The sequence below is a fragment of the Oryctolagus cuniculus genome, chromosome 16, assembly GCF_964237555.1.
Source record: "Oryctolagus cuniculus chromosome 16, mOryCun1.1, whole genome shotgun sequence".
In the NCBI taxonomy this organism is placed as follows: Eukaryota; Metazoa; Chordata; class Mammalia; order Lagomorpha; family Leporidae; genus Oryctolagus; species Oryctolagus cuniculus.
The window spans coordinates 32937203-33389964 of record NC_091447.1 but is presented as its reverse complement, the minus strand read 5'-3'; the positions used below and the strand labels follow the sequence as shown (position 1 = coordinate 33389964).

The following is a 452762-nucleotide window of genomic DNA, read 5'->3' as shown; positions in this document are numbered from 1 at the left end:
AATTTCTGATTGATTCCTTTTTATTATCTCAATCTGTTACATTTCTCATTCCTATTATGAAATTATCTTTCTCATGTGGTCAAATTTTCTGTCTGTATTTTATTAATTATCATTAAGTTTCCTTAAAGTCATTCTTTTGGATTCTTTGTCAGGAAATTAGTCAATTGCCATTTCTCTGTGATTTGTTGCTTGGGTTATTGTATTCCTTTGGAGGCATTAACTTGCTTTGTTTTTTCATTCGTTTTGTGCCTCTACATTGCTTTTTATAGTAAAAGACTTTCAGCTGACAACATGTCCGTGGTTATTTGTTACATATGTATTTTTTTTTTTCGGTTCCCGTAGGTGTTTCAGTTTAGTGTTCACGAAGTGTCTTCAGCTGTAGTCAGCATTGGCAATGCCTGTGGGGGTCTCAGTGGTCTTGCCTCAGGGATTGTGGGATTACACAGTTTGGATGTAATTCTGTTGGGTAGGGTGGGTTTGCTGGGAGCTCTGGGTGTGGTCTACCATGTGGAGGGGGGGCAGTAATTTCCATTGGTTGTGTGAGAGTAGGGCCAACCTATAAGCCCAAGTGGATGTGGTCTAGAATGCCCAGTGGTAGAGCGGGGTGTCTGTCAGTATCTGAAAGCTGTGTGGGGCCAGGCTGCACCGGTGTGCCCAGATAGGGCGCCTGTCAGTTTTCAAAGCTCCCTGGGGACTACATGGAGGTCTTCTCCGCTGTTTCCCAAAGCTAAGAGAGGGCAGGTGGGGCTGAGCACCTGCTTCTCAGGTCTCAGTGGGCTGAGCTTCTGAGAACTCACTGCTCTACTTCCTGGGGCCACGGGGAGGGGGGATGCGGGGGTGAGACTTCCCAGTGGCCTCAGTGCCGGGCTGCTTAGGCTCGCTTGCCTGATTGCGGTCTGGGGTTGACAGTGAGTGGCTGAGGCATCCTGGGTGGCTCACGGGGATGGCCTGGTAGAGCTGTTGGGAGCAGCTGCCCTTGCTGCTCCACAGGACTCCAGGTGGGCAAGGTCTCTAGGTGGTTCTTTGCAACGAGAGCCTAGTTGAGAGAGGGTATAATGGGCTGAACTCTTTCTCTAGGGCAGTGTACCAGTGTGGGAACCCAGCAGCTCCCTCAAGAGCTCAGGGGCCGTGAGGGCCGAAGGTTCCTCCAAACATCAATGCCTCCCGTGCCTACAGTGTGGGGATTGCAAGTGACCTCATGCTTTTGCTTCCCCTGCTGAGCAGGGTCCCTCTTGGTTCAGGGTTGATCTCCAGAGGCAGATGGCAGTGCTGTGTCCTTAGCTGCCTTCTTTCTAAGGCCATCAAGTATCTCTATGCTCACTTTTCTGCCCCACTTTGCAGCAGGTGGAGTCTCCCTGTGATCTGTGATGCCCAAGATTGAGGGAGGAGTGGTGGAGGCAGCCCCTCGGCTGCCTGGCTAGCAGTTCCAGGGGCTCAGTCTGTGGATACTGGCCTGCGGACAGGAGTTGTGGGGTTTTTCCCCAGCACTCTTTACTGTGCTGGGCCTGGTACAATGGCCTGGGTTTAATTCCTTTTCCCTTCCACAAGCAGGAGGCCTCTCTCTAAGTTATGCTGCTTGGAGTTGAAGGAGAGGTGAAGAAGGCAACTCCCTCCTTCCTGGCTCCTTCCATGCATCTTTTCTTATTATACTGCAAGCTGGCGTTGCAGCGTCTCACCTGGCTCCTGGAGCCTCTGTAAAGCGAGGTTGGTTGTTGGAGAGCTGCTCATCTTGGTGTCCCTGTGTGGAGACGATGGGTGGAGGATCTTACTCAGCTGCCAGCTAGCTCAGCCTCCAGCAATGCTGGAATGATGAGTTCATTAACAGATTGGATACAACTCAAGCCAGAATTAGCCTAATAAGAGAAAATATGCACAATGAAATACAGGAGATAAAGGGACATAAAGTTCAGAAAAGGGATGAAACCCATGTGATAAAACATCTGACACCTGAGTATTCAGAGAATCAGAAAGAGAGGAAAAAAAATAAATGAGGCAGTCTGTGCAAAGACAACAGCTGGGAATTATTCAAAATGAATGAACAGCAAAAAGGAAGTTAAGAAACATCGTGAGCCGGATGTCAAGCAGAGGAAATCATATGTAGGCAGATCACAGTCAACCACCAAGACACAGAGACGAAGAAAATGAGGGCCTATTCTTGAAGAAACAATGGAAGCCCAAACACCTTCAAAAGGCTTCAAAGCACGGAGGGAATTAGCTGTCAACCTAGGTGATAGACCTTGTAAGAATATTCTTTAAAATTGAGTACAGAAATTTTTATAACAAAGAAACATTAGGATCACCAGCTGACCTACACTGAAGGAAATTCCAAAAGCATTTTTTCAGGCAAATGGAAAATTCTCCCAAATGAAAGGTGTCTAAAGGAATGAAGAAAATGGCAAAGGCTAATAATACATGGCCAGATATGAATAATATGAACTGTATAAAACAGTAAAGATAATGCCGTATGGGTTGTACATGTATAGAGAATTAAAATATAATACTAGAACAAAATAGGGAACAAATGGAATTTAACTGTTCTACAGCCTTAGCATTTTCTGGAATTTAATAAAAGTATGTACTTTGAGGCTGGTGTTGTGGCACAGTAGGTTAAACTGCTGCCTCTGACACCCACATCCCATATAAGCACTGGTTCGAGGCCCAGTTGCTCCATTGCCAATCCATCTCCCTGTTAATATGCTTAGGGAAGGCAGCAGAAGATGACCCAAGTACTTGGCTCCCTGCCACCCATGTAGGAGACCCGAACTCCTGGCTCGAGCCTGGCTCAGCCCTGGCTGTTGCAGCCCTTTAGGGAGTGAACCAGCAGATGGAAGTTCTCTCTCTCTCTCTCTCTCTCTCTCTGTCTCCCTCTCTGTCCCTCTGTAACTCTGTCTTTCAAATAAATAAATCTTTTTTTTTAAAAAAAGCACTTACTTTTAATTGTAACCACTACAGTAACAGCTAAAATAACAACAACAACAACAAAAACCCATATAAGCAGGTAACAGAGGAGGGACATGAAATAATAAAAAAAATTAAATCCAAAAATGGCGAGAGAAAAAAGGAACATAGAACAATACTAGACAAATAAAAAATTATAAATATAAGCAAACAGGATTTATAAAAACAACTAATTGAGACATTGTTTAAATTCATTGAATTCCACCAGTTTTGAAAGTGCAAACACCCATGGAAGCCACACCTTATGAAGGAATGAGAGCTTCCATGGCTTTGGAAGTTTCTCTTGGGCTCCTTTCACTCCATGCCTGCCACTCCCAGATCAATCTCTGGTTTGGCTTCTATCAGCATAGATTAGTTTTGCCTATTCTGGAGCTTCATATAAATGTATAAATGTAGTCATATACAAATTACTCTTGCGTATGATTTCTTTTACTCATAATGTCTTTGAGATTTGTCCATGTGGTTGTCTACGTATGAAGTTCCTTCAGGCTGGGTAGGATTCTGTGGTTTCACTATGCCACCCTGCATTTACCCACCCTCTTGTTGATGGATTCTTGGACTGTTTTCAGTTTGGGGCTATTGTGAATAAAGCTACTATTCTTGTATATGTCTTTGTGTGGAAATGTTTTTATTTCTCTTGGGAAATATCTGGAAGTAGAATTGCTAGGTCACAGGGTAAATGCATGATTACAATCTTAAGACACTGCAAAAGTGTTTTCAAAAGTGGTTATAACCTTTTACATGCCTAGCAACAGTGTAGGAGACTTCCAGTTACTCCAGATCCTTTCCAATACCTGGCACTCTCTGATTTTTAAAATTGTAGCTATCCTAGTGAGTGTATAACCCCTGTACTATTATTTAAATTTATATTTCCCCAGTGACTAATGCTACTGATACTTTCTCATGTGCTTATTGGCAATTTGCTTATCTTTTTGAAGCACGTGTTCAAGACGTTTGCTTATTTTAAAACTGAGTTTTATTATTGAGTTCTTTGGACACTCAGTGAGTAAATCTTTTGGCAGGTACATGTGTTTAAGTATTTCCTACCGGTCTGTGACTTGTGTATTCATTTCTCATAACAGCATCTCTGCATGGGCAGAAGATTGCAGTGTAGTCGATCAAGTTGTACTTCTGTGATAGTGTTTCTTGTGATGTTAAAGGAATCTTTGCCTAGCTGTAAAGCTATTCTCTACGTCATCCTCTCTGCTTCGTTGTTACATCTTTGTGTCTGTGATCCATTTCACCTTACTTTTTGCATATTACATGAAATAACTATTGAATTCTTTCTTTAAAAATGTGTTCATTTGAAAGGGAGAAAGGGAGACAGGGTGGGGGAGACCATATATATGTGCAGTGCCACACAGAAAAGAGCCAACTTTCTCCATGTTTTTGAGGTTTTGAGGTCGGAGCAGTGAGAAATAGAGTGGCTTCCAGTCTGTTTTCCTGAGATTCAACCTGCCCTTCTTTGATTCATCTGTCCTGGTTCTTTCCTGCCTCACCTTTGACATCAATTCTGATTCGGGCCAAATAAATGTGAAAGCATCCAAGTTTATTCATCAGCTTCCACAACTATGTAAGTTTTTTTTTGTTGTTTTTTTTTTGTTTGTTTGTTTGTTTTTTTTTTGCCAGGTAGAGTTATAGACAGTGAGAGAGAGAGAGAAAGGTCTTCCTTTCATTGGTTCACTCCCCAAATGGCCACTATGGCCAGCACATGAGCCGATCCGAAGCCAGGAGCCAGGTGCTTCCTCCTAGTCTACCATGTGGGTGCAGGGACCCGAGCACTTGGGCCATCCTCCATTGCCCTCCCGGGCCACAGCAGAGAGCTGGACTGGAAGAAGAGCAACAGGGACTAGAACCCAGTGCCCATATGGGATGCCAGTGCCCTAGGCAGAGGTTTAACCAAGTGAGCCAGGGCCCCTGTAAGGTTTATCCCTGTAATAAATCCCTATTCCAGTCACTCAGAGTGTTCTCCTTTCCTGACCTTCACCCTTGCTGACACAAGTTTGATACATCCGTTAGCCCACAGAACAGAGATGCTCTTTGGGCAGTGGGAAATGTGAGCCAGCGAGATGTTTGGCACTTTACTGAAACACCATTTGTATCCTGAATGTAATCATTTTCTCGTAAATGTTTCTGTGCTTAGAAAAATTGCATGTTTTCTTTTTTCTAAGTTTTTTTTTTTTTTTAAATTTGAAAGATTTACAGAGAGAGGTAGAGAGAGAGAGAGGTCTTCCATCTTCTGGTTCACTCCCCACATGGCCACAAGAGATGGGGCTAGGCCAGGCTGAAGCCAAGAGCTTGGAGATTCTTCCAGGTCTCCCATGTGGGTGCAGGGGCCCAAGGCCTTGGGCCATCTTCTACTGCCCTCCCAGGCCATGGCAGAGAGCTGGATCAGAAGTGGAGCAGCCATGACTCAAACCGGTGCCCATATGGGATGCCAGCATTGCAGGCTAGGGCTTTAACCCACTGTGCCACAGCGTCGGCCTCACACATTTTCCATTTATTAGGTATAAGGTTTTATGGATGTTTACACAATAGGTGGGGCATGCACACTTAACTCTTACTGTAATTTTAGATGAACATTGCTGGAGATTAACAAGACCATTACATATTTATTTAAAAAATCAGCCACTGGGGCCAGCATTGGGATGCAGCAGGTTAGCTGTTGCTTGTGACACCAGCATCTCATGTCATAGCATCCATTTGAATTCCAGCTGCTGCACTTCCAATCTACCACCCTGCTAATATGTGTGGGAAAGCGGTGGATGATGATCCAAATATTTGGGCCCCTGTCATCCTCCTGGGAGACCCAGATGAAGTTCTGGGCTTCTAAGTTTGTGGCCATTTTGGGAGTGAACAAGTGGATGGAAGATTTCATTCTGTCTCTCTGCCTTTCAAATAAATAAATCTTAAAAAACAGTAAGTCGCCGGCGCCGCGGCTCACCAGGCTAATCCTCCGCCTTGCGGCGCCAGCACCCTGGGTTCTAGTCCCGGTCGGGGTGCCGGATTCTGTCCCGGTTGCCCCTCTTCCAGGCCAGCTCTCTGCTGTGGCCAGGGAGTGCAGTGGAGGATGGCCCAAGTACTTGGGCCCTGCACCCCATGGGAGACCAGGATGAGCACCTGGCTCCTGCCATCGGATCAGCGCGGTGCGCCGGCCACAGCGCGCCGGCCGCGGTGGCCATTGGAGGGTGAACCACTCTCTCCCACTGTCCACTCTGCCTGTCAAAAAAAAATATATATATATAAAAATTAAAAAAAAAACAACAGTAAGTCACTAAGGAGACCTAATCATTGTATACACAAAATACAGACTCAAAATACATCCCTTACTGAAAGAAAAAGTCAGAGTTTTGTTTTAGGTTATGTTTAAAATTGACAAAAACTAGTAATAATAATTAGCAAACCAAATAATATTCCTGTGGATTATATGCATATAACACACCCATATTGCATGTGCTAACACATTCACACAGGGAGAACATTGTATGAAAGTGAAGGCAGAACTCTGTAGCCAAGGAATGCTGAACACTGCCAGGAAAACACCAAAAGCCAGGGGAGAGGAATAGGATAGAATGTCTCTCATAACTCTTCAATAGAACAAACCCTCTTCCTCATAACACACCTTGATCTCATCTTCCCATCATTGTTTAAGTCACGCAGTTTGTGGCACATAACAGCAGCCACAGCAAAGCCACACAATGGAGCCATGGGAGCAGGCAGCAATGCATCCTTCTTTGGTGGATGCATACCCTCTGTGCCTTCCTGGATTTCACTCTTAGCTTCCACCTCTCCTTCACACACACATCACCCCTGGCAAACCACCTAATGAGTATGGTAAACGTGGGAGCTCAGGACCCCAAAAAGTATTTTGTGATAAGGCATACTACTAGCTCCCAAGACAAAGCTTGGTGGTTTTGAGCATCAACTCTCCTTGTTTCAGAGTCCTTATCTCCAAGATAAACATATCAAAGAAAAGCATCTGTCTATTCCCAGACATAAATGTGATGATTTCTGCAAGACTGATGATGGTTCTCCTGGGTTCTCATAACTTCATTTATTTTAGTAAAGAACCACCAATGCTAAACATACATAAACTACATCTGAAAGTGAGCTGTGTTGGGGCCAGCACTGTGGTGCAGCGGGTTAAAGTCCTGGCCTGATGCATCAGCATCCCACATGGGTGCCGGTTCTAGTTCCAGGTGCTCCTCTTCTGGTCCAGCTCTCTGCTATGGCCTGGGATAGCAGAAGAAGATGGCCCAAGTCTTTGGGCCCCTGAACCTGCGTGGAAGACCTGGAAGAAGCTCCTGGCTTCGGATTGGCACAGCTCTAACCCTTGAGGCCATCTGGGGAGTGAACCAATGGATGGAAGACCTCTCTCTCTGTCTCTACCTCTCTTTGTAACTCTTTCAAATAAATAAAACAAATCTTAAAGAAAAAAGAAAAGAAAGTGAGCTGTGTAGGTGTCACTGTTTTTCCTTATAGCATATGGTTACTAGTGAGTTGTCAGCTCAGGTGTATTGGAAAAATATGGCCATAGAAATCAGGTGTTCTGAATACAAATTTTGATTTCAGAAAAATTATAAAACAAAATAATATACTCCTCTATAGGAGTTAATGGTCTAGGATAATTTTCCTTCTATACTTTATCTTCCATTAGAGTCAATCTACAGTAAATCCAGCAGGTACATAAAGATGCAATATTGATATGTCTATCTAAAAATCAGTTGCTCAGTTTTCCTTCTCTCAATCTCACCCACACTTTTCTCCCATAATAAAATACTTTCTCTTCAAAGAATATATCAGATTGTAACCACCCAGTGAGAGCCAGAGTCTTCTAGAAGATGGAAGGAACTAACGCCATTTCAATGTTGGGAGGTTGTGATCTGCGCCACAGGGCACTATGTGTTTGCCAAGTGGTAACCCTTGTCTTAAGGTCACACTGGGTCCTGAAGCCTTTGAAGAAGCATCTCTGCATGTGGAAATTCATGCAGGTCAGTGTACGCTGGGTTTTACACAAACGACACTCTCAAAGTAAAACCCAATGGTTTGCATGTCATTCTCATAGGCACACCCTAGGACATTGCCACAAAAACTGTTCCTTTATTCTTGGATGTGTGAGTGCATGCTATGCCTCTCTGAGAAGTCAGTTTTGGGGAGAATTGTTCCTCCTAGCAGCTGGCAGCCTTCTTTGTTGCTTTATTGCTCATACCCACTGGGAAAATAGGCAGGGGGGGAATTGCAAGTTGGTACCCGAAGCTTCCAGGTGCAATAAGGCGCATACACAGTGCCATACCAAAGTGAGTTTATTGACATTCCTTGAAGGTGGCTGATGAAAGAGAAAGCGAGGCCTGAGTATCACGTGACATTTCTCTTGTGGATGTGAGCAAAATCAGCCCAGTAATGTGGACTTCTCTTGCTTTTGACTAGAACAAAGACTTTTTAACAAAATTGTTTTAGACATTCCCTTAGATAACTGGAAGCTGCGGGAAGTAGGCTAATGGAACAGTATTTACTCTATGTACTACCTCTAGGCACCTTTTTTTTCTACTAGAACAAAGGGACTACATGTCACTAACAGGAAAATAACACTTTCTCTTTTGGACTTTATGATAGCTGGAACACCCATCCCAGACTTGTATGATATAGTATTGCAGTAGTTTTAATAATGAACACTGAAATACATAATTAATAATAATAAAGCACCACATTTTTATGTAAAGTTCTAACTACTTTCATTTGAAAGTGTTTTGTCTTTACTGGGAAAACATTTGTGGCAAGAAAGAAATTTTGAACACATGGTTTGACCCATGGATTAATAATGCAATTGATGTAACTTTAGAACTGTCCTAGAAAACTCAGCTCATTGGCTTGCCACACAAGTATATCTACTGTTAAAGGACATATGATCAGGTATTAAAAGGACAGAAATTTAGATCTCACTCATTTAAAATTTGTCAAAAAGTCATATACCTCTCTTTCACCACCCTCCCAGTTTTTGTGCTACAATAGTGATCGCAGTAAAAAAAAATAATAATAATAAACCTTTCCCAGTCTCTACCAATTTATATGCTAGGGTACTCAAAAAGCTCCTGGAAAATGTGTGTTAGGAAAAAACTACTCCTGGATTTCAAAAAAATTTTTGCACCAAAATAAACTTATTTTTAAATTTCATTTTCTACTAGCTCTTTTTTAAGTATCCTCGAACAAAGAAAGTTAGAAAGAATTCAGAAACAGAGTATTTCTCCTGACCCTGCAGAATCAATTTCTATTTTTGGGTTATCATCTTCATATTAAAGAATAAAATGTGATATCCATGAAATTACTGTGATACCTTATAATATCTCAAAAGTACTTTTTCAACTTGCAGCATACATTTTCTTTTATTTATTGTTCTTATTTGTCCCTAATTAAGGCCATTATACTCTTAGTAAAGCTAGGTCTAAAAAATTCTGTTTAGGTGATTGTGGCCTATAAGTGATTAGTTTTACAATTTGCCTCCATGAAGAAAACTTGTGCTTTAAATTAAAATAGATTGCAGATGGTAACAAATAGGTCTGCCTTACCTGTTGAATTATACAATTTGGGGTGGTTCATACCTCCATCTGGTGAAATTAATTGGTCAATTTAACTCCATTACTATTTCATCCTATATATAATGAAAAGTGAATTTTAAAATCTATATATTATATATAAAATAAGGAGTAATTTTAAAATCTAACTCATATATAAGGTAACAAGAATCTCTCCATACTGGTTTCTGAGCTCCTCTTCTCTTTGCTTTCCTTCCTGAGGATTCTACGCAAGGTTGTGAGCAGTCACTGGGGCCCTGTTCAGCAAGTTTCACATTCTTTCAGGGATCTCTGACATCAGGACTTCCTTACAGAGTTCTGCACTTTCCTGAAATACTGTTCATGTTATGCTTACTTGGATGCATCTAGAGCCATGGCCTTGTTGCTGAATAAGGAAAAGTTGGTTGAAAATGCATTTATTCCCATGTTATCAATCTGAATATAATTTCTAAAATACCTCATTTCTTCTTTATATGGTAGAACACATATTAATACTATTAGATAGATAGTAATATAAATTGTAAATCTCTCCAGGAGCCGACTGTCTTTTGAGCAGCCTCCGCTCTTTGTAATGCCTGGCAAATAGTATGAGTCCCAATAAAATAGTTGACTACTTGAATTAATGAGTATTTACATGTTTATGTCACCAAAATCTGAAAATGAAAGCAGCTCCCCATATGAAAGATGCTGTTCAAAGAGTTAGAATAAGAGTATGGGGGAAATTACTCGCACAATGCTTATGTTTTCATAAGTAATGAACAAATCTATTGGAATCCATTACTTCCCAAAGGCTGAAAAGTGTATTGATTTTGTCTATCTCCCAAATTCTGTATCCTATAATCTACACATTCGATTTGATCATGGCAAATATTCTTTCATAATAATAGAAGGTTAAATTTTTATAATACATAGTCCCTGACTGACAACAGGTTCTCTGCAGTTGGGGGGGGGGGTTTCTGCACTTTGTAAATAATTATGAATCAAAGGATGCTTTAGAGTGGAGGGAACACAAATAATGCACTGTCCAGACACAAACTGGTCCAATGAGCAATCATGGATGGCAGGCATGGCTTCATATGAAATTCACCTCACCTTATATTTCTCACATTTCCCTCTTGTTTTAATACAGTGAAAACAACAGTGTGAAGTTTACATAGTGAGTCTCTTTAGCTCTTCTTTTCCCAGTGAAGAAAAACACTTTCATTTATGACATATTTTAGACAACATAGATAACAAGGTTAGAAAAATAGCAAACGGCCATTATGGTTGGGTTTATTTGAAATGTAATTGAGGATGCTAGGCTGTCTTTGGAGCCTACAACTATTTTTCTGAAAACACAAAGTTTTCCAAGATATTTTTTACTGAACGCTAAGAGAAACTGAATATTTTGACACAAATCAATGCGCCTTTGGGCTGTTATGTTTCTGCCCCAGGAGGATTGCTACAGATGAAGAAGAAGTACTAAATTGCCCTTGATCCCCAACAAGCACCGTCACTCTCTGTATCTTCTCGTCAGTGTGGTCCCCAGACATTCAGATGTGAAGGAACCTGAACACCACAATTTTCAAAATAAAAAAACAGAAGGAACAACACGATAAAGACCAATATCAAAGTGGAAAATAAAAAAAATTGTCTGCCAAGCAAGTGCAACTGGGCTTTAACAAAAGTCATAAGATTATCTATACATTTTTTTTCTTTCGTGGAGAACGGTCACTAGACTGAATAAAACAAAACAGTACAGAAACCAATGAAATAGGTCCTTCTTCCCCCTTTCCCGTTTGCTTTACAACATCCTACACAACACCACAGGGGTGGACGCCTTGTTCTTCAGGCTCCATCAATCAGGAAGATCCTTTTTGGACAAGTGCACAGGTTTGTGCTTCTCGTGTGGTGGGTGTTTTCTAGGGGTGCGTCCCCTCCTAGACTTCTCTGAACTCAAGTTGAGCCCACAATCCCCACAACTCCTGGGATGCACATCAGCAGGAGGTGTTTTTCTTGCCACTGTTAATTGTTAGAAGTGTCGTATTTGCACCATACGTCTAGGCTAGTTCCAGCTGATGAGACTGATGCCACGCGTAAATCATGAGTTGAATGTATAAAAATCTCAGCTTTGCCACTGCTGTCCTTTGGATGGATGATATGCACAGGAAAAAGTAGAGTGGGAGGAAAACAAAGAGCTGATCAGCGCCTAGTTCTGGAGCTGGTTGTTGGAAATTATAAAAAATGGTGACTTTGCTCAGAAGACATGGGCGTATAAAAGCTTGGAATGCTTAATGCTCAAATTTTCCCTTAAATAATAGAAATGGAAGTAAACATTTATTAACATTTGGTCAAATGTAGCATAACTTGCATTCGTATTTCATTGTTAGTAATGGAGGTATGTGGAGATATACACAGACCTTGAGACAGCTGTTTTTTAATATTGCATACAGGCTAGCAGTTCATTGAAAACAGAAGACAGAAGCCTGAAGGTTAGATCTTAGAAGAAGGCAGTTCTTCATGCACAGCTTTTGTCAATCCTGATTTGGTTTGGAAATAAAAATCATGGAATACCAAAACCAAAGGAGAGTTGATTAAGGGAAAGGAAGATGGGTATCATCTCAGAAGGGGTGATGGGGTCACTGGCCAGGAAAACATGAGGCGAGGCTCTGCTTCCTCACTCAAGTCCAAAGGTGCTGGTTTCTTCAACTGCTGTCAACAGCTTTTCATACAGCATGGAGTAGGAGGGATACGGTGGAAGATCCAATCGGTTGAAGCATGTGTGTGCCCTGAGTGGGGAAGAAAAGATTGGTTACGGTGTTTGGATCAATGATACAACTGGTCTTGAGTGTATCTGTGACTTGGTCTGAAGCTTGGAATCAACTGGGAGTCAAAAGTGAGCAGGACCATGATTTAGGACAACCATAAAGTGCTGTAAACTTGCAGCCATAGCCTTCTAGACACAAATAGATGAGTTGAAGGAATGGAGTAACCAGAGATGGGTGGTTTGCCTTTTAAGGAAAATATACTTCACTAGAACCATAATAGCAAACCCAGTGATAAACTCCATGATACCAGCTTGATTTTGTAATTGCAGTATGTTATGGGTCGAACAGGATTTGTCTCCCCGAACTCATGCAGCTGTTTAAACTCTGAAGTTTTAATGTTAAGCATTGATGGGTTAAGGGTGGAGCTTTGATGTAACGACAGCATCTGAGAGGTGGGGCTTGAGTACCAGGCTTACGCAGTACACAGGGCATGGGAGAGATGCATTTTAGGATGGGGAAGGTAGGAAGAGAGGAGGGGGAAGGGGGATTCGTCTTCACAGGGAGAATCTGGAGAGCCTGCTGCTATGTCTGCCAGGCATCTATTCTGCCTCCTGCCAACAGCTTATCACTGGGCTTCAGGAACTGGTCCTCACCTCCACCCTATCTCCCTGTGTCCCTTCCCCCTTGCAGCTCTAGGAAGATTGAAACTACACCATGTGCTAGGCTATGGATAACCAAGTTAAGTAAGGCAGAAAAATCCCAAGTGGGCTTTGGAATGAGCTAAATTAACTAAGAACAAGATATAAGCAGATGTTATCTTGTTGGTTTTCTTCCTCTGGCAATTTTTTAAATTCATCACTTAATTTGAGAGAAAGGGAGAAAAAGAGATAGACAACTTCCATCTGCTGGTTCATTCCTCAAATAACCACAGCTGCCTCCTGCTGGGGCCAAAGTTGGGTGCTGGTAACCCAACCCAGGTCTTTCATGTGATAAAAAAGACCAATCACTCGGGCTATCGCCACTGTCTCCCAGGGTCTGCATTCGCAGGAAGCTGGAACTAGCAGCAGAGCTGGGTATTGAACGCAGGGCATTATGGGATGTGGGCATCTTAACAACTCTGCAAACACACGTTGGCCATTTTAATTGACATTTATGAATAGAAATATTACAGGAAAAAAATCTCACATTTACAAATTAGTTGGAAGTAAATTCTGTATGAGATTATTTTGGGGAGTAAAGACAAAGCATTAGAAAATAATACCTAAATGGAAGGGCCTGTTTCTTTTCTAGTTCATTTATGGTATTTATCTACAGTCTTAGTTAACTCCCTTAGGTAAATTCTGATTTGTCAATAGAGTGAATGAATACAATCATATCATGATGCAATTCTATATTCCTGACCACTCTCCTCCCTCTGGGTGTGGTTCTGACAACACAGAGCTTCTACTTACCTGATTCCCAGTGTACTGGACCAAGTGATGTCAGATAAGTGTGGGATGGTAGAGCAAGCATGGAACCAGGGCTTGGAAGACTTCTATTCTGATCCCAGTCTAGCACTTATCAGCTTTATGACCTTGGGAAAGTCTATTAATCTTCCTAAGCCTCAGTTTTCTCACTTGTAAAATGGGGATAATGATACATGCTGTGTACACCTCAGAGGGTTATTGGAAGGATCAACCACGAAACACACATAAATGCCTTTTGTTAACCTGTGACTCATTAACGAAACATAAAATTTTCTTAATAATGTAGCTATGATCATGGTAAAGACTTTATGGACCATGTCATACTGGTGGTGACCTAAGATCCTGGCTTTTTCCACATGACCTGCAGGAAAGTGAATCACCCTCTTCTTGTCCTGTGCAATTAATGATTGGAAACCCCGCAAGGATCATCTGTCATACCATGTGAAATTCCACTCTAAGAGTGTCAATCTAAGGTTCCAGCATTTGGAGTAATTTTTGACTTGGATTGTGCCAGAGTTGTAATGTATACCTTTCTAACCTGTGCCATCCACACAGGTGATCTGCTTCTTCTATTTTTTTTTTCCAAAGTATTGATTAAAATGCTAATAAATGAAGGGCCAAAGAAAATCTTGCTCTTTTCCACTAGAAACCTTTTCAAAGTGAGTTAAAGAGGCAGCAATCACTACTCTTTGCTGCTGGTTTTTCAGTTATGCAAGTTACATCTTCCCCTCATGCCTCCTTCTCTCCAGATGGGGTCTTGTTCTCTTTACCGCCCAAGCTGCTCTTTTGCAAGTTTGTCAATAACCTCTGGGTCCCTAAGTGCAGAAGTCCATGTCCTACCCTCACCTGCTGATGGCTCTTCCCCTTGGTTTCTCTTCAGCCCCTCAGTTGGTTGCAATTTTCCTTCTGGGCTCCCTGATGATGCCCTCAAGCCTCCTTTGTAAGTCCACATGGATGGCCCATAATACCCTAGACTTCCAGTTCTTTGACCTCAGCCTCAGTGACAGGCCCACCTCTCTTCCACATGGGCTACAATAGCATAGGAAATTTCTTCACCAGGCACCATAAAATTACATCCCCAAACCAGTACCTGGAAAGTCCTTTTTTCCTAATCCTCACACATGTTTTGAAAGGCAAAAACTTGGGATAATGTAAAGATTTAACTTAGTCAGGCCTATAGCCAGGTTTCATTGAGACACTGTCTAGTACTCTCATCTGAGAAGCCAGTTGCCTTTCCTTTCTGCAGAAGGAAGATCTGAGGAAAAGTCAACCAAGCCACCTCTCCTGGGTATAAGCCCTGTGCACTGTGGCCTGCAGTCCCTGGGAAGCCCTGAGTCATCTTCAATCTGCTTTGTGCACCTGCCGGCCTCATGGCTTCCTGATGTGGCCTGGCCAGACTCTCATCTATTTCTTACCCTCAGCACATAGTTAATGCCTTTAAGGTTCTTGTATCTTCAGCAACTATATAAGGGAGAAGGGTTAAGGTTCCAATTCAGTGGGTCAGTTTTATTGTCCTCTCAGAGGCAGCTGCTTCTTGGAGTCCTCTTATCCCAGGACAGAGTCCCTGCTTCCCCCCAAAACCCATGCCATGGACCAGATGTGAAGAATCTATTCATAAGCCCAATGTTAACCTGATAGGTTATTAGTATGGGCTAATCATATGAATATATATTTCAAAGCTTCCAGTACAAATATGTAAATCATACCCATTCTGTACCCCCCCCCCCAAATAACAAAAGCAGTGAGTCTAGTGTGCCATTAAATAAAGCAGAGACGACTCAGCAGTATCTTTTCCTGGTGGCCCACCAAACTATCTTTCTCAAAGCCATCCCTTGTGATATCACCAGAGAGACCATGTCCTCCATGCTGGCTCAGTGATCCTTCCTGAATCTTCCAAGTCATGCTCATGCTGCTCCTCAGCCTGGAATTCCCCTTCTCCCTATTTCTTGCCTCCCAGTGCTCACCTAAGAGCCAGTTTCTTTGTGGTGGCTTCCCTGGGCACCTCAATCAGGATTAGGTCTTTGCTCCATATTCTCACAACACAGCATGTTAGAAGAAGATAATGTTTTCTTCTGTTTGTTGAAGCTGTATTTATTCCTATAGAACTTATACAGAAGTAGCTCTTTAGTGCTCCTAAGAGTCACACAAAGTGGCCTAGAAAGAACCCAGGAAGTGTTGGGATTAAAACTCATGGCATGGGGAATTTCGTCTATAAAATTTGCTAGAGCCCCAGCGCTTTCTTTTCCACACTTATCTCACAATAATTTCCTGGATAGCTTACTACATGGAAGTCACTTTAGTGACCTAGAGATACACATGATCGTGTCCTCATGTGTTTTAAAACTTAGTAGGAGAGCTACAACACATATATGAATATATACCTAGGTTAAGTGGGAATGCTGGATAAATTCAGATACGGTGCTGGAAGGCTTACCTGGGCTTCCTGCATCTGCACACCAATGTCCTTGCCTTCCTCCTCCCCACCAGGTTAGACATTCCTCTTTAAATTACATTGGGTTATGTACTGATCAAAAAGCTTCCCATAACTGACACATGCTAAGAATATGAGCTTGCTAAGAATATGGTCTTCATCCAAGTCTCAGAAGCACTTCACCTACACCTGTCACTAACCACTCAGTTAACAGTTCTCTGGCTGCCAAGAAGGGATTCCATCCCCAAGGCCAACCACATAGCTGAGTGCACTTTGCCGTCCTCAGCGGGTTTCCCAAAGGTGGGCAGGACCTCTGTACCTGGGGAGAGACGTAATTTTCCCCCATTTCTCTATGCAGAAACGCCGAAGCCCATTGCTTCCTCGGAGGGCTGCGAAGCCTTCATAGGGCACACTTGATGTTCCTGTGACAAACTGAAGTAATCTTAGTCTCTGCTCATTATTGAAGCGCTCTACCGCAGCCCAGAACCAGCGGATCACAAGATGGCCATCGTGATAACCTGGACAGAGCAAAGGGAGGGAGAGAGGGGCAGGTGTGGAGAGGAGAGAGATGAGACACGCACGTCAGATCAGAGGCCATCGGAAGGGGAGACTGCTTTTGATCTGATTTCCCTAATGAGGGATGGCCTTGGCCTCAAACAATTTGCATAACTAGGTCAAATTTTATAACAAAAATAGAATTAGAAAATAGCTGTTTTATAATAAGACTTTCTGCTCTGAGGGATGTTCGCAGAGACATTTTCTTTCTATTTAAGTGACTGGCTTTCCACTTGAAATGTCCCTGCCTCATATGAATGTAGACCAAGAACAGAAAGGTTTGGGTAGAGGTAAACCCTCTATGAATATAAAACTTCATCATGCACTCTGTTCTGACGTCTGAGTGCTTGGCAACCATATGCCTCTGGGGTCTAGGGCTGGGGAAGGCTGCAGGTGGGCAGCAAGCTTGATGAAAAGGAGACTGGGCTCTGTAGACGCCACAGTGCCCCTCAAGAGAAGAAAAGCTGGGCCCTTCTCACAGTACAGCTGGGAAAACTAAGCTCAGATAATTAATTAAGACAGGAGGGTATGTGGAAAAATGGAATTGAATGGTAACTTTATTTTGGTGCAAAATTTTTTGAAATCCATGCATTGATTTGCCTTATATACTCTTTCCACAGACTTTTTGAACGTTCCTTGTAAATGATTCGCTACTGACCACAAATGTAAGAGGCATTCAGAGATGAGAGAGATGTCTGGGCTGCAATAGAAACAAAGAAAATTGCATAAAGTAGCATGCGAGGGGTTTGTGGACATGGAGGGGAAGGGCATTTCTGGAAGGAGAAATAAAATATAATAAGAGTGAGCAAGAAATATGCAGGGAAGAGGAGGGGTCTGATGAAGACGGGAAGGGAAATCTCTGGTGGCCTTAGAGGATCCTACAAGCCAGGCCAAGGCCTTCTGACCTGAGACCCTGCATCAGGGGTTTTCCCACGAGCCCAGCAGGGCCTAGAGGCCCTGAGGAGTCTTTGTGACTGAGGGCCCTGGGAAGATGAGGGGGTACAGGGGTGTGCCTAGCGCGCTCTCTCGTGGTGATTGTGTTGATTAGGGTTTCTTTGCACTATTTTACATGAAGGAAAGGCTTAGAAGCTAAGAACAGAAACCTTTGAAAGGGAAGTCATGTGATAGAAATGATGTTTTGGGAAAGCTAGGCTTGGCCAAGTGCAAAGTGAACTCTGGGGAAAGATTAGAAATTAAATGCTGGAAGAAATGTGTTGTGGCCAGCCAGGGTCAAGTTGAAAAGAGCCCTGATTCTTTAGGAAGTGAGAGCTACTTCCCTGACAGTACCTGAGGCACCCAGGAGCTGGTATATGGGTTGGGTGTGCCCTGCAAGCCTCTGCCCTGGGTGAGGCCAGGGACTGCTGTCAGCTGAAGCTGAGCTCAGGTTCACAGTCAGGGGAAGGCATGGGAAAGCACCTGCTCTGTATGGAGGTAGGGCCAAGCTTTTTGTAATCATCAGAAAGTGATGAGTTATCTATATAAATTCATAATTATGTTCACAATTATATATACATGCATACACACATATGTACATGCCATGGAATATTATTCAGCTATAAAAAGTAACGACGTACTGAAATACGCTACCACAAGTTAACTTAATCCTAGCCAAAGACTCCATCAAAGACCGTATTTTGCATGTCTTATATGAATCTTATTATACAGTCTTATATGATTGTATGAGTCTTATTTTATTGTATATGTTTACATTATAAAGTAGGTATAACAAAGTAGGTAAAATCCATGGAAACAAAATGCAGATTGATGGTTGCTGGGGTGCAGAAGGAGAGAGTAAAGAAAGGGAAAACAACTGCTTCTCGGGTCCAGAGTTTTTCTGTTGGGGCGATGAAAGCAATTTGGAAAAATCTCAGTTGCCCAGCACTGAGGATGTACCAAATGCCATGCACTTGTTCATGTCAATGTTTTATGTTATGGTCCATTTCACTTCAACAAAAGACTTTTTGAAAAATGACAACTGGGATTTGCGATAGTTGTTACCCAACTCCTGGCAGCTCACCTCCCCGGTACTCAGTGTTATTCCGCCAGTCATTTAAGTCAATTTCTGCCGTGCCAGCTATCACCAGCTCCAACTCCCTGGCATCGAACACGGACACAAGCCTCGAGTCTACCACCTGAAAGCAGACAGATCAGACAACCTGAAATGCAGGCTAGGCTTCAGCAGCCCAGTCCAAGCACATGGGCAAGTCATGCTGATTATTATGACTTCTGTGGATTAAAATGGGAAGCTGACCACCACTTCCAGAATCATTTTTTTTGTCTTTAAAAAAGATTTAAGTATTGGGCCGGCGCTGTGGTGCAGCGGGTTAATGCCCTGGCCTGAAGCGCTGGCATCCTATATGGGTGCTGGTTCGAGACCCAGCTGCTCCATTTCTGATCCAGCTCTCTGCTATGGCCTGGGAAAGCAGCATAAGATGGCCCAAGTCCTTGGGCCCCTGCACCCACATGAGAGACCCGGAAGAAGCTCCTGGCTCCTGGCTTCGGATCAGCGCAGCTCTGGCTGTTGCAGCCAATTGGGGAGTGAACCAGCGGATGGAAGACCTCTCTCTCTCTGACTCTCCTCTCTCTGTGTCACTCTGACTTTCAAGTAAGTTTAAAAAAAAAAAAAAGATTAAGTATTTGAAGGGCAGAGTGACACAGAGAGAGGGAGAGACAGGGAGAGGAATCTTCCTTCATCTGGTTCACTCCCCAGATGGCCACACCAAGGCTGGGTCAGGCTGAAGCCAGGAGCCAGGAGCTTTGTCCTTGTCTCCCACGTGGGTGGTGGTAGCTGAAGCACTTGGTTCATCTGCTGCTGCTTTTCCCAGGCCCTAAGCAGGGAACTGGATCAGAAGTAGAGCAACTGGGACTGAAACTGGCACCCTTTACTGGATACTGGTGTCGCAGGCTGTGGCTTTACCCACTAAGCCACAGTGCTGGCCCCAACATGCAATCATTTTCAAGTTCAGCGTCATTTCCAGCGTCTGAGTTTTTGCACCTCCTCAAATCCTATGTTGAAATCGTCACCTCTTTTGGGGTGAAGAGCCCCCAGGCAAGGGATCCATGGCTTTTCCTGAAGAGGCCCATGGAAGAGCACTCATTGCTCTCACAAGGGGAGGGCACAGTGAGAAGGTGCCACCTGTGACCCGGGAGCAGACTTCAGACACAAATCTGCTGCCACCTCCATTGTGGACTTTCCAGGCTCCAAAGTTGTAGGAATAAATTTCTCTTGCTTCTAAGCTACTTGGTTTATGAGTTTATGGTATTGTGTTCCAGCAGCCTGCACAGACTGGGAAAATCATGGACTTAGACATTCTAGAACATAGCGCCTCATGGGCTGGACACACAGTGAAGAGCCCATGTCCTTATTTCCCTCTGAAGGTGATGTTATCAACCAATCTGACTTGACTTCCTGAAGTCCTGTTGAAGTTTCCAAACAACCTTGCATTTTAAAGGCAAAAACCTCCACACCACTTGGCAGTGACTTGATAGCGATTATTACCATTACACTTAAAATGTACCATCTCTTTCACAGGCAATTAGGAATCACTTCCTAGGTCAGGGCCTTGTACATTGAATGATGGTATTTTCCTTCCCTTTGCCTTCACTTCCTCCTTCAAAGGGTGGAAGGACCAAGCTCCTTGGGGCTCAAGGCTTCTGTGTGGTACCTCGTGCCAGATGTGCCAGGTGCAGCTGGACACCTGCAGTAGCACCTCGCTTATCAAACCAGTGGTGCAGGGACAGTGGCAATGCTCCTCTCTAGTAGAGCAGGGAAAGAGAGCCTTCCAAGGCTCAAGACCCAAGGCCGAGAAAACGTTTCCAACCTGCTGTCTCTAAACTGGAAAAGTTTAAGGACGTCATCTCTGTGGGCAAAATCCAGCCCCCTGTCATTGTCATCTCAATCTACCACTCAGCATGTATTATGTGGCACAAGGTGATCCTATAACAAAATTAAATTCTGGCAAATGTGGCTAGTGCACCCCCTCCATCCACCCGCAGGTGCCTTTACGTTCCTGTTTTAGTGGGCAAAAAGGAAACACTGCCTGCACGTGTCTTGTAGAGAGAGGCTGGATCATTCCATATCTGGCACACCAGAGCTACGCCGACGCCAGATTTTGGGGAGTATTTTTCACCTATGAGACAAGTTGGTGACTCCTCCACCTCCCGCCCCAAGTAGGATCCGTTTGCCCTCTGGTGAGGAGAGCTGAGCCCTCCGCCAGCTTGGACTCTGGCTCTTCATTCTCCTCGCTGGCTCCGTGACTGCTCCCGTAGGGCTCTCTGGGGGAGCAGACCCCTCCCAGTGAAGACCTCAGGGCCTTCCTCCGCCGGGTCTGGGCCTCACCTCGTAGAAGCCCCGCACCAGCGCCTCGGTCTGCTGCACCACGCCGCGCTCCACCCGCCACTTCACCATCCTCTCGATGTACTCCTTCTTGTTCTTCTCCGTCACCTGGGTGTTGGCGCCTCCCGACTTCAGCTCTCTTTCTGTTACCTTGGAGGAAAACCAGAAAGACCAGGCTGCTTTCAATTCCGCTTACTTCCCGAAGATACGGACTGGCTTCGGGAGCATGGCCTCGTGCCAAAAATCCTCTCCGCACGGTTTCAGCATCATTACCTCCTTAGATCCTGTTTCTCTCCTAGAGGTCACTGAAAGACTCTAGCTGATCTAAGCAGATGTTAAGCACCTTGGCAAAGCTAGGCTTTTTGTTTTATAAGGAAGAAACACATCCCCTTAACTCAAGAGGCACAATGGAAAGAAAAGGAAAATGCTCCAACTTTCCCTGATGGTGACACCGAATGTCCCAACACTACCGTCCCTATTTGACTCCTCCCTATCTCAGAGTAAATCCCCAACAGCCACCACTTCCCCTCCCACAGAGGACCAGCAGCAGAGACAGCATAGCAAGCAAAGGTGGTGCCTGTAGTCAGGTGATGATGGCGTCTGAAGAATGAGGGCCTGACCTTGACGTGGAAGCGCCTGGGAACAGTATTGCACTCAGCATGGTGGAGCACTTGTCAGGACAAGTTTGAGTCCTCAAGGAAAGCTAGGCTCTGTGCCATATGTTTTCAAGGGCAAGAAGGTAAATAACATGTTAGACGTTATTTTTATCAAAATGTGTTTTTTCAAAGGGCTAATCTTCAGTCATCTTAAAATCACTTAAGGCAACTCACTGCTCTATGTTACAAGACTTAATGAGGTGTCAATGTAGTTGGTAATTGATTAAAATATATATACATATATATTTGGCATTTGTGGACACAGGTACCTAAAAACAAAACAGTCCACAAGGAGTCTGATGGTGGGGCAGTCATTGTGGTACAATGAGTTAAGCTGCTGCTTTTGATGCTGGCGTTCCAAATCAGAGTGCCGATTCTGTTTCCAATCCAGCTTATGGCTAATGTACCCAGGAAAGCAGTGGGTGATGGCCCGAGTAACTAGGCCCCTGCTACCCACATGGGAGACCTGGATGGAGTTCCCTGCTCCTGGCTTTGGCTTGGGTCAGTTCTGGCTGTTGAGACTATTTGGGGAGTCAATCAGCAAATGGATCTCTCTCTCTCTCTCTCTCTCTCTCTCTCTCTCTCTCTCTCATCTTGCTCTGCCTTTCAAATACAGAAGTAAATATTAAAAAAAGGTCTGATGGTGACTTTTTCTTCTATCAGCTAGGACTCTAGCACTAATAGAGAATATTAGACAATTATAAAATCCTAGTTGCCAACCAATATCCATATTTAGCTGCTCACTTGAAGGCTTTATTCCCAACCTACCTTGCAGCCACGTGTGGCAGGTAACTAAATTCTATTCACTAAGGTGTAGGCAGAAGAACTATATGGCATTTTCCAAAGGGCTCTTTAAGGGGAGGTCTTGCTGCTTTGAACATGAGTGTGATGGTTGGGATACCACAAGCACTGTTAGAGAGAGAGAGAGAGAGAGAGAGAGAGAGAGAGACAGACAGACAGACAGACAGACAGACGGAAACAGAGACAGAGACAGAGACCTTCAATTTGCTGGTTCACTCCCTAAATGCCTGCAACAGGCAAAGCTGGGTCAGGCCGAAGCCAGGAGCCAGGAGCTTCTTCCAGGTCAGGTGCCCGAGAACTTGGGCCATCCTCAGTGGCTTTCCCTGGAGCATTAGCAGGGAACTGGATCAGAAATGGAGCAGCCAGTCCTTGAACCAGTGCCCATATGGGATGCCTAGACTGCAGGCTGGGGTTTTAACCCGGCTTGCCACAGTGCCGGACCCCATCCAATCTTCTGAAACCAAATCATTGCTCTTGGTGACTTCATTTTGAGGAGAAAGAGGATAAAATTTAAACAGATTCACATTATTCTAGATCTACAGACACATCCTTACTTTTAAATCACTGGGAACATTGAAGCTTTTCTCTATGTATACACAAAGCATTGTCCTTTTGTGTCTCCAACATTTTCATTTTACCTAATTTTACATGTTCAGTTGTATGTATTTTGTTGAGTAGATAATATGTGACCATGAAATTCAAGTGATATAAAAGTGGGGGCTGGTGCTTTGGCATAGTATGCTAAGCCTCCACCTGTGGTGCTAGCATCCCATATGGGTGCCAGTTTGTGTCTCAGCTGCTCCACCTTTTTTTTTTTTTTTTTTTTTGCATGTGGAAGAGTTAATCGTCGGCATCAGGCCTTCCAATGTTTTTTTCTTTTTTAATAAATATAAATTTTGAAAGTGAAACTTTTAGATTATAGTGGTTCTTCCCCTTTCAATCCAGCTCTCTGCTAATGGCCTGGGAAAGCAGTGGAGGATGGCCCAGGTACTTGGGTCCCTGCACATGCATGGGGGACCTGGAGGAAGCTCCTGGCTCCTGGCTTTGGATTGGCCCAGCTCCAGACATTGTGGCCATTTGGGGAGTGAGCCAGCAGATGGAAGACTTTTCCGTCTTTCCCTCTCTCTGTCTGTAACTCTACCTCTCAAATAAATAAAATATTTACAAAAAAACCATAAAGTGAAAAGTAAGTTTCTTCCCCATATTATATTCCAGCTATACAGTCTCTCTTTCTGGAAAAAAAAAATCTCCCCTATTCCTTTCCAGGGAGATTCTCAGTGTATGGTAGAGAATGTGCCTACAGATACATACTGTAGCACGGTGATGCCGTCTGCAATGTACTACAGAAAGTTGATGATGGAGTTGAAAAATTCCTACCATCTAGTGACACTGCAGAGCAATGCTTGTGGAGATGCTGGTGTAAACAACCCTACTGTAATGCCAGCTGGATAAAAGTATAGCATATAGGATTTAACATGGAGAAACATCTGTTTGCCAAGGTTGCTAAGCATTCAACACTTGATACCTATGATACATAATATTTGATGGTAATAATAAATGACAGTTATTGGTAAATGTCGATACCATACTATAAATCATTATTTTATCACTGTTCTTCTACTTATAAAAATAGTTTATGAGGCAGGCGTTTGGTGCACGGGTTAAGAAGCCGCTTGGGTTACTCACATGTCATAGTGCAGTGCCTGGGCTTGCGTCCTGGCTCTGCTCCGGATTCCAGCTTCCTGCTCATGGGTACCCTGGGAGGCTGTAGGCACTTGGGTTCCTGCTGCCAACACAGGACACCTGAATCGAGTGCCCTGCTTCTGACTTTGGCCTGGCCCTAGCCTGGCTGTTGCAGGCATGAGGAGACCGCATCAGTGAACACATGAGAGATATCCCTGTCTACTTGTCTCTGTCTGTACCTTTATGAATTTAAGTAAAAAATTAAAAATAAAAAAACCATCTGTAGAGCAGTGTGCTGTGACACACTGGCAGCAGCCTCATACACAATCCAGCATTGACTGTGTCTCTTGGCTGCGTAAGAGGCCATGTCCAGCGACTGACCGATACCATCTAGGTTTGGGCCAGTCCACTCTGTGCTGTTTCCCCAGTCTGCATCTCACACATCCCTGTTAAGTGAGACATGGCCTATATCAGCTCTTCCCCCCAACAAACAGTAGCCTATTATTATACACACTATTCTTCCTTGTCTTTTTTTTTTTTCCTCCAAAAAATATATCTGGTCAATTGTTTCGTACTGATTTAGATTTGCTTTGTTCTTTCATTGCTGTTGGCACATTCTGTTTATTATTTATGATTTATATGTAAATTGATGGGCTGGGGTGTCTCAGACATTTAATAGCCACACAGGAGTCTACTATTCCACTGTGTAAGAGTATGCTATTTAACTAGTGTTCTACCAGTGAAACTGTGGATAAAGGCGGACTCCTGTCCTAATTTACATCTTTAAAAATTGCAAATGAGCTTGATCATTCCCTGTATTTCCATTTTGGGGAACTATATATTCATATTCTTTGCTGATTTTCTATTGGACCATTGACTGAATAATTCTTTTTTCTTCTTCTTTTTTTTACAGGCAGAGTGGACACTGAGAGAGAGAGAGACAGAGAGAAAGGTCTTCCTTTTGCCGTTGGTTCACCCTCGAACGGCCGCTGCGGCCAGTGCGCTGCGGCCGGTGCACCACGCCTATCTGAAGGCAGGAGCCAGGAGCCAGGTGCTTCTCCTGGTCTCCCATGGGGTGCAGGGCCCAAGCACCTGGGCCATCCTCCACTGCACTCCCTGGCCGCAGCAGAGAGCTGGCCTGGAAGAGGGGCAACCGGGACAGAATCTGGTGCCCTGATCGGGACTAGAACCCGGTGTGCTGGCGCCGCTAGGCGGAGGATTAGCCTAGTGAGCCGCAGTGCCGGCCCTGAATAATTCTTACTGATGCATGGGATCTTATCCAATACTGAAGGAAGCAGCCTTTGTGTTATGTATTACAATGTTTTAAAATTCCTGCTACTTTTATGCTGGTATACTGTATTTTGTCATAAGGAATTTAAATAATAATTTGACTGGACTATGTCATTATTTTCTTTTATGACTTTGAAAGTTTGTGCTTCACCTATAGCACCATTCCTTGATGCAAGCTTAAAAATAAAAATTTTCTCTTTGTCTTTTATTCATTCAGATTTTTGAACTAGAAATTTTAATTTTTCTGATCAACTGGAATTTATTTCAGTGCAGTGAGTTAGGTTAGGGATGCAACATAAAACTTAAAGAAGCATGCCAAGCTGTCCTAATACAATTTGTTAAATAATTGTGTATATTTTACAAATTCACCCTTTACCGCTGGTTGAATGTGAAGTCCTCGTGTCCCAGCAGCAGTGTATTTGGCCTGTGCACTTAGTACGTGGTAGGACAGTTAAACAAGTAGCATATTCTTGAACATATTTAAATGTGCTTTCTACAGTTGGAAGAAACGTGCTTTCTGAAGTTTATAAAGAGCCCCCTTCAGAGGTATGGTTAGACAGAGGACGCGCAGTGGAGCGGTGATGCTTCTCGGGGCCAGCCAGGATTCCTGGGTGGGATGCGGGTGTGAGTGGTCTGCAGCGGGCAGTGGGGCGCTCTCACTCACTCCCTCAGCACACTGTCCACATTCAGAGAAGGCATTCATAAAGTGACTGAATCTCCCGGCAGCCCTGTTACAACTGCTTCATGCCACGGGCTGTTGGGGGCTTTTGTAAATGAAGTTCTCAAAACCTCGGTCGTTAAATCTGCTTAGGCTATGGTTGGTTTCTAAGACTCTGACTCATTTGCTCAGAAGATACAATGTAAGATAAATGTAGGAAACACATGGGAAGCTTTATGTTATTAAATATCGTTGAAATATAAGCATTTTGAAAGAGTAAATACTTAGAGGTGATAAACATTTTTGTCTCAAAGATAATAAATACCTTTCATATTTATGGAATACTTTACAAAAATGCTTTCTGATTTATTGTCTAATGTAATTTTCACAAAACTCCATATGTAGCTACGTATCATAAACAGCAATCACAAAACAGGCTATTGGGATTAAAGAAAAGTCTCCTTTTTCTCTAGTTTAAAAACAAAATCCTGTTACCATGTGAATTGCAAATCCCATTTCTAAGTATATTCCTAAGTATAACCAAAAGGACTGAAAACAAGAACTAGAACTGATTTTCATATTCCTATGCTCACGGCAGCATTATTTGCAATAGCCTAAGAACAGAAGGAACCCAAGGGTTCATCAATAGGTGAATAGATACATAAAATGTATCATATATATACGTGTGATGAAATATTACTCAGTGTTAAAATGGGGAGGAAATTCTGACCCATGCTACAATATGGTTGAATCTTGAGGACATTATTTATATGTGAAGTATCTAAAGTAGCCAAGTCCATAGGAACAGAAGGTAGAGTGATGGTTGCCTGGAGCTGGAAGGTAGGAGACATGGAGAATTGTTGTTGAATGGGTAGCTTCAGTCATACAAGATGAAAAAGTTCTATAGACTAGATGCCCAAAAGTAAACATACTTGACAATGCAGAATGTACACTTACAATTATTAACATGGTAAATTTTATGTTTGGTGTATAGTCTACAATAATAAATAGGCTTTTCCAAGCCCCATATCATACAAACCTGTCCAAAAACCTCTTCATTAACAGTGAAAGTGAGGTCTAGGATATCTGTGATGTTGTTGTCTTTCATCCATTGCAAGCTCTGGTGGAACTCTTCATCCAGATATTCCAGGTCACTCAAATCACAAGGCCTGAGTGAATTCAAAGGGAGCAAAGTAAATAGCATTTCTGAAAACATGACTGCCCAGACCTCGTTCCAAAATGTGGTTATGCCACTTCTGGCTCCAATATCACAGACACATTTTAATTTGCTACTTTTGAATATACTGAGGAATCAGATAATCCAATCATTTTTTTCATTTATTAATTTTATTTTGAAAGGAAGTGTTAAAATATTTATAATAAGAGACATGAAATAATTATTGATTCACAGACTCTTTTCCACTGGAGAAAACAGTGTTTTAAAATAAGAAAGTGATAAACAGATTAATTCTACTTAATAGCTTATTGCGATGTTAGTAATATTATTATATTTGTAAATAAGTGGATTCATGTCCAGTTTATGATGTTTTGAAAGCAGACTCTTCCCTACCTCTACCCCCACCTAAAATCTCCAAAGGCCTTTTTATTGTACTAAGAGGTGTTTGTGATCTAAGAGCATGACACTGCCAGAAACAGGAGAGAAATGCGGAGAGCCAGGGCCAATGTCCTGCGGCCAGGGCCCGGTGGAGCCCTGGTCTCCAATCCACTTACAGTCTCAGCAGCGCCTTATAGAAGGGCCTCGTGAAGAAGGCGTCCAGAAGGTACTGATGGATCAGAGCCAAGCCTAGGATGCGGCCACTGAACCTGAACCTGGAACACAGATGGCGCAGAGAGATGTAAAGGCAGGTGGGAACTGATGTTGTTAAATAGTTTTAGTTTGCATTTTTATTTGATGTGTTTCTTTACTTCCTTTAAGCTGCTTATGGAATTTTCCTATTGATGATGCTGGGGTACCCATTCTCTTCCTTCTCCTTTTTTTTTAAACCATAATCAATGCCTGTGTGCTTGATGTATACTAAAGGAACCTTCCTCTCCTCCAGGGATCCTGACTCTCAGAGCTGGCGATATAAGGACTCAAGATTAGGAAAGCATCATGAAAGGGAAGTCAGGAATCTTAAATGAACAGCCCACATTGACCCTAGGGAAGATCTGAACCCAAAGACACAAAAGAATCTTCTGGACAGTACATCCTTACCCATCCAAGCATTCCATAAAGATCACCTGAAGGCCCATGCTGGGAGGTGGAGGATCTGAGCACAGGCCACATGTGACAGTTCTGCTGACAGACAGTGGGGAGGAGTTACATGGAACTGCAGTGTGATAAGAGAGAGTAGTGGAGCAAACTGTGCTGCTTAATACAGTCAGCCACACACAACGAAAGGACAGGTGTTTGCTGAGAAGAGCTGGTCATGCAGACCCGGTCACCTCCAGCTGTAAGGGCCTCTGCTGGTTCACATCCTCATTGGTCACTTAGCCTCCTGGAACCATTGATGGTGACCTGCCAAGCTAAATGCTGATGCTACATTGTCACCCTGTTCCTAAACCAGCGTCTCGTCTGCCTAGTCTAGCACCCTGTGGTTCCTTCCATGTGAGATAGCTCATCTCTAGCACCTCCGTCCATAATTAAGGCCTCCTAAGTCTCCTATCTAATTAGACTTTCACCTAATCCAGGACCTGCTGTGACTTTTCTCAGATCCTCCCACTTGAATTTCCAATAAGCCCAACTTTACTGTCTTTCATGAGGTTCTGTTTTAGACTCAAAATACTATCTATTCTATGAGTGGCACAAAAGTGTTAAATGAATAGGTTATCTGATTCACAGAATAAACATAATTAAAAATGACAATACTTCAGATTGATGTTTGAGGTGGTCAATGATTTTCGCATGAACTGATAGACCAGTGTTGCTGACTCTGCAGAGACTATAGGCATACAGAAGCTTATGAAGGTACCAAGGGGACACTATGGATGAGGAGGCTTATGGGACCACCAAACATCTTTGGGTGCCCACCAATGTTCCATCTATTCTTGAGCACCTCAATAACTAACTGGTTCCTGATAGTCCTATGTCTAAAAACACCATTCACTTCTCCCCAGTAGTGGCTAACCCAACCTCACTGTACTTGAAAGCACTGCAACTGAGGCTTCCAATATGATGGTAGGGGCATGGCCATGCAGGTGGAGATGACTGAGTTGCCCCAAGCCAGGGAAGAGCCTGGTGCAGTGCCCTCTTCACTTAGAGGTGGTCCCTGAAGGTCCAGAACAGAGACTTGGTCATCATGACAGGTAGTAAGAACAGGGAGATACAGAACAGATGAAGACATTAAATAAGAATATCATTTTTGGTATAATGTTAGATTACTCTCATGCATTATAAAGTTTTTAGCAAACAATAAAATTCAAATTCATCGAAGATGTAGAGAACTTAAACAAACCAGTAACCATGATGTCAACTAGAACACTTAGAGGAAGAACAACTACCTTTAAAATTTAGGCGGAGAGGGCAGGAATTTGGAGAAGCGGTTAAGACACCTCTTGGTACACCTGCAACCCATATCAGAGAGCCTGGTTTAACTCCTGGCTCCATTTAGGATCCAGCTTCCTATTTATGTGCACCTTGGGAGACAGCAGGTGTTGGCTCAAGTATTTGGGTCCCTGCCACCCACATGGGAGACCTGGATGGAGCCTTGGGCTCCTGGATTTGGTCTGGCCCAGCCTTGGCTGTTGCAGGCATTTGGGGAGTGAACCAGAAGATGGAAGATCTTTGTCTCTCTTTCTCTTTCAAATAAAATGAAGAATAAAAAAATCTTGAGATGTAAATTAAATATATAAATATATATTCAAGTTTATATTATATATTTAATATATATTTATATATTAAATTAGAAAGGACATGTTCTTTCTAATCTTTCAGGTAACAGAAAAATCCCTGTGCTGTGGAAACCATTCCAGAAAATGGGAAACTTCTTAATTCATCATTGTGAGCAACCATAATCTCAAAACAGAACCTAGAGAAGATAACACTTTAAAGAAAACTAAAGACTTACTGCTTGTACATAGACAGATCCTAAATGAAATATGAGAGAACTGAACCTACCAATTCATTCCATGGACAATGTAAAATGATTAAGGATGTTTAATTTTAGGAAAATAAGATAGTTTAATACTAGCTATTCTATCACTAAATTAATTTTGAGGCTGAAAGACAAAATAATATTGTTTATTTTTTGGTTATGAAGAGAAAATTATTAATATTTACCACTGATTTCTGCAGGAAAAAATCTTTGTAGTAAAACAAGAATAGAAGAATATATCCTTAATATAAAAAAATCTATCTATGCAAAATATTTATCATTGAAAATACAGAAGGCTGCTGATTATTCCCACTCTTCACAATGTTCTATCAGTTCCTGCAGTTGATTATAGATGAAAAGTTGGATGAACAGAAATAACTGTTGGCCTATTTGGCCAAGACATGTCATTCATAATATCTCATTGATCTTTGCAACAATGCTCTTTTATGGTTATTGTTATCTCCATTTCACAGATTATGAAACTGAGGGTCAACAACTGGCCCCAGGCAAATGGTACAGTGAGGAAAGGAACCTGCACCTGCTTGGCACCAGGTCTTTGTTTCCATTTTGAGCTGTGAACAATGGATAGGTTACTACTCTGGTTCCTATGGCTGGGCTATGGGGGAAAATTTCACTCTTTAAATGTTGCCTATACTTGCTACATTATTTTATGTTGGCTACCAACACCCCCTGCGCTACTTAGAATTATTTTGGTTCACATAACCTTCAAGTTGCTTAAGCTAAATGGAAAATTCAGTATAAGATCATGGTAGAGTCTCAAGAAATCTGGGACAGACACACAGCTGGGCTCAGGAACATGAGGAACACAAGGGACTCTCTTCTCTCTCCTCCAGGTTCTCCTTTGTGCTCTTCCCTGCTCCTTTCTTCTCTCTCACTGCAAATGACGCCCATGGCTTACATCCTGGAGATCAAGTACCAGGAGAGACTGCTTGAGTCTCTCTGATCTAGATCCAAATTTCTTTATTTTCTTTTAAACTTAGTTATTTGAAAGGCGGAGAGGGAGAGGAGAAATGTTCCATCTGCTGGTTCACTCTCCAAATAGTTACAACAGCCAGGGCTGGGACAGGCCTGGAGCCAGAAACTCAGTCTGGGTCTCCCATTTAGGTAGTAGAAACCCAACTATGTGAAGTATCACCTGCTGCCTCCAAGGTTCTTCATTGCCAGATGCCTGGAATTGGGAGTACATTCAGGAATTAGGAGGAGAACCAGGCTCAAAGCCAGGTACTCTGACATGGGATGTAGGTGCCACAAGCACCTTACCAAACACCCACTACATACGTCCAAATCTCTAGCACAGTTCACTGATGGGCCCAGCTGAGGTTGGGTGTTCACCCAGGATCAATCATGAGTAACCAGGGAGAAGATCCTGGAGTCTGGTGTCTTGCTCAGTTCTTTGCAGCTAAGTCCCCTATTTCTTCCCTCTCAAACAGGGTGTGGGAGCAGAAGATGGGGTCTGTCTTAGCACAAAGTACTGCAAAATGGACAACCAATAGAGAACTGCTTATTTGCTTCAAGTGGGGGTAGATCACAAGAGGAAATGTCTAAAGATAAGATTTCACTGGTTTCATGGCTGATCTGGGCAATGAGTAGGCCCTAGATACATTTTTGTAGATGCACAACCAAGCTGTGATAATGTGGTTTGGCTTCATATGAACACAGGGTGGCTCTTAGCCAGCCCAGTATATACAGCAAAATATACTCTAGAGTGAAAAATTATGATATGGGATGTTTTTGTGTAAAGTAAGCATAGCAACTGTACAATCCAAATCTAAAACAATAGCTTAAAAAGCATAGGCTGGGGGGCTGGCACTGTGGCGTAGCAAGCCGCTAGCATCCCATATGGGCTCCGGTTTGAGTCCCAGCTGCTCCACTTCCAATCCAGCTCTCTGATACGCCTGGGAAAGCAGTAGAAGATGACCAAGTCCTTGGGCCCCTACACCCGCATGGGAGACCTGGAGGAAACTCTTGGCTTCTAGCTTTGGATCGGCTCAGCTCCAGTTGTTGTGGTTATTTGGGGAGTGAACCAGTGGATGCAAGACCTTTCTCATGCTCTCTGCCTCTGCCTCTCTGTGACTCTTTCAAATAAATGGTTAAACCTTTTTTTATTTAAAGCATAGATTGGAATGGGAATCCTACACCAGTTGATGAGTTGACATGGTGGACAATACCATGAATGAAAGAACATCTTCTTTGATTCACCTCCTTCATTCATCTCACCTAGCTTGAACAACTGCTTGTCAGGAAACTGATTCTGCTTGGTAAAAACACAGATTACAAACCTTCAGAGTATGAGGTGGTTGAGCAATACGTTCTCTTTAATCTCTAGATCTAAGATATTATGTCCACATGCAGTAAGATTATAACTGGAGAAACTATCCAGATTTAAGTAAAAAGATAAGTATCTGGTTTTTGACCTAAGTTGCTTGGTGCAAATAAAGAGTTCAAGGGTAAATAAAAATAAGCCCCTCCAGAAGCAGAACTGCTACGTGTGGTTGTACTTGTATTGCTTTAATAACCCAGGCTCCAAGTTCTCCTGGGTGTGAACTTGCAGAGCCTCAGTCCCTCCATCCTCTCTGGGAGTCACTGATGGAGACCCATGTGGTATTGTGGGCCGGCTCTGGGCTGCCATTCTCAAGGCCATGCTTGAGCACAGCTCCAACTGTCTTCTCCCCAGCAATGCTGCATATGTGGTTCATGGCCTGCATGCTCCAGTGCCACTGCCACTCACCCAAGGCTGCTTCCCCAGGTCTGCTCTTCTGAACAACTGTGCTGTTTATTTTGCCAGTGAGGAATAAGCACCCTGTGTTGGCCTACTCTAGGGGCCTCCCAGTGGAGTTGCCTGGGTCTCAAAAGTTTACTGGAATTGTCTTTGCAGTTTGCTCACTGTCCTTCGAACCCTAAAAAGGCAGTGTCATGGCAGGGCCAGGGCTGACAGCACCCTTCATTTATATCTACACGGCAGGCACTCTTGGTCACACCTGACCATGCCATTCTTCTCTTGAGCTGTGTTGTGTCTGAAAGGCCCACATATCCCTCCCTGTGCTCTGCTCACTTTCTGCGACATGCATGCCAGACATGCCTACATGTACCTGGAATCTAGTGATGGGCACCATTCAACTTCCCTTCATAAGAGGGGCCTCAGTCCCCAGGCACATCAATGTAAGCAAACACATACAAGGCTCAGGTGACTGAGGATAAGAGAAAAGTCTTGCCTCCCAGCTGGAACCCCTTCTCTAGCAGCAGGTGGCGAGATGTGGTAGAATGAGAAGGCCATGCCAAGATGGCCACTGGCAACAGAAACTGCCTGGCAACAGGCTGTGATTGGATGGTTTCGGAAACCACATGACAACGGAGCCTGCCTGACAACAGGCTGTGATTGGATGGCTTCAGAAACTGCCTGGCAACAGGGTGTGATTGGTTAGGGCATAGACTACCCCTTGACCAGATTGGCTGCCTTGGCTATATAAGCTGCAGTAGCAACTGAAATAAACGAGTCTGCAGGCTGCTTGCCTCAGGCCTGCTTTCACCCGACTCCCAGGGTCTGTGTGGTGACTCCGCACCTCTTGCCCCCACCACACTCTTCCTCTCAGAAGAAATCAACCACAACAGTGAGAGGCTCACCCTCTTCTCTATTCCAACTACATGATCAATGTGACGCTCTACCAGTGGGCCAGAAGTGGTGCTTCCTCTGGGCAGTAGTGGAGGAAGAGCCTTCCTCTGGCTCTATGTTGGGTTTGATTCAAAGCTCACCAGGATTCTGATAGATCATCTCCATACGACAGATTCCTTTTTAAGAAAATACATAAACCAGGGCCGGTGCTGCGGCTCACTAGGCTAATCCTCCGCCTTGTGGCGCCGGCACACGGGGTTCTAGTCCCGGTGGGGGCGCTGAATTCTGTCCTGGTTGCCCCTCTTCCAGGCCAGCTCTCTGCTGTGGCCAGGGAGTACAGTGGAGGATGGCCCAAGTGCTTGGGCCCTGCACCCCATGGGAGACCAGGAGAAGCACCTGGCTCCTGCCATCAGATCAGCGCGGTGTGCTGGCTGCAGCGTGCCAGCCGTGGGGGCCATTGGAGGGTGAACCAACGGCAAAGGAAGACCTTTCTCTCTGTCTCTTTCTCTCACTGTCCACTCTGCCTGTCAAAAACAACAACAACAACAACAACAACAACAAAACAACAAAAAACAAAACAAAAAGAAAATATATAAACCAGAGATGTGTTTTCACAGAAACCCAAGAAATCCAGGCAAGGCAGTGTAGTGTGGAGGACAGAATTGCAAGGTCTGATGTTACACTACCTCGGTTTGCATTTTCTGGCCTGTAACTTTGGAAAAGCTGTTTAACACACATGGGTCTCAGTTTGCTCAACTGTGAAGTAGGGATCATAACAGTACCTACTGTATTGGGCAACTGTTAAGATGCTTGAAGACTGGAGCAGGATGGGTGGAGCTCAGTTAATCCAGAAGTTTAATAAACATCCGCAGACTGGAATGCCTGGTCTCTTACACCAGGCTCAGAACCCTGGAGCTAAATAATCATTCCAGGTCCCACAACCCTGAGCCTCCAGTCTCCTGCTATTGCAAAGCTGCAAGTCTTTTTCCTTGCAAACCGTGCTTATGCATCACAGTGTCTGGCACAGGTGAGGGCTCAACCCAGTTCTGTTAATCAAATTCAACTGAAAATAATCATCTGGCTGTATCCCAGTGGATCACAATTATATAAGCCTATTGAAAATGAATGAAATAGGAGTGGGCATTCAGTCTAGCAGTTAAGATGTCTGAGTCCCACACTGGAGTTCCTGGGTTTGCTTCCTGATTTTCCAGCTTGCTGCCAGTGCGGATTCTGGGAGACAGCTGCAATGGCTCCAGTGACTGGGCTGCTGCCACCAATATGGGAGGACTGGATTGAGTTCCTGGCTCCTAAGTTTGGCCCCATCCCAGCCTCTGCTTAGTCTGGCTCATGTGGGCATTTGGGGAGTAAACCAGAAGATAGAAGATTTATCTTTCTGTCTACCTCTTTATCTTTATCTTTGTGTCTCACTGCCTCTCAAATACAATGAAATTAAACATTAAAAAATGAAAAAAATCTGAAATATTATTCAGCATTTGAATCCTACTTGGCTAGGTTACTTGCTCAAATTTCCAGTATCTATAGTAGGTCTCCATATGGATGATGGACCGAAAGTCTAAACTACAGAGGAAAATTCAGGTGATTGACTCAATGTGTGGAGAGAGATGGTTGATGTTTTATACCAAGAGGTTGAAGTAGCCTCCCTTCTTCTTCCCCTCTTTCTTCTAATGAAACTTTGCATGGGAATGTGTTTTAGCAGACATTACTATGAAATAATAACACCGTGTATTTTTCAACCAATTATTTAGGTGAAAGCAGGTTCATAATGGCAAAACATGCAGCCAGGAATGATAGCAGGGGAAACAAGATAGTTTGCCAATGGTACAGTGATACCCTGGATAGACATTTTAGACACTGAGACAAAAGTCTTTTACAAAAGGTTCTAGCTATTTTTTATATGAAAATTATACAAAAATGCAGGAAAGCCCTCAGGGCAAGTGCCAAGTGTGAAAAAGCTCTGCTGTGGTGTTTCTGGCAGTTTGATTTCCTATAATTAAAATTAGGTCCATGAGAACTGTCTCAAGGTGACTCATAGATTAGGTAAACTTCTCAGTCTCTTCTTGACCTGTTGTATCAACACATCAAGCCACCAGCCTCTCTCTGATTCATTCTCAGCTTTTGCATCTTTTGATGTATCACAGCCAGCATGAGAGACATTTAACAGCATCTCTGGTCTCCACCCACTAGAGTTTAGTAGCGTTCTCTCCCCCAGTTGTGACAATTCCAAGCTATCTCTGGACACTGCTGAATGACTCCTGGTGGTGATGGTTTCTTTAGGAAACCACTAGAATAGGGCATTAACTTCAGGGAAGGATATCTGAATAGTTGATCATATTCTGACACATAAGCACCACTTGCCTTTGCCAAAACTTGAGGAGGGTTTTGTGGACTCTCTGAAGGAGAATCATAAACCCCAAGGGTTGGTGTTCCATTTTGAATGTCATGTCAGTTTTTTATCACCTCCTGGATCTCTAAGTGTACTTTCATGTCCCATCAAACATAAGTTTAGGGGCTGGCACTGTGGCTCACCTGGTTAATCCTCCGCCTGTGGTGCCGGCATCACATATGGATGCCGGGTTCTAGTCCCGGCTGCTCCTCTTCTAGTCCAGCTCTCTGCTGTGGCCTGGGAAGGCAGTGGAGGATGGCCCAGGTGCTTGGGCCCCTACACCCGCATGAGACCAGGAGGAAGCACCTGGCTCCTGGCTTTGGATTGGCGCAGCGCTGGCTGTGGTGGTCATTTGGGGAGTGAACCAATGGAGGGAAGACCTTTCTCTCTGTCTCTCTCTCTCGCTCACTGTCTAGCTCTGTCAAATAATTAAGAAAAAAACCCATAAGTTTAAATTCCACTGGGAATTTGATGAGAAGTGAGAATGGTATATTCTGGATGCTGTAGGGAGCATCAATCTTTCTCACAAAATGCTATCTGATATGAATTAAGAGTGAGCCTTCTGAAGAAAGAACATTAAAAGCTGGATGAATAGGAATCCCTGAGATGCAAACATGAATGGTTTTTCTTGAGTTCAGTGGAGCCACAGCAGGGAGCTGGACTGGAAGAGGAGCAACTGGGATAGAACCAGCGCCCCAACAGGGACTAGAACCTGGAGTGCCGGTGCTGTAGGCAGAGGATTAGCCTAGTGAGCCATGGTGCCGGCCTCTAATAGGCTTGACAACCTCTTTCCAGGAGGTGGTAGGGAGGCTGGCCAGCTGGAGAGAATGAAAGAGGCAGTGGAGGAAGGTAGTGCAGATATCTCTTTCTGGGAATATTTCTCCATGGGAGAGTGGTGACAGAATGGTAGGAAGAGGAGGGCATGACATCAGAGAAGGTTTGTTTTTAGGTTTTCAAGTGTGACCTCAACAAACTTATTGGGTGATACTATGTGCCAGGTACACATTCATTTTGAGTTTACTGGATAGTAAAGGGGGGTGTGTTACAATGCAATGTTTAATTATCCCATAGCAAGTACATGGAAGGGGACAGCCTGGGATGCTGTGAAAACACAGAAGAGGGAGACATAGTTTGGCTTTGAAGGGAATAGATCTAGGAAAGACTCCTAGAGGAACTGACAGTAAGCCTTAGAATATACCCACTCACTCATCCATAAAAGAGCATAGAAAGACTTAAGCCCAAATAATAATAGCATTTAATTTTTGTGAAGATACTTCATATGTATATGAAAATCTTTATAATTACTGGTGCATTACTGGTACACTAAAACTATATTTACATATAATGGAAATACAAGAACCATAGATGACAGTGGCATCTCAGAATCTAAGGGGGTGGAGTTTTGAGTAGGAGTTCATATATACTGCAATAACCCGTTCATTAGGGTAAGGGTGATCAAGTTCACCGAGTTTGTTGATTAGGAGAACTCTGTGCCTCATGGAAAGTGCAGGGTTGGTAATGATCATTGAAGTAAGATTACAATAGATGAGGAAGTGAATGAGGGAAAGGAGCAAAAATGTGCTTAGCCACGGGCATGGAAGAAATGTAGCAGGTGGATCCAGAACCCAAATGAGTGCATCTGTCTTGAATGGGAGAAGCTTATCCCAGGGAAGGCATTAAGGGGTAAATATTGGGGAGGAGCTAGTTGAGAGGGTTGCTTTAGTATTTCTATTTCAGTAGAGTCTGAAGTCATCTCCTCAAAGTGGAGGAGATTTTGTTGGTAGGGGCTTTCAGGATAGTGAAATGGAAGGTGCCCCCATGAATGGGCCAGTGAAACTTTGCTGTAGAACTTGCTGAGGTTAGAAAGCATGGCTAAGATTGGTACCATCTTTCAGGATTATTTCAATTGCTGTAGTGCTAGAGGCATAGGGACAGCTTAAGTACTGAATACAGGAAACTGAGTTACAATATTGATCCATGAGAGTGTTCTGCCCATCACGTGGGGAGCAAGAACAGAGCAGGAAGGGAATTGTGTGGGCAGGGAAAGGAGAAGTTTAGGAGGCCTAGGGTGAAGGGGATCAGACCAGACCAGGAGGAAAAGAAAGGCCAAGGTGCAAATTAACTTGGTGAGCAGCTGTGGTGGGGGAGGAGGTAGGAATGTTGGCTGTAGAATGATTACTAATGGGATTTTAGAGTTTTCATTTTCTGATATGGCACAGTTCGGGGTGATAATGAGGTCAGGAGGGACACAGAGGGAGCGGGTGGCTAGAGTAGAATGTAGGTCAAGGCTATATTAGGTAGATTTGGTCTATTATCCACTCCCACCTTTATTCAGGGGATGTTTTGGAGATGTGAAAAGAATCCCCTCTTCCACACCTTCAGAAATTGTTTAAATATCAGAGACACAAGGCATGATTTATATTCGGTTTGCAAAACTTCCCCGTGTATGGAAACAGTTTTGCAAATTAGCTGAGAAAAGTTGAAGCTTTCTTCATCTGCCATGAAAGAGGCTCTGCCAACACAAGATAATGAAAGGATATTATCTTCTGATTGCTAATTAGCAGCTGAAATGAATGCGTAACCTTGATACTGCCAAGTTCCCTCTGTTAATATCCGCCCTTCACGGGGGCAGAGGAAAGAGAACTGGGATGCTTTTGCAACCTGCTGGGTCAAGTGTAGAACTCTCTTTTAGTGAAATCTCTTCTGATCATATGTTATGCAGACTTTAATACACTCTCTGACTACAATGAAATTGCTAATAACATACTTGGTATTGATTTGGTTCTAAAGCTCCAAATAAAAAGATGGTTATGGTAAAATCAATCATTTGGAAGTGTGGATAGTGGATTTTTTAATCTATTATTCTGGTTATCTTGGATTAATACTGGATGTGTCAATCATATTTTGACATATTACTATGATTAGTGTAGGTTTATGTGAAAAGGACCTGAGAAACAGAGATCCAGGAAAATAAACATCTTCATAAATATTGAGAATAGTACCCTCGTTTTTGATATCTGTTAAGATGTGTTTAGTTATAACTGACCTTAGAGAATAATGGTAAAAAAAAAAAAAACCTCAAATGATGCTTTCATTGACCTCTAATGGGTTTTATATCCCTAACCTTCAAATATTCTTTATTGTCAGAGCTCAAATATTGTATTCTGCAATATTATGGATAACCATGACTGACAAGTCACAAAAGCAATGTGCATATTCATTAGTTCAGTCAAAAAACTGAACAAACCACTGGACAAAAGTCAACCAAAATAGTTAATTAGTGGACTAAAATAGCTTAATTTTCAGTTTACTGTTTTAGCTATTCAGATGTCTAGGTATTTTACTGTTGTCTGAGTCTCAGCATTAGTTTCTCAGGCTGACTTGTTTGTGAAATGTGCCTTATGAGCTCCAGCTAGTGATTGAGATTTTCTTCATTTCTGTTCCCTAGTTTATCTTGGGGGAATGCTGCTGATTCTTGTTCTAGGCCTCTGGGGGTGTTGGGAGGATTCTCTGTGAAAATACTGTGAATTCTTCAGGCGGACACACTAGAGGCTTAGAGGTCAAAGCATTGCTGCATTGTTAACCTTGGAGGTGTTTATGACGGAAAGTACGTGAATGGGTATCTGAGTATCCGTAGTGGGTTGAATGTTGGTCCTCGAAAGATATGCCCAGGTCCTAGACCTTGAAACTTGTGACTATGACCTTAATAGGAAAAAGAGTCTTTGGAGACATAATTTAGTACTGGATCTTGAGATGAGAGTATCTGGGACTATCCCAGTGGATTCTAAACCCTGAAAAGTGTCCTTAAAAGAAACACAGAGGGAAAAAACAATAAAACAAACAGAAACAACGTGATGGCCATGTGAAGACACAGGCAGAGATTGGAGTGACGCATCCACAAGCCGGGGAACTCCAAGAACCACCAGAAGCTGAAAGGCAAGAAAGCATTCTCCCTACAGCACTCAGAAGCAGCATGGCACTGCTGAAACTTTGATTTTGGATTTCTGGACTCCAGAATAGAGAATACCCAGTTTGTGGCAATTGACTCTAGCAGCCCTAGAAGTACATGAACAAGCCTAAAAGATACCCCTCTTCTTTACTTGTCTGGGATACTTCTCACTAAGCACATTATTGTATAGTTTGTAAGTTGTTCTACTAAAATCATACATTTAACCTCATGCAGGAGTGAGAATTTTTCTGGTTTTAGAATGAGACATGGTCTGTTTCTGTGCTAAGAACTGTATAAAGAAGTTGACCAAATAAAGCTGCCTGCCCAGATAACTAAAATCTTCCGAAATCTGTTATGTCCTCATGCAACTGAATAATCCAGGAAGGCAAAGACTTACATCTTAGTTGTCTGAGCTGCACAGACCAGAACATGCGGGTACAGCAATGTCATTGTGTACCACCAGAACCCAAAGTGCTTTACTGACTGTTTAAATGTTATGTTTCTTTTGCCTAGGACTCATTAATCAATATGCAGAATTCACTAAATCTAAGGCTAAATCTAAGAAATTCATTAAATCTAAGAAATAATCAATTTGTTGAAATCAAAATAACTTTTACAGCTTTCACTCATTCATTAATTCATCCAATCTTGCCACAAATCATGAGATACCTACACTATACAAGTCCCTGAGATACTTGGTGAAAACAAAAGACAAGGACCCAAAGTTCCCTTGGAACATACAATCTGTGATAGTGTGTGTTTAGGAACATAGTAGAATTACTTAAATACTACTTAAGTCTAAACTGAAATGGCATTCTACAGTTCTCACGTGACTGACAAAACCATGGCTCTGACAACATCAAAGTGTCTGCTACACAAAGGTATATGTCCCGATACAATCTGGATACCAGAAATACCTGATGTTATGTAAGGAATTCATAGAGTGGAAATGTGGTATGCATAAAGCAAATGAATTAGCACGATACTGAGGTGCGTGACTATATTCTTTATTTTGAAGACTTGTGTACTGATTACATATTTCTTCAGATGCATTGTTGGTATTCTTTGAGATGAAAATAAAAAGCAGAAGTCCCTGGAAATATGGATGATAGGGAAAGCCACTTTTGGAGCCTATGTTTGCTATTCATCATCTGAAAATGAGAAACCTTTCCTTACCCTTTGAATACCCGAAGATACCAAGGCATCTGATCTGTTCTCAGCTTACACCAGAGAATTCCGTATTACGTCACATTGCCTCCTGGAGTTCTACAGGGATTCCCATTTGTCCTTTAGCATGATAGTCCTGATCATTAGACTTGCACAGCTCCACCAGTCACTCCCCTCGTCAGATCCTGAGATCATCTGGATAGCTGGATTCTGTCCTCAACTTGGTCAGTGTTGTGCTTCTGTCCCTGTTCAACTCTACCAACGCAATTTTCAGTGATGTTTTCAAACAGCTCTATACTAAATGGCTCACCTTGGCCCCAGCCCTCCAGTTTTTCCAGTTTCTGTGGCTGTCAAACCCTTCACTCTCCTTACTCCTCTGGGTGTATACTTCCTCTCATGAAACAGAAGCTGGGCGGAAAACAAACCTTTGACCGAGTTTCTACCATTTGAAGGTCAAGAGAGTCCAACCAGCATTTGGGAGACTTCTCTGTATGTCCAGCTTTCAAATAAATAAAAAGTACAGGGGCCGGTGCTGTGGTGTAGTGGGTAAGGCCACCGCCTGCAGTGCTGGCATCCCATATAGGTGCTGGTTCTAGTCCTGGCTGCTCCACTTCCAGTCCAGCTCTCTGCTGTGGCCTGGGAGGGCAGTGGAGGATGGCCCAAGTCCTTGGGCTCATGCACCTGAGTGGGTGACCCGCAGAAGCTTCTGGCTCCTGGGTTCAGATCAGCGTAGCTCCAGCTGTTGTGGCTAATTGGGGAGTGAACCAGTGGATGGAAGACCTCTCTCTGCTGTTCCTCTCTCTGTGTAACACTGACTTTCCAATAAATAAATAAATCTTTAAGAAAAAAGTACATAAAACAATTCTTAAAAATCTTCAGCTTTTTCAGATTGCTTTTTTTTTTTTAACAGGCAGAGTTAGACAGTGAGAGAGACAGAGAGAAAGGCCTTCCTTTCCATTGGTTTACCCCCCAAATGGCCGCCACGGCTGGCGCTCTGTGCCGATCTGAAGCCAGGAACCAGGTACTTCCTCCTGGTCTCCCATGCGGGTACAGGGCCCAAGCACTTGCGCCATCCTCCGCTGCCTTCCCGGGCCACAGCAGAGTGCTGGACTGGAAGAGGAGCAACCAGGGCAGAATCCAGCGCCCCAACTGGGACTAGAACCTGGGGTGCCGGCGCTGCAGGCAGAGGATTAGCCAAGTGAGCTGCGGCGCCGGCCCAGATTATTTACTTTTTAAACTTCTCTCTACAAAGTCTTTCGAAGACAAGATGTCGACTGTGTTCATTCTATTTGGCATTTAAACAATCAGAGAGTGCATAAATTTCATGGCAAATGTATCTTTCAGTGATTTAAACAGTGTTCCAATTTTCTTAAATTTTATACTTAAAAAGGGTCAAGTCTATGAATATCTCAGCCATGGTAGTAATCACAGAGTCTAGTTAGTTTAGTTTATTCTTCGGCTGGGCCTGGTGACTAGAGTGTGTTCATTGTCTTTGCCTTCAAAGAAAATTTTTAAGGTAAGCAGCACTGATTTCAATTTACATAACACTCCATAATGTATTCATAAGAAAGAGGTTGAGTCTGCAAATCAAGGCCTCATTCTTAATCCCTATTTTATGTTAGGATGCTTAACTAAGGCAATGTAAACATTCTGTTCACGTTAATGAACTCTGATACTTTTGAAACCCTTCCTTTTATCCTGCATACATCAGGGAACTCTGGAGGCTTGTACTGGCATCTGCTGTTCCCCTGCAAGACACAAACTTCCACTTCCCGCTAAGGGTTGCTTACACGTGTTTGCTTTAACTGCTTCTCTAATACTATAGGGATACTACCATTACAGGAATACAGAAGAGTTAAGGTGAAATAGTACCCTGAAAACTCAGATCTTCAGTCTGTACAGAAGAAATTAAAACACACACACACACACACACACACACACAAAATCTTTCCAATTTAGGTCTGCAGGGGCATGTCACAGCCTCTCCAATTCTCTCTTCCCATTTACAAATAAGGGATAATAATCTTAACATTTGCTTAGCTACCTCACAGGAGAATTAAAAAGAAGAGTAATTTAATGTTAATAGGTTCTTTGAAGATGAAAAGCACTTCATAATTGTTAAGTTCCATTAAATTTTAAAGAAGTCATCTCTAAGATATTCCTCTTTCCTTATCCTCAAAATTTTGATTAATTAAAAATAATTATTCTTTCTCAATCTCATTATTTAAGAACATTAAGCCTCCATGACATTCCCACACAGTGTGTATTTCAATGCCTCACTCAGTTACTGCCTTCCTTTTTTGGGCCTTTCATGTTTTCTAACTTCTCATGGATGTGAAAATCTGGAGTCTCTGCCTGTGACAGATTCCATTTCTGGGTGTGAAAACTGCATGACAACTGCTTTCTTCTCACTCTTTGAAGGGCTCCGGAAGCTGCAGGCATCTAAGCCAGTGTGTCTGGAAGGAGAGCGACCCTGCCCTTGGCATCTGAATCCCTGGGCTACTTGTTAAGCTATGGGTGCCAGGTGATCAGACTGCGGGGTAGGTTACAGGCATCTGCATTTAAAATAGGTTCTGCATTTGCTGGCTGAAGCTTGAGCAAAACCGATTTTGAGTCTCTTATCCTTTAGAAAAGATAGAAAAAGGTCTGAAAGCCAGAAGTGAAGATTTTTTGCCCTAGGCATCACCCACTGCATTTTCCTCACAAATACTGGGAAAAGGGGTGAGTAGAGAGACTGTTTCTTTTGAAAGTAGAGGGAAAGAAGCGCCCGATTTGGTCTCCTTTGCCTTACTTACTGGCAGTCACATGTGCCCTTAACCTTGCACCCCAGTAGAGGAGGAAGTGGAGAGGGAAGTCTAATCTTCACATCTCTCTCTTTGCTACCTGCACTTCCACATTAACAAATAGTGTGCCCGAAGTCTGTATTTATTGTTTCCCTCAAACCCAAGAGAGAGGGACCATCTGTTGATCAAAGTTGATCGCTGCACTTGAACCACAGGTCATCTTTCTGTCTCCTCTGGGCTGTTATTCCATCAATTTGCTGCCCGCTCTTGTCGTTCAAGACTTTCTCTTTTTTTCGGACCTTGTCTCCCCCAAAACCATGCATCCTCTAGCTACCCCACACAGCCTAGCTCCTAGAAAGAGCAGTTTTCAGGGCTATTTATTGCTAGTATTAAGAAAATACAGGCTGGCACCACGGCTCAATGGGCTAATCCTCTGCCTGCGGCGCCGGCACACCAGGTTCTAGTCCTGGTCCAAGTACCGGATTCTGTCCCGGTTGCTCCTCTTCCAGTCCAGCTCTCTGCTGTGGCCAGGGAGTGCAGTGGAGGATGGCCCAAGTGCTTGGGCCCTGCACCCGCGTGGGAGACCAGGAGGGGCACCTGGCTCCTGGCTGTGGATCAGCGCGGTGCCCTGGCCGCAGTGTGTCGGCCACAGTGGCCATTGGGGGGTGAACCAATAGAAAGGGAGGACCTTTTTCTCTGTCTCTCTCACTGTACACTCTGTCAAAAAAAAAAAAAAAAAAAAAAAAAAGAAAATACAAGGGGCCCACGCTGTGGTGTAATGGATAAAGGCGCTGCCTGCAGTGCCAGCATCCCATATGGGCACCGGTATGAGTTCTGGCTGCTTCACTTCTGATCCAGCTCTCTGCTATGGACTGGGAAAGCAGTGGAAGATGGCCCAAGTCCTTGGGCCCCTGTACCCACATGAGAGACCTGGAGGAAGCTCCTGGCTCCAGATCAGCACAGCTCCTGCCATTGCAGCTAATTGGAGAGTGAACCAGCAGATGGAAGGCACCTCTCTCTCTCTCTCTCTGCCTCTCCTTCTCTCTCTGTGTAACTCTGACTTTCAAATAAATAAATAAATCTTTTTAAAAAAATGTAGTCATTGCTTTGAAAAAAAAAAGAAAAGAAAATACAAGCTGTGGGGAGCAACTCGGACTATACTGTTACTGGAATTAAGACTTATTCTATGCATCTGCTCTCCCACAATATGGCGCTGGGAGAGGAGAAAACAGCTTCTACACAGCTGCCTCCAGTTCAGCCAATAAACTGTAGGACTTGCTCCTGATTGGAGAGCAGCGTACTCGGCGTTTGGGCAGCCGAGTTAGGATTGGCGGAGGAGGACTATAAAGGAGGAGAGAGACGGCATGCACCAGGAACATCTAAGGGGAACACCTAAGGGGAACACCTGAGCAGCCCCCGAGAGAGCCGGCCGGCGGTGTGCTGCTCCCCCGCGGAAGTGGGGAATGTGGCAGGGGGAACCGCCCTTCCATGGAGGTGGAAGGGATAGTAGCCAACCCGGGAAGAACCAGCAGCAAACCCGGGGAGGGCCGAGCAGACGAAAGAACAGCGCAGGGTCCTGTGTCGTTCCTCCACGAAGAGGGGGAGCGACAACAAGCCAAACTCCCTTTGGAAAGTCAACTCACTTTACAACTGGCAAGGGACAAATGCAAACAACAAAAATGTCCCCACTAGGGAGCTAAACACTAAGGAAGTGGAGTTTGGTTCTTTGCAGCTCCCTCTCCTTGCAGAGTCACATGCTGCAAGCAGCTCCCTGCCTCCACGCCAGGCCCAGCATTGTTTTCATTCCCTCTGCTCAGTGCACATTCTTGTGGGCTGAATTCAGGGTTTAGCCTTAGGCTAGTCTCCTATCTCCACAGCTAATAGTGGGTTGGTTTGGCCTCCCCACCAGAGGTTTGTTCTGTAATTGTCTCAGCCTGGACTCCTGCACAGCTACAGGCTTGCTCAGAGTGCAGGGTGGCTGGCGGCTGCTACACTAGAGCTACAGCTCACCCTCTATCCTCCTGGAAAGCCCCAACCACTCTGTGAGAATCTTTCCAGTATCCTGATTCCCAAAAAGTATGGCTAAGCTTTGCCCTCTGATAAGGAAACTGACCCTGGAGATTCTTGGGTTCCCCGGTTCCAGCTCCTAGAACTTGAAAAAGTACATTTCTGACACCTAAGCCCCCCGGTCTTTGCCACAGCAGCTGTAGCAAATAGATACAGGTAATCTTAGTCCATTTGGGCACCTGTCACAGAACCACCACAGCCCAAGTACTTCAGAAACAACAGGGAGTTATTCCACACGATTCTGGAGGGTGGTGAGACCAAAACTGAGGTGCTGTTAGCTCAGGCACCCACAGGTTATGTATCTGGTGCAAGTCTTCTTGTCTGTCCTCTTGTGGCAGACAGCAAACCCGCTCTTTCAAATCCTTTGATAACATCTTAACCCTGTCCATGCCGGCTCTGCCTCACCTCTTAATAATATCACATTGACAATTATTCTATGCTGTATGAAGTTTAAGGGGCACAGTTTTCAATCCATAGCAGGCACTATTTATCTCCCTTTGAAGACACAGAGGTTGAGGCCCAAATTAGTTCAGAGATGTGCCTGGGGTCACATAGCAATTGGGCACTGGAGCAGGAATCTAAACCTGGGTTTGCCTCTTGCTGTGTGGCTCACTGCCCTAGAAACTGAAAGCTGCCACCTCTGCCAGGAACCGCACTGGCTGCAGAGGGCAAACACAGACCACAAAAGGCTGCCCTGGTCCAGTTTCAAAGGCAATACAAATCCTGATGATGCAAAGCAGCCAGGAGGGTGGAATGAGAGATGCAGACGGTAGGTGAGAAGCAGTGTGTTTCCCAAGTTCTGCCCAGAGCTGGAGAGGAGGAAGAAGAGTCTGAGCCATCAACAGAGCAGCCACTCCTCCTCCTCGGAGAAGACTTGTGACTCCATTTTCACCTGTTTCAGATACTGGAGTTGAATGCAAGTTTCGTTGTACAGCGAAGTCCCAGCTGAAACTGTGTGCTAACTTCTGTCTTGCAAAAGAACTCAAGAGAAGAAAAAATATCTTGAGAAGAAAGTTCAAGAAAGAAGTCATGCTATTTTAAGTAGGATTTAGCGTGGATGACATCTGGGCCTGTGTAAATGGGAGAAGAGGAACAGAAGCAAGCAGTGGGCACGTCTTGGGCAAGGAGAGAAGCTCTAAGGAAAGCCAGGGGAGAACAGGAGGAGCTGGCTTGGCGGGGAGAGGCAGCTGCTGGCTCTAGGCAGGGAATCCTCCTGTGTGGGCTGTTCTGGGAATCTGAGGAATTTGGACTCCATTTTGTAGACACTGGGGAATTATTAAGGCTTTCTGTGCTGAGTGAAAGGGGGAGAGATGGCCAAATGGGATGAAAGCAGGAAGAGACTGGAGGTCGGGTGAGCAGAGCCGTGCATATTTATGATGTGCCAGAAGCACCTGTGCAGAATGGTCTGTGGAACCCAGCATCCAGTTCTCAGGAACACAATAGGGCACTGATGGGTTCACATCTAAGGTATTTCTCTCTTTCTAATAATTGATTCTTCTGAAGGTTGTCAAACTGGATTTTTAAAAATTGTACATATTGGGGCCGATGCTGTGGTACAGCAGGTTAAAGCCCTGGCCTGAAGCACCGGCATCCCATATGGGCGCTGGTTCTAGTCACGGCTGTTCTTCCTCTGATCCACCTCTCTGCTATGGCCTGGGAGAGCAGTAGAAGATGGCCCAAGTCCTTGGGTCCCTGCACCCACGTGGGAGATGCAGAAGAAGCTCCTGGCTTCAATCGGTGCAGCTCTGGCCGTTGCGGCCATCTGGGGAGTGAACCAGCGGATGGAAGACCTCTCTGTCTCTACCTCTCTCTGAAACTCTTTCAAACAAATAAAGATTTTTTAAAAAAATCATACATATTTATGCATGATATGCTGTTTTGTGGCACAGATAGATTGTATTATGTCCAATCAGGATAAACACATTTATCCCAGGCCCATGTTGTGCTGTAGCAAGTAAAGCTGTCTCCTGCAATGTGGGGATCTCATATGGGCACCAGGTTGTGTCCCGGTTGTCCTGCTTCCAGCTCCCTGCTAATGTCCTGGGAAAAGCATCAGAAATGCAGCTCCCTGCTAATGTCCTGGGAAAAGCATCAGAAATGGCCCAAGTACTTGGGCCGCTTGTCATCCATATGGGAGACCCAGATGAAGCTCCTGGCTTCTGGCTTTGGCCTAGCTCAGCCCTGGTTGTTGTGGCCATGTGGGGATTGAACCAGTGAATAGAAGACACCTCTCTCTCTCTCTCTCTCTCTCTCCCTCTCCCTCTTTCCCTCTCTTTCTGTTACTTTGACTTCCAAATAAATAAAAAGAATGTTTAAATAAATATGTATTTCTATATATGTATATACATATTTATCAAGTATTTAACATTTCTTTATAGTGAAAAGCATTCAAAATCCCATCTTCTAGATTTTATAGAGAATCTACAGTACATTGACAGTATCTACAGTCACCCTACTATGCAGCAGAACCCCAGAACTCCTTACTCCTATCTAGCTATGATCTAGTATCCTAACCCCCTTCTCTACCTCCCTCCCCATCCTCTGGTAACCATTATGTTTTTTTAAAAATATTTATTTATTTATTTGAAAGTCAGAGTTACACAGAGAGAGGAGAGGCAGAGAGAGAGAGAGAGGTCTTCCATCCACTGATTCACTCCCCAGATGGCTACAATGGCCAGAGCCACGCTGATCCAAAGCCAGGAGCCAAGAACCTCTTCTGTGTCTCACACGTAGGTGCAGGAGCCCAAGGACCTGGGCCATCCTCCACTACCTTTCCAGGCCACAGCAGAGAGCTGGGTTGGAAGAGGAGCAGCCGGGACTAGAACCGGGGCCCACATGGGATGCCAGCACTTCAGGCCAGGGCGTTAACCCGCTGTGTCACAGCGCTGGCCCCATCCATTATGTTTTTTTTGCCTTTTTTTTTTTTTAAGATTTCTTTACTTATTTGAAAGTCAGAGTTACAGAGAGAGAGGGAGAGATGGAGAGATCTGCCATTGGCTGATTCACTTCCCAGATGACTGGGCTAGGCTGAAGCAAGGAGCAGGAGCTTCCTCTGGGTCTCTCAGTGGGTGTCAGGGGCCCAAACAATTGGGCCATCTTCTGCTGCTTTTCCTGGGCCATTATCAGGGAACTGCATCAGAAGTGGAGCAGCTGGGACTTGAACAAGCGCTCCTATGTGATGTTGGCCCTGCAGGTAGTGGCTTTACCCACTATCCCACAGCACCAGCCCCTACATTTTTTACTCCTGTGTGTTCCCTCCTCTAATGATTTAGCTAAAACATTTGTATCAATGTCATTTTAATTGTTATTTATTTACTTTATAGGCATATACAATTTTTATATAAATTCATAAACAGGATTATGCATATTATTGTATTGTCATTGATTTTGGCTTTTCTGGGATGGTTGGCTCCTCTCACCTCACTTTCTTGTGACCCATGTTGATAATGTAAGATGTACCCCTCTATAATGTTCATTTGAAATGTGTAATAATTTGTATTTATATTATATTAATATAAATATATAGTATATTAATATAAATTCAATATATTAATATATAGTACATTAATACAAATATTGATACATTCATATTTATGTGTATATATCCATTCAGAACTTGGGTCATTATTTTTCTATTTTTGAACCTTACTGCTCATGATTTACTGACTTACTGCTTCTCTCTTCTCTCAACAGTATCTTGAAACTCTCTGCATCATTGGTAAGGTTCTAATACCGTCTTTTCATGCCTCATTTACTGTGCTGCATGGACCTGCCATCATGAATTAAATGTTCTTTTGCTGATGGACTTTGGCACTGCTTCTAGATTTGCCTTCACAAACAGTGCTGAAATAAATACTCTTGTCCTTTCTCTTAGGCAGTCTAGCACAACTTTTAAAGTCTGCATAGATCCTTGGCTTTGCCACTTACTAGAAGTGACTCTGGGCAACTTTTAAAACTGTATCAGTTTCCTCATTTGTAAAATGGAGAGATCATAAAAGAATGTGTATAGTCCTATGATGCCTAATGATATTCCAGTCAATGCTGGATCATATGTGTGGTAGTAATCTCATACAGACTAGGTATGGAGTAGGTGACAGCAGTATCCTTTACCTAAATTCAAACTAGCTAATACAGCTCTTCCTCATGTTCACAAGTTTGTTATAAAGTGATATGCTCTTGTTACTTTAATTTGCATTTCCCAGAGCACCGGTGATGCTCTGGGAGTTTGGATTTTCCTTCTCTGAACTGCTTTTTTATGTTTTTTCCTGTTTTTAGGTTGTTTTTACCTTTTTTAAAGTTATAAAAGCTCTCTGAAATCTGTATTATAATTTCAATCTCTGCCTCCCCTGAGTTGCAGATTGTTTTATCAGTTTGTCTTTTGACCTTGTTATTGTAGTTTTGCAACACATTAATTTTAGTTTTCATACATTCAAATATGTCTTCATTTTTTTCATAGACTCTAAGATTCCAACTTTGATTAAAATGATCTCTATCACTCAAGGTTTAAATTTGCTTTATGTTCTCAACAATGCTAATGTTCTAGAATATGCATGGAATCACCTGAATGTTCTAGAATAATTTTAAAAATTATTTATTAAAAATTTGAAAGAAGGGGGAGTAGGGAGAGAGAGAGAGAAAGAGAGAGAGAAAGAGAGAGAGAAAGAGAGAGAGAAAGAGAGAGATCTCCCATCTGCTGGTTCACTCCTCAAATGTCCATAACCTGAAACTCAATCTGGGTCTCCCATGTGGATTGCAGGGATCCAAGTCTGAGTCATTATTTGCTGCCTCTCAGGATTCACATTAGCAGGAAGATGGATCAGAAGTAGAGGAGCTGGGACTTGAACCAGGTACTCTGATATGCAATGCAGAAGTCCCAAGTGGCAACTTTTCACTGTGCCAAATGTCCACTCCTGTTATTCATTTGACAGGCTAAGAGACACAAATAGAGTGTGTGTGTGTGTGTGTGTGTGTGTGAGAGAGAGAGAGAGAGAGAGAGAGAGAGAGAGAGAGAGACAGGGAATACTCCCATCTGCTGATTTACTACCCAAATACCCACAATGGCCAGACCTGGGTCAGGGCTGAAGCCAGAAATCACAAATGTGATCCAGCTCTCTTCGGTGGGTGGCAGAGACTCAGTTACCTGAGTCACCACTGTTCCTCAAGGTTGACCTTAGCAGGAATCTGGAGTCTGGCGCCAGAACTTGGAATCAAATTCAGGTCCAGATATGGGACATGATCACCTTAACTGCTAGGCTAAATTCTTGTCCTTGAAGAAAGATCATTGTCCATTTAAAACATATGTTTTCCAATTAGGTAAGAATCTAGTTAATCTTCTCTTGTTGGACAGCCAGTCACACTGGTATAATTACCTAAGTAGCTCATCCTTTTCAACTAGAAATCTGTAATGAGCTCTGAAGGAAGCTACGTTAGGCTCTGCCCAAAACAGAATAAGCTCCAAACCATCACACTCATTTTATGCTGACTTTTCACTTACTGTTTGCCTCAGAGCTGCTCAGACATACTACTAGGAAGACTACTCAGACAGAAGCAGAGCCAGGATTAGCCAAGGTCTTGCAGGTGTCTGAGAAAGAACCCAGCAACTGTCACTGGGAATGGGGTAGGCTGGGAGCGCCTATGTGATCCTAGACTCAAATCAAGACTTCACACTGAGCTCTTCTGTCAGGAGGGCCCCTGGAGTTGCAGGACCCCTGAGACATCCAATGGGATCCCATAATATTGTGGGTTCTACCTACTAATTCAAGACCCTGCAGATGTGGCAAGGAATATTTAAAGTATGTTACCCAGGACTTCTTAAGTTCCATAAAACTCTACAATTATATTTAATACTCACTTGGCCAAACTCTAAACATACTCAAAGGAGCTTCCTCCCCTCTCCTCCCCTCCGACCTGTAAAAAACGTTTTTACCACCCAAGTGCATCTGCCTGGAAAGGAACAGAGGCTGGGGTTAGGGCAGGGGGGGTTCATCTGTATGTTTTTCAGTTAGCAGAGAGCCTTGGGCTTCTCTTGGAGAACTGGTCTGAGAGGTCCTGACTGTCTGCTTGTGGCCTTGGTAGGGCAAGATTTGGCATCCCCCTCCCCCACAACGGCCCCCAGACACATAATGAGTACAAAGACCTTCTAGTGGTTGCACAGCAACTGGCAAAAACGGTCAGTCTCAGATTTGAATCCTGGTTTCTGAAAATTCTTCTTCTACTGATGATTATGTAAATAGTGACTCATGTCACAGCAACTTCTTAAAATGGTACATGGTAATACTGAGAACAAGTAGAACCTGTCTGATACTCTGGCACTTTTCCTAGAGACATAGAGGGAAAATCACCTATTTCAAATGTTTAAACTTCAGTGCATCTCAGATGTGCTCTAGGAGAAGTGTTATTCAGAACGACTGAGACAGAAAAAGGATTTGCAGTGATGGTTTGAGGGAGGCCAATTGGTAGGAACTTAAATGGCATTCAACAAAAATCATGCTGTTTTTCTGACTCTCAAATATTCTAAACTAAAAATTGAGATGAAATTGACTCTCATAAGCATGGAATTTTAATTGAGTGTCCCGTCCACCCATTTGTCCATCCATCCATCCTGTCTCCTTCTCACATCCTTCCACACATATTTGCTGAGTGCCAAGTTTCTGATTAGGAAAGGTACAGGCAAGACTTGGGGCTCATTGGACTTACATGCTAGGAGTGCAACAAACAATAATGAGTTATAAATATGTGCATACACTTTATTTCAGATAGTGATACGTTCTGCTAATAAAATAAAGTAGGATAAGTCAGAAAGTTATGGGTGGGCTCTTTTCAATTTAGTGCCCAGAGAAGAACCTTAGAGAAGGGAATGTTTGAGGTGAAATGTGAATTTTTCTTACTTAAGCATAACAGCTTGAATCTATATATTTTGTAACATTTATGCATTGCAGTAGATGTAAAAATAAAATTGGAGCTTTTCACAATTCATTTATAGTTTTGTTGTTATATCGCTATTCAAAATGTATGGGAATTTTTATCTATATTTTTTCATAAATATATTATTTTATGACAAGTGGAAAATTTCCAAATCCACAGTTTTGGCAAATATTAAAAAGTTGACATGACAAATGTCATAGCTCTGAGGGCTACAAACACCATAACTTCACTTACTCAGATTATAAAGAGATGCTATTTGAAATAGAGAGCACTACAGAAAGAATGAATAGATTGATTTAAAAAAATAAGCTGTTTTGGGGCAGGTGTTTGGCATAGTGGTTAAGATGTTGCTTCGGACACCTGTATCCCAGACTGGATACAAGTCCTGGCTCTGCTTCTGATTCTAGCATCCTGCTAATGTGCACCTTGGAAAGCAGTGGCGATTTTCCTGGCTTATGGCTTCAGCCTGGCCCAATTAGGGCTTTCAGACATCTGGGGAGATGATCAACAAAATGGAGATCTCTGCCTGTCTGTCTCTTGTTCTGTCTCTCTGCCTTTCAAATAGATAACATTAATAAACAGGTTGATTGCACTTCAGTAATATTCTGGTAGAATTTCAGGTGATTACTGGTGTCATTTTAAGCTATTTAGTTTTTCATACTTGATCTCCCACAATTTATGTAACCCATCACCAGATTCTGTGGCTAGATTCTAATCCCTGCCTGGTCTGTGAGTACCTATGTGACTTGTTTACGTCTAGCTCTCATTTTCCTCTTGTGGCAAAGTAGGAATACTCAGTATCTGTGTTATAAGGTTGATAGACAAAAGTATAAAAGTTACTGGGATACTCAGACAGTTCACAATGGATATTTTATTACTTCTGTAACTCAAGGGACTTGAATACAGTCAAGGTTAAAAGAATAAGAGTATCGGGCCGGCGCCGCAGCTCAATAGGCGAATCCTCTGCCTTGCGGCGCCGGCACACCGGGTTCTAGTCCCGGTCAGGGCGCAGCATTCTGTCCCTTGCCCCTCTTTCAGGCCAGCTCTCTGCTGTGGCCCGGGAGTGCAGTGGAGGATGGCCCAAGTCCTTGGGCCCTGCATCCAATGGGAGACCAGGATAAGTACCTGGCTCCTGCCATCAGATTGGCACAGTGCGCCAGCCGCAGCGCGCCAGCTGCGGCGGCCATTGGAGGGTGAACCAACGGCAAAGGAAGACCTTTCTCTCTGTCTCTCTCTCTCTCACTGTCCACTCTGCCTGTCAAAAAAATAAAAAATAAAAAAATAAAAAAAAGAGTATCTTATGAAATCAGTATGTCATCAGTATGCAAATGACACAACCATAATCCAATAAAGACATGAAATTTAGAATAGTATTTCAAGATTTCTGTCATCAAAGACACATACCGCAGACACATATAGTTCAGCAAATGATAAGGTTTTAGTGGCTGGATCGAGTGTGCTGAAATGGATGGACTCTTGTGGTTATATTTTAATTCCCCTCTCTTCTACCCCTCATTGGTTTCCTATCTTTTCCTGACTTGTTCTGTGCCTGGGAGCTGACCGATGAGGGTTGCAGTATCTGGAGATATTTTGCCCTCTGGGTTCTGGTTGGGTGTGGTCAATGGGACTACCAAGTGGAGGAAGAGTGGTACAGGCATTGTTCCCTGGCTTCTCGCCACAGCCAGGTCTGGCAGGGGCTGTGTCCACGGGGGATTGCAGCTTCTGTAGGAGACCCCTTATGGGCTCCAGTTCCTGTAGAGCTCTCGACTCCATGTCCTCTCTCTTACTTGGCCTGAGAGTTAACACCATGGACTTTGAGGCATTATTAGTTTGGAAAGTCAGTGGTCCAAAGAAGTAATAAAACTGACATTGGATGAAGTCCTTTTAGCCAAAGGTAAAAACTAAGATGAATTTTTTTTTACAGCTTACTTATTGTGTGAAACAGTTCTCACTACGTTATCTGACTGGAAGTAAAGGGAAGTAGGTAGAATGACTATGCCCCACTGTTGTTCAGGGCTCTTGATATAGATGTGTCTATACCCATGGATAGGAAGCTCACACAGAGCCAGCATGAAGGACAGAATCTTGAGTACCCAAAGTCCCAGGGCAGGTTTCAGGGAATGGACGCAGTGTCAGAGGCTTCCCCAGAGCTGTGACAGAAGCAGGGCTGTGTGAGGAGGAGGAGGCCTTCCTTTGTAGCGGTAGCATTCTGGCACCCTGCTGAGCTGATCTCAAGAGTAAGCAGGCTAGCATTGTGGCACCTGCAACACCAGCACAGCATATGAGCCAGCTGCAGTCCTGGCTGCTCCACTTCCAATCCAGCTCCCTGCTAATGTGCCTGGGAAAGTTGCAGAAGAGGCCTGAGTGCTTGGGCCACTGGCGCCTGTGTGGGAGATCTTGTTGGAATTCAAGGCTTCTGGCTTTGGCCAAGGCTGTTCCCACCACTTGGGGAGTGAACCAGCAGATGGAAGCTCTCTCTGTCCCTCTCTGAAACATTGCCTTTTTAATAAATACATAATGAATCTTAAAAATTAAAAAAGCCCCTAAGCATTTATCGGTGACAACGCAAGGACTTTAAAGCCATAGACCATAAAGGAAAGTGTGTACTTCCAGTGATTGACTGCACATGGAAAGAAAGGAAATTCTATTTTAACAGTCCTAGCACAAGGAATGTAAGGAAAAGAGTGCATATTGATTCCTCCTCAAATGGAAAACCAAATATAAGAAAAAGAGGTATAGATTGGCACCTCCTCACATAGGGCACCAAAATATAAGAAAAATGGCATAGAACAGAGAGGAGACAGTGTATGAATCTGCAGCCAGACCAAATTTATTTAAAGAAAATAAACTTGCAGTGTCAACTCTGCTGAGAGCCTTTCTCACTTCTCCCCCCACCTTATCAGGGTCCACGTGGTGCTTTGCACCTCCCCCAACAAGCAGTGTATGAAAGGACTCCGCCTGAAGTTCAAATGCAATGAAGCCTGACTTCAACACCCCCACCGCGGTTTTTTCTGAGCGTGCTTAGCCCCTAACTCCCTCTTTATTACCCCCGATTCTGTCCTCCCTAAAATAAAGTCTTCTCTAACTCTGCTCAATGAACCCTAAAATCCTAAAACCCAACATAATGGAGCCACATCTTGCACTGCTACTCTGTCTCATATCTGAATTTTCTCTCATACGAAGACAAAATCTCTGTTCCAGCTATCTTCTGTAATATATTTGGTAGATCTAGCAAAGAAAAACTCAAGAACAGTGGTAAATCCTGAGCAACTTTGCTCCAAAAATGCTCCATGCCTAGCCTTCGTCTATCTTTTCCCCCATCTTGTCTAGTGGCAGCCAAAATCTCTTCGCTAATAACTGAAAGTATTATGTTATTGTTTCCTGTAATGTATTATACATATGTACATAGTGTATATCTACATATGAAATTATTAAGAGCTCTGTTTTAATTGGCTTATGCTTGTGTTAGATATTCAAGAAATATTTCCAACTATATGTACTCTTAAAATTCATGGAAGGCATTGGACCTTTTGGTAAATGTTTTTGTAAGTTATCTGACAATTAAAATTACTAAGTTTTGTTTGGGATTAAGTTATTAGCAGTAAGCAATCTGGGAAGCCTGACTTGTTTCCTCATTTCTCCTCTATTCTCTTCAAGGTGAAAAACTGATTTTATCCTGTAGGACTCTCCATCAGTATGTACAGTTTGATGTTTAGAACTTGTGTAAGACAGTTTGGATAAGCTGGTTTTAATGTTTGGTCTTACATAGAAGGACATAACTTTCCTCATGGGTGTCACCTTATCTCACAGGAAGAATATTGTCATAGCATGCCTATGTCCACAGATTTCCAGCTCAGGCTATCAAGATTAGGGATGGAATTGAATGCCCCCTTGGCTAACATTCCTAAAGGCTTCCTCTGTGTTCTACTTTAACAGAGACCAGGAGAAAGAGGAGAGTGAGGCAGCAGGAGCAAGGTAAGGATAGGTGGCTGACCAATCAACGGCTGCTTTAAACGGTGTTCTGCCATCAAGGAGACCCAATGAGGACAATCCACCCCCAAATGGCACCTATTTTCCATATGAGGAGTTGGGCCACTGGGCAAGCAGCTGTCAGCTCTGTCAGCTCTGCCAAGAGCCAGGCCACTGGAAATGGAACTGCCTTAGGGGTTGAAGGACTCCTGGTTCAAAACCACAGACCCAATTGGCCCCATGCTAAAAAGCCTTTCACTCTGCCCAGCTTCCAAAATAACCCCCACCATCAGGAGCACAGCCCAGGGTCAGTAACAATCAAGGCAGAGCTGAAAATTTTCTTTTAGAGAAATCACCTCTTTGATACTAACCTCCTATGCAGTCCAGCTCTCCTCCCAGGCCAGCAAGGTAATGGAAGTCAACAGGGTGCCTCCCCTGGGGAGGTTCACACCTCCCTTGTGATGCCTATTCCAGTATCCCATGTGAAGTGATAGGCCTGGGCTTCCTATATACTTGGCCAGACCTTAATGCCCACCTGATTATTATCAAGCCCCTGTCAGTTTCTATTGGCTTCTCAATGGGAAAACTCCCTCCTGATTTGGACGGCACCTTTTCTAGGTCCTCCAATAACGATCTGTCTTTTGTTTTGGACCCTGTGTATTTAATCTGCTTGTTAGATTCATTTACTCCAGACAATAAAATTGTAGCTGGTCATGCACATGAAACCCTGAATGGAGACAGTTCTGTGAGCTAGTGCTGCAGCCCCCTCAAGAGGCCACCTTCTGTTGGAATCCCGTCTGGACCACAGGTCCCTACTCTACCCCTACTCAGCTTGAAAAACTCAGCTTCCCCCCTTGCCCAACCCCCTGACAGCAGCCAGGGTTTCCATAAGCAGAGGGAGGAAAGGAGGGAGCCCAGGACTAGAAGCAGGCCAGACTAACTCCATCCCACAGCTCCTTGCTGGCACGTACACATTAAACAAAATGGGCGTTCTTTCTTTTTGGTCACCAGGCACATGAACAAGACTCTTGCTTTCCTATTGCCCCCTTTGTCCTCATTTTGGCCATCTCTTCCCCCATGGGCAATGTTTCTAATTTCTCCCTTTATCCTCATGATTATAGTGCTCCTATCCCTACCGTGTACAAGTCCCTACAGGAGGGAAACACTGCTATATCCCAAGCAATCATGCAGGAAAGACACAAGACTGCTCTTCCTCAATCAGATCCCTGCCCCATGTCCACACCCTATATCAGACCCCATCTCCTTATCTATACTCAGAGTCGGGATGATGGAACAAGGACATAGCCTCAGCCATTTTAGGTTCTTGTACCCCTGCCTTCTTATTTATTTTTTTATTTTTTTATTTTTGACAGGCAGAGTGGACAGTGAGAGAGAGAGAGACAGAGAGAAAGGTCTTCCTTTTTCCGTTGGTTCACCCCGCAATGGCCACTACGGCAGGCACACTGTGGCCGGCACATCGCGCTGATCCGAAGCCAGGAGCCAGGTGCTTCTCCTGGTCTCCCATGTGGGTGCAGGGCCCAAGGACTTGGACTTGGGCTTGGGCCATCCTCCACTGCACTCCCAGGCCACAGCAGAGCGCTGGACAGGAAGACGAGCAACCGGGACAGAACCGGCGCTCTGACCAGGACTAGAACCCCGTGGGCTGGTGCCGCAGGCAGAGGATTAGCCTATTGAGCCACGGCCCGGCCACCCCTGCCTTCTTTCAAGAGATCAGTTAAGTCTGTACCCTGTACTGTTCCCCACCTCTCCCCCTGCATTCTTTCCCAGGTTTGGAAGGCAGTGGGACAAACTCGAAGAACCAGCATGGAGAAGCTCACCTCCACGTACTGCTCCCCACCCCGAACCCTAGCCCATCCAAGATATTAAAAGGCCCAGCCTGCTGGGGTCTGGGCCCTTTGCCATGTGTTTGGGCTATAGGCACACTGGCAGTTGGTTGACCTCTGCGAGTTTATTTTCTTTGAATAAATTCAATCTGGCTACAAGTTCATACCCTGTCTCCTTTCTGTTCTGTGCCCCTTTTTTCTTACGTGGAATACTTCCCATTTATGCATCCAACAGTCAAGGAAAGGCTGAACATCTTGAAGTGCCAGGCATTATGCTAGGGTAAGACAGATAAAACTATCTCTGCTCCCAGAGGTCAGACAGAAAAATCTGACTAGAGTATGGGACACTGAAGACAGTGAGCAGGAAGAATCAGAACCAGAGCAAAAGATGGAAATGAGCAGTGGCCTAGATGCCTCCTCCAGCCATACCCAAGCCGTGCTGCAGCCTGAGTGATGGCGGACCCTTTGAAACTGCCTCATCTTCGCCATGTTTATTTCTGGCCAGTAGTCATGTTTATTTTGTTTCTAGAATGAAGAGGAAGAGAGTGGGGACCATAAATACATACATGTCACTCATCCTCCCAGGCTGAATCCTGTCCTGGCTTGTCCTGCATCAATAACAATTTCCAGCTTTACAAAGTCAGGGCTGTGGCCGTGATAAGCCCTGTAATCTTTTGGTCTGCTTGTTTTCTATTTTTTTGTTTGTTTAAAGAGACAGAGTGAAATTTTTAAAAGATTTATTTATTTGAAAGCCAGAGTTACAGGGAGATAGAAAGAGAGAGAGAGAGAGGGAGGGAGGGAGGGAAAGAAAGAGAGAAAGAGAGAAAGAAAGAGAGAAAGAGAGAAAGAAAGAGAGAAAGAGAGAAAGAGAGAGAGAGAGAGTCTTCCATCTGCTGGTTCACTTAATTGGCTGCAACAGCCGGAACTGTGCCTATCCGAAGCCAGGAGCCAGGAGCTTCTTCTGGGTCTCCCACATGGGTGCAGGGGCCCAAGGACTTGGGCCATCCTCTATTGCTTTCTTAGGCTATAGCAGAGAGCTGGATCAGAAGTGGAGCAGCTGGGACTCAAACTGGTGCCCACATGGGATGCTAGCAATACAGGCAGGGGCTTTACCTACTATGCCACAGCTCCAGCCCCTGCTTTTTTTTTTTTTTTTCTTTTTACAGGCAGAGTGGACAGTGAGAGAGAGAGAGAGACAGAGAGAAAGGTCTTCCTTTACCATTGGTTCACCCTTCAATGGCCGCTGCGGCCGGCACACCACGCTGGTCCAAAGGCAGGAGCCAGGTGCTTCTCCTGGTCTCCCATGTGGGTGCAGGGCCCAAGGACTTGGGCCATCCTCCACTGCACTCCCGGGCCACAGCAGAGAGCTTGCCTGGAAGAGGAGCAACCAGGACAGAATCCGGTGCCCCAACTGGGACTAGAACCCGGTGTGCTGGCGCCGCAGGCGGAGGATTAGCCTATTGAGCCGCGCACCGGCCCCTGGCTTGTTTTCTTATTAGTGACGTATACACTATGATGATTATCATCTCCCTTGTGGCCCATGTGAATCACATGATGGAATTCCATGGAGCAAGGCAGGAAGTAGGGCCTCATGTAGGAGATGGATTAGCAGTAGCCATGCCCACCCTGCAGGAGGTTAAGGAACATGTAGTGGGGTAGTATTTGGTGTGGTTGCTGTTGCCACTTGGGATGCCCGTATTTCAAGTCTGCCTGAGTGCCTGTGTCCAAGGCCGACATCTGCTTCTTCTTCCAGCTTCCTACTAATGTCCACCCTGGGAGGAAGCAGGTGGAGGCTCAAGTACTTGGGTCTCTGCCACCATGTGGGAGACCTGGATTGAATTCCAGGCTCCTAGCTTTGACCTGGTGCAGCACTGGCTGTTTTGGGTATATGAGGAGTGAACCAGCAGACTGAACATCTTTCCCTCTGCCTTCCAAAAGAAAAAAAAAAAGCTTCCAGCGGCAGCATATTGTGGATGATTGCATTTGAGAATTCAGAATTCTGGTTTTCTCAGTCTCACGGGCTTCATGGTTCCAGGAGTGTTAGCAACAGATCCGCAGACAGGCACCCCAGCAAGATCCAGAGCTACTTATTTCATCCAGAGCCGAGCTATCCTAAGTGTCCTTCACTAAATTCTTGGTAAAAAAAAAAAGCTTAACAAGCACTCAGGGGCACATGGGATGCAAAGTCTGAGAGTTTTCTTGGCCATAAGGCATACGTGGCTTTATGAGAATAAGCAAACGTAGTGACTCCAGAATCATGGTTTTGTTCAGATTCCCCAAAGCCCAATCAAGAGCTTCCCTTGCAAATGTAAAGAAGACTCCACTGGTGACTCCAGTTCCCTCAGTCACGGCAGTGACCATGACCGTGGCTGTGACTATGGGAAGAAAACCAGTTTTCCTTTCTCAGGAACTCTGAGGCACTGGTAAGAGAACAGTCCAGCTCCACATGGAGACTTAGGGCACGATCTGGTATTTTCCCCCACGAACATGCACGACATTACTCTGCATTCCAGGCTTTTCTACCAGCTGAGGACTCTGGGGACCGAGGTGTCAGAGCTTCTTTCTCACATAAGAGGGGGGTCTCCTGCCCACTTCCTAACAATGTGCCACCCAGCATGCAACACTGAGAGGAAACTCTTATCCACGCGAGCTCCATTTAGATTGCTGTTCAGGTCAGAAACCCCCATGTGACTTTGTTTACAGGACGCACAGCAAATATTCTCAACGTGGAGAACACCAGTGAATGACAGCCTGTGAGCCCACACAGGGGGTCACGTACTCAAGCAACGGGGACAGCAGGTAACAAGCACCTCAAGGGCTGGCACTGCTGAGCCCTTGTAAGGAATCCGTTCAGAAAGCTCAGCTAATTCTTGCAAGATCCCTGTAGCACACAATTCCCTTCCTGACACAGTGAAGTTTAACTGACACTCCCACAGAGCTTTGGCAGCCTGTTAAGGCACGGATGAATGGAAAGCAACAGAGCCAGGTGGAGAGTAGGGGGCAGGGCAGCCGGGGAGGCACCTTCACATCAGAAAGTGACTCAAGTAGGTGGTCCAGCACATGTGCAGGTCACGGGCCCAGTGTGTCTTCATGCTTCCCATTAAACCTCTACTTGTGGTCTTGTTTCATAACTGCTGAAATGCACTTAACTCTACCGTTTCCTTCAGAAGGCTGAGTACCAAGCATCCCACCTTGGTGCTTATCTTCAGCCATCATCCAAAATGTGCTTCCTTGGTCAACTGTCCTCCTGTCTCTCTGGAAGTCCTGAGCTCCAACCTCCCAATCTGTTCTCCCCATTCTGTTTCTGAAACACATGCTCTAGCCTCTGTTTCACTTCACCAAAGTAGCTTCTCTTCTGCCAATCCCAAGGCTCCTTTTTCATTCATCACATTCTTCCAGGCCCTGAGTTCTCTGGCCATTCCTTCTTAGCTTGCCACATGGACTCTTCTGCTCTGCCCACCCTCGACAAGTCAGCATCACCCACACATGTGCCATGAGACTCGGCTCTGCTCACCATCTGCTCAAGCTCTGAGTGGTCTCATTTCCCACAACTGAGCCACCTTGCATGTGTTGGTGTCTCTCAAGTTTCAATTTCCTGCCCAGCTGTTCTGCTACCCAGGGCCATCGTCCCAGTTATGACAAATATATTTATCACAGACACTGAAAACTCTTATTTCAGACTGAATGCTTCATCTTTCTTCTAAATATCTTCTACTCTGTTTAATTTATCACAGTTAAAAACATCATCCACCCAATTGTGCAAACAAAACCCTTATACTTATTCCTTCTTTCTTTCTCTCTCTCTCCTTAACATTTGGTCAGTGAACCAGCTTCATCGGTTTTCTTTCCCTCTGAGCTGTCCCTGAAGTCGGTCCCTTCTTCCCTGGCACTGTCTCTAACTTAGTTTTGACCCTTTATCTTTCTGGTTGACTTATCAGCTATTTCACAGCTGGGCTCTTTTTCCAGTATTACATACTGAAATGTATCCCCCAATCTATGGCAAGATTAACTACCTAAAATCACAAATCCAGTTACAGTACTCTTCACAGGTGCTGTGACTGACCATCTGATTCCCATCCTATCTCCAGCCTCTTCTCACATCCTCACTTCTTGAAGACTCATGAGCTCCACTCCTTACTATGTACAATGGGCAAAGCAAAGTGTTTTCCCATGCCATTGAATGCAGTTCAACACATGCAGACGGCCTCTGACTTAATGTTTTTTGGCTTATGATTCTTTGACTTTACAGATAGTGTGAAAGTGATAGATATTCTGTAGATATAGTGCTTTGAATTTTGAGTTTGGATTTGTTCCCCAGGGTGGTGATACATGATAGGATTTTCTTGCACAGTGCTGAGAGCAGCAGTGAGCAGAATTCCCAGCCAGCACCACCATCATGAGGGGTACTAGGATATATGGCAGGTTAGGTGTGTTAAATGGATTTGCTATGCACATTTTCAGCTTCTGATGGGTTTATTGGGAAGTCATTCCATTGTCATTTGAGGAGCATCTGTATATATATATATTAAATATATGTATCTCAGGTTCACACACACATATGTATAGATGACTTAGCATTTAAAACATTATTTTGTAACTGTTGATTTATGCAAGTGGTCCTCCCACTACCACTCCATGAAGGAAGAGACCCTGCTCATCTCATCTCTGTGTTCTCCCTGCACAGAGAACGACTTAAGTTATAACTGTTAAATTACACGTATTCCCCACAACATCTACCATGGTGCTACCTGGTATCCTATGTGGTGAAAATTTTTCTTTATTAGTTGCCAATTTTAATTTGTGACCTCTAAGACATCATTTTAAATTTCATGAGGGATTATGCTATGATTAATCTGTGTACATTATTATATTCTCATTTCATGGGTCACTCTGTCAGAATGGATCTGCCTGAATGTCTCCTACGTCAGAGCTGATACTCAGGGCCACAAATCCCTTCCACAGTAGCTTGTGTGCTGCACCTGTGTGTTTCTGCCTCATGAGCTTCATCAGCTACTTACTGACAAGTTAAGAGGAAAAGGAGTAACAAGGGTAAAATTTTGCTTCATCTTATGCTAAACAGTTGTGTGGACATACTTCATCATAGCTCCTTTAGAGCCATAAGAGTCTTGGGAGAATGTATGTTCCACTATCTGAAAGCCTTAGGAAGAGTAGGTTATACTGAGGCTGATAACCAGACTACAGGGACTTGGCTCTAAGCAGGTATTGCCACAACTGTCCCCTTCAATAGCAGCCTGATCAAGCCTTGTTGGAGGAAAACCCATGTTAGCAGTCTCTGGACTCATTTTAATCCTGACAGCAGGAACGTGGATTGGAACTCTTACAGTCAGAGCAGGGATAATTTTCAGATCACGCATGGTCGTAACACAGTAGGAGAGTACAAACATCCTAGGTGTCCTGTGCAGATTTCTGGAAATTTCTAGAACCTACATCTAAGATATCTTGTCCACAAAGTTGCACAAAATTAACTAAGACCTAATTTTTTACCCACAACAATAAGTGGCAATAGAATGCCACTCAATAGCAGACAACCAAGAGATAAGGATTTTCAAGTCAGATGGATGATTAGACATCACTGACCCAGGAGACTTATTTTATTGGAAGATGCAGAAGCCAACACACACTTTAAAGCTATTGGTCCAAGGCCAAAAAATTTCAAATCCACACATACCTCCAAGGAACCTCCACAGGTTACTCATGATATTAGTAAAATTGTCAACATTCATGAACCTATGTTTACTTATCTCCATGTTTTCTCAGTAGGAAATTACCTCACATCAATTTTCAATTGATACATTATCTGTCTTTAGTAATTTATCTTGCGTTTTTTAATGAAAATTAACAGGTTCTTCCTGCTAAAAAAGAATCTGTTATTCCCTCTTATTATCCCCTTATAACACTGGCACACTGCTCTGAATGCGAGTGGCCTTACAGAAATGCTGCCAACTTCTGATTAGGAAAGACCAGACATTCAAACGTAAGAAAGTGAAAATGATAGATCTTACCATTCGAGATGGTTTTCTACAAATGCAGACATGGGGCTGATCTGCACTGTGTAGGTATCATTTGCAGAGTACTCAAAGAGTCCATAGTAGGGGTTGAAGAGCTCCTGAGACAAAAGGAAGAAGAACTCTCGAGAAGGACCACTGTAGTCCAGGCTGCAAAGGAAGCAGAGGACCAGGAAACTCATTATGTGCCCGGAAGTGGGGGATCTGTCTCTTATCCAGATTCTAGTGTGCTCCTTTGGAGTTGGGATCTGGGCAGAGCACCAGCTTCTCTGTTCTTTAGAGTGGATTCCACTGATTTAACTTGCAGCAGAGAGGGAAGTTGCAGGAATTGGTCTGGGGGTGTTTCTTAGCCAGATGTCCATGAATGGACTCTGACAGCAAGTTTCCTTAACCTTTTTATTTCTGTTCATCTAACATCTACAGAAAAGCACACACACAGCTGGTCCATTAGAATTAAGACCTTTGTTATATGAGGTGTAAAGGAGTTTTCTGCAATAGTGCATGTCTCGTGTGTGTGTGTGTGTGTGTGAGAGAGAGAGAGAGAGAGAGGGAGAGAGAGAATTTTAAAGATTTCCAAGTTCATCCCAATGTGCTCTTCAAGGTGGTCTTGTCCTCCATGGTGAGTGGTTTCCATAAAGTCACTGAAATTATATGAGAAGTCTGGTATGTAACTTCATATGTGTACTTAGGAGGGAGAATTTTTTGATTAGATACTCAGAAGGGTATGCCATCTCAAAATAAAGATCCAGTGGCTTAGCACTGCATTTTTGGCTTATACTTTCATGACGTGACCTCAGGCTTTAGGCATGCAACTAATCTTAGGTTTTTAGAAGAACATGATTTTTAAAGCTTGGCAATACCTGGAGAGAAAAAGATCCCTGGGAAGCTCATAATCACGTTAGGGGCCAAGGGTTGTAATTACCCTGCTTCTTCCCGAGAAAAACCTCCCCTCATCCTGGGGCTCTGCTCTGCCCACACTGAGGTGTCTGCATGACACTGCTGGTGCCTCACCCCTCCTCTCCAACAAAGGTCACGTAGAGCTTGTTTCGCTGGAGCTCCTTCCGGGAGTAGGCCATCACCTGATTGAAGGTTCCCTCCAACAGATGATCTCGTCGGATAATGAGCCTGAGAAGAAGACGCAAGGTGAGTGATAGGCGTGAACTCAGGGTGTCAGTGCTGTATGCGAGCTCTCAAGGCCCAGATCCACCACTTCCAAGGAGGATGCAGGTTCCATCCATTCGGCAATGAGCTTAGCTTAACACTCTTTTCACACCTATCACTGGATGCCTTCATCACACTGAGCTACTTGAAGATGGTTTTTGAACAACTCATAGGAGGTTAACTTGGATTCTTGAGCTTGGGCTTGGCTTTTTAGGATGGAAATAATAAACCCAGAAGGAAAAAACTTTTTACTTTGAGTTCAATTACAAAGTTATTATAAAGATTACATGAATTTGACTAACAAGTTAAATTTTGCTCCAGGGATAAGAGGATCTATAAGGTTCTTTTCTTTTTCTTTTTTTTTTTTTTTCCTTTTATTGAATTCTGCATTTTTTGTTCTCTGAAAAGGTCTACTACTGATTTCATGCCCATCTTTGTCTGGAATCTACTTTTCTTTCTCCTTCCCCACTTTCCTTCCAATTTCTTACTTTCCTCCTTAGCTTCCAATTTCCTAACTCCTTTTCCTACTCCCTTTGGACCACAGGTGCTACCACACCAAGGTTCTTGATCTTTAAAAAAATTTTTTTTAATGATTTAAGAGACAGAAAAATCTACCATCTGTATTAATTGCCAAGCACTGGAACACTCACTTAATTTTCCCTGGACCCTGACCAAATCCTTTGGCTTCTAGTTTTCGGTAGAAATTGCGGAGCTTGGCCTCAAAGTCTCTCCGGTATGGTGAAGGGGCTCTCGCACTGGCTCTCTGTAAACCTGCAGGAAGAAGCACACAGGCCTGTAGGTCACCACGCTTTACCCAAGAACAAATACACAGAGCAAGGGATGATCAAGTGCCCACCAGAAGCACATTCCTGTGTCTTCATGTTCCTCCTCTTCTAAGGAATTTCTCTTCATTTCTGTCATCCATTCAGTTTCTTTTATAATAAACAGAAATCATAAACTAAAGAGAAAAATAACTTCTGACTGGAATAAACATGGTTGCCATTCCACATATTTTAAGCTGTACTTATTTCTTTTAAAAGTACCTGGGTAAGCATTATCGTGGCTTGACTGCACTTAATCTAAAACCATGAACACAAACTGAACTAGGCTAACTTTTCTTGTAAGCTGCTGGAAGAAGTTACTGAAACTACAGGCAGGCAACTGGGGCTTTAATATTATGTGGTTGTCATGCTTCTGTTTTGATATTAATGGTAAAATAAGTATATCAGTGCACTTAGGCCCAGGGCATTTAGGGCTTTATATTAGGTTATCATGCATCTTAACTGCAAGTTTTACAATAATAATAATTCTTAACTTTGTATAGAGGAGAGTTTCTGTATCATATATAGTACTTTGTAAAGTCTTTACTATCTCCATACACCCTTTAATGGAAAAGGATATGAAATGTATAATATTATTGTCCAGGTTTTACAGTTGGCCAGAATCATGGCCTATGCATTAAATATTTTTATAGGTTACTAAGCTTACAACCTGGAGATTTATACCTGTAAACTCATAGAAATGAGTATATAATTACAAGTTGAGATGACTGCTATCCATGAAAGAAGGGAACCCAGTACTTTGAAGTATCAGAACATGATGGACAAAGCCAAGAAGGCTTCCCTGGGGAAGACCTGAAGAGTAAGAAGTCATGAGTTTGATTGAATGGGTCAGGAAAGACTTACCTTCAACTAAGAGAAGAGATGAGCTGAGAGAAAAATGCAGGGAAAGTACGGAATATACAAAAGTCCTGTGGCAGAATGGACAGTGCTGTTCTAGTTTTTCTGGTATACAGGGTGTGAGAACAAGGTGATGCCAAAACAAAGCTTGAGAGGTGGACAAGAGCCACACCAACAGAAAAATGTCCAGTCTGGTGAGCAATTTTATTTTGTGCTAAGTGTAAAAGGAAGTCATACTGGCATGATTTGACCTGTGTTATGAAAACATCTATCTTCCAGCCATAGAGAGAGAAAACTGGAGATGACCAAGGTGGATTTGTAAAGTCCAAACTGGAATAGGCTTGTGTCAGTGCAGTGGAGATGAAAAGTGGACAGATCAGAGATGTATTTAGGGGGCAGTAAATTAGATATAGTTAGTGAAGAGATAATTTTCAGATTTTGTAACTGAATGAGCTGTGGAATCATTCATTGAAATGGGCAACAGTGGAAAAAGAATTAATTTGTGGGGAAGGTGAAGAGTTTAAAGAAGAGAAAGAAATCTGGGAGTGAGCCTTGGGGATTGTAGGAAGAGGCCACAAGAACAGCCACAGAAGTAGATGCATGAAGACGTGTCTCAGATGCTTCCTGAAGCATCTGAGAAAGTTTTTGCTTGGTGGCCTCCGTTTTCTCGGAGGAGTAAATTAGAATGACATTTGTTAGGAGAGAAGAGGGACACTAGGGATTTTAGGCTTGGAGGGAGCAGAATATTTGAAATAATAGAAAAGATGAAAGAAATGTGCTAAAATTTTCTTTTGGGTGTTCAAGGTTCATATAAGGTGAGAGATGATGAATCTATAATTAACAATCAGCCCTGTCCAGTGACTTCTGCCCAAGAGTGTCTGTAGATGTGGAAGAAGTAGATTGGATGGTTTATCTACGGGTAGAGTTTTGCCCAGGGTTGCAAATAAAATGTTTATGATCAGGAGAGTTCAGGGCGTTGGTAAGGATATTACTACAATGAGGAACCACAGAATTTATGCTGGGTAGGAGAAAGATGACAAGAGAGCATTCCATGAAGTGGAGGCCCTGTGGAAGCCAAAGGAAGGTCATAGGGATAGTAAGCATATTGGGAGGAAAAAGGTGCTTGAATTGGGGATTTTAGAGATGACAAGAAGGTTGGGAATGGGGTGATAGGAACAAGTATTTGAGGAGGAGGAGGTGAAGATCACTGAAGATAAGGAAGTCCAGCCATGGGAAAGGCAGAGGACAGAATGAATGTCCTTATGGGTATTCAAAGATGATGGAAGGGCTTGCTTAGGAAGGAGATGGCTATGAGACAGGCGCACAGTCTCTGAGAATAAGAAAAAGGTGAGTAGCTGATGGTAACTGGGAGACGGGTTGAGGACATGCAGCTGGGTGGTATAAACCAGGAAGCACTAGGGGCCCTATAACATGTGGGATGGGAAGGAACCAACATCCACCACTTGAAAGCAGCAGCCTTGGCAAAATGCCAGATGTCAGGATAGAGATGGAACTAGAATACCAGTCTGCAAGTGCAGGCATAATTTCTTTTTAGCAGATTATAGTTTATTTTATATTATGGCTTTTACTACTGCTGGAACTACTACCATTCTCATGACTGTGCATTTTCCTAATAACCGATACTTTACAAAGTACTTCAGAATAAACTTCTATGATTCATCACTTTGGTGCCTAGATGAATTTCATAAAGCCTAGGTTAAGAAGAATTGTAAAATTTAACATCAAGAGTATTTGGATTACATAATCTAAGACCTTGTCATCAAAGTCAGAGAATAAGGCATTAAGTAATTTGTCAAAATGAATTAGATGACTATTGGGATTCATGGAATCAATAATGTCTTTACCAAGAAATTTGATTCCTTTTAAACAAGGGTGCTTCAAAGAAAATATAAGTACAAGATAAGTTTATTTTGGTGCAAAAAATTGAAATTCATACATAAGTGAGGTCTTCAAAAAGTTCATGGAAAAATGTGAATTTCAATTTTCTGTTACACCAACATAAACATCTTTAAAGTCTGTTTTCAGTGAACTTTTAAAAGTGCCCTCATATAAGTTATCCAAATAACTCCCATTTAGCAAGTAACTCTTCATTCTTATTTATTTGTAATATGAACTGCTCTCATACAGAGATGTTAAAATCATGCACTACTCCCTACGGTTGTTGACCAAAGGTTGGCGTGTTTGCATGCAGGGTCACTCTATACATCTGGTAGGTTATCGTGCAGAGAAATAGCTCCCCCAAAATGGAAGGCTCTATTCTCCAAAAGCAGGTCGCTCTGGGTGCTCTTTTAATGCTTGGTTTTCCTGATGCTCGCTTGATAAAGCTCTGGTTGTCTTCATCACAGGCAATGGGACCTCAGCTATGTCATATGCTAGAGGTAGCAGCTGGACATTTCCTTAACTTTTTTGGAGGAAGTGACGGCAAGGATATACTGTCTCAAAAACAGATTTTAGCAACTAGCAGACCTTCCTCTAAGAAAGTTCTGACTGACACAACTTGGAGAAACTAAACTAAGAACTATTCTAGTTCTGGAGACTTATGGAAGTTCTAAGTGATACTAAATCCAAAGAAGACCCTCCTACTGAAAGCCAGAGTGCACTGCTAAGTTCTTTCTCATCTGACTTTCCCCATGGCTTCAAATGTCAAGTTTAGACTCTGACCCTACAGGGAAGGAGATAGGAAGTTCCTAGATTTTTGAAACTATCATTTTTCATTTTTACAGTTACAAAATGAAATTTGAGTTTACCATATAAACCTACAATAATGTGGAAATGCAAGCCAAATAAAAAGGGGAAAACTTTCCAATATCTAGATTAAGTTTGGGGGTACGGATTTGACCTAAGCTAATTATCTGGGTAACTCCAGGAAACATATTTTTTTCACTAAACAGCTCAACCCTTATTTGGAAAAGAAAGTGACTCCCAATAATTGTATCATGAGTAAGTTCATCCTCATACATAAAGAAAATTTGGGGAACAGTATCATATTCTTGTGGAGACATAACAATGATCCCTAGGAATTGTGTTCCTGAAACCAGTATCCAATAGAATTCTGAATTAGAAAGCAGAGGGTTTCAGAGAGGGCATTGCCCTTTGAAATGCTTGGATAGTGCTTTTGGCATGCAACAGCAATTTAGATCAAGGGAAGGGAACATTTTTCTGTAATGGACCAGAGATCAAATATTTTAGGATTTGCAGGCTACTTGGTTTCTGTTGTTAATTCTGACTGCTGCCATAGAAAACTACGTAAACAGGCATTGCTGGGTTCCAATAAAACTTTATTTGTGGATGCCAAAATTTGACTGTCATATTGTTCTCATGTGTTGAAATAGTCTGTTAAATTTTGTAAGCCACTAAACCCTATCCTAGCTTTGGGGGTATTAGAAAAACAGGCAGCAGCAGTGCGTCGATGCTTTATTTAGTGTTTTTTTTTTTTTCCATCAGGACATTGAGGGAGATGAAGAGAAGACACACAGTGTGTCTCCACCCACCTTCACCGAGTGGAAACACACACGGAAGCTTACAGGCAGGATCAGGCCAGATTCCCGAGTTACCTGGGGAGTTCTGAGGTGAGGAACAGGGTGAACAGCGGGGAGAGAAGCTATACCCAGGGTGGAAGGCAGCCTGCAGCGGGACGTAGGACATAATCTCTTCTTCAAAGAGACTGTAAAAAAAAAAGTTAGCTCTCCATCACCAAGGAAGTGCTCAAGAATTGGGGTCATAGCAGTTACAGTTTTCACAAAACAATAACAATGATTAGATTTGGATGCAGGATGAAAAGACACATCCTGCTTGTAGGTTCTCAGTGTATTTTAAAACTGAGTAACTCCACAACAGTGTCCACCAAGCTCTGTATGAAGCTCTGGATTTCCCCAGTTGTAAATCTAGAGACAGTCGCAGACAGCCGGCATGGGGGCAAGGACCTTCCTCCAGTGGCAGCCACTGGAATGTTCTGGAATGAATGGTATTTCTGTGCAAGCCCCTTTCAGGGTAGCTGTAGTGGAGGGGAACTGCCCAGAAGTCTGCCCAGGACTGTGGCTGGCTCAGCCCCTTACCTTAGTAGGATGACTAGATCTGCATCACAGGACAACTTTTCAAGCCCGTGATTACCCTCTGTCCGAATGTAATGGATTTTCTCCCTGGAACAAAGTGGGAAAGAACATGAGAATTACCAGTGCAGAAGCTAAGGACCAAACCTGTTCCTGACCCCTCTTCTCTTCTTCCAGTATAGTGGCACAGCAATGTCCTGGTGCACGGTGCATTTTGTGGTGGTCTGAGCTCCTGTTGCAGGCTCTCAGGATGCCCCATTGGGATGGTTTTGCCTCCACTCACACGGGTACAGAAGCTGAGGAGCCAAGCAGGTCCTTGGAAGGCTAAGACTGTCAGATGTCTCAGAGGGGTGCTGTGGGAGTGTTCCGGGCTCCTGGTGTACTGGAAACCATGGGAGAAAAAGTGAACTGGGCAGATTTCTTGTGAAATGCCTTGCCTGATGGAGAATCTATAATATCTCCCTGGGTGGCCTCCTGGTCAGACAAGTCTCGCAGATCAGTCAGCTTGTCCTGGTTCATTACAACTCACTGACCTCCAACTCCAACCTGGCAAATTATTCTGAGTAAGCATATGGTTAAATAGCATTTAATTGGATCAAGTTCACTTTGCAATTTACTTTCCTGACATTTTTCAAACATTGCAAACACCACATGCAAGAATCAGTCCACGTAGAGGTGTTTCAGAGGAGTCATGCTTCCTGCCTTTCTTGAAGAGACAGAGCAGAAATTTGGGGAAATGGAAGAACTGATTCTTAAAAATGTACTTAACTTTTTTCTTTTTCCTGTTACAACTTTTGAGATAATTTGAAATGTATATGTAGTCATAAGAAGTAATACAGAGCTCTGTATACCATTTATTTTTTATCCCAATGATAACTTACAGATAAACATATTTTCAAAAACACTGCAGATAAAACTTTTTAATTTTTTTATTATAAATATGATTATGCATCTTATCTTCATAACATTTTTAGGCAAAAATATGATCAACTTGACCTTTTAATGTGGGGATTTTTTTTTAACAAGGCAAGGGAACTTTTTGACCTCTACAAAGATACACAAAAGGGGATTAAACAGAAATGCTTTATGATCCAATTTCTCAGTCAAGTACCACCACACTAAATCCTGTCACAGGTTCAGTGTCCCTCACCCAAAATGCTTGGAAAAAGTTTCAAATTTTTGGGTTTCTTTGGATTTTGAAACATTTGCATGGACATAATAAGCCATTCTGGTGATGAGATTCAATTCTAACTGGGAACTTCATTGTGTTTCCTAGGCACCTCAGACACACAGTATTTTTAGTGTGTCTGTGTTCTGAGTGTGACCCTCACTTGAGCTCAGGTGTGGGATTTTCCACTTGGGGTGTCATGTTGGTCCTCAAAAGGTTTTCAATTTGGGATCATTTGGGATTTTCGCACTAGAGATGCCCAACCTGTGTGAAAACACAGTGGTTTCTTGGGGGTTCCATACATCATTTGGCAGAGAGCAGTGAAAACCCAACAAAGAGCTGAAACACCAGCTTCTCCCACCACCTGGTCTCTCTTCACCTGTGTGCTTGATTTCCTCTCCTTGGTCTTTGCTCTCCAAATCCTGATACCACCTCAAAAGTTCTCCTATTTGGAGGACACACTCAAACCTGCTCCTCTGACTTACCAACTTCAGTGCCACACACAACTCTTAAATGTATATGCTTTCCCAGGGGAAGTGTCCTGGGGCAGGTTATTCTGCTGCCTAGGGATGTCCATCTGGGTAAGCCCCTGGACTCTCTGCCTGGGCAATAAAGGGGAAGTGCATTCTAGGGGTCCCCTTTATTGCCAGAGTCCCTGGAAGATAAGTCCAGAGAGGGTCAGCCCCATCAGAGCAGTGCAGTGCTGTTCCAGCCACAGAAAGCAGTGATCCTATCATCATACCACCATATGGACTGTATCCACACATCACACTTCTAAGCACAGCTTCCCAAGAGTTCTCATGGCTGTCAGTCAGCCATTATACCCTCTTTCATGCCCATGAGCACCTCAAGCAGATCAGTGGTGTGGGGACCTCCAGAAGCCCTGAGACTCTGCCACAAGGGTACTGAGAACTGGGGATGAAATCCAAGGGTGAGAACTCCCACTGTCTCTCCTACATATAATCCCCGGTCACCAGGAAAACTTAGAGATCACACGTGCAGAACCACCTGCTACTGGAATCTTGACATCTCCCCTGGTGATCTCAAATGAAATCCTTGACTTTGGTCCTTTACTTAAGCCAGTTTCCCCTCCACACTTTCCTGTCTGTAAATGACCCCATGATTCATTTACCTGCCCAAGTCTGGCTGTCTTTCATTTTTTAAAGATTTTATTTATTTATTTGAGAAGTAGAGTTGTAGACAGAGAAAGGGAGAAACAGAGAGAAAGGTCTTCCAGCCACTGGTTCACTCCTTAAATGGCCACAACAGTTGGAACTAGGCCAATCAGAGCCAGGAGCCAGGCCTCCTGTGTGAGTTCTGGGGCCCAAGCACTTGGGTCATCTTCTACTTCTTCCCCAGGCCATAAGCTGGGAGCTGGATCAGAAGAGGAACACCAGGGACACAAACCAGTGCCTGCATAGGATGCCAATGCCACAGATGCTACAGCACTGGCCCCCAACTGGCTGTCTTTCTTAAGTGCTTTCTAGTCATTACCCCTTACTTTCAAGCTGTCATCAGCTCATATTATTTTTGCATTCATAACATCACCATGAGCTGCTTTCTCCTCCCCATTCATAACCATCATCTCTCAGGCAGATTAATATGGCTGTCTCCTACTTATCCCCCATCCCATCTTATCCTGTCCTCCAGTTGATCTGTGTTACATAGAACAGCCAAACAATCATCAAAAGCAAAGATATATTATTTCTTTCCTGCTGAGAGCACCTGAGTTGCTTCTCAAATAAAATTGTATTTCAAATAAAAATTCCACCTCCTTCCCATTGCTGATAAGGCATAGCTTTACAACTTTGACAGGCTTGCTGTTACCCCTCCCAATCTACCTTTGAGCCACACTGGCTTTCTTTATTCTTCACTGGCATTAAGCTTATCCCACCTCAGGGCTTTTGCACACTCTCTCTCTGACCTCCACTTCGCATTTCAGGACAACTCCTTCTCGTACTTCAGGTTTTAGCGTACGTAACCTTTACTTGGAAAAGCCTCCCTCTGATTCTGTTCAGGATGGAAGTCCTCTTGACCTGCACCACTGCATTGACTGTCATCACTGAATTCTGATCACGTCCCTCATGGTACTTAACACTTTATGTAGCTACAGATTTGTATTTAAAAAAAAAAAAAAAAAGAAAGTTCAAAACTTGTTTGCTATCTGTCTCGTTTGATAATTCTAAATTCCATGAGAGTAGTGTCTACATCTAAAACAATCTTGATTAGGAATAGTTGGACAATAAAAGCACTCATTGAAGGAGAGAGTGAACGAATTGCAACTGCTACCATGTCTTTTAATCATAACAGATGTCATTAACCTTAGGGCTTTGTGGCTCCACTTTCCCCTCCACATGTGGCTTCCTTATGATTCGCTGCTGTCTGCTGAACACAGTTTTCTGAGAAGTTACCCTCTACCTTCTAATCCAGAAACCAGATCTCTGGACAGACTCCATGCCTCTCTGATCACAGCAACGGTAGAACAGAGGTCACAGACTCCAGTTGGGGAATTCAGAGGAAGTGGGTGAGTTCCGCAGGCAGAGCTCTGGGGAGAGGCTTGCATTTAAACTCTTTGACCTTGAACATGGATCTGACCGCCCTCACGTTACAGTCAGGGAGCAAGGCAAGGCCCGGTCAAGGGGGGCAGTGCCTGACTTCCCAGTTCTCTTGAGTTTCACTCCCTGAAGAGCAGCTTCTTGCTGTCATCCTTCTTTTTGGTTTCATGGCCTCAGAGTCATTTTCTGGTAGTCATTGACGGCCTTCTGTTTTGTTTTTGTTCTTAAAAAATAATTTTAATTTATTTAAAAAAGTATTCCACATGGGGCAGGCATTTGGCACAGTGTTAAGACACCATTTGAGACACTCACATCCTTCTCTGTCTCTCTGTCTTTCAAATAAATATGAATGAATGAATGAATATTCTCAAGGGTTTTTTTTTTATTAAAAAATTTTAACATAATATATACTGATAAGATCATGATATTTAGCTTCTAGTTTTAAAAACATTTTTAAAGACATTTTTACTCATTTATTTCCATTTAACTTGAAAGCCACACATGTGCACGTGCACACACACACACACACAGATCTTCCATCTGTTTCCATCTAAATGCCTGCCACAGCCATGGCCAGGCCAAGCCAAAGTCAGGAGCCAGGGACTAAAGCCAGGTCTCCCATGGTAGCAGGGGCCCTAGTACATGAGCCATCACTGCTGCTTCCTGGAGTGCACATTATCAGGACACTAAATCAGAGGTAGAGTGGAGACTCAAATCCAAGCACTCTGATATAGGAGGTATATGTCCCAAGTGATGTTTAACTGCTGTACTAAGTGCCTGCCCCCTTAGCTTCTGCTTTTGATGAAATACTTAGGCTTTTAACACAGAGTCCACAATTTTCCTTATTTTTCCATTAACTGAACTTGATTAGCCCTTGTCCTGACTGTTGATGTACAATTTAATACTTTATCCCTTTTAGCATTTTTTTGTTATAGTTAATACTATTGGTTGAACTCTGTAATCAACACACATTTATTCTTAGGTGTTGAAATTTAACTGAAAAGTGATCCCTATTAAATATAAGAGTGGGAATAAGAGAGGGAGGAGATGTACAATTTGGGACATGCTCAATCGGACTTTCCCCAAATGGTGGAGTTAGAAATGTGCCAAGGGATTCCAATATAATTCCATCAAGATTGCATGTACCAATGCCATCTCACTAGTCCAAGTGATCAATTTCAATTCACAATTGATCACACTGATAGGTCTAAGAGTCAAAGGGATCACACAAACAAGACTAGTGTCTGCAAATACTAACTGATAGAATCAAAAAGGGAGAGAATGATCCAACATAGGAAGTGGGATACACAGCAGACTCATAGAATGGCAGATGTCCTAAACAGCACTCTGGCCTCAGAATCAGCCCTTAAGGCATTCGGATCTGGCTGAAGAGCCCATGAGAGTATTTTAGGCATGGAAAACCAAGATACTCGGGCAGAAAAAAACAAAAACAAAAACAAAACAAAACAACAAAAAAAAATAAAACAAAACAAAACAAAAAAAACCCAAACACCTAAATGAAAGGTCTCTGCAAGTGAGATCCCAGTGGAAAGAACGGGCCATCAAAGAAGGAGGTACCTTTCTCTGAAGGGAGGAGAGAACTTCCACTTTGACTACGACCTTGTCTAAATAAGATCAGAGTCAGCGAACTCAAGAGGCTTCCTTAGCCTTGGAAACTCATGACTAGAGCCTAGGGAGATTTCTGATGCCATAAACAAGAGTGTCAAATTGTTAAGTCAACAACAGGAGTCACTGTGCACTTACTCCTTACGTGGGATCTCTGTCCTTAATGTGTTGTCCAGTGTGAAGTAATGCTATAACTAGTACTCAAACAGTATTTTACACTTTATGTTCTGTGTGGGTGCAAACTGATGAAATCTTTACTTAATATACACTAAATCGATCTGTATATAAAGATAATTGAAAATGGGCTAGTGCCACGGCTCGCTAGGCTAATCCTCCACCTTGCGGCGCTGGCACACCGGGTTCTAGTCCCAGTCGGGGCGCTGGATTCTGTCCCGGTTGCCCCACTTCCAGGTCAGCTCTCTGCTGTGGCCAGGGAGTGCAGTGGAGGATGGCCCAAGTGCTTGGGTCCTGCACTCGCATGGAAGACCAGGATAAGCACCTGGCTCCTGGCTTCGGATCAGCGTGGTGCGCCGGCTGCGGCGGCCATTGGAGGGTGAACCAACAGCAAAGGAAGACCTTCCTCTCTCTCTGTCTCACTGTCCACTCTGCCTGTCAAAAAAATAAAATAAAAAAAAAGATAATTGAAAATGAATCTTGATGTGAATGGAATGGGAGAGGGAGTGGGAGATGGGAGGGATGTGGGTGGGAAGGAAGTTATGGGGGGGGGAAGCCATTGTAATCTATAAACTGTACTTTGGAAAATTATATTTACTAAATAAAAGTTAAAAAAAGAAAAAAAGAAATTAAATTTAAAAATGTACATTTATATGTGGAGGAGAGTCTATAAGCTTTCATCAGATTCTCAAAGGAGTCTATGATCTTAAGAAATCATTAGTTTCTATACTAGAAAATTTCCAAGGTTCTTCTGACTCCAAAATGCCCTAATTTCAAGTCACAGCAGCTCTGTAAAATCATAATTGTGCACTTCTACACTGCCACAAAGCCCTTCAGGTTTCCTGGATTTTGCCATAATGTGGCATTACACAATGGGATTTGAAAACAGTTTACTTCCTGCTGGAAATGTATTCTGCTCTTTTACACAGAAGATTACTTTATTTAAAAACTTTTTGAAAGATTAAAATGAGACTCCAATACTTTAGTAAGTTCTAATTCCTCCAAAAAGTAAGCAATGAACTCATTACGATCAGTAACAAAAAATGCTCAAGAGCAGCAATGGGTCAGAAACCCTGCAAGTAATAGAACCCCCTGGAAAATTCCCTTAAGTTGTTATGTACCATATGAGTCAAGAGCACCTGGTGGGGTTGGCACTGTGGCATAGCAGGAAAAGCTGCCATCTGCAGTGCCAGCATCCCATAAGGGCAGTGGTTCGAGTCCCAGCTGCACCATTTCTGAGCCAGCTCTCTGCTATGGTCTGGGAAAGCAGTGGAAGATGGCCCAAGTCCTTGGGCCCTTGTACCCTCATGGGAGACCCGGAAGAAGATGCTGGCTCCTGGCTTCGGCATTTGTGGCCAGTTGGGGAGTGATCCAGCATATGCAAGACCTCCCCCCTCTCCCTTGCCTCTCTGCCTCTCTCTCTCTCTGTGTAACTCTGACTTTCAAATAAATAAATAGAGACTATGACACTGCCTTCCATCATGGCACTTTAGTGAGACATGGACAGGTAATCCTTACAAGTTGAACATAAGTGACAAGTGACAACTCTTCAAGCTGAAGTTCATGCATTCATAAAAAAGATCTCTCATTCACCCTAAAAGTTGTGTTTCCTATCTTCAAGGTAGAGAACAGGATCTGCTGGGGCAGACAGGGTACAAACATGGGGAACACAGAGACCCTGCTGTAAAGAGCTGATGTGATGGAATACATGAGATCTAACAAACCCACAAACCATAAAAAAAAAATTTAGAGAACCTTACAAACAAAAAGAACGCCATCAAAGCAAGACAAAAAGAAATCTTGGTCTACTCAGACCAGTGGATTTCTGCATTTGAACTGTCTTTAAAATGTGATGAGATGTCCTTAAAAATAAGCCATTTCAGGAAAAGCAGAGGCAAGAGGAAATCCAGACTGCTTGGAAAAGGTGGAAGATGCTGGGAGGAAAAAGCTTAGCACTGGATGAAGAGTTAGGTCAGGGCCACACTTTGTAGAACATGGATATTATGATTAGAAATCATGACTTTATTTTATACACAATGAGAACTGTAGAAGTTTCCAAAGGGCAGTGAAGCATAACTTGATCTATGCATCTCAAATGAGAAGGTATGATAGGGGATATCTTATGAGAGACTCCTGCAAAGTCCAGGAGAAAAATGATGAGGACCCAAAGTTGTGCCATGGCAGAGAGAAGCAGGAAGAAGGGTGGCAGAGAGAATGTGAGAGCTGAACATTTGGATGTGCAAGGAAGTCAGAGTATTACAAGTGTCAGCCATTTTCAGAAGACTGAACCAAGTGGGAAGGAAAGAGCTAAAGACAGTCATTGACTGGATCCATGATCACCCTGCCTAATCCTTTACACACATCCTCATTCAAGCATCTCCATGTTCACACTGTGACCTCCACATCAGTGATAAGAAGACCAGGGGCAGAGGATTGAATAGTTTGCCTTCATTAATTGTCCCTACGTGTTGGAGTAAGAATTGGAGATCCAAGGGGACACATTCTCACATCTCTAGTCTTTGAAACACTGAATAGTATACGGAAGGAAAAAGATGATTGATTATCTTCATGAGAAAACAAGATGGAAGTTCATAGATATTTTCTCTTTTTATCACTTTAAGTGAATATCCCTTCCAAAGGAAGTGATACAGTTTCAGAGACACTTGTTTAAAATCAACCTCATGTATAACAGCATTTAAGTAGCTAGATCACATAGGATACCTTTTCTGTTTGGTTTTGAATATATTCACTCAATATTTCTTTTACTATTAAAGAATCACATTTTAAAACTAAAGATAATTTATACAGTGTTTTACATAAAAAATGTAAGCGAATGAAATTTTGTTGCTTCCCTCCAAATCAATGGAAATCATTTTAGCACTGTATAAACATTACGTAACCTGACAACACGAATGTCTCTGATTGTTCTAATCCCCAGAACACTGGAATGTCCCAGACCTTTCATTATGAGGATTTGCATTGTTATTTAAGTGTATGAATAAAATGCATCATAAGCATCTGTTCTCTCAATAGAGCTGTTTTCCCACCTGGAAAAGCAGCTGAAAAGACCTGGAGTTCCAGGAGTCAGGGATGAACCCTACCTGAGTGCGTGGTTTCTTGCCAAACTTGGCTGACGTTCTTGCAACATTTCAAAAATGTTTGGTTGGCGAAGAAATGCCACAATCTTGTCATTATATGCTGAAACAGACAAAAGTGCAGAGTTGTGGTTGAGTCTGAAGCTCAGAGGTAATTTCTCTGATGACTGGAAAATGGGTGCTTGATACCAGGATTAGTGCAGGAGTTTGAAGGGCAAGTAGCATACTCATCACAAAAAGTAAGTTCTTGTGCTTTTAAAATGTGTGACGTTATTGCATTATTATTTTTAAAAGATCAAGCTAAATGTGAACTAGATCTAGGTTAATCATCTTTAATATATCAAGAACTTTATTGGTGTTAACTCATCTGTGTGAAAAGGTGAAGGAGAATAAAATAACTCTCCCCTTGAGAGACGTTCTCCTTTCTTCCTTCTAATTTTTCTTGGTTATTTTACCAGATTTCTTATGGTAGAAGATCCTTTAGGAGTTCAAAGAAATTTTCTGAGTACTTGACACTCGCAGCACTTGGCCACAAAGCTCCCAGTTGTGATAATGGAAGTGCCCATGGCTTAGACTTCCACACCTAATTTCTCCTGGGACATATGGCATGTATTTTGGAAAAAGTGAAGGCTGCAAAGTTTTCCCAATATGTGCATGGAAAGAGAGCTCCAAATTAAAAGCTGAATGCACCAGCAATGAAGTCTACCCTCTCAGTGAAACTATGCTCTTCTGGACTGAGTGAACAAGTCATTCAATAAGATAAGGAAGCAGCAGGCAGTCTACAGAAGTAGTAATGAGAGAGGGAGGGAAGGAATAGAGAAGGACAAGAGGAAGAGAAGGGAAGGGAGAAGAGTGAAAGAAAAGTAGGAGCAAAGGACCAGGGCGGGTGGACTGTGTCACAGAAGAGGAGAAAGAAAACACAGAATCTCAAAAGCTAATAAATTCATGAGAAAAACAAGGTTAAGCATTGAGTATCCAAGGATTCCAAGAAGGGTGATACCTACCCAGTGGCAATGACTCATGTTGATGTTGGCTCCGAATAGCAGCTACCAGGCTGTGTCCTGGCCGGGCCAGTAAAGAGGCTCCTCTGTTTCTGGAGACTTCTGAGGCCTAATTTTAAAACAAAAGTAGAAAATATGGAAATATATCATCAATTTCAGATAGTCTTCAGACACCAATTTTTTTTTTTCAACACGAGACCATAAAATCTTGCCTATGTTAGAAAAATGCAGGGGCTAGCACTGAGGCGTAGAAGGTTGGGCCTCTGCCTGTGGTACAGGATCCCACATGGGCAATGATTGCGGTCCCGGCTGCTCCACTTCTCATCCAGGTCCCTGCTAGAGAAACAGCAGAGGATGGCCCAAGTGCTTGGACCCCTGTACCCATGAAGGAGACCCAGATGGATTTCCAGGTTCCTGGCTTCAGCCTGGCTCAGCCCAAGCCATCATAGACATCTGGATGGAACATCTCTCCCTCTCTTTCTATAATTCTTTCAAGAAAATAAAACTTAAAAATAATGATTGAGTGGTGGATATTCTCTATTAAGGTTTGTAAGAAAGTGATTTTGTTGTTGTTGTTTTTCTTCTTTCTTTTAAAACTTATATTTAGTAAATATAAATTTCCGAAGTACAGCTTATGGATTACAATGGCTCCCCCCCCCCATAACTTCCCTCCCACTTGCATCCCTCCCATCTCCCGCTCCCTCTCCCATTCCATTCACATCAAGATTCATTTTCAATTATCTTTATATACAGAAGATCGATTCAGTATATATTAAGTAAAGATTTCATCAGTTTGCACCCACACAGAACATAAAGTGTAAAATACTGTTTGAGTACTAGTTATAGCATTACTTCACACTGGACAACACATTAAGGACAGAGATCCCACATAAGGAGTAAGTACACAGTGACTCCTGTTGTTGACTTAACAATTTGACACTCTTGTTTATGGCGTCAGTAATCTCCCTAGGCTCTAGTCATGAGTTTCCAAGGCTAAGGAAGCCTTTTGAGTTTGCCAACTTTGATCTTATTCAGACAGGGTCATAATCAAAGTGGAAGTTCTCTCCTCCCTTCAGAGAAAGGTACCTCCTTCTTTGATGGCCCGTTCTTTCCACTGGGATCTCACTTGCAGAGACCTTTCATTTAGGTCTTTTTTTTTTTTTTCCCAGAGTGTCTTGGCTTTCCATGCCTAAAATATCTCATGGGCTCTTCAGCCAGATCCAAATGCCTTAAGGGCTGATTCTGAGGCCAGAGCGCTGTTTAGGACATCTGCCATTCTATGAGTCTGCTGTGTATCCCATTTTCCATGTTAGATTGTTCTCTCCCTTTTTGATTCTATCAGATAGTATTAGCAGACACTAGTCAAGAAAGTGATTTTGTCAAAAGAAATAAATAGCAATCAAACAAAGAAATGGTCCCCATTGAAAATATGCTCTAAATTCTAGATAAATATTAGTAAGATAAGTTTATAAACTTCGTTTATGAGAGGTAGCACTGAATTCAATACTGAATGTGAAATGGATTTGCTCTTTTAAACACAATTTATTCAAAGGGCTATTCTTTGTTGAGTGCTTATTATTTCATTCACAATGCTGGCTTCTCCACATAGTCATTTGCATCCTCACAAATTGTGCAAGATACGCATTTTTAAACCCAATTTACAAAAAGAGAATCTGCGAATCCCAAAAAAGTAAGCTGCCTGCACATTTTCAACTATAAGAGAGAGAGAGAGCTAAGATTCCAGCTTACGCTTGACTACAAAGCACTTATTTATTCCTCTCATACTACCATCTGGCATCACATCCATTAACTTGATTGTGGTTGGACATTTTGATGAAACCTTATAGAATAAATACCTTGCTTAGCCCAAGGTTCATATTTGTGACAATTTTTCAAAGATTTACTTTATATATTATTTGAAAGGCAGAGTGACAGAAAGAGATGAGACAGAGAAAGAGAGAGAGGAAGGGAGAGAGAGAGAGTGATCTTCAAACCACTGGGTGACTCCCCAGTAGCCTCATGTCCGGGGCTGGGCCAGCCAGAAGCCAGGAGCCTGGAACTCCATCTGGGTGCAGGAGTCCAAATCTGACCATCTTTTGCTGTTTTCCCAGGTGCATTAGCAGGAGTTTCACAAGAGCAGAGCAGGGACTCCAGACTCTGCTCTGACATGGGATGCTGGTGTCACAGATGATGGCTTCACCTGCTGTGCCATGATGCTGGTCACTGTGACAATTACCTTTAAACTAGATTAGCTCAATTTGAAATTTTGATAAATCATCTGAATTCTAGAACATAATTGTACCATGAATACACAGATATTTTGCTCCTTGAAACCTGTACAGAGTTAAGATATTAAAACTGAGGCCCTGCTGGCGCCGTGGCTCACTAGGCTAATCTTCTGCCTCGCGGCGCCAGCATACCAGGTTCTAGTCCCGGTCGGGGCGCCGGATTCTGTCCCGGTTGCCCCTCTTCCAGGCCAGCTCTCTGCTGTGGCCAGGGGGTGCAGTGGAGGATGGCCCAAGTGCTTGGCCCTGCACCCGCATGGGAGATCAGGTGAAGCACCTGGCTCCTGACCGCAGCGGCCATTGGAGGGTGAACCAACAGTAAAGGAAGACCTTCCTTTCTGTCTCTTTGTCTCACTGTCCACTCTGCCTTTCAAACAAACAAACAAACTGAGGCCTTGTAGATTTTCCACATTGCAATATGCTTACAAGGTATATGGGATTCAGTGTACAGCATGACTCATTCTATAATATTTGCAAGGTATGTTAAAATAGGCTTTAATATACTTAAGAATTTTGAAAATAACCTTGTAAGACACTTATTAAGACTTCAAAAATCTAGATTTAAAAGGAAAGAAAATTCTCCTTTTCCAGACCAGTTTTAAAATTCACTCACAGAAACCAGGACAAGTGAAGAGCACCTATGCCACAAAGTGTAGAAAGGTCAAATCATTCTTAAATGATCATTTTTTAAGAAAATTATTTATTTAAAAGGCAGAGTTGCAGAGAGGGAGAGGTTAGGAGAGAAAGAGAGAGAGGGAGAGAGGGAGAGAGAAAGAGAGAAAGCGAGAAAGCAAGCAAGCAAGCAAGAAACATAGAAAGAATGAATCTTCTATCACTCCCAGAGCTTGGCCAGTGCAAAGCCAGGAGCTTCTTCTGGATCTCCCACATGGGTACAAGGGCACAAGCACTTGGGCCATTCTCTGCTGATTTCCCAGGCACATCAGCAGGGAGCTGGATCAGAAGTAGAGCAGCTGGGACTTGAATTGGCACCCATATGAGATGCTGGTGCCACAGGTGGCAGCTTTATCTGCTATGACACAACACTGGTCCCCAAAATGATCACTTCTGACTACAAGCGTGATGCTGCAGATGAAAACACAGGACAATTACTGAGTGTTTCTAATTAAAGACACAATTGCTGGTTTTCCTGTGGTTTCTGCTTTCACACTCCAGACCAACAACAATAACATTCTTCATATGCAGGGATGTGCTACCTGTTCACTCTCTTCTGGTGCCAGTCTTTGCTGCTCTTCTGAAAGTACTAGGCATGTCGATGCAGCCCTCTTCTTTCCTGGTCCTTTTCAATGCCCATGGCTTACTTGAGGACAAAGGGAATAGGTTCTGTGCCACTTTGGAGGGACTTCTCACTGTGATGCCATTAGCACTTAGCTCTGTCTAGCAGGTGCATCCAGACACCAAGTTTTAGAAGCTGGTACTTCTGCAGCAGCACTTTCCAGTCTCAATTAAATGGTTATAACACAAAGTAAACAAAGTTTGCTGATCAATACACTATGCATAGTTGAGTGCTCATATTTCTTTATTCTTCATGAATTAATAAATATATATAGTTTTTCTGGGACAAAAATATGTACTTTTTCTTGATGGAATCATGTCAATCTGCCATCATGTGTGTTTAAATATTTTTGAATCTGTAAAGACAGGATTTTTGAAGACCACCGAACTAAGGATTATGTAAGTGATGAGTTACAGAGAGAAACTGGGGAAGCATAGTTGGATAGCTGATAGTTGGATGCAGAATGGCTTGGCTGTGCCCTGAACTCAGGAGACCTGCTGTCTCATCTCAAGCAAAGCTGTCAGTCAGCCACCCTGAAACGAACAGGACTTCGAAACAGGAAGAGGCTCACGTTTCTTCCTGGCTCTCACATGAAACTCACACGATGCCTACTTTTGAGGCCATCTGCCTACTGGCAAAGCCAGTCCAGATTGAAAGACTTCAGAAAACAGATGAAGCCCCAGAGACAGATGACTCACTGAGGACTGTTCCAGGCTAACTATGAGTGAGACACAGGAAACAAGAAGAGAGTTAGGGCATGTGGGGTCCCTCAGCCACAGAAAGGTTTGCCAAGGGTTGGCACTAAATGGCCCACATACTTGAGCCTGAAAGATGGGAGAGTCAGATAGAAACATCCTTCCCCAAATGGAGCCCAGGAATTGACAGACATGAAGACAATTTCAGGAAGAGCCGGAGGAAATTCTGAGACTAAGTTTGAGCCAGAATTCAGTATGTTCTAGGGTCCTTGCAGTCCTGAAAGGCACTAAATTTGTCCTGAAGAGCATCTAATAGCAACAGTGATGGACTGGATCTCACGTAAACATGACGGCAACATTGCCTTGACGTCTAACTATTGAACAGTGACTAGACAACTGGATTTTCCATTTAAAATGACAATTATTGCGTGACTCAAATTTCCTAGTCTTGACCCTTTTGGTCCAAGTTTCTCAGGGCTCAGTGTGTGTTGGGGCGGGGGAGAAGTTGGGGGAGGCAGAGACAGAGAAAATATATGTGTGAAAAAGAGAAGGAACTACAGCTATTCCATGTCAGGGTAAAACTCAGTTTGCAATAGGCACTATTTATAGCATTTTAAAAATTTTCTTATGATTTTTTAAAGGATTGATTTATTCATTTGAATGGCAGAGTTGGGGGTGTGGAGAGAGACTCCATTGGTTCATTTCCCAAATGGCCACAACAGCCAGGGCTGGGCCAGGCTGAAGCCAGGAGCCAGGAGCTTCATCTGGTCTCCCACATGGGCCCAGGTACTTGGGCCATCCTCTGCTGCTTTCCCAAGTGCATTAGCAGGGAGCTGGACAGGAAATGGAGCAGCTGGGATTTGAACTGGTGTCCATATGAGATGCTAACGCTGTAGGCAGTGGCTTAACCTGCTGTGTCACGGCTCCTCTCCTCCCCCTTTTAATATTCATTTATTTATTTGAAAGGCAGAATTACAGAGAGAGAGGGAGAGAGAGAGAGAAGCATTTCTTTTTCTTTTGATGTTGATAGTTTTAATCATAGTTGAAATGTGGAAACTTCAAACATTTAGCTCTCTAGACAAAACAAAATAGTTATCTTCAGAAAACAGCTTTCACTGACTGGTAAACAAGTTTCTCAGCATTGCAATTTGGAAATGTATGTTGGTGGGTTTTTCTAAAGCTGTGATTGGAAACTGCAGGTTTTAGACTGCATGTGGGTTAATACTCAACTAATGCTACTCTGAAAACACTGGAGGTCTGATGATTAAAAAAACTTAGCAAGTTCACAGGAAAAGACCAAATGATGAATTTATATTCATCTCTAGATTCCTTCTGTGTTTTCAAAATATGATACTTCAGAGAATGAATTTCTTCTGGGGATACAGAGAAGCTCGATAATAAGAAATCTGTTCATGAGAGTACATATAATTTCATTTTTTGCAATAAATAAACTTGTATTTATTTCCATTTGTCACAATAATTAAAATATATCATTAAAGTTTTTAGAATTAACTTAAGGAAAAAAGAGATATTTATGTTTGAGTTGTTCAGTACTTTTATTAAATTATTGTAGATTCTTATGATCCAATAATGTCAAAGAATTTTAATGGTGTGAAAATTGTCTGCAAGATACTGTAACAGGAATGTAGGACACAGAGCTACAGACAACAAGATCTCATTTTCTACTTTTGTGGGTACCAGGATGTGTCTCCAAATGAGGAACTATGCTCACTTTCTAACTTTTTTTCCCTTCTGTGTCTAGATTTCTTTTTCTTTTTAAAGATTTATTTATCTATTTGAAAGTCAGAGTCACAGAGAGAGAGGAGAAAAACAGATTTTTCCACCCACCAATTCACTCCCCAAATGGCCGTAATGGCTGGAGCCAGGCCAGAGCCAGGAGCCAGGAGCTTCTTCCAGGTCTCCCATACGCATGCAGAGACCCAAGCACTTGGGCCATCCTCACCTGCTTTCCCGGGCCATTAGCACAGAACTTAATGGGAAGTGGAGCACCTGCGCCTCAAACCAGCACTTATATGGGATATCGGTGCTGCTGGTGGTGGCTTAACCTGCTAAGCCACAATGTTGGCCCCATGCATTTTCTATACTCATTACATATTGTTTATAATTAAAAAGCTTATTATTAAAGGTACCTGAATTTTACAAAGTTCCAATCAAACCTGCAATCAAGTATGAGTTTTATAAAATCAATAGGAAATTCACCCATTCTAAGAAGTAATTCTAAGTATCATAATTAATGAAGACTCCTCCCTGCCAACAGAAATGATAGGACTTCTACCATCTAAGTCTCTGTGAAGTCTCATTAAGAGGGACTTCCAAATGAGAAGTTTCTCTTCCCTGCTGGATCTTGCCTTTTCCGGGGCACTCACTGTGAATCTTCTAGAAATTTCCTAATGATTTTTAACCTGACCACGATAAGATGGTAAAAGTAATGAAAATTACATGTTGTGCTTATTCTTCCTTATTAACATTAACCTACATTGCTAATTGCAGAATAAGCAAATTTGTTAGCCTTCAGTGATCTCCTTATTAATACAGCGATGAGACCTGATGTTCACAGCTCCACAGACTCTTTTTAATTATCTATGTCCAGTTCCATTTGGATATTATGGGAAGAGATAAGGCCTATTTTGTTGGGACTTCAATATATTGCAGATATACTTACAATGAAAGTCAAATGTCAAATAATGAGTTTTTTGCATAAATTCCATATTCCTGATAACCATTTTCAGAAAGCTACCTGAAAAATTTTCAAGGGAAGTGAAGAATAATCCCAAAGATGTTAAACAACTTTTCTATGTTTCTGTTCACAACATATCTTTAGGGTTTTGAGGGAAAAGTTTACCATACAGGATCCTTACTATCAAAACTGATTTTAGGCCGGCGCCGTGGCTCACTTGGCTAATCCTCCGCCTGTGGCGCCAGCACCCCGGGTACCAGTCCTGGTTGGGGCACCAGATTCTGTCCTGGTTGCTCCTCTTCCAGTCCAGCTCTCTGCTGTGGCCCGGGAAGGCAGTGGAGGATGGTCCAAGTGCTTGGGCCCTGCACCTGCAAGGGAGACCAGGAGGAAGCACCTGGCTCCTGGCTTTGGATAGGCGCAGCATGCCGGCCATAGCGGCCATTTCGGGGGTGAACCAACGGAAGGAAGACCTTTCTCTCTGTCTCTCTCTCACTGTCTAACTCTGCCTGTTTAAAAAAAAAAACAAAAACAAAAACAAACAAAAAAAAACCACCTGATTTTAATTACATCCTGAAATACAGTATGTATGTGTGTGTGTGTGTGTGTGTGTGTGTATATATATATATATATATATATATATATATATATATAAAAACTACTAAGTGATGCACAAGAGAATGGCTCCTGTTGGAAATATTGGGAATCCTGTTGGAAATGGCTTGGGAAATATTGCTATCTAAGGTGTGGCCTAAGCAAACTTCTAGAGCTAAGTTCCCATTGCCTGTGCTATACGTCACAGAAATTCACGGACTATGGAAAGATTTCATTGATTATTCTTGAGTCTGTATCTCCGACGGCCTAACTGTAGCTAACCAGATTATGTGGGCGGTTGCACACTAGTCATCTACAAACAGACCGGCCATCCTCCACGCCGGCTTTCCTGCTTCCCTGACCTGTGTTGTTGATGCGACTGTGACACTTCTCGTCTCATGGTACCGAAAGCTTGGACTCAAGCCTCACCAACTTGTGAGGGAGGAAACTGGGGTCCGTGGAAAGGAAGGAATGGGCGATGATGCTGTGCAGCAGCTGGAGCTGGGATGTAGGCGCCACCCTGACGTGGGGAAGGCATAGTCGGAGAGCCGGCAAAGCATTATTTCTGGATATGTTACTGAGGGCTACTGGACATTTGGAACGGAGGACTAAGGATGGACGATTTGCCTTCCCCCAGTGTGGGTGCGTATCTCTGGTTGTTTCAGGACCATGATAGAACAAGAAAGGCAGGAGAAATGTGAATCTGCTCTCTTTTCTTAAGCTGGGCACGTACCCAGCTGCCCCTGCCCTTTGACAGCAGAACTCCAGCTTCTGTCTTGCAGACTCTGGCACTTGCATCAGTAGCCTCCTAAGTTCTTGGACCTTCGGTTTTCACTGGGCCGATTCTCCTGGTTCTTGGGTCTTCGGACTTGGATTGAGCTCCCCTACCAACTTTCCTGGTTTTCTACAGCTTGCAGGCAGCCTATTATGAAATTTCTCAGCTTTCAAAATCACATGAGCCAGTTTCCCTAATAAATCCCCTCATCCATCCACCCACCCACCCACCCACCCACTCACCCATTGATTGTCTGCAGAACCCTAATACAGGATGTTTCTGTTCTGCTTTGTGTTTTCTTTTGCTTTCATTGTCACAATGACTGGTGAAACAAGAGCATTACTGACATTTTACGGTGGAAACAAAGGCCCTGCAATGGTACGGGACAATTCCATATATCAGAGAGTTGTCCTGTCCCAAATACCAACGGGGGAAACAATCTCTACAGCCCATTTTTACATTAAAGTCTTCATATCACTTTCCTCATACTCATTCATTGGGCTCTTTTTTAAAAAAAGACTTTAAAATTTTATTTGAAAGGCAGAGTTACAGAGAGAGAGAGAGAGAGAGAGAGAGAGATCGAGAGAGATCGAGAGAGAGATCGAGAGAGATCTTCCATCTGCTGCTTCACTCCTCAAATGCCTGCAAGGGCTGGGGTGGCCTAGGCTGAAGCCAGGAGACCTCTGGGTCTCCCATGTGCATGGCAAGAAACCAAGAACTTGGGCTAGGTTCTGCTGCTTCCCAAGGAGTATTAGCAGGGATCTGCTCATATAGGATGGCAGTGTCTCAGGTGGTGCCTTAACCAACTGAGCTGAACACCAGCCCTCAATGCGCTCTTCTTAAAAAGCCCTAACTCCTCTATGTGGCATTCAAAGCTTTTCAAAATCAAAATAGAGCAAGGCAGAACTTGCTGTTCAGCCACACAGAACTCATCACTGTCTCTCAACAGACCTTTCTGATTCTTACTCCCGCACCTTTGCTTATGCTGTGCTTGTTCTCTGGGGGGCTGTCCACCTTCTTCCTTTGTACACAGCTACAGTCTACCAATATTCAAGTTCTAGATCAAGTACCTTATATTAAAAGATAGCTTTCCTCGTCCTGCTTTGAACTTTTGTGGCACTTATCCTAACATTCTTCTTGACATTCAATCACATTCTGATTTCTCTTATGACTTAACTATGTGTTTTTGGCCTGGTTTAAAAACACACACACACACACACACACACACACACAGACTTCTCCAGGGCAGGGATTGTCTCACACTTCTTTTTAATCCACGGTGCTCATAGCAAGTCATGGACTTACCCCATATTTTTTGAGCGAAATCACAACCCAGAAAAGAAAGTCAACACTTCCCACCACCCATTCCCTCTGTTCTTACTCGAGAGTCCCTCCTGTCTCCTCACTCCCTACCCAGGGGCTCGCACAGCAGGAGGGACCAGATATTTGTTTCCTTAGAGGAGCCACCTTTTTTCTCTAGTGTGCTGCTTCTGGATCAGATATCCTCTGCCTCCAAGCTTCTCCCTATGTTGCCTTTCCCCTGTGTCAATCCAAAGCTAACAGGAGAGAGAATGGGCAGAGGAGTGCAGAGATTTGAAAATCTGATAAGCAGAGCAGTTGGGAATAGATGCTTTGGTTGATGCACTCTAATACCCTTTCATAGCATATCACATGTTAGGGTCTTTCAGCTAATTCTTGGTTGATGTAGATGGAACAATGTCATTAATGCTGATATTAAATGAACTGTATTTGGGTTATTCAATCACATAAAACAATGTTTTTTTTTTGAAACAGATAATACAAGTGGTATTCATGGTCCTAATCCTGCCTTTTCAATTAGAAAGCTTTTTAATATTTATGTTTTCAGGTTAATTTATTATAATTGTAAGACATCCATATCTTTAGGGAGTTCATCTCACACTGGGTAGTCAACATTTTTATTTTATTGATGGTCAATATGTCTGTGATATTCAGCTTCTTTATCATCTATAGTTATCCTTTGTCAATACTGAAAGTTTAAACATAGCTAGACATTTTAAATAAATTAAAAAGGTACTTTTCAACTTGATGTAAAACTTTAAATTTTTCCATTATAATATTAAGACATTATATTTTCTGAAATGTTAATAAAAGTGTCCCCCAGGAGGGTGCCCAAGAATGTTGAGTTGGGAAGGTGGGGGCATTGCTTTCTGTTGTCTGTGGACACATCCGCATCTACCATGTCCTGGAAACCATACCATGCTCAGGGATGGGTACTACTCTCTCTATATGGTCACATACGTGTTATATATATGTAGGATGAAAAGTACTGGGCAGGTGATCTGGAGCACTGGGTTAAGCTGACTCTTATCATGCTAGCATCCTATATCAGAGTGCAGATTTTGTGCATCCCACCTCCTCCACTCTCCAGGCAGCTTCCTGCTAATGTACCTGGGAAGGCAGTTAATATCGGCCCAAGTACTCAGATTTCTGTCACTCATATGAGAGACCTGAATGGAGTTCCTGGCTCCTGGCTTCAGCCTGTCCCAGCGCTGACTGTTGTAGCCATTTGGGGAGTAACAAGCAGATGAAGATTCATATTTTCTCTCTCTCACTTTCTCACTTTCAAATACACAAGTAGGTCTTTTTTTTTTTTTTTAAATATAACAGGATCCTAAACCAATGATAACTAAGCATCCCAAACCAATGATAACTAAGATGACCCTAGGAAAGCAAACTTCACTTTATCACACTGTCATAAGCTATGAGTGTCTTTGGTTGGAAACAGTTATGCCTCTCCGAGTACACTGAGGACTACTTCTGGAATGGTGGCAAATGATTGGTACCAATTCATCAACAACGGGCTCTTCTACAGAGACTTTTGCTTGCTCTCTGGAGGAGATGGCTGTTGCAGTGGTATTTTCCCAAGATATCTAATGTGGTTTTCTCTGAAATCCACATATCTAGAGGATATGTATGGGCTTCAAAAAGTTCACAGAAAATTAGGATATATAATTTTATTTTGGTGCAAAAAACCTGAAATCCATGCATAGTTTTCCATAGCTCACATTTTCCATGAACTTTCTCAAATCCTTCATGTGTTCACGTATATATCTTTCTTTCCTACATTACTTTCCCCCCCACTTTTGACCTCACTGTAATCCAATAGTGTTGAATAATTTATGGGAAATGGTTCTCAGAGCCCACCTCTCCAGAGTTCTTGGTGATTTCCATGAAAAGACAGCATAGCTACTTGGGCAACATCAATCAGGGAATAAAAAAGGGATTTTCTCATAATTTTCTCAAGGACTGGCTTGAAGTAGAAAAGAGTTATATTTTGAGTTTGGGCTTGAGAAAGGAGAACAGGAAAGGGTATGGGACATAGAGAAGGTAGTTCAGTTAGGCGATAAAGGCGACGCTTCAGAAAGAGGGCAGCTCTTCAGTGTTCAGCACAAAGCAATCAGGGCAGTAAAAGAAGATACAAAGCCAGGAAGAGCACATGGTAATACAGGAATAAATAAAGTATTCAAGTGGCCTGGTTGATTTCCCCAGTTTTCAGTCCTTGAACGCATCACTGAAGTCTTCTCCAGGATCTAAGGATAGGTTGAAGTTTAAGGTCAAATATTACACAGCAGTTCCAGGGTCTGTTAAGTACTTACATGTGACTGGCTTCAGGAAGCACAGCTCCAACAAGCAGTAGTATAGAGACCTCCTGACACTGCGTTGTTAGTTTCCTTTACAAGACAGAATTTTTGTAGTGGCAGTTGTGTTGGAATAAAGAGAATACAAAAGGAAGGAAACCAGAAGACAGGTCGAGGCAGTCTGGGGGGTGACTCGGTGTCACCATTCATTGCTTTGCAGTGCAGAATGCATATGGCTTAGCCACTTATTGAGAAAGTAACCATAGCCTCTGCCTCTAAGAATAGCTCAGACCCCACAGGAAGACACACAGACTGCACACCTGTGAGCAGCAAGGTGTGGGTATGTGGTGTAAGCATACCTCTCCAGCGCTGTAGCTTCGGAGTCTCTGGAGGTGCTGTCGGTGAGTCAGATGGTTGGGAAGGCGACCGTTCTGAAGAGGGATTCGGGGGTCAATGAAAGTGGTAGCTCGGCTATTGTGGTCCACGAAAAAAGACTGCAGATAAACCGGGGTGGGGGAAAACACTGCATGAGAATGGGCCAACATGGAGTCCGTGATAGAAGAGAATGCTACAAGGCTTGGTCACTACTATGCCTATTTCTGCCCAATCCCCTCATTGCCTTTTAAAATCCATTCAAAATTCATCAAGCTTAGAGGGGGACTGAAGCACTGTGCATCTGTTTGTTCAGTAGTTGAATGAAACAATATCAGTCATTGATAAACTCTTGATACTGTTTATAGAGCAGTGATCATAAAACTCTACTCAACATGGAAAGCAAAGACAAATAGAGTCTTTGATGAATTAAAATAACTTACACATTTTATTTACTTTTAAGATAATTGCTCTTTTGTTTATAGAATGAGCACATCTTCACTGAGCAAAAAGATAACTAAAAGTACCTTAAATATCACAACCTAAAAATAATCATTAAATATGTTGATGATATCTATTCCAAATCTTTTGTTTTCCTATGTACATATAGAAATATTTATTTCTCCACACTAGGATCTAAAATTTTGTTATAAAATTTCTTTCTTATTATTTTATGAGTGTTTATTAAATATTCTTCCAACACACAATTTTGATGAGTATATGGTATTAAATTTGATGGATGAATGATAATTAAATTCAGTATCCTTTAGTGTTGGGTATATGACTATTTTACTGTCTTAAAATAACAGCACTCTATTCCATAAATCCCTGTGGCATGACTAAATACTGTGTATGTTCCAATACATAGAAAAAATGTTAAATTTGAAATTATTTCTCATAAAAGACATTTGCATCATAGGATGATCTTCCAAATACTCTCTTGAACAAGAGGTAACCTTTGATGAAGACATATTAGCCTTAAATGACCTCAACTGATGTTTTTCAATGTCACCTAACAGAAATCAGATACAGATTAAGACATTTTTCTTGGGAGGTTTGAGTTTATAGTTTAAAGTATTAGATGTCATTGTAAACAAGTCTTTTAAAGAGTTCCAGGAACAGTTATACAGGAAGTGGTTCCATTATGGAAATAAAAAATATGTCTCCCAGGGACAAAGGTAAATTAGACTCTGAATATCATGTGAGCAACATTTGGCTTGCAATGAGATTTCCTGAGATAGATCCCACTGTGTCATAAAAGGCTGAATGGCAGGCTGCAACTAGAGATGATGTGCCCTGAAAAACTGTTAAACAATTAAAAATACAAGTGAAGAATCTAAATAAGACTGAGAAAATCCAAAATTTATCAAAATGATCAATTTGTCCATATTAACAAGAAATTTTAAACACATAAAATTAAGCTAAATTAATAAATGTTAGAGATTTTATTATTCAAATATATGCATACAAATTTATAAATTAAGTAAAATAGGTTCCTTATATTTGTACATATGTAATGAGTTTTTTATATAAGTTCATAAAAGTTGAATTAATTCCTGGATTAAAACTTAGAAAAATATTCAGGCTATTGATCCTTATTAGCAAACTACCTATATGACAGCTACATAGATTCCATAAATCCATGAATCTCTCACCAAGCTCGGTAATTTTGAAGGAACTCTTGGGAATATTAAATAGTAAATAATCGTGAATTATAATTTACGACGGGACAGACAAAAGAAAAACACTTTTTCATGCGAGTATTATCTGCTGTGACAGAACATTTCCCCCATGTGAACGTATACGCCTGTTCCCTGTTTTTGTTGTTCATAGTGGGGTGTTATTTAAACATGTGTCTAGTTGCACATCTAACTTCAAATTTGCTTTTTTGTTTTGTTTTCTAACATGTAGAATTTCCTATATTCCTACATATTCAGATCTTTTAATCATTTCTCTCTAGAAGTCAGTTATATTTTATAATTTCTAGCTTTATTTTTGGTGAGTTGTTAAAAGGAAATCTTTAATCTTCCTGAAACTTATTTTGGTAGAATAGTGTTTGTAATTTGATATTTTCTCAAAGAGCCCATTTTCTCTAATTATCCATCTCTATAATTCTACTACACATGAATTTCTTATAAAGACTGCTTTTTGTCTCAGGGATATTTTATGTATCCAATGGTCCGTGGGCTTTTCACTGGTATCACATTATTCTAATGATTTCCTCTTTATCTTTTCTAAGGTGTTTTAGGTATTCTTGTCTGTTTATTTGTATTTTTCCAGATAGACTGATATTAACTTTATCAAGCTTCAAAATAGTTCTATTGGGACTATATTTAGAATTTACTTCAGATTATAAATGATTTTGGGGAGAACACTTTTTTAAAAAGATTTACTTATTTAAAAGTCAGAGTTACACAGAAAGAGGAGAGGCAGAGAGAGGCAGAGGGAGGCAGAGAGAGGCAGAGAGAGGCAGAGAGAGGCAGGGAGGGAGGGAGGGAGGGAGGGTCTTCCATCCGCTGATTCGCTCCCCAGATGGCCACAGCAGCCAGAGCTGTGCTGATCCAAAGCCAGGAGGCAGGAGCTTCTTCCGGGTCTCCCATGAGGTTGCAGGGGCCCAAGGACTTAGGCCATCTTCCATTGCTTTTCTAGGCCATAGCACAGAGCTGGATCGAAGTGGAGCAGATGGGACGCAAACTGGCACCCATATGGGATGCTGGCTTTTTATCCACTATACCACAGCACCGGCTGCAATAATTTTTTTCTCTTTACAAGAGTTCCTTTACTTTTTTCCTCCTTTTCTTGTAATACTAGTGAAAAGCTATATTTTGGGATTGCTTTTTATTGAGTACTTTCTTATTTTTAAAATATAAATGCATTTAATTATTATGTATTTTCTAGCATTTCTTAAATTAATCAACTAAAATTTCTTAATAGTTTATAAACTATTGGTTAAAATACTAGTGATAGTTTTACTAGTAGTAAATGATCCTTACACCTTTCAGGAAAAAAAATAACTATTAATTGCGGTGTGCCATTCCTTTAATGTGATATCTAATCTAACATTCTTTTTTTTTTTAGATATGAACTGTTTAGAATTCAGAGTTTTATCTAGAGATTATAACTTTTAAATGTAGGATTCTCTAGTCTTACTGGAACTCAGGTGATATTTGTACAATTTTATCACATGTGTAGGTTCACGTGTCTACACTGTTAAGACACATTTCATGATACAGAGTCCTTCAGGTGCCCCCTAAACAACCACCGTCCCCTCCATCCTAGCTCCACTATCACAGTCGCTGTGATTTCAGCTACTCTGAGCCTCCTGTAAGTGGAATCGTATGCTAGTTGCTCTTGTGTGTCTGCCTTATTTCACTTAGCGGAAAATCTTAGGGTTCATTCACATTGCATCACATATTAAAGTTTCCTTCTTTTTAGGGCTGAATAATTGTCCACTAAATATATAACACATTTATTCGTTCTTGTATGCCCTAGTTTTAACAAAAGAATGTCCATTTTGTTAACATAAAATTATTTTATTCAAATCCTGACTTATTTTGTCTACTTAATCTATCAAACTGATGGTTATAAAAATGTTTTCCTATTGTGGCTATATTTCTTCCATTTCATATTTATCTTTAGTTTTCTTTCATTTAATATAGTATGGTGTTATTTGTCTCATAAAAGATATTTGAATTCTTTATATTATTGTCACTTAATATAAAATATTTGACCTCACTTAATGACTATGAACTTGGATTCTCCTTTATATGATATTAATGCGTTACCACTGATTTTTCTGTTATTTCCACACTATATTAATATTTATCCCTTCATTTTTAAAATTTCTGAATCACTTATTAGGAATGTCTTTTTTATAAACTGGATCTGTTTGCTACCAGCTCTGAGGTGTTTTCCTTTTGATATGTAAGTTTATCCTATTTCCCCTATTGGCATAACTGTTATGCTTGGCTTTACTTTTGTTATCTTGTTTTTAATATTTCCATTTTCTTTGTGACTATTTTTGTATTTTGTGAGACAAACCATATTTTGTTTGATTTTATCTTTTGTAGGAATTTGGAAGAGAAAAATCTTGTTTTAATTGGCATAAACAGTTGTCTCTTAAGTGTGTCAAATAACTATATTTAGCCTTTGTTTTTCAAATCATCTGAGTTGACTCCACTTGCTCACAGCTGGAAGCTTAGCACAGCTTCCCTTCCCCTGCTCACCTCCCTCTTCTCACTTCCTCATCATTTTATTCCAGTCCAGGGATACTGACCCAGATTGTTATCATGCAACCATTCTGTTTTTATTATATATCTTATGCTGCTTCTATCTGGGATTTTAAAACTTTTAACAGCAATGATTTACTTATCTGTATTTGATTATCTTTGCCACCAGTCCTTTTTATGCTGTGCTAGCCCCACTTTTGACATATTGTTTTGGTTCCTTAGTGATCTTTCTGGACTGGCTTTTGATCAGGATGGACTGATAAGGATGACTAAAAGAGTAGGGTAAACTGTGATCTTGCACATGAGATGGCTTTTCTATTGTCTTTACTCACCAACAGCAAGTAGTCTGCCGACGGGACTTTTCTCTACAGCCTTTTCTGTCATGTCTGTAGTTGTTGCTCTGTGGATTTTTATAGTTCGGGTTATGGATGAAAAATTTGAAGTTTGTCTGATTTTTATTAGGTTGTAGGTAATTTTCTGTTATCATGGCTGCATACTGATAAGATTTTTAAAGTTTCTATTTAGACACTTCAAAATATATAGCTTTTTTATTCTTACTACAACTCAGAAAGTCCAACTAATCAGCCCATGTAAATATTTTAGATCAGTAAAGTTCATTTTAATATTTAATTAATATTCATTTTAATGAAAGTTAGCTTTTAATGTTTACTTATTACTGCTGTTCCTATTTCTGGCTGCTTCTTCAGCAATCTCTATAAGTGATTCATCCAACAGAGATTTACTGAGTGCCAACTATGTGCCAGGCACTGTTCTTGGCCTGTGGGGTTTCATCAATGAGTAAAACAAACATTTCTGCTTTCAAGAAGCTTAAAATTCTGCCAGAAAAAACAGACAATAAACAATAAACCTAATGTGTAATTAGTAAACCTAATGTGTAAATTAGTAATGGTGGAATACATGGGTTAGGGACCTAGGGAAGTTTGTGGTATTAAATTGAGTGGGTGGGGTATGTTTCATAGAAAAGATATTTTTTTTTTTTGCATTTTTCTACCTTCTCCTCCACTATTGAAATTGGGTCCTTTCTTTATGCTTTGGGGACTGTTTGCACGCCTACCTATTCCATCAGTGGCTTGATTTTTCCATCACATCAGTTTTGCTATTTTATCCTGACACTAGGACCTTTTGCTTTCCCTTGCAATCTTAAAATGATGGTTTTCAGCCTGCTTTATTATGTCTATTTCACTTCAATTTTCTTTGTTTGTGGCCTCATCCTCTTGTTTGATAGGAGTCATGTGCTCCTTGTACCATTTTGTGGATGAGGAAGAGATACCTTTTAAACAAGTCTCTCTTTTCTGAAAAGTCTACCTTCTGAGAAAAAGATATACTGTTCTCAGATCAAGATTCTGTTTCCCCTGTGTGATAGCATCTCTTTATAGACTCCTTCTCCTTTAATTATTTATTTATTCCTTAGCAGGGGCTGTCTCACCATTGGTGCCTGAACCACACCCCTTCTCCAGAGGGCCATCTCCTTCAGCTCAGACTGGGCACTACTGTGAAGGCCTCCAGCCCTCTCTTCCAAAGCCATCTTTTTTCTCAGACCTCAAGATGATGATTCAGGTACCAGTCTGTCCTTTGCCCTAGTCTTCCTGCAGTGACACGGGTCTGAGGTCTGCCTCTGCATCTCTCTGGGGGATGGCCATGCATTGAAACAGATGCGACAGCTTTTCCCAGTTCTACTTCCTACCACTGCACACAATGGCAGCAAAGGTTTTCACCTTTGAATATGCAGATAAAGCAAGAAGCATACTGGTCCATGTGAGGGCCAAGAGGATGACGCTGGTGTTTTGGAACCTATTCTGTCCAGCTGTGAAGGTGGCTTTGGCATGCTGAGTTACCATCACATCACTTCTCAGTGAGTCGCGTTCCTGACTCCCTGTCTCCTGTGCAGTACATTCTTTCCCGGCTAGAGGGTTGAGCCTGTAGGATATAGCCAAACAAGTTTTCTCTATGTATTTCCATCCTCATGGGCCTTGGCAAGAGGGTGTTCTTTTTTATTTCCCTGTCATGCCAGCCTTGAACTTAGCTGTGTTTTTGGGCATCTACCTGGGCATTAAAAGGAAGAATAGCAGAGACTACTAATCTGCCTTGACATCACCATGATCCCCACATCAACTTACTCTTCACATTGGCTTATGAAAGCATGAGGACAAGGCCAGTGTTATTATTGTTTAATGATAACCAAAGTGCAGCTTGGAGAGGGGAAGTGATATGACCTGCTCCTAATCGCTTACTTTGTATAGGACGGTCCAGTCCTCATGGATGTACACCCCACCCATCATATTTTTGTCTACTATCCTCCACGGTTCTTCTCTGACTATGGATTGTGATAATACCATTTCAATTGAAGTTTGCTTTCTCCAGCAGTTCAGGACATGGTATGCCTCTCAGAGGTTCTGCCTGTGAACTCTGAGCTTGTAAGTGTGTGAGTGTGTGTTCAATTTAAAAAACAGGTAAGACTGTGAGTGTGTTTGTGCGTATGTTCACATGTCTAGTTTGTACTGTAAGTAAAAGTAAAATTTAAGTCTTCTCATTCCAAAATTCTATTTATATATTTTCTTTTTTGTATGTAATACCCTATCACTAAGCAGAATGTGGGGGGAGGGGGGGTTGGCGTGGATTTCTTGACAGAAAATCTCTAACATACAATTCCAAAATGGAAGATGACCCTTGTGTGTGTCGGCTGTTGTGTTTCCACCTTAGTGTGATGACCAGCAGGCGTGAGTGTAGTATCCTCTAGTGTTTGTGCTATGGACAGGCGGAAATGATCACACTTGGAGCCTTGCCCTGCCACTGGGCTCCCCGTTGTCTGCCTCCTGGTGCAAGAGCTGAAGTCACAGCCACCCAAGGCTAAGCAAGTTGTTCACTGAGTGTGCTATTTGCATAATAAACACTGTCATTCTCATCATTAATTCCTAGTGGTGTCTTCTTGTATCTGAGTAAAGCAATCAACATAAACGTGGCTACTGAAGACTTCTGAGACCAGGTAGGTACCTCCCAGTTCTGATGAGATGCTCCTTCAGACCTTCTGTTCTGGGTCAGGTTTATTTCCCACCCCAATTCCTATCAGCAAGTCCTCATGACACACAGCACTGCCTCCCCAGGGGAGGCCACATTCTGGCCAGGGTAGCTTTCTGCTACACAAAGCAGGTGTTTTACTCTCCCTGAAATTCATCCCCGACTACAGACAGCTGGTCCTAGAATTCATTTCACTAGAGGACTTGTATTCGTGAACACATTTTTTTCCTCACACATTCAGAAGAGTCCAGGCTCTCAGGCACACTAAGGCGCTTATGGGAGAGGGATCCATTGCTCCTGGGAAAAATGGTGTCTCATTGGCCCCATTAGCTTTGCAGATCCCCAGTCACAGAGAGGGCTGCTGGTTTTCATGACCATAAAATGGGGAGGGATTCTCTCTAGTGAAGTTTATAGAAAACTACACAATGACAATTCCTTAGAATTACTTGGCCTTCGCTACAAATACAATGAGACGACTGATGATTAACAGAATATACGCTCACATTAGCAAACAGCTAGGCTTCCAAATCATGGCAGCAAAGGGCTGACTGGGTTAAGGACACACAGAGCCACATGCAGGCCAGGAAAATCACAAGGGCCCAGCACACCCCATCCCTGATAGGCTGTTTTAAGGAGAACTGAAGGGCTATTAGGGAAATCTAAACAAACTAATAATGTCACTTCCATTAACCAACAATTTATTGCTTCAAAACTAGCACCTAAGGAGGAGGCAAATCTGGTTTCACGTTTCAAACCCAGTTTTAAAAAGATGAAGACATTGACTTCAACGGGGTGTGATTTTGCCTCCCAGGGGACATTTAGCATTGTCCCAACCAGGTGGATTGGGGGTGCCATCATCATCTAGGGGCAGAGGCCAGGGATACTGCTCAGCAACGCACAATGCAGCAGACATGCCCCTTGCCCCAAATCCCCAATAGAATGCTGAGGCCGAGAGACTCTGATGTGGTTGTCATGGCCTCCCTCCATCCCGGAGGCCAACAGCCCATCTCTGAGCCCCACAAGACCTTCCTCCCTGCCATGCTCCTCCTCGCTTTCTCACGTCTTCTCCTTGGAACACCAGAGAATTTCAGCACAGCCCCGCACATTGGCCAGACTCACCTTTCCCTGCTGGTCTGTTTTGATCTCCCAGCCCCGGGGCAACTCCAGCCGAGTGTCAGCAAACATATTGATGAAATTCACCAAGTCCCGGTTGTGCTGGTAGCGTTCAAAATTGCGGGCGTCTCGGCGGACTTTGAGAATCATATGCTTTAAGCAGGTGCTACTGGTGAAGACTCGGTAGGCACTCTGAGACAGGTGCAGAGGATTGGGGTAGAAAGTGGGATGTTAGAAGACTCTCAGGCCACGTGCACTTTGAGCAGTTCAACAAGACTCAAATGTCGTTGCTACACAGCAAGTTATTATGAGCATGAGATCTTGCTCAAGAAGCCAGCACACATGGTCAACACACATAGATCTATCAGCCACCCTCACCCTGCCTGACTGCTTGGCAGCCTTGGAAACAGCTGTCCGCTGCCGTATCTCAGTGCTCTCCTCCCTGTCTCAGCTGCACCGGGTTCTCTTTAGCCTCCCTCGACCTTCCTGAGCATTGCTGCTCTGCTCCTCCATGGTTGGCTCCTTCTCCCCCCACTGCAGAGGTGGGGTGCTGGTACCCTCACCTGTCTCACATAGAGGAGCCTTGAGGATTTCGGGCTAGACTTCACAGGTCCATCAATTCTTTAAGTCCTATGTAAAAACTTGAGTTTACGTGTCTGGACAAGATGGGGGATGAGAAGAAGGGTTCAGAAGTGACACGTTCATGTCCGCAGGGCTGCGGTGTGTGTCTGTGTGTGGAAAGAGAGACTATGTGCAGCCTCAAGAAGGGTTGTCCTCGTGGCTCCCGCCTGTGCTCAGTGCTGAGACCCGAAGACATCAACATCTGCTCTACTTGTTCCTGCTTTGGCTTCCCTGCTGCAGACTTCTGCTAAAAACAGAACTCTTCCTCCTCCCTCAGCCACAACCCCCTCCCTGACTCAAACTTCTGCACCTGCTCACGGGACTCAGCACCTAACTGAGGTGCCCAGAGCAGAAATGACTCAGTCTTTCTCCAGGCCTCATCGTCCCCCTCCACGTCACGGAGGACCCAGCGCTGCGACTCTCTGAGAAACAGCTTTGACTTGAGCCCTTCCTTGCCCGTGCTCCCTGACCCCTCCTTGGTCTGGCCTGGCTCATCTTTCACGTGAGCGTTGAATCAGCCTCTGGTCCTGGCCCTTCCAGCCTCTCCCCAGCACTGTCAGAGAAGTCGCTCCACGGAACCAGGTGGTCCTGCGGCAGACCATGGCGCATTCCTGTTGCATCCGGAAGCAGCCGTGCTCCCTCCCATGACTTCCACGGGTGCTCAGCCGCTGATTCCCCAGCACCTTCCCCTTCTGCTGTCCTTTACACCTGACTGTGTTATAGCCACAATCTTGATATCACATCTCTGTCCCTTGGCCTGGTGGCCTGCTGCTCCTGCAGCTCCTGCCACTCCCAGAGCACTTGGCCCTGTGACCGTTTCACACTCTAGCCTCACTCCACAAGACCAGGAGTGCTTACTGTGCAGACATCATCCGATCTGTCTTTGTGACTCTAGCACCTAGATCTGTGCCCAAACCACAGAGAATGTTTGTGGACAGAAAGAATTGATGAATATAGGGGCCGGCACTGTGGCGTAGCAGGTTAAGCTGCCGCCTGCAATGCCGGCATCCCATATGGGTGCCGGTTTGAGACCCAGCTGCTCCATTTCTGATCTAGCTCTCTGCTGTGGCCTGGGAAAGTGGTGGAGGATAGCCCAAGTACTTGGGCTCCTGCACCTGCATGGGAGACTCGGAAGAAGATCCTAGCTCCTGGCTTCGGATCTGCACAGCTCTGGCCATTACAGCCAGCTGGGGAGTGAACCAGCAGATGGAAGACCTCTCTCTCTCTAACTCTGACTTTCAAATAAATAAATAAATCTTTGAAAAAAAAAAAAAAGAATTGAATATAGCAATATCATGCCACTGCTTTCTAGAAAACACCAAACCAAAAAACAGTGATGAAAACAGCACTTATGTAAAGTCACATCAAATTTAACTTACCATATTGGAAAGATTATCAGAAAGAAATGCAATGATTTATCTACAAGCAACCTACTTTAAGATTTTTTTTAGTGAAAATGATTTTATAAAATGACTTAGGCTGAAGAGAATTTGGTAGCTTCACAATCTTGCTCTTCTAAAACTGTAACAATAATCTAAATGCTTGTTGGTTCCCATGAAGCTAAGGAAAATCCAGAGAGGCCTTTCCAAATGCAGCCTTTTTGCTTTTGGGGAGACTCACAGATGGAAGTACTGGGCTGTCTTCTTTGATGCCTTGCCTGGGGTAAAACTCTGCCCTCTTTGCTCTATCAAGTGATTTTACATAGTTATGTCTTGGGCTTTGATGGAGCCAGGTCAGGGACCCTGTGCCTTTCGGAGCACTCACATAGTTGGCGTGCAGCACAGTGAAGAACTCGGGGTTGGTGATGAACTTGACCGCTGGAGACTGGAGCAGCAAGGTGATCTTCTGTGAGTTCACTGGAGAAAGCGAACCTTCTCTCCTGAGATCTGGAAAGAGCGAAGCAGAGCCACAGAGCACATGGGGAAAAGTCATTGGAAACACAGTTCTTCTCTCCCTCCATGGCAACAGCACACAGGCCTTCACCCACACAGCAGCCTGTTGCTTCTAGCAGTGATGTGACCAGGTGTCATAGCACTTTATTGAGAACCACTATTTCCTTGTAGTGTTCCCGTATAACTTCAGGTCTGAGAAATCTAACATCTCCTCTCGTTTGTCCCAATGACTTGTTTCCCTGACAAGTAGCTAATCACAGCTGTGAAAGATGGTTTGCAGAAGACTGCAGTTTTTCCCCTTCCTGTCTCCATACCCATTTGCAATGGGACTGTGCACTCCTCCCTCATGGAATCAGGGCTGGCCTTATGCCTTGTTGCAACCAATAGGGTAGAGCAGAAAGGGCAACACGTCAGTCCTGTGTATCTACACTGTCTCTCCTGTATCCCTGCCAGCACCCCAAGGCTAAGCATGGGCTAGCCTGCCACAGGACAAGAAGCCATGGGGAGTGGGGGCAAGCCGCCTGGGCTCAGGCCATCTCCCACCAGCTAGCCCGTAGCCCATACAACAGCTGGGACACATGTGTGATCTCAGCTGTATCCTGGGGAGCCACTCTTGGAGCTCAGCTACAGACCTAGGGGACCAATGAGTGGCTGGCTTGGAGTTTAAGTCATTAACCTTGGGGATGCTTTGTTACACTTAAACGCCAACTGAAACCATTCCAAACCCAGAAACATTTTATCTTCATTTCCCTCATGTTTCCAATCAAAGAAACTAATGGCAGAAAAATCTCAACTAGTTAGCTTAGCATATCTGGTAAAGAGTGGCAATTACAATTTTTGTTAGAACTTTTGCATGGATTTGAAAAGAAGTCACAGGAAATTGTTAACTTCCTGTGTTGCCACAGAGAGCCGAGACCTCTGGGGACTAGAATTACAGAGTGTGCTGGCCTAGCCCATCCACTGGGCCGCCATCTTTCAGCAAATCACCTGCTATAGGTTAATTGAATTTAAAAGGAAAATTGGCTGTTAGGGTGTTACAATGGTACTCTTAAACCATTATGGGTATGAAACGTGGACGCCAGTCTCAGGCCTTTAGACGTTTCCTTGTCTGAGTTGTACCCAGGCAGATTCAAGAAGAAACCAAAGCAGGGGACCTCTACTGAGGAGGTGAAGCTGCTGTTGGATGGCGTGCACAGCCATAGGCCTCAGGATCCTTTGCCCCAGGTTTCTCCCCAGGGAGAACTGAATTCTTCCTAAATGCAAACTCAGTGTTGTCACATGGCTCATTTGAAATAGACAAGATTTGCATTGCATGTTTTGTTTATAAGGGGAAAATCCTCAGGACAACAACAAATGATTAAGCCACAGAAAAAGGTGCCTTGAACAAACATTATAGCAAAATCAGTCTCATCCCCAGAATTTGTCTGCTTTCCTATCTTTAGATGCCCAAGCAGTGGTGGTGGCTTTCCCCTCACCGTGAACCCACTTTTCCCTCTAAATTGCCTGGTGGGAATCTCAGCTCTTCTTTACTTTATGTTGTGGACACCGTGTCTCCTTCTCCTCTGCCCTGGTCCTTTGCTGTTCCTTTGTTGTCTTTACACCAGGGTGCATTGCTATCCCACACACAGGTAGCGGGAGGGGCCTGTACACTCGGTCACACAGCCACTGGATGCCACCCCAGGACCTGGGTGCCCCTCCTCTAATACCTAAGCTGGACTGGGAAGATTCGGCCTCTGAGTCACTCCCTCCACCTCCTCCTGCAGGCCCTTGCTCACAGGTTTGGCTGCCAGAATCTTCTTCGGGCCTCTCTGTTGCAATGGTTCGCTGAATATTTTGATACCTTTGCATTAGAAAACAGAAAGGCAGGAGTTAATTATGGATTGCTTATTGGGGGACTGATGCTCTGAATCAGATAACTGGAGAAATCTGTAAAACGTTGTCTTGAATGCCAAAGAAGTGCTTAAAATTCCCACAAGTTGACAAAAACACTCAGCAAGACAAGAATCTCTAGATTATTTGACTTCATTTTGTTTGATAAAATATGATGAGTTTCAAGTATGGTGACTAAAAAAAATCAACACAAATAATAACCAATCATGCAAAACAGCCTGTGCTCTACATTACAGAAAATCAAGCTAAGTCTTGATAAGCAATGGTTGTAGGAAGTAAATGAAAATGTTACAACCAACCACCAGGAGAAGAGTCACGGAGAAGGAGGCAGGGTGCTTTGCAATAGCCCCAGTAGTATTTTGGATGCTATTACTTGGGCTACAAGCTTTATAACAACAACCAGACCAGCATCAGGTTCACCTATAGGACCTGTTAAAAGACTCAGCCCACAGTTTCTAACTCAGTGTGTCTGAGGCAGGGCCTGAGTATTTTCATTTTTTAGTAGTTCCCAAGAGACATGATGCTGCTGGCCCAGGAATCAACTTTGAGAACTGCTGCTCTGGGTCATGGACAGCTGCTGAAAAAGAGGGACCGGCCCATGTGCACTTAGGATGATCACTCTGGCAGGTGAGTGTCAAGGCACCACGTGGGATGCCTGCATCCCATACCAGAGTGCCTGGGCTGTAGTTGTCCCTGCACTTCTGACCCAACTTCCAGCTAACGTGTGCCCTGGGAGTTAGCAGCTGATGGCTCCCACCCATGAGGGAGACCTAGATAGAGTTCCTAGTTCCTGGCTTCAACCTGGCCCAGACCTGGCTGTTTTGTTTGGAGAGTGAACCAGCTGATTGACAACCACTCTTTGTCTCGATTTCTGTTGCTATGATTTTCAAATAAATTAAAATATGCCTAAGTCTCCTTGCCCTCGACAGCTGCTCTATGTCATGTTCCCCTGGAGGCAAGGGTCCAGCTGTCCAGTTTCTTTGGCTCTGCGTTCCTTCCTCTGAGTAGCCCCTTGTGCCCTTCCTAATAAAGCTTCCCTTTGGCCTAGGATCTCAGCCTACTAGGCCACATGACCAGGATTCAGTTTCCCTTGTTGTCAAGACAGGAGGGGAACCAGATAAGCGGACATTTCAAGAGAAACTTAGTGTCAGAACTGGTGGTAAGTCTACAAGTAAACTCAACAGGATTGGGGATCTGACTCTGTCAGGACTGAGGAAGAGGGAGGACACAATTGGGAATTCAGTTTCTGCTTGGAGCAGGCAGGTGGAGGTGCCAGCACTGAAAAGGAGCTCAGAGGATGGGCAGTGGGGAGAGAGGGAGGGGAGGTGTGGGCGTGGGTGTGCACATGTTGCTACAGAGGTTCCTAAGGTCACACAAGTCACACCATCCAGGGGAGTGTGCCTTAAGGGGTCTTGTGCTCTAGTTTGTGAGGGAGAGCTGGGGGGAGGGTTGACATGTCGGAGTAGGAGGGCCAGAATCCAAAGCCAGGAATAACCAGGTCTCCACATGCGGCCTATGGTCAGGTGAGGGCGGAGACTCTGCACTGCACAGATGAGGTTCTGAAGACCAGCGCCCCTACAGAGGAAGGCGTTCCCTGTGCGTTCTCCACACCCACTGCAAGACACTTTCCAGGATGATTGTCAAAATCACAAAAAATAAAGCAATCCCTTCGTCTTCTTTTCTAACGAGCTCTTTAGGCAGCTAGGGTTGAGAAGCACGGGTCTAAGGGCTCCCTAAGTTTTATTTAATGCAGGAGCTTCCTTTCCCTGTAGCAGCTGCTGTAGGCATTTCCACAGGTCTCTTACAACAAAATGTGGAAGGGGCGGGGAAAAAAGCAGAGAGGAAAGGGAGTTTGAGAGAGCAGTATCTGTTTATTTCATGCCCGGGGAGGGAGGCTGTGCAGCATGTGGCCCTCTGGGACAGTTTCTCTGCTGGTACTCAGGCAGTGTGGCATGCTGGAGGCAGAGTGGGTGGTTAGAAGCTGCCCTGGGTGGTCATCCTGGCCAGTGGTAATCAGGGCCTGCTGGAAACTCTGGAACCCACCAGTGGGATGATTCTTCAGTGCTCTGGGGCAGACTATTACTTTCCCCAAATAACCTCACAGCACCTTTTGTCTTGTCCTGCATGCTCTACCAGAATCTTTTTTTTTTTTTTTTTTTTTTTTTTTTTTACAGGCAGAGTGGACAGTGAGAGAGAGAGACAGAGAGCAGAGAGAAAGGTCTTCCTTTGCCATTGGTTCACCCTCCAATGGCGGCCGCGGCTGGCGCACCGCGCTGATCTGAAGCCAGGAGCCAGGTGCTTCTCCTGGTCTCCCATGGGGTGCAGGGCCCAAGGACTTGGGCCACATCCTCCACTACACTCCCGGGCCACAGCAGAGAGCTGGCCTTCTTCCAGAATCTTACTACTCTTATTTTAAGAGGTGGACTCAAAGTTCCCTCTTCTTTGGCCTGGGAAGATCTTGGGTTGACCTTGGCTGTCACAGTATAGGTGGCAGTTGGATTGGAACCCCTTGGCCATATCCACCTAGAAAGTCCCTAGGCAGGTGATATTCCCAGCCAAAGTCAGCTCAACCTTAGGAGACCCTGTCTCCAGCCCCAGCTACCTCCAACTGCAACCATGAGCAGTCCTGAGCAAACACTGCCTAGTGGGGCCACTAGAGCCATGAGAAATGATGTTAACACTTGTCCCTGTTTTATGTCACTATATTTGGACAAGAGTTGGACAACTGTCAAGTTGTGGCCTCTTTTTCCTTTCTGATGTGCGGTGGTCACAGCAAAGAATTCTCTTGAGTACACAGGATCTTATATACGGATGACAGTGTCAGCAGTGTCGCAGCCTGCTTCCTCTGTCCTCAGTTGGACGCTGGTTATCTCATGCTTCCCTGGGTCAACACCCTCAAACATCAGGGACTAGAGCTCATCCCTGACCTTTGCTGAGTTGCAGGGGCCGCTTGGGGAAGCTGGGCACACAGTGGTTTGTGAAAGGATCCCTGAGTGAGGGCCGTCCCCTGCAGCCTCAGAGGCTCATCCTGCTTTAAGGAGAGAGAAAGTCAGAGAGCTGCTTCTCTTCTGTTTCAAGAGTTATCCATCAATGCTCCCTCCACTTTTTTTTTTTTTTTAGCAAAAAGTTAGACATTTACAGCACATAAAGGGTTCACAGAAATTTGTAACTGGACACATGCAAACTAACCAACCAAATAGAACAATAAAAGAACTCAAGAACAGACAATCCCATGAGTGGAGCTACAGTTATTAAAGAAAATTTATGCAAAACTTTGACGCTTCCTCCAAGAAGTAGAAGGTGAGCACTGGCAAATGGCAGAAGCACCTGCTAAATCAGCACAAAGAAACAAAAGATAAAATGGAAGCAAAGCTACTGTTGGCAGAGTGAGCCTGTAGAACCACTCTAGAAAACAGGTATTGATAGAAAACACCCAAATCACATTTATCTCCTTTGACCTGCTCTTTTGGAAAGAGAACCCTAAGGGAGCACTATTATAAAGATAATCTTAATATTTAACAGTCCCTCAGCAGTCTTATCAAAAATAGTGATAAAAGCAATAAGAAAAACATTTATCAACAGGCTAAATCCAGTTAACTTAATTACAGCCATTTAATGGAATACTATACAAGCATTTAAATGTTAAACAGAGGATTATGCTGCAGTATGAAAATGCTCATAGTGTAGCAAGTTAAAAAAATCACTGTAAAACTACATAAGGTTACTTCAAAAAGTTCATAGAAAATGGAATTAAAACACATGCTATTTTCATGCAAAAAGTTTAGAAATTCACACCCAAGTTTTCCTTAATATGCAGCTTCATAAACTTTTGGAAGATCCTTCATATGCATGGATCTTTTGCACCAAAATAAACTGATCATTTAATTCCATTTTCTGCCAACTTTTTTATGAAGCCTCTCCATATATTATCATTATAACTATGTGAGAATTGTGCATACCTGTGGAAATTTAGGATCAATACATTTCTTTTAGAAAGGTAAATTGTTTGGGTAGTAGAACTGTATGCCATTTTTTTTCTATTTAAAATATTTATTTCCCTTAATATTCTAATAATTTTATATAAATAACTAAAAAACAAAACTTTGGTTGATTATTTAAAATAAGATACATACTTATATTTTCAGCTGGTCAATACCTGTGAAAGTAGAGTTAATTAATTCTGGATATTCTGAAAGTATAGGAATGAACTTGTAACAAACTTGTACTGATTCCTATTGAACTTGCCACACACACTAGATGCTGGGAAGCGTGGGGATACCAGAAGGAAAAGGCAGGAAGGTAAGACTCTCACAGAGGTTGCATTCATGAGGCTCCAGAGGCTGAGGTCTGGATCACGGGGAGGATTCTGGGAAGGTGTCAGAGGGAAGAAAACACTCGAGTTAAGCTACAGGATGAGGAGACACGTTCCAGCTGGGAGGCAGACAGCAAGGGACTTGCGCACAATGGAGCCGTGAAGGCCTGGAAGAGTGCGCCATATCTGGGGCATGGCGGAGTGTGAACAGGGTCCCTGTAGCTGACTACACAGCTTTCAAGTTGCTAGTGTGCTCCCTGCTCTTCCCAGCATGCATCTTGCACAAACATATCTGAACTTCACAACCATCCAGCAAGGAGTCAGGAAGACTCCTTCTGGCAACACTGGAAAATATTTCCATTTTTCTGGAAGACAGTGATCATTGTAAATTTCTCCTGGTAACTGCAAGGTATCACAAACAAACAAACAAACAATGACCTGTATGTGTTACCACATGGCGGACAGATGAAAGACTCCCAGGATGTGTTCTGTAGCTGCTTGCTGCCCAATTATAGAAAACTTCAAATGTGAGAAATCCGTGGGTTAATAGAATTGTTGAAAAGCCTACACACTTATCTGAGGGGATGTGGCACTTCCTAAGTAGATTTTTTTTTTTCACAAGAAATAAACACTTCCTCAAGTCACAAAATTCCTTTTCTTTCTGTCTACCCAGATGGATGCTGCAAACACAACTTTGTATTCAGCGAAGTCCAGGTATCTCACCCAGCATGTTCAGTTCCACTGGAGGTCACAGGAACTCACGCATGGAAGGCTGCAAAAGTTCTTTGGAGGCCTTCTTTGCAATGGATTTGACCTAATACTTATGTGACACAATCTGAACACCATGGATTTGCACGGATTTTTATGACGTAGAGCAATGTGCTTTCTTCTACTCCAGATTTCCTGTCCTGTTTTGCTTAATATTCAAAAAGCATCTCTTGTTGACTTAGCTTGATGATACTATTTCTCAACCTGCTAAACAATTTCATCCCATCTGTACTGGCAAGACAAACCTAGAGTCTAACTTCTGCCCAAGGAACTGCAACAGGGTCTCTATGAAATGAGCTGGCTGGGTTCTCTACATTTTTAGTAGTAGATTTGTTGCCATCATCATGAGAGGGTTCTCCTACAGATTTTGGTGTGGTCCTAATAGAGCTGGAACTTTGAAGTTCTTCTTTGCAAAATATGCTGCATATGAAATATTTTTATGGAGGCTGGCATTGTGGTATAACAGGTTAAGCTGCCACCTACAATGCTGGCATCTCATATGGGAGCTGGTTCACGTCCCAGCTGCTCCACTTCTTATCCAGCTTCCTGATAATATGTTGGGAAAGCAGTAGAAGACAGCCCAAGTCCCTGGGCCCCTGCACCTGTGTGGGAGACCTGAATTAAGCTCCTGGCTCCTGACTTCAGCCTGGCCCAGCCTTGGACATTGTGGCCATCTGGGGAGTGAACCAGCAGATGGAAGACCTTTCTCTCTCTATCTCCCCCCTTTGAAACTCTGCTTTTGAAATAAATAAATCTTTTCTAAAAAATATAATCCTTTATGGTTCTTATTAATAATTTAAACTCTAAGCAGCTGATGGGGGAAAATGCATGCAAATGTTTTCCAAATGTTCAACAATAAAAAATGTTCTGGTGACCTTCACCAAATGCATGTTTCTCTGTGTACACCAATAAAATGTAGCTCCATTTTCTTGTCTCTGTTTTTCATAAGATTAAAATTTCCAACTGTTTTCTTTCTGGCTGATACAGCTACATTTCAGTGACTATCAATCAGTGTGATCTATCATCCCTGCGTTTTGTTCGTTTTAGTTCCTCTCACCGTTTCCTTCACCTTCATTTTTGACATGTAAACAAGAGGACATGTGGCTGTAATTACAACTGAAGGCTGAAAGTATCTGGAAACCACCTTTCTGGTCTTACAAGAAAAAGATCCCTGGGACGATGTGCTATACTTGCTTAAAGGATGGATTTTATTGTTTAGGGTTTCATGTGCCATCCCTTACATGGTATATGGTGAGGGTTTCGTTTTTAAGCAAAACACTTCTCAAAAAAAAAAGTTCTTGAATATTTATTTTTCTAAGATTAAGGCCTTTTAATGTTTACTATTGGGGTGGGTCTTCAGTGCCGTGGGTTAAGTCACTGCCCGAGATTTCCACAGCTCCTATCAGAGAGCCTGTGTTTGAGCCCTGTCTGTTTTCCAGTCAGGCTTCTTGCTAATGCGTATCTTGGTAGGGAGCAGGTGATTGTTCAAAGTAGTTGGGTTCCTGCCACCAACGTGGGAAAGTTGGATTGAGTTTCTGGCTCCTAGCTCTGGCCAGGTCCAGTACTGGCTGTTGTGGGCATTTGGGGGAATAAACCAGCAAATCGGAAATCTCTCTTTCTTCCTCTCTTTCAAATACATAAAATGAATAGATAAAAATAATCTAAAATACTACTATGAATGGATATGTAACAATTATGATGATCAGGGCAGAAATGTACACAGTGATTTAAGAAACATTTTTTTGGCGGCGCCACGGCTCACTAGGCTAATCCTCCACCTGTGGCGCCGGCACACCGGGTTCTAGTCCTGGTTGGGGCACCAGTCCTGTCCCGGTTGCTCCTCTTTCTGTCCAGCTCTCTGCTGTGGCCCGGGAGTGCAGTGGAGGATGGCCCAAGTCCTTGGGCCCTGCACCTGCATGGGAGACCAGGAGAAGCACCTGGCTCCTGGCTTCGGATCAGCGCGGTGCACTGGCTGCAGTGGGCCTGCTGCAGCAGCCATTAAGGGATGAACCAACAGAAAAGGAAGACCTTTCTCTCTGTTTCTCTCTCACTGTCCACTCTGCCTGTCAAAAAAAAAAAAAAAAAAAAAAAAAAAACCAAAAAAACAAAAACAACTTTTTTTTTTCCTGCAGGCAGCCTTCAGTATTCTTATGGAACCTGTCCTTTGAATGTTCTTCACTGTTTGAACTCCATAGCGATTTGAGATTGTTATGATGGACATGGACTAGTTTGTCAGAAGAAAGGTGTCTTTTTGAATATTTTTGCATAGCATTTCTGGAAGGCTCATGAGTTGCTAAGATCCTTGGTAAATATACTGGGGGAGGCGGGGGCATAGGCTCCTGGTTAAGAACTCCTGTTTTCCAGCCTGGAGCATGGACAAGTTCAGAGCAGTCCTCACCTTTAAATGACACTTCAGCTAACCTTATCGCCTGCTACCAAATTCTAAATCTCCTTATGCAGGTATGTACTATGAACAAGTTTCTTAAGATAGTTATTTACTTAGCACCCTCCTACAACCTGAGCAGCAAAGTTTAAGAGGAGTTTCCTTAGCTGTCACTCTCCTGTCACTGTGATTTATAGGAGCTCATTGCATACGGATCACCAACCGCCTGTTGAGTTGCTCCATCTGCTGGATGGACCCAGATCTCCGCATCCCATCTGGGGTGGCTGCTGCTGTCGGACGCTGCCAGGTGGTCGTGCGGTTCACATGGTCCACGTAAAAGACCCGCCCGTGGCTGTCAATTCGAGCTTCCCAGTCTAGTGTTTAACAAAAAGGCAAGAGGAAAAATCAAAGACAACGACAGACCCCTGGGAAACAGATACCACTACCAGGTCTTCTGTAGGTAGAACTCACCGTTGGTTTGTTGCCGAAGGTTGGACACCACCCTTACTACCTACCATGGTTTCACGAGCACGGAATCAAGCATTCCAGAAATGAGCTTTTGGTTTCAGATTTTCTGCTATACCATTTTAAACAGTAATTGTGGTTCCTTGGCTATGACCTATGTTAAAACTCTAGTGATGTGTAGAGAAAAATCTGATAAGTTCTTTCTTTAATGACAGTTGTGGAAGATTGGGCATGTCCTCTGTTTAGAGCTAACACTAATGCTAGAGAACCTTCTCTTTTCTAAATCTACTGGAATTAGTAGAGAGAACAGTGGTCCTCACGTTAAAACCAGCTTTACTTTTAGTCCTAAATACTGTGCCTACAACTTCAGATGATTTCTAAGACTTAATAAATTTACTTGATTGCTTTCTCTCTTGAAAGGGTGAATAGAAGAATTTGATACTGACAGTTCCAACATATCCATTTGAAAAACTGTAAATCCACAGTGTATATTTGATTACCTGTGGCTGCCAAATATTTCTGACTAAATCAACCAACTCAATAAACACTACTAATAAACACCCAAACTTTTTAATAGCTCTTTGTTGGTAAGTAACCATTCCAAACAGTAGAGGGAGCCCAAGATAAAGATAAATTCCTTTGCTTCCCAGGTTAAGCACAAAAAACAAAACTAAAAGGTAGAAGCGTAGATGATCCACTACATAACACATGTAGTGACCAGGTACAGTGAGGTACATGAAAAAATCCTCAAAACTCAAAGAGCTGGAAGTAAAGTGTTCATATCTCAGCTTAACATATGGGAGCAATGTTTGCTGTAAAGATGCACAAAGCTTTTAGAATTCACATGTAAAAACATGGTGGAAATAGCAGCATCATGATAAAGTTATGCCGAAAATGTATTAGAGCAAAATAAAAAAAGCAAAAATGATTGTCAAGGGGGAAAAAACCAGCCTGTTACATGAGGAAAGCTATAGCTTTGGGGAGTAGGTCAGATATTAACAATTCCGTTGAAAACTTACCATTCAGGTAATGACATAGCAACTTCCAAATTTTTAATGAAAAATATACTTGATATTTTTTGATACCTATGTGTGTGGTTTATCTGTTTGTGAACATTATAGGCTGTGTCTGATCTGAGGGACTGCCAAATAATTTCCAGTGGAAATTAAAATACCAAACACTAAATTTAATTTATAGATAAATTGAAGGAAAAATGTGAGTACATAAATAGGTTTTAGGAGATTTTGAGTAAAATTGATTTTGAGTAAAACTGGAAATAGCCAATTGTTGCTATTTAATTCAACTGAAAAAAAAAAAAAAAACCTTCTTTTAGCACTGAGTATGAACTGGAAACTATGGTAGTGCTGAGTGATATATATCCCTGTCCTATGGGGGCTACAGGAAGAGCTTCTATTTCCAAATCCCTCATAGAAATGCAGACAGACTCCCTTATCAATATATTAAACATCTGCAGTGTGCAGTGCTAATTATACACTACTTTTGAAAAATTACATACTCTTTAAATATTCAGGAAAAATAGGTAAGTATAATTAGAAATTATAAGTGTGCTTTCTGAAATGTTATATTTATTTTTTTGTTATATTTATTGTGCTTTCTAGATTGTTATAATTATATGTTTTTCATAAGGTCCAAGAATAGTGGAAAGCCACGTAATGTATATTTAGTTATTACATTAACAAAAAACTGGAAAATTATGTATTTTGAAAAACGTTAGCAAATGCAATACGATGATTAAAGTCTAGACCTGTCTCTTTAACTCGAGAAACACATCTGCTTGCTTTCTTGGTGTCACTATCTGGATGAATTTCAAATATGAAATGATCAGAATTAAGCTTCAGATCTTTCCTACTAAACCTGGCTCTACTCATAGCCTTCCTTCCTATTTTAGTTGGGCTAACACCATCCTGCCAGGATAAAGCTCCTGGGTCACTCTTGATTGCTATCTTTCTCTAACATCCATTATCATCCATTATCAAATCTATTATCAAATACACCTTCAAAATATGTATCCAGGATCTGACCATGTCGCACCATCTCCACTGCTCCCACCCTGGCTCAAGCTGCAACCATTTCTGTCCTAGGTCACTGGAGTCTTCTGTTGGATCTTGAGCGCCTGTCCTTTCTCCTCAAAATCCTTTTTCCACATAGCAACTAGGGAAAACCTTTCAAAATCTAAGTCAGACAACGTCACTCCTCTGCTTAAAGCCCCGCACTGTGGTGGGCGTTTGGTTTAGTGTTAAGATGCCACTTGGCATCCCTGCATTCCATAGCAGAGTATCTGGGCTTGGGTCCTGGCTGTGAGGCTGATTCCAGGTTCCTCCTCGTGCACATTCTCGGAGGCAGTAGGGGATGGTTCAAGTACTCGATTCCCTTCCACTCACGTGGGAGATCTGGATTGAGTTATTTGTTCCTGGCCTCAGTCTGGCCCAGTCCCAGCTGTTGTGGGCATTTGTGGTACAAACCAGTGAGTGGGAGATCTCTATCTCTTTTAAATAAAAAGTAAATAAGTAAAATCTTTAAGAAAACCCCACAGTCTTGCACTGCCCCCTTTCATCCAGCGTAAAAACTAAAGCCCATGATTGATCTGTAAGGCCCTAGTGATCTGGGTTCTGCTATCTTCCTAACTTCATCACCTCTTGCTTTCTCCCTTCCTCAGTCTGCTGTAGATGCCCTGGTCTCCTATTCCTTAAACCTGCCAGGGTGTTTCCACCTAGGGACTGGCAGTGGCTCTTGCCTTTACCTGCAAAGCTCTTTTTCCCTAACACTTCTATAAATAACTCCCAATTCTATAAATATCCCTTCCAGTATTGCCTTCCCAATGAAGCCTGCTTTGATCACTCTGTTTGAAAATGCCAACCAGCCACCACCTCCTATACAAAGTCCTATTCTGCTATACTTTTATATTTCCATCTCACTTGTCACCAACTAGTATGTACACTAATTCCTTTGCTATTTTTTTGTTTGTTATCTCTCTAGTGTTTGCTTGAGGGCAGGGATCTGTTTTGCTTACTTAACACAGTATCTAGTACACAGTACACAGTAAGCATTCAGCAAATATGTCTTCAATGAATGACTAGCAGCAATGAAATCACTCATGTACTAGGTGAAAGTATCTTTAACAAGTCCATCAGTAGAATTTCCTAACAGCTTTCTAATATTTTTCAAGGTTGTGGGGCTGGAAAATTGAAACCTAGCCAGAAAACACATCACTCTAATTATTGTAAGTAGATTATATTAAGTAATTATTTTCAAATGAATTTATGTTAAATTACTTATAACATCTGCATGGATATGAAGTTATTAGTATTGCATGGACTCAAAGTCAATTTATGCACTTAGGAATTGATGGGTAATTTCTTGTGGGAAAATGTCCCTTTCCTGGACAGCACATGATACAGATCTTTTTCAGGTAAGTGCTAAGTAGAAGCTATTTATAGTGATACTGAACATTACTATTCCTTTATGGAATACCCATAAATCAAAATATAAATAGCAAAATCAAATATCTAAAATTAAAGGAGATAATGTTTGGCTTGATCCCTGAAAAACAAATATAGTGTTCCTTTAAGATAGTACACTTATTAAAAATGTTTATTGTTTTCTTGCTGATTAAATACAATTAAATAGGGAGAAGAGTGGTGTTCATTCAAAATACATCTCATTACCAAGAACAGATGAGTTGAGAAATAAGCATTTCTCCTTTCGAAAACTGTTACTACTTATTGTAAGCACAGGCAAAAGAATGTGTGAAGAAACACTACTGGTTCCTTGCATCCTAGAAAGATGTTGAGGTTTTAAAATCTATCTAGTCTTAACGGTTACCTTTTATTGAAAAACAAGCCTAAAACAAAAGAGAAATGTTCTAGAATTCATGAACATATGTTGATGCTAAGTGGTGTCGGTTCCTTCTTATAAACTTATTAAATGGAACATTATAGGGTTAAAGTTGGGATGGTGCTGGAGACTGCCTAGTTGAAACTTACATTTAACAGGTGAGGACATTGTATTTCTATTTTACAAGTGAGAAAATACTGAGTTTCTGAGAAAGTAAATGAATTTTCAAACTTCAGATAATTAGTCAGATAATTATTAATTATGACTATAGTAGCTAGGAGAAGATGATAATGTATTTTATCCTGAATATTTTTCCTGGAAAACCCTAAAAACTATAAAAGAAATTTGGAGCTATTACCCATTTAAGCAACTGCAAGTTCATGAGCCCAAAGGGCTGAATTTTTTAAATTACATAGGGGTGCCCATGATTTAACATATCCCATGGAGAAAAACAGAATCCTATGTCTTTAAATATATGTTTTAAATATAATATTTGGGACCTAAGGGTCATGAAGAGTTTTCAGGAATAGTCAAATCTTATAAAGAAATCGTTTCCATTTCAGAAATTGAGGGACACTGAAAATGTTCATTGGTCTCTTCAAGATCACATACTGAAACCAATAGTCAAAAAAAAAAAAAAAACCCACACCCATTTGTACAGGTGTCATGTTGATTTTTGATAACTCTGTGAGGTATAGAGTTGGGGAAGAGTTTGGATGTTGACATAACAAATTTATACTGACCTGTTTAGACTTCATAGGAAGAGTAAGACATAGATTTTAAAACTAAAGCTTACTTGGTGGAAGAGGCTCATCGATTGTTGGGTAGTGATGATGTTCAGGCCTCAAGGAAGGAAGCTGGCTTACTGGCTGGGAATTATGGAGTCTAGGACATTCACCTATGGACAAGATAGTCAAGACATTCAGGTTCATTCATTGCCGTGACAACTTCATCAAAAAAGCATGATTGTAAAACAAACTATTTCAGGAAACAACACCCAAAGAGTGGGAAATGTGTGTGCGTGTGTGTGTGTGTGTGTTTGTGTGTGGTTTGCTACATAAACAGTAATTTATGAGAGATAGGATCATTAAAAAAAAAAACACGAAGAAAAAAAATCCAAATTCTTCTTGACAAACGGTCTGTGCTCCCCAGAACAATATGCAGGATCAGAGACTGTCTGTAGCCACCTGAATTTTCTTGAGTGAAGGTGGCATTAGAAAGGAACACAAAAGAAAGTTAGTAGAGCCTGCCTTTAGTCCAGTGAAGGAGGTAGGCCTGTTTGGGTAAGTGTAGCATTTGTCAGGTCCCATAAAAACTCAGTGGGCTTGTGCAAAATTTTACCCCATTTAGATAGGTTTCATCAGAGGGCTGCAAAGAAGCCATTTTTCAAAAAAATAAAAATTTCTTCCAGAATGAAGCTCTCAGATGGTTTCTTTCCAAGAGGAATCAAGGAGCTGATGGGTGGTGAAGGCAAATTCCTGAGTAGGAAAGTCAAGGGACCGGGTGGGGAACCGAGGTGCTGTGGGACTTTATGGCTGTGCCACATTATTTTGAGGAGGAACCAGATAAGTAAGTCAGGGCGCTCTGGATAGCAAAATGGACAAGAGACAAAGGAAGGAGATAAAAAGCAGGAAGACCAAGACAGGAAACCTTGAGACACAGAAGCAGGAGAGAAGGAAGAGGAAGAGCAGACAGGGAGAAATGCAGAAGTGAACATGCTACCCACAGAATGCATGCCTCAGATTATTATCGATGTGGATTCTATGCTGTAAGTTCAGATTTGTAAGGAACCGCACCATGTTTTAAGTGCTTTTGTTTCATGATGTCTTTGGGGTGAGTAGAGTGGCCACGTGGATGGAAGGCCTACAGCACCTGCTGTTTAAGTCACAGACTCAGAAGCCATTGCTCCTAATCTTTGGAGAACTAGCAGGGCCAGACAGAAGACAGCTTCCATACTGGTTTCTGCCTGCCTCACACTATGCTGGTCAAAAAATCCCTTATTGGCCAGAGGACAAAGCTTGGATCTTTTCTTTTCTCCATGGCTAATGCCAACAGCAAGTGTTCCATCACCCTTTGGGTTGAAAAGGAGAGACACTGTAAAGACAGTGGTTCAGATATTTGTGGGATGTTTACAAATATTCAATGGTTGAGTATTTCCTAGAATGTCCATACATGGAAAGGATGACTACTTCCTCTCACACTAGTACCATAGAATTGATCAAGAATAAAATTTAATTAGGAGGGAAGTAAGATGGGCTTAATTTTGCACTTTAATTCCTGGGACTAACTGGCAAACAAAAAGAGAGATATATTCAAGAACAAAGGCCCTTTTAAATGTGAAAAACATAAAATAAATAAAAATTTAATGTTGTTTCCTGTGTATACTCTAGTGTGTCACTCAAAACCTCTGGGTCCTTGGGGACACCAATGGAGATCAAGGAGGGTGGTCCTTGGGCCAGCAGACTGTGGACAGGCTACTGTTTCAAACATGAGTTCTGTCTTTAAGCACATACCTTGTGTGTTTAGTGTCACAGATGAAATAAAGAAAAGCAGTACTACAGTTGTTATGTCATCAGCTGCTTCAATTTGAATTTAGTTTCTTAAAAAAACAGCAAACTTACCTCATTGTAATTAATTCAACCAATCGGGTTAATTACTCCTCCAAGCTAGTAGAAATACAATATTCTTGTTTGCCAGGGGTTAATGGAGCTGACCCCAGCTGCTTGTGAATCCCAAGCAAATGCAATGATGTGACTGACACTTTTCAGCCAGCTGAATGGATGGAGTGCACTTAAAAAAGCAAGCGGTTCTACTCTGCACGAGGCCGCAACGACCCATAATTACCCTTGCATCAGACACAAAGCGAGTGCTCGGACCTGCTGGAACCCCAGAGAAGGAAATGTATTCTCAGCCAAAAACACATGAGGTCCTTGAACTTCTCTTCTGCTTATAAATAACATGAGCAAACTGCAGAAAAATAGGGACTGCCTACCATATTAATTCGAGCAAAGTGACTTACATCTGATGCAACATTTTCCCTGGATAACATGGTGCAGGAACTGTAAATCTGAAGGATCGTTTTGCATGCTTTATGCAAGACAACCTCAAATATTGGTCTCTGTTTACCTGCCTGGAAGAGCCCTTACTCTTGTGAGAGGCAGCCCACTTTATGGTGTCATCTCATTTAACTCTTCCAATAACCCTTGGAGCAGATTCTACAATTGTACCCATTCTGCACCTGAGCAAACCGATCGAGCAATGAGGTAACTTGGTAAGGGAATGACAGGACTGCATAAAAACCCAGGACGACCACCTCGGAGGCAGGGACTGAACTAACACACACACTACCACATTGCTCTTCTCATTCTTCCATAGAAGCATTTTTTTTTTTTTAAAAAAAAGCTCTTTGAAATTGAGCTTAAAAAAGAGGTTTTTATGGCAGGAAAATAAGGAGAAAGTTCATAAATACTGCTTCTACAATTGTCAGTTCAGACTTAAACTGCCCCATGTTCTAAAAAGGTGCTCCTCCAAAAACTGCCGCAGACTCATTTAAGTGAGTATGCACGCAACAACTCTATCTTGGCTAATCTAATGCAGTTTCTATACCTAAAGAAATAAGAGTCTAGAAATCATGGGTAGGGAGCAATAGTGACTTCTACATATGCACAAGGCACCAACAGACACGTGGTTGCAGGCAGCTGTGTTGAAGCCCTGCTTGCCTTAAGAAAATGCTCTCGTGAAACCTGGTAGTGAGGGAGCACAGTACAAGTCAGGCCCTACTGAGGAGAGCGTGACTGGTTGTGTGAAGTCAGGTGCCCATGTGTGCCCGGTGTCCATGAAACCAACAGTCCCTCTCGGGCGTCTCTGTTATTTCCCATCATATCTGCCATAGAGGGGCACACAGGTGCTTCTCAGCCTTTTCCGAGTGTACCGTCTGCAGAACTCAGGAATTCAGAAATCCATCGAGAAAGTGTCCTATGCAGACTTCCACTATGGCCTGAAATACTGCCCTGCCTCCCCCATCCCACTCCACTGCAGAACATTAATCCCTGAAGAGCATGAAGTCTTTTTTTTTTTTTTTTAAGTATACTTGTGTATAAATTTATGCCAAGCCAATTTTCAATGATTCATGTGTGGGTTTTCTTCCAATATTGGGGCCAAAATACTCTATGGGCTAAAACAGAGGTTGTAGGGCTCTGGGCTAGGAATTGTTATTACACTTTCAAATGTTAAAAAAAAAAGAAAAGTTTTCGCATGGGAACAGTTCCTTGATTTTGCCTCTTCACCCGCAACACCTAAAATATTTGCTACCTGGTCCCTTATAGAAAAAATTTGCCACACTTTCACCCAAAACTTCCCCCCAGCTCCTGTATGTGGCCCTTGTGGGAATCTCCGACTGTTCTTTCCTTCTTTCAATTACATTGCAATACTGGGGGGGGGGGGGCTTCTGGTGCCACTCCATCCTCCTGTGCTCAGCCCACGGCATCTGGCCTCAAACAAAGCAGGCACTGGAAACGTCTTTGTTAAAGGAAGGAATCCACCAGCCCCTCACCAGGGTGTTATTTCCTCCTGTGATGATTTTTTTTTTCTCCACCAACTTCCCTATGCTGCCACCTTCCCTCGCTCTCTCCTCCGAAATGCAGTACTGGGCATTGGTGAATACTTGAAATTAGTTTTTATGCTCACTTTAGTTCCTGTTCAGAAGATTTGCAGGTGCTCAGAATTCAAACAGAAAGAAGACACAATTCTGGCCCTTGATGAGCTTACAATCTAGAGAGAAAGCCATCACTTTTTGTTTGGAGTCTAATTTAAACAGCGGAACAGCAAAACGTCCAAAGTATGTTTTTCCCTTTTGAAACAACTGAATTACTCCATGTTAGTGCTTTCCATCCACCCCACCCCCACCCCGAAATTTCATGATCACTTGACTGGAAGATGGTTCTCAGTCCTGGATAAAGAAAGGCAAGTTAATGTGACATAGGATCCCCCAGGCATGACCAAGAGGGACCGTCTTTCATTAAAACACAGAATACATTTTAAAAACTGAAAGTGGCAGGTATTGGGTTAGAATCGTATTTGCAACAAAGTGATTTATGTATTCAAGGTATACTTTCCTTCCATTAGCAAAAATAGCCAACAACAATAACAACGAGACAACAAAGGAAACAAAACCAACAACAAGGAGGAGAATTGAGCAGACAGAAACCATGACAAATATGTGTAGGCTACGTATCCATACATACATGGGCTCAACTCTAAACAAAGGTAAAGAATCTGTGCTCTTCAACTACCATTAACATTTATTGCATGTGTGGGGGAGTTGGCGGACGTTTACACGTGATTGACCTCACGGTGATGGCCGGTTATTTCCCGCTTATCCCATTCAATACTGGTCTTGGCGCTTGGGTTGCTGTTAAGACCAAAAGGACAAGGTACACTAACCAGTCCTCCTGCTGAGGTCAAACAGAGGGGTAGCACACATACAAGGGCACGCTCACACCGCATCGCTGGGCTGCCTCGTGCGCATCTGGGACAGCAGGTGGTGTCGCCTATCATGCACAGAGACACAGGCACACGGAGACGACAGACAGGCACACATCGCCTCGGCAATCCCGGGGCAGACACACTGGCCCCCGCCCCCGTGTCTGTGACCCGCGCGGGGGAGCCCTGTGTCCCCCGGCTGGTCCCAGCCTCACTCTGCTCAGGTTTGAGGTCTAACCTTCTCTCCGGTGGCTGGGCCCGGCCACGGGCGACTCGAGGCCTTCGGCCGTTCTCGCCGCGTTCCCGCCGCCCGGGGTGCCCGAGAGCTCGTCCGGCCAGGCGCAGATGCCGTTCGCCGACTCCGGCTCCAGCTCCGGGCTCTGCACCGAGTCCGGCACCGACTCGAAGGCGCTGTTCTCCTCGTCGTCGTCGTCCTGCGAGGAGAACACGGTGCTCTCGGAGATCTTGGCGCTGTCCACGGAGGAGAAGCGCGTGTGGCTGGCGAACCTGCTGCCGCCGGGGTAGCAGGAGGGGCTGTAGCAGGAGGCGCTGTGGCAGGAGCTGCTGTAGCAGGACGTGCTGTAGCACGAGGAGCTGTAGCACGAGGGGCTGCAGCACGAGGCGTCGCAGCCCTCGCAGCTGTGCTCGCCGCCCTGCCGCGGGCTCGAGTCGCTCTCGCTGCCGGTGCTCGGGTGAGCGTCGCCGTCCGGGCCCGCGTCCCCCGAGGGGCCAGGGCGCCCCGTGCCTGGCACAGCGCCCCCGAGCCCTTCTCCGTCGTCGTCGTCCAGGGCGGCCGGGTCGGCGGCCACCGTGTCCACCTCGCTGAGCCCATCCTTCTCGGAGGAGTCCTTGAGGGTGGACTCCTCCTCGGCGCCGTCGTCCTCCTCGGCCGCGGCCCCGGCCTGCGCGGCGGGCAGACTGTGCAGCAGGGTGTGGATGCGGATGTAGTGGGTCCGCGGCGTCTCGGGGTCCCCGCACGCCGACGCGATCACCGTCTCCAGCTCCGACACCGGCAGCGAGCACGGCCTGCTCTTCCTCTTCACCGAGGCCCGCAGCTGCAGCCTGCCCTCCCCCGGCTGCAGGGTGGACACGTCCCCCTCCTCCTCCTCTGCCTCCTCCACCTCCTCCTCGGGGCCCTTCTCCTCCTCCCCGCCTCCAGCCTGGCTCTCGGTCTCCACTTCCTCTGCGCCAGGCTGCTCGGGGCTTCCTTGGGCCTCACCGTCTTCCAGCAGCAACAGAGGAGCCTCCTCCCCCAGGTCCAGCCGCTCGGCCAGTTCTTCTGCACTTGGGCCAGGCTGGGTGTCCTCTTGCCCCGGGGCCAGAGGCTCTCCTACCCCTTCAGGCCCCACAGACACCGCGCCGCCCTCTCCAGCCTCGGCGGTGCCTGCCGCTGCCTCAGCCGGCCCGGCCAGCTCCAGGCTCTGGCTCCCGGAACCATCCCCGACCGCGCCCCCCTCACTGGGCAGCTCTGGCTTGGAGCTGTCCCCGGGCTCTGGCGCCTCGCACGCGGGGTCCTCACGACTGCCTCCCACCAGGTTGCTCCTGGGGCTGTCCTGATTCCCCGCCGACTCAGGATCCGTGCTCATGGAGATCTCCTCATCATCTGTGGGCGAGAAGAAAAGCAAATCATCCCTTCCTGCCGGCGCAGTGCACCATTGAAATCGGAGAAGACCCCCCTAAAATTTACACTGAAATGTGGCCCCTTAAAGTTCCCTAGAAATGCTATCCGGGGTGCCACATGTGCTACCAGAATCTGGGGTGCTATACGATTTCACCACGGGCTTATTACTAAGTCCCCAATATTAATAAGCCCTAGAGGGTTCTTGCCTAATATTTAGTGAAGAATTCTAAATACTGGCACAGATAAACAGGGCAGCATGGTACATTTTAGGCTTTTATTTAGTGAGAAAGATGCATAGGAGAGTGAGAGCTTTATTTAGGAGAGAGAGGTGAATATGGGGTTCATACCGAGCACCAGGAACCAGCCACGTGGAAGAGCATCTAGGCCTGTATCTGGGCCAGGAAGCCTAGAGCACATGGCCTGAAGGCCATGCACCCTAGAGGCACGGGGCTACACCAAGCCTCCTCCTGACAAGAGGCCAGGGAAGAAGAGCCGGCCGGGCCACACCATGTCCTGGCTTTTAACCCACCCAGGTGTGGCTAGGTAGGGGAATGAGGCCACTCAGGGGCTGGCAAAGGCATCAGGTAGGTGCATGAGGTCACACAGGGGTGTGGCCAAGGCGTGGCCTTCCAGTTCACAAATCTAACAATTTTAACCTATATGCCTGCTTACTTCACCACGGCTAAGGGATTTCCCACATCAGGATACTGGGTGTAGAGGTTGAACGGGGTTTCTCTCTGCCAGATCTCTGCTGAAAAACTCTGTAAAGAATGATCTCTCCTTATGTTTCTGACAGCTTGCAGTCTTGGATATATTTCAGAATTCTGGTTCAAGAGGATTTAGTTTTTGGTTAAAATATCCAAAGCCTCGCTCCTCCCCAATTCTGGGCACTAGTAGGTGCTCAACAAGGTTTGTGACATGGCTTGACAGACAGAAACAGGGCTGTGGTGCTATGGATAGTTCCTCCAGGAGCCCTGACAAGGTTAATCTACTTGCCCAGGATGCTCCTGTGCCTGGGTCCTGCATGGTGACAGATCGGGTTCTTGGGCAGCTAGAGAGAAGAAAAGGGTGGGGTGACAGATGGGAGCAACTGCACTCATTCAATAGCTCAAGCTGGAAAGTTCCCAGTATTTGCAGTTTAGGGCAATAAAAAATGAAACACGGTCTCCACAGTAAGCAGCCATTCAAGGAGCGGCAACCTTGAAGTCTGCTTAACTTGACCTTCCAAGGAGAACCTTGCCAGATGTGCATCTCCCAATCTGAATTGCACTAGTGCAATTAATTAGTTGGGGAAAAACAACCTCTCTGGTTAGCTGTAAACCTGTCACTATGGCTACACTGAAGAAACAGTGAGTTTTATACTAAGAATATAGAAAAAGGGTAAACTTGAAAGGGTAAGATGGGTGAGGTGTTTTCTTACAATCTGAGTTGCATGTTGGGTGTAGAACAGTGGGACAGGAACTTCATGCATGGGTAGTGATAAACTCCAGACTCTAAGTTCTCAATGACTTCGTTAGATTTAACAGGGACGCATAAATGTAGCCCAGAAGGACCTATCAGTTCTCAGCATGGTCTACACTTAGTATGAGGGTTGTGGAAGACAGCCAAAGTGGGATTAGGAGGTATCTCAACAGTTTTATTCAGAGATACATTTTGGCATCAAAAAGTGAACACTGGATGATTCTGAAATTTTCTGTCTTAGATATTTCATTTTCTTGGTAATATTAGAATAAAAATCCATTGCACAATCACAGTTCTTAAATAATATGGTACTTTTCAGCTACTAGGTAGTTACGTCTAATTACTAGGTAGAAAGATTCTCATTCATTCATTGATTTCCTCGTGTGTGCAATGCTCAAACAACTACTGAGCACCTCCTACATGGGTATTGGGAGTAAAATGTTGGATACAACAGGACTCCCCTGTCAACCCCCATCCCACTGTCTAACCCTCTACCTTTGGGCCACAAGAATGAAGAGGAGCCTCTGAATTAAGGAGACAGCAACTCGGTTTCCAGAATAGATCTCTGGCTTCTACACCTCAAATGGAGAAGATAGAGAACCACAAAGCCTAGGACATATCTGGAAAGAACTCTGGTTACTGTATTTTAGAGAAAAGAACCGTAGTATGACACTAGCCTAGGACAAGACATGAAGTTCATGCTGAAAATACCTGGGTGGATGGAGGAAGTGATCTCAAATCGGAACTGTAGCTGTCCACTCACATGATCTGTTGGAAGCCTGCGGCCAAGTGTGTAGCTGACCACCCTATCCCTAGAAAGAAATAGGCACCAACAGAGCTGGTCAATATCTTTCCTCCTGCAGATGACATAGTATGCTTGCTACATCAGTGCACAGTGTAAGCCCAGGATGTCCTGAAAATAGGAGGAGATGTGCTGCACGTCTAAGATGATCCTAAGGTAAAAACAGTAAAGTACATGTGCCCAATAAGCATGCAGAATTGCAAGCAAATCCTTATTGAATATTATAAAGCAGGAGTCAGCACTACAACACTACAAATCTGGTTCACCTCTTGTTTATGTATAGCCATGAACTTTTTACATTGTAAATGGTTGGAAGAGAAAATGAGAGAAGAGTAACAATTTGTAACATGGGAAAATTGTATCAAAGTCAAATTTCAGTGCCCATGGATTAAGGTTGTATTGGAATACCACCTTGGTTTTTTTTTTTTTTTTTTTTTTTTTTTTTGACAGGCAGACTGGACAGTGAGAGAGAGAGACAGAGAGAAAAGTCTTCCTTTTTGCTGTTGGTTCACCCTCCAATGGCCGCCGCGGCCGGCGTGCTGCAGCCGGCGCACCGCGCTGATCCGATGGCAGGAGCCAGGAGCCAGGTGCTTTTCCTGGTCTCCCATGGGGTGCAGGGCCCAAGCACCTGGGCCATCCTCCACTGCACTCCCTGGCCACAGCAGAGAGCTGGCCTGGAAGAGGGGCAACCGGGACAGAATCCGGCGCCCTGACTGGGACTAGAACCCGGTGTGCCGGCGCCGCTAGGCGGAGGATTAGCCTAGTGAGCCGCGGCGCTGGCCCACCTTGTTTTTTAGTTTATGAAGTATCTGTAGTGACTTTTCATATCACAATGGCAAAAGTGAGTAGTTTGGACAGAGACCACGTGGCCTGTAAAGCCTAAAATATTTGCTACCTGGTCTTTTTACAGAAACCCTGTGTTTTAAAGCACAGAGAAAATTAAAAGGGCATGGATGTCCTCTGCTGATCACACTTTTTCCAGTGTGCCTTGAGCAGTGGACAGTGCCAGACATTGCATGCCTTGGAGGTAAATACATCACGTTTAACAAAGGATACTATCACAGTCAGCACTCCAGAGCCCATCCAGTGCTATGGAAATGCACTTGCCCCATGACGGAGGATAACAAGACTGGTGGGCTGTTTTCACTGACTGGCTTCCTGTGGCCACTAGAGGATGGTCTACCATCCCATCAGGACACCTCCATGGCTTGCTATTGCCTTTTTGTGGAGAGCCATTAAACTCTATTTCATTCTATCAATTCTTTTCCTTTTCCCTGACAAGGGCAAGAATACTAGGAAAATCACAGCTAATCTTGTTCTGGTAGGGGAGACCATCCCTTGGGAACATGGCAGACTTTCCACAGCAGGAGAGGGGGACAATGACAAGAAGAAATGAGCCACCAGCTTTGGCTTATGAAAAATACTCAGCATGGAAGAGCAGGTGGATTCTCTGTGTGGCTGCAGTGAGCAGGAGAGAGTTCAGTTCAGCAGGTGCAAACTGAATATCTAACACAGGTTAAGCAGCAGCATGCTCAGTGCTGGGTATAAAACCCAATAGAATCCACCCCTCTTTTTGTCCTCTAGCCTAACATTTGGAAGAGATGTTATCAGCCGTGAGAGAAGACAATAGGGAAGAGAAGGATAGAAATGAAAAGTATGATTAAGGATAGACAAGAGAATGAGTCTCAGGAATCCTGGGAAGATCCTGTTTGGGGCACCCTTGGGCTTTGGAGAGAGGCAGGTGTGCCTTTTGCTTTTGCTATGCCTCTGTCACTCACACCCTTGTGTTTAGGTAGTTACCATTTCTGAGCCATGTGTCTCACGTGGAGGAGTGGTGACAATGCCTAAATCACAAGTGCATTATGAAGACAAAATGAAATAACAAAAACCATAAGGAAAACCATTCCCTTTTGAGTTCCTGCTATGTACCAGTGACTTTGTTACATAGTTTACATGCATTTTTTTTTAATCCATTCAACCACACATGGAAAGTGTGACCACTGTGTCTGGCAATGGCTGCAGCTCTGTGAGTGTCAACTTCCTTGGCTGAAGTTAATGACATACTTTTGTGCACATGACTTCACATGGACTGTAGGGTTCTAAGTAAATGCCCTTATGCTAACTATTAATGATACCAAAGTCCTTCTGAAAATCCAAAGAACATCAAATGAAGACACTTGCAAATTCTGCACAATCTTTCTCATTTCTTTGATATCATTCCAGGGGCTCCATAGGCTTATGGTCAGACTTATACCCAATGTTTTCAAGTATAGTTGTTACATGAGGAAATACATATCATATATAAGGATTTATCTGGTCTTAGTTTACATTAACAAGAACCATGGGTAGAAATGAATGTAAAAGGCAAAAAACACAGAAGTATATTCTTTTATACAATTGAAAGAAACATAGTATCAGTCATTCCATGAAAATTCCTGCTTCCAAAATTTCATCCATACTATCTAGCATTTTTAGTAAATTCTGTATCTTCTATGATATTCTACTCTAGTGTCTTCTATGATAACTTAGCATTCCAACCTATGGAAATGTCACATTTGATTAAATGTGACACATGTGGCAGGCATATGAGTGAGGTAGCATTCTTCATAGTAAAACCAACTATACAAGAAAATGCCTCATTGAAGACTTCTTTTAACACTGCTAAGGATTTTTTGTCCTTTTATATAAGTAACCAGGATACACAAATAAGGGGAAAGAAAGGGTTTGTTTAATTGAATGTTGCGGCTCAGGCAACACAATGAATGGGAGAAGCCAGGGAATATAAGAAAGCCATTTTACTTGGATGCTCCATGAGATTACACCCCTGCAGCTTGCAGGCCTCCCTGGGGCAGAGCTTATTGGCTGAAGCCTGGTGACTCTGAGCTCTCAGCTGCAGGCTTACCCTATGGCGTGTCTCTCCAGCAGTCTCTGAACCGGCATTGACAGCTTTCCCAAGAAACGCTTGATGATGGGGCGGCTCTTGGCAAACTTGTCCTTCACCTCAATTTCCAGCACATCGGTGGGCAAGGACACAAAACTGAATTGCTACAACAAAACAATATGTCACATCAATTAAATGAGAAGTTCCAGGGCTGCCCAATTCCTCGTCCATCTGCCTTGATGACATTGTCAAACACGCAGCTGCAATATATTTATTTCAAGGTCTTAGATTTCAAGACTGTGAGCCTTGTTTATTCAGTACATGAGGGGTGATGATGAGATGCTTCCTCCGAACTCAGAAATAGGGTTATTCTCTGAGATTTGAGATATAAAAAATCACACATTCAAGAGAAAGACTGCCACCCAGACCTCACTATAATTGACTAGGAAAGAAGTCATAAAGAAAGAACAGGCACAAATTCATGTATAATTAAAGACATGCACTTTCAAACACAAACAATATATTTTTCATGGTTATAGTGGCAGAGATTATTAAAAGTTTGATAATACTTTGTATTCACTCCAAACTCTGAACTCGAAGGAGTCAGTCTTTTACATTTTACTTCATTTGTTCAAAAGCATATGATGTGACTTTTAAAATGAAAGCAACAGCAATTAAAGCAACACTGTGACCACCAGAAGTTGGCTTGGCCAACAGTGAGAGTGTAGAAGACTAAAGAGGGGAAATATTGGCATCGTCCCATCTGCATGGGAGGAAGAAGTCCTGATTAACATTCAGTATTACTGTACCTTAATCAAGTGCTGTGAACAACTAAAATATATCATGATTTACTTTTATTCTCATTAATTCCTGACTGTACTCTTTCAACTTTAGCTGATATCTATTTACAGAGATAAAGTATGCTGGGCAGCAGTCAGCATGAGCTAAGGCAGGCTGCACTAACAGCCAGTTTCCACATCTCAGTGATATAAGATAGCGAAATTGCATTTCCTGTCCACACTCCTATTGTGGGCTGATGGTACAGCCACACATTCAAACGTTGCTAGTCACAGTGACAGAGGCACAGAGAGTTCCTTAGGGCCTTCCTCTTGTAAACACATTAGCCTCTAAACAAAACTTTTCATCAAAACTAGATCCATGCCCTAGCCAGACACACGGATCAGGAAGTACAATCCTCCAGCATAACCCAGCTGGGAGGTGGACTGCAGAAATATTTGCTCAGTAGCACTAAGGATGTCCACATTTCCTTATGGGACATCCAATTTCAATTAAGAATTAGATTTAGTTAACTCCTATATAATTCCTAAAAACCAATCATTCTTGGTACTGCAAAACTGAATTTTGTAGTTAATTCATATGTACATTCAGGTCACTAATTTAAATCTTCCTTCTTTTCTGATTTAGTCACATCCTATGAGTTTAGATATATCATGTATTCATTGTCATTTATTTCACAATATTTTCTAGTTTTGCCATGATTTCTTTGTTGACCCAAATATTTTTATTTTTTGAAAATATTTATTTATTTGAAAGGCAGAATTTACAGGGAGAGAAGGATACATGGATGGACACACACACACACACACACACACAGATCTTCCATTCACTGGTTCACTCCCCAAATGGTCACAAGAGCCAGGGCTGGGCCATACTAAAGCCAGGAACCAGGAGCTTCCTCCACAACTCCCATGTGGGTGCAGGGGCTCAAGTCTTTGGGCTGTCTCACGCTGCTTTTCCCAGGCACATTAGCAGGGAGCTGGATCAGAAGTGGAGCAGCCAGGACTCAAACCAGTGTCCATATGGCATGCTGACACCACAGGTGGAGGCTTAACCTTCTATACCATTACATTGGCCCCTAACCCAAAGATTTTTAGAGAAGATTTTGCTTAAATTTGTATTTGTATTTTTTAAAGTTATCTTTTAATTATTTACATTTCATTCCTTAAGATGAAAAAGATATTAAACAGTATTTAAAATTTATCTTGGTAAATAATAATAATAAGCCATCCATGGGTCTGGTTCTGGTGTCACTGGTGTCAGATTCTTTTAATTACCTGGGACTGACTGAGCTGTCTGAGCTGTTGCCAGGATTTTTGCTGCTGGTTTGCACTAATCCTACACTGCATCCGGGCCAGGGGTCTAGCAGCACCCAGGTCTTTGCTAGGGTACCTCCCACTTGGAGGACCTAGAACTTCAAGTTTTGTCTCTTGAGTACTGTGAAATTGCAACAACCTCCTCTTGGATCTTCTGCTTTATGTCCACCTTCTCTCTACGAAGCAGCTGCAGAGAGTTGGCCCTCTTGAAATTTTTTCTATCATCGCAAATGCTTTTTATTTTATAAATTTTGTTTATTTGTGGCAGAGAAAGAGCAGGAGCACAAGTGAGAGAGAACTGAATCAGTTCCTAAATGCCCACAACAGCCAGGGCAAGGCCAGGTCACAATCTAAGTCTCCTAGGGGGTGATGGGCACCCAACCACTTGAGCCAGGACCCCTCAGTGTCCACATTAGCAGGAAGCTGGAATCATGAGCAGAGACAGGACTTGAGTTCCAGGTACTCTGACGTGGATGTGGGCTTAACTGCGAGGCCAGCTGCCTGCCGACAATTGCATTTTGGTTTTGCATTCTATCCAACTTCTTAGTTGCTTTTGAGTAAGTGTACCATGTGCTGCTCCGTCAGAGCCAAAAGCAAAAAGCGACTCCTTCCATTCTTGATTCTCCATCATCCTTCCCACACACAATGCTAGGAAAGTTTTTATAAAATTTTAATCAGAGCATGTTGCTTCCCTACTAAAAATACACCATTGGCTTCCTATCACATGCAGAATAAAATCCAGCCCCTCTTTATGGTTCCCAAGATGCTGGCAGATGCTTCTCTCCAGCTTCATGTTACAGTCCCTCACTCACGCGCTCTAGCACAGTAACAGTTCTGCTTGCTTAACCATGCACGTTCATTGCACTCAGGCCTGCAGACTAGCTGTGTCCTGCATCTGAAAGACAGCTCTAACCAGGCCTTGGCATGTCTGGCTTCTCAGTAAATGTGATGGTAACTTAGCAAGGCCATTCTGGATCACTGCTTTCCAAGGGAGCCCGTCTCAGTCATGTGTATCATGGAACAGTTTGATATTTTCTTCCTATTATTTGTCTCCTGTTGAAATCCTATTGTTAACTTACTTTATTTTGCATTTTGTTTTCTTACATGAAAATATAAGCTCCAGGAGCAAAGCGTTGTCTGTCTAATCTTCTAATTTTGTGATGAGACTGGTGCAGGCTGATGTTGTGTGCCTGGGGATTAATTCACTCAGCTTTGGAAGGCAGAGGTGAGAACAATGAGATGGAGGCTAGCAAACACCATGACCTCAGGCTAGAGTGGGATATTTGCTCAATCAACTTGATATTCCTGGAAACCTGCTTTTAGGACTTCCTTATTTTATTTATAGCTCTAAATATACTCTCTACATGAGCACGCTGAATATATAACCTGAATCTCTTCAGTTGCTGTGTCTGTTTAACTTTTCTGTGTAACTGTAATCTCATAAGTGCTCATTATATCCATCCAGGAAAGTAGCTAGACCTGAAAATCAAGGAGAATGTTCCCTGGGTGAAAACAGTCTGTAATTATAGTAATAATAAAGAAGATTGATCAATCAACATGCAAGTTTCTTATTTATTTCCTTTTGCATTACATTTAATATATCTTCCTTTTAATTTTCCCTTCTCACTTATAAATTCTGATAGAAATTTAATTTTGCTAAGATTTTACATGTATTAGAAAATGTGTTTCAAGTTTAAATTTACATAAATTTGAAAAAAAATGTAAGATTTTTAACGAAACACTAACTATAGAAACTAATTTTAGCATTTAAATTGTACATTCATGGTATTTTCATTGTTCGGTTCAAGCAGCTTCAATGATTTTCACTGGATATGCCTTGCATGTTAGTCATAAACATGGAAAATCTTTTTTCATACAATCAGTCTTCAAAAAGTTTATGGAAATACATACTATGAAAAAAGTATGCACAGATTTGAAAAATCTTTTGTACCAAAGTAACATCTTTAATTCCATTTTCCCACAAACTTTTTGAAGTACACTTATGAAAATATAAATACCTGAGTGAATTCTGTAGGAGCAAGGAATCACTACCTCTCTCACCAAGATGCAATGTGCAACCCAGAAGCCAGCATTGGCTTTTATGGGTCAAGGATAAAAGATTCAAGCTGGACATGCACAGATGGATTAAGCTCAGCCCAGTTGTGGTCACTTGTCTGCACAACACAAGCTCCAACCACCTGACACTTTCCAATGGACCCTACACGTTTGCAGGATACTGCGGTGCCTTTATACATTCTGTTCCCTCAGCTTGGGTGCCCCCCCTTACCTTGAAGAGGGTCTCTTCCCTGCCAAGACCAAGTCTAGTAACACGTACTCTGTGAAATCTTCAATCTGGCTTTCAATGTTCTCATCTTTGTATTCTGTTGCATTTTGTTCATCATCATTGATTAGACCATGTATTTCATTGCACTGTCTCCTACCACTAAATGGAGAACTCTTCTTGTAATCATCTTTGTTTCCTCCAGTGGTTTCTATTTCTATTACAGAGTTATATTCTCAGCAAGTGCTCCTTAAATGGAAGGAGGGTTGGTCATAGTAATTTTGAGTACCTGGTGTAAGCCATGGACACTCTTCCAAAATCCATTTACAACCACCCACAAACAAAACTGGCCACTAACAGGCTCTGAAGGCAAACCAAATAGTTCAAGTTCTGGTTTTGCCATTTACTAGCCACATAATCTGGGGAAGATTACTTAACTTCTCTGTGCCTTATTTTCCTTACTTTTAAATATGGAATAATAATGCACACATCATAGGGTTATTGTGAGGATTAAATGAGTTGATTACGTAAAATGTTCAGAATTCTGTTTGGCATAGTAAGCCCTATCTAACCTATCATTTATGGATTCCAGGAAAGGTGAATTAAACATGATTTCCTTTCCTTGAGCAGTTCAAAGCCGTGTAGGGAAGACAGAGATGCAAATAACAGGCAACCTCATGACATTATGGTAGAGTCTTTATGAGGAAACACGTTCCTCCTGAGGCCCAGAGGTAGGGAGAGAAGGAGGGCCCCATGCGTGAAGTGGTATTTTAGCCAAGATTCGATAGTTGAGTGGGAATTGGTGGAAGGGTTAGTTAAGATTATTCATTTATTTGAAAGTCAGAGTTACACAGAGAGAGAAGGAGAGGCAGAGCGAAAAAGAGAAGTCTTCCATCCACTGGTTTACTCCCCAATTGGCTACAATGGACAGAGCTAATCCGAAGCCAGGAGCTTCTTCCTGGTCTCCCACATGGGTACAGGAGCCCAAGGACTTGGGCCATCTTCTACTGCTTTCCCAGGCCACAGCAGAGAGCTGGGTTGGAAGTGGAGCAGTAGGGACTCAAATGGCGCCCATATGGGATGCTGGCACTGCAGGCAGCCGCTTTACCTGCTATGCCACAGTGCTGGCTCCAGGAGGCACATTTTAGATATAAGCAGAGACAAAACATGTGAAAAAAGAATGCACAAAGGCATCTGTGGACAGCAACTAGACAATGGCCTTAGCATAAAGTCTGAGGTGAAAGGCGGTGAGTGAAGCTGACGGAAGCGTCAGACGCTATGAACTGGTTTATTCGACACCTGTGTTCAACCACCTTCTCCGCTGCCTTGCCCGTCAGAGGCGCGAAAGGAAAGCACTAGCTTTTCCCATCTAGGTGAGGTCATGCGCAAGCAAGAGAGACTTTTCTGCTTTCTTCTTGTTCGGATTTTGCACTTGGGACTTTAACACCAAAGACTTTAAGGATGAAGCTGCCTGCTTGGGAGTAGTGGAGCAGGCAGATTCAGAGAGCTGGTGTCCCTTGGTGGCTCCCTCAGCAGCTGCACTGACTGGATCACCTCCCTCCAGACTTGCTGTTTGGGAGAACAATCATAGCTGGGCAGACTCTCCTGGTTTACCGCTGGATACATTCCTAACTGGGCTACTGAAATGGCCTTGAACACATTGCAGAGCAACTTGCCTTTGACATCTGGGCACTGGGGACTGTGATATAATTTAGGGGCTAGAAGTACAGTTTTGCCCACACAAACCTTGGCTGAATTCCAAGTTCCGACTGCTACTAGCTGTTTAATTTGACAACTCAGCTATCCTCGCTCTGAGCCTGGTCCCAGAGCTACATGATGAGACTCTATTCAGAAGAATAACTTGAACTTTAGGTGGAACAGAGGAAGCCTGGAGCCCAGGACCAATGAGGGTTTGCCAGTGTCCTGTCAGAGCAAAACCATTGGGATCAAAGAGTCAGGAATAATTTCAGAACATAAAGTGGATTCTAGTGGACATCTAGTGAATTCTAATAAATGCTTTAGGCCAAAACATTTCTGATGGTACTGAGTTTTATAGACATTCTTTATAAACAAATTTCTTTGAACAGGTTGCTCTAAAGCTTTTCAGAAAAGAGAGGCTTTTGTCTTTCACATACTATAAATTCCTATGGCATTTTGTATTATCCCCAGGAAATCCACAAAGAGTCTAGAAAAATGGGTGAGAATAGCCAATGCTGAATGGACAAATAACTCAAGATCTATTATTTCATGATAGTGGTACTGTCAGTGGTTTAGAATCTGTTGATACCTAGAGGTAGTGGGAAGTTTAAGTACAACTCTATTTCTTTAATGTCCACTTCAATGCTGTATGGGAGCTTTTTCTGGGAGGGGGGTAATAAAGTCCAAGAAGTCAGTGTTGCTTCTGATCCAGCTCTTAGTTGTGGCCTGGGAAAGCAGTGGAAGATGGCCCAAGTCCTTGGGCCCCTGCACCCACATGGGAGACCCAAAAGAAGCTCCTGGCTCCTGGCTTCAGATTGGTGCAGCTTCAGCCATCACAGCCATTTAGGGAGTGAACCATCGGGTGGAAGACACCCCCACCCCCCGCCCCCTGCTTCTCCTTCTCTCTCAGCGTAGCTCTGCCTTTCAAATAAATAAATAAATCTTAAAAAAAGTAGGTGTTGGAATTTAAGAGACAATGAAAAAGCTTTGCTCTCCAACATCTAATTATATTTTCTTCTTAGGGAAGAAAGTTCTATATCAGAAGTGATCTGTTCTGAATATAAAGGAAGGAATCTTGTCCAAAGCAAGTGCCTTGGATGGATGTACATGTCCATCCATAACAGATGCATGAGAATAATATGAGGCTTAGATTGAAAATATATGATTTCTGAACTTTACAAAACTACTCCTGGGTCAAGCTGGGCTTTGAACCAGGTTCAGGTGACTGTAAAGTCATACACACACACACATACATATACTCATATCTATAAGATTTATTGCTTGAAAGGAAGAGTGACATAAAAGGGAGAGATAGAAAGGAGAGATCTGCCATTCATTGTTTCATTCCTCAAATACCTGCAATAGCTGGTGCTGGACCAAGCTAAAAGTGAGAGTCCAGAACTCTATCTGAGTCTCACATCTGGGTGATAGGAACCCAGGTGCATGAGCCTTTATCTCCTGCAATCCAGAGTGTGCACCAGCAGGAAGCTGGGTAAAAATCCAAGGCAGGACTCGATCCCGATCACTCTGATATGAGATGAGGGTATCCCTCCAAGAGGGATATCCCGCAGGGCCCATCATAACACCTAGATTATATTGCATCCAACCTCATGTCTGAAGCCTCCCTGCCCCAAACCACAACCATATAGTCTGTAGGTCTTATCCTCAAGCTAAAGCTTTGTGACAATTCTGCATGATTACAAGAGCAGCTCAGTCATTATGAGGGCAAACCCGACAGGTAACTTTGTTGAAGAAACTCTTAACTTCTGATCGGCAAAGGAGGCACATGGAGGAGGTTAGAAGAGGCTTTATTAGACAAAACAAACTCATCAGTACTTCAGCAAGCTGCCTAGCACTGTGCAAACAACGAAGATGGGATAAAGAATCAGGCTTCATTCCCATCTAAATCGAGTAATATGCAGCCCAAACAGCGATACTACAGAGCTCATTGATTTACCTGTGCCAGGCACCTGGTGGGTTTAGAATCTCTGGAACTGGTCTCAAGGGCTACATTTACAGTGCCAAACTTAAGAACCGTACGCATGGGAAGAGCTGTGGAGCTTCTCTTCCTTCTCTTACGTGGAGGACAGAGAAAAGGTGTCCTTCGTGCAGGCGCAGGGTCAGAATCAGAAGAGCCTACTAAGTGGAGCTGCAATAGCAAGCTTCCTTGTGCTCTTTGGAGGGACTTAATCCAGAATTTCAAGAGTTGCAACCCAGGTAGGGCATATGCTAAGACCAAGAGAGCCACGGACTGAGCAGCAGAGTCTGCGGCTCTGTAAGGGTAAAGGAAAGCACATGGCTGCTTCCAGTCGGTCCTCTCACCTGCGACACACACCTTCTTCCAGGGTCCATGACACTCACCTCGGCCTGCCACACAGGGTTCACGGTATTGCCCACGATCTTGGATCTCCTCTCCTGTCCGTGGTGAGGGAGGGCAGGGAAGATGCTATGCTTCCCGGGCTGAATTGATATCTTCAGGTAAGGGTCTGGATTGAAAAACATCCCTTTCTTCAACCCCATGGCCTGGAAATCTATAAAACAAAAGGGTGTTTTGATTAAAATGTAGTTGAGTGAGGTTATAGGTCACATCAGGCCTTATCCAAAGAGAAAAGTCAATTAAAAAGTAGAACATTTTTTCAATATTTAGACTACTTTTCACATTATTACAAACATGGGCTGATATTTCTACAGGACTCACTAGACGGAGCATTTCCTGGCCTATATTACATTGGGTTTTGGTGAGAAATCCTTGCAATACACCAGTCCAGTAGGCATTCTGGTCACTACATATTTTATGAGAGGACCAGTGGCCCTTATTGGACTGAGTTTCTTGTGTCCTAAGGCAGATCAAGACAAAGGGGTTATGAGGGCCACTTTGGGACAGGAGGGTGGGCTCAGACGAAGGAGAATCAACTTTGGAAATTTAACAGTTCTAGGTGTCAAATTCCTCTACAAGGTAGAGAGGTAAGGAAAACAAGGGCTCTAGTTTCATATTAAATGTGAACCTCATCGAGTAAAGAGAGAGGATAATGAATGAGCATTAGGAGTGATAAAGAGAATGGAGATAATTAAGACAGCAAAGAAGATAGAGAATGAAGGGAAGTAAAAGGAAATACGACCTCCATGGTCCAGAGTACATACTGGAGGGGAGACCTTTGAGAAATCATGTGGTCAGAGAGACTGACTTTGGCAATAGAATTGTTCATTTAATTGAGGCTATCTTAGAATGTATGATTTTGTGCTCTCTTAAGACAGAGAGAGGAGGAGAGAGAGAGGGAGGAAAGGAGAATGGGTTCAAACATAAGCTCATTTGTCTGATGGTTTATAGTTGTTTTGAGATAGTTGGAAATTGCTTCAAAGTTATTGGAAGTATATTTATGATTTCAAGGAATATAGTTCTTAAAACTGTTCTGTCACTGAAGTATTTTTCAAACAAAATTAGTCACATAGGGAGCAGGTGTTGTGGTCCAGCATGTGGAACCTCTGCATATATCGCTGGCATCCCATATTGGAGCACTGGTTTCCGAATCAGCTCCCTGTTATGTGCCACAGAAGACGGCCCAGGTTCCAGAGTCCTTGCCACTCATGGGGAAGACCCGGATGGAGCTCCAGTTTCTTGGTTTCTGTAACGTGGCTGTGGTCATTTGTGGGAGTGAACCAGCAGCTGGAAGACATCTATCTTTATGTCTGTCTTTCTCTCTCTCTCCCTCTCTCTCTGACACTCTGCCTTTCAAATAAAAAAATCTTCGAAAAATGTTAGTTACTACATGAAACAAAGTGTAGTAAAGATATATCCAGTTAGTGATTCTTAACCATGGTACAAATTGTGAGGCATTTAAATAATTTATTACTAATAAAGAGGTAGATGTCTTCAGGTCCATTTACTCAGAAGTTATTTTGAGTTGATTCAAAGTTATCTCCATAAAATTATTCTATTCTCTTGTGTTATATTTTCAAGATGGAAAAAAGTTCAGAAAGTTTAAAAATTATGGAAATTTGCCACACCTAGGCAATACCCACTGGAGTGTGTGCAGATGAAGTCTACGTAGCAGCCCGAGGCTACCGGCCTAAGAAAATCCTATTTCTAAGGGTGGCTCTTGGGTAATGACTGTGAATGTAGATTTCGGGAGGTTCCCACTGAAACCCAGGATTTTAGTTCTAATCCCACGACTGGTACGAGTGCCTCACTCTGCTTCAACTGCTTGTGGAAACTCTGATTTATGACGAACACGGTTTTCCCTCTGGAAGTCTGGAATTTGAATAGGTGTTCTGCTTAAAGGTGCCCACATGCCTTGAACAGCCTCGCAAATAGAAACCCTGGGCACTGGGTCTCTAGCAAGCATCCCGATAGACAACATTTCACTCACAACATCACAACATGTGCTGGGGGAAACAAAATGGCCTGTGTGGCTCCACTGGGAGAGGTCCCTCGCAGGCTTGTTTCTGGTTTTCTCCATATCTGCTTTGATTTGCTTTGTGTCTGTTCACTGCAATACATCAGAGCCATGCTAAAACAACCCAAAAATAATACATGCTGGTGAGAAAGCAGGGAAAATGGTACCTAATCCACTGTCAGGAATGCGAACCAGTGCAACCATTATGGAAGTCAGTATGGAGTCTCCTCAGAAAGCCGAACATAGATCTACCATATGACCTAGCCATCCCACTCCTGGAAAGTTACCCAAATGAAATGAAATCAGCTTATGAAAGAGTTATTTGTACCCCCATGTTCATTACAGCTCAATTCACAATAGCTAAGATAAGGAATCAACCCAGATGTCCATCAGTCGATGACTGGATAAAGAAAGTATTGTGTATATACACTATGGAATAGTACTCATCCATAAAAAAGAATGAAATCATGTGTTTGGCATCAAAATAGATGCCATTGGAAACCATTAAGCTTAATGAAATAAGCCAGTCTCAAAAAGACAATATCACGTGCTTTCTCTTATATGTAACAGTTAATACAGAAGACACAAAAGAGTATAGGAATGAAATGGATCTCTTGGGACATGACTGCTGTTTTTAGCTCTTGTTTATCCTCCTGTGGAACTGTAGTCTTCCTACTTTTTACTTGTTGAATGTGATGGTTAGTGGTGAATTAAGCCTGTGAATATAGAGTGGATTAAAATTACATCTTTGCAAAAACTAATGAAAGAGATAAAGGGGAGGGAGAAAGGGGACTTGGGGATAGAGGGGGAGTAAGGGAAGTGTGGTTGTCTTCTTGAGCATGTAACTATTAGTGCATGGAATCTGTTCTCTTTATATTAATAAAAAAGAGAAAAGTACTAAACATGTTAAATGCCTTTATCATAAATGTGAAAATTAAAAAAAAACTTGCGAACACATTTATTCTTCCAGATAGATCTTGTTAATTTATAATGACATCCTTCAAACTTGAGACATTTGATTGGAATTGCATGGAATTGCGTGGATTAGTTTTTTTTTAAAGATTTATTTATTTATTTGAAAGTCAGTTACACAGAGAGACAAGAGGCAGAGAGAAAGAGAAAGAACAAAAAGAAGAAAGAGAGAAAGAAAGAGATAGAGATAGAGAGAGAGAGAGAGAGAGAGAGAGAGAGAGAGAGAGAATGTCTTCCATCCGATAGTTCACTCCCTAATTGGCCACAACGCCTGGAGCTGCACCAATCCGAAGCCAGGAGCCAGGAGCCTCTTCTGGTCTCCCATGCGGGTACCGGGGCCCAAGAAGTTGGGCCATCCTCCACTGCTTTCCCAGGCCATAGCAGAGAGCTGGATTGGAAGAGGAGCAACCAGGACTAGAACCAGCACCCAAATGGGATGCCGGTGCCGCAGGCAGAGGATTAACCCACTGCGCCACAGCGCCCTCCCAAGGGTTTACACATTTAAATTCAGTCTGGACATATACTGAAAAATGTGTTCATGGAGTAAAAGTGTTGGAAAACTGGGGCAGTAAGATGTAGAACTAAAAAGACAATGGACTATGAGTCACTGTGCCTAGATTTTATTCTGGAACACTCACCATGAAAGTTTGTAACTTAGGGAAAATCAATTTAACTCTTTTATATCTCAGTTTTTTTAGATCTGAGATTGTTGAGTAGATGTCTCTATAGGCATATGGAGTTCTATGATTTTCCCAAAGTAAATTACATTAATGAGAGACTACTTAATTTCTTTCCATCTTGCCTATATTAATTTTTGTGTTCTGATGATAAATACATGCATACTTAATGTAATATTTTTAAAGGAAGGAAAAGAGATAAAGTTTTTAACTTATCTCAAGCTATACTCCCAACGGCAACCATTACCAGACTTTTCCTCATTTCTTCACATACTTTTCTTTGCATAGTTGAGAACAGACTGTTTATTTAACATGCAGCCTGGATTTTTTTTGACTCTTGCCTTACTTTATATAAGTGGGAGACCAGAATATACCATCTCACAAAATGGGGCTCTGGTATAAAGATTATTTTGAGCTGAAGGCAATTAACAAGAAACGAACATAAGAAATGCTCTCTGCTTTCCTTCTGTTTGCCTAAATAACAGGGTACACATTTAAAAAGGTGTCCCTCCTCTCCTCTCTACCAGGAAGGGTGAAGGTTGATTCCTGGAGAGAACTTTAGACCTTTACCAAGCAGGAGACAGTGCCAGAGGAATCTGCCTAACTAGTTTTACTAACTAGCAGTTCCATCCCATGACTTTCCCACAATTTGCTGACCCAGAGACTCAAGTTCCCTTTCTTTGTCTTACTGTGTTGAGAAGGCTTCATAAGCTGGAGTTGTAGGCCACCTCTTGGAAATTTACTCCTTTTCCCTGGCTCTCTCCCATGTATACATGAAATACATGTTAATAAACATGTATTTTATTTCTCTCTTGTTGATATATCTTTTGTTACAGGAAGTGTCCCCAGCTAAGAACTCAAGAACAGTAACGGGAAAATGATTTTTCCACTCCTACAATATCACAAGATGTTCTCATGTCTTTTGGACCATTTTGTATATCTAATTCTTAAGAGTGCATGGTATTTAATGGCTAGACTCTATGGTAATTTATTTTATCAGTACCTGATTTGGAATGTTTACATTATCTCCAATATATTTATGAACACATTTTAATTTGCATTTCTGATTTTTTTAAGTTAATGGGCTAAAAGTATAATTTCTTGACTATTAAAGGGATGAGATTCAGGAAAATTATTACCCCTGAGAAGTGGTGAAAATGTAAATATAAGTAGATTTGAGAAGCTGCCATTTACATAAATAATCTTGGTTTTCAAATTTTTATTAATATAAAGAGAACCAATTTCATGATTTCCATAGATAAAATTCTAAGAAGATAACTATACATCTCTCCTTCCCTCTCAACCCACCTCCCTCTTTCCTTTTTTTCCTTTAATTTTTGCTATAACATGATTTGAGTTTACTGTTCATTATATTTTTGAAGCTTTCCAGACAAGGTGATTCCATTACATATCTGCTGGTTTTCTCTCCTTTTAAATCCTAAAAAGCAAATTGATCTTTTTATGGCACTCTCTCCAACTTTTAAGTTTCCTGGCATATTTTTCTCTATATGTGGGGAGTACGTGTTCACATATTACTGTGAAGTAAGGTGCAAAGATGATGTTCTCTGAGCCCTCACACACTGAAGTGTCACCCACATAAATGCTAATCTGGTGGTCACAGAAATTTGGCTTTAAATATCCTACCCTCGTAACTGTAGACTTTGCTGCATCATTTTGTCATCTCATAGGACAAGTTCAAGACTAGCATGAGGTTTTCTCTTATAAACATTATGCCTTTTCAGCCCAAATGTTTACTGCAGTTACACAGACTTTTCCCCCACTTTTTACAAACTGAGATTTGTCTTGCTGTGGTTCTCTATATGTATCTTTTTTCATAGCCCCTCATGATCTTCCTTAAAGACTCAAAATCATCTTCCTAAGGAAATTTTCTTCTACTACTGTTTCTGCTCAATCTGTTGTGATTTAATAGTCAAAAGCACTGACCATGTGTTTTTCCTGTGTGTGCTGTCTGTTCCTCGCTTTCCATCCCCATCCTCCTTGTGCTTTGCTCTCCATCTGTGTGTTCTAGGGTGATTCTTATAGCATTGATTCCAGCTCTGCCGTGCTTAGCGTGGCCCATCCTGCCTTTGAAACCTGGCTTTTGTTTTCTGTGATTGCACTTTCTAGAGTTTATTTTAAATGTCTCCTTGAGTGCTGCAGACATAATGGTCCCACCAAGATGCCGATGTTCTAATCCCTGGAACTCATGACTGTCTTACCTTACATGATATAAATGAATGTCAGGTGTGATTAAGTTTAGGATCTCAGTGTGGGAAACTTATCCTGGACTGTGGAGGTGGGCCTAGTGAATCACAGTGGTCCTTATAAATGGAGGCAAGAAAGGTGAAGTGCGAAGAAGACAATTCCATAACAGAAGCAGAGATGGAAGCCATCAGCCGTGAGCCCAAGAAGGCTGGCAGCCTCTGCAAGCTCAGAGGTAAGGAATTGGATTTGCAGTGGAGCCCCTGAGGAAGCAGTCTTGCTGACAACTTGATTCTATTTCTTAAGATATACTCTGGACTTCCCACCTCCATAACAGTCAGAATCTGTCTGTAATGTTTTGAGCCACTCAATTTGTGGTAATTTATTATAGCAGAGATAGAAACTCAAGTGTATTAGTTTCCTAAGTTTTTATTTTTGCCAGTTTCAAAGAACCCTCTTATCATCATTTCTCATCTTAGCTCTTTTACTTCATATATCTTGTGCTTTCTAGTGTTTTATTGAAGCTTCAAGCAGATGAGTTATAAATACTTTATGCCTTTTTAGTAGGTACATGTGGACAGGATGCTTTCTTTTTCCCGTAAGTGTTATCTTCTTCAGGTTTCTTTTTTTTTTTTTAACTTGAGCTATATATTTTCAAGTTAAAATTTCCATGATTTATCCATGAGCAGTTCTTGCAGTTCTGGCATTTGCCCATCTATAGTTAATTTGGTTACTCAGCTGGTTGCTGTTGGACTCCTTGTCCCTGCTTTGTATTCAGAGCTGACCAGCACTGAATCAAGTTTTTGATACCCTGTGGACTTTACTAAGTTATGGATTTGCTGATCTTTCTTCCTTGACTTTCTTTGCAGTATGCAATTTATTTAGATACTTTCAGTAGTGTTCACTCTTTTTGTTAGATAAACATACAAATCTATTCCCAGCCCCTCATGTTACACTTCCATGACCATTCCAGGCCTACTCCTTTAGTTGCTAACTATATATCCCCACAGTTACATTTTTGGGAATTATTTCCATGGAATAAGTATAAGAAAAATGATATATTAGGTGGGAAGTGAGCCAACCTTATAAAGTAGCTTAGTGAACCAATTTCCTTTTGTCTAGTGGGTCTGAGCCCTGGTTTACATGGTAGTGCTAAGATGGGAACCAAGGACTGGAGACTTTGCCCCTTCCCTATCTCCATCCCAATTTCCTGAGCAGGTAGACCTCTTGGACTTCAGGACTTCACTAGAGTTTGGTTACAGAAATTCCTCTTGGTTTCTGGCATATAGTTGTGTTGGAGTCTAGGTTTTTACTGTTTTTGAAGCTTGGTAGTAATAATTGTTATTTCTCAGTCATTTTAACAGGATCACAAGAATAGCAAATCCAAAGTTGTTAACTTTTGTGTTAGCAATACCCTAGGTTTTTTTTTCCTCCCCCTTTTATTTTTCAGCCTAGATAGACACATGCTACTGTTGTCAATAGATCTTTAGACACACATTGGTTTTCTAGCTCACTTAATCTTAAATAACCTCAGTTGACTGTTGCCTGAGGAGGGTCATGCATTTCACATCTATGGCTTTTGATCTCTGATTTTCAGTTTGGCAAGCTAAGGGGGTAGTTTTCAGATGGTGTTCAACAGCATCTTAGGGCTTCACGCCATTGTGTCTTCTTAAAGACCACTCAGCGTGAAACCAAATGTGTGAAGCCCTGAGCTTTGGACATTATTTTGGCCATAGCATCTCAGTTTCTCTTGTAAATGTTTAATTTTGAAATAATTTTAAATTTACCAGAGGAGTTCCAAAGATACTTCAAGTATTTCCCACATACTCCACCAAGTTTGTCTCATTGATAAAAATTGCAAAAATGATGTTACATTCAGGAAAACTAAAATATTAACTTACTCTTAACTATTACACTAAAATACTGTTAACCAACTTAACAGACTATTTGGGCTCCACTGGCTGATTGCCATGGACGTGCTGTTTTGAACAGAGTAGTTTTTGTTTCACCCACTTGGCTCCTCAGGGAAGTTTCACTTGGACCAAGAGCTGACAGCCACTTCTCTCATTAGGCTTCCTACAACCTTCCCTTTCTCAACTCAGTCACTGCTACTTGGTCTTGGAGGAAAAGCATAATGGCAGCCTCTCTTCCTATCGTCTCAAAGTGCTTCCCCACCCAGTATTTACCAAATTCTCCATTATCCTTGTGATGTCAGATGGAGACACTGAGGCACAGAGGTGGAGTAACTTGGAGGTGACAGACAAATGAATCAGGCCTCATGACGGTCAGCTGACATTCTTAGTCCCTCTATAAGGCATCTAGGTGAGTAAAACATACCTGAGAGAGAAAAACTGATCAGTCTCCTACTTCCTTGCCCTTGGACAGTCTCATCAGCGCCAATGCTCTTAAAAATCTGTAAGAAGAAGGGAAATTGAAGGAAAACAAGCATTGAAATAGATACATTCCAACGCAAGCACACTTAATCACCACTATTTCTGCAGCTAAAGGCAATGAAGATGGAGTGTTGGGATTTCATGGGACAACGGTTGATTAAAACAAGCTTCTAGGAACTTAATGTCTTTCCCAGTTACAGAAGATTTGCTAATGGGAGTGAGAAATACTTTTCAGAGAAATTATAATCAACAAATACAATTACAGTAATAAGATAGGCCTTTTGTAACTACTTATGCAAACAACACCATTTCACATTCAGATTTGCAGAAAGTGTTCATCAAAGGTCAATAGATGTTTACTGTTGTAATTATAATATGTTTCTGTTTAGCAAAGTACATTGTTAAACTGATGTGTATTTATGTATTGTCATTATTTAGGGATTTCCAGGCAATAATTTATTAGGGAGGAGCCAGAGCATGGCATTTAGAATCTACTCTACGATCTTAGTTAATTGCTTCCTCAGAAATTTCAAAATATGACTGTTACCCACAATCTGGTAAGGAGTTGTAAACCAGGCTGCTTAAATTTATTTTCCATAATTGCTCAAAATATATTAATAAGTTAATAAAAATAGAGTCTCAGCTTCCATTCTCTTCCAGAAAGATTTTATTCAGAAATGATTATTTAAAATTGTTTATTTATTTATTTGAAAGCAAAAGAAGAGAGACAGAGAACAGACACAGACACAGATAGACAGAGATTTGGTTCTCTTTCCAAATGCGTGCAACAGCCAGGGCTGAAGCAAACAGAAACCAGCAGGCTGGAACTCGATCCCGGCCTCCCATGAGGGTGGTAGGGACCATTACTTGAGCCATCACCTGCTGCCTCCCCAGGTGCACATCAGCAGGGAGCGGAAATGGAAAGTGGAACTGGGACTCAAACCCAGGGACTCCAATACGGGATGTGGGCATCCCAAATGGTGACCAATTGCTGCACTGAACACTTGCCCCAGAAATGATTTTGAGTATCTACTTGAAGGCCAAATAACTCCTTATAGTTGCCTTTACATGTGTTGTATGTTTCCAGAAAATAATTTTAAAAGTGAATGTTAGGCAAATACACAGTGTTCAATTTTTAAAAGATTATATTAGTATTAAAGAAGAAAGATTAGAAAACTCAATAATGCCTTGCTCAAGGTTTCTCTGTGTAGATTGTCTTAGTTTATTACCTTTCTTTCATCTCTCAGTATTTTTTTTTTTTTTTTTTTGGACAGGCAGAATAGACAGTGAGAGAGAGAAAAGAGACAGAGAGAAAAGTCTTCCTTTACTGTTGGTTCACCCTCCAATGGCCGCTGCGGCCAGTGCACTGCACTGATCTGAAGCCAGGAGCCAGGTGCTTCTCCTGGTCTCCCATGCGGGTGCAGGGCCTAAGGACTTGGGCCATCCTCCACTGCACTCCTGGGCCATAGCAGAGAGCTGGAATGGAAGAGGGGCAACCGGGACAGAATCCGGCGCCCCGACCAGGACTAGAACCCGGTGTGCTGGCGCCGCAGGTGGAGAATTAGCCTATTGAGTCGCGGCACTGGTAATCTCTCAGTATTCTTAATGTAGTAAGAGTTGTGACTGGATGTTCTTTCAGCCTGCCAGGACTAATGACAGCACATGTGGGGCTCACAGCTTCAGGGAGGTCCAAAGAAATTATTAGACCACATCCTTATGTTAAAGCAGTTTGGTGATGAGCCTGTGAGCTTGGCTGCAGCTTGTGGGCAAATCTTGGGATGTTTTCCCTAGAACCCAAGCACGAGGGCATCTCAGGGCTACTGAGCTACTCAGCAGTGGGAGCCAACGTGGGGGACACATGGATTTGGGCTTGTCATCAAGCGAGATAAGAGATGCTCTTTCTCTTTAACAGGTGTCTGTCTCCTAGAGCCTCATCTGATAATTAAGAACCAGAGTAAGACATGGCCAGGGCTGGTGAGGCAGAATGCTGGCTTCTCCAAGGCTTTAACCCCTTTACATGGGAGGGCCCACTCCTTCCTGCCTTGTATTTGCTCTCCTCACTCACTGGCTGACATGGAGAGATGAAGCTCAACAAACAGCTCAGACTCCATTTCAGGTTGCACCACTATTATTCTTTTTTTTTTAATTTTTTTAAAATTTTTTTATTTATAGTTTTTTTAAATTTTTTTTCTTCTTTTTCCCCTGACCACTATTATTCTATTCTATTCTATTCTATTCTATTCTATTCTATTCTATTTGAAAGACAGAGTTACAGAGAGAGGTAGAGACAGAGAGGCCTTCCATCCACTGGTTCACTCCTCAGATGGCCACCACGACTGGAGCTATGCCAATCTGAAGCCAGGAACCAGAAGCTTCTTCCAGGTCTCCTGCAAGGGTGCAGGAGCCCAAGGACTTGGGCCATCTTGTACTGCTCTCCCAGGCCACAGCAGAGAGCTGGATCCGAAGAGGAGCAGCCAGGACTACATCTGGCGCCCTATGGGATGCCAGTGCTTCAGGCCAGGGCTTTAATCCATTGTACCACAGTGCCAGCCCCTGCACCACTCTTGACTCTGAAAGTGCCCGGTCTTCAATGGCTTGATCAGGGCTTAAAAATTCATTAACAATGAGGACTTTTCAACTTCTTCAATCCTCTGCCTGGTGCCAGCATTGTGGTACATCAGGTTAGTGATGCTGATGCCAGTATCTCATATTGGAGCACCAGTTCCAGTCTCAGCTGCTCTGCTTCCTATACAGCTCCCTGCTAATGCTCCTGGAAACACATCAGGAAATGGCCCAAGTACTACTTACTTGGGAAAGCAGTGCTTGGGAATGGAGTGCTTGGCTTCTGGCTTTGACCTGACCCCAATCCTGGTGGTTGCAGCCATTTGGGGAGTGAACCAGTGGAGGGGAGAGCTCTTTCTCGCTCACTCTGTCTTTCAAATAAATAATTTTACAAAACCAACCTGGGAAACAGTCATGGGAGACTTCAGCAGGGTGACTACATGCCTCTCCACAGTGCTGTACTTGCACAAGTACAATCAACTGTTAAAGTCTCTGGTTCCTGATTCTAGTGCAAACACATCCACATCTACTTTGTTGCCTTAAAATACAAGTTTCTAGAAGAAACAACAAAAACTAATTTTACTAGACCTTGACAAAATTACATCTAGAGTGTGTCCATTCCAAATGATATATAAAAGGTTTAGGAGGGGTTGGCACTGTGGCATACTAGGTTAAACTTCCCCACTGTGAAAACAGCACACCATATGGGCACTGGTTCATATCCTGGCTGCTCCTCTTCCAATCCAACTTTCTACTTATGGCCTGGGGAAGCAGTAGAAGATGACCCAAATGCTTGGGCTCCTGCACCCACGTGGGAGACTTGGAAGAAGCTCCTGGCTACTGGCTTCAGATCAGCCCAGCTTTGGCCATTGCAGCCATTTAGGGAGTGAACCAGTGGATGGAAGACCTTTCTATTTCTCCCTCTGTCTATAACTCTCTCAAATAAATAAATAAATAAATCTTTAAAAATGGTATAGGAATTAACTGCCTATCTCACGGTAGGCTAAAATGAACTTAAATATGCAATGACAACAAAGGAGAGTGCATTTATTTCTTTTTTATAAGAAACAGATCTATTTTTAACAAAATCCTCTGTTGGCTGTTCAGGGAATTTGCAAAGAAGGCTTTCCATCTTTACTACAACAACAACAACAACAAAACATCCGTGGGAGAGGGTGCTGTGGCACAGCAGGTCAGGACATCCATATCCCGTACTGGAGTGCCAACTTGCATCCCAGCTACTCTGCTTCCAACCTAGCTGCCTGCTAATCTGCACCTTGTGGGGCAGCAGAAGATGGCTCAAATGCTGGGGTCCCTGACACCCATGTGGAAGACTGAATGGAGTTGTGGACTCCTGGCTTTGGCCTGATCAAGCCATGGCTGTTATAGATATTTGGGGAGTGAACCAGCAGATGGAATATTATCTATCTATCTGTCTATCAATCATCTCTCTGCATCTGCCCATGTGCGTATGTCTTTGCCTTTTAAGTAGATAAAAATAAAAAAATATAAAAACAGGTTTATGACAAAACTAAGTATATTTTTTCAGAATCTGCTAAGACCAGTGGGGAGACACACATCATTTTAACTCCATGCAATTCTGCCTACATTCTTAGCTTTTTACTAATGCCATTTATGGAGTCATTTAAGCACCAGCCTGATGATGTGAAAATGAAGGCAGCAGTGGCCACAACAGAGAGTTTCCAGAGTCTTGGGAAGAAACATTTTCCCAGTCTTGGGAAGATTTGATAGCCTGACTTCTAGGTTGGGATGAGTGGCAGCAGCATGTCTGAGGTTAAGAAATCTGCTGATCTCACAGACATACACTATAGGGTTTGCTGCCTGTGAAAATAACATGAAGATCCAGCCAGAATAGCTTCACCTTGCAACAAGCTGAGGCTGCCAGGCACATCCGGGAGACCGCTGCTCTTCTTCCGGCTGACACTGTCCCTCATGCCCCGTTCGTATTTTAGCCACTCTGGTCCCTGTGGCCCTCTGAGATGCCATTCCAGCAGTTTCTCTGTATGTTTTGCATACAAACATTTCTACAACCAAGCCTACTAGGCAAATGGTTTAACAGATTCTAAACCAAACCTATTGGTGGTGTGCAAAAGATTCTGTAGATACTGGGAGTAGAATTAAATTGGGCTTGGGGGGGCAATAAATTTTCTTGTATCTTTCCTATTCTCCTGTTAATTTTCTCTTTAGATGTGCTTTTTGAAGATTAGAAGCACAAGATTGCAACACTGATGTACATCTGCACTGCTGCAGTTCAGCACACAGTGAAGATCAACTCCTTCCCCTTGGTAGGAAACTTGTGTTTCAACAGTGCAAAGACTTGCAGCGCAGTGGACAGGGCTCCCTCAGCCTCTGCTCTCTACTTTGGTATTCAAATTCTACCTTCTTCTGCACAGCATCACTGCAGGAAAGATGAGGCAGTTTGCTAAAAATACACATTAGCATCTAATCACACCGGCAGGCATATATGCGTGCTGACCTACTTCTTCACCTTCCAGCCTCCCAGGACTGCTCAGATGGGAGTCCTTCATTTCCAGAGTTAGGTAGGTGTGCCCAGGAGTAACTGCCTGCTCGGGAGTGTCAATTTTACTCAGTTCTGGGCAAATCTCCTTTTATGTTAAAACCAAACACAAACAAATATATAAATTGTATATAAGATGTGAATGCATTTTAAAGGGAACAGAGATTTCAGAAGTGGGTGCTTACCTCAGGTGCTAAGATGCCCAGATCCTACATCTAAGTGCGTAGGTTTGATTCCTGGCTCTGTCTCCTGATTCTAGCTTCCTGCTAATGCAGACCCTGGGAGGCAACGGTGATGGCTCCAGTAATTGAGTTCTTGTCATGCACAGGGGAGACCTGGATTGCATTTATGGCTCCTGGCTGTGGTTACAGCTCAGCCCTACTGCAGTCCCAGTCAATACATTTTGAGAGTGAATCAATGGACAGCATCTCTTTCCCTTTCTTTCTCCTGCTCCCACTCTCACTCTCACTCCTGCTCCCTCTCAGCCTCTCAAATAAACACAAAAACACTACTAAAATGGACATTTCAAAGAACTCTCTGAGCTACGTCTTCAAGCAAAACCTGGTCCAGCTTTTGCTTCCTTCAAGTGAAAACTAGAGGTGCTCCTGATATTGCTCATGAGATTTGCAATAGGACTGTGGCCACTTGCCCTCACTGTGGATGTGATAGTACCATTTCCATGCAAATAATCCCAGGGTTTTTTCCCTTAAAGATGCTGTCATAGAGTGGGGATGTGGTGCAGTAGGTTCAACTGCCACTTAGGATGCCCACATCCCACATGGAAGTGCCTGGGGCCAAGTTTTGCCTCAACTTCTAGTCCTACTTCAGAGTAATGTGCCTGGGAGGCAGCAGATGTTGACCTAAGTGCTTGTGCTCTTGCTATCCCCATGAGAGACCTGATGGAGTTCCAGGCTCCTGGTCTCAGCCTGGCCTAGGGCCAGCTGTTGTAGGCATTTGCAAAGTGAACCAGCAGAGAGAAGATCTCACTTTCTCTCTCTCTCCCCACCCCCTCCTTCTCTGCCTCTCTCCTCTGTGTCACTCTGCCTTCCAAATAAATAAAACTTTAAAGTTGTAGAAAAATAAAGTGAAAAGATATTTATTTATTTATTTTTGACAGGCAGAGTTAGACAGTGAGAGAGACAGAGAGAAAAGTCTTCCTTCTGTTGGTTCACCCCCTAAATGGCCGAAGGTGCTTCCTCCTGGTCTTTCATGCGGGTGCAGAGCCCAAGCACTTGGGCCATCCTCCACTGCCTTCCCGGACCACAGCAGAGAGCTGGACTGGAAGAGGAGCAACCGGGACAGAATCCAGCACCCCGTCCAGGACTAGAACCCGGGGTGCTGGCGCCAGAGGCGGAGGATTAGCCAAGTGAGCCGCGGTGCCAGCCTAGAATTATTTTTAAAAATGCTGGTGAAGCTTATGTTTATTTATGGAGCAATTAAATCAATAATGATTTGTTGGAAAGACAGCATATTCATGTCTTCAGTGAGCCTGTGTCTATTCACCTGGTATAGATTACTCTATTCTTTCTATAAATTCAAGTCTTCACGACTGATAATGGAATCTAAAATTCAGATGCCAAGTAGCATTAGATAAGTAACAGCATTCCCAAGCTGTGGTGAATTGCTAGCCAAAAGCAGAGAATCATCACTTCACATTAGATCAGAAGTCAGTGATTTCCCTGAAGTTCAGGACTTTCTGCCTCCAAGATAAAGTCTATCAAATAATATGGTATAACTTGACACCACCTTTTTAAAAGATGTATTTATGTATTTGAAAATCAGAATTACAGAGATGGAGAAAGACAGCTGAAAGAGAGAGAGAGAGAGAGAGAGAGAGAGAGAGAGAGAATATCTTCCATCCACTGGTTCACTTCCCAAATTGCTGCAATGGCCAGGGCTGACCCAGGTGCAAGCCATGAGCCAGAAGCTTCACCAGGGTCTCCCACGTGAGTGTAGGGGCTCGAGCATTTGGGCCATCTTCTGCTTTCTCAGGCCCATTAGAAGTGAGCTGGGGCTGGCGCCGCAGCTCACTTGGCTAATCCTCTGCCTGCGGCGCCAGCACCCTGGGTTCTAGTCCCAGTTGGGGCACCAGATTCTGTCCCGGTTTCTTCTCTTCCAGTTCAGCTCTCTGCTGTGGCCCAAGTCCTTGGGCCCTGCACCCACATGGGAGACCAGGAGGAAGCACCTGGCTCCTGGCTTCAGATTGGTGCAGCACACCGGCCACAGTGCGCTGGCCGTAGAGGCCATTTGGGGGGTGAACCAATGGAAAGGAAGACCTTTCTCTCTGTCTAAATCTGCTTGTCAAAAAAAAAAAAAAAAAGTGAGCTGGACCAGAAGTGGAGCAGCCAGGACTTGAACCAGCATGCATATGGGATACAGATAGCAGTGTAACCCACTGTACCACAGTGCTACCCCCGAAATCACCCTGCAAGACAAAAATCAAACCTATCCAAGGCCCAAGTTCCACTTACACCTCTAAATGTTTGAGAAGTTCAAATCGATAGTAGGCAAATAAGCACATCTTACAAATGTTTACACAGCACTTTGGAGTACATTTCACTCAGTAGATCCTGGAATATGACTATTAGGTGGGAAGCATCTCATTCCAAGTTCTCAGCGGAAAGATCTGTGCACTGAAAGGGCAGAACCATCTTTAGGAGGCTAAAGAAAGGAAGCACAAAACTCCAAGTCAACTGCAGTCCAAGGCAAGCTCCCGGACCCCAGGGACACCTGAGACGCAAGATGCTGAGGATGACCTGTCAAAGAGCCAGAAGACACGTGGCACAGGTGAGGGCTAATTATGTGCCCTGCACAGGGCCAGTTCTTTCAGTTCTTGGAACTCTTCACATATTAGGAATTACTGACACCCCCCCCCCCTCTGTTTACAAATATTAAAGCTGAATGCTCAATAATTCAATGACTACCCACATTCTCCTGGACAGATCAATACCTTGGTTTGACTTAAGTAAAACACGAGTTGTAGAACTCCCGCCACCTAGAGTCCATTAGCTCCATGGAGTGATGTCCTCAGATTCAGCCTGGCTACTTCTCTCTCTTGCTCATATTTTGTTGTTGTTTTGTTGGTATTCTGCCTGCTTCCCACCAAACCAGCTTCCAGACCCCACACAGTTCATCAGTGCCTTGAAGGCAATGTGCAACCTTCACAGTTTCAGTGCTTTTCAGTCAGTACCACAAAGGAAAAGCCAAGGAATGGAAAAAGGAGGCATTTCCCCGACAGTTTTCATGGTGTGAATTGGAAATAGCATGCTAATTAAACAGAATGCTTTTCTCCACGCTGGCTGCTTTGGACCACATAGGACTGAAGACGTCAGCACCAAGAAAAAATGCACTTTGGGTACAGGGCTGCTGTGTTTGAGAGGCTCAGCATTTGGCTTACTGAAGAGCAGGTGATAAGAATGTGTGAGAAGCACTGTGGGAATAAGAACATTAGCTGGAGTTTAGTAAACACTGAGTTCTCCCCAATGAATATTCCTTTTTTTCAAGATTTTTTTTTTTTTTGACAGGCAGAGTAGACAGTGAGAGAGAGATACAGAGAGAAAGGTCTTCCTTTGCCGTTGGTTCACCCTCCAATGGCCACCGCGGCCGGCACGCTGATCCGAAGGCAGGAGCCAGGTGCTTCTCCTGGTCTCCCTTGGGGTGCAGGGCCCAAGCACTTGGGCCATCCTCCACTGTACTCCCTGGCCACAGCAGAGAGCTGGCCTGGAAGAGGGGCAACTGGGACAGAATCCAGAGCCCCGACCGGGACTAGAACCCGGTGTGCCGGCGCCGCAAAGCAAAGGATTAGCCTAGTAAGCTGTGGCGCCAGCCCTTTTTCAAGATTTATTTATTTGAAAGGCAGAGTTATGGGTTGGGATGAGGGAGGGAGGAAGGGAGAGAGAGAGAGAATCTTCCATCTGCTGATTTACTCCCCAAGTGGCCCCAATGGCTAGGGCTAGGCTAGGTCAAAGCCAGGAGCCAGGATCTTCATCCAGGTCTCCCACAAGGGTGTAGGGGCCAGAGGATCTGGGTCGTCTTTGACTGCTTTGCCAGGTGTAGTAGCAGGGAGCTGGATTGGAAGTGGAGCAGCCAGGATTTGAACAGGCAACCAAGCATTCTTTTAGTAACATAGTTTCTTCTGGAATATAGACAGTTCTAAAAGTAGGGATGTGACAGATGGTATCAAATCTTAAAGAATAACTGAGTCATGGTGTTTGCTCCAGTGCAGAGGTTGTCTGACTTCAGCATGCATCAGGATTACCCACAAGGCTTGATTGAACACAGATGGCCAGACCCACCACAGATTGGATTTTTAAGTCTGGGGAGGCCCCCAGAGTCTGCATTTCTGACAAGTTCCCAGGTCACAGTGATGATGCTGGGAGGACCACACTGAAAAGCATCAATCTCAATGTCCCCTTGTTTTGATTTTTAAGATTTATTTATTTGAAAGAGTTACAGAGAGGTAGAGAGGTAGGTAGAGAAGTAGAGAGGTAGAGATAGAGAAGAGGAGGGGAAGGGAGGGGAGGGGAGAGGAAAGAGAGGGAGGAGAGAAGGAGGAGAGAGAGAGGGAGGAGAGAGAGAGAGAAAGGTCTTCCATCTGCTGGTTCACTCCCCAAATGGCCTCAATGGCCAGAGCTGAACCTATCTGAAGCCAGGAGCCAGGAGCCTCTTCTGGGTCTCCCAAGTGGGTGCAGGGGCCCAAGGACTTGGGCCATCCTCTGCTGCTTTCCCAGATGCATTAACAAAGAACTGGACAGAAGCAGAGCAGCCAGGACTCTAATCGGTGCCCATATGGGATGGCAGTGCTGCAGCTGGAGCTTCAACCCGCTGTGCCCTGGCCCCATGTTCCCTTCTTCTAAAGGCAATGGAAAGACCTCTCATCCTCTCAAAACTGTCTTGACCCTCACTCAAAATGTGAGAATCAGGTTCTGTGTAACCCATTGACCATGGAGCTAAAACTGAACCTACTATGTGTTCCTTTTATTGTAGGGAAGTCTGTTACTGGTCTCTCTGGCCAGTCATTCTTACGTGGTTCAGTCCCATTAAGGGACATTCATGATGCATGGACAGGGCTGCTGACTACACGGCCCACTGACATGTTTTCTTTGGTACATAAAGTCTATCAGCTTTTAGAAAATTAGCTTCCAGCATGTTTTTTTAAATTGGGAGATCTACTTAAAATGAGAAATCAGAATACCCAACATCAAGCAGCAGGAGCAGCTCTAAGACACCCATTGCTTCACATTTTAATGTCTCCAAAACCAGGGTGCAGCTAACCACTGATGCATCTTGTAATTATAATTGAAAGCTTTTTCCAGCTTGGCAGTTTGTAAAATCAGTGATTGTTTTAACACCATGGCACCTTGGATTCAATGAGGTTTGATACTAGCTGGCTCCCTGGAAGCTTGTTCTGGCATTTAACTGAAAAGTTAGATGTTGGCCATTGGTTTAAAGTAGCTTTTATAAAGCACAATAACCAAGTAAAGAATTCAGGACTGGATGTTGGGTTTCCTGGAGTTGAAAGCAATGGAATGACTCAGGTGTTTATGGGTATGGAGGGTGCAGAGAGGTGGGGGGCTGGAATCTGAACTTCCAATTCTCTGTCAGCTCCTTCTCATGCTGTAGGGCCTATGGCAAGACTATTAACTGCTACAATGCTTGTTTTTTTTTTTTAATTTTATTTATTTATTTTAAAGGCAGAGTTACAGAGAGGCAGAGAGGCAGAGAGAGAGGAGAGAGAGAGAGAGAGAGGTTCTCCATCCAATAGTGGCTGTTTCAATCTGGAGCCAGGAGCCAGGAGCTTATTCCAGGTCTCCCACACAGGTGCAGAGGCCCAACCACTTGGGCCATCCTCTACTGCTTCCCCAGGCCATAGCAGAGAGCTGGATGGGAAGTGGAGCAGCAGGGACTTGAACCGGTGCCCATATGGGATGCCAGCACTGCAGAGAGTGGCTCTACCTGCTAGGCCACAGTGTTGGTCCCTCACTTTTCTTTTCTATAAAACGGAGACTGCACTAGAACCTACCTCACTGAGTTCCCCTGATGACTGCATGAGACAATGTAGGTAAAGCAATTTGCTAAAAGGCTGCCACATAAGAAACACTGTAATTAGGCCAAATGTTGTGACTTATATTGCTAGTTTTAAACTTCTGACTGACCTTTTCCTGTTAAGAATTATGTGAACAGGAGTGGGTGTTGTGGTGCAGTAGTCTAAGCCACTGATTCGGAAGCCTATATCCCATATCAAAGTGCCCGACTCAAATCCTGTCTATTTTACTTATTTTTTTTCAACTTTTATTTAATAAATATAAATTTCAAAGTACAACTTTTGAATTATAGTGGCTTTTCCCCCCATAACCTCTCTCTCACCTGCAACCATCCAGCTTCCTGCTAATGTCCCTGGAAGGCAGCAGATGATGGTCCAAAGTCTTGGGTCCCAGCCTCCCACATGGGAGACCCAGATGGTGTTCCTGGCTCCTGCCTTCAGGCTATCCTGTCCCTGGCTGTTGTAGGCATGTGGGAAGTGAACCCATGGCTACAAGATCTCTATCTTTCCTTCTCTCTCTCACTCCACCTATTAAATAGTAAGTAAATAAATCTTAAAGAGTTGTGTAAACAGATTGCACTTCTGATTCCTTACTTCATATATGAGGAATCTGAAACATGAATGGGCCAATCAAAGGACCCACTCATAGCTGCTCACACCAAACCAACCAGGGCCAGAGCCCAGAACACTGGACTCTCAATTTACCATAAAGAGGAACTCTCTTTCCACTTGTTGGACATTTTGATCCAGCTTAGAATGTTAGAAATATGCCACATGCTCAAACCCAACAAAAAGCATGGACATCTATCTAAAACCTATGAATTATCAGTGTAGAACATTTGTATAATCTTAAAAAAGCCTTCCTACTTACATTTCTTGTGCTGTTAACACATTCTTTATATCTATAAGTCTGCAAAAGATCTAAAGGTGACTCTGTTGTTCTAGTTGGTTGTGTATTGAGGCAAATATATCAGCAGAAGCAAGCAGGGAAGTTTCTTTTGTAAAAGTATTTAAAATTGGCTTTATCCTTCAAACTTGAGAGACCTCAGGGAATTCCTTAACCAGCCAGACACTAACTCTGCAGTAGTTTCCATGAGTGGAGACCATAGAGAGCCCTCAATCCTCGAAGACTCAGATAAAGGTGGGAGAGGAAGGTGATAAGTCAATATCCACAACCTTGGCCCACTTGATTCCAACCCAAGGGAGGGGGCCGATACGGGTCTGGGTGGGAAGAGAGAGGTAAGAACTAGGGGGAAGAATTCAGAGGGAATGAGAGAACGAGGGCTAGTGGTTTAACTGCAACAACATTTTCTGCAAGGAAAGGATGCAACCAAGAGTCATCTTTGGGAGTTGCTGCAGTGCCCTCTACATGGCGCTCATATTCTGCTCATCTGATCACTCCCTCTGCACACGCAGCACAGGAAAGCAAGTGCACTGTCTGGCACGCCACATTCCTCTGGATCAACTTCACATGCTGCTACTTCTGTCTACAGTTTTCTATCTTCGGTTTCCAAGGGACTCATGTCAAACTGTTTTTAATTTTTTAAATGAAATCTTGCTAGGAAAGTGAAAAAATAAAGTCAAGAGTACAGTGAGCTTATGTTAGCTTTTGGACCCTTTGGTTTGCCCAGATGAGAGAGCTGAAGAACATTCCTCCTTCATCTGGGAGCTAGGACAAGGGGTCACAGTGTGAGGCTAGGAGTGGTAGGGCTGAGACAGGGGGATGTGGGCGTGGGCATGTTTATGGAAGGGTTTCACTAGAAGATGGGGAAAAACACAGTTATTTGGGAATATCTACATGATCACTTTGGGGTCAGGCTGTCTTGGGGAGGAAGCCCAACTGGGGCTGAACTCATGGTGGGAAGTAAGCTGCTTGAGCCAGGGCAGCTCTGCCACTTCAGGGTGATGCACATCTCTGGGAGTGGATTTCTGCATCGTGTGGATGCTCAAAAGTCCTGGTTGAGTTGGCGTAGTTCTTTCTTCCTCCATCTTCAACCTCAAAATACTGGGAAGATTGGCGGTACCTCTGAGCCTTTGTGGCAGGCAGAATTCTAGGGTGGGTACCAGGGTTTTCTGCTCCTGGCACACATGCCCTGCAAAATCCTGGAGAGTGTGAATCACTTGTGTGATTAGGTTATGATACCTGTCACAGTTATCATTAAGAAAGTACGTTCATAAGGGTGAGCCTAACTTAACCCCACAAGCCCTTTTTACCCAGGCCTAGAAGACAGAGTCCAGGATTCAAAGTGAGAAGTGTTGGATGACTTGATGATAAAGGGGGCCAGGTGGCAAGGGCAGTAGGCAGCCTGCCAGAACTGAGAACGGTCCTTGGTTGAGCCAGCTAGGAAATGGGCATCTCAGCCCCACAACCATGAGGAACTGAATTCTTTCTACAAGAATGAGCGTGAAATCGAGTTTTCCATGTAATTTCCAGATGAGAGCATGGCCTGGCTGATATCTTGATTTTAAATAGATCTCTTGCACTACAATGTGTAGAGATTTCAGCGAGGCTTTGCTGGACCTCTGCCCAACAGATCTGTAAATGATAGCAGCTGCTTTAAGCTGCCAACTTTGTGATCATTTGTCACACCACAATATGAAACCAATACAACCTTCAGTCTGTTTTCTTTGTGAGTCAGATCTCCTTTCAACATACTCTTCTGTCTTGGGAGAAATATCTGTCTGATTGTAAGAGCCAACAACAATCACATCAGTATTCTTCAGGAGCAACTGTGGTCAGTGTCCTTCCCCTGGAAACCATGAGCCCTTTGGCTGGTGTTGCTTCCCTTTGAGCAAGAGTCACTTGAACATGCAGGAGTCAGTCCCCTACCACACCCTCAGGGCTATGTGTGCCCACTGTGGTCACGGTGCCGCCACTTGATCCTGTAGCCTCAAGCCTCACTGGCCAAAAGTGTAAGCTCAAGGCCGGCGCCGCGGCTCACTAGGCTAATCCTCCACCTAGCGGTGCCGGCACACCGGGTTCTAGTCCCGGTTGGGGCGCCGGATTCTGTCCCGGTTGCCCCTCTTCCAGGCCAGCTCTCTGCTGTGGCCCGGGAGTGCAGTGGAGGATGGCCCAGGTGCTTGGGCCCTGCACCCCATGGGAGACCAGGAAAAGCACCTGGCTCCTGGCTCCTGCCATCGGATCAGCACGGTGCGCCGGCCGCAGCGCGCCAGCCGTGGCGGCCATTGGAGGGTGAACCAACGGCAAAGGAAGACCTTTCTCTCTGTCTCTCTCTCTCACTGTCCACTCTGCCTGTCAAAAAATAAAAAATAAAAATAAAATAAAATAAAATAAAAAATATTTACTTAAAAAAAAGTGTAAGCTCAAGTATTTTGCAAGTAGTTTGAAACCTTTCTTGAAGTAGATAGAGAACAGACACAACTTCCTCTGTGTTTCCACTTTTAGAGCACTTTGTAGGGGTAAGAAATTGGTAGTTCATGATTAACAACTGAATCTATTGTTTCAAACTTTTTTTTCTTAATTTTATTTATTTATTTACTTGAAAAGGAGAGGGGGAGGGAGAGAGAGAAAGAGAGGGAGAGAGAAAGTGCTTACCAGTACACACTCCCATCCACTGGTTCACTCTATAAATGCCTGCAATGGCCAGGACAGAGATGGGTTGAAGCTAGGAGCTGAGAACTCATCTAGTAGTCCCATGTGAGTGGCAAGAACACAACAATTTGACTCATCAGTGCTGCCTTCCAGGCTGTGCATTAGCAGAAAGCTAGAATCAAGAGCCAGAGCCACAGCCAGGAATAGAACCCAGGCCCTCTGATATAGCATGAGGGCCAAGGTGTGCCCAGACACTGTAGATGTACAGGAGGGGATTCAGCCCAACCTAAGGGGTGGAGGATGCCAGAAGAAGAGAGACTAATTCAGTCAGGGATTTCCACTATCTGAAATATATATAAATAAATAGATGTATAGAAAGACATTCTTTGGGAGAACTGGCTTGTTCAGTTATGAAGACTGAGGACTTCTATGCTTTGCCATCTTAAATTTGAAGGCCCAGGGAAGCCAGTAGTGTAGTTCTGGCCCAGGCCCAAAGGCCTAGCAACTGGGGGAGACAAAGGCCCCAGTCCTGGTCTGAAGGCTCATGAGCTGAGAGCTTGGAAGGACCAGAGCTGTGGCATAGCAGGTCAAGCCACTGCCTACAATGCTAGCATCCCATATGGATGCTGGCTCAAGTCCCTGCTGCTCCACTTCCAATCTAGATCCCTGATAATGCACCTGGAAAAGCAGTGGAGGAATGGTCCAAGTGCTTGGACCCATGTGGGAGATCCAGATGAAGCTCCTGGCTCCTGGCTTGGGTCTGGCCCAGCCCTGGCCATTGTGGCAGTTTGGGGAATGAACCAGTAGATGGAAGACTCATTTTATCGCTCTCCCTCCTTCCTTCCCTCCCTCTGTAACTCTGCCTTTTGAATAAATAAAATAAATCTTAAAATAATTGAGACCTTGGAGGCCCAAGAACAGAAGATGGATGACCTGGAGTGAATGAAGGATGAAAATTCACACTCTCTTTTTGTTCTGTTTGGGCCCACAGGGGATTAGATGAGCCTTCCTGCAGTGGTGAGGTGACTGACACAGTCTGTCATAGAAACATCCTCACAGCTGTGCTCAGAAATAGCACATACCAGCTATCGGGGCATCCCTTAGCCCAGCCAGGTTGATCCATAAAACTACTGATTACAGAGGAGAAATGGGAGGCTTTCTGAAGTTGGCAGAGATCACAGAAGGCTCCCAGAGAAGACTCCTAACTGGGTGTCTCTAAAGAACAAGGAATGAGCCAGGGGAAGAAGGAAAAGGATAGATAGTGGCAATGGTTTATGCTCCAATGAGAATGGTTTATGCTACCATGGAGAAGAGAAAGGCAGAGGGAGGGAAGGAAGGAAGGAGAGGAGAGAACAGGAGAGGGTGAGGGCGAGGAGAGGGAGGAAAGAATGTCGGGTTTGGTGAGGGATGAGAAGAAAGGGTGGAGGATGAGCAGTCCCTTTGAATCCCTTCCTTTGTCCTCTGGTTGAATTCAGAATCTCATCAATAATGAAATTCCTCAAGATTATGGTCCTTCCAGGCCTGGTGCTAGGGTTTGAATATGATTTGGCTCCTGAACTCATTCAGGACTTTAACCCCAAGGCAGTCCCTCAAGGGACCGAGCCAATCATAGTTTGGGAGGTGGGCCTAGTGGGAAGACGGTGGGTCACTAGGGGTGTGTCCTTGGCAGCGAAGCTTGGTCCTGAAAGTCTGAGTCAGGTGCTGCTGGACCTGTGATGCCTCCTCTGCGTGTGTCCTGCCTTTACCATGCAGCACCTGGCTGACCAGACCACCTGAGCTTAGACTTAAGCCTCCCAAAACTGTGACCTATAGACCTTTTCTCTCCATTAGCTGCCTCAGGCATGGAAAACTAATAAACCTGGATTTTGGTTTCAGCATTAGGTGCAGTTAGGGATGTAGCAGTGACAAGTTGAACTCTGTACTTAGTGTAGGGTTAATTATATAAAGTTAACTAAAAACAGATCTTAGTGAAAAATAAGAATGGGAATAGGAGAGGGAGGAGGAAGAGGGATGGGAGTACAGGTGGGAGGGAGGGTAGGCTGGGAAGATTCACTGTGTTCCTCAATTTGTATTTATGGAATGCAAGAAGTTTGTATACCTTAAATAAATGTTTTCAGGGGGAAAAAAGAGTTAGCTCTTTGCCTCCCAGTGTATGAGAATGGAGAGAAGGAAACTGCTCTAGTTCTCCTGTTTTAAAATAATTACTAATTTTCTGCAAGATCTTTGAGTCAATTAAGTCAGAGGAGCTATGTCAGTTTTTGTTCTATCTGGGTCACACGCCCGTTTGGTGAAAGAAAACAAGTGTGTTTTGCACCAGGTGCTTCCCAGCCACCCACACCCTTTCTCTGAATAGACGAGCAATTGGGAGGGATAATCCCAGGAAGGACGCATGTGATGGTGCGAATGTGAGAATATTTACTTCTCAATGAAAAGACGATTCTGAAGAGATGTCTACAAAAATGATCCTGTGTTTACACAAACCTTCTCTCCCTCACTCAGTGGCTAGACGATTTCTACTGTGTTCCTATGTAAAAACTACGTATGCATTTTAGAGAGAGACGTGTTTTTCCTTGTTGATGATAGGTCTTCTGGCCTGTGACGTGCCTCAGGGGCACTCATCTTCAGGGAGAAATCAGGAGAAGCCTGCTGAGGTCGGTGGATGGCCTTGCTGCCGGCCCTAATATGCTCAGCACCCCAGGGCCCATCCACCTGCAGTGCCCCTGCACCCCCTGCAGATGTGTCCACAGTGAGTATCCTGTGGCCTGCAGGGACCCGGGCTGTGCGAGGAGCGGGGTCCTTTTCCTTCTTTCATCTGTTGCCCCAAAGTTCTGAATCTTCCATTAAGTATCAGTCAGAACCCAAGAACCTCACACCTACCACCTTCTGCATGGCCAGGTCCTATGCAGAAAATTGAAGCTCATCTCCCTGGCTGCCTAAATTGTGATTTTCAAAGAAAAAGTCTCTTAAATAACAAGATTCCTGCCAAGGCTGTAGAAATAATAAATAGCAATTTTGATCATATTGTTTTCTTAGAAATATCTGTTGAAATAAAATGCATAGGTCAGTTGTTATTTAAAGATTCTCCTCCTCCTCCTGTTCATTCTCCTCTCTCCCATAGAAAATATTCTAGGATCACTCAATGCCTTTAAAGGAAATATCTTGAGTATAAATACTAAGCTTTTGCTTATAGCCCATAACTCATTTTTTTGTCCCTTTCAAACTTCCCATGTATTGTCCAAATATGCACACAGCTTCTCCACGTGATGCTGATCCTGAAGTCTGTGTATTTTGCTACCAGAGCGCAGGGGTAGTCCTGCAGAGAAACGGCTACAGAATTAGCTCACGGACGTCCTGGCTCTCAGGGATGTTTGCCTGAAACTCCTCCCTGCTCAGCAAGTGTGGGGAGCACCACAGGCATTGCTCAGCTCGTCTGCAGACATCCTTTCAAGTTTCCTGAACTGAGTTCTAATTTTATCACCTACAGATGTCATTACAGATTCAGAAATTGAGGCTCAAAAATGTTCAGTGGGGGCTGGCGATGTGGCCTAGGGGGTAAAGCTGCCACCTGGGACGCCATCGTCCCACGTGAATGCTGATTCATGTTCTGATGTTCTACTTCTTGTCCACGTCCCTGCTAATGGCCTGAGAAGGCAGTGGAAGATGACCCAAGTACTTGGGACTCTGCCATCACCCTGGGAGACCCGGATGGATTTCAGGCTCCTCACTTTGGCCTGGCCTAGCCTGGCACCTGTGGCCATCTGGGGAGTGAACCAGCAGATGGAAGATCTCTGTCTCTTCCCTGCTCTCTCCCTGTAACTCTGATTCTCAAATAAATAAACAAATTTTTCCTTTTTTTAAAATTAAATAACTTGGGCACGAGCCCATGTTGGTGGATACAAGTGCGACTTGCCAGGTGTTGCTCTGGTGAGCAACTGGTTAGGGCAGGCAGGCACATCCTGACCCTAGCAGCTGCAATTAGTAGGGGGAGCAAACACAAATAAAAGACAAAACGAGAACCATGGATGAACATGAAGACTGGAGATATGTGCAGAATATTTCAGATAGGGAGGTTATGGCGCCTCCCTGAGGAGGTAACATTTGAGACAGACAAAAAGAGGGAGGCATTTACATATTTAGGGGGAAATGTTCCAAGCAGAGAAACATGAGGTGCTAAGCCTCCAAGGGAAGCACCAGCTTGCACAAGGGTCAAAAAGAGAATCTACGAGGCTAGAATTCCCTGGAAAAGAAGTTGGCAGCAGTGAGCAGGGGAAAATCACTGAGGACTTTAAAGGCTATGCAAAGAATGACTGATGGAGAAAAGGCACTGCAGTTATGAGCAGAAATCTCACATGATAGAGCATGAACGACCAATAGAGAGAACTGGTGCTACTGGAGAGAGAGGAGTAATTTTGGGATCAAAGTTTCTTAGAAGGGAAGACAGAAGGGACCCTATGCACCAACGGGAGGCTGCTCCAGACCACTCATGACCAGGAGAGAGGCACAGCCCAAGGCCACAGGAAGCAGGCTGGTGGACTTGGTGGCAGGAGGGCAGGATGGCTGTGCCTTGGTTGCCTGCATTTTCTCAGTCAGAGAAGGCGGATCACCAACCCACAGCGGAGAGAGGGAGGGTGCCGGGCATTAGAGGGAAAAGAAGGAAGTACTGAGCAGCCTCTTCTCAACATGGAGAAAGCAGAGCTTCTGGGAGTGAGCTCAAAGGGGCTCTGGAGAGCTGTGGTCTTACAGTTCAAAGGCTCCTCTCTTGCTTGAAGTGAGTCAAGAGTAGACAGAGAATTGAATTTTACCAGAGTCGCGTTTTGCTGAGAGAAACTGACAGGAAGATAACTTGTGCAAGCAAGAGAATTAGGTGATAAATCTTATGAAATCTCAAGTGATGAAATCTACACTGGGCAAGGAGATGATAACTTGTGGGATAATGCAGTTGGGAATCAGGAGGCTGGAAGTGAACCGCAAAGGTGGTGGCGGTGAGGGGAGGATGATAGTCCAAGGTGTGGAATTAGAAATGGAATGGAAAGGCTGGGGTGTGGGACAAATCATCAAATTATAGGAATATAGGAGCCATGAGGAACCAAAGAATCCCCTTTAAGTCCCATACCGTAGTGCAGTTTTATACAATAGGAACAGTGGTAACTAACTTTTGTCTGTATCCATAGAGGGTTAGACTCCTAGAGGACAGCTCAGACCCATAACTCCCACAAGCCTGATGGCTGGAAGGCATAACACCCCATTTCAGTTTTTTTTTTTTTAAGCATCCCTGGCTGCTATTTGGAAAATGTGGTGCAATGGACTATTTTCTTTAGTAGTTGGCAATAAATACAAAGTGAATGAGGGAAACATTAGCCCAATTTACTTGCATAGCCTAAAGTGGAATAAAACTTGTGACAAAACAGTATTATTCATTTCAGTATTCCATTATTTTCTTGGATTATTCCAGCAGGGATTTGCAGAATGGGAACTGAGTATATGAAAGATTATATAACTGTCCATGCTGGCTATCTCATTGACTGGAAAGGATGCCTTTACCTCTTCCAAATGCACACAGTAGAAAGGAGAGCAAGGGTTGGAATCAAGCTTTTTGTCTGACTTCTGCATGCTTCCTTGCTCTTATCACTTCAATAAGGCACTTATGGGAGCAAAGGTGCATGTACACACACACACACACACACACACACACACAGTGACTACCACTTCCTAAATCTAGAATGAAGATTGTTCATATTTCCTGCTCAAAGCATAAAGGATTCCAACAATGTATATTTGGGACACGTGAGGCAGCAATGCAGAATCCTCCTAAGGTTGATTACCAAGAGAGTTCTATCTGTAAACCGTGTGATTGTTCCAGGTTGTAAGTAGCTCCTTACTCCTCTTGAATAAACCTACTCCTAACAACCTTCCCCCAACCCCACACACACCCAGTAGTCACTGTGCATATGAGAAGGCAAAATCACCTCCTGTTAGCTCTTTAAGTCCTTAGTAAAAAGCAAACTAAAGAGACTTAGAAACTTCTAGGAATGAAGTATATAGAGTGATTAAGAATAGTTAGTCCAAATAACTAAATTTATAGAATCTTAGAGTAATGTTGACAATTTTAAGCAGGATTTTTTTTAAAACCTGAAGTGTAGCATTATACATATTGTACATATTACAATGAAATTAAATAGATTGCAAATAAGCACAAGGATCTTTTGAAAACATCTAATTAGTGACTATGGGTAAATTATATAAGTCTCGATGTATAAATATGTTGTGTCCAAATACGGAGCTCTAATAATACTAAGCTTCTACTAACTACCTCTGAAATGCAGCCATCTTTGGGATCTGACAAATCAGCCACTTTTCACAAAGGATGCCTGCATTCAAGAGTGTGGGTAGGGAAATTAGCCACAGCCCTGGGAGAGGTATAAGAAAATCCCAAGGATCAGAATCCCCTTTGATCATAGGCTTGCATGATAATTCTGACTCCCCTTTGAGCACACATAAGCATCTGAAGGCAACAAGCTTAAGGATTCATTAATTGAAGAACTTGTGTCACTTTGGCTAAATGTAACCTAGGCAGGACTGAAAAGGAGAGAAATAAGGTTATCTCTGAACATTAAAATACAAGGGCTGGATTCCAAATTTTCTTCTTGTTCATGAAACGATACTGGGAAGCATTCTGATATGAAAACACCAGCCCTGTCCCCCTGGTCTTCTCTAGCACCTGAGATTCAGGGCACCTTCACCACACAGCTCAGGCAGTTGGCGGGGGTGGGCTCTGCTGGTCTATCAGAACTCAAGACTAGTTATTGGTGTGGCTCAGGGCAAGATTGCACACGGAGTAACAAACACTTGAGTAAGTGTGTCTTGAGGACTTCACTCCTTGCATTAGTCTTGCTGTGTATTTTAAAGCAAAGAAATTAACAGAGCAGAGGTAATCCACTTGTTCATTAACCTGAACTTCACTTTGTCTACAGAGCAAGAAAGCTTTGTTTCAGAAAATGCATTTCTTGTGACCTTTTTGAAGTTCCCTCACAATACCTTCTGTAACAGGCTTGAACATGTGGCCACTGTAATGGCTGCCCTGCCACACTCCAGTGCGGGGAAAGCACAACCTGAGCCATCTTCTCCTGCCTGCATCTCTCCACGTGTGGCCAGGAGTTATTTTTCTTGGGGTGGGAGGAACCAAGTCCGAGGCATCTCTGGCCTATCAGGAAGCTCATCCACTGCACCTGCTCACCAGGCTTAATTATCGGATTTCATTTCCTTGTGTCAGCTCTGTGCAATCCTTGGTAAATAAGAATTCTTTTCAGTTTTTGCTTCCAGAAGAAAAAACTTTTCCTAGGTAAAAACCTTTTTCCTTAGGTACCACTAAATTGAACACTGGAGCTGAGAGCCACAAATCTGTAATCAGGATTTTTATATTTGAAATTTCTTACCTTTTGCTGAAATATTAATAAAAAAAGTTTTTTTTAGTAGAGAAGCCACTGAGGATTTAAAAACAAGAATGTTTTCAGGTAGACCTTAAAAAACAAGATTTATTTAAGTGAAAAGCAGAGTAAGAGAGAGAGAGAGAGAGAGAGAGAGAGAGAGAGAGAGAGAGAATGAGAAAAAAATCTTCCATCAGCTGGTTCACTCCCTAATTGGAGCTCTGATGCAGAATGCAGGTATCTTCACTGTCATTTTAACCACTAGGCCAAACACCTGCCCCAAGTCTTGATTTTTAATGAACTTCTTAAACATGTTTCTAAACTGCTTCTTTAATTATTAAAAAGTGCTATCTGCTTAATTGATCAGTGCAATAAATCAGATGGCATATATCAAAATATTATAATTATGTACATTTGCAATTATTTCACCTTATCTCTTTATAGCTAATTATTTTTCTTATTCACATCCTGGGACACTTGGTCAAAGGGAGGCTCCATTTTCCCCTCACTGTCCTTCTTGGCATTCATTACTCTCTTACAATATTTTAAAGATGCAGAGTACTCTTATATAATGCTGAAAACATAAGTAATATTTTCTTTAAGATTTTATTTATTTGACAGGTAGAGTTACAGACAGTGAGAGAGAGAGACAGAGAGAAAGGTCTTCCCTCTGTTGGTTCACTCCCCAAATGCCCACAACAGCCAGAGCTGGGCTGACCCGAAGCCAGGAGCCGGGTGCTTCTTCCCAGTCTCCCACGTGGGTGCAGGGGCCCAAGTACCTGGGCCATCCTCCACTGCTAGCCCAGGCCACAGCGGAGAGCTCGACCGGAAGAGGAGCAACCAGGACTAGAATCGGTGCCCATATGGGATACTGGGGCTGCGGGCGGAGGATTAACCTAGCGCACCATGGCGCCGCCCCCATAAGTGACATTTTCAAGAGCTTCCTTTGTTTATTGCTTTTATTTATTTATTTACTCATTTATTGCTCTGAATTTATTTCAGAAGAGATCAATCTTTATATATTTTCTTTTTAAAATTTGATTTATTTATCTGAGGGAGAGAAAAAGGAGAGAGGGAGGGAGAGAGAGCAGGCATAAGAGAAAGCCCACCTACTAATTCATTCCCCAAATGCTAGCAAAGTCAAGGGTTAGTCCAGGCCAAATCTAGGAGTTGGGAACTCAGTCCAGGTCTCCCACGTGATCGAGACCCAACACCCCGAGTATGCAGTAGCAGGAAACTGGAATTGGAAGCAGAGCCAGCACGGAGATCCAGGTACTCCAGTCCAGGAGGCAGGCATCACAAGTGGGCTTAAGGGACAGCTACACCAAATACCCTGTCTCCTTCTACCACTTCTCTTAACACTTCTCTTCCTTCGAGTCACAGAATACTTTCTACAGATAACGAATGATGGTAACAAATTCGATGCAAAGAATGCAACAACAAATAATTTTACTGTCCACATTACTGAGTCTCCCCTAAGAAATATTTCTTCTGTAAGCCACCATGTCCACTGACAGATAAACAAATGTTATATCTACATACCAGGGCATAGGACATTCTGTTACATGCTGTAACACAGATGAACCTTGAGGTCATTACTTTAAGTAAAATAAGCAATCACAAAAGGACAAATACTGTGATTCCACTTATATGAAGGATGATAGAGCAGTCAAGTTCACAGAGGCAGGAAATAGTACAGTGGTTACTAGGGGCTGGAGGAGGGGATGGGGGAGTTAGTCATTAATAGGTCCTGTTGGGGAGATGAAAAAAAATGAAAACTAACAACCTTCAAGGAGGGAGGGAGGGAGGAAGAGAGGGGGAGAGGGGGAGAGGGGGAGAGGGGGAGAGGGGGAGAGAGGGAGAGAGGGAGAGAGGGAGAGAGGGGGAGAGGGGGAGAGGGGGAGAGAGGGAGAGGGGGAGAGGGGGAGGGAGAGAACACGAGTTTAGTCTGTATCAGGGCATCAGAGAACTCGCCCACTCAGGTCTCAGGAATGCAGGAATTTCCAGCACTGCTAACCTGCATTGCTGCTAGCTTGTTCCGTTCCAAACTTGGGTCATTCCAAGAACACTTTAATCAACAGGTGTTACTCAGCTTCTGGCCTGAGCACTTTCTTCATCTGTGGTCTTAATCACCTATCATGGGCTTCAGTATTTATCAGTTACTTTTTTTTGCTGTTTATCACTGCCACAGGTATACCCATAGTCTTTCTCTTTGCATCATGAGTTAAATTGTGACACAAGTTTTTAAGTTTCTGCATCTAGCCAGGCCAGAAATGGGAAGATAGGATAGGGGACATATTTTTTCCTTGATGTAATTGGACATTTTTCTTTCATAAAAACATTGATCCTAAATTAGAGAGCCACAAAAGAAATAAGAGATTCTACAATCCCACTATTTCGATGACTTCTCTTGATTTTATATATAAAAAATGATCTACTGTTAAAAAACACAAACAGGTGAAGAGAGGTACGGTATGATAAGGTAAATCCCTTACTTTCAGCTTCAGACCTGGTCCAGCCATGGTCATTGTGGGCACTTGGGGAGTGAACCAGCAGATAGGTGCTTGTTTTTTCCCTCCTTCCTCCCTCCCTCCCTCCCTCTCTTTCTCTCCCCCCCTCCCTCTCTTTCCCTTTTAATGGATAAATAAAAAGTAGAAAGAAATTCCTCTATATCTTTTCATAGCTGATACTCATCTACTTTTAGTGCTAAATAATCCTCATTGTGGATATGCCACAGTTTATTTATCCATTTGCCTACTGAAGGCTGTCTTGGTTGCTTCCAAGTTTTGGTAATTATGAATTAAAGCTGCTATAAACTTCCTTGTGCAGTTTTTGTGCGAACATAAGTTTTCCATTTCTCTACATAAATACCAAGGCGTGCGATCATATGGTCAGAGTATGTTTAGTTTTGTAAGAAACTGCCAAACTGTCTCCAAAGTGTCTGTACCATTTGTATTGTACCATCAAGGAGGGAGAGTTCCTTTTGCTCCACATCCTTGCCAGCATTTTGTCAGTTATTTGGATTTTGGTTATTCTAATAGGTGAATAGTGGCACCTCATTGCTGTTTTAATTTGCCATTCTCAATGACACATAACCTTGCATATTTTCCATATGTGTATCTTCACTGGTGAAGGGTCCATTTAAGTCTTTTGCCCAATTTTAATTGGGTTGTTCATTCACTTGTTACTGAGTTTGAGAGTTCTAGGTATATTTTTGATAGCAGTCCTGTATCAGGACATGCCTTTGGCAATTATTTTCCTCCAGTCTGTGCCTTGGATCCTCATTCTCTTGTTAGAGCAGCTTTTCATGTGTTTGGTTGCCACTGCATTTTTTTCTCTTAAAAATTGAGTTTAGGTTCTTTACCACTTCTAAAAGGGTTGGTTGTCTTTTATTTAGTGATATGAATGAGTTCTATGTAAATTGAGGAAATTAGAATTTTCCAATTTTTTCCTTGGTTATACTTATTTTTTTTTTTACTTTTTACTTTTCAGAGATGCACCTAGCACAAGATCACCCAGGCATATACAGCAAATACCAGTCGACACAAAGGGAGAGATAGACTCCAATACATTAATAGTGGGGTGATTCAACACCCCCTTGTTATCAATGGACAGATCCTCCAGACAGAAAATCAACAAAGACACATCATGCTATTGAATAAATGAACCTAACAGACATTTATAGAACATTTCACCCAACATTTATAGAAAACACATTTTCTCACCAGCACATGGAACATTCAATAGGACAGATTATATATTAGGCTGCAAATGAAATCTCAGTATATTTAAGGAGATTGAAATCAGACTATGTATCTTATCAGATATCAAAAGAATAAAACAATAAATCAGCAAGAACAACAGAATATTTACAAATACGTGGAAATTAAACAACATGCTACTGAACAACCAATGTGCCACTGAAGAGATTGAAACAAAAATAAAAAACTTTCTTGAATAAGTGAAAATATATCATATCAAAACATGTGGGAGGGGCTGGTGCTGTGGCGTAGCGGGTAAAGCCACCACCTACAGTGCCAGCATCCCATATGTGTACCAGTTCAAGTCCTAGCTGCTCTACTTCCAATCTAGCTCTCTACTAAGGCCTGGGAGAGCAGTGGAAGATGGCCCAAGTCCTTGGGCCCCTGAACCTGTGTGGGAGACCCAGAAGAAGCTCCTGGCTTCTGGCTTCAGATCAGCTCTGGCCATTGCAGCCAGCTGGGGAGTGAAGCAGCAGATGGAAGACCTCTCTCTCTCTCTTTCTGCCTTTCCTTCTCTCTGTATATAATTCTGACTTTCAAATAAATAAATAAATCTTTAAAAACACATGTGGGATACAAGAAAGAGCTAAGTTTATAGCCTTAAGTGCTTACAGAAATAAATTAGAATGATCTCAAATAAATGATCTAATTATGCATCTCAAAGTCTTAGAAAACAAGAACAAACAAAACCAAAATTAACAGGAGCTAAAGAAATAATAGAGATCAGAATAGAAATATATAAAATTGAAACTATAAAAATCAAAAATCAATGAAACAGGCCGGCGCCGTGGCTCATTTGGCTAATCCTCCACCTGCGGCGCCGGCACACCGGGTTCTAGTCCCGGTTGGGGTGCCAGATTCTATCCCAGTTGCTCCTCTTCCAGTCCAGCTCTCTGCTGTGGCCCAGGAGTGCAGTAGAGGATGGCCCAAGTCCTTGGGCCCTGCACCTGCATGGGAGACCAGGAGGAAGCACCTGGCTCCTGGCTTCGAATCAGTGCAGCGCGCCAGCCAGGGTGGCCATTTTGAGGGTGAACCAATGGAAAAGGAAGACCTTTCTGTCTCTCTCTCTCTCTAAATCTGTAAAAATCAATGAAACAAAAAGCTTATTTTTAAAGAAAATTAAAAAAATAGATAAACCTTTAGCTAGATTAACCAAAGGAAAAAAAAAAAAGAAAAACTCAAATGCAATTATAGGTGAAAAAAGGAGACGTTACAATTGAAATACAAAGGATTGTAAGGATCTATTATAAACAACTATATGCTAACAAACTGGAAAACCTCGAAGAAATAAAACCTCAAAGGATAAATTTCTAAATATCATATAATCTACTGAGATTGAATCAAGAAGATACAGAAAAGCTAAACAGGCCCATAATAAGTGATGAGGTTGAAGTAGTAATTAAAAATCTCCCACCAAGGAGAAGTCCAGGACCTTATGGCTTTACTGTTGAATTCTACGAGAGGAACTAATGCCAATACTTAATTTTTTTCAATTTTTTTAAAAGATTTATTTATTTATTTGAAAGTCAGAGCTACACATAGAGAGAAGGAGAGGCAGAGAAAGAGAGGAGAGAAAGAAAGAGAGAGAGAGAGAGAGAGAGAGAGAGAGAGAGAGAAACTTCCATCCGATGGCTCACTCCCCAATTGGCCGCAACAGCTGGAGCTGGGCCGATCCGAAGCCAGGAGCCTCTTCCAGGTCACCCATGCGGGTGCAGGGCCCCAAGCACTTGGCCCATCTTTCACTGTTTTCCCAGGCCATAGCAGAGAGCTGGATCAGAAGTGGAGCAGCTGGGTTTCGAACTGGTGCCCATATGGGATGCCGGCGCTTCAGGCTGGGGTGTTAACTCGTTGCGCCACAGCACCAGCCCCTAACTCCAATACTTCCCAAACTATTCTAAAATGTTAAACAGAATGGAACTCTGCCAAACTCTTTTTACAAGGCCAGTGTCACTCTGATACCAACAGCAAAGAAAGATGTAATATGAAAACACAGCTACAGACCTCTATCCTTGATGAACACAGATGCAAAAATTCTCAGTGGAATACTAGCAAATCAAATCCAATACTACATCAAAAAGATGATATGTTGTGATCAAGTGGGATTGATCCCAGAGATGCACTCAAGGGTGGTTCAATATCCACAAATCAGTAAGTGTCATAAATCACATCAATGGAATGAAAAACAAGAACCATATTGTCATCTTAATAGATGCAGACAGGGCATTTGGTAAGACTCAACATCCTTTCATGATAAAAACCCTCCACAAATTAAGTATAGAAGGAACATACCTCAAAATTATAAAGTCTATATGACAAACAAATGGTCAATATATTGAATGAGAAAAAGCTGAAAGAATTTCCCTTCTGATCTGGGAGAAGCCAAGGATGCTTACTTTTTCCACTCATAGTCAATATAGTATTGGAAATACTAGCAAGAGCAATTAGGGAGGAAAAAGAAAGAGTATAAAACCTGGAAACAAGAAAATCAAAATATCCATGTTTGCAAATGACATGATGTTGTACATGGAAAAAACATAAACACTTCACCAAAAAAACTTTTAGAAGTCATAAGCCAATGCAGTAAGGTTGCAGGTTACAAAATCAATATACAAAAACAGTTGATTTTCTATACATTAATGATGTACTCACCGAAAGAGAAATCAAAACAAAATCCAATTCACAGTAGCCACAAAAAATCAAATATTTATGTATAAATTTAACCAAAGAAGTTAAAGTCCCCTATGATGAAAATTATAAAACACTGATGAAAGAAATCATCAAGGACATACAAAAAAATAGAATGATATCCCTTGTTCATGGATTGGAAAAATTAATATTATTAAAATGCCTGTACTACCTAAAGTAATACAGAGATTCAATGCAATCCTTGGGAGGATACCAATGGCATTCTTTACAGAATTAGAAAAAAACAAGTCCAGGGGCCTGTGTTGTGGTACAATGGGTTAAGTCTCCCTCTGCAACCCTGGCATCCTATATGGGTAACATTTTGAGTCCTGGCAGCTCCACTTCTGATCCAGCTCCCTGCTGATGCACCTGGGAAAGAAGCAGAAGATGGCCCAAGTGCTTGGGCCTCTGCACCCATGTGGGAGACCCAGATGGAATTTCAAGTTCCTGGCTTCAGCCTGGCCCAGCCTTGGCCTTTGGACCCATTTGCAGAGTGAACCAGTAGGAGGAAGATCTCTGTCTCTTTCTCTCTTTCTCTCTCTCCCTTTTCTCTCACTTCATCATTCCTGTGCTCTGTAACTCTGCCTTTCAAATAAAATCAATAAATCTTTAGAAAAATTCCAAAATTCATATGGAATCACAAAAGACCCAGAATAGCCAAAGTAATCCTGAGTGAAAGCAATCAAGCTAGGGCCATCATTGTGGTGGAACAAGTAAAGCCGCCACCTGAGCATCCCCATGAGCACTGGTTCCTGTCCAAACTGCTCCACTTCTGATCCAGCTCCCTGCTAATGGCCTGGGAAAAGCAGTAGAAGATGGCCCAAGTGCTTGACACCCTGCCGCTCGTGGGAGAACTGGAAGCTCGGCTCCTGGCTTCAGCCTGGCCCAGCACCAGCCATTGCCGCCACTTGGGGAATGAACCAGATGATGGAAGCTCGCTCTATATTTCTTTCTCTCTGTCTCTGTAACTCTGCCTTTCAAATAAATAATTTAAAAAAAAAAAAAAATAGCATGGCACTGGCATAAAACCTGACATATAGTTCAATGGAAAAAAATAGAGAGCCTAGAAATTAATCCATGTACGTATAGCCTACTGACTTTCGAAGAAGTGTCCAAGCCACAAATTGGAGAGAGAATAATCTCTTCAATAAGTGGTGCTAGCAAAACTGGATGTGTATATGTAGAAGAATGAAATTAGATTCCTATCTCTGACCATATACAAAAATCAACTAAAAATGGATCAAAGACCTAAACTTAAGACCTGAGACTATGAAATAGCTAGAAGAAAATGCAGGAGAACAATTTCAAGACATCAGTGTATGTGATGACTTCTTAGATAGGACCCCAAAGCACAGGACACAAAAACAAAACTAGCCAAATGGGATTATATCAAACTCAGAAGCTTCTGTACATAAAAGGAAAGATTTGGGTGGCCAGTGCTCTGGCATAATAGGCTAAGCCTCCGCCTGCAGTGCCAGCATCCCATATGGGCACCAGTTCCTGTACCAGCTATTCCTCTTCTTATTCAGCTCTCTGCTAATGGCCTGGGAGAGCAGTGGAAGATGGCCCAGGTGCTTGGGCCTGCTCACTCACATGGGAGAACCAGAAGAAGGGCTCAGTGCCAGCCATTGTGGCTGTTTGGGGAGTGAACAAGTGGACAGAAGACATTTCCTTCCTTCCTTCCTCTTTTTTTTTTTTTTTTTTTTTTTGGACAGGCAGAGTAGACTGTGAGAGAGAGAGAGAGAGAGAGAGAGAGAGAGAGAAAGGCCCTCCCTTTGCCGCTGGTTCACTCTCCAATGGCCGCCGTGGGTGGTGCGCTGTGGCCGGCACACCGCGCTGATCCGAAGGCAGGAGCCAGGTGCTTCTCCTGGTCTCCCATAGGGTGCAGGGCCCAAGCACTTGGGCCATCCTCCACTGCACTCCCTGGCCACAGCAGAGAGCTGGCCTGGAAGAGGGGCAACCGGGACAGAATCCGGCGCCCCGACCGGGACTAGAACCCAGTGTGCCAGCGCCGCAAGGCGGAGGATTAGCCTATTGAGCCACGGCGCCAGCCCAGAAGACATTTCTTTTTGTCTCTCCCTGTATCTGTAACTCTGCCCCTCAAATAAATAAATTTAAAAACCTTTAAAAGGCAATAATTGATAGAATGAAAAGGCAATTTACAGAATGGGAAAAATATTTGCAAGCTACCTACACTGTATCAAAGAGATAACTGTACCACTACGTTAACAGCAGTACTGTTTACAACAGACAAAATATGAATCAACCAAGATGTCCAGAATCAGACGAATGAATAAAGAAACATATAATGTAATATTATTCAGCTATAAAAATTAATGAAATTCTCTTATTTGCATCAAAATACCTACAACTGGAAAATATTGAGTGAAATAAGTGGAACACACAAATACATGTTCTTTCTCATATGTGGGAGCTAAAATTTAAAAAAATCAAAAAACAAAAACAAAAAAGAAATGCTTGTATCAGTATTGCTGCAAATATGGTTTTATCAAGCTTTATTTTATATCACTGTCAAATTGTTATGAATGTTTTAATGATCTGAGATTATTCTTAAATTTACTGTATATGAGTAAAATTGACATCTTTTCATTTGATTATTATTTATAGCTCTTGCCTATATTCCTGCTAAACACGGTATTTTTACTTTTTACTTGTTGAACTTTTTATTTAGTGGAGCATTAAACCTTTAAATATAATGGAAGCTTAAAACTATGTTATCTTGTGTGGGTGCAAACTGATGAAATCTTTACTTAATATATACTGAATCTTTACTTAATATATACTGAATTGATCTTCTGTATATAAAGATAATTGAAAATGAATCTTGATGTGAATGGAATGCGAGAGGGAGCAGGAGATGGAAGGGGTGTGAGTGGGAGGGAAATTATGGGGGGGGGAGCCATTGTAATCCATTAACTGTACTTTGAAAATTTATATTTACTAAATAAAAAATTTAAAAAAAACTGTTATCTCAAAAATTAAAAGAGAGAGAGAGGAGAGAGAGAAAAATGCAAAGGGAGGAAGGGAAGTATCATTTATATTCTTAGAACTGTATTTATGAACTACACTAAATCTTTTCTCTTTATATCGCAATAACAATTTTTAAAAGTTTTATAGGGGCCAGTGTTGTGGCATAGTGGGTAAAGCCACCACCTGTAGTACCAGCAATCCATATGGGCACCAGTTCCAGTCCCGGTTGCTCCACTTACAATCCAGCTCTCTGCTATGGCCTGGGACAAGCAGTAGAAGCTGGCCCAAGTCCTTGGGCCCCTGCACCAACGTGGGAGACCAGGAAGAAGCTCCTGGCTTTGGATGGGCATGGCTCCTGCCATTTCGGCCATCTGGAGAGTGAACCAGCAGATGGAAGGCCCCTCTCTCTCTCTCTCTCTGCCTCTGCCTCTCTGTGTGCCTTTCAAGTAAATAAATAAATCCTCTTTTAAAAAAGTTTTATATAATGGGATGCAATTTATTGGTACTTTTTCCTTATGGTTTTGTGCTTTGTTTTCTGTTTTTAAAGGACTACACCTCAGATCGCCACTTAGCTTAGAGGTTGACACTGGTTAAGATTCCTGTGTCCCATGTTGGAATACCTGGGTTTGATCCATGGTTCCTGACTATAGCTTCTGCTAATGTGGACCCCTGAAGACAGTGATGGTAGCACAGGTAGCTGAGTCCCTACCTCCCATGTAGGAGACTTGAATTGAGTTTCTGGCTCCCAGACACTCTAGTCCCAGCTGTTGCAGACATTTGAACAATGAACTAGCAGATGGGTACCCCACCTCTAATAAACAAATAAAATTTAAAAATGAATAGACAACACCTCTCTAGAATTATAAATTATTCACTCATGCTTTTATCTAGCATTTCAATGTATTTTTTTTTCAAGGATCCATTTATTTATTTGAGAGGCAGAGTTACAGAGAGGCAGAGGCAGAGAGAGAGGTCTTCCATCTGCTGATTTACTCCCCAGATGGCTGCAATAGCTGGAGATGTGCTGATCCGAAGCCAGGAGCCAGGAGATTCCTCTGGGCCTCCCACATGAGTGCAGGTGCCCAAGCCCTTGGGCCATCTTCTGCTGCTTTCCCAGGCCATAACTGAGAGCTGGACTGGAAGTGGAGAATCCAGGACTCAAATTGGTACCCACATGGGATGCCAGCACTGCAAGCAGTGGCCCCACCTGCTGGCCCCAAATTTTTTTATATTTAGTATTTAGTTCACCTGTAATTTGTACATAAGAAACCAGGAAGAACATAGTTGATATATATACATATATATATATATAATTTACATATATATATTATATATTCAAGTGTTTTCTCAGTTACCATAATACCATTTACTTACTTGGAACAGATTTTAATCATCATCTAAAATCCAATAAACTGGAGTCTATTTCTTGGCTCTCTACTTTTCTGTTCTATCTATCTATCTTAGTTATTATGGCTCATGGTACATTTTAATTCCAGGAAAGCTATTCTCCTTCCATTATTCCCATTCCCTAAAAGTATATCGCCTTTTCTCACATGTCAGTTTTAATGAACCTAGAATCACACTGCTGTTAAATGCATCCTATTTGTATTTCAATTTTAGTTATCCTGAATTTATAAATTTAGAGATAATTTGTATAGCTAAATATTTAATTTCAGAAAGTGACAAAGATTATCTTTCGTAAATAATCAAATCTTCTGTATCTTTCAGTATTTTTAAAGTTTCTATCATATTGGTTCTGAACATTTCTTAAAATATTTTGTTTGGCTACTATGAAAATGGAAGCCTTCTTTCCATTCTAAATTGTTTTTTCTTTTTTATAGAATTAGTGATTCTTTTTTTCTAAAGAATTATTTTATTTTATTTGAAAGACAGAGTTACAGAGAGAAGTAGAGCCAGAGAGAGAGGTCTTCCGTCCATTGGTTCACTCCCCAAATGACTGCAATGGAGCTGCAATCGGAGCTGCACCGATCTGAAGCCTGGAGCCAGGAGCTCCCTCTGGGTCTCCCACACAGGTGCAGTGGTCAGCCATCTTCTACTACTTTCTCAGGCCATAGCAGAGAGCTGGATCAGAAAAGGAGCAGCCAGGACTAGAACCGGCACACATATGGGATGCTGGCACAGCAGCCTGGGGCTTTAACCCGCTTTGCCACAGTGCCTGCCCTAGAATTAGTGATTCTTAACATATTAGAGAGAGTTTATTGCTTCTTGTTAGAGATCTCATTAGATAAATTGTTTCGCACAGCTTTAATCTATTATTTTGGGTTTGTGAAATATAATCAGATTATTTGTAAGTAATGATAATTTCACCATCTTCTTTTTTTAAAAAAAAGATTTATTTATTTTTGTTTGAAAGTCAGAGTTACACAGAGAGAGGAGAGGCAGAGAGAGAGAGAGAGAGATCTTCCATCTGATGGTTCACTCCCCAGTGGCTGCAGTGGCTGGAGCTGCGCTGATCCGAAGCCAGGAGACAGGAGCTTCTTCATGGGCGCAGGGGCCCAAGGAGTTGCACCGTCTTCCACTGCTATCCCAGGCCATAGCAGAGAGCTGGATTGGAAGAGGAGCAGCCAGGACTAGAACCAGTGCCCATATGGGATGCCAGAGCTTCAGGCCAGGGCATTAACCCACTATACCACAGCGCCAGCCCCTTCACCATCTTCTTTCTAATACTACCTCTCCATTTTTTCTCTCACCTAATTCCTGGCTTGCATTTTCAAAGTAATGTTAACTTTGCTGTGTTTGTCTTGTTTCCAGTCTTAATTAAACCATTTCTAGTGCTTCACCCAAAAAATGATACTGGTATTTGCTATTAAAATATATGTAAATCCATCTCAGGTTAAGGACCAACTCACATCTCACTAAAGCAGAAAGAATCATGTGGTTTTCTATCCTATGATTTGCTATATTAATAGCTTTCTAAATACCAAGCCAACCCTATAGTCTATATAAATTTTGTATGGTCAAATTTTTTTTAATATTTTTGGCAAGGTACTTATTAATATTTAACTTATGCTTTTTATACTTACAATGATCAATAAGACTGGTCTTTTGTCCATTTTTCAACCCATTAAATGCTTTAAATATTTAAATAATTTATACCATTAAAAATTCTCCTAGATTTACAAAACTTTGGTTCTAAAATGACCATGAGCATGTCTCACTTGGTTAATCCTCCGCCTGCAGCGCCGGCATCCCATGTGGGCGCCGGGTTCTAGTCCCGGTTGCCCCTCTTCCAGTCCAGCTCTCTGCTGTGGCTGGGGAAGGCAGTGGAGGATGGCCCAAGTGCTTGGGCGCTGCACCCACATGGGAGACCAGTAGGAGGCACCTGGCTCCTGGCTTCAGATCGGTGCAGTACCGACCATAGTGGCCACTTGGGGGTGAAGCAACAGAAGGAAGACTTTCTGTCTCTCTCTGTCTCTCTGTCTGTAACTCTACCTGTCAAATTAAAAAAAAAAAAAAAAAAAAAAAAGGACTATGAGGCCACCCAAGCCAGGAGGGCTGCCCTGGAGGTACTCGAGCAGCCAGCATGATGAAGACCAGGAGGGGCAGGCAGGTAGCAAGGTGAGTTTACTGTCACAGGCATGAGAAAACCAAGGCCATGTTCAGGAACACAAAAGGCTCACGTTGCGCTATGCGTTTCTTTGGCGTTTTCTCTGGGGCTTGAGAGGCCAGGTAGGACTGTTTAATTCACTGTCCTTAAACTTGCTGTTGATATAAGGCAGTCAGTCAAGAATCAAGCCACCAGTCAGCAGCCCACTCCAGCTCCACAGTGCCCATGGCACCCCAGCTGCTATCCAGGGGGACCCAGCTCTCGGCCAGCTCCCAGCAGCATGGGCCCAGGCACTTGGTCAGCATCATGGTGTGGTTCTCACTCAATTCTGGTGTCCATGTTAAGATGGCAAAGAATATTTATTTTGGAAGCTTTTCTTCTTTTTGCTCTAGAAAGTTGAATTTGTATCAGATTTATCTATACTTCAATCACTTGAAAGACTTCATCTATGAATTCCTGCATTTTATTTTGTTTTAGGGAAAATAAACCATTTTTCATTTGTCTACCCTGGCAAGCTCCTTGCCACTGCTCCCTAGAACATCAACCTTTGGATCTGGCTGCTGAAAACCTTTTGAATAAAAGCTTGTTGTTCCATTTCCATGTCTTCTTGAATCTGGCTCATTGTATACATTCATATTGAGATCCATCAGATGAATATATTTATCTTGATATATTCATTCAAGATTTCTAGGTCTGGGCATCTTAGCTAGGTGTTTACTATCTGTCTCTTTTCATTAAGAACATTCCTGCCTGGGCTGGCTTTGTGACATGGTGGATTAAGCAACGACCTGCAACGCAGTCATCCCACGTGGGCACCATTTTGGGTCTCAACCGTTCCACATCCATCCAGCTCCTGGTTGATGCACCTGGGAAAGCAGCAGAAGATGGCCCAAGTGCTTAGGTCCCTGCACCCACGTGGGGGAGTTGGAGGAAGCTCCTGGCTCCTGGCTTCAACCTGGCCTAGCCCTGGCTGTTATTGTCATTTGGGGGAGTGAACTAGCAGATGGAAGATCTCTCTCTCTCCCTGTAATTCTCCACTCAAATAAATAAACACTTAAAAAAATTGTGGTTTTCACTGCGCTACCAGAGTAGGATGTTTTCTCCAATAAAGGCAAAGGTAGGGGCCAGCACTGTAGCATAATGGGTAAAGCTGCTGCCTCCAACGCTGCCATCCTACATAGGCATTGGTTCAAGTCCTGGCTGCTCCACTTCCAATCCAGCTCCTTGCTAATGTGTCTGAGAACACAGCAGAAAATGGACCAAGTCCTTGGGGCCCCTGCCACCTATATGGGAGACCTATAAGAAGTTCCTGGTTCCTGGCTTCAGACCAGCCCAGCTCCAGCAGCTGCAGTCATCTGAGGAGTGAACCAGCAGTCGGAAGATCTCTTTCTCTCTCTTTCTGTCTCTCTCTCTCTCCCTCTCTCTGTAAATTCTGCCTTTAAAATAAATCTTTTTTTAAAGGCAAAGGTAGACATTTGATGATATAAAACTGTCCGATTAGTGCTTTCTATCAGCAAAGAGTGACATTGATGTTCTCCCTGCCAGTGGTACATAACCTTTGTGGGACCATGAACCCTGTCCAGAGTCTAATGAATGCCTTGGATTTGTTTCCCTAGTAACACACACAAACATATACAACCATATCGGAGCTTCATAGATCTCCAACTTCAATGTAGAAGACAAGGCTTTTATAAACCTAGAAAAGATTTCTTTTTCCATTAGTGATTTGTTTCTAAATTTTAAGGATGAGAATTTTTTTTCTAATACAATTCTATAGAAAGCAAAACTTGAAAAGATGGTTTATAATTAATCACTGGTGAGCACGGAATGTGAATTGGGGTTTTGCTTCCTACACCCCAGAGGGGAAGGGTGTAAAACACACTGTGCCAGAGCAGCAGAGCCATGGCTGCTGGGAAAAGCATTCTGGGCAAGACCCTGAAATGCCTCTTTAGAGTGAGCTCTGCACCTGTTTCCCTGAGACCCAACAAAGGTCATAATGTTGGGCCAGTGTGGAATCCAACCTCTGGGTGCCTCTCGGAGAGGTTAGAGATGCGCAGACTCAGCTGAATTTCTTAGAGAGGATGACCTTCTGGCTCTGATTGCTTTTCCCTTTCTTTCTCTTTTAGGGGAACAAGTCCATTTGACACATTAACCCAAAACAAATGTCCAAATATCCCCCACTTTAGTTTTTTAGCATGTTCCTCATACTAGGTTAAATTAACACAGAAAAAAAAAAAAAACACAAAGAACTCAATGAGGAATCAGGGCTGTGGTGCACACCTAGCTCACCTGAACCCATCTGCAAAGCCCTCAGTTGTGCTCTGGTCCTGCCCATCCTTGGTTCTCCCAAAGTGCCCTGTATGGCCACTGCCAGAGGCTCAGAGTAGATTTTGTTATAGCCTGGTTTCTTGTCAATCCCCCTTTACCCATTTATCTCATCTCATACAGGTGCCTTTATGGGGATGAGGGTTCGTCTTGTCCAGTTTTATATGCTTAGCAGTCAGCCCAGGGCAGCTTGCTGATAAACATTCATGAAATACATCAATGAACTCTTGAAATCACAGCCCACACAAGGATGAACAGACCCTGTTGTGAGCAATCCTCCAAGGGTGAGAGGTCACAGAACTGTGTGGACTGGCTGGGTGGTGGTGCTGGTGTGGAGCGGGATGAGGGGACTGGGAAGGTAGCAGAGGATTCTGGGAAAAAGAGCTGGCTTTGAGGATCATCACACAATTTTCCAGACCAGGAAAGACAAAACGTGGCTGTAGATTCTCAGGTAGAAGAAAGTATACATCATGTTAATATCTAACCTCCAACTTCTGTCTCTAAACCTTAGAAACTTCTTTTCCATTCCACCCTAGCCTTTGTGGAAAAAAGAGTTTAAAGTTATGGTAGTCAGAGGATCTCATAAAATCTGCCATTAGAAAATCATTCTAGTAAATGTCTAGGCAACACTGAGCCTCACATGTGAGTAAATCATATGCAATTTTAGCAAAAGCACTCATTTATATTTATTGTGTTTTATCTGAATGATTTGATTTATAACTTCTACAAATCAAAATGCTCTGACACCCTCCTCTATGAAAAACTAACAGAAATATTTATGAAGAAAACAGGAAATACTAGAATATCATACTACATAGTTTCTTCTGACTTCCTACTTCACTAGCATAACTGGGGTTATTTTACTTAGAAACCAATTTTGAGAATATTAAGAATTAAACCTTAAAATTTTAACTCATAGGATCAGGGCTTGTTTTGGGATCAGGTTAGATAAGCACTGCTGATATGTTGCAAAAATAAATTATGGATGTATTAGTAAGGCAACAGGAAAACAATCAATTCACAAAAGGCTTCTGTATTATAAAGTCCAAGAAAAAAAGTAAAAGTAGACATCCTGCCATCTTCCTAAAACATCATAAGGCCGAGTTTCCAAGGTTAGGACTAGGAGTGAGGGCAAGGTCGAAGGCACGTGGCAGCGGCATGAAGCTGGTCTGATCAGGAAAGCTGGACTCTGACTCAGTCTACAGGAGGTCTCGTTTTCTCCCAACTGGAAGAAAATGGCTCTGAACTTTCCCATCCCTCCTAGATTGTTTAGTGGTAATCCTCTGTGTTGCGCAGCTAATGAAAAACTACAGTTAACGAAAAATTGCATTGTGGGACCACCTGCCACCCCAAGGTCGGCCTGAGAAGTCCTCCAGTGAGGGGCTATGTGGACTGTTGCCCGCCCCCTCCAGGATCTCCCTGATTGGGGTTTGACACAGCAGAACAGTGCCATCAATCCCAGTGGAAACAGAGTGGACCCTTGGTTTTCTGATGCTTCTTGATGCGTTTACAGTGAAATGGAGACTTCAGGTGGACACGCTGGAGGAAGAGGATCCTCTGGCCACTTGGGAAACCTTCACCCCCATATTGATGACGACGGATGCATGACGATGACACCAGAGAAGCAGCGAAACATCCGAGTCTCCAGGATGCTGAGTTCAGAGAAGCCCAGTGCCCCAGGGAGCTTTCTTTCCATTAAAAGTGCTTCAGATAAGAACATATGCAGATCCCAGGGTTGGCCAGTACTCACCTACGGTATCAGTCCTGGCTGGGGACAGTGAGGCGCTCTTCTCTCCTGCCCCAGGCTTGGGCCAACAGGCCAGTTCCATCCATGAGCAAGGCCCATCCGTGGTTGCTGAAGGATGGTTTGATACGCCTGGCAAGGAGCCTCATTACATAACTTGCTGTGATGGCAAAGGCCAGAGCTGCGTGTGGATGGTTTCTCCTGAATTGGCTCCATTCTACTTCCTGGCCCCTTCCTTCTCTGTCGTGTGCTCTGGTCTAATATTTTTTTCTGCCTTGAAGTGTAACCTTAGGCACTAGCAGATGCCTATCAGGACCTGTTTGGTTTTTTGAGGCACCTTCTTTTGAGCACTAGTCATAAAAATGGGCCTGGAAGCGGGCCAGGGTAGGGGTTACTGACACACTGCGGATACTTCTAGAGATCTCCACAATCAAATTCTTACCCCGCTCACTAAAATGGCAGTAGGGCTAGTACAGGAAACCAGCGTCAACCCTGCTCAGAGCCCGCGGTCCTCTCCCTGCCCCTGTGGCCGCCCCGCCTTTCACGGTAAGCCCAGCTGGGGGTCCAGTCTACTGGACAGCTCAGGACGGAGGCGGCCAGGCTCCAGGCTCCTGGGGTCTGCTCACTTCACTGCGTAACACCCAGACCTCAATCAGCTGGTTTCCAGAGCACTGCAGAACCGATCCACAAAATGGCAGAAGCGCGCCTTCTAAGAGTCAGAGTTCTTTCTGAGTCATGCCTATTTCAGTTCAAACGCTTCCCCTCTTTCTTTGAACACAGGGAAAACAGGAGCCGTTTTTACTTCCACTTGTGTGAAGAGTCCCCACTGATTTTTGTTCAGCCTCCCCTAGTTGGTCATTTTTAATTAATGTGAAAAGGAAAAGCAAGGACACTCCTATATGATTTCAGCCTAATCAGGTGTATTGAGAACTAGCTAAAAAGTATCACAAAGCTAAAAACTAGATTGTAATGTAGGAAACGAAGGTATGCATTCCAGTGGCACCGAACAAAGCCACAAAGTAGGGAACAAATGATGTAATTTTAGGCCTGGATCTGCACCTAGTGCATTGTTTGACCTGAGGTTATATATGGAGGCTCTCTGGATGCAGTGACCTCATGTGACAGATGGAGGGATGAGAGATTGTAGTCTTTTCTAAGCCTACTATTTCATACTGCCATGACTAAGATCAATCTGAGACCGTAAGTTTTTATTTCATTAGTTATTTATAAGCCCCAACAGAAATGAAAACACAAAAGACTATAAATATTTAAAACTGAAGAATTAAAAAATACATTGCAAAGGAAGACTTACTCAGAGCTATTATGCATATCTGTATTAGAAACACTTGATCATCTAGGCCAAACTCTAGAGTTTGGCATTTTTCTAACAAACAAGAAAGCTGCAGATTCATAAGGCTGACCTGAGGCCCTGTTCTTCACTATTTTCAGTTGTATCCATCTGTGTCTCTACTTAGAATGCATCTATCAATATATCTCCATAATCGTCTCACACACACACACACACACACACACACACACACACGAGCGAAATAGGAAAATAAAGAAGCATGGAATTAGGTCTGACCAAAGAAGAAGGAATGAGACTGTGAGACTTACTGGAGCTGCTGAGTTTTTCACCGTGACGCTGGGGGTGGTAGCTCTCAGGGCGCCACTGACTCCATGGTAGTATTTGAAGCAGATCTTAGTTTCAGCTGAAAGACGGAAATAAAATAGGACTGAGATGTAGGGATGTCGGGTGTAATCCGGGAAGTGACAGACAGGGCCAGAGAGGTCGTCTCCAAGAACTCCAATTTAATTCCTCCCATGAGCCAGATAGGCCACGGGACAATGATAGCCTACATATGGCCTCATGGGCAAGTTTGACTTCCTCCTATAAATGTGTCATGAAAAATTGTTTGGCCTTAATGTTTTTGCCCTCGAGTGAAACCCATTATTTAGACTCTCCACTTACTTTCTATTCCACCGGCAGCCACTGCTTTCTAACAGTTTTAAAATTTTTGGGTGATCTGACATGGACCACCTGTTTGTAGCTTTGTAATTTCCTATTATTTAATTAGCTGGGGTGAATGTCTTGGTCATTTGAAAGAAGACTTTGTGAGAAATGACTGAAATTTATGAATGGGAGGCATGGTTTTTATCTTCTAAGTTCCTATACACATCAGTGACTCCTTCTTTGCACCACAAATTGTTTCCTTTCAAAGTTCTGTAGATGGAAAGCAGACAAAGGAACAGCTTTGGGGAATCTTGTTGCCTGGGTTTAAATTTCAGCTCCACTGTTCACCCTATTCCGAAGTGCAGAATAGGACTAACACTACTGTAAGTATCACAGGATGCTGGTTAAGAAAACAGAAGTGCTCTGAGTTCAAATAAACACTCAGTAAATGTTGGTGACGGTGCCGATGTGCTGAACAGTGACGTAACTCCATCACCTCCTGGCATTCCATTTTGTAGAAAACAGAACCCATAACCACCATGACTTCAGTCAAGTTAAAGGTGACCTGCTTTTCACAATTCACTGTTCACAGAATTTTTTTTTTCTTAAAATTTGAAACTTTCTTAGGTGATCCCTTTCCCCCCTTGTATTAACTTTGCTTAGGAAAACATGAAGAATCTCTGATTTGAGATCCCATTTCTCAAATAGGCAAATAGTGTCTACAATGTTCTTAGCACAAATTCAAAATATGTCTATTATGGGAAATATGGAAGATGAAGTATAAATAAAAATCTGTTTTTTTGTGTGCTTGAGAGTATAGACTTTATAAAACTATGGTTAGCTTTTTAAAAAAATAACATTAAATATACACAGTCAAATATTGTTTAAAATTTAGATAACATTCCTTATTCTATGGTATAATTTGATAGATTTATAACCTGTAAATCTAAGTTTTACCCTGAAAATAATTTTTTTGCAAATGATTTTTTAAATTCAAGTTTAATTCCTGGGATAATGGAGCAAAAATTACCAGCTGTCTGCCCAACACCCATTCTCCCTTTCCTTCTTAATAACAAAAACCTCAATTTTATTTTGGATGATAATGTCTAGCTAAAGTATTGCATTTTGTGGCCTCTCTTGCAGATACATTTATGTTGTTTTCCATTGTTATTTTGGGATTTCTGCTATATGTAGCTAACCTAAACCAGACTAATAAAGTTTCCACAATGTACAAGATATGAATATTGCAATATTCTTTTTTAGGTTAGGAGATATGAATATTTTAAGGATTTTCCTTTCCTATGGCCAAATTGCTTTCCAAATAGCACTTTATACTTCCCCTAGAAAACGTAACTCAGATCATTTCATAAAACCCTTAACACTGAGCATTATAGACCAAAAAAGCTTAAAATAGAATCTCATTATAATTTTATTTGATTACTAGTGAGACTACACATCTTTCCATCAACTTTTAGTTAGATATGAGAATTTTTTTAATCTATTGAGCTGTAGTTGTGAAGACTTGCCACTGTCTGAGAGATGTCTGTGTGCTCACCAGTCTCTCTTTGAGTGGATACATTCTTACTTTAGATGTGTTTGCTTTAGGAGTCATTCTTTTCCTAAGGTTATTTTTCATATTTGTTGATTGCCTTGTCGTTTTAATGGGCAATTTGATACTGACTTTCCATACCTATTCTTCAAGACACCTCATGGCTCTCCCATGTTAGGTCTACACACCCAGATCTATACTGCCTCAGCCTGGAGAGCAGGTTTCTGGTAGGTCAGGAACCATGGGGGAACCTTGAGTACTGCAGGGAGACAGACACTTGTACATCTTGTCCATCACAGTGAGTCTGTGCTGTTCAGTATGTGAGTGACCGTACTTGCAGGTGTTGGGGAGAGTAGCACTAAGGAGACAAATGGCCTCACCTTAAGCTTGGTTGGGTAGAGAGAACTTTTGGATGATAGGCATGGTGAGCCAGTAGCAGCTGTTATTTCAATGCCTTTAAGTCAAAACGTCAGGGAAATTATATACAATCTTGTGGTGAATTCTATTGCCAATGAGCAGACGACTACATGTGTTGAGCTAAGGATTCAGGGAAACTTTTAAAGTGTAGTGGTACTCTGCTGAGAAGTTTTGGGAGAAGGTTATCTGCCTTCCTACCTGCCTGCCCTCTTTCCAGCTAAGATACTGCTTATTTGAAAGGCAGGAGTGAGGGGAGAGATGGGGGGTGCAGTGAGAATTCACTCCCATAGGCAGGTTCACTCTCCAAATGCCCACCATGGTTGGTGCTAAGCTAGGGCCACAGCTAGGAGCTGGGAATGCAATCCAACCCCCGATGTGAGTGGCAGGTACAGAGATGGAGAGACAGAGATCTTCCATTCACTGTCTTACTCCTTAAATGCCTACAGTAGCCAGGGCTGGGACTTAATCTAAGTTTCTCATGTGGGCAGCAGGAACATAATTACCTGAGTCGTCACCTGCTGCCACCCAGAGAATTCATTACCAGGAATCTGGAATCGGAAATGTTGCAGGGACTTGAACCCAGGTACTGCAAAATGGCATGCAGCCATCACAAGTGCCATCTTAACACCTACAACAAATTCTTGTTCCAACAACTTGAATTTTTAGATGGATTTTCCTTTTCTTTAACATGAATACCTCTGTAACTTAAATAATTTCCCTTTTAAACTTGAAAGAGGTATTAAATCATTTAAAAGTTCTGTCTTATTTAGAGATGGAGTATGAAGGAAAGACATCCATAAATGTTCAATGCAATAAGTCGACATATAAATAATTTATTGTATGGCTTTTAAATGTTTTCATTCATTGATTTATTTATTTGAAAGGCAGACAGGAATCTCTCATCAACTGTTTCATTCCTTAAATGCCTGCATCAGTTGGGGCTGGTGCAGGCTAAGCTAGGAGCCAGGATCTCAATGCAGATCTTTCACACAGGTGGCAGAAGCACATCTACCTGAGTCAGAAGTGCGGACTTGAACCCAGAAACACTGACATGGGATGAGGGCAGCCCTGGTGGCCTCTTAACCCCCCAAACCCACCCTTATCATATGGCTTTTTTACAAAAATGTCTTCATTCCACAAAATCTCATGCTATTTTGCTCTTTTATTTTTTTTTTTATTTTGACAGGCAATGTAGAGTGGACAGTGAGAGGGAGAGAGACAGAGAGAAAGGTCTTCTTTTTGCCGTTGGTTCACCCTCCAATGGCCGCCACAGCCGGCGCACTGCGGCCGGAGCACCGCGCTGATCCGATGGCAGAAGCCAGGTGCTTTTCCTGGTCTCCCATGGGGTGCAGGGCCCAAGCACCTGGGCCATCCTCCACTGCACTCCCTGGCCACAGCAGAGAGCTGGCCTGGAAGAGGGGCAACCGGGACAGAATCCAGCGCCCCAACCGGGACTAGAACCCGGTGTGCCGGTGCCGCAAGGTGAAGGATTAGCCTAGTGAGCCACGGCGCCGGCCCTATTTTGCTCTTACTCTGTTGATCATTATTACATTAAATTGATCTGTTTATCTCAACACTGAGTTTTTCCAGGAGAAAGACTGGGTACTATTTATCTTTATATTTCCAGTGTCATGTAATACAGAGAACCTCTATACATAGCTGTTGAAAATTGATTTATGAACTATTGGTTTCATTTGATTGACTCCACTGCCTCACTGTTAACCCACAGTGTCCTGGTGGGTCCTAATTTCTTGATACAGAACACATAATTTTCTATGTCCTGATGTTGCATGACTTCATTCAAGTGTAGATAAAGAAATTATCATAGATAGCTATTATTGCTTTCTCTGAGAAAAGTATCAAGGCTCAAAGATCAAGAACTACTAAGAGGTTGTTAGTTATTATTTCTGATACTTTGTCCCAGGAGATTTACTATAGTTTTTTCTCTGCATTTCCAGGTAAAGTGATAATTCAAACATACTCTCAAAACTTGAATATGACACATCCCTTCTACAGGGGTTTCACTATTTTTTGCAGTAGTTTTGTGTGTTGTTATGGAAGTTTAGAAAGGCAACATGATCTAAAAACAAAGAAGAGTGTGGGATCGAATAGAAAAATTCTGACTCCCCTCTCATTAGTGGTGTGAGTTACTTTAACTCTCTGAGACTCAGTCCTAATGCAGAATGGCAATGCCATGGCCCACCTGGCAGATGTTGTTTCCTTTATAATTGTCATACAGAACCAACAGAATGATGCAGAAAGCGTACTACACATTAAGTGGGCTGTCTTCCTTAGGATCAACAGGGATATCTTGTATAGTCATTTGGAGATGTCCTACATACATGCATCCAGTCAGATTCAGTGATGGGTTGAAATTCACCCCAACTCAACTCACTAGAGTGTAGTTCTTGCCTTCCAGAAGAGGTTTATATCCTAACCCTTTGTAGATTTGTGGCAGCTTTGAAACAGATCTCCCAATATCATTTTGATTAATTCTGTTTAGCACATAAATTATTCTCAAATTTGAGCAAGGGTGACAAGCTCATGCACAAAGCAGAGCCAAACTGATGTTCTGACCTCTATGAACATGTATATTAGCAACTATAATCTTTGTTTTTGAATATTTTAAAAATGTCTTATTATTGGGGCCAGCACAGTAGCATAGCAGGTGGAGCTGCCACCTGGCATCCCATGTGGGCGCCAGCTCGATTCCCAGCTGATCCATTTGCAATCCAGCTCCCTGCAAATTATGCCTGGGAAAGCAGCAGAAGATGGCCCAAGTCCCTGGGCCCCTGCACCTACGTGGGACACTCAAAAGTTCCAGGCTCCTGGCTTTGGACTGGCCCAGCTCCAGCTATTGCGGCCATTTGGGGAGTGAACCAGCGGATGGGAAGACCTCTCTCTCTCTCTGCCTCTCCGTAGCTCTGCCTTTCAAATAATTAAGTAAATCTTTTAAAAATGTTTTATTGTTTTAATTATACATATTTATGGAGTGGAACGTGATCAACCACACATATATTCAATGGATGATGACCCGATCAGGGTAGTTAGCATATAGTTCTTTTTGAGGGGATGCATTCAGAAAGTACAGACTGTTTCACCTCAGTTATAGGCTCATTTGCTTTCTTTTTTACCCCTACACTGGTGCAGTGTTTGAGACATCAGTATATAATGATGGCACTAGATTTGGAGAAAATAAAATTGTCAATTTAAATTTAAAAGCATTGACTTAAATTGCTCTTATCAGTCAGTTATTACTTAATATGTACCAATTTGTATTATTTTCTAATTTGCTTCTCACAAGAATATCATGAAGTATAAGAAAGTATTATTGACCTTTTAAATGTTTAACATGCTTAGCACAAGGCTTGGCATAAAATCACACCTCCATAAATGTCACCTATCATTCCTGTTTAACATCTAAGAAAAATGAGGCCAAAATATAAGTCCACTTGTATAAGTACAGTCATACATATGGTTCATGACAGAACTGGGATTTAAGCAAATATATTAACTCCTCATTTGGTGATTTGAAATTTGTAATAATTTAGGTTTGCTAATCAACTAGCATAAGTAAACTTTTGCTTCAAGTCATGATGTACCAGGTAGCTCAGAGAACATCTAGAAAAGCTAAAAACTATAGAAATAAGTATGAAATAGCATTGCCAGGTAAAATCCAAGGTACTTATTTAAAATTGAGTTTCAGTGAATAATTTTTTATTGTAAGAATGCATAGTGTGTACCTATATTAAAAAGTTTCTTAATTGTTGTATTAAATTCAAATTTTAATTAGATGCCCCACAATTTTTCCCCTGGACCTGGAACCCCTCACCTAAAGGCATCAGAGACCTAGCAAGGCAGTAGAAAAAATATAATAAGGTCAAGATCCAGAAGATGGAAACTCGGAGATGAGCCCAGGATCTGAAGTTGCTGTATCCCTAGGCGTAACTGCATGGATTCTGAAATAAGCATCTGACAGACATGGAAGTTGAAAAGAACTTATGACTGACTTGCAGGGCTAAAGGACTAAAAGTAAAGAACCCAAAGAGGAAGACTCTGATAAGTCCCTCTTGACCCAAGTTGGGGCCCTGAATGGCTGCACACATTGAGACATTTCCCAGGTCATCCCATTCCTTCCAGGTCATCTCAAGCCTTGAATTTCAATCGAGGTTATTCTGGATGGCTAAAAACAGGAAATCCAATGCCATCAGGAGGAAAAAACATACTTCTAAGCCCCAGGTTTTCATTTACAACATGAAGTTCTTAATTAAAACTGACCACACACATGCTGAAACAAAGAAACAGAAATACCAGGAGAAACAGTAGACAACGTAAGCAGATGCACAGGAGTTGCAGACATTGGAGTTAACAACACAGAATCATGGACCACATACTTAAAACATTCACGGAGATAAAAGCCAACATGGAAAACATCATCAAAGTACGCAGTCTATAAAAAGAACCACAGCAATTTTGAACGCAAAACTCTAAAAACTGTAATTTTGGAACAGTGAACTCAACAGATGGGTTTAACAGTAAATTAAGCTAAATAGAGAAGAGAATTGAAAAAACTGGAACATAGATCAGAAAGAAAAAAAAATCAAAAGGAAGTAGCAGAGAAAGAAGATGGAAAACAGAATAGAGACTAAGAACACATGAGATACCAGCAGGAGGCCTAAAATATGTGTGATTAGAATCTAAAAAGAGAAAAGGACAATGGTTATAACCTAAAAATTCCTCCCAAAGTGATGAAAGAGATCACGTCATAGATTTAAAGAGTTCCATGAATCCAAAAAGAACAAAGCAACCAGACAGCACAGTAGAAGTTTGAAAAAGAAAAGAACATCACTGAACTAATGAACATAGATTACCTGAGACAGAACAATAATTATACTGACAGATGATTTCTCACCATAGAAACAATGAAAGACAAAAAAGGAGAGCTTCAAAGTACTGAAAGAACACAACCACTAACAGAATTACGCAACCAGTAAAAATATTCTTTAAAATAACGTAATTATCTTCTATTGCTATCTACACATGGCACAGTTGCTGGCATTCATGGTAAATTTTTACCTACTCACACTATTACAATATCCGAAATGTAGAAAACACCCAAATGCAAATGGTGCAAACCAAATTGCCATCAGAGGCAATGAATTAGACAGATATAGATCAGTACAGGGGAGATAAGTATTGCAGTGTAATATCACTTATTTGTGCAGAAAGAATAAAATTATTTTTGCAGTAACATTCTTTAACAAAACCTCTAAACTTATTTATGGTAATATTTCATTAACAAAATAGAGGATAGTTATAAGCCACATTCTCAAAATCCAAGGGATAGATTTTTAAGTCAAGAAGCTATAATAACTAAGTCAGTTTCGAGAGTTATCTGGAAAAAGAAATGGAAAGAATGATATCTTCAAATGCTCAAAAAGATCAAGAAGCAGTGGATTAATAAAATTTAAATTAAATTGAGTATTTAGTTTCAGTAAAAGGAAACAGCAAGAGCACTACTTTATGGTGAATTAGTCAATATTAGCAGTATAAAACCTTAAGTCTTCCCAATCTATCCTATGAAGTAATACAAACATTTGCATTTTTAAACATCATAAATGTGAATTAGATGGATTTTAAGAAATAAGAAGCTCAGAGAAAGGCTTTAATATTTTATCCAAACAAGAGTAAAGGGCTTCCAAATAAACGGGAACACACTGACAAGGCCTCTGTAGCTGAAGATTCTACTATAAACATAAAGATCTAACACTGGAAATTTTATTTTAATTTAAACCAGATGTGGCCTGTTGGATCTCCTAGTATAATTTGTAAGCTTCTCACACATGCGCTCTGGTTTTGGACAACACTGGTTTTAAGTAGTGCCACCCTTCATACATGTTTGTCCTGCTGCATTTAATTTCAGCAGCATGTATCCAAGAAATTGTTCGTAAGAGCATATAATTTTAAAAGTTATATTAAGTTGTACCAAAGCAGCAAAAAATTGAGACTTTGCTTCAGTATAACAGCCCTGCAAAAACAGGTCATTTTTGTTACTCAAATGGTATTTTTGTAGTAAAATTATCATTAACATAATATATGATACTAACAGAAGAAAATAATCTTACTGTATTGCAGAACATCATATTGATTTGTCAAAATTGTATAACTTGGTAAAGATATCATCTTATTTGGATTGCACTTTGTCTTTATGATTCAGAATGCTAAGTTATAGACAGTTTAAGTTAGAAAATAAATGAGAAATAATTATAAATGTTGAATAGACTGATATACTTGCATCTTAAAGTAGCCGATATTTGCCTAATCTATAAAAAATGCCATATGATAAAGTCGTGCTTCTCTAATAGCTAAATAATGAACTGTCTGGTATCTGAATTAACAGGGTCTAGTTGAAACTTCTTCTCAAAAACTTATTATTTGAGAGAGAGAGAGAGAGAGAGAGAGAGAGAAAGAGAAAGAGAGAGAGAGAGAGAGAGAGAGAAAGAGAAACAGCTTTCTCATCTGCATGTTCACTTTGCAAATCCTTGGTGCTGAGCCAGAGCCGGGAAGGGGGAACACAATGCAATTCTCTTACAGGTATAGCCAGAACCCAATGACTTCAGCCATCACCACTGCCTCTCTGGCCACATCAAATTAAAATAAAATTTCCAGTGTCAGGGTGTGCATAAGCAGGAACATGAAGCCAGGAGCTAGAGCTGGGATTTGAACCCAGGTACCTTGATGTAGGACATGGCTGTCTAAATGGCAGCTCAACTGCTAAGCCAAATGACTGTCCCTGAAACTTCCATTTTGAAGTTATTGTGATAACTCACATTTTTTAAACATAAAGAACCATGCATTATTTGATTATCTATTTAGAATAAAATAATAAATCCCACAATATGCTTTAAAGCATGGTACCAAAGTAAAAGTGATTTCAATGAACCATTATGTGAAATGACACTGGAATGTAAATTTATAGGAAAGACCCATGTCAGGTGTCAGAGGACCAATTGCAAAGTACAGAGGAGAGAAAAGGAGCATAGGGAACCCAATGGAGTGATTGTGGCTAGAGTTCTAGGATATGGGATCAAGACAACTTTTGAGGCGATAATAGCATATCATAAAGCCTCACCTAAGCACATCACGGTTAAACTGCTGAGCTGGAAAGACAAAGAAAACATCTTCAAAACCATCAGAGGGAGGAAACACTCATCCTCAAGGAGTGACACACAGACTATGTACCGACTTTGCAGAGGACAGAGAAATCACCTCCCCCAGCGCTGAAGAAAATAACAGCTCACCTAGAGTTCCATGTGTACTGTAAAAATCCTTCGTCAAATGTTGAGTGAAATAGGGACAAGACGGAAAGGGTTATCCCCACAAGGCCTGGCCTGAAAGAAATACCAAAGGGCATTCTTTTCTCTTAGAAAAAGTTGATCCCACACAGAAACACAGCTTGTGTAGGAAGGATGCAGAGGCGCAGAATGGGTTAAAGCGGGGTGGCACCCTGCTTCTTGATTTGGGCGATGTTTACAGGGAAGAATTCCCTTCCTGAAAATTCATAAGCTCTGCACTTAGATTTGGGTACTTTTCTAGTGTGTGTGTTGTGCTTCAGTAAGAATTTTACCAAAATAAAGCAAAACAAAAACTGCTTAGAGGAAAATTTACAGTCTTATTGCATACATTAGCGTAGAAGAATGGCTTAAAACCAGTGAGTGAAGCAGCAATCTCAGGAAATTAGAAGGAGAACAACAAATTAAACCCAAGGAAAGCAGAAAGAAGGAAACAAAAACTGAAAATAAGGGCAGAAAGTAATTAAATAGAAAATAAACACATAGAGGGTCAAGAAAGCCAAAGTTGGGTTTTGAAAATTTAAAAGGTTTCCCATGAGGGATACTGAAGCCATAAATAGTAGGGAAATGGAAAGGGGACATCACACAACTGCTGATGTGGCCATTCCCTATCCTAGATGGAGCTGACTTAGAGGTTTCTAAGCTTCCTTCCCACCAGGGGGCAGGGAGGTGGGAGGTTGCATGTTCTTCTGAGGCCAAGAACAGAAGTGGCAGTGAGATTATCATGGAGTGTGGTACCCTCTGCGTCCCTAATCCCAGGTGTGGAGTAGGTCTTTGGATCTCAGTCCAAGTGATGGGAAGGGTCTTGGCTGATAGATGGTGAAGGTATGAGCTGTCTGCAATTGAGAGAGGATGTATAAGCCAGAAAGCTATGGGGCTGATGGATTGTAATACTGAAGAGCCCGAGAAAGTATGAGGGACAGCCCGTGGCATGAAGGGAGAAAGGCCATATGGGGACCCTTCCCCACAGCTTGTGCTGATTACAAATGTCTTCAATCCGCACTTGGCCTGCTGCAGAGTGTTCTAGAGTTTCTTCTGGGTAGTAGACACTTTTAAGAGATATAATCACCTTTCTCCAGAGGAGTGGTGCTAGGAAGTATAGTGGCATATTGGGATAAAGGTGTAAATGCATGAATGGCAGTGTGGAGAAGGAATTTCAATACGACCTCTTCAATGGACAGTTTATTGTCAGGGAGAACACTCTAAATACTGCCTTCAATAACCATATCCTGGAAAAAACACTCCAACCTGCAGCTTCCAGCCTTGGGAGAGCCCACTCACCAGTTTTGTCTTCCTGGCATTTAGAGCACCTGGCATGTCCCATATCGAATTGGCAGATGCTTTCCCCAGATGCATTTGATTCAGACCTAGGGTGTTGTAACTGCATTTTGGACCACTTTGAGGGGCCCCTAACAATGAAAAAAGAAGCCTTGACAGCAAGCAGGTCTTTCTTAAAAAGGGGGCATTGTGGTCCATTGGTGGGGGATTTCATGAAGGAAATGGTTGTAGATTTGGTGTTTGCTGGAATTGTTGCCTATTGGGGAAAGCTTTTCTGAGTTGGAAGCGTTGATCTTGACTATTAGACTATGAGGGGTGGCCATCCAGGACAAGAGTTGCGGCTCACTAGGCTAATCCTCCCCCTGCGGTGCCGGCACCCAGGTTCTAGTCCTGGTTGGGGCACCAGATTCTGTCCCAGTTGCTCCTCTTCCAATCCAGCTTTCTGCTGTGGCCCGGGAAGGCAGTGGAGGATGGCCCAAGTGCTTGGGCCCTGCACCTGCATGGGAGACCAGGAGAAGCACCTGGCGCCTGGCTTTGGATTGGTGCAGCTTGCTGGCCGCAGCACGCTGACCATAGCGGCCATTTGGGGGTGGTGAACCAATGGAAAAAGGAAGACCTTTCTCACTGTCTCTTTTTTCACACTGTATAACTCTGCCTGTCAAAAAAAAAAAAAAAAAAAAAAGAGTCTGCAGACACCAATGTGTTGTGCTGGAGCAGGCCAGGGTCAGGCTGTAGAGAAAGCAGTGAGGAATGACGTGCACGCACTACCCGTAAGACCTGGGCAACAGCACAGATTTTTCCCAGCATGCCATCCAGCACAGGGAGGCCACTTTCTCCAGGGGGCAGGGGCTTTCAAGCACATCTTTTCTGAGTATTCTAGAGGACAGTCTCTAGCAGATGACCGAGAACCACCCTGGATAGAAGCGTGGAGCTGGGAGAGAGGAGAGGCCCTTGCTTGTGGGAGGTGTTCACAGGCATCCATGTTCCTTAGTTCCAGCAAAGGGAGCATAATTGGAACACAGTCTCAGGCGGACACTAACTTCTCAATGGTGACCGTTTCTCCACGGCTCTGTTTCCTCTAGGTAGCAGGAATCACAAGCTTTATGAGGTTCTTTTCCTGCACTGCATTCACTTCAGCTTCATGCGCGCTTGCCAGCTGGGAGCTTCTTGTAGGCGTGGCTTCTTCCTCCCGCCTGTCTTCCTAGATCTTTGGAAATCTCCATTTCCCAGGATGCCTTTCCTGATCCTTTCAATGTGTCTTGGCTTCCTCAGCCCTCATTCCTGCCCTCAGTCGGTGACAGCAGCAAGATGCATCACATTCTCTTCTCCAAATGGGTCTCAGATTTCTTCCAAACAAATGAAAGCCACCAGGAAGTGCCGATAGATGGCGCTGCAGGGGCTGAGTGGAGCAGCCGGCTGGAGCCAGGAGCTGAGCATATTATCTCAGGCAAAGTTTTAAAAGGGCCTGTTCCTGAACACGTGCTCTCTCGGTCCTTCTCTCCTGTTCTCTCTCGGTTCCTCTCTCCAGCCTCCTCCTCTGGTCTCTTGGCTCTGCTCTCCTCTCTCCTCTTCTCTGCTTTATCTTCTCTCCTTGCTAGCTCCTCTCCTCTCTGTCTCTCCCTCTTACAGTCTCCCTCCCTGTTTTCCTTCGTCGCCCCTTCACTCCAGTCTGTAGGTTGTTCCCCAATAAACCCTTTCCCTTAAAAAAAAAAAAAAGTTTGCCCTTCAGGGAATCCTGACAAGGAGGCTGGACCTTCTTTCCATAGTCCAAGACCTGCAGAATTCACTTTGTAGGTACCTGAAGTAGTTTTTGGGATGCTACAAAAAAATACCATAGACCAGGTGGCTTAAGCAACAAACATTTATTTTCCATAGTCTGGAAGCTGTGAAGTCCAATATCAAGGTTCCTTGTTTGCAGATGGCTGACTTTTCTGTGTCCCCATATTGCAGAGAAAGGACCATAAAACTCTTCCTCTTTTAATAAAAGCATTAACACCATTATGAAGGCCAGTTTCCCTCATGATCTAACCCACCTGTAGTTATCCTGGGAGACTCCACTATGCAAAACATCGCATCACAGGTGAGGGCTTCAACATACGAAGGAGGAAGGGGTGCAAACATTCAGCCCACAGCAGTGAGGTTGTAATGTCACTGCACCCGCTTTCTCTGTGTTGAGTACCCAGATGTCTATGTCTATGTCTATGGTTCTGCTGTTCTGAACTTCATTTTTTAAATATTGAATTCACCCAAAATATTTTTCTTTAATTTTGGAAATGTGAATAGGTTGGTTAGAAGAAAGGGCAAGGTCTAATTATAGATTACATTGACTATATTCATTTATTATTTTATTCACCTGAAAGGCAGAGTTACAGAGAGAGAGGGAGAGACAGAGAGATATCTTCCATCCACTGGTTCACTCCCAAATGGCCGCAATGACCAGAGCTGGGCCAGGCCAAAGCCAGGAGCCAGGAGATTCTTCTAGGCCTCCCAAATGGCTGCAGGGGCCTATCTGGGTCATTATTCACTGCTTTCCCTGGCCATTAGCAGGGAGCTGGATTGTAAATGGAACAGCCAGGTCTTGAACTGGTACACAAATGGGATGCCTGAGTCCTAGCCAGCGATTTTACCCACTACGCCACTGAAGGCTCCCTACATTAACTATTTTTTTCCCATGTTCTCACTCTTTTTGCCTTTTACCTTTCACTTTCATATTATTCATTGTTTAAAAAGTATTGATGTAATTTAAATTTTACCCTCTGAAAAATATTTCTTCTTTTAATGCTTATCTTTCCCAATGCTAAAGAGATCAATCCTAATGCAGAGAGAGCAAGCAGGCAAGAGTGCATTATTAAGAGGTTTTAAATACAAGAAATAGGGATGAGCACTTGGTGTATCTAAGACATCACTTCAGACACCTACATCCCATATTGGAGTACCTGGCTTCTAGTCCAAGCGCAACTTTTAATTCCAGCTTCCTGCTAATGCAAACCCTGGGAGACAGCAGGTGATGGCTCCCATGTGGGAGGCAAGGATTGAGTTTCAGGCTCCTGGCTTGGGCTGATTCAGCCCTTACTGTTGTGGGTATTTGAGCAAGGAATCACTGGATGGGAGATCTCTCCCCCAGTTCCATGTGTGTCTTTCTACCTTTCAGATAGATAAATAAAAACTTAAAAAGCTAAACACAAGGAATAGAAATTGCAAGGTGGGGCTGGCCTTGTGGCGCAGTAAGTTAATCCTCCACCTATAGTGCTGGCATCCCATATGGGCTCTGGTTCTAGTCCCAGCTGCTCCTCTTCCAATCCAGCTCTCTGCTATGGCCTGGGAAAGCAGTGGAAGGTGGCCCAAGTGCTTGGGCCCCTGCACCCACGCGGGAGACCTGGAAGAAGCTCCTGGCTCCTGGCTTTGGATCAGCCCAGCTTCGGCATGGAGGCCATTTGGGGAGTGAACCAGCAGATAGAAGACCATTCTCTCTGTTTCTCCCTCTCACTGTCTGTAACTCTACTTCTCAACTAAATAAATAAAATCTTTAAAAAAAAATTGCAAGGAAAGGCTGAGTCTATAGTTTCAAATATCTGATTTGGGATAAAGAAAGAAATGTTTCCTATGCCATTTTTTGGAAGAGGGTTCAACATTTATAATGTCATTACCCCAGGGATACGGCGGCCTCAGTGACACAATTCCTCCCTTCCAAGGCAAATTCTCTAGTTTGAGTTCGAAACTGATCGGCTTGGTTAGTAACTGGAAGAGCCTCCTTCTGGTGAAGATGAAGCAAGGGTGGCTGTCTCCTTTCCTTTCCTGCTTTTTGCCTGCCCACTTCCCTCAGGAGGTGCAGCTGGCAGCAGCCATGCAGCTCTACCTACACACCAGGTTCTGCAAACCAGTTCTGCTAGGAACGAGGGAAACATGCAGTATAAACTACTGCAGTGGATAGGGGTTGTGTATATTTTATGGGTGTTGGTGGCAATATTCTTGGCACCATGTCAATTCTGGAATGTTTGGAAAGCAGGATACATGATAGTGAAGCCTGGATTAATAAAATTTGGGAGAAGTTTTGTCAATTTTTGTGCTATTTGAACTCTGAATTCCCACCCAGTTATCCCGGATGTGGACAATGTATCTGCATCACTTGAAGCTGATCTTGCAGTTGACAAGAGACGTGTCTTGGCTGATGTCAGAAAGTCCTAAGGGTAACTGCTGAACTGGTCCCAGGCACACAAAGTACCCAGAAGCCACTGCTTCTCGTCCAAAAGGCCGTGGAAGACACCTTGTGGTGTATGGGCAGGAATTCCTGATGCTCCATGGATCTCCTCACCAAGAACAGCTGCAGCTGTGCATGGCCATCGACTTAGCAGAAAGGCTCAACAATCAAGAGAGAGAAGTAAGTTGGGAAAAACATGAGAAAAAGGAAACTCGCTCTTCCTGTCTCTCCTCCAGTATCCTCTTCCCTGCCTGGCTGGTCAGATTCCCAGTGTGTATTGGGCCACCTCCCCAGACAGCAGGATCTTCTGCTGCCCAAGGTGGTACCACTCTACAACCTCTGTATTACAAGAAGTTAGGTCAGTCGCCTCTGCTCGCTCTCTGATGCTCTCTCTCCCTGGGTCGTACCCAGAGCTCACCTGGCCTCTGACCTCCACTCATATTTCTCTGGTCTCTTCCTCTACCCAGGACTCTTGATTCTCTAGGGTCAGGGGCCAATTGTGCAAAAGATACAACCTATTGACAATTGGTCTTGAGCACCTCATGCTTCCTGCACTGGAGTATTGAGGACTGTCTTAATTATCTTGTTCACTAATTGAATAAATATTTAATTAAGCCCCTCTAAGGAAGATGCTACTAGCAATAAAAAATGTTTTAAATTGTTATCTAGGTTTTGAAACTATAGATGATTTTAAACTTTTAAATTTCTTTAAGGAGATAAATAAAGTTTCTATAAATGCACACACAGTTGGAATGCAAACATCCATGACAAATACATCGAAAGGGAAGAGATTCTAGGTTTAGGTGAGAGGCAGTAATTGAAAGCCCGAGTAATCTCTCTTTTAGTGTGACTTTCTCTATGGCTTTTCATGGTGGGTCATACTGAACTCCCTGCTCAGAATCAGTTGGGAACAAGTGTTAAGATGCCTGTGTTCCACCTTGGAGTGTCTGGGTTCAATTCTTGGCTCTGGCTACTAATTCTACTGGTTACTGACTTCCCACCAGTGCAGACCTGGGAAACAACGATAGTGGCTACAACTCATTTGTGAGGCCTGCTTTGTGTTTTTGGCTCCTGGCTCCAGCCTCAGCCCAACTCTAACTGTTGTGAGTGTTTGGGGAGTGAACCAGTAGATGGACACTCTTTCTCCCACTCTCTGTAATCTCTACCTCTAATATGATATACTTTGCAACAGATTATTTGGCTGGGAGGAAAGCTGTATGGGTATTAGACATCTCAACCTTCCCTTCTGATCTCCTTTTTGGTAGAGTTTGCCATTAAATCTATTTTATCACCACATCCTCTGTTCATGAATGTAATAGCACACTGAGATCTGGCTTCCCCTTCTGATGCCCACTGGGGAAGAAAAGTCCCAAGGAATAATGGCCCCTATTTCAATGCCCTCTGTACTGTACAGGTGGTACCCCAACCCTCCACAGAACCAGAATTTCGCCTGGGCCTCCACTTAGTAGTGGGAGCATAACCTACTTTGGTGTCATCAGGGCATCATGGTGACAATGAGCAGGCTCTGAGAGCAGATGCCCAGACTCGAAAACTGGTCCCCTCATACGTTTGTTTCCAAGTGTATTATTTTCCTGGCCCTCAGGTTCCCCAGCAACAAAAAGGAAAAATTAAAATTGTATCTGCCACCTCAGGTTTTCACGGAGGTTAAATGGGGCATTTGATTTCAGATGCTCAGCACGCTACCTGGCATACTGGGAGAACTTAGGGAAGCGCAGCTGCTGGTCTTACCGTCATGATTTCTTTACTCAGGGCAGTGGCCTTACCCCAAACCACAGCCCAGGGGTCACATATTGCAGCCCACATACAGGTTCCCGGGATGAGCACAGGGCACTTTCCTGGAATGACCATAGCTAGCCACCTTGGTTCCCATCTGTTGTGCCTGTCTAATTGGATACCGTGGTGCTTTGCCATGCCCTTCAGACACTGTCTCATAAACCAGGCTGCAGGTCCAGACACGGCATCCTAGTTAGATCAGTGTCCTCTGTCTGCCCCAGATACTCACCAGCCAAATTTAGCCTCTCTTCCCTCACCTGCCACAACCCTTCAGAGAACACTGCTGGTGTACCCATCTTGTGGAGATCAAAACAGGCATAACACTCCCCTCCTAATGTCGTTGAAGCCCTCTCTGGGGACAGATATTTGAAAAACCTCAGCAAGCCTGCCTGGGGTCTTGAGCTGAAGATTCGTTCTATGTATAGAATGGCTTTGAGGGGGCAGAGGATACCTACTCCTTTGTAGAGTTCAAATTTTACTGCACCAAATCTGGATAGGTGAAAATCACTCCTGAGTTCTTCCGGTTCCTTCTTTTTTCCCTTCCTGTTAGTAAATGGTGTGTGGTGGAGTCAGCAGGAACACATTCCTTCCTGTCTCTTCATTCCCATCCTGCACCTCACCACCCACCCACCCATACTTCCAGGGAGCCCACCTGGCTGGTCAGGACTTTCCAGGAAGCACTCCTCTCATCAGTTATTCTCCGGATCAACTTTCCTTCTCAGTTGCAGCTTCAATCCATCAAACTGCTTTTCAATGTCCTCTATCTCTGACATCCCCACAGGCTCTTCTCTGATGCTGACAAGCACAAACAGCTCAGCCTGTGCTCAAATCCCAGCTCTCTCATTCACCAGCTCTGGACCCCAGGTAGTCTACCACACCTTGGGGAGACTACATTTTCTCATCACCTACAATAACAGTGGCGCCCTCCTCATGGTGTTCTCATTGGCATAATGTAAAATGTTGTAGCATCCTTGCGAAGAAACTGGCCATTTGTATGGCACCTTCTTCTCAGTCTAGACACATGGTCAAGGTCACCCTGACCTTTAAAAGACCTCCCTTTGATCCTACATCTCATGCTGCCACTTTCTTGGAGCCACTCTCATAACCGGACTTCCTAGAGGAGATGTTGTACACTCTGCCGCTTCTGGACCATGGCAGATTCACTAGGGCATCACTAACCACCGTGGTGTGCCCAGACCTGCATGATTTGCTAGAAATAGAGACAACAGATAGCTAAGATGTAACCCTAGGTAAATAGTCAGGGGTACAAAGGGCCCAAGGTTGCCCTGTAACCTCTCCCTCTTCCTCTGCCAATTTCTATTCAGCAAGTCTTCCTCTTAATCAGGCTCTCCAGGGACACCTTACTTACCCATGGCAAGCCTTTAGGTGCCCACTCTAAACGCTATGATGTCTGATTACTTCTAGTTGTCTCCTTAGACACAAGTTTCCTGTCTCCTGAGAGATACAGTGGACTATGGACTATGGCCACACTCTCTACTGTCAGCAACCAAGCAGCACTTATCTATTGATCTCTTATGTTTGAACATACTTCCAGCAGGTTCTCTGATGGGGCAACTATTTTTCTCCCTACTGAGCCCTTCTTCCTATTAACATCCTTGTCAAATCACCCTAGCACCGGGAAGCTCACTTTCCTTGCAAATCCTTGCCCTTGGAGTCCTAGTTGAGAAGTTTTTTAAAGAGGCCTGGTTTCAGATTCCAGCCTTCCAGTCCTGAAAAACTATAAGATGACCTAAGAAGATTGTCACATCAATGGAACCAAAGGAAAGGATGCAGGCATAGATAAGACCATCTACCCCTGTTCTCTGACACTTCCCTGTGTTGGCTCCAGGATGCCAGGCTCCACAGCCAAGGAACTTGAGGGATCTCAAGTGGAGAAAGAAAAAACTTATGAATGCCCTTTTTCTTGACCTCGTCAGCATGCATCCCTTTGGAGTGCATCATCAGGCACTGGGATTCTTTTGACCTTCCAACCATAAAGAAACACATCTGGTCTTTTTCTGCACCATGGTGTGGCCAAACTACAAGCTGGAGGATGGAGCGACTTGGCTCTCAGAGGGAAGTATTAATTCTAATACCATCCTCCAACTGGAACCCTACTGTTGCAAGGCAGGAAAATGGTCTGAGATCCCTTATGTCCAGCCATTCTTTTCCCTGCAAGATAAACCAGACTTTGCCAGCTATGTAAAGTAGACAAGGTCCTTGTAGCAGCAGTTACTCTCAAGACCCCAGCTGCCTTCCCACCTCCATCTACCACAGAGCCTGCTACACAGAATATATCAATCCCTCCTACCACTCCTGTTCCCTTCAGGCCGCCTCCCTAATCCAGGACTACTAGTTAGCAAGCAGGACACCAGACCTCTGGTTTCTATTTTATCCCTGTGGAAGATTCCCAGAGGGCTCAGCACCCTAACATGTCCAGGTTCCCTTTTGTTCTGCAGGACCTTAGACCGATAAAGGAGAGACTTGGGAAGATTTTTCAGATGTCCCTGATAAGTACATAGAGGCTTTCAGACTTTAACTCAAGTCTATGGACTCTCCTGGAAAGATGCAATGTTACTCCTAAGTCAGACCCTAACAGGGACTGAGAAACGGGCCACTTTCCAAGCTATAGAAATTTGAGGGGATTAACTTTATATGACATTTCCATCCTCATCTGATACGGAAGGCAGGCCAAGGGTCACTATATCCTACAGGAAAGCAGGCTGTCTTCAGAAGGCACCTGACCCTAATGGAAACCAGATGATCCTATAGAGGACTGGAAGCAAAGCATTTCATTGCTTGTGTCTTGGAGGGACTGAGGAGGAATGGGGCCAAGCCCTTAAATTACTCTAAATTGACTATCTTAGGCCAGAGCCATGAAGGAAATCTCCTGGACTTCTTAGAGAGACTGAGAAAGGCTTTAGTCAAACATACCTCCCTATCTCCTAACCTAGTGGAAGGGCAGGCAATCCTAACGGGTAAATTTATTACTCAGTCATCCTCAGATACTAGAAGAAAGCTTCAAAAACTAGAAAACCTCTTGAGGTCACCAGTTTGGTTTTTCACAATTGGGACTAGGAGGAGACCCAACAACAAGAGAGAGGAGATAAGAAAGGACCTAAAGGTCACAGATCTGCTAGCAGTCCTACAGCGACACTGACGTGAGGGTCCCCAGGGGTCTCCAAAGTGCTTGAGTGTGGTCAGATGGGACATTTTGAGAAGGAAAGTCCACATCTCTGTCACCAGAAAACAAACAACCCCACCATGGCCCTGTCCTATTTGCACTGATAACTGGAGGAAGGACTTGTCCTAAAGACCAAAGCATCTAAGGTTGGGTCCCCCTCCTTGGATGACTCAACAGGACTGAAGGGTCCTGGGGCTTTTCCTGCAGGCTCCTAGCGCCCAGACCATCAGCATCCAGGAGCCCTGGGTGGCCCTAGCTGCTGAAGGGAAAGAGGTTGACTTCCTCCCAAATACTGGAGCTACCTTTTTTGTCATTCTCTCAAACTCAGACCCCCCTCTTCCCTTAACAGGACTGTGAGAGGCATCTCAGGAAAGCCCCTAGTTTTATATTTCTCCCAACCTCTAATCTGTAACCGGAAAAATTTGTTTTAATCAAGCCTTCCTCATCCTACTGGAGAGTCTCACACTTCTGGAAGAGATCCAGGCTTTCTTTAAAGCCTACAGAGTGACAATGGCCTCCTTTTCAAGCCATCTTCATTGTGCCTACAGACCTCAGTCTTCTAAAAAGGTGGAGAAAACCAACGGCACCCTCAAGAGATATCTGAAAAAGTTATCCCAAACAACACATCTTCCCTGGATTACCCTGTTGCCTCACCGGGTCAGTCATGGCTCTGGCCAAATTCCAGCAGGTTCTTCAACAATTTCCAGAAAAACATCTCAGAATTATGGGCCCTCAAATTCAACCTTGGAGACTTGGTGTTAGTCAAAACTCTCACCAGTCACTCCTTTTCACTATCAGAGACTTGGGAGGGACCCCACCTGGCAATTTTGTCTGTTCCCACTGCAGTAAAAGTGCTCAGATTGGATTCCTGGATCCACAGTTTCAGAGTAAAGATCTAGGTTTCTGAGCCAGCTGCAGACACAGTCCTAGAGGGTAATTTGACACATAGAAGAAGGCAAAAACTCTCATCAAGACACTGAAGGATTCAAATCCTCTTTTAAAAGGTGTGTGGCTTTGCTTTACACATTATGCCTCAGTCCCATCATCCAAGTGCAGTCAGTCTGGGACTAGCACCCCTACTCAAGATGCTAGTTCTTTTTATCTTTTTATTCATGTGCTTACTTCTCCTAATGGTACAGTGACATGGTTAGACTTTATTTGACCCTAGTCTCTAATTGTCTTTCAGTGGTTCAAATCCTCTTACACTGGTTATTGATGCTTGCTCCCTCTATCTTGGGAGATTCTACCTGGAGGTCTAACTCCATAATTAACACCTCTCAGATTATAGCCTTAGGATAAAACCTTTCCAGGTGTTGGGTCTGTTTTCCCCAAGTAACACCATCTTCCTGGGGTCAAAAACAGAAACTATTTTATCCAGTTTTATTTTTTGTAAAGATTTACTTATTTTGATTTGAAAGAGTTACAGAGAGAGAGAGAGAGAGAGAGAGACCTTCTGTCCACTAGTTCACTCCCCAAACCAGGGGTTTAGAACTCCATCTGGTGCTCCTACATGGGTGTCAGGGGTCCAAGTACTTGGGCCATTGTCTGCTGCTTTCCCAGGAGCATTAACAGGGACCTGGATTAGAAGTGGAGCAGCTAGGACTCAAACCAGTGTCCATATGGGCTATCAGTGTTGCAGGTAGGGGCAGCATCACAATGCTGCCACCCTCTACCCAGGAAATGTTTTAAGGCAACTATGTGTTAAAATGCTATAAAAGATGGTTTTCTCTTAATTCAGAGGTGTTAGAGGACTGTTTCAGGGTATAAATTAAAGGAACCAATAGGTTAAAGAAAAAAAAAGTCGTGGAGAAAGCTGTAAGAGAACGTATTTTTGAGAGAAAGGTGAAGAAATATAAAAATGAAGGGAAAAGTATATTGTGGACATTATAAGGAGTTAAATGCTATGGGAGATTAGGAAAAAGTTGTGGAGATTCTTAAATATTAAAACAACATATTCTTTTATTATCATTATACAGGCAGAGTTAGAGAGAGAGACATAGAGAAAGGTCTTCTTTCCATTGGTTCACCCCCTAAATGGCCGCTACAGCCAGCGCTGTGCTGATCTGAAGCCAGGAGCCAGGTGCTTTTCCTGGTCTCCCACATGGGTGCAGGCGCCCAAGGACTTGGGCCATCCTCCACTGCCTTCCTGGGCCACAGCAGAGAGCTGGACTGGAAGAGGAGCAACCGGGACTAGAACCCGGCGCCCATATGGGATGCTGCTGCTGCAGGCAGAGGATTAACCAAATGAGCCACAGTGCCGGCCCCAAAACAACGTATTCTTGAAATAAAAATGAAGAAAAAGTGTGTTGGATGGTTTGTGGAAGTTAAATGCTGTGGGAGATGAGGATGGATGAGTGTAGAAGGAAATTATTTAAAATTTGGTTCCTGTATCTAACAAGTCCAGAACACAGGATGGCCTGGTTCTCTATAATATATTTGTCCTATGTATGACACTCCAGAGCCAATGGGATGTGAATCCAGAGTGGACACATTCTCCATGACTTTGTGGAAGTCTGCACAGCCATGGCTGGCTGCGAACATAGCTCCTCTAGAGACAGACAGCTCTGAGGGGTATTTCTCTCTGAAGACCTCCTCACCGCCCTTGCCAGCATGAAGCAGCTAGAGTGGCTTTTACTCATGCTCCCTAACGGCAGTTAGAGATACCTCTTCAGAGAGAATATTGATAGGTAGGAGACAGCTAAGGTGGAACCCTAGGTACATAGTCAGGGACACAAAGGGCCCAGGAGATCCCAGTCTGACACGCAGAGGGAGGCAGAGGGATATGGCCAGAACAAAACACCCTCCCTACTCAAAAGCAAGATAGAAAAACTGAAAACAAGAGGTGCTTACAGCTCCTGTCCAGCTCCAGATATTAACCCCTGGGTACAAGGCCATCAGTGACTAAACAACATGTTTACAAAACCTGTATAAACTTCCTCATATCCCAAAAGACTATAAGCCCCTAGAAATCTCCCCTCAGTGGTACCTCTGCTCAGGGACCCCCTCCCACTGAGGGAGCTTTCCTTTGCTTGGATAAACTTTGCTTCTCTGTGCACCCTTGTTTGTCCATGTGTCTCATTCTTCACATTCACCCAACACAAACCCGAATGGCTACAACTACACAGTCCTGCAATAATGGGACACAGGCCTTTCAGTACCCAAACCAGGAAAATGTCAGTAAATCAAGAAGAACAGGCTGCCTCCCTCTTCAGCCTGCACTATTCATCCCAGTGAATTACCTTGATAAAGGACCACACCCCATGCGATTGCCCTCACAGGAGCCCTCTAGACCTCACCTCTCATGGCACTGAGCAGGCTAGGTGATGACACCCATTTTATGGCTTCCCCTCCCCTGAATTCCAGGGCTCCTCTTTGGTTTCCCTGATGTTCTGATTACTACAGCTGCATGAAAAATCAAGACAAAAACTTAGCTTAAAATAACATTTTATTATTCTCTCTCAAAGTTCTGTTAGGTATGAGCTCAATTGGGTGACTCTCTGCTTCTTGCAGGCTGCTGTAATTAATAGCAGATGGTGCTAGGCCTCTGATGTGGCCTCTTTCCAGGGTGGGGATGATTGGAACAGCTGGGCCTGGCTATCGTGGTCCCCCATGCAGCCTCTCATGTGGCCAGCTGGGGATTCACATAGCACAGATGTCTCAGGGCTCCGAGAGTGAGTATTCCAAGAGGTAGAAGGTGGAAATTTCCAGTATCTTGATTTGGAAGCTGGCACAGTTTTATTGCTTCAGTGTGGAAACCAGTACATTAGCCCAGAGTCCATCCCAGCTTTGGGAGAGGGGACATGCAGCTCAAATGGGAGGAGAATTAAAGGATGTGTAGCGGAAGTTAATCTGCTATACTTTACTCCTCCTCTTCCTCTTCCTCCTCTGCCCTTCCCATCTCACAGCCTGCATCAGTCATCTTTCCAATTAAGGGTATATCTGAATGACATGGGATGCTTACCAAGAATAAAAGATAAAAGCTCTTGGTTGTAGGATCTGTCCTCCCAGCATCTACCCGCAGTGGGATCTCCTGCAATTTCTCCTTTGAGAAACACTGTTCAATTCTCCCGAAACCAAATCCCTCATCCCTCACTTCAAACTCTACCAGCTTGTTCATTTCCACCCCTTCTTTTTCTTTTTTTTTTTTTGACAGGCAGAGTTAGACAGTGAGAGATTGAGAGAGAGAGAGAGAGAGAGACAGAGAGAAAGGTCTTCCTTTTGCCGTTGGATCACTTCCCAAATGGCTGCTACAGCCGGCGCGCTGCGCCAATCCGAAGCCAGGAACCAGGTGCTTCCTCCTGGTCTCCCATGCGGGCGCAGGGCCCAAGTACTTGGCCATCCTCCACTGCCTTCCCGGGCCACAGCAGAGAGCTGGACTGGAAGAAGAGCAATCGGGACAGAATCTGGCACCCCAACCGGGACTAGAACCCGGGGTGCCAGTGTCGCAGGTGGAGTATTAGCCAAGTGAGCCGCGGTGCCAGCCTCCACCCCTTATTTCTGAGCCAGAGCCTTCCCTTGAGTGCCTCATATCCAGGGAGCTCCTGCTGTGCCCTTCCAGTCCCCCAGACACTTCCCCCTGAACTCGCTGCTTTAACTCCATACAGCAGTTCCATCTCCTCAGTCTCGGGGAATGTGCTGCAGAGGCAGGCTGATTCTCCCTCTTCCCCCTTGCTCACATCTAGACCTGCTCTGATCTCACTTCCTGGCCTCTTCTTAATTCATCCTCTTCCATTTTTCTCAAAGTGGTCTTATTTATCAACTGTTTTTGTTCCATGTGCTTTTTGGTTGTCTAGGCCCTTCAGTACCACAACCCTAAAGTCCACTTTCCACACTGCTTCTAGGGTCAAATTTCTAGAATGAAAATCTAATCAAGAAAATTTTCTACATAAATTGTTGTTTTATAAAATTTATTTATTTATTTGAAAGAGTTAGAGAGAGAGAGAGAGAGAGAGAGAAGGAGGGAGGGAGGGAGGGAGGGAGGGCGAGCGAGCTATCTTCCTTCTGCTGGTTTACTCCTTAGATGGCCACAATGGCTAGGGTTTGGTAAGCCAAAGCCAAGAGCCAGGAGCTTCATTCAGGTGTCCCATGTGGGTGGCAGGGACCCAAACAATTGAGCCATCTTCCAATGCTTTTCCAAAGGCCATTAGCAAGGAGTTGGATCATAAGTGAAACAGCTCAGACACAAACTGGCATCCATATGGGATGCTGGCATCGCAGGTGGTGGCTTTACTTGCTACGCCACAACACTGGCCCCTTATGTAGAATGTTTTAACAGTTCTCTGTGTTCTGTATGCCCATATCTAAGTCACCTATAACCTGTGACCCTAGCTTCATTTCCCAGAATCTTGTTCAATTCTGTCTCACCTACTCTAGCCTGACGCCACCCCCACCTCTAGCCTTTGTGCCTTGGCAGGTGCTTTTGTTCCTGTACCTCTCAGCACCTACAGCCATTACTTCCTTCTTGATGGCCAAGTTAACCTTCTAGCTCCTGCTATCCATGGGTAGAGATGAGGGCCTTACCCCAAAGTCATGTTAGGTGCTCCTCTTCAGAGTATTTCACCCTGGGCACAGTAAGAAGTATGTTGCCTGCCTCCCTGTTTCCGTAGTAAAACTTGAGAGCCTTGGTAGGTACCGACCCAACCTTCACTTTTGCATTTGGGGGAGGTGTGTTTGCAAGTTCTCCCACTGGCATGGCCACCAGGGTTACTCTGAGAAAAACCTAAGTAGGGATTCATAGGGCTTTAACTGGGTATTTGTTGTTCATAAGAGTTTTCCCCTCCTGGGAGACTCTGACATCTGTCCAAATAGAAGCCAGTGCATCATTTTCTATTGCTGTGACTCTGAATTGAATTCTTTGGTAATATCTTCCTGGATGTTTTCTGTAATGACATCAGTCACCCTTTTTTATTTAATCTGAGATACTGAGACCTCTATGGCTTGACAGTCAGTTGTGTTACCAGACTTGGTAAGGAGTGATTGAACACATCAGTATGACTCCTCACATTGGGTGGCCTCAGGAGGCACCTGCCATGTCTCCTCACTCCTACGCCTGTCTTAACCACGTGGACCCTTTCACTGTCATCTCACTGGCCCGGCTCAGTGGGAATCACTGCATGTTCAGGTTGGCGTCTGACAGCCCCGTACAGCCCAGCTGGTCACCACAGCCTCATCTCAGGCCTCTCTCTGCCCTCCTGTCCCACATTGCAAGCACAGCTGGGATGATGGAATGTGGTTAAGCTTCCCATACATTTTCTCACATGGAGAGTTCCAAACCTATTTTCATCACATCATCCTAAAATTAAAAAGTATTAAGTGGTTTTTTACACTGCATGAGTTCTAAGCGCCACGATCATTCACATAATCCTCAGCTTTGTCCTAAATTCCCACCTGTCACAACTGTTTCCTTTCACACTGCATGGAGCATCCTATCTGTGGAGCTCTGGTTACGCCTCTCTGTGCCATGCTTTTCAATCTTGCCCTTCTATTAAGCTTCCTCCTCCAAAAAGCCATCTCTATCCAGCTCCACTCAACTTTCTTTGCTTTTGTGTTCTTCCTACATTCCATCAACATACAAGATGCATGATATAAAATACACGATATCACATGAGATATAGTAACACCAAAGGGACAGAATTATTACTGCATCAGTATTGCCAACCCTTTGACGCTGGTCTGCTAAAGAGTGAGTGAGTGTGGATTTGGAGGCTTGGGTCCCCCTTCACTACCATCCCAGGGGTCTTCTCTCTAAGCCACATTGCTTCTTTTAGGCCTTGTAAGCAAACTTTGAAGGAAATGAGGAAGGGAAGTCCAGCATGAGAGAGAGATAAGAGCAAATGTGCTTTCTGGAGACACTTTGGTGGGAGGGACACCAGGGCCATTGCGTGCTGCAAGGACACCACCAAAAGAGGAAGAGGGGCTTCAGGAGCATCACTGGGAGCCACACAGTCTTCTCTCTAAATTTAAGGAGCGTAAGAACATAAGCAATACCGAAATTACTTCATGAGTGTGGCACTGTGTGGTTTAAACCAAGATTTCACTTTAGCATAATATTAATCCAGTGGGCAGGGGGGATAGTTCTGATTTCCATGGAGTTACAGAACAAAAATAAGATGAAACAATAATCTAAATTTCCATTAACATGCAAATATTTACATGGAGTCATACTTGCTCCTAGCAGGAAACCTATGAAAATGTATCGTGTATTGTCACAGCTTCATGTTGCACATGTGAATGCTAAGCCTCCTCTGCAAGTAGACTTAAACTTCTCAAGAGCTGAGAGCCTAAGGCCCAAATGCTTATTGTGTAGATGAAGGACTTCCCCACGGAGAACTCTCTGCATAAACCGTTGAAGTCACAGCTGTCACCAAGGTGCCAAGATGTCTGCTTCCAGAGAAGAACTGGAAGCTCAGTGAATCTTCCCAACGCCTCTTGGAGCTGCCCCTGCAATCCCTAGTTCAAAGCCAGAACACTGACTGGGATGTATTGAGCACTTGCTATCCCAGATATGCTGCTGTGTTTTCCCAGTTAATCTGCACCAAGTCACCTGGGGAGACAGGCATTGCTGCCATTTTCTAGACAAAGAAACAACCTGAGCCCAAGGGAGCAGGCTAGGGGGATGCTGAGCTCACAAGCCACTACGGGAATCTCACTGCCTTTTACTTAGAAGCCAAGCTGAAGTTCAGGACAAGGAGGCAAATTCTGACAGCTCCCATCTGGGTACATCTCAGCTCACCACATTAAGGAAGTGTCATTAGGAATTTAACAGCAAGATGAGTTGCTTAGATTTGCTGTTACATATCATTGGCAGCCATGGATTTTTTGATTTTTTTAAAAATCTGGGAAGATGCTATGGTCCCTAATATTCATTTTTTTTTTTTTTTTGACAAGCAGAGTGGACAGTGAGAGAGAGAGAGAAAGGTCTTCCTTTTGCTGTTGGTTCACCCTCCAATGACTGCCACAGCCGGCGCGCTGCGGCCGGCGCATCGCGCTGATCCGAAGGCAGGAGCCAGGTGTTTCTCCTGGTCTCCCATGGGGTGCAGGACCCAAGCACTTGGGCCATCCTCCACTGCACTCCCTGGCCACAGCAGAGAGCTGGCCTGGAAGAGGGGCAACCGGGACAGAATCCAGTGCCCTGACCGGGACTAGAACCTGGTATGCCAGTGCTGCAAGGCAGAGGATTAGCCTAGTGAGCCGCAGCGCCAGCCCTAAAATTCAGACATTGAAATTTAGTCACCAATAGGATCATATTAAGAGGTGGGGCCTGTGGGAGGCGATCGCATCATAGGGCTCTACCTTCATGGACAGGACTAATACCTTATAAAAGAGGTTGAAAAGAATGCACTGGCTCCATTGGCTGCTTTCACCAAGTGTGGACACAGCAAGATGGCACCATTTCTGAAGCAGAAAAAGCCCTCACCAAACCTGCTGGCACTTTGATCTGGGACTTCTCAACCTCCAGAAATGTGAAAAATCTATTTCTATTATTTATAGGTTCCCCAGTCTAAGGTATTTTGTTATAGCAGCCTAACTGAGTAAGACTGATGAGGTGATGGAAAGGACGAGAAAACAATGATCTGAAAAGGCATGTGATGGATGACTCTGACAAATGCTGGAATTCTGAAACCAGAGCAGGCTGTAATCCGTGTGGGAATTCAGGTCAGATTTCCACCCAGGAAGCAAGAGAAGAGGTGGGGAAGGGGTTGAGTTGGACCAACTTGGGAGGTAGATGAGAAGGGGCCAGGATGCTAAGGCAAGTACAAAAAGGAAAAATCACTCCAGTTTCTTCTTCACACCCAAGAGCTGTGCAGAGGGCAGTGCCCGTGCCAGAGATGAGAACGCTAGGTGGGTGGGAGAAGGAGGCCCCTTTGGGAGTGGTCTCTTTGGGCTGAAATCAGAGGTCAGTTCTTCCCACTGGGATTTGATGAGCTGGGAGGTACTCCGCAGGTTTGCCCCTGAGATGCAAAGATGCTCTCCCGTTAGAATCCCCTCATCTCAGAGGTTCTGGGCGAGGCAAGCCCTGATGCTGAACAACTTCTGATAGAAGCAGGTGATGTAGAACAAGAACAATGCTATCTCCTGGAAGTCTTCAGACCGGCCAGCTGAGCCTAGCTGCACATATTAAAACTAATGATTGAGTTACTCTATGAATACACATTGTCAGACTTGTTTTCCAGAGTCTTCCATTGGTATTCACATTTCATGTGAGCCAGTCACAGCTCAGTGGCCCAACTGCCAGGGAGAGTCCCACATTTTCCAGGGTCCCCAAAGGTAGCAGGTCCCCTACTTTCCACTTCCCAGCACCGGTGGCCTGTGCTGGCTACAGGTTGGGGGGTGGCTGAGACTTGTGCTGTGACTTCAGCCCTTGTCTGGGTCCTCAGGAATGCCTGGCATTTTGTGATCATTATCCACTCCTAGGGCTTCTGCAAACAGCTCAGCATTGTCATGAAAGGGAAGTCCACCCATGGCAGGTCAACAGGTGATAGCCAAGACAGGCAGGGCTACCCCCTCCTTCTCTCAGTGGGTGCAAGTTTGAAAATTGCTCCTGCTCCCAAATTCACTTCTCATTTCATTCCCTTTCTTGCAATTGCCAGAATCAGCAGAAACTCCAGCCTGGTTCCACAATTTCAGGACTCAAATGCCCCAGATCCACAGGGTGCTGTGAACTGCCTGGGGCACAGGGAGGCAGCAGGTGGGGGAGAGCCCTGATGCACAGGGGTGCCCATGGAGACCCCTTGGATCCAATGGCAGTGAGCACTCAGGACCCTCCTCCGGCCACCTATCATCTCGCACCCCTGCCCTGCTCCAGTGGTTCCAGTTTGTGGAAGGCCTGTGCACACCACTGTAAGATTCTGTCAGAATGAGCAAAGTTAAAGCTTCATCCCTTCTTTCTTCTGTCACTGTAAAAATCTGCATCTTTTTAATTCTCATCTTATAGCAATACTATGGTCAAATAGCAAGTTGTCCAGTAGGGAAAAACTATGCCAAAACATAGCAAATGATTCACACTCCATGAGGGGAGTTCATAAAGCTTGTAGAAAAATAGAATTAAAAGAAAATGCATATTTTCCATAATTTTTTTGGTATTTTCCATAAATTTTATTTGGTATTTATTATGTATGCAACCCCTTGGAGAGTGCAAAAAATATTTCTTTAAAATATTCCTAATTTGGAAGTACTTTCAAAATCTTATTTAGTCAGATAATTTAAGACATTGTATAAATCAATAGCAATTATCCATTTCTAAATTGAATCATAATCCAAAGAAATGTGCTCTTAGAATATAATAGACTCCAGGTCATCCACAATATAGGTCCACTCTCATGAGAAGAAATAATCAGAGAAAAATATAAAGAGAAAAATGAAAAACAAAAATAAAAGGAAAATTTTATTTTATTTTTGTTATTTTAATTTAATCCTCAGGTAGAAAGAATAATTAGTATTTAAAATCTGGCCAATGTTTGATGCTGGAAAAATCATTTTTAATTTTAAAGACTATAATTTACCCATTACAATGATATGTTTATTACTCACTACTGAGAAATACAAAGAGTCTTATTCTGGGTACATCACAAAAACTTCTGTTAACCTCTGGATAATGGCCTGGATTCTGCAGTTTCATTACAGTGAGAGGCCTTTGATGCTTTGATGTATTAACTAAGGACAGCACACATCAGAGCATTTGACATCCATCCTATGTGTTAATGTCACACTTTTCCAATCATACATTTTTGAAAATGTAAATTATTGCATATTAAAATATAAATTTATATAGCATAATATAATTTTAATGCATTCTGACTCTTTAATTCTTTATAATGCTTTGATTAATTTGATTTATATGCGTGACCTCAGTTAAGATTCTAATCATTTGTAAACTCAATTGTGTTGTTTTGATAAATTTTTACTTTTGGAAAATTATATTAGTATAGAATAATATATTCTTAACATATTTGATATATTTTCAAAATATAAATACCTACCATTTCCATTTTACTTTCATCTATTTTTCCAAAAATACTAAGATGCTATTAATCTAACAGGTATATTGAGGGTTGGAATCTTCTCAACTTTGCACAAGAATATTTAAAAATGTCATTTTTCTGAAGTGTTTAGCTGTCAGTTATTTTCAATATGCCTTTTGTAAGCAATATTTTTAATACAATACTGCTTCTTGACCACGTTTGAATATGCTTTCACTTAATTATGAGAATATATATTTTAATGAGCTAGTTTTTCATGTTAATGCCTCTCTAATAATATTTAAGGTGTGTATCCATACTAAGAATGAAGATAATTATATGAAATGGTGTGTTCCTTGAGATAAATATACAGGAAATGTGTTGTATACCAAAGAACTCTTTTTACAAATGGCCTTGGAGGGAATGGCACTATTGCTGGGTTATAACACAAATCCCACTTCTTTTGTGTTGATTCATGCAAATGAGGAAAAAAATCAGGATATCTCATACTATGAAAGTGTGGAGGGGAGATCGCTACATAGAATTTGATCATGGGCCCTTGACTTTGAGTTAGGCATATTGAAATTCTCACTCACCAACTTCCTTTTCCTTTATACTTAATACCTTGGCAACTTCAATCATTCCCTAATGATTCACTAAGTCATCCCTTAATGACTTTATAAAGACAAAAGCTTGCCAGTTGTGTTTGTTCTCACAGCACTGAGAGCTGCTCCTGTATGTTGACCCTACATTGTGGTCTATTTCTCAATTATTGGAACCCTAAGAAGAAAATGAATGTGTACTAAGTAATAAAAACTCTTTTACTAAACTTGCAAGGTAAATTAGTGTATGCAATAATTGTGTCTAACAATCATTGCTAATGATATTTTTATCCTTTTTGTTCTAACTGAAATGTAAGAGATCTGTAGTATATACCATTTGCTAAAGCTGTATTTACTCCCAAATCAGGTTCAAGAACATGTATCTACATATCTTTCACATGACACACTTCTAAGTAGGGGAAAAGCAACAGAACAAAGAACAAAGCAATTGAATTCTGTTTCATCCATATCTGTTGAACAATAATGGTTTAAGTACTCACGTTCCACAAAGTAAGAGCTGGCATCAATCTTCCAGATGATCTGGCCCCGATGAGAACCATTGACTCCACGGTTCTTATAGTCCAGGAAGTTTTCAGACAAGACCTCATCTATATTATCATTGGAAGAAAGCAGAGTAGAGAAACATCAGTCAACAGCATATTTACAGGAAGAAAAAAAAATGCAAAGGATGTGAATGACATTTTGATTTCAACAGAAGAAAAAGTACCTGGCATCAAGGAATGAGAGGGCAGGAATACACTAAAGACACCATCAGGACCAACCCTTTCCAAATACAGTGATCTCCTCCTCCCCCACAGCGCTCCTGGCAAATGATCATCTAGCTGGTTCTTGAATGCTTCCAGAAACAGAGAAATAATTACTGCAATAGCAGTTCATTTCACTTTTGAGTAGCTCTTCTATGGATGAAATTGTGATGTGAAAATCTTCCTCCTTATGGCTCCCATGAGCTGATCCCTACTTGAGACTGAGGAGGAGACATGAAAGTATTTCCAATCATGCTTTTGCTCTGAGGCCCAGTTCTCATGTACTGCACTCCACAGCATGTCTTGTCCAGCCTGGGCACCAGAAACACCCTATACCTATGATTCATCCGTCCCTCCCTTCATGCACTCATGTGTTCATTTGTTCATTCAGCAGCTGAAATCCAACCATATGCAGAAGCTGGTTGGGCAAAAGCATCTGCAGAAACATGGTGTTGAGAAAAATTTATAAGGTTTCTTTTGAATTAGAGCTTAGAAATGGTTGAAAAAAAGTCAGGTGCTGTGGCGCAGCTTGCAATGCCAGCGTCCCATAACTGAGTGCCTGGTTTCAGTGCCAGCTTCCTATTAATATACCTGAGAAGATAGCATATGATGGCGCAAGTACTTGGGCCTCTACCACCCACATGGGAGACATGGATGGATGGAATTCCTGGCTCCTGACTTAGTCTGGCCTCACCCTAGCTGTTGTAAACATGTGGGGAATGAACCAGAGGATGGGCATCTGTCTCTCTCTCCACCCTCCATCCCTTTCTATCTCTTTGCATTTCATAAATAAACCTCTTTTTAAAGAAAACAAATAGTTGAGAAGTCATATTTAAGCATCAAGCAAATAAATGTATATCTGGTGATGAGAGAGAGGAAGGAAAAGAATAGTGACACCAAGTGTGAAAGGAAAGAGACCAACGGAGAGGTCAGGGGTGGACTGACGGATGAGAAGAGCTGTGTGGGTGGGGAATGCAGGTGGATGTAGAGGGTAGAGGGTAGAGGGTAGAGGGTAGAGGGTGGAGGGTGGAGGGTGGAGGGTGGGCAGACAGCTGCCTAGAGGTACCGAGAGGAGCTCAGGGATGAGTGCACTTTCGCCCCCTGCTGTCCTCTGTGTGTTACAAGGCAACCTACTGAGGCTCTTTCAAAGGCCTTTCCCAGAGAGGAATAAAAGATTATTGGAGGCGACAGATTCCAGAAGCTGACTGTCACCTCCTTGGTTGCAGATCCGGGCTTTGAGTGCAGATGAAGGCAGGGATGTGAATTTGACCTTGATCTTATATGGGAGCCCCTTCCAGTGCTACTTTGCCAGGAAGTAACCTCCCAAAGCAGATGGATAAGAGATGTGAGGAAAACCATGTTTTGAGAGTCCAAGGCCACCACAAAGGCTGCAAGGACGACCTAACAAGGGTTCCCAAGGGCAGGCCCAGATCCCACAGTGAGGGAGAAAAGCCATGCTTGCTCTTTTAGCTCTAAGAAAGCTCTGTGGTTCACATCTGCCATCTACCTAGATATAAAACAGGTGGCAGTAAGGCGCCCAGAGGGCAGAGGTTGAAGCCAAAGGACCTAACTCTTGAGGCCTATTGTGCCATTTTCCAACAGCCTGGGGTTCCTTGTCCACAAATTGTGGGAGAGTAACACCTTTAACCTTACAGGCGAGGATTAAATGAGATCACAGGAGATGTCTTGTAACCTGCTTTGTTGAGTGCACCTTTGTGGTTGCCCCTTCTTTGCAAAGCAACATGACTGCTGCCTCGTTAACAGCAAGAACTGTTTGTATTCTTGGGAAATTCGCTTGTTTGCAAAATTTGCCTGTCTTTGTATTCACAGTGTGCGCTCACAGCCCTATTTGGGTTACTAAGATGATTGCATAATACATCTTTTACAGTAATTGCTTCATTTCTGCAAAAAGGCATAATATTTTTCTAGCTCCCTGGGTCTTCAATATAGACATAATGAGTCTCAGACCCAGGTAGAAATTTGCCTCATTATGGAAATTCTGCAAGGGGTGGTATTTACCTGAACTGATCTACTCTGATCACTGAAATAGTCACTGTAATAGTCATGGTCAGGCATTCAAATGTAGTAACACACAGAAGGAGGATGTTCATTCATGCTTTAAATAATGTGTATTGAGTACTTCACTCCATTGCAGGCATTGTGCTAAACCCAGGTGAACAAGACATGGTCTCTGTTCTCATTTCTGTTTAAATACACAAGCATTTATTTTTTAAAAATCAAGTAATTCCATTAGAATAAGTGGAAGAATGGGTTAAATATCAATGAACCACAAGAGTACAAATAAGAATACAAAGAGGGTACACTGTTAGGAAGAATCAGAAAAGGCTGATGAGAATGGCAAAATAACACATTTTAAAGAGGTCCATTTTGCTATACGTATTTACACACAACATAATGTAAGGGATTGGCAATTGGCACTATTAGTGCCCCTGCCCTCACACTAACACTAAACAGCCACATCACACAAGAAAACAGAAGAGTCTGTGTTTTTGTCCAGACCATCTGTGCAAAGAGGTCAACCCTTTTCCCAAAGGCATTTATCACTAATTGTTAGAAAAGTTCTTAGCTTTGGCTTTAGGAATCCAAGCGTATTGGCAGGGTCAGATGCGAAATAAAATGGTCACTTTATATATCTCATAAAGAAAAGAATTTAATGCAGGGAATTCAGTACTGGAGAAGTGGACTCTACGCAGGGTTTCTACAAAAAGACCTCAGAATATACTGCCGGGGCCAGCGCTGGGGCATAGCATGTAAAGCAGTGCTGGCTGCTCTGCTTCTCATCCAACTCCCTGCTAACGTTCCTGGGAAGGCAGTGGAAGATGGTCCAAGTGCTTGGGCCCCTCCACCCATGTGGGAGACCTGGAAGAAGCTCCTGGTTTTGGATGGGTCCAGCTCTGGCTGTTGCAACCATTTGGAGAGTGAACTAGCATAGGGAAAATCTCTAACTCTGCCTTTCAAATAAATACACCACCTACTCAGCTCCCAACACAGCCTGGTCCTTTGTCTCACTCAGAAAGGCCACCCTGGGGCCTGTGGGTATAGGAACTCAGTTCAGTAGCTGCAATCCAGAGAGAAGGCTGTAACAACTGCCCTCCACCCACCAAGACTGTGACCAGCCAGTGGCAAGCGGAACTGGCTACGGCCATACCACACACCACTGCCTGTTGATGCCCAAAAACCAAGAGAGTGCTCATGCAGGCGCTGATGTGGAGAAGCTCAATTTCTCAAGGCTATGCTTATAGCAGCTACAGGCAGAGAACAAGATCATCCCACATTTCACAGCTGCCTGCCCAACCATGCACAGGTGCAACTATGAAGCCTTGCCCTTAGAACATGTTTGCAGAGACTGGGAAGCGTGATTTTCGCATTGAGTGGGCTGGGTTCTGGGAGGAAGGCACTCAGGAAAAGAGCGGGACTGGAATAGTAGCAGGGACTAGGCCCCACTCTCCACCATAAGGAGGAGTGGCACTTCCTGGAATGTCCACTGGGAGGCCTCTTTTTTCCTGGATTCTCCAATGTGGCACAAGCCACTTTGCAGGAGCAATATTTACAGCCCCATTGCTCTATGATCTTCTGCAGCTTGTTTAAGCGTTGGGTCTCAGCTTCCTTACTATAAAACGGGGATAGTATTAGTACCTACTTAAAAATTTTGTGTTAAAGATTAAATGAGCTAATACAGAAAGTGGTCTTCAAACAGAGCTACAAACCTAATAAACAATCACTTCTATTGAGAGTCTGAAATAAAATTAGGAGCCCCATTGCAAAGCCCCATGACATTTAATGTGTAAAACCATGAATAAGAACTTGAAACATTAGTTAATGCCAGTAGTATTTACAATTTATCATGAGTTTTGTTTAAAACATGTAAATATGTATTTCATTCCTTAAAAATATATTTATAGAAAATAAAAGATTTTTGCAGGTTATTAAAATTTTACTGTAAAAATTCTAGTGATGCTTAGAGAAACATATATATATATATATATGTATATAAGGAGCAAGGAATGTATTTTCTTTTGATTTTTCTTCAAAATGAAAACTGTAGCTCACATTTCCATACCCTAATCTTTAATTTGAGATGATAGCAAAAATACTATTGCAACTAAAACCAGAATGGGCAAATGATCCTATAATAATTTTGTTTTAAACATTCACTTTATATATTTGAAAGATAGTTACCAAGACAGAAAGAGGGAAAGATAAAGAGATCTTCCATCCACCGGTTCACTACCCAAATGGCTACAATGGCTGGGCTGAGCTAGGCCAAAGCCAGGAGCCAAGAGCTTCCTTCAGGTCTCCCAGGGCCCAAGGACCTGGGCCATCTTCCATTGCCTTTCCAGGCACATTATCAGGGAGCTGGATTGGAAATGGAACATCCAGGAGTTAAACCAGCACCCATATGGGATGCCAGCATCACATGCAGCAACTTTACTCACTCTGTCACAACAGCAGCCCCAAGTCTATGATCATTAAAAATGAGAATCAGGGTGTGTGTCTGCCCTAGCAGTGTCCCATACCAGTGTCCCATACCAGTTGTATGTCCCATACCAGAGTATCTGGAATTGATTATTGGCTATGGCTCCTGACTCAAGCTTCCTGCTATGGCAGAACTTGTGAGGTAGTAAGTGATTGTTTAAGTAGTTGGTCCTTGCCACCCATGTGGGAAACCTGGATTGAGAGGCTCTCAGCTTCCAGTCCAGCCTGAGCCACTGAAGGTATTTGGGTAGTGAACCAGTGGATTAGGAGAGCAGCATCTCTTTAGTTCATCCCATTCATTCATATTCTCATATATATTCATATTCACATTCTTTCTCCCTCCCTCTCTCCCTCTCTTTCCCAATAAGTCCACTACCTGTGTCTGCTAAGCCACAGCATGGCTTTCATTTCTCAGAGTAACTCACACTTCTGATAATCAAATATTGGTAAAATTACCAAGGATCCTCACATTATGGCTGGACTGTGACTTTCCTAAACACCAGAACAGGAGCTGTGGGGAGAATATGCTTGCTTCACATGCTACTGAGCCACTGATGCAGATGCTGTATTCTCTTGTACTAGGAAGGGACTCCAAGGATAAAGTGGTAGGGGAGGTCCTGAATACCCACCCTACTTCCTCCTCTTCTGTGGCTTTTCCTTTATCTTGCTGCACTGAATACAAGTGTTTACTTTGTGCTGTAACCAAGAAGTCCAACCCCAGCTCCTCGATGTTCCAAGCCAATATAGTATTCTCAGGTAAAGGAAAAGTTCCAGTGCCTTGAAAGTTGGTGTCTCTATGGAAGCATTGTAAGACTTTCCATATGCAAGTATCCTGCCAGGAAGACAATTTTAGTTTTGTCTTAAAATGTTAAATTTGAGGTTCTGAATATTAATTATTTATTAAGGATAGGGGTTGTATTTCTATATTTGTTCTATAATTCCCCATAACTCTTAGTGTGTGGTTTCTCAAGCTGGAAAAAATATTGAGAAATAAAGTGTCTCTTGCTGAGGAAAGTGTGGGAAATGATAGATTAGACAAAATTGAAGAGACTTCTTAAAACTTTACTTACATGTGAGTCACTAAGGCAGAGTTTTCCGTCCTTATTTAACCACAGAACTCTTTCTCCTTGAAGTGCTAACTAATGTGTAGAACATAGTCTGTGAGTGCTTTGCACATGGCTATACTATTCATGCCTAAACCTACCATTGCTGTTATCTTACTATGTCATGTGAATTGTGATAAAAAAAAATTACTAGAAAGCTAGATCTAATTGAGAGGACTTCCCAAAGACAGAAAAAAAATAAATATACAACAATTGCTAAGGTATACAGAAGATAAAGGGGAAAATATCCACACTGAAAAACTGGATTCCAGAAAGACCAAATATGAAATCATGCTGGCCGAGCTACTAGTTTTCTGGGAGAGGAGATACTAATACAGTGAAGAAAGTAACAGAAGCAAATAAATGTGAGTGTCATTTCCAGTTTCTCAACCTTGGCACCACTGACATCTCTGGATAGATAACTATTCACTATGATGAGGCTACCCTGTGCATTGTGGGAGGCTGAACGGCATCCCTGGCCTCCATTCAGTAGATGCCCGAAGTGCTTCCTTACAATGTGGTAACCAAAAATGGCTTAGATGATGCCAACTGATTTCTGGAGAGCAAAATCATTTTTGCCTGAGAACTGGTCTACAACTAAAGGCAATTATCATAAGAATGAAAGAATATACATTTACAGTCAACAAATCTATACAATAGAAGGCAGAGTAGAAAAAAAGCAAAAGAAAATACATTATATAAAGAATATTAAGAAAAGCAGCAAAAATATGCCCTAATATAGCATCAAGTACAATAAATATAAATACACTATCTTAATAAATTTAAAGTCAGAGACTCCCAGAGCAAAATTTAAAAAAAGTTTTAAAAAGACAACATTTGAGAATAAACAGAGAAAAATGGTAGATCAAGAAAAGAGGAAGCAGAAGAAAACTGATATGCTAACAATCATAATACTTAAAAAATAGGATGTGAGGTAAATAATAGCATAGGGGATATAGATCTGCAATAACGAACTGAAATAAACCACAGACAAAAACCATACAGATCTTACAATCATTTATGTTCCTAGGAAACAGCATTAACATAAATAAAGTATAAAATTTATAGAAGTGAAGGTATATTTTTAGAGATTTTGTTAGAGATTTTAACACACTCTATTCAAAAAATGGAAGAACAGAAAATTATAAACCATGAGTAATGCAATAAATAAGAGTGAATTTTATGCATACATATATGCATTTGTAAATTACACACACTTAGAAAAAGAAAGAGAGGCTGAGAAAGGAAGAGATGCAATCCTACATGGACAATCCTGAATTTGTGCAATGTTATGCCAACTGAATCAGTACATATCAGAATTGTGTGCTGGATTTATAGGTTCTGTAGTACCGTTACCACTATTGCTTCAGTTGCCATGGAACTGTGCAAAAATGAAGACATGGTTTCAGTATGCAGAAAATTCAGTTAACATAGCACCATACACACCATACTACACAAATGCATGCGTGCACACACACACACACACACCCTACATGCACAAAGATATACATACAATGAGAAGGGTACAAATCAGGGAATGAGCCTCAAAAAATCTCAAAGATTCAATTTGATACAGACCATAATCTCTAAGGTCTTCCCCAGAGATGCAGAAGAGAATACATATCCCCATGTACTACTCTATCAGGGTACTTAAAAGATGCAATTTTACAGAATTTTTTATTTAAATGTGCTCTCTTATCATCTGTTAATTTGAATTTTAAATGCATGAACGTACTCTCATTTCATTATGTTTTAAATTACTGGAAGATTCTAGCATGGTATTGGGATAGTATGATATAATATGGTATAATAATGAGTATGATTCATTAACATTATAGGTTTTACTACACAGGAAAACTAGCTTTGCAAGTTATGAACATATCTACTTTATTCAGTTATATTTTCATGGTTTTAATTTCATATTTAAGCAATTTTAATATGGGCTGCTTCCAAAAGTGTCAAAGGAATGACTATTTTTAAAATTTTATAATCCTAAAATGTTTGAAGATATATTTTCAAAACATTGAAATATGAAATGAAGAGATAAAAAGGATTTATATAAATACTTTTTCATTAACTTAGCATTCTAAAGATTATAGATATCAATTTTATCAAATAATGCTAACTCTTTAGTGTAAGTAAGCCATGGGCACCGGAGTATCTTTAATCCCATGTAGAGGACCAATAAATGTTAGATTTTATTTGTCAAAATCTGGTAGGTAATACTTAATGAATAGTTGTAAAGTTATTCAGTAGAAATACTTAATATATCTGCCTGTCTATTCACTGGAAACAATACTTAATATAATAAATCTGCTTCTAACTATTTAGTTTAAAAGTCTTTTAGACACTATTTTTCTTTATTTTGAGAGAGAGAGAAAGGAAGGAAGAGAGGGAGAGAGTTCTCATATACTGGGTCAGTCCCTGAATGCCCACGATGGCTGGGGCTGGGTCAGGCTGAAACCTGGAACCAGGGAACCCAAATCAGGTTTTCCATGTGATTTGGCAGACACCCATCTGCTGTTTTTCACCACAGACATTAGCAGAAAGCTGGAATCTGGAGTCAGAGCCAAGATATGAACCCAGACACTCCAATATAGGATACGGTCATCCCAACCAGTGTCTTAACTGATAGGCCAAATGCCCACCTTATACTTGTTTTCGACCAAAGGATAAGCTTCTGCCTCCCTTACTGACATTTAGAAATCACTCTCTAGGTCTCTGCTGGACCTATGATATTCAGAAGCTATTGTCTATAATGTACAACCAAAGCAACTGGGCAAATGTCTGAGGATGAAGGCTGGGCTGAGTGAAGCCTTGGACATTAGGGCTGCTTGCCAGGATGCAATCAGAGAAGAAAACCACTCTTCAGGGTAAATCAAAACAGGAAATATTGATCACCAGGCGGTGCAGATTATCTCATCAATTCCTTTCACCAACCCTGACAAGTTCTCTCTGTTTTAGAGAAATACATTTGGCCCATGGCAGAGCTGATTCTGAACCAAACCACAGCACCCTTCACCATGCCATGCCACTGTGAGATAAACCATTTATCATTCTAACTCATCTCGAGCTGCTCCATAAATGAGAGCAATCAAGTGCATTTCTTTTATTTTTTTTATTTATTTATTTATTTATTTATTTATTTATTTATTTATTTATTTTGACAGGCAGAGTGGACAGTGTGAGAGAGAGACAGAGAGAAAGGTATTCCTTTGCCGTTGGTTCACCCTCCAATGACCGTCGCGGCTGGCGCACCGCGCTGATCCAATGGCAGGAGCCAGGAGCCAGGTGCCTTTCCTGGTCTCCCATGGGGTGCAGGGCACAAGCACCTGGGCCATCCTCCACTGCACTCCCTGGCCACAGCAGAGAGCTGGCCTGGAAGAGGGGCAACGGGGACAGAATCCGGCGCCCCAACCGGGACTAGAACCCAGTGTGCCAACGCCGCTAGGCAGAGGATTAGCCTAGTGAGCCACGGCGCCGGCCAATCAAGTGCATTTCACACCATGACAGCAGTAACGTTGCTGCTGTTGCCGCATCCCTGCCATAGTCCTGATTAAGGAGAGCACTGGGGACAGTGTTACTGAGCTGGGCCACACATTACCCTCTTTTTTTTCCATATTTCTTATTTTTATTTCAACATTTAAAATATTCACAGGTTGAGTACTATAGTTAACGACATTTCCATGGAAGATGTACCAACAAAGCATACAGGCATTCCACAATGACAGAATAACATATTTGAGACTGTGTGCATGTTTACCCTAGAGTTTATTTTGAAAAATATGTCTTAAAAAATTTTAAGTGTTTCACTGTATTATTTCCATAAAAATCAAATCGCAATTTAAAGAGATATAAATATTAGTACTTTTTTAAAATTTCAAACTTTTGTAATACTCAGTTTTTTCTATTTTCTCAATAGCTAAGTCAGGATAACATTTTCTTTCATTTTTCCCCTCTAAACTTTGTTTCTAACCATTTTATGTAGAATAGGCTGATCATCACGCCTTCTTGACTAGCTAACGAGGTAGGCAAATTCTTCAGAAGAATTTCTTAGGCATTTATACAGCAAAGGAAGAGAATCAAATTGCATCACAGAGTTTTTATTGTTGTTGTTGTTCTTTAAGTAATTGGTCAGTGCCATTCATACTTTAAAAACCAGTGAGGGGAAACCCCCTGAGAACGCCCTGCTACTGAATATATTAAGGGCAAAGCCTGAATACTGACATCAACTGAATTCACTTGGACATGGCAAAATAAGAAACACCATACTTGAGAATGACCACCTTTCTTGCTGGGAGAAATCTTAGCAAGGGCATACAAAGTTTAGACAGAAAACACAAGTACTCTATCTTCGCTTTCCTGTACAAGTTAGTCTCTTCTTTTAACCTAGCTCTCTCCCTTTCCTACAGAGATTATGAATTTTGATATACTGCATATCCAGTAGTGTATTTACATGAGCTTAGCAGTTAACTTACACAACTGTGCCAGAGAAACACTCCTTATATTAAGGTTTTATAATATACTGCTTAACAGCTAGAAAGATCCTAGGAAATAGATTTCAGCACCATCTGTTATTAGCAGATTGTTTCAAAATGTATATGCCCCTAAACTCATATAAACCGAGGTATTTTACCCATCATTCCCTCTCCATCCACATCAAAATCAAAATTCCACACATTACCCTCTACACACAGAGAGCTCCACCCTACTATACCGCAGGAGGAAAGTCACATTTGCCTGAACAGAGCTAGAGGTCATAATCCTGGAAGCATTCCACATCTGGGCTCCCCTGGACATTTCAGTGGCCCACTGCTGTGCAACGACTCATACCTAACCTGCACTAGAGTGCCGAGATGTGTGGCCAACGTGAATTCTGCCAGTAGAGGAGCAGCTATGTGTGCACACATACCACTGCATTGGCATCTCCTTGTAAACTGACAGATCAGACAAAACCATTATCTCTAAATTTCTAGGCCTAGCTCTGTGACTTGAACTTTGGCAAGACCTTGCAAATCTTGAAGATAAGTTACTAAGGACTTGTGAATTATAAACTGTCAAGCTTCACAGATAATTTTGGACTTGTAAATTATTTTTGAAATGCTATGTCCTTGAAAGTGTTGGCATTTTGCATGAAATAACTTCACAGTTACATATGTGTCGCTACTATGAGAATAACAAACTGTCAAATTAGGATTCTAGGATGATGAATTGGATGTACTTGTGTCTCCATCCATCAAAAATGCCAGGCTGACATCAGATCTTATTCATTCATGGAATTCTGTCACTGACCACCTCTCCCTTCTTCTAATCCCCTCTGCTCTTGTCCTCTATGATTTGAACTCTTAGTTGTCCCACTTCTTTATCACCTACCCCATCTTCTGCTTCAGTTCCTCCTTTGCTGCCTCCTCTACCCATCTGTCTATGATTTTCTGGTGTTGTTTCTGCAACCTGTGAGTGACACTGTCTATTCCCAGGTGCCAATTACCCTCAACCCATAAGCCTACCTCAGATCTATGGCTGAGCTTTGGAATCATCCACTCATTCACTGTGCATGAATGACTGAGTTCTTCACCTGGCCTACCCCTGGCTGTTGTTGCCATTGTGGGAGATCTCTCCCTCTCTCGCTCCCACTTTCCCTCTCCTTCTGTCACTCTGACTTTCAAAGAAACCAACAAATCAATCTTTTATAAAAGATGGCCATTTCCACAGCGCACTGCCAGCTGGTCTGGTTCATGCATTGGGTCAGTTGGGCAGGGTGCAGGTGCTGCGCTACTCACCGATGAGGTACATGCCAATCCAGTCCCCAGCATCCACCTCCTCCTTTATGTCCCAGTGGATCACCAGATCCTGAGAGTGTCCTATGGAGTAGTAGGAGCTGCTGACCATGAGAGTGGAGCGACTGTCTGAGGTGACCAGGTCAGTGTCGCTGGTGGAACGGGGGATGGTCACACCATCGTGGGGGCCGCCCCTGATGTCCATGTTATGGAACTGGTCAGGGTTGTAGCTGTAGCGGAGCGGCTCCTTGCACCGGCGTCGGCTCTGGGAGTTTCTGGATGGAGACGCCATGGCAGCCAGGCCTAAAAACCTGTTCTGGTACAGATTCTGCGGAAGAAACAGAGGGAGCAGGTTCAGGCCATCCCGACAACTTGGTCACTATGCTCACAAGAAACCAAAGATGTCCTGGATTAAATGAGCTGTGAGGAACTGTCCTCATGGGCAGACTTGAGCATCTTCCTCGTGACAAAGGCTGCGGGGACAATGGCTGTAGCTGTAGATTTACACGGGAACAGCAAGAACAAAGATAGGCACACACCAAGGTGCTCTGTGTTTCCACACTCTGGTGGGGCCTCTCCCAGCTGGCTCTAACCTACCTGATACTAGAAGGAAGGGCTGCAGTGCTTAGAGAATGGCCCTGAAGAGGTGACTATGTGCCACCCCCACCCAATGCCACCTCTTGAGTTCTGCAATGTCAACTCAACTGGGTCCATTTTCTCTTTCTTAGAGTGAATGGTAGTGGTCATTACCAAACACCGCAGTGACCCTGCACAGCCCAGTGCTCCAGACATCCCAGAGTTAGAGGTGGTCTCTGCAGGGTGAGACCATCTTTCTCTTCCATTTACAGACCTTTCACTCTTCAGCATGTCTCTGGGCCATGTGGAATTTCTACTCAAATGTCCTAATAATCGTCAAACACTACAGTTTCAATAAAGTCAATCTCAGAGGACTGTGTCTCCCCTGGAGCCAATGTTATTACAGAAAGTGTTGTATCTGATGAGGGGGAAAAAGGCCCCTTTTAACTGTTTACAACACTGAGCGCTCAAAGTGAGCTGAGCTGATGCAGAGAAGTAACCTGTTTTGGGAACAAATGACTTGGAAAACCTGGAAGGAAGGCACATATAGAACTTGTTTTTATAAGGGATTCATTCTCAAAAGAAGAAAGGATGATTTTGACTTCATCGAAGTATACAAAACTGGGATTTAAATATACATTCTGAGGTTTCCTGGCTGTAAAAGTATCTGTTACTCTTACCACTAATAACACTTGTGTTTTTAAGAAGAGAAAATAAAGACTTGAAAGTAATGTTGGATCATGTAATTTAGATCCTAGAGACTAACTTAATGTATATATCAATCAGATGTAAGATATTTTCTTTTTGTTTACCAGCCACAAACATTGGAACCCAGCACCAATCTACTCTTTAAATCACACAAGTCTCCTTAGCTTTTACCATCTTCAAGTCCAAAGCACGGTATTGGCCTTTTGAGCTGTGGGCCCTAATGGCCAGGTGGCAGGTCTTTCCATTCACTATTTGTGTCTCCTGTTAGAAATTCCTCTGGCCCTACTGCTGGTAACCATAGAATTACTATGGGCAGAAAAGCCAGGCTTCAGAAGCATCTCTTTCCATTTCCATATGTTTTATAACTTAAAACAAACAAACAAACAAACAAACAAAAAACAAAAAAACGGGCTAGTGCTATGGCACAGTAGGTTAAGCCTCCATTTTCAGTGTCAGCATCATATATGGACACTGGTTCATATCTGGGCTGCTCCACTTCCTATCCAGCTCCCTGCTGATGGCCTGGGAAAAGCAGTGGAAGATGGTCCAAGTCCTTGGGCCCCTGCACTCACGTGGGAGACCCAGAAGCTCCTGGATCTTAGCTTCAGATCTGCCCAGCTCCAGCTGTTACAGCCATTTGATAGTGAACTAGCAGATGGAAGACTTCTATCTCTGTTTGTCCCTCTCTGTATGAATCTGTCTCTCAAAAAAATATATATATATTAAAATAAAAACACAAAACAAACCAAAAACACTTGTCACTGAAGTCGGCCTTCTCAGAAAGACAGGCAGTGCTTAAGCCCAGGGAAGCGTGGACCACCCATACCCACCCATCACAAGGCCCCATGGCTGTCGTGAGCATTTAGGAAGGATCCCAGCAAACCACCAAGCCTCCAGGAAATCTTTGCGAAATCTCCAAAACAGAAAGGTTGCTGTAATAGCATAAAATTACTTTGATTGACACACACTTTTTGTAGACTAATAAGGACTTAATGCAATATGGAGATAAACTGTGGAAATAAATGAAATAGTCTTCTGTACAATTATGAGTTAGGCCGAAACGGATCCAAGCTTGTGCAGCATCTACCTGCTTCCCAACTGTGCGTTCCTGGACAATTTAATCATCCTGCACCTGCATTTGTACATGGGTTGTTATCAGTGCAAATCAAATTCTTAGTGCAGTAAATGCTCCACAGATAAACGTCTACATATTACTGGTGTCACTTCAGGAAGAAAGTACCCCTGAAACATGGGGCCTGGGCAGACAACCAGGCTCAATCACTGGCCAAATGTCTCTTCAGGTCACCTCAGGGTGCTCACACTTAAATTCACTCTACACTGCACCAACAATTTGCTCTAAACCATGAGTCTCCAGGTTTCCTTACAAAATTAAAATTGCAAGTATTATATAGAAAAGTGTTATTTGTAAAAGTGCAGCACCTGCCAACTTTTGTGTGAGAAGCTTCCTTTATCTGTAATGTTTGTGACTGAATAGGATATTTTTGCATTAATGTTGAGGAGACTGAGAGATTTTTAGCTATGTGAGTTTAATCGGGACCTCAAAAAACAGCAGAATGTTTCTCTTTTGTTGAAGATACCGACAGTTCTACAGCCGTATTTTTATTAGAATTACCTGGAAATCAGGCAACTCTGTTGACACTATCAAATTACACAGTCATCACTGTCTACATTGTGAGAACAAAAGTATAGAAGGAAACATTAGTCAAAGAGGATGCCTGTCAATAATTGATGGATTGGAATAATAGCATTTGCCAGGAATAAGATCAGCAGCCTCAAGGCTGTTCCTTGAAGACCACATTCTCTCATGCGCCCTGTCTTTACACGTATTCTCCCCAGCCACACTGGCATGCAGGATTGATACCTCTGCTTCAAGATTATGGGCGGGCATTTGTCTTAGCAGTTAAGTCACTGGTTCCTTGGGGTGCCCACATCATGCATCCAAGTACCTGAGTTCTTCCTGGTTCCACTCCCACTCACAACTGCCTATTAATGCACAGCTGGGAAGACAGTAGTGATAGCCGGTGTGATTCAATTTCTCCCACTCACATGGGAGACCTGGATTGAATTCGCAGCTACTGGCTTCAGCCTCTCAGCCCTGGTCCTTCTGGATATCTGGGGACTGAACCACTATATGGAAATAACCACACACATATTCATTCCCTCTCTCCCTCTCCACCCTGCTTCTCAAACAAAATGTTTTAAAATATTATTCTCTGGCACCTTCTCTACTGCAACCTTTTCTTGCCTCTTTCCCCATTCCCAAGAGAGTGGTCCTTCTTCTCCATGATTCCCAGGAATCCCACCTGCCCCACAGGAACTGGTGCTGGATTGCTGCTTATTGACCAGTCCATCTTCCCTCCTGTGCTGCAAATGTTCTTTTCCCGATATCCCCTGTGCCTGGCATAATTCCTGGCTTGGATAAAGGCCCTGAACACTTTAATTAATATAGTTTATTATATTCAATTATACCCGTACTTGTTCCAAAAAAGATTTAAGTTAGCTTATATAAATAGATAAACCACCAAAAGACATAATGATTTAGCTGGTACAGAGGAGAGGAAAGATAGGGAATAAAAGCAATGTAAGAAGGAAATTCTCATAAACCTATTCCATCATATACAAATAGGTATTTTTGTTAAACTCACTACAGTGCATATTTTTATTTTTAATTTCCCAGATTTATTGAAGTGTCACTAAAATTACATGATTTTAATGTAGTCAATATGATGAATTGCTATACATATATTTTGTGAAATGATGACCACAATCAACTTAGTTAACACACTATCACCTCACTCAGTTACCTTTCCTCAGTTTTATTTTAGGTTGAAAAGTTTAAGCAAATTTCAACCATTGCTTCTTTTTAATTTTTTATTTTTATTTTTATTTTATTTGACAAGTAGAGTTATAGACAGTGAGAGAGGCAGAGAGAAAGGTCTTCCTTCTGTTGGTTCACTCCCCAAATGGCCGCTACAGCCGGTGCTGCGCCGATCTGAAGCCAGGAGCCAGGTGCCTCTTCCTGGTATCCCATGCGGGTGCAGGGGCCCAAGCACTTGGGCCATCCTCCACTGCCCTCTCAGGCCACAGCAGAGAGCTGGACTGGAAGAGGAGCAACCAGGACTAGAACCTGGCGCCCATATGGGATGCCAGCGCCACAGGCGGAGGATTAACCAAGTGAGCCACGGTGCCAGCCCAACTATTGCATCTTGAATACAGCAGGCAGATAGTTGGTTTCCCAACATGCAGTTCCTTTGTGGTTACATTCTCCCTGGGCATTCACACATGTTCCTAGCATACACTATAGACTCATCAGGCTGGAAGGAGCAATTTAATCATTTTCTCTCCACATGGCTGTGGGAGACAGATGAAGACCTGCACTATTTTAAATAGCCCTGGAGAAAAGATCACTCTCTTCTTTGACAGTGATTCCAATGTGTTACAACTCTGCAACTCTTCCTAATCTCTCAGGCAAACCTTATCTGAAAAAAGATCCTCTTTCTCTTTCCTCTGTGCAAAGGGGAGGGCGGTAAAAAAGCAGTATGACACTTAAATCCACAAGAATATCAGGCATAGTTTGGTAATGTGATTTTCTAATTATTGGTTATAGTCAACCAATAATTAGTTAGTTAGTAGCTAATGTTAAGTATGGATTTTTAATTAACCCTTTAAAACATGGATGCTATGCAGGAGCCCATGAAAACAATCTAAACATATGCAAAGAGCCCTACTTAATAGGAAATACAATTCCACCTGCTGTTTTCTTTTTTATGGGTTTTTGTTACTTGTATCAGAGGATCCAACAATGTTTTGTTTATTTGTTTTGCATTTCACCTTAAATAACATGATAATTGTTGAAATGTTTTGAAATAAATGGTAGGCTACTGGTTTGTTGTCATTGTTTTACAATCTTGGATCAGGCTTTATGTGTTTAATGTGTTTTAAGATACCCTTATGCAGTATATAGCACATTAGCAAAAACAAAACCTTCTGTAAGGAGATAGAATTTTAGAAGCAAAATTCATCACGCCAATGGAGGAAAATGTTATTATGTATAGGTTTTTGTTGTTGCTGTTTGAAGAACATGGGGAGACAAAGGTTCTGCTTTGTCAGTTTTTATCTGAGGACGTCACTAATAGCTCTTCTGTTTTAGAATATAAAGCTGTGAGTGAATGCCATTTGAGAAATAAAAAGAAAGCAAACAAAGGTATATCTACACTGGGGAAAATGATTCTTAAAAATTGCCCCTACACTATGAAATCAGAAACTCTAAATGAAAAACACAGGCCCTGAAGGGAATCTCATTAAAGTATATGAGATGAGGTAATAGAAACTGCCTTATTTGGTTGGAAGAAAGAAAATAATAATTTTGAGTCTATGAGCAGATTTTATTGTGATCAAGTAGATGCCTAAAGCTTTTTATTCTACGTTCAGCTCTGGTTATTTCATCAGGGGCAAAGTGGAACTTTAAAAATATTTCCTTTTATAAAATATTTAAGAAAATTTGTGGCGGAAGTACACAATGAAATAGAGAATTAGCAAACAGAAATCAGGGAGTAACAATAAGAAATAGAATAATAATAATTATGAACATTGACTCCATGCAAGGGATTCTGTACACTATCTCACCAAAGCTTTATCAAGTATCAGTATTCCCAGGCTGGTGGCAAACTCAGCTCGATACGATCCATAAAAGCTCCCAAGGCCATATATCTTGTAGCAGGAAACGGAGATTTGAGCCTGTGTATGTGTGATTATAAAAGTAGGCACTCTTGTCATTCTTATATACTCTCAAGAATATAACATGGACAGACAGAGTTGTAGTAATCTGGATTCAGATACTTCTGTGAGGTTCTTGGCAGCCAGGAAGATAAAAGCAAGGCCTGGTTCTTGGGATCAGAATACTGGGATGTTTTTTCTCCCTCCAAGTTATTAATAAAATATTTTATCTTAGACGTTTTGCTAGTAAAACTATGCACTGTGGTGAATGATATCATAAAAGATTTACCCCCAACACACAATTATAGTAGCAGATTCCTCGTGTGATTGACAATTGAGAGTTTATGTCAGAGACTGAACAATTATGCTATCTGTGTTGCCTTCAGACCACATGCACAAGTCTACTTAGCTTAGTTCATCATTTGCACTCAAAAGCTCTGCCTTTAACTTCATGCCTATCCCCATCTTCCCCTCTAGCTTTGATGTAGATACACCCAGGACCTGACTGACATGTTCCATCTACAACAGCCCTGCTTGTTCCCTTGTTTCTTATCAGTGTCTCTCCACCAGAAGGCAGGCAGCCTGAGAGCAGATCAGAGCTCCTGTATGTCTACATTATCAGCTGAAGTAGGTTATGGCAAGAACGTAGATGGTGCTCATTAAACACAATTGTGTGAATGAATGACGGGGAGATGTGTGAGTGGGGGTACAGCTGCCTCTTTGTCTCAGACACATGAATGGCTGCTCTACTTCTCCAGCTCAGGAAGACATCTAAGGCTTGTTTTGCCTTAAGTACAAGGCCTGAGTCCCAGAATCCCCCAAGTCCCTAGTTTCTAAATTACATTGGTGTGGATAGGCAGGAAGTGAAGTCTGTCGAGCTGGGAGTCACAATCCCTCATGTGCAATTCTGTCTTCCTACTCGACAATAAAAATGCCTTCTTTCCCAGGATGCATCTGCTTCATCCAGGACCTAAGTGAGGTTGGCATGAAAATATGGATATTGAGTTCCACGTGGAACTTGTAGAGGTGGGTTCACTCCTAGAAGCACCACACCCAACCTCCTAGAAGAGGCCAACAACTAGGAGGAACACTCCCCTCTGCTGCAGATGACTGCTGGAGGGGCTGTTTACCCTCTGCCACCTCTTCTCCTTTCAGATAACCTTCTGACCTACGGCCTGTTCATGGGCATCTGCATGGGGCAAGCCATACTCATCTGTGGGTACGTATGTTCACTTTCTCAGCTTTTTAATAAGATCTATCACTTTGTGCACCTTACACACATTGGCACTTAGCATGTTTGCCTTTGTGCATAACAAGAACCTAGTGTAAGGAAATTAATGTGGTCCTGCCCATATCAAGGCCAGCAGAAGCCTCAGGACAATTCCCAGAGATAGTACAGGAGAAGCAGGAATGGCCTAGGCTGGGAGGTACAGAAGCAAAGCCAAGGCAGCTTTATCTAAAGCAGTACTTAATGTCAGCCCTTCCACTCCAAAAGGCAAACACAGAAACCTCCACTCAGACCAATGGTGTCTCCTTCTAGGAAGAATACAAACAATACCAAAATCACGTGGTCTACGCATTTCCCATGAGTCACCACTGTTAAGAGGAACAATTTGGCTAAAAGTAAAGGGCTCAGCCTTTCTGGGAGCCACCTCCCTCACCTGTCAAGCAAGGAGAGAGGGCTGGGGACGAGATGCAGTATTTCCTATGGCATCCTGCCAGTACCCATGCACCTGTACTTGGAAGCTGCTGGGTATGGGTGAGGCCACGGGACAGAGTGTGTGGGAGGCGGTAGGGGAGGGGGTGCTGGCTGTCATACCACTGCTTCTATCTCACCTTTCAAATCCCAGATCCTTGTCCTGAAATTTGGGCCACAGATTGTTTTCAGACTCGAAGTCCTGTGTTGAGAAAGTTTTCTTTTGTGCTGGCCATTGTACAGCAGAATATCACAGAATTATATTAACGAAATTGTGTGGGCTCCTTTTCTTTGAAAAAGAAATGAAACCCACACATTCCTGACTGAAAAGGAACATTAGGCAGAGAAAATTTTAATAAGCAAATCAAACCAAGCCAGAGAATACCCCCATAGGAAGCCATGATTTAAAACAGCCAAGGACTTGTTAAAATGACAGCCAGACACAGTATTTTAGGAACACATAAAGCCTTTTCAATTACGAAAAAAAAACCAACAATGGGTTTACAAGAGCTGAGAATCCCCTCCCCCAGGTCTCCCCTGGAGCCCCATGGATGGTGGCTAAGGGGAAGGCCCAGCTGTGTGCCTCATGGCTTGGATGCCATTCTGACTTTCAGAGAAGCAAGCAGGAGGCCAGGCTCACTGGGTGTGTGTGTACCTTTCATGGCTTTGGTCAAATCTGGAATTTCTTGGTGTAGCTCATGGTCAGTTCGGAGGTAACACCTGGAGTTCAACATTGAAGGTGGTGAAACCAAAGCAGCCTGTGTGAACAGAGCCATGGGCAGCAAAGAAGGAGAGGGAGGGCAGTGGGGAGGGAAGAGGGCCTCTCCATGCTATTTAGGGCAAATTCCTGCTACCTAGCATTTCCTCTGATCCACATAGAAAGGAAAGGTCATGAGAAGTGGTATTCATGTGTGTGTATGTGTGTGTGTGTGTGTGTGTGTGTGTGTGTGTGTAGGGCACGGAGGGTGAACAAGAATACACAGACAAGGAAAGAGACAAGACCATTTCTTCCTCAATATGGCACCAAGCAGATGGTAGTAAGGAAAGTTCCCTATCAATCTACTGACAGATGAAAGATGAGAGGATGCACCTTCACTCCTTGGAACTACAGTGCATATCAGCAACTCAGGGCACCAGTCTCCAGGAACCACACTGACCAGAGTACCACCGTGGAGAGGTATGGGAGTGGGGCTGGCTGCAAGCTGGCAGCACCGGGCTCCGGGCTGTTCAGCATTTGGGAGGTTCCCCCATGACTCCTTTAGCCTCACTATACCCTGAGTCCTGCAAGAGTGTGCTGTGCCAAGAGGGTGACTGGGTGTTTTTCCATAACCACCATCTGCCTGGCTATACTCCAGTTTCCAAGGCCAGCCCATTATGCCATGAATCACATGGAATTCTAGAGTAACAGTCATGGAGGGTCTTGATACAGTCCCCTCCTCTTGTTCATTAGGAAGTTGATGGCCGGAGAATGGTAGTAGCCTGTGCTGAACACACAGCAAGTGAGTGGCAGATCAATGACTAGGCCCCCGGTCTCCCTGTGGTTTGTGAGCTGCCATGTCCATTGCCTGGGCTGCTGCACATGCGAGGGAGCCTTCGGATTTTTGGGAAATGAACCACAGTGTGCTCTCCTCTCTATTTATGATCATATTCAGATCTGCATGCTGATAGGCAGCGAGGCTAGGCAACAAATATAATTCTGAGAAGCACACTTCAGTAGGATTCCAAATGAGGTGCCAAGTTTGTACACTCATTGAATTCTCAAAAGCATGCTGTTGTTTACCGTGCAGGTTCAAAGTGCTGCTATATAGACGCTCTCTTTTACCTTCTTACACCCTGGGGTTGGCGTTGTAGCATAGTGGGTGAGGCTGCCATCTGTGACACCAGCGCTGCATGTGGGCACTTGTTTGAGTTCTGGTTGCTCTATTTCTGATCCAGCTCTCTGTTAATGCACCTGGGAAAGCAGGAAAAATGGCCCAAGTCTTTGGGCCCCTGCTAGGAGACACAGAAGATTCTAACTCCTGGCTCTGGGCTGGCCCAGCTCTGGCCAGTGAACCAGCAGATGGAAGATCTCTCTCCTTCTCCTCTCTCCTCTCTTCTCTTTCTCTTCTTTCTCCTCTCTTACTCTTCAACTCTGCATTTCCAATAAGTAAATAAATCTTAAAAATATATAAATACATTCTTACATCCTCTGGAAAGTTGGACTTCACACAGATTTTTAAGCAAATGTTGTTTTTGGTTTTCTTCTTCCTTGAATCCACTTAATTAGTAGACATTTATGGATTCTTCAGCTTGTAATATATATGATTCTAAGTACTCTATGGATACAGGGTTGACTTAATTTTCCTCTCTTCAAAGAGGTTTTCACAAGAGGCAGACATCAGATCAGTTAACTATGACACAAGACAGGGCTGGTGGGCATGGAGAGATGCTGAGGATGCCTTTGCAGAAGGCTGTCATTGGAAGAAGGAGAAAGACCACTCTTGGGCAAGAGCAGAGGAAAATCCAGTCTGAGCAGGAGGAACTCCACGTGTACAGACATGGCTTCATGAAGAGCATGCTGGGCTCCCAGGCTCAGCAGGGCCCTCTCAGCCACCCGCCAGGGAGATCAGGGGTCACCTGGAAGAACGGGAAGAGGGTCTCCGATTCCATGCTAAGATGGAGGGCATCCCTGTTGGACACTAATCGTGGGGAGTGATTGAATACCTGCTCCTTAGACACTTCACACCACAGCAGTGAGAAGCACAGCAAGGGGCAGGGTGTCTGAAGGAGCCCAGGTCACAGCTCTCCTCCAGGTCAACGTCCAAGTGCATAGAGAAGCTTCATCTAGTGCGTGGTCTCTTCAGTCTTGACCCATGATGCTGTGTCCAACTCAGTTGCTAAATTTCATTATGGGAGGCAGGGACTGAAGTCATAAGGTAAGGTCTGGGCTCTTGAAAAATTAAGTCAACATGCACACAAGGCACAGCACACACGGTACCACAGGTAGCCTGTTTTTACTGGGCTCTCATGGATGCCGCATTAATCCTGCAACACAATAGTGACTCATGCACCACACAGGCATATTCTACGCTGTGACTTGTGTTTAGTTTTATTGTTAAGGGATTTTTGCAGCCCTTAAAAACACGTGCTTCTGAATACCTTGCTCTTCAGAATTAATCAGGAGAAATAAATTCAGTATTTTTCAATTGCCAAGGTTGGCCCGCATATGTTAATATGGAAAAGTGATTTTCCTGGAGTATGCTATATTTGTGATCTTGCCTTGTCATAGAATTTAGTACAAAGGCCTATCTTTCATGGTTATATAGCAAAGTCATCTGGCCTGTGGCTGTTCTAGAGTTAAGACATGAATTAAGCACATATGAGTACATACCACATGGTCTGTGTTGTGTTAGTAATAATGCAATGAGCTGGCTACTATCTACCGGGTGAGAAAGATGCATAAGAAAATAATATCAATACAGGTTGACAAACAAGCTTAGAGGGGCTTCAAGGATACAGAGATGACCACTGACTTTAACAGAAGGAGAAGGTCATGAGACTTCAGGGAGAAGTGGAAAAGGTATATTTTAGGCAGAAGAAATATACGAAAGGTGAGTAGTTGTAAAGACCACGCTCACATGTTCAGGGGACAGAAAGACCAGAGGTGCATGAGGCAGGAGAAGTGGGGAGGGAAGAGGCCAGGGCAGAAACAAGGCCAAAGCCAAAGGCCAAGGCCAAGCATGCCACGGTAAGAGAAGAGGCGCTTCCCTGAAAATAGGGAATGCCTGGTGGGGGTTCACCCACGTTGTGTTTGCACACCTGCTGTGCCACTGAACATCACCCCCAGGAGTAACACAGCTAAGCCCCTGCTAAAACACCAGGGCAAGGGGCTGGGCACACATTTGGGTGTAGCACGGTTCTCACCTCAGAACTATGGCTCCCAGTTTTAGAACACCTATGAGGCCAAAGGGAGGCCCCCTCTGGGACCACAGCACTAAGCAGGGTGCTGGTCACTAGGAACATGAACCTCAGTGCCTGCTCTCGCTACACAAGGGGGCTGACCCAGCAGCAGCAGGAGTAGCACTTTCCTTCTGTGATCCAAGTGCCCTGGGTGAACACTGCCATATCTGACGTAAATTCCTTGCTAAGAGCTGAGAGCATTTTTGGAAGTCAACTTAGAGAAATGATGAAGAATAAAACACAAAAAGCAGCTGGTGACACAAAGGCATCCGAAATCTCTCTCATTCACGTATCATTACTTATCCTCCTTCTCCTCCCGAGAAATGACAGAGCCAGCCCACATACCAGGTGGGCTCACAGGTAATGTGTTCTTTCCTTCTCAGCACTGTTCCCTCTCCTGTGAGATTTCCAGCCAGTTTCTCCATCCCAATTCTAGCTGTCACCTCTCTTAGCCACACCAGGCTGCACCAACTCGACACCAAGGCTATAATAGCAGAGCCAGCAGAGGTGGTTTAAATCAAGACATGTCTGTTGCAAGGAGAAATGTTTAAAAACTGATGCCATTTTAAAAATAAAAGTAGGCCTATCCATAGTGATTTAGGATAAAATGGGACAGTTGAAAGGGTAAGGAGAAAATCAACCCACCAGCATCTCCATCAAGTTCATTGAACACTGATGGAAGAATGTAATGACAGGAACAAAGACAAGAATGGCTTTCTAAGTGAGCCATCAAGAAGTGCACAGGTGTCTCACAATGTGAGTTCCTTGTGGGAAATTCCAACAGCATCAAGATCTCACACCAAGGTCAAAGGAAGCAAATCAGGTGATCTAGGTGATAATCATATAATCTGATCATCAATTATTCATGGAAATGACAAAAGGAAGGAACAATCACATTTTCATATTTAAAAAATAGCATAGCAATTAAGACACCACTTAGGACACGCACATATCCCATATTGGAGGAACTGGATTGGAGTCCCAGTCCTGCTGCTGGGTGCAGCATTCTTGCTAATGTACACCCTAGAAGACAAGCAGGTGATGGCTTAGGTGGTTGGGTCCCTGCCACCTACATGGGAGACCCAGGATGATTTCCAGACTCCTGGCTTCAGCCTCACCCAGCTCAAGCTGTTGCAAGCTTTTAGAGAGTGAACCAGTGGATGGGAGCTCTCTCTGTCTGTGTCTGTCTCTCTCAATTTCTCTCTCTTCCTCTGTCTCACCCTTTCTCTTTCCCTCTCTGCCTTTCAAATAAATAAATATTTAACCAAAAAAGAAACAAAACACGGAATTCATGATTCAACTCGGTTAGCATTGGAGAAAGCCCATAATGCATGGTTGTGAACTGTAGTCCCCTCGCTGCACACTAAAGTGAATTATTTCTGACTGCTTTCATACTTGTTTTCCAACTTCCTCAACCTTCCTCTCCCAGCTTTTGCAGCTTCCAGGAATCACTATTCTAGGCTCAGGTCCACTATTTTAAACTCTTAAATATGAAAGAAAACATGAAACTCAAATGGCCAACAGACACATGAAGAAATCCTTGGATCACTAGCATGGGGAAATGTAAATAGAAAGTATAATGAAGTCCCCCCACCGCAGTTAGAATGGCTCTCACACAGAAATGCAAAAACAATAAATGCTGACAAGGGTGTGGGGGTGGGGGGTGGAAATGAGGAAAACGGTCCCCTAATCCACTGTTGATAGGGATGCAAACAAGTGCAGCCTTTGAGGAAGACAGTATGGAGATACCTCGGAAAGCTGAAAATAGATCTACCATAGGACCCAGCCATCCCATTCCTGGGAATTTACCCAAAGGAAATGAAATCAGCATATAAAGGAGTTATCTGTACCCCCATGTTTATTGCAGCTTAATTCACAACAGCTAAGATAAAGAATCAACCCAAATATCCTTCAGCTGAAGACAGGATAAAGGAATTATGGTATAAATACATTATGGAATACTACAGAGCAGAAAAAAATGAAATCCTGCAGTTTGCAAAAAATGGATGCGACTGTAAACTATTATACTTCGTGAAACAAGCCAGTCACCAAAAGACAAATACCATATGGTTTCCTTGATCTATGGTTACTAACAGAGTACAAAAAATATATAATTACCAAAATTGATATTTTTGAAAATTGATTTTTGTTTATAGCCCTTGTCTCTACTGTTGCAGGATTTTTTTTCTTACTTTTTAAAATTCTTTACTTAGTGGAGGGTTAATCTTATGATCATAAAATAAACTGAAAATGTCCTTGTAAAAATTTTAAAAAAAGAAAGGAAGGAGGAATGAGGGTGGGAGGGAAGGGAAGATGGGTAACATCACTATGCTCCTAAATCTGTATATGTAACATACATGGAATTATACAAATGAAAATGTAACACATAACATTTATCTTTATCTCTTATTTTTTTTAACACAATGATCTCCAGTCTCCTTGCTGCAGCTGTAAGAATTTCATCCTTTTTGATAGCTGAATAATATTCCATTGTGTATACAGGTCACATTTTATTTGTTTATTCATCCATCAGTAGATACCTAGATTGAGTCCATGTCTTGTCAACTGTACATAGTGTTGCAATAAATATGACAGTGACGATTTCTCTTTTTTTTTTTAAAGATTTTATGTATTTATTTGAGAGGTAGGGTTACAGACAGTGAGTGGAAGAGACAGAGAGAAAGGTCTTCCATCTGCTGGTTCACTCCCCAAATGGCCTCAACGGCTGGAGCTACACCAATCTGAAGCCAGGAGCCAGGTGCCTCCTCCTGGTCTCCCATGTGGGTGCAGGGCCCAAGCACTTGGGCCATCCTCCACTGCCTCCCAGGCCACAGCAGAGAGCTGGATTGGAAGAGGAGCAGCTGGGACTAGAACAGGCACCCATATGGGATGCCAGTGCCACTGGTAAAAGAGTAACCTACAGAGCCAGGGCGCCGGCCCCCCAATTTCTCTTTCAAAAGCTAATTTCCTTTCCTTTGGATATATAACCAGAAATGGGGTAGCAGAGTCCTACGGTGGACCTATTTGAAGTTCTCAAGGAAGCACCACACTTTTCTCTATGGTGGTTGCACTAGTTTGCATCCCCACCACCAGTGTTTATAGACCCTCCCCAGAATATGTCATTTTTTTGTCTTTTAGACAATACTCATTCTAACTGGAGTGAAATGATACCTCATTATATTTGTGATTTGCATTTTTCTGATGGCAAGTGAAATTGAGCATGTTTTCATGGATTTGTTAGTTGTTTGTATTTTTCCTTTTAAGAAATATCTGTTTAAATCCTTTTGGTTTTACAAAGTAAAGCTACAATTTCATGCAGTCCATCTCTTTTGCTTGGGTGCTTGCAACCCTCTCCCAAGCTTGTCTGTTATACACAGAAGATGCAGCTGCAACGCTGAATGAACGACCCTAGTTAAGTCACCCACCAATTCCCAGGCACAGGCATCCTTGCATAACAACACGGTATAGATTTACATTAAATTCAAGGCGAAGGTAATTTAATTGGTGCTATCTCTAGACTCTCTGCAGCGATCACCAAAAGGCAAACTAGGTTATTATCATCTCACTAGGACATTTTTTACTGGTAAGCTGATGCCTAGACACTGTGGGTCTCAATGATATGGTAATGCATTCAAGGGCACTTGCTGTCATTTCCGTGAGTTGTAAGACAAGCTGATTATATCCAGATAAACATGAACCTCTGAAGTCTCAGTGGTCTGGATATTTTAGATCTTTGTTTTCATTTGGGGCTTAAATTAATTACTCAGCATCTCCAATTTTCCCTTTTACCTGCATGCAGAGAACATGGAGGTTAGTGTCCTGCATCCTTCCAGACATTGACAGCTGTCACAGAGCGAGGGCGGAGAAGCAGCAGACACAGCTCCCACCCTGTGGGCACTGGTAGAGACAGAGACCTTCTCATCATAGTGAGATGCTTGGGTTGCCATTCAAACTTCTCATTAGGCTTCTTTGAAAAGCCCTGAGAGCCAGCAGTATTAAAAGGAAAATGAGAAAACCAAAGCCATGTGGCTTTTTGAAAGGCTGTTCAAGAGGAAACATTAGTTCTGAGGAAGCAAGAGCCACAGGTATATGCTAATGAGTCTTAGGGGCCCATATACTCCAAGACAAAAGCTTTGTTCTTTGCAAATGAGGAGGTTCATACCCACCAGTCATCAGAAGACAAAGTACACTGTGTCAGTGTCTCAATTACGATCTGCAGTCACAGGCTGGCATATTACTACTGTTTTATTAATATTGCTTGCAGTCAGTCAGAACCACATGTCAAGATGTCTTGCAACTGTTAAAAGTGCATTTTCCAGACAGTCCTCATTTATTCATTCAGTCAGACAACACACACACATGCCAAACAGTGGGAAATCAATGGGGATATAAATGAAGGCATCCACCATGGAGAGTTAGGACATGCGTGTGTGAAAGATTAATAACAGCTCAAGACAGTCTACGGGGTGTTACACACCCAATTGCCAAAGTAAGGATATTAGAAAAAACACAAATACAGAGGGAGAATGGGATGGATATTCCTGATGGAATAGCATGCCAGAGTAGTACAAAGATACCAGAACACATCCTCCAAGTCGGGGTGTTGATCATAACTCCAGCTATACAACCTGAAATGCCATGCATCTGAATGCTGGAATCCTAAAACATCAAACTCCCTGAAGTCTAAAATTCCAAAAATCACAATCCTGAAGACTAAAATACTGAATATCATAATCCTGAAAAATAAAACCCCCAAAACTATAATTGTCATTGAAAAAAAAGTGTAAATGTGAAAGCTAGATAGCCAAATTCTGGGGAATTAATACATTTTTAGTAGTACTTAAGATAGATGCATTATGTTAGGGGAATGAATGTAACTCATGAAGTTTTCTGTAGTTTTTACATACTCTTCAAATAAATCTCCCTTTAAAATTCAAACAAATATCTTCTAAAGAAATTTTCAAATTCTATGTTCCAGAATTGTATTTTCAGGATTTTTATTTTTGGGCTTGTAGATTCTAGGAATTTTTTTTAGACTTTAGGGATTTCAAACTTTTAAGATTTCAAATTGGGATACAGCACTCATGATCATGTCTTTCTGAATTATGATCAAAACTCCTAAATCACATGCAATTTAGATTTGTTAGAAAATTACTACATTGTTTTCTAGTGAATCCACTATATGAGTGTTTAAATTGATATATCAAAACACAGTGAAGAAGAATCTTTAGAGTTAAACCCAAGGCAGCTATCTCATAAAACTAAGGAAAAATTGATCAATCTTAGGATGTCCATCAAAATTCAGGAAGCCATTTCATTCTAACTTTTATTGAAAAGGAGGCAGGGGGCCCAGTGCTGTGGCCTAGTGCATAAAGCTGCCAGCTGCAGTGCCGGCATCCCACACAGGCGTCACATCAAGTCTCAGCTGCTCTACTTCCTATCCAGCTCTCTGCTGTGGCCTGGGAAAGCAGTAGAAGATGGCCCAAGTCCTTGGGTCCCTGCATTTGCATGGGAGACCCAGAAGAAGATCCTGGCTCCTGGCTTCAGATTGGCCCAGCTCCATCTGTTACAGCCATTTGGGGAATGAACCAGTGGGTGGAAGACCTCTCCCTCTTTCTCTTTCCCTCTCTCTCCCTCCCTGGCTCCCTCTGCCTCTCTGTGACTCTGCCTTTCAAATAAAGAAATCTTAAAAGAAAAAGGAAACGGAGGCAAGAAGGGTCCTTGATGTTGCAGGTGACTAGAAATCCCTGAGAACTGCCTTGGAGAATGGCTCCTTCTGGGTGCACCCGAGCCGCCTGTCTTTCTGGATATCACCCAAGCACTATCCCCAGAAGCAAATGGCCACACACACCATAGGAGCCATGTGCTACAGGTTCTGCATGGTGTCTGCATGATGCAAGAACAAACTGGAAGATGAAGAAAAGCAGTCTCCATGAATGACATTCTCATCTGCTCTGTAGGAAATGTAAAAAAAAAAAAAAAAGAAGCAAACAAACAATACTACAGGTTTTTAGTAAAGGATTCCAGATCAGGGTCTGAAATGTGCTCTTTCTCTGACTGTATATAAATCAATTCAACTGAACCAAATATCCGATATCCAAATATCCACCAAATATCTCATTCATTTTTGCAAAGTTTTGGGCTGGCTGTTACTCAAGATATGTTCCTATTCTCAAATCAATACTATGGAGGCAGAAAAAAGGAAGCTTAATGTATCAGAAGAAAACAAAATTAGAAATATAACACGTGGTCCTCCCTCCTGGAGAGCTGGGGTGGAGCCCAGGCGGCTGCATTTTTAAGAACCATCCGTTCAGTCAGACTCTGACCAAAGGGCGAGCATTCTAAAGAGCGGCCATCACTGCTTCCGATGAGTGGCTGTCACAAAGAGCCCCATAGAGAGAGTCGAGTCACCTTGAGATATTCAACAGTAACTCTCTGTTGAGTGCCTGTAAGGCATAGGTCAGACATGGGCTACTCAGGCCAGAGAAGGGACACATTCCCTGCAAGCAGCAGAGAGCAGGAGGCTCAAAAGGGCACTCGAAATGATCAGCCCTCTTGAGAGAAGCCAGGAACAGCCCTGGAACAGTTCACTGCTAAGTGGATTTGTCAGCCTTCATTTTGTCCCCATTAGTTCACATTTGGCCTCTTTTCTCCATCTAGGAAGGTGCAAAGGGTACCTGAAGCTGAACTGAGACAAGCCAAAGATAGTAGGCTACGTGTGCACTGGGTATCGGGGCACCAGGGATGAGGGAGGAGATGAGGGCTCATCTGCTGTCAGCGGGAACCGTCCCAGGGGTGTCCACTGCTGCACCGTGGCTCAGAGTTGACATTCACTAACTAGCTGTGTCTGGGCATGAACCAGGGCCCTTTGTTCTCAACACGCACAGCTCTTCCCGGGCATTAGGAAAACGCTGAGCCACATTCAACAAATCCCAAAGACCTGAGAGAAATCGAGACGTCTAAAAAAATACATACTAAGAAATTGGAAAATACACAAAATTTTAAAAATAACTAAGCCACACAGAGTTCATCAGAGTGGCTATTTGCAAATATGTCTTGTTTTCTTCCTCGTGCATTTTGTCAGATAATTGAGAGCACATTTTTTTTTTTATAATTTTTTGACAGGCAGAGTGGACAGTGAGAGAGAGAGAGAGACAGAGAGAAAGGTCTTCCTTTTGCTGTTGGTTCACCCTCTAATGGCCGCCGCACCGCGCTGATCCAATGGCAGGAGCCAGGTACTTCTCCTGGTCTCCCATGGGAGAGAGCACACATTTTTTATTCTGCTTTTGATGCTTAACTATGATAGTATAAGAACTTCCCTCAGATTTTTAAGAATACGTCATAAACATAATTTCAATAATCATTATATTTTAACACATGGATATTTACCATACTAGTTCTATTTTTAGAAATTTAGAGTGTTCCAACTTTTCTCCTTTATAAGTAATGCTGACCAAGCTGGCGTGACTATGTGCTGGGGAAAATACCCAAGTCAGTGGCAGTGTTTGGGGGCAAGTGTCTGGTACAGCAGTTAAGACATCACCTGGGACATCTACTTCCCATATATGAAGGCCTGGGTTCAAGGCTTGGATTCACTTCCAGTCCAGTGTCCTGCAAATGCACACCCTGGGAAGCAGCCTGGATACCTTAAATATTTGGGTACCTGCCACCCATAGCAATGCTCTGGATAGATTCAGGCTCCTGGCTATGGCCTGGTCCAGCCCCAACTGTTGCAGCACTTGGGGAGTGAACCAGAGAATGAATTATGTCTCTTTCTCTGTCTCAGTCTGTCTGTCTCTCTCCCACCCCTGCCCCTGCTTTTCAAATAACATTTTTTTTTGACAGGCAGAGTGGACAGTGAGAGAGAGAGAGACGGAGAGAAAGGTCTTCCTTTGCCATTGGTTCACCCTCCAATGGCCCCCACGGCCGGCGCGCTACGGCCAGCGCACCGCGCTGATCCGATGGCAGGAGCCAGGTGCTTATCTTGGTCTCCCATGCGGGTGCAGGGCCCAAGCACTTGGGCCATCCTCCACTGCACTCCCGGGCCACAGCAGAGAGCTGGCCTGGAAGAGGAGCAACCGGGATAGAATCTGGCGCCCCGACTGGGACTAGAACCCAGTGTGCCGGCGCCGCAAGGCGGAGGATTAGCCTAGTGAGCCGCGGCGCCGGCCTCAAATAACATTTTTAAGAAGCAGCATTCACCTACAGATTTGAGCTTTAAAAGATAATCAAATACTGGGGCCGGCGCTGTGGCATAGCGAGTGAAGGTGCCACCTGCAGTGCCAGCAAACTATATGGGCGCCGGTTCAAGTTTTGGCTGCTCCACTTCTGATCCAGCTCTCTGCTATGGCCTGGGAAAGCAGTAGAAGATGACCCAAGTGCTTGGGACCCTGCATTTGCATGGGAGACCCAGAAGAAGCTCCTGGCTCCTGGCTTCAGATTGGCTCAGCTCTGGCCATTGCAGCCATTTAGGGAATGAACCAGCAGGTGGAAGACTCTCTCTCCCTCTCCCTCTCCCTCTCTCTCTGCCTCTCCTTCTCTCTGTAACTCTTTCAAATAAATAAATAAATCTTTGAAAAAAGATAATCAAATACAATATGCCATTGGCATATTTGCATTAACATTTAAAAGCATCTCTTTGGTATGGGTATGAATAAGCTTACAATTGATTGTTTTTCCCTATCAAACTGGTGTAGCAATTGCTTGAAGATATGAGACTAAGAGATAAACTGATAATCAAATAAAAACAAGGATCACTTTCAAAGTCTTTGACAGAGTGGGAAAACACATGTGTAATACAGATGTCCTCAGCTGCTGCCTCCAGCCCCTTGCCTTCCAGGCCAGAAAATTCTCCTTCTAAGAGCAGCTGACCCAGGTAGGCCCTTCTCAGCCATCCATCCTGCTAATCACCCCAAGGACGGCAGACCATGCACTATCCTTTCCAGGAACAAAAAGGCGAGATTGGAGGTCAAAGCCTTTGAAGTCAGCCTGACTTGGTTTAAGCGGGCTCCCACTTGCTCTGAGATTTTGATCAATTACCAGATGTCTCCCGACTCCAGCTGATCCAATAAAACAGGACCTGACCTCCTCCAGGAGGTCTGAGTCCAGAGTTGGACTGAGGTGCGGATTGAAGAGACCAGTGTTAGCGCCGTGAACCATTTGCCTTTTCCTGCCCTTAGTGAGGGCTGCTTCCCCGGAACTGGAGAGAGGTAGGGTTCCCACCATGGAGACAGCCCATTCCTCCCAGGACTTCCGTGAGGCTCTGAGGCTGAGTCACTTCCCTTCTCTCTGCCAAGGGAGCTATCTTAGAAACACCCTCCCTCCCACCACCCGCCCAGGCCCCGTGGGACCAGCTGGTTGCCGGGCAGTCACCAGCATCTCGAGGTCTCTGATGTGCACGCATATGTTGAGGCGCCACGGCTTCTGAGGTCCTGAGAGAGGCAGCACCATATTTTTAAGGGTGGGGACTCTTCTCTGCCAAGGGCCATTTGAATACCTATAGCATCATGCAGAGGCCACACAAAATCATCACCTTACAAACGAGCCTGCTATAGGTTTTCTGAATCTTGAGTCCTGCCTGTGGTTGCCTGGGCAAGGCCGGACAGAAATGACCGCGCAGGCCATACATGGCCCACGGGTGGGTTATTCCCCAGCCCTGCGCGCAACTCAGAAAACAGCGAGGTTCCGCCAGTAGCACTGAGAGGTTTGCCCCTGCAGCTTCGGGGTTATTTAATGCACTGAAATAAAGTGTTTCTACATAAAAGAGCAAAACACCACCACCACACCAGAGTGCTCCCTCCGGGTCTGGAGAGCTTCCTCAGGTATGTGATGCCAAAGACTGAGGACCGAACTTGGGAAGGTCAGGAGGAAGCAACAGGGCATCACTTAGTACAAACATCCAGATTCTGCCTTGCATTAATACAGGGGCTCAGCTGAACTCAAAGCTCTCACGACCCTGGGAAACCGTCTCAGATGCATGATGACATCAGAGAAGAGGATGCCACCAAAAGCCACCTGCCAACCATGTCCCCCACCCTGCCACTCCACGCAGCTTGTCACCTGCTGCTCAGTTGGACTCTGGGCTCCTCTCTAGGCCACACCTGTGTTGAGTCCTTAGTGGGGAATTTCAGGTGACACAGCAGGAACCTGAGGTGACACCAGCCGCTGGCTTCTAGACTTCTCTGATTTCCTGACTCTGGTTATTAGCTGTGCTTTCGTGGTTCTAAGGACACATTCACTTGGACCCCCTGTTACATGGGGGCCTCCAAATGCTGTTGGGCTCAGAAAACAACACGCCCCATGGATGGTGCTTTGAAATCAGAGAGTTTTGAATTAAAGGAAATTAACAGTCCCTAGAAGCTGCCTTAGAATCAAGGTTTCTCCTCCCCAACATCTAGACACAGTGAGGGAACCGCTCTAAATTTTCCATATCTGAGGAAAATGCCTGTGAAAAGAAACACAATTATATTAAAATCCCTCCCTATGAAACTCATCAAACACCCAGAAAGTTTAACCATTGGAGGAGGAAAGATTCTAGAAGTTGTCACCAGGGGCAGGCGCTGCGGTGCAGCAGATTAACCCACTACCTGCAGCACCAGCATCTCATATGGGCATTGGTTCCAGTCCTGGCTGCTCTTCTTCCTATTCAGCTTCCTGCTAATGAGCCTGGGAAAGCAGTGGAGGACGGCCCAGACACCCACGAGGGAGACCCGGAAGAAGCTCCTGGCTTCAGCCTGGCCCAGGCCTGATTTTGTGGTCTTCTGCGGAGTGAACCAGCAGATGGAAGTCCTCTCTCTCCCTCTCTCTCCCTCTCTCCCTGACTCTGCCTTTCAAACCAAGTCCAGAAAGACTTTACATCTATTCTTCTGAGGGCAGCTCGGAGGGGCTGCCTGGGGACTTTATCTGCATAACAGGATGATGGCAGTTCATAGTGAGGGTCCACCACGCACCTTCCTGTAACGAACGTGTCCCTGTCATCCCCACGGCTGGGCAGGGCTGTGTTCCAGGTCACTGCTCGTTCATTTTTCCTCACACTCCTCTACAGTTGCCCCAGCCCCTACCTTTCCCTCTTCCCGAAGCAGAGGGTAGTTAAGAGCTTTGTAGCTTATGCAACCCCTCTGTTATTGACTAGTGACACGTGTGTCTGCCCTTTCTCCTGCTACTGTATCTAGATCAAGGTCATTCACGTAGCCTTCAGAGGGTGGGGAGGAAATGTCCTCTCGCCCCCACAATAAGCAGACACAGCGCCTGCTTGGATCTGGACCCAGCCTGCACCAGCACTGGCTGTACAGCTTACTGCACACCCCTCAGCCTCCCTGGGCCTCCACTGGCTCAGGTGAGTCCGCAGCCTGATGTGTGGGGGACAGGGTTCAAGACACACCTCCCAAAGACAACGTAATTCCCACAGAGCCCTCTCTACATGGGAACCTCATTCTCGCTCTTCTGAGAGGAAGTCCTTGGCTCGGCCTGCCAGGCTCCCCACGCTGGGAAGTGCCCCTGAGATGCAGTTGTCCCACCATCTGCTGTCAGCTTCTTACCCCCACCACGGGCTGTCCTGGGCCCCCAAGCATCAGCCCTCAGAGTCCCTGCCAACACACACACTGGTGACTCCCTGTTGGGCTATGCAGCTGCTCTCTCGCTCCATGGGTTCCCACCTGCTGCCTGCCAGCCTACAAGGGGCTCCTCTACACCAGGCTGATCCTGCACATGCTGGATCCAACAATAGTGTTTTAGTATATGTGTTGCCAAAGCGAGCACGACCAACAGTGCTTCAATACTTGTCCCCTCATTCTTGTTCTTTCACTCTGGCTCATGACCTCCTAAATTCCAAACTGTCAGTCTGAGAGGTGGCAACATCAGGGCAGTCTAGAATTCAACCCACAGAAGGATTGCACTGCCATTGTTCATGCAAGGGCCCCTTCACTGTTGTTGAACGCCTGCCACCAGCCAGGCACCACTGTAGGCAGCAGGAAGCACTGGCAGATTAAGGAGACAAAAACCCTCTCCATGAAAAGCTTGTATTGTGCATAGCACACCTGGATGCTGACTTAACTGGAATGAGAGCATAAGGCAAGAGAGGCCAACTGGGCCAGGTTTGGGGGCCTTTGAGTGGCTGGTGAAGGAATTTGTTTTGGGGATTAATGATCCCCAAGAGCAAGAATAGACCATTGCATGTTTGCAAGGAAAAATGGAAAGAAACAGGAGGAGGGCTTTCAAAACACCAGGTCTGGCAAAAGAGGGCTGGTGCATAGCAATTTCCAAGTCATAAGAGGCAACATCAGCTATCAGGTCACAAAATCTTCTGGGTGGCTCTGGGAGATGCACCATATAGCCCCAGTTCACAGGATGAGCCTGGGGTCACAGAGCAGCGAGCAGCAATGGGGACCTGAAGTCATGGGGACCTCAGGCTTGTGCACCTCATGTTCCAGTCAGTGAACCTCCCTTTCTCAGCAGGAATTATTTACTCCACACACGTCGCATGCTTTTTCTCCAAGGAGGACCCTCAACAGAAAAATCTGGAAAGCTTTATCACAATGCTCACAGAAGAAAGTCAAGAAGGGGGAATCCTATCAGAATTTCCCGGAGACTTTTTGTTCCCCCACATACACATGGGCCACTCCCTCGGCCCCCTGCTCGGAGATTCTGGCAGTGTCACTAGGGGCATTTAATTTGCAGGAGCTCCGTGACTCTGCTATCGTCAGCCTTCCCAGCAGCCTGCCCAGCTAATCCCTCCCCTCTCCAGGGGAAAACGCAGTCCTGGTGGTTTGGGCTGTGTGTTCCATTGCAGGGCCCTGAGAGATGAGATGTTAATAAAACACTCTGCATGAAAAGGACACAGTCAAGATGTCTCCCATTTCTAGCAGGTGGACAATCAGAACATCAGTGCTGGTGGATTTTGTCCCAACTGCCTACATCTGTATGGATGTGCAGCATGCATCCCATGTACCACTTGACCAAGTGACAAGCCCGTGGCCCCCCTGGCTCTACATCTGCTCTTCCCCATCTCAGTAGATGGTAACCATTCTTCCAAGTGCTCAGGCTGAACACTTGGAGGCAACCATGAAGCATCGTCTCATACCTCAGACACAATTCATCCAATGCTGAAAAGCATGTGATGTCTAAACCAGGCAATCTATCTTTAAGAAAAATATACCTTGATTCTGGAAACTTCTTCCCTTCTGCCCCACTGCTGTCGCCAAACCTCAGCCACCGTTATCACATCTCTGGACTAACACATGTTCCTCCTTCTGTCCTACAATATATTCTCCACCCAACAGAGGAACCTTTAAAGGAGGAAGGGTGGGAGGTGGTGTTAGTTGCCAGATTAGATCAGTTCACAATGTATGCATGAGCTGAAATATGGCACTGTGCCCCAGAAAGATATACAGGTACTACATGTTATTCAAAATGAACTTAAACAAAATGAGGTCTAAATTGGATCACATCCTCTTTTACCAAACCCTCAGCTTCCTTCCCATACAAGGTAAATCCAAGGTCTTGATAGCAGCTTCCAGGCCTCCGAGCTTCACCCTTCAGCCCCAGGTCCCTGACTTTGCCTCCTCCTCCCTTCTCCAGCAAACCTGACTGCCAGCTACTCCTCTGGCCCGCAAGTCCCCGCGAAGCCTCAGGGCTTCGTGCACCCTGTTCCCCTGCCTCGGGGCCTTCGTGCACACTGTTCCCCTGCCTCGGGGCCTTCGTGCACACTGTTCCCCTGCCTCAGGGCCTTCGTGCACACTGTTCCCCTGCCTCAGGGCCTTTGTGCACACTGTTCCCCTGCCTCAGGGCCTTCATGCACACTGTTCCCCAGCCAGGCAGGCTCTCCCTTATCTACAGGCCTCCCTCTCTCCCTGTCCTCAGGGCTCTGCTCCAGCATCTACTCATTGTTGGCCACCCTACACTGTATACAATGGCTTCCCTTGGCCATACTCACTTTCCTGCCCCAATCTCTGCATTTATTTCTCTTCACAGAACCACTAAGATGTTGTGGCGTAGTGGGTAAAGTCACTGCCTGCAATGCTGGCATCCCATATGGGTGCAGGTTTGAGTCCCTACTGCTCCACTTATGATCTAGCTCTGTGCCAATGTGCCTGGGAAAGTAGCAGAGGACGGCCCAAGTCCTTGGACCCTGCACCCACATGGGAGACCTGGAAGAAGCTCCTGCTTCAGCCTGGCCCAGCCCTGGCTATTGTAGTCATTTGGGGAATGACCCAGAAAATAGAAGGTCTCTCTCTCTCCCTCTCCCTCTCCAACTCTGCCTTTCAAATAAATAAAAACCATCAAGAAATAAACATGCATGAGCATACTTCAAAAAGTTCATGGAAAATGGAATAAAAATGAGTTTTATTTGATGCAGCAATATTTGATATCTGTATATAGTAAATGGCTTTGCAAAGTTCATGCAAAACCTATGCACAGATTTCAAAATGTTTCTGTACTAAAATAAACTTATCTGTTAATTCCATTTTCCCACAAAGTTTTTGAAGTCCTCTCAGATGTGTGAGTTCATTGTCGATCATCTCCCCATCATAAAGTGTGCTTCATGAGAGTCAGGATTTTCTCTCAAGGGAGGACGGCTGGGGTGATGCCAGTCAAAGCAGGCAAAAATTTCTGTTAGACAAGAAGAGTAAGCTCAGTAGAAATTATTGTATGCCATGTGACAAAATTTAATAATGTGTTGTATTCTTGAAAATTGCTAGGGGTGTAGATTTTAAGATTCTCTCCACAAACAATAAGTGTTAGTCAATTAGCTCAGTTTAGCCATTTCACAATGTATACCCATTTCCCAACATGTTAGAAACAATATATGCAATCTTTACGTCAATTAAGAAAAACAATTATTTCATACCCTGTCATTTCTTCTAGCAAGATGATTGGGTGAGAGGGAACCCTGGACCCCTGCTTTAAAGTCAAGCATCTCAAACCCCAGGGACTCCAATAGTAACTGCACATGGACCCCCAGACATACTTCCCCACCTCTGCCCCACGTCCTTAAATCAAGGGGCAGCTGTGTTCCAGTGCTGGGAAGGGGTGTGACTGCTCCACTGCCGGTGCGCATAGCAGCGTGGGCTTCAGGCAGATTTAAGCAAGAAAACCCTCAGGAAAGAGGAAAGACAATTTAATTAACTTGTCAAATGTTTCTCTTGGAGAGCATGAGTGAACTAGATGGTTGCAAAAAAAACAAAAAAGCATCCTTTTGCCAACAGGGTCCAGATTTTGCGTTCCTACCTATCCCAATTCAAGGACACACTTTAGTTGATGACTTTATATAACAGATTCTAAAGGACATCTCATAATACTGAATAACACATATTGCTCAAATTGATATACCTGGGGCAAGCGTTGTGTTGTAGCAGGTAAAGCTACTGCCTGGGATGCTGGTGTCATGTATGGGCAACAGTTCAAATCCCAGCTGCTCTACTTCCAAGCCAGCTCCCTGCTAATAGCCTGGGAAAGCAAGAGAGGATGGCCCAAGTCATTGGCCCCCTGCTCCCATGTAGGAGACCTGGAAGAAGCTTCTGGCTCCTGGCTTTGGTCTGGCCCAGCTGTAGCCATTGCGACCATTTGGGGAGTGAACCAACAGATGGAAGTTCTCTCCCTCTGCTTCTCCCTCCCTCTCTCTCTGTAACTCTTCCAAAAAGATTAAATTTAAAAATGAATGAATAAATAAATTCATATACCAGTAGTTCTAAATCAGTGCTTCTTGAACTTTGGTCTTGGGATTGCTATTCACTTTAAAAAAAAAAAAAAAAAACATGTATTTGTTTATTTGAAAGGCAGAGTTACAGAGATAGACATAAAGTGAGAGAGAGAGAGAGAGAGAGATGAATCCATCGATCCTCTACACACCATCTTACTCTGCATATGGCCACAACTGTCAGGGCTGGACCAGTCTTAAGTCGAGAGCCAGGCATTTCTTCCGGGTCTCCTATGTTGGTGGCAGGGGCCCAAGCACTTGGACCATCTTCCACTGTTTTCCCAGGCACATTAGCAGGGTGCTGCTTCAGAAGTAGAGCTGCCAGAACTTGCACAGGTGCCGGCTTAATCCTGTAAGCCACAACGCTGGTCCCTGCTTTTCACTCAAATATGACCGCGAATCCTGAAGAACTTTCATTCACATAGGCTACAACTACCAATAGTCACCACAGTAGAAATTGAGACACGATTACTGACACTTAAAAACGGCAACAGCAAGCTCAGCATATTAATATGAATAAAACCTTTTCTGTAAAATATAGTTTTCAAAATAAAAAGAGTTGTGGCAAAGTTTTACATATTCACAAATTCTATAAAGTCTGGTTTTAAAAGAAGATGGGATTCTGGTTTCTGCTTCTGCCTTTAACTGGTTGTAATATCACACATCATGGAGCTTTAGAAAAACTCTAGTCTACAGATACAAGAGAATGAGAAAAAAAAAAGTAAAATTTTTTTTTGAAGGCAGAGTTATACAGTGAGAGAGACAGAAAGGTCTTCCTTCCGTTGGTTCACCCTCCAACGGCTGCTGTGGCCGGCACGCTACACCCATCTGAAGCCAGGAGCCAGGTGCTTCCTCCTGGTCTCCCATGTAGGTGCAGGGCCCAAGCACTTGGGCCATCCTTCACTGCCTTCCCGGGCCACAGCAGAGACCTGGACTGGAAGAGGAGCAACCGGGACAGAACCAGCACCACAATCGGGACTAGAACCCAGGGTGCTGGCGCCGCAGGTGGAGGATTAGCCTAGTGAGCTGCGGCACCAGCCAAAAAAGTAAAATCTTAATACTACTATAAAATTCGCTTTTGACATTGCAGATCTCCCAAAAATCTCTTAGGAACACCCAGGGGTCCCCAGACCATGCATGGACAATGTATATTCTAAATACAGCATCAATGATGCACAATACTGATTCTGTATTGTGTTGCTGGGAATTAGATGACCACTGGATGCTAGTATGACAGCAAGTTTTATAGCTGTTTAATGAAATGCAATCGATTTTTTGAAAGGTGTTTAAAAATAAGATATATTTGAATAACTGATTTAAATTTGATATTTCACTTAATTTTAAAGCTACATTTCATGATTTCTATTTATTTATTACATAGTTTGTAGCTTGCTTTATAACTTCCAACTGTTTTATCATATGGAATATGGGCCTGCTTTATTATTCTTGTTCTGTTCTGGGGCCTATCAACACTAAACATCAGCCAAAACAAAACAAAACAAAAACACCAGAGTCCGTGGAGATTGCAAGGAACTTTATGGAAAGCAGATCTGAACCTTCTAGCCAGCTCCTGCTTTGTGGCCACTACAGATCACTGAAGTCAGCCAGAAAGAGCATGTTGTGATCACTTCCACCAACAACGTATGTCTTGTCCTGCCACCTGCCTCTATTTTCTTCTTGCTTTGTCTGCTAAGTGGTACACCTGCCAACAGCCTGGGTTTGATCCTCAGGCATTCTCACGGAAGACATGGAGACTCACACAAGCATCCATTCTTACGGCATGGGAGGGAATCTAAGCTGAGTAAGACATTGCTCCTGCTGCGACTAAGCATCCTTCAATCTGGTGGTAGAAATGAAAGCCACAACCTAATGGTTACACAACTATACACCAGGAGGCAGAGTGCAATGGAAGACACAGTGTTCTGTGACAGCTGGAAGGGAAAGCGTGAACTAGGATGAATGGGGGAGGGGGGCTCTGAGAGGTCTCAGGGAAAGGGCACCACATGAGTGCTGGGTCTTGAGGATGGACAAGGGGGGCAGGCTTCAAAGTACTGCATGTACAGGATGTGATACAGATCAGATTTTGGAGGCAGACCAGACAGGGCTTAACAAGTGATCTGTCTGTTAGCTGTGGTGCCTTTGAGGAGGAGGTGACAGAGAATGAAGAGCTGAAGTAGTCAAGTGGGCTGTGAACTTGAGAGCGCTCGTGTTTCAAATCAAAAACCATATTTAAGCTATGGCTTTCTTTTTCCTATTGCTATGATGATGCACAATCTCTGAATAATGGGTTTTCCATCTGGAAACAGAGAATCATTGTATTCCCTTGATAAGGTTGTAGGACAATTAGAGCTACTGCATGTGTAGACCTTGGCACACAGCAGGTATCTGATCAAAGTCAGCTGGTGTTAGACTCATGCAATTCACATAGAAGGGCTATGTCTACCAGAAACAGGAGGCTGGGAGGTGGAGAGCAGGAGATGCTGGAGGAATCAGAGCTGAGCCTGAGTTGGCAATGCCATGACACAAGGTGTACAAGGTGAAAAGCCTTGAAGCAACAGGGTCCCTCTTTGCTCCCTGCCTCGGTAGGTGGTGGGACCAGAGGGTGCAGATCTGCTGTGCAAAGGCAGTCAAATACATTCCAGTGCAAGGGAAGACTCAGAAATCACTCTCTCCGGGAAACGCCAGAATCCCTGGCATCAACAAATTTAAACTCTGAATTTTATTGGAAAAAAATGAGTCTTCAAGAAAAGAGAGGAAAGGGACTCCTGCAAGGGCAGCACCTGAAACTTCAGCTTTGTGGTTAAATTCGCAACCTTCCCCTAACAACCTTCCCTCTGCTAAACCATCTCCCCTGTTCCTTGACATAAGGCAAGTTGATCCAGATACACACCTGCTACACTTGCTTCAAACTTTAGAAGGACAGGCTTATGGAGTTTCTTACACTGTGTGGAGTCCAGATGACAACTATATCGTTGCTAGTGGCTCAGGTGACTGCTCTGCGCCTCGGCTTTGGAAAGCACAAACAGAGAACGGAGGACAAAATGAGCCAGTACAATGAAGACAGCTTAGCAAGAGTAGTGTGGAACCCAGATGGGAAATGCTTTGTGACCGGAGGCCAGCGAGGGCAGGTCTATCAGTGTGATTTAGATGGTGATCTTCCCGACGCCTGGGAAGGGGCGAGGGTGCAATGCCTTTGGAGCTTGAGTGACAGAAAGGCTGTTCTGGCATCAGATACACACCAGCGGATTCGAGAACATAACTTTGAGGACCTTACAACAGGAACGTAGTACCAGATGATCATCCTATTACATCTTTCACTATTTCAAAAAATGGCCAATTAGCTTTGTTAAATGTAGCAACTCAGAAGTTCATTTAGGGGACTCGCAAGCCAGAGTTTTAGTAAGGAAGTATCAAGGTGTTGCACAAGGGTTTTACACAGTTCGTTCATGTCTTGGAGGCCATGATGAAGACTTCATCACTGGTGGCAATGAGGATCACATGCTGACATCTGGCACAAGTGTAGTGAACTGCCAATCAAGGAGCTGACAGGGCACACACGTAAACTGTGTGAGCTGGAACCCACAGGTTCCACCCACAATAGTCACCCCTCAGAGGCTGCAGCTGTTAGAATATGGGGAATTACAGCCCTTTATAGTCCACCAGAATATCGAAGAGGAATACAGTAGATAACTGATGGCAAATTTGGAGCAGACAACTTCTGTTTAACTTAAAATTAGTCATATTTTAATGGCATGGGATTTAGTACAGACAGACATGATTGACAACTGGACAGACATGCTTGTCATGAATTAAAAAAAAAAAAAATTTCTGAAGCCCGACTGAGGCCATTTACACTTTGCTTCACAGGAACCAGTTGAGGTGAAGCACGTTGTTAGAACGTTGTTAGACACCATGTCGAATTACCCACCCCCGCTTCATTGGTTGTGAAGCACTGTGCTACAGTCAGCCTTACCCAGTGACCTCAGTATACTGTTTGTGGTCAAGGGTGTTATTTCCCACAAGCTTGGGATGGTTGGCTGGTCTTTTTTTTCTTCAAGACTTTGTCAGCGTCATATGGTCCTTATGTGCTCTTTCTCTTTATGACAATAAGGTTGAAAAGGAAGTAACTGAGACCTTACATGAAGTGAAATAAGGACGCATTTCAGACATCAGAAATGGGGCTTCTGGCCAGCTTCTTCTACTGGAATTATCATGGTTATTCATCCTATTCCAAAAACTCTTCTCAGACACTGTGAGAGGGAGTTCTTGACCAAAGGAAACTGCCCAGCGAGCACCCACTGTGATGGTCTAAAGTCACTGGGTTTACTTGCCTGACACAAGAAGGAAGACCCCTGTTCTCAGACTTCAGAGGAACGGCCAACAAAACATCAGTACATAAATAAAGATATACTTACAAATGACAATAAGCCCCAAAGGAACAAAACATCAGAAGCTGTGAGAGAAGATGAAATACAGAGAAAGTCACTGCAAGGTGACCCATGAGCTAACACTGCACGTGGATCTGGGGATTCCTGGCTGGTTCAAGAAACTAAATGAAGACTAGTGAGGCTGCACCCCAGTGAACAAAGGAAAAGGCAGGTAGGGCTGCATGAGGCAAAGCCCTGGGGACACCTGGAGATTTGTTGTTTGGCTTAAATACAGTGGGAAGTGTTTAAGGGTGTCTGACATACCCCCAGTGGACAATCAGGAGCTGTGGCTTGTGAACAAGTAGTATGTGTGTTTAAGATGCCTCATTCTACTTATTGGGACTGTAAGATAATCCCTCCACACCTACGAAAGGACACAGAGAAGAATTTGACCTCAAGATCATGTCTTTTGCCCATTACTTGTTCACAATGAGCTCATAAAAATAAAGCTTAATTCATTATCACAGAATCCCCACAGTTGGAAAGGAAGTGCCCTTCCATGTACCACAAACCGAATTTCCCCGCTTGAACCCACTCTCAATCTTACATCTGAGATAAATGGGTAGGAATGAGAATCCATAACCAGCTCAATGGAATAAAAAATGTGCAGTTATGGTCTCTGATTTTCATCACTGAAAACCACAGGATTTATTCACTAATTCAAACAATTTTTTTATGTGCACCTGTGTGCCCAGTACACCAGGTACACTGGAGACAGTGGCGAGCAATGTAAGCAATGTACAGAAATCTCTGTTCTCAGAGTTTAAGTTCTCATGCGGGTATGGCAGGTGTTTGGCTTGGTGGTTCTAATGCCCATGTTCCACATTGGAGTGCCTGGGTTCAATGCCTGGCTCCAGTTTCCCACCAGTCCAGGCTATGGAAGGCAGTGGTGATGGCTCAGGTAGTTGGGTCCCTGCCACCTACATGGGAGACCTGGATTGATTTCCCAGATCCTAGCTTCATTTCCACCCAATCCTGATTAATGTGGGCATCTGGCATCTGGGGAGTGAATCAGTGGGTGGAAGTATCAGTACCTCTTCCTCTCCCTCTCCCTCCCTCCCTCTCTGTGTGTGTGCTGAATAAATAAATTTAAAAATTCTCATGGGGGAGAGACCATAAACAAGTAAGTTGAAAACTATATTAGAAAGGGTGAGCACTGTGGAAAAACAAAGCAGAAAGGGGAGTTAGCGAGTGGGGTTCATTGCAATTCTAAATGGGGGGTCACAGACGTCCTCCTGGAGGTGATATGCGAGAATGAGGAGAAGTAACAGTTGAGACATCAGGAGGAAAGCACAGGGAACACAGAGAGGTCGAGCAGAAGATGCCAGCAGGTGTGTTGTGTGAGGGAAAGCAAGGAGGCCCCTCTAGCTAGAGTAGCGTGCGCAAGGTGGGGAAAGGGAAAGGAGCTGGCGAAGCCACGGGGGCTCAGGGCCTGAAGGGCCTTGTAGGCTGCTGAGTGGGCTCTGGGAGCCGCTGGAGACTCTGAAAAGAGAAGGCACCTGCTGCAGAGTGGGCGTCTGAGAACAGCCCCATGTGTGCAAACAGGAAGAGTGGGGGAAGCTCAGGCAGTCACTGGGGAGCTGCGGATGCCAGAGCCAGGGTGGTAACTGTGGACCTATGGAGCCACAGTTGGATTCCGGTTCTATTTTGGAGGATACGGGTTTGGATGTGGGGTACAGAGAAAGCATGAGTCAACCATGACTCCACAGGTTTTGGCTCAAGAAACAGGAAGGACAGAATTGCCAGTAGCCGACACGGGGGAAGACAGAGTGGAGGCGGCTGTCGAGCAGAGAAGGATGCCAGTGTGGACACCTGATGTTTGTGATGTTCAGCAGCCGACCAGTGGAAGGCCCCCGCCAGGGCTGGATACTCAGTCTGGGGACTCAGGGGGCAAGGTGGACAGTGGGCAGACAGATCTGAGTCACCAGTCTCTGCGTGGTTAAAGTCTCTAGAGTACAGGAGACCACTGGGGCACACAGGGACAGGGAAAGATGGCCAAGGTCAAAGCCTGAGAGAGCGCACAGTTAAAGGTATGCAGGACACAGGGAAAGAGCCTGAGAAGAAGAACCTAGAAAAACTAAGGAAGCAGTAGGAGAAGATGTCTTTGGGAAGCAAGGGCATGGTACTTCATAGGCAGCACTGCCACAAGCAGTAAGATTCGATTTGAAACGGACTCACGGATTCTCCAGTGGATGCTACTGAAGACTTTAACAAGACTGGCTGCAGTGAAGCTTTGGGGAGAACACTTGATCAGAAAATGAGAGGGGGAGGACCTGGAGGCAGTCCCCTTGCCTCCTAAAGGAAGTTCTTTTGCACAAGGCGAAGAGGCAGGTGGTCAGTGCGCCGGGCAGTGGACCGAGAGCTTTGGGGTAAATGGCTGGTGGAGGCCTGTGGGAGTGGTCAGATCGAGAGAGGAGCTGCTGAAGAAGGGTCTTCAACAGGTCCCAGGGCAGTGTGGGAAGACACCTGTCCTGGCAGGTGAAGGCAGCATGTGGCAGTGGGGCTGTGTGCACACCCTTCCTGTTGCCACAACCGTCACAGCAGAGTGGGAGGCAGGCTCATCCACCACCAAGTAGGAGGACAGGAAGGCGATGCTGGAGGTGTGTTCATCCTCACATTTTCATTAGTTAGCAGATCCATTTCTCTTCCCCATGTTTTATAAAATCTACTTTTAGGAGAAAAAGAAGAGGAACAGGACTAGAAGAAGAAAGGGGAGAAAAAAAGAGCCCTGGGCGTCCTGAGAGCCCGAGAGAAACCCTAAATGAAGCTTCTGGCCAACACTAAGACACAGGAATATTTTCTGAGGACAAGTGTAACCTGGCCAAGTGAAGACAAGACGTTTGCAGTTCTTCCCCCATGTACTTTCTATTCCACAAGTGAGGGAAGATCACTGTGCATCTGGTACTGTTCGGGGAGCTGAGTTCACTTTAGGAAAGTAAAACTAGGGGCTGGCATGGTGGCACAGCGAGTAAGCAGTCACTTGTCGACATTCCATAACAGTGTGTAGTTCTGAGGCCCAACCACGCTGCTTCCTATTCAGCTTCCTTCTAATGCATCTGGCAAGGCCGTAGACGATGGCCCACGTACTTGGACCCCCCCTGTCACCCAAATGGAATAAATGGATGGAGTTTCTGGCTCCTGAACTAAGCATGTCCCAGACCAGCAGATGGAAGAACATGCTTGCTCGCTTGCTCGCTCTTTGACTTTCAAACAAATATTTAAAAAGAAAAGCAAAATGGGGGCTGGCATTGATAGCTGCCTGTGCATTGACTGCCTGTCACACTGGCATCCCATATGGGAGCCGGTTCCTGCCCCAGCTGTTCCACTTCCAATCTGGCTCCCTACTAATGGCCTGAGAAAAGCAGCGGAAGATGGCCCAAGTGTTTGGATGCCTGCCACCCACACAGGAGATCCAGATGAAGCTCCTGGCTTCTGGCTTCTGGCTTCTGCCTGGCCCAGCACAGGCCATTGCAGCCATCTGTGGAGTGCACCATTGGATGGAAGATCTCTCTCTCCCTCTCTCTCTAGCTCTGCCCTTCAAAATAAATGAGTTTGAAAAACAAACAAACAAACAAACAAACCACTGGGGCTGACACCATGGCCCAGTGGGCTAAGCCTCCGCCTGCGCCGCCAACATCCCATATGGGCACCGGTTCGAGTCCTGGCAACTCCTCTTCCAATCCAATTCTCTGCTGTTGCCTGGGAAAGCAGTAGAAGATGGCCCAAGTGCTTGAGGCCCTGCACTGGCATGGGAGAACCTGAAGAAGCTCCTGGCTCCTGGCTTCGGATTGGCTGAGCTCTGACTGTTGCAGCCATTTGGGAAGTGAATCAGTGGATGGAAGACCTTTCTCCCTATCTCTCCCTTTTTCTACCTGTACCTCTACCTTTAAAACAAACAAACAAACAAAAAATAAATAAAAACACAAAGAAAAGCAAAATTAAGAAAACAGGAAAGCTACAGCGTGTGCCAACACACTGCTCCTGAGCAGCCAGTAGAGTTGAGTTAATTCTGTGCTGCTTCGAAACCATCATTTGGCTTGTTTGAGGCCTTTTCTCAAATACAGAATACACCAGTGGACTGGGGAAACTGCAGTTGGCTTAAGGTTTTAATCATGCAAAAATAAATAATACCAACAAATACATAAAGTATATACAATGATCAGGATTAGTAATAATTTATAATGCTGTAAAGGTGGTGGAGTTTCATGTTATATGATAGGAAAGGGCTAATTATCACAATGTTTAAAAAGTAATCATACTGTTAATACCTGCCAATATTTTAGTTAAAATAGCACTTCATACTGTAACTTTTAATACATTTAATCACTATTTAAATCCTCCAAACCACTGCGTGAGATGCATTTTATTTTTCATCAATGGCAAACTGGAAGCAGTATTGCTGGCAGTCCCCCATCGTTTGCTGAGACATGGGGAATTCTCCAGAGAGCTTCACACACAGGGAGTTTATGAGTCTTGACAGGGGAATCAATGTTGCTGGCCTTTTGCTAACTCCAAGGAACGGGCTCAGCTGGAAGCCAGTCTGCTAGACTGATCCCAAACCAGCTGTCCCTTGCATAGTTTTTATGTAACGTGATTTGTCACCATTTCAGCATCCTTGACACAGACAACAAAATAAATGAAAGGGTCAATTCTTTAAATTGGGCCTCCATCACTGGGCACTGGATGTGGGCCCTGTGACAACAAGGGGCTTTCTGCACAATCAATTCTTTAAACTTTATGACGCCTCCCCTGCCCCCTCCCGGCTCATTGATCGCCATCTGCTACAGTAGATCTCAATTTATGAAACAGTTTTAATGACAAAAATCTACTAAGAAATTCAATAATAGCTGACACCATAAACTACCATAAACCACTATGGGAAATGGTCTTTGGATCGTTAGCAGGATATTGGCAAACACACACAAGGATTTGATTGAATCAACTTGCAGCCGTGTATCCAGCAGATGAGCAAGGACTGGGTTTTTGCAGGTGCATGAGTGTGCACGCACGTTAAGGACAGACGACTCTGAGTCCTACAGGGGGCCCTGTGGATGAGTTAACCGCCACGCTGCAAGGCAGCTCCCCGATTTGGAAGTTGGTTCCTGTATCTACATTACTTTCCTGACCCTTGCCTTTCCAAAACTAAAAATTATTTCTTCTGTATTCATAGGGTTTTATTTTTTATAGAAACAGTTGCTAATTACAGGGAGTTTATAAAACACAAAAGGCATCCAGAGGAAAACAAAAACCGCCTCAAGGCCTATGACCCCAGAACAGCACTATTGTTATATCAGAGACTTCATCTGTCTTCAATGTATGAATATGTATTTTGTGGCCAACAAAGTGCTCTGTGGGAACCGTTAATACTGTTCATATGTACATAATTGCAACAGTATGGCATGAATGACTTTTTATTATTCTTAGAACAATTATTTTATAAAGGCTAATTATTCCAAACCATGGTATTGTCAAATAGGACTTTAAGTACTTTGTATTGGATTCTATATTTCTGATTTTTCACTACTGTGAATGTAATGTTGAAAACTATATATATATATATCATTTATAGCTTATTCCTTGCACCACTTTCTGAATATTTTGTTATGTTAGTGTCTGAGGACACTGCTAACTGAGTAACATGACTGTGCCATGTGTTCTGGGAATCCAGAGCTGCCAGGTGCCGAATCCCTAACAGGGCATTCTGCTGCAGCAGCAGTTAATCCACAAGGGCATAAACTGTGCTGCACTCGGGGCAGAGCGTCCACGGCCTGCAAGGGGGCAGCAAAAAACAGTGTGGAAGAGCAAACCTGATGACAAAAAGACATTCAAGTAATGAGCCTCAGGAAACAGTTTCTGTCCAAAGAACGTGTTTGAGAAGCTACACAAAGCACAGCAACACTCTGTATTTTAGACAGACAGCTCCTCTTTAAGGAAAATCCGCCATCTACAGCAAGACTTAATCCACATCTTCTCTGTCAACAATTCTCAGATATTCATCCCTTGCCCTAATTTGTCTTTTTAGTTCTGGGTCCCTACAGCCACATGAATGCCTTAGTCGTCTTCAGCTCATCATCATTACCCTTCCTCATAGACAAAGCTAGAGTGATGATCAAGAACTTGTTCCCCAGAGCCACAGTCTGGGTCCCAACACAGCTTCAACATTTCCCAACTGTGACTTCGGGCTAGTTACTGTACTTCTCAACTTCCTCATCTATGGAGTTAGGACAAAAGTAGTACCAAACTCTCGCTCTCTGAAAAGGGTTAATGTATGTAAACTTTCTTAGAACAGTGCTTGACATCTAACAGGCACAATGTATGCATAGTTGCTTGTTAAATAAAAGCAAATAGCTCATCTTCCCTTTCAGTTCTTCGTCCATAAGCGGTACCTTGACCCCCCAAGTAGATGAAGCCTGAAAGTCATTCATGACACCTGTGTCCCCCATCCCAACAGCCAATGAACAACGATGCCCCACTGCCTCCATTCACTAGATCGTTAGTGAGTCTCTCCACTTTGCTCCATCCTCACTGGTATCATCCCAGTCCAAGCCACCATCATTTCTCACCAGACCCATTTCCTTGGTCTCCTGGTTCTTCTCTGCTACTCTAGTGTTTACTTTATCCAGAGTATTACAAGTTTTCAAAGCACAGATCCTTTCAACTGACCTCTGCTGCTTAAAAATCTTAGTTTTGCGTAGAATGAAAACAAACATCTGTACTGTCCCCCGTCATGGCTGGTCTGGATCCCACCTTTTCCTTCCTCTGTGTTCCACCAACGCTGGGCCTTTATAGCATTCTGTGCATCAGGCTTTCCACTGCCACAGGGACATATCTGGAGCAGCTTCCCGTCTCCACACCGACTTAACGTTTCACCCTTCAATGGTACTTTCTTAAGGATTTCTTTCTTGGTTCCTTGACTGGGCCATGCACCATGACTTTCCTGAGAGCATGGTCTACTGTTCTCCTACAGAATCCTTGTCAATTGCAGGTAGCTTTCTAATGCCTTCTGCCTTTCATCAGTTTGATAAGAAGTCAGCTGCAATTTCTTGTCTTTGTTCTTCCGTACAGAATATGTCATTTTTTCCTGTGCTGCTTTTAAGATATGTCCTTTGTTTTTCAGAAGTTTGCTGTGCTGTGCCTAGTGTGATGTTATTTGTATTTCTACTACTTGGAAGTTACTGAGCTTCTTGGGTCTTTAGATTGATACAAGGATACATCAAAAAGTTTAGGGAGACGGAATTAAAAGATAAGAGTTTGGTGCAAAAAAAAAAAGTCAAAATACGTGCAAGTCTTTTGATAGTAAAAAATGCCATCAACATCCTGAAAATATTTTGTATGCATGCATTTCAGATTTTTGCAGCAAAATAAACATTCTGAACTTCATTTATCCATGAGTTTTTGAAATGTCTTTGTACTTTCCCATCATGTCTGAAAAATTCAGGTTTTTTTTTTTTTCCAAATGTGTTTTCTGGACCCTTTTCTCTGTTTTCACTCTGGGATAGAAACCATTTATTTTTTACAGTACTTGACAGGTCAGCAACGACAGGTAAAGTGTTTTCCATTGTTCTACTCAGTGTGCTGTATTTGGATAATTTCTATGAACAATTCTCCGAGTTCAGTTTTTCTCCTACTGCTAAGTCCATTCAATGCATTGTTTATTTCAACAGTTTTATTTTTAGCCCAGAACTTCTATCCTTATCTCTTTTATGGTTTCCATTTCAGTGCTGAGATTCCTCATCTTCTCATCCGTTCTGACCATTGTTCTTCCAACAATCCTTGTATGTTGGCAATAAGTGTTTCAAAACTTTTAAACTTTTCTCTTCCAGTTCCAATATCTGGTCCATCTGTGGGCCTGTTTGTATCGATTGCAATTTTTTCTATTGATTTATCACAATTTCTTCTTTATAATTCTTATAATTAAATATATATAAGTTGGACATTACTTATTGAAAAGCACTGCAAACTGAAGTATACTACTGTTCAGTTTGTTTTCCTGGAGAGTAGAACTTGTTCCTACATCTGGAGGCTACAGTGAAGAAGGGCTAATTCATATTTTGCTAAGAGCTGAGTTGGTCTGCTTCTTGGCTGCCTCATCCACTGCTAGACGAGAAGGTTTTCTATCCTAGCTTTCACCTTACAGAAGTCATTCCCCACCCTCAGTAATTTAACTGCTGCCTAGCTCAAGAAATTTATTTCTGCTAGTTCCTGTACATAAAAATACGATTGTGTTTGCTAATAAGTTACGCCAGGGACAATGGAAACTCTATGGTTATGGGCAGCTTAACAAGCAAACGTACCATTTTCAACACTACTTAACACCCATTACATTAGGTGGAGTATTTCTAGCCTTCTAAGGCCAATAATTCAGAGTCTGAGTCTGTCCCATTCAATTATTCTAGCTCAGTCCAGTCTTGGAGATATTTCTGATCAAGACTCACCAATCCATGAAGTCTATGGCTTGTCTCATAATCAGCCACCTATATGCCCTTGAGCTTCATCATTGGCATGCTACACTGGAAAATACACTGGATTTGGAATTAAACAAAACCATGTTTGAATGTTAACTCCACTACTTTTTATAAGTATGACCTTGGCATCTTAAATCTTCTAAGTTTCAAATTTTTTTATCTATAAAATAGAGAAGACAAGACCTGCTTTGAAGGACAAGGTGTATTAATGAGTGTCTACTAATTAATGAAAGTCTTCCACATGATAAGAATGTGGTAAGTATGCCATCCATTTTATCTCATTTAATTCTCATAATATTCTTGGCAGTACTATTACTATTATTGCAATTCACATATGAATAAATCGACGCATGGAGAAAGTGACTTGCGTCAGCTCGTATAAGTCAGCAGTGGTAAAACATGGACGTAAACATAAAACATCTGAGGTGAAAGTCTAGAGTCTTTATCCACCGTGATGAAACTCCTGGTAGTTACTGGCCCTCAACACAGTGCTCTTGCTTCTAATAACTAATATTATTAACATTAATAATGGAACTAAAATAAATCCCCATCAAGTTTGCTTGGTATATTTGACCATGCTCTCTTTGGTTTTCCATCTTTTCACTAGAGGTCTGTTACTATTCTCCTGTCACAGTTAGCATAGTGGAACCTGAACCCCAGGCTGCTTGCTCTGGACCCTAACTTGTCTTGCTAATGTCAGGTTACCTTGAAGACAGAATCTTGTCCTATTGCCTAGAGTAGGGATTCCCAGAGCATACCCAAGAAATTGGGGGGTTAAAAGCTGATAGGTCAAAATTTTCTATATAAATTCTACATCCGCCTTTGTCACATTTTAAATACTCAGAGAGGTTATACAGCAAAGAAATTCAATGAAATTTGTTTAACCCTAGTGTTCCTCAAACTTATTGACCGTGGAACATTTATCAATAAATATTAACATCTCAGCTTGGAGAATTAGCACACATCACATTTGTGTGAAAATTTGATCTTGTTTATGTGGGTTTTCCCACATCTTTTAATACAGTGATGAGTTAAGGCTCAAAGAATAAGCATGTGAGGGAAAGGATGAGTGAATATCTAATAACAGTATAACACTGATTGTTAATCCTGGGGAGGGAAAGGAATAGGCATTTTCCTATTTGCTTCCTGATTTCTACACCAATTATTCTAAAATGTTTAGCTCTCAGGCTGAAATCCTTGGCATAAATCAAACCAGATAAGTTATCCTCACTGCATTGTCTATATACGTTTCATTATTGTTCCCCTAGTGGGGATGGGTGTGGGGAGAGGAAAGCTTGCAGAGAAGGGGATAAAGCACAGAAGCCTCTGTCCTAGGAAACGTTGCTTTTAGCGCAGTAGCTTTTACTTAGCTCATCACTCCCTGGGTACACATTAGGCTAATGTATTACTTCTTAATTATTCCAGTATTACCACAATATTAGTAATCAGGATAAATTACTTTGGTTTTCATCTCTCATAATACTGCTTTTATACAGTCTGAACTATGATTCTTCCTTTTCACGCTGCTCCGTGAGGCCTCTCCTCTCAAGCATAGCTTCATGGGCCATATTCAACTTTTCACATTGACTTTTTTGGGTGGTATAATAAAACAAATAGCCAGGTATCATTTTTAGTCCCTTGAAGACTCTCAATATATTTCCAAGGGCGTCTTATGGACCTAGAGTGTGCTACAATTCAATAAACAATTGGCCACAGAAGAGGGTCAAAAGTTATCTAGTAACAGGAAATGGTGTTCAAAGTAATGAGTAGGACACTAAAGATTAAAAAAAAAAGTTTTAGAAATGATACATACTGGGGCTGGTGCTGTGGCGCAGTGGGTTGACGCCTTGGCCTGGGGCGCCGGCATCCCATGTGGGCACCGGTTCGAGACCCAGCTGCTCCACTTCCTGTCCAGCTCTCTGCTATGGCCCAGGAAAGCAGTGGAAGATGGCCCAAGCACCCAAATGGGAGACCAGGAGGAGGCTCCTGGCTTCGGATCAGCACAGCTCCGGCCATTGCAGCCATCTGGGGAGTGAACCATTGGATGGAGGACCTCTCTCTCTGCCTCTCTCTGTGTAACTCTGACTTTCAAATAAATAAATAAATAAATCTTAAAAAAAAAAAGAAATGACACATACCAGTTTGTCTTATTCATATTAAAAATGAGATCAGGTTTTCTTGGAAAAAATCACTTCTACAATAAGAAAAAGAAATCCTTCCCTGTTACCTAATTAACTACAACTCACATTTCAGTTCCCAACTTAAGTGTCCCTTCTTCAGAGACACTTCCTGAACTCCAGTGCAAGGAAATCAGCCTTGCCCTGCCCCCATCACCATGCATCCTTACAGAGCTGTGCTTTTTCCCTTTAGAGTAGCCATATTAAGTATTACTTGAGTGACTTTTCTTCACTAGATTGGAAGCCTGGAAAGTCAGGACAGGCTTTGATCATCACGTTATCTCCTGTATCCAGATCAGTATCTAGCCCAGTGTAGCTATTACAAAACATTTATGAGTGGATAATACATGTTGAATAATACACATTTGTGAAATAAATTTATTTTATGCAATGATGACTAAAGTTATCAAAATAATATACTGCCCGAAACAATACTTGATTCCTCATTTTTGTTTTTAATTTCAAACTCTTGCTTGGAGATAGGATTCCAGACAAGAGGTGAGCTTGGATCTCATTAGATCACGTTAGCTGGATGAGCTGGCTCCTGGGATCACATTAGATCACACCAGCTAGATGGGCTAGCTCCTTGGATCACACTAAGCACAGCTGTTGAGCTTTAAAATGCCTGCTGTGGTTTGAATATTGCTTTTTCCCTGCACTATTTGAACAGGAGCCTATGAGAGGTGCCTGGGTCATGGGGGCAGAGCCCTCATGAATGGACTAATGCCTTTCTTAGAAATTCTCACTCTCTAGGGGCTGGCTTAGTTACCCCAAAAGTAAGTTGTTGTAAAGTGAGGCTGTCCCTCTATTTTGTCTCCTTCATACGCCCCTCTTCTGCGTTCCATCATGAGTTGAAGCAGCATAGGGCCCTCACTAGAAGCTGAGCAGGTGCCAGTGCCCTTAGACTTCCTGGCCTCCAGAACTGGGAATAAAAATTAGCTTGTAAGTTGCCCAATATCCGGTATTTTGTTATAGAAATAGAAAATAGACTAAGACAATACCCTGATTCTTAAATAATATAGAGTTCAGGTTCTAATTTCTAATGTATTATATTGATTGAATAGAGAATTGTGTTTTGTCTTATAAATTTGTAGCTGTATTTTCTCATACTTGAATATGATAAAGAAGTGGGGACTGGATTGAGTGAACAGACAGCCCAGTAAGGAGGGACTAAGTGATCCTTTGTCAGCAGTAGGAAACGTGATGAGAAGAAGAGGATCAAGATGCCACAACTGGAGAAAGTAACTATTCATTCCTCTAGGGACACCACCAGGTGTTAGGGGTGTTAAGTGACCCTGGGGGAGACAAGTTTCGATAGACAACAACTACAGCTGGGCTCATGGTTTTCAAGAGAGCAGACGGTGGCCATTTCTCTGGGCAGTAGGAATGCTGCTGGAAGTGAGGAGACGAGAAAAGGCTGAGAAGTCAACTGAGGCAGATCTGAGACGGAATTCCTGGTTCCTTGCAGATGTTCACATATCGTGTTCCAGGGCTGAAGCCTTTGTTGGAGAAAAGCAATGATAAATGAGGCAAGCGGGTTATTGTCAAGGTCTCTGTGAGCGTGGGGTCAGTAGGTTGAATTTTGATTTGATGTTTGATATGTGTGTTAATATGTCCCACTCAACTCCTTGACACAACTTTCCAGTAAGAATGCTCATCTAGGAGGTTAGGTATCTCCAGGTGGGCCTTGAAAAATGGAAATGCGTTACCTGGCAATTCTTCATAAAACTAATTGCCTGCGGGACTTTAGGAAAAATTGCAGATACAAGTGCTACAATGTAGGGTCAATGGACCATGTTGTATTTTCTTCTTTCCAATAATTATCTAAATTATGTTATTTTTACTCAAGTGGGCCCTCATTATTTCGCTCTCAGTAGCCATTGATTCTCCATTGAAGAAAAGGATACTCTGTGTTTGGTCTTCTCAGATTTGAAAAGGCCTAAAGAGAAGAGGAAATTGGAGCCTGACTCAGGAAACAGAGATGCTTCCCAGGTCATTGGTAACCTGATCTGAGAAGACTCATTAGCATTCAGTTAAGGAGATTTGCATGGAAAATCCCCGTTAATATGAACTTTTGATTAAAAAAAGAGAAGACCTGCATTCAGCACAGACCTAGAATTCAAAGAACAGAACCTGAGCCCAGGTTGTTTTGGGGGCAGCTCTCAACAAGCCCCTCACAGCTCTGAATGTGCGTCCTCAGACTGGCCCGAATGGCAGTGGAAACGATGCACAGTAAAGCACCTAGAAAACTGAAAGTACTGAACAAATGCTACCAAGCATCAGAGAAAGGGTAGAATCAAGATTGGGACAGAGCCACCAGCAGCCACAATGAAATAATTTATTATGATTTATTATGTGGCCTTCTAAACAGACATGTGTATAAAATAAAGCTCATATTTCAGGAAAAAGGTTAAAGTTGAGTTTAGCCAACTGGCATTCTCGCATTCACTACTGAGGGTTGAGCAGTCACTGGTGTGTGGCAGGATCCTTCCCTGCACGCTGCCACTTAATTCTCTCCGCATTATCATCAACCCCTCACTTTGTGAAGCTAACGTTTCTGCTTTCAGGAAAAAACAGCAAGCAGATAAGTCTATGTCCATAATGTCTACATATAAAGAGAAAACGGCAAAATGTTTAAAGTTGTAAATTTTAAAACTAAAAATTCATAAATTGGGGCGACACTGTGGCATAGTAGGTAGTCACCACCTGTGATGCCGGCATGCCATAGAGGCACCAGTTGGAGTTCTAGCTGCTCCACTTCTGATCCAGCTCCCTGCTAACGTGCCTGGCAAACAGTGAGGGATGGCCCAAGTGCTTGAGCCCCTGCCACCATGTGAGAGACCTGGAAGAAGTTCCTGGCTCCTGGCTTTGGCCTGTCCCAACCCTGGTTGTTGTGGCCATTTGGGTAGTGAGCTAGTGGATGGAAGATCTCTCACTCTCTGTCTGTCTGTCCCTCTCCCTCTTTCAAATAAGTAAATAAATCTTTCTTTAAAAATCATAAATTTACTAAAACAATGCAAGATGCTGCTGTTGTCATCCTCACTTGAAAAAAGGGGATCCAGGGGCTCCATGAGGCTGCCAGTTGTCCTAGAGGACTTTTTAAAACACAGATGCCTAGGCCTTGCCACTGGACCAGGTTCTCTACTGGTAAATCCCAGGCAGCGGGAAATTTAGCTCCGAACTCCAAAGATGATTGTACTGAGTGGCCAGCTTGCCAATGCCTGGGCTAAGTAACTTCGCAGAGACGACCCAGCTGGGAGCCAAGCCCAGCTCCACCCCAGGTTGGCCCACGGGCTCCCATGTACATCATCTTCTGTCCTGCCTGATTGGCAATTAGCTGTCTACCTAATTCAAGAATAACTATCTTTCATTGACTCTAAACGTTTTTTTCCACATTCTATATTGTTATGCTATATTGCAAGATAAGTTTTTTTTTCCCCTACTGACCACTGAGTTGCTTATTGTGATTTTGCTCCCAGGAATATTTTATACTCTGGACAACTGTCAATGATACGTAGCATTTACCTATAGCTGAACAGTCTAACTGCAAAAGATGAAGATTACAAAATGTATAGGTATGTGTTTCACTGTGGGAACTCACAACGAGTGAGCAGAGAACATCCCTGCACGGGTGAAGGAGATTTTACACGAGAGGCTACGAGGCCATAAGGAAGGGGAGGGGCCCAAGGGCCGTCATGAAGGTCTATGTGGATTGGGCACTGGTAAAAGCCAGCAGATTTCAAACTTAAATTTCTTGACAATCTTATTATTAAATGCAACTACTGACTTAGGATTTCTGGAGTGGCTCACAAGGTCTTGGGTTCCCAATGACACCAAGGGTGCTGGATGATAGGTAGGGGCAAGGGTAGTCCTGGGGCAGCTATAAAGAGGTCATCCCAGGGAGTGAGGATCAGACTGTGTCTCACTAACAGGGACACTACTGGGGTGATACTTGTGGAGGATGCCCAGAGCTGAGCTTCGCAAAGAAAGGAAGACACGTGCAGCAAGAGAAAGCAGTGCCTGGCAAAGAAACTACAATGTACTAAGAGGTGGGAAAGATAAAGAGTTGTAAGTAGAAAGTCCACGTAAGTATTCATTAGAGGGCTTGGAGCATGGCTATGATAGTGATATCATTTGGAAATAATATATTAAGTGAGTTCTCGGCCAACAGTGGTTGAATCAGCTGAGACAGGACAAAGACACTGCTGGACGCTGACATTCTCGTGAGGTGAGCCAGCGACTCCCTGGAATGCACCCCTTGGAGCCTTGGTGTGGCTCAGAGGACACTGCCCCCTGCAGCTGCTGTGGTGGGACCTCTACTCGGCAGGTGGTAGAATTATACTCTGAAAAGCCACATGGAAATGAAATGGATGCTAAGTGGAGCAAAGTAACGCATGCCTGGCTAATTCCATCCAGGGAAGGGAGAGAGCTGAGAAGCATGTTGTGGGTGGATTCTTGTAAGAGAGAAAAGATGGAACAACCAGAGAATGGGCTCGCGCGTAAGGAAGCCCTGCCTCCGAGAGTATCTCAGGTCTTCTCACCGTGACTATAAGGGGGACATAAACCAGATTTTGTGAATCCATGCTGAGTCCTCTGTTCTGCTGGGCTATGTGAAAGCAGGCTGGGCCTACACTCAGACAGGGCTCAATCTTTGCCCAGATGGCCTCTGTGACTTAGCCTGGGACTATGAGAGCTCTGCACCTTCACAGCTCTCTGCTGCCCTCATGGGGACTCGCACCTCTGTAGAAGACAAAGCTGGAGGAGAAAGCATCCACAAGCCACCCCCTCCCCCTGGCAAGGAAGGCCCCGGGAGAAGAAACCAATGACATCAGAAAGACTGGGACCGAGGTTGCCTTGAGAGGCCGACCGGAAACTGAGCAAAAGGGGAATTGCCGACTGTGAGGTGATACTCCCCTCTGACCGGACAGAGCCCCCGCACTCAGCTCCTGCCCTTTGTGGCCAAGCCGACTGTGGGCCCAGGCTTGCAAGACCTTGTGACTTTTTTTAAAGAAAGGTTGAGATTCCAGATGTATAAAATTGTTTAAATAAATTTATCAATAAAATCAAATCTAAAACAAAAACTACTGGCAACCAAACCTTATACAGCCTTGCTGAGAGCCAAGCTGATACCCTTCAGGTTATACTTCTGTGCATGGACTTTTACTGATTGCCCTGAAGCGAGTGGAAGGCAGAGCAGGGGCGCACAGGGGGTCCCTGGCTCTCTTCTCCACCCCGCCCCCCTCTCTTCTTAGCACTTCTTCCCAGTTCCTGATGTGCTCTATGCTGACTTCTTTCTCATTTTCTGGCCCCAGTCCCCACAAATGGGAATGAAATCTCCATGAGACCAGGGGCCTGCGTGCACACAGCTGTACCCTGTCCACCTTGACTGTGTCTGGTACGTTGTGAGTGAATGATGAAAGGTCCGTGCAGCCATCTAAAATGCCCCGAGTTGAGTCGAGTCACAGGGCTGTTACTCCGTCTAATTCCTAGTCACTCCCGCGGCTGCTTTGGGTCAGAGCGAACCAAGAAAACAAGATAATCTCCATCCAAAAATTTTAAGGAGAAGAAACACTGTCCCCAAAACATCTGCAGAAGTGAAAGCAAATACACAATCATCCATGGTATCTATTCAGCTATGAGCATGAAAATACTGACTTTTTGTTTGAAACCATGTAAAGCAAGAATCTGCATTAAGAAAGCACAGCCGAGCAAACAGCCCCAGGGCCGTATCTGCTGACATCGGGTAGAACATTAGCACTACTATGTTCTCTAAGAACCCTGCACAAAGCAAATGAGCATGGGAGAAGGGGGGCAACGATGCCTGGAGACGTGTAGTTCTTGCTGAAAAAGACAATTTTGAGCTCTAAATCCAGCACTCCCAAGCACGAGAAATGTCTATGGCTGCAAATAAAGCTGGAACTCCTTTGCTGATACAGAATCAGTCACAAAACAGCACTTAAAATAAACAAAGCTCAAAACAGTTAGCTGCACACGCATGTTTTTTGCCACATGCTGTCTGAAGAAAATAGCTTTGCAGCATGCATGCCCTAGTTTAAACCAAGCCTTGAATTCTGCAGAAAAGTCTCCTTCCTCTACCTGTCTCAGTTTCTAGACAGAAATACATTTCCCTTTAAGTGAGGAAAAAGATAGATATGTTTAAAAGACAGTCCAGGCCCTTTATAAAAGCACTTACTTTGAAGGAACAGGACAGATTATATATTCAAAACAAGAGCGCCTTCTTAAAGAGCAGGCTCAGAAGTTGTTCAATGGCCATGGCCTTGATTTGTGCTTGCGGCTCTGGTCCTGCTGGGCATGGCTAACGAAAGGCTGGCAGCCGGCACGGCGTGGTCCTCTGGGCTGCTGCGTCAGGATGACGCTCCAGAACAGCTATCGGGACAGGCTGTGAGCCAGTCAGCAGGACAGTTTTATTTCTGTGCTGAGAGCGCTGCTTCCTAGGGATGGGAAAATATCCGCGGCTGAGTTACCCCAGGCATCAGCAGCAGCCGTGGCACCCCAGGTGATCTGTGCTCTGGAGGGAGGTGGAAAGAGGGAGGCAAGGTCACCTGTCCGCAGAGGACAAGCAGCCCCCCGAAAGGAACTCACTCGAGGTGACTGGTCTCCTTGTGGTCATTCCTTGCTTCTGCCAAGGGTATGACTCAGCTCAGCCAGGGCAGTGACGGACCACACTGTTTACCTCCCTAGCTCAGGAAAGCCGAGTTCTAGGCAGTGACTGAGAAGAGCTGGAGGGGCAGCCACGGTGGCCCCTGTGTCAGTGGGTCAAGAGCCTGTGGCTTCACTGCAGGGAGATATAAGGTCTGTCTCTCCTAGTCAATGCAATGCTTGTACGATGGCGTAGGACTTGGAAACATGAGAAGTATGAGGGCGGTGGGGGAGCACGGAAGCAATCAGTCCTATAATTGAGGCCCCAGAGCAGTAAGTGTTGAGAATTAATGTACTCATTTTCTATGGGTGTCAAGAGTAAAGATTGTGGGGTTGGTGTAAAAGCTTCTGATGACTTTGTCCATTTACGCCTGGATGACACTGTGACCCAAAAGCAAGGCAGACATTCAGTGAGTGCTCAGGGAAGTCTGCTGTGGGCTTCAACTGCCAGACAGTCCATACCTGTGAACACACTGCACAGAGAGCGTGCACAAGTCTAGACTTAGGACTTGATGGGGTCGGGTGAGGTCAACAACCTTGGAATGAGTCTCGGTTTGGAAGATTTAAGCAAGAAAACAAGTTATGGAGCTGTGGATTTCCTTCATCGTGTAGAGTTTGGGGCCAAGGAAGGTGAACTGATGAGAAACGTCCCGTGTCAGGAAAGGGGATCCCAAGCAGACGGGAGGCCGAGTGGAGTCTGCGGGGCCCTGGAACTCTGTTGTCTCTAAGCAACCACGGATAACACACGAATCTCTGAGCTTTGCTTTGCACATGAGATGTTACGATCCTTCAGATCTTAGTGCCCCATTCCTCTAAGTCCCACTACCTCCCTAGCACATGCGCGGACACAGAAAAACATCCAACGAGCCAAGATTTTCTCGCCACCTCTCCCATTCCTCTTCCGTTGCCTCTTGGCCTAAGCCAGTAAATGTTCATGAAGAACCATGCCGTGGCATTGTCTGCCCACTCTAGCCCTGAAAAGCCCAGAACTCCTTTTCTCTAGTCATCGGAGAGTGTGGCAGACATGCACACGTGCTACTTAGATCTCCACGAAGAACACATTGCCCAGCTGCCAGGAAGCCGTCCACTGACAGAATGCAGCCTCCAACCATTTCAGGTCCACTTCTTGATCTTCTGAGGGTGCCCCGGATGATGACTGAACTGGGTCAGGATGCACAGGCTCAGCCATTCGCCACCCCCCACACACAGGTTCTTGGAACAGGCAGTCTTTGCTCCTGAAGGCCCATGGGACTACAGCCCCCTGCATGATTCGACCTCCTTCCTTCCTTCCTTTCACATGTCTTACTTCTCTCCTGTACAACTGGAACTGAGCCCCCAAACAGCACCTCATGTGCACATGCTGGATACCATCAGGCACCAGTCTGCTAGCCGCTCTCCCTTAGCTTAGCTCACTGAACTGAGGGAGTGGGACAGCTGACCCTATAAGATTCTAATCGCTGGACTCATGGGATCATTTGCTTCTCCAATTGATAACATGTGGGTGACCAGTATTATTTCAAGTGGAGGGTTCTGTTTCGGATAATTCCAAGTCTGGGCAGGGGAATTCCAGGTCCTAGGCAAGAAGATAGTGGCCCCCAGGCTGACTGAGTCCATGTGTCTGTCACATCAGCAGAGTGCCTTGATGCATGAGGGGTGGACTGCTGGCTTCCCACTCACCCATGTCCTAAGGTGCACATTGCCTTGTTCCTTATCTCAACTTCTCTTGCAGACAACCAGAACATGAAAAAGAGAAGGAATGTACAAGCTTTGATGCCTGCCTGAAGACCACCATGCACCTGCCTCCATCCTTTGCCCCCATCATTCCTGACTCCCCCTTCCTTGTAGTCTCTTCAAAAATCCCCCAAATACCCTCATTTAACAGAGTCTACTTACCCCCTTATCTACTGACAGATTAAATGTTCTCCTTTACCCCAAAACCTTGTCCTCATTATTTTAGTTTGGCACTAGGAACAGGGACCAAGCTTTTGATGACATAACCAGTCTCTACATCCCAGGAGACCCAATAGACATAGAGATGTTAATCATTATAGCATGTAAGCCTCTGTTTTGTCTTGCATTTCCATAAAAGACCTTTGACAGTCTTCCAGAAACCATCTTTGAATATTGGGATCCTTATCTTTGAAGCATAAAGATCCATAGTACAGATTCCTTTCCATTCTCTTTCCCACAGACTTAACTCCCATCAGTTTTAGCCATTGCTTCTCAACTAGCTGTCATTTGAGACTCACCCCGGAGACTTTTCATTGTAAGAATGCCCAGGCTGTGTGTGTGTAAAGCTGCCTTTGGTGGTCTGAGATGCACCAGTGGTTGTAGCATGAACTTCACCTTGTTTCAGTCTCTTCTAGAGATTAGCATTCATCCTGTTGAGGATCATTCCAGAAGTGAAAAGTGCACATGCATTATGTGGTCCAATTAAATGCTCTGAGTTCACTTCCAGATATTTGTAAAAGTCTAGCTTGTCATGCAATAGACTCCTTTTGAAGCATGATCAATCTTCTTAGAAAATGTTATAGGAAGATGCAGGAAATCTTGGGATCATTTTCACTTTGGAAGAATTAACCAAAACCACCAAAGTTACGGGGTCATAAATCTCCCTGGTCACATAGGGCTGGGGCATTTGCCTTCCATAGAAACTGGAAATATCACAGCTGCCTCTTGTCCTTCCAGGTTCCTGGTGTCACTGCTGTTCAGGAACCATGACTTTGATCTCATTTCACAAACCAAGGCCTTGGGAGCATCACCTGGGCTCCCAGTCTCTCTCCCACGCTACCTGTTGAGAGCCGACTCACTTCAGCAACAACAGAGAATATCACTCTTCATGCTTTCTGGATTCTGAATAAAATGTCCCGTGGTGACCTTTGTTCAGGTTTAACAGTGCTTTCAGGCTCCAGGACTTTTGTTTCAAGGCAAACCTTGTGTCTAAAAATTCTTATGAGCTGACACTCCCTGGGGACTGAGAGGCCCTAACCTCCCAGGGATAGCAGTGTTGGAAAGGAAAGGGAGGATATCTACCCAAATGTAAAGTGTACTCAAAAGGAACAAGTTGGTATTTTAACAAGACTTCTCGGTATAGCTTTAGGCTCAAAGAGACACTAGGGAAGTCGGAGGGGATGCAGAGGCGGGAGCACAGCGCCTAGGGGGACGCATTCTCTTTACACAAGTTGAGCCTTCCCCGCTGGAGCACGCTGGAGGGTAGAGCGGCCGAGCGCACTGAGAGAAGACCGGCGCTGGGGAGTTCTGACGAGGCGCGGAGCAGGAGGCTCCTTCGTGCCTGCGCTGGGCTCTCCCTGCACACTCGGCAGCACAGGGTCACGTGCACACTTCATGCTTCCTGAGCTCTGTACGGAATCCGCTCCTCCTCTAAGTGCACTGATCAAAACTTCCTCATCAGGAAAGCTGCCCTCGCGGTCAGTGGGCAGCAGCACCCTGTGGCAGAGAGGTTGTGTGTGTGTGTGTGTGTGTGTGTGTGTGTGTGTAAGCTTCCCTTCCTCCCTCCGGCATCGTTATTTCAAGGATTAGTGGAAAATGCTCAAGGTAGGTATGCAAAGTGTTGTGAAAATAGGGACTCTTATTTTAAACAAAAGCCTCACGTTAGGATCGGGTGAGTATTAGCAGACTAGCACAAAGGCCCTGCGGTTGGGGATACCGATCAGACAGGCCACATGCAGCTGGACTTCCTGCTCCTCACTTACCTACTGGGAGACTTTGGAGCAGTTCCACAGCCCTCTGTGTTCCAGCTACCTCACTGGTCATACCTACCTCTTAGGAGAGGCGCTCACGCGGGAGAGGCATTCGGCACAAACCATGATACGTTGTGCCCAGTGAATGTGCGCTCTGATTATTATAAACCAGGGCTGGCACCGAAGTTGCCAAACCACCAAACACGGGAAGGAGGGGACTCTGGGGTACAGCTTGAAGGGAGCTGGGGGCAAGGGCTTCCAAGGAAAGCATCCAGAAAAAAAGTAAGAGAGCACCCTAGGACCCAGCAGACACCCGAGACCGCGTGGGGAGTCAGCACTCCTGCTCCGGGGCGTATTTCCATGTGTCTCTATTAACTGCAACATAATTACCCACGGCCCAGCAGCGTTCTGGGCCGCAGTTTTGGAAGCATCATCACAGATCATTCGTTTCCAGGTACAAATTCACTTGTGACAACTGTACATTCACACCACACGAGAGGCACTGGACATGCAAAGAACATCATCTCAAAATGCAGCAAAGTCGAACTCTTGGGAAGATGCAGGTGGAGGGAGGGGTAGGTGATGGGTCTCAAATGCCTGGGCCGCAGGTGGGATAATTCCGGGGCTGGGCAACCACAGAGGGCTCTGGGCGGAAGCACATTCCATTATGAGTGGAGTGGGTTTCCAATGGAATGACATGGATGGGTTCTTAGAATCAGAAAAGCACACTGACCTTCACACTACACAGGTGCAGCAGCATAATGACCCACCACGTGTACACGCATCAATTCCTGGGGAAAGTCCAACGAGGTTAACTTAGTGTGTGTCCCAAGAAAACAGTATCAGTGACATCACCCCTCCAAGAACATTGTGCCCCCCACCCTCACCAACACAGCTGACCTAGAGGAAGCACAAAAGGATCATATTCATCTTAATAAAACAGATAAGATGAAGCAAGCAACCTACTACATGCCATAATTTAATTTGGATTTTAAAATTTAACTTTTTAAATTTTTTTTCTTTATTTAAGAGGCAGAGCCACACAGAGGGAGAGACAGAGAGAGAGGTCTTCCATCCGCTGGTTCACTCCTCAAACGACTGCAGCAGCCAGGCTGGACCGATCCAAAACCAGGAGCCAGGAGCTTCTTCCAGGTCTCCCACACTGGTGGAGGGGCCCAAGCACCTGGGCCATCTTCTACTGCTTTCCCAGGCCACAGCAGAGAGCTGGATTGGAAGTGGAGCAGCTGGGACATGAACCAGAGCCCACATGGGAATGCCTGTGCTACAGGCAGAAGCCTAACCTACCACACCACAGTGCCGGCCCCTCAAATTTAACTTTTAGGAGTAAGAATCATGGGCCTAGAGAAAAAACATTTCCTTTTCAACACAGAAGGATTCAGTGTGGGGATGTGGGGAGGAGGAAGTTCTGTGCTGCTGGCCCTTTGAGAAAAGTACTCGAAAGTCTCTCCAGATGTGCTCTGCTCATAAAATCCCTCAGCCACAATGGAAAACTTTATCTACAGTTGCACTACTGAAAACATTGCAATGGAGGTCGTCACCTTTACCCACTCAGGCATTTCTTCAGGAGGGAGCACCCTCCCCTTACACATATAAGGGGGTTCAAAAGGCCCATGGAGAGATATGCTAGGAAAACCACGCGTGAATTTCAAATAATTCTACACCAAAGTAAACTGATATTTTTATTCCATTTTCCCAAAACTTTTTAAAGCATCCTCTTGTCTAGTAGAGCCTGGACAAGAGTGTTGTCTAGCACAGTCTCTTAACCCCCAAAAGGCGATCAGCTTGGTATCACTAGTTGCGTTTTTGACACTTTAGTATAAGGCAACTGTGTCAGAAATTAGCATGAGAGGACTTGAACAGACATGCCAGGGAAATGAGAATTGCTGATGCTGTCTAACAGGCTCCTCTTGACCTCCTCTGGGTGGCATCTGGGTCATGAGTCTTTCCTCTGATTTCACAACTTCATCTTCTGTAGTTCAAGCTGCCATGACAGTCATCCATATAACCTGATTCTGGAGAGAAACACTCTATGATATCAGCATCCTGGTGAAATCTGGAGCTTTGCCAACACACAAGACTGAGTAAGAAATGAGTAGCAAGTTTGCATTTAGGGCACATGGATTATATTCTCCACTCTGAGAAGATGGGAACAGGAGGGAAGGGAAATACAGCATCCCCGAGCTGCTGTTTGCCTGCCACATGCTCTTGCAGTACACAGCCCAGCATTCCCTTCCCTGCCCTTTCCCTATCACAGCCGGTGGCTTCCCAACTGCTTCTTAGGCTGCTCCAACCCTGACCCATCCCTAGGCTCCTCTGCGTTCACCTGTTCCAGGTTGGAGGACCCCAGATCTTCAAACACTCACATTAGGGGCCCGCATTCTGCCCGTACTCTCTGAATTCCCAAATGTCTGTAGCAGCTCAGCATGCTTATAAGAAACCCAAACCCACAGGGGCACCTCAGGATCACTCCAAACATGGTGACAACAACTCGGGACCTTTGTCCTCAAGCCATTCCCTCTTGCCCCAAGCTCAGACTCAGCTGTTGTTCCTCTGCCCACCTAGAACTCCCTCAAAATCTGACTCCTCTTTCTCCTGCCGTCATTTTGTACATCTAAGCACTGCGTTCATTTGCTGCTACCTCTTTATTCTACTAGACTTCATCTGTCTCTCACCGTTTCTCCCTCCTCCACAGTGGCCCAAGCTACTTACTCCTATTCAAACCCAGCCAACCCTAACTGAGCTCCCCAAGCCCACCCTTGCCCCACTGCATTCTCTACAGTGGGCAGATGCTTTGTTGACAAATAAAAATCTTGGGGCAGTTGTTTGACACAGCGGTTAAGAGGCAGCTTGGGAATGTCTGCAATCCACCTGCTAATGCACACCCCAGAAAAAAGTAACTACCTACCTGCCTCCCTGTCTCTTTCAAAATCAGTAAGTGTAAGAAAACAAGAAATCTGATCTGGTCACTCATTGGCTTTGGCGGCTTTACACTTCCTCTAGGCTAAAGCTCTAAACACCAGCTTGAGACTTACTACACACACACACACACACACACACGATAGGTCCAGCTCTGACCCCTCCCTGGACTTATTGCTGCCTCCATCCTCCCTACCTGTGGTGCTCTGGCCACCTCTGGAATCTTGCAGTCTCCTAAGGCACTCCCTTCTTCCTCCCCTCTGCCAGACATGGGCTTCCCACAGTGCCTTCTCCTCCTCCTCTGCCCCTTGCAGCACACGACAAATGCCCCAGCTGTAGTAGCCTGCAGTAATTTTGACATTTAGACAATAAGTCTAGTGAGATATTTACATAATTAACTTTCAGTGTGCAACTGGCAAAGTTGACTCAGATTCTCTAGGGGCTGGGACTGTTCTCCTCCATACTCAGCATGGAGCCTGGTACAAGGGCATGTTGACCATGTCCCCTAAGAATGTGATGAATGGGTGAATGACCAGGGACCAATGAAGTACTGAGGAACTCATGGTTCAAACACTATTGGTTTAAACAGACATTAGGAAAGTAGAAGAGAGAAAAAAAAAAGCTTGTTATCTATTTAGCATTATTTGCTAGGCTTTTAGCCCTGGAAATACTAGTGTATTTCACTTTACTGTTATTTTGTTTCTCTTTTTCTAGTTTACTAACTGTGAAACTTGATTCTTGCAAAGGAATGAGGGAACTTTATAGAGACGATGAATGGGAATTAAAAAGGATCCAGTTCTAGACACCAACTCTCACTCTCCTACAAAAAGGGTCTGGAGTCCAGGAAAGCAAGGAATCAGATGGGAACCAAGCGTCCTGTCCTCACTCAACAACCAGGTTAGTGCTTCTACTGCCCGATTCTGCCTGCCTTCAGCATCCCAGGTCAGTGCACCTCTCCACTGCTGCCACATGGGAGTCACCTGACTGCAGAGAACACTTAGACTCCGCTCAGGATGCCCACACCCGCTCACAGAGTGCCTGGTCTGAGTCCCAGCTTCTCCACTTCCAATCCAGCTTCCTGCAAATGCAAACCTTGGGAGGTAGCAGGTGATGGCTCAAGTTCTTGGATCTCTGCCACCATGTGAGAGACCCATATGGAGCTGCTGGTTTTGGCCTGGCTCAGCCCTGGCTGTGCAAGCATTTGGGGAGTAAATCAGCAGAAAGACCATTTTATCTTTCTTTCCTCACCTCCCCTCCTCTTGCCTTTTCAAATAAAGATGACATAAAATTTCTATTTGTTTTCCCAGCCTTTCAAATAAACTCCAGCATTCCCTTCTTCCTGTCAAGCAAACCCTAGCCCAGTGCTCACCATCTGATAAATAGTCGTACTTGCTGATGGATGGACCAACCAGATACATGTTCTGCAAGGGCATATCTATCCAAGTAAGAATTCCAAGTCCACCACAGTAACCTCCTTTGGAAGGACAAATAAAGCTCAGCCCACGTGTATGCTTTGGATAAAATTTTGAAGAACTTTCTCTTTAGAGATCAGAAAGTTGCACTTGCTAATTTAATAAAACTACTCATGTTGTGAGAGCCCAAGATCTTTTAAATATGTGTTTTCATTTTCAACTGATACATACTAATGGTACATTTCATAGGATCTAGTGAGATACTTCAATACATAATACAATATATAATGATCAAATAAGGATAAGTAGCATTCCATCATCTCTAACAGTTATCATTTCTTTGTATTGGGAACATCCCAAATCTTTTCTACTAGCTATTTTGAAATATTTAATTAACTGTTGCCACCAGCTACTATGCCATGCTATAGAACATTAGCAGTTTTACCTCCCACCCAACTGTACCCCCTACCTATTAACTACAAACTCTATCAGTTGCAAATGGTTTCATCAGATCTCCTTTCTATCTGTGTCACAGAAAGAATTCCTCAGCTGACAGCCAGCATAGACAGGATGCTGGAAAGAACAGTTTGCTACCTGGATTGAAAGTCCAGCTTTGAGCTTTGTGACTGTGAATCCATCGGTGGTACTCCAGATCGGAATGGCTTTGCCTCAATCTATTTCCCTGCATACCCACACCTTGATTTCACTTAAATCTTAGGAGACAGAAGATTTGCAACCATATAACCTAATGGCATTATTATCATTGAGTTCACTTTCCTGGGAAGAGATCTCTTCATGACACAGCACTTAATAGCATCATTTCACGCTAATAGTGACTTGTGATGCCTTCCAAATTCAAAGCCCCTCTACTTTAGTAGACCCCCCCCCTTAAATTTAAAAAGTCTCTGAGAAACAGGTCAGGATTTACTTGAAGAGTATGGACTTAGTGTCACAGCCAATGAGCTTTTCTTTGAAAAATATTTATTTTATTCATGTATTTTTAATTTTCATTTATTTATATGAAAGGGCTTCAGAAACTTCATGGAAGATGCCCATTATTTTTTAATTCCACCTGTCTGTGAACATTTTGAACCCCTGTGTGTATGTCTCTAGTTTTGCGGTGTCTTCATGATGGAACAATGATCCACAGAGGGAAAACAAAGACGGCTTAACTTTGAAGCTTCCAAGTTCCCTGAACTTCCCATTTGGGAACCATCCTGGTTTTAGGAAAGATTGGCTCCAAGATGGTCAGTTTGGCCTTAAGAAGGGCAGGTCTAACTCCATGAGGCAGCACCAGCTATACGACCACCTATGGGTGTGGCCTCCTCCCCATAGCACTAACCTCAGAGTCAAGAAGCACAAGGTCAGAATGAGGCCAAATCTCATAGATGAGGGTGGAGGGCAGCTCCCAGCCAGTCCTCTCTCTGGGGCTAGTGTCACAGCCACGAGTGAGGCCTCTCCCCACAATTCCATCCTGCACAGGCTGCAATTTATTGCTGCTTAGCCCGTGGCTGTGTGCTTCTTCCCTAACCTTCATGTTCCCTTTGAAGCACATCTGTGACTAGAAACACTCCTCACAGAACTCCATACTTGGATAACCCTACAACAAAGCTGTCATCTAAGAATAATAGCTGATCCCAGGATATTTTCATTAAAAACAGATTTCAGTGGCAGACCATCAAAACATTTTCTCTGTACAATAACTGATAGGATGAGGCAGAATTACAAAGAGCATATGGGCTTCACCCCGCCCTCAGCAGCTAGAGGCTGCCTTCCACTGGTTTGAGTATCTCACTTAACTGCCTGTCGTGAGTGTGCAAACAGACACAATCCCATCTGTAGTGTTCATGCTCCAAGTGAAGGAGGGGGAGGAGGGAGAGAGGGAGGAAGGAAGGAAGGAAAGAAGGAAGAAAAAGACTGATGAATCACATTTCTGCTTTTATTTTCAGAATCTGTCACCAGTTATCTTTTGAGAGTTGGGGTTTGCTTATAGTCTTATACCAGGCTCAGCCAGAGGTATCCAACAGTTTTTTAAATTTAGTTTTTATTTATTTATTTGAGAGAGAGAGAATCTTTCAATGGTTCCCTTCCAAATGCCCACAAGGTCTAGGACTGCGCACTTAGGATGCTTCCTGGCACATAGGAAACTGCAGCAGTGCTTGCTAGTAGACGTCACCACAGTACAAATATTCTTAATCCCTCAAATAAGATCAGATGTGTAAAACAAGACCAACACAATGTGGGAGGTGGTCAATAAATGTTGGGTGAGGGGTGATGTTTGGCCTAGTTAAGATGACACTTGGGATTCCTCTGTTCCACATCAGAGTACCTGAGTTAAATGCACACCCCCAGCTCCTGACTCTAGCTTCCTGCCAATTCAGACCCTAAAATGCGGGATGATGGTTCATGTGATGGAGTCTCTGCCACCCATTTGGAGACCTCAACTGAATTCCCAGCTCCCAGCTTCAATCCAACCCAGCCTTGGCTGTTGTAGAAATTTGGAGAGTGAACCAGTGGGTGGGAGATCTGTGTGTGTGTGTGTGTGTGTGTGTGTCTTTGCCTTCCAAATGAAAATAAAAAACAGAAAATTTACAAAGATACCCATGAGTATTTTTAGTGGGAATAAATAACAAATGAATATGGGATAGTTTTACACATTAAATTATTCCATCCAGAAACACAATCTGTTTTTCTGCTTATTAAATTCCTGTTTTGATTTTTTAAATTAATATTCATAGCTTTCTTCATGTAGGTCATACAAAGCCCCTGCTGTTTTGTAGTCTGTTTTCTTTTTCAAGAATTCAAAATATTCTCTGAAGTTATCATAGATTTGGGCTAAGAGTTCCCTTTCTTATTCTGCCTTGTTTTGTAGTAATGATCCCTCTTCCCTTCCTCTGTCTTTCAGAATCCTTTGTCAGCCTCTTGTCCATCTCCAGGAGTTAAACACAGCTCCTGACCTGGGGTTCAGGCAGGGAGGGCAGAACCATACCGGCGCCCCCTCTACAATAAGGCACAGCTCCTTCCCCTGCAGTGCTCCTCTGAGTGGGGTGTGTATTCTGTGGAGCTCATCCCAGGTGAGGAATTTGGCATGAGCTCTGCCTCTTCCTGCTGGGTTCCCAGGGGCCAAGCTCTGGACTCCCTTGCAAGGGGCCCCCCCAGTCCCAGGTGAGGGCTCTCCCCAGGTGTTTTCAGGGCAGCTGTGGCTGGGCTTCTTAGGGTCTACATGTGATCTCTGACTCACCGTCATGCAACTTACTATTATTCAACTTTACAGTTGGTGCAAAGGTGCTACGCATTCAGGAACAGCCTAACTCTGACTTTGAATGTTGATCTTTCCCCAGGCGATCGATGTGAGCACCTACTCTCCTGTGATGCCGGGCAACAGCAAGGCACTGCAGTTCCTTCCCAGTTGTGTGGTTACGAAGATAAACAACGGACACTCCTAAGTGTACTGTGTTGCCAACCTACAATGTACACTAAAGGCTTTTTTGGTTTACAATATGCTCAACTTACAGAGGTTTTATTGGATGTCTCTATCAGAGGCAAGAAGCATCCATAGTGAAGTCAACACTTGGTTCAGGACCATGGCTCTGGCAAAGGATTGGTGCAGTGTGTTAGTTATTAGCTAACTTGAATCAACAAGGTTAGGTGGAGGAAGCCTGCCCTGGGCCCCAGATCATGAGAAAATCTGACCTTTTTTCTTCTTATTTGTTGTACATGTACAAGGAGGCTTCAGAAAATTTGTGGGAAGATGGAATTACAAACTAAGTTTATTTGGGAGCAAACAAACCTCAAATACCTGTATAGTTTTTATAATATTAACTTTTATAAACTTTTTGAAGACATGTCATATGCATCGATTTCAAACTTTTGCACCAAAATAAACATTTGATTCCAATTTTCATGATCTTTTAAAATATCCCCATGTTTTGTTCTAGGGCCTCACATGATTCATTCAAATAATTCAACAAATGTTTGTTGAGGGTCAACCACATGCCAGGCACTGCAGATGAGACAACGTATTAGTGCAAGCCCTGCATGTGCAGCTCACATCTGAGGGGCAGCAGTAACAATCTACACAATAAATAAGTAAAATGTGCAAGTTGGAGAGTGGAAAATTTTGAGAAGAAACAACAAAGAGATAAAATGTGAAGATGTCGGTAGACATGAGATATTCGTGGGTCTTTGGGGAAAGCTTCAAAGATAAGGAGACTCAGAAAAGACCTGAAGGAAGGAAAGGAGATTTCCATGTATATCCCAGGAAAAAGCATTCCAGGCAAAGGGAACAGCCAGTGCAAAGGTCCTGAGGTAGAACAGCATCTGGGATTCCTGAGAAAAGGCAAAGAGGCCAGGGTGACCAGAGCTCAGAGAGTGGAGTGGATCACAGAGGAGCAAAGTCTGGCCTCTCGTTCATCGGACCTGATGTGCACGGTGGTGGGGAGTCAGTGGAGAGCTCTGAGGAGGGAAGTGGCATGATCTGGCTGTCACCTGCGGGGCTATGGTTTAAGATGGGAAGGCAAAGGAGGAAGTTGGGAAATACTGTGAGAATCTCGGCCAGATGTGAAGGGGGTGGGAATGGGGTGGGACCAGTGTGTGCTGGGGCAGGGGGGCGTTGCGGAGGGCAGAGAGTTTCACCAGCAGGGCTGTATTGCACGTCACTGGCTGGCCTACCACTTGCTTATCAATCCCTTATCATGTGCAGCTTGCTGCTTGCTGCTCCTAACCGGCAGTTCATCTGACTACCTGGGGTGAAGCTTGATTCTAGATGATACGAAGTAGCATGTCTTTCCTGTGCCAGAAACTATAATCTGGTTCCCTATCTCTGTCTGCCTTTCTATTGTGAGTACCACAGCCTCTGTCATTCCCCTTGTATCTCTATATCCACTTCCAGCTTTGCTGCACTCGGGGGAACTCAAAAGGCCCGATGCAAATAAGCATATGGAGGCTTGATGGCTGCTTGGTGCAGGCCGGGAGCTACCCGAGGCAGGAGAAGCAGGCTTGGGGGAGGGGTCTCCTCTGAGCTTCAGGTCTTACTTTTTCCTGGAAACCAGTTGGGGAGTCAGGTTTACTGATACCAGCTCCTAGGCTCCAGAATAGTGCCAGTTGGCATCACTCGAGTGACTTTCATAAAATCATTTTCATAGAAGTTGTTTTGGGTTGTGGGCGAGGCAACCAGTAACATCTGTCACTACTGACCAGTGAAACTCACAACTGGATATCACCACCATCTTTTTCGGTAGCACATTTTTAAAGATACTAAGATGCACAGGCAGGGGTAAGCATTGGGGCACCCACATCCCATACTCGAAAACCTAGGATTGAGTCCTGCCTTTGCTTCTGATCCAGCTTCCTGCTAATGCAGCTGTGAGGCGGCAGAGGTGACCCACGTACTTGAGTTCCTGTCATCTACATGACCCAGATGGAGCGCCTGGCTTTGACTGGGCCATGTGCCAGCTGTGGCAGGTGTTTGGGGACTGAGACAGAGGATGGAAGACCTTTCTCTCTCTCATTCATATTCGCTCTCCCTCCCGCCCTCCCTCCCTCCAACAAATAAGTAAGCTTCAAAAAGTCAAATCCACAGGTGTATACTGACCCAGATATATGTGACTGAGTACCCAACTCTCGTCTTTTCCACATAGCTTCTAAAAAGTCCCAGGGACTAAATAAGTTATGTCACTTGATAGTAAGTATCGAAAGCCTATAAGGCATGAATATTGTAATACTCAAATTATGATTTCTTTGGTAACTCAATTGTTTTCATGTTGAAGGTGTACACAAACATAAAGAGTCTCCAGGCATCACTTGCCACACCAGCCTGGAGGCTCTGGGAAGTGAAGCCAACCAGCTGGGTTGGGGGGGAAGCGTGAGACTCTGACCCTCAACACAATGCACCAGCCAAGGGAGAACTGTGGGCCGGAGGGGAATCCTCTCCCCAACTCGGACACCTGGGTCTCTAGAAATGAACAACCACCAGGACATTGACAGTCACGGAGGCAGGAAAATCATGCTCCGCGAACACTTCCACACGTCCAGTGTCATGAGCAAATGCCCTTGGTTTAAGTGACAATCAATGGTCACCTTAAACACGGAAACTTCTGGAAGAATCCATCTTCTCAGAAGGTGGTTTTCAGTCCACGGAGCCTTTTGCCTTCTCTCCAACCTTTTCTACATTCCAGAATAAAGGTCTCTCTCCTCTCCAGATGGAGGAGGGATAGATATCCCAATACCTACTATATAAGCTCTGAGAGTCATAATTTCAGGGTTCCTGTCCTGTGGCACAAGCCCTTGAACTGGCTCTCATCACTTCATTCCATGGGAGCCGGGTATGGGCAAATTATAAGATTGCTGTAGTCATTGATATGTTCTGATTCAGCAGCTTCATTATTTTATCAGAATAAATAAATAAAATACACATAAAACCTGAATAAAAAGAGAGTAGTCTGTGAGGGTAATGCCATTCACTATCACTAGCACATTATAGTGCCCCATCCAGCATCCTGTTCTCCTCTTTAAAGGCTCACATACCTGTGCCCACTGCCCTGCGTGTGACTTACTCGTGCTTCCTGTGGGGAGAAGATACACTCCCCACCACCTCATGGCATTAGACTTGGCCATGTAGTATAGAATATGCTTTGGCTAATTAAATGTGATGTTCATTTCTGAGCAAGTAGTTTCAAAAAGTGATAGAAGGCTCTATCCCTCTTGTACCCATCCCCTTCCCCATGCAAACAGCATGTTCTAGATTAGGCTATGCTTTCGGCCAACACTTCAGAAGGAAGAAGACACATGCAGCACATCTGATCCAAGACCCAAAATATGTAGGGGAGCTGCAGCTGCCCACAGCTTAAGTGTGATATGAGGAGAAATAGAATTGTGTCTGTGTAAGACGGCGATGGCTGTGGGTGTTTATTTCACACCCTAACGGACAAATCAAATGTCAACCATTGTGTACCTAGCCGCCATTTCTACCCCTCCTCTGAATCAAATCCCGCTGCTCAGAGCAAGGTGGCCCATCGTTGCTCTTTTATGCCAACCAGCACTTGCCAGTCCCCTAACTCATTTACTTTGAAGGCAAGGTCTGATGTCCATGAGTGGGCAGGGATTTGGACACAAATATAGACTTGGAAGGTAGCGCTGAGAGGCATCTTTCTCCTGTCCCTTGAAATATCCCAGTCAACCAAGTCCTCTGCTTATTCTTTTTGCATTTGCTGATCTCCTTCTTTTAGCAAAATTTCCAAGCTCTGTCTGTCTTTAGGACCAGTTCTCTCTGGTTACTGTCAACTTCCAGATCTAATTACTCCCAGAGATTATAATGTCAGAGCATGTTTTCGGTGTCTTCTTGAGTGTTGTCCACAAGGACTGGATCCTCTAACAACAGAAGACAAAGTGGCACTACTCTCTGAAATTACAGTGCTGTGTTACTGGTATGGATTCAATAGGAAATTCCCATTTCTTTTCTTTTCTTTGGATTTTATCCCAAAGCTTAGAAACTTGCATGCTAGAGTAAGAGTTGTCTCACACCCTAACAGCTGGGGAGGGAGTAGGGGGAAGACCTACCAGGGGATGTCATCCACCCCTCTTCACTGTTTATTATGGCCTGGAGATTCTACAACAAACTCACTAATGCATTTCACATAAATTCTCCAAATGTTCATATTTGGCTGTTTTTCCTTTCTTTTGACTTTTAGTATATACAAGGTACATGTAATTTATATAGGCATGCAAATTTATACACGCATACATGAAGATACTTTTTTTTTTTTTTGACAGGAAGAGTGGACAGGGAGAGAGACAGAGAGAAAGGTCTTCCTTTGCCATTGGTTCACCCTCCAATGGCCGCCATGGCTGGCACGCCGCGCTGATCCAATGGCTGGAGCCAGGTACTTATCCTGGACTCCCATGGGGTGCAGGGTCCAAGCACTTGGGCCATCCTCCACTGCACTCCTTGGCCACAGCAGAGAGCTGGCCTGGAAGAGGGACAACCGGGACAGAATCCGGTGCCCCCACCAGGACTAGAACCCGGTGTGCCGACGCCGCAAGGCGGAGGATTAGCCTAGTGAGCCACAGCGCCAGCCCATGAAGATACTTTTAAAAGTTCAGGGAGAGGGGGAACTAAAAGATGTTTTATCTTGCTGCATAAAAACTTTGAATTCTGTACATATTGGGACCTACAAAAAGTTCATGGGAAATGTGTTTTATGAAAAAAACTATGCCAGGATTTCAATTTTTTTGCACTAAAATAATCTTATCTATTTAAAACATTATGTGTTTTATGTGAAAATCCAAGTGGCAGAGAAAGGAGGGACAGAGAGAGAGGGACATATCCCATGCTCTGGTTTACTTCCCAGATAGCCACAGATGCCCCACAGAAGCCAAGCTGAGCCCTCAGTGTCATGCAGGCATCAGGAGTGAGGATGTCAGCTGACAGTGGCAGCTAGGGGAGTCTGCCAGATTTCTCTACTTGAAGTTGCTATTTCTTCTTCTGTAGTTGTAAGTTTCTTATGGAGAAATATGAACACACTCCATAAACTTCATCTAATTCTCTTGGTATTCGTTTATTATTTTCACCTGAATCCATAATTTTTTTGATGGTCCTAGGTCCTTTTTTTAAAAACAACTTTGAATGTCATCTTTTAAGGTCTACTTTCCTTGGCAATAGATTTGATGATCAGAGTCACTGATTTCACTACATTGTAAAGCATCTGTGACAGCCAGTTTGGGTATCCACTTGACTGGACTGAGGAGTACCTGGACATCTGTAAAAGTGGTATTTTGGTTGTGTCTAAGGGATATTTTCAAATGAGATTAGCATGGGAGTCTGAGTGCTTGATGTGGGAAGATCTGGCTACAGTGTGGGTAGGTACCATCAGTTAACAGGCAATCCGGAGGGACCACATCAACTCTAACCTTAGACATCAGTTGCTGGCCTTTGGACTCAAGGCCTCTCATCAGGGTGCTCCGCCTTTCAGCTTCAAACTGAGTTACACCCTCAGCTTCCACAGGGAACCTGTGCTGATGCATGGTGCCAGCAGCCCAGGGTATCAACCCCGAGACTTCTCAGTTGCCCCAACTGCATAAGACAATTGCCCCAAGAAGTCCTCCTTCATAGACCCATATGCATCGTCTACTGATTCAGTTCTGCTAGAGAACACTAACACAGCACCTTTCTGAATAGTGAGCTTCTACTTGATGTCAGCTGGAAGCAAAGACTTCGGTAAGGGAAGGTGACGAGAGGCCAACAATGGAAACACATTCTATTTGCCAGGAAGTGAACAGTGATTAAATTTCTCTTTTAGTTATAGTAGGCACTTCACATCTGGTTTCAAATAGCACTTTTTGTTTTTAATTATAAAAGCCATTCATTCTTACTGTGGGAAATCTGAAAGCAAGGAAACGCAGTAAACAAAAGGAGACACTCAAGGTCCAGTGTTCACTATTGTTAACCAATTTGGTAGATTCCTCTTGACCATTTTTCCTTTTCTTTACACTTAAGATGTCTTACATATACACCTTTATATCACAATTTTTCAATAAAATATAAGCATTTCCAACGTTAAAATATTTTGATAAATAAATTTTAGTGGATACCTATTTCTTCCTGTTTTGGACACTTACATTGTTTATATTTCTGCTATTGGGTAACGGTGATATATTTTCATGTGCAAAAAATATTTTCTGCATTTTTCTTTACTTCCACAGGAAAGATTATGTCCTGACACACGTATTAGGGTTAAAGGCCAGGGACAGATATTTCCAAGTGGCCTTACAAGAAGGCTTTACCAGTTCACCCCAAGTAGCAATCTGTATAAGGATCCTTCTCCCCCAAGTGCTGAGGACAGCACTGTGTGTCCTCACTGTTCTTTGTATCTCCCAGTTTTACACATTTTTTATCTTCTCTTAGATATTTGCATCACCCTTTGAATGTGCTCTGTGCTTCCTAAAAAAAACCAAGCTTTGTCTAATATACTTGTTGCAAGTATTTTCTCAGCGTGTTATTTGTCTTTTAATTTTGTGTAGTTAGCTACTTATGGAAGATTTCCAAATTTCTGTAGCCAAAGATATCTTTCTAATATTAAAACATTAAAAGGAACCAGAAAGTCCAACTCATCCCCCCTACCTATATAGAGATAAAAATGGGAGATTCTAAAAAGGTTTGTTGAAAATGCACATTTTCTTTTAAGACCATTTTCCATGAACTTTTTGAAGCCAACTCATTATATCTGTATGCATAAAATATCTTACATAGCACAATTTTGAAAATATCACCTTAAATCATTTTGTAATTTATTTCGGGTGCATGTGAATAACTTACACTGCATTACTGGTACCTGTAAGCCCTTATCATATTTCAGATTTTTCCATGTGCTAGAGTTGTGCAGTTTTGTGAATCTATTATTCTGTCTGGATTCAGAATCACATTTCACTCCTCACTGTAGCTTTAAAAGATGGTGGTGCTAATACTGCTCTTCTTTTGCCTTCTTGAAATGTATCTTTTCTGTGCTATTCCTTCTTTCAAAATATTTAAAAACAATTTTATTAATTGCTTTAAATATTTATTTTTTATTTACTTGAAAGGCAGAGTTACAGACAGAGGAGGAGAGATATACACACATGGAGAGAGAGGGAGAGAGGGAGGGGAAGAAAGAGAGAGAGAGAGAGTCTTCCATCTGCTGTTTCATTCCCCAAATGGCCACCAACAGCAGGGCCTGGGCCAGGTCAAAGCCAGGAGCTTCTTTCAGGTCTTCCACATGGGTGCAGGAGCCCAAGCACTTGGACCATCTTCCACTGATTTCCCAGGCACATTAGCAGGGAGCTGGATTGGCAGACAAGTCTCAAACTGGTTGGCATTGCAGATAGAGGCCTAACCTGCTACACCACAACACTGGCCCCAATTTTATTAAGTAAAATTTCAATTATTTTATAATATTGTAATATATTTATAATATTGTAACCTACATATATAACTTTACAGTACTTATTTTTATGATAATTTTTCTTATGAAAGAACGTGAGAAGTTTAGATTCACTTAAATCTTACAGGCTTCTTAGTAAACTTTTGTGGTTTTATTTACAAGCTTTCTGAACCTAATGATTTAAGTATTTTGGGGCTGGCACTGTGGTGCAGCGGGTTAACACCCTGGCCTGAAGCACCAGCATCCCATGTGGGTGCTGGTTCTAGTCCTGGCTGCTCCTCTTCCGACCAAGCTCTCTGCTATGGCCTGGGAAAGCAGTAAGAAGATGGCCCAAGTCCCTGGGCCCCTGCACCTGTGTGGGAGACTGGGAAGAAGCTCCTGGTTCCTGGCTTTGGGTTGGTGCAGCTCTGGCCATTGCGGCCAGTTGGGGAGTGAACCACTGGATGGAGGACCTCTCTCTCTCTGCCTCTCCTCTCTCTGTGTAACTCTTTCAAATGAATAATAATAATCTTTAAAAAAATAAAGTACTTTAAGTTTTCATTACCTTTGCAAATTGGATCCTTTTAAAATTATTTTTATATTTGAAGATTAACTTTGTAAACTCTTATTAATTTAAATAACTAGTTATGACTCTTATATTTTACAAATATGTAATCATAAACCTCCAAATAAGGATCATTTATTCTCAATTTTACAATAGCTATCTCCCTAGCTTTTACTTCATGTATTATTTTATTAGCCAGAACTTCAAGGTCAGTGATAAATAATCTCTAAAATGGGCAGGGAGTTATTTTACTGTTTCTAGCAAAAGAATGTATTTACATAAGACAGGACACTGGCCATTAGTTTGCTATGAACAGAGCAGGAGGCATCATGGACGTGCTACTAAAGACTGAAAAAGGGATCCGAGCAGAGAAATGGCAAGACATGTCAATGGGCCACCTCCAGGTGTTGTCCTATGGAAAGATTGAAGCTGACCAAGAGAAAATACAGGGGACAAATTAGCACTTCTGCAATAATTGCTGTGAGAGACGGTGGTGATCTGGACCAGGATGGTGGTGAGACATTGTCAGATTCTAGATATGCCTTGAAGCTGGAAGCAAAGGCTACTTCTGTGTTGGATGCAGAATCAGAGGGAGAAGGATAATGCTACTTCTTGACTTGAGCAATTGGGAAAGAGACACGTTTCCACTTACTGAGATGGGGAGGGGACAGAATAGGTTTTAGGGAGAGAAGAGTTTGGTTTTGGACATTTTATGATTGAAATGTTTGTTAGACATCAAATGGCGATAGAAAAACAGATTAACATTCAGGGGGGAGCTGTGGCATGAGAAAAAATAATTGTGTCTTCAATGGTAGGTGAAATTGAAAGTCATGACACTTGGCCAGCGCCACAGCTCACTAGGCTAATCCTCCGCCTGCAGCGCTGGCACCCCGGGTTCTAGTCCTGGTTGGGGTGCAGAATTCTGTCCCAGTTGCTCCTCTTCCAGTCCAGCTCTCTGCTGTGGCCCAGGAGTGCAGTAGAGGATGGCCCAAGTGCTTGGGTCCTGCACATATGTGGGAAACCAGGAGGAAGCACCTGGCTCCTGGCTTCGAATCGGCGCTGCGCGCAGGCCGCAACAGCCATTAAGGGGGTGAACCAATAGAAGGAAGACCTTTCTCTCTGTCTCTCTCTATTTAACTCTGCCTGTCAAAGAAAAAGAAAAAAAAAAGTCATGACACTGGATAGGATCACCGGTCCAGTGAGCGCAGAGAAGAGAGGAAGGAGGCAGAAGCCTGAGCCCTGAGACCCCCGGACAGCAAGAGCACAGGGAAAGGAGAGAGACCCTGCAAAGAAATCCCAGGCTCCCATGTGGCAGCAATGGGTGTGGGTAGACAAAGGGCTACAAGTCTCACACATACGTTTCCTGATTAATTTCATTAACTGAAACATCTGTGGTTACAAGCTGCTGTCTACTGAACTTGGCTGTCTGTGGATGGGAAACAGTCTCTCCCGATTATCATTCAGCAGTGGCAGCTGAGAAAATATGATTGGAAGCTCTGACGCAAGAAAGAGGCGCTGTAGACTGCGCTGCTTCTCAAGGACCTCCCACCACCTCTTCCAAGTAAGCATTCTGCAAACATCTGATCCGAACCCAAACGCACCTCAAATGTCATCCTGCTTACGCAAACAAAGTACCTTCTAAACATAGAATACTCCAGAATCTATGAAGGATGCACAAGACACAGATGGAAAAGAAGGTGATTCTGTTCATAGTTTTTTTTGCATCTTATTTCAGGGCAACAAAGCAGATTATCCCAATTAGGCAAGGCAGATTCACTGACTTGCCTTATTCTACTCCAGTGGTTTTTCTGGAGAGCTTGATGCCTAGGCTCCACCCATGGAAATTATCACCTAATTGTTCTAAAAGTATAACTGTGCCATGGGAGTTGAGAAATTACTTATATCTTAATTTGTTTACCAATGGCCCAGAGATATTGATAAAACGCAGATTCTGATTCAGTAGGTCTTTCTGGGAGAGGGGACTGAGACTAAGCATTGCTACTGAATTCCCAAGCAAGGACGGTCTGTCCCAAGGACCACATTTTGAGTAACCAGGATCTACACCCCTTAATTTTCTCTGCAAAAGTCATTTGACATTGTCATCTATGATGATGATAAAATTCATTCAACTCAACTATTAAAGGCTAATTCCTCGGTCATTTCATTTAGCAAATATTTATTTTTTTAAAGATTTATTTTATTTATTTGAAAGACAGAGTTACAGAGAGAGGTAGAGACAGAGAGAGGGGTCTTCCATCTGATGGTTCACTCCCCAGATGGCTGCAATGGCTGGAGCTGTGCCAATCCAAAGCCAGGAGCTTCTTCTAGGTCTTCCACATGGGTGCAGGGGCCCAAGGACTTGGGCCAGCTTCTACTGCTTGTCCCAGGCCTTAGCAGAGAGCTGGATTGTAAGTGGAGCAACCGGGACTGGAACCAGCACCCATATGGGATGCCAGTGCTTCAGGCCAGGGCATTTACCCGCTGCACCACAGTGCCAGCCCCAGCAAATATTTATTAATCACTTACTAAGCAGGGCTCAGCATTAGGGACTTCAAGAGATACAGAAATTAAAATAAGTTATGGTATGACTAGGGTGAGGAAGGGTAAATAGGCTTCCATTCAAGCTTCTTCTCAGATTAACAGTTAACATGTGTCATCTTTGGCCTAAGAAATCAAGACCCAAAATGACCCTGGAAACTCGGCATCAGAATCCCCCGAATCATTCAATGCATTACCAAGCACCATTGTCTTCTTCTAGTGCATTCTTCTAACCCATGTGAAATGTGCACTGAAGACTCAAAGTTGCCTACCTAAACTGCTTAAACCTTCGTTAACAGCCACCCTACTATTAGATATGAAACCTAGGAAAGTAACAAAATTGCAATGTACTGTGACACTATCAACAGTACCCAAAAACACTTCCAGATTTTTAAGGAAAGATTCTCTAACATTCATCAAGTCCACAGTGTTTCCCGTAACTGGGCACTTAATACCACACTCAACTGGTCCCTCTGAAATAGTAGAAATTCTGACTATGAGTGTGAATTTCTCATGGTTTCCTTTGTGACATCAAGCAGACCTGGTTTGCATGGCTGAACCCTGAGAATGTCTGGCCCAGCTTTGCCCATTTCTAAAGCCAAGGGGCGCCATAATGGAACATGCACAACAAACTGGTCTCCCACTCATCTCCTTTCCCAGAGCAGGTCCTAGGGGAAACAGAAGGTTGCTGCCCTAAAGATAATGCAGTAGTCCCCTTTATCCGAGTTTCCCTTCTCACACATTCAGTTACTGGTGGTTCAACTGTGGTCTGAAAATATTAAGTGGAAAATTCCAGAAATAAGTATTTTAAATTGTGTGCTATTCTGAAAATTACCTAAATATTTGATCTTATGACAGTTGATCTTACAACCAAGATAGCTACAAAGTGACTGAAAGGCAGGTAGCATGGATGGTGTAAATACACTAGACAAAGGAATTACCCCTTTCCAGGTGAGATGGAGCAGAACAACATGTCATCCTGAAACTCAGAATGGTTTCCTGGGACTCTGTGGAGACGGTCAGTAGTCTAACTCTACGTCACAGGGGCGACACAGAGTTTCACCTTATTTTTCTTATCATGGAAGTATTATATCATCTTGCATCATCACAGAAAGCAGGGTGAATATAGTACAATAAGATATTTGAGAAAGAGAGAGAGTGCACATTCACGTAACTTATTTCTTAGTGTGCCTAATTTATAAACTTTATCACAGATATGTACGCATAGGTAAAAAACATGGTATCTATAAGGTTTGGTAGTATCTTCAGTTTGAGGCATCTGCTTAGAGAATGTATCCCCTGTGGACAAGTGGGGACCACTGTGTTTGGCTAACTGGGGCCAGGCCTGGGCGGCTGCATGTCAACACATTCCCTAAGAAGTATGCTCAGCCAAAAATTGTTAGGAGTCCCTGTGTCCTAAAGAGTTTGGCCGGCCGGCCTTTATCCTCAGTTCCCAGGAGATAGCCTATGAATCTACAGCATTTCTCAGGTGAAAACAGTGCCTTTTTCATGGTGGGGCCCTGATAGTTTGTGCTCATGATACAGATTCCTCAGAATGGGTGCAGGCCATGCCAGAGACCCACTATGTGATTGGAGGGTTGGGCTTTTTGAGTCCCATGGTATCAGCCTGACCTCTGGGAAGGGAAGTGGAGCTGAAGATTTGAACTGTATGGCCAATAATTCAACCAATTTGCCTACATATGAGACCTGGATAAAACCACTGAACGTCAAAACTCCCTGGTTGATGACGCTCTGTGCACTGCTGTGATGTACAACCTGGGTAGGACACTTCCTCATCCCACAGGGAGAGGAGAACAGGAGTTTGCACTCTGGGTAGTCCCAGATCTTGCTGGGTGCATCTCTTCCTTTGGCTGCTTTAGATTGTATCCTTTTGCTACAATAAAACTATATCTTTGGAATACCATTTTCCTGTGTTTTGGAAATCATTCTAGTGAATTGGGAAACCTAAGGAGGTAATGAGAACTCCTGAATTTGTAGCCAGCTTGTTAGAAATGTAGCATTGGGGAACCCTGAGCTTGTGCACCATTGTTCAGCCTTGAGGTTAACTTGTGAGGTCTGTCCCAAGCCCAGGTATCAGAACTCACTACTGGAGTCTTCTGTTTCTGGAGCAGCACTGCACTCAAAGGCTAAGCCCAACTGACCGTAATTATGTCAACTGCCCCCTCCCAAAACAATCTGTCCATCTACATCTCCCATCCCTGGCTGAGCACTTGTTCCAAATATGTGAACCTCTTAAAATACGACATTGTCTTGTCCCTTAAGCTTTGCTCATCAAGTATCATCAATGCAGAAGGTCCATGTGGCTTTAAGAGCCCACCAGTAAAATGTTGCTGGATATAAATCTTGACCAAGGCCAGTCTTGCCATGGCTCTCTGGTCACTGCGATTTGTACTGTGGTTGTAAGCACCCAGCAGGCAGCTTCACCTTACTCCATTCTCAGCTTTCTTCCCTTTTGCACCAAAACATGTTAGCAAGTCCCAATTTCCTCTACAATAAAGCCATCACTCAAGATGTGATATCCTGAGGCCCTGCCATTTTCAGATCCCCGACACACCTTGTCTGCTTGTCTGGAAAAAAAATGCCCTGAGCTCTGGAGAGGTTAAGATTAACAGGATTCTCCAGGTGACCTTGCGTCCTGCAGGAGGGAGAAGCAGCGAGTCTCAGCCCTCTTTCACTGTTCTCCTGGATCACATTGCCACTCAGAAACAGCAACACAACCCGAGATCTAAAAATACCTAACGTCCAATGGTCCAGGATGGTGATATTGATTTTTTGAGTTAAAAATACAAAACAAACTATCAGTTTCCACTTACAAGATTCTGTTTCTAAAGCTTCAAAATCCTCTTTGACATGGACTTTGCTGGGCCATTTACGCGAGCCTCCTCTAAGCAGAATATAAAATTCTCCCAGATTCCTTGGTGGAGCTCAGCCCCATTCCTTTCTGTGCACCACACAAGCCTCCCTGGCCTTGCTCCCAGCTCAGACTTTCCTCTTCTGGGTAATCCGTTACTCGCCAGCCCCATAAGAAGCAGGTGCTGTGGCCAGATTTGCAATGGACATCACTGCTCACAGGCCGAAGCTGACAGCCGGAGATGGGTGTTACCAGAGAAGCAAGGGTTCTTGTCTTCATGCAAGAAAGAATTCAAGCGTGAGACATAGAGTAATGGAAAGCAAAATAGCGAGGTTTATTAGGATAGGGACATCTGTAAGAACGGATGGGCACCTCTCCAGACAGAACCTGAGAGAGAGGGCCCAGTGGCTCAGACTGGGGGAAAGCGAGGATACATGGTTGAGTGGAGAGGATACACCTGGGCAGGCCAGGCAGGCGGGCAACTCAGCAGAGAGGGAGAGGGCTGAGCGCACAGTCCGGTTGAGGCCGGGGGTTTTTAAGGGGATGGGTCTTGCCTCTCCACCTCTTCTCCTCCTGGAACAAAGGACTTTTTGGATGTAAATACGAAAAATTCCTATCTGAGTTTTCCCCCCTGAGTTATCAGACAGGGGAAGCCTGGCTGGCGTCGCCCCACCTTAGAGGAAGGATGGTTATTGGGTAGAAGGGGCAGGACATTTGAAGTGCAGATACTGGGCTGCTCCTGGAAAAGTATCGGGATGACTTCAAGATGCAGATGCTGGACCTAAATGACAACTCCTTGGGCCTTTGTCACACACACATAAGCTCATTTCTGACTTCCTACCTAACAATGGCCATAGTCCAATTTACTGGCTGGTCAGTGATCAAAAAGAGTTCCTTTGCTAAAGACTATAAAAGACACTGAGTAGTGAATACTAGTTTTCTGAAGTCATCCAAAATGTAAGTTATGACTGAAGGTCATTGAAGGGCAAGGACTAGCAATGGGACATAGTCCAGAAGAAGAGAGAGCCCTGACTACTTGTAAGTTTTCATGAGAATATATCTGTTGCATAATTTCCTAAACCACTCCTTCTCTATCCTTCCCACCTTTTTGAGCATTTAAACTAGTGTGAGTAGGTTTCTCTTCTTTGCAGATGATCCCATGATCCAATGGGGAGTGAGACGTAACTTCTTTTCTAGGATACCTTGATTCATCTACAGACAAAACGAAGCTGGAGCATCTCTCATTAATTTGATACATTCACTGAAAATCCAACATTCACCCAATTTAGTAGAGCTCACGCATTTTAAGTAGGGAGAAACATGTTTCTTATTTCTTATCTGTATTCCCAAGGACTTAATTTAGCTTGAGCCAAAAGTGCATTTTACATAGCTATCTGGGACTCCATTACAATTCACAGTCCTGGGGTCAGAATCATAATTCCAACATCTGTTGTCTATATAGCAAAATGTACAAGGATGAGCAAAGTGAGTGTTTAAAATTTTTCTTGCATATTTTTTATTTCTACTTATTTGATAAGGGGTCAGTTTGATAATGTAATGGTAATGAGCTGTCATAAAAAAAGTATCTGGGGGTGGGTGTTCGGCACAGCAGTTAAGTTGTTGCATGGGGCACCTGCATCTCATACAGCAGTCCTGGCTAATCAGCCTCTGGTTCGTCTTCTGGCTAATGTACACGCTGGGAGGAAGGAGGTAAAGACACAGTACTTGGGTTCTTACAACTCTTACAGGAGACCTGGATGGAGTTCTGGGTTCCTAGATGTTGCAGGCATTTGGGAAGTGAACCAGCAGATGGAAGATTTCTCCCTCTCTGTCCCTCTTTCTTTCTTTTTTATTTTTTGACAGGCAGAGTGGACAGTGAGAGAGAGAGAGAGAAAGGTCTCCCTTTGCCATTGGTTCACCCTCCAATGGCCGCCGTGGCCAGCGCACCGCGCTGATCCGAAGGCAGGATCCAGGTGCTTCTCCTGGTCTTCCATGGGGTGCAGGACCCAAGCACTTGGGCCATCCTCCACTGCACTCCCAGGCCACAGCAGAGAGCTGGCCTGGAAGAGGGGCAACCGGGACAGAATCAGGCACCAGCACCTGGTATGCCGGCGCCGCAGGCGGAGGATTAGCCTATTGAGCCACGGTGCCGGCCTTTCCCTCTTTCTCTTTGTCTATCTTTCAAATAAAATTGTGAGAAGTCAGATGGGTTAATAGGTAGACAGGGCAAATTGAGGGTGGAAAATGTTCCCCCCAAAAGTTTTCCTTAGCAAGGTCAGAAGTGCCTGCCTGCCCACTCCTTGGGAGCTTCCAATCTTATCATAAGACTAGCAAGAGAGTGGTGACTCCACCCCTCCGAGCGCCCAGTTTATTGTCAAACAAAATAGGGATCCCACCTTTGTGATGGCTCTTTCGTTTTATCTTGAGCAAGCCAGACAGGGTAAAAGGTCACAAATCAGGTCTTAAGATGGGTTTTGTCCCCACCTTGTAACTGAATGTCAATTTGATTGCCAAGTTTTTTTTTTTCTCCCAAAATTGTAGTTAAAAATCCCAATGCATGGGCCCCTTCAGGTTTTTCCTCACTTGGAAGTCCCTCTCCACACCACCCTGGCTGGAGGTCTCTGACTTTAATAAATCTCACTTTTAAAACTCTCTGCTTGTCTGCTTGGAAATTCTTCTTCCATGGGAGACAAAGACCGAGGTAATATTTCTCTGCCACCGTTTTGCCCATCACAAAATGAAAAACAAAAGCAATGTCTAGTTCAGAGGTCAGATACAAATGGAGGAGTATGTTCAGAAAAGAACTATTCAAATTGTAGGCAGGCGGACAGGATGACTTTGATTAGATTTGTGAGCTGAAGGCCACACCTTCAGCACACCCTTGTGTAATCTCATCCCCTACCTGACCCCACCTGTATGCCCACCTGCCCATCAGGCTACATAACCACTCCCCTTTGGTTGTGGATAAAAGGCCTGGAGCAGGTGGGCCCGGCCCTTATTTTCCCTCGCTGCCTTTAATCCCTTGTTGCCCCTGGCCTTCAGGCCACATGGTCTTTGGTTCCCCTGTGCTCTCTGCCTTCACTTCACTACCCATGCTAAGCTGCTTGTAGCTGCTCATAACCAAAAGTGGGCTGCACGTGGCGCCTGGCCTGCTCTGCTTGGTGTGGCCCCAACTTAATTTCTGGGCTTGCCTTTCTCCCTTAGATAGAGCCCTCATTCTCCTATGCATTCTTCTCACTAAATAAAAAGTTTTTTTTTTTTTTTTAAAAAAAAAAACTTACCATGCTGCCTGGTCTATTTGAGCCAGTATTCAGAATTCTTCTCTGAATTAATGGCAAGAGCCCATAACCTTATCGATATGGAAAATATTAATAAGCAGATCGGTTTCAAAATGGTGCCCCAAAGGACTCTCATTTCACTTGTAACTAGACACTGAGCCGTTGTCCCCCTGGGGGCTAGTCCAGGGGTGCCTCAGGACTGCATTGTATGTGTCACACTGCTAAAGGCAAGCATGGCAGGTACCAGTGGAGACCTTGGCCTCTGGGTGAACAGCATCTGGAATCAGCACCAAGCCACAACTTCAGCCAGGAAAGGTGTAAAAACCCAAGAGTGCTGACTAAAGATAGAGTCTGCTCACATGGGCCCTAAACATTCACTTCATCTCAGCTTTCACTGTATAAAGCAAAGTCCACTTTAAATGACAAACAGGCCCAAGTGACTTTCTGTTCTGTTCTCCCTGACTCAGAAAGCCAGAGTCTCCCCCCGTAAAGAAACTGGGCATCAACTCTCCTCTGTGGGGTGAGGCACTTTGAAGAAACTACAGTGGGCTCATCTGCCAAATTCCGCTACCTGGGTCTCCACACTGTCTTTACAAGCCTGGAGAAACAGCACGACCAGAACAAGGCTACTGAGAAAGCCAAGCTAAGGCAGAGGATGTTGAGGTAACTCTTCTTGCATTTGAAAGGAACAGTGGATAAAAGACAACAGTGTACAGAGAACCTGAATAAAATCATACCAGCTGAGTAGACTCTGTCCAAGGTCTTACAATCAAAGAACAGACTTTATTTTCTGAAATGCACAAACCACTTAGAAAACCTGATCCTACCAAGACCACAAAGAAAACTTCAATAGATGTGAGATGCAGTAAGAGTATGTATAACACATTTGGATCACAAAGCAACGACAACAGATATTAATACTAAAAGTTTGAAGCTTAGAAACACCATAACCATTTTAAAACTGAAATCAAATGGCTTTTTGGTTAAAGTGGAATTTTAAATTGCAAGTATAGACTTTTTTAGTAATTAATGATGAGAATGCCACAAAAAGAATGCAAACAGACCTTTACACAGAAAGAGTATGCACAGCGTGAAAGATTACACTAGCCAGCACTCACTGGTTCGGCCATACTGACCCTTAAAACACAGAAACAATCTCGTGTGGATTGGAAAACAGCACCTTTGTGAGCCTCTTCCCTAGGAGCACCACTGTCCCAGGATGCAGCAGCTAAAGAGTTAACGCAGGCACAGCAAGGACTAAAGGGCACTGTCCACTCAGGAAATGCAAATGCAGTCACTGTTAATTAAATATGATATCATTTAACTACTTTCGTTATTGAACAAGAACATGTAAATAAAGGAAATGAGAATTAAATCCTTAAGTTTCTTAAAATTAGGAAAAACATAGCAAAGTAAACCAGACAGCAGGAAGAATATGTGAACAGGAAACTAAAAATGTAGGCTTCCTTCCACCGGCCCCTCCTGTACCAGTTTCCTTTCCTACCGTGGTTCCCTGGAGGCTGGTCTGATGGAGGATGGGGGCATTCATGGACTCTCCCACCTGCTCTTTTCCTGTTGCATTTGGTGAATGATGAGCTTGAGAAAAGATCAGCAGGCATGAGGAGTGTGAGGTCAGAGTGCTGCCTCCATTGTCCCCTCAGCCTGGGCTGCTCCTTGCCACAAGGTCTCGGCCTCTCCCAAGTGGCCCTGTCCACTGGGCTCTGGATTTAGGAGTGTCCCTCGTCCCAGGATACCGACCCTGTGGTTCCTATGCACCGCCCATGCCCCTGTAAACAGTCCATCTATTAAACACTCCTCAAATTGCCCCCCTTGAATTTGTCATTTATGCACGGAATCCTGACGGATGCACAAGCAGGAACCACCACCACACCAAGCCAAAAATGAAGAAGATACATGGGTGGAGGAGGGTAAAACTGAATTTAAAAAAATAGCCATTTTTTGACAAGTACACACACACACACCCCTCTAGCTGGTATAGTTTCCCATATGTATTATTCAGGAGATTTATTTGACATATGTCTTAACCTGGTTTGTGTCATTATAAAAAAAAAAAAAATACCTGAAGCTGGGAACCTAATCAAGAGAAGTTTGTTTGACTCCCAATAGTATAATCAAATCATCACCACCCCCACCCCCACCCCCGGCCCCTGGCTGTGGCAGGAAGTGGCAGAGAGGCAGAAAGGAACCCAGCTGCTCACAGAAGGGAGAAGGAGGTCCCAGAGAGAGATCAGAGGCCAGGGCCAGGGCAGGGGTCAGACTTGCCTTTTCTAAAACAACCACAATCACAGGAACTAGCCCAAGCCTGCAGGATCTGACCCGCTCTGGGGAGTTAGGGTTAAGTAGCCTGAGGGTACAGCCCCCTTTTCCTAAGCACTTTCCACCAGCCCCACCTTTTAAAGGCTCTGCTGCCTTGACGCTGCCACACTGGGGAGTGACCCACCAGCACAGGAGCCCTGGGGAACACGCCATGTCTAAACCAGTAAACATAATGGTCCCATACGTTATCTCCTGCATACGGGGTTTGCTTACAAGACTAATGACCCCAGGCTTTTAAATGGTTTTCTTTCATTCTTTCATGAAAGTGGCAGTTCCAATCTTCTTTATATCATTAATCTTGTTTCCTTGCTTTACTTTCTCTGATTTCACATATACATGTACATACATATATAAAAAGCAAAATATATGTTTGAAAGACTAAGAGAACTAGAACAATTATAAATATATATGAAAGACTAGAGAAATGAGATACATTGCATATATGTGTGCATATATATGTATGTACACACTTCCAAGCACACACATAAAACAATTCTGATGAACTTCTTAGATTTTCTTTAAAAATGCACTCATTTGATGTTTACAACATATAAAAATTTTATACCTTTTGTTTTTTTCATTGTATGCATATTCCCACTCCAATTTCCTAACATAATTTCATCCTAATGCTATCAATATTGGTGATAGCAAACCTTTTTTTTTTTTTGACAGGCAGAGTGGACAGTGAAAGAGAGAGAGAGACAGAGAGAAAGGTCTTCCTTTTTGCCATTGGTTCACCCTCCAATGGCCGCCGCGGCCAGTGCGCTGCAACCGGCATACCACATTGATCCGATGGCAGGAGCCAGGTGCTTCCTCCTGGTCTCCCATGGGGTGCAGGGCCCAAGCACTTGGGCCATCCTCCACTGCACTCCCTGGCCACAGCAGAGAGCTGGCCTGGAAGAGGGGCAACCGGGACAGAATCTGGCACCCCGACCGGGACTAGAACCCGGTGTGCTGGCGCCGCAAGGCAGAGGATTAGCCTAGTGAGCCGTGGCGCCGGCCCGCAAACCTTTCTTTAATTACATATTTTTCTGTGATAAATATTTATATATATACAGATTTAAATTTAATTTAAAAATTTTACAACCAACAGCTCCGTTAAACATTTTTTTCTGGGTTGAGTAATCAATTATTGTTAAAATTATCAATAGTACATAATTGATTTGAACAAAATATACACATCATTTATAATAGATGGTATCATCAAAAATAATTTTTAATGATTTTTAAGTCAAAAAATTTAATTAATTAGGTCCTGCTTCAGTTTCATGAAAGTGAAGAACTGGAAAACCTCTAACTCAGAACCAAGTCTGTTAGCCAGTCAGAGTGACTGGCTCTCAGGGCAGTATACAAAAAGAGGCTCATGATGTTTTCTCGGGTGATCAGTATTTACACCTGCTACTCTCTCAATGACAGCTACATGGATTAACTCATCGGAAAGTAAGAAAATTGAGAAAGTTATTTTAATTTCTCATTTACCAATACAGAATTTTGATAATGTGATTTTATATTAGCTCATGCTTTAAGCGCATTTTTTATAATCTTAGAGCTACAGTTTTAATCATTTTACTTATGTAAAATATCTACCATACTTTAATAACATAAATAATGAAGCCAGTACATTTTGTCAAACCAATTAATTAATCAGATTTCTGTCAGAGAAAAGTCTGACCTCAATTTTAAATCCAAATAAATGTGTGAATATATATTTCAAAGGATATTATAGATATGACTAAAAACAAAAGACGCAATTTTTAGGTTAGATTACTAAAATCATTCCAGCAAGATTTAAATGCTGGCAATCTAATGTATCTATCTATTTTAAAGTAGGTTATATAAACAAGATAATAAATCACTCTCATTACTTAATTTGTTTTAGTGCAATGTAATTTGCTGCTAAAATTACCACTTGCTTAAGAAGAGGGGAGCATGATAATAGCCCTGGAATTCTTTCTATAATTGTGTGATTTGATTTTGAGGGACAATTAAAAGTCTCATGTTTAGAAACCAAAAATAACTCCATGATTTTTGTTAGTCATAATTATCAAAATGTTCATACATCTAAAAAAGTCAAAAGAATATATTGCCAAGGATAATCAGCTTAGTACCTATCATATAATTTGTTTTTGTATTAATAGTTGTAAGGAAATATTAAATGTTTTATGAGATGAAAAATGAATGCAAAGAGCTTGCAATTTTATTTGATAAGCCAGGTGTTGACTACCTTAATTAATAACACATCCCTAATCTGAGAGAAAGGCATACTCATGTATTTTACGTAATAGCCTGGAAAATGCTGGTAGTTCCAGGAAATACTGTGATTGCATTTTCAGGAATTGTCTATATGGCTTTGTCTTTTTTCTGTCAATGACACAACCAAGGAATGAGCTGACAAGTGTGAAGAACTGCCACACTTAGACGTGGGAGGGAGGGGCTCACTCCAGTACTCAGTATGTCTCATGGCTGCTCTCCAGTGTCTCCCTTGGAGCTGCTTTCCTAGTAGACAGAGTGTGAGAGGTGAGGTCTTTAAAACAAAACCTGTCCTTAGCGCATATCCTGTACACCTTAAGAATCCACAGCACCACAAGCACGCAGGGCAAAGCAACCCCTTTCTAACCCCCTACTTCATTCTTAACAGAAATACATAGGCAGGAACAGAGGGGCGGCTCCAAGTCCTTATGAAATTTCAGTGCATTGTTTTTAAAAAGGCTTCCTCTTGTGTGAGGCCCTTGAAGTTTTCCACCCCGTGGGTGATGCACCAGGGTGAACTTGGAGGGAACTGAGAAGACCTCTCTTGTGAAGAGCTCTTACGAGCACAGGCTTATTCCAGATCAACTTCAGAAAAGAACAGACAGAGGTGCAGAGGTTGAGAATGGAATTCTACACAGCAGACATGCTGGAGGACATCTTTGAAATCCTTCCCCCCTACCCGGGTGGGATGAGCACTGTCCTGAGAGACTGAGTTCCTTAAGGACAAAGGCTGTCTTGCTATCCCTGCATCTCCAGTACCTGCCATGCGGTCTGGCAGAGAGCAGTCACAAACACACACGTGCTGAATTAGCTCGTGCGTTCATAGACGCGAAAGGTACCATTGCAGATTCGAGAGTGGAATAAGCCAGAGGCAGTGTGATTGATGTGGAACTGGGGCTTTCCATGGTGGCTTTAGCCTACCTGCCTGCCCCCTACACACACACACACACACACACACACACACACACACACGCTTCTCCTCAATTCCTCTTGGGCCCCCCACGGAAGCACAAAGGATGACCTGAGTCCCTCTCTGTAATCGGCTACTAGACCGTCCCAAGGCTTGCTTCTGAGAAAGGTTTCCTCTTCCCACCCCGTCCCAGTGTTTCTTTTCGTGAGCCGTTTCCCCAAGTGTTTTGAGGAGGCAACAGTTGTCACACCGGCTTCCCAGATACCCCGGCCCCTTGAAGCCTGAATGCCTGCCCAGGTCTCCCCACGCAGCCATGAGACACTGCAGGCAGCCTCTGCTTGAGCAAGGTCTCCAGGCAGGCGAGGAAGCTGCCGACCCCCAAGGGGAAACTTCAGGTACAGTGTGTTTCAAGTCTCTCAGCTCTGTCCACGCCTTTAGGAGAGGAACCTGAAGTTTAGAGCTGGGATTCTGTTTCTTACACTTCTTTCCCCAACACCGTCAGTGCAACATTTTAGGAGTGACGGTGTGGACTGTGTGTGCCAGGCAAGCCCGTGGCAGGACACCAGCACCTGGCCCTTCTCAGGGACTTGCTGCTGTGAATTACCCCACCCACGTCCTGGGACTCAAGCCTGGTATTTGGTTCCAGCTCCTTCTTGTCAGTGTTCAAGCATATCGCACCCTCTCCCACTTTCCTCTCACCCCATTCACTTCCCCTCTTCTCACATGCTGTGCAAAGACATCTCTAGGCCTGGCTTCCCTTCTCTGGTGGCAAGTCTGATCCAGTTGTATCCCGTATGCACACTCACAGAGGGAATGGTGAGGAGAATGGCGAGGCGGCTTCTGGCTAATTCCAGTCTGTTACAGACAGGAGAGAGATAAGTGCCCTCCTAAATATGACAGTGCTCTGCAGAGGAGGCCATGATCCCCGAGAGATCCCTGAGAAGCAAAAAATGTACCAGCCTGCAAAAGGCAGACAACCAGAATACAGAGTGAGCAGCTCGGGAAGCCGGTGACAGCTCTGGTGCCTGGAGACAGGCCCTGACTGAGGACACCTGCCTGTCAGCTGGATGACAGGGATACATCCGTCTTCCCTGGGCCAGCGTCCCGAGCTTTGTCTCCAAGCCAGCTATCACGGTGGCGTCATGCGCAAGATTGTCCGGAGAGCTACAGCAAGCAGCTTGGGGTCTCACCCAGTACAGCCAGCGGAGCCAACCTGGAAGGCCTCTGCTCCTAAGCCAGCCCTACGTGCTTCAAACACATGAAAATGATAAAGACGAGGTAATGCTCTGTGCACATATCTAAGTTCAATGCCAAAAGAGAGATGCAAAAATGAAGGGAAATCTAAAAGCCAGAACAAGTTTCCTTAACGTTGGAGCCAAGGGCAGGTACAGGTGTCTCATTAATCTCTGGGCGCATGGTTTCTGATGGTCTGGCAAGGGAGATGAAGCCAGACACAGAAGCCAGAAGCCTTGGAGGGTCAGCTCGTCACTTAGAGGGAAAGAGACACACACTGTCCAGGAGTCCAGGGAAATGATGGCTCCAAAGAGGGTAAGAACTTCCGAAGAGAACTGTCTTCAGACCTAACCCAGCTACAGAAACGGAGTCGGGGGCGGGCATCTGGTGCAGCCGTAGCATGCCACTTGGGATGCCCCCATCCCACATCAGAGTGCCAGGGCCCAGCTGGAGCCCCACTCCAGACCCAGCTTCCTGCTAACGTGCACCTGGGAGGCAACAGGTGACAGCTCAGGTGGCTAGGTCCCTGCCATCCACATGGGAGACATGGGTTGAGCTCCTGGATCTTGGATCCTGGCTTCGGTCTGACACAGCCTGGGCTCTTGTGGGCAGGTGGGGCATGAGCCACTGGATAGGCGATTTCTATCTTTCTATCTCTCTCTGCCTTCTGAATAATTGAAATAAGTAAATACAGTTTTTTTTTTTTAAAGGAGCCAGACTTCACACTAAATAGGTTTTAAAGAGACGCATACCTCACCCCCAGACAAAAATTGACATAAATGTAACCCTGAATTAGTTACTCCCATGAGGCCCAGAACAGGTGACTGTGAACAATCCCTCTGGGATAGCACAATGGCCCAGAGCTCTCAGTGAGAGAAAATCACCATGACAGAGGCAGCAGATTAAAAAGGTGGGAGACTTTGGATACCAATAACTAAAAATAATAGAACCTGAGAACATTTAAAATAAGAATGTCATCTTAAATTGTTCAGAGCGATGAGGAAATCGGAATCATAAGACAATAATAGGGCTCTTTGGGAAAAGAACAAGTGGATTTGCAAACGAATTGAATTCTCCACAGGAAACCTTTCCCCACTGAAACAGAGATCCATAGAAGGTGAAACAGCAGGCATCAGAGTGTTGGTCTGAGAAAAGCAGAGTGCAGCACCAGGAGGTAAAGACCTGGAAAACGTGAGAAAGAAAACATTTAAATGATACGGAATAGGAATGAGCATACCAGGGCTGGCATAGAGGGTAAGGCTGCCGCCTGGAATGCCAGCATCCCAGATGGGTGCTGGTTCACGTCCTGGCTCCTCCACTTCCCATCCAGCTTCCTGCTGGTGGCTTGGGAAAAGTGGCAGAAGATGGCCCAAGTGTTTGGGCCCCTGCTACCCGTGTGAGAGACCTGCATGAAACTCGGGCTCCTGCATTCCCCCCTGGCAATGGCCCAACCCTGGCTGTTATGGCCATCTGGGGAGCGAACCAGTGGATGGAAGATCTCTGTCTCTCCACCCCTCTCTTTCTCTTTCAAATAAATAAATAAATCTTAAAAAACAAAAGAATGAACACGCCCACTACATAGTAACAAGAGTTCCAGACACTGAGAAAAAGAAACTGGGAGAAGGGTGATGAAGGGAAAAGGACACAGAGGTTTCCGGGTGTGAAGAATGACGTAATTCCTAAGATCAAGGCAGCACCATGAGTCCCCATCAAAATAAATAAATATACACAAGATATAGCACAGTGAACCTGCACCACAGAAAACGACAGCTACTGTAACTGTTATGAGAAGAGGGGCCAGTGCGTGGCAGAGCATGGTTAGCTGCCACTGCAATGCAGGCATCCCATATCAGAGCACTGGTTTGAGTCCTAGCTGTTGCTACGCTTATAATCCAGCTCCCTGCTAATGTGCCTGGGAAAGCAGCAGCAAACAGCCCAAGTGTTTAGGCCCTTGCCACTCACATGGGAGACCCAGATGGAGCTCTAGGCTCCCAACTTACTGGCCCAACTCCAGCCACTGCAGCCATTTGGGGAGTGAACTAGCAGATGGAAGACCTCTCTCTTTCCCTCTCCTCCTCTCTCCTTCAAATAAATAAATAAATAACCAGGAAAAAGGAAAGATTAGTTTAAAAATAATGGCAGCTAGACATATATACATTTTTACCAAGCAGCAAAGGATTTCAGAGACAATGTAGTAAAATATTCAAGGCACCAAAGGAAAATAAAGAGTTAGGCTATGGTTATGGATTTAGTAAGGCTGCAATTCAAGGGGAAAGTTAACTCAGACATAACAAAGACAGAGTTTCCCACTCTAAGTCTATTGAAGATTATTTGCACAAAAGATATTCAATCTGGAAGTGAGCTGGATTTCAGAAGCCCTATGAAGCAAAGAAACCGGCCAGCATTTTGATTCATGTAAATATGAATTGACTATGCAAATAATGATAAATGACCAGCCTCTGGAGCTTGCACAGAGAAGGAAATGAAAGCAGTCCCCAAGATGGGAGGTGGAGGTGCGAAGCTAGGCTTTGCGAGGCTGTTGTGCCTGTGGAGGACAGTACAGAGATTAATGAGCTTGTCTGCTGTAGAGTTAACTAGGCCTTCTAGCAATTTAAAGTTAACCACTACAAGAACTGAAATAGAACACAATGCTTCCAAGCTGGTGGTGAACGGAGGGGAGGGAGAGAAGAATAAAGGAAAAGTGGTTAATCCAACACAGGGCAGGCTGGGGCGGGGCAGGCTGGGGACAGGGCAGGATGGGAGTGTGAACCACAGGCTGTGGGCCTCTATTTGTGCCAACCCTCCTCCTCATACTCGCTTTTCCTTTCCTCTCCTCTCAATCCAAGTCCTGGGTTTATGGAAATGCCAGTGCCTCCTGGAGGATTCGCTGGACTCCATTGCAGATTTGTGGATATTTCCCTGGTATCTGCTCTCAGATCTCCCCAGGCGGAACCGTCAGCATCCTTAGGACTCTCCGTTGTAACTGCTCAGGGCACAGGCTTATCTGGAAATACTCATCCATGCATATTCATTTTCTGTGTTACTTCATTTGATTCCTGGTTCCAAAGGATAGATTTTTCTCTCCTTGCAGCAGCAAAGAGAAAACAGACTAAAACAAGCCACAGCCTTGCACGCCATACAATGTCTGCTTATCGAAGTTTTAGTCTCTGGGAAGAAGGGGTGGAGGGGTTAGGGATATGAACAAAGACTTTCCCCCAGAGGACAAAGGGCACGATGAAAGGAAGCTAGGGCTGAGCTGTGCTTAATATCAGACCTCCCACGCTTGGTCATCCCAGTACTGTGGACCCAAAAAATCCAACAATCCCGGGCACTTACAACCGTCTCCTCCTAAGAAGAGAGTGAGGGACTTACACATCTTGGGTAAGGAAAGCACAGCAGGGACCTTGTTCCCTGTCTAAACTGGAAGTGAGGATGAACAACTGGAGACCTGCATGCCAGATGAAGCGGCTGGGGTCATCGGAACACTGCACAGGACCACGTAGGCTGTGCACTGCACAACTCAAAGGTAGTCATTTACACAGACTGTGAAGTGGAGCTCCTAGAATTGTGCAGTGTACAATCTTTACAGCATGCTTGCGATTGGCACAACGGGTTCTGTGTTAATAACCTGCAGTCTGACAAAATCTCTCCCCTTAACTAAACTCCAGTCAGCCTCCTCTTAGGTCTCTTCTCGACTAAGCCTCAAGTTTGACCTAAAGAACTGCAACTTGTGGGGCTAGCGCTGTGGTACAGTAGGTTAAAGCCCTGGTCTGCAGTACCAGCATCCCATATGGGCACCAGTTCAGGTCCCAGCTGCTCCACTTCCCATCCAGGTCTACTATGGTGTGGGAAAGCAGAAGATGGCCCAAAGACTTGGGCCTCTGCACCCATGTGGGAGACCCAGAAGAAGCTCCTGGCTCCTGGCTTTGGGTCAGCTCAGCTCAAGCGGTTGTCATTTGGGGAGTGAACTGGCAGATAGAAGACCTTTCTCTCTGTCTAGCTCCACCTCTCTCTGTAACTCTTTCAAACATAAAAAAAAAAAAACACACACACACACCACTGCAACTTGCAGCACACATGATGTCATCTCACTTCTTATATTGAAAGATGTAACAGCAGTGAGTGATGTGGCTCAACAGGTTAAACCACGGCCTAGGACTTCCACATTCCATAATGGAGCGCTTCTCTGTGATTCTGATCCAGCTTCCTGTTAATGTGCCTAGGAGACAGTGGATGATGGCTCAAGTGCTCGGATTCTTGTTTCCACATTGGAGACCCACATGGAGATCCTGGCTTCTGGTTGGTTAAGACCACTGTATTTGGCACCAGAGTGTCTGGTTTGATTCCTGGCTCTAGATCTTAACTCCAGCTTCCTGCTGATATGGACCCTTTCATCCTTAGAGTTGAACTCAGGATCTTCTGAAGTCTCTCCCTCATCGCACAGTACTGGGAAAAAAAATCTGTCTCATCCCCTAACTAGTGTCCAGACTTGTTTTTCTGTAACAGTCCCTGGCTGAGCCAAACTCCATGACTGGCCTTCCTTTGTAATCAGTTGCCAACCAAGTGAAGGTGCCCAGTAAGTGTTGGTATAATGAATAAACAAATGTCAGATTATATTCAGTGATTTGCATTTTGGTAATGAATTGCTTTAATTAATATCTTGCAAAAAATGCAGTGCTGGGCAAGCTAATTCACAAAGAAATTGACTTAGGGTTTCTTAAACAAAATCTGCCAATTAAAAAATGAAATCCATTTATTATCTTGGATTTCTTTTATCTGTTCAAAAAACTATACATGAGTCATGCAAAATGAGCTCCAGTTCCAAGTCTCCTTCTGAGATTTCTTCATAAGAATGAATTTACACAATGATGTAGCAACAAAATGAGCTATTTTAACACCTACTGTAGGAAGCCAAAATTTTTATTTATTGTGGTACAAGAATCAAAGATTTTCAATCATAATCTGTTACAAACTGCAGAAATTATTCATGCGCTGAGCTAAGTAGCCACAATCAGCACTCTTGTTAAGTGAAATTTCATTTGTTATCATAACTTCAAAGTAATTCTGTTGGCTAAGACAAAGAGAGCTCATTTATCATTCAATTTGTTTTTTTTAAAGCAATATACATCTAACATAATGAGTAAAACATATTCCACAATGGTCAAATCGCCAACTATTAAATACACCTAACCAAAGAAAATGGGGGTAGCACTGCAGATGATTTTAACATTAAAATACAACCCATGTGATTCTGGAGGAATGCATAGCACATTGCATTACTGATGACTACACACAGCCACCATTTGGAAAATAACATGACTTTATTTTTTGCCATAATCACCAATGTTCTAATCCATTGTCAAGTACTCTCATTTCAGGATTTGCACTTAAGAACCCAGAAGAAGGAAAACAAATAATGTGTGGAATGTTACTGCCATGTTATTCAGAATTTCACATACAAAAAAAGAATCCAAGGCTGTCTCAATAAACCGTGGGACACCAACTTATTGGAGTATTATTACAGATATCACATCAATAATGGTGAAGATCATATGGCAAAACAAAAACAGCACCTCATCAAGATGGTGGAGTAGAGAGGGCGTTTACTGCTGTAGTCTAAGAGAAGAGTTTAAAAAAATGGAGAGAGTGCAATTTCAAGGAAGAGTTAGGGAGAAAATTCCAGAGGAAACTCCATGCAAATTAGAGGGACACTGTGGACCTACGGAGTGGACATGCACAACTCAGGACTCCAGCAACCGAGAGCCTCAGCACCGGCTTTGGAGAGTGAGGTGGGACTAGACGGCAACAGCCCAAGCCACTGGTGATAAAGCTACAGGAAGAGCCTGGCTGAGTCTGGCTTGGAGCCCTGTAGGGGACAGTTCACCTGCTAGCCTAGAGGGAAAAAAGGGGGCACATTTCTCTCTCTCTGACCACCTGGCTACCACTGATGTCTACCAGGGTCTGTATTAGCAGGAAGCTGCAATTAAGAGTTGTTGCCGTATGTATGTAAAGTTAATTCAAAATATATCTTAGTAAAAAAAAAAAAAAAAAAAGAATGGGAATAGGATAGAGGAAGAAGAGGAGTGTGGGAACAATCACTGTGTTCCTAAAGTTGCACTTATGAAATGCATGACACTTTTATTCTTTAAATAAAAGTTTTCTGGAAAAAAACAACAACACAGTTTAAGGTCAGGCATTTGACTTTAGTGGGAAATTTCTGGTTAAGACCCCTGTATCTGAAACCAGATTACCAGGTTTGATTCCTGGCTATAGCTCCTAATTGTAGCTTCCTGCTACTACATACCCTGGGAGACGTCAGTGGTAGCTCAAGTAATCAGGTCCTGGTGAACCATGTGGAAGGCCTAGATTGAGTTTCTGGCTCCTGGCTTTGGCCTTAGCCCAGTTTCAGCCATTGCAGGTATTTCGGGAGCAACCTACAGTCAGAAGCTCTCTATCTGCTCTGCTGTCTGTCTCTCTCTCTGCCACTCAAATAAATAAATACAGTTGCTTCCAGGCCAGCACTGTGGTGTAGCAGGAAAAGCCACAACCTGTAGTTCCAGCATCCCATATGGGCGCCAGTTCAAATCCAGGCTGTTCCAATTCCAATCCAGCTCTCTGCTATGGCCTGGGAAAGCAGTAGAAGATGGCCCAAGTCCTTGGGCCCCTGCACCCATGTGGGAAACCCAGAAGAAGCTCCTGGTTCCTGGCTTTGGATGGGCCCAGCTCCAGCCTTTGTGGCCATCTGGGGAGGGAACCAGTGGATGGAAGAGTGCTCCCCCCATCCCAAGCTTCTGCCTCTGTATAACTCTGCCTTCCAAATAAATAAATCTTAAAAAAAACATACAGTTGCTTCAAAATCACTCAAACCTAATAAATGTTAAGAATCAAGGAGAAAAATTTTTTAGTGCTATTATGATTATAATCTTTAAAATAAGTGTGTGTTCATAGGGACCTGGAAAGGAATATCTCTAAGGAAAGACATCTTTATTTTTAGTTGTAATTATTGTCATTATTGCTAGAGTTCCTAATGCCCTCCAGACCCCAAAAGATGCACATACAGTTTCTTCAAGATGCAGAGAGAGCAAGAGCAAAAGCAAGAGAGAGATCCTATGGAGTACAGGTCTTGACCAAAACATGTGAGAAGCCTGTCAAGACAACATGCATACCACAAGCTCTAGAACCAGAATCTCAGTGTTCAGATTCTCACTCTGTCACCTACTAGCAACATATCTCTTGGCAAGTGACTCAAGCCCCTGCAGTCTTGGTTTCTCCATCTTTCAGATGGGCATCCTTACAGTACCTACTTGTATTTCATAGGGTTACTGTGAGGATAAAGTGAATAAATACTTAAAACAGTAACTGGAGCATCATGAAGAGTTAAACATTGGCCAAGATCCTTTTTTTAAAGATGTATTTATTTATTTATTTGAAAGGCAGAATTACAGAGAGGCAGAGGCAGAGAGCAAGATCTTTCATCCACAGGTTCACTCCCCATAGGGGTGCAATGGTCAGAGCTGCGCCAATTCGAAGCCAGGAGCCAGGAGCTTCCTCTGGGTCTCCCATGCGGGTACAGGGGCCCAAGGACTGGGCCATTCTTCACTGCTTTCCCAGGCTATAACAGACAGCTGGATCGGAAGTGGAGCAGCCGGGATTCAAACTGGTGCCCATATGGGATGCCGGCACTGCAGGCAGAGGCTTTACCCGCCATGCCACAGTGCCAGCCCTTAAGTATGAGAACTTCTATTATTTCCCAGAATCAGGTCACACTCGCCTCCCATGCATCATCATTTAATTAGTCTTTTAAATATATTCAAACATGTAAGTGCCTTGTGGGGTTCTTTTTATTTGCTTTTGCTTTTATAGCCTAATGTTAATGAAATCTGTGTATGTATTTTTGAAAAAAGTTTCTAGCAAGAATTCAATATAGATGTTCATGTATACATGGAAACATTCTCTGGACATGAGTTGTTGTAGGTGTATTTACTAAGATTCTCTGTCATAGGTTCTGAGAGAATTACTGAGTTTTTTTGGTGGCTTTCTAGAGGAAAAACACCTAGAAAGTGTGGCTATGACAAAACCGATAACTTGCGTTGTACATTTTGAGTCACAATCTGTCATGGGAAATGTATGTTTGAATTAATGCTGACTGTTCTATTACTATTTTCCTTATAAGAATTATCCTGTGATTTATAGAAAGGTCCCTGGCATCACCCAGAGTGTAATTCCTTGTTTAGCTCCCAGAAGTGCCTTCTCCTTAGTATTACCCTCACATGCTCTGCTGTAGACATTCACAGATTGCCTTCTTCACACACCCTGCCTTTATGGATTTGTATCCACCTATGGCTTCACCCTTAGGGAAGGACCCAGAAATCTGCCTTCATAGCTGCCAAACCCTCGACACTGGAGCACTGGGATCAGGACTCTTTCTTCCACCTGACGGTCCTCAAACTAACCATGTCCAGCAAGCAGGCCCGTCAAGGAGATTTGGATGAAAAGGAACATTCAGGACCAGTACCTGATGGCTTTGAGTCCAGCCTAGAGTAAAGCTGTCACTTTCTATCCAAGTCTGCAAATTAATTATGAACATGCTCCTCCCTTTCACAACTGCTCCCCCCCCCCCACATTCCAAAAGCACACAATTCCCCACTATGAATCTCACGTTAACTCTGGGTGTGAAAACCTTCTTGAAAACCAAATGATCGATGTACTCAAGCCCTTTGTGAGGCTGCCTCCCACCAAGGTTGTTAGGGAAGGTTTCTTCTCTTCCTTGTTTACAACAATTTTCATTAAAAGTAAAGAACGGAGACACAGAATGAGGGATAAGTATTTTGGCCTCTGTTGCTATGCCAGGTAGTAAGACACATACTATTGGATGGGAAAACAGAAGTGGCAATAACGTCCTACCTCTTCTATCTTCTATGTGAAATAATGCATGGCTCCCTAAAAAGATGCTCACTAAAGAGCCAAGAGCCTCACATAAAATATAGGTGGCAGAGATGCCTTGTGTCATCAGACAAGAACCCATGAAAAGCTCCCCGCCTTACCTCTGTAATGATCCTGGAAGAATTCAGCAGTGAGATGGCTATCTCACGAACACACATTAATACGCTGCTTCAGTCTCAGACCCAGGAAGATAACATTTCCTCACAGAGTAAATCTCACGTGGCTGACTGGCTTCCCAAGGAAGACTGATATAATAAATTTGGTTAAAAGATGACCCCTTTACCAACTGAGTGACATAACTGAGCTAGAAATTGCAACTAAAAATTTTGGCAAAAATCATTTAAAATATGTAGGATGAAAAAGTATTGTATCACATTGACAAAGGTGTTTTTCAATTCTACTTGCCTTTTAAAATTATATTGATCAAGTCATAGAAGGCGTGTCTAAGTAAAAAAGGCTCAAGTATCATTATATTAGTTTAGGAAAGCCATTTTTTTGGTATAGATTCCAGAAACTGGGAAAATGAGTGACTATTAATGGGACATTAGACTAGTCAAGTCCTTTAGAAAGTCAACTTTCTAATACTTTCAAAGATAAATTGAAGGGGCCGGCGCTGTAGCTCAATAGGCTAATCCTCCACCTTGCGGCGCCGGCACACCGGGTTCTAGTCCCGGTTGGGGCGCCGGATTCTGTCTCGGTTGCCCCTCTTCCAGGCCAGCTCTCTGCTATGGCCAGGGAGTGCAGTGGAGGATGGCCCAGGTGCTTGGGCCCTGCACCCCATGGGAGACCAGGAAAAGCACCTGGATCCTGGCTCCTGCCATCGGATCAGTGCGGTGCGCCGGCTGCAGCGGCGGCTATTGGAGGGTGAACCAACGGCAAAGGAAGACCTTTCTCTCTCTGTCTCTCTCTCTCTCACTGTCCACTCTGCCTGTCAAAAAAAAAAAAAAAAAAAAAGATAAATTGAAGGAATAACAAAAAAAATGTGACAAAATATTCCTTACAAATAAAATAAATAGGCCAGCGCCGTGGCTCACTAGGATAATCCTCCGCCTTGCGGCACCAGCACACCAGGTTCTAGTCCCGGTCGGGGTGCCGGATTCTGTCCCAGTTGCCCTCTTCCAGGCCAGCTCTCTGCTGTGGCCAGGGAGTGCAGTGGAGGATGGCCCAAGTCCTTGGGCCCTGCACCCCATGGGAAACCAGGATAAGTACCTGGCTCCTGCCTTCTGATCAGCGCAGTGCACCGGCCACAGTGCGCCAGCCGCAGCGGCCATTGGAGGGTGAACCAATGGCAAAAAGGAAGACCTTTCTCTCTGTCTCTCTCTCTCACTGTCCACTTTGCCTGTCAAAACAAACAAACAAACAAACAAACTGAAGGAGAATCTAATAGAATTGCCAGATGACAGAACCTTAAAAATTATTTCTGTGATTTTTAAAAAAGATTTATTTATTTGAGAGGCAGAGTTACAGACAGAGAGAGGGAGAGACACAGAGAGGCTTTTCATTTGCTGGTTCACTCCCCAAATGGCTGCAGCAGCTGGAGCTAAGCTGATCTGAAGCCAGGAGGAGCTTCATCTGGGCCTCCCACACAAGTGCGAGGGCCCAAGAACCTGGGCCATATTCTACTGCTTTCCCAGACCATTAGCAGGGAGCTGGATTGGAAGGGGAGTAGCTGGGACTCGAACTGGTGCCCATATAGGATGACAGTGTCATAGGCAAAGGTTTAGCCTACAACACCTGAGCGCCAGTCTCACTTCTGTGATTTTTTACTCAGACTCTAAAGAGAATCTTAAAAATTAGTGACACTGAATGTCTTCTTCTATTCCTATTCACTTACCAATATACTTACTTTAACCACACTTGGAAGTATAACCAGATTTAAAGCCAAAAATTGTTCTCACTACATATAACAGTAAAATATTTTTTAAAAAATGTGTATACAAACTTGATACTGAAAAGTTTTTCATTCTGGCCATAAGTGATATTTATCCATGGGCAGGAAAACTGAAGAAGTAAAAGCCCCTTTCTATTCAGTAAGAGATTATTGCTAGAGAGAAGAGGTAGGAAGAAAACATCAGAGAAACTATGCAAATTAAAGGGACACAGTGGACCTATGTGGAGGGCATGGACATGTACAACCCAGGACCCCAGCAGCCAACAGCCTCCAAACCAGTGTTGGATTGCGAGGTAAGACCAGACCACAGCAGCCCAAGCCACTGGCAAAAAAGCCGGAGGAAGAGCCTAGAGGGAATCCGGTTTGGAGCCCCTTGGAGGATAGTGTACCTGCCAAACTAGAGGAGAAAAAAAGGTGGGGGCATATTTCTCTCTCCCCGATCACCCTGCAATGCCATCCTGTAATAAGCTGATAGAAAGCAGGTGCCATTTTGGACATATGTAACAGCTGCGCCAGGTCATGTCTGCACCCAGCAAAAAGCCAAGTGGAGACTCCTGAGTCTGGTGGGGGAGTCTGGGGGTGGGCACTTGTGGCTATAGGAGGTTTGTGTGCCAGGACTGTGAAAACACTGACGCTGCCTGGGAGGACTCAGGGTGTGGCTGGGACATTGGGCAGTCACTGTGGGAGGCTCCACACGATCAGGGCTCCCTGGTTACCTGACAAGGGACATTGCTGGGGAATCTGAGCTTACACGGAGGACTGCACAGATGCTTTGTGTGGTCCTTGTGGCAGAGAAGACGAATAAAATACGCACTGGGGCTAGCATCCAGACACTGGTCTCCTTTGAGGAGAGGATCTCAGCTGAGTCTACACCAACAGGCAAGAACAAACATCTCCTCTGATTAAAAAAGAGAAATTTATCATGCCAAAACTGGGTATGTCACCTCAGAAACACCCTTCACTCTGGAGACTGAACAGAGCTTCCTGGCCATACCCACCACATGCCTCTAGGTATTCACTGAAAGCAGACGCTCCACTAATCTGCAGTGGCAAAGATAAAAGCCACCACAGCAAAACAAAACAAAACAAAAACTAACAAGTTTCTCCACAAATGCTGAATAATGCACCAAGTTGAGAAACAAGAATAAGGAAGACAACATGACTCTTCCAAAAGAACACAACACTTCAATACTTGATTGTGAAGATGACGAGAATGAAGAAATGCCAGAAACAGAATTCAAAAAACTGATCATAGGATTACTTAGAAGTAATCAGAAACAAATGAACGAACTAATGAAATACATACATGACATGAAAGAAAATGTTTCCTGTGAAATTGAGATCTTAAAGAGAAATCAAAATCAAATCTTAGAAATGAAGAATTCAATAGAACAAATAAAAAGTGTAGTGGAAAGCCTTAACAACAGAATTGGTGAAAGCATTTGGTGAAGCAGAAGGAAGAATATCCGACTTAGAATGCAAAACACAGGAAAGTATACAGTGAAGCCAAACACAACAAGAAGAAATTAAAACTAAAAATCTATAGGATACTATCAAATGATCCAACATACCGGTTCTAGGAGTTCCTGAAGGTATGGAAAGAAAGAATTAGAAGGAATTTTTAGTGAAATAATTATAGAAAACTTCTCCAATTTGGAGAAGGAAAGGGACATCCACGTACAGGAAGCTCATAGAATAGATATGACCAGAAAAGATCTTTGCCATGACACATTCTGATTAAACTCTCCATAGTAAAACATAAAAAAACCCAGATCTTCAAGTGTGCATGAGAGAAATGCCACATTACGATCAGAGGATCTCCAATTAGACTCACAATGGACTTCTCATCAGAAATCCTACAGGCCAGGAGAGAATGGCAAGATATATTCCAAGTCTTAAGAGAAAAAAAAAAAAAGTCAACCCAGAATACTGTACCCTGCAAAGCTTTCTTCATGAATGAAGGTGAAATAAAGACCTTCGATAACAAACAGAAATTGAAATAATTTGTCACCACCTGTCTAGCCCTGCAAAAGATATTGAAGAATGTGCTTCATATAGAAACACAGAAATGTGTTCATCGCTATGAAAGAAGGTAAAGGCATAAAACTTCCTACTAAAAGTACAAAGGAAATCCAAAGTAAAAAAAAATAAGAATATTTGTGGGAAAATGGCAGGGCAAAGTCATTACTTATCAATAGTTACCTTGAAAGTAACTGGTCTCAATTATCCAGTTAAAAGACACAGACTGGGGCCGGCGCTGCGGCTCACTAGGCTAATCCTCCACCTAGCGGCGCCGGCACACCGGGTTCTAGTCCCGGTCGGGGCGCCGGATTCTGTCCCGGTTGCCCCTCTTCCAGGCCAGCTCTCTGCTGTGGCCAGGGAGTGCAGTGGAGGATGGCCCAGGTGCTTGGGCCCTGCACCCTATGGGAGACCAGGAGAAGCACCTGGCTCCTGCCATCGGATCAGTGTGGTGCGCCGGCCGCAGCGCGCCGGCCGCGGCGGCCATTGGAGGGTGAACCAACGGCAAAGGAAGACCTTTCTCTCTGTCTCTCTCTCTCTCTCACTGTCCACTCTGCCTGTCAAAAAAAAAAAAAAAAAAAAAAGACACAGACTGGCTGAATGGATTCAAAGACAAAACATATCTATTTACTGCATACAAGAAACATATCTCACCAACAAAGATGCATAAACATGGAAAGTGAAAGGGTGGAGAAAGATATTCCATGCCAAAAGAAACAAAAAACAAGCTGGTGTAGTCATCTTAGTATCAAACAATTTTAGACTTTAACACAAAGACTGTTAAAGAGACAAAGAAGGGCACTATGTAATGATTAATAGATCAATTCAACAGGAAGATATAACTATTATAAATGTATATGCACCTAATTACAAGGCACATGGCTATTTTAAAGAAATGTTAAAGGATCTAAAGGAAGACATAGACTCCAATACAATAGTAATGAAGGATTTCAATACCCCACTTTCAACAATAGAGATTAACCAGAAAGAAAATCAGCAAGGAAACAGCAGAGTTAATTGACTCTATAGACCAAATGGACCTAACAGATATCTACAGAACCTTTCACCCTACAGTTGCAGAAAACACATTCTTCTATGAGTGCATGGAACTTTCTCTAGGATTGACCACATACGAGGCCATAAAGAAAGTCTCAGAAAATTAAAAAAAATCAAATTCATACCATGCATCTTCTTGGACCACAATGCAATGAAGCTGGGAATCAGCAACCCAGGAATCTCTAGAACATATGCAACCACATGGAGACTGAACAAAATGCTCCTGAATGAACAGTAGGTCATAGAAGAAATCAAAAGAGAAATTAAAAAATTTCTGGAAACAATCAAGATGACAGAAATCAACAAATAACAAATTCTGGAGAGGATGTAGGAAAAAGGTACCCTAATTCACTGTAGGTGGCAATGTAAACTGGTAAAACCACCATGGAAGATAGTATGGAGATACCTCAGAAATCTGAATATAGACCTACTATGTTACCCAACCATGCCACTCCTGGGAATTTACCAAAGGGAAATGAAATCAGCAAATAAGAGTTATCTGCTCCCCCATGTTTATTGCAGTTCAATTCACAATAGCTAAAGACATGGAATCAACCTAAATGTCCATCAACCAAAGACTGGATAAAGAAACTATGGGATATGAACACTATGGAATACTACACAGCAATAAAAAAAAAGAAATCCCATCATTTGCAACAAAATGGATGAATCTGAAAAACATCATACTTAGTGAAATAAGCCCAGTCCCAGAAGGAAAAATACCATATGTTCTCCCAATCTGTGGTAACATAGAACCCAAAAGAAAATCAGTAGAAATGAAATTGAGACTTTGAGAAGTAATGCCTTGAACAGCTCTTGTCATGACTATCAAGGAGCAGGTTTTTTTTCTTCATATTATTTGATGAACTCTTTACTTAACATAGAGTTTATCATATGTGTATAAAGTCAATTGAAATTGATATCAGTAAAAAATAAGAATGGGAATAAGAGAGGGGGGAGGAAGTTTATAACTGTAAAGTTGTATAGTTCTACATACATTCCTATGGACTTAACTCTAAGAGTACAGTTTAAAAACTTGCCATGGGACCCCAAATCCCATTAAGTTGGGTAGTAAAAATGCCATCTTAAGTGTTAAAGTAATCATATATTCAGTGTTAAAGCTATCATACAGATAGCATTAAGTGTTAAAGGGATCATATAAATAAGATCAAGTGTCTGGCAATAATAATAGATAAAAAGGAGGGAATGTCCCAACATGGGAAGCAGCCTGCACAACAGACTCATAGAATGGCAATCACTTTAAATAGCTCTCTGACCTCAGAATCAGCCCTTAAGGCATTCTGGTCTGGCTGAAAAGCCCATGAGAGCATTTCAGGCATAGAAAGCCAAGACACTGTGGCAAAAACATCCTACACGAAGGATCTCTGTGAGATACCAGTGGAAATAACTGGCCATCAAAAAAGGATGCACTTTTCTCTGAAGGGAAGGGAGAACTTCCACTTTGTTTATGGCCTTATCTAAATACCAACAGACATTGTGAATTCAAAAGGGTATCATAGCCTTGGCAGCTCACTTTAAGAGCCTTGGATAAACACTGATATGATACATAAGAGTGTTAATTGTTAAATTAACAACAGGAGTCACTGTGCACTAATTTCCCATGCAGGATCTCTGTCCTCAATGAGTTGTATTATGAGAATTAACTATAAAACTTGGTCTCATTTTGTGTGTATGTGTGTGTGTAAATTTTTGAAATCTTTACTTAGTATAGAGTTTGTTTTCTATGTATAAAGTTAATTGAAAACTAATATTAATGGAGAATGGGACTGGGAAGGGGAGAGGAAGGAGGAGAGGTGGGGGTGGGGGTGGGGGTGGGAGGGCAGGTATGCTGGGAAGAATCACTATATTCCTTAAGTTGTACTTAGCAAATTTGTACTCCTTAAATAAAAAGTTTCTTTGGCAAAAAAAAAAAAATCTGTTTTCCAGAGTCAAGTGTAACCTCTTATATGTCTCTTAGTAGGGTGACAATTAGGAATAATTTATGTCCAGATTAAGCAGACATGATGGCCATTGTAAAATGCAAATATGCTGCACATTAAAAGTTAATACAACTTCAAAAAGGAGATTATTGCTAATACAAATTTTCATTTTTCTGACAAAAAATGTATAACATTTGTGTTTTGAATTGAATTTTCAATTGAATTGAATACTAATCATGATTATAACACTATATCAATGCAGCTATTTCCAACATATAGAAAACTTTATATTCACAAGGAATTTTAAAATTTTAATCCCCACTTATATGCATATTTTGTTGCAGAGAGGTATAACATAATGATCACTAAAACTTCCCACCATGAAAATATATTAGGGTAGGGATGGTTATTTAACCTAGCAGTTAAGACACCAAGTTCAACATTGGAGAATCTGCATTTAATTCCCAGCTCCGACTTCTTACTTCAGCTTCCTGCTGAAGTGCACCTTGGGAGACAGGAGTGATGTCTCAAATTATTGGATTCCTGTCACCCACTTGCGAGACCTCACAGGTGGTTCTGGGTTCCCAACTATGGCCCAGCCCAGTCTTGGCTATTGTAGGCATCTGGGGAGTGAATCAGCAGATAAGTGCTTTCTCTGTCGCTCTCCCTTTCAAATAAATTAGTATTTTTAGAAACATTATTTTGGGGCTGGCATTGTGGTGTAGTGAGAAAAGCTGCTGCTTGCAATGCTGGCATCCCATAGCTGGTTTGAGTCTTGGCTGCTCCACTTCCCTCCTAGCTCTTTTGCTAATAGCCTGGGAAAGCAGCAGAGGACGGCCTAAGTTCTTGGGGCCCTGTACTCTCACAGAAGACCTGAAAGAAGCTTCTGGCTCCTGGCTTTGGACTGGCCCAGCTCTGGTTATTATGGCCATTTGGAGAGTGAACCAGCCAATGGAAGACCCCTCCTTCCCTCCCCATCTCTCTCTCTCTCTCTCTAACTCAGTCTTTCAAATAAATAAATTAAAAAACTCATTATTTTGGGATAAATCTTAGAGGGGCCAGTGAAAAATGTTAAATCTAGGGGGAAAAGGTTATTGAAAATACCTATTATATAAAATCTTTCATTTATTTTGTGAACTAATGATTGTGACTAGGTAAGTCTATAAAGTGTAGATTTCCTTGGCTTTATCTTTCTAAACAAGAATTTTATTGTGAAATGTAAATATTCATGTAAATAATAAACTTTGCAACTATTTAAACATATAATGAATAATTTTTAACGATTTTAAAAGTGAAAAATATACAAATTGTTTAGCTTGTAAGAGACTCTTCGAGGGAGGACTCCTGTGAAAATATCAAGAGCAGTATTGTGAACATCTGCAGCGAGACACAGAGTGCAGTCTGAACCAACTCTGCGGCCAGGGGCAGAGATGGAGACAGGAAGGCCAGTGTCATCGGAACGCAGCCCTCCTGTGTCAGAAGCCCAGAAGCTGTTCTCTGAGTGAGATGCCTGGAGATGGGAGCGAGAGAAGGGGGAAATGGAGATTCTAGGAAATTTTGAATGTGAAGGTAGAGTGCTGGCACTCTTGTCTAGGAATTGCACAGCCCTGGAGGGTTGGAATGGAACACACACAAAGCATCAAACACACTGTCAGTCTTCAGAGAGATATTACCCAACTTGCTCCTGGTGGCAAGAATGCTGGATACCTGTTAGCCTCCAGAAATTATGGGAAGACTGTAAGTAAATATGAGTGTGTATACTCAAATGCAGGGATTTCAAAATTCATTGCACCAAAATAAACTTGTCTTTCAGTTCCAATTTTCCTGGAGATTTTGGAAGTACCTTTGTGTGAATGAGTATGTGTGTGTATAAATGAGTGTGAATGAGAGAGAGAGAGAGAGTGTGTGTGTGTGTGTGTGTGTGTGTTGTGTTAGGGTTGGGATGGCCTAGGGGCAGAGCAGGAGCAATGTGGGCTGTCCTTGCTCAGCCTGAAGTGAGCAGTGGCAACTACAGGGAGTGAAGGGCTCAGGGCTGGCTTCATGGGCCTGTGGACCTGCCCTGAGGGCCCCATGCTTGGTTTAGTGCTCTGCTGTCACCATCTTGACATTCTTAACTCTTATGCAAGGTGTCCTATAATTTCCTTTGTCACTGGGCCCCAAGAATTATGTGTTCAGTCTTGGAAGGGCTTTCCCTGTGTGAGGACAGGTGTTTCCCCACCTGTCCCACCTGCTGCATCCTCACCCTATCATTCCCCAGGGATCACCAAGTCCTGTGGATCATTCTCCCAGAATGAATCAAACCCGCTTTTCTTCATGTAGCAGTGCCTTAGGTAGATTTAGGGGCTCTGAAAGGGGAGACATTGGTTATGGCTGGGGGAAGAATATACCATTAACAGACAGCTGCAGCTCTGTGCTGAGACACCCTCCTCCTCATCAGGGCCACTGCTTAGAGCTGGGGCAGGTGGGCTTTATCACCTGCCCCCCAGAAGGCATCAGCCTTTGTAGGGCACTGACCAGTTTTCCACTGCCGCCCCCCATGAGGCAGCAAGCTCTGAGGACACTGTCTTTCTCTAACATCCATAAAACCATTACGTAGAAAAGCCAGGGTGAGAGATTCTGCTCCCTGTCTCACTTCATCAGAACCTGTGGTGGCCAAGACTGTGTGTCATCACCCACACCAAAGAGAGATTTTCTCCTCTTTCCCTACCTAACTTTCTCAAGTGTACACAGAATAAGACATTCTTTTCTAAAAGTTCTCCTTCTGATTCCATCTCTAGAGAAATGAATACTGGGACCAGGAACAGGGTGCTTTTTGTTTCCAATTAACAATGGTTTTTCTTATTTTTTGTTTAAGAAGTTGATTTATTGGGCCATATGAATGAGTTTGAGAGACCTGAAGCCAGGGCTCTTGCCAGTTTCCCGAGCTCCTACAACAGGCAAGGCTTTTGTGAAGTTAACATGCACACAAGTTAAGGTAAAACATGAAACTCTTTTAAATGGAGTCTATTTTTTCTTATTCTCTGATGTACATGAGTGCAGAATATTATAAATGATACTCCAAATGAATTTTAGAACCACCATGGACTTAATTTAGAAAGGTGTATTATGGAACTTCCAAACTTGAAAGCTTTCTGAAACAACTCTAGCAGCACACGCTGTGAAAGAAGGCGCTAAAAACATACTGCTAGGCCCCCTGTATTTTCCAGTTCCCATCTCACACACAGGGCATGCTGACCCAGGAGCACGCAGAGAGAGCCATCCCTTGTGCTCTCTTCTCTGAGGGCATTCAATCATTGAGACAGATTTCATGCATGTACACAGTCAGAGTCAAATAGCCAGGACCCGTACACATCCCTGCCTTGGATGGAAATGCTGAATTGGATCCTCACAGAGGTACCTGCTGTTTGTCCTCAAAGTAACCAAGCAAAATGAAACAACTGAGTGCGACAGATCCTAGCCAGGCCCTAGATACTGAATAAAATAACTGCCTTAGAAACAAGAAGCCACATTTGGGTTAAGAGGAAATCAAGTCTAGATAGAAGACCTATCTACTTCTTGAATTAATATATCCATATTACCATTACCAAAATCAAACTACTCAAAATACCAAAAAGTTGAAATCCTATCAATGTCAAAAGAAAGAAATGAACAAAAAGGATTACTCCTAACAGTGTGAGAGGAGAAAGAAAATGGTCAATGATTTGTCATTAGGGCCAATTTCTACCAACCTCAGTACTGAAGGTGCTGGCCCAAGACACAGGAGTGATGACCATGGAGGGCTGTGCCCTCTGGGTACGAGGTATGGTAAGACAGGGGAGGCCTTCCCAAAGGTGAGTGGTCTTTCAAGTCAGAAAAGATCACTCAGAAGATCAACATCCCAGTGACCACATGGGTGGCTTCCTGAGACAGCCTGGACAAAAGGTGGTACACACTGTACAGCCGTGTTACCAGGGACACCCAAGGGAAGCCTATATGCCCCCTGTATGCCCAAAGCACCAGTCAGGATCACCAGGTCATTAATGGTTCTTTCTTTTTCTTGGGAAATAAATGGAACTACCAAAATGTGACAGTTATTGTTGCTCTTAAGTCACTCTTAGTACCTGAGAGTCCCTTATCTAGAAAATAAATTATACCTGTTGTAGCAAGTAAGGGGAACACAATGATTGGAAAACTCTTACGTAATCTAAAAAAATATGCTTCCCTGTTCTTTTAATGTTTCCTTCAGAGAAAACCTCCTGGCTGAACCTGTCTCAAATGAGGTGGCAGGACATTGAGTCCTGGTTGTCACAGCCCATTTCTTTTGGCTCAAGGAAGGTAATAAAAGGATTGAGAACACAATACGTACCCCATTGAAGGCATAGACTGGTTACATCCATGGAACTTGACTGTCCTAAGAGATCTGAGAAATGGGTGGTGGGGAAAGAGTACCTTAGCCAACAAAGATCATGCTCAATAATGTGGGCAAGGTTTTCTAGAAACAAGGAAGGGCCAGAGAATTATCACATGCTAACTGGAGTTTCTAGTTTTTCATGTACCACGTCTATCGGAGAAGACAAGAGTATCCCAGATTCTTGAGGAAAGAAAATGTTACTTTAGGTCAACATTTGTCTTAATGTGCACTAAGATTAAATGTTAATTCAGTACAAAACTCAGACTATGTTCTCAATCCACCTTTCTCAGTGCAGCTCCTATTGCATGACAACGTAAGCTCAACAACCCTACTGGAAAGTAATTTGATAATATCCATCTCCAGAGCCTTACGGACACTCGGGTCCTTTCAACCATTAATCTCATAATCACTGTGTAATGATAGAAGAGAGAGAAAGTCATATGCATAAATCCTTTTGTATATAGTGTTAAATACATTATAGAAAACAAGAAACAGTCAGTATATCAGGGAAGAGGAGCACAGTTTTGAAAAAGTATTATCAAGAGCGACAAAGAAAGGCTCACAACATAATATTTAGGGAAAAGACCCGGAGGTACAATTGTATATACGATCTTAACAGTTCGGAAAAGGTATCTATTGAAATAAGAATTTAAAAATGAAATACATAAAAATGTTGACATTGGCTACCACAAAGTGGTGGCACAAGGATGATTTTTTTCTTCTTTGTACTTTTCTATATTTTCCAGTTCTCTAAAATGACCATGCAAAAATTAGCAAGAGAAGCAACTGAAGAATTTCCTTTAAAAGAATACATTACACCACTTCTCAAAACAGAAGCAGTTATTATCCAAGGCCTCTAAAGTGTATTTTGTTCTATTGCGTTTTATATCAGTCTTCCTACTCTTTTGCAGAACATGAGTTTGCTGTATTATTTGAAAATATTCAATTCTGCTAAAAAGATGAGAAAAGCAAATAAGATGAAGTGAATAAACATTGTGAAGCATAGATAGTGAGTTATGAGGCTTGTGAGCTACAGGGGAGCTCACGTGGATACTAAGTCCAGATAAGCAGTGGCTTTCCAGACATCAGCAGAATGCATGATATATGATTAATACTGACAACAAATTAGAAACCTGAAATGCTAAAAATAGAAAGCAGAATATACGATGGCACAAATGCAAGTATGACTTAGAGCTGGAAAATATGTAGTCATGAGCATGCCACCTGTGGGTTAACAAGTGGGTCACAGCTGATATTGCTACCCATTGGTGTCAGGCATTTGCTCCCACTCTGGCTATACAAGTGTCTTGCTCAGGAGTAGTTAGAAACCATGGCTGTTTAGCAGTTAACCGACAAGCTACAGCTATAGGCTAACATGTAGTTACATAAAGAGAGCCAGGATGTGTTAAACGCCCTAGGTATCTACAAGTCTGTGGGTCCTCTTGCTCAAATCCAACTCTAGCCTCTGAATGATACCATTAGAGTGGTAGGCTTCTATGAATGACAGGACACAAGGACTTTGAGAGGTAGAGTTACAGACATTGAGAGGGAGACACAGAGAAAGGTCTTCCTTCCATTGGTTCACTCCCCAAATGGCCGCAATAGCCAGAGCTGTGCCGATCTGAAGCCAGGAGCCAGGAGCTTCTTCCCAGTCTCCTATGTGGGTGCAGGGGCTCAAGGACTTGGGCCATCTTCCACTGCCTTCCCAGGCCACAGCAGAGAGCTGGATTGGAAGAGGAGCAGCCGGGACTAGAACCAGCACCCATAAGGAATGCCGGCGCCTCAGGTGGAGGGTTAGCCTACTGCGCCATGGCACCAGCCCCACAAGGACTTTATTAATCCAAGATTTAGGCGGAGTCAGCCATCCCTTTGCAAATATACAAATAGATGCCTTCTCAAGTGTCCTTATAATCTACCACATTTTCCCATGATTTTTGGTTTAATTGATGTAATAAACTATGAGATTAAAATATTTTAATTTGATCCATGAATTATTCTGTTTTGTGACTGGGATAGCTTGCCTGAGAGGTACTAGCACAAAGTTCCTACCAAACATATGGAAAGGGGAAAATGCTCTTGCAATGCTGAGATTTGAAATTAAGTCATACAGTAACCTGTTAGCAATAGAAATGAAGACCAAATAGATCAATGTCAGTAGGGAAAATTGTGCAGAATAAACGTTCATAAAGGTAGAGGCCATGAATAAAGTAGGAGAGAATTTGGGTTATGGAAGGTAGAATATTATGGGAAGAGGGTATATCTGCAAATGGGTTCACCTGGAAACCTTAAGATTGCCTCACTTGGATCACTGGATGAGGAATCATTCCTCAGTTGACCCCATAGCAGCAAGCTCTCTGGTCTTTGGGGACAGCCTGGAATGATGAGGAGTGAAACTGTTTAGTAAAATACATCACTAATCCACTCAACTCTCCTTCATCTTCTCCATCCAGGGTCTCCCACTGTCACTATTTCTTTGAAAATCCATGCTTATGTAGTACAATAAAGTAATACATGATCTCTCCTCTTTCCTTCCTATAATACTCATTTTCTTAGTCATGACCATAGGTTTATAGGGTAATATCAGAATTGAAGAATGTCTATTGGCTTTGAATCCACCCTGCAAATTTTCTTCTCTCCCCACACTGACTCACAGGTGTTGAATATCTATCACAGTAAGTAGTTTTCCCCATGTTAGAAAAAAAAAAAACCCAGGATTCAAAATATGGTATAGATAGTCTATTGTATTCTTTCTAAAATGTGTTTTACATATTTTTTCTTTTAGAGGGAGTGTAAGGGCACTCTTATCTACTGGTTCACTCCTCAAATGCTCGCAACAGCCATGGGACCAAAGCTGGGAGCACTCAGGCAATCCAGGTCTTCCGTATGAGTGGCGGAGACCCAATCACTTGAGCCATCGCTGCTGGCTCCTGGGTGTGCTGCTATCGTATCCTATGCAGAAGGTGTCCCTGGGTTTGGTCAGAGAGGTAGTCCTGAGATTTTGTGAGAGGTATCAGCTAAATGTTGGTTAATACCCCAAAGTCTCAGCATCTATTAGTTATGGTATATTTAATATAATATGGTAGAAGTTCTCTTCTTGATTATTATTGTCAGTTAATAGGAAAAACCTTTAAAGTGGAAAATTACTTAAAAGTAATGAAATACCAGAAACATTTCCTTTTTTACCTCATTTATTTTTCCATAATAAGGTTAAGGTATTTTCTTCCCCCCGCCCCAGAAATCTTTTATTTAAGGAATACAAACTTCATGCATTTCATAACTACAACTTTAGGAACATAGTGATTCTTCCCACCATACCCACCCTCCCACCCACTTGCCTACCCCTCTTCTTCCTCCTCCTTCTATTCCCATTCTTATTTTTTACTAAGATCTATTTTCAATTGCTTTATATGCATATGATTAAGTCTATACTAAGTAAAGAGTACAACAAATATTATGGGGAAAAAACCTGTTCCTCAGCAGTTGAAACAAGGATTGTTCAAAGTCATTGCATCTTACAGTGTCAATTTTATAGATAACCTTTCAGATGTTCTGTTGGTTATCACAGATCAGGGAGAACATATGGTGTTTGTCCTTTTGGGGTTGGCTACCATAATGAGGTTACAGTACTTTCTATGAATGCAGTTTCCTGATTGAAGTTCACATCATCTTTATGACAGAAACCAGCTCTCTATTGCAACTTCTGTGATGTCCAAATAGAGCTCCCCCCTTTTTATAATTTTTTAAATATATATTTATTGACATGTAATGCTTTTATTTTTATGGGGTACAGTGCAATATTTCACCACATATACATACCATAAACTCATAAAACTAGGCAATTAGCCTTTCCATTTCCTTATCTTTCCTTTGTATCTGGAAACTGCCAGCTTGTCTCTGCCGGTTATTCATAGAGTGTATAATACATCAGTGTGAACTTTAGTCACCCATTTTGCTATGGAACATTAAAACTTGTTGCTTCTATTTGATTATGTTTTGGTAACTTTTTTTTTTTTTGACAGGCAGAGTGGACAGTGAGAGAGAGAGAGAGAGAGAGAGAGAAAGGTTTTCCTTTGCCATTGGTTCACCCTCCAATGGCCGCTGTGGCCGGCGCACTGCGCTGATCCGATGGCAGGAACCAGGTGCTTCTCCTGGTCTCCCATGGGGTGCAGGGCCCAAGCACTTGGGCCATCCTCCACTGCCCTCCCGGGCCACCGCAGAGAGCTGGCCTGGAAGAGGGGCAACCGGGACAGAATCTGGCACCCCAACCGGGACTAGAACCCGGTGTGCCGGCACCGCAAGGCAGAAGATTAGCCTAGTGAGCTGCGGCACTGGCGGTAACCATTCTTCAGCTTTCCTCTTTTCACCCTCTCCCAACCAATCTCAGCCTCTAGAAATCACTATTCTAAGTGCCGATTGGTTGTTTTTTTTTTTTTTTTTCCATAAATGAGAGAAAATATGCAGTATTTGTCTTTCTGTGCCTGGCTTATTTGACTTCACATAATGATCTCCAGTTTATCCATTTAGAGCCTTGATCCATTTTGAGTTGATTTTGTATAGGATAATGGAATTGGCCCCCTAAAATATGAAATTGGAATACGGCCCCCTAAGAGTCCCATCTGGGGTGCCATATGATATCATCATGTGTTTATTAATAAATTCTCTATTAATAAGCCCGTGGGGGTTTTTGCCTACCATTCAGAGAAGAATTCTGAATACCAGCATAGATAAACAAGGCAGTATTTTTAAGCTTTTATTAAGGGACAGAAATGCATAGGAGAGTGAGGGCTTTATCTAAAAGAGAGGAATATCTGGATGCATACCGAGCACCAGGGGCCAGCCTCTTGGAGAAGCATCTAGGCCAGGAAGCATGAGGTGGGTGGCCCAAAGGCTGCGTGCCCTGGAGTCGCAGGGGCTGTGTGGGCCCCCAATGGCAAGAAGCCAAAGAGGAAACTCACCTCCCCCCCCTTTTTTTTCTTTTCAAATGGAGTGATGTCTCAGAAAACTTGAACTTGCAAAGCAACTTACAGTATCATTTTCGGATTTTAAGGATTTTACAATAGGTTTTTGTAACTATGGGTATTACTAGGATGTCACACAGAGGGAAAAGAGCTTCTATGACAATCTAGAAAGTGGTTTCAATAATGCTGTTTCAAAGAACCAGTCCTATAATTCTAACTTATTCACTGACCATTTTTCATGATTTAATTTTAACCCTGGCAAAAACATCACAGGGGGCTATTTTGGGGAGGCATTGTGCTGTTGGTCAAATATCTCCAGTTCTTCCCCCTTGCAGAACTGCCCTTTTTGGTCTGCTGTAGCCTGGGGGCAGGAGGTTTCCCCGACCAATGAGTTGTGAGCAGAAATGATCTGTGTCATTTCGAGCCAGCCAATTTTTCATGCGAGACTCTCCAGAACATTAACTTTCCCTTTGGCCGAAATACCAGCAACGTCAGAGGTGCCAGCGATTAGACCAGCAGAAAACAACTCTCAGGTTGTAAGCCCTCAAGATTCTCAAGTTCATGGTGTCAGAACCTGCTCTCTACTGGGTGAGACAGTCCTATCACTTTGTGTGTTTGAGTATAGTTAAATGCAATTTGGCTAATTTCTGAATTCATAAGATAAAAGGTATGAAATATGGCAAGTAACACATTTTCAATTATGCAAATGAGTGTCCAAGAAGGGAGAATCTTTGTTGGCCTATAAAAATTTTACTCTATAGCTCTCCATGGTGAAATAGGATGAAATCCTGGCGAGGTGGGAGAACACAGGAAGCAGATTGAGGACAGCTGCAGAGAGGAGATGGGAAGAAGCCCTGCAAACTCTGTTCTTGATGGTGTGGACTTTGCTCGTCACACTGGCTATCTGTGAGCACAAAGACAATCTCACTGTGAAATACAATGGAGATAAAATTATAGATTACATAAATGTGAAAATACTTAATGTATAAAACAAGAAAATAAGAGACTATGACATTAAAGGTAGGAAGGATCCAGTAAGCAGTATAAAATGAATGCTTAATATGTAGGGTAAAGTAAAAGCTAAGAAATTAAATGTTATGCTGTCAGGAATTAATATTAAACTACTTCAGTATTGAGTTCACCCAGTAAACCATGGGTGGTTAAAGAACACCTGAGTTTCCCTGATCTGAAATCTCTGCTCTCCTATCTCCAGGAACACCCAGTTCCTGTAGGAGGGGCATAATGGACTGTGATGAAGCCTGGTTCCTATTTGAGCATCAGAGAAGATGACTAATTGTGTATGGGGTTTGGAGGTAACTTTTCATTGACAAGTAGCATGGCACAGGCACCTCCCACTTGGCACCAATGGCTGTGAAGAACCTGATGGGCCAGGAAAAAGCACACCTTTTGTCAGACATTGCACATCTAGGAGTCATTCAGCTCTGTGTTACAGCACGGTCCCCTCCTGAGCCTAGTGCAAGTCCAGCAGCCCGTCCTCGAGACATCTGTAAATCTGTGCAGCAAGCAGTGTGCTGGAGTGTCCTAGAGGGCAGTGTGTGGGGCTCTCTCATGTTCACAGACAGGGCATGAGCTATCTTGTGCCCTCTTGTGAATGCATGTTTGCACAGGTGGCCAAATTCATTGTGAGACTTGCCAGTGTCATAGCACACCGTGTTTCCGTGTAGTTGGAGGTAGGACATACAGAGCTCCCATCCACCTCTAAATGTCAGAGATTATGCATAATCATCAAAAGAACTTGTTTGGTGAAACTGAGTGAGAATGTAGACAATAGACAGGAAAAGCAAGCATTAAAGAGTTAGAAATAGATGCAATTAAAGATTACCTTGCCAAAATAAAAAAGCAAATTACAACACAAATGAAAAGCCAAAAACCATATAAAATTAAATGTTTCAGACAAACTACATTAGCAGTATTAGTGATATAAATCATAAAACAAAATTTTAGAAAAAGATAAAAGGCAATAGTGTCTAAAGAATGTGGTTATTATAAGACATTATTAAGAAGTAAAATAAAAATTCAAGGTAAAATTAGATGAAAATCAATTGACCTTATGGAATTTACAATAAGATGGTTTTATATCTTATTGTTTGTAAACTGTGTGCTTTACAGCCATCATGTCAGTGATTTTTAAAATGCATATCCTTCATTTTTCAAAAATGGTCAGGTTTTCAACACTTACCAGTACAGCACTGACTCTCACACTCAGTGTAGTTGATAAATTACTCTTTTTAATTATGAGCTATGTATAGCAGGGAGAGACAGGCATGTCTGAGGTACCCTCCTCTGGGGGCAAGAGCAGGAGATCTAGAAATAAGGCAAGAAAATGAGGCCCACCTACCAGATCGGCAGAAGTGGGAACTGTGGTAGAAGCCACAAGAGCAGTTTTACAGGATTAGTGTTACTGTAACCTCGCTTAATCTAACTGTAACCTCAGTGCAATTGGCAGGTAAGCGCCTGCACTAATGAGGCCAAATCTTATGCACCTTTGTGCCTTTTTTCTCACCATCCTGCTTCGACCCGCACTGGGCACTGAACCTAAGGGATGCTCAGTAAATATCAGGTGAAAACTTGAATTAAACTAAAAACATAGTGAGGGCTGTTGTCTCGCTTTATGGCTGTATACAACAGACAATGGTTTCATACGTACTTGGGGAGGTTCCCTGGAAAAACACAAGGGTTAGGGAAGTCTACAAAACCTTAAATGAACATACAAATCCTTACAAATAAAACTGCATTTAAAGCATTGAAAATATACAGGAAAACAAAGAGAACGTACTTTGTGCAAATAAGCCTAAGTCAAATTGAATACACAAAATGGTCAGGCTCTTCATATCGTTTCCAGTGGGAACCAGATTACTCCTGCAGGATATGCCAAGAGCCACAGAACAGTGGAAGCAAGCCTGACCAACCACTCAATACTGGCACCCCAAGCAGAGTCACACATTCTGTGCTGGTGCTGGTTCTGTCCCCAGTTTGTATCCTGTTAGACTCAGCAAAGAGCACCCTGAACAAAAGTGTCAAACAGCCCTGCTGATGGCAGAATAAAGTCAATCCATTGATGAAATTATGAGACTCCTCTATGGGTCTGAGGGCTACAGCACGGGAATGCCAGACCTTTAGCTGCTGAATATGTCTCATTATTTTGCCCTCTGGGTTCAAAGACCAAGGTGTCAGAATAACCTCTCTGGCCAAACTAAGCTGTGACTCATTTTACCTATGAAAACTTATTTCTAACATCCCAAAGCTAATTAATGCGCTTTTCAAGGCTGATTTACGCAGTGACAAATAAAAGCTCAACCATGCTCTGGATAATGAACTCTTGGTTAGGTTCTTTTACACAACCCCTGAGATACAAGCTCCTGATCAGGACAATTGCCATGTTATCCAACTTCCCTTAGGTATAAATTAAAGTAGTCATAGGCTACGCTGAAGTATTTAGTATATACAATACATGATACAGGCTATATTGAAAACACACTTCTTTGTATTAATTTTTCTTAAAACTAGAAGTATAATCCTATAAAATTTCATATTTTATTTGAAAGGCAGAGAGAAAGAGGAAAAGCGAGAAAAAGATCTTCCATCTGCTGATTCACTATCCAAATGTCCAAAACAGCTGAGGCTGGGCCAAGCTGAATCCAGGAGCTTCCTGGAACTCATTCTGGGTCTTCCACTTTGGGTGGCAGGGACACAAGTAATTGAGCCATCGCCTTCTGCCCAAAGGGTGTGCATTAGCAGGAATTGGATCTGCAGCAGAGTCAGGATTTGAACCAATGAATTACAATATGGGATGTGAGTGTCCCAACTGTCACCCTCATCTCCATATGAAACACCCACCCCTGGAAGTATAATCTTTGTTTCAGGGAATATTTGATCTCTCAGCAAAACAAAAAAGAGAGAGAAAAGAAATATAGCATATATAAAGTTGCCCCAAGCAACCATAGTCTTCCTTTTAAAGCATGAAATAACAACATTAAAGGGATCAGATATAAAGATCATTCAATTTTTTTTTTTGACAGGCAGAGTTAGACAGTGAGGGAGACAGAGAGAAAGGTCTTCCTTCTGTTGGTTCACCCCCTCAAATGGCCGCTATGGCCAGCGCGCTGTGCCGATCCAAAGCCAGGAACCAGGTGCTTCCTCCTGGTCTCCCATGCAGGTGCAGGGCCCACGCACTTGGGCCATCCTCCACTGCCTTCCAGGGCCACAGCAGAGAGCTGGACTGGAAGAGGAGCAACCGGGACAGAATCTGGCACCCCAACCTGAACTAGAACCCAGAGTGCTGGCGCTGCAGGCAGAGGATTAGCCTAGTGAGCCGCAGTGCCAGCCAGATCATTCAATTTTAATATCATTCCTAGATCTTTTTATTTAAGGTAAACAAAATTCAGGTATTTTATATATGCAGATTTAGGAACATAGTGATATCCCCCCCCCACCCTCCTGCCCACCCAAACTCCCACTCTTCTTCCTCCTTCCTCTTAGTCCCTGTCTAAATTTTTACAATGATCTACTTTCAGTTTACTTTATACTCGTAAGATTAACTCTATACTAAGTAAGGAGTTTAACAAATAGTATGAAGAAAAAATCAGTGTTCCTCCACATCTAACTCTTAACCACACTGTAATGAAGTGCAGTCTACCCGGAACAAAGGCGACACAGGGAGTTCTCAGACTCAGGTGGAAGCATTCTAGCACCATCTGTGCAGCTCTCAGTGTCAGGGGTTTCAGCTTCACCTCTGATGCTACAGAAATAATATGGCTCCATTCAGGCAGGAGCCCTTGAGTGCGGCTGTCAGTCACTCTCTCCAGCATCACGGGATGGCTGCTTTCCCTCTATAATTTCCTATGCAAAGCAAGAACCTACTTCTCCCGAGTGTCGCTGACTTTAATGGTTTCTCACTGCAGGAGAAAAGGGGATGAACTATTGCACAGAAAATGTTTTCTATTTTCTTGGTGATACTTGGAAAGGACCTTGCACTTCTAAGGAAGATTTTAATGCTTTTCATGATACAAAGGAATTTAGTGTAGGATGTCTTCCATGTTGCCATGGAGTTGACCGGCTTTGTTGTCTAGATAATGTTATTTTCAGAGTTTTCTTTGTTTGAATCAGGTATCGTCTTCTGTTTTAAAAAAAATGGTATTTTTAGGAATAGTTATGAAAATCCTACATTTGTAACTGAGCTTTCCTTTTCACTAAGCCACTCCTAATTTAAAGATGCACAATGACAGCACCTTTGTGAGACCTGTAAGTCAGGGTGAGCCAAGGTGCGCAGGGTGGAGGGGAAGGAGCGCCACAGCAGCTCAGTGATGTCAAGCATTGCACAGCTGCTGATGGTGCGCCTTGGGCACCTTTGTCTCTCTCAGCCTTTCTTTTCTCACCTCCAAACTGAGGGAGTCAATGGCTAGTGTGAGCACTAAAGGAGATAGGGCTTCACATGGCGACTGGTGCCAGACAAACCTCAAGAAGCCTAACAAACAGAAGCTGTCATTCAAGCCAGCATCCCAGTGGAAAGTTATCTGCAGAGCCAGCTGCAGAGTCAGTGACATCTGATGCTTTCTTGCACGTCACATTGGGTCTTGTTTAATTCAATCCATTTCTAGGCAACCTGGAAGATGTCCTGTACTAAATTCCTCTCTAAGGTGAGCAGCATTAAAACCCAATTCCAGTGAAGTACCTTCTATGGCCAAGAAAGCTTTCTCCTGGATCCATGGGAATAATCAGACAAGAGCCATTTTCATGGGTGCAAGACAGATGAACCAGGGACCTAAAGGGTTTGCAAAATAGGGGGAAGGTATTTGGCACAGAGGTTAAGATGTCTCACATTTAAGATTTTATTGTTAATGTTTATGCTTTAGAAATAATGATGCTGTGGTAGCAAGGAATTGTTAAAAAAAAAAAAAAAAAGATGCTGCTTAGGATGCCCATATCCTATACAAAATGCCTGGGTTTAAGTCCCAGCTCTGCTTTCGATTCTACCTTCCTGCTAAGTGCACCATGGAAGGCGGCAGGTGATGGCTCAAGTATTTGAGTTTCTGTGACCAATTGTGGGAGACTAGGATTGAGTTCTGGGCTCTTTCATGGGTTTGGGACTTGCAGAGAAGCACAGAAGGCAGGAGATGGAAGCAACATTGTCCGTCAACCTTTTTGAGCTCTCCCTGTGGGTCAGACGCTGTGCTAAGCACCGTGGTTGTGCTGACTCTTTAACCCTCACATTCACTATTATTCACATTCTATAAAGGATGAAATCCAGGCTCAGAGTGACTAAGTCACTAGCCCGGAGTCACACAGTCCGTAAGCGACAGTGTTGGGGCTGGAACTCAGGTTAGTTTGAGGTTGCAGTCTTTCTTAAAACCACAGTACGCAGAGAACCAAATGATGAGTGGCTCCCCTTGGCTGGAAGTCAAATACAGGAAAAGATGACTGAACACCTTAGGGAGGGACAAGTAAAGCCTTGATGCTCTGGCATCAGTCTAAGACCCTGAGGCCATTAGGGAGTGAGGGATACATGAGATTTCTGAATGAGGGGTGACACGATCAGACTGTGGAATGGCCACACAGCCATGGAAGCCCCCACCACAGATGGACAGGAGGAGGGAACACTGGGGCTTGGATCTGCAAAGTTCACCTGGCTGTTAAGCCTCCCTGGGTGCCATTTCCCACAGAAGCCAAACCACTCAGTCCCAGATGTGTGCGGGAGTAGTATTAATTCCTTCAGTATCAGAGTCTTCTGTTTCCTAGAGTAATAGCTCCAAATATTTTGACTGTCATGAAAAAAAAAATGTTCATATGCAAATCACAAAAATGTTTGCCCATAATTTCAGGAAATTCCCAATGCTGAAACTGGAGAGAATTGGCTCTTAAACTTTAATGTACATGAAATAGCCAGAGAGCTTTTTTATAATGCAAATTCTCAAACTCCAGCCCCCCTTCCCTTGCCCCAAAACAGCAGTACAAGAGCTCAAGGGCTGAGGCCCAGGCCTTTGCATGGCAACAGGCACTGCCTAACACAGGTGGCTTCGAGACAAACTTCTAGAAAGTGACTTACATCTAGAAGAACCTCTATTTCAAAGCATACTGAAAATAGCCCCCAACATACAAAATTAGAGCGGCTTCACGGCCCCTCGCTACAGCTCCATCTGTGTCATTCTTCCAACTGCAGCCTGCCACTTTCTGAAACAGAGCAGAGCAAAAGGAGACATCAAGCCTCCTTTACCGTCTACCCACAAAGCACTTTGCGTGCAGTAATGGACTCCAGAATTGAATCTGGAGGTACAAAAGGTTCACCATCATTTATCGGTAACTGCCCTTGTTTGTCTCTCTTTATCTGCAAATGCCATCTACCTCATCAGGTAAATCCACTTCTCTGAAAGTCTTCCTTGAGAAACAGGTAAACATATGCTGAGAAAATACCATGTGGCTCGCTGGGAAGCATTATCTGAAAGGTTACTCAAATGTGAGCAGGCCATTAGCCACTGCGAGCCTTAAGAGGAAAGTGCTCTGGTGGGCAAGGGAACAATCAAACTCAAGACATAAATTAGACAGGAAAAAGGGAGCAGAGCTGTGAGAAAGCTGAAATAAGTTGTGCTGTGAGGAAGGCACAGTGACCGGATATTGAGAAAGAGCCACGGAAGCCGGAATATTGAGAAAGAGCCATGGAAGCCGGCATTCCCCAAAGGGAGCAGCATTTGTGGGAAGGACGGAACTAACGTGCTGCCCCAGCTCTTCCGGGGCTTCTTCAGTACAGAAAGGCTTCGGGTCTTCCCCAAATTCGTCATCTTGCATCGGTGGACGAGGTCTAGCAAAGATGAGATGGACTCTACTCATCTTCAAACCAGCTACGTTTTTTGGGCAGTTATTTGTGGTGCTTATAAAAAGCCTTTCATTGGAGATTCACAGCCTGCGTGGTGAAGGAAACACACCAGGCCCCACTTGAATAAGAAGCAACCTACTCTGATGCAGCCGGGTATGATGCTACCGAAACTAACCTTCACATGTTCCAAGGGAAAGTTTTCCTTTAAAATAATAGCTACGCTCACAATAAAATTTTGTCCATCTTCCTATGTGTTTGAAGTTGTTCATAAGGGGTTGGGAAGATGGGTCAAAGGATACAAACTATTAGGACGGAGAAGTGCAGGAGATCTATTGTTGGATATAATTAGTCACAATGCTTGGTATACTTGAGAAGTGCTAACACGGTAGATTTTAAAGGTTCCCCTGACAAGAAAAATAAGTGTGAGGTAATGGATATGCTAATTAGCCTGATATAGCTATTCCACAAGCCATGTACACTATACAACACATCATATGTACTTTTGGAGGAAAAAACAAAAACTTAACTAAAAAAGAAAATTTTCATAATAAATACCAGGAAATCAAGAGGCTAGGTTTGAGGGGACCATGGGTACCTTTAGCTGCTCTAAATCTTGGGTTAGGTGTGGATTTGTTTTATTATATGCCTCATCACTCACAGGTGCTTCTAACATCTATTTCTTTTTATCGAACAGTATATAACACACATTTTGAACAGAACAAAAAATGAAATCAGATAATTAACTAAATGTCATTTAAGTTGCTTTCAGACAATGCAAAATGCCATTTTAGATTATTCATCTTTGCCAGTATCCAGAGACAGCAAAGGAAGAGATGTGACAGTGCTCTTGTGTATCAATGAGTTGAAGTTTTAAAAAGTGTTCATTTTGCAAAAAGAAAACAGAATTCCTTTGACTCATTTGTGCTATTGTGAACTTTTTCCATGAGTGAAAAAAAAAAAAAAAACACTCAAGGAGTACAAACGAGAGAAATGGTGACATGGAGAAAGAAATGGTGACATGGAGAGAAAAATGGTGACATGGAGAGAAAAATGGTGACATGGAGAGAGGATTTGAGACAGCAGTAAGAAGTTCCTCTGAGGCCTCTGCATCCAAGAGGCAAAGATTTCGGTGCAGAGTTGGACCAGAGAATGAGTTCTTGATAGTGGGAGAAGACCAAGGAAACAGAGAAGGAGTTAGGGTTATCCATGAGTCACATCCATGTAAACTGTGCAAAGACACGAGTTTGGATGAAAGAGTAGAATCATTGCAGAAACTCACAAAGAAAGAGCATTTGAGAAGTTGGCTGGGAAAGGACCAACTTTGAGCCTGCTATGTCTGACCGAGGAAGTCCAGGCTTGTTAAAGCCCAGCATCGCCCAATCAGGGATCTCCATTCATCCCCAGAAGCGAGGAGGATGCTTCAGAAACTGGGAATTGATGGTCAACCCCCTCCCTGTGCAGTAGGAACACATTCGGTAACTTTCCACTTGACGGTTCCTAAGTAAACCAAGGCTTTTCAGAAATCAAATAGTACAATCATTTTGGCCCTGTTCAGCCATGCAAAGTGGTCCTGCCATTTCCCTCTGCCTCTCTTTTAGGCTTTTCTGCAGGCAGGGATAGGAGTGTCATATTTATGAAATCCTAGAACCGGCACCTCCCTCTGCTTCTGCCCAGCCCACCCACTCCACCCCTGGGACTGGATCCCTCGGGACCACCCCGTTGGTCTCAGATTTCCTGTTGTCACTGATTTGTCTCTACCCAGCACCTCACAAGCTAGGACCAGAGAACCATTCCCAGGCAGCCCAGCTGTGCCTGGAACATTGTCCCACTCGTTATTTACATCTGAAGCCTGGGGTTTACGGTCTTTGCTGTGTTCCCCAGGGGCACCTGCTTCAGACTAAATTTTACACAGAATCAAAATATCTAAACATACTCCGAGCATCTCTACCTGTAAAGGGTGGGATGTCTGGACCCGGAGGCTTCTGTGAATGCAGAGGAAACCACAGCTTTGCAGAGACGCAGGGTGAGTAGCCATGAGCGGTGGGCTCTTAACCGCACAGTCAGGGATTTCACCAGGGCAAACCGCAGCCCAGGAGGAGAGAGGTTGTGTCCATCCCACTGCTCAGTTCTGCCATCCTGAGTTTTAAAAGCAGCTGTTTTCCTAAACACGTGAGCCTTTGTATGCTGTGTCCAAGGATTACTTACAAGCCTATTCAGAAAATAAGAGTATTTCCCAACACCAAGTATTCCTGGGAGCCTCTTATAATTAGGGCAGACTTCTAATTGTCACATGTGTTTCCTACAGGGATCTGCGCCAATTAAGAGGATTCTGAGTTCTGGGGAAGGAAGATAGGGCAGAAAGGGATGAGCCCTAATCGTCTTTGTTTATTTTCCTTAAATGTAAAACACGCTTACAAAAGTGACATTAAACATGAAGTAACATGTTACATTTGGGTGCATATATAATAGTTTGATTAGAAAACAAAAGAGTAATTGTTTTTATTTATTTGACAGATAGAGATAGGCAGTGAAAGAGAGAGAGAGAAAGGTCTTCCTCCCATTGGTTTACCCCCCAAATCGCCGCTACGGCCGGCGCTGCGCCGATCTGTAGCCAGGAGCCAGGTGCCTCTTCCTGGTCTCCCATGTGCGTGCAGGGGCCCAAGCACTTGGGCCATCCTCCATTACCCTCCCAGGCCACAGCAGAGAGCTGGACTGGAAGAGGAGCAACTGGGACTAGAACCTGGCGCCCATATGGGACACCGGTGCCGCAGGTGGAGGATTAACCAAGTGAGCCATGGCGCCGGACCCGAACAAAAGAGTAATTTAACCCCATGTGTACGTACGCATTTTATGTACAAAGGCACACATGAAAGAATTTATGGAAAAACATTTGGAAGTCTCTAAACACCAATGGTGAAAATAAATAGCTGCAAAGTAGGTTTTCCTCTTGTTTACTAATTATAATAGATGTAAATAGCACCCAGCAACTATAAAAATCTTGCATCTGCTTGAAAACTCAACTTATCAGAACTTAAAGCTCACAGCACACAAGTAACATTAAACTAATCTCAAAAGCTGTCACATGGAATATCCTAGAAGCATTTTACATTTTATTATCTACAAGTTCCATCTTACCAGAAGAGATTTCCTGCAATGCAGCCAACAACAGGGAGAAGGGATAAGAACGTCAAACACTTTGAGGAAGATTCTGTATTAAACACTTTCAAGTCTGATAGTTTATCATTCACAGACATTCTTCTCAATTTCTAGGTCTGCAGATTTCTCTAGGATGTGAACTAAAACCCCTTCCCTTCTCCCTCCATTGTATCCCATACATCTGCTATAGCCCATTCTAATGGATGGTTTTCAGGAGATTGTCTTTTCCCGCTAGACTGCCCAGGTGGAGCTTGTCAGGGTCCCATCCAGAGGGCCTGGCCAGGTCACAATAGGCTTTTCAAATTGTGATGGCTAAACTTTTAAATGTTCAAACTTTGAGTAAAATCTATAGAAACAGAAGATACATGGGATAGGAAACATGACTATGAAAAGTGAGATTTTATAAAACAGAATGGAACTTACACATCTAAGTGTACGTGTGCTTAACTACTAGTGACTTTGGACAGCCCAGCACTTAACATGTTACATTTGGGTACATATTTCCCATCACTCAGAATAGTTTGGGAACTGCTAGACTGTACAGTCATATCTCATACCATGCAAGAAGACCAGGATCTTTATTTTTCTAAACTCAAATATTTTCATTTATTTTTATTTTTAAATGAACATTTGAGAAAACAAAGAATCAAATACAAAATATCAGGGTATGTCACTCCTACACGCTCCCATCTGGCCAATAATGTGACCAAGTGCCACAATGGCATCACTTTCTGTAAGCTAAAAGGTCTGCTGATGCTTCTGCTGCCTTCCCTTCTACACAAATATTTCCCTTTTCCTCGTTGTGCAATAGAAGCACACTTGCCCTGCATACAGGCTGCTTCATCTCTGTTTTTAGCTGAACTGATTGTGTGATTTCCGGAAGTTCTACGTACTTGCTCTATTCCCACTGTTGCTTCAGCTGAGCACATTCACCTCTTGCTATACTAATGTCATCTACATAACAGGTCCTTCCTAAACCTTCTTTTACTCCTCAACCCATCATCCAGGCCTCAAACCCATGCATTGGTATTTTTTGCTTCCACGTTAGAAAACCATGTATACATATACTCCCTAGCACCATGGACAGGGTCATTTAAAATGCAGCCTTGCCACCATGTCAGTTGTGTTTCCTGGTATCCTGGTCTATGCTATGAATACTATCCCTTCAGGGTCTGTTCACAGCCACTAACCTTATGGTGACAACCCCCCCTCCCCCGATTTTTTTTTGGCTTAAGCTAGATTGTGAGGATTTCTGTTGCAACCAGGAGTCTCAACTCATCTATGACTGGAGACTAAGTGTGTCTACTGGAATGACATCATGCACAGTGGTTCTGATGGATAAAGACTATGTCAGTAGACAAACATAACCACTTCTTCTCTCTAGTCTCATTGCTCCAAGCAAATCCCAAGGGTCAAAAGTAATGGAGTCTCACCAAGTAGGGAGTAGTCCCCATATGGAAGTGGGCATTAAGACCCTCCCTTCAAGACATATACACAAATCCACTTATAAAAATAAGCTAGCAGGGGCAGACATTGTGGAGTAGTGGGAAAAACTGCTGTCTGCAATGCTAGCATCCAACGTGGACACCAGTTCGTGTCTAGGCTGCTCCACTTCTGATCCAGCTCCCTGTTACTGGCCTGAGAAAAGCAGCAGCAGATGGCCAAAGTTCTTGGGCCTCTGTCACCCATCTGAGAGATCTGGGAGAAGCTCTTATGCCAGGCCTAGCCCCAGCCATTGTGGCCATTTGGGGAGTAAACCAGCAGGTAGAAGATCTCATTGTCTTTCCCTCTGTCGCTCCCCCTCTTCGTGGAGGAACGACACTAAACCCTGCGCTGTTCTTTCGTCTGCTCGGCCCTTCCCGGGTTTCGGCACCATTATGTCGCTCCCCCTCTTCGTGGAGGAACGACACTAAACCCTGCACTGTTCTTTCATCTGCTCGGCCCTTCCCGGGTTTGCTGCTGGTTCTTCCCGGGTTGGCTGCCGTCCCTTCCACCTCCGTGGAAGGGCGGTTCCCCCTGGCCACTTTCCCCACTTCCGCAGGGGAGCGGCACACCGCCGGCCGGCTCTCTCGGGGGCTGCACAGGTGTTCCCCTTAGATGTTCCCCTTAGATGTTCCTGGTACATGCCATCTCTCTCCTCCTTTATAGTCCTCCTCCACCAATCCTAACTCGGCTGCCCACACGCCGAGTACGCTGCTCTCCTCCAATCAGGAGCAAGTCCTACAGTTTATCGGCTGAACTGGAGGCAGCTGTGTAGAAGCTGTTTTCTTCTCTCCCAGTGCCACATTGTGGGAGAGCAGATGCATAGAATAAGTCTTAATTCCAGTAACTTAGTCTAGTCCGAGTTGCTCCCCACACCCTCTTTGTAATTCTGATTTTCAAATAAAAATTTTTTTAAAAAAACTAGTTATAAATTAACAAAAACTCAAAAGTGAAGTGCAGACTAAATACTATGGGTGTTCAAAGAATGAAAGAATAATTTTAATGGTGTGGGATGGGGTGAGTGGTAAGTGATGTGTGAGTATTGAAGAGTGCTGGCTTTAGAATATGGCTGACTCAAATCCAAGGTCTACCCTTTACTTATTGGTAAGTCACTTAACCTCTTCAAACCTCAGTTTCTCCATCTTTAAAATATGTGTGTATGTGTGTGATCAAAATGGTATCTGCTGGGGCCGGCGCCCTAGCTCACTTGGTTAATCCTCTGCCTGCGGTGCTGGCATCCCATATGGGCACCGGGTTCTAGTCCTGGTTGTTCCTCTTCCAGTCCAGCTCTCTGCTGTGGCCCAGGAAGGCAGTGGAGAATGGCCCAAGTGCTTGGGCCCCTGCACCCGCATAGGAGACCAGGAGGAAGCACCTGGCTCCTGGCTTCGGATTGCGTAGCTCTGGCCATGGCAGCCATTTTGGGGGTGAACCAATGGAAGGGAGACCTTTCTGTCTCTGTCAAATAAAAAAATAAAAAAATAAAATGGTATCTTCCTCTAAAGAACGTTAAGAGTAAATCAAGGGGCCGGCGCTGTGGCACAGCGGGTTAAAGCCTTGGTCTGAAGCACTGGCATCCCATGTGGGCACCGGTTCTAGTCCCTGCTGCTCCTCTTCCGATCCAACTCTCTGCTGTGGCGTGGGAAAGCAGTAGAAGATGGTACAAGTCCTTGGGCTCCCTGCACCCACATGGGAGACCTGGAAGAAGCTCCTGGCTCTTGCCTTTGGATCGGCACAGCTCTGGCCATTGCAGCCAATTGGGGAGTGAACCAGCGGGTGGAAGATCTCTGTTTCTACTTCTCTCTGTAATTCTTTCAAATGAATAAAATAAATCTTTAAAAAAAGAGTAAATCAGATAAGGATAGTTAACATCTTTGTTTGCTATTATAGGAGAGAAGGGAGTATTTAAACTAGGGCTTACATAAAACACCAGATATGTAGACAACAAATTTCATGAAGGTTAGCATTTTATTCCACAATCCCCCATCGTTTTTGTCCTTTATTCCTTTGTTCTCTCTACACACTCATTTCCTAAAACTTGCCTTACCACCACACTCTATCCCATGCACTTATTGCTTCTCCTTTGAGATTCCTCTGTAATGTTCTTCCAAGCCCTTCCAGAGCTTATCTTTGGAACCTCTCCATCGGTTCCCCTGTGTAGTAGGTTGAATAGTGTACCCCCAAATTTCTGTCTCCTTTCTGAAACACCCCATTCTGACCACACCCCTGGTCTGATCAGCATCCTCACTGGCTGCCCATGACCTCTGGGATGATGGATAACCCCTGTACCTCCCGTCACTCCCAGGTGACCACCCCCCTGTGCTGCCTTTCCTGGCGCCACCCCCCAGACAAGTATTGGTAATTCCCACTCATCTTTGAGAGGAATAATTCAAGTGAGCCCCCTCCATCTGAGGCACCAAATGGTCTCAGCAATGATTCACCTTACTTTTTAATAATGGGCAAAAATTCCAATGACAGGTGCTCTTCAGGAATGAATCATCTATAATAATGGGTAAAATGTAATTTAAAGTGCAATGTAGAATGTGTAATGTAAAATAAAGGACTTTGTTTTGGTAAAGAGAAGCTTATATTTTGAATGTATGCAATCCCTATCCTTTCTAAACATAACAATGTATTCATATTGGCTCTGGTTTAGCCTTCTCTCACCCATCTCCACCCTGCAGTTAGTGTGTAGCTTCTAGATATTGATACTGTTATATCCTCGAGAGGCTTCTACATTGAAATCATCTCATTCTTTGTCATTTTCCTTCACCAGACTGGAAGACTCTTGCCCACTTCTGATCCATCTTTGTAACACAGACACTATAACTGGCTTAAACTATGTGGGTGCTCACACACATTGGCTGAATAATTGAATGAACAGGCAAAGAGTTACTAAGAAAGTATCCCTTTTAAATTTGGTTTGGGACCCAGAATCTTAACAGATAAAAAGGTTCATAGCATGGTTTTAGATTTCCAGCCAAGTGGTGGATATAAGAAATAAAAAGTAAATTTCTTATTTCTGCTGGAGAAATAGCTTCTCAATTTTATTTGGATGGAAAGTTCATAGTATGCTTTTATAAGTGTTGGTGTGACTGATTGGTAGAGAAACTACTAACGACAACAAAAACAACAACAACAAAAAACCACATAACTAGACCAGGTTCATAACACCTGTCTATGGATAAAATTCATCAAAAATTTTTTTAAAAATGCTGTGTAGATTGTGTGTTTGACGAGGATATCACCAGAGAACAAAATGAAACACACTTTAATGTCCTCAGAGTAATCTAAACTTTACAGACTAAACATCACCCACCTTGTTGAATAATCTATTTTATTGTTATTAAAACCTCTCTCCAAAGCCTGGTTTCATTTACATCATTGCTTGATTTTCTAATATCATGATATAGAGATAATATATATATACACACTAACAAAATTCATGCATACTATACTAACATTAGAAACTTCATGTTCATAGCCACCAATGTGTTTTAGAAATCTCTAATTTTGGATACATAAGTGTTTGAAAACATAAGAGAAAGAAATACACAAGACAATAAACATTCCAATTGTTACTACAGTCATTGAAATGCATGCCAGTGCAAGCACTAAAATACCTCTTATTTTCACTATTTCATTATTTTTATTAGTCAGGGCAGAGGAGCCCTCACCATTGAAAGTGAACCTGAAGCCAGGGTGATTTAGGGCATTTCTCCAGAAGTAGACAGGTTCTGAAGCAAGCAAGGCATGACAAATAATGACAGAGGCACATCCCTAAGTCACAGAGGAAGGGACACTTGGCATCCACTGGTTCTCCCTGCTGCTTTCAACCACCTCAGTCCTTAACACAGTTCCTGATAAATGAGGCTGTGCTGTAGTAACCCACCAAGTGTGGAACAAAAGCCTTTCACTGTGCACCATGTGGGTGCCTCTGCATGCTTGGCTTCTCCTTTCTGGTCCTGGAAGAGCAAGCCAGGTGTGCCACCTGACCACCACCACTGACCCTACATGTCTCTGGCCCTCAGTCCTGGAGATCTTGTCCCCAGTGCAATGTGCTCTGTTCTTCTCCTGGCTCTCTGTCCTCTCCTCCTTTGCTGTTGCTTCTCTCTCTATGCAGACCCAGCCAAATGCGCAGTGTCCTTCAGCCTGGACTGCACACCTGCTGTGCACCAGGGCCTGGCCTCCAAGCCCCATCAAGCCTTGGTGGTGGTGAGGCCAGCATCCATAGCCAGCTACCTCACAGGGAGCCGCAGCGGGCAGCCCATGCCACGTGAAGTCAAGGAGGTGCCCTCCTGATCTCCAAACCACATTGGATCTTTCCCAGAATTCCCTGGCACCTTCTGCTCAGCTTGTGCAAAACATCCCTATTTACAGATGCATTTTAACTTTCACCACATACCCATTTTCACTGAGCTGGTTTAGTTTTTGGAACATCATCGATGCTAAAATAAACCATAAAGAAGCAAGGGCAACCACCAGTCCCTCCTCCCGTGAGGCTGAGACGCCTCTGGCAAACTCTGACTTGTTCCTGCCCATTTCTCTTTCCAAGCCTGATCCTCCATCAGTCTCTGATTTAGCATCTCCCAGTCATTGCCAAGGCCTCCCCTTGGGCCAGGGCTCTCTTCCCCGCCTTTCCTGCCTCTTCTCCCCCTGTAGAGCTGGCAGCCAATGCCCATCTCTTCTCGACACTAAAACACCCCTCCTGCCTTCTCTCAGGTGCTGACCCACCCACACTCAGTTACTTGTCACAGAGAAACAGGCAAGGCTTTCCTTCTCCACAGCTGTATTCAACCGTTTGTTTCACCCACAACATCCTCAGTGCTCTGCTTCTCCGAGCCATCACCACGTCTAAACATTCCCCCCACTTCTCGGGGTATAGACCCAAGATGTGACGCTTCCTGGCAGCGACATGGAGCAGGCAGGAAGGAAGCAGACAAGATTAGGAAAAGCCAACACACAAGTCATTTGTCGGCACCGAGGTGATCGGAGCTGTGACAGCTGTCTCCCAGCTCCCATCACTGGAATTCTCATCCTGGTTTCCGGCTGGTAGAAAGGAGACTGAAGCTGTGGTGCCCGGTACTCTGTGGACTGGGCAAAGAAGGAGGCAGCAGTGTGGCCATGGAGACAGAGGGTGGACTGATGCAGCTGCCAGCCAAGGAACACCTGGGTCCCTCAGAAGCTAGAAGAGGTGAGAGCAGATGACACCTTAATTTCAGAACTTTAAGAATAAGCTTCTAGGCCGGCTCCGCGGCTCACTAGGCTAATCCTCCACCTAGTGGCACTGGCACACCGGGTTCTAGTCCTGGTTGGGGCTCCGGATTCTGTCCCGGTTGCTTCCAGGCCAGCTCTCTGCTGTGGCCCGGGAGTGCAGTGGAGGATGGCCCAAGTGCTTGGGCCCTGCACCTCACGGGAGACCAGGAGAAGCACCTGGCTCCTGCCATCGGATCAGCGCGGTGCGCCGGCCGCAGTGTGTGGGCTGTGGCAGCCATTGGAGGGTGAACCAACGGCAAAAGGAAGACCTTTCTCTCTGTCTCTCTCTCTCTCACTGTCCACTCTGTCAAAAAAAAAAAAAAATGAATAAGCTTCTATTGTTTTAAGTGCATGGAAATTGGTTATAGCACCCTAGAAAGCCAATTTATTAATGCATATGACTTAAAAGTGTCTTCCCTATATTTTATAATTTCTTGCAAAACAAACTAAAACAAACAATGACCCAGAATGATTCAATAGTCAGGCAGGTAAACATATTCATGACTAAATCTTGGGGTTTGTTCAGGCAGACATCCAATGCCTATGGTGTGGAGTAAGGTGAAGCCATTTTCTTGCTTCCAACATTTATGGGAAAAGAGATCACAGAGCAGAGGGCAAACGCTGTCATCATATTTACATACTCAATAAAGAGAGATGAAGGGGGCAGGCAGAAAGGGACCAGCAGTTCTCAAGGAGTTATAGGGAGGAATCACCCTACAGCCATGCTTTAGAGGGGAGCAAAATAAATAGAATTTGTAGGGAATTAGTGCAAAGAGAAAACTGAAAAGGAAAACATTTAAATATAAGCTTAATTAGTTAGCAATGACACAGTCATTGGTTTCTAGTGACACAGGGAGCTTAGATGTCATTCTGTTTGCCCTCTAAGATAATAGAAGGAATATTCATCTCCACAACACCTCCTGGCAGTCATGATCAGCCTCAGTTTAAATACTTCCAGGAATGGGACAATCACTACCTTACAAGCCTCACTGCCTTTGTTTGAAAACTTTGCAATGCTTTTCTTACAGTAAGAGGAAATAGATCTCCCTCTGTCATGCACTTACTGGTGCTCGCTCTTATTGAAGAGCTGTGTACAATTCTTGCATTGGTTTGCCTCACAGCTACTGAACAGGCTCATGCTGTAAGCCCGGCGCAAGGCTAGCCAAGTGAAGCGGAGACTCGGAAGCCAGACACTCTCAGGACCAGGCCCAATCCAGAGCAGGAGGCGTATGAGTGACCACAGGATACTGCAACATCTCTGAGGAGTGGAAGCAGGCCTGGCAGAGGACATTAGCACAGACTGGTTTCTCTAAGAGGTGACCCACTAGTTGAGTCTTGAAAGCTGATGAAGGCTCAGCCTAATGATAACAATGACAATGATGTTGTGTGTGTGTGTGTGTGTGTGTGCCTATAAGCAGATGTGGGGCATCTCCAGGGGGAGGGAGTCCAGGCTTTCATTCCTTTCATCAAATATTTTGGAGCCCACCTAATGTGTGCCAGCTTCTCTTATACATTCTGAGAATACACACAGAAGGAAATACATAAAACAGTCAAGCCTCATGTAGTTTCCATTCTCATGGGGACTCAGACAATAAAATAGAGAATGACATGGCCCACAAACAAAATCCTTAAGAAAGTGTATCCCAGGCCAAGTGATGACAAATGCAATGGGGTAGAGTGTAGAGTAGAAGGGAACCAGGAGGGCCTGGGGTGGAGGGCTTGGCTTCAGATAGAACACCTGGGTGCGGCAAGACCCATCTATGGGAAGCTGTACAAGAGCGTGGCTCAGCACCCCCGAGGCGTCCGTCCTAACTCCCCTCCACCAGCTCTACTCATTCTCAGGCCAGGTCTAAAACATTACTCATACAGAAATCATTAAGCAGAATAATGAAAATAACGATACCAGCAGCACAGGAGAAGAAAGTAACATCCAAAGCCGCAACAGAGAGACCAATGAGCAACGGCAGAAGTGACAGTGCTTCAAACTCTTGTCACCCTTGTTCCCTACCAGCTGTACGCACAGCTCCACAGAGGACCTGGCCAGAGGCATCCCTGCCCTGGGCCCTTAGCTCGGAAAGGCCCCAGCCCCGCCTTACCCCAGGGGCCCAGCCACCACATCTCCTGTAGAAAGCTGATGATTAAGAAGGAGATATAAACGGTACAAGTGGAGAAATAACCTATAAAAGTTAAATAAGGCCAATAAAGTAAAAAATGAATTATGGACTGGAATGCTAAATCACTGAGACCCCCGAAAAAAGAGCTTGTATTTGGGGTGAAAGGATGCAGCTGCATTGCCCTGAGGGAATTAGAGCAACATTTTATTTGAAAGTAGTAAGCCATTATATTTGCTAAAGAAATTTCGGGGGAAAAGTGAGATGAATTGGAAGCAGTTTGAGTGATGAGGGCAGATGTTCGCTGGTTAAGATGCCCACATCCCAGATGGGAGGCCTAGGTTGGATACTGAGTTCCAGCGGCCGATTCCCGCTTTCTGCTAACAGGCACCCTGGGAGACAGCAGGCGATGACTCAGTAACTGGGTCCCTGCCACCCATGGGAGAGTTCTGCACTGAGTTCCTGGCTCCAGCTTTGATCTGGCCCAGTCGCAGCTACTGCAGGCATTTAGGGAGTGAACCAGCAGACGGCAGCTCTCTCTCTGTACCCATCTGCCTTTCTCTGCCTCTCAACTACATTGTTTTAAAAGGGGGAAGGATTAGTTTCAAAAGTAAGTAGACCATAAAGGATGGTTCAGGGTCCTGAGCCCAGGGACAGTTTGGCCACACTACTACCCCTTCAGGGAACGGCGACTGGAACCCAGAGTGAGGTAGCTGGGCAGGAATGACTGCTTGGGGGAGCAGGGATCTCAGCTGCAGGACTCAGCGAAGGGCAGCGACTCCCCATGGAGGCAGCCACAGAATGAACAGACACTACCCCTGCCGTGCCTTCCCTCCCCTCCCCTCTCTGAGCTCCTACTGGATGACCCCAGAGGGAAGGGAGGCCACAGCTTCCATCCGTCCTAATCAGTGACCTGGGCACAGGAGGATGGAATGGTGGAGCCAATGGAGGATGCGTAGCACATGTTGCCAATGAAAGTTGTTGAGAATATTCAATTGTTCAGAATGTTCATCCAGAAGGTACTTATGAAATATCAAAGTATGTAATTATACTTTAAATGTTATTTATATGAGAGGCAGACAGAGCTCTCAACTGCTGGTTCATACTACGAATTCCTACATCAGGTAAGGTTGGGCCAGGCCAAAGTCAGAAGCTCATTATGGGTTTCCCACATGTGTAACAGGGACCCCATCACCTGAGCTGTCACCTGCTGCCTCCCAGGGTGCACATAACAGGAAGGTAGATTTAGGACGGGAACCAGGAGCCAGTAAGTGAACCCAGAGTTTCTGAAAGGTACGCAGGCATTCCTGGCAGTGTCTTAACTATGCCAGATGCCTACTCCTTAGAAAATTTAAAAGTGATACATAATCTATTTTTCATTTAAAAATATACAACATATTTTACATAACCACACATATGCATAAAATGATTGCAGACGTATTCATCATAGTTATGTCTATATCTGAAATACCAGCTAAGTTCTTGTCAATCGATCCTTTTAACTGGTCTATATTTTCTAAAACTTGCTCAATAAACATGTCAGAAAAAAATTTATTCACTTAAAATCATGAATAAGGGGCCAACACTGTGGCATAGAGGGTAAAGCTGTCACCTGCAACACTGTATTATTCCATAGGGACACCAGTTCATGTCCTGGACGCTCCACTTCCTATCCAGATCCCTGGGAAAAGCAGTGTAAGATAGACGAAGTGTTTAGGCCTCTGCCACCCACATGGGAAATGTGGATGAAGCCCCTGGCTTCAGCTGGGTCCAGCCCTGGCGGCCTTCTGGGGAATGAACCAGCAGATGGAAGATCTCTCTAATTCTGATTTTCAAATAAATCAATTTTTTTTTTGACAGGCAGAGTGGATAGTGAGAGAGACAGAGAGAAAGGTCTTCCTTTTACCGTTGGTTCACCCTCCAATGGCCACTGTGGCCGGCGCACTGCGGCTGGCACACTGCGCTGATCTGAAGGCAGGATCCAGGTGCTTCCTCCTGGTCTCCCATGGGGTGCAGGGCCCAAGGACTTGGGCCATCCTCCACTGACTTCCCGGGCCACAGCAGAGAGCTGGATTGGAAGAGGAGCAACTGGGACAGGATCCGGTGCCCCAACCGGGACTAGAACCCGGTGTGCCAGCACCTCAGGCGGAGGATTAGCCTATTGAGCTGTGGCACTGGCCAAAACAAATCAATTTTTTAAAAGAATCTCAAAGAAAAATGGGAATGAGTACATTTTCTCTAAACCTTATTTTTTATGAATAATCACCCAGACTGATTCATATTTATTATCTTTTATGTTAAATGTTTTGAAACAATGTGGCTAGAGGAAGAGAAAATATAGTGACTAATAATTAGTACTTTTAGGAAACATTTCTTAAGTGACTGCTACAAACAATGCATTGTGCACAAAGTGCACAAAACTTAAGATGGAAGCCTTATGACTTCCACTGTATAGACAAGGATATTAAAGTTATGATATATGAAGGTAATACCTAAGGTTTAACTTCCTGTCAGTGGGCAGCAAGGACACAGACCTCAACAGTCACAGGCCAAATCTGCTGCTCTCCATCTCTGTGGATGTGAGGGAATGCGATTCTGAAGTGAACATGTCAATTCTGCCTTTATCTCTCTAAGTAAACTCTGACAGCATACTTTTCTGCATAATTTCACACAGTAATTTATTAGCCTAAGAATAGCGCCATGGTTTTCAAAGTAGTAGCTTAAATGTCAGAGTCTAAATTATTATTTTAGTAGTCTATTCTGAAAACATTTACTGTATCAAATATGAAAATACTTTGTTTTGTTCACAGTTTAATCTTTAGTAATACAGCCAGAAGAACAAATCTGTTGGTAAAAATTTTTGGAATATTTGCTAGAAGCTATTGGAAAGAATTCATTTTCAATGATGAAATCTCTGGAATTTACTAAAGAACTATCCTACCTGAAGCAAACTTCCACAACTTTTGATTTATCCTATAAATACAGGCTGAGTAGTATTTTTTTGTACACCTGACTTTTCTACTAAATGTTAACTCCTTTGGAATAAAGATGTTTTATTATTATCAGTTTTGACTAGACCTAGCACAACACCGATGCCCAAATTTATGGATGAACGTGTATTAGACAGAAAGGCTAAATTACACTGTGGTGGCAAATAACCACTCAACTCCCATTGGCTTCATCCAGTAAGTGCTTCCTTTCTCCAGTAAACTATACATTTAATCTGGGTTGAGGGAAGGTACTGCTTATCAGAGACAGATGCTGATGAGAATTTCTGCTTGGCACATGCTTTTCTGATCACTTTGGTGTAGGAACAGCATGTGTTGAATGGCCTCAAGAAACTCAACCTAGTAAAAACAAACATCATTCATATTCCATTGGCCAACGCAAGTCACATAGTTCCCCTAACTGGAAGGTGCAAGGAAGAACAATGCTACTTTATGCCTAGCAGATAGAGAGCCAAATTACATGGTGACAGGTTTTAGCACTGCCACAAAAGATTTCAGGCATGAATAATGAAAATACTAATTAGCACTTGTTAATACATATTTCCTCTCTAGTAATGGTTTACTATATCAACTTATCTTTTTTGGGACTACTCAAGCCAAATATAGAAATACAAAGCTTTATGTTTTTGAGGTTGCAGATGTATTATGGTTGAAATATCTTTTATTTCATGATGGGTGGCAAAATCAATGTGGATCCTACATTTATTCATTGGTTTTATCTTTCCATAGTTGCTAAGGTAGAAGATATAACCATTGATTAATAATGATCAATAAGAAAGAATGGTTTGAGGGCTCTCCATAATCCATCCCTCAAATTCAGTGAGCATCTGTTGACAGCTTGCTCTGTCAGAGATTCTGGGAATATGAAGATGATGAAGACATAATGTGCACTGATACATTACAATGTCATAGGAATGGTTTTTTCTTTATATGTAGTCTTTCATGTATTAGATTTTGCCTTGTGTTTCTTGAAGTTTATTAAAAATTGTTTAAAATGTCTTCCAGTGTCAATCTTTTTCCTCAGAGTTTAGAACTGGCATAATTTATTTTCCCAATTAAATGTTCTTAAGTACTTAGCTGCAGCTGCTAATTTTCTTCCTGTATGGCCGTCACAGGATTCACTCAGAATTTATTGTTTCAAACACTTGAACAAGAGAGACAACTGAAATGTAGCTCATTGCCAGTTCAAGTGGCTTCAACCATGAATAAAATATTTTTTGCACATCTGCTTTCATGTTCACTCATAAATTCATAGTATACTGCCGTGAGATTATACCAGGCATGGGAGGTTGGCAAGGCCTATCTGAGCAAAGTCAGTGAGTACAAGGGTTTCTACCAAGTCAATTGCATAAAATAGGTGTCCATTGTATTCCCTAATAAGTGCCTGTCAGCTTTTATTATCTTTGTGATAATATAATTATCACTGAGAAAGAGCAAAACAATAATTTTATACTCACTGAATATAGAACTACATACACAATAAATTAAATTGCAGATTTATCCTCACGTTTACTACACAAAGCACTGAAGGAATACCGACGTGATTCTTTTCTCAAAGTAAAACACAAATCTCCATAACTACTCCGTAATGATTTTAATAAACTCAAATTTCTGATAATGTAGATTTGTGTTCCTGTTCACTAGTTCCTCTATTCATATTATTTCATCCAAAAAAATCTTTTGGAGAACTATTCTTTATCTTTTATGTTCCCACAGTCTCCTTTTTTTCTCAGTTCTTGTTGGCATGGGTCCTAGATGTCTTAGTTCTTTTCTGTACTTATTATTTAAAACAACTATATTTCCTTGAGGATATTTTTTAAAGTTCAATTTGATAGCACTACATTGCATCTTCACATTTATGTGCAATTCCCTAATTTCTAAGAGCTTTTTTTTTTTTAAAAGGTTTTATTTATTTGAGAGATAGAGTTATAGACAGTGAGAGGGAGAAACAGAGAGAAAGGTCTTCTGTTCGTTGGTTCACTCCCCAATGGCTGCAACAGTTGGAGCTGCGCCAATCCAAAGCCAGGAGCCAGGAGCCAGGAGCCAGGAGCCAGGAGCCAGGAGCCAGGAGCTTCTTCCCAGTCTCCCATATGGGTGCAGAGGCCCGAGCACTTGGGCCATCCTCCACTGCTTTCCCAGGCCACAGCAGAGAGCTGGGTTGGAAGAGGAGCAGCTGGGACTAGAACCAGCACCCATATGGGATGCCGGCGCCACAGCTGGAGGATTAACCTACTGCATCACAGCGCCAGCCCCTTTAAGAGCTTTCTAATGTGTTGCTTCATTTGGTAGAGCAAAGCACAAGGTTCTTATTTTAAAGGTGATGCTGGAGGGGCTGGCACTGTGGCATAGTAGGTTAATCCTCCGCCTGCGGCGCCGGCATCCCATAAGGGTGCCGGTTCTAATCCAGGCGCTACTCTCTGATGCAGTTTTCTGCTATAGCCTGGGAAAGCAGTAAAGGACGGCCCATATCCTTGGGCCCTTGCACCCATGTAGGAGACCGGGAAAAAGATCCTGGCTTTGGATCAGCGTACCTCGGCCATTGCGGCCATTTGCAGCATGAACCAACGGAGGGAAGACCTTTCTCTCTGTCTCTCCCTCTCACTGTCTAACTCTACCTCTCAAATAAACAAAATCTTAAAAAGATGATGCTGGAGCCAATGCTGTGGCATAGTGGGTAAAGCTACCACCTGCAGTGCTGGCATCCCATATAGGCGCCATTTTGAGTCCTGGATGCTCCACTTCTGATCCAGCTCTCTGCTATGGCCTGGGAAAGCAGTGGAGGATGGTCCACGTCCTGGGACCTCTGCGCCCGCATGGGAGACCGGAGGAAGCTCCTGGCTTCGGATCTGTGCAGCTCCAGCCATTTTGGCCATCTAGGGAGTGAACCAGCAGATGGAAGACTGACCTTCCTCTCTCTCTGCTTCTGTTCTCTAACTCTGCCTTTCAAACAAATAAATAAACCTTTAGGAAGAAAAAAAAGGTAATGCTGTAATTTAGCAAGCTGCTCCAGGGATGTTTAAGAGGCACCAGTGAACTAACTGCATGCTTTGGAAGCAAAAGCAAGACCCACAAATTCTTGCTAGTTAGTTACAGCCTTGCTTTGTAGTCCCATACATCTTACAAAAGATAATACAGAAAATTCAGGACTGGGAGGGAACACTTGGGTAGATTAAGCAGTGTTAATGTTCTAGTGTTGAGGCTTCAGGTCTTCTTTGTACACAGTTGCTCTTTGTCTTATAATAGAGTTGCATATCAATAAACTCACCATGCAATGAAACTATTAGATGTCAAAATGCCATACAGCACTGCTTAGCCTAGCTTACCTTAACCCTGCTCACAACAGTTACATTAAACTTGTTGGACAAAAATCACATGACATAAAGCCTATTTTGCCAAGAGAGGAGGACTTTCTTTTTGAGTGAAGAATGTTGCTCTTACATAGTAAATTGGGATAGTAATGTTAGGTAGGAAGTCAGAAATGAGCTTATGTGTGTGTGACAAAGGCCTAAGGAGTTGACATCTAGGTCCAGCATCCTCATCTCAAAGTCACCCAGATAACCTTCCAGGTGCAGCCCAGTATCTGTACTTCAAACGTCCTGCCCCTTCTACCCAATAACCATCCTTCCTCTAAGGCTCCTCTAAGACGGGGCAATGCAAGCCAGGATTCTCCCCATCTGATAACTTCAGGGGAAAACTCAGAAAGGAATTTTTCATATTTACATCCAAAAAGTCCTTTGTTCCAGGAGGAGAATAGGCAAGGAAGGCAAGGCCCATCCTCTTAAAAATCCCCGACCTCAACCGGACTGTGCGCTTGGCCTTCTGCCTCTCTGCTGAGTCGCCTGCCTGGCCTGCCCAGGTGTAATCTCTCCACTCAACCATGAAACATTGCTCTTCCCCAGTCTAAGCGACTAGGAACTCTCTCTCAGGTTCTGTCTGGAGAGGTGCCCATCCGTTCTTACGGATGTCCCTACCCCAAAAACCTTGCTATTTTGCTTTCCACAACTCTGTCTCATGCCTGAATTCTTTCTTGTGCAAAGACAAGAACCCTTGCTTTCTCTGGTAACAGTAAGACGTGATCAAACGCATAAAAAATGCGCTAATGAGATGTATTCCCAAGGTAACTCTGCCTCGCTTTGGTCATCTTTTCTGCCATAGGCAATGTCTCTAATATCTCCTTTTATCCTCATAATCATAGTGCTCCTATTTCTACCATGTATACTTAACTTATTCCAAAGGTTCTTTCAGGAATGCATGACTGCTATGTCTCAAGCCATCTCGTAGGAGCAACACAAGACTGTTCTCCTTCTTCAATCAACCCGATCCCAAGTACCTCGATGGAATCCTTGCCCCACATCTATACCCCATTATCAGTAGCAAGTAGCCACAAAGAAACCAGCACCTCAACTCCTTATGTATACTCAGAGCCAGGATTGATGGAAGGAGAACATAAGTCTCAGCCATTCTCATTCATTACCCAAAAGATAGATAAAATCGGAATTTACCCCTTCTCCCAGAATCCCAACTTGGTCTCACACCCTATTGTTCCCCACCCCACCTCCTGCATTCTTCCCTAGGCTTGGAAGCCGGGCATGCCAAACTTGAAGAATCTGTATGAAGGAATTCACCTCCGCCTACTGCCCCCCCAAATCCTAGCCCACCTAAGATACAAAAAAGTCCACCCCTTGGGTCTTAGCCCTCTGCCACACGTTCGGTATCTGTGCATGCTTGCAATTGGTCAACCTCTGCAAGTCTATTTTCTTTGAGTAAATTTGGTCTGGCTGAAAAAATAAATAAATAAAGCCTATTTTATAAAAAGAGTTTTGAATATCTTATATAATTTATTTAAACTGTACTGAAAGTAGAAAACAGGATAGTATGGTTACACTCACACAATATTATAAATTTGAAAAATTATAAATCAAACTGTAAATCAGGAACCTTCTGTATATCTAATGATATGTAATTCTAGAAAGCAAAAAGATAACATCTAACATCTCCACAAACTATTCTCATTTCACTAGGCAAGAAACATTATTCTGCAAAAATGCTTCTTAGATCTTACCAAAGGCAAAGACTTTTTTTTTTTTTTTGGACAGGCAGAGTTAGACAGTGAGAGAGAGAGACAGAGAGAGAGAGAGAGAGTTATAGACAGTGAAAAAGGTCTTCCTTCCGTTGGTTCACTCCCCTAATGGCCGCCATGGGTGACGCTGCGCCAATCCAAAGCCAAGAGCCGGGTGCTTCCTCCCAGTCTCCCATGCAGGTGCAGGGACCCAAGCACTTGGGCCATCCTCCACTGCCCTCCCGGGCCACAGCAGAGAGCTAGACTGGAAGAGGAGCAACTGGGACTAGAACCCGGTGCCCCAACCAGGACTAGAACCCGCGGGACTAGAACCCGGGATGCCAGCGCTGCAGGCGGAGGATTAGCCAAGTGAGCCATGGCGCTGGCCAAGGCAAAGGCTTTAAGAGCAGGGAGAATCCCCCCTCAAGAGTCTGTGAGCTTGCCTTTCACATGGGTGCCAGGATCCCAAGAACCTGAGCTGTCAGCTCCTGCCTCCTGGAGTCTGCATTAGCAGAAAGCTAGAATCAGGAGGCAAAGCCAGGTACTTCTAGGTGGAGTGTCAGGGTTGTATTAAACAGTGTCTTTTCTGCTAGGCTAAACATCTGTGCCAAAATTGATCTTTTGTAATTGATTAATAAGGATAAGAGTTATATATCAAATTTTTATAAACAAGTAGTCTATCTTCTCTGAAAATGGAACTTGCTAAAAGGTATCAATTTATTTGATAACCCATATTGCTGAACCAGAATGCAGAAATATCAGAAATTATCAGCAAAATCCTAGGCACACACACATAAATATGCTACTATTTGGAAAGACTTAACTATCATAAAAATCTGCATTTAGATTAAAACTGCATTTAGAGACCCTTAAAAATATGCAATCATTCATTGTTTGTACACCCAAGAGTTGATTTAAAAATACTATTAGATTTGCATTTGAATTTAAGAATGGATTTAAAATAAACCTACCAAGGTAAATTGAGTTTCTAAAAGCGGTCAAAAATAATTAAGATATTGAAAGTAAACATCTCATTTATTTCAATAGCAAAAACCAAGACACATAAGATTATCTATTGTTTGAATATTGCTCTTAAAACTTATGTTGAGAAAGGCACCAAGATGATGGAACAGGAAGGGAGCTTACTGCTCTAGTCTAGGGCAAGACAGTTACAAAAAAAAATAGAGACTGGGCAATCTCAGGAAAGAGGGAGAAAGCTGCAGAGGAAACGCCATGCAAATTAGAGGGGCACTGTGGATCTATATGGAGGGTGTGGACACACACAACTCAGGACACCAACAGCTGAGAGCTCAGCAGCACTTTTGGAATGACACCAGACTGCAGCAGCCCAAGTCACTGGCGATAAAGCTATGGGAAAAGCCTGGCATGAGTCTGGCTTGGAGCCCTGTGGGGTACAGTGTACCTGCCAACCTACAGGAAAAAAATGGGTCACATTTCTCTCTCCTCAACCACCTGGCACTGGCGTCCCATAACTAGCCAAAAGGGTGGGTGCTATTTTGGACACACCTAACAACTGTGCCAGCTTGTGTCCACACATCCAGCAACCAGTGCAGAAGAGATGCCTGTGCCTGGCTGGGAGAATTGACAGGGGCTGGGTATTTGTCACTGTGGGAGCCTTGTGTGCTGGGCCATGAAAACACTGTGGCTGTGTTTGAGGGCACAGGGTATGGCTGGGTTTTTGGGTAGTCAGTGTGGGCAGTTCCACATACTCAGGACTCCCTGATTCCCTTGTGAGGGTCATTACTATAGAATCCATGCTCACATCAAGAAACAAGGAAGACAATATGACACCCCCAAAGGAACACAACAACACTTCAATACTAGAATGTGAAAATGAAGACATTGAAGAAATGCCAGAAACGGAATTCAAAAAAAATTATCGTAGAATTACTTAGAAGTAATCAGAAGAAAATCCATGAACTAAAGAAATCTAAATCTGTACCTGACATGAAAGAAACTTTTTCTCATGAAATTGAGATTTTTTTGTTGTTTTTTAATTTTTTTGACAGATAGAGTTAGAGAGAGAGACAGAGAAAGGTCTTCCTTCCATTGGTTTACCCCCCAAATGGCCACTATGACCGGAACTATGATGATTCGAAGCCAGGAGCCAGGTGCTTCCTCCTGGTCTCCCACGCAGGTACAGGTGCCCAAGCACTTGGGCCATCCTCCACTGCCTTTCTGGGCCATAGCAGAGAGCTGAACTGGAAGAGGAGCAACCAGGCCTAGAACTGGTGCTGCAGGTGAGCCATGGCGCCAGCCCTGAAATTTGAGATTTTTAAAGAGAAATCAAAACAAAATGTGAGAAATTAATGCAATAGAAGAAATTTTAAAATGTGGTAGAAAGCCTTAACAGAATTGGTGAGGCAGAAGAAAGAATATCAAGGTAAGAAGACAACTCTGAAAATTTTAGACCAAAAAAAAAAAGGAGGAAGAAATTAGGTAAACTAAAAAATCTATGGGATACTATCAAACAACCCAACATATGGGTCTTAAGATTTCCTCAAGGCTTAGAAAGAGAATGGATTAGAACAACTTTTTAGTAAGAGAATTATAGAAAACTTACCCGAATTGGAGAAGGAAAGGGACGTCCAAGACCAGAAAGCACATAGAACTCCTAACAGACATGACCAGAAAAGATCTTCACCATGACACATTGTAGTCAAACTCTACAGTAAAACGTAAAGAAAAGATTCTAAAATGTGCATGAGAGAAATGCCAGATTACTTTCAGAGGATCTCCAATTAGACTCACATCTGACTTCTCATCAGAAACCCTACAGGCTAGGAGAGAATAGTGAGATATATTCCAAGTCTTAAGAGAATAAAATTTTCAATCTAGAATACCATAATCTGTAATGCTCTCATTTATGAATGAAGGCAAAATAAAGACCTTCCATAACAAACAGAAAGAAAGAATTTGTCACCACTCATCCAGCCTTACAAAAGATGCTTACGGATGTAGATGTGTTGTACACAGAAACATGGTCATCACCATTAAAAAAGGTGAAGGAAGAAAATCTCCCAGTAAAAGTACAAAGGAAATCCAAAGTAAATAATGGGAATATTTATGGAAAAACAGCAGGACCAAGTTGTTACTTAACAATAGTCACCTTGAATGTAAATAGGCTCAATTCTCCAATTATGGATATAGGCTGGATGGATGGAAAAAAAAATCCATCTATTTGCTGCCTACAAGAAACACATCTCACCAACAAAGGTGCATGCAGACTGAAAATGAAATCATGGAAAAAGATATTCCATGCTAACAGAAACTAAAAAAGAGCTGGTGTAGCCATCTTAATATCAGACAAAATAAACTTTAACACAAAAACTGTTAAGAGACACAAAGAACACTGTGCAATGGTTAAGGGATCAATTCAACAGGTTATGTCACTGAACAACATGTTCCTGAATGAACAGTGGGTCAGAAGAAATCAAAAGAGAAATAAAAAAATTGAAGTTTTTCATATTATTTGTTGAACTTTTTACTTGATATAGAGTTAATCTTCTATGTATAAAGTTAATTGAAAATAGATCTTAGTAAAAAATAAGAATGGGAATAGGAGAGGGAGGAGGAAAAAGGGTGGGAGTGGGGGTGTGAGGGTAGGTACAGTAGGAAGAATCATTATGTTCCTAAAGTTGTATTTGAAATACATGAAATTTATATACCTTAAATAAAAGGTTTCTGGACAAAATAAAAAAAAAAGTAGTAGGAATTCTAAGCCACATCCATTATGGGAAGAGCTCTGCAGTGCTTCCCCCAACACAGGACCAGGGAAAGCCCATGAGGTCAGACCTGTGCTGTCTGCTGGAGGAAAGGAATACACTCCTGTAGGGCGCTGCCACCCTGCTTACCCCTGACCACGTACTCCCACAGACTCAACCCGATCCCGAACTCAGTCCAGGTACTGGCACTAAAAGAGGAAGGCTTGGGGAGCTGGACTCCCCACTGCCCTGCACAGCCAGCCCCATTTGCTGTCTCAGCAGCAGCTGAAGAGCAGCCAACAGGAGCCTACCTGTCTCCCCAAGGACCCTGAGCCTGACCCCCAAGCTGTAGGATTCTCCCATCCATCTGTCCCATAGCTGGGCCAGCACAGAAGCGCTGTGTGAGAGTAAATGCTGGCTTGGGGGGGTGGTCCACATGCTTCTCTGTGGCTGTGGCTCTTCACTTCCCCAGAGGGGAAAAGGGCATCCGGGTCCCTACTGGGAAATGTGGTGGGCAGAACCTGAGGCTTCCCCAGAACCAGCTCTCTGCTCTGAGCCTCTTGCAGTTGGAGCTCCAGGCAGTTTGCTGGCATAGAAGCACACTTGCATGTTTTTTGTTTTTAACCTAGAAGCCTTTTATTTAAGGCATTCAAACTTCATGCACTTAATATAATGCTTATACACACACACATATTCCCATCTTACGTATATTAAAAAATCTGATATGAGACTGAAAAAAACAACTTCTGTTGGAACTGAATTGCCACTGCGGAGGAAGTGGGAGGTGGCACCTTCGGGAGGTGATTAGGTCACAGGGCTGCATCGTCATGAGTGCATTAGGATCATCAGCACAGGAGGGACTTGGTTATCAGCAGAGCCCTTTCTGCACGTGTCCTGTCACCGTGTGATGTCCTCTGCCATGTGGTGACACAGCAAGAAGACTGCACGAGGTGCCACCTCTTGCTCTTGGACTTGCCAGCCTCTGAACTGTGAGAAACAAATTTCTTATTTTTAATAAATTACCTGGTCTGTGGTCTTCTGTGATAGCAGCAGAAGACTGGAGTGCTGTGCCTAGATGTAATTTGTACTAATGAGAGTAAGTAAGAACTCTCACTTTTTACATCAATTTTGTATGCTTCGCACGGTCTCTTCCCGATTCTCACAATGTCACAAGTGGTGCTAACGTCCCACTGGATCGCAGGAAAATGAAGTCAGGACAGCTGAGTGAATCGATAGATGCCACAATGCTTTTGACAGAGGCGGGCTGGAGGAATTTGTCTTTGTTCACAGGCCCTTCAAAGTGTTATCCCTTCCCCCGCTGTCCCTACATCAGCTGCATGATCCATATAGAAATCTTGGAGCAGAACTTGAACTGAGTATGTAGTCATCTGTGCTCTCAGGTGAAAAATTGGTAATGAAAAAGAAGTCTTTCCTCAAAATATTGTACAGGTTTTTAAGTGTAACTTCAACCAAAATCCCAATGCAACATTTTTTGGAAGGAAATATTTTTGTAGAAATATTACCCCTAAGTTCCTCATATATATCAATAAGGAATAAATACATAATTTTATCTATGCTCCTTCCTTCCAATGCTGAACACCATAAACCCACAAGGATAAGAAAACTCTTGTACAAGAGAAAATGACAAGGCAAAAGAGATAATCTACCCATTTTTAAACAATGGACTGTGTGGCAGTAAGTACTTTTAAAAAAATCAGAGACCAATAACTATCCCTTAAGAAGAGAACGTGGCAGAAAAGAAGTCACATAATCAATAGAAATTTCCAGAATTGAAGAGGAGAGGAATCATAATAGGAGAAGGCATATTTAGAGAAAGTTGGTGTTAATAACCTCTTCCTTCCCAAATCAACAAGCAGGAAGTATATTCCCAGAGTACATGTTTAAAAGCAGCCCCAGGTGAGGAAGCACCGGGCACACAGGAGGATGGCATTGTGTTCCGGACGTGAACCACACAGACCCCAGACTCTCAGCTCCCACCCACAGGAAGAAGTCTGGAGGCTTCTTCATTAGCAAAGATGACCAGCTCAAGGAGAAAACCTACAGATAGAACTGCATGGTCTGCAGTGAAGCGAGCTCCACCCATGGAGAGATTAAATCTCACTCCCAAATATGACCAGACACACATGATCATATATTTATAGAAATGAGTCAAAAAGAAGAGAGTCCAAAGCAAACAAACAGAAAAGCGAAAAGAACTTCAAAGAAGCAGACAGCAAGCAGCAGAGAAAAACGACGAAAAAAGCAGTTATATGAAAGCTCAGATAAAACAAAAAATAGAAGTCTATAAAACAATGAACAACATGAATTTCTCAAGTCAAATGTCTATAATTGCCCAACATACAGTTGTTTAATCCAGTTATAACTTGTTTCAGATTATGATTTTGTTCATTTGGATTTCTTAAATTACAACTTTTCAAGAAAATTTTTAAAAATTATTTTTTACAGTTGTCATAAAATTCCCAGAGTACATATTTTCAAAACACAATTTGGCTTATCTATGAGATTGCTGGCTTCAGTGTTTGTGAATATCTCATATACGTACTATTTTTTGCTGTTGCTCATTCTGCATCCTGATGGATTTCGTCGAGTGGTTTACTTCCTTGAAAAGTGTTACAAGAAATAATGCATTCAGGCTGGCAGTGTGGCTTAGCAGGTAAAGCCGCTGCCTCCAGTGCTGGCATCCCATGTGGGCACCAGTTTGAGTCTGGGCTGCTCCACTTCTGATCCAGTTTTCTGCAGATGGCCCAAGTCCTTGGGCCCCTGAGTCTGCATGGAAGACCTGGCTTCAGATCAGCGCAGCTCCAGTCATTGCGGCCAATTAGGGAGTGAACCAGTGGATGGAAGACCTCTCTCTCTCTCCTTGCCTCTCCTTCGCTGACTTTAAATAAGTAAAAATAAATCTTTAGGGGCCGGTGTTGTGGCGTAGTGGGTAAAGCTGCTGCCTGCAGTGCCAGCATCCAATATGGGCATTGGTTCAACTCCTGGCTACTCCACTTCCAATCCAGCTCTCTGCTTTGGCCTGGGAAAGCAGTAGAAGATGGCCCAAGTCCTTGAGCCCCTGAGAATGCGTGGGAGACCTGGAAGAAGCTCCTGGCTCCTGCCTTCGGATAGGCTTAGTTCTGGCCGTTGCGGCCAATTGGGGAGTGAACCAGCGGATGGAAGACTTTTCTCTCTCTCTGCCTCTTTGTGTAATTCTGACTTTCAAATAAATAATCTTTTAAATAAATCTTTTTTAAAAAAGAAATAATACATTGTGAGAATATTTAAGTATTTGCATGTCAAGCATATTTCTTTAATGCCTGTACACAAAGGAATCCAGGTTCATTGTCCTGATGAAATTGGCTCTTTTGTCATCAGCATCCAGTGTGGCAAACAAGCCTTTTAGTAACAATGTTGGTTTCCTCCATCATTTTTCCTTTTCCTTAGAGATTCACAGAATTTTTCTCTTTACCTATGAAACATTTTTAGGATATATGTATATAGGGATACTTCAAAAAAGTTTGTAGAAAAATAGAATTAAAAATATGAATGTTTTGGCACAAAAATGTTTTGGTGCAAATTTGTTTCATAATAATAGGCGGGAAACGTGTATTAGGATAAAACTGTGTATTTCAATTTTTCGTGAGCCAACAAACTCACACTTTTAATTCCACTAACCCATGAATTTTTTGATGCACATGTACTCAATTTTTCTTTTCTGTTTAGTTGTGTGAGCCTGGAGTCAGCAGGAGGCCTGCTCAGAAGTCAACGGAGATCCGCCAGGACTTTACCTGGCAGGTATTCATGCCAAGTCAAGCCTGGGAGCTGAGCCACAGCCACAGCTCCTTTGTCAGCCCAACCCTTTCCTGGCCCATATTCCTTCCTCTTTCCAGCTGCTCTGGATGGGAATTTGGCAGGGGCCAGTCTGGGACTGCCACCTTCCCCGGACGCCTTGCTTTGCCTGTGCTGGGTTGATGATCACAAAGTAAGGGGTAGTTCCTTTGTCACCATGAGCTCATCTTAACAACGTTGGTATCCTTTCATGTTAGAGGAACAATCACTCTGATACCAGTTATTAATATTAGCAAGCAGTGTTACAGATACCTTGGTTCCAACTCTGGCTTCACAAGTCACTATATGAACTTCAGCAAGCTATTTTACTTCTCTAATGTTTATCTGTAAAACAATGATAATAAGGATACCAGGCAAAAGAATGAGGCAGGTGTTTACAACCTTCAGCACCATGCCCGATTTGCAGTAAATATAATAAATGTTAATTATCATCATATTTTTACCATAAGACATCTAGACTCAGCAATATCACAAGGATTTTTAAGGCTACAATGATTCAGAATGAAGTTTTAGTTTTTTGAGGACAAAAGGGTATAAACAGTACAGAAGCAAAAATATTGGAATTTTTGAATCATACAACATACAGTCTAAACCACTGTTTAGTGTAGGAGCACATTTACATCTAAGACATATCTGAAAAAGTTTAAGACTGTCTATAGATCTTTTTACTTTTTAAAAAAATCATTTTAGAGTTACAGAAAAGTTGCAAAAAAAAAAAAAAAGGCAATGTCTCTATTTTTAAGATTTGAGAGGCAGAATTAGAGAGAAAGGGAAAGACTAAGAGAGAGGTCTTCCATGCACTAGTTCACTCTTCAAATGGCCACAACTGCCAGAGCTGGGTCAATCTGAAGCCAGGAGTTTCTTCTGGGTCTTTCACATGGGTGCAGGGGCCCAAGCACTTGGGCCACCTTCCACTGCTTTCCCAGGCCATTAGCAGAGAGCTGGATTGGAAGTGAAGCAGCCAGGACTCACATCTGTGCCCATATGGGAAGCCAGCACTGCAGGCAGAAGCTTAACCTACCACGCCACAGCACAGGACCCACCATTTATCTTCTACCAGGAATTCTCTTATGTGAATATCAAACCTTATATCCCTATAATAGATTTGTCAGAAGTACTACTACAATACTATAAATTGTAGGCTTTATTTGTACATTCTACTAATGTTCTTTCTGTGTTTCAGGCTCCAACCCAGGATTCCCCATTAATGTGTTATATCCCCTTGACATCATCTAATCTGTAACAATTCTTCAATCTTTGTTTATATTATTTTGACTTTAATACTTTCAAAACATCCAGTGAGTTATTTTTGCAGAGTGTCCCTCTATTTGAGTTTCTCTGATACGTATCAATTAAATTGAGGTTGTATGCATTGGTCAAGAATATGCAGTAGTGATGTGTCCTTCTTAGTACTGTGTATCAGGAGGTACTTGATGTCAGCATGTCTTTTTACTGGTGATGTTGGTTTTAATCACGTGGTAAAGGTAGTGTCTGGTCTGCACTTACGTCCTTTTGAAATCCCTAAGTATTTAATGGGGACATACTTTTCACTTTGAAAATATTGTATCTCAAGTTTTCTTGGGTGATTTATGTACTTAAAAGTTTAATTTAGTTCCGCATTTATAAGAAATTTGACCAACTGATGTCACACTTGGAGTTAACAGCAGAGACAGCTGACACCTTAGATCCCTGCTTTCCAATTCATTCTCTCCTTCTCATTTGGTCCATCCATTCCTCCAAAGAAACCTATAGCATTCAGGCTTTGGATTCAGACCTGAATTTAAACATTCAACATTGTTTACCTAAACTAACTAACTCTCTGAACTTCCGATTCTGTATTTGTAAACAGGTAAAATATTAACTAACTTTAAGGGCTCGGCGAAGAGAAGAGTTCAACGGTGAGAAGCATCTGGCAGAACTGCCGGCACGAGGAGAAAGCATTCCTTCCGGGAAGGCCTGTGTTCCACTACCGGGAGGGCTGTCGGCCTCTGCAGGGCGGTCTTGCCCAATGGCACGCCCTTCTAATGGTGACTCACCCGCTTGGGCCCCACCTGGAACACCCCTGAAGACTGCTTCAGCTCCAGAGGATGGTGAGGTCTCTTTTTCCAGTAGAGCCTATGTAGAAGTTTCCATTCTCCCATAGCTCAGTCCTATTTCTGTCCCCTTCCTCCATAAGTGCTGAGCTCAAGGGCACTCCCTATGCCCAACTCTATCTCAGACTATATTTTCACCAGAATCACATCTGCCACAAAACACAAAATAGGTTCTCAGGTTGGGAACAGTTGCTCTTGAGAATGAATGCTGGATGTGCTTGGGATAAGCTCTGCATATTGTCCACTGTCACTAAGTACAAATTGCCTCAAACATGTGTTAAGTACCTATTTCGCACCTAGCACCATGCTAGGGATATGGAGTTTAGCAAAACAATGTTTTCTGTCTGATGGTGAAGACTGAAAATAAATAATATTGTGCAACTAACCAACACTTTAGCAAGATGACTTGCCATATAGAGGACTATATCAAGCTCTCTTGATATGCACATCTTACCACAGCTCTACCCGCAGTCCTTGCTGGGGAATTCTCATTGAGATATGAAGGATAAACCTTGCTTTTCAACAATAGCAAAAATGACCTCACTTTAGACAAAATAAACTCATTTTTTACATAAAAACTCATTGCTTACTTTCAATGCTGAGAAGTCCAAAGTTAGGTACAAGCAAGTTTGGGACTCCAAGTCATGAAGAATATGGAACTGCGATTTATAGCTCTTCTTTGAAAAATACTTTAACATACTTCTCTATGCCTTTATTTCTCTTCTGCAATAAGCAAAGAATGAGAAAAGAGAAACTACAATGTTTTAATCCCAAGGAATGTGCCCTGAAAGCTGAATGAAATCATGTTTCTTGAAGCAAAGGGCAAAATGCACTCTGTGTTGCTATTTCACTAGGGTGAAATAGGTGAAGCTCAAGGCGCAATTATTTACTCTGATGAAAGATCTCTTAGCCTGGAGTGTTGTTTTAAAAACCATACATTCTTGCATGATTAAATCTCTATTACCATGAGAATCAGAACAGGCACAATAAAATGTGCATTACTTTTTTTTAGTTTTCTGACTTTGAAAGCTTAGTAAAGATTTTCTTGAATGATAGACAACTTTAATGGTCTTTCACAAAAAAAGAAAAATACAAAGTTTCTATCACCCACTGCTGGCAGGTTCCTTGGAGAATATACAATTGTACTAGCACAAGAAATAGCCTGAAAATAGAAGCAGCAAGGCTCCCAAAGAGCCAAGTACCATAGTTCTTGTGTCCCTATTTGATGATCTTCACCGTCTACTCAAGTTTGCTTTGTTTCCACTTGCCCTCATCTTCTGATTTAAGGGCCACACACTGCTCATGGGAGGCAGAAACCACTGGCCAACAGATACCACTGGCTACTGATCTGCCCAGATCATCTTCCCCAGCTGCAAGTGATTGCAGTGGCCATGCCAGAGAAGGCTCATCCACTGCAAATCCTCTCTTTCTGCTCCTCAAAGCACATCTTTAAAATATGACTCCTTCTTTGACTACATGCTGCTCTAGAACAACCAGGTCAATAGACTAGCACTGTTCAGTGTCACAGTGATGCTTGGGCAACTTATCAAGGCTCTAATTTCTAGGTCCAAATATGAATGCTCCACTCTACCCCTTTTTCACCAGTCCAGGCTTATTCATATTATCATTTATTGCTAATTTTTTTTTTTTTGACAGAGTGGACAGTGAGAGAGAGAGCCAGAGAGAAAGGTCTTCCTTTGCCATTGGTTCACCCTCCAGTGGCCACCACGGCTGGCGCGCTGTGGCCGGTGCACCGCGCTGATCCGATGGCAGGAGCCAGGAGCCAGGTGCTTTTTCCTGGTCTCCCATGGGGTGCAGGGCCCAAGCACTTGGGCCATCCTCCACTGCACTCCCTGGCCACAGCAGAGAGCTGGCCTGGAAGAGGGGCACTGGGACAGAACCGGCGCCCCGACCAGGACTAGAACCCGGTGTGCCGGCGCCGCAAGGTGGAGGATTAGCCTAGTGAGCCGCGGCGCCGGCATTTATTGCTAATTTTAAACACTGTATATTACCTTATATCCAAAAAGTTTTTACTTATGACATCAGCACATATAATCTAGTGGTTCTCAACCACAGGTAATTTTTCTCCCCAGAGGACATCTGGAAATGTATGGAGATATTTTTGGTTGTTACAAGTGTGGGGGGGGGGTGCAAGGTGGATGGGTCTGTTGCTAGTGGACAGAGGCCAACAATGCTGCTTACACATCCTACCGAACACAGGGCAGTCCTCACAAGCCAGAATTATTGAGCCTAGAATTCAATGGAGCAGAGGTAGAGAAACGCATCCATTCAAAATAAATAAATACATGGAAAAGGAGATTAAGACAAAGCAAAAATGGGAAGTAGGATAGTAAAATCCATTTTGCTGTAAATGGACCACAGATTTGATTCTTCTCATCAGTTAAACCAAAAAAGGGTAACATCAGATGTTACAGGATACACACTGACCCCTAAGATAAAACCCTAAAGAGCAGCTACCATGGGCAAGTTCCTGCTGGCCCACAAGTCTCATGAAAGTCCTTCCTAGACTCAGTTCAAAGGAGACACTGGTGACGGAAAAGACCACCTCTCCCATCAGAATGGTGTGGCTGTTTCTCACAGCATCTCACAGTGCCAAGAGCGGGCTGAGCCCTGAGCAATTCAGCAAGAGCAGTCCTAGAAAGGACCCAACCTGGTAGACCCAAATCAACTTCCGCTGGGTGTTCCCCTGCTTTGCTCTGTCTTGGAGGTTACACATAGAAGGTATAGAGTGTTCAACAGCCTACTGATCTTTCAGAAAATGTTTCATGGGATGTTTCTCACAAGCACACTCTGGATAACACTTGGGCAGCAGGTAATTAGAAACTATCTCCAATGACAACAAATTCAAGAAGACGGACTTTTCAGTTAAGGGCAGAAACATATTCTCTAGACTTCTACAGGAGGAAGATACCACCACTTCCAGAAACTGTTCTTTAAGATACAACAAAAAAGGAGAGGGCAAGGGCAAGGTAATCCTGATTTACCTGTGACACACATTGTATCAACCACATGAAGGGGCCACGTAGACTAGACTAAGTTCATGCAGCTTAACCCATAATCCCACCAATCGATATCCTAAGATTCAAAGGCCAAGGGAAAAAATTGCTTTTAAAATGTCAAATGAATTCTGTGGAGAGAACTAGTTATTTACTTTGGCAAAAACAAGTGAAATAATTTACCTCACACAGCAAAAGCATAGCACATATACTTAAAGATTCAAATTCAAAAAGAAAGTAATAATTAAAAGGACATATGTATAGACTATGTGTCAATTCACAGTCATCTACCCACCTGTTTTTAGAAGTCATTTTTTAAGATTCATTTATTTTGAGAGGCAGAGTTACAAAGAAGGAGGAAGAAAGAGAGAGAGATCGAGAAAGAGAGAGAGAGAGAGATCGAGAGAGATCTTTCATCTGATAGTTCACTTCCCAAATGGCTGCAACAGCCAGGACTGGGCCAGGCTGAAGCCAAGAGCTTCTTCCAGGTCTTCCAACATGGGTATGGGGGCCCAAGCACTTGGGCCATCCTCCACTGCTTCCCAGGTACATCAGCAGGGAGCTGAATCAGAAGTGGTGCAGCCAGGTCTCTAACTGGTACCCATATGGGATGCCAGTGCTGCAGGCTGCAGCTTTGTCCTGCTGAGCCACAGCGCTGGCCCCAGAATAAAGTCATTTTTAGAGTAAAGGAAAGAAAAATTTAAGTAAAAGATTAGTAGTTTTTAATAAAATTTAACTGCATGAATCTTTTGGACTCATCATGTCAAAAATACAATAGGGAGTGTGGGCATTTGGCACAGTGGTGAAGTCGCTGCTTGGGATGACCCCATTGCATATTGGAGTGCCTGTGCTTGAGCCCCACCTCTGCTTCCAATCTAGTTTCCTGCTAGTGCACTTTCTGGAAGCAAGCAGCTGATGGCTCAAGTACTGAGGAGACCAAGATCAAGTTCAAGTCTCCCAACTTGAGCCTGGCTGAGTCCTGATTGTGGGCATTTGGGGAGTGAACTGGTGGAAGATCTTTCTATTTCTCTTTTTCTCTCCTTGTCTTTCTCAGTCTCTTCTTCCTTTCAAATAGATAAGTATTGTTAAACATATAAAACTAAGCACATGGATACTGGTGAACAACTTCACTCTCCAATAAAAGAAATCAGGGCTCCTTAGAGACATAGCTCATTTGAAGACTCAAACAGGGAACATACAATGAAAGCCAGGAATATCTTGTAATTCCAGGCAGCAAGGAAGTCCTTAACCAACCAACCAACCCAACAAAACCCCACAATGATGGGGCACATCAAATGGACACTAGAATCAACTGAAAAGAGCTCCCGACGGTCAAAACTGGATAATTTGAGGAACAAGACAATGAAGGCATTACTGGATCATAACTCAAAGTATAACATGAAAACCTATGAGTCCATACTGCCATAAATAAGTGACTGCATACACTAATAAATGGCAGAGTAAAGTCACCTCTGGAGGAGAATTACAAAAAATTTATGTGGGCACCTGCCTCAAAGAGGCAGAATACACTCCCCACTACTTAAATGACCCCACTCAGCAGGCAGAGAATGGCATTGCCAGATGGTACAAGTTTTCAGTCAGGACTCGGTAGTGAAAAACGTCACTTACAGGCCATGCAATTGGTCACCTTTTTCATACAAAAGAGGGATGTGATAGCCTGAAAGGAATGTATATGTGCCCGCAACATTTATGCAATGACCTATCCCCCATCATGGCTATATTTGGATATGGTGTCTTTCTTAAGTCATTAAGGTTAAATGAGCTCACAGTGGCTGCAATGTAACAGGATTAGTGTCCTTATGAGACCAGGCACCAGAGCGGTCTCTCTCTCTCTCTCTCTCTCTCTCTCACACACACACACACACACACACACACTCACACTCTCTCTCTCTAAGGGAAGCTCCCTGTGAGCTGGCAGCTGCCTATGCATCAGAAAGCAAGCCCTCTGCAGAAGCTGAATCAGCTGGAACCTTGTATCACCCCGATGTCCAGCTCCCAGAACAAGAGCATAAGTTCCTGTTGTTGAGCCGCCGGGCTATGGGATTTGTCAAAGCCACCACAGCTGACTAACACAGGGGATGTAGCAAAAAGGGAGATGTTGCCCTATGTTGGGTACTCTTGATGTACTGGAAGAGAACCCAACACAGTTCTCACCATTAGAAGTGAAGGCTAGAAGATGGACCATGACACCAGCTGGAAACTACCTTCAGAATAGAGGGTAAACAAGGAACAAGGAAGGTGAAACACCAGATTGGAAATGCAAGTGCTTCGTGGTTGTCCAATGCCATGAAGGGACAGCAGCACTGCATTCATATTTGTTCTGGAAGGAAATCATGAGTAGTTCAGTAGGGATTTTCTGGGGACCCCTCTCTTTCCCCACACACTAATGAGCAAAGAGACCACAAATGTAAGCGGGAACAGTCACCCTTCAATTAAAGAGAAGAGCTTCTTAACCCAAGCCCTAATGGCTAGTCTTGGGTACCCTTTTCCTTCCAGCTCTCCCTGCATCCCAGCTTCCTGCAGCCCTGACATTACAAAACTAACCAAGTTCAGGAGAAACTGAGGGCGATTTAATGAAGAGAAACAGGTAAAACTCAATCAAAATAAAATATCAAGATCCAAAACTTCAAAGATGAATAGAAAAAAAAAAACACAAAATAAGTATAATTCAATGATAGAGATGACAAAACAGCTTGAAGTGAAATAATATTCACACTGTAAGTAACCTCTATTAGAAAGTCTTAAGTTAGAGAGCTCTTCCATCCACTCATTCATTCTCCAGATGGCTGCAACCTCCAGGCTGGGCCAGGTGGAAGCCAGGAGCCAGCAGTTTCCTCCAGGTCTCCCCCTGAGTGGCAGGAGCTAAGCATTTAGGCTGCTTTTCCTAGGCCATCAGCAGGGAGCTGGATCAGAAGAGGAGCAACAGGGACCTGACCTGGTGGCACCCAAAAGGACGCCAGTATTGCAGGTGTAGTTTTACCCGCTGTGCCACAACACCAGCCCCCTATTTAGACAATGGTTTAAGAAGTTTCCACACATTTTCTCAGTTTATACTCATAACAACTCAGCTCTATTTTACAGATCAGAAAACAGAAGCTTAGAAGTTAAATAACTTGCCTAAGCCACCTAGCTGGGAATGGGTATAAAGTGTAGTCAAAACCACATCACTGGGGCCAGCCTTGTAACATAGCAGGTAAAGCCTCCACATAGAGCACCAGCATCCCATAAGGACACTGGTTCGTGTTCCAGCTGCTCCACTTCCAACACATTTCAATGCTAATGGCCTAGGAAAAGCAGAAGATGGCTCAAGTGTTTGGGCCCCTTGCCACCCATATGGGAGATCAGGATAAAGTTTCTGGCTTTGGCATGGCCCAACTCTGGCCTTTGCGGTCATCTGGGGAGTGAGTCACAGAATGGAAGATCTCTCTCTCTCTCTCTACCCCTCCCTCCCTCCCTAACTCTAATTTTCAAACAAATTAATCTTTTATACACATCATTGTGCTTATTTTTCCAAAGATAAAAGCCTCAACATTGAAAGTGAAACAAATCAACAATGAGAAAGCACAAATAAATTTTAAAAGTAAATTAAGGCCGGCGCTGCGGCTCAATAGGCTAATCCTCCACCTTGCGGCGCCGGCACACTGGGTTCTAGTCCCGGTCAGGGCACCGGATTCTGTCCCGATTGCCCCTCTTCCAGGCCAGCTCTCTGCTGTGGCCAGGGAGTGCAGTGGAGGATGGCCCAAGTGCTTGGGCCCTGCACCCCATGGGAGACCAGGATAAGTACCTGGCTCCTGCCATCGGATCAGCATGGTGCGCCAGCCGCAGCGCGCCGGCCGCGGCAGCCATTGGAGGGTGAACCAACGGCAAAGGAAGACCTTTCTCTCTCTCTCTCACTATCCACTCTGCCTGTCAAAAAATAAAAAAAAAAAGTAAATTAAATGAGGGACTAGCACTGTGGCACAGCAGGTAAAGCCGCTGCCTGCAGTGCCAGCATCCCACATGGGAGCCGGTTAGAGTTCGCAACTGTTTCACTTCTGATCCAGCTTTCTACTATGGCCTGGGAAAGCCATAGTTCTTGGGCCCCTGTACCCTCTTGGGAGACCCAGAATAAGTCCTGGCTCCTGGCTTCGGATCTGTGCAGCTCCTGCCTTTGCAGCCATCTGGAGAGTGAACCAGCAGATGGAAGACTCCCTCCCTCCCTCCTTTTCTCTTTCTCTCTCTGCCTATGACTCTGCATTTCAAATAAATAAATCTTTTTTTAAAAAACTAAATTAAACGATCAGAAAGCTAACAACATAAAATAGTGTGTTAACTTTCGGCCAGCGCTGCGGCTCAATAGGCTAATCCTCTGCCTGCGACGCCGGCACACTGGGTTCTAGTCCCAGTCAGGGTGCCAGATTCTGTCCCTGTTGCCCCTCCTTCCAAGTCCAGCGCTCTACTGTGGCCCGGGAGTGCAGTGGAGGATGGCCCAAGTGCTTGGGCCCTGCACCCCATGGGAGACCAGGAGGAAGCACCTGGATCCTGGCTTCAGATCAGCACGGTGTGCTGGCCACAGCGGCCATTGGAGGGTGAACCAACGGTAAAAGGAAGACCTCTCTCACTGTCCACTCTGCCTGTCAAAAAAATAAAATAGTGTGTTAACTTTTTTAATAAAGGGAAATAAAGGATGACCGAGAACAAGAAAATTATAAGGACATTATAATAAAGTGAAGTAAACAAAAAAAAACAGTTAAAATGGTTTGAATGTGAAAATATTACTAAAACAGTGCTGACATACTAAGGAGAAAATGTGATGTTAATAAAATAGGGAAACAGATGTTTTGTGTGGAGGGAACAGACTTGCACAGCATGATCTTCTATCACTGCATTAGATTAACGCTGGCATCTTTGACTCAGACCCTATGAAGGAGGTCTTTGGGGCATTTATGAGGCAAATTGGTAGCCTTTAGTGGCCAGGACAAAATCCACTGTTACCATGATTACAGGGTTTGCAATAGCACAGCCCAAGATGTGACTTGGTGCTTCCCAAAGCTTTGTGGCAAATACTGTTGCGAGTGCTGCAGCAGCCTGTCTGGGGTCCTGCCGCCGCCCTCCTCCCGGATGCTGCTCACAAGCACCTGCTCCGGCGGGACTTTTCCGTGCATGGCAGCCAAAGTCCTGACAAGTCTTGCAGCAGAGAAACCTGTTTTCCTTTGCTCAAGATTTCTCCTCTGACCTTGGAAACCTCTCTTCCTCCTCACCTGCCCCCTACTGTTTTTCCTGAATAAGTTTCATTTTTACCTTGAAATGATTTGGTGGAAAGCATTTATGGAAATTCTGTCTTAAAAATGTTACCAGGGGGCCAGCACTGTGTCATAGCTGGTAAACCTGCCACCTGCCATGCCAGCATCCCAGATGGCCGCTGGTTCGAGTCCTGGCTGCTCCACTTCCGATCCAACTCTCTGCTAAGGCCTGGGAAAGCAGTAGAACATGGCCCAAGTGCTTGAGCCCCTGCACTCACATGGGAGACCTGGGAGCAACTCCTGTCTCCTGGCTTCTGATGGGCACAGCTCTGGCCATTGTGGCCATTTGGGGAGTGAAACAGCAGATGGAAGACCTCTCTCTTTCTGCCTCTTTCTCCCTACCTCTTTCACTCTGTAACTCTGCCTTTCAAATAAATAAATCTTTAAAAAAACAGTTGAGGTTTTGCATCACTTGGTCTAGGGAAGGGGGGGGGGCCTTTAAGGTGCAGATCACTGTCCTGATTGTCTAATTTATTTAAAAGTAAATGTTATAGATTCAGAAGATGATGATTCTGTAAGGCTGGTAAATATATCCATACAGACAAGTACCTACCCAGATGGAAAACTAAAGCCTTTTGTTACAGCAACTCAAGACCAAGATACGTGGAAGGAAGGACGTGATAAATGAACTCCCCTGAAGCAGCCCACAGCTCCTGCCTGCCGGCGGAAAACCACCTGGTGCTCTGTGATTCATTTACTGGTCATGCTGGAGCAATCTGGGAAGAATTGGGGGGGGGGGAGCAAAACCCACGTTTTCAGCCAATTCATATTTAATTATCAGCCGAGATTCAATCTCTGACCACATTTACATAAAGCATGACACGATGTCTTCACCCAGCTTTCCTGCAGACCCTGTACACCCGGAATATGCCAATTTGAGCAGCAGCAATTTCAGCTACAGTGACGGGTGACATCGTCTTACCTTACCTCTCCAAGTGGGAGGTTTATTACTGACTTTTACAGCTATAGGAAATGCAGATTCATGACACGTTTAGAGAAATAGCACAAACAAGACTCTTAGACAAGAGTGATATAAAAGGAGTTGCAAAGAAATCCACTGGAACAATTTCCAAACGTGCATGTCTCTTACCGAGTTTATAATGGCCATGACTTTTGAAAGAAAAAAGAAAGTGTCAATCAGAACAGTATGCAACTGGATTTGAGCCGTCTTTGTGAGGCAACGAGATCTAAGTTGGCGATAAAAAATGCAGAAGGCATTCCAGGAAGAAAATCTGTCATAAAGAAAACCGGAGAGCTGAGGACAGGTATGAATGGGATGTGCGGAGTCTACAAATGAGTCGCGAGTCCATTTAGAGAGCAGTGGGAGGAGGCACGGGGTGCATGGGCGTGGAGCACAGCCCTGGACGGGCTGGAACGTTCAGTCAGTGTCTCCGACAGCACCCCTCACAGCGGGGAGGCCGTGGTCTCTTGGTTCAGTGTGAGTGAGGCTCTGCTTCAGGGGTTAGCAGCCTGGAACTGATACGCCTGTTAACAGGAAAAAGAGGGGAGGCAGGCAGACAGAAGCGAGTGGAGACACTCCTCTGGTGATTCAGACAGGAGGTGATGAAACCACACACAGTAGTGGTAACTAAGAGAATGGGAGGCATGGAAGGTGCACTTCTGGGACAATCTCTGGGGCATGTAGGTGATATTTCTTGAAGCTGATTGCTTAACTTCAACACACTGACTTGGACAGGGGTCTGATTAACTATATGGTTAAAGGACTAGAAGAATTATAATGTAAGCAGGAAAAGTCATACATTTGGCTTTCAACATAGAGTTCTTTCAAAAGTTCATAAAATGGGTATTTAAAAAATTAAAAACTGTACATTAGATCCTGAAAATGTTTTTGAGCAAAGTAAATTTAATCTTTAATTCATTTTCCCAGGAACTTTTTGAAATCTCAGTGGGGTGAGAACTGGGAAAATCTTGAGCTAGATTTGGCCCAAAATGAGGTGAGGGTGTACATGTATGGAGGGTAGAGTTCCCCAAAACTCAGCCCTGGGATTGGAAATGCTCAACAATAGTGCCAGTTCCTTGGGAGAAACTTCCCTTAGCTGTAGTGTGGGTTGGATTGCAAAACTGATCTGCTGAGGGGGTAATCTGGGGAAGAAAACAAGGGGTGGAAGCTTTCACCGGGAGCAAACAACCCACTTCAGATGTGAGCTGGAGGCAAGAGCTACACCCCGCCAGAAATGGGGCTGTCACTCCTGCACCTTCAGGTAATCCACTCTCACCAGCTCCTCTTCCTACGTGGTCTCTTTTTGCAGCTGTCAGAAGATTGGAACACCTCCCTGCAAGTCCAGCCCCACTGGGGAAGGGGTACCAGGCAGGGCGCTCTCTGCCCTGGAGCTGGAATCAGCCTTTCTTGCGAATGGAGAGCTAGGAATGCAAGTGCATCCTCTTGCTTATATTGTTAGCCAGGAACAAACTCCTTGCAGTGATCAGAGAACCCCATTCAACAAACTTGGGAAGATGAGACTTGTTCAAACTAAGCTCCAGCTCTTACTGTGCAAAGCTGAATAAACCAAAACAAAAACTTATTGAGAGTCCGATAAGGGGAGTGCATAAAGTGGGGCTAGTAGCAAACAGTAGAAAAGTGTAAACCATATCCACCTTGCATCCTTAATGAAATATCATAAATGTGTAACTTAAAAGGTCTCATAAAAGCAGATGAGAAATGAGGTTGAGAAGTCACTTAAAGTTGACTTCAAAATAAACCATTTCAGATGGATGAAACACAAGCAAGAAAAGATATGGCTCGAGTAGGACAATAGATTGGAGAGACAAAAAGGCAGCAGCTCAAACTTGAAATTTATTTGGCCCCAAGTTCATTCGGGCGTTTCAACCCCAGAGCCGAAAGTTCATGATGCTAATGGTGCTTGGAAGGTGGCACTAGTCTGAGGTCCTCAGGCTGCCAGGAGATGCAGAGGAAGGCACTGCTCACGAGACAGTTCGCCATAAAACCCCGAGCTGTGGGGCTGGTGTGTGGCGAGACGGGCCGAGCCACTGCCCAGTATCCCACGTCACAGTGCTGGTTCAATTCCCAGCTGCTCCTCTTGTGATCCAGCTTTTGACTGATGCATCCTGGGAAGGCAGTGGATGATGGAGCTGTATATTAGGCTTGACTCTCTGTAGCCGAGTGAAATAAAATGCTTTTTCCTTCATAAGTAGTTTGTCTCAGGTATTTCATTATCCTAGCCAAACTCTGACTAATGCAGTAATCAGACAGACACCAAACAAGCCACCAACACTTGTTTAGAAAAGGGAAATATTTTTCATTCATGTGACAAGAAGTACAAGGATAGATCTAAGCTGGGAGAGCAGCTACACAACAACATACAGGTTCAGACTATTTTTCAGTCCTTACCCCACCACCTTCACTGTGTGGCTTTCTTCCTCAGCTTATGGGATGGCTGTTAGCACTCCAGCCACCATCACCACATTCCAGATGCAATGTCGAGGAAGAAAGAGTAAAGGAAAATGCAGCATGGTGGATGATTCAGCTCCCCTTACAGCGTCTCAGAAGCCTCACCCAGTAACTTCCCAACACAGCTCATTAGATTCAAGAATGTAAAATGACGATCCCCTACCAGCAAGGAAGGCTGAAAAATATAGCTTTTAGGCTGGAGTCATTCCAAAATTAAGTTAGGGTTATACGATTAAGAAAAATGCACAGATGATGCATTGTTAGTTAAATAACTGCTCATAATATAATTCCTAAGATGAATGTAATAACAAAATAACAGAATCAATACACAAAAATATGATTTTCCTGTGCCGAGATGCAAATCAGAGTTCTTTATGTTTACAGTAAAGTTAACAGCAGCAACCTAAACCTAAACCTACATTCCTAGATATTGTAGCACGATTTATCCCCCCACTCTTCAAAGTGTCCAACCAGCAAAAGAATCCAGATTATCTAAATGGATTTAAATTTATGTTGTCTTCATACTTCCCCATCATGAAAGGTAAAATAATATCTCAGAAGTCTTGGAGGGAAAAGTTACAGAACAAAAAACAATAGTTACAGGGGCCAGCGCCATGGCTCACTTGGCTAATCCTCTGCCTGTGGCGCCGGCATCCCATATGGGCACCAGGTTCTAGTCCCGGTTGTTCCTCTTCCAGTCCAGCTCTCTGCTGTGGTCCAGGAGAGCAGTGGAGGATGGCCCAAGTATCTGGGCCCTGTACCCGCATGGGAGACCAGGAGGAAGTGCCTGGCTCCTGGCTTCGGATCAGCGCAGCGCCAACCGTAGCGGCCATTTGGGGAGTGAACCAATGGAAGGAAGACCTTTCTCTGTCTCTCTTTCTCACTGTCTAACTCTGTCAAAGAAAAAAAAAAAAAAACCACCAATAGTTACAGTCAACATGCTATTTAAAAAAATAGGAAAGGGGCCAGCATTTTGGTGCAATGGGTTAAGCTGCCAATTGCAATGCTGGCATCCCGTATGGGCCCAGGTTCCAGTCCCGGCTGCCCCACTTCTGATCCAGCTCCCTACTAATGCACCTGGGAAAGCAGCAGAGGATGGCTCAAGTCCTTGAGCCCCTGCATCCATGTAGGAGACTCCTGGCTTCATCCATTATGGCCATCTGAAGAGTGAGCTAGTAGATGGGAGACCTCTATCTTTCCCTTTAACTCTGCCTTTGAAATAAAACAAATCTTAAAAGAAAAAGAAAGAAAAAGAGAAAAAAATCCTCACTATAATGAAAAATTGAGAAAATACACCACATAAGAACTAGCTTAAAGATAGATTTCCCTCAAAATCTATGGATGAGAAACTCATCATATTCAAGAATAATTTTTGACAGATTTTAAGGATGGGAAATTTTGTCTATAAAAGGAAGTATATTAGAGTGAATCTGAACAAGTTAGAGCAGGTTTGTGACCAACCATATGAACATCAAAAGCTTCATGGAAAAATGTATTATGAAAAACTATACATGGATTTCAAAGATTTTTTGGACCAAACACTTTTTAAAATTTATATATTTGAGGGCCGGCGCCGCGGCTCACTAGGCTAATCCTCCGCCTAGCGGCACCGGCACACCGGGTTCTAGTCCCAGTCGGGGCGCCGGATTCTGTCCCGGTTGCCCCTCTGCCAGGCCAGCTCTCTGCTGTGGCCAGGAAGTGCAGTGGAGGATGGCCCAGGTGCTTGGGCCCTGCACCCCATGGGAGACCAGGAAAAGCACCTGGCTCCTGGCTCCTGCCATCGGATCAGTGCGGTGCGCCGGCTGCAGCGCGCCGGCCGCGGCGGCCATTGGAGGGTGAACCAACGGCAAAGGAAAACCTTTCTCTCTGTCTCTCTCTCTCACTGTCCACTCTGCCTGTCAAAAAATAAAAAAAAAAATTATATATTTGAAAGGCAGACACACACACACACACACACACACACACAGAAAGAAAGAGAGAGAGAGAGAGAGATTTTGCTAGTTTAGTTCTCAAATGCCTACAACAGCCAGGGCTGGGTTAGGCTGAAGCCAGGAGGCAGAAACTCAGTCTGGGCCTCCCACCTAAGTTACAGGTATCAAACTAATAGAGGCATCATCTGTTGCCTCTTAGGCTGCACATCAGAGCTATATATCTCTGTGTTAAGAAAAATTCTTGGGGCTGGCACTGTGGCCTAGCGGATACAGCTGCGGCCTGTAGTGCCTGCATCCCATATGGAAACATGTTTGAATCCCAGCCGCTCCACTTCTAATCCAGCTCTCTGCTATGGCCTGGGAAAGCAGTAGAAGATGGCCTAAGTTCTTGGGCCCCTGTACCAGGGGGGGAGACCCAGAAGAAGCTCCTGGCTCCTGGTTTCAGATCAGCACAGCTCCAGCCATCAAGACCAGTTGATCTCATTCTCTGTCTCTACCTCTCCTCTCTGTGTAACTCTTACTTTCAAATAAATAAATCTTAAAAAAAAAAAAAAATTCTTAGGCTAACTCTAGGCTCAGGAGGCAAGAATGCCTGGCTTAATATTATTAACATGGTAAGATGTAAATAAATGTTTAAACCTAGATGTCATAAAGATCAAAATACACACAGAAGGCACTATTAAAAATATACGTATATTTCAGAGGCTGGTGTTGTGGCACAGTGAATTAAGCTACCTTCTGCAATGCTGCCATCCTCTATGCCACTTCCAGTCCTGGCTGTTCCACTTCCAGTCTAGCTCCTTGCTAACACATTTGGAGAGCAGCAGGAGACAACCTAAGCACCTGGCCCCTACTACCCACGTGGGAGAGCCCAGTCGAGTTCCAGACTCCTGGCTCTAGCCTGGTCTGGTCCTTGCCATTGTGGCCATTTGGGGAGTATACAAGCAAATGGAAGATCTCTCTGTACATACACATATATTCATATATATATATATACATATACACTTGTGCATAAATATATACATATTTCAAAACACTAGATATGAGAAAGTATTAAATAAAATACCAGCAGCAGTTCTTTGGTTAACAATAAAAGACGTTTTTCTAATAAATCTTACTTTTATAAAGGGAGAGACACAGAAGGAGAGGGGAAGGGAAGAAAAATACAAAATTTTAGAGTAAAGACAGACCAAAAAGATACTGTTTAAGAAGCAACTCAAAACTTAACAAAAAAAATAGTGATCAAAATTTGAATTTGGGAAAATGGAGAGGCCGGCACCATGACGCAGCCTGTTAAGTGGCCATCTGCAGCACTGGCATCCCATATGAGTGCCAGTTCAAGTCCTGGCTGCTCCACTTCTGATCCAGCTCCCTGTTAATGCATCTGGGAAATCAGTGGAAGATGGTCCAAGTGCTTGGGCCCCTGCACCTGCATGGGAGACCGGGAAGAAGTTCCTTACTCCTGGCTTCATATTGGCCCCCCTCCAGCTGTTGTGGACATTTGGGAAGTGAATCAGTGAATGGATGACCTTTCTTTCTTTCCCCTTCTTTGTAACTGTACTTCTTAGAATTATAAAGTTAGAATTGTAGACAGAGATGGCTGCAATGGTCAAGGCTGAGCCAGGCCAAAGCTAGGAGCCAGAGCTTCATCTGAGTCTCCCATGTGGGTGGCAGGGGCCCAAGCACTTGTGTAATCTGCTGCTGCTTTTCCTGGGCCATTAGCAGGAAGCTAGATTAGAAGTAGAGCAGCTGAAACAGAAACTGGGGCCCATATGGGATGCCAACAGTGCGGATAGCAGTTATACCTGTGATGCCACAGTGCCAGACTCTAACTGGTATCTTTACCAATAGATCAAATTCATGCCCCTGAAAAATAAAAGATTTTCTAGGAAAAGTACAAACCATAAATAGACCTATGTGTGAAATTAATTAATTTATCAAGTTAACCCTGAAAAGGGGATGAAAGCCCAAGGAGATTTTATATACAAATGCTTTCTGACTTCCAGGAATAATCATGATACCATATTCATTTGTTAGGAGAATTTAAAAAGTTTCCCAATCCACTTAATAAATATATAAAGTTTAAATACTTAGCATAAAATAAAAATGCAAACTAATCCCACTTAGTCATGGATATATTTCTACATTTAAATTTATATATATACTTTATATACATACATGTGTATGTACATAAACATATCTAGTCAAAAATTCATAAAATAAAAAAATGTTTGGGTTAAGTATACTTGAAGACTATAAGAATAGTTTGATGCCAGACAACCTGCTAATGTAATAGATCATTTTGATAAGTCAAAGGAGAAAACACACTGGTTAACACTGGTAAATTCTCCCGAATTCAAGGTTTACACATAATTAAATGTTACACATTTACACTAACTAGAAATGGAGTAATACTTCTGCATTTAGGAAAGCTGAAATGAACAGCCCATGCCATTAAATAATGAAATGCTAAAGCCAGTTTAATGAAAGGCAAGAGTAAGACAAAAAGACCCCTGTTCACCACTATTACTGAGTGCCGCTCTGGTTTTAGCCAGTATTGTAAGTACCTCTTACCCTCAACCAAAGAAAGGATAGGAAGGAAGGATAGGAAGGAAGGATAGGAAGGAAGGATAGGAAGGAAGGATAGGAAGGAAGGATAAGAAGGATAAGAAGGAAGGAAGGAAGGAAGGATAAGAAGGAAGGATAAGAAGGATAAGAAGGAAGGAAGGAAGGATAAGAAGGATAAGAAGGAAGGAAGGAAGGAAGGATAAGAAGGAAGGAAGGATAAGAAGGAAGGAAGGAAGGATAAGAAGGAAGGAAGGATAAGAAGGAAGGATAAGAAGGAAGGATAAGAAGGAAGGAAGGATAAGAAGGAAGGAAGGAAGGAAGGATAAGAAGGAAGGAAGGAAGGAAGGATAAGAAGGAAGGAAGGAAGGATAAGAAGGAAGGATAAGAAGGATAAGAAGGAAGGAAGGAAGGATAAGAAGGAAGGAAGGAAGGATAAGAAGGATAAGAAGGAAGGATAAGAAGGATAAGAAGGAAGGAAGGAAGGATAAGAAGGAAGGAAGGAAGGAATGAAGGATAAGAAGGAAGGAAGGAAGGGTAAGAAGGAAGGAGGGTAGGAGGGAGAAACAAAGAGGAGGAGGAGGAGGAAGGGTGGAGGAAAAGGGTAGAACATTAAAAAGAAATGTAAGCCCTAACGTTCTTGCTAGAGATAATATAAAAGGCTTTCCCTGGCCAAAATTGGGTTAATTTGTGCATCAAATAGAATAATGATTGTAACTGACTGTAACACACTGAGTGAATAAAGAACTATAATAAGAACACAGTGATTTTCCTCTCCTTAAAGCAGAGAGAGCAAGAAACCTCTTTTTTCAGAAGAGTGACAGCTAACATATGTGGAGGGAATTGCATAATTGCACAGTCACCATTCTGCAAGCCCTAATGTAACAACAGATTCAGGGATCCACTGGATGACACAATTTACAGGACAGACATTGGAGAATAGGAATTCAGCTCAATACAAGTGTGAAGATAAATTATGCTTCTGGAGGGAAACATCTGAAGGTCACCTCCTTAATCCATAGGTCATCGTAATGAAACTAAAAGACATATGTTAACACCAAAGATGATAAAGTCTTAATCTCTATAATGTATGGACTCTATACATATTAGTAAGATATGCACCAAGACTTGTGTGAACAAAATACCAGGTCAAGAGGATGACAGAGACTTCACTAAATTGGGGTATTTCCCTATGCTGCCTTTCCCTTCCTCTGCCTGCCATCCTCAGCATATGGCTTTCAATCGTCAGCCCCAAGATGCAGGAAGAAGTAGAAAGACAAAGGCGGGGCCCAGCGCTGTGGCTCACTTGGTTAATCTGCCTGCGGCGCCGGCATCCCATATGGGTGCCAGGTTCTAGTCCCGGTTGCTTCTCTTCCAGTCCGGCTCTCTGCTGTGGCCCGGGAGGACAGTGGAGGACGGCCCAAGTGCTTGGGCCCCTGCATCCGCATGGGAGACCAGGAGGAAGCGCCTGGCTCCTGGCTTCGGATAGGTGCAGCCCTGGCCATGGTGGCCATTTGGGGGGTGAACCAATGGAAGGAAGACCTTTCTCTCTGTCTCTCTCTCCCTCACTGTAACTCTACCTGTCAAATAAAAAAAAAAAAATCTTAAGAAGGACAAAGGGAAAACACTTGATCCAACTGAGCCTGCTTCTTTGTCAGGAAAAGACCTTCTGTCCCAGAGTTGTCATCTGGCCACAGCTACCTGCAAGGTGGCCCCCTCCAATAGCCCTCCTCTCTTGACAAATGAGCAACTATAAAATGGTTTAACTCATGACCCTCTACTGATACGCTGGAGATCTGCAGGCTCCGAGATAGTGACTATGATGCACGTGGCGACACCCCTTCTTAAAGTGACTTCCAGAGCATTTGAGGGGACTTCAGTGTACCTTTATATCCATCAGTTCTACTTCTGGGAATAATTTCTATGGATATAATCAAAACTTCAGTCAATGATTTGGATACATTGCATTCATCGATTCAACATATCTAATATCTCCCCCTGCCAAAAAGATAAATGCTAAATTTAAATTCAGTGTCCAATAATATGAATGCTGAAAATTAAGTGCTGGTGGCCAGAAATCCTAGCTGTGTTGATCTGATCAAGACCAATACTTCAGGTCTTGGTGTTCCCATCTGTAAAAATAGAGTTAATATTCTTCCACATTTAGAAGGATTAAATAAAATTTTAAATATAAAACATCATGAAGAGTCACAATAAAAAATTAGCACATATTAGACATTCATATACATGGGGTGTCATCTAGCCAAGTAAGATAATAAATTCATATGTACAAAGTTACTTCAAGGAATTTGTAGCAAAAAGGAATTAAAAGTTTATTTTCATGTGAACAATGAAATCTATGAATATATTTCATAAACTTTTTGAAGGCCACTCATATACATGGATTTAAAAATGTTTCATACCAAAATAAACTCAGCTTTTAATTCAATTTCCCATGATCTTTTTAGAAGGTCCATTATACAATGCCAAAAATTGTATGATAACAGAATGCATCTGATATATTGGCAAATGAACACAAACTGTACTTACAGTATAATTTCAATATTAAAAAGTATAGAAAACATTAAAATTAGAGAAAACAAGAAAATAGCAGTGGTTTTTCCATTTGGTGGTATTGTAGGTAGTTGTTTTATTCTTGACATGTTTGTTGTTTCTAAATTACCTACTTAATATAACTGCTTTCAAACAAATTGGGAGTCAGCAGCCTTTTGGCTGAAGGGCCAGTCAGGAACATTTAAGGTTTTGCAGGTCTCACCATCTCAGATTAACTCCTCAGTTCTGTCATTGTAGCATGGAAGCAACCAAAAAACCACGCAAATGGCATGATTGTGTTCCAATAAAGCCTTCCTTACCAGACTAGACTTGTGGCACAGCAAGTGAAGCCCTCACTGGAGATGCCAGCACCACTTATTGGAGTGCTTGGTTCAAGTCCAGATATTCCGCACTTCTGATCCACGTTCCTGCTAATGTGCTTTGGAGGCAGTGGATGATGCTGTAAGTATCTGGGTTCTTGCCATCCATGTAGGAGACCCAGACGGAGTTCCTAGCTCTTTGTTTTGGCCTGTCCTAGCCTTGGATGCATGGGTATTTAGAGAGTGAACAAGAAATTGAAAGATCCCCCCCCCCCACTCCCTGCCTGTCACTCTTCCCTTCAGATAAGTCTCTTAAAAATTCCTTATTTCCAGGGCTAGCATTGTAGTATAGCCAGTTAAGCCACCAGCTGCGATGGTGGCACCCATGTGGGTGCCAGTTCAAGTCTCAGCTACTCCACTTTGATCCAGTTCCCTGCTAAAGTGCCTGGGTAAGTAGCGGAAGATGGTCCAAGTGTTTGGACCCCTGAATCCACGTAGGAAACCTGGAAGAACCTCCCAATACCTGGCTTTGAACTGGCTCAGCTCCAGCCATTGTGGCCATTTGAGAAGTGAACCCACAGATGGAAGATCTGTCTCTTTCTCTCTGTAAACTCTGCCTTCCAAATAAATGCTTTAAAAAAATTCCTTATTTCCAAGAACCTTATATATAGCCAACTCTAGTTTGCAGGGCCTTAATTATATGTGCATGTTATATTTCTTTTTTTTTCTTTCTTTTTTTTTTTTAACAGGCAGAGTGGACACTGAGACAGAAAGAAAGGTCTTCCTTTTGCCATTGGTTCACCCTCCAATGGCTGGCGCACCGCGCTGATCTGAAGGCAGGAGCCAGGTACTCATCCTGGTCTCCCATGGGGTGTAGGGCCCAAGGACTTGGGCCATCCTCCACTGCACTCCCTGGCCACAGCAGAGAGCTGGCCTGGAAGAGGGGCAACCGGGACAGAATCCGGCGCCCAGACCGGAACTAGAACCCGGTGTGCCAGCGCCGCTAGGTGGAGGATTAGCCTATTGAGCCACGTATTTCTTTTTCCAAAATTTATTTTTTTTATTTGAAAGTCAGAGAGAGAGAGAGAGAGAGAGAGAGAGAGAGAGGTCTTCCATCCGATGGTTCACTCCCCAATTGCCACAACGGCCACAGCTACACCGATCTGAAGCCAGGAGCTTCTTCTGGGTCTCCCACGTGGGTGCAGGGGCCCAAGGACCTGGGCCATCTTCTACTGCTCTCCCAGGCCACAGCAGAAATCTGGATCAGAAGTACAGCAGCCGGGTCTCAAACTGGTGCTCATATGGGATGCTGGTGCTTCAGGCCAGGACACTAACCCGCTGCTCCACAGCGCCAGCCCTGTGCACGTTATATTTCAAAAACAAAGTTTTTAAAATCGTATAACAAAAATCAAGCAAAGAGGAATTTTCCTCATGGTACGGCAGATGTGGCCAGTGGAAAAGACTTGCACAATGCTTTATGAACAGGGGAAATTGGAGCACTTCTGGAGGAAGACAAGGAGCAAGTTCCCACAGCACAAGGAGATGCAAGGCCGTGGAGTTTTATTCAAAAAAGAAAGAGAGCTAGCTAGATATGCGTGCCATATACGTAAATGGACTTTGTCCCAAAGGCTTTAAGACGATGTCCTATACATGGCATGTTGAGACAGCTGGAGTTTCTCAAGATGACTGCAAAGCCGTGTTATAGAGCAAAGTCTTCCAGAGCTTAGACTGAGAGAGTGTCCAGGCTGGGAAAGAACCAATTTTCCAGGCCAGGTCCTCACCCACCAGGGACCCATCCAGGACCCTGACAAAGGGCACGGCCTGACCTCAGCGGCATACAGCATGCCACTGCCTCACTCTTCCTGAATAATTTTCAGTACAAATATTATTTCCTATAATTGAGTCAAAATGTTCTAGCTACTGGTTTTTGTTCTGGACTCAGAATAAGTCAAGGGGTGCCAAACCCCTCAGCACATTTCAGATTTTAGTTATAGGAGGCTAAGATGGGATCCTTCATCTCCATCTATAGAAATCCTTAGTAACCTGCAAGGCGATGATATTATGAGATGGGGTCATTGAGAGGCAATGAGGCCATGAGGGTGGAGCCCCCTGAATGGCGGTAGCCCTTTTCCCACCAAGTCATGACATGAGGAGAAGTCTGCAGCCTCTAGCCAGGGAATGACCCCCTCACCAGAACCCTACCATGCTGGCACCCTGTTTTAGACTTCCAGCCTCGAGTGAGTTTACTCTAAGAAGTTTCTGTTTTCTGTAAGCCACCCGCTCTGTGGTACTTTGTTACACCAGCTCAAATCAACTAATTCATCCTGAATGCACGGTTTTTCCAGAGCAGAAGTTGCAAATTGGAGGTTTACAGTTGTGTCTGGTTTGGCCCAATGAATATTGTAAAATCATTAAATGGGATCAGCAGAAAAAAATCTTAAGATTATCCAATTTTGCCTAAAAATGCAGCCATTAGGTAGGAAGTTAGAAATCAGCCTGTGTGTATATGAGGGGCCTAAGGACAACAAAGCATCTGCAGAAGCTCACCTTGGAAGCAGCCCAGGATTTCACACTGAAAGTCCCGCCCAGACCCCGGTAACTTTACAGGTGGTCTCAGCCTTCTCCCCAAGGAAAGCTCCCCAGGGGAATTCTCTCTCCTCAGCACCAAATGGGGTACCTGGCCTCTTAACATTGAGCAATACAAGCTTTACAGCCTTCCTCCAAGGAAGATTCCCTAGGGGAAGCTCCTCTGTGCAGAGCCAGGTGGGAGACCCAGTCTGATAGCACTATGTAGCGAAACCTGGGGAGGAATTTCACCTAATTCGCACTCAGCAAGCCTTTTGTCCTAGAGAAGAGAGGGGGAAAGGAGAAGCAGGAACTTGGCCCCTTTCCCTTACAAGCCCCCGTCTGAATACCAACTATTCCCTCAGCTCTCAGCTTCCCGAGCTGCCCACCTGGCCTGCCAGGTGTATTCTCTGTTTACCCATGTAACCTTGCTCTCCCCATCTGAGTGACTGCGCATCCTCTTTCAGATTTTTGTCTGGAGAGGTGCCCATCAGTTCGGATGGATGCCCTACCCCATTAAACCTTTCTAACATGCTTACCACTGCTTTCTGTCTCATGTCTGAATCCTTTCTTGCACAAAGACAAGAACCTATCCCAGCCATCCCCGCTTAACACAACCTTTTGGTTTTCTTAAAAAATAAAAAAAAAAATCAAAGAACTAAAGACACTGAAGACACTGGATCACATTCCTACATGTCAGCAATTGGCTTGAAGCTGAGCAGCAAGGAGCTTGAGCTGGCTCACCACAGTCTCCCCATCCCCAAGACTGCAGCTCTACACGCTTGCTCAGTTGAGATATCTGCTGGGCCCCGTGGGTGTTGGGGTTCCCAGCCCTGCCTTCCAATGAGCTGTCAAAGAGTATTGCAGGGTACCCAGGCTCAAGCATGGAGCTAAGCTCCAGTTCCAGGTGTAACAAGTGCAAATTCTGTGACATACTCTTGACTTGGTTTACCATGTGGAAAATAAGGGGGTTAAATGGAACCAGGTATAGGTTCCTTTTATTTCCAGCATTCTACGAATCCATAAAGGGCTTAGCTACTTTTCAAACCTCACTGAGTTCATTGCCTGACAAATGCCTGAAGTCATGAGTTCGACCTGCTAAAAGCACTTTGAAAAAAAATAGATTTGAAAAATAAAATACCTGGATCCCTCAAAAGCCATTTGCAAATTCATGCCAAGATGGGCTAAATGCAAAAGCAAAGCCATCCACTCTCTTTTGCCTCCAAAATGACACTTCAAAAGGTGAGAGTTCCAATAATTAAGAAAAAATTCCTACCACAAAGCTTAATGTTTCTACAAAAACAGCACAACAAGTACACTGCTCAGTGGAGACAAATGAACACCTGACAACAGGAGGGGCTGGGGCCGCAGAATGAATGTTTCCATCAAGTTTAAGCTTTCCCTCCCGTTTCCTGCCTACCCCCATCATTCCCTCATCTGCTGACACAATTTGGGTTTCTAGATTTGTTTCATTTTTCTTGTTTTCCCCTCAACTTTCTCACTATAGCTGAAAGTGTTCATTCAATGCTTTCTCCAAGAGACTACAATTTATCCTAGATTAAGGTGATAAACCCCATTTAATCCTGATCTCTGGAGAGGCAGGCCTAGCCTTCTTTCCTCCCTCCCAACCCGAAGCTCACCCCACGTGAAAAGCGATCACACCACTATCCCTCAGTGCCAGGCAGGCCCGCAGGCTTTGGCTCAGTGTCCAGAAACTTCAGCCACCCTGGCCTTGCCCACCCACTCATGATGTACAGGAAGCTGGGCCCTTCACTTCGCCTGTGGGTCCTGAGTTGGCAGAGACCACCGAGGTGTGAAGGTCAGACAGGTATGAACTTTGACACAGCTACTCAGGTTCACATGGAAGATTTAGATGAAAAGGGCTCCTGCTCCAGGAGATACCTTGTGTCACCAGGTTGGCCGGCGCCATGGCTCAATAGGCTAATCCTCTGCCTAGTGGCACCAGCACACCGGGTTCTAGTCCTGGTCAGGGTGCCAGATTCTGTCCCGGTTGCCCCTCTTCCAGGCCAGCTCTCTGCTATGGTCCAGGAGTGCATTGGAGGATGCCCCAGGTCCTTGGGCCCTGCACCCGTAGGGAGACCAGGAGAAGCACCTGGCTCCTGGCTTTGGATCAGCGCAATGCGCCCTCCGCAGCGCGCTGGCCACGGCGGCCATTGGAGGGTGAACCAATGCAAAAAGGAAGACCTTTCTCTCTGTCTTTCTCTCACTGTCCACTCTGCCTGTCAAAAAAATAAAAAGACCTTGTATCACCAGGAGACTGGAAACGGGGGGGCAAAGGTTCAAGTGCCGAGCGAGCATGTCCCACAGCAGCCAGCTCACCCTGCACCTCGGGCCTCAGGTGCCTAAGGTCATTTACAAGAACAGTCTTTCAGTAAAAACAAATTTAGTAAAGGATATCACAGGGGTTTCTAAGCCCTAAACAAGGTCAATGTTGTACTTGATTTTTTTTTTTTTTTAAGATTTATTAGAGAAGCAGTGAGAGGAGGAGGAGAAAGGAAGGAAGATGCTAACCACTGGTTCATTCCCCAAATGCCTGTGTCCACAGAGGCTGTGCTGGGGCCAAAGCCTGGAACCAGAAACACAATCCGTGTCTCTCCTGTGTGTGTTGGGAACCGAACTACTTGAGCCAGCATCACAGTCTCCCAGGGTCTGCACTGACAGGAATGTGGAGTCGGGGACCAGGGCCAGGAATAGAGCCCAAGCACTCCAACATGAGACCAACATGTCGTAACCCATCGGCTCAATGCTCACTCCTGCTGCTGGAGCTGACGGTCAAATTGTATGTGGCTCCTCCGCAAGCAACATTGCAAACCTGAGGCTCTCACTCTAAGCTCTGCGAGGAAATACGGCTGTGGATTCATTCACCCTAGTAATTGTCTCCAGTCCAGTGTTTGGTACATAATAGATGCTCCAAACGTGGTGTGAAAAATAAAATACTCAGTGTTAAAGGCCAAACTTTCCATTTGCCTTCTCAAATTCGGTGTTTCTCCACTACAAGGATTTAGTTCTGCTTTGTCTTTAGAAGTTTTTGCCTTAAACTGTGGGTAGATTTTTGTCTGGGTAAAAAAATTCCCATACTCAAAGATGTTCATCACATAATAGTAGCTCAAGAAATGTTTTCTGAGTGAATAATTAAAATTCACTTCAAAATGTAAAAAGCATATGTATTTATATGTCATATTTGTATATAGATGCCAGTGAGTATATATATACCTAATGCATTTTTATTTTGGTTCGGGATTCATTGAGTCCCTTAGTCAAATTTCTCCTTAGAAACTTGAGGCTTCCTTAATGTCAATTATATACAAGTTGATATCATTCATCTGTCCTGGGAAATCAGTGAAAATATCAATTTGTGAATTTTAGCTATTTTTCCTCAAGGATGTCACTCCATAACTTGAATATACCCTTGTAAGATAGAAAGATTTTACTTTATTGCAACAAATGGAGGGAGAATTCTTGCTCCATTCCTGTGAGAGATATGTCATCAAAAATGGTGCTAGCTTGCTATCAAATGTTATTAAAGGAGGACAACACCAGGGCCAGCATTGTGGCACAGCAGGTAAAGCCACTGCCTGAGATACTGGCATCCCATGTAGGCTTTGGTCTGAGTTCCAACTGTTCCACTTCTGATCCAGCTGGCTGCTAATGCGGCTGGGAAAGCAGTGGAAGATGGCTCAAGGCTTTGGGAGACCCAGAAAAAGCTCCTGGCTCCTGGCTTTGGACTGGCCCAGCTCTGGCCATTGCAGCTACCTGGGGAGTAAACCAGCAGAGGGAAGCTCTCTCTCTGTAAACTCTGCGTTTCAAATAAAGAATAAATCTTAAAGAAATAGAAAGGACAACACTGACAATAAGACAACCTGTTAAAATGATAACCTGATAACTTTATTGCCATTGAAGTCATCCTCCCTGAGAGACGTTGTAAGAGGCATCAGCTGCCTCACCCACCCACATACACAAAAGTTTCTGCAAAATCCACCCCTCTCCCATTTCAGCCTTTGGAAGCCAAGGTTGCCGATCCGCTAGGTAAAATGAATAAGCCACAAATACAGAGATGGAAACCTTGGGGACATACAGCATGTTGTATCCACAACATGTTGGCTCATATTTCCAGATCTGAGTCTTTTGAGATTCTGAAATTTCTACCCTGTTTTTTTTTTTCAGAATATCTAAAAATCGGTCATTGCCTAAAAAAGTCGCCCCTCCAATGTTGTAATCACCTTGAAAATGTTACTGGGTGAGTGTCTTTCAAGCCTGACCTGCTCATAGCAGGGCTGGAGAGTGGGGAGAAGGCAGCACTTAGTCTGTAGAACATGAGCTTCAACCTCCAGCTGGGGAGCTTGAGAAACCCTCTCCAGTCCTCAGGACTGCTATTTACTTAACAAGATTTTGGAAATGGAAGACATCAGCTATCTGCTTCATTCAGTATTTAAATAGCTATTGCGTGCAGAGTACTCTTCTTAGCACTTAGGAGAATTGACCAAAAAAAAAAAAAAAAAAAATCTCCATCCCTGTGGAGCTCACATCTACTAAGCTTCTACTTGTCATTAGGACTTGCAATCCCTGGATGCACACACTGTGCGTAACATTCTAGAAGCAACACAATGCAAACCTTCCCAGCTCTTGGGCTGTTCGTGGGGTCACTCATTCATTTAACATTCAGAGAAGTAACTGCTGTGGCAGATACTAGGACAAGTGTTTTCAGGATCACTAAGATAAATGTGACCCAGTTCTTAACCTAAAGGTACTCATCATTTAGCAGGGAGGCTGAAGGACAGGAGAGCTCATAGTGGGTATGTGATGATGCCTAGCACTGTGGAAGTCAGTGGGGAAAATATCATATCCTACTGGGAAACCATAATGGCTTCTGATAAGAGGCAAGGTTTAAGCTAGATCCCAAGAATGGGAAAATTTACAGAAGGGTAGAATGTCTAAGAGTAGCAAGAGCATAAAGAAAAAGCACACAAGTGTAGCAGACAAGCACAGGGTAAATCTAGAGAATGGAGAAAGAGATCCACTTGGCCACAGCAGAGTGTCAAGGGGGCCCAACCATAGCCTATGGTTTTAGGATAGTTCTTTGTTGTGTAGACTTTGGCTGTGCTTTCGGAGGGTGCGATATCCAATTGCTGAGGGGGCTGGGATACAAACTGGTGGGGGTACAACCCCAACAGGTCAAGGGAGGAGTCAAAGAGTGAGTGTCTGGCACATTCTCCAAAGAGCAAGGACATGGAGAGCTGGGACCAAGTGAGCAAAGGGAGAGTGGTGAGGCCAGGGGCCCAATTATTAGAGTCCTGATGGCAAAATAAGGAGTTCATTCTGAGGAGCATGGAACCCTTGGAGGATGTGGCCATGAGGTAATACCATGTCCTCCTGCAGGACAGGGGTTTGACTGCTTTGTGTTGCATTCCTGCCCCATCCTACACTCAAACCCATTCCTGGAACAGTCAGCATTTAGGACATGAATGAATGAGTTACATTTTGAAAAAATGCATTTGGGCTCTATGTAGAGAACAGATTACAGATGGACAGGGATACAGGAAACTCATTAGAAGGGCTCATGGTGGCTTAGAATGGGTGCTGCGCTGGATGGGGGTAGTGAGAGGAAGGGGGATTTGCTGTAAGCCACATTAGGATGAGAGGGAGAGGAGCCAAGAGAACTTGCAGGAATTCGCCCTGAGAAACTGGGAGGACAGTTGCCCTCACCCAGATGGAGAACAGTGGGGGAGGAGCAGGTTGAGGCATTGAAAATTGTGTTTTTCACATGTGAATTTTAAGACTGAGGAGAATTTAAGGAGCTGCTGAGTGAGGAGGCTGCACAGTCCAGTCTGGAGTTCTGGGAATGAGTCAAAGCTGATGAAATACATTTAGGATCATCAGCATGAAAAAGGGGTCGAAAGGGAAGGAAGGATGGTGGGTAAGAAGGGTAGGAAAAGCCAGCCCTGGGGGATGACATCATAGAGAGGTCAAAATTCAGCAGAGGTTGATATGGGAAAAGACAGGGGTAGAAAGGGCTGAGAAAGCAGATCCAGAGGGGCAGGGAAAGAGTAGACTCCAGTGGACTGGGTGAAGCCAGGGACTCCAGAAAGAGTGCAGCCCGAGGTCATAAAATGCTGCAGAGATGTGCAAAGTTGGGATGGGGGGATCGGCCGCTGTACTTCAGGAGTTCAAGTCATTGGTTAGCGTGAGACAACAGTGGAGATGGGCGATAGGGACAAGGGATCAACTGCTCTCAGGACGGGCAGAGGCGATGAAACAGAACACAAGGGCAGCTCCAATGCACCAGGAACTGGCGACATTCTGGCTTCGGGAGTGTGGACGGCTTCTGTTTTATTTTGCTTCATATTCCATGTACTGTTAAATGTACTGTTGATAGAAATCAAATAACATGCAATAAATGCATCTTTAAAAGCTAAAAGAGAATGAAGAAAGTGAGGCATATTCTATAAAAGGGAACAGAAAATTGATTGTGAGGGGATGTGGAGTCTCAGGAAGGATTTTGTGAGAAGTAATGTTACAGAATATTTGTCTGTCAATTATTTCCTTACTGTCATCCACTTTACGTGGAGGTCCGGTACCCAGTCATGGAAAGAAGGGACATCAGGGCCAATGCTGAAGGGGTGGGGTAGGGTTATAAGGCTGGCGAAACCCTCAAAAGCATTTTTTCTGAATTTCAAAAAGCTCACTTTGGGGTGTGCATTTAGTCCAACTGCTAAGGTACCTGTGCCCCACACTGGAGTACTTGGGTTCAATCCTGGCTCCAGATCCAAATTCCAGCTTCCTGCTTACGCAGACCCTAGGAGACAGCTGCAATGATTCAGCTAGCTGGGTCCCTGCCACGCATGTGGGAAACTAGATTAAGTTCCTGGCTGCTGGTTCTGGCCTGGACCAGCCTTGGCTGTTGCAAACATTTAGGGAGAGACCCAGCAGATGGGAGCTGTCTCCATGTGTCTGTCTCTCAAATGACTTATTAAAAACTCACTTCTACAAAAACAGCGGTGCTAAAACCAGGAAGACATTTACTTAAGTAGTTTTTAAGTTTTCTTCATAAAAGGAAGCATGAATAATTGTAAAGGAAGAAAGAAATCCTTTTCAGAATAAAAGTGCATCATGTCCTGGGGTTTTTTCTACATGAAAGAAAACAACAAATCACTGACGGGCTCCATCAGCTGTGATACTGACAACACTAAAGCAAGGTTTTTGTACATTTAATTCTTGTCTCCTTATCTTGGTATTTTTTTCCTTAACCTGAATATCTGACTTTGAATCATCTATAAGATTGAGATTTCAGTTTCTCAAACTGCTCTGACTTAAACCCCGAAAGCAAAAGCAGGGAACATTTGTGCAAGTCACATGGGTGTCACTTTAAGGACAAAGTGATTGAATTACAATCCCTTGCCATGGATGTGAATTTTGTTTTTTTTTTTTTCCTTTCACACACATGATATTTCCCTGACATCTGTGCAATACAAATATATCTAGAAAGTGTGAAATAGAAAATCTGCTCTGCTAAGTATATAAAAGGGACCCCGAATGAAGTCTCCATGCGAGCATTCGTCATCATGGGCACAGATGGCATCCAGCTCTCCCACCCCCCAAAGCCAGCTTAAATTCCATCCACTGAATTCTCCCCAAAATATCACATGCAATAGATGCTTGACAACACCAGAAGAGCTCATCTGTACACTACATCCTTATTGTTTAGTCCTCTATGCGCATGAAGCATAGTACAAATAAAACAGCAAAAGAATGGGTTCTGAACCAATAATGTGAACAGTGCACATGACTTGTTGCTATGGAAATCTAGATGACCTGGGAGTCTAGTGGTTTCTGTGATATTTTGCCAGTAAGTAGTGGCATTGTTGTCATCTTGCATCCACTACTCATTTTCCCTACAGTGTCCTGATCACAGAACACAATCACCACGCACCAATCTCCCCCACATCTGAACATCACGGAATGGGCAGATAAAATCATCAGTATTCCGCTTTCTTTCCTAAAGTACTTAAAGAGGCTTTACGACTCCAAAGTGTAGTATGTTAGCTTCAAATGTTACTCAGAAAGTCCTCGAAAAATCTATGTGCAGCACAAAGTCATCAGAACACTTGAACTGCCTCTATCCCTCATAGTAGCTTTTTATACTAGGAAAAGCAATACAGTGAATAAACCTTAGAACACAGAGAAGACTGAGACAAGGAGGAGGACTGACTCCTGCCTGTGGTGGGGCTAGGTAGGGTAGGTGACCGTGTACTGCAGGCACTTGCTTTATGGAGGCAGAGACATTAAAAGAAGTCGCATGGCCTAGAGAAGTGAGGGGGAGGGGACAAAAGTGAGAAATTGGAGAGACATTGAAAAGGGAAATTTCTGGATGAAACTTAAGGAACACTTAGGACTGCAAGAATGCTTTCAGTTCTGAAACACACCCCTAATGGGAATAAAAACGCTTTGCTATGGTCTTGGTATCCTGACTATTCAACCTTAAAATTCTAAGTACTTTGTACATTTAAGAAATTGTACAATTTTTACCACTGTACTACTCTCTGAAAACAAGAAATGTCATAAAACCCTTTCCTTTAATGTAGATTTTGTAATTGAAAATTACTACACACATTTGTGGAGAACAGTGTTAACAAAGGACTGGGCAAGGTTACTAGATAACCCACAGGGCCATAAGTGTTTATACCACATATATTGCAAAGTTAAATTGTCATTAATAATGTTTACCCTCCAATTAATTCAATGAAATAAACTAGCAAAAATAAAAAATCACAGAATCATGGTGTCAGAAGTGATTTTCTTTTGAACTTCTTACTTCTAAAGAGAAACTAAACCTCGGAAAGAAAACATGACTTAAAGTCAGTCACATAGAACATTCCACACTGTTTTCTCTAAAAATGCACAAACATCAATTGTGCCCCGGGCTGCATTACAGACAGGACTTGTGTGTTGAACTTCCTGGTTTCCTAATGGTATCCTGTGCAGATACATGGCAGAGAAGCCGGGTCCCGAGGTCTGCTAGTTTAGAAATCTGCCTATCAGGAGACTCAGCGAGGCTGGCCCGAGAATCATGGTGTCTGCTCTGCCTGCTGGGTCATCTCAGACTCACATCTTACAGTGGCCGATTGTGATTTGAACAAATATGGGTCAGTCTGTGGCATTCCCTACACAAGTCCATTTCCGTAAGCTCTTGGCGGTGGAATTCGGATCTGGAGAGAAGGTGGGCAGGAGGGTGCTCACCTTTTCTGTTTAAGGGCAGGATAAAAGGGTACCTGAGCCAAACAAGTTTCCTTCTAAAGCCACTACAGCACAGGACATAACAGTAAGCAGATAGAGTCTGTCAAAATAGGTAATCCCGATGATTCCAGTTAAAATAGGTAATCCAGATGATTCCAGTTAAAAACGGCCCAAACTTCCACCATCTCTGCTTGCTTTCTGCATGCCACCCCCTCCCCGGACCGTGCCACGGGTGAGTAGAGCCCCTCTCAGAGGAGGGTGGTGGAAGGCCTGGATGTGAGTCCTGGCTCACTGTTTCCCTGTAGCATCTTACATAACCTTTCTTGTTCTTCCAGCTGACTCACAGACCACAGAATCCCTACCTGCCTCCTACCTACATGAGTAGGGGGCATTTTTATGGTCTGCAATGCACTCAGTAAACACTCCTGAGAACAGACCATGTTCCAGGCAAAAGGCTGGGTGCTGGAGAGACGAGTGGTAGGGAGAACACAGAAGTTTAAATAAGGTGGTGGCCCTTTCACCACTCAGTAGCTGCAGTATGCTAAGTGCTGCCTTGGCTGGATGAGAAAAAGGCTATGGGAGAGAGGGGGGAACTGGTTAATTATGCCTGGCAGGGACCGCTCTTCTAGGATAACAGTGCTTGGGCCAAACAAGTACCGGGTGTTATTTTGATTGTAATTTCAAAAACTAAAAATTAAAGAGTACACAACTGGGGAAACTTGTGTAGCTAAGCATGAATCAATGACCAAAAGCTCAACTATCCCTAAATTGTCAAAATTACTATGAGTACATGAGAACGCTTCACTAGCCTATTGAGAACACTCATTGCCTTGCTCATTTTGATAACAAGCAACAGTGGCAGCAAGTTTTATGAGCAATACCAAATTGTATCAGGGAAAGTCTGGAGCTGTTGCCAATTACTGCGTAGGATGCAACAGCCATCTAAAGTCTTCCATTAGAAACAAACAATCAAACATCAATCATTGGAAATAAGGTAGTTCCCGGTTATCCAGAGCAGAGTTGGAATGAAAACTAAATCCACAAGTAGAGGAAAACCTGTTATTCAATCAATACAGCATTCTTCTGTGCTCCCCAACCTCTCACCAAACATTTTGGACCCAAAAAATGACCTGTTTGATTTGCTGGCTAATTTCATTTATGGGAGAAATGCAGAGACTGGGGTAAAAATAACCCATAAATTCTGTAGTCAATCCGTGGCTCACTTATGTGGTTTGGGCTATAATTATTTGCCTTCCCTAAGGTGGATCAATTTTCGTACTCTCTATACGTGATGGTAGAATGACGGAGCTAGAAGGCTCCACAGAAGTCAGCTGGTCCAACTTTAAAGGTAAGGAACAAGGCTGTAGCTTTTCTACTGGTGATGACGTGTGGTCTTTTAATGTTTCCTGTATAAAGGAAAGTCCTGTCTGAAACAAGCATCATTGAGGGTAAAGCTTAAAGTGATCTTTGAATGCATCCTTCTGCGAAAGGCAAGGGTGTTACAGGAATCGGGCCCAGAGCTACCACATACACAAATAACACCGGCTGCAGTCCTAACGATGCTTGGGAAGCTGTTCCCGCTCTCAGCGCCTGGGCGCCTTTACCAAGTCAATAATGTAACAACCTGACCAAACTTCCGCAATCTGCCTTCAGGAAAAAACCACCACCTCTCACAAAAAGAGAGCTGTCATTCTTTCTGCAAAGGGGACACCAGCAGCAGACTGGGATTCCAGAAGAGAATCAGTGAGAGCGTGGCTTTTGGAATGAAACATCCCCAAATCCAATTTGCCTGGAGGTCTAGGAATTAACCAGCTTCCTTTCCCCAATGCCACATTCCCGCGGAGGTAGCATACAGAGCGAACAGGCCACAGGGAACTGGACCACAATCTATTTCTCGACCAAACAGACACAGGCATTCATACTCTAATCCCTTCTTAGTGGAAAACACACATTTCCAAAATGAATCCCCAACCTAGAATGAATTACCGTAATAGCCACAGCCGGAGGGAGCCCGCTGACGAGAGGCGCAGATCTGGCCACCTGCTTTGAGAAGCCCTGGACCACAACACCGCCGGGGTGGGCAGCTGCCGGTTTAGATCCCAGGAAAAAAAGAGAGGATGCCACCCTTAATTTTTGAGCTACGCTGCTCTTTCTGTATCCATTTCTGCCGAACACGGCACTGTTATCTTTTCAAAGGGAAAGAGGGGGGAAAAAAACCGAAAGAAAAACAAAACCAAAACAAGGGGAGAATTGCACCACTGCAGATCCCAGGAGAAGTGAGCACTAACTACAGCAATGTCAAATGATACCTGGGGCGGCTAGGAGAACCCCAACCTGCTATCTGGTGTCAGCCCAATGCAGACGGAGGCGCGCAGTGCCCGGAACCACAGCAGGCCGGGCATCTCTGCAGCCTGCGTCCCTGCCAGTTCCTCCCCACGCGCCGAAATTCGCCAGTGAAGAAGTTATGGTGCCCAGCCGCGATGTGCGAGATACACAGACCACGCATCCACACTGCCCAGATCGGCCAAGGGGCCGGGCCGTCAAAGCAGCCGCGCAGTCAGAGTGCCCTGGCGCGGGGGCTGGGTGCGTTTTGAGCCCTAGGATTTTGCTGCATTGTCGCGGCCGGGGAGTGTAGGGACAGGAGGAAGCGCACCTCCAGCCATAAACGGACCAGACGCGTTGCGCCCAGCGCCTCCCTCCCTGTCTGTGTGCAGGACGCAATACTGTGGGCGACATGACGGGCCGCTCCCGCTAAAACTCAGGTGGCAGGCCCGTGTGAGCGGCGCAGCGCGGTCCGCTGGGGACAGGGAGGGGCTGGGCGCGCATCCGCCCCGCCTGCCACCACCCAAGGGAGACAGCACCGGAGTTGGCCGGCGCCCCCGGGCGAGCACCGGCGAGCTCGTGCGGAGGCTCTGAGCGCTCGCTCCGTCGACCGTAGGCACTGCGTGGGACACAATTGTCCAAAAGCGAACCCAGGGCGAAGCGCAAACGCTGAGCTCCGGTTCACAAGGGGTGGGTGTGGGCTGGGAAGGGGGATTACGTAGGTCTCTCCGCCCCCTCCCCTGACACCTCCTCGCCACTGGGAGGGCGCCGAGAGGCGGGGGAGGCGCTGCGAACCCGCTTGGGGGCTTCTTTGTTTCTCTCCGTGCCCCGAAGGAGGGCCCGGTGCGCCTGCTATACCCAAGCCGGGGTCGCCACCCCGGGATGCCAGCCCGGCCTGGGCGGCGGCGCGCCCCACGCTCACAATTGAACCTCGCGGGAGAAGCGAGAAGGTGGAAAGGAGGGTGGATCCCGGCCCCTGGGAGGGAGGGCGCCGCCGCGGCCTCGGGAGCCGCGAGGAAGCCGCCCAGAGCAGGGCCAGGGGTGCAGAGGGGCAGGCAGAGTCAGCGCACGGCGCCTGCTTACCTTGGCAGCCCCGGCCTGGGCACAGATCATGCTCCCGTCAGCGCGCAGGTTGGAGCCGGCGGGCGCACGTGCCCTGCATAGGGGCCGGGCACCTGGAACCTGCTGGGGGGGACCCTGGCGCCAGCCGGCTCTCGCCGAGCTCTGGCTGCTGCCGTGCGTCCGGAGCTAGCGGCTGCCACGGCCACCACCGAGGCGGAGCGGCGCGCCCGGCTCAGGGAGTGTGCGAGCCAGGAGGGGCCCGGCTGGGTCAGAGACGCACTGGGTTGCGGCTCCCACCTCGGTGCCTGACGAGCGGCAACGCAGCACACTTCATTGCTTTATCCTCCCGCCTGCATCCCTCCCTCCTTGCCTGCTCCTCTGTGGGTACCACGCTCCCGAACCAACCACGAGCCGGGCTCGCTCTCATTAGCGCTGCCCCGCCCTGCGGCTCCGCGCACCCCCGCCCGCGCCGTAAATATATATTGATTCTTGTTACCGCCCGCCCAGCCTTCCGCCACCCAGCACGAGCACAAGGCGAATCCGGCGCCAGCCCAGACTCACCGACCCTTTTGTGTCTGTGCAGACACCAGACACCCTGGGAAGGTACATGTGACAGGTGTTCCTGGCCTCTGTGGTACACACTTTCCTCACCTCTCAATTACAGTTTTGAACACTCAGACACATTTCAGGACACCCCTCTGTATTTGCACAACCAGCACACAGAACAACCATCATAATTTTAAATGCAATAGATGAAGATTACCCCAGAATAGCTATTGTTGGGCAAAACCAATAAAAATTCCAGGTTTTGCATTAAAAGGCACACAGGGTAAGAATGCTAAAACTGGAAAAGAGCACAGTCAAAACCTCTCCTTGTACAGCCAACTGAGGTGCAAAGAGAAGTGGTCGCTGTAGGTTGCTGGCTGCTCCCTGTGTGCGATCTATGGGTGTTTCGTTGAGACTTGGCTTTTGTGTGTTCAGGTAAGACAGAGAGGTTTGGAGCACTTCACCCCCATCATCTGTGATTCTAAGTGCATCCTGCACAATGCTTACTGACTGCTTCCCATTCTCCTGCCCAGCAACTCCTACATCCCGAAAAGTTTTCTTTTCCATTCTCCAAACCCAGAGCCCTTCTAGAGTAAACAAAGGACTGACCGTGACTGCAGAACTCCTTACTGAAGATGTGAACACAGACCTTCTCAAACCGTCTCCTTTCTCTCCCGCCCGCACTGTTTGGGGGGCAACTTCTCAGCAGTGCTCATGTCACTGACACACATCTTTTGGCACTGATTTCTCTCTCACCATGAGAACTTTCCAGCAGTGGAAACTTCGGTGATGCAAAGGCAACCTCACCAGCTGTGCCCCATCCTGCACATGCCCAGGCCTTTCCCTTTGCCTGATAACAAGCAGTCAGCTCTGGTCAGATGAGCTCAATGCTGACCACTTTTCAGAAAATCTGCTAAGGATCCACACCTGAAAGCCAGTCTCACCTTCCTCTGGGAGAGTTTATGTTTCAATTAGCATCAACTCCTGGATGAAGAAAACCCTCCAAGAATAGACTGGGATAGAATACAGCAATAAACAGCAACATCATCCAACCGTGTGATGTTTTCAACCAGAGATTCCTGCATAAACCATCATCCATGGTCTCTAAATTAGCACAGTATCACCAAAGCACAATAAAGGATAAGTCTTTACCTCAATTGCCAGGACGTTCACCACATTATTTTCAGCAATGCAGCTCGGCTCAGAGGTATGTTCTATCTGTGCTATCCATCATATAGCTGACTTCACAAGTCAACATCTCTCATAGAGGTTACTGATGGAACAACTATGAGGCGTGCTTTATGTTCCCCTGGCTAGTTTCTCTTGAAGTACATGAAGTTTCCCAGCTGAACATATTGAACAGATAAAAGAAACTTCTTTAAAGCATCTTCTACCAACCAGGTGCAACTGCAACGGACAGGCTGTTCTCTTTTTATTCCTGCCCATCCCTCTGCAGTCTGCACAACGTCATCCTGTTAACAGAGGGAGGAAAACAAGGCTCCGCGGTTCTGTAATTTCATCTCTCTACAAAGCAGAGAACCTTGGGTCTAGAGTTGGCTCCCCTCATCTGCCCTAACCTTAATCAGAAAAGAAACCTTGGTGGAGAAAGGAAAAGACGTCAGGAATTGTAAAGCCAGGCTTTCAGCAGTCATGTCTATTAAGTTTCTAACATACTCAAAACTCCAGTAGGAATACAAGAAGGCCCCGACGACACTAGCCTTACACAAGAGCACAGGATGATGAAGGCGTTTTGAGAAGCTAATGCGAACACCTGTCTGATGATCCTGTGGCAGGCTTCTGGAACTCGGGGCTCTGTAACCCAGGGAGGCACGAGCATGCCTGCTCACCTCAGGCCATGTGCAGACAAGGGCACGAACACATCCCCCGTCTGTCTGCACAGCTAGAAAACCATGCCTTGAACGGAGCAGAGGCCTCGCCTTCAGAGGCTCACTGAGTCGGAAGGGATGTCTTACAAGTCAGGGAGGGAAACGAAGCTGTGCTCAGGGTGTTGTGCCCGACACCCTCTCTCTCCCAGGACGAACTGTAGCTGGTAATACCAGATTGGGACACCTTAGGTCCTGTGGCTTAGGATAACAACTCAACTTTGGTCAGCTAAGCAAGTTGCCTAAGAAGCCGGGCCTTCCTCTGGTGAAGGAAAAGAGATTTTTTGTTGTTGTTGTTTAAGGGGAACTAATGTGCAAATGGCTATGGAGTGGTGGCAACTCTCCTGGCAACTTGAGAGACCTTGTGAAATCTTGGGCTCACACACAGGCTGAGGTTCCATGAAGCAGCAGAGGGCTTTTCTGATATGATTTTATTCATTCACTCAACAACTACTCAAATATGCTAACCTCTGAGGCTACAGCCTTGAAGAAGACGGATGCTGATTTTGTGAAAATATGAGTTGAAGGTATTAAAACCTCTAATTAAACAAGCAAGCACTGTATATTTGATCAATGCTGTGATAAGTGAAATGGAGGGCCCAGCATCACAGGGTGAAGAACCCATAACCCAGACCTGAGTGGGGGAGGGGTTGGAGCGAGGGTGCAGGCTTCTCAGTGCCTGAGTTGAGACTTACAGGGTCAGGGGAGTTGGCAGGTGAAGGGCACAGACGAAGAGTCTCTAAGATTAACACAGCAAGGTCAGGAGTCAGGCAGAGAAGGCTGCGGTACAGTCTGACTGCACTGTGTACAGTGGCATAGGGAGCCATCGTGGTTTTGATTTTCACTTTCCTAATAACTAACGATGCTGGGCATCTCTCTTTGTGATTACTCCATTTGTATATAACTTTTACTGCAGCATCTGTTCAAAGCATTTGCCCATTCTTAAATGGATTGTTTGCTTTCAGATTGTCCATTTTAGTAGTTTGTGTGCTTTAGATACACATTCTTTGTCAGACCTATGATTTCTGAAAATTTCCTTCCAGGGGCCGGCGCTATGGCGCAGCAGGTAAAGCCACTGTCTACAGTGCTGGCATCCCATAGGGGCACCAATTCAAGTTCCGGCTGCTCCACTTCCAATCCAGCTCTCTGCTATGGCATGGGACAGCAGTGGAAGATGGCCCAAGTCCTTGGGCCCTTGCACCCACGTGGGAGACACAGAAGAAGCTCCTGGCTCCTGGCTTTGGATCGGTGCAGCCATTGCGGCCATTTGGGGAGTGAACCAGTGGATGAAAGACCCCTTTCTCTCTCTCTCTCTGTCTCTCCTTCTCTCTCTGTGTAACTCCAACTTTCAAATAAATAAATAAATCTTTAAAAAAGTTTCCTTCCAGTCTGTGGCTCATTTTTTCAACCTCTTTAATTTATCAACTTTTTCTTTTATGAATCATATTTAGGTATCATGTCTAAGCATACTCAATTAAGTGAGGTTATAAAGAATTATGCTAATATTTCATTTTACAACATTTATAGCGTTGCATTTTTGTCTCCCAGTAGGTCTCACAACTACTTTTCCATGTGAGGTATGGATTGTGGATTTTTCACTTGTTTACTTGTCTGCTTTTACATATGAATGCCCAATTCCTCCAATATCATGGGTTGAAAAGACCATCCTTTCCTGATGGAATTGATTTGCAACTTTTCAGAAGTCACTTGGATTCTGTGGACTCTACGGATTCTCTGTTCTATTCCATGATCTGTGTGATTATCCTTTAGGCAATACTGTGCCTTCTGGAGCCCCTAGATTTATACCAATTTGAAATCAAGTAGTGTGAGTCCTCCAAAATTGTTTTTGCCTATTTTCACTTCTTTACTTTGCTGCATATACTTCACAATTAGTTTGTCAATATCTATCCAAAATTCCTGCTGATATTTTAAAAATATTTATTTACTTATTTATTTTATTTGTTTGAGAGGCAGAGAAAGTCAGGTAGACAAGAAGTAGTCTTAGATCTCCCATCTACTGTTTCACTTCCCAAATGCTGGCAATAGCTGGGATTGGTCAGGCCAAAGCCAGGAGCTGGTAACACAATCAAGGTGTCCCACATGAGGAAAAAGTTGCATTCTACATCACAGTGCCAGTGTTTAAGTTCCAGTTCCACTCCTAACTCCAGCTTCCTGCTGGTGGGCACCCTGGGAAGCAGCAGGTATTGTTCAAGTAGTTGGTTCCCTCCCACCCACAAGGGAAATCCAGATTGAGTTCTGAGTTCCTGGCTTTGGCCTGGCCCAGCCCTGGCAGTTTTTGGGCATTTGAGGAGTGAACCATCAGATGGGAGATCTCTCTCTCTTTCTCTCTTTCCCTCTCCCTATCTTTTTAACTTTCAGTCTGTTTCTCTTGTCTCTCTGCCTTTCAAATAAAATACATAAATAAAATAGAAAAAAGGATGAGTTAAAACTTTCAACAAATACATGAGAAACTCTTCAATATACCAATGAATCAATTCAGTGCAAATTAAATTGAGAGGTCAGTTTTACCTTGATTGTCATCAGAAATACTGGGCAGGATGTAGTGACATCAGAACGTGTATTTCTGCTGCTGGGAAAGTAAGACATTCCAACTTATATCAAGGGTCTTTGAACAAGTCCTGTGATAAGATGTAATGCATCAGTTAGTTATTGCTGCATAACAAACCATCCCAAAACTTAGTTGTTTTGACTGAAGCATTATTTCTTGTAAGTCTCTAAGTTGGCCATAAATGGCTATTCTAGGCCAGGCGAGGCTGCTCTCAGCTGGGTTCATTTGTTGTGTGGGCTGTTGGCAGGCTTCCTGGGAGCTGGCTGATCCAGGACGACTTCATCTGGGAAGCTTGGCTCTCTTCCTGTGGTCACTCATCCTCTAGCAGGCTGTTTCAGACTTGCTTTCATGTCAGAGGCTGGGGCTGAAGAGAAAGAGAGAACAGAAGTGTGTGAGGCTCCCGAGGTCTGGTCTAAGAACCAGTGCACTGTCACTTCTACCATTTTCTATGAGTCACAGCCTATCACAAGGCCAGCCCAGATTCCAGAGATGGAGGAAAAGCCTGTATCCCTTGGTGGGAGGAAATGTAAGTCATAACATAAAGGGCACGGATACAGACAGCAATGGAGAATTTGAGATCAACAGTGAGTGTGACTAGAAAAAGTAGGCTGAGGGCAAGAAGACCACAATGACACAATCTGGGAAGGATTCTAACAATTCCATCCTGATAGGTATGCATGGACTGGACTGCACACCACATGCTCCCCCTCTGGAATCCAGCATAGATCATGTGATACTAAATAAGGTAAGAAAAACTCTGAGGCCTCCCCAATCCTGTTTTCTGCAATAAGCCTGAGGCATTAACCCAAGCCCTCCAGCAGTCACCCTCCCATTGCCACTGAGTGACACAGCTTCTGAGCTAGCAAAAGAGAGTCCTGCCTCTGCCCTGTGTTTTGCTTTGCTTCTTCTTTTTCCATTGGTGCACCCACTCAGATCTGTATCTCAGAGAATAAACATGACAGAGAGCAGAAGGGCCAGGCACGGATGCACTATTCTCTGAAATGCTTAGTCATTCTCGATGAAAGCTTTATGAACTAAAGTATGGTAGCAGTGAGTACCAGAGTAGGAATATAGACTGAAGTATGCTGTTCAAAAAGCTCCAAACTGGGCATCTAATTTAGTTAAACAATCTAAAGCATTAAAGGATATATACACCCAATCACAATTCTGCAGACTCATGTTGCCTGCAAGGCATTGAGAATTAGAGGAGTGTGTGAAGGCACACTTGACCTTCAGGTCTGTATCTGAGAGTGAGACGCCACTCAAATAAATAGTGAAGAGGCTACAAAGGTTCCACTCACCTGCTGCCTCCTGACCCTGGATCACTCTCCAGCCATTTGAAGATTCATAAATCAAACCACCCAAAAAAGAAAATGAGAGTTCTGAAAGCATACTTTAATTAAAGAGTGAATATTGTTCTTAGACATTAAAGATCATCACTATGAAGTTACTTTCTACTGAAAAAATATATTGAAAAGTTATATTAAAAAAGTTACATTTTCTAAGCAACTTTATGACGTTGACAAAGGAAATATGAAGATAAAACAATCAATGAAGGTAAAGATGTAAATAGAGAAAAAGCCAACTAGAACTGCAAGAAAACTCCAAATGCAACTACAAATTGAAAATCAATATTGGCAACTGAAAGTGGAGAAAAGACCCCGCAGAAAATGATCATTATAAAGGATAAACTTGAGAAAACTATCAAACTCCAGAAATATGTGACAATGAGGTGGAAAGAGAATAAATGCAAATTATATGAGGATATCTCATAAGATTTGTGGAAAATGAAATTCAATTTTTTGGTGCAAAAAATCTTGAAACCAATGTAGAAATTTTTCATGGGGCCAGCGCCGTGGCTCACTAGGCTAATCCTCCGCCTTGCGGCGCCGGCACACCGGGTTCTAGTCCCGGTCAGGGCGCCGGATTCTGTCCCGGTTGCCCCTCTTCCAGGCCAGCTCTCTGCTGTGGCCCGGGAGTGCAGTGGAGGATGGCCCAAGTGCTTGGGCCCTGCACCCCATGGGAGACCAGGATGAGTACCTGGCTCCTGCCATTGGATCGGCGAGGTGCGCCAGCCGCGGCGGCCATTGGAGGGTGAACCAACGGCAAAGGAAGACCTTTCTCTCTGTCTGTCTGTCTCTCTCTCTCTCTCTCTCTCTCTCACTATCCACTCTGCCTGTCAAAAAAAAAAAAAAAGAAATTTTTCATGAACTTTTTGAAGACACCTTGATATGCATGAATTTTATTTTTTTGCAGCAAAATACATTTTACCTTTAACTCCATTTGTCCACAAACTCTCTGAAGTAAACTTGCATAGAGTAGATAAAGCAGTCCCTACCTTAAAGCTGTGTTTTTCTTGGGAAAAGGGAGGAAAACTTGAGTCACAAAGAAGACGAAACAAAAATAAACAAAACTTTATAGAAGCAAACTTTCCTAAGAAGATGTAACCTCTGGGTCTGGAAATCTAAAAGATTCTTGGTGTTAAAAACAAAAATCTTACAACTCAATATATGCTAAATTTTAATTATAGAAGTTATAGACTAAAATATAGGTTAAGAACAATGAGACATATGACTTACTTCAGTTTGTATTCCATAATATCAAATGGTAAAACACACTGAAAAAGCATTTGTGAGGGAAAATGTTTTATAAGTAAGAATTTGCTATCTTATGAAGTTGTTTACATGTAAAAGCAACAGAAAATGTATCTAGGTATTTGAGTACAGGAATTCAAAAACATGCCACTCTTATACCTTTCTAAAAAAACTTCTCTAGGGGGCCGGCACCGTGGCTCACTTGGTTAATCCTCCACCTGCGGCACCGGCATCCCGTGTGGGCAGCAGTTCTAGTCCTCGCTACTCCTCTTCCAGTCCAGCTCTCTGCTGTGGCTTGGGGAGGCAGTGGAAGATTGGGCCCCTGCACCTGTGTGGGAGACTGGGGGAAGCTCCTGGCTCCTGGCTTCAGATTGGAGCAGCTCTGGCCATTGTGGCCATTTAGGGAGTGAACCAATGGAAGGAGGACCTCTCTCTGTCTCTCCCTCTCACTGTCTGTAACTCTACCTTTGAAATAAATAAATAAATAATCTTCAAAAAATACTTCTCTAAAACATACATCAATGCAGCAAGACACAAGTAAAAATGAAGATATAAAGGTTAAAACTGAACATTGAAACCAATCAGACATTGTAGAATTCATTGTGATGTTGGCAAACTAAATCAAATAAAATATTAAGATATTTCTCTTATGTAAAAAGATTACTTGGAAAATCATGACAAAGTAGAATTATGTGTTAGTAAATTGGACTGGTATTCCCTGCTCTGATTTTGGTAAGATAGATAGATAGATAGATATAAATTCCAAATTGATCAAATTGATTATAATTTTTGACAGATTTTATTAGTATTTACAGCAGAGCTTCACCATTTAAATAGTAGAAATTTTAAAAATAGGATTTCCATTATTTCTTCAGTCCAGAAGCAAACAAATCATAGGTCATATTCTTAAAGACAGGGAAGTATAAAGCAATAAACAGGATTCTGTTTAGGGCTGACAAAAGTCACCCCCTCTAAAATTTCCCTATTAAAATTTCTCAAGCAGGTTTAAGAACTAATACAGCAGCAAAGGGAGGGTTGAGAAAAGATTGACTGTTGGATACCAGGTTATAAATAGACAAGAGTAAGAAGTTCTGGGGTTCTATTGCAGTGTATGATGACTACAGATAATGTACTGCAGATTTCTCTATTAGAACAACCTAGAAGAAAAAAATTAAATCACACACATGTATTATATATGCATATACGAAGACTAAAATATAGTCATATAAAGAGGTTACAAATTAAAAGTTGGCATTTTCCATTCATTAGTTTACCTGTCACATATCTGCAATAGCCAGGGTTGATCTACGCCAAAGCCGAGAGCCCAGAGCTTCATCCAGGTCTCCCACATGGGTAACAGGGACCCCAGCACTCAAGCCATCATCCGCTGCCTTCCTGGATGCACTGGCAGGAAGCTGGATTGGAAGCAGAGTAGTCAGGACTCAGACAAACACTCTCATTTGGGATGTGGAAATCCCAAGCAGCAGCTTAATCTGCTGCAACACAACTCTTGCACAACTCTCTTCCTAGATCTTACATTCAAAAGCTCATATTTTGCTTGTACATATTAGCCAGGCCTTGCAACACATGCAGTGTGGAACCTATTTCTGCTAAAACTTGACATGAATTTATTAGCATGGAGGTAAAGATAGGAAATGGGGGCAAATTTTATGGGGAAGATTCATCTTATAAGGCCCCTGCCTTACATGAGCCTTTGCAATGCTTGCAAGCAAGAGAAACTGGCCTCATTCTCTTTCACGGCATTATCACTCTCTTACAACAAGGATCCTGGGCCTGATTTTCAGTACTCTGCCCTGCAGATAAAACATGCAAAGATACAACCACAACCCTGCCATAGAGATGTTTGACTTTCATAGTGTTGTGTACACGCAGCCAACTGAAGCCCATCATCTTCTTTGTTAAAGGATTCCAAAGCATTAAGGAGCCACCACAAAGTTATGGTTTTAAATTTTCTTTGCATTATTGCCAACAACATTCAAAAAGGTATCCTTTTCAGAGATTTAATCTTTACCCAAATAAATATTCAGTGCCTTTGTGACCTGTATGTCATCTGGGGCCTTTCTTCACTGTGGCTCTTTATATCTTCAAGATTGGCTCAAACTCTGTAATTCCATGCTCTGAGGAAGTTCTAAGTCTGTTGGAGAGTTCAAATTCCAGGTGTGCTCATCCTCTCAGTCATTTCTCTTTCCGAGTGACTTCTCTGGCATGTTTTCATCATGCACTGTGCTCACAAGGATGTCGTGTTGTAGGGTTCCCCGGTTGCCTGTGATTTCTTTCCTTGTCCTGAGTGAGGAACACAGAGGAACTTTACTGCTCTATGACTCAGCCAGCTGCACATTTCCTCCTTCTGAGTTGAAGCCAAGCTGGGGCCTAGAACTTCCTCACTACAGTACTCTCCAGTTGTTTAGGTTGTTTTTCAAAGCAATAAAAGTTGACCCATGCTGCTAAGCACATAGAAACCAACATCAGCCTTGAGCCAAATTCCTTAACCCTCATAAAAACTCCATAACCAATACCCCTATTAAGGACATACCTGTGTAGAACACCTATGCCCTCACTGTGCATCCAACGTCCAGCAGCCCTTTCTATGCAAGTTCCCCTAGATAAACGATTTGTACTGATTACTTTAGGCATCTAGGTCTTCCTTATTTGTAATCCCACTGGTTCCATTGTGGGATGGTTTGGGGCAGTCCCTTGGGGGAACTCCTCTTCCTCTGTTTTACTATGACTCCCAAAGAATGATCAGCTAGACAGAATGATGTTGTTCTGTATACACGCCAAAAGGAAAAACTAGATAGAAACTACTGAAAGAAATATTTCTGGATGATGTTTGGGCGTGGGTTGAGGTGAAGGAAGGAAGCATTGCAAACACTTACTGATTTGCCATCTAACAATCTGTTGCTAATATTCTCTTGGGGATTCTGCCACTAGAACTTTGCCCTATCTGTAGGTGCTTCTCTTTCTTCTCTCCCTCATTTCTTCCCGTCAAGATTGCCTTGGAAGCCAAAATAGGTGTTTTTTTCCCTCACCTTTACAAAGAGCAGCTCATCTTTTCCCTAACTTCCTCTTATAAAGTTTTGCACACAGACCCTTCCACCCAGGATAAGAGGGCGGATGTCCAACACGTCGTCTTTGTTAGCAGCTATGCAGGTCATAAATAATAACATCAATCTTCCTCTTACACTTTTCCAACTTTATGACTCATTGTTATATTGTTATCCTCTAGCAGTCCCAAAGTGCACACTGCCAAGCACTCTCCTAAAGTCAAAGTTTATTTTTCCCACCGTAAGTTCTGCCATACTTAATTGCCTTGGATAGTCCTCAAGGTCAGCTCTTTCCTTTCCTGATTATTCCTGGCAAGTGTGGCTCATACTTGGTTATGTTTTTCATCGTTTTTTTCTGTTTTGCTCATTTGAAAATGAGAATAATAATATGTTATCTTCATAAGTGTATTATATGGATTAAACAAAAGCATGAAAAACATATAGTGTCTACCTAGTACAAAAAGGTTGTTCACTTATGTTAATCACTTTATTTTCTCTGAGAGTATAATCTATTGGATCAAAGAGTCTACTAGGCAGAATAATGTCAGTCAATTCAACTGGGGGCTGAATAGGGGCTATTTGAAAACCCCACTGCAGGATTGAAACAGAGCTTACCACAAAGTACTCTTCCAGTTTCATATCAGACTGCACTCCATATTTAATTTATTATGTCCCCAGCTAGAAACTAGCAAAATAGACTGAATCTCATATTTTACACACACACACACACACACACACACACACACACACAAAGAAGATCCATATGACATCTTTCTGGCTGTTCCTCAACACTACCCAGATTGCAGACTTCCCTCTTGGAAACAAATTCTTTTGTGACAGTCCTGTTTCTATGCATACTGAAGAGTGCCTTCCCTCTCCCAGGAATAGCAGAAGCTTGTACTGCCAGCATCCTGGCAGATTTTCATTGAGAGGCCATTCTCTGTTTCTTTGGCTCAACAAAGTGACTTACACTCAAAATTTGCCTTAGTCACATGGATAAGACAAGCAATGTGTCTTAAATAGCATTCCTAATTTGAAATATGCATGCAAAGATTAATTGTAGAAATTATGACATTTCCCTTGGAAGAGCATAATCATCTAAAATACGGGGGAAAATAGTGTTCTCATCACCTTTCTGAAAAAAGATAAAAGAAATGTCAATAAGCTCTCCTCCTTTCTCAAATAAGTTTGTGACATAAATTTTATAGAGTACAAATACAAAATAAAAATGATAAGGAAAATAAGCATATTTTTGCTGCTCATGTATTTTGTCATCAATCATATTTAAAGAACAATTACAAAGCAATGAGATAAAAGGGCAATGCATTAGAGAAAGCAACAAAATGAACAATCTAGTCATGCAAGAAGAATTACAAGTGTCTAAGAAATAGGTCCACCTCTACTAGTAATCTAAGATAAGCAAATTACAAATAAAAATGATGGATCTGTTTTCTGACCTGAAAAGTTTACAGAACCTATTATAAAGTTAAAAGGAAAATACCTGACACTGGTCATGGTGCTGGTGAGCTAACAGTATCTTTCAGCTGACAATCAAATGGTTCAAACTTTGTATAAAGCAAATTGACATTCACAACCTTATCTTTTGACTCAAAAATTTTCATTACATTAATTTATCCTAGAGTGGAAGATATGGTTAGGTATTTATATCTGGTAATGCTTAATGGAGGATCATTTTGTAATAGAAAGAATACATAAGCAACCTAAGAATTCAAAATAGTATATTTGCTAAATGTAACATGGTATATTCTTCAAATGGACTATTAAGCAGAAATTGAAAATAAGAATGTAGAAAGATTATACATGAATGGAAAACCATTTATGGCACTGTAAGAGAAAACAGGTTAGTAAACCATCTCCTTGGTTATGTTTTCTTTTTTCTGTACCACAATCCAAACTTTCAGTATTTTTCAAATTCCTTGTTAACAAACTTACTTTCTTCATTCACAAATAAGAAAAAAGATCTTTATTTTTTTGGTAGAAATAGGACCTCTCTCCACTTCTCTCACAGCACCAACGAGTTTCCTAACCTGCACCTGTAGCTGCTTCATTCTCTCTTGTGACGATGGAGGAGGCACCCCTTCTTCCAGCCCAAACTCAGGCCTGGGCTTTGGGTAACAATCTGTCCCCTGTACTTACTGTATGAATGGCAAGGCAGAGTTCAGAGACCCACAGACTCTGCGTGCAAACATTTTAAAATTATGAGCCTATTGTCAATTTGACTCTTTCGTCAATTTGTTTTGCCACCCTGAACAAACTGTCTTCCTAAAGACTTGCAAAGCCTGGCTGGAAATGAATTCTTGGGAAATTCTGAGCCAGGATGGGTGAATGTGGGGAAGAGGGCCTGACTCCACTTGCCAGCCTTCTCTCCTCTCCCCATCTCAGGCTCCATCTCAGACTAAAGGGGCCTCTCAAGTGGGCCCAAGCTCTGTGTAGCCTCTACAGCGGCCCTCTTCCATTGTCCTCCCTTCCAGTTTAGGATGGGTCACACCTACTATGTACCCACCTGAAGGAGGAAGAACTCAGGGAAGAGGCCATTTACACACCCAGGTGGAGGCTCTGCCGGCTCTTATAAGCAGGGCTTACGTGGGCACCAGGTGGACAGTCCCATTCACTCCCTGCAGGGAGCAGCATTCTCACAGGAGGTCCAGAGCAACCCACGACCTTGTTTCTGTCATCCAGTCCCAGGCAGACCATGACTGTCTGTGAGAGAAAGCAGTTGCTCTACTTGGTGAAGGTAAGGTTTCGTTTCTGTTTTGATTAAGATTTGAAAATGGTTTTTGCAACATAAAAGAACAAACAAAAAGGTAGTGGTTTTACAAGTCAATGTGTCTTATTTCATGTATCTTGAAGAGTTCTAACATTTATAACAGGAGTCACCAACAGCCTCAGGAAATTCATTCTGTAATAATTCCCCTCCCCAGTGGATTATTTTCATTGCCATATACCTGCTTATGTTCAACTCTCTTATCTTTAAAAACAACCTATCTGTTCTGTATCAATATTACATTAACATTACTATTACACAGTGGTTAAATAGAAAAAAGAAAAGAAAAGAATCCTGTCATTTGCAACAAAATGGATGAAACTGGGAAGCATCACACTTAATAAAATATGCCAGTCCCCAAAGGACAAATAGCATATGTTCTCTGACCTATGATAACTAATAGAGCACGTAAAAGGTAATCTATAGAAGTGAAAATAACAAGATGCAATGACTTTGAACAGCCTTTGTCTCGACTGTTGAGGAACAGTGGTTTTTTTTTTTTTTTCATACAATTTGTTCAACTATTTACTTAGTATAGAATTAATCGTATGTGTATAAAGTTAACTGAAAATAGATCTTAGTTAAAAATAAGAATGGGAATAGGAGAGAGAGGAGGAAAATGGGTGGGAGTATAGATGGGAGGGTAGGTACGGTGGGAAGAATCATTATATTCCTAAAGCTTTATTTATGAAAAGCAGGAAGTTTGTATTCCTTAAATAAAAGGTTTCTGGGAAAAAAAAGAAAACAAAAACTATATAAAAACAATGTATCTATTCTCTGTTTCAATATTACATTAACATGAAAATTGTATTATAGTAATTATCATGCATTAGCTGTGACTTTGAGAATCTAATGTATTAATACTTAAAAATAAAAAGTAAACAAAAATTTTTTAAAGATTTATTTATTTTTATTTATTTGAAACACAGAGTTACAGAGAGAGAGGAGAGGCAGAGAAAGAGAGAGTGGTCTTTCATCCGATGGTTCACTCCCCAGATGGCAGCAATGGCTGGAGCTTTGCCGATGAGAAGCCAGGAGCTTCTTCCTGCTCTCCCATGCAGATGCAGGGGCCCAAGAATTTGGGTCATCTTCTACTGTTTTGCAGGCCACAGCAGAGAGCTGGATCTGAAGAGGAGCAGCAGGGACTAGAATTAGTGCCCATATGGTATGCCAGCACCACAGGTGGAGGATTAACCCATCTTCCATCTACTGGTTCACTCCCCAGATGACCGGAGAAGCCAAGGAGCTTCACCCATGTCACCATGTAGGTGACAGGGGCCTGGACATTTGGGCCGTCTTCCACTGCTTTTCCCAGGCCATTAGCAGGGAGCTGGATTGGAAATAGAGCAGCTGGGAATATGAACCCATGCCCATACGAGACCTGGCCTACTCCATAAACTTTTTAAAGTACTTTGTATAACATTTAAAATTTTTATACACTTCTAGAAATGTTTTTTATTTTTCAATATTATAAATTAAGTATCATATGTCAAATCAACTTCTGTTTTTCATAGCCCCCCCAAAGGTTACTGCTATATACATAAAGGGACTTATAAAGTACACCTTTGTTTTTAGTGTGCCTTCTTTCACCTAAAATTTTGCTTGTGAGACTGATGCATGTTGTTGTGTTAACACTTATTTTTGTATATATTATTGCATGAATATGCCACAACTTATTTATCTATTCTATTAGTACCACACTCTAGCCAACTAAGCTAATGGCCGCTATATGTCATTCTATTAGTGGTGGATATTTAAGTTTTTTCCAGCTTTGAACTAGACTATTACTATAAAATATTTTGTACAATTTTTTTCTTAATGAATTTTAGAGAGAGAGAGAGAAAAACAGACAGACAGACATCCATCTACTAGTTCACTCCTCAAATGGCAACAATGACCACCAGCTTGGAGCCAAAGCTGGGAGCTGGGAATGCAACGTAGGTCTCTAACATGGGTGGCAGAAATCCAATTACCTGGGTTATCACTGCTGTTCCCAGGATCAACATTAGCAAGAATCTTGAGCCAGGAGCCAGAGTCTGGAACCAAACCCAGGTATTCCAGTATGGGACGTGGGCATCTTAACCACTAGGCCTAATGCCTGCTCCTTTGCATGTTTTAAGTACACATACGTGCAATTGTCTGTTATATATGTATGATTCATCAATTAAGCAACTACATTTGTAATTGTACATTATTAATGTATAATGTACATTAATATGTCAAACCATATGTGTGTGTATGTGTGTAAATGGTATTGCTGAATCAGAGAATCATGTAGCAGATATTGACAAACAATTTTCAAAGTGGTTGTAGCAATTCCATTCCCGTGAGCACGAGAATTTCAGATGTTCAGCATGCTCTCCAATATTTGGTATTGTCAGTCTTTAAACTTAGCTCATCTGCTGAGTATATAAAAGTATATTATAGTTTTATTATAATTTTAATTTTCATATCCCTTATGATTTATGAACTTGAGACCATTTTCATTTATTGGCCATTATCATTTTTTTTCTTTTTTTTTTTACTTTTATTTAATGAATATAAATTTCCAAAGTACGATTTATGGATTACAATGGCTTCCCCCCCATACTGTCTCTCCCACCCACAACCCTCCCCTTTCCCACTCCCTCTCCCCTTCCATTCACATCAAGATTCATTTTCATTTCTCTTTATATACAGAAGATCAGCTTAGTATACATTAAGTAAGGATTTCAACAGTTTGCTCCCACACAGAAACATAAAGTGAAAAATAATAGATGATTTTTTTTAAATGATGATGAAATCAGATCAGACCTATTGTCATGTTTAATCCCAGTGAGAGTCAAGTTGGGAGTTGATAATTTCTTTTTTTTTTTTTTTTTCAGAGGATCAGTTTAGTATGCATTAAGTAAAGATTTCAACAGTTTGCACCCCCATAGAAACACAAAGTGAAATATATTGTTTGAGTACTCGTTATAGCATTGAATCTCAATGCACAGCACATTAAGGACAGAGATCCTACATGAGGAGTAAGTGCACAGTGACTCCTGTTGTTGACTTTACCAATTGACACTCCTGTCTATGGCATCAGTAATCTCCCTATGCTCCAGTCATGAGTTTCCAAGGCTATGGAAGCCCTCCGAGTTCTCCGATTCTTATCTTGTTTAGACAAGGTCATAGTCAAAGTGGAGGTTCTCTCCTCCCTTCAGAGAAAGGTACCTCCTTCTTTGAAGACCTGTTCTTTCCACTGGGATCTCACTCACAGAGATCTTTTGCCAGAGTGTCTTGGCTTTCCATGCCTGAAATACTCTCATGGGCTTTTCAGCCAGATCTGAATGCCTTTAGGGCTGATTCTGAGGCCAGAGTGCTATTTAGGACATCTGCCATTCTATGAGTCTGCTGAGTATCCCACTTCCCATGTTGGATCACTCTCCCCTTTATTTATTCTATCGGTTAGTGTTAGCAGGTACTAGACTTGTTTATGTGCTCCCTTTGACTCTTAGTCCTTTCATTATGATCAATTGTGAACTGAAATTGATCACTTGGAATAGTGAGATGGCATTGGTACATGCCACCTTGATGGGATTGAATTTGAATCCCCTGGTATGTTTCTAACGCTACCATTTGGGGCAAGTCAGCTTGAGCATGTCCCAAATTATACATCTCTTCCCTCTCTTATTCCCACTCTTATGTTTAACAGGGATCACATTTCGGTTAATTTTCAACACTTAAGAATAACTGTGTATTAATTACAGAATTAAACCAGTCATATTAAGTAGAACAGACAAAAAAACTACTAAGAGGGATAATGTATTAAGTTGTTCATTAACAGTTCAGGGCTATGCTGATCAAGTCACCGTTTCCCATAATGTCCATTTCACTTCAGGAGGTTTCCTTTTTGGTGTTCAGTCAGTTGTCACCGATCAGGGAGAACATATGATATTTGTCCCTTTGGGACTGGCTTATTTCACTCAGCATGATGTGTTCCAGATTCCTCCATTTTGTTGCAAATGACTGGATTTCGTTGTTTCTTACTGCGGTATAGTATTCTAAAGAGTACATATCCCATAATTTCTTTATCCAGTCGGCCATTATCATTTTTGTGAAGTGTGTTTAACTCTTGCTACTCTTCTGTTGGATTCATGTCTTCACACTTGATCTTAGCCAAAAGGCCAAGAAGCTATGGATTCATGTCTTTTTTTAAAATATTTTTAACTTATTTGACAGGTAGAGTTACAGACAGTGAGAGAGACAGAGAGAAAGGTCTTCCTTCCATTAGTTCACCCCTCAAATGGCCACTACAGCCGGAGCTACGCTGATCCGAAGCCAGGAGCCAGGTGCTTCCTCCTGGTCTCCCATGCATGTGCAGGGCCCAAGCACTTGGGCCATCCTCCACTGTCCTCCTGGGCCACAGCAGAGAGCTGGACTGGAAGAGGAGCAACCGGGACTAGAACCCGGTGCTCATATGGGATGCCGGTGCCACAGGTGGAGGATTAACCAAGTGAGCCACAGTGCCGGCCCTGGATTCATGTATTTTTATAATGAATTTATTGGAGAGTGTAGGCACTCTGGAAAACAAGCTCTTTGTAGTACTGTATATATGTCCTAGAATGCAAATGTATAAATAAAGTCAGTAACAGCTTTTCCTAACTTTATATTAGTTTCCTAGGCTGCTAAAACAAAATACCACAAACTTTCTAGGTTAAAAACAACAGAAATATATTTTCTTCGGGATCTGAAGGTTAGATGTTTGAAATCAAGGTCTTGGCAGGGCAGGTTCCTTCTGGAGGTTCTGAGAGGGGATCTGTTTCATGCCTTTCTGCTAGCTTCTAATGGTGCCAGGTGTTCCTTGCAAATCTTGGCTTGCCAACACATCACTCCAACAGCCATCTTGGCATGGTCTTTCCCTTGTATTACTCTGGCTGTCTTCACACGGTGGTCAACTCTGTATCTCTGTGTCTTTTTTCTCCTTTCCAAATTTTTTAAAGATTTATTTATTTATTTGAAAGTCAGAGTTTTATAGAGAGAAAAGGAGAGGCAGAAAGAGAGAGAGAGGTCCTCCATCTGCTGGTTCACTCCCCAAATGGCTGCCAACAGCTGGAGCTGTGCCTATCCAAAGCCAGGAGGGAGGAGCTTCCTCCGAGTCTTTGCACATGAGTGCAAGGGCCCAAGGACTTGGGCCATCTTCTACTGCTTTCCCAGGCCATAGCAGAGAGCTGGATCAGAAGCAGAGCAGCTGGGACTCAAAATGACGCCCATATGGGATGCCGGCATTGCAGGTGGCAGCTTTAACCACTATGCCACATTGCCGGCCCCTTCTCCTCTTCAATATTTCTGGGGACACTTAATCATTGGACCCAGGGCCCACCCTAATCCAGGATGATTCCATCCAAATTACTCAATTCAATCACATATTAGCTCTATAAGATAATTTTCACAGTTCCAAGTGATATGAACTTGGACTAATACAATTCAACCCACTACACCTTCATAATGATATTTTCCCCCTCATTGTGGGTGCTTTTTGCACACATTTCAGGAAATCTTTTCCTACACTCCATCATAAAGAGATTTTTCCTCTGTTATTCCCTACAGAACCTGCATATTTAGTTACAGATCCATCAGGGGTTCATAGTTGTATGTGACACGAGGTTAGAATCGAATTTCACTTCTTTCCATATGGATGTCCAGCTGATCGAGGAATATCTATTAAACAGACTAGCCTTTTCAGACTTCACTGCAGTACTACTAACGTTATAAATTAAGTGCCCCTGCCTCCGCCAAAATGCTTGAATTGGGATCGGGATTGGCTTAGATCAAAAATCAATTTCAAGGCACGTTTTTGGACACTCATTCACTAGCTTGAAGCTTAAAATAATTTTTTCAGGTACTGTTAAAAGAACTTACTTTACATATATCCTGAGTAGAGTCAAATGTAGATTAAGTTGGAAAGAAGTAACATGTTTAGAATGTTGTTTTATATCTAGGAAGAGGATATGCCACCACTTATTCAATAATACATCCATAAATAATTGTCAATAATTATAGTACTTCTCAACTATATATTTACATTTTTAGGCATGATGGGTCTGCAAAAACTTCAGGGAAATGTGTATTATGAAAAAACTATACATGGATTTCACATTTTTTTCACAAAAATAATCATATGTTCTAATTTTGCTTTCCACAGACTTTTTGAAGTAACATCATATTATAGATTTATGGCTTTTAATATAGATCTTACTATTTCTTTTAACAATATTTGTATGAATTATTTCTAAGTATTATTTTTCCATTATAGCACCAACTAGTTATTGATGATATTCAGGAAAATCTACTGATTTTTAAATATATTTTATTTTTAATATATTTGAGTGGTAGAGAAACAGAGATAGAGACATGGAAACAGTAAGCTCTTATTCACTGGTTCACTTCTCAAGTGTGTGCAATGGCTGGGTTGAGCTGAGGCCAAACTTGGAAACATGTTTAATAGCTATTGGCTTTTCCAGATTAAAATCAGATCACCTACAAATAGTGACAATTTTCTTCTGTTTTTCACTATTTCTATCCTTCACTCTCCATTTTCTTATTGCATTGCTTTTCTCAAATATGTTGATAAATTCAGTGACAGCAAGCATGAACTTTATCCTGCTTTTAGTAAGAATATTTTTAGTATTTTACTATTAAGTATAATGCAGGTGGTAGATATTATTGCATTAAATGATCTACTTTTTAGTGTTTGTTGTTCTAAAAGCTTACTTTTATTTTCTTTTAACATCAGTAATGGATGATTCATTGTATTAAACACTTTTACAGCCCCTATAGCTCAAAGATCTCAATTCCAAGTGAAAGAACTAACTTTGGCTGATCTAATCAAAAAAGGACCACACAGACTGGGTCCTGGGTAGCTCAGATCATTTCCAGGGAATACAGAGAACCAGTCTTACAAAGTCATCAGGAGGGAGAGACACCGGCCAGGATGACAACCAAACCATTCCACAAAACCAGCCTAGCAGGACCCCTTCTATACCCAGATGACCCTGATTCGTTCCCCAGTACAGCGACCTGGCCCCTCGAGGCCAGGATGTCACCACTATCACTTCTGACTTCCTTCCTCCTTCCTTGCTTGCTTATTTTTTTGTGACTCACAAGTGACCATAGTTAGCTGATCCTAGAACATGCATTCATGTTCTAGATGCAGGATAAAGTGGGAAAACAGGTATTGCTATTTCATTTTGTATCTCTAGTGTTTATAGGTATAGAATGACCCAGACATAAGAGAAATCTGGTACTGAGCCGTCATCCATACATAGTAAAGAAGATAGCTTCTCCACTGTAATTGAAATTATTTAACCTATTAATGTGAAAAAATATATACAAATAGAGTTCTAAAGTTGCATACCTGGAAAAAACAATCCTATTTGGCCATGGTGAATTATTCTTTTAATATAGTCCTTTTAATATAGTTTCAATTTGTTTCTACTTACCCATACTTATTAGAATTGACAATAGTTTTTTTTTTTTTTCTGTGCTGACTCTGTCATTGTTTCCAGAGCTACACAAAATAGGTTGAGATTTCCAGTTTCATGTAGGCCAGGAGCAATCCACATTAGCAGAAGCATCATCGTGCTTGAAGGGTTTAATCCAAATGGGCAACAGACAGTCTGGTCTAGTATGCTTAGAGACAGTAGTTCAGTAACAGTATTTCCAGATTCCTCTATGATTGTTGATCTATTTGGGTTTGTATCTTTCCTGGAGTTTCAGAAAATGTCAAAGGCTGAAGTATGTTAAAGTCTATGAGATACTGACAAGAACTGGTGTCTGCTTCCTGAACATGTGAGGTAGGAAATGAGTGGGTTAATTAAAGAGGGTATGTTAGAAGTCCTTTCAGGGCCAGTGCTATTATGTAGAAGGTTAAACCTCCACCTGCAGTGCTGGCTGCTTCACTTCTGACCCAGCTCCCTGCTAATGCACCTGGGAAAGCAGCAGAGAATGTTTGCCCTCCCCCCGCCCCCCACGCAAGTGAGAGACCCAGAAAAACTTCTGGCTTTGGTTCGGCCCATCTCTGGCCATTGCGGCCTTTTGTGGGTGACCCAACAGATGGAAGATAGATCTCTCTCAATCTCTGTCTCCCTCTCCCTACTTCTCTCTATGTATCTCTATCTTTCAAATAAATAAATAAATCTTCTAAAAAATAAAAAGAAGCCCTTTTAGCTCAGTATGCATATGTTGAGAGTGTCCAGTGGTTGAAAACTGGAGGTGTTTGGTTGGATTGTAGACAGAATGTATTTCACTTCAATTGAACTGGTTCATTTCTGTTTGCACAGCTCCTCAACCTCACAGACCTGCTTCACATTTACATCATTTCTCTAATCCCAGACTCCCTTTATTCATTCATTTTAAAAATTATGTTAATGCTTAGAAAATCATAACACTAATACATGTATATTGTGTAAAAGTCAAACAGTATATAAGGCATATGTATAACAACAAAGCTCCCCCTGCCTGCACTCCCATCCCCTTGAGATATCCAAGGTTAACCACAAGCTGTGCACCAACCTCCCCCCCTTTTCAGACATATACTTCTAAACATATACGTTTTCTGTGTGTCTTTGTTTTACTGAAGTAGAATCATGCTCAACTGTGCTCAGTCTACAATTGTTTTTGCTTTACAGTTTGATGTGCAAAATGTTAGACATACACACAAATAGAGAGGAAAAGATGACAAACTCCTCTGTACTTACCATGGAGCTTCAACAACTAAGGTAAATCTTGTTTCAACTTTGTTCTTACCTATCCATCACCTTCTCTCATGTCTAGGATTAACATTATCTCCTAAATAAGTAACATTCCACAATCCACCCCCAAACATTTTGGAAGGCTAGTATAAACCTACCCATCACTTGGGTTTACTAGTTTTTGTTTTTTCTTTTTTCTTTTTTTTTTTTTTTTTTTTTTGACAGGTAGAGTTATAGACAGTGAGAGAGAGAAAGAGACAGAGAGAAAGGTCTTCCTTCCATTGGTTCACTCCCCAAATGGCTGCCACGGCCGGCACTGTGCTGACCCAAAGCCAGGAGCCAGGTACTTCCTCCTGGTCTCCCATGTGGGTGCAGGGGCCCAAGCACTTGGGCCATTCTCCATTGCCCTCCCAGGCCACAGCAGAGAGATCTGGACTGGAAGAGGAGCAACTGGTACTAGAACCTGGCGCTCATATGGGATGCCGGCACCACAGGCAGAGTATTAACCAAGTGAGCCATGGCGCCGGCCTCTGTTGTTGTTGTTGTTTTTAAGATTTTATTTATTTATTTGAGAGGTAGATTTATAGACAATGAGAAGAAGAAACAGAGAGAAAGGTCTTCCATCCACTGGTTCATTCCCCAAATGGCCACAATGGCCAGAGCTGCGCTGATCCAAAGCCAGGAGCCAGGATCTTCTGCTGGGTCTCTCATGCAAGTGCAGGGGCCAAGGGACTTGGGCCATCTTCTACTGCTTTCCCAGGCCATAGCAGAGAGCTGGATGGGGAGAGGAGCAGCCAGGACTAGAACCAGTGCCCATATAGGATGCCAGCACCGCAGGCAGAGGAATAATCTACTGTGCCGTGGTGCCAGCCCGGGTTTACCAGTTGTTTTTAACCATTAAGACTATTGTACAAAGGGATCACATAAACTAGTGTCTATAAGACACTATAAGTCTATAAGACTAGTGTCTGCTAATAATAACTGATAGTATTAAAAAGGAGAGAATGATCCAACATGGGAAGCGGGACACACAGCAGACTCATAGAATGACAGATGTCCTAAACAGCATTCTGGCCTCAGAATCAGCCCTTAAGGCATTTGGATCTGGCTAAAAAGCCCATGAGAGTTTCTCAGGCATGGAAAGCCAAGACACTGTGGCAAAAAAAAAAAAAATGACCTAAATGAAAGATCTCTGTGAGATGCCAGTAGAAAGAACAGGCCATCAAAGAAGGAGGTGCCTTTCTCTGAAGGGAGGAGAGAACTTCCATTTTGACTATGGCCTTGTCTAAATAAGGTCGGAGTTTGTGAACTCAAGAGGCTTCCATAGCCTTGGCAGCTCATGACAAGAGCCTCAGGTGATGACTGACGTCATAAATAAGAGTGTCAATTGTTAAATCAACAACGGGGGTCACTGTGCACTTACTCCCCATGTAGGATATCTGTCCTTAATATGTTGTACTATGCAAATTAATGGTAAAACTAGTACTCAAACAGTACTTTATACTTTGTGTATCTGTGTGGGTGCAAACTGTTGAAATCTTTACATATATACTAAGTTGATCTTCTGTATATAAAGATTATTGAAAATGAATCTTGATGAAGCATGGGATGGGAGAGGGAGTGGGAGATGGGATGGTTGCGGGTGGGAGGGAGGTTATGGGGGGAAAAGCCACTGTAATCCAAAAGTTGTACTTTCAAAATTTGTATTTATTAAATAAAAGTTAAAAAATAAAAAAGAATATTGTACAGACATCCCTATATTTATAGCAGAAGTTGGCTGAGATGCTTAAAGCAAGATACCCAAGTTCACCCCAAAACAGAAGGATTGAACCAAGAAAGCTACTGATGAAAAAACAGAAACAGAGGTTTTTATGTGGTGATGATGGAGGCAGGTGGTCTCTCATGCATAGCTAGGGTAACTCCAAAAATGTCTTTTGCCACAGTGCTTTCAGGCACCTAGCTTTGGACTGAGACAGCTGTTATGTGAAATAGCCTCATCCCTTATGGAAGAGGCTTCTGGGAGCCCTGACCTTGAACGTGGCAGCTCTTTCCATTGGCCTATCCTGTAGGCAATGTTTCCTTTGAGAAACATTAGAATAGTAGGTAATTCCTGATCAGTTTCAGGTCATGTCAATTTTCAATTGGGTAAATTTTATCTCTAATATTATGCTTGTCAATTTTCCTTGTATTTCTGATAATGTGTGCTTAATATACTTTTCCAAAGTGTTATTTGGCAATCAAAGCTCATGACAATGATAGCTTCATTGTGAATCTCAATTTTTATAAAAGAAAGTGATCCGGTGGCAAAAAACAATCTAAATGAAAGATCCTGGTGAACAAGACCCCAGCAGAAGGAACAGGCCATCAAGGAGAGAGGCGCCTTTCTCTGAAGGGAGGAAGGAACCTCCACTGTGATACGGCCTTGACTAAACAAGTTCAGAGTCAGTGAACTCAAGGGGCTTCCATAGCCTAGACAGCTCATAGCAAGAGTCTCGGGTGATTGCTGACGTCATAAATATGAGTGCCAATTGTTAAATCAACAACGGGAGTCACTGGGTACCTGCTCCCCACGTAGGATCTCTGTCCTTAATGTGTTCTACTATGAAACTTAAAAACAACACTGCTAGTCGAACAATACCCTATACTTGGTTCGGTTGTGTGAGTGCAGCCTGTTGAAATCCTTGCTTAGTATATACCAAGTTGATCTTCAGTATATGAAGGTAATTGAAAATGAAACTTGATGAAGGGCAGGATGGGAGAGGGAGTAGGAGAGGGGAGGGCCGCAGGAGGGAGGGAGGTTGGAGGGGGGAAGACACAACAATACAAAAGTTGCACTTTTATGAAGGTAATTGAAAATGAAACTCGATGAAGAGTGGGATGGGAGAGGGAGTGGGAGAGGGGAGGGCCATGGGAGGGAGGGAGGTGGAGGGGAGCCACAACAATACAAAAGTTGCACTTTGTAAATTCACATTTATTAAATAAAAAACAACTATATAACAAAAAAAGAAAGAAAAAGAAAAAAAAAGGAACTTAATACTTTACCCTTTTAGTAATTTTTTATGTTCTACTTAAAACTATTGGTTGAACTCTGTAATTAATACACAATTACTCTTAGGTGTTTAATTAATGCTATAACTAGTACTCAAATAGTATTTTACACTTTGTGTTTCTGTGTGGGTGCAAACTGTGGAAATCTGCTTAATATATGCTAAATTGATTTTCTGTATATAAAGATAATTGAAAATTAATCTTGATGTGAATGGAAGGGGAGAGGGAGTGGGAGAGGGGAGCATTGTGGGTGGGAGGGAAGTTATGGGGGGGGAAGCTATTGTAATCCATAAGCTGTACTTTGGAAATTTATGTTCATTAAATAAAATAAAAAAAGAAAAAAGAAAAAAAAGAAAAGAAAAGTGATCCAATCTCATGCTGGTTGGAAATAAGTAGTGCATGTTGGCCTGGATTTCTCTGCACACATTCTAGTTCTTGCCTGGTAGTAGCAGTCAGCAAGTCTTCTTGGCCTGAGAAGATTTTAAAGTCTATCTATACAAGCCGGCGCCGTGGCTCAATAGGCTAATCCTCCACCTTGCGGCGCCGGCACACCGGGTTCTAGTCCCGGTTGGGGCGCCGGATTCTGTCCCGGTTGCCCCTCTTCCAGGCCAGCTCTCTGCTATGGCCAGGGAGTGCAGTGGAGGATGGCCCAGGTGCTTGGGCCCTGCACCCCATGGGAGACCAGGAAAAGCACCTGGCTCCTGGCTCCTGCCAGGATCAGCGCGGTGCGCCGGCTGCAGCGGCGGCCATTGGAGGGTGAACCAACGGCAAAAGGAAGACCTTTCTCTCTCTGTCTCTCTCTCTCACTGTCCACTCTGCCTGTCAAAAAAAAAAAAAAAAAGTCTATCTATACAAATGTTGACATCTTGAACTATGATGAATTTTACCATGGTCATAACATCCCCTCAACTTGTTGTGGCTAAGTCTCTTTTCTAGACTTGGTTATGAAACGAAGTTGGCATGTATAAAGACTTGAAGTTGACATCAACTAATATTAACATTGTAATACCAATAATATTTTTGTTTGCATCTATCTGATATGTTACTAGACATTGCATTTTGTTTGAGATTTGAATTTTTAAATTATCTATGGCTATATACTAAATCAAGCTAAAACAGTGGTTTAAATAAAAAAATTCATTTGCAATTTCATTGTATCATAAATTCAGGACTAGGTTAGTTGGATGGCCTCAGCTCAGAGATTACAGTTACAGTGTCACCTGGAGCGGCAGTCATCTGAAGGTTAGACTCCGGTGAGAAGATACAAGCTTACCCCAGTTCCTTGCCATGTGAACCTTTCTACAAGGACTCATCCCTGTGTCCTCAGGACATGGCACCTGGCTTCCACAGGAGTGACTGTCTCAAGAGACAGCACAATGAGGAAGCCACACAGTCTTTATGATCTTTTTTCTGAAGGTAACTATCATCACTTCTACCACAATCCACTCAGTAGAAGCAAATCTTTGAATAGCCAAGTAAAAGGAAAGGAATTAGATTCTACCTTTTGGGGAGGAATATTCAATAATTTGTTGACTACTTTTAAATTATGACAAATTTCTATGAACAGCAATAGTTGAAATTTGTTTATGGACACAATAAAAACTGTGCAATCTCTTTGTAGGGTTTAAACATTTCGCTTGAATTGCTAATCATTGATCTGTTTGATTTTCCGTCTCCTCTCTTTCAATTCCTTCTGATTTTCTGACTTGTAGTATTTCACCTCTACTTTTGAGATTTTTTTTTTTGGCTAGGTATAAAATTCTAAATTGGCAGGTTATTTGTTTCTGTCAATTCTTTAAAGACTTTTGTCCCACCGCATTCCAGCTTATAATGACTTGCATTGTTTCCAAAAAGAAGTTTGCTGAATTTTGTTCCTCTGAAAATAGTGTCTTTCGCCCCTGGCTGCTTCTAAGACCTCATCTTGAGCAATCTGATCATATATTACTCGCTGAAGTTTTCTTCATGGTTCTTGTGGTACAGTCACCGAGACGTTTGGATCTGTGGGTTGATAGTTTTGTCAAATTTGTTAAAATGTAGGCTATTGTTTCTTCAAACATAAGTCCTCACTCTTGTGCCAAGCATCAGTTACTTGCGTATTAGACAGTGTGAGGGTGTATCATAGGTAACTGACATTGCATTTATTTGTCTATGTATGTTTTTTCTTTAAAATAGTTTCTAATGCATGCTTTATCTTCTGTAGTTTCCAATTTGCTAATAATCCCATAATATGCGTTTTCAGACATCAATTTTTCATCTAATTTTGGTCTTTTTAATGCCCTCCATATCTCTCCTTTACATTCTGCTTCTCTCCTCTGTCTGCTCGTACATATGAGATGCAGTTGTTAACTCTGGATGGGAAAGATGCAGTGTTCTTATCCTCATGTGAATGCTAGTCCGCATGCTCCTTCTACTCCTCCATAGGTAGGTTCCTTACGCACATGTTCAGATTAGCGCTCAGCTGAAGACGTCAGGGGAACCGTCTGTGGATCTGCAGTTGTCTCTCTGTGCAGCCTTTTCCTCTCTGAGCAGTTCTCTCTTCTCTGGAACTTTGTGCTGTGAATTCTAGCCTCTGTATTAGCTCATGTTCAATCCGTCTACTCAACTCAGGGAGACTGCCAGACTATTTGAGTTTCCCTCCCCTGCTCTGCAGCCTGGAATCTCTCTGAAAGGCAATAAGCTGAGATAATCAATGGGCTTATCTCATTTGTTTCTCTTCTCTCAGGGATTGCTGTCCTGAGCTGCCTGTTGTCTGATGCCTGAGAATGTTTGCTTCTCAATTTTTGTCGGACTTTAAATGTGATCCCTGTAACTTCATGGTGATTGACAAAGAAAACTCCCTAGAAACTAGCTTTGAAATCAATGTTTTTTTGTAACTAAATAAATCTGTTATCTATTGCAGTGCAATAAGCCTCTTCAAAACTAGTGGTTTAATAAGATAACCATTCATTTGCTCAGAATTCTATTGGCTCAGCTGGATAAATCTGCTCCTGGTATCAGCTGTGCTAACTCATGCATTTGAAGACAACTGGCAAATTGGCTGCTTGTTGGCCCAGGAAGACCTCTGTCGTCCGTCTGCTGTGGGTGCTTGCCTTTGTACTGCTGCTTCATGGCACCCCACCCTCCAGTGGGCTAAACTAAGCTTTTTCGCATGGTTACAGAGCGCACCATTCTAAACATAAATTTTTCAGAATAAACTCTTTTTGTCTGTTGCCTGTATAATTTCTTTTTTCCCACGTGATTCTTGTTGTTGTTACTGTTGTTAGGAAAGGTCTAGATATAAAGCTCTTTTTCTTGATTTTGCTTAGAAGACTGGGGAGATTTTCAGCAAACACATCTGATGTTTCGTCAGCTAAGGAAGCTTTTCTTGTATGATGTCTTTACGTTTTACTGCTTGTTTCACGTGTCTATTTCCTGCTTCAGAGAATTTAATTCTTTGGTTGACTCTCTGCTCTCCGCATACCATTTACCAGCTCTGTGGTCTCTTCTAACTTTTATGCTTTTATATTTTCGCCCTTTTGTGCTGCACTCTGGGAGATTTAACCAGGTTTGTTGATCATGTCAGGTACTCAGTGGTAGAAGTTTTCTAATTGAGTTTCTGCCATTACTTGTGCTTGGATTCTTCTGTAATTTGGGTTTCCTTGCATGACTTTCCTAAGTTAGCAGTTTAAATTTTTCTCAGCCTGTTCTCTCCTTACAGATTTATTTCAGACACCATGTCTTCAATTTGATTTGTGGTTACAGAAGCTTTAAAAAAATGTTTTCCTGGTCTTCCTAAAAGAGTTTCAATTATGTGTTCTTCCTCTGAGACATTTTGATCTTATTCTGTTGTCTTGATCCTGTGTAAGTTTTTCTGTGCACCTCACCTCCCGCCCATGATGGTTTGAACTCATCCTTGAGTAGGGGCTGTTTGCAGACCTGGTGCTTGCTGACTTGCTTCCTGACCCTTCTCAGTATCTATAGATCTTGTTGCTAGGTTTTCAAATAAAAGCAGATGAAATACTCATATGGGCATGCAATCTATTCTTGTGATTCACTGTAGCTAAGTTCTGCAAAATCACCCTGAACACTGAATTAGTGCATAATGAACCATCATTTTTAAAGGAAATAGGGAATTACGCCGGCGCTGTGGCTCACTAGGCTAATCCTCCGCCTTGCAGTGCCGGCACACCGGGTTCTAATCCCGATCGGGGAGCCGGATTCTGTCCCGGTTGCCCCTCTTCCAGGCCAGCTCCCTGCTGTGGCCAGGGAGTGCAGTGGAGGATGGCCCAAGTCCTTGGGCCCTGCACCCCATGGGAGACCAGGAGAAGCATCTGGCTCCTGCCATCGGATCAGCGCAGTGCGCCGGCCGCAGCGTGTGGGCCGTGGCGGCCATTGGAGGGTGAACCAACAGCAAAGGAAGACCTTTCTCTCTGTCTCTCTCTCTCTCTCACTGTCCACTCTGCTTGTCAAAAAAATAAATAAATAAACAAAGAAAATAGGGAATTAAGATCTTGACAGCATCTGGTCACAACATATTACCTTCTTTTCTGCATACTCCTGTTAGACAACTTATTTATATATGAAACATATTCAAAAAACTATTCATGGATTTCAGAATTTCTGCACCAAAATTAACATGCTTTAACTTCATTTTTTCATGATCTTCTTGATGTACTCTTGTGTATTATTCATTCATCAACATTGCACTCAAAACCAACAACACTGCAATGCCTGAATGAAGCTTGTGTATCAAAAGATTTTCTTCATAAGGCACATCACAGCCATCCTGCTCTTATGCACACTAGAAAACAGTTCATGACTACCATTGTGGTCCACTTTCAACATAGAAATCACTATCAAAATGCATAAATGTGTGAAAAGTGTGCTGCTAAATAGACAATGATAAAGTCACTTGTTTACAGCATAGGAACTGAAACAAGACAGAATGGCCTATTTGGCCTTTCTTTCTTACAGGAAATATATACTCAGTGCTGACCAAGTCTGAACATGATGTCACACAATCTCAGGCACCTAAAACCATATTTCTTGATTGACTGATTGATGGACAGTGGTGTATGTTGATGCTCCTCACGCCTAGATGTCAACCAGAGGCTGGGTGATAACACCTGTAAGGGGTGGGTCAAGGCATAAATTTTCTCCAACCCCTCTTGCTCTTAAGTTTTAAACCCATGGAGAAGGAGCTAGTAGAATGATTTCTTGTATGAAACTATGAGTTATCGTGCGTGCAGTACTACCCAGGTGTATTTTCAATTTTTAGGGACTATATCCACTTAGATGCTACTTGCCACTGTTGTTATACTGTTTCTTGAATGTTGGTTCTGCTGGTGGGTGTGAGTTCTGGATGCAGGTAGAATTTGATGATCAGACTCAGACTGGGATAGGGGGAGGGGAAGGGAATGAACTCCCTCTCCTTCAATGCTTGAGGGTTGGTGAGGGGAGGGTTGCTCAAGAAGTACTGACATGTGGGACCCTGCGGAGAGTAATCAACAGATACCTGTGGGGAGCAACTCTGACTAGACTAAGTTACTGGAATTAAGACTTATTCTATGCATCTGCTCTCCCACAATATGGCGCTGAGAAGGGAGTAACAACTTCTACGCAGCTGCCCCTCGCCAATTTGATTGACTGAGCTGCAGGAGCTGATCTTGCTCCTGATTGGAGGAGAGCAGCGTACTTGGCGTGTGGGTAGCAGAGTTGGGATTGGCGGAAGAGGACTATAAAGGAGGAGAGAGACAACATGCACCAGGAACATCTAAGGGGAACATCTATCTGAAGGAATACCTGTGCAGCCCCCGAGAGAGCCGGCCGGTGGTATGCCGCTACCCTGCGGAAGTGGGGAAAGTGGCTAGGGGGAACCGCCCTTCCACGGAGGTGGAAGGGACGGTAGCCAACCCGGGAAGAACCAGCAGCAAACCCGGGGAGGGCCGAGCAGACAAAAGAACAACGCAGGGTCCTGTGTCGTTCCTCCACGAAGACGGGGAGCGACATAATGGTGCCGTGACTCGGATATGAAGCCTAGGCAGGGTTTAGTGTCGTTCCTCCACGAAGAGGGGGAGCGACAATACCTAGGAGCCCAAGCTGTGGAAAGACCTTACTACTGCAATGAGATATTAAATGTGAAAGGACATCAAAAAGTTCGTGGAAAATGGAATTTAAAAGATAAGTTTATGGTGGTGCAAAGATGTTTTGAAACTCATGAATGGTTTTTTTCATAGTGCACATTTTCCAAGAACTTTTTGAAGACCTCTTCATTTTAGGGTTGGTTGTTTTGAATAATTTCAGTGTGCTTTAAGCCACTAGAGTGGTCCCTGGTTGCCTGGTATCTCTCCCTAGAATGATTAATACAATTACTAGTTCCTCCTGATGTGCTCAGAGCTGATAGGGGAAGTATGGTTCTTCCCTGGTCACTTTGCTTATTCCAGGTGTAGGGAAAAGAAAACTTTCTGCCTATTCTTTGAAGGTTTGAAAATTGAATCTATGAAATAAATTGACAGTAGATAAATTAATGGGAGAAAAACTAGTTTCATTACATACATAAGAACTAGAGGCTCAGAATGCAGAAACTTGAAGACAGGTCAGCTGATTGAGATTTTCGTGACATCCTGAGCTACAGAAAGGAGTAGGGGCTTGAGGTTTAAGGCTTCTGAAGGGAACGATGACAAGCGACGTGCGGCTGAGGGAGGACGCACACGCTGCACAAAGATAAAAAAGTCTCTGGGGTTGTAAAAGTTGTCTTGGAGCAGTGCTAAATCATTTCTCTTGTGAGCTAATCTCTCCTGGTTGATGAGATTCCTGGGGAAGGGAATATAATATGAGCTTCCTTTTAGATTGTCTGTCTTTAGTCAGATAAGGAAACTTCAGAGAAAGCCTCGTCTGTGCTTTAGGGGAAAAAGAGTGGCAGTGCACTGGAGGGCAGGAAAAAAGTCAGAGAGGCTGTGGCTTTCTTGAGTAAAAAGCACTCGGCAAACCAGTGCCGTACTTTGGGTATTATTTTCTGAGCATCAGCAAATGAATTCATCCAGCTGAATCCGCTGTGACCTTGAGGAACTGGCTACCCCTGGGAGAGATAATCTCTTCGCAGTCAGAAAGTTTTTTAAGATGTCAAAATATGCAGAAAATTAAAAATATACACAATACACATTTATACTCTCCCCTGATCATTTTATAGCAGTTTAGGACCATGAACTTACGCAAGTACATCAACTTTCTTAATTTAAAAAAAAATTTTTTTTTGACAGGCAGAGTTAGAGAGAGAGAGAGAGAGAAAGGTCTTCCTTCCGTTGGTTCACCCCCCAAATGCCAGCTACGGCCAGTGTGCTGCGCTGATCCGAAGCCAGGAGCCAGGTGCTTCCTCCTGGTCTCCCATGCAGGTGCAGGGTCCAAGCACTTGGGCCATCCTCCACTGCCTTCCCGGGCCACAGCAGAGAGCTGGACTGGAAGAGGAGCAACCAGGACAGAATCCAGTGCCCCAACTGGGACTAGAACCTGGGGTGCTGGCACCGCAGGCGGAGGATTAACCTAGTGAGCTGCAGGTAAAAAAAAAAAATTATTTACCTTTTAAAATAATTCTGAAAGGCAGAGAGATGGAGGGAGACAGAGAGACTAAATGAGAAAGATCTCCCATCAGCAGGTTAACTCCCCAAATGCCAGCAACAGCTGGGGCTGGGGCTGGGCCAGGCCAACACTGGGAGCCAGGAACCAAGAACTCAGTCTGTGTCTCCTACACCGAAGGCAGGGATTCAACTACTTGAGCCATCACTTGCTGCTTCCCAGGGTGTGCATTAGCAGGAAACTGGAATCAGAAGTAGAGCCAGGACGCAAACCCAGACACTCTGATGTGGGATGCCGGTGCCCCAGGCAGCACTGTGAGCGCTACAGGAGATGACTCCCCTGATAGATCAGCAGCCTGCTGGGCCTGTTTAACCATCTTATGTGGCAGTCAGTCTTGGCCGGCTGTTCTGCCATTCTGTTTTCCTCAACCATACCTTGAATTCCCTCCCAGTCTGATCCAGAGTGATCAGGGCCCCCCAATCCTTACATAAAATGACTTTGCTCAATTTGATTATGTTTAGTATTTGATTTAAAAATATATACAGGTATAGGAATAGTCATATAGTATATTTTATCTCTTAATTTATTTATATACACCTGAAATTCCCAAGGAGGCTTCAGGATACTTACAGATATCAATAAACAAGATAAAATTATACTCAGAGTAACTAGGGAAGGAAATATCAGCAAAAGAAAGCAGAGAGCTGGGATACCAGATGGCTTCAATAAAACACTGAACACACTGGGGGGAAAGTGTCAAACATATGTTGGTAAGTGCATTAATAATCATTGTAATTATATTCTATGTCATACTTATGTCAATTCCTGGAAGTGTGTTTTTTTTTCTTTTGCTGTTCAACAAATAGAAATATGTTTTAAAGACTAAAAAGCCAGGGCCGGTTTTGTGGCATAGTGGGTAAAGCTGCCATCTGCACTGCCACACTGCATCGTATATGGCTACTGGTTTGAGTCCTGGCTGCTCCACTTCTGATCCAGCTCTCTGCTATGGCCTCGGAAAGCAGTGGAGGATGGCCCAAGTGCTTGGGCCCCTGCACCCGCGTGGGAGACCTGGAAGAAGCTCCTGGCTCCTGGCTTCGGATCGGCACAGTTCCGGCCATTGCAGTCATTTGGGTGGTGAACCAGCAGATGGAAGACCTTTCTCTCTGCCTCTGTCTCTCTGCCTTTCAAATAAACAAATAAGTCTTTAAAAAAGAAAATAAACTAAAATGCCCTCAAAGATAATGTGGTTAAGACTAACTTCATACATAATCTGTTATCCTCACTTATCTATCAAATAATCGTGACAGTAAAGTGAATTTGTATGCTAGTTTTTATCACAGAGACTTATAAAGAATATTAAACCAGGTTTTTGACAGATTTGAGCCAACAGGTAAATCTTTATCAAAAAAAAAAAATCTTTTTTTAAGAAGTGGGAAGCACAAGGGAAAATAGTAATTATGTCCGCAAAGCATCAATATTTTCAGACAGAGAATTTAGAGGAAGATTGTTCTCCATAATTTCAACACAGAAAATGTAACACACTATCAAAAAGAAGGTGCCTTCTCACTGTAGCCCTCAGAAGGCCCCGGAGCACATAACAGTATGATTTCAAAAGGCAACTGCTTCAGATACTTACACATTCTGTGTGCACTGACAGCTGCAGAGGTAGCACTGTCAACTACTTACACAAGAAATTTATCGGTTTTTTTTTTTGTTTTTTGTTTTTTGTTTTTTAATCTGAAAGGCAGAGCAACAGAGACAAAGAGCAGAGAGAAAGGGACAAAGAGAAAGAGAATGATGGCTTCCATCCACTGGTACCCTTCAAACGGCTACAACAGGTCAAAGCCAAGAGCCAGGAACTGAATCCTGGTCTCGCACTGGAACCAGCACTCAGACAGGGAATGCTAGCTCCTTAAGCACCAGCTTAACCTACTGAGCCACAACTCCAGCCCCAGAAATTAGTCTTTAGGCAGTGCAAGCATTTGCATTTTCTCAAGATATTTTGAGGAACAGACATTGTGATGTAGTGGGTTAAGCTGTGGCCTATGAGCGTTGGTTTGAGCCCTAGCTGGTCCACTTCCTATCCAGCTCTCTGTTAACATGCCTGAGAAAGAAGTGGAAGATGGCACAAGTACCTGGGCCCCTGTCACTCACGTGGGAGACCTGGAAGGATTCCCAGGTTCCTGGCTTTGGCTTGGCCCAGCCCTGGCCATTGCAGCCATTTGGGGACAGAACCAGTGGACCAGTGGATAGAAGATCTCTCTCTCACCTTCCCTCTCTGTAAGCCTACCTTTTAAATGAATAAATAAAATCTTCTTTATTTTTTTTTAAATTTATTTGAAAGGTAGAGTTATATAGACAGTGAGAGAGAGACAGAGAGAATAGTCTTCCTTCCATTGGTTCACTCCCCAAATGGCCACTACGGCCGGCACTGCACCAATCTGAAGGCAGAAGCCAGGTGCCTCCTCCTAGTCTCCCATGCGGGTACAGGGGCCCAAGCACTTGGGCCATCCTCCACTGCCCTCCTGGGCCACAGCAGAGAGCTGGACTGGAAGAAGAGCAATTGGAACTAGAACCTGGCGCCCATATGGGATGCTGGCGCCACAGGCGGAGGATTAACCAAGTGAGCCATGGCGCCGAACCCAATAAAATCTTTTTTTTTTGGACAGGCAGAGTTAGACAGTGAGAGAGAGACAGAGAGAGAGAGAAAGGTCTTCCTTTTTCTGTTAGTTCACTCCCCAAATGGCCACTATGGCCAGCGCGCTGCGCCGATCCGAAGCCAAGAGCCAGGTGCTTCTCCTGGTCTCCCATGTGGGTGCAGGACCCAAGCACTTGGGCCATCCTCCACTGCACTCCCAGGCCACAGCAGAGAGCTGGGCTGGAAGAGGAGCAACCAGGACAGGACCGGCGCCCCAGCCGGGGCTAGCACCAGGGGCGCCGGCACCGCAGGCGGAGGATTAGCCAAGTGAGCCAAGGCCCCGGCCAATAAAATTTTCTTTAAAAAGGTATTTTGAAACCAAAAATTAGTAAATACTTTTTAAAAATCCAACACTTTTTTAAAAAAAGCTTTCCACTCACTGATTTATCAAATAATAGCTGAATCTGCATGACATTTACTTAAGTGATATGTATAATAATAAAATGAACACAAGTGAACATGCCACTAGGTGGCTCTAGACCTTCCTGGAAGACTGGTGAGCCTCCTTCACCAGAGGTAAACAATCTGGAGTGTATAATTTTCCAAAAAATGCATACACCTCTAAAACACTGTTTACTTTTACTTGGTTTTGAGCCTTGAAAAATGTTACAGTACTTAGTGGAGTCCTCTGTAATTTGATTCTTGTTTACATAAAATTGTAAGCTGAATATTTTTCCCGAGATTCATTTGGATTGTTCCAAGAATATCATTTTCACGATTCTTACTATTTTGTGTCATTTTATTTTTTTCTTTTTAATAATGTAAAGCTTTTCATTCTCTCTCTTTTTTTAAAAGATTTATTTATTTATTTCAAAGTCAGAGTTACACAGAGAGAAGGAAGGCAGAGAGAGAGGTCTTTCATCTGCTGGTTCACTCCCCAACTGTCTGCAACAGCTGGAGCTGCATTGGCCCAAAGCCAGGAACCAGAAATTCTTCACCTCTGGGTTTCCCACATGGGTGCAGGGGCCCAAGAATTTGGGCCATTTTCTACGGCTTTCTCAGGCCATAGCAGAGAGCAAAATTGGAAGTGGAGCAGCCGGGACACGAATTGGCGCCCATATGGGATGCCAGCACTACAGGCAGTGGCTTTACCCACTACGCCACAGCACCCGCCCCTTTGTCATTTTCTATAATGAATTTATTCATTCTCTTGACAGTGGACATCTAGATTTTTCCCAGTGTTTTTGAAATAGTAAATAATGCTGCTATCAACACACTTGCATATGACTTCTAGAATGTATATTCATGGAAATATATCTGGGAATGGGATTTCTGGATTGTAGAAACTACAAGGGTTCACATTTTTAAAGCAATGCTAGGTTGGCACTCCTATTAACAACCTACATCTTCATTCCTTTATATCCTCTCTAATGCTTGGCATTATTACAGATCTTACAATTGCACTAGGTATTATGAATAATCTTGAAGTGATTTAAAGTATATAGCAAGATGTATAAAGGTTACATACAGACACTACACCATTTTGTGTAAGGAACTTGATCATCTTTGATTTGAATATCCCCAAGGTTTCAGGAACCAGTTCTCAGTAGATATCAAGGAAAAACTGCACTCTCATATTTTTTATATTTTGTATGTTCTTTTCACGTTTCTATGTAGAAAGCCATAGCATGTACAAATAATGGCAGTTATGTTTTGCTTTTCTGTTTCTTATGCTTTATCTCTCTCTCTCTTTTTTCCGATCTTAACCCTGCTGGTTAAGTCTCCAAGGTACTGAGGAATAGAGGTGGCCATTAGTAGATATCCCTGTTTTATCCTTAGTTTTAAAGAAAAGACTTCCAATGTTTCACCACTTATAATAATATTTCCTGTAAGCATTTTATGTACATAATTTTTATGGTAAAGAAGTGCACCTATAATTTGCTAATTTTTTATCACAAACAAATGCTGAATTTATCAAAATCTTTTTTAAAATACATACACACTTTTTCATGATACACATTTTCCATGAAGTTTTTTAATACCCTTCATCTGCATGGATTTTACATTTTTTTTTTTTTGCACAAAAATGCTTTCCATGGAAAATTCCATTTTCCATGAACTTCTTGAAGTTCCCTTGTATGGTCTATTTTTCTTGCTTACAAGATGTTTAAAATCCTCCAATATGTGTATTGGGATCTTGTTAATGTTAATAAAGCTTCCTACTAAATACAAGTTTAGCTTTTATGAGTATACATTTTACTACAAATTATTGTTGTTTTTATACTAACACGATAGAGTTCCTTTTAAAAGATGCCTACCTTTTCATTTTCTTGCAATTTTTTCTGATTTTTCAAACCCAGCACTTCCACGCTGTACTGCTTTTCTCCCATTTTGGGGAAGGTAGTGATGTTTAACCCTCAGGAACCATCTCTGGGTCCCTGTGATACCAGATGCAGGTGTTAAGACAATCTAGCGATGCGACTCCCTGGTGACCACAGGTTTCCTTTGTCTCAAGGCTCAGCCATCTATTTAATATGCTGGAAACACCTTCTTGACTCAAATTGGGCTTAAAATATTTGCAGAAGATGACTTTCAGCTGCCTGCAGGAATGGCTAAAGAAGATTGGACCTTGCTTTTTCACAGTTTCCTTAGCAGCTTTCTGCTTCATCACATTCTTTGACATTCTCTTTAAAGAGCTTCACTTGAAGAGAAAAAACAAACTCTGTTTTGTCTCCTTAGCCTCAGGAAGGGTTGGGATAAAGCACCAAAGAAGGTGTTGCTCCTGAAAGAGTTAAAATAATCTGCATGACACTGTCCCCAATGGCACTGCTTCTCTCTCCCAAAGAGGGGAAAAATGTGTTTTTACATGAAAGCAATAAGAAGGAAGCAGGAAAAGCAACATCACTGTTAGCAAATCAATCAGTTCCTGGACAATAATCCTCTTAAATCCATCCCCAAAGGTGGGATAGCCCTCTTATCAGCGTTTTCAGTGAAATCTAAACCGGGACAAGCAACTCTCTCGTGGCTGATAGTCCACACTGAGTCCTATCTATCCAGACTCCAGAATCATCCTTCGGAAATGATCCACTAGTACAATTACAGGAGTACTTAGTAATTTTACCCCTTTACTCATTAATATTAATTAGTGCTTGGAGGGGAAGGAGGACAGGGAACAGCTTCTCATATCCAAGCTAATTAACTTTGTCGAGATGGTATGAAATTGAGAAAGCACTTTATTAAAAACCATAAGGTACAGGCTCAAGGGACTTTTATTTTCTGCTTACACTTAACTTTGATAACATTTGGTTCCTAGTGAGCATCCTAAAATTGTTAGAAAGGATAAGAAGAATGTTACCGGAGAGTAAAGAATCCAGCATGGTTACTAATACACCCACTAGATTGGAAGTAACATAGATTTGCTATTTTTACGCTGTTCTGGGAAACTAAGACTTGGCTTCAGTCCACACATTTAAGACATGATAATACTATTAATTACATAAGAAACAAGTCAACAGAAATACTTTTAACTTATTTTTTAGTGATATATGTTGACATGTCATATCTACACTGAAGTATAAGTTGAGGTACTTTCTAACCTAAAGCCTAAAATGTATTTGGTTCCCAGTTAGTATCAGGAACTTTTTGTCAGACAGATTCCATTAGACATATTTCTTATCGGCCATGAATAAAACACCACAAGAAAAATCCTAAATATTTACGATTTAGCAGCAAATAGAAGCTATCTATCTACTCATTGTTACTAGAATATTCATTTGTTCTTTTGGCAAATTTGATTGAGTACGCAATGTATAAAAGCAACTCTTTTGAGCTCTAAAGTTTCAGAAGTAGATATACAATTTAAGATAATGGGGCAAGTGCTGTGGCATAGCAGATAAAGCAGCTGCCTCCAGTGTGGGCATTCCATTTGGGTGCTGGTTAGAGACCTGGCTGCTCCACTTCTGATCCAGCTCTCTGCTATGGCCTGGGAAAGCAGTGGAAAATGGCCCAAGTGTTTGGGCCCCTGCACCTGCGTGGGAGACCTGGAAGAAGCTCCTGGCTCCTGGCTTCGGATCAGCCCAGCTCCAGCTGTTGAGGCCATTTAGGCATAAACCAGAAGATGGAAGACCTCTCTCTCTGCCTCTGACTCTCTGTAACTCTTTCAAATAAATAATAAATCTTTAAAATTTTTTTAAAAAATAAGGCCAATTTTTCCTCATGTTTATGATCCATGTTATTCCATGTCCTCTG

The 452762-nt window shown here is 43.4% G+C and overlaps 2 protein-coding genes, 1 long non-coding RNA gene and 1 pseudogene across 11 annotated transcripts; 2 read left to right on the top strand and 2 right to left on the bottom strand.

The window, feature by feature from the left end:
* Positions 1–6523: 6523 nt before the first annotated feature.
* HECW1 (HECT, C2 and WW domain containing E3 ubiquitin protein ligase 1) lies at positions 6524–413545 on the bottom strand. Of its 9 annotated transcripts, none has more exons than XM_070059775.1 (31): positions 310809–311264; positions 287944–288090; positions 285544–285601; positions 232034–232358; positions 220390–220497; positions 188221–188315; positions 147353–147428; positions 139132–139301; positions 130699–130841; positions 127706–127806; positions 124151–125515; positions 119228–119329; positions 114335–114485; positions 106465–106598; positions 104631–104752; positions 102252–102437; positions 93855–93989; positions 81541–81646; positions 80543–80639; positions 71925–72008; positions 71424–71533; positions 66820–66940; positions 66020–66133; positions 65006–65158; positions 27882–27980; positions 27190–27319; positions 21066–21212; positions 18744–18858; positions 16491–16689; positions 15705–15894; positions 6525–12295 (listed from the first exon to the last, which is right to left on the bottom strand). In XM_070059775.1, the coding sequence occupies exons 3-30, from the start codon at positions 285568–285570 to the stop codon at positions 15744–15746; spliced, it is 4866 nt and encodes a 1621-aa protein (XP_069915876.1). In that variant the 5' UTR covers positions 285571–285601; positions 287944–288090; positions 310809–311264; the 3' UTR covers positions 6525–12295; positions 15705–15743. The 9 variants fall into 9 exon arrangements, with proteins under 9 accessions (XP_069915875.1, XP_069915876.1, XP_051708872.1 ...); XM_051852913.2 differs by lacking the exons at positions 287944–288090; positions 310809–311264 and adding exons at positions 411721–411818; positions 413140–413545 and having other exon boundaries at positions 6526–12295; XM_051852915.2 differs by lacking the exons at positions 287944–288090; positions 310809–311264 and adding exons at positions 411721–411818; positions 412044–413099 and having other exon boundaries at positions 6526–12295.
* LOC103349456 (uncharacterized) lies at positions 41527–59144 on the top strand. The gene is made up of 4 exons (XR_007922197.2): positions 41527–41619; positions 49939–49963; positions 57106–57144; positions 58927–59144. It is a non-coding gene; the product is annotated as an uncharacterized lncRNA (long non-coding RNA).
* LOC103349485 (cytochrome b-c1 complex subunit 10) lies at positions 181376–188132 on the bottom strand. Its single transcript, XM_070059782.1, is given in 2 exon segments — positions 181376–182724; positions 182726–188132. Coding segments are annotated over 2 exon segments (228 nt in total). The 5' UTR covers positions 182843–188132; the 3' UTR covers positions 181376–182613.
* On the top strand, positions 261816–263070 carry LOC138845877 (WD repeat-containing protein 26-like; annotated as a pseudogene).
* Positions 413546–452762: the final 39217 nt, after the last annotated feature.

Excerpts from the sequence above, each read along its gene's own strand:
- HECW1 (XM_070059774.1), bottom strand. The coding sequence starts at position 310,853 with ATGAATGCCCCCATCCTCCATCAGACCAGCCTCCAGGGAACCACG. Across the intron at positions 147,429-188,220 it reads TGAAAAACTCAGCAGCTCCA|ATTTTTAAGAGCATTGGCGC; the intron begins GTAAGTCTCACA and ends TTCTTCTTACAG. Across the intron at positions 104,753-106,464 it reads ATCTTCCCAGTCCAGCTTAG|ATCTCAGGAGAGAAGGTTCG; the intron begins GTATTAGAGGAG and ends CGCTCTTTCCAG.